Raw genomic sequence first — 576,716 nt, 5'->3', positions numbered from 1 at the left:
CAAGGAAGGAGGAAGGAAGGAAGGAGGGAAAGAAGGAAGGAAGGAAAGGAAACAAATAGGGTGGGGAAAGAGGAATGAATTACAATGCTTTTGGCCAACACCTGACCATGGGCGGTAGTCCTTGTTAAAGAACACAAAGCTGATACTGACAATTTAGAAAATTAACTTTTATCATCATATGGAGTCTCTAGAGTTCTTTTCCTGTGATGTTGTGTCCTGGCTAAATGAAGAGTATTGTCTCAAAAGCTCCTTCATGTTTGTTCCCTGGCAGCATTGCTGTTGCTTCTAAGAGTTACTGAAACCCAAAAGTCATCAAGGTCCAGCAACCTGGGTTCACCACACATATGGGTTCCACAAAGTGGGAGGAAAACTTTTAAACATCACTGACAATCTCTGAACAGAGTGCTGGGCAGTAACTGGTTAACCCAAGGTGCACAGCTTCTCCAGTACTAAGTGGGGAATGGAGGGGACAAGCTTGATGCCCTGAGGTGAAATGATTGATTGGCAGCCAAGGACACGCACATTCCTCCAGCAGATTATTGTAAAATGTTAATAGAAGCTGGAAAGTGGGGGCAGTTTAGGGGATATTTAGGGGGTAAGTCTTGAAGGAGGGGTGAGCTAGGGGTGATTAGGGATTCAAGGACCACCCAGCTAATGAAGAATAAGTGTTATAGGGTTGCAGGGTTCTTGTCTCACTGAGTCGAAGAATGAATCTCATGGACACAAAAGGGTGAAGTGAAGTGAAAGTTTATTAAGTGAAGGTGAGAACAGAAAGGAAAGAAGCAGCTCACTAGAGTGAGAGGGGTCCCGAATGGGTTGCCACTGTGGGCTTTTACTGGCAGTATTTCATTGAGAACTGACCAGGAAGCTTGTGCCCTTGCGATTCTGGCGTTGTCTTGGTTTGAGAAAGGACTATAGAGAACATCCTTAATGGCTTACTTCTTTGAGGTCTGGTCATTTTCTGTGATTACATTGTAGCTGCCAAAAAAATATACTCCCTAATATCCAGGGACAGGGGATCTGGTTTGTTCCCTTGTCTCTGTTTTTTTTTTTTTTTTTTAAAGATTTTATTTATTCATTTGAGACACAGAGAGAGAGAGAGAGAGAGAGCGCATGAGCAGGGAGAGAGGCAGAGGGAGAAGCAGTCTCCCTGCTGAGCCAGGAGCCCGATGTGGGGCTTGATCCCAGGATCCTGGGATCATGACCTGAACCTAAGGCAGACGCTTAACCATCTAAGCCACCCAGGCGCCCCCCCCCCCCCCCCCCCGCCCTTGTCCCTGGTTTTGTACATCTCAGCATTTCTCCACATTTGGAATTTCTATGAGCCTGGTCAGGTAGCCCTTTGCATGAGCTCAGGGGAGTCAGTGGCCTCCTATCTCTCCCTGCCTATACCTTAATCCTTTCCTGACTCATGAAGTGGGACCCATTTCTACTACTGAAGATCTCTTTACCATTCAGTACCTCCCTTTTCATTGAAATTTAAGCCTCCAGGGGCGCCTGGGTGGCTCAGTTGTTAAGCGTCTGCCTTCAGCTCAGGTCATGATCCCAGGGTCCTGGGATCGAGCCCCACATCGGGCTCCCTGCTGGGCGGGAAGCCTGCTTCTCCCTCTCCCACTCCCCCTGCTTGTGTTCCCTCTCTCGCTGTCTCTCTGTCAAATAAATAAATAAAATCTTAAAAAAAAAAAGAAATTTAAGCCTCAACAAATAATATGAAGAAAGGGCTGATTATCCAGGAAATCTATTTTTCTGGAGGTAGATGCTCAAATGGGGAAGATCAGGGTGTAACCTAAGAAGGGTTCTAGGGGACATCTCAAGGCCCCCTTTGGACCACCCATAAATCTGGAGTTCATTTCCTTTCAACCATCTTAATGGATTTTTAATACAACCAGAGTATTAGAATTCAGAAATATTAAAATATGGCCAGGTCTGAGCTTTATGGAAACTGCTTTTGGAAAACATGCTGTTCTCAGCCTGTTAGTAATTAGAAGTAATTACTAAACAGCTTCTGTCATAGGTGAGTGTTCTAGATTGCCTTAGAAGTCACATAATAAATGGCTCATGGTAAACCTAGGTTGGTTTGCTCACCTAGGAATGAGGAATAAAGTCAATAACATGAAAGTGGAAGACATAAAATGAAAATCAAATTTCAAGTAACAGCTCCAAATGTCATTGAAAACTAATGGGGTTGCAGGAGGTGAATAAAAATGCAATCTGTGGTGTTGAGTGTCCCTTGCGTGCTCATTAAGCATTTGTTTCTTAAGCTTGCTCTTCAGAATGCTAATGCCAGGAATTTAATGCAATGAGATCTGAGGCCTGGGGGGCAGGGAGAGGCTTGCTTCCCCACCGGAAGTCTGGCATTCTCGGAACAAGTCACCACTTCTTTTCAGAGGACCCAAGTTACCTACATCTAGGTTTTGCTGCCTGTTTTCTTGGTGAGGTTTATACAGTTCTCTCTTAGGAAATATAACTGATAGATAATCAGTGAGTCCAGGGAAGGTCAGATTTTGCTACGTCAGGTGCTTTTCATTGGGGCAGAAATATTAATTAGGCGGTAGTGACACCACCTGGTCTTCCTGGGAATTTTCACTCAATCAATTCATCGGAAAAACAGACACATTTTTATTCCATGTGCTTAAACTGTGTCAGGCACAGTAAACACCACATAAGAAATGGAAGGGCCCTGATCTTGAGGGGTTTATTATCTGAGGAATATAAAACAGACACACACACACATACATACATACATACATACTCTACCCCTCCCTCCTTCCCCCCTCCCTCCAGAAATTCTGATTCAAGAGGTTAGGGGTGGGAGTGGTGTCCTGGCATCTGTACATATTTTTTTCTGAGAATTCCGATTATCACTTGGGTGTGGGAGTGAATCAGGGCAAGACTACTGATAACATACCTGGAGAAATACTTGAGAAATGAGAGAACCAAAGGACCGTAAGAATTCAGACCAAGTGAGATCAGGGTTCACTGGGGTAATCAGAGAGACTTCCATGAAGAGGAGATAATTGTAGGTGTGTAGAGAGCAGAGAGGTTAAAAAATAACAATAATAAGGTAATAAAAGCAAGGAGATATTCCAGGAGAGAGGAAAGGCTTTTTATCCCCTACATAGGCTGTTTAATAATCTAATTCTGCAATTGAATTTCAGTTTCTATTCCGGATTCTTAGGGAACAAATGAAATGTTCTCTAACCTGTGCTTTCAGTACATAGTGTCATCGTATTTCCCCTGATTTTACCAAGTGTATCAGAGTATGGTCAGAAAAACAGAAACCAGTTCTGTTTCAAATAGAAGTTTCAAAGAAGGAATTTAATACAAATATTAGTTTTATGGGTGTTTGAAGGGATGGAAGAACTAAACAGAAAAAGCAAGGGGGCTTGAGAAGCAAAAAGGTTTGTCTGTTTTCTTCCATCATTTTCACCAACTGGCTCTTGTCGATCAACCTGAGAGATTTTGAGAGATCAGACATTGCTGTGAGTCCCTCTCTCCTGCCCTACTCTTGGGAGTATCTAGAGATAAGTGTGTATCTGCAGGAAGCAGCTATCAATTCTATGGACTGGGGGAATAAAAGGAAACGGGTTGTTATAAAAACCCAAGAGCGGGTTTCTAGGGCTTCCATCTAGCCATTGCTAGGACTGCAGAAAATGGTCTCCCTGGCCAGTGCAGGGACCACCAGAGAAGGGCAGTTACAGCAGAAGCTTCGATCACTGACAGTCTGCAGCTATTTCCAGAAACACCAGCAGAAGCAAAAGAATATGAGAAGGAAATAATGTTTCTTTCTCTTGCCAGAATTGAACAGAAAACCAGCAACCAGTGGAGTCTGGGGAATATAGTTTGTAGATACCAACTCCTGGCAATACAGAATCGCCAGAGGAAGGTAGGGGTGTAGCTGAGAGGCAACAGTTAAATAACTGGCACACCAAGTTAAATGAATCAGGAAGACAGATAAACATGCCTCAGTCAGAGGTTCATGCATGATTGCCAGCAGGTATTAGTACTAAAATATGCCTAAGTCTTATGACAATCACATGGCAGCTCAGTCTAAATAGAGAAGGAAGCTTGTGAGGTTTGGTGAATACTATATGAACTTGCAACTCTTCCCTTGGCTTTTCTTGTGTTAACCTGATTCACCCACCTATCCATCCATCCACCCATCTACTCATCAATCCATCTGGTTAGCACCTATTATATGCTAGACACTGTGGTAGGCACTGGGGATCCAAAAATAAAGCCATACAGCCCTCCTTAACTAGTTTCCAAGCCTGACAGGAAGTGAATGAATTTGATAGTCACAAAATACTATAAATAATAACCATATCTTTAATTCTTCATGTTTTTCGAAGTACTTTCTCATCTTCAAAAATTCTCATAGGATATTTAAAAAAAAAAATTTCATGTTGAACATATTTTTATTTATTTCCCACCTACAAACTTTCCATGAACATTGTATATCATTTTCTTATAAGAACACTGACATATTTACTGTTAAGTTCCTTTTTGATGAACTGGTTTTCTTCTCTGACCAGTGACTATCCTGAATCTCTCCCATATTTGTAGGACTCAACAGTGCTACCATTCCAAAGACTGTTTATCCTGTGGCAATTTCTATCTTCCCATGTTTTTCTTCCAATTTGTGTGGTCTCTTTCACTCTTGGGTTTGTCTGTTTTCTTCCATCATCTTCATCAACTGGCTCTTGTCAATCAACCTGAGATATTTTGAGAGATCAGACATTGCTGTGGGTCCCTCTCTCCTGCCCTACTCTTGGGAAGGTCTTGTCTTTCCTGTCCCAGAACTTTATATTGAATCAAGTCTACTTTATGCTTTCTACGAGTTTCATTTACATCATTGTCTTTTAAAAAATCTTAACAATATACTTGTATATAATTGATAATGATCAGTGTTTCTGAAAGTGTTTTAAATGGACCACCTGGTTCTAAATCACCTAGGGAACTTATTAAATATGCAGATTCTTTGGCCAGCTCCAGTCCTACTGATTTGTAGTCTCTGGTGTGTGGCCCAGAAATATACATGTTTAACAAATTCCCTGGATGACTGTGTCATATTAAAGAGAAATGCACTGGGAGTGCTTGGGTTGCTAAGTCGGTTAAGCGTCTGCCTTTAGCTCAGGTCATGATCTGGGGTCCTGGGCTGGAGCCCTGCATTGGGATCCCTGGTCAGCGGGGACCTGCTTGTCACTCTCCCTCCGCACCACCCCCCGACCCCTGGTCGTGTGTGCACGCTCTCTCTCTCTGTCAAATAAGTAAATAAAATCTTAAAAAAAAAAAAAAGATGCACTGATAGAGACATTTGCTTTCGGCCCTGACGTTTTTCTTCTCACCTCCTTTGCTGCTTTTGAAAATATTGTTATCTTTAACAGAATACTGTCTTACCAGACTTCAGAGATGGGCAGTAGTGATTTGAAGTTTGCCCCCTATTCCTGATCATTTTGCTTTGAACCAGTTATAGGTTCAGCAGCATACAGCCAAAATGCTTTCTAGATTTGCAGTCTTGTCCCAAAATACTCCTGTGGAGTAGAGCATACATTGATGTCAGGTTATGGATGGTGGAAGTGGGGCTCAGAAAGAGTCAGGGACTAGTTGAAGGTCACATAGCTAGTTAATTCTCGGGCTGAGATTGGAACCCAGGCCTCCAGGGACCTTTTTACTGTGTCTTCCCTCAATTCACATTTCTCTCTCTCTTTTTTTTATTGGTATTAGTGCTATAAGGCATACACACACACACTTGCTTTCACCCTTTGCAATGTACTGTGACATATAGTGAATATTGGCCCCTTTTTCGTGCCTACCTTTTGCAAAAGTAAGGTGACATCTTTTCTCCAAGAGCAAAAAGGTGCTTGAAAATGCCTCTGTCATCACCAAGGCCACTGTGAATTAACACAGTTTATCCCCTAGTGGTGCTGATTACAAATGGGGAGGGATGGCACACACTGATGTGAAACAGTTATGATAATTTCAAGGTCCACTGAAATAGCAGAAAACAAGTCAGCTGCCACCATCCAGTAGAAATGAAACAACCCAAGGTTTAGCTTCCAGAACCTGAAATCATCAACTCAGAACAGCTTATAAGCATTTACATGTTTATTCTCCCATCTCTAGATAATTTGCACTAAAAGAAGGGACTGATGTTATCAATCTTCCAACATGCCTAATAATTCCAAAGTCATTTATATTTGGCTTTGCAGCATGTTTTTATGTTTACTATTTGAATTTGGGCTTAATGTATTCTGAGAAATTATGACATTTTAAATAACGAGAACACAACACTGAGAACCAGGAAATAATTTCTGGCTTTCTCATCCTGCCTCTTGATTTAACGCTTCTTCCTCTTTCTGGTCCATAGTAGGAGTGGTGCGTGATCTGTCATTGCACCAACTAAAATTGAATCTCTGTGTTTGTTTCTGACTCTCTCTCACATATATAATTATTGTATTTATTTCATAGGATTGATGTGGGGTTGCTAGATAAAATACAAGATGCCCAGATAAATTTTAATTTCAGGTAAACAACATAAACTTTTAGTATAAGTACATTTCATATGTTTCAGATAAATAATAAGTTTTTTTTTTAGATTTTATTTATTTGTGAGAAAGAGCACAAGCAGGGGGAGGGGCAGAGGGAGAAGCAGGCTCCCCGCTGAGCAAGGAGCCCAATATGGGACTCCATCCCAGGACCCTGGGATCATGACCTGAGCCGAAGACAGATGCTCAGGTGACTGAGCTACCCAGGTGTCCCAATAATGAATAGTTTTAGCATAAGTATGTTCCAGATAGTTCAGCTAAACACTGAATAATTGCATTTCAGACATGTTTATACTAAAAAATTATTCAATATTTATCTGAAATTCTAATTTAATTGGCATTGTGTACTTTTATTTTCTAAACCTGGCAGCTATTTGGATTAGGAATTATATGAGATAATATGTGTATAATATCTGGCACATAGTAAATGTTCAGTAAAGATACATTAAAATTATTTTCATTAATTGAGCTTCTGAAGACCCTAACAAATAATAATAACTAGATTTTGCATATTACTTTACTATTTCCAAAGCTGCTTTGTATTCATGACTGTTCTGATCCTCTGAATGACTCTGTGGTATGTCCATTTACCAGATGAAGAAATTAAGTCTCATAAACATTAAGTTTTACTGACTGTAGACTAATCCACAGTATGCTGTTTAATCTTTAGCTTCATAGACATATAGTTTTGAATACTGGTGTCATTTCTGGTCACTGCTACTATAAATATTATTGAAATGAATATCTAAGAGTGTAACTTTTTTTTTTTTTTTTTTTTTTGGGCAACTGTGTGGTTATGAGCTTTTTAGGTCAGAGACCAAAACTGTTGTGTTCTCCATCTCACAACCAAAAATACTGCTCAGTACATATTTCCTCAATGAATGCAACTTCCAGATTATTGCTAGATTCTTCCAATGATGAAAATAGCAATAATATTAATACCATCTTATGATGCACCTGCCATATTCTAGGTGGCTTATATTTACTGGTATAATCTTCTGACTACTTGGTGAAATAGGTAACATTATTACCCCACTTTATGGGTGAGGAATTGAGGCACAAAGAAGTCAGGCATTTTCTCGCCCAGTTGTTTGGCTAGTAAGCAGTGGATCTGGGAGACAGTATCAGGTGACCTGCCTTCTTGTCCATTGCACTCTTCAGCCTCCAGCAGTGGAATCGGTGACTCTAAGACCATGCACATTTTTTTTTAAAAGATTTTATTTATTTATTTGACAGCAAGAGAGGGAACACAAGCAGGGGGAGTTGGAGAGGGAGAAGCAGGCTTCCCACCGAGCAGGGAGCCCGATGCGGGGCTCGATTCCAGGACCCTGGCATCATGACCTGAGCCAAAGGCAGTCGCTTAATGACTGAGCCATCCAGGGGCCCCGAGCATGCACATTTGTAAGCATCTTGATGCACATCGCCAAGATGCTTTCCAGAAAGATTGCACCTGTATACTCTTCTACCTGGAATTCATGAATGTCTCAACACAGCTTTTTCAGCATTGACTATTCTCATTAAAACTTTTTTTTTCATATCTGATAGGCATGAAATAGTATCTAGTTGTTTTTAAATTGGATTTATTTGACTACAAAAGGTTGAGCTTTTTTCTCATGGTTTAATAAATTCTACTTTTTCTCTTATAAGGTATATATTTATATCCATACCCTTTGGCATATTAGTGCTAAAACAATTGCCTGAGTCCTGTTGTCATTTGTTGCAAATGACTTAAAAAAATCAAATTGGCTTGTCTTTCAGTTTTCTGTTTGGATCTTTGGCTTATGAAGTTTAACCGTCAGTCTTGTTTTTTGTGACTTCTGTTGCCCTTGTGCTTAGAGAGCACACAGGTCCAGCATTTTAAACTGGACATTGTAAGCCACTGCTTTTTCAAAGGCTTTATTTAGAAAAACAATCTTCAGCCTCTGAAAGTTCTCCTCAGATTCTCCTAACACTCGAGATGCTTGACACCTAAAAGATGGTCGGTTTTTCTTTCTGAACCTTTCCCTGCTGACCCCTTTCCCTCCTGACTTCCCCTAAGAGGACCCTTTGCCCCTCCTTCAGGGACAGTCTCTCCAGTAAGATCATGTCTGAGAATATTTAAAGAGCAAGGCTAAATTATTTCTTTAAAAAAATCCAGATTGCTAATCCAGCTTTTCTGAATGACAGTAATAAGGCTTCATATTGTGTATGGTGTTTTAGCAGACTTCAGCACTTCTCCCATATGTGACCTCAGCATCTCTGTGAGGTCCACAGCTCAGGTACTCTCTCCCTTTTCCAGATGAAGGATCAGGGTCTAAGGAGTTAAGTGACCCAAGGTCAATGAAACTCATGTAGCTCAGATGGCAACCTGGTTATTGTAACACCAGCTCTTGTGATCTTTTCACTACTCCAAAGTTGTTTTGTTTGTTTGTTTGTTTGTTTTTATAAACAACTTACTGTTAAGCAAGGTAAATACTCACAATGTCATATTCCTCGCAAGTATTAGTGTTTAGAAGGTTCTGGAATGTTCCACTCATATCAGAATGTTATCAGTTGGGGACTGGAAGCTCTCTGAGCATTTGCTTTATGTGCACACATTTTTTAAAAAGCCAGTAAACAATGATGTGTATTTTCTATTACTGTAGAAGCAAACCTTTTCTTAAAGGGGGGCTTGCAGTTGTACTTAGTTGGTATTTCTCGTACCCTCTACTAGAAAGCTAAGTATCTTATTATCTTTTGTATCAACCACAAGATGGTACCCTTGCACAGCCTAGAGAGAGCATGGGTCAGACGTGGGAGAATTCAGAGAATCCAATAGGAAGGAGATTCATCGTAGGTTAAATTGTAGCACGAGCACACAAGTCTTGCCTTTATGTTCTGTGTTCTGAAATAGATCAAAGTTGTTTTCCTTCATTACAGGTAAAAAGGAAATTTGTATATCCTATAATTTGATATACCCCTTTTCTTTATACCCATGCTCTCACCCTAAAAAAAAAAGCCAAGGTTCTGTTTGTTCTACAAGACTATTTGGACCTCCTTCACTTCTACTGAAGGAGAAATGTGGGAATCGAGTAGGCTTGATTGAAACCCCCCTTCCCTTCAAACCTGGCAGCATTCCTTCTCCTTTGGAGAGTGCTGACTGAAGGGGTCAGAAGGGATTTGAAATTTACTTTTGCAAAATGGTAGATGACTAAGAATAGTGTTTTGTGTCAGGAGAAGATGGGATTTGCCTTGAAGATCAAGCAGAGAGAGCAATCAGAGCATTATTTACAATAACGAAGAGTTAGAGCAATGCACATATCCAGCAGTAGGGAGTGGGATGGAACAACCATCTAGAGGCATTCAGTTGCACGTGATAAACAGCAAGTAGCAGAAGAATGTTCCATCACATGGGAGAATGTTCAAGATGGATTCAGTTGAAAAATGGATTTCAAAACAGTGTATTCAGTTGTGTATGCATGTGTATGTATGTGTGTGTCAAGAAGGATGCACAGTTGTACAATAAATAACAGTGGTTCTCTCTGAAAAATGTAGCTAACTTATTTTTTTTTTTGACCTTTGAGTGCTCTCTACATTTTCTATAATAAGCTTGCTTTGTGTATGCGATCCCTCATCTAGGAGATGGGAAGGCTCTGCTGCCAACAGAGGTCTCATTTCTATCCTCATGTGGGGTAGATGTGATGCCTGGATTCACGGTCTCATCAGAAGGACGGAGGTGGGTCATTCCCCAAGAAAGGGATGCTGTGTGTCAGCTTAGCCTGAACAGGCCTAGCTCTCTTGAGGGCCTCAGGCTGGGCCTGTATGAGATGTTTTTTTTAGGCAATGGTCAGTAATTGGTTGGAAGGCCTGTCTGTGCTGGCCCCAGTGTTGGTTCTTTTAAAATATGCTAGGAGGTGGAAGTTTCAGGATAGCCGAAGTTGACTACAAGCACCTTCATTCTTTTTCCTGTGGAGGGGTGGGTGGAGTAGAAAGTGGGTTATAGAGGATTTGCCCATAATAGCTATTGCTTCAGAGGAGGGGAGTTGTTCTAGCTCGTTGTGTAACTGCTCTTGGGGCAGAAATACTTGGCAGTTGCAGCATCTAACCAGAAAGCAGTACCACTGAAGCAGTTGCGATAGGCAGGTCCTTCTCTGGACATCAATAGAAAATTAAATGACAGAAGTATGTATTTGGACCGAGATTTCTTATATTACCTGAAAGCATCCCCACTACCTGTTCATTCATCGCAAGATGTGAAATGTGTCTGTCAGAAAGGTGTACACATGTGGTGTAAATTGTTCAGTAGTTAGTTTGGAAATCCATGTTTTCCCCCAGATAAGGAAAAATCATTGATTTCACACTGAGTGTTAGGAAGTTTTTTACAGACCGCAGAAAGAGAATTTGTCCAGGGCTTGTGTGTAACACTTACATGGTTCGGATTGAGTCTTCTTCTGAATTGCGATGGGCCTCGGAAACATAAGCAGCTTCAACAGTTTGTCACCCTCGAGCAGTGGTTCCCAAAGGCTAGTTTGTGGATCAACTCTATCAGAATCCCATGGAAGGATTGTAACCATCCCCCCCCCCCCCCAGGCCACTTCCACAGTCTGGCTCGGTAGGTCTTCAGTGGGCCCCAAGAACCCCAGTCTCCGCGGTGACTCTGATGTTGGGATGACCCAGACGAACAGGGCGAGGGAGCTGCTAACTGCTCCTCTTCCATGTTTAATGCAGCGGGCAGTCAGTGATGTCTGAGAACCGTGTCCTGCCTTCCCCACTCACCATCACGGTGCCAGCAAAGTCCACTTTCATGGAACTAAGTAGCTTTTCAAAACTTGTAAATCACAGGACTCCATGTTTTCATATGCTTGCAATTTAGGGAACATAAAAACCACGTTCCTGGGGGTGGTGCCTAGTTCTGAGATGTGGCATTTAATAATCCAACTTGTGTTTTTCTTGATGACACGTTTTTTTTGCCTTCTGCAAGCATTTATGCAGTGCTACTAGTATGAGTCTCTGTGTGAAGTACTGAGGGGTATAGAAATTCTCAGGCGGCCCTGAGAATTCACTGCCCATCAGAGCCTGGGGAAGGATGGTGAAGTCCTATACTGCATAGGGTGACCTCTGCCATGGTGTGGGGGGTGAGAAGAATATGAGTGGAATAATAACACAGGACTCCTTCAGGCGTTAGATGAGCTGTCTTAATTTTAGCACCTTCCCCAGTTCTTGACTCCATTTTTTTCTTTAAATTGTTATTGTTATGTTAATCACCATACATTACATCATTAGTTTTTGCTGTAGTGTTCCATGAGTCATTGTTTGTCTTGACTCCATTTTAAAGGTTCTCTAGGAAAATCATTTATTTTAGCAGGTGTAGGCCCCTCCAAGCAAATACTGCTTGTAAAAAGTTTCTCCTTTCAATTATCAGTCCGCTAAATTAGTTAAAACTAGGAGGCTTCCTCGAAGCAACTTCCTAAAGTCTAGTAATAAGTGCAAATGCTGTGTGATTTTTTTTTTCTTATGGGAAGATTACTGTACATGGGTGGCCTAGGCCATGAATGCCCAGCTATATTCCCTTGAATCCTGACTGTAATCTCTGACCCTCTCTCTGAGGCAGCCTACAACAGCAGGATGTATCCAGCGGCTCTTGTGGTTGGTGATACACCTGCTAGAAGCCACGGGTAGACCTGCTGCCTCTTTCCTAAATACGGGTGGCTGGGCCCGTCCCCAAGAATGTGCTCATCCTCCCTACCTCCATCAGCATGCACTGCCTGGGGTGATGAGGCCTGCAGCCCTTATTTCTCCTGGGCTGGGACATGTCCCTCTCTCTGGGTGGTGGCGGCTCATTTCTGTCAAGGCTGTGTTCCTTGTGTGAGAGGCCCTGGCTTGGAGAGGAAAGATCTTATTCTGAATTCCACCACTGGAAATGACAATTTAGTCTTCAGTCAGAGCAAAACACAACTCATAGTAGGCACTTAGTAAGCGTTCACCTCTTTGTAAGTGTAATTTGAGGTTTGGTGGTAATCAGGATAGTAACGGGTTCCTTTTTGCCTATGAAGGGTCAGCTACATAATTTGCAGGCTCAGGGCAAAATAAAAGTAGAGGGCCGCTTGGTTTAAAAAGCAGGAAAAAAGTGCCATGAAAGTTACTAAAGTATAACACTATTTTCCTTCTTCTGTAGTTTCTCTGGATTCGGTGTTTTAAATTTAAATTTGCTGTTTAATGACATTCTAAGCAATGAAAAATTAAAACCCTAAATTATTAGCATGAATTTTACCATTTATTATTCCATTGTATAATGCCAATTTTAAATGTAAATGTAAAACTTGTATGCAGAATCAATGTAGTTATATACAATTTGTATTTCATAGCTCATACATGCACATGTGGTTTGTTCTTACTAGAATAGTGGAATCACTTCACAAAGCTAATGCAGCTTTTTAATTTCAGTTCTTTTTTTTAAGATTTTATTTATTTATTTGACAGAGAGAGAGCGAGATCAGGAACACAAGCAGGGGGAGTGGGAGAGGGAGAAGGAGAAGCAGGCTTCCTGCCGAGCAGGGAGCCTGATGTGGGGCTCGATCCCAGGACCTTGGGATCATGACCTGAGCCAAAGGCAGAAGATGCTTAACTGACTGAGCCACCCAGGTGCCCTTAATTTCACTTCCTGATATGTGTACATTCTACCAACATTCTTTTCCTGATTAGTAAGGAAGAACTTAAAGGAAAGGGAGCCGAGGGTTGCCTTACTTTTCCCTTTCCTTCTATGACATCATTTTCAGCATAAGTGGTTGGCTAATCCTGGGAAGTAACATGATTAAGAAAGAATACGACAGTGTCCTTGCGTCATTTGTATTTCTGTCTTCTTTCTACATTCAAAGCAAATTCTGGTTCAAGTGGAAAGAATGGCTTCTCTAAGGTGTTGGGAGATGTAACGTGCTCACTTTGTACTCACTTCGAGTCTTCCTGAACTTCCATGCATATAGATTTACCAGAATTCTTTGCTCACAGGGCATCACAAATGCTATATGCAAACACAGCAGCAAGAAACAGCAGGAGAAGTGCATGTTGCATGTGTCTCCTCCATTCATGCTTACGCTCCATTGTTCCATCAGATTTCACTTAAATAACTGAAGTTCAAAGTTAAAATTATTATGAATCAAAAAACTAAATGTGAGACCTAAAGCATGAAACTTCTAGAAGAAAACATAGGCAGAAATCTCTTTGACATTGGCCTTACAGGCGTATTTATAGATCTGTCTCCTTGGGCAAGGGAAATAAAAACTAAGATAAACTAATTTATACTTCACCAAAATAAAAGCTTTTGCACAATGAAGGAAACCATCAACAAAGTGAAGAGACAAACTACTGAATGAGATAAGATATTTGCAAATGGTATATCCAGTAGGGGATTAATATTAATATCTAAAATATATAAAGAACTTATATAACTCAACACCAAAGAAACAACTAAAAAAATGGGCAGAGGATCTGAATAGATATTTTTCCAAAGGAGACATACAATGGCGAACAAACACACATGAAAAGATGCTCAACTTCACTAATCATTAGGGAGATGGATATCAAAACCACAGTGGAGGTATCACATTATACCTGTTAGAATGGCTAGCATCGAAAAGGCAAGTAGTCAGTGCTCACAGGGATTTGGAGAAAAAGGAACCCTTGTGCTCTGTTGGTGAGAATGTGAATTGGTGCAGCTACTGTGGAAAACAGTATAGAGGTGCCTCAAAAAATTAAAGTACTGTATAATCTAGGAATTCTACTACTGGGTATTTACCCAAAGAAAATGAAAACACTGATTCAGAAAGATACATGCACCCTATGTTTATTGCCACATTATTTACAATAGCCCAACTATGAAAGCAGCCCAAGTATCTATCAACAGATAAATGGATGTGTGTACACACACACACACACACACACACACACACACACACACACACTGGAGTATTATTCAAACATAGAAAAGAATGACATCTTGTCATTTGCGACAACGTGGATGGACCTAGAGGATATTATGCTAAGTGAAATTCCAAAGTCAGAGAAAGACAAGTACCGTATGATTTCACTTTATGTGCAATCTAAAAAGCAAAACAAGCAAAAAAAGCAGAATCAGACCCATAAATACAGAGAATAAACTGGTGTTTGCCTGATGGGAGGAGAGGAGGAGATAGGCAAAATGGGTGAGGTAGGGTGGGAGTTAGGTTTCCAGTTATGGAAGGAATAAATCACGGAGATGGAAGGTACAGCATAGGGAATGTAATCAGTGGCATTATAATAGTGTTGCATGGTGGTGGATGTAGCTACACTGGTGGTGAGCATAGTTGTCAAATCACCAAGCTGTACACCTGAAGCTGATGTAATATTGTGTGTCAACTGCACTTCAATAACAAAAAAAAGAAACTTTTATACACAAGTTTCAAGATGGCAACAGCAGAGCATTAAACCAAGCACAGGTTGGTTGAAGCAGAGGCCTTGTGCAACTGCATAGGCAGTATACCTGAAGCTTGAGCTTCATTAATTCCTTCTAGACTAGTTCCTTCTGTGTTGGTGGCTGATACTCCAGCCACCCTTCATGCCAGAAGCAGAGTAGGCTGAATGGAAGTTGTGTAACTACATGTTCAAAATAGCAGGGATCCTACAGGAGGGGGTGTGGGACAGGACCCAGCACCAGAACTACCCATGGATGCTGGGCGAAATTGGGACTCAAACAGACCACGTGCAGATATGGTTTTTAAAAAGGTGCAGACAGGCATAGTTGAGCATCCAAAAAAACCCAGGTCAGTTCCATCCACATTTATTGTGCAAGATACAGAAGGACTGAAAGGTAGCCTGTCTCTTCAGAGCAGAGGGTCAGGTCTTCAGGGGGAGCTGGACCAGGGAACAGATTTGAACTTCGTTTTGGGAATGGGGAACCACTGAAAAGCATTAATCGAGGTAACACGGGGTGCTTTCTACTTTTGTAAAGCTGACTTTGGCCACAGGGCATTAGTGGGCGTGGCAGAGACAAGGCCAGGGTGGGGCCATTTGGAAGGCTGTAACAATAGTCCAATACTGAGTAGATCCTGATGGGAGGTCAGCAGGGAGGGCAACACACTGGGGTGGGGGGTGTCCTAAGAGCAAGTGTACGCAGGGAAAAGCACCAGAACCTCTTTCCCTGGCTTGGGACTTTGTGGGCAGGACACTATCCTTTGGGTCGGGGAGTGCCTGGAGAAACGCAGGCCACAGGCAGAACCCTGAAGGAAAGAATTAACTGATATAGGGAGGAGAGCCTGGGGCTTCAGACTCAAGTGGTGTTCAGTAGAAGTGTGGGGTGTGACTGGGAGGACAGCCCATGAGAAGGAGTCACTCAGCAATTCCAGACAGTATGCTGGGGCTACTTAAATGCCTTCTATCCCAATCCATCAGGACTTGGGCATGCACTGAGTCACCAGGTGGAAATACTGTGTTTCCTCTCAGGAGGAACAGAGGAGATGCCAAGCCTGGGAACCAGGCCCAACCACAGTTTATATATAAATCTTTCTAAGAACCAAAAGATTATATTTTTTCTTATCACAAAAATCAGAATTTTCAACAATACGGACAAATGAAATGAAAAGTTGATGCAAGGTATGATTTCACCTGTCCTGGGTCAAGATTAACATTTGGGGATATGTCCCTTCGGTAATTCGTCTTTGCAGTTTCTCCCCTTAATTTACAAAAATGCGTGTCTTTTATGCTGCATCTAGTTGGGAGGAGTTGTATGTTTTACCTGTTGGAGTTTCACTTTTTTTTTTTATTTAAGATTTTATTTATTTGACAGAGAGAGACACAGCGAGAGAGGGAACACAAGCAGGGGGAGTGGGAGAGGGAGAAGCAGGCTTCCCGCGGAGCAGGGAGCCCGACGCGGGGCTCGATTCCAGGACTCTGGGATCATGACCTGAGCCGAAGGTAGACGCCTAACAACGTTAGGCACCCAGGCACCCCTGGAGTTTCACTTATTTGTGATTACTAAATATTCATATGTGTTTGTTTCAAGTCCCCCTTTCTGGAAGCAGGACCAGGTCTACTGTTTATTTTTCAATTCCCCACAGCATTCTGATTCCTTCTCCAGCCTCTTGGTGAAATAGTAAGGCTTGTTGACTTGAGGACTAATTACCTCAGGAAATGTGCTTGGAGTATGGTTGATCTCTGTTCCTTAGTTGAAAGAAAGATGGCATATGAAATGATTCCATATGTGTTTATTACATACAAAATACACATTAAATATAGTATATTTTATGTCTAGAAAACCTGACATTATGCAGCCCCCACTCACTCCTTCAGTCCCTCTATGTGAACCACAGTTTGAGATCCTATCACCATCCAGACAGAAGAGACTGTGGAGCAATTCAGAATCCCCAAAGATTTTGACACTCTGGGATAATGAATTGCATGAATCAAATCTAAAGAGATATTTATCCAAGAGAGATAAAGTCATGTATAAGCAACCAAAAATCTAACAAGAACCACAGAAAAAGCACATGACTGTGGAGTGGTGATGAAATGGCAAACCACGGCTTAAGGGGAATGGTTGGAAGAACAGGGTGTTCATCATGGAAGAGTGTGAGTGGGTGATGCTGCTTACTTGTCTGAAGACTTGTGGAAAAAAGGAGGCTTTTCTCTGATAGAATCCCATGAAGATATTAACTTTTGGATAACCACAATGTGCTGTTGATTTGTATTTTACTTCCTGTCTCCAATTCTTTTCACTCTCTCTCCCTTCATCTCCTATAACTACATGCTTCCTTTTTAGTTGTTTGCTTTTTGGCCATGAACATAGGTCTTTATTAGATAAACTCTCTTCAGATCTGGTTCTTGTTTCCAATTTGTCAATCCCAAACTTTTGGGATTCTGATTTGTTCATTGAGCATCTAAGCCAACTCTTCCAGGTATATGCACACTTGATCAGCATACCATTATATTATAATCCTCTATGTAAGGATGAGAAATAAGAGCCTTAAGAGGGATAACTACTTGCCCAAGTCCTTATAGCTAGGGTGTATCAGAGACTGGACTACATCTGGGTCTTCCGATTCTGAGGCCAATTTTTTTTTCATGGCACCATATCCTCTCAAGACAATTTTGAATTTATGGTAGAACTTAGGGTTAGAAGCCCTAGACAAAATGTAACAGAGATTTGCCCTTTGAGTAATGCTTACACAAGGAGATTGCAAACAGTTCTTCTAGTAACCCTAGAGTTGGTATTGTTGCTCTCATTTTATGGAGGAGAGGCCAGGAAGGTTATTTTTACTTAAGATCAGAGAGTAAACTGGACTCTGTGTATCACGTACTGCAGAGAACAATTAAGTTTGATAGATGTCTTTTCTTCCTGAGATTCTTAAAACACCTTTGGGAATACTTCTTTAGAAGACCTAGAAGAGTAGCTGAACAACCCATCAGGAATTGTTCAAGTGGGAGGACCTCAAGGTCTGCTTCATGATACTAGAGAAATGTACAAAAATCCAAAGTTGAAACCAATTTCCAAAGAGATGCATAGCAAGGAAGGGGGTAAACACCATTTGGGATCTGATTAGAATTCCAAGTCTAGTCCTTTACATTGAGAAATAGATTGGAGAGAATTTTCAGGAAAAAAAGATAATATTCTTTTGGGCATTGTTTGCTCTGTTTAATTAAGACTTTGTTAGCATAAACAAGATTCTGATATTTTTAACTGAAGTGTTTGAGGAGGTCTCTTAACACCAAACAAAATTAACTGCCTTATGCAAGTATAAACCAGCAAGTTTGTAGAGATCACCTCCACTTTAAATTAGAATAGAATTTGAGAACAGAGGAGTCCCTAAAAATCTGTTCTAGTACAGGCTTCCATCTTTTTCTTTCTAAAGATGAGGAGCCATGTTTCAGAAACACGAAGTAGCTTAGTCCAGGTCATCCTTCAGGCTTGGACCAGTGCTTGCCTTAGAATTGGGGTCTTGTGGACACCTAACCTAATGTTCTTTCTGTTCTCTGACTCGTGATGCTCTGTTGCCTCCTGGTTGGGAGCGCTCACTAGTTCGGGCTTCTCAGGGGATGACTTAGATATTTTCTTTGGAGATATTGAGACCATCAGAAGAAGTCTCTTTTAAAATGGAAGAAAAAAAGCACGACCTAAAAGAAATACCACCTAAAGCCAGATAGAAATGATTTTAGGATTATTCACTATTTGAGAGTAATCATGCCATGTGATGCTTTCAATGACATGAATAAACAAGAATTGACTGTGGTTGACTTGAGCTCCCTAAGAGGAAGCATCATGCAGTAGAAAGTTCATTGGCTTTGGAATTACACTGGGGTATGACTTCTGGGTTTGACACATTCTCCTTTGTAGCAGTGGCCACGCCACACAGACCTCTCTGAGCTTCATTTTCCTCACTGTAAATTTAAGATAATATTTTCCTTGGTGTATTAATATGTCACTTCTTTCTTCCATTTTAGAATTTACTGCTTCAAACATATTCTCTCCGTTGAATGTCTATAGTCTCTTTGTTGGGTGTGGAGGGTAAAGGGGTGAACAGTAGGCACAGTATCTGCCCTCGTAGAGAACATCTTTTAGTGGGGAAGATAGTAGTTATGATTGAGTGTGATGAGTGCTTAGGGAAGGACATTCAGGGTGCTCAGTTCAGATTGAACAGAGAGAGCTAGTCTAGGGGATAAAGGCCTCCAGGAGGAGGTGGTATTTAAGTTAAATCTGAACAGATGTGTTAGATTGAGCCAGATGAGATGGAATGAAGGTGGAGAGGGAAGTCACAGTTATTTCTAAGAGGAACAGTGATCAAGGGTGAAAATACTGAAGGGGGAGAGTTCAAGAAATGCAAAGTGAGGGGGAGAGTGACAGTTGAGAGGTAGGCAGGAGATAGATCTTTAGGGGTTTACAAGCCATGGTTATGATTTTGGAAGTTAATTTTAAGGGCAGAGGAGAATCATTGGAGAGCTTTGAATTTGGAGTGATATGATTTTTGTCATCAAAATTAGAAGGCTGTAGGTATTAGCTTTTTGGAAAGGTGTACATAAAGGCCACTGTTCCAAATGGGCTGATAAGGTTGCTCCAGAAACTGCCTTCATCCTTTGTTCGTGGAATTCAGGGACGTCCTTCTACTGGAGAAGTGGCAGGACTTAGCCATTGTGCTCCACCACAAGAGGGAGCTAGTGGCCTTCCATGGTCGTGTAATTTTCTGTTGGCTCACTGTCTAATGACAACATGGTAGCTCTGGCAGTTGGTTCAACAGTTGGCCGTTTTCCAGACACAGGGCCGTTATGGCAGTTGGTGGTTGGTAAATTCAGTCCCTGCTCTCTGTGCTCAACCATATGTCCAAACCCTACTGGCAGTCCTACTGCTGGAGTCTCCAGCCAGCTCAGAACAAAGACTTAGTCTGAAAAGGCCTCTCCCTGTCACCATCGCAATCACTTGAGCATTTATGCTCAAAACAGCTCTGACAGGAAAACGTTTGTGTTCCTCCGGAATGTGAAGGAAGGTTCATGGTTTTTAAAATTCATGAATTGCGTGGAATGGAACGTTCCTTCTCCGAGTACAGGAAAGAAACAGAGGGGCTGTGTCTTCATGACACCCAAACTATGGGTCATCTCAGGCAGGAAAAAATCTAGTCAAACCAATTATTTGGCATGGTATAGACCCCTTTCCCTCCCATCCCAAGAAAAGGTTGTAAGTTTTTTTTCGCTTTTCGACTTGTTGCCCTGGATTCACTTGAGAGTATTTAGGTTTAGGCAACCAGTAGGAGAAATTCAGTGTTTCTTTTTTCTATTTTAAATTATTGGAAGATAATGACTTGGGCTGGCTATATGATCAGAGTAATCCATCTAAAAGATTCAAGTGGTCTGATTTTCTTTGGTTGGCTAAATACCACATAAAGATAGGACAGAGCCTCTGGAAATTGTGAAGTTTATCTTTAACCAGACTCATCACCCTTTCTATGTTCTCAGCTGCCCCTTTGGCCTATTTTTTCTTGTCTTTGGGGTGCCCAGGACTCTCCGACCCAAGATCAGATTCTCCTAGGACCTCTTCTGCCTGCCAGTTTTCTCTCCTATACTTTTGAATGGAATCTGAGAGCTTCTGAGTTTGAAACAAAGAAATTTGATTAAACTGACTTACCGTGAGATCGTAATAGACTCTAATGTGTGAATGTGGGAGCACCCAGCACTTTCTAGCTCCTTGACCCTGGTGGAGGGGGTTGGGGGTGGCATACTAGATGAAGATTTTGATAACTCAAATGAATACACGGTGGTGGCATTTTAATTGTTCAAAAAAAGAAGCACAGAGTGATTTCCCCCCTGTATTTTGGAAAAGAAATACTTTGGCAGTTGGAGTGGGGTGAGCTGGAGCAGGACTCAGCACGGCGGGTAGGTTAGTTGTCTACCTTTGATGCTGTTTTTGGCGTCTCAGCTTTTGTCCCTCCACGTGCACAAGTCAGGGTGATGAGAGGCCGCACAGGTTTTCATTACGTGTGATTATGGGCTTCTGTACATGCTTAAACCATCTCTCTTTTAACTGCCTCCCCTGCCCAGTACACGGCACTCCACAGCCTGCCTGTGGAAACCAGAACTACTTTTTGATGGTAGTGTCTGGGAAGGACCTGCACAGGAACAGTCTTCCAAAGAGGGAAATTTCTCTTTTATAAAGAAATCATCTTGCAAGGACAGGGACCTTTTTTGTAAGTTAAGAACATCTCACTTCTTTTCATCCCAAAACATTATAGTTTTCATATTTTGGAAGCAATACATGATGACAACATAAAGATATAAAATATATATAAAGTGTGATAGGAAATGTAAAGAAGAAAATAAAAAAGAAAAGCATGATCCCATTTTTAGGGAATAATCACTGTTAAACTATTAGCATTTTGGAATATTTGGAACTTTTCAGTTATTTTTCTGTGCAAACACAGGCATTTTTCAAACAGAAATGAGTGAGGTTGTGTTATGGTTATTATTTTGTAACCTGATTTTATTCACTTGATTATGTATTGTGAGCACCATTTATACCATCATTTTAATTGGAAGCACACAATTCTTTTGCCTGAAAGTACGGTCATTTACTTAAGCAATGTAACCAATCTCCCATTAGTGGAACTTCACACTTAAAAATGGCCGAATATCCCACCTGAGGTTTACCCTTTTAGAGGTTATGTTAACTAAAAATACTGTGGTCCTCAGTTTCATCTAGAGTTTCATAATTCACTTCAGAGAGAGACCAAAGGCCTGCAGAGGTTTGGAGAGGGATTGACTGTCCTTTTGGGTACTAGTTCTTCAGTAAACCCAAGGATATCTTAAGATTTACCACTCTCACAAAGAGAGCCCTGAGAATTCCATTCAATTTTCAGCCAAAGTTCAACCTGGGAGGGCCAATTTTATGACTTGACCCTGTATTTTGTGTCAACTATATGTGTTTCCAATATTTAATATGCAGGTCTCTATAGGAATTCTATCCGGACTGCTGTCGAACCAGAGTTACTGAAGGGGAACTTAAGCAAAGGTTTGAGGACTACAGAAACCTTTAGTAATATTGGACTGGGGGTCTTGCTCTGCTCCCTTGTACCTGCTAACACTGTTGGAGCCTCACATGCGGATTGCCACAGGCTGCTGTAACCTAGTTTATTACCTTCACCAGCCATCCTGCCCTTGTGAGATTGTTTTAGCTGGTACAGAGGGTTGATCAACTAGTAGCGTGTTTGTATGTTTGTATTCTTAGAGCAGAAGAATTAGGTGAACCTCCTATGGGTAAAGCCAAGATATAGAAAAAAAACCCAGTATAGTTGGAATGAGCACCTGTTTGTCAAGGATGTGACAGAGGTGGAAAGAATCTAGTCTGGATTGAAGAGTGTTGCGGAAGCTGACTGCTGAGGTGCCTTCCGGCGCTAACAGCTCAGACTCTAGGAGACATCTGCGGGACAAGATCGTTGCTGCTGCAGCATGTGGGATTTCTACTCCAGAATTTGTGTTTGACTTCTGTGCGCCTCAGATATGTTTGGGGAAGTTTAGTCACTTTATTATTATTATTACTCTTCATAAAATAATAACTCCATCGTTTATTTTCCAAAGTCGTCACTACTTTTTTGTTCTCAATTGCAGATTTTATCTCGTCCTCTTTTTCAGCATGTATGTGTGTGAGGGGGGCATTCGGTCATAGATTAATAAGAAGATAAGTCAGTGGCTGGATGGGGACAGGTTGATTTTGGTCATCTGTGCCCTAAAGTTCTCTAGTTACTTGGTGCTAAAGCAGTCGAGTTGTTTAAGACCATCTTATTTGTTGGTTCTTCCTTATTGGTTCTTTATTCCTGGTGGTTTTCTAGATCGAGGCTGTCTCTAGGAATTAATGGAACTGATCTCCACATTACAGAGTAAATAAGATCAGGGTCCACTGCTCTCCTGTCTTCACTCCTCTGCCTTTCCTTTTTCTTTGGCCTTCGTCTTCTTTTTGCAGCACAGTATGTCTCCTTCGCTACCATCTTCTCCCCTCTCCTTTCTTCCTTTAACTTACCCATAGGAGTCTCTGATCCAGTTTCTCAAAAATAGGCATCTTTTAGGTTTTCCCATCATTCTCCAGCATAATATCTCAGTTTTCTGGCAAGCTCTTTAGGTCTCACAGAGTTTACTCTTTTTGTTTAGTGAAGTGATGTACAAAGAGCTGGATCCCTAGTTTTTCTGTGCTTTTGTGCCCATCTGCCTCTGTGCTCAAGCATTACCTGAGGGCCCAACACATGCTTTTCATCAAAGAATAACATTCAGACTTTGCCCCTATGAAGTAAGATCCCTTTCCCATTGGAGTCCTTGAAGGTGCCAAACGCATGACCATGAGCAATTTTAGGGGAAATTCATCATAAAGTGCCTTTTTTGAGTGTTGTTTGAAAAATAAGCTGTTGCTATAGGATTTTAATAAAACTGGCCTCATGCCGAGATGGAAAGCGTGTGGTCATCAACTACAAAGGGAGCTTCAGCTGAGAGGGCTCATTTTGGGATGAAAATTGTCTTCCTGTTTTCTTACTACATCAATGATACAGCAATTTCTTTTATAATTTCCAGTTGTGCACAAGCCAGTCAGCAGAAAAATGAGAGTTTGCTTTCCTTCCTAGCTGAGACAATATTCTTTTTAAAAGAATGAGAGAAAGATAAAAAGAAGGAATAAGGAAAGAAAAAAGTAAGGAAAAAATCCATTATAAAAACACATTTAAAGAATCCTTCACAGGTTTCAGGGAAAAGAGATGAGTTTGATACACAACGAGTTGTCTTAGATTTTGTCTTGGCAGTTGCCCCTCCAGGCACATCGGGTTATTGGGGGTTGGGACTGATGAGTACTTTTTGGTGATTCAGTGTCGTGTAAGTAAATGTACCCTCCTTCACTGACCATTCATCTCTTGCTTATTTCTGCTTTACCAGCGAGAAAGAGAGTATTGGTGGGTCATTGGAATTTCACTTAGATTTTTCTCATTAAACTGCTCACACATTTTATTCCTTTTGGATGGGGAGAAGAGAGGTAACATTCCTAATTGGCAAAAACAAAATAAAAACTTGAAAGATTATATGGTCTTTCTCTTTACCATCAGGATAAGGGCTTCAAATTAGGCTGTAGATTTTCTACTGATACTTAATCAAATTGAAGGTTTTAAGGCATAATAAAATAATCATGTTACAACAAGGTCAGGAAATGTGGTTAGGAGCCTTCACTTACTTTGATGCCAAGTCTTCCCATTACATGTTTGCAAGATCAAGTCAGGACTGCTTTCAGAGTGGCTTGGAATGAATGTGGGGATCTGGAAGCTTGAACTTCCACCCAGGATCTGTCCTAGGATTGATGTTGGCCCCTTAGGTGAGTCATCAAGCAAGGGATGGTTCACACACCGCAGCATTGTAAATCTAAATGTCCTTGCATGTAGAGCCTTGCTGCACTCTACACAGAAGAGGAAGAATCCAAGCATCAGATTTTTTTTTTTTTATGAGAACTGTTGTCTTAGATTGGGCTCCCTGGGAAAGGGAACATCACCTTTAAGGAATGAGGGGAGCGGGATAGAGCAGAAGGAGACGGTGGACTGCCACCCAGCTGTGGAGGGACTCCAGCCAATCCCTGGGATTGTCAGAGGGGTCCTTTTTGGAGACGGAGGGCCAGGCCTTGGTACTCCCCTCCATGTACTGGTTAATACATAAAGGCTGCCCCCAGGAAGGGAGGGGTGTCACCTTGGGTGAAGTGGCTCCCTTCCTCAGAGGCTAGTTCCCGAAGAGGGGCAGCTGGGAGCTGTCAGCAGCCCCCATGGCCGGCAGCACCATTCTCAGGAATGAGGGTTTTGTTGTGGCTTGTTTTCGTTTCCAAGACAGGGCCAGTGATAGCGACTTCATGGGGTGAAGGTGAAGAATAAATGAGATAATCCTTGTGAAAGGCCAGAATTGACATGGTAAATGCCAACAGCTTCATGCATGTGATTTAAATGATAGCAATGGAATATTACTAGTAATATTTGCAGGAACCTCCTTAGCCATCAGCCACCTTTGTTTGAGCTCCTGAGTGTGTATTTTCTGGGTGCAGGTGCATGTGGACTTGGGGAGAATGACAGGGTCTCTGAGGTGGGTCCTGTTTTTCTTGTAACAACTGAATGTACTCAGTCATGTGCTCTTTTGTTGTCGCTCCTCTTTGCTCATGGAAGACACATTGAGACCCAGAACCCTTAGATGTCAAACCATCTAAAAGCTGGGGCGGGGACCTAGGGGGCAGTCATACTAGGTGACGCCTCTAGTATTTTGAAGCCTGCTGCCTCCTGTGGAGCAAAGAGCACTGTCCGCCTAAGGCAAGTGAGTATGAGTAAGTTGGTGGAGTGGCTTCGTTAGGAGATGGAGGAATTGCTTAGGTGGGCTTTAATTTTTGTAATTTAAGTTTTTGCCAATTCTGGTAATCCTTTAAAATTACATATGTATGCATATATTTTTTCAACATTTGTCTCATCATGGAAAAAGGAATAACACATACATTGGTGCTTGCTTTTACTTAACATCAAGATTAATTATTTTTCAAGGTAAATATTGACTGAGGTGGAGACCAGGGCAGCCTGCACTTTTCAGCTCAATAATTCTTGATGTTAACTTTAGCAGAAATCAATATCTGCTTATTGTACTCCTAAGGGCCAAAGCAGGCAACTCTACCTTTTAAAATAAATTTCAGTCCTAAAATTAAATTAAAATCCAGGTCTTGGCATCTTATGGGTACTATGTACTCCCAAGTTCTTTCTACAAAAAAATAAACCACTCATTGGGTCTGTTGCTCCTGTCACCGGTCAGAAGCTATTATTCCTCTGCAGATGGGAGGGAATCATTATAAGGTGATAAAAGGTGAGCAGTAGCTACTGAAAGGAGTCAACCAGAAAGATTGTAGGGCTAAGTCTCAGTACAGTAGAAATAACAATCAGAAATCTGTCCTGCTCTTCACTGTAAAGGAGAATAAGTAGCTGTTTCTGACTGCCTCGGGCTAGTGGTTCCAAAAGCAGTTCAGGTGAATCTGCAGGGTCAAAGCAGGAAGGAAAATAGAAGGCCTGATGAGCCACTTGCCAGTTCCAGCCACTCCAGCAGTGGATCTAGTAAGAGGTTGAGAAGAAGCTGGTGTGCGGGGAGATTCATATGTGTGTCTGTGGGTGTACACAGCTGTGGGCATGCGTGGACACTTGGGGTCTGGTAGATACTGGAACAACTGTAGCACTTGACTTGGAGCTTAGGAGCCAACTTTCAACCTCCAGAGAGTGGTAACTAGGATGACAATCCAGAATGAGGAGGTACTTGTAACTTTCCTTTGGTGAACTGTGCAAGCCTCATGTCTTTGTAAGCCGCTGTGGTCTTAGCAGATGGAAATGTCAAGGTTGAGACTAGTGACAAGTTTTAAGGACTTAGGCACCCAGTCTTTTAAACTCCAGCCAGCCTGGGATTCAGGACCTGGCTGTGTGCTGAATTGCAGCCATCCTGAAGAGATTTGGAGTGGAGGAGCGGGGGCAGCAGAAGCAGACGTAGCCTACACTGAGTGCCGAAAGATGACTCTGCTTGTTACTAAGATTTTACATGTTACAGGGACCCTTTACACACCTGTCTCATGTGCTCTGAATGGAGACCTCACTGTATAGGCTTGTTGATGTGAATGCCAGCCACACGTAACCCAACCACATATGTGTACATCCACACATCATGTGCGCACATGCACACCTGTGCCCTCCCTCTAAGAGCATTTGTAGGATGACTGCTTGTATGAGGTATGTTATGACCACATGAATGTGATGCACAGACTGCAACATTTTTGATCTCAGCAGCTAGATTGTAAGAACTATGAAGACAGAGGTTTTTGTCTCAAAAATTTTGGTCACTAATATATCCTCGGCACCTAGAAGAGTGCCAGCACATGGGAGGTGCCTCATAAATATTTATTGAATGAAATTCACAACAGCAACAACAGTGACACTACCAAGAACCAACTATACTAACAAAGTAGAGAATTTCAGTGGATAATGAGCGCTTCACCTTGGGGAGGTATTTAGTGCACTGCTCAGTACATAACCCTGAATTATTGAGTGAATGGATGGACTTTGTATTAGTCTAGTTTTTTTTTTCTTTACAAAAGTAGTACTTGGCCATGGTAAACACATACACCCCCCCAAAAAAGGATATGCAACTACAGCAACTAGTATTAATAGCTAGTATTAATAATAATGGCCTTCCAGAAATTTTCCGTGTGTGTGTGGGGGGGTGTGTGTGTGTGTGAACATAAACATATATACACACATGTAGGAACGTACTCTACATTGTTCTGCCCTTGATTTTCTCGACTTAGACATCTGTCCTTATCAGATCATATAGATAGACTAGATAGACCTTTTTTTCAACAGAGACATCATGTCCATACTGTCATATCATACAGATGTAACATAACTTACTTAATCATCCTCCAGTGGTAGAAATTTTCATTGTTCTGAGTTACTTGCCATTTCAAACAACATAATAGTGAATGTCTTTGTCATGCTTCAGGGGCACCATTGACATAACCTCAATGATAATTGTGCCTCCAAACCTGACATTGTACAACATGGTGGCCCTGATCCTTACACTTAGTTCTTTGCACGCGTGTTCAGGTATTTCTGTAGGGTAAATTCCTAGAAGGACGAGTGCTGGATCAAAGGCTATGCTCAATGTAAATTCTGATATCTAATCCCCAAAATGTTGAATGATGTTAACATGACTCAGTTGATGAAATATTTGAGGGGGTCTGTTTTAGAGATATTTAGAAAAACAGATACATATACATCCTACTGTATATGTATATCCATGTATATACTTGGATACACACACATATATATGTGAATACATGTGTATATGTATAAACACAAAACTTATACATATGGAGAGGTTTATTATAAGGAATTGGCTCACATGATTGTAGATGGCAAAAATTCCCAAGTTTTGTAGTAGCTAAGCTGAAGACCCAGGAGAACTGATGCTATAGTTTGAGTCCAAAGACCTGACAACCAGAGAACCAAAGGTGTAAGTTCCAGTCCAAGTCTGAGTCTGAAAGTGGGAGCTGGATGTCCCAGCTTGAAGAAAGTCTGGCCGAGAGAGCCTTTTTTTTTTTTTTAATTTTATTATGTTATATTAATCACCATACATTACATCATTAGTTTTTGATGCAGTGTTCCATGATTCATTGTTTGCGTATAACACCCAGTGCTCCATTCAGTACGTGCCCTCCTTAATACCCATCACCAGGCTAACCCATCCCCCCACCCCCCCTCCCCTCTAGAACCTTCAGTTTGTTTCTGAGTCCATAGTCTGAGAGAGCCTTTTTTGTTCTATTCAGGCCTTCAGCAGATTGGATGGTGCCCACCCACATCAGGGAGGGCAATCTGCTGTACTCAGTCTACCAGTTCGAATGTTAATCTTATCCAAAAACGTACAGACATCCTCGGAATAATGTTTAATCAAACATCTGAGCACCCTGTGGTCTAATCAAGTTGACACATAAAACTAACCATCACAGGGTTGTTCCCCAAACATTGCAAATGAGAAATAAATGCTATTCTCTTTTTTAAAGCAACTTGAGACTAAAATATGACTTTTATTTCTGTCCTATTTGCATAAGCAAATGCACTAATACTCAATGATTCATACACATTAAATTTTGCTTTTAGATTCTTAGTCTTTGGAAACCATAAGACTTACTGCCAGTGAATATATTCCACCTTTCTAAGCACTCATTAATATGTTATAATGCCAACTGTGCTGCTGGTATAATGCTCGCCCATGAAAGTCCAATTTAACCTTCCTTTTACATATGTAATCTTGAAAATATCGGTGGGCATTTTACATGCAAAGGACTTTGGGATCAAACCTTTAGAGATTTTCTTACTGATGTTTCTCAGCTTTTAGTTAGTTCATCAGCAAATTCCAAATTCATCCTTGATGATTTTTATCGCTGTAATAGTCATTCAGTTTCATTTATAAATGAAACAAGTGACCTTTGATCGCATACTCTTTGTAAAGCCTGATGCACTCTATTGAATCTGCTGTGTTCCCTTGTGTTAAAAAAGCAGTAGCCGCACTCGAGACAGCTTGACCTTACCGTGAGAAAGAGCATTTTATCATGAAACTTGGCAGAGCCTTCAATTTCCTCCCGTTTAATATCTGTCAGTCATTCCCATTGTCCAGGAAACATTCTCTCCACTCTCCGTGTGAAAGTTGTTATCTCTGGTGGCAGATACAACTTGTCGGGGCCAGACCATCCTCATCCCAAAGCTCAAACATGCTGCATTGCTGGATCCCTGTGGAAAACCAGTCGTGTTCTTTAAAGTGTGGCTGGAAAGTTAATATGCGGTAGAAAGACACTGGGTTCCCTGCTCATGCCATTGTTACTGCCCAGTCCCCCCAGATTGTATGCCTGTCTCTCTGAGTGTGCCGCTGAGCCCAGTGGGCATGAAATCGTGGCTGAAATGAGGGGAAGAGGTCTTGTTTACCATATCATAGTGTTGATCTGGAAGGCATGTTAGGTTTTGTCTAATTATAACCCTTCATCATAAAGACAAGAAAACTGAGGCCCAGAGTGGGGAACTGACTTGGCCAAGACCACCCAGTTCATTGGTGTCAGAGCTGGGGCTGGAAAGTCTATCTGTGTTTTTAAACTAATTTAACCAAGGTGTATTTGCATGCCATAAAATGCACGGAACTGAAGTATCCAGCTGATGCATTTTGACAAATGTATGTATCTCTGTGACCATAGCCAACACCCCAGTCAAGATACAGAACATTTCATTACCCTCAGGAATTTTCCAGTGCTCCTTCCTAGTTTAAAAGTAGGTCTTTGGTTCCTGATCTAGTGTTTTGCTACCACTGACCCCTTTATCAGTGTATATATACACTCATCATTAGAGGAAAAGAGCCCAGGGCTGGAAATAGAATATAGGTTCTAATTCTAGTTCTTGCTCAATTAACTATGATATTAGGCAAACAGTTTCACCGAGTCAGTGTCTCTAACTGTTATAGTGTGGGGTACACACAAAGGACCAGATTATAAAGGTAATAAGGCTTGCTTTTGCTTCTTCCTACCTTTCTGTTCTCAGACCTTTCTTATAGCTCCTGGGTTGTAAAGTGTCACTAGTTCTGTCTAGCTCCCACTTGATTCTGTACTTGGTTTTGAGCTAGCTTAGATACCATTACAAAGTGTCAAGGTATTAATAACTTTGCTCCTGGAAGTGCTTGTATTTAATAGTTGTAGTGACATTTATAGTTTATTGGGATCTGCACTGTATCAGGAATAAGTTTAGTATTCTAGATACATTGCCTAAGTAGATGCTGCCTTCTGTGAACCCTGTAAAGTTCTTGGGTTTTACATAAGGCCAATCTGAAGCTCCAGGAGGTTAAGTATCTGGCCCACAGTCTCACAATTGATAAGTAGCAGAGTTTTTATTGGGACTCAGACCTGCCCAACTCCAAAGTCAGGACACTTTCCACTCTGCTTCACCTCCAAGAACTCTTGGAGATGACAGTGCCTTCAGCCAAAGGAATGGCTCTTTGAAGGTGGAATTGTCACGTATCTTCTTGGAGAGAGAATGACATCTGAGCAGGGAGATCATGGACAACTTGCACATCATCGCAGTGCTGGCCAGTGAAGTTGTTCTCCCGGTCCCAGGACACAGGGAGAGAGGCCTGAGGAGGCCCTGCGAATGGTGCACCACTTTGCATGAGTGCAGCTGTGCTTCACTGTGCAGGGACAGTCCCATGCATTGGGGTGTGGGCTTCAATAAGAGGGGGCAGATGGGTTCTCGAGGGCAAGCAGTGATTATAGGCAATATTGCCTAGAAAAAGCGAGATGTCAGGCCAGATTTGTACAACTATGTGTTATATACAGTGAAAGGGAAAGGAATCATCACCTATTCATTCAGGAAAGTGACTCTGGCTAGGTGCCTCCTGCCCGCTAGAGGGGTGCTCTGTCATTTTCCCCACAGCATAAAGAAAGAGAGGTGCCCTGGTTTAAGGGTATAAACTGAATCTTACAAAGAAAATGCTTAGGAAGTTTGGCATTTCAGCCGAGGCACCCAATTTCATTCATATACCTTTGCTTGGCATTGTCTGACTTGCGAGGTTAGCATAATACTCTTTTAGAAAGCCCTCTTAGCTACTCGGAGTTTTCCTGAAGTGGTACAGCCGAGACTGTGAGGAATAAAAACAGCTCAACAGCTACAGGCACCAAATTAAGTACAGCACATATAATTCAGAACATACGTCTCTGTGCAGGGGATCAGCAAGCCTGAGGAGAAACAGCTGAGCACTATTCCGCTGTGCAGTTTAGGGGAGGGGTCAGGTCTGTCTCAGGAGCTTCCCAGACTCCATCCTACCCCAAATTAAGACACGTTTTGGTAACTTCTTGACGTTGGACCTGCTGAAAAACACTCTTTGGTGAGGAATCAGAGGATAGTCCTTAGTTTTGTTGTTAACCACAGATACACGTGCTGCCCTTTGGCCAATGCCCAGAGACAGTTCTGGAAATGCCTTAGTTGTTTCTGAGCTGGGCTAAGTCCAGAGACAAACCCTGGCCCCTGAATTTGAATGTTGAGGCTCATTAGATTCGGTTAGCTTTGGTGCTGGTGAACTCCCACACCTCTCCTCCTCATCTTTTAAAGAAAGTTGCCTGAGGTCATCAGAGGTCTGAGACGTCACAAAAGCAGAGCAGATAGCCAGCAGTTTAACGCACACCAAGACAGTGGAGGCTTTGAGGGGTTGCTTGGGTACAGAAGTCCCCACCCAGCCTGTGGTTTTACCTGATTGGTGGGGCACAGAAGTCTGGTCACCTTTGCCTCAACAGTTTTAGCGTTTAATGGCACAGGGTTGTCAGGCCAGGATGCTTCTCAGAGTCGGAGAAAACAGAGAGATTGGGGCAGGCTGTGTTTGTTCATTCAGGGATCAAAGATAAAACCGAGTCTTGGGAGGTGGCCATCATACCCAGGCTGACATAACTTTCCAAAGAGCTAACTAACCTCCTGACTGAACCAGTGAACCAACAAACCATTAAGGACTGGAGCTCTGAAGGAGTACAGGGACCCCCATATTTCAGCCTGAAGGGTTGTTACTTGCACCTGCTAAATGTGTAGAAAACAGTACTTGTTTTGTGCACCATGGGATATGTTTTTCTTTTAAAGTTCACAAAAGCTTGCTATGGTTCACCAAACAAAGAGTATTCATTTTTGGCCAGTGCTTGAGAACATTCATTTATGGCCAATTTATTCTTTCGACCATTCCATCTGAGTGTTGTTTTCCGGAGTCTCTTGGCACAAAGGCACCAAGGTAAGCTGAACTGCCCAACACCACACCTAGCCCTTCAGGCCTGCCTTGGTCCTGGTCATGTCCCCTCTGGTTGCCTCTGTCCTGCTAATTTCTATGCCCATTAAAGCCTGTGGGTGTCCTCCCTACACAGAGACAGCCTAACCCAGACAGAATTCACTTTAATGGTCATCTATCAGAGGAATGGCTACTTGGTTGCCATTCTATCCTCTTTAATACTGAAGATGAGGAAATGTTCTTGGTTTTACCCGGAGTATGCCCCACTATGCCTCAGCCATTCATGTTGCCATGCTCTCACGGGCCAAAAGGACCCAAGGTGAATTGCGAGCTATTTTTAATTTGGAGATCAGTGACCAAGGGATCTCACACAAAGAGCCCAGTATAAGTTTACTAATCACAGGCAAACCTAAGGTTTTCCCCTTCTTCCTGAGCTATATCCCTGTATGACCTTGAGAAAATCAGTTAGCCACCCCAAAGAGGGCACTTTGGGTGTTGCCTGAGCTTTACTGATGTTAGCAAAGCTTGATACAATGGCTGCATTTTTTATTTAAAGGAGGAATAGGGTGAATGGAGACAAGCTTCTTTTATAACTACAAAAATCTCCTGTAGTTGTAAATCTGACTTCATGAACGCGATAGTTCAAGCTGAACACTTACTTTATGAAAAGGAGGATATTTTACAAAATGGTCTCACTTATTTATTTTTTAACCAAGAACAGCTATTAACCCTCTGGAGATTAAATCAAACTTCTTATATCTAAAACACAGCTCAAGTAGAAGCACTGTAATTTTTATTTTATTTTTTCCAGATTCAGAATCCTGAATTTTTTTTAAAAGAAAACTGTGCATTCGTTTTCTCTGAAAATGACAACTTTGTGCTCCAGATTTCTAGCTCTGAGATAAAATTGGATTCTTTGAAGAGGCTCAGAAACTAATTTTAAAAACCTAAGGCTCATCAATAAATGACAGAGTCCTTTGGGTACCACTTTCTGCTTTCTACTTCAAGGAACCACAATATTTTGTCCAAAACAAAATCTTTCATTATCCTTTGATGTCCATCATTAGGCAATGCCGATTACATACTTTTTGCTCTTTTTGCCTGTGAAAACTTCTAATTCTGACCAATTAAGTAGAAAGTTAATTTTCAATCACTGTAAAATCTGAATATTCTTAGAGAAACGTATTTTTGTGTTTTTAAATAAATATTCTAATACTTGTAATAAGTACTAAAGCACTAAATAATATTTTCTGAGATATTTAAAAGATTTCTCCTCACTTCCCTTCCCCATCTTGATTTATATTTTGTTTAGTTTTTAATTTTTGAAATTTAAAAAATACAGAACAGTATGAAGAGTAGTAAACAACCTGTATATTCAATATTCATTAGCATTTTATTATATTTGCTTTTGGCCTTTTTTAAAAAATAAAAATATAAAACATTTCAGATCAAATTGAAGTCCTTTTTTCCCCATTCTGTTTTGTCCCATTCCAGAGACAGTTAATTTTTAGTTGTATTCTTTTTTTTAAAGATTATTTATTTATTTATTTATTTATTTGACAGAGAGAGCAGGAGAGCACAGGCAGGGGGAGCAGCAGAGGGAGAGGGAGAAGCAGGCCCCCCACTGAGCAGGGAGCCCAATGTGGGTCTCAATCCCAGGACCCCAGGAACATGACCTGAGCCGAAAGCAGTCGCTTAACTGACTGAGCCACTCAGGTGCCCCTCTTTTTCTTTTTTTAAAAGATTTTATTTATTTATTTGAGAGAGAGAGAGAACATGAGCAGGGGGAGGGGCAGAGGGAGAAGCAGACTCCCTGCTGAGCAGGGAACCCGATACAGGACTTGATCCCAGGACCCTGGGATCGTGACCTGAGCGGAAGGCAGACGATTAACCAGCTGAGCCACCCAGGCGCCCCTAAGTTGTATTCTTAAAATATTTTTCAATACTTATAATGTGCATACTTACATATCAAAGGGCAGTATGTACTAGCATATGTGTGTGTTTGAATATATCATATTCCAGGTGGCTTTTCTCACTCAACATTGACTTACCCGTAAAGATCTCTTTTAGTGAATGAGTTTTATTTGTGGGTATCAGTTATGATATATGACCTATTTGGAATTACTTATACCATTTTAGTTTCTGTTTGCTTTTATTTGCTTTTCCCCCTGTCTTTTCCTCTTTGATGGAGTGGTTGAATTTTCTCTCTTTCCCCTTCTCTCCTACTTTGAAAGTTAACACAGTCTATTTCTAGCCCCTTAGTAGGTACTTTTACAATTTTGTTACACACAACTCACGGTATTTTATTTATTTATTTATTTATTAACATATAATGTATTATTTGTTTCAGGGGTACAGGTCTGTGATTCATCAGTCTTACACAATTCACAGTGCTCCCCATAGCACATACCCTCCCCAATGTCTATCACCCAGCCACCCCATCCCTCCCACCCCCCTCCACTCCAGCAACCCTGTTTGTTTCCTGAGATTAAGAGTCTTTTATGGTTTGTCTCCCTCTCTGGTTTGGTCTTGTTTCATTTTTTCCTCCCTTCCCCTATGAGCCTCTGTCTTGTTTCTCAAATTTCATATATCAGTGAGATCATATGATAATTGTCTTTTTCTGATCGACTTATTTCGCTTAGTATAATACCCTCTAGTTCCATTCACATTGTTGCAAATGGCAAGATTTCATTTTTTGATAGCTGCATAGTATTCCATTGTGTGTGTGTGTGTGTGTGTGTGTGTGTGTGTGTGTGTGTGTGTGTATACACACACCACATCTTCTTTATCCATTCATCTGTCGATGGACGCCTGGGCTCTTTCCATAGTTTCGCTATTATGGACATTGCTGCTATAAATATTGGGGTGCAGGTGCCCCTTTGGATCCCTACATTTGTATATTTGGGGTAAATACCCAGTAGTGCAATTGCTGGATCGTAGAGTAGCTCTATTTTCAACTGTTTGAGGAACCTCCACACTGTTTTCCAGAGTGGCTGCACCAGCTTGCATTCCCACCAACAGTGTAGGAGGGTTCCCCTTTCTCCGCATCCCCGCCAACATCTGTCGTTTCCTGACTTGTTAATTTTAGCTATTCTGACTGGTGTGAGGTGGTATCTCATTGAGGTTTTGATTTGGATTTCCCTGATGCCGAATGACGTTGAAAACTTTTTCATGTGTCTGTTGGCCATTTGGATGTCTTCTTTGACATGAAATGTCTGTTCATGTCTTCTGCCCATTTCTTGATTGGATTATTTGTTCTTTGGGTGTTGAGTTTGATAAGTTCTTTATAGACTTTGGATACTAGCCCTTTATCTGATATGTCATTTACAAATATCTTCTCCCATTCTGTTGGTTGTCTTTTGGTTTTGTGGACTGTTTCTTTTGCTGTGCAAAAGCTTTTTATCTTGATGAAGTCCCAATAGTTCATTTTTGCCCTGGCTTCCCTTGCCTTTGGCGATGTGTCTAGGAAGAAGTTGCTGTGGCTGAGGTCGAAGAGGTTGCTGCCTGTGTTCTCCTCGAGGGTTTTGATGGACTCCTGTCTCACATTTAGGTCTTTCATCCATTTTGAATCTATTTTTGTGTGCAGTTTAAGGAAATGGTCCAGTTTCATTCTTCTGCATGTGGCTGTCCAATTTTCTCAACACCATTTGTTGAAGAGACTGTCTTTTTTCCATTGGACATTCTTTCCTGCTTTGTCGAAGATTTGACCATAGAGTTGAGGGTCCATTTCTGGGCTCTCTATTCTGTTCCGTTGATCTGTGTGTCTGTTTTTGTGCCAGTACCATACTGTCTTGATGATTGCAGCTTGGTAATAGAGCTTGAAGTCCAGAATTGTGATGCCACCAGCTTTGTTTTTCTTTTTGAACATTCCTCTGGCTATTCAGGGTCTTTTCTGGTTCCATACAAATCTCAGGATTATTTGTTCCATTTCTGTGAAAAAAGTTGATGGTATTTTGATAGGGCTTACATTAAATGTGTAGATTGCTCTAGGTAGCATAGACATTTTCACAATATTTGTTCTTCCAATCCATGAGCATGGAATGTTTTTCCATTTTTTTGTGTCTTCCTCAATTTCTTTCACGAGTATTCGATAGTTTTCTGAGTACAGATCCTTTGCCTCTTTGGTTAGATTTATTCCTAGGTATCTTATGGTTTTGGGTCCAATTGTAAATGTGATTAACTTCTTAATTTCTCTTTCTTTGGTCTTGTTGTTGGTGTATAGAAATGCAACTGATTTCTGTGCATACGGTATTTTAAACTAAATGCTAAAATTAATTTCAGTTCTCCTTCTAAACAGGTGAGGAATTTAGCCTATTTTTTTTTTTTTTTCCTACTACACACAATGCTCTTCAACCTCCCATGTTATTCTTGTCTGGAGTTTCAGCTGTATCTTGTTCTTAAATACAAAAGAATGGTTATTATTATTAGCATATTCAGTACCAGTTTTCTTTTTCTTTGCTCTTGAATGTCATCTTTCATTCTGGCTTCCTGTTCTTTCTTGCTGGAGTCTCTCTTGCAGTAGTGCTTTTAGTGAGGGTCAGTTAGCTCTCTTGGGCTTGGGATGTATAAAAAATGTACTTATATTACTTGTACTCTTGAATGATCATTTATCTGTGGGTAGAATTCTGTTGTGTTGGTTTTCCCCCTTGAACAATGTGAGGATGGAATTACTCTCTTTTGGCATCTGTTGCTTCTGAGAAGTCTGTTGTTAGTCTGTAGCCAGTCTGAACGTGTGGTTTTTCATTTTAAGATAATTTGTCTTCTCTGATTTGCAGATTTTCTCTTAATCTGTAGTTTCACTATAATGTGTTTGAAATTGTTCTTATTTATCCTGCTCATGACTTTTTACTTATTTAACCTAATTCTTTTGGTTCTGGCAAATTCTTATCAATTGTCTCTTTGTTGCCTGTTTCCAAATTTCTCCATTCCATTCTTCTGGAATTTTGACCAGGAATATACTGAATCATCCCCTTTCTTTCCTTCCTGTCTCTTAGCATCTTTTTCATAGTCTTTTTTTTTTTTAAGATGTTATTTATTTATTTGACACAGAGAGACAAAGCGAGAGAGGGAATGCAAGCAGGGGGAGTGGGAGAGGGAGAAGCAGGCTTCCCCGCTGAGCAAGGAGCCTGATGCAGGGCTCGATCCCAGCGCCCTGGGATCATGATCTGAGCTGAAGGCAGACACTTAAAGACTGAGCCACCTAGGTGCCCCCTCTTTTTCCTTTTTTAGAGAGAGAGCGCGAGCGGGGTGGGAGTGTCAGAGGGAAAGGGAGAGGGAGAATATTAAGCAGCTCACACTGGGTGTGGGGGCCAACGTGGGGTTTGGTCACAGCCCTGAGATCACGACCTGAGCCGAAACCAAGAGTCAGACGCTTAACTGACTGAGCCACCAAGGCGCCCCCAGCATCTTGTTCATATTCTTAACTTTCTTTATTTCTCTGTGCTGTGTTTGCTGTTATTTTTAAAGTTCTCAATTCACTAATTCTCTTTTCAGTTTTTTTTTTTTTAATGAGCATGTTTTCATTTTTGGGTTTCTACTCTGTTCTTTTTCAAATCCAGTTGTTCTTGTTTTATAAGCTCCTATTCTTAGATAAGGGATTTGTATTTTTTCCCTTTGTGACAAGAATACTATTTATTTATTATTTATTTATTAGAGAGAGAGAGAGAGAAACAGCATGAGAGGGAAGAGGGTCAGAGGGAGAAGGCTCCCTGCTGAACCGGGAGCCCAATGCGGGACTCGATCCCAGGACTCTGGGATCATGACCTGAGTCGAAGGCAGACGCTTAACCAACTGAGCCGCCCAGGCACCCTGACAAGAGTACTATTTAAAAAATATTTTCAGATGTTGTTTTCCTAGCCTGAAAATCTTTTCCCTATACTGCAGTGTGATTGGCAGGGCTTCTAGGAAAGGGGATGGGAAACACCCACTGTTTTCTAAAAAGACATTAATCAGCTTTTGTCATCAAGCTAAATTTTGTTCAGTTCCACAAAAAGAAAGTAGGCTTGAAGTCCAGGCTCCTTTACATCTAGAGAAGTTATTCTAGTCAGCTGTAAGGTCTAAGTGGTAAGCCAGAATCAGAAAGGAGGAAGTTACTATGTAGGGAGAATGAAAGCCCCAAAGCCACCCCTTCAAGACCTTGGGTAGATGTGGGGCCAGCTCTGGGACCAGCTGGGTGGGTATGCAGCCTGTGCAGCTGCACAGGGCCCCATCCTTAGAAGGGCCCTGTACTTGGTTTAATGCTCTGCTGTCACCATCTTGAAGTTCCTAATAATTTTTGAACAAGGGACCCTTATTCATTTTGCACTGGGCTCCAAAAATTAGGTGGCTGGTCCTGGTACTAAGGGAAGTCCTGAGAGATAGGAGGAGGAAGTAAAAAGAAGAACTGACCTTTAATGACCCTAGGACATTGTGGGTAGAAGAGGCGGGAGAGACAGTGAGTGAGACACATGGATTCCACCTGCCCTGTGGCCCAGGAAGGAGAATATCATTTGACTTAATGGGAACACCAAAGGTGGGATCCTTCTGTCTCACTTTACACTTTGGACTCTGGAAGGAGAATTTAGTTCCCTACCTCTAAAACTGAGATGATAGGGGCACCTGGGTGGCTCAGTTTGTTAAGCGTCTGCCTTCAGCTCAGGTCATGATCCCAGGGTCCTGGGATCGAGCCCCACATCGAGCCCCGCATCAGGCTCCCTACTCAGAGGGGAGTCTGCTTATCCCTCTCCCTCTCTCCCTGCTTGTGCATGCTCTCTCCATCAAATAAATAAATAAAATCTTTAAAAGTATATATATTTATATAAAATTGAGATGATAAAACAATCTGAAGGAGACTTTAAAATTTTTAAATTTTTCAGAGATACAACATAGTAGGTTTGTAAATTTACTCCCACTGTACTCAGGTGAACAGAGAAAATGTAGTTTAAAGAAACTTTTTATTGAAATTTCATGAATAGTTCCCATCCCTATTAGGAAGAAAAAAATCTAAATTTTAAGTTTAATCCAGTAAACCTGGTCCAGTGCAATAAGTCCCTTTAAGCTTAATTTTTGTTCTTGATTTAAACGTGGCTGATTGTTCAGATTTCCACCTATTTTCCCTTTGCTCTCCCAGGTGGTGAGAGGGTATCTGGGAGGATGTAGCAAACATGGCTGTGCAGTGGGCCTTGAAGGATGGAAGCCAATTCCTGAGGATGGGAAAACAGGAGCAACTGGCAAGACAGGAGCCTCAGTCGCTGATGACACTACCAAGACGCTGTATCAGCCCAGGATGGCCTCCCTCCCCTGCACTTCTTTTAGGTGAGAAAGAAATACATTTCTGTTTGGTTAAGTGATGATTATTTTAAATGTTCTCTTATATGCAGACACACTTAACTCCAACTCTTACAGATACTTAGGCTGATTCTGATTTTTTTGCTTTTATAAGCTATGCTGCAACTAGTGCACTGGTCTACACGTCTCTGCACATTAGTCTGAGAAATGTTGGAACATAGTCCTAGAAGTGGAATTACCAATGAAAAGATTCATGAACATCTTTTATTATTTTGTGAAGTATCTTGCCTAACTTGGAAAGGCATTATTCTTGAGGATGCTCCTGCGTAATGAACAAATGGGGTAGGAATCCCCATCCTGCCCGTGTGGGACACTGACTAGAGATACAGTGCTGGGAAATGGTGGATGTAACATGGGAGATGTGGATGGAAGCCAGATGTGGCATGTCAAACTGAAACTCTATCATTTCCTTTACTAGAATGGCTAGTGAGTCAAAGTCAAAATTGTAAAAGATAACCCAATATAATAGTTGTGTGTCAAGCCTGTCAGGTATTTAAAGACTTTATTTTTTTTAATGATTTTATTTATTTATTTGAGAGAGAGAGAGCATGTGTGCATGTGCACACATAAGCAGGGGAGGGGCGGGGGAGAAGCAAACTCTCTGCTGAACAGGGAGCCCAATGCGGGGCTTGATCCCAGGACCCTGGGATCATGACCTGAGCCAAAGGCAGATGCCTAACTGACTGAGCCACCCAGGCACCCCAAGACTTTCATTTTAATTAAACCGTAAAACAATAGACTCTCCTCACCTCCCCACCAAAAAAGAGAGCTACTATGCTAAATCCATTTCCTTCCATGATTTTAGTTCACTCTGGATTATTGGGAGATTGTTGGTGGATTATGTAAATCAGTAGTTTTCAAACTGTGGCAAAAAAGCCTGTCAGAAAAATGTAGATTTTTAATTTCTCCACATATTCTGATTCAGTTGGGTAGCAGTGGGGCCCAGGAATATGCATTTTAACTGACACACAACTTTGAGAAGCACTCATCCAGATACTTTAAAGATTTTTTTCAGCAATTGGCTAAAATCCCAGCCATCAGTGAATCTTACTGCCTCGCTGCTCATCAGTCCTTTCAGAGATGCTGACCAAAGATGCACAGATAGGTACAACTGAGATTGGCAGTTCTGGTACTTCTCATCAGTTGATTGACATTTTGTGGCTCCGGATTTAAAGTAATGACCACACTAATGAATAATGGAGATGATATTTTAGGAATTATTTAATGTATTTTTTATTCCCCTTAAATCAAGATGCCATATGGCTCCTCATCCTTTTAATCAATGAATCTCAGTGCTTCAGGGGCAGGGTAGTCACTGGCTAGAACACCAAAGTCATCGCTGAGCTTTGACTGTCAAATGAAGCTTTTTATGTATTGTGTCCCCAGGGGGAAAGTGCTATTGAAAGTTAGGCCCCGTCAAGAGAGAAAAGGAATTTCTGAATTTCTGAAGCTCCTTTTATATATCATTTATTCTTAATCTTACTGGATTCTTAATAGAGAAAGAGATCTATAAAATTCCTGCTTTTCATATTTTCTTGAGGATTTCTATGCAGTCATGTACATGATTGATATTTATATGTCTTTCATTCAGTGGATGTCAAGTTCTTTAGCAATTAAAACAAGTGAGTTGATTGTACTATTCAGTCTCTCTGTGTCTGTTTATTTCTTGTCTCCTAGATCTCACTGGTTTGAAAAAAAGTATATTAAAACCTCCTACTATTACTGTATTTTACCTGTTTCTTTTAAATTTTTGCAAAATGTACCCTAAAACTTAAAAGACAAAACAGCAAACTCAACAGCATAATTTCTTACTCCTCCCTGTCCCCAAATTCTTACTCCCCAGAGGCAACCACTCAGCTCTGCTTTGTCTTCTGCCATATTACAGAATCACAGGTAACTTTGACTTTTAAATTTTAAATGTTACCTATTGACTTTTTACCTTGGAAAATGAGTTTGGGGAGAAGTGGAGATAAATACCTCTATTCAGTCTTCCACACTTGAAGTCTTTAAGGAGGGGTAAAATGAGGAACAAAGGCAAGTGGTGAGATACGTGGACCCTGGTTCCTCTTCTGCAGGTCAAAACCCCAGTTAGTGGGGTTGGGAGTAGTGAGTATTAGAATTAATAAGATGTAATCAAACTCAACACCCAAAGAACAAATCATCCAATCAAGAAATGGGCAGAAAACATGAACAGACATTTTTCCAAAGAAGACATCCAAATGGCCAACAGGCACATGAAAAAGTGCTCAACATCGCTCGGCATCAGGGAAATCCAAATCAAAACCTCAATGAGATACCACCTCACACCCGTCAGAATGGCTAAAATTAACAAGTCAGGGAACGACAGATGTTGGCGGGGATGCGGAGAAAGGGGAACCCTCCTACACTGTTGTTGGGAATGCAAGCTGGTGCAACCCCTCTGGAAAACAGTATGGAGGTTCCTCAAACAGTTGAAATTAGAGCTACCATTCGATCCAGCAATTGCACTACTGGGTATTTACCCCAAAGATACAAATGTAGGGACCCGAAGGGGTACGTTCACCCCAATGTTTATAGCAGCAATGTCCACAATAGCCAAACTGTGGAAAGAGCCAAGATGTCCGTCGACAGATGAATGGATAAAGAAGATGTGGTATATATACACAATGGAATATCATGCAGCCATCAAAAGGAATGAGATCTTGCCATTTGCAACGACGTGGATGGAACTGGAGGGTGTTATGCTGAGTGAAATAAGTCAATCAGAGAAAGACATGTATCATATGACCTCACTGATATGAGGAATTCTTAATCTCAGGAACAAACTGAGGGTTGCTGGAGTGGTCGGGGGTGGGAGGGATGGGGTGGCTGGGTGATAGACATTGGGGAGGGTATGTGCTATGGTGAGCGCTGTGAATTGTGCAAGACTGTTGAATCACAGCTCTGTACTTCTGAAACAAATAACGCAACATATTTTAAGAAAAAAGAAAAAGAAGAAGATAGCAGGAGAGGAAGAATGAAGGGGAGTAAGTCAGAGGGGAGACGAACCAGGAGAGATCATGGACTCTGAAAAACAAACTGAGGTTTCTAGAGGGGAGGAGGGTGGGGGGATGGGTTAGCCTGGTGATGGGTATTAAAGAGGGCACGTTCTGCGTGGAGCACTGGGTGTTATGCACAAACAATGAATCATGGAACGCTACACCAAAACAAATGGTGTAATATATGGTGATTAACATAACAATAAAAAATTAAAAAAAAAGAATAAGATGTACTCAAATATTTATTGAGCACCTACTGTTCCAGTAAAATGACATCACAAGCTTACGTTATTTTGAAAGAACCAGATAATAAACAAATATGTAAAATACATGTCCATTGGTTAAAAAAAAAAAGAATGCTATGGAGAAAGCAAAGCAACGAGTTGGATAGCATGAAGAGTGGGGTTGGGGGGGTTTGTAGTTTTTTTTACCAGGGTTATTATTGAAGGCCTGAATGAGAAGGCAGTGTCTGTGTAAGTGCCTGAAGGAGGTGAAGGAATTGGCTAAGGATGTTCTAAGAAGAGCAGAATGGAGGAAGGGCGGAGGTAGGAGATGAGGTCCGTGATGGTGGGGCCCAGTGCAGGAAATGCTGAGACTAGATTGTATAGGACCTTGTAAGCACTTTGGCTTTTACTCTGAGGTGGAAATTTCTGGAGACTTATGAATAGAGCAGCGACTTAATTTGACTTTGGTTTAAAGGAATCATTCTGGTTGTTATATTGAGAATAGACTGAAGGGAGGGAAGTGTGGAAGCAGGAGACCAGCTAGGTGGCTAATGCCATGATCTAAGTACAGATAAGAATGAATTAGATACCACTCGGCATCAGGGAAATCCAAATCAAAACCTCAATGAGATACCACCTCACACCCGTCAGAATGGCTAAAATTAACAAGTCAGGGAACGACAGATGTTGGCGGGGATGCGGAGAAAGGGGAACCCTCTTGCACTGTTGGTGGGAATGCAAGCTGGTGCAACCACTCTGGAAAACAGTGTGGAGGTTCCTCAAACAGTTGAAAATAGAGCTACCATACGATCCAGCAATTGCACTACTGGGTATTTACCCCAAAGATACAAATGTAGGGATCCAAAGGGGCACCTGCACCCCAATATTTATAGCAGCAATGTCCACAATAGCCAAACTATGGAAAGAGCCCAGGTGTCCATCGACAGATGAATGGATAAAGAAGATGTGGTATGTATATACAATGGAATATTATGCAGCGATCAAAAAACGAAATCTTGCCATTTGCAACGATGTGGATGGAACTAGAGGGTATTATGCTAAGCAAAATAAGTCGATCAGAGAAAAACAATTATATGATCTCGCTGATATTTGGAATTTAAGAAACAAAACAGATGAACATAAGGGAAGAGAGAGAAAAATAAAATAAGATGAAATCAGAGAAGATAAACCATAAGAGACTCTGAACTGTAGGAAACAAACTGAGGGTTGCTGGACAGGAAGTGGGGGCAGAGGGAGTAACTGGGGGATGGGTATTAAGGAGGGCATGTGATATAATGAACACTGGGTGTTATACAAGACTGAGAATCACTGACTTCTCTACCTCTGAAGCTAATAATACTCCATATGTTAATTACTTGAATTTAAATAAAAAGAAATACTTCACCCTTTGAAGTGAAAAAAAAAAAAAAAAAAGAATGAGACCAGAGTTGCAATGGTGAAGACAGAGAGAAGTGTGAATTCTGGGTATATTTTGAAGGTAGAGCCAAGAAGATTGCTAATGGATGAGCTTTGACAACCTGAGAGGGAGAGAAGAGACAAGGAATTCTGGCCTGAGGGACTGGAAGGAGAGAACCGCTACTTTGTGCATTCAGGAAAATTGTAGAAGGAGCAGGTTTTAGGTGGAAAGATCAGAATTTAGTTGTGGACAGGTCAGGTTTGAGATGCCTGTTGGTTATCCAGATGACACTGTGGGCTAGACAGTTGGATATTGGAATCTAGAGTATGGGGAGAGGTTGAGACTTGCAGTGAAATTTGGGAATCGTTAGCAACAGGTGGCACTTAAATCCAGGAGACTAGATGAGGACACCAAGGGAGTGAGTTTAAAGGAGAACTGAAGAAGAGACCTAAGGACTGAGCCCTGGGTCACTCAGTTAGAGGTCAGGGGAGGAGTCAGAGAAGAGTTGATAATGAAGTTAGAGGAAGACCAAGGTTTTTAGGAAGCCAAGTAAAGAAAGTAATTCAAGGAGAAAATAGTCAACTGTCCAATCCTGCTGATACGGGAAATAGAGTGAGAACTAAGAACCGGCCATTAGGTTGGGCAATGTGGAGGTCATCAGGGAACTTGAAAAGAGAGTTTCAGTGGGATGGTGGAGGGGAAGAAGGATGGGGGGAACCGTGGAGGAAATCAGACTGGTGCCTGTGGGGTCAGAGGACCCAGCTGGGAAAATCCATCCCCCCAGGGGGAACACAGAAATGCTCAGGGGGTGAATGGAGCAGAAAATAGAAGAGATCATGAAGCAAGACTTGGCAGCCAGAGGGTGCCTCAAGGACAACAGACTCTGGGTATCAGCACAGTTTCCAAAAGAACTGGGTGGGATCAGGTACCTACAGGGGTCAGCAGGTTCAGGGTCCAGGGAGAAGATCAGCCCAGTGTCCTCATGGATAATGGCAAGGATGTGGAGTTAGTACGTGGGCCATCATTCTATTCCTGCCCTCCTGCCACCACAAGCACGCACAAGCTTACCCCTGGGGTCAGGAGACATCTTGGTAAGGAAAATGGGGAGGGAAGATACATTTTGAAAGATGGAGCATTTCTCAGACACGGGTGAGATGAGTTAGTAAGAGGATGCATCATACTGGAATTAACCAAGTTGTATTTAATTGATGAATTAAACTCTTTCCCCACCCTTCTAACTTCTACCTGTTGGTAGACTCAAAAGTCAGATAATGTCAGTTGTGGGAAATAAAGGAAAGTGATATAATTTTTTCTCGTTTGATTTGTAGTTAAACTTCTACTTGGGTATAGACATTTTGGATTATTTAGGGATTTAAAACTACATGTTATTCCTGTTCCCCTGTGTTAATTCAAACTTGGCCATTTAAGAAAATACGAAAAAGTAAGAAGAAGTCTGGAGAAAGAGGGAATAAAAAGACCCAGACATTCTAGGGAAGTAATAACTTCACACTAGACCATGCTATGCAGATCCTGTGAATTCAACGCTGAGCAGGAAGCGAAGCCTCTTGTGCACGGCATGTGTTAGATCTTGACGTCTGCCCAATCTTTGTGCCGGTGTCAAAGTGAGAAGTCCGCTCTACCACCAGAAACATACTTTGCTTTTCTTCCTTTTTAAAACAAAACAAAACAAAACAAAAAAAAACAAATGAAAAAACTTATCATGGAGCTTTCAGCATCCCATGTGGGCAGACAAGGGCAATGGGGAAGCTTCCTGGTGGAACTGAAGGCACCAGCACCTTGGTGGGTCATCCAGAATCATCTTGGGCCACATCCCCATCTTTACTAAGAGCCCAGTGTATCAGAATGGTCCACCTTAGAATTGGAGCTGTTTCATGTTAGGTGGCATCTGGATTTAGACAAATTTATTATCCCTGCTTTCCTCCCCAAATTCAGTCCTTCCAGGTCACTGTAAGGATCAGTGATAATGTATTTAGAGTAGCAGGCATATCTAGGTGCTGAAGAAATGCTTGCTGTTATTAACAGAAACAGTGAGAATAGCATTAATCTGAGCCAGTAGTTTTCACAGATTTTCTCAGAAGTCCATAGTTAAAAAAGGGAAATTTAATTTAGACCAATGGTTTTCAAATCTGGCTATGCTCAGAATATTCTCTGAGGCTTGTTAAAAACACCCTGGTGTCAGTGCTAAACTTTCCGATTCACTAACTTGGGAGTAGGGAGTGGGCATCCGTGTAGTTTAACAGGTTCCACAGGTGATACTGATGCACAAACCAGTGGGTCTCAGCCCTGGCTGTATTTTAAAATATTAAAATAACTGGGGAGCTATGAAAATTTCAGATACGAGGGCCATACTTTGGACCAACTGAATCAGAATCTCTCACAGGTGGGCACTAGTGTTTAAAAAACTCTCCATGGAGTTTAATGTGCCACTAGAAGTTCTGTACTCCAGGGGCACCAGGGTGGCTCCTCGGGTTAAGCAGCCGACTCTTGGTTTTGGCTCAGGTCATGATCTCAAGGTCGTGGGATAGAGTCCCATATCAGGCTCTGCACTCCACGGGGAGTCTGCTTGTGGATTCTCTTTCTCTCTCTCCCTCTTCCTCTGCCCTTCCCCCTCTTAAGTAAATCAATAAATCTTAAAAAAAAAAAGAAGTTATGCACTTCAGTTTATATCATCAGTGTCTGAGCTATTCGCCCAAAACCCCGGGGCACAGGCTCTCCTGGTGCCATTCTGAGCCAGATTTCTTTGGGTGGAGGCCCAGGAATCTTCACCCTAGCAAACTCCACAGGCTCTTACGCATCAATAGTGTTAAGAACTACAGTTCTAGACCAATAATTCTCAAATTTGGTTGCACATTGGAAGCACCTGGGATAATTTAAAAAGTACTGATAGCTTGGTCTCATCCCCAGATATTCTGATTGAATTGGGATGGGGTGTGACCTGCTCTTTAAAAAATTTTAAAACTCTCTACGTGATTCTAATACCCCTGGTGAGAACCAGGGGTCTCTGGATCAGTAGCATCAGCATTAATTTCTGGGAACTTGTAGTAAGAAATGCAGATTCTTGGGCCTCCTCCCAGACCGACTGAGTCAGAAGCTCTGAGAATGGAGCCCAGTAATCTGTATTTTAACAGATGCTCCCGGTGATTATGATGCACACTAAGGTTGGAGAACCAGGGGACTAGACCTTGCTCATTAGCACAAATCAATTAGCAGGGACTAATGGATCAGATTAGCTGGTTGACACTTCGATTCAAGGGTGTTGGCCCAGTCAGTTTCCACTGAGACAGTGGGAAAGGCTGGAAGGGTGCAGGTGCTCTGTATACAGTTGTCCAGAGTACACATGTACCTCCAGGTGCGTGTGGGAAAAGCAAGAGCTCTGAGGTCAGCCCTGCACACACTGGTGCTTCCTCAGTTGAAAAGCCATGCTCTAGCAAAAGAGAGCCCAGCCCACTCAAGGCAACCCATGGGCTTTCGACAGCTGTTCCAAGCTTCGGTGAGAGCTACACTGAGACACCATTTCCAATGGACTGTTAAAATTCAGCTTCCTGGGCCCTACACCAACAGATGTTGCTTCTGTGGATCTGGGATGGGTACCAGGAAACAGCATTTTACACAAGTACCCACAATGATTCTGAAGTAAGTGGTGTGTAAACCAAATGGAAAAACACTGGCTTAATGGGGGTGTTGTCCTGAGTTTTGGTGAAACCAATTTATGAGACCTTCAGATTTTATTTTATTTTATTTTTTTAAGGATTTTATTTATTTGATAGAGAGAGAATGAGAGAGGGAACACACAAGCAGGGGGAGCTGCAGGCAGAAGGAGAAGCAGGCTCTCATGGAGCAGGGACCCTGATGTGGGGCTCGATCCCAGGACCCTGGGATCACGACCTGAGCCGAAGGCAGACGCTTAACTGACTGAGGCACCCGGAGAACTTCAGATTTTAGCCCTGGTTTAGAGTCAGCAGGTTTAGGTTCCTCCATCGATGTATGGATAGCAAAGCCAGGTCACTACGTGTGAGGTCACTGACCAAGCCCAGGGTCTGGTTCCAAAGCTCCACTTCTGATGTCAGTGAGAAGCTTCTTTTGTTCCAGGGCTCCCCAACCCCCATAATGGCGTTGCAGTTGGGCTTTAAAATGTCTTTCTGGTACTCCCTCCCCCCGCTCCTCTGGGGCTTAGGAAGTTTTGCAGTATGAAGAATCCCATTTGCCCCACCTGCCCCTAGCAGCTCACGACTGAGGCACATCACAAGTGGCAGGAGCCAACAGGTCGAAGAAGACTCCCTCCGAAGAGAAATCCCACATGCTGCACGTCATTTGGCCTCTAGGCGGGGCCAGCCGTTGGGAAAACAAGGCTGTTTACGTAACAGATTGGCAGTTTGAGCGGCTGTGTAAATGCCATTCTTTAAAAATAAAGATGAAACTCTCAGTTAACTCAAACAGGAGCAAATTAAAAAGTAGAGTGAAACATCTACTTCGAGAGTACAATTCATCGGCTGTCTCTGGTACTTCAAAATGATACCTTCTTTCCAGCTGGTAACTTGCACCCTCCCACTGGCTTCAGCTAGGCAGTGACGAAACAACAGATCAAGTCACTCACTCCAGTGAAGAAGAAAAATCCAGCCAGTCGGGATAGGCTTCATGTGACTCATACACCTGGAGACCAGATCCTTTCTATGCAACCAGACATAGAAGCTGAGCCGGCTCCTGAAACACGACTGAGGCTTGAAGTTTATCCCCCCACATGTATTGAGGAAGTGGTGTATTGAGAATCTCCATTGTTTTTAAACCCAAAAGATGATGATTTTTTCTTGGGACCTCACCAGGAGGGTCCTTGAAATACCAATTTTCAACCATTTTAAGGGTATGTCTGTAACACATAAAGCCACCTCATTTTGAGGGCTCTGTGTCTCATTTGCTAATGCAGAATCTCAGCCATAGCTTCAAAATAGAATTGCTTGGGAAGCTTTTAAAAATCCCAAGGCTCGGGGCGCCTGGGTGGCTCAGTCAGTTAAGCTCAGGTCATGATCCCAGGGTTCTGGAATCAAGCCCCACATGGGGCTCCCTGCTCAGTGGGGAGTCTGCTTCTCCCTCTGCCTCTGTCCCCGCCCCCCGCTCGTGCCTGCTACCTCTCTCTTTCTCTCTCTCTCTGTCGCTCTCAAATAAATAAAATAAAATCTTAAAAAAAATTTCCAAGGCTCAGGTACATACCCCAAACCAATTAAATAAGGATCTGGAGGTGGGACCTAGTCAACAGTACTTTTTTTTTTTTTTATTAAAGATTTTATTTATTTGTCAGAGAGAGAGCACAAGCAGGGGGAGTGGCAGGCAGAGGGAGAAGCAGGCTCCCTGCCGAGCAAGGAGCCGGATGTGGGACTCGATTCCAGGACCCTGGGGATTGTGACCTGAGCTGAAGACAGATGCTTACAGACTGAGCCACCCAGGCACGCTCAGCAGTACTTTTTAAAAGCTCTTTAGGTGATAATGTGAAGCCACCCCTTTGGTTTCTTCACTCTCTGTTTGCACCTCTTTTCTAGAGTTCAGACCCTCGTCCCTCAGGCTGGGTGCAGGGACCATTGTCCAGGACTCACACTGCTTTCTCCCGATTTCTCTCTCTGAGTTTTGCTCATGCAGACTGATTGCCCATCTTTAGTATCTTACACCCATCATCTCAGATCTGTCTGAAATCCAGTGGTGGCTACTGCCCCTTGACCTCAAACTTGGGGCCCCAACCATGCAGTAATTGGTGGATAGGAAAGATACCTCCTAGGTTGTTTAATATGTTGGTTCCAAAATACCAGCCCAGAGACTGATTCTTCTGAATAAGAATAAAATATATGCTAGGCTCAACCCCAGAAAGTCCCATTTAGTAGGTCTGGAGAATGACCTGGAAAGCTGGGTTTTACAAACCAAACTTCCAATGCATAGAGGTAGCAGAATTTCAGAAGGGATGTGACTTGTTCAGTGTCTCTTGACTCGTCAGGAAAAGACACAGGCTTAGAATGGAGTGTCCTGACGTCTATGAAAAGAGGTCATGCTATGGATAAATATAATTTTTGTATTTCAAAAATAAAAAAAATCCAATGAATTTTCTTTCCAACCCTTACCAGTCAGACATTAGGAAAATAGTAAAGCATTCTGGAAGGTCCTATCTGGTTTCTAGCCCCTGCTTAGCCACACAGTAACTGTGAGGTTTGGGGCAAGTATTTTCATCTCCCTGAGCCTGTATCTTTATCTTTCAAATAGGGTACTGCTTGTCTCATAGGGTTTTGTGAGAATTGAATGATACAGTGTATGTGAAAGAGCTGCTGTAGAACCTGGCACTGAATAAAGACTGGAAACTGGCAGCTACTGTTGCTATTATTATTATTGTATATGTTGTTCGCATCTGTCTGGCTTTGTGATATGAGAGAAAGAGAGCCAAAATGATTGCCCAGGAAGGATCCACCATGTTCTTTTAGTTCGGTGATGCTGGAGACCCTCATCCGTCTCAGCATGTGAGGAAAAAAAAGAGCTGCAGACACCTGAAACTTTGTTAGCTCTATTTTCCTGGTTATAAATGAAATACACATCATTGTAGGAAACACTTGCAATGTTCAGAATCCTTGGCAAATATTGGACCTTCAGTCTTTTAAACTCAAAAGTATTATTTAAACTAAAACAATTTAGTATTTTTATTTTCAAATTAACGATGGTTTCAGCACTTTCCCTGTCATTAGTCTTTTCACTGTATCACTTAAATAGCTGCACAGTATCCAGTCATATGGCTGCATTTCATTAACCATTTTCTGATTTTTAGACTTTGATATTGTTTTGATTTTTACAATAATTAACACTTTGATGGATGTCTTTGTAGGTAAGTCTTTTTTAAAGGTTCTGATGATTTTTTCAGCATTAAGTCCTACAATGAGAATTTTTGGATTAGAGGATTTGTACTTTTAAAGATAGATAACAGAGGGTGGATGGAGGGAGGTGGGTCAGGGATGGGCTAGATGGGGGATGGACATTAAGGAGGGTGCTTGTTGTGATGAGCACTGGGTGCTGTGTGGAAGTGATGAACCACTGAATTCTACTCCTGAAACCAGTAGTGCACTGTGTGCTAACTAACTAGGATTTAAATAAGACATTTGAAAGAAAAGGAAAAAGTAAAGATTCTTGCTAAGTAATTGCCAGATTACCTTTTGGCAAATTGTACCAGTTTGTGCCCTGGAAGCCAGTGGCACTACCAACTTTGAGTATTTTTCTTTTCTAATTTCACAGGTTAAAAAAAATACCTCATTGTAGTGCATTTAAAGATATTTACTAGTAATACTGGATTTTTGCATATTTGTTAATTATTTGTAGTTTGTCCCCTAAGAATTATCTGTTAACTTGGTCTGTTTTTCTCTTGCAATTTAATGTTTTCCTGATCTGTTTGCACAAGTATTTCTATATATAGTTGACATAATTTTGTAGACCTCTTTCCACAGATCTTTTAATGAATCTGTAGTGCAATTTGCATAGACATCTATCTAATGTGCTAAAGGCTTACCCACTAAAGGAAATAATAACATATTGTTTAGGACTTGGGATATTAACTCTGAGCAGCTAGAGCCCCACATTTCCCGTAAGTAGTGGCTTGGGGTAGTGGCACGTGGACCTGGCTCCAAATCCTGGCTTTGCCACTTACAGGTTTTGTGATCTTGGTTTTCCTGTTTAATCTTTCTGAGTCTCATTTTCCTCTTCCATAAAGTGGAAATTATTATATCTGGTTTTCAGGGTGTGTGTGAGGATCCAGAGAAATGGTGCTTCTGTGGACACCCTAATGCACACGTCAGGGTCGGGCACCAGTTGTGGAAGGTCCTGACCCAGGACTGTCACCCTGAGTGCTGGTGGCCTGGTACGGCTTGGTGGCTCTGGCCCTGTGGAGCAATGCCAGTTGCACCAGCAGTAGGGGTTTGGTGGATCACCTTGGCCACAGGGATCTCTACAAGGATCCAGAGTCAAAGAGGAGGAAAGCCATGCATGCTACAAGTCAATGGAGAGGACTTACTTTGAGCCTACCTGAGGTCCTGTTTGGAGGCCCCCCAAGCTGGAGCAGGGAGAGGATTTTGCAGTGGGCTAGAGCCAGAGAGGTACTGGTTTCTGTTACTATTGTGACCCCACTTTAACGTCGTGCTGTGGTCTGTTGATGATAAACATATGGGGAGATGGAGCAGTGACTTGCTCAAGACAGCATGGCCCCTTCCTTTCAGACACAGGTCTCCTGACTCACCGATTACTGCTCTTCTGCATCTTGTAACCAAGGAAATTTTTCTGAGTCAGCAGATTTTTACATTAGGTGGTCACAGTACTGTGTTAACTACTTGAATTTCTTGGCACTAGACACAAACGCCAAGGACAAGATGAGGGGAGGCTCACTCAGTCACTTCACCGTGTCCCCGCACATATGGTCCAGTGGGGTAAGGGTCAGAGAGTGTCCCCGCACGTATGGTCCAGGGGGTAAGGGTCAGAGAGTGTCCCCGCACGTATGGTCCAGGGGGGTAAGGGTCAGAGAGTGTCCCCGCACGTATGGTCCAGGGGGGTAAGGGTCAGAGAGTGTCCCCGCACGTATGGTCCAGGGGGGTAAGGGTCAGAGAGTGTCCCCGCACGTATGGTCCAGGGGGGTAAGGGTCAGAGAGTGTCCCCGCACGTATGGTCCAGGGGGGTAAGGGTCAGAGAGTGTCCCCGCACGTATGGTCCAGGGGGGTAAGGGTCAGAGAGTGTCCCCGCACGTATGGTCCAGGGGGGTAAGGGTCAGAGAGTGTCCCCGCACGTATGGTCCAGGGGGGTAAGGGTCAGAGAGTGTCCCCGCACGTATGGTCCAGGGGGGTAAGGGTCAGAGAGTGTCCCCGCACGTATGGTCCAGGGGGGTAAGGGTCAGAGAGTGTCCCCGCACGTATGGTCCAGGGGGGTAAGGGTCAGAGAGTGTCCCCGCACGTATGGTCCAGGGGGGTAAGGGTCAGAGAGTGTCCCCGCACGTATGGTCCAGGGGGGTAAGGGTCAGAGAGTGTCCCCGCACGTATGGTCCAGGGGGGTAAGGGTCAGAGAGTGTCCCCGCACGTATGGTCCAGGGGGGTAAGGGTCAGAGAGTGTCCCCGCACGTATGGTCCAGGGGGGTAAGGGTCAGAGAGTGTCCCCGCACGTATGGTCCAGGGGGGTAAGGGTCAGAGAGTGTCCCCGCACGTATGGTCCAGGGGGGTAAGGGTCAGAGAGTGTCCCCGCACGTATGGTCCAGGGGGGTAAGGGTCAGAGAGTGTCCCCGCACGTATGGTCCAGGGGGGTAAGGGTCAGAGAGTGTCCCCGCACGTATGGTCCAGGGGGGTAAGGGTCAGAGAGTGTCCCCGCACGTATGGTCCAGGGGGGTAAGGGTCAGAGAGTGTCCCCGCACGTATGGTCCAGGGGGGTAAGGGTCAGAGAGTGTCCCCGCACGTATGGTCCAGGGGGGTAAGGGTCAGAGAGTGTCCCCGCACGTATGGTCCAGGGGGGTAAGGGTCAGAGAGTGTCCCCGCACGTATGGTCCAGTGGGGTAAGGGTCAGAGAGTGTCCCCGCACGTATGGTCCAGTGGGGTAAGGGTCAGAGAGTGTCCCCGCACGTATGGTCCAGTGGGGTAAGGGTCAGAGAGTGTCCCCGCACGTATGGTCCAGGGGGTAAGGGTCAGAGAGTGTCCCCGCACGTATGGTCCAGGGGGTAAGGGTCAGAGAGTGTCCCCGCACGTATGGTCCAGTGGGGTAAGGGTCAGAGAGTGTCCCCGCACGTATGGTCCAGTGGGGTAAGGGTCAGAGAGTGTCCCCGCACGTATGGTCCAGTGGGGTAAGGGTCAGAGAGTGTCCCCGCACGTATGGTCCAGTGGGGTAAGGGTCAGAGAGTGTCCCCGCACATATGGTCCAGTGGGGTAAGGGAGCGTAGGTCATTTCAGCAAAGGACAAGGGGCCCAGGGAAGGCTTTCTTGGCTTCCTCCAGGACAGGTCTGAAGAGATCTTGCTGTTTCTGGGGTCCTGCACGGTAGATGCCAGACACAGGTCTGGGTCAACACCATCCTCTGGCCAGTGGGGTGCCAGTGCCCTAGAATCGTTGATTCCGCCTCTCTGCTAGTCACATTTGAAGGCTTTGTACATACAGGAAGCACCTGAAGTTGAGGGGATTCTTCAGACAATTTGAGCAAAAACCCTTTGCTGAGTAGCCTTGTCGGTTATTTTTATTTGCTAAATCTGGCAATCCTGTGAGCAATTAAGGAGTTGCTTTAACTGAATCTTTTCGTTTAGCTGTCTGCATTTAATTGATCCCATTCACAGGTTAGGGCTTCGTTTCACTTTGTGTTATAGACTTTAATCATCACTATCATCACCGAGGTATTTCTTATGCTTCTAATTTATTTTAATTATGGCACTGAGATGTTCAGTAAAAATAGGGGGAAAGGGGATTTTCTTCTGAGAGCTGTTCTCTTGTTAGTTGTAGGTTGAAGGGAGCAGGCATACCTGCCCATGGTTGGCCAGGCTTTTGAAGGTCAGAAGTAGAAAAGGCCTGTGGATACCCCTCTCCCTCATACAGATGGCCTTCTGTCGTATCTTTGTGCACAGGGACGGACGCCACCTCTTGCATCGGTGGTGCTATGGGTGAGGGACTGCAGGAGTGAAAGGAGAGGGTGGGCAAGGCAGTGTGGGGACAGCATGCTGCGCCAGACCCATCGCTCCCTGGGCCCGGCCGGGCTGTTTGGTGTTCACCAGGGTAACCTGTTGCCAGGAGGACGACAGTAACTTCCCCATGACAACCCTGGAGCAGGGTCCTGGCATTGCAGACAGGCCCAGAAAAGTCTGGCCCTCCAGTAGGCCTGCTGCTTAATGAGCATGCATTTGCACTGCATTCGTTTCTGAAAGGGTGGACGGGGCAGAGGGCACTCACCAGCTTCCCGGCCTCTCCAGCCATCAGCTCCTTGACAACCCCACCTTTCCTGTCCGTCTGCATACCCCGGAGCTGCCTGTTTTTACACTTGCTTGTTTTGAGCTGGTTCTGTGCTTTCTTTTAATTTGTAGAAGGTCTGAATATTGTATCCAGAAAGCTCCTTTAGAAATAGATTTAGAGCCTGCCTGGGGCTTGCCCTATACAGACTGTCTTTAACTGTCCCCCGAATCACCTGTAAAAGAATCCCCATTTCCCAAATGTGACTGAACCTATATGAGATCACACTGCCGAGTCCCGCTTGCTGTAACTGTTTGTCTTGAGATGCACATTCACCCCCTGAGTTATGAGACAGCATATTGCCTGCCCCACGAACAGGTCACTTTTGTTTCTTAAGTGTTTAAGCCTAGGACAGTAAATCTAGTCCTTTCCCCCCACTAACCGGTCAGCAGAGCAGACATGGTAGCAGCGTTCTGGGTGGGATTTAAGGAATTCAGGAAGCTTCCAAAGCAAAATGGTTTCCCTTGGTGTTGCCTGAAATTCCACCTTTTTTGGTAAAGCAGTATTTGGAGATTTATAATCACATAATTTCTTGGGAAGAGATCTCTGATCAGGTGTAACACCTGGAAGTGATGGGGAAACAGCAGATGCAGCGGGTCCTCCTACCTCCTGGTATCACAGTCGTGTCTAGAGCAGCCCTTCACAGAGTGCTGGGGAGGTGCATAGCATTTCTTGAAAAAAGGGTTTCCTACCCAGGTTCATTTGGGAAACATTTGTGGTTTTTTTTTTTGTTTTAAGATTTTACTTATTTGACAGAGAGCGAGCAGGAGAGCACAAGCAGGGGGAGCTACAGAGGGAGAGGGAGAAGCAGGCTCCCTTTGGAACAGGGAGCTTGATGCAGGGTTCGATTCCAGGACCCCGGGATCATGACCTGAGCAGAAGGCAGACGCTTAACGACTGAGCCATCCAGATGCCCTGGGAAACATTTTTGTTAAATCAAGTTAATCGGGTTTCTTTTCTGCAGGTCTTGTCAGAGACGTTAATATTTAAACGCACAGTATGAATCTCTCTATTATATGGTATTTCTCAAACTTATTTGCCCAAGAAACCGTTTTTTCCCCCCACAGAGCAGAAGGCCTATTGTTCAATGGATCAAACTTGGGAAATTAATTCAGAGCAGTGTTGAGAGGTCATTGAACAAGATCTTTTTTTTTTTTTTTTTTTTAAAGATTTTACTTATTTGACAGAGAGAGACATAGCGAGAGAGGGAACACAAGCAGGGGGAGAGGGAGAAGCAAGCTTCCCGTGGAGGAGGGAGCCCGATGCGGGGCTCGATCCCAGGACCCCGGGATCATGACCTGAGCCGAAGGCAGACGCTTAACTGACTGAGCCGCCCAGGCGCCCCCACTGAACAAGATCTTGTTCTGTCACACTCAACTCAGACAGTGTTAGAAATTTCTTGCTGTCTCTTTTAGATTATATTCTTTGCTGATTCTTAAGGAAATTAAAATCAATTTTTAGAAAAAGGCTTAGTTTTTTAAGTTTGTAAGATGAGAATAACAGTAACTGTTTCATGAAGCTATCCTGGGTATTGAAGGGGCAGCCTCGGGGTGAAGCAGCTACCACAGAACAGATGACCGGTGTCCTAAGGCCCAACACGGAGCTGAAAAGACTAATATTTACCCCAGTTTCCTGCTCTCACAAGAGAGATTGTAAACAAAGAATTGTATGCTGCTCATCTCAGAAACAATGATACCACCATGTGTAAGGTGCCAAATCCATAGTGTGAAGCACCTAGTAGATGCTTGATGTATACATAGGTGGATAAACACCTAAATTTGCATCTGTACCAAATGCAATCTGTATCAGTAGGGTCCACATGAGGATGGCTCTTGCAGTCATTACAGTGGCTCAAAGGTTATAGAAATTTCTTTCTATTTCATCTAACAGTCCGGAGGTGGGTGGGCTGTCTAGAGTGAGTAGACTGCTCTCTGCCTCAAGAAATTATCCAGAGACCCAGATGGGCTGGTCTTTTCTGCTCTCCTTAACCTGGGGCTTCTACCTCTGAGCACAGGGCTGGTACGGTTGCCTCTTTCCAGCCAGCAGCGCTGGGGAGGGAGGAAGACCAGAATAAATGGTTTTGTTAAGAAGATTCTGTGGACCAGGACTTAGTCATATAACTAAGCTACGGAGTCACATACATACAAAGAAGACAGTCTGCAGTTGGGCAGCCATGTGCTTAGCTAAACCTTGGTGTGCTTATGTCAGTAAAGAGGAAGACAGTAATGGTGGGTATTGAGGTTCAGTTAGCAGTCTTGGCCACAGAGGCCTGCCTCAGCTGTATTCCCAGGTCTGGGAGGGAAAGGTGCCATCAGTAAACATGGATCCTGTGGTGGTGGAGCGTTTTCTTCCATTTGGGGATTTTGTCTGGAGAGATTTAGACAAGCTGGAGTGTATTTGCAGGACTTCAAACAGGATAGTTAGGACTGAGATGGGACTCCAAAGTCTACGAGAAGTCTTTGGAGAAATTAGGTATATTTAACCTGGAAAAGAGAACATTTAAGGACAACAAAGTACTTGTCTTTTTTTTTAATTTATTTTTTCCTTATTTATTTGACGGAGACAGCGAGAGCAGGAACACAAGCAGGGGGAGTGGGAGAGGGAGAAACGGGCCCCCCGCCGAGCAGGGAGCCCGACGCGGGGCTCGATCCCAGGACCCCGGGACCATGACCTGAGCCGAAGGCAGACGCCTAACGACTGAGCCACCCGGGCGCCCCAATGTACTTGTCTTTAACGAACTAAAAGGACCTAAGGGGTCTCTTGAAGAGTGACTAGAACTACTCCATGTGACTTCAAGAGATAGAAGCCGGGGCTCACACTTCCATCCCCCAGGCGCTGTCCTACCCCTACGTACCACTCTGCAGCCCAGCTGTTTTGAGTGTGCATAAGCTCCTGTAATGAATCATATTTTTCCTCGCTTCTGGGTCTTTGTCCAGGTGTTCCCCCTGTCTGGAACACTCTTCCCCAGTGTCTCTTTTCTCACCCAGATCTTCATGTGACTATTTCCTGCTCATCTTCAGATCTCACCTAAGACCTTCTAAATATTGGGAAGCCTTGCCTCACACCCAAGTCTGTGTTCAGTGCCTGCCTCTACGTTCCCATGGCATCCTGCATTCCTCGTCATAACCCCTCACACGTATCATTACTGTGTAACGGGTGGGATTTATTACTGACCACTCCCACCCACGTGCAGGCTTAGGGGATTTTCCTGCCACTGGATCACTTCTCTGGATCGTCCCTTCTATTTGTCAACAATCCCACCTTCTTTTTCAAGGGACCAATGAGTGTCCTGAGCTGTTGAAAAGGGGAGGGGGTCAGGGAAGTTCAGTGATTGGATTCAGTTCAGTTGTGGATTGAATAGTGTCCCCCCACAATCGATGTATACCTGGAACCTTAGAAGGGGACCCTCTTTGGAAATAGTCTTTACAAGTGTAATTAGTTACCTGAAGATGAGGTCATACTGGATTAGATGAGTCCTAAATCCAATGGCTGTTGTCCTTACAAGAAGAGGAAAGGACACACAGAGAATCAGGCCATGAGAAGATGGAGGCAGAGATTAGGGTTTTGCTACCACAAACCAAGAAATGTCTGGGGCCTCTGGAGGCTGGAAGAGGTAAGGAAGGATCCTTTCTAAGAGTCTTCAGAGGGGGCATCGCCTGCCGGCACCTTGATTTTGGACTTCTAGGCTATAGGATGGCAGGAGAATACATTTTTGTTGTTTTAAGCTGCACTGTTTATGGTAATTTGTCACAGTAGTCCTAGGAAACTAATACAGGTGGTCCGGGCAAGGCAGACTGTCTTAGGGTGTCATGCATGAAGCAGTCAGTAGGGGTCCTAACTGGCCAGCAGTGGGAAGAACCGCCAATAGGACCCTTTGCACAGTGACGTGCTGCACTTGCGCAGATGGCAGCAGCTGATCTGCAGACATCGGCTTAGCTCTTTCCTAGCGACCCTGGTGCTGTTGGTGGGTGATGATGAAAAGCTTTTCCGTGTTGACTCCACTTTCCCCGCAGTATCCCCTGAGTCCAGTCCCTCCTCTCAGCAAGCTCTGCCCTTTCCCAGGTGTGAGCCTTCTAGTTCATCCCCACCTTGCTTCCCAGCCCAGGTGGAGGTCATCTAGTTCCTCCTGGACCTGAGCCTGGATCTTTCCCTTTCCGGTCCACTGTCACTGTGGTCCCCGGAGCAACAGAGTCACCTAGAAACGTTTTAATACTCGCCCCGGACCTACAGAATCGGGAACTCAGGGTTGTTGCCTGCACCTGTGTTTTCACAGGCGCTCTAGGCGATTCTCATGGGCCCCACAGTTGGATCATTCTCCACCTCACTGTCTTGGGGCCCTGACTTAATTTTTAAGGGCCTTTTTTCTTGGCAGAATCCAGACATTTTAAGTCAAAATGATTTGTCTTTGAAAACTGTTGTTTCTGCTCTGGGCTTCAGGAGCCTACTTTGGACATCACAAAAGTGAGTTCTAACATTTCTGTCTGTTAGCATTTCTGCTAGAATAATCCTCATTTTCATTAAGGATATGTGAAAACCTTTGGTTGACTTGGGGAAGGGTGCTGTTGAAGGAAATGGAACAAAGATGAATATTTCAATATAGTATTTCACTGCATTCATTAATTCACCTGTACCTCTGTCTAAAGCATAAACTCTTCCAGTGTAGGGACTGTTTCAATCTGGTTCATTGTTGGATTAGCAGCACCTAGCTGTGGGCCTGGCCACTTGATGAAAAAACTAATAAATTCTAAAGATCGTGAGTTCCCCATTCCTGAAGGTGTTTAAGCACAGGGTAGATGGGATATTGTAGAGGACATTCTTGTATCAGAGAGGTGGTCAGATGAGACAAATTGTAAAGTTGTCTCCCACCCTGGGATGCTATAATTCTAGGGATAGGACGCTGCAGAGAGAGAGAGGGTGGGGCTGTGCAGTACTTGGCACAGTGTCTAGCACGTTTGTACTGATAAATGCTTTATAGCCTTTGACGTCTTTAATGAGGGTGGGGTAGGTGGGGTTACAGTGACTGTTAGGGGCTCCCGACCACCACCTAGTTCCAGGACAAATTGTGAGGTGTTAGAAATACCCATGGGGAAGCATCTTATCATTCAGAGTTATCTTTCTTTTAGCTGTCACATTTGTAAATTTAGAGAATTACTTTGACTTTCATATTGAAATGTTGATTAGCAGAAACAAGATAAAAAAGCAAAGACTAAGACCCGCACTGGGAAAAAGGGAACTTCACACACAAGTGCAGAGGTGCCTGGCTGGTTTTAGGTGCTCCTGGGGTCGAGGACCCTTCTAGAATGGTACTTCTGGAAGGGACTTCAGAGAGCTTTTGGTTTACATTCAAGGAAACTGAGGCCTACAGAGATGGAAAACTTCTCAGTGCTGCACAGTCGTTCAAGTAGACAATATATTTGGGAAATGAAAAAGGTTCAGACCATTTCTTTAAGTGTTAAAACTATAGCTTGGCGATAAGGCAGGATTTGAGAATCTTATTCATCATCATAAGCCTTTTGTAGCAAAATTCTGTTGGTGCCTTTCCCATGTGCCCTCGGCACTCACCTCATGAGCTGGGGTTGCTGGAGCTGATGAGAAGCAGGCAGGGAACTCACACAGTCTGCTGCCTACAGCCCGGGAGCAATGTGTCAGACTCCTGTCCTAAAAGAGTAATAGTAGTGGATGCTATTATTGGATGATATTGGGTGCTTACCTCACGCCAGGTACTGATCTAAGGGCTATATGTGTTTCTAACACTTTCCATCCTCACAGTGCCCTGTATGATAGAGACAATCACCATCATCCTCATTTTACAGATGAGAAAACTGAGGCACAGAAGGGTTAAGAACCTCATCCAAGGTCACACAGCTAAAGGTAGGCAGAGCAGGATTCCAGCCAGACATCACAATGACTCTCCTATCAATTACTTCTTAATATACACGATCATGTTTGGCTTTAGGAGTCAGGAGACTTCCTCTTTCTGGGACCCAGGACTTGGCTCCTCTAGGTTTCCCTGCTTCACAGAGGCTGATGTGGCAGTGGATCATGGTTTGGGGCAGAGCCACAGTTTACTTGTCCTAAAAGTGAGCCGTTGGGAGGCCAAATGGCAGGTGAGGATCCCAGATTCCCGCCAGTGCTGTCTGTTGTGCTGTGATGTCCTGAGGTGGGAACACCTTCATCTGCTGTCAGTTAGTGGGTGGAATGGGTTCCTGTCTCGCTGTACTCACCTGGAAGCCCAGGCAGAGCTGCGTCCAAGTCATTCTTCAGGGGCCATGGCATCCTCTGGGCTGCCTTGGAGTCCCTGGGGCAGGCTTGGGGGGATCTTTGTTTTGTAGCTCTAGCCTTCTCAAGCTGCTGGGGTGAGTCAGTCTTGGGCTTCCTGTTCATTCCGCGGAACATGACTTGCTGGCACTGAGGCCCTGGAGGAGGAGAGCATCCACGGCTCTTCCCAGCAACAGGTCACGTGACCAGAAAACGGTATGTGCGGGGCTGCACGAGCATTATGTTGGTAACAGCGATGAGTGGGGAGAGTGTAGACATGCCTCCAACATGAGTCGTGGGTACAAACAGCCTTTCCTCTTCCTACTTTCCTTTTGCCCAGGATCCTTCTGAAAGCCCAGGTTCATCGTGTGATTTCACTGGAATTAACTTGAACAGCTGAACAGGAAACACTTGATTCCACTGGGCTTTGCACACATTGATCATTGATGACGGCCCTCAGGTACGCTAGGAGGAAAATGATCAATAGGGGGAAATGAAGCCCAGGTCAGGGAGCCACATCTTGTCTGTGGGTCACATGTCCCCTGGGGTAGCTGCTTGGGCACAAGTCCAGGGAGCACCACTGACCTTGACTTCAAAGTGGATGGTGCCCTCTGGAGTTGAGCAGTGTGGTGACACCGATCAAGCCTTTAGTTAGTGAGTTCGAAGGCCCCATCCATCCAGCCTCACAAAACACAAAGCTCAGATATATCTGTGACCCTTCCTTCTCTTTCATCCCTCATAGCTCCTGTTAGAGCATCCAATTCCAGTGTGGGTTTTCCCCCCAATAACAAGCAGTTCTCAGGTACCAGCTGGGTGTCCTTCAGGTCAGTTCAATTCTGATACTATCTACTTGGAGATAGAGTCCGATCCCATAGGCTAAGGCCTCAGTCCTGCAACACTGTCCCCCACACACATTTCAGATGCCAGTCAAAGCCCAGGTTGTCACCTGTGCTTCTGATCAACTGGCTGTAGATTGGAGGTTCCCATGACTCACTCCTTGGTTCAATTAGTTTACTAGAGAGTCTCACAGAACTCAGAGAAACATTTTACTTACTAGATTCTAGGTTTATCATAAAAAGATATAACTCAGGAACAAATGGAGGAGATGAAGAGGGCATGGTATGGAGAAGGGGTGAGGAGCTTCCCTGCTCTCTCTGAGCAAGCCAACTCTCCCCAAATCTCCATGTGTGCATCAACCCAGAAGCTCTCTGAACCCCATCCTTTTGGGTTTTCATGGAGGATTCATTACATAGACATGGGTGATGAAATCATTGGCCTTTGCCAGTTGATTCAACCTCCAGCCCCTCTTTCCTCCGCAGAGGTCCAGGAGGGGACTGAAAGTTCCAACCCTCTAATCGCAGGGTTAGATTCTCCTGGCAACCAGCCCCCATCCTTAGGTGTGGTTCAAAAGTCACTTCATTAACACAACAAAAGACACCTTTGTCCCTCTCATCACTAAGGAAATTGCAAGGGCTTGAGGGACTCTGCCAGGAACAGGGATGAAGAGCAAATATGTCTTTTGTTAAAAGATAAGCTGAAGCATATTAAAAGTTTTGAGTTTATTTGAGCAAAAACTGATTCAAATCGGCCATTGTCAAACCAAAAGTAGGTAGGAGTGTTCCACCAATGGGAACTTGGGGAGCATAAGAAAGAAAATTAAGAAAAAAGAAAAGTAAGAAAATTATTGATTGGCTATTGCTTAAAGTTTAGTTAGCTGTTCTTGATTGGTTGTTTTTAGCATTTTGATTTTGTGATTTTTGTAACTTTGAGGCTTAGATTTTGGTTTGCTTATATAGGTTGCCATGGCATTAGAATATTATTGGTCTAATGTCCTCCTTGTTAAATTAATTTAACAGTTCCCCCCTTTTGGTCATCCTCTCATGCATGAGAAATTGACCAAAAAATTGGTATTAGTGCCACTCTCAGTCACTGTGGAATTAAGTCGCTCTTGTCTCATTGTGAAACTCCTAAGTTATGAGGTCCGAATTGGGGAAGAATTGTTTTGCTCTTCATCTTGTTGCTCATCTTGCTTCTCTTTCTCAAAGTGCAGTAAGACCATGTGATGTTCTGCTGATGTTTGTGAACACTCCTAACCCTGTTACACTGGCATTTTTTAGATTGGCAAATTCATGACTATATATATATATATATATATATAACAATTATGTTTAGATTACCCATGAATATGCTGATGGTTGTGAACACTCCTAACACTGTTACACTGGCATTTTTTAGATTGGCAAATTCATGACTATATATATATATATATATATAACAATTATGTTTAGATTACCCACGAACTTATTTGACTTTAGTAAACCTAGGTAAAGTAAAAGTTTTATATTTAATACTGATAACTCTAAAGATATGCCTGTTTTAATTAAGCCAACAAACTTAAACTAGCTTTTATTTACTGAAGATGGTCCTAGATCATGTGACCTTGAAAAATATTTGGGTTAATGTTTATATTTCTGAGAACATATTAAATTTATATAGTGCTTTTTTATCTTTAAGCTTGTTTCTCTTTAAGCCAGTTAAATAAAGCTCTTTACAAATTAATTTTGTATATGTGCTGCCGAAGCGAGCACAATTTACAAATTAATTTTGGCAATGCCATATGGAGGTAGAAAAACATAACACATCTATAACATACATACGTAGATATACATAAATATACAGATATATACAGAGACCTTATAGCCTTTGTTTAAAATTCTAGCCATGAAACAGATATTATAATGTAAAACTCACTAGTTTATAAGAGAATAGTTGGATCTAAAATTGTGTTTCTTGAAGGTGGCATTAAGTTTATCTGCCCTGATGACTTTAATGTTTTTACTAATATATGTGGAGAAGATCTTTAAGATTTTTAATTAACCTGTTTTCCAAATAGCCTCCTCCCCTTTTTCTTTTTCTTTCCCTTCTGGTAAGAATCACCTCCCTGAAGTTTGCATTTCAGAGATGGCCCTCAGTTCCTAGAGAAGGCTAGTAGAACATTTGCTTCTCAAAGACCCCGGGAAAGAATGAAGAAGAACTTCTGTTCCAAAATCAAGAATTTTTACAATACTTACAAGCCTTTGGCGGTGAATAAGGAAGGTTTGGGGATTGGTAAAAATGATAGGGAGGCCTTGAATTCTTTCTAGAGCAGCATTTCTACTTTTGTAAAGACTTGATTTATTAGACAAGTACAGTTGTTTTTACTTCCTTAAAGGATTGGGTTGCAACCCAAATGATATCAAGGCTGACCTATCTGTCCAACTACATTATCTTCAGTTTGTTGCTTTATATCAGGGAGAAGATCTTCAACCAAGAGGGAAATCAAAGGATTTCTGTGTTCTAGATTTAGTGCTGTTTATCTTTGGAATATTTGTCTTTTCTTTGGTTACATAGTTTCATTTCACTTAGGGGAAAAAGCCTTAAGACCCTTCCTATCAGGCTCTGAATAGCAGATTCCAGTTGGCCAACTTCTGACCATAGAGTTACTTTAAACTCTTTTGGGAATCTGTTGTCAGGCTTCCTGGCAGTATTGAACAACCCTCCATAGATGTGAAAGGTATCTCCAAAGAGGTATAGAAGATATAATTCTCCTATGATCCAGAGCCACTCCCAAAGAAAGCCAAAGGAAAAAAAGATTTAGACAATTCCCCTGAGAGCTGGCAGCAATAAGTAAGACCCTACCCACAAATGGAGTGCAACCCACATTTTTGTTCATCCATATTTTTGGGGCTCCCAATCTGACAGTTGCCAGGCCAAGTTCTCAGAACACAAGCAGATGAACAAGAAGGCACTAGCTCTCTCTGGGAGAGAAAGGATCTACAACTAATGCATTCCCAAAGGCAAAGGCATGAGTCACAATTCAACCATCTTATTCTTACAATTTTTTTTTTTTTTTTTTTGCCTGCCAATCTGAATTCAGGAAGGAAGGGACAATGTGAAATTTTACCTTCCCCTGTCAACCAGGCACCACAGATGGTGATCTGGGATAGCTGACTTTGGTGGGAATTCTCACCCTTTGCTGGCTTTTACCAGATTTCCCAGGACCCCATGTGCAGGCTCTGAAGCATGTGGGGGTATCCTAGTGAGTTTCATCCTGGTCACCAGAAACTGTAGAGGAGGATAAATAAATTTTCCTCTACTTTTTGTGGTGAGTCCTTGGCTGGCACCCCTTTTTCTCCAGGGTACCTCCTAAATGGATAAGCTTATCTAGGTTAAAAGTTCTTTACTGTGGTCACTGTAATTCAAAATTATCTTTGGTTAGGGTAGCTTTTTGTTTAGTAAACACCTGAGTCTTTATACTCGATCCAGTCTGGTTTCCAGGTTGGACCAGTCTGACCCTGGCTCCAGTCCAGTTTCTAAGTCAGACCTGCTCCGACCTCAGACATAATCAATGTCCAAGTCAGACCCAGTCTGACCCTGGACCTAGTCTGACTCCAGCTAGTTTCCAGAACTAGTCCAAGAAAGGAAATGCTCAAAGTCTGAAAGCTCATAGTGCAAAAACTGTGGAGCTAGTATCTAAGAGGGACTTACCCATCACCTCCAGAAGCAGTAAGAAAACTGTGAGCCCAAGGGGCTCAGCAGGTACCTTCACTTGGTTGCTTGTTGTTCCTGGAGGCCATGGAGGTTCTTTTGGTTCCCTCTTCTGACATCAGAACCATCAAAAGATAAACTGAGGCGTATCAACAGCACCACGCCAGAAGTGGTTGGGAGTGCTCCACCAACAGGAGCTTGGGAGTGGGCTTTAATAGAGAAAAGATGGAAGAAAACTAAGGAGATTGTTGATTGGCTATAGCTTAAAGCCTAGTTGGCTGTTTGTGGTTGATGGTCCTGAGCAGTTTTAATTTTGTGACCACGGGCATTTATAGGCTTAGAATTTTTTTTTTTTTTTATGCAGGCAGCCGTGACATTAGAACTGTATCAGTCTAGTGACCTCTTTGTTTAATTAATATAGTGCTTTCTTATTATAAATTACAACATCATGATACCTGGTTCATCTCAAATTCTGAGTCCCACTTGGATCTGCCTACTGTCTTCATCTCCCCCAGCGCTTCTGTAGGCCCCCCACGTCTGTGGCCCCTCACTTAGACTACTGAAGCAGCCTCCTGCCTGGTCTCCCCACATCTCTTTTGTGCCTTCTTTCCAGAATGCAGATCCAGTCATGACGCCCCAGCCTTCTCCTACTCTCACATCCCCCCCTAGTACTACTCTAATGATTCCTTTTTGCTCTGAGGACAGAGACCACAGGTTTGAACATGGCCCCTGGCCCTGACCTCTGTCCCCTGGCCACCTCCCCAGAGGCACCCTGCTTCCTCTGCTCCCTCAGCCTCACTGCTCTGTCCAGGTCTTGGAAGCCCTGCTGTTCCTGCCTAGGACACACTACCTTCACCTACCTCCCACCGCATCCTAAGCTTCACTCATTCCTCAGTCTCCGCTCATGTACCACTTCCTCGTCTGACCTCCTTGACATGACTCACATTGTGATTTCCATTTATAGAAGTGATTGTTTTCTGTCTGTCCCCCTTGTGTGACTCTGAGCTGTACATCTTGTTTCGTGCTGTGCCCCCAGTGTCAGCACGGAGAACTCATTACATGTTTGTTGTCATTGAAGGGATTGCTTTGCGCTCTGGTGGGGAGGAGGGAAAACTTTGTCAGCCCTCAGACACGGATCTCCCATGCCCGCGCCAGCCCCTGTGTCTTTCCAGATCAAGCCCCACAGCTCCCACTTTTGCAGGTGCTTCCAGCCTGAGCGTACTCCACATCTCTCCCATCTTTTGTCCTCACTGCAGCTCTAGACTCCATTTTTTCAAAATCGTGGTAAAATAAATGTAACACAAAAATTACCATTTTAACCATTTTTAAGTGTACAGTTAAGTCGCATCAAGTACATTCACACTGTTGTGCAGCCATCACCACCGTCTATCTCTAGAATTTTTCGTCATCCCAAATTGAAACTCCGTACTCATTAAACAAGAACTCCCCACTCCCTGCTTCTGCCTGATGACTGCTGTTCTCCTTCCTGACTCTCTGAGTTTGACGATTCTAGGGACCTCATATAAGTGAACTTATACAGTATGTGTCTTTTTGTGACTGGTGTATTTCACTTAGCATCAGGTCTTCAAGATCCATTCCCGTTGTAGCACATGTCAGAATTTCAGAGTTTCCTTCCTTTTTAAGGCTGAATAATATTCCATTGGGGGTGTGCAATGAACATTGGTATACAAAAATCTGTTCAGCAGACTCCACTTGTAATGACATGCTGTAATTGTAAGATCAAAGGATGGTCTCTCCCTCATCTTGGTATAATGGAGTCTTGAGCTGTGTGTTTACTTTCTCCCAACAGGTATCTGCTAAGTCTTTCACCGAGCCAGCTCCAAGTTCAACATCCCTCGTCCGAGAAATTAAACAAGCATAGGGGATATCTGTGCCCCAAGGGGCTTCCACTTGGATGGGAAACAGGTTCTGGGGATTGTTGGATGCTATGTTGTATATTCAGACTTCATCAGAACTCAGAGAGATGGGGGGTGATCAGTGTGGACCTGCATGGCTGATAAGATGTATTAGTTTCCTGTTGCTACTGTAACAAATTACCAAACACTTACTGACTTAAAAGAACAAGGATTTGTTCTCTTACAGTTCTGAAGGCCATAGGTCTAACATCATGGTGCCAGCAGAGCTGGTTCCTTCTGGAGGCTCTGAGGACGGAATCGTTGCCTTGTCTTTTTCAGCTTCTGGCGGTTGTCTGTATTCCTTGGCTTGTGGCCCCTTGCTCCGTCTCCAAAGCACATCAGTCCAGTCTCTGCTTCCATCATTGCATTGCCTTCTGCTCTGAATCCATCTTCTGCTGCCTCCCTCTTACAAGAACCATTGTGACGACATCAGCCCCCCCGGATGATCTAGGATAAGCTCCCCACCTGAGGATCCCTAACTTAATCACACCAGCAGATGCTCTTTTGCCGTATGGAGTAACATACTCATAGGCCCCCGGGATTAGGACACAGACATATTTGAAGGGGGCATTATTCAGCCCACCCCCGAAGGCTTTCTGTAGAAGCATGTGGGCTGGCCTTAACAGTAGGCTTTGCTGAATCTTTCTGTGTATGACTCAACAAACAGGTACCCAGGGCCCACTGTGAGCGTGGACCCTCCTCATTGTACCTGCTTCACTACTGTGTATTCTTTAAGTGCCCACTAAGTGTTTCTGACCAGTGAGCAATGCCCTGATTGATGGACGCATGGCGGTAGTATGGATCATTGGCAATGAACATTCATGGGTCTTTAAAAAAATCACTCATCATCTACATTTATCTATTTTATTTTTTAAAAAGCTTTTTATTTATTTGACAGAGAGAGCAAGAGAGGGAACACAAGCAGGGGGAGTGGGAGAGGGAGAAGCAGGCTTCCTGCGGAGCAGGGAGCCCGATGCGGGGCTCGATCCCAGGACCCTGGAGATCATGACCCAAGCCAAAGGCAGACGCTTAGCGACTGAGCCACCCAGGTGCCCCATCATCTACATTTATTGAGCACCTCCAAATGCTAGGCATTGCATCAGACTTTGTGGGCATATAACTGACATAGAGCACTCACACCCAGCACATATTTTTCTTTTTTTATGTCTCAAGCTTCATACCGTGAACAGGATTATTTTTTATAGTTGAAAAATAAATGGTATTTATCAAAAAAATGCAGGAGTTGGGGTGCCTGGGTGGCTCAGTCGTTAAGCATCTGCCTTCGGCTCAGGTCATGATCCCAGGGTCCTGGGATCAAGCCCCACATCGGGCTCCCCGCTCATTGGGAAGCCTGCTTCTCCCTCTCCCACTCCCCCTGCTTGTGTTCCCTCTCTCGCTGTCTCTCTGTCAAGTAAATAAATAAAATCTTTTTAAAAAAATACAGGTGTTGTTTCTGGTGCCAACAGTAGGGGAATGTGAATCTACAGTGTGCATGTCTGGTTCCAGTGCAGATGAAGATTAGAAAAGGCAGAAGAGGCATCCTTTGTTCTGGAGGTGGTTGCAGAAACATGTGTTTTCCAGGAAAGGGATCAGTGTCAGGGAATGACAGAAGGCTAAGTGGGGACGGCTTTTGAGGGACTTGAGTTTAGTAAAAATTCCTAGTAGGCTCTGAATGTCCATCACAAATGCTGATTTAAAGATGACCTGTATGTTATTCCTTAAACCTTCCTTTCTTTCAAGTTTGCCCAGATGCTGTACCCTAGCACATTTCTCAGAGTTCAGGTCACCACATTAGGGGGTCCTCTACTCTTTAAAGTGGTTTCACGGGGAACTTGTACTCATCAGGAACACAAAAACAGCCCTAGAATAGGTCCCATTCTGACCTCAAAAGTAAAACATAAAGGAGAAAAAATGTGATTGGGTTTGCAGTTTGGAAGCCCCACACCTATGCGTTCAGAAGGGGAAGTGCACTGAAGAAGACGGCTTTGTGGCCGCTCCAGCCCAGCAGAAGCACTTACCTGCTGGGTGGTGGCACGCTTTGTTTCCTTTCTCACTGATGCCACAATCTCGTCTATGAAATGGATACAAAAATAGGACGTATAGCATCAGGCTGCTGTCAAGGATTAAAGTATTTAACATATTACCTGGCACACAGTAAGTTCTCAATAATTGTTCATTGCTGTTCAGTGCAGAAAGGTGCTATTTAAGGTTGTAGGGTACATGTTTTTAGTCTTTAAAGCGAGGTAAGAGAAAATGACCAAAGTTAATCCTTTTTTTTAAGAAACTTGTAATAAATCACCCAAAGCTAAAATAAATCAAGTGACTTACAGAAAATGGGGCTTACTGAGTCACTGGCAGCCTTCCTGCTTCCTTTCATTTTCCTTAGCAATTTCTGTGAATCCTGGAATATGTGTTCGTATTGACCTCAGTCTCTTTATGAGACGATCTTTCAGAATCCACATCTGCTCCCAAATGTATGTGAAAGTAGGGGAAAAAGTCTGAAACCCTCAGGGAAGAATATTAATCATTATAATAATTACCATGATACAACTAACATTTGTATTGCCCCTGTAGTTGACAGAGAGTTTTGTCACCTGATCTAGCTTGTACTGTTCTCAAAATAATCCTGTGAGGTGTCTTTGGTTGGTGTCATTATTAATCCTATTTTACTAAGGAAAATATGAGGTTGAAAGAAGTTGAATGAGTTGTCTAAGACAACACAGAAAACAAGTGCAAGGGTCATGACTCCACATTCTTTAGAAAAAGTCAGCATCTGACGCTGTTAACATCACTGTGAAATGATATCAGTACTAAAAATACAGCCCTTCTGATGTAGCCAGATGAGTGTTGTTTTTTACTGGGGTCACTTTGGGGTGCAGGGAGCTATTTTGGAAATGTGGCTGTTGTGCAAGCATTTTTAGGACACCTTTCCAATTATGAGACACACACGCCCCATTTTTTAATTCCTTTCCATTGTCGATCCTAAGTGCCCAGTTATTCACTAGCCTTGGTTCCAAATGACTTTTTGCTATTTTCAAAGCTCACATCTACCCTTTTCAGCTGTGACTCGAGATCAGTGAAGATAGTCCTAAAAAGCGCACAGACTCCAATGAGACATCTAAAAGAAGTTAAACTAGAGTTGCCTTATTGGAATATATTGGAATATATGTGTCACTTCCTCTGGAGACTATTTTGAAAGGCATCTCTTATTTGGGTGTGAAAGTTCTGGTGTGTTTGTTTAAACACAAGGGTCATATTACTTCGTGGTTGTGGTTGTACGAAGTCAATAACTCCCTTTCTTCCCCATCCAAGTTCAGTATCAGTTGAGAAATGAGACAGGAAGAGTAGGCAGATGGAGGTCAAAGTATGAGCTTTATCACTGATAAGCTGATGAGAGAACTGGCCTGAGAAGTGTGGCCAAAAGTGTTGCCAACAATCCAGCTCCAAGTTAGAGTTTTACCCCCTAGTCTCAGCCCCCACCCCCACCCCCACCCCCAGGGTGCAGCCCGTCTCTCTAGGCACCAAGGGGGAATCCTGCGGACGAGCAGATGAGAGCTGGTGAAGGGTGGACAGGCCGGAGGAGGGTGGTGGTGGAGAGATGGCGAGAGAAGGCGGAGGAGGAGGAAGGAGGGTTAGAGGGGAAGGGAGTTAAGCTAGGATGTTCACTTTTTTTTCCTCCTAAATTCTCTAATGTGTTAAATTACTCTTCCTCTTTCCCAGGGGAGAAGTGAGTAAGAGGTGGGGGCTGAAGCAGAAGTGCTAGACCAGGAAAAACACAGGGTAAGTGGGAAGGGGCTTCCTATCTAGCATTTTCCAGGTATTTATCTACTTTAATGTGGCCAACATTTCCAAGAGTTGGATATGATTGCTCCTGTGTAGATAATTTCTGAAGATCATGCAGTAGAAAGGATTTGAAATCAGGTTTGAATACGAAGCCCACGTTTGTTCTAGTACACCAAGAACCCTTGATTGGGTACAAACAAGCACTGTGTGAGGTAGTGGGTGATAATGGCTAGAGATTGAAGAGATCATGCCATCTGGGAAATCAGGGAAATATTTTGGGGGAATATAGCATTTGCAGTGGGCATTGGGTAGAAATTAAATACCCAGAAATGAAGGACTCTCTGGGAACAGGGAGCAGCATAAGCAAAGATAAAGCGATGGGAAATTATCAGGTCAGTTTAGGGAACTGAAAACAGAACATGTAGAAGTCACTTCAGGTTGGAATGGTATCGGGGTAAGTACCCTTTTCAAAGCAGAAGGAGCAAAAATGAGCAAACAATCAAATGTAAGGGATTTAGGGAAAGACCAGAATCAGATCTAATGTCAAAATTTTTAAGCTGGATAAATGAAAGAATGGTAATGGCATTAAAAACGTGAAAGTCAGGAAAAGAGATTGTTTTACGTTTATTTATCTCTGAACATGTTTAGTTGGGTGTGCTCGTTAGTAGAGATGAATACTTATGTTCATGATTCATACATTCATTTAGGCAATAGCTTTTATTGAGTCCTTATGATGTCCTAGGAGCTGGGGATCTGATAGCAATCAAACATAGGCATGGTGCCTGTTCCTGAGGAGCTTACAGCCAAGTGGTGGGAGGACAGAGGAAACCAGACAGTCCTACTGTGAAATCACTACTGCAGTACGGGCGGCCGCGGAGACTGACGGGGGGCTTTGAAGGCCTATAATAAATAAGGGGTCCGACCTGGTTGTGCAGGGCAGGAAACATTTGATGAAGTGACAACTGAGCTGAGGGCTGAAGGATAAATAAGAGTTAACTAGTCCAGGAAGACAAAGCATGATGCAGGCAGGGGACATTCACATAGTGAATATTGTACAGCAGTAGCACTCAGCAAGTCTCTTTGCTACCCACGACTGCACGGGTGAGTATTGGTAACATAATGTTGGGTGAAAATAAGCAGGCTCTAGAGACTATATTCTGCATGATACCTTTTTATAAAGCTTAAAAGCAAAAGAACCCTAAACAATGGATTGCTCAGATATACAAATATATGTGATAAAACCAATGAAAAATAAACCCAAAATTTGGAAAGAGTGAAAATTCAGAGGAAGACTGGTGGTGGGGGATGGGGAGGTTCATAAAGGGACACGCAAGTTATCAGTAATGTTCTAGATACTGAGCTCTAAAGAGCTCATGATAATATTTTAAATATATAAATAAAGAGGGCCATGCATCTGCCAATTTAAATAGTGGGATAAACCAAGGATTAAGATTAATTCAATTTTGGGGGATTTTTAAAAAGATTATGCTAAGTATTAGGGGATTAAAGAATATCAGGATGGCTGAAATAGAAAAGCACAGGGAGAGGGGGAAAGATAAGAAATGAGGCTGTGAAGATGGCTGAGCCTCAGACCACGTTAGAGCCTTGCAGGTCCATTTAGGTGGTTTGCTCTTTATCTAAGAGCTGTGGGAGCCATTGAAGGATTTTTAAGCAGGAGGTAGGCTTCAAAATTGGCATTTTGAAAAAGGTCGGCTTGCCTTCAGTGTAGTGACCAGATTGAAGAGAGGCCAGAATGAATGGATGGACCACTTAGGAAGCTTTGTTTAGATGTACGATAGTAGGGGCTTAGAACAGGGTGGAGGTTGTAGTGGCAGTGTTGGTGATGATGATGGCAGTCATAGTGGTGGTGGTGGTGGTGGTGGTGGTGGTGGTGGTGGTGGTGGTGGTGGCGATGGTAGTGGTGGTAGTTGTGATGGTGGTGGTGATGGTGATGATGGTGGTGATGGTGGTGATGATAGTGGTGATGGTGGTGATGGTGATGGTGGTGATGGTGGTGATGATAGTGGTGATGGTGGTGATGATAGTGGTGATGGTGATGGTGGTGATGGTGGTGATGGTGATGGTGGTGATTATAGTGGTGATGGTGGTGATGGTAATGGTGGTGAAGGTATTGTCAATGGTGGTGAAGGTGATAGTGATGGTGATGATGATGGTGGTGATGGTGATAGTGATGGTGATAATGATGGTGGTAGTGAAGGTGTTGATGATGGTGATGGTGATGGTGTTGATGATTGTGGTGGTGGTAGCATTGGTGATGATGGTGGCTTTGGTCTTGGAAATAGAGCTAAATGACCAGATTTGAGAATATTTAGGGAGTAAAATCCATAGAATTTAGGGATAGATTTGATAGATGTATTGATGGAGAGGAAGACATCAAGGGTAATTCCTAGGTTTTGGCTTGTTCATAAGGTGGGGATGGAGCAGGAAGGAGAAATCAATAATTCAGTTCTGGGCATGCTGATTTGAGATGATTTTCAGGTTCCACTTCTTCCTCAGTTCCTTTCCACAGATGGTGTTCTCACTTTCCTTTTTGTTGCCTAAATGAGAGCTCACAAACTCGAATTCTTTCTGGGGCCAGGCAGTAACTGGAGTGAGTGAAGCTGGCTGGGTCAGGGAGATATTTAGAATGGTGAGAACTTCACTGACCTGTCGAGAGCATGACCCATGGGGGTGGCTGTGACTTGGCTTAGCGCACTGGGAGGCTGAGTGTTTTTCAAGAGGAGCAAAAAAAATAAACTGAATAAATCACGATTTTTATGTTTATTAGTGAGCAGCTACTTGAGTGCTTGGAAAAAAAATACCTGTAAGGTACAGTCCTGTGGATCAAGCAAAAGTAATCTGGGACCCATGGGTAGCCAGATTAAAATTTTGGTTCTAAATCATTCATTACCAATAATTTACTCATCACATTATTGGTTCAATACATTTCAGTACAATTATTGGGATCAAAGTTTTCTGATAACATAGCATTATTAAGAGCTACTTGCGTTTGAATTTTACCAAAATGTACTATATACTCAATTTTAGAACATTTTTTAATTTTTAAAATTTCCATTTTGCAAATTTTTACATCCTCCGGAAGGTGGTTGTACGATAGAATAACGAATATACCTTCACTCAGATTTACCGTTTGTAAAGCATTTCTCCACATTGGCGTTCTCTTCCCCCCACCAGGTGAGCTCCTGCCCCCCGTTTCTGAACCATTCCAGGCTAAATTGCAGACATCATGACCCCTTATACCTCAACATGTAGCCCTGAAGTACAGTGACATTCTTTTACATAACCACAATGCAGTGATCCGACTAAAGATTGATACAACACTGATATCTAATGCACGGTTCATATTCAGTTTTGCAGTTCTTCTCTGATCCAGAATTCGGTGGGATCACTCATCATACTTGGTCACCGTGTATATTTAGTCTCCTTTAATCTGGAACAGTTCCTCATGTCTTTGATAACACTGACATTTTTGAAGAGTACAAGCCAGCCGTTTTAGAGAATGCCCCTCAATTTGAGTTTGCTTGATTGGTTCCTCATGGTTAGACTCAGGTTATGCATTTTTGGCAGCAGTACTGTGTAAGTACTGTGTCCTCAGTGCATCAGGTTGGGAGGCACATGATGTCACTCTGATCCTTTAGCGAAGGATGTATCTGCCAGATTTCCCCACTTCTAGGAACTTATCCCCTTGGTAATCAGCAAGTACTCTGTGGAGAGACAGTTTGAGACTCTGAATAGTCTCTTCACCAACAGATTCTCACCCGGTGGTTTAGAATCCACTGAAAATTGCCATCTAAATCTGTCATTACTATGTAAGTTGTACATCTGTGATTTTTAAAATTTATTTATTTTGAGAGAGAGAGAGTGCACGCACGTGCAGACACACAAGTGGGGGGAGGGGCAGAGAGCGAGAAACCTAATCAGGCTCCACGGTCAGGCCCAGAGCCTGACACGGGGCTCGATTCTCACGATCCTGAGATCATGACCTGAGCTGAAACCAAGAGTTGGACGATCAACAACTGAGCCCACCCAGGTGCCCTGCAGATCTGTGATTTTTTAAAACCTACATTTCTTCTATGTTTATTAATATTCCACTGTAAGGAAGAGCTTTGTCTTCCCCATTTACTTACTTTTATATCTTTCTGTATTCCATCACAGACCTAGATTCTTTTTGTGTCCAAAGTCTTCTAACCCTTTATTGTTGTTGCTGTCATTGCCCATAGTTGGCTTAGTGGGAGCGCTTCAAGCTGCTCCTGTGTTCCTTGTCATGTCCTCATTAGTTTCTGAGGATTTACTTTCTGCCACAAGATGCTTATGGCTTTCTTAGTACTTTCCTGCCCCAGCCCTGGAATCAACCATTTACCCAAGGGCCCCACTTGGGGAATGTATTTTAGAAACTAAATATTTTAGAAACTAAAACTAGATGTGCTTACCATTACTAAAATGTCATTGATTCTAGGTGCTTCCAGGGGACAGAGCTAGGAGGCATGTATTTTTAAACATTTGGAGTTCATACTGATATTTGTAAATCTAGTCAACACTAGAGGCCTTCCTTTACTTTCCCTCACTGCATCCATTGGTCTGTCTTCCTTCTCCCACACTGAGTGCCTGGCCCCCCTAACAATATTAATGTATTTGCTCATTTAAAGCATGAATTTTAAAGCATTAGAGTGTTCTTCTTTGCCTCCCTTCTTTTCTAGCTGCAGAGATCACTTATTTTGGCATTCTTCAGTTTCTAGAGTTTTTTCTCCTTAATTTTCTCATTTACAACACATGTTCAGGTTCTCTAAGCATATTTTTGCAGAGATTTCACCATGTAGAAGTACTGTATTAATATTATTTATCATAAATCAAACAAAGAACCAGTCCCCTTGCTTTGAGTGAGGCTGGAATGGGTTGTTGCTAATAACTTCCATCTGCTTGGCAGTTTACAGTTTACCAAGTACTCCTTTACATGTGCTACTTTATTCATCATGCTTCGAATTCCTTAGGTCCCAGACGAAATGGACAGTAGGTAAATAAACCCAGAGCTTCATGAATGTTTCACTTAGTAGGACTCCAGTAATACCTGCTGATTTTTAAGAAGATGCATTTAGAATTGATGACTGATGAAAACAGGTATCATATAAAAGCATGGATAATCCTCAGCAACAGATAATCTAAAATTTTTTATATTCATGTAGGCATTGTTTGCTATTGTTATTTTGTAGAATTTTCATATCTTCCTCAGATTGATTTTTTAAGAGAGGGAGAGAGAAAGTGCATGTGAATGAGTGCAGGGGGAGGGGCAGAGGGAGAGGGAGAGAGAGAATCTTAAGCAGACTCCATGTCTAATGAGGAGCCCTATGTGGGACTCGATCTCATGACTCTGAGATCATGACCCTGAACCTAAATTAAGAGTCGGACGCTTAACTGACTGAGCCTGATATTTTTGCAGTTCTTTTTTTTTTTTTAAGATTTTAATTTCTTTATTTGAGAGAGAGAATGAGATTGAGAGAGAGAGCCATGAGACGGGGGAGGGTCAGAGGGAGAAGCAGACTCCTGCTGAGCAGGGGAGCCCGATGCGGGACTCGATCCCGGGACTCCAGGATCATGACCTGAGCTGAAGGCAGTCGCTTAACCACCTCAGCCACCCAGGCACCCTGCAGTTCTTTTCTGATCCAGAATCCAGTGGGATCACTCATTGTATTTGATTGCCGTGTATATTTAGTCTCCTTTAATCTGGAACTGTAGGCACTCCAGATTGATATTTTTAAAGGATATCTGCTTTCCTAAACATACACTGAATTAACGAATGCCTTCAAAGGCGTGTTCGGAAACATGACCTGTGTGTGGAATTGCTTGGAGAGATGTGAGTGGGCGTGGCACCCTTACTGATTAAATCAGAATCTTTAGGGTAGACATGGTTGTTTTTAAAGCTGTCCAGATTTCAGTGAGCAGCCACTATATGGCTGAGGAAAGGCTATTTTGGAGAGTTGGCTTCAGTCCACAGCTAAATACCAGGGACCTTGATTTGGGCCTGATTTCTGATTTAAATACTGATACTTAAAAGTATGCAAGGATATATTTTTGAGCTTCACTTAGCAGTTAAAGGCACCGAACATATCTTTTTATTTTTTTTATTAGCCAGCCATGTTCTCTTTATTCTAAGAATTACATGATTTTCACATTTTAATGTTTCTGAAATTATGTTAGGACTTAAAATTAAGGCGTGTGTGTGTGTGTGTGTGTGTGTGTGCGTGTGTGTGTGTATATGTGTGCGTGCGCACATGTACATTGTCACGTTCTAAAGCTGTACCTAGAGCAGGGTTCTTAAAACTCAGTGTTCGTCAGGAATACCGGGAATACTGGTTTACTAGTGTGGAATTGTAGGCCAGTTTTGGACCTTCTGGAAGGATCTGTGTTAGCCAACCCCTCAGGTGCTTCTGATCCACCAGGTCCTTGGACTTTGTTCTGAGCAGCCAATTTTCAAAAGAGCCGTCCCCCCCACTCCCTCCACAGCAGTGTCAGCGTCACTTAGGAACTACTTAGAAATGCTTGATCTCAGGCCCTCCCAGACCTACTGAATCAGAAACTGGAAGTGGGGACCAGCAATCTGTATTTTCACTGGCACCCAGAAATTCTGATGCAGAATGAAGTATAAGAACCACTGTTTTCAGAAATGCTGCCAGGGTTCCCATACTTCCTTGATGATAAGAATCACCCAGCATACTTTTAAAAACATAGAAACTGGGTTCTACCTCAAATCTTTTGAATTACAATTCCAAGGGGGAAAATAATTCCAAGGGCACAGGTGGATAATCTGTATTAGTAACAGGCATCCGAGGCAATTCTTGTCTTCAGACAAATTTGGGAAATACTGAGAAGGCAAAGCCAACAATGTGCCAGTTGACAGTCTCACATTCCCTATTTTTTTTAAATTTTATTTTATTATGTTATGTTAATCACCATACATTGCATCATTAGTTTTTGATGTAGTGGTTCCATGGTTCATTGTTTGAGTATAACACCCAGTGCTCATTCAATACATGCCCTCTTTAATACCCATCACCAGGCTAACCCATCCCCCCACCCCCCTCCCTTCTAGAACCCTCAGTTTGTTTCTCAGAGTCCATCGTCTCTCATGGAGAGATTCCTCTCCCCCTCCGATTTCCCCCCCTTCATTTTTCCCTTCCTACTATCTTCTTCTTCTTCTTCTTCTTTTCTTTTTTTTTAACATATATTGTTTGGTTCAGAGGTACAGGTCTGTGATTCATCAGTCTTACACAATTCACAGTGCTCATCATAGCACATCATAGCACATAGCACATCCCCAATGTCTGCCAGCAAATTAGATAATCTGGAAGAAATGGATGCATTCCTAGAGATGTATCAACTACCAAAACTGAACCAGGAAGAAATAGAAAACCTGAACAGACCCATTACCACTAACGAAATTGAAGCAGTCATAAAAAATCTCCCAACAAACAAGAGCCCAGGGCCAGATGGCTTCCCAGGGGAATTCTACCAAACATTTCAAGAAGAATTAATACCTATTCTTCTGAAACTGTTCCAAAAATAGAAATGGAAGGAAAACTTCCAAACTCATTTTATGAGGCCAGCATTACCTTGATTCCAAAATCAGACAAAGACCCCATCAAAAAGGAGAATAACAGACCAATATCCCTGATGAACATGGATGCAAAAATTCTCACCAAAATACTAGCCAATAGGATCCAATAGTACATTAAAAGGATTACTCACCATGACCAAGTGGGATTTATTCCTGGGGTGCAAGGTTGGTTCAACATCTGCAAATCAATCAATGTGATACAATACATTAATAAAAGAAAGAACAAGAACCATATGATCCTCTCAATAGATGCAGAAAAAGCATTTGACAAAGTACAGCATCCTTTCTTGATCAAAACTCTTCACAGTGTAAGCATAGAGGGTACATACCTCAATGTCGTAAAAGCCATCTATGAAAAACCCACAGCGAATATCATTCTCAATGGGGAAAAGCTGAGAGCTTTCCCTTAAGATCAGGAACATGGCAGGGATGTCCACTCTCACCACTGCTACTCACATTCCCTCTTTAGGGGTGTCATTGAGATTTGTGTCCAGTATCAGATTTACATTTTATAACAGCCTTATGAAGGGATACTATTTTCAAACCCATTTTACCGATGAAAAAAACTGACATTTGGGAGAACTTAAAAAACACATCTAGGGTCATAACAATAGTAAACCAAAGAGCTGGACTCAAGCCAGGAACTTTCTGACACCAAAGTCTTTGTTCTTAAACTGTCCTAAGGTAGCTGCGTGCAAATCCTCATCACTGTTGTTGCCGTAGAGTGCAGCTTTGGAGATAGACGCTTGCCCAGAGTTTCTCCTTGGTTCAGCAGTTCAGAATTGCCAGGTGTAATCCCAGCTGGCTTTGTGTGCTTTCTTCCCACTGCTTCTCAACATGAACAAGGCCATTTTACCCTTCACCCTTGACCTGCCTTTGCTCACTCCTGCCTCTGCTGTTGCACTCACCGCACCTTTACTGATGCAATCTCTCCATCATCTCCTCCGGGCCTCTTACTTACTCTCCCCTTCCTTCTCCCCCCAGGAGGACAATTCTTCCTCTTCTCTAACAGTCCAAAACTGAGCCATGCCTCAAGACTCTTAGTCTAGTATCCTCTGCGGAGTCTCCCTGCCCACACAGGCCTCAGTGAGCTCTCCGCTCTGGGACCTGCCATGGTGCTCTTGGCATGCACCCTCTATTTGTCCCCAACACGGAGTGTCCTGTGCAAGCCTCTTCATCTCCTATCTACATTAAGCCACTTGAAGGTGCTCCTGTTTCTGGTTAAATAGTAGGAACTGCTAAAGTATCTTGTTGACCTGTAATAAAGTCAGTCCAGCTAAAGATCCACAGAAAACGGATATGGATTTTAAAAGCAAGAAAGGCAGGTTGTGGAACTTTCTGGAAGAATCTGTGACAGACTTATATTGACGATCACATGCGCGATCACTGGCTTTGCAAGGGTAGATGCATTTCATGATTATCCCTTGGAATTTAGTTTGTGGGACTCCTTCCCTCTCTTCCAAACCCAGAAAAAGCTAGGGAAATCTCTTGGTAGGGATGGAATGACAGTGGCATTGCGGGGGCAGGTGGAGGTGTGGTGTATGCTTCATAAAGGGGAATAGCTTTTGTAAAAACATTTACATTGTGGTCATCATTCCAGATGATAATGTATTTTCCCTTAAAATGTAATGGGTAATGCCTGTTCTGGTTCCCTTCCAGATATTAGGGTGACATAGTGTTTTGGGACAACAGCATCCTGTGTTCTGGAGCCTAGACCTGGAGGAACATGTCAGGTACCTCCAAGCTAGGGTCAGGACCAACGCTGGGGAAGGGCGCCACCTACTGACCAGCCATAGTCACACCTTTTCCTACCCGGAACCTGTTTGGTTTGGTTCAGAGGAGGTTTCCAAAGAGGCTGGACCCGAGGCCCAGGAAAGTTCTCTGCTAGTACCCATCACGTTTCATGGGGAAGTACATGAGGACATAGCCACACAAAGTATGGTATTCCAAGTTTATGTCTTCTATGAGTCTCTCTCATGAGAAGAGTTCTCCCTTGAGGAAACATATCATCAGCCTTGGTGCAGAAAATGATAGAACTAGTATTTGGCTGAATGCTGTTATGTAAGTCATGGTTCTGCCACATAGATTTCAAAGACATCTTTGAATGCTCTGTTGTTAAGGGGCTCAGAGGGAAGTGGGGAAGTTAGGACTTAATTCTGTTTTAGAAGGGTTAGAACCTGTTTAAAAGTTTTAAAATAGAAGTTCATTTCATTTAAAAATAAAGCTTTATTCTCTGACACATTAGTGAATGGGGAATTTACATCCGAAAAGTGTCATTACATAGATGGTAGAGTTCTGGAATGTTGACTAAAGTGAGAGACGCTGACAGGACGGCCCGGTCTCGTTTGACGAACCATTCAGCTTCCAGCTCCTCATCTAGGAGATGGTCCTGATCGCCTGTCGTCTCAACACCCTGCCGGTCAGTTTGAAGACCGCACGAGAGGTGATAGGATGCATAGGACTTGTTTCTTCCGCGAGGAGCATGCATATGGGCCACATGATGGTAGGTGTGAGAAAGGCTACTTCCTAAATCAAGTGAGATCCAAAATCAGAGTCTTGGACTTCTCTGGTGGAAGCAGTATCGGAGAGAAAAGACACTTGCACCGAGTGAGTGCACCAGGGAATGGGGGCGAGTGGGAGGACCGTGACGGAGGGGAAGACGGTGCTCCTCTAGCAGCCAGAGAAGGGCTTGGTAGATTGGCTTTGGGGGCTTCCCACTTTCATCTAGCAGCACTTAACCCCTGGGGAATTCCAGCCCTCTGGATCCTGATAACAAGGTCACATGAAACTTAGCTCCCCATTGAGGTGCACTCTCAGGAGGGTTTTACCTAACCTGGAATGAGAGGAAGGGAGTGCTACTTACTCCCAGCCCGCACTGGGTACCAGGCTCTGGGCTAATTGCCTTCCACAGATCAGTTCGTGCTTGCTCCCTACAGCCCAGTGAAGGGAGAATAGCACAGGCTCAGGGATGGAGGATTAGGAGCTTGCCTGCTGTCCCAGAGCTGTAGTGAGAGGACTGAGATCTGAACCCAGGTCTGCCTGGGCCCAGAGTCAATGATCTTCTCCGTGTGACATTCTAAACCTGTAATGATGGCATCTCAGAAATTGCTAGTGGGATTATCTTGGAGCTAGAGAAGCTGCAAAGGACCCCACTCACGTCTTCCTCAGATATAAGAGGCTGCCCTGCCCTGTGATTGGCAATGGAGTTCCTTTCTTTCTTTCTTTTCTTTCTTTCTTTCTTTCTTTCTTTTTTCTTTCTTTCTTTCTTTCTTTCTTTCTTTTTCTTTCTTTCTTTCTTTCTTTCTTTCTTTTTCCTTTCTTTCCTTTCTTTCCTTTCTTTCTTTTTTCTTTTTCTTTCTTTCTCTTTCTTCCTTCCTTCCTTTCTTCCTTCCTTCCTTCCTTTCTTTCTTTCTTCCTTCCTTCTTTTCTTTTTTCTTTTTTTTCTTTTCTTTTCTCTTTCCCTGCTGTGTGATTGGCAATGGATTTCTTTCTTTCTTTCTTTCTTTCTTTCTTTCTTTCTTTCTTTCTTTCTTTCTTTCTTTCTTTCTCTTTCCTTCTTTCTTTCTTTCTTCTTTCTTTCTCTTCCTTCCTTTCTTTCTTCCTTTCTTCCTTCCTTCCTTCCTTTTTCTTTCTTTCTTCCTTCCTTCTTTTCTTTTCTTTTTTTTTCTTTTCTTTTCTTTTCTCTTTCCCTGCTGTGTGATTGGCAATGGATTTCTTTCTTTCTTTCTTTCTTTCTTTCTTTCTTTCTTTCTTTCTTTCTTTCTTTTTCTTTCTTTCTTTTTTTTCTTCCTTCCTTCCTTCCTTTTTTCCTTCCTTCCTTCCCCTTTTCCTTTTCCTTTCTCTTTCTCTCTCTCTCCCTTCCTTCTTTCCTTCCCTCCCTCCCTTCTTTTCTTTGTGACTAAAGATTTTGTAGCTTCATCAAAGTTCTAGACTACCTTAAATGGAAAAGCAATATTTACCCACCTGTTGGCTTGAACGTGTATGTGTGCACGTTGTGCATGTGTGTGTCCATGTGTGCGTGCGCATGTGTCTCTCCTGCATGGAGCAGGACATGAACCAATAGTAGGGACCAGTGCCAGAAGATGGGTCAAGGGTCCTCAGTTCTAGTTCTGGCTCTGCCATTGACAACAACAGCAGCAGCAGCTAATAGTTGAATGCTCACAGTGTGCTGGAGACCGGCCCAAACACTTTCTATTATTAATTCACTTAATCCTCGTGACCATTCTATGGGTGAGTACTATTATTATTCTCATTTTACTGGTAAGAAAATTGAGGCACATAGTGGTTAAGTGACTTTCCCCAGGTCACACCAGCTAATAAATGATAGAAAGTTGGCTTAAACATGGGCAGTCTGGCTTACTGTGTTAACTGTTATGTAATACTGTCACTCAGCTAACTGATCTGCAAGTTGTGTCAGTTAATTTTTCTGGGTTTTAGTTTCCCCATTTATAAATTCATGTTTTTAACAAATACAGGGTTCCAAGCTTGTGTAAGGCATTACAGATGAGGTAGAGATGGGAAGGCCATGAGCACAGACTCCTTCCTCACCTCCTGCCCCCCCTCAACACACACACACACACACACACACAGTGCAAAATGCAAAGGAGAGGGGGTCCGGGCAAGGCTGCGGGAGAAGCTGGTTTTGGAACTTGATCCTAAGGCTGGATACTGGTCCAGAGAGGGCCTCACAGGCAGAACTAGAGTTGAAGGCGAGTTTGGAGATGCTTACAGTAACTAGCCCATTTGAGTGAAGAATGGGCTATTGGGCAGGGGACACTGCTAGAGCGAGGGTGTGAGGCCTGAGGTTAAGGAGTCAGGTCCAGGACCATCCCTATTTGAAGTAGTGTGAACGTCACATTTGTGGGGGGCCAGAGCGGAGGCAGGGAGACTAGTGAAGAGAACTGAGGGCCTCAAGTTGTGACGGGGACTGAGCAATGGCCAGATGCCAGCAACGTGGGGCAAGCAGGATGGCGAAGGTGAAACACAGTAGAGCAGGGGTCCGGTGGGCAGTAGAACTAAGTGAGAGGGGGACAGTGGCTTGCAGAGGAAGACAGCTAAGTGTCCTGTAGGCAGGACGAGTTTGGCCAGAGTTAGTGTACTGACCTTTAGAGGACGATGATGATGACAGTGACGTGCCAGGCACCCCCCAATGTTATCTCTAATCAGCGGAGGAGTACTGCTCTACAGGTGTGTGACTTTCAGTTTAGAGGATTTTTTTCCTTCCCCTAAGAGGCAACATAGCGTAGTGCTGACCAGGCAGCCTCTGCAGCCAGAAGACTAGGATACATAGAGGAGCTACTTATTGGGCAAGAAATGTAATCTTTCCGTGCCCTGGTGTGTGCATGCATTCAATGGGGATAACATCGCTCCCCTCATAGGGCTGTTGTGGGGATTAAATGAGTTAATGCAGATAAAGAGTGTGGCCAGGGTAAGCGCCCAGGAACTGTTGGTTCTTCGTGTTGTTGAGTCAGTGGAGTAGCAGAGAGATGGAGCGATCGGCTGAGGGCTGAGGATGCATGGCGAGGAGAGCCAGGACTGCCCGGGCCCGCCCAGCTCCCAGGCCTCCTTATGTTCCGCTGAGCGGCGTCCAAGTGAGAAAGGGGCCCTCACAGAGGCGAGCAAGAAGTGAAGGGCATTGTGGGAAGAGCACATGCAGGTGACAGAAGGAGGAAGAGCAATACAAGAAGCAACCAGGAGAAATTTGGAGGAAGAACAGCAATAAAGAACTTGAAAGAAAAATCTTTTCTGTTTTTCTGATTGTTAAATTAAAACGGCCTCACTCTGAAAATTAAAACATCCTAGAACTAAATTCCTGTGATCTGTGATCTAGCCATCTCCCCTGTTCCCAGTCAGCCAGCCACTGCTAGCCGCCTTCGGAAAAACAAAAGCAAACAGGAAATCATAGTATCGGAGAAGGCGAGGGAGAGGACCCCGGAGAGTGGAGGGGGTTGATAAGGCCGACACAGGAGGGTGAGGTCCCTGAGGCTTGGGGTCGGGGGTGTCAGTCAGGGTGAGGGTGGGAGTCTGCCAGTTAGGTTTGGAGTGAATCTGGTGTGGGAGGGCGGGGCAGTGGACACACAGCTCCAGGATGAGGGGGCTGGGGCGGCAGGTTGTGTGTCCAGGAAAACTTGGTTGTGTGTGGACCCCTCTGGGAGTCTGATGAGCTTAGGGACCTCTTCTCAGAATAAGGTACCTAAAACAAAAGACATGGGATCACAGCAGGTAGACACTTCTATCCACAGACCGTCTGGAATTCAGAACTCCTGTAAAGACACTTCCAGCTTTCAGATGTGGCCCTTCTGTGAAGACGCCATCCTTAGGAGCTGTCTAAATCCTCTTAACCTTGTGTTATGTATAGAAAGCCACAGATGTACCCAGAATTCTGAATGAGTCCGATCTCTAGCTTCAGACTGTGATTTTAGATAAGGGCCTATCTTCAGGTGATTTGGAACCCTAAAATATAGAGAAGTTATGTAAAACATCAACATGACCACCTCCAGTTACTTATTTCAGAAGGATGTTGGCAGAGTGAGAAGTACTTTATGTGCTGACCAAGTCCTCATAGTGCCCCCCAACCCCTGGAAAAAAAAATCCACTGAGACCCAGGGGCGAGTAATCCTGGGAATTGACTCATTACAGGGGGGTCTTGGTATGCGCCACATGTTTGCAAGACAGCTGCTGCACTTTCCTGTGGGGCTGGATCCGTTCCTCTCCCTGCCATGTGAGCATATTTAGGGTTTAAGTTCATAAATGAAATTTAGAAAATCATCGGGGACTCTTCTTGGCTGAGGTAGAAGGCAGGAAGAAGGCTGACAGTAGGCACGGCCCAGGGCAGATCTGTTGGGGCACATACACTAGAAAAATGAGTTTTGGAGATTTTCCTTATCAACCATTTAATCAGAAACTGGCTGAGCCTGCCTATGAAATCATCATTAATACAGCAGAGGAGGATTTTTACATCCAGCAATCCCATTTACTGTTCACTTACGATTCTGTATTTTTTCCCAGGACACACAGGAGTGTGTCTATAGCAAAAGAGCTTTCTACTCCTTGCTACTAGGAGCTTTTCTGCTCCCAGATATGAAATCATCATTCCAACTACATCCATTGTTGGAAGTACTATTTTGGGTTGGCCCTGTGTAATGTGAAATGAAGAGAAAAAGTGTGTAGCTGAATCCCGATATGGAAATCCAGACTTAAAAACATTCTCTGATGGTTTGGCATCCGTGGGATAAATTGGTCATAGTTTTCAACAACTCAGATCAAAGCCAAATGCTGTTTGCATTCAGACAGTGATTCAGGGACCATGTCTTATTTGGTTTCTTTGAAAATAGAGCACAGACATTTTTTCATACCTTTGAGACAAATACTTTGGCCGCCAAATTTGTGCCTTGTAAATGTTATTGTACCCTAATACAAAGTTTTACATCTCGTCTCAAATGTGTTTTTCGGAGTTATTCCACCATCCCCGAGCTGAGTGGCTGGTTGCAATGAAGGTCTCCTGATGTAATGTGAAGAAGAAAAAAGTAGGCCAACTGGTAAAGATAAAAAAGAAATGAGAGTAAATAAAACACATATGGAAGGTCTGCTTTCAGAGTTAAGATGTATATGAGTGTGTATGCAAATCCGACATCTAAATAGAAATCTAGGCTGGGCCAGCCGTAGGCACGATTACAAGGAGCAAAGTGTGCTTTCTGTGGCCTTTATCCCCCTCACCTGGGTATTTCTCCAGCACCTCTGCCCCTGGTCTTGTTAGTCTTCTTTTCCGTCACTCTGAACCTGCTAGACACTCAGCAGTGCTCCAGTTTCAGTACCCACTTCAGGACTCCTCCTGCCTCGCATTTCTTTTCGCTTCCACTCTCCCTTCAGACTCATGTGTCCTGTACCCCTTTCCTCCTGAGGGCATTGCTCATTAGAGAGGAGCTCCTGGGGTAGTGTGTGTGTGTGTGTGTGTGTGTGTGCGCGCGTGTGCATGCACACACACACACACGAGTGGGGTGGGGAGGGGCAGAGGAAGAGGGAGAGAGAATCCCAAGCAGACTCCCCGCTGAGCATGGAGCCAGATGCGGGGCTCGATCTCATGACCCTGAGATCATGACCTGAGCCAAAACCAGAGTCGGATGCTTAACCAACTGAGCCACCCAGGTGCCCCTAAATGACTGTTTTTTCAGTCAGTTCTTGATTTTAATGAACAGATTATGTTTTAAAAATTATTTTCTGATTTTGTTTTGTTCGCTTAACCAACTTTATTGTCTCTTATGCAGAGTACAGTGCTTTGGTGTAGTGGGGATTATAGGAGAGCCCAGATGTTAGTTGAGGGGGCAGGGGTCATGTACACAAAAGGTTAAAGAGCATGGCAAGATAGAATAACAATTTGGAAATGAAGCAGGCTGACTATTTTATCTAACGAATGCTCATTTCATACACTCAGTGTGGCAGACACTGCTCTAAGGGCTCCTCAAATATTAACTCCTGCGTGTTCGCGACAGTGCTCGTTCCTGTTCTGCAGCTGGAGAGACAGGTGCAGAGAGTGACTCCCCCAGGGTTCCTTGGCCAGTAAGTGTGGAGCCAGGACTGAATCCCAGCAGTTTGGCTCTAGGATCCGCGTCCCGGAACCAGCTCGATGTGGCATCTCCAGCTTTAGGATGAATGCCGAGTGCAGGACACAGACAAGGGCTCTGATTTGAGTGCAGCGTCCATTCCAGGTGAGCTGAAGAGGGCGGAGAGGCCTCTGTGACAGCGCTTCTTCACCCTGGCTACCCATCACCGTCCCTGGGAAGTTTGAGAAAGTCCCCATGACCAGATCTCATCCAGGCCACTCAATCAGAATCTCGGGGGGGGTGGCGGCCAGGTGTGTGAATAGCGTCCCCAGGTATTCTGAAGGGCAGCCAGCATGAGAAGACGCTGGGGGCACCAGGCCCTAGAGCCAGAGCCTGAGAGTGGGCAGGAGCTCGGGAAGGTAGGAGGAGAGGGGGGTCAGGTGCTTCGGGGGCGGGAGGGGCAGAGAGCAAGGCCCCCACTTCATCTTCTCTCTCTCCCTCTTCTCCCCCACCGCCAGGCTCTGGGTCTTTTTCCTCTTCTCCGACCCCATGGCCCTCCTTTATCTTTTGCTCCCCTTTCCTCCTCTCCTGTGAACCCCTTTACCTTCTTCTTTCCTACATCCTCCTGCTGTTCTCTTCTCTTTTTTCCTCCTTCTCCTGCCCACCGCTAACTCCACTTTATGGCCTTTTGGTCATTTCACTTAACATTGCCCCTCCTCCCGGCAGAAGGTGGGCAGAGGCAGAAGTTGTGGCTTTGGGTGCACCTGGGTGCTCGTTCTCAGTGCTCCTGAGGGAATCGAGGGAAGGCCTGGGATGTATAGACCTGGTTCCCCAGTGGCGTAATTCATGTGCAGTATGAGCAAGGGCCATATTCCCTGGGGACCTAGCGCGTGTGGTGCTTGGCTCTGGGGCTGAGGGAAGAGAGGAGAGTTCGGAAGGGATGTCGCCCTCAGCATAGTGGCTTGAAACAATGCACATCCCACAGTTCTGTAAGATAGGGATCTGACATGGGTCTCACTAAGCTGAGGTCCCGTGTTGGCAGGGGGCTCTAGGGACGACTGTTTCACTGTGTTTTCCAACCTCTAGTTGCTGCCTTCATTCCTTGACTCGTGGCTCCTCCTTCCATCTCCACAGCCCGCAGTAACATGGTCCTTCGTGGTTGCCAGATCACTGTCTCTGAAGCTCCTCTTCTGCCTCCCTCTGCCACTTTTAAGGACTCTTGTGATTACATTGGACCCACTTGGATGATCCAGAATCATCATTTTATTAGCAACTTTAATTTCATCTGCACTTTAATTCCCTTTAGCCATTTACCTAACCTATTCACAGATTCCAGGGATGAGGATATGGGCATTTTGAGGGGGGACATTGTTCTCCCTCTAACAGAAAGCCTCGCAGAGCACAAGTGGGCAGTGAGCGTCGTTCACTGTAGACGGAAGAGCAGGTGCCAAGGCTGGGGACTTGAAGAGTGTTCAGGATAGGTTTTGAGGAACCATAGTGTCACTTGGTAGTGTCCTGTAACTGGTCATGACACATACCATTTATACTATATATTTTATTTATGAAGTTTACATATAGTTGTTTTTGCCACATAGCTCATCAGGGTGTTTTCCAATAAGCAGTACTCTGGGGACGGCAGCAGAGCAGTGTGGCTGAGAACATGTGCCCTGGAGCCATGGCTGGGTGCTCATCCTGCCTCTCCACTTATTAGACTGATCTCTGTAAGGACTGAATGAGATCAAGAATCTCAAGGACTTTGCCTCAGCCCCTGGCACACAATAAACCCCTAATAAATGTGAGCTTTTAGTATTGCCATAACTAAGCTGTATCTTAAGCTTATGGCTTATAATTTGCCACTCACACTTTCTCCCTAATGTCCCCTTCTTGCTGGAAGGAAAATGAAAGCAGTGGCAGGGAGAACATTTCTGACCTATGCAACCAGCTGAGGCAGCATCACTCTTACCAGACTGTCTAACTGCTGTCCCCTAAATTCGGTCTAGAATCTGAGGGCTTTCTGCTCCTGCTGCTTACACCAGTAGCCCCAGATGGTATCTACAGCTGAGTTTTAAATGACGTTCGGTTACAAAACACAAGACAGAAGAGCATGGGGTTGGGGGAGGCAGCGTTCCAGGCTGAACTGAAACTTCCTCAGGTAGGATGAATAACAGCAACAACAGAAATGAGCGGGACTCAGAGATGCCTGAGCAGTCACTTCTATACAAATCTTTTTTATTTCCGTATGTCATTCCAGGAAAAGCTTGACTCTCTTTTATCTGGGAGTGAGATAAAGTCCAATTTCAATAGGAATTTGGGAATGCACACCCTTCCTATTAGGTGCTGAGTTCTGGGGCTGTATTTGTCAGCCAGTAACTGAGAACACATAGTTTCTTTTTGAGGCTTTTCGAGACACTTGTCTGACAACCCAATGGATAAGCTACTCTAGCTGACCCCCAAAGGTTGACCACCTGGTCTGAAAGGGGGAATTGTGTAATTACTGGGGAAGTGAAATGTCTCTTGTTTATTTTTATTTTTTTTTTTAAAGATTTTATTTATTTATTTGACAGAGAGATAGCGAGAGCAGGAACACAAGCAGGGGGAGTGGGAGAGGGAGAAGCAGGCTTCCCGCCAAGCAGGGAGCCTGATGCGGGACTCGATCCCAGGACTCTGGGATCATGTCCTGAGCCGAAGGCAGACGCTTAACGACTCAGCCTCCCAGGCACCCTCTTGTTTAATATTATACTGACGAAATGGTAAGAGGATCTCAAAAAGAACATGAGCCATAACTTAATTTTTTTAAATAACCAGGCTAAAATGATATCGCAAAAACTAAATATTTATTATTGAGTGGTAAGCCCCTTTAAATTTTTAAGTATTGTTTTTCTTTGTACACTCCACAATACACTGAACACCTTAGGTACTTCTATAAGTTGTCAGCTATTTGTTTAAAAAAAAAATAAGAGGGATGTATTGCCTCCCACAGATGAAACAGTCCAGAGACCGGATGGAGATCAGGTATGGTTTCATCAGGGCTCTGGGTCTGTTTCCTGCTACCTTCCCCACCCTGCTCTCTGCAGAGTGTCACCTTCCTTGGCAGGCTAAAAGAAAGGAAGCTTCCTCTCCGTCTCTTCCCAACACACAGAAGAGGAAAGGCCATCTTTCTAGTGGCTCCCTAGAGAGAAGAGATGCCATATTCAGAAGCTACCAAAGAACTTTCCTCTCATGAAAACATCTCAGTGGGCCAAATTGGGTCATATTCCCATCATTGAACCGATCCCTGTAGCCAGAGCTTTCCTCTTTGCATCATATTGGCTCAAATTAGGTCACATGCCCATCAGTGAACCAATCTCTCTGGCCTGGGGAGGGCCTGATTGGCTTAGGTCTGAATTTGTGAGCCATTGACTTTGACCAGGGGAGAGAGATTTCTCTCAGAGACATCACGCCCATTCTTGGAGCAGGGGCAGGGGTTAATTTCCCCCGTATTCTCTTGCTGTGTCCTTCATCAATAGAGGAAGCTCCTGGTTGTATGTGTGCTGGCCAGTTTCATACTTTCCACTCAATCTTTGCAGTAACTCAGGTAGCGGAACTGAGGCCCTGAGAGGTTCAGGAACCAGCCCGAGGTCTCCTAGGAAGTGGTAGAGTTAGGATTTCTAGGTTTTCTGATTCCAGAGTCCACCCTACTTCCAACACACCATCCTGCCTGAGCCAATGCACAAATAAATTGTCTGGGGGAAGCAGGGCTCCCTGTATGGAAAGAATAGTAGAGGAATGGTTAATGTGGGAGAATGTTTCTCCTTGAAGCCTGGCGGTTCCCCCACAAGCTGGGTAACGCTGCAAAGGTAACGTGCTCTCTGCCTCTGTCTCCTCATTTGTAAAATAGAACTTGTGCTACATCTCACCTCATTGGGATGTCGTGAGAATTAATGGAAGTAATGCAGACAATGAACTTGGAACAGTGTTCCAGCCTAAAGGGAGCCAACACTTTGCCCGGGGTGGGTCTCCTTTGGGGGAAGTTGGTCATTTGTCTGATGGACAATAAAATGGTACTCCCCCATCCTCTACAGGGTCAAAAGGGGGATAGAAGTGTTTATGGATGTGAAAACCTCCGGAGTACTTCAGCATCAGGGCCTTAGAATTTGTAGACAATTTCTAAATGCATTCAAACTCCCTTGCAGGCAAGTGTATTTAGAACTTGAGATGAGTGGGGAGGAGTCCAAAAAGCCACTGGATCACTTTTTTTTCCCCCAGAGTTTAATTTTTCCCACAGCTTACTCACTGTTTTCATTTATCCTGAAGCTGGCCTAATGCTGTCTTCCCTTCTTCGCTTCCTGTTTTTATTTTTATATTTTAAAAGATTTTTATTTGAGAGAGAGAGAGAGAAAGAGAGAGAGAGTGTGCACTTTGGGGAGGGCCAGAGGGGGAGGGAGAGGGACAAGCAGACTCTGCACTGAGCCTGGAGCCTGATGTGGGGCTCAATCTCAGGATCCTGAGATCATGACCTGAGCCAAAATCAAGAGTCCGACTCTCAACCAACTGAGCCACCCAGGTGTCCTAGCTTCCTCTTGTTTTTAAAAAAATTCATCTTCCTCCCTGCACCCTCATTCCATATTTTCCCTATTTTTTCTTCCCAAATGTAGTACATAATTTTTCCTGTTGGTAGAGTTCAGGATGTGATGCAGATGACCTGGTGCGGTGTGGCACGAGAGGAGTGGGGTGTCAGATGGAAGAGGATCACTGGGGCTGAGGAGAAAGAGGAGGAGGGGGAGGGGTGGGGGGGGAGGAGGGGAGGGGGAGGAGGGGGGGTGGGGGAGGGGAGGAGGGGGAGGGGAGGAGGGGAGGGGGAGGAGGAGGGGGTGGGGGAGGGGAGGAGGGGGAGGGGAGGAGGGGGAGGGGGAGGGGGAGGGGGGAGGGGGAGGGGGAGGGGTGGGGGAGGAGGGGGAGGGGGAGGAGGGGGGGGGAGGGGTGGGGGAGGAGGCTCACCCTCCTGATGGTAAGCATTGCTTAGCCAGTGAGTTTTCTGCCCCACGAAGTAAGAACCTTCCATTTACAATGATGAGCCATGGGGCCCAGAAAGAGAATGTCAGGTGTCTGGACTCTTTTGGAGTATTGGAATGATTACATCCATGTGTAAAGACAGTCTTCAGTGCTGTTCACCAACTCTCAAAGCAGAAAAAAATGTCCTTTCTCTTCCTCATTAATTCATTCACTCACTTAGCATTAATTACTTACCAGGGCCCAGCTGTATTGCTAGGCCATGAAAGGCTTGGGAAGAAATGTAAATTCTACCTATGAGAAGGCACTTCAAGAACGCAACTTAGGGACAGAGAGCCTTATGAGGAGGTAATTAATTTTATATTATGTACCATATAGAAGTGGCCAGTATGGGTCCTGAGTAGTAAAAGTAGGAGACTGGCTGCCTGTGGAATATTGTATATGTCCATGAACTTATTTTTTTATTTTGGTAAATGTAGATATACCTTAGTAGTATATCAAGAAATATCCTGTCAACTTTGCAGAACACAAGATGCATCTCAATCGGGTTTGTATAAAATAAGAAAAATTTTACCAACAAAAAAAATGAAGAGGCATTGTATCAAGTAAAATATTTCAGATTTTGGTCAGTTGCTTGAGGAGTGATACATTTTAGACTGATTTATATTTTTCAACCTTAGGAAAAGAGGTATGATGCTGTGAATGGAATGAGTGTAAATAATAATTTTTAAAAAATTGCATCACTGCTGTGGAAGCAGGAGAGTCTGGGCTGACTACACTTGTGGCAAAATTAGTTGAAAGATCAACTTAAATGTTTTATTAGGGTATCAAGCACTGATAACATTCCACTATTTGTACTATTCGCTTAGGAAGGTAAAATGGAAATTTTCCATCTGACACATTTATTTCCCCTCTTTAAGTTGGCAAACACTGACTTTTTCCACTGCATTTCTACATAACTGGACTCTTTCCAGCTCCTGTGTGTGTGTGTGTGTGTGTGTGTGTGCGTGTGTGCATGCGTGCGCTCGTGCGTGCAGCTAGGCATACTATCACTGGTGCTGTTCAACTTATCTGCATTTGGGGGTTAAAACTTGTTTCTCTCTATAGACATTTTATAGGAGTAGGAATCTGATCATAGTTCTTTGCAAGTTTGTAAAGGTTTGCTGTCGGATTCCTCAGATGGACACCAATAACAGTTCTCCTGAAGGTTTGCAGTTAGGATGTTCCCTCCTGGAGTCCACTGTGTTCCGCTCCTGTTACTGTGTGAGTTCTGTTTTGTACTCTTGCTTGGTGTGAGCAGATACAGGAGATCTGTGCCTTTTGTGCCTTCCTGAGGCTGGCCCTTCCACCTGCAGTGGTCTTCTTTGCTTATCAGTTCTCCACCCCTCTTTGAAGTCGGGCTGAAACAGCCAAGCCAGTGCCCGTGGTGTGCAGCAGGCCCGCCTCCTCCGCACTCCTCTGGCGTATCTGACACTGATCACAGGGTGCCTTGCACTTTATACACTTGCCGGGTATTTTGCACACATTCAAAGAACACGTGGTGTTACTTTGTAGGCTAGCAGTGTTACAAGGACTTTGGGGCTTCAAGACCGGGAGACCTAGCTCTGCGTCTCCGTCTGTAACTCTCCACTGAGCTTCAGCTTCCTTGCTCCCGTGCAGGAGACCATCAACGGCTATTCATACTCTCGCTGGGATCAGCACTCTACACAGAGCCCTCATTTCTTGAGGGTTTGCTACGTCCCTGGCACTGGGCAAAATGCTTTCTGTGACCTCTAACTTTGTGCAGTGCCTACAAGTCTTCATTCCTTTATCCACTGTCCTGGGACAGAGTAGGTTTTCACTGAGTATTTCTCCAGTGAATGAGAACTGGACTTGAGCTGGCAGCAGGGTTCTGTCTGCTGAGTCAGCTGCCCTGAGTCAGCAGTTGAGATACACACAACCCCGGCTCCAGAGAGGGAAGATAGCAACGAGATGAGACTGCAGTTCCCACCTCTGGCTGAAAGGCTGCGGGGCGTGATTCCTAAGCATGATGGAGAGCTGCTGGGGAAGGAGAATGTCATTTCTGAACTACACTGTTTCCTTTCCCACCATTTCTTACTCTCCCCTCCCCCACCCCTGCTGACCAATTCAGTCTAGAAGAGGTGCAGATCTCATTCTGAGTCACTCCAGGGTTTTATTGGGAATGCTGCATTTTTACTATATCCCATGGAACGTAAGGACATTGCAGATCTACATTCCTGGCCACAGGAAAAAAAAGTCAAGTGAAGTACTGTACCTATTTAGTGGTAAAGGTCTTAGGAATGTTAGAGGCTCATGAAAATCCCACCTAAATAAAAAATGACATTCCCGCCCTAGGGTTCTTCTAAGTGAGGAGAATTTTGGGGATCTCCAGGTTGATGACTCATAGTTTTCTCAGTGTTTTATTTCCATGAGCCATTGATTAAAGTAGGGTGTAGCACAAGATTTTTCTCTTCCAGCTAAGCTGTTCCTATCAAGTGGGAAGCTTTGGAAGCTTCTTCAAACCCCTAGGATATCATTTCATGCATGAAAACCATTGTATTTAAAATGATATTTGAGAGATGGTGGATCGGTTTTTTGCAGCTTCCACCAGACTTGTCTAGTTCCTGGGGAGCCCTGTGTATACACAGGGAGTCTGGATGAAGAGAATTTCCTGAGACACATTAAAGGGTCAGTGATCCCATCCTGCTCTGTTCCTGAAGGCTGGAGTTAATGAGGAAGAGTTTTTCTGTGAATGTCAGGCATGTTGCAATAACTAGCCACAACGGAATAGTCATAGCAACTTCCACCGCTTGGGCTCTTTGTTTTTGTGATGTTGCTGCATGCTTTGTTTTATGAGTCTTTTTTTGTGTGTGGTTGAACCCATCTATTGCCATCTTGGGCTTGGATACTTTTATTTTAAAGGAGATGAAGAACAGAGAGAGAAACTGGAAAATTGACAGAATGACATATCCTAAGCACTTATAAATTTATTTCCCTCCCTCCACTTCTGCTGACAGATACTCTGATGATTAATATTCTGATGAGTTTGTGTCTTTAGGAGAGGGAAAAAAATGCCTTCCCCTAAAGGGAGTCTTGAAGAGCAGACCATAACAAGGCAAAGAAGTATTGTGAAAACAGACTTTTTTCTGGGATGTCAATATCTTGGATACAGACCCACTCTAGTAATATTCTTTCTGAAGTAAGATAAATGAAAATTATCAACAACCCTTTTGGTTTGGTTTTTTGGGGAGTGTCATTTGTGTACTTGAGAGCTTTGTCTTGCTCATAGGAATGCTAATTTATATTTGAGCGAAAGCCCTATAATAGAATATAAGGACTGGTGGAATTCTTTTTTTTTTTTTTTAACGGGAAGCGTGGTTGGGGGGGGGGGGGGGGGGGGAAGAGAGAGACAATCTTAAGTAGGCTCCACACCCAGCATGGAGATGTAGTTGTCTTGATCTCACTAGCCTAAGATCATGACCTGAGTCGGATGCTTATCCTACTGAGCCACCTGGGCGCCCCAGGGCTGGTGAATTCTACGTGTCACTATAGAAAGGCCTCACTGTAGGGTATTTGTGCTTTATATACATTGATTCCCAAGATGGAAGTCTGTACCTCTGTAGCAGTACGTGTGGGGAACCACTACTAGTTGGCCTTCTGGGGACAACCTCTCGAGGGCTCTGACCAAGCCAAGCAGAAAGGCTGGGGTCACAGCTGAGGTGGGGTATGAAGATGGGGCTGTTGAATTCTTAAGGAGCAAGCACCACTGTATAGAGGCAATCCATGCAGGGAGAGTGCTTCCATTCCTAACAGCCTGTTTTTAGAATTTTATATTCAGGTAACATTTCCATTTCTTCTCTGCTTAGAAGAGATGCCAAAGGCAACCTCTGTGCTTCACCTAGCCATTTTCGAAGTTATTTTCATCTAATCCTGTATATTAGAAAGATTCTTTTGCCATTTCCCACTTTTAAAGAAGTTTTTCTCTCTGAATTTTACTATTGGGTATTTTTTCCCCCACTTGTTCTTTACTATTTGACATCAGATCCTGTCGAAACGCGGATACTTTTCCAAAGCCAATTCAACAAATAAGGCTCAAGAAAGAAGGCAAAGTATCTCCCTGCTGTTACCCTGTTCTGGAGTGCCTAACCTCCCTGGCATACGGGAAGGAGTGTGTGTGTGAATGCGTGGACAGGGAGACATGAGCGCAGCCATCGAATTGGCCAGCCTGGTGACCAGCGAGCCCGCCCCCACGCTTTCCCCCCTCCCCCTCCAGAGCTCACACTCAGGAAGCAGCTGGCTACAGGCCGGCCCTCGCGGCCAAACACACATCCACACTCCTCGCGGGGCCGCCTCTCCCCCCGCTTCTCTCCCTCCCTCCTCCCTCCTCCCTCCCCCCTCCAGCCGCGTCCACACTGCGCCGCCCCTGCAGCCCAGAGCGCGGCGCGCAAGGGCACCGGCGCCAGGGCCGATACCGTTGCCCCTCCCCGCACCCCCCCCTCCCCGCACCCCCCCCTCCACGCCCGCCAGCAGCCGTCCAGGCTCGCACCGGCGCTCTCCCAGCGGAACCCGCCGAAAGCAATTAACCAGCATCCCGCACCAGCCCCCAGACGCATCCCCCGGCCCAGGGCGAGGATGAGCAGGACAGGGGAGGCACAAAGTCGAAACTCAACTTTTTAAAAACATTTGCGTGTGTATGTGTATGTGTAGGGGGAGAATGAGCTGATGCCGAGGGTCCAGCCACCCCCCTTCTGCCTCCTCCTCCCCCTGCCGCCGCTGCCCTCGCACACGCGCGCGCACACACACGGCACTTGGGCCGGGTTTCCGCGCTCCGTCCCCTGGCTTGGATGGGAGTTTTCATTTCCGAAGGAGGCAGAACCCGTGGAGCGCGCTGAAGGGCTGGAGCCCCAAGTTACTCCTCGCCAGTGCTGGCCTCCGCTGTCATTCGCAGGCTGGCCGGGGAAGGGACCCGCACGCCTGGCTTTGTTGTGGAAATCCGGGTTACCTGGTAAGTGGATACCAGAGGAACTTTGCTCGCAGGCGAGAGACGGGAGAAACTGGCGCTTGAGAGTGTGGGGGAGTTAATGCTCAGAGACACAAACTAGGGATTAGAAATAGTTTTCCACGCTGAGCCAGTGGCGTTCGCGCGGGTTTAAGGCTACGCGCACCCCCCAGCCCCAGATTTTCTAAAAGCTCTGTTTGTTGAGATAGCAACCCTGGATTAGGAATCAAGCCCTGTTGTTGTCAGTTCCCTAAGAGCACCGAGTAGAGAAGACGGAAAGGAAATCAACAAGGTATTAAAGTTTCTTTAATTAGGAAGAGTTTTTGTTTTTGGTTTTTCTTTTAAACAAGAGGGGCCAGAGGGCCACACAATCAAGGCAAGTTACAGGACGTAGGGGCATGGTCCTGCGTGCCACCCAGGAGTCCCCACTGAAGGGAAACTTTGGAGAAGTGGGAATTGATGGGGTGACATGAAGTCCCGCGCGCTCACACGGGGCTGTAGTTGCGTTTTCCAGTTCCACGTGTTTGTGGAGCTCCACTAAGGCTGTTTTGCATGCCTGCATCTCGCCAAAGACAATTCCCCCATTGCTCCGGAAGGTCCTTCGTTTGGGGGTATGTTCGCTTGTCGCTGGGAGGGGTTCCGTGACCCGCAGCCGCCAGGTCAATAACTATAACCTCCCACGCCGCAAAATGCGCAGACATACTCAGACGCTCACACTCCCCACCGGGTTCGTCACTTTGCGTTTACATTTTTCTGAGGCCCGACAAAATGTCAGCACTGTTTGGAAAATGTCTCAGTCTCCGGCGCTCTGTCCTGCTCGCGGCTCCAGTCCCTGTAAATGACCCTGTGTGTATTTTGAAGTCGGTCCGGGCCGCTCTCTGGAAAGCGTGAGTGAGCAGCCGGCTCTCTCCTAGACACACACCTTGCCCCAAGCAACACTTAAAGTTAGTCACTGGAGCTGACAAGTCACCTCGGGGACGAGGAAGTCACCCAAGTGTCTGGAAAACTTGGCCCTCACGGATTTGTCATCCTATGGATGATTCAATTAGGTATCTGGAGGGAGATGCTTTGGGAAAGGTTGTTTCTGGCTTCGCGAGTTGTGCCCTCGACTTGTTGGGGGTGTTAGGGAGGCAAGAAGCGAAAAGGAGACCCGAGGTTGGGAGCTCGGTGGGAGCTCCGGGCCGCCGGCTGCCCCGGAATCCCAGCCTTGGGCCGGGAAGGGCAGCGCACTGGTCCCGGCCGCTTGGGTTTCCAGCCGGGGCAGCGGCGGCGGCCTTTCGGCCCGACTTACTCAGGACTGGGTTGCACAACAGGAAACCGGCACGAGTTTGTTTTGTTTTGCTGCGCTAGCTCGCGGACCGGGCGGAGGGTTAGGGTCAGAGGCGGCCGGCGAGTGACGGGGTCGCAGCAGCGCGCCCAGCCGGGCCCTGTCGCCTCCGCCCTCAGACCCGCCCCTCGCTCCCCGCTCGGCCGGGACCTCCACGGGCCAAGCCAGGAGGCGTTGGGAACTGATAAGGGCTGCCCTTCTCCTACCCTGCCCCAGGCGCGTCTCCCCGCCCGGCGGATCCCCAGCACCCCTCCGGATCTCTCTGGCCCTCCTCCTGCCTGGAGAGTCTCCCGCCCTTCTGCTCTGTATTCTTCACCGCCCTGCTAGGCTTCCTGGGGTTCTGCGAGGCCCTCATCTCTGAAGCATCTAAACCCGGGGCAGGGGCTGGGGTGGAGGGTACTTCCGGAATGGCAGGGAGCAGCGTCTGCTGGGACTGGACTCTTGGAATTGCCGCCCCTTTTACGGAGAAAAGGGCTTTGCACCCTCTCTCTGCCTACTTCCAGAACATCAGTATCTCCCCAGAGTCTGGGCCGGGGTGGGGGGTGGGGTGCTGGAGTTTGTGAGGAGAGGGATGTACTGCAGCACCCCCCAGCGGACCAAATCACTTTAGGCTATGGGAACTGGGAATACCAAGTATAGACTGTTAAAGCTAGAAGGAACCTTGGCGATCACCTACGCACGAGGAAGCCCAGACCCAACGACTTCTAGGGTTTTGTCCAGGCCTTCATAGCTACTGACATAGATGCCGGGCACACACTCAAGTTTCCCAGTTTCCAGTGCAGAGAGCATTTCTTGGCGTTAAGGTGAACTCAAGACAAATGTGAAGTTGCCTTAGGTCCCCACTGAAAGCTTTGATGAGTCATGATTTCTGCCTTGGGAGTTAGCCAGACATCCGTTTTCCCCTGTGTCACGTTCTCCATTAGACTACCCTTTTACACTAAACTGGGAAGCTTTTTTTTTTTTTTTTTTGGTATAAAATTGTTTGGTTTTAATCCTCCCATTCCTCTTCTCTGCAAAGGTTTGCAGAAGAAGGATTTACCCACATGAAGGTTGGGGGACAGCTTGTAGGCATGTAGAGAGAGGACTGTGTGATATTACATGTTATTGTTGCAACTGGGAACATGCTGAAGGTTTAGGATCACATGTAAATGCACTCCAGTGTTTTGGATGTTTTCACTAGATGTCTATGGCAGCCCCTCTAGACCCGCCACTGCCTTTGAAAGGGCGAGTAGGAGACATTTCTTTTCCAGTTTCTTTCAAAACACTTTTCCTTATTGGTAGTTGAATTCTTTACCTTTGTTGCTCAGAGGACTCAGCAGATCTTGAGTATGAGTAGTTCAGTCTAAGTGCTGCTGTATACAACTCCCTCTCTCCTGGTTCACCTTAGGCCAGTTGTGAGAGGGCATCTTTTCTCTGAGCCTTGGTTCTACCCAAGTTCCTTAATAGTAGTTGGTTTGTCAGAGATTGAATACCTGGGGTCTGTTGGTTTGCTTGGAAGTGGTCACCATTACAAATAGGAAAAGCAAATTCTTGGGGGGTGGGGTGGGGTGGACTCCAGGTTCAGCTAGTGGGTAAAATTCCTACTGGGCCCAAATAGGCAGGATAGGCTAGGTGAAACAATAGCAAACTAATGTTTTGTACCAGCCCTGTCTTCATTCATATGGCAGAAAGTGGTCTTTCCATGATTTCAAAAGAGAGCTGAGTGTTCTTAGTCTTTGTTTCTCTGAGTGTTCTTTCTTGCTAGTAATTAAGCCTGAGGACATTCTTTTCACTTTTATCCCTCTCATATTGTAGGTATTGATCTCTGGAGTTGGAATGTTAATTTGTAATTCTTCCCAAATAGAGATGAAGTACTTCTTGAAGGAGATAGGTCAGGAAGTGGCATCCCATGCACATTCTCTTCCCTGGAGAAGTCATTTTCTGTGTTTTTGTAATTATTTTCTGTGGAAGATATTATAAAGAAGGTAGAAATACAGGACTTTTCACTATGTCTGGTTGCTTCATAGACTCAATTAGGATTGAAAATAAAATTAAAAAGTAAATAAATGGAGCATAGGAAATCTGTGCTGCCTTACTCATTCCTGGAGGATGAGACATGCGACAAAACCTTTAAATGACTCTAACATGTAGTTTGATATAAAGATACCCAAGTTCCAAGTTTTCCACTTACTTCAGGTGGAGTTGACACAAAACCCAAATTTTTTATTGAGCTGAAATAAAATATCCATACAGAAAATACACGTATCTTAAGCTTGATAAATTTTCATGAGCTAAATGCAGTTGATTAGCTGGCATCCAGATCACGAAATAGAACATTACCAACACTCCACACACATCTCTCATAAACCCTTCTACTCACTGTGTTCCCCCCAAAAGTAACCACTGCCTTGACTTCTGACAGATTAATTTTGCCTGTTTTTAAAAATACCTTATGTGAGTGGAATAATTCAATATGTACTCTTGGGTCTGGCTTCTTTTGCTGATGTTAACAACCTTCTAGTAGGTCAAATAATTTGGATTTCCCTTTAAACATGGTGGGAATAGTTTAGCTTGCAGAAGTTAGTTGGTCAGACCTTACTTAATATGATAGAATTAAAGAAAACACTGACAAAACAGAAGCTATATTTTCTATGCTAATGATGGTCTGACAGGGGGACAGCAGATAAGAGCGAAGCGTCCAGCATGAAGCCAGTGCGGGATGAACAAGGAGAATGCCGAGGAGCTCTTTCCTCCATGACGGCTCCAAATGCCTTTGACAGCCCCTCTCTTAGGGTCACCAACCCCCACAACAAAAGAAGTGCCTGGTCTCAGTACTGAAACGACTATGTTTGTTTTCCAGCTTTTAGCTATGATTTTTCATTGTTCACGAGTACACCACGATAAAGGCCAGGATAATGTTTCTGCTCAGAAGAGTGCTGTAGTGTCTGTGCTACTTTTTCCTGTCAAGAGAAAGGAATAAACTAGGGAATGTGCAACTGTGATTTAACGGGCTCCACAGGACACAGAGTGTAGGATTTGTGATCATATGGTTACACCTTATTATACTGGATTTGGGCAATAAATGATAAGTATAGGATATAAATACATAATTATATATTTCATTCATCCCACACTTTTCAGTATAAATTAGTACAGTATGATAAGTATGAGTACATATAAATGTATGTAATATATAAATGTAACATAAAAATCCATACATATATAATACATGTAGGATGAAAAATATAAATTTATAGGTATAATATAAAACCATCTATGTACATATAAGGACTGGTGACAGTTGAAAGGTAAATTAGACAGGATCCCTAAAGGTAATGTCATTAGAATTTAGGCAGGGAGATGAAACACAGACAAATAACTATAAGGCAATGTAGAAAGTTATGAATGTTACAAGAGAGGTATTTTGAGTAAAATAGTTACCATTTATCAGGTCCTTCTATGTGCCAGGCACTGTGCTAAGCAAGTAACATGCTTGATCTCATTTAATATTTTGTAATTCCATGAATTTATGTTTAATAGTGTAATTCTAACCATTTTGCAAATAGATACAGATATTAAGAGAGGATCAGGAAAGGCCTCAAGTGGGTATTTGGGGTGGACCTGGAGGGTAAATAAGATCTGGATTTGGGGAAAAGCGGGGGCAAAAGGAGGGAGAAGGGGAAAGACCACCTGTGTGGATGGGACCACCCATTGTAGGATGAGCAGAAACAAGGATCCAATTATATTCCACTATGGGAACAAAATCGGATTTGTCTGCAAAACTGGAATCATGAGAGCTATAAGTGGTTGAGAGCAGACTTGAAATGAAGAAAGCTGATGGGGCCATTCTCATCTGATGTGATCTCCTCAAGGCCAAGCATGGGAATGACTGCACATTCCTTTCAGGTGCAGCAAGCCTTGTTGAACTGCAGATGGGCAGATAGGGTTACAGCGCCAGATCAGACCCTGTCCTGGGGGCCTTGGTAAAGAAATCAGACGTTCTTCCTTTCTTTTTCTTCTTCAAGATCAGATTTTCTACATATCAGTTATTCCTGAAGTTTCATTTCTAGGCCTGCTGGATACCGTACACAGAAAACTAACCAGATGCCAGGGCTGTGTATGAATTCTTGTTACTCTTGTGTGTGAAGAAATGGATTAATGTTTTCCCAACCTTTCCAGCATGACCAGTGGATTCTGCTGCTTTCTGTAACTTGACTGAGTCATTCATGTTGTTTACTTTTTTCTTTCTTTCTTTCTTTCTTTCTTTCTTTCTTTCTTTCTTTCTTTCTTTCTTTCTTTCTTTCTTTTCTCTCTCTCTCTCTCTCTCTCTCTCTCTCTCTCTCTTTCTTTCTATAAATATATTGTCTTGTTGGTTAAGGCCTAGTCATTGTTGTGAATGTTCATACTTCTGCAGTGATGTCAGTGAACATAATTTAACTTGGTAAAACTTTTGTCTATCAACACTAAAAATAGTTTTATTCGTCGCTTTTAAGCAATAATTACATTGAAGGAAAGAAATCACTCATTTATACATGTGCTGCGGGACACTTTGAAGTGCTTGAGTATTTGGTTTAATGAGTGATGAATTCAATTTTATTTCTAGAATCTCCCATAAGTAGTTATTTATTACCTGTTTGAAAGGATTGTGATCTTTGACTTTGTAAATAGTTATTCATATGGACCAAGTAGTCATCTGTACATGAAAAATGACAAAGAATGCACTTTGCATTTGCCATATTTTACTGCATATGTATCTCCTCCTATGAGGCTGGAGGTTTTGTTTTGTTTTTGAAAGAAAAGTCTCTAGCCAGTTACTCTTCTTTTATATTTCTGAAGAGGCCTTTGTGTCTCAAACCATGGCTGTGTGGAGTTCCCTCTTTTCAATTCAGGTAATTAATTCAGTGGTGACATCATAAGGAATGTGTTCATTTTTCCATTTCAAATTCCTCCTCATAGGATCTGATGGTTAACTCACATTAACACATTTTGACAAACTCAGTTCTCAAAGGCAATTGCGTGTTAATTTAAACTTGTCCCCCTTTAGCATTGTAAGAAGGAAATTGTCTTTCAGGGAAGGTCCTCTACCTTCTGCAGTGTGGAATCACTACAACTGTGGGTCATTTCGATCCTAATTCTGTTAGTTGGTTGATTTTTGATGTTTATAGAGCACAAGTGATCGAGTGATATTTACTGAGTCGAATGCACAGTGAAAAGATAGCAGTGGTAGGAGGATAACCTTGTACTGGTGAATCCTTATGTTTTATAAAGCTAAAAATAATGAATTTTTAGATCCTTTGCTCATTACAGCTGTATTTTGATATTTGTTTTACTTTGGCTGTTCAACTGTGTCTATACCTGCACCTTTTATTTTTGTTAGGTGCCTGGGCAGGCAAATAGTCTAAATGCTTTTGTAACAGTGGCTTTTATATCTTTTTGACTATAACTCACCATAAAACATGTTTTTCATCTTACTCAATATACACTATATGCGTTGAAGATATACAGACATATACACCCACAAGTAACTGAAACAGAACTGTACTTAACCATTAATAGAGTTGATGTACTCTGGTAGCTTCTATTTTGTTCTAGTCAATTGTTTCATTAAAAAACACTTTTTCCATTGAATGATTGATTTTAGGGCCTACCATCGGATTGCAACCAGTTTGAGAAACACTGCTTTAGAAAGAGCCCTTTGTTAGACATAAATCTAGGAATTTAGGGCCATAGCATGATTACCTTTTTGAACATACCTATGTTTGCCTTAAAAATCTTTTTGGTTCCAAGTTCATTCTCATTTTGTGTGATCGCTTACAGTCCTAATTATTCCCCTCTCCCTTGACATTTGTGATAGGGTCACAGATTTCTAGAACTTTCTGTACTCATTGATGACTTAATGATTGAGGCTAAGTAAATGAAACATTTGTAGGTAATTACTACTAAAAGTAATTATATTCGGTAAGCTAGGGGGGTCTGAGAGTTGTATAGATGTATTGAAGTATGGTGAACGGATTCTAAGAGAGGTTACTGGGCTTTTAATATTGCCCTCCAGTAATATTTTCCTGAAGATTCAGAATTTCTTCCAGCAATCTGTAATCACCCTCTGGAGGGTTCTCAGTTCTGCTTTGATTTTTAAGTTAGGATTGACTAATTTAGAGAATAGATTCCTGAAGTGGACTTCATCATTTCTTTTTCTCCTCCTTCTGTCCCTCTTCCCCTTTCCTCTTGCTTTTCTTTCCTTTGTCCATATTTACTACCTGCATTTGGCATATTATAGCCATTAATTTGAATTTAAAAGGGCAGTGCCAGATGTTTTACTCCCTGCTTAGGGAAGATTATTTTCATTGAGAAAATTTTATAAAATATAAAAATAAAAATAATTAAAGTGTATATCTCTAGATAGCTAAGGGTTGAAATCCACAGATAAGACAATCAGGGACTCTTAGGTGGGATCCATAATGTGCATTATATTATCTTTTCTGAGTGGTCTTTGAAAGAATGGTCTTGAATACCTGGAGGGAATAGTAATTTGTCTTCATATTTGTAATTGATATAACTCAGCGCTAAACCTCTTTGATTTGTAAGATTTTATCTTATTGGTGATTATATTGCTTGGATAATGTGTGTACATCTTAGTGTTCAGAATAAATATGTTAATATTCTTAGCATTCCTGACCTCAAACCTGGGTAGTGCCCACATGAGTCTATATTCTATACGCGGTAGCTACCAGATGTAATCTCCATAGGTTTGTGCTGGATGTCTCACTACTGTGGAAGTATCCCATCCAGCCCTGTTTCTTTGTAACTTCTGCTGTAAAGTCTGTGAATCTGTCAGTCTCACTGAATAAAGTTATGAAACCACAGAAACGATCAACTCCACTTTGTTGTGGGTTACTTTATCATAACATCGTACCCTTCCTTTCAATTTAGAGAAATGATACTGTACACATCCAGTGCGTTTCCTCTATAATATCCTCCAGTTTCACAGGCACTTGTTTGCACTTTCCTCTTGTTAAGATTGCAGACAAGAATAATTTTGATTTATTGGTTTCATCTAATATAGCCGTGTTTATATTGTTGCCAATAAAATGACTTACACGATTGGTTTTTGTTTATACAGTCTTTTCTGAGGAGTCAGTCACCTGTGTTAGGACAAGGTACATTCTGCTGATTAAAATGAACTCCTGGGATCTAAGAACATTCAGCTCTATCTGTCCTTGATTGAATTGCAAAATGTGCTTCACACTGCAGCCGTGCATGAGAATAACTTATATTATCTGTCAATAGGCTTTTCATTTCTATATTCTTCTGGTTACAAAAGCTGTAACCAAGAGAAGCGCAGGGGAATAGCTCGGGTCTATTAATGATCAAGGCTGCGATGTTGAAAAGGCAGTTAATGAAATTATAGAATCATTAACCCGAAGGGAAAAAACTAGAAGGAATCGATAAAAACCCTATTTTAGATGGCTTAGATGTATATAAAAGAAACAGCTCAGGAGCATTTTTGTTTGCTGACCAGTATTTTGTGTCTCATTATCAGGTTTTCTATGCAGGGTAAGAAACGCTTGTGGCATAAGGAATGGAAAATATAACAAAGGCTAAATGTAGCCTAAGGAAATGAAATGATGTATGAAAATTAATAATTAACTGGCTCATCAGATGAACTATGACTCTAGATGAGTTTATTAATGATATTTACTAAGAAAGGGCTTTTGGCTGTAAATAGGCATTATGGAACTCGTGTTTTTGGAATTTTCTTGAATGGCCCAGTTAACATTGCTTTTCACTTGTTGGATCTTTTAATCTGAGACACAGTGCCTGGAGCCTTGGGTAGAAGGTAGAGTCATGATTTTGTATTTTGATTGAAGTCATAGCTTTTCCAGAAAACCAGTGAAATTATTAAATGGTTTTGTGCCTTAGTTTCCTTAGGAGTTAAGTAATTTCCTTTCTGACCTGACTTACAGGAGTGCATTTTGGAGTTTGAAAGTGGTCAACAGGAAGATTTATTAACTCATGTTGACTCATTTGACAGAATGAACATTTTCATTGTTTGAATGGACAGATTATTAAAACTCTAACTGTATCAATATGTCAGATCCAAAGTACCCTAAATTTGTACTTCAGGATGTTCCTTGCTTTTTCATTTTCTTCTCTTTTTTCTGTTGACATCTTGGGGTAGGCGGTGGGTGAAGGGTGGAGGAGAAAGTAATTCTGGAGAACTTGAACAATTTTTTTTAAAGATTTTTATTTATTTATTTGACATAGAAAAATACAGTGAGAGAGGGAACACAAACAGGGGAAGTGGGAGAGGGAAAAGCAGGCTTCCCACTGAGCAGGGAGCCTTATACAGGGCTTGATCCTAGGACCCTGGGAGCATGACCTGAGCCGAAGGCAGACGCCTAACTGACTGAACCACCCTGGTGTCCCCATTTTTTTTTTTTTTTTAAGAGAGAGAGAGAGTGCGCGCGCAAATGCGCGCGTGTGAGCAAGCGGTGGGGGGGGGGGGGGCAAAGGAAGAGGGAGAAAAGCGGACTCCCCATGGAGCAAGAAGCCAGATGTGGGGCTTGACCTTAGGACCCTGAGATCAGGACCTGAGCTGAAATCAAGGGTCAGGTGCTCAACCCACTGCGCTACCCAGGTGCCCCTTGAATAGGTTTTTAAATAGAAGGATGCTCTGCCAGTGGAATCCTACCAGTTAGGTTTTGATATTGATTAGCTGTGATTTCGCTTTTTGGCAAAATGTAGGCAAATTTAATCCTGAGGTCCATTTTTCAAGGTAAGTGTTGTCTTTCAACACACTGCTGACATGAGAACCTCCTATCAGCTCTTGCTTTGATGGAGTGGATGAAGATTACTCTTTTTGCTTCCGTGTCTACCCTCTCCTCTTGATTTAAGTGCCATAGGTATAAAATCTATGTATTTATCCTTGATCATCTTAAGTGGGTATTTTTGATAATCTTCCACGTCTTAATTATCTGGAGGATCAGAATTTCAAGAGACTGTAGTGATTTTCATCAACTTCCTTGTTTTATGGATGAAATCTGTAAGTCCAGAGAAGTTATAAATGATTTGCCAGAGGTAGAACTCAGGTGTCCTGACATTCTGACTCATTAAGGATGTGTCTTTCTTAAAAGTTAGCAGTTTATTCCTTTTTTGTTACCACGTGGACTTAGACTTAAAAATGATCATATGGCCTTGCTAAAAAGTATATAAAATACTATAATAGCGATAGATAAAATTGATTTTTAAATTCTAGTCTCTAATGCTTGAAAAATCTGTTGGCATAATTAATGTGAAAACTGGGTTATTAAGCATATTTTCACATAGAGTTTATTTTATTTTTGTCTTGAGGCTGGTTTTCTCAGCTTATATGCCATTGCCTTACTGCTGTTTTTTATGGAATTAATTACTTTCTGGTTGTTGTCTTTTTAGTAATAAAATTTAAGTGCATTTTTGTTATTGTTATTGTTACTTTTAACCTAAAGCTATTTAAAACAGGACTGCAGTTTATAAATAAAATGAAAGTCCAGTTTGACAGGCTGGTTTGAGTGTCTGACAATTAACTTCTCAGCACGTTAATTATTTTTCTTGCAGTCTCACTTTCTTAATGATCTAACCTAGTGCTAAGTACCTACTTACGTGTTTTTATCCAGATTTTTGATGAGAATTCCTGCTTGTATGTGATCTTGCTGCCAAAAAGACTCCTTTGTTTTTAAAAACTTGCAAGTGGGCATAGTCTGCAAATCTACAGACACTTGTCACATGGATTCATGATGACTCATAGTGCCAGTCATATTGGATGATTCCTCATTTTCAACAAATTGCCAGTATAGCATATATACTTATTTATTTTGTTTGGTGCTGAATAAGTGCTCTCTTCTGCAGGGTTCAGAGTACTCAGAAAACACTGTTTTATGAATGAGCAGAGAATAGATGGCCAACATCCTCTGGCAAAGCACAGAGACATGAAATGATTCTTGCTCACAGTCAACCCACAACTCAACAAACCAGCTGATAATACACTGGAGTTCTTAAATGGACACAGCAAGAAGGGCATTGGGATTTTTCCAATGTGAAAAACCAAAATTTTACAACCAGTTTGATACTAGGGTTCATTTGTTATTGTCCCATAAGACAACTTAAGTGATAAGGTTTGGCTGGGCTGGGTTTCCTTGCCCATTCTTGGCGACCGTAGTGGAGGGAAGGGCAGGAAATGGACCTCAGAGTGTTTCTCAGGACTGGATGGCCTGGCAATGTGAAATGTGACAGACTGATAGAATTCTTAATAAAGTGGAGAACTGGTAAGGAGGAAAACATTCCAAATGTTGTATTGTTAGTAAATTTTGAAGTTTCTCAGCATTCAGGCACACACAGTAAACTTTGCAGAGGGCACAGTGAGTGCTTGACTAGAAAATAAAAAATATTTGATTTTTGATCAAATATTTTTTGATATTTTAAAAGGATAAAGAAAAAAAAAACCCTCTTCACAGAGAGTTTTCCTTCTGTGGTGTTCTGTCCCTAATGGTGGATGAAGCCATTTGTGTGGGAGTTGGTTGGAAATGATTGTCTAAGGCGTTGAGTGGATCATGCAGACAAAGTGGGAATCATCCAGTTGAGAATATCTGACCAATACTGCTTTGCACTCCGTCATATCTCCTGTATTTGTTCAGCTTTTGCTTCCTTTCATGACAATCATATCTGTGCAAAATAATACAGAGTGGGAGTGTGTTTGTCAATCACTTGGAGTAGTGCCGCTTAGTCACTTCCTTGACTCTATGTACATTTTGGGGAGCTCTCGGTGAAGGGAGGGAAGCACCTTTCCTACAGACTTGTAACCAGAGAGTACTGACATTATGACGTCCTGTGGTCATGTCGTACCATTGGTTTTCTCTTACCGCTTGAGGAAGGGGCGCTGGGATGGCAGATGGAGCTGTGTTGTGGAACTATGGTTGATTTACTGTGTGTAGTGTATGGTGAACGTACTTCCTTTTAGAGGGTCTCTTCTTTCGGTATGCCTTCTGTAAAGTGTTTTGTACAGACTTTTCCTTTTCTAGGATCTTAATAGAAGGTGAGAGTATTGTGATGTTGCTTCTGTTTCCATCCCCATAACTCAGAACCATTATGGAACCAAGACTTCAATGCTGCTGTGATTTTGGACATGTGGATGTATGACATCTTCGTGAGAATCTCAGACCCCTGTTTTTACCTTTTGTAAGTCTAGGGACTGTGAAAAATTTGCTCTTACGGTAAAAATCAGAGGTGGTTTAGTATCCTTATACTCTCATTTAGAGGCCATATCAGCCTTTTCCTTGTTTACTGGAAACTTTGAAGCGTTGGTCTCACAGCTCAGAAAGGTAGTGCTTTGGGTTTCCCAAGACTCACTGTAGCAAAAGTGAACTAGTATGGACAGATCCTCTGGGGAGCAAAATAAGTTTCATTTTGCAAGCTGGTACCAGTTGATTGGTTGTCGTTGCCAAGGGCACTGTATTGAGAAGGGCTCAGTGGCAAACAAAACAATACAGTGATCCATAATCCATGTCTACCGTGAATGCAGGAGGGAAGAGTGCCTGCCAATGAACCATGTGTTTGATGACCCTGCTTTACATAAAAGGCCGTTTGGCTAAGAGTGCTTCTTTTCTTCCTGGTATGAATGCTACACAGGTTGAAAACTCACTGTGACTTATTTTCATTTTTACTTTTAAAAATGCCTGCATTTATTTTTTTAAACAGGCTAATAACCCACACCATGGATAACTTATTGGACTTTGCCTGAAAGGAGTCATTAGTGCCATTGGATATTTGACCATCCTGGCCACAGGTTTTTTCAGAATGAATGGAAGGTCATGCAGCATGAGTCTCCACCGGACATCAGGAACCCCACAGGGGCCCGGGATGGTCAGTGGCCAATACATTCCTCCCATCCGAGCCCACTCTGGGACTCCTGGCCCCTCGTCCTGTGGCAGCACAGCGAGCCCTGCCATCGGAAGCCTTGCTAACAGCCTTCATCTCAAGATGCCCTCGGGAGGAGGGATGGCTCCTCAGAGCAACGTGGCCGAGAGCCCCCTCCATCTGCCCGCCTTGAGCCCCAGGAGACAAGTGCTCACCAATGGGAAGCCACGATTCCAGGTCACCCAGGCTGGAGGCATGTCAGGGCCACACAATTTAAAGCCAAAGCAGCAGGAGTTTGGAAGTCCTTTTCCTCCAAATCCTGGGAAAGGTAGGATTGTCTTTCTGGGATCTTTTAAAAGTGGAAACGATTTTTTTTTTCTCCTCTCCAGATCCTTCTCAGCAAGCAAATCTCATGGAAAACTACAGGATTGAATGTCAGGGTCAATTCTGATGGTCTCACAATGCTCTGTAGCCTCCCTGGTGAGGGGGTGGATGGATAGATGCATGGGAGGGTGGGGAGGCCACAGTGGTAAACGTGATACCTCATGGAACTGTGAAGCAGAGTGGAAGGTGAGACAGAGAGATCAGAAACAGGGAGTGAGGGTGGATGGTGGTGGTGGCGGCAGGCAAGACCAGTTTAGCAAGACCCTACCCTCGGGATGCATGGAGGGACGGGATTCCCTGGGCCATGGTGGAGGGGGGCAGCCAGAGCCGTCATCGTGCGGGTCGGGTGCTAGAAGAAAGGTTTGGAAAGAAAAGGATAAAAAGGGAGAAAGCTTAACAGCCAATAAAGTGAGGAATTAGTGCATAGAAATGATAAAAAATTATTCCAAGAGCAGAACCCCTAAGTTTTGTAATACAGCTGGTGACAAAGAGGGAAGGAAGCTAGAAGAGAATAATGAAAGGATGTATTTTTGGGCTTGTGGAGAACTAGAAAACTTGGTTAATTTGAAATGCAGAGAGAGTGTACTTTTAATTCAGTTTTTGAATTCAGTGTTTCAGTGTTTAATTCAGTGTTTGAATAATGTAAATTTTAAATCATGGAATAATTGTTGGAAAATAGCGAATTATTTGAATGACTCACTCTCTCTAGAAACCAATGTTGACTTAATGAGTGATATTGCACATGAAATGTGTATTTGGGCCAGAAAAAGGAAGAGCGTGTATCTCATGTGAAATACAGCTTTGTTATGTAAAATAGCATAATTATATATGCTGTTAGGTATTTTTAGCATCTGGTTTCAAATGTTTATATTAAGTGTGTACACTACGAAATAAAATTACTAACAGCCTGAATAGCCATTCGCCCAGGTAACTCATAACTCACTCAGTTCAGGTGAATAATTATTTTTATCCTAAAAGTTGTTTTAGTGCCTTTGTGTTCCTCTGTATGGTATAGATGGGCAGGGTAAGAAAAAACCCTAAACTGTAAAACCTTAAAGTATGAAAAGCTATATATCTAGCTTTTTTCTTTTATTTATTTTGGTTTAGGTTTTGTTTTAGATTGTTTTATTTCCTAGACCTACTGATATTTAGTATAAGTATAGGAAAAACTTTCCTTGGGGGTGCTTCCAAGATAGCACCATCGCTGTCAGGTTGCTGCGTTCATGGTGTGGCAAGCTACAATGTCAAGCTCGTGTGTTTGGATTTTTCAGGGACTGGGGCCCGGGAAAATCTTTCAGCTCTTGCTTGTCTAATGAGCTGTATGTAGCTTGCTTTCATCACATATACTTGTGTTGAATTCCGGCTGGCATTATTAATGCTGATAATATTAATAACTTCTATTTATTATGTCATAACTGGGCATGTGTCAGGCACTGTATTGAGTGCTTCCAATATAAAATCTCAGTTATCCCTCACAACAGCCCTGAGTCGTATGCTACTGTTGATTAACTGATAAGGGAACTAAGATCTAGAAAGAATAAATAACTTCAGCATTGCCATCGGTAAGGAGTTTGGGGATGTTACTTTGATGGTGAGCAGAAGTGGTTATGATTATATTCATAGTTAAAAACGTTACATTTCTGGTAATTCAGGGGTAGTGAACTCTCAGGGTTAATACATCTTGGAACTCTTGCAAAAATTAGTGCTGTCCCCAGGTTCGCCTCTTCCCAACTTTCTGACTCCTTGCTCAGCTTCCAAGCTTACGGTGCCTGTTCTGGATCTGCATGGTCGCGGTATGCATGAGCATGGCATAGGGGTTTAGGATAACTGTATTATTACCCTGTGGCCTTGTAGCTTGGATACCGCTCCGGATGGTGCCAGCAGTGGCTGAATGTGTCCCTTTCAGGTCTTGGTTGACAGATCCTAAGCTAAGCCAATAACTGGTTGAGAATGGTGATCTAGTAGGACTGTTTGAACTTCATCCAATCATTTACTCAACAGATAATTACTGAGCATGTATTATAGGTGAGCCACTGTTCTGGGGATACAGTAGCTAATAAAACATAGTCCTGGCCCTCAAGGAGTTAGGAGAATTCAGACAAATAAATGGGCAGTTAAAATAAAGTGCACTTAGGGCTCTGATAGGGATACACTGATGGCAATAGGGCTACATTTGCAGGGTTCCCAGCCCATGCTTGATCAGTGGATCCGGGAGAACAGTAGGCTGTCTAGGCAGACACCTGAAGGGTAAGGAGCTAGCCTTGCGATCATGCCAATTTGTGTGTGTGTGTGTGTGTGTGTGTGTGTGTGTGTGTGTGTGTGTGTGTGTGTGTGTGTGTGTGTGTGTGTGTGTGTATGTGTGAGGGGGCTGTCTGGAACTCATTCTGGATAGACAGAAATCACCCTCAAAACCTGAAGGGGAGAGATCGTGGTGTGTTTCATTAACTTCTGCCTGATTCCACGTTGAGGATGTAGAGACTGTGGCAAGAGACAAGACTGGGGAGGAATAAGCAGAGGCCAGATAAAGGTTATGGAGGAGGCGCCAAGGAGTTTGGACCTATCTTGAGCACACTGGTGAGCTGTGCAAGGGTTTTAACTTTGGGGATCATGTGATGGGATGATGTGATGAACTTGAGGTTGACATCTCTCTCAGGCTTTTTTTATGCAGTACTCACAGTGCCCTGACCCTGAGGGATAGTACCGAAGGACCTGTGACTGTGCGTGTATTAGGGTTCTCTGGAGAAACAGAACCAACAGGAGATGTATCTATGCCTGAATGTGTACCCGTCCCTGTGTCTGTTCCTGTATCTGAATAGATTACGGAGGCTGACAGTTCCCAAGACACGGGAGATGAGTCAGCAAACTGAAGACCCAGGCCTGCTGATGCTATAGGTCTAGTGTGAGTCTGAAGACCTGGATCGAGGAGAGGCAATGGTGTGTATTTCCCTTCTGAAGGACAGCAGGTTTGAGACCCAAGATGAACTGACATTTTAGTTTGAGTCCAAAGGCAGGAAAAAGCTGATGTCCCAGTTTGCAAGTGGTCATTCAGGGAAGAATTCTTTCTCACTTGGCGGAAGGTCAGCCTTTTATTCTCTTCAGGCCTTTAGCTGATGGGGTGGGGCCTATCCACATTAGGAAGAGCAATCTATTTTACTCAGTCTACTGACTTAATGTAAATCTCATCTGAAAACACTCATAGAAACACCTGGAATGGTATTTGGCCAAATACCTGGGCAACTCATGAGCCATTCAAGTTGACATATAAAACCAACCATCATAGTGGGGTACCATTGCTTTGGGGCCAAGCACAGTTTACATGGTGGCTAAGAAAATACATTTTCTAAGCCTTCAGGGTGATTATACCATCTTTCAGGAATCCAGTGGAACTGTGTACAGAAAATATGTCATTTAAGGATTGCCACACAGACAAATATCTGACTTGAAGACTGGAGAAATCTCCAGTAGGAGCCTCATGAGAAATATAAATTTGATTGTAGTATTTGTGTTACTTACTTAAGGACTGAGGTCTACTCAACTGAAAACTCAAAAAACAGTGACTTTCACATCATGGAGCATGGTTCTCAAATAGTGTGCCAAGGACACTGGAGTACCACAGCAAACTCAGGGGGGACCATGGGGTAACTTTAATTTTGAAGGGAACAGAAGGGTTTGTGGCATCCTTTGGACTCCAGGCAAACTACTAGCTTGAGGAGGTTCACAGTTTCAACATGAGATTGCACTGTATCCTTTTAGTGATGTCATATCTTTGCAAAGCTCCACTTTCAGTAGTTGTGATGAAAAAGCTAGTTACTCTGTAGGCCAAAAGGTGGAAGCAACCCAAGTATAGGCAGATGAGTGGATAAAGAATATGTATGTCTTATACCTACAGTGGAATAGTGTTCAGCCTTAAAAAGGAAGGAAAGTCTGACATACGCTACGACATGGATGAACCTCGAAGACATTATGTTAAGTGAATTACGCCAGGCACAGAAGGGCAGATATTGTATGATTCTCTTGTACAAGGTACCTCGAAGAGTGAAATCATAGAGACAAAAAGTAGAATGGTGTTTGCTGTGGACTGGAGGGAGGGGAGCATGGGAAGTTAGGTTGAATGGGGACGAAGTTTCAGTTTGGGAACATGAAAGCGTTCTGGAGATGCATGGTGCGTGATGGTTGCCCAGCAGTGTGAATGTACTTAATATACACTTTAAAAATGGTTAAGATCGGGTGTGCCTGGCTGGTTCAGGTGGAGGAGTGTGCAACTCTTGGTCTTGGGGTCCTGAGTTCAAGCCCTACGTGGGGTGTAGAGATTACTTCAATAAATAAATAAACTAAGATAAAAAAATTGGGCAAGGTGGTAAATTTTATGTTATGTGTATCTTATCACAGTAAGAAAGACAAGCAAATTCTAAGTGAAAATCAGTGTGGAATGGGAGCTGAAGGTGGTGGTATCCAGTCTGATTCCAAGAGCTGAAGTAGTAGAGGGCACAGTTGGAACGCACATCCCATCAGTAATACTGTTATTTAAGAATGAAATAAAAATACTTTAATTCTTAATTTATGTACATTATTTTTTTCAAACAGCTAATAGATTGTTAGTACATAAATACTATTAAGTTGTTGGCACATAACTACTTAATGAGGGGTAGTGTTAGTTGTTCCTTTTGGCCAAGGGGCACCATGAAAAAATTACTGAGATGCTAAGAATGCCACGAACTGCAGACATTTGGGAACCTGTGTCAGAGGAGTTAATTGTTCTCACACAAAGAGCAGCCCAGGGCCAGGGATGCTGCTCATGGTGAGAAGCTCAGGGATGTCAGGTCCACGATCACGGATGCTGCTCATGGTGAGAAGCTCAGGGATGTCAGGTCCACGATCACGGATGCTGCTCATGGTGAGAAGCTCAGGGATGTCAGGTCCACGATCACGGATGCTGCTCATGGTGAGAAGCTCAGGGATGTCAGGTCCACGATCACGGAGCCTCCCTTCGCCTTTACCCCACTCCTCCTCCTGCTGTGGAGTCTGTATTCTGAGAAGAGTGAAGACGAAGGAAGGACAATAGGCAGAAGGATGAAAGGGACGACTCCCTCCAAATCGACGCCATTAATCAATCGGCTTTCCCAGGAGCCCCACTCAACTGTCCCTACTCAGTCGTACATAACTTACTTGTAAATAAAACTCATTAGTTGTTCCTGAATGTATCTTTATAAACAAAGTTAGATTTTATCTTATTTTGTATTATGTTCTTTTATATTTTATTTCACCTTTTAGCTTTTGCTACCTTTTTCTCTCTCAACGAAGTCAAACCACGTATAAGTAAGTTGCGGACATTCTGGCTCTTCATCCCCAAATTGCTAAGCAGGTGTCTTCCATTTTGTACAACTAGGATACATGAATTATAACCAAGAAATTTCACTTTGATTCAACAGTATTGCTTATATAGAGTTATATATTAAAATATAATACATATTTAAATTCATATTCAAATTAATTTTTATAATATTATTTTATATTTTACTTTACTTATCATACTGTTTTCCCCCTACTTATAGCCCACATGTCCTCTGTAACTATTCTTTTCTTTTGAGTCAGGATCCAGTCAAGAATCCTGAATTAGGGGGCACCTGGGTGGCTCAGTCAGTTAAGTGTCTGATTCTTGATCTTGGCTCAGGTGTTGATCTCACGGTTGTGAGTTTGAGCGCCATGTCGGGCTCCACGCTGGGCACAGAGTCTACTTAAAAAAAAAAAAAAAAAGAACCCTGCATTACATTTGGTTGTCATGTCTCTTTAGTCTCCTGTTTTCTAGAATAACCCTCTCCCCCTGTCTTTGTGTTTCATGACAAAATATGTTGCTGTTTTAGAGTTTAGGTCAGTTGTCTTGTCTCACAACTTGGTTCCTCTAATTATTTCCTCATGATTCGGTTCAGGTTAAACATTTTTGGTAGGAGTACCACATAGGTTATTTGTGGATTACATATCCTGGGAGCACTGCATGCTCATTTGTCCTGGTATTTGTGATGCTGCTTTTGGTTGTCTCGCCAAGGTGGTGTCACCAGGATCTCTGCATTGTGGACACTTTCCTTTTCAAAATTAATACCTAATCTTATACAAATATCTTGCTCTTCATCAATGATGCTTGTGTGAATCTGTTACTACATTATTAACTGCATAACAGTGATTTTCTGATTCCAGTATTTCTTCTGTGTTTATTAGTTGGTATTCTTCTGGAAAGAAGAACTTCTGTTTCTCCTTTTATTGAGAATCACCACAGACCCCATGTATTCTTTTTAAAAAGTCCCTGTGCCATAATTCATTACCATCACTATTCTTTCTGATGCTCAGATTGTCCTGGATCTGGCAGGTGGGATCCCCTTCAAGCTGGTCCCGATGTCCTTTTGTTATGTCCCCGTGAAGCACTTCCTTGCTTTCACATAGAATGAGACATTTCAGACCCACTAGTACTTCCCTGCCCCAGACACGCAATCAGCCATTTTCCCTAAAAACTTGGGTCCCTTTTAGTGGGAAATCTTTGGAAAACCGGATGAAAGCATGTTTTTCTTGACTCTGGGATGTCATTGCTTCTGGGCCTTATGTGTGGACAGAGTTAGGAAGTCTGTCAGAAGGTAATGGGTTCCAGTTAAAATACAACATTACAGAGTTCTTCTCACACTTGCTCATTGTGCATGTGTCAGTGGGATCCCTGGTTCTCAGCAACATCCTTGGAGTTTCTTATTGATTCTGTCCTACAATAATGAGTTACTTTTAGATTTACATTTTTAAGATAGTGGAAATTAGTTTTAGAAATGATCTTTTTACTACATGTAAGTGTTTCATGTACTGAGATGAGCATATTTGTGTTTATCTGAGCCACCGAGTGAGTGTGGAGGATGTCCCACAGTTGGCAACTTCCAAGCCCTGCTAGGACTGGTGAGTACAGAATCTCAGTTATATTGTACCAATAATGGCTTTTCTCTCTACTTCCTCTTCAACAGTTATGAATTGTAATTAGACTGGTAGAAATGCATTTTTCAAAGCATCTGGGAAATCAGTTTTATGATCCCCACTTTAAGCACATTTGACACAGCTCTTTAAATATTTAAGACAATCCCACATTTGCAGTACCCGTAGGACTATATAATTGGGAAGATTTTTATTGTAAAGGTTTTTTATTTTACTTTAGGGCCTCTGACATTTCTTGTGGAGCTCTGCCGTCCTTGGAGACAAAGGGAGTTAGTTATTCATTAGCGTTTGTGGGTTATTCATTATTGTTGGTCAGAAAAAGCAGAATGATATCAACAAAGGACACTAACTAATTGGGATTAAAAAACTCTTTTGTATAACTTAAGGCTGGTATCTCTTGTAAAGACCTGGTTTTAAAAAAGTAACCTATCGTGTGAACCCAGGAGGTCTAGAAACTAAGTGTACTTTAAATAATACGTCGTTTTATTTTGATTTTTCCTATTTGTGGTTTGCTAATTCAATTGGCTATAACCTGGAGCTTAGGTTAGAGCTTGATTCCTTAGTGGGTCAGCTAGCTTCATATTTTTCCCCCGCTGCCACATTATAAATTTTAAAACATTGTCACTGATTTAGAATGTTACTTTCCTATAATCATTCCTTTGCTTATGTTTATTTCTGGACAAACAGACAATGAAAAAAGAATTTGCTAACGCCGGTGAGTGGACTGTGTTGAATGTTGTCATGTTAGCACCGGGGCAGGATTCACAGCTGGGATCTCACATTCTTGAAGAGATGCAGTTGATATATTAGCTAATGAAAGTTGGGGCAAAATACTTGGTTACTTTTTTTTTTTAACTTCTTCTTTTTAATCATTTATATTTCCTTGCACTTCTAATGTGGCTTCCTGCAGAATTAGAGCAAATAAAGTTAATATTCCATAAAAGGTTCCAAAAATAACCAAACCAGTCAGAGACCAAAGGCATTATTCCAGTTGAGGTAGCCAGGGTTTTCATTTCGTCTCGCCAATAAGGCAGGTGAAACACAATGTTTACTTTTGTTTACTCTTTGGGCTTCACAGGCCACACTTTGTGTGATTTATTGATGCAGCGTGTAAATCAAATTGATGATGGATTTCCAAGTGTTACTGAATGGCAGGCATGATTTGCTCCAGTTATAAAAGTGATTTGTCAGTCTCACAGCATTCTTTAAAAGAACATATTCCATTAGCACTCCCCACCCCCTAGACACACCTCAGATACTGTAGGACACCAAGTTGGAAGGTACCATCTGCTAGTCACCTGTAGCATTTTCTTTTTCTTTTTTTTTTTTAAGATTTTATTTATTTATTTGACAGAGAGAGACACAGTGAGAGAGGGAACACAAGCAGGGGGAGTAGGAGAGGAGAAGCAGGCTTCCCGCGGAGCAGGGAGCCTGATGTGGGGCTCGATCCTAGGACCCTGGGATCATGACCTGAACTGAAGGCAGATGCTTAATGACTGAGCCACCCAGGCGCCCCACACCTGTAGCATTTTCTTAGACTGTTAAATAGCAACAGCTTTGGACTTGCAGAGAGCTTGGCCCAAACTTGCGTATTGATTGTCTCCTATGATTTGATCAAAGGTTCCATCCCAGGAGGCTGGGCAAGTGTGATTGGCCCCATTTTAGGGATTGAGAGACTGAGGCTCAGTTTGCTGGAGATCTCATTCTCTGTGTGCTGCGTGGGTTGACTCAGAGTGAGACTCCACAGTTTGAGAGCTCCTGCTGTGGGAGTCCTGAGAAGCCTTGTCCCCAGTCTGCCTTAGAGTTTACAGTTGCTGCCATTCCAGAACGAGTAAGCATACCGTTCAGCTGCTGTCTCCATCCACAAGCTGAGGAAATGGGCTCTTGCTCCTGTTTTGGAAAATTGGGCTTGACAGTTTCCAATAACAGGCCCTTCTGAGCAAGGAAGGTGGTGCCTACCTGGGCAGGAATCAGGCCGTCTCTGTGAGGGCCCCTCGAGTGACACAAGTGTGTGCAGAAATACGTACTGAAGTAGCTTCGCACACCTCTGCTTATGACGTCTTTAGACCCGGGCAGGAGGGTATCATGAATATGAATAGTTTCGCTATTTCTGACCCATCAAATTTTAAGGATATAGTGGATGGTGACTTGTATTTAATACCTATTTTTATTGCTGCCTTATGTGAATAATGAAAGAAATAGAAGGCCCGTAATTGACTCTGACATAATAAGCAAATTAAAAAATGAGACTTAGTCAAGGATAGGCTGAGGCCAGCAGCTGTAGCATCCTTGAGGAGCTGGTGAGAGATGCACAATCTCAGGGCCATCCCAGACTGACTTACTCAGGTTGTGTCTTTTAATAAGATCCGTGGCACAAGGGCAACTTCTTGGCTGTGTGAGCAGTGACTGTATAGGGTCCCTTGCTTGGAAGGAGTGCCCCGTGCTTGGGGTTTAATGCTCTGTGATTGCTGTCTTGACATTCTTACTGATTTTATCTTCGAATTTGTGTATTTTAAGTGAAATCCTATGGGCCCCTGGATCATGTGTGGGGTGCTTGGAGTCTCCGTTTGTGTGTGGTCCCCCATCCTGCTAGGATAGCTCCTGGTTCCTCTGTCCCTGCCCAGTATCTACTGCTGCCCTCTGCCCCCAGTGGGGACCCAGGCATGAGGGTGGGGAGGTCAGGGTTTGGTGCATAGGCTCTGTGTGCCCAATCCATGTGAGGCTCTGGGCACCTTTGAGAGTCTACACTTAACCTGTGAGTATCCCCATGTGGAAGGAGCTCAGTGGTAAATAGCAAATTACAAAAAACACCATGAACCCATCACGAGGGAGACCAGAGAAGAATGGAAAAGGATTTTCTTCTGCTTTTTGAACAAGGGGCCCAACATTTTCATTTTCATTGGTCCCTGAAAATTATGTAGCTGACCTTGTAAGTACCCACTGGACTTTGAGAAACACTGGTATGGGAGGAGGAGGGTGAACACTGGAGTCGGAAGACCCTGGTGTGTGACCTTCCCTGCCTCGGTTTCTTCATGTGTAAAACGGGGGGCGGGTAATGTTTCATCCCTCTTTGAAAATGGGCGGGGTCTAGGTGAAGGGCAGACCGGGCCACATATCCTTGAGTAAGAGTGTGACCAGGGCACCTCTCATCTTTGGCTTTGGTTTCATGATGTTGATGAACAAAGCTGGACGTTATGGGCAGGGCTACAAGTGGGAAAGAAGGGCCAGAACTGGTCTTCACATCCTTGTTAGTGCGTGGAAAGGAAGGGTCAAGTACTGAGGCAGGCACGTTCTGGGGATCTTGGGTCGAGAGAAGGCGTGCTTCAGAGAACTGGGGAGCTAATGCATTGGCTTTCCAAGCGGCCACCTGGTCGTGTGGCAGCGGCAGGTAGAGCAGAGAACAGTGTGTGCTTTGGAGAGTTAAATTAGATGGCAACTGGGAGAGTGCATTCTATACTGTCCAGTGCCAGAAGCACACCAGGGGTTGCTGCTCCCCGATTGTACATCCGCGCGGTGCATTGTGGGTCTCCGTGAACCACAGCAGCTGCTGCGGGCTGAGACGGCCCGTTCTGCTACTCTGCTCGGGTGTGCCGCGTGTCCTGGTAATAAAGGCTTCCAGCTTAGTCAGAGCTCCCAAGTCTGGGCAGTATGAACAGCTACTTGCCATGTGGGGATGGAGCCCTGACTACTCTCTAGTTTCAGCTTGCTTCAAAGGCTAGACAGAAAACACTGAAATCCTAATAAACCACAGTAAACAGACACTGATGTGAAATAACACATTTTAAAAGTGTATCTTTCACCTAAAGATTTTCCTTTAGGGCAATCCTATAATTTATTATCCAGACAAGGACACTTTCAAGAGTGAAATGCGGCCTATTAATAATTACGCCCAGGACTATCCTGGATGAACTGGAATGAGGGCCACCCTACTTTAGGGCGAAGTTTAATTGCATTTAGATTCAGAATCTTACACAATCGCTTTAAGGTAAAGTAGTCCAACCTACTTGACAAGATTAGACCCGGAGAAGTTAATAGCAAAATTATTTCTTGGACCATTGAATGATTATTAGTATATTATTAAGTAGAATACATTCATTTCTGGTTATTCTAGGGCTGGAAATAACAAACTAGCAATTATTTAGCACATTCTACTTATTAATGTTCTTAGCTTTATGTAACTTATTTTAATCCTTCCCAACCTTATGAAGTATTCCCTTGAAAACATGAGAAAAGAAAGGCTTAGAAAAAATAAGAAACTTGACCAGGAGCATGTGGGAATTTTAACCCATGTCTCACTGTCTTCAGGGCCCTATATACTTCTGTAGGATGTTGTTTTGTGTTTTGGTATAGAGTTTGCTGCAAAAACTAGGTTCTTGGCAATTGAGAATGATTTCCTGAAAGACACAGTATGTCTACCATAATTTTTACTATGTGTGGTGGTGTAGTATCTGGTGTATATTTATTTTAAAAAATATAGTCAGCAGAAGCAGAAAAACCACTGACACGTAGTTGCAGATGTTTGTGTCAATTTGTGTTACAAGTGCCCCTCCTCACTTGCTTAAGACGGTGGCTTTGGCGGCAGTCAGGTAGGGAATGTGATGTAAGAAAGAGAGAGACAGTAATGGCTAACTTTTGAGCCCTTCCTCTGGGCCAGCTGCTGCATTAAACGGAGCTACTGGGTCACACAACCAGAGTGCTATTTGGAAGGCCTTCCATGATGGCCCTGGAGCTCAGAATTCCCTTAATTCTCGTAACAACCCCATGGGTCTTTCGATCATGAAACCAAGGCGTGGAGAGGTGAAGTCCCTTAGCAGTGACGTGGTTAGTATGTGGCAAAGCTGGGAGGTGAATGCAGGCCGTCCTGCTGTGTTCTGTCAGGATGAGGCAGGGAGCCAAGCTGGAGATGGGGACTTTCTCCTGCAAGAGCTCTGGTTCAGCAAGTACCTTATTCAAGACTCTTCGGGTTGCGGGTAACTGTGACCCACTGTGCTAGTTTATATGAAAGGGAATTTGTTATAAAGAATCGAGAGTGCCTCATGGTTACCCAGGGACAGGGTGGACAACCAGATCTTTGGAAGAGTATGAGAACAGGACGCTTCCCCATGCTTTTTCTCCACAGGCCACATGGTCTTTTATTTCTGCTTTCTGTACACATCACTTTATTTTTCTCCCTATAGATTGCTTTTCTCTGTTTCTTAGTATATGTATTAGGGTTCTTTGGAGAAACATAACCAATAGGATATTTATTTATATGTATGTTTATGTGTGTATAATATTTATATAAAGGAATTTATTATAAGGAATTGACTCATTTGATTATGGAGGCTGAGAAATCTCAAGATCTGCAGTTGGCAAGCTGGAGACCCAGGAGGGCCCATGGTTTAGTTCTATTCGAGTGCAAAGGCCTGAGAACCGGGAGAGCTGATGGTCTAAGTTCCAAGCTTGAGAAGCTGGCAGGCTTGACACCCAAAAAGAGCCCATATTCCCGTTAGATTCTGAAGGCCAGAAAAGATTGCCGTCCAACCTCAAAGCAGTCAGGCAGGAAAAGTTCCCCTTTACTTGTGGGAGGGGGCCCCCATTTTGTTCTGTTCAGGCCTTGAGGCCCATCCGTTTTGGGGAGGGCACTCTAATGAGTGAGTCTTCCAGTTCAAATGTTTATCTCATCAGAAACACCCCCACAGACACACCTAGCGTAGTGTTTGACTGAATGTCTGGATACCCTGTGGCTCAATCCAGTTGACACACGAAATGAACCATCACGGTATCCATGGCTCTGGCGTGGCTTTCTTCACTAGGCCTAAGCATGTCATGTACTCAGAACTTCTGTGCGACAAGTCAGCTGGGTAGTGTCCTTCTATCCCATGCTCAGGTTCCTTGGGAAAAGTCTGATTGGTCCAGTATGTGTCAGATCCGGTTCATCCAGCTGGTGGGGGTGGAGCCTCGTGGAATGAACATGAATCCCACCTGCTCAGAAAAGGGCAGTGTGGGTTGAGCGACATCTGGGACTTAGTCCCCTATATGAAGGTAGTTTTGGGGCTCTGTCTTAAACAACAGTGACATTTCCAAAGTTATCCCACAAATCATGTTCTTCAGCCAGTACAATTCCCAAGTATGGGAGAGAATTTTAGAAGTATGGCCACTAGCAGAAGTTAATTCTAGGAAGTTAATTTTTAAATTGATTCTTCTTCTTGAAAGATGAACCACTGAACTGTATAGATTGTGATGCTTTGCATCAGTTTTTCAGTGGTGGCCACTACATTTTATAAGGTAATTCATTTTTTAAGGTAATGCAGATTTTCATTTTGGGATGTGGGAATTAAGAAAGAGCATTTAGGGCGCCTGGGTGGCTCAGTTGGTTAAGCAACTGCCTGCTCAGGTCATGGTCCTGGAGTCCCAGGATCGAGTCCCACATCGGGCTCCCTGCTCAGCAGGGAGTCTGCTTCTCCCTCTGACCCTCTTCCCTCTCATGCTCTCTGTCTCTCATTCTCTCTCAAATAAATAAATAAAATCTTTAAAAAAAAAAAGAAAGACCATTTAATGGATGATCCATTAAGCCTTTAGGTTTATTTTGTGTTTAGAGTTTAGTGAAGGGGGGAGGATTGCCAGGGTTCAGGTACACAGAACCATGATTTCTATTTGAAACTACACTGAACAATACAGCAATTAGAAGAGGTTTGGTTGTCAGATTAGAAAATTTTCAGCATAGTTTTTTTCTTGTTGGGTTATATAATCAAAGAGCATTGTTATTTGTTTTTGTTTTCTTTTAGAGAAAGCGAGTACAAAAGTAGGGGGGGCAAAAAGGGGGAGGGGTGGAGAGAATCCCAAGCAGGCTACATGCTCAGCACAGAGCCCGACGTGGGGCTGGCTCTCATGACCCTGAGATCATGACCTGAGCTGAAATCAAGAGTCAGATGCTCAACTGACTGAGCCACCCAGACACTCCAAAGAACATTGTGATTTGAATATTCCTGGCTTTTATGCCAGATTTTAACAGGAACCTGTCAGACACAAAACATAAGATTAATCAATGAGTTAAAATTTTTAAACGTTGGGGTACATGGATTGGGTGTTGAAAACTTTTTTTTTTTTAAATGTGTTTGGCTCAGCTGATTTTCCCACTTACCTAGAAGAAAATTCTGTACAATTATCTATTTACCTATTTTATTTTGTAACAGGCGGATTCTAAGATGCCTCCCTGTTCACCACCATTCTTGTCTCCTGGGATTCATACTTTCTGTAACAGCCACCCCTTGAGTGTGGCCTGAATATAGTGACTTGCTCATAACTATGACGAAGATGATGAAATGTCACTTCCGTTATTGGATTATGAAAGATATGACTTTTGTCTTGCTGTGAGACTCTGCAGTCTCCTTGGTTTGTTTGCTTTGATAAAGCATCCTGCCATGTTGGAAAGGCCCATGTGGCAACTAACAGAAGGAGGCATCTGACCAACAGACAGTGAGGAACCAAAGGCCTCAGTCCAGCAACCTTCCAGAAACTGAATTCTGCCAACAACCATATGAGTGTTAAAGCAGATCTTCCCCAGTTGAGCCTTCAGATGAGGCTCTAGCTGTAGCTGACACCTTGTTGGCGGCCCTGTGAGGGACTCTGATCAGAGGACCCACTCAGCCATGCCCAGATTCCTGACCCATAGAAACTGAGATAATACAGTTGGCCCTCAAACAACACAGGCTTGAACTGTGCAGGTCCACTTAAAAGATTTTTTACAGAATTATAAATGTATTTTCTCTTCCTTAGGAAGAGAAAATTAATGGCATATTCTTTTCTCTAGTTTACTTTATTGTAAGGACACAGTATATAATATATATAACATACAAATATATGTTCATCAACTTTTGTTATTGGTAAGGCTTTTCCTGATGCACAGTAGGCTGATTAGTGATTAAGTTTTGGGGGAGTCAGAAGTTAAATACACAGAGTTTTGACTGCAAAGTGTCAGGACCCCTAACCTGTGCATTGGTCAGGAGTCAACTGTACGTGTGTTGTTTTAAGCCACTAATCTGGTGGTAATTTGTTATGTAGCGTGGGTACCTAAGACAGTTCTCGTCTTGGCTTTTCTCTCTTTCTGGGCATACTAGGAAATAAAGAGGTAACATCTAGGAACAGGAGGGTAGGAATTAATCTCTGTCAAAGGCTGATGGTGCTAGACTTTAAGATTCAGGAAGGCCAACTTGTAAAGCCCTTTTTATTACTTCCATTTTGCAGATGTGAGCATCAACACTCAGAGAAGTGAAGTTATTTGCCCAAGTTGACATGACTCATAAAAGGGAGAACCAGGGTTTGAATGCTGGTCTACCTTACTCTGGTGCTCCTGTTCCTTCCATGCATCTGGCTAACTCCCATAAGCCATGACAAACTCCAATGTAGCATTTTTTGCCTAGAAAAAATGTTAACATAAAGCCCATTCATCTTCAAGCATTCATCAAACACCTTCTGTAGACTTCTTGCCAGGTCTCACTCTCTCTTCCTTCTCAGCGGTGTGTTCAGGCAGATCCCCGATGAGTGCAGAGCCTGACACAGGGCTTGATCTCACAACCCTGAGATCATGCATGACCTGAGTCGAAATCATGAGTCGGATTCTTAACCGACTGGAGCCACCCAGGTACCCCATCAGTCCTGTTTTTTTTTTATTGCCCTCTTTGTTATTCTCAAACAAAATTCATAGACAGTATTCTCTACCTATGCATGTAATTTTAAAAAGTCAATATAATTTCATAACTGAAATACAAGGGAAAAAAGGAACATGATTTGTAACAAATATGGATTTAAATATGAAAATGTTTCAGCATAACTATGCCAGAAGACATAAGGAAGGAGTCAGGTAAGCTTGCACCTAAATGTGGATTTAGCTAAAATTCTCATGATTCAGAATTGTATTTGTTGTAGTGGCGGCTCACATGTCTAGTTGCTTTGCTTTCAGTGATACGGTTTTATGAAATGGTGGACAGTACTTTATGATATGTCTATCAAAACAATGATCAGTCTTCCTTTGTACTGTTAGCTTCATTTTAGGTAATTTAGCATGAATAGGAATCATGAAAATAAAATGGACTTAGGTTGTATACTCTGATAATTATAAACAGGTTCTTAACGACATGAATGTCTGGTGAAATACTTGAAAATCATCTGGGATGTGGGTCATTCTTTGTGTGCAGGATGATGTGGCATCCCTGCCTTTACAGTTGAACACCAGTAACAGTGATAACCCAGAATGCCCTGGAATTTCCAGCTGTCTCCCCAGGGCAATGTCCTCCAAACCCACCAATCTAAATCTAAATCTGCTTTCAGTAAAAGAGCTGGTCAGCTGACTAAAGTATGATGGGCGCCTGGGTGGCTCAGTCATTGAGCGTCTGCCTTCGGCTCAGGTCATGATCTCCAGGGTCCTGGGATCGAGCCCTGCATCCGGCTCCCTGTTCGTCGGGAAGCCTGCTGCTCCCTCTCCCACTGCCCCTGCTTGTGTTCCTGCTCTCCCTATCTGTCTCTCTGTCAAATAAATAAATAAAATCTTAAAAAAAAAAAAACTGACTAAAGTGGGTGCCTGGGTGGCTCAGTTGGTTAAGCGACTGCCTTCGGCTCAGGTCATGATCCTGGAGTCCCGGGATCGAGTCCCACATCGGGCTCCCTGCTCAGCGGCGAGTCTGCTTCTCCCTCGGACCCTCTTCCCTCTCGTGCTCTCTATCTCTCATTCTCTCTCTCTCAAATAAATAAATAAAATCTTAAAAAAAAAAAAAACCCCCCAAAAAAACTGACTAAAGTATGACAATTTCCGGAGGTGTTTGTTTTTTAGCCAGCCTGAGACCTTAAGACAAAGAACGTCACTGTTCGCGGTAGAATTAGTAGGGAGTGGGGAGGTGGCGAGGTGAAGGGGGAGGAGGATCCCTTGTGCAGCCCTTAACCACGTGGCCTCATGTCCTCTTTCTGTTTCTGAGTCTAGCCTGCCTTCCTATATCCTTTCCCTTTAGGCTCCATATACAGTTTACATGACAAATTAGATGCCTTTCTAAGTCAAATTCTTTTTTTTTTTTTAAATCTGATTGTATTTTAAGAGCTTCTCTGTGTCAATCACTTGCTATTTTCTGAGCATTGACTTTAACCAAGATGTTGTTGTGCTTAGCTGCGGGGTCAAAGGCCACTGAGATGTAGCCTGAAATCTCAGTAGATTTGTGATTGTGACCCAATCCAGCACACATTTACAGGGCAAGGCACCATGCCAGGCATGGGTACACACAAACACACACTTAAGTTTGTGCTTTCAGGGAGCTCACAATCAAATAAAGAGAGAAAAGAAGAGTATATTATGCAGCCATCAAAAGGAATGAGATCTTGCCATTTGCAACGACGTGGATGGAACTGGAGGGTGTTATGCTGAGTGAAATAAGTCAATCAGAGAAAGACATGTATCCTATGACCTCACTGATATGAGGAATTCTTAATCTCAGGAAATAAACTGGGTGTTGCTGAGTGGTGGGGGGTGGGAGGGATGGGGTGGCTGGGTGATAGACATTGGGGAGGGTATGTGCTCTGGTGAGCGCTGTGAAGTGTGCAAGACTGTTGAATCACAGATCTGTACTTCTGAAACAAATAATGCAATATATGTTAAGAAAAAAGAAAAAGAAGAAGATAGCAGGAGGGGAAGAATGAAGGGGAGTAAGTCAGAGGGGGAGACGAACCATGAGAGATCATGTACTCTGAAAAACAAACTGAGGGTTCTAGAGGGGAGGGGGTGGGGGGATGGGTTAGCCTGGTGATGGGTATTAAAGAGGGCACATTCTGCATGGAGCACTGGGTGTTATGAACAAACAATGAATCATGGAACACTACACCAAAACAAATGATGTAATATATGGTGATTAACATAACAATAAAAAATTAAAAAAAAAAGCAGTAAGTTTTAGGGGCATCTGGTGGCTCAGTCGGTTGTGTCTGCCTTCAGCTCAGGTCATGATCTCAGGGTTCTGGGATCGAGTCCTGCATCGGGCTCCTTGCTCAGTGGGGAGTCTGCTTCTCCTCTCCCTCTGACCCTTCCCACTGCTTGTACTCTCTGTTTCTCTCTCAAATAAATAAATAGCATCTTTAAAAGAAAATCAGTAAGTCGTATAAATAATGGTTCATTAAAAGTAATAAATGAATTTCACAGGCTTTATGTACATATATATAATGTGTAACTAGTAACATAAATACATTAAGCCTGTAAAATGATACATTATATGCTATTTAATGTACTATGCATGTTGTGTATATCATGCACAATTATATATTGTTATCTATAATATACTGTGGTTTATATGTAAAAGCTTTTATTAAATTGATAAGCGAAAGTGCCCAGAGGCAAGTTTTCTTCCACTCTTATACATTAGAAATATACCTCCACATATGCTCTACCATGGTGTCTCTTAGAGTTGAAAGCTCATTTTACATACCAAAGGAAAGAGAGAAAATTGGGAAAGTAGTAGGTATTCTAAGAAAGTTCGTGTCATGACTAGGGGGGCAGGTCTTGTCACACAGTGGTTGTGGATGACATAGAATATGTCTGGGCAGTGTGGAGTATGTCTTTTTAAAAATTACTTATTGATTTATTGATTGATTTAAATTCTAGTTAGCTGACATGAAGTTCAATACTGGTTTTATTGACAACAAACTAATTGGAGAAGATTCTGTAATCTCAAGTGGATAAGTTGAAATTAGACATTCAGAAGAGACCACTGTATAAGGGGCACAGGGGCATTTTAACGTTCTCCAGGTGAAGGATTGGAGTTGCCTTCTCTGTTGACTTTAATGATAAGGGGTACTTTTGTGTGGTGTGAGAGAGCTGGGGCTGACTGCCCATCCAGGGAGTGGTGCACCAGCCAGGGTCCAGTAAGGAAAAGAGAAGCCACTTCCGTTACTGTAACAGAGAGATTCCAGTCTCAGAAAGTTGTTAAGCAGGTACTGAAAGACCAGAAAGGCACAAAGTGAGACCATAACCTCCTTCTCATATTTCTTTAAAGTCTTACTCAAATTTGAAAGAATAATGATATCTGGTACTCACATAGCAGTTACGATGTGGTCGATATTTTTTTAGGTGCTTGATTTCTCACTTTAAAATATATTAAGACATATTAACTCATTTGAGTTGCCCTAAAAACCCAAGGAGGTGGATACCATCATGCTAGTTGTTACTATTATTATTCTTCCTGTTTTATGGATGAGGAAACTGAGGTATGGTTGAATAACTTCCCCAAGGTCACGTGTTCATAAGCGGATGAGCCAGGATATAAACCAGCCGGTTTGGCTCCAGAGTACATGCTCTTAACCACTAAGGCATATTGGCTGTATGTCTGTTTTTTAAACCTGCGTCCTTATTTCTTTATGGATCGACAGTTGGGCGGATGGATGGATGGATGCATGGGTAACAAATCCATTTATTTCTTGTAGTGCAGGAGATTGGGGATTAGGAGAAGGAGGCTCAAAACCTAGGTCTTTCACTAACTTTCTTAGAGATTTAAGAGAGTCACCTTAGCAGTCTGGACTCATAAAATGAAGAGGTTGAGTGAAATAATTTTGGAGATTCCTTTCTAACTATCATTGTTTTCTGGTTTGTAAGGAGCCTGGTTACCTTCCAGGAACTGGGAGCTAGAGCTGATGCCTGACCTTCAGGGTGAGGTAGCAGTCATTTTCCTACCAAGTGTCAGATGCAGACTTGGAAGTGGTAGTTCTGTTGATGCTGTTGATAGCTAACTAGCCAGGGAGTGTCAAGGACAAAGAGATTAAGGACTCATTTTCTTCAGACATTTGAGCACTGTGGTGTTGGCTGTTGTTTGAGTTCTTATTTTTTTCTTCCTGATTTTCATTTTTCTACATCCAGAAATCAATCTTGCCAGGAATTTGCGCAGCACTACTTAGAAGTCATTTCATCTCCAGGGATTTAGCCAAGAGAGGGGGCCCCTTCTTCTAGCTTCCCTTGCTCCTAGGGGCTGTCTGCTTTCTCAGTTTAGAGATAGCCCATCTGTAGGCCCGTCTTTGATCTGAAGGCTGCAGACCTGGAGTCCAGAGACCAGAAAATGCCCAGGAGCTAGAAAAGTCTGGTAAAAATACTCCCAGCTTAGAAGATGGGTGATGAGTTGTGTTGGCTTGAAAAACTTTCTCCTGAGGTTAAGGAGGGAACACGGGTGTGGGGGGGTGTCACATGGGGGGCAGCTTGTCTCTTGTTCTCTCAGCAGCGACACTCCCTTTCATGCTCACTCTCCTGTTTTCTTTCCCATTCCTCCTCTCCACCCACATTTTCCAAGTCTTGATTTTTACCAAAGAATTGAGTCCTTGAAGCCATTACATAAATGGGTCATCTCGCAGCATGGAGCACTTATTAGCAGTTTTATAAAATTTATGGGTTTAGAGGCAAAAGTGATTTTAAATTAGGTGCTGGGTGTTGCCAAATGTCACAATTGATGTTATTTTTGGTAAATCTAGAACAAAAGAGTAATTTTGGCTCATGTTCAGTAGTAAAGTTGAATAGAGTTACTTCGTTTCTTTTCAAAATAATTCTTTATAATCTTTGAAATGAGTCTGGATATTTTTTTGCATTTGTAAGTAATATTTGCAGTGAAATAACTGTGCATCGTTATCATAGTGTCTGATATTTACCCCGTACGCAATCAAGAACCGCAGGGTTGAATAAGGAGGGTGTGTGTGTGTGTGTGTGTGTGTGTGTGTGTGTGTGTGTGTGCACGCGCACACGCTTGTGTCTGTGTATATAAAATGTGGGCCAGTGTGTGCTAGCTAGCATGAGCGTGAGAACCAGTGGTATCTTGATAGGGTACACAGATGGGCTGTTCCTAATTTTATGACAGTAGAAGAAAGAAGTAAAGTCACCTTAATGTATCTTTGAGCTTGTGGTGCCTGTTCTTAGGTCTTGTGCTGTTCCAGAATTGAGCTGGAGGGTGTCCCAGAATGGAGCTTAGAGTTGTATCAAGCTGTAAGAGGGGTACATCTGAGGCACTCTGTCTTGCAGAGTCAGTTATGGAGAGTTTAAGGCAAGGGGTTGGTTTGGATCTTTCTGCACAAGCCAGGCAGCTAATTCTCCTGGTGACAGATAAAGAACCAGGGTGAATGTGTTTTGCTGAAGTCTTCTGCTTTGGTTGAATCCAACCAAACTTGTGAGCTTGTCACCTCTGGCGGTTCTTGTTTAAATGTGTGATCTTTAGAAGGGGAAAATTCATGGTGCGGGTAATATGGATAATGAAGTAGCATGACGAATGTCTCATCTGAATCCTCACCCCCTAACCCCACCTGCTCTCAGGTTGCACATATTCGGCCTTGGTCATGGCCAGTTGTCATCACTGAACTGTATTTGGGTAAAAGAGTTCTTGTGATTTAGTCTAGAAATTAAATTTCAAGCAGCACAAGTGACAACAGTTTTTTCTTTTTTCTTTTTTTTAAGATTTTATTTATTTTTTTGACAGAGAGAGACCCAGCGAGAGAAGGAACACAAGCAGGGGGAGTGGGAGAGGGAGAAGCAGGCTTCCCACCGAGCAGGGAGCCCGATGTGGGGCTCGATCCCAGGACCCCGGGATCATGACCTGAGCTGAAGGCAGACGCTCAACCAGCTGAGCCACCCAGGCGCCCCAACAGTTTTTTCTTTGATGTGAGGTAGAATGGAGGTATGGGAGGTCATTGTGGTTTAGCCCGTCCCTTCCTGGAGGGTGATACACAGGGGCTGTGCATAGCATGGCATCGTGGGTAAGAGTGCAGCCCAGTAGTGCGATGGGTCTGAGACGAATGCAAACCCTCCCTCTGATCACTTCTGGGATCTTGAGCAAGTGACTTACCCTCTCCGAGGGTTGATATTTTTACCCACCTGACAGAAATATAAAATAAAGGGGATAACATATATCCAGAATTAGGAGAATAATGTTTGGTACATATGAAATGCTCACATGTTAAGTAGCATATCGGGAGGTTAAACAAAGTAAACAACAGGCTTTAAACTGGATATCCAGGTCTTTTCCCTGTCATCTTTCACTGTATATAAACTCTGTGAAGGCAGGAGATTGTCATTTCACTAAGTATTCGGGAGCGTACCGAGTGCCTGCGTGAACAAGACACAGTAACCACACTCACCTAATGTTCCAGTGGGAGGAGCAGTCCGCAATTCCCCATACCTAAGATGTATTTTCACCGGCTACTAAGTACTATCGAGAGAAATAAAACAGATACTGGGGTTCAGAAGGAGGGGAAGGATATTTTAGAAAGGGTGTCCAGAGAAGGCTTCTTTGAGTCGAGTGAGGAGTGAGTCATCTGAAGATCTAAGGAAAAGTGTTCCTGGAGGAGGTAAAAGCAATATTAGTCCTAATGTGATTCCCATGGAGCCAGATCAGTTAGGTCCTTCCAGCCTGAAGTAGGGAGTCCAGAGATTTCAAGTGTGACAGGACTTCTTGAAGGATTTTAGGTAAAGGATTGATATTATCTAGCTTACATTTTAAAAAGGAAGTTCTGGTTACTCTGTTGAGAATAGACCGAGTGGGAGGGCCAGAGTGGAAACGGGAAAACCGAAACCATTAGCGTGTTGCAGTGAGTGAGATGGATGGTCTGGAGGGTTTAGATTCGGGATAGGTTTTGAAGGTTAGAGCCAACAGGACTTGCTCTAAAGGATTAGATGCAGTGATAAGGAACAGAGGAATCAAGAGCTCTAGGTGTTTGGCCTGAACATGTACTGAATGGCAGTACCATTTCCTGGGGTCGAGAAAGCAGGGTTTAAGGGTAGGAGATCAGGATTTTGTTTTGAACATACTGCATCTGGGATACCTGTTCGTCCTCAAAGTGAGGGTGTCAAGTCCATCATTGGATATACAGGTCTGGAGCTCCGGAGTGAAGTGGGGGCGAGGGTTAGAAATGTGGGAGTTCACCGTACAGAGATGCTATGTGATGTCATGGGACCGCAAGGGAATGCCCAGGGAGAGAGGGAGGGTGCAGACACTGACCCTGAACCGAGCCACAGGGCAGTCAGCTCTGGAAGCCGAGGAGAGGGAGAAGCGGCAGATGCAGCCGGAGAGCCAGGAAGAAGGCTAGGGTGGGGGGCGCCTGGGGACGCAAGTGAACCAGGTGTTTCAGGAAAGAGGAAGTGCTCCACTCAGCCGCACATTCCTGGGAGGTCAGGTAAGACAACGCCTGGACGTTCTCTATTGATTTGGGGGAGATGGAGGCCGCTGTTGCCCCTGCCAAGAGGACCGAGGCCGCGCTGTATGTGGCTTGTTCACTGCCGTGCTCCCCGTGACATATGGGCTAGAACATGAAAGAAACTCAAAAAAACATCTGTGGAATGCTGGGTGGATGAATGAATGAATGAATTCACTTTCCTCCTTTATTTTAGTCTCAGTATGATCTTTGCTTATTTATTTTAAAGATTTATTTATTTATTTGAGAGAGAGAGAGGGCATGAGCAGGCGGGGGGTAGGCAGAGAGTGGGAGAAGCAGACGACACACCAGGCTCGATCCCATGACCCTGCGATCATGACCTGAGCCAAACTCAAGAGTCAGATGCTTAACCGACTGAGCCACCTGGGTTCCCTAATCTTTGCTTATTTTAGAGTTTAGTTTTTAGTCTTAGCAGGGACAAAACCACGTGATTGCTATAACACATACACAAGGCACCTGCCTTCCGTCAGCAGTCTGTAATATTGACCCAACATTCATCTCTCATGTTAATTAATGAAAAACATACAATCTACCACTTTTCTAGACAAATGTCCCCCATTTACCGGTGGGGTGAAGTAATTAAAGAAAAGTGATTGATGGATCCATTAACACGGCGCCCCCTGCCCTCCCTGCCTCTGGGTCTGCAGAATCCGTGTGAGTCACCCAGGGGTTTATCTGTTACCCAACGGCTGCTGTGGCTTGAATGTAGAGTCCTTTCACTAGATGGGATCTGAGGTTACCACAGGCCATTTCGGTCTGGGCCACATAGATCTTTTTTTGTTTGTTTTAGATGAAAACCAGCAAGGACACTCTTGACTGGTTGCAGGGGAATGAGTCTCACCTAGCAGTTTCCCAAACTGTTCTCCGAGGTACCCTGGGGCGCCACAGTGATTCACAGGGAGGCTGTGGGATATCTTAATTTTTTGGAGGAAAACAAATAATCAACATTTGTCAGCTACCTGGTGAACCCCTGACTCCAGGTAGTTCATAATTAGTATTAGATCGCTGCATTCCTTTCTCATGATGTCATATCTTTGCAAAACTGGGCTTTTGGGGTTTACTATCCTTAAAAATCCAGTCCTGTGTAAAAATTAAGTGGAGAGGAAATAGGGTGGCAGAGTTCAAACAGATTCCAGAGTTTGCGAAGCTGTGTGGTACCAGCAGCATACATAGCCCGTGAACAGCTGTGGTTAGTTAAGAATGAAATAAAAACATTGCTTTTCTATCAATTTATGTCTGTTGTTTTTTCGAGTGGCTACTAAGTTGTTAGGAGAAATGCTTACGTTGTTCAAATCTACCTGTTTCACAGACAGAAGTGTTGGTATTTATTTCTCTTGGCCTCGGGGTGCCATGAGAATAGTATTCAAACAGCAAGGTGTGACAAACTGAGAAAATCCGGACAACGTCTGGGTTAGGCTCTGGGGCATCTGTTCTGCTGCCGGCTCCAGCTGGGCCTGCCTGCCCACCTGCATGTCACCTACGTGCATGCCCCCTAGCCCCCTTCCCGCCTTCCTGTGAGGGATTGGGTGCATTTGCCCTGGTAACAAGTACCCAGGAGCATTCTTCTGTGATGCTGAGCCTTTGGCTCCTACTTAGAGAGGGTCCCTGTTGCTTGCCACCCATGAGAGACAGCATGTCTGTCCCCTTTTCCTCTTCCCCCCCCCCCTTGGGCACTGCACCGCGGTTCCTAAAGCTGGGACTACTCTCTCAGGTAGTTTCTCTAGCCACTTGCTTCTGTTTTCTTTTCCTTTCCATGACAGTGTGTTCTGAGAACGAGACAACTAGTGAAATTTCAGAACACCAGCCTTTGTAACGTGGGACCCAGCTGGATGGATCTGTGGACAGCCATCTCTGGAGATGTTATTAGAGGACAGACTAGTTCTGATGTACTATATTTGGCCCTTAAAGACTAAAAGAAATCCATATTTTCTCACAGCAGGAATATGCTTTTTTATTTTTATTCATTTATTTTGAGATTTGAGAGAAGAAAGTGAAAGATCCGTCTTCACGGGGTCATGAGGCAGTGCCATGTGCTTTAAGACTCTCTGAAAAGGGAATTGCATTTAGCAAAATTGCGCGTTTGTGACCATTGACAGAGATGAAAGGCGGTGAGTGAGTGACATGATGTGGCTTTGTCCGCTTTGCTTAGGAGTGTTTGAAGGCTTTTGGTGTGCCCAGAGGTGTTTCCTTTTTTTAGTTTTGTGTCTTTCTTTGCTGAGTGCAGTGAGCCTCTGGAGTTACCTCCCTGGGCATTGTCACTTCCTTCTTGATACTGGCCTTCTCAGTCTTCGCCTTCAGAATCCCCTGAGCAGTGCGAAGGGAGGTTATTTTTGTCTAACACAGAGATTCTTCCCTACCTCCGTCTGTTTCTTCCTAATCTCCATCTTCCCATCCGTACGTTCACTATCTCCTTTGTTCTCTATCTCAGTCTGTCCCTTCCCTCTCTCTTCCTCCCCTAGCTTCTTCCCTCTTCCTCCGCCCCCTAATCCCCCTTCATTGCTTCCATCACAGCAGACTCCTCAAGCCACGTCTCACTCTAAGTAACCCCAAGGGAAAGAGGTGCTCACATTGGATTGTGAGCATTCCCCTAGATCTGGATGCAGCACCAGAGCTTTGTGATACTTTCTGTGTTGAATTCGTGCATGGGACACAGATGATCTCTATGAATGAGTTTTTCCTTGGGATGAGTTCATGAGGTCTCAGTTCCCCCACTGGTTTTCCAGAATTCCATAAAATTCAGAAAGCTGAGCCTGTACTTGCCGCTTGGTTCAACATCTCTAGTTGTAGTACCACATTGTCTCCAGAGCAGTGCTCCCTGGAGAAATATGGTAGCCACAAATGTGAGCCATAGACTTCATTTTAATTTTTTTTGTAGACATATTAAAAAAATAAAACCTCAAATAGTTAAATTAATTTTAATAATATATTTAAGCCAAATATACTCAAACTATTATCCCAACATGTAATCAACGTAAAAAGAGATAATTAATGAGATATTTTCCTTACTGAGTCTTTGAAATCCAACGTGTATTTTATACTTAAAGCTCGTCTTAATTTGGATAAGCCACATTTCCATTGCTCAAGAGCCACTCATGTTACTGGCTACTGTATTAGTCTGGCTCCAGGTAGTAAGACATGGAGAGAAAGAGAGGTTTCAGACAATTAATGAACCAAAAGTATTTCTTTAGCTTTATGCTTCCAGAATACTGAGTGAATGGAACAGGTGCTTGACTAATAAGATGGGCTTGGGAAGGACCTTCAAGTTCAATGTCGGTCTTTTAATTACTTTAATCAGATAGCTTGTGTGCTGGGGGCACAGGGACTTGACCTGAAGTGATAGAAATCCAGGAGTCACCAGCAGTCTTTCTATACAGCCACCCGGTTACCCTTCTCCCTCTGTTTCCACCTGCCATGTTTAAATTTCCCTACTTCTTGCAAGCCCAGGACTTAACCAGAGACAGACTAGTCTTATTGGTGAAATTAACTTAGTAGTTAAGAGCTCAGGTAGGTCCTTTAAATTGCAAAACACATTCTCTTCCTTTTTATACCTTAGGTCACATGGAGAAGGAGGAGATCTACCTGTTGCCTTGAAATTACCCAGTGACACTTTATTCTAGGAAGGCTCAAATGCCAGCAAGTCTAAGTAATGTGTTTTCATGGTTTGCATGTCACAGCGACAGGAAGGTGCTGCCCACCCCCCACCCCCCACCCCCCAATCTGTGAATAGAGACAAGTTTGAACAGGCCCTGCTTCTTTCTCCTTGGTTAAGCATTATCTTGTGTTCTTTGGATTGCTCTTGCATAACACCAACACAAGCATGAACTGAAAGCGCCCCCATTTAACTTTGGTCTGAGTCTGCCCTGAGGACGAAGGGCTGAGGTTGTGGGGGTAGAGAGTTGGTAAGTTGTCAATAACCAGGTAAATAAAATGGAAGTACGGTCAGCTTTAATTCCTCCCACCTAAATCCCCCTACGCTAATTTCCATCTGTTTTCTTTCCTATGAAATGGGGAGTTTGATTAGTTGAGGAATCTCCAGTGTTTTTCATAAAGAAGGTCTATTTTCCATTCTCTGTGTGCAGTGGGGAAGGTGGAGGGGTGTTGATGGTGCTAGTGGTGAATTGGGGACTGTTGGTTCTACAGTCGATTATGTGACTTCTCTTAGAAATGTGCATCCAGAGACCCTTGGATTTTATGAAATCTAAGACCCAGTGGTAGTCCCTGTTCCTGGGTTTCTAAGTTTTGGACCTTACTTGAAGTGTTGCTCATCTGTGCTCTTGTGACAGAGAGGTGGTGAGGTCTGCACTGGTGACAGGCAAAGAAGTATCTAGAATGTTTGGGGAGAGGTTATGAGGCGAAGCTAGGGACGAGTAAGGAGATGGCACGCTCACAAGGGTCCATTGGTTTTTGCTAGAGTAAGTTTGTTTGCTAGATGACATCTGGGGCTTTGGAATGGTACGCTGAAGAACTATGTTTAGTAATAGGATTGGGGAAGTACAGAGGTTGAATTATTACTGCATGTTGGGAATGTGGAAGGTTGCTTGGATAACAGAGAAAAGAAAGAAGAGAATCCAAGTAATGTTATACTAGGGTAGCCCAGTATTTTGTCTTCAAGTGGCTTCACATTTTTTAGTGTATTTACATTTACTATTGTAGCAATTTAAAAAAATGAACAAATGAAAACATAAAATCACCCCCAATCCTGCCACTTAAAATCAACTGGCCTAGGTTAGGTGTCTGCCTTCGGCTCGGGTCATGGTCCCAGGGTCCTGGGATCGAGTCCCGCATCGGGCTCCCTGCTAGGCGGGGAGCCTGCTTCTCCCTCTGCCTCTGCCTCTCTCTCTCTCTCTCTCTCTCTCTGACTCTCATGAATAAATAAATTAAAAAAAATGTTTTAAAAAAGTCAACTGGCCTAGTTTTCTGTAGTTTCTGAGAGCTCCAAGAGGTGATTTATGAATGAACATGGTCCCCTTGGTGATGAGGTCCTTAGAAGCAAAAGGCCATCTTCCAAAGAAACAAGTTCTTGAACCACCATGAATTTTTTTCTTCTTCTTCTTCTTTTTTTTTAAAGTAAACTTTTTATTTTGGAATAATTTTAGATATACAGAAAAGTTGCAAAGAGAGTCAGAGACAAAGCCCCAAAGACAGGCCTCCATCACCCCCCAGCAGGCCAGCTTGCTGACCAAGGTTATTCATGGACTCATAATGAATGTTAGGGTATTTCTTGGTTGCTTTGTACTGGCCAATATTTACCTAAATTACCTTATATTACATTTGTCAAAACTAAGAAATCAGGGGGTATGTTACTATTAACTAAACTCCAGAATTTATTCAGATTTCACGGGTTTGTTGTGGATCATTTATCTATGAATTTATTGAAGTTATTTTTTAAAGTTTGATATTGTCTGTAATACTACTTTATTTATTTAAATAATGCTTTTTTCCCCCTCTGAAAACAAAAAAAACCCCATATTTTTTCATTGTAGAAATTAGGAAAATACTGAAAAACATAAAGAATAAAATAAAATTAATTGTAGCCCCATCCCTGGCCCAATTTTGTGTTGTGTGTTTATGTACACAAAAGCAAATGAAGTTTATTATGTCCACAGTACAGTTTTAAATTGTGTATTTTTCATATGATATTATCTGAGGAGAAATTAATTAAAAATCTTGACATCAAGTAATTACTCATTCATCTCTTGTAAATTACATTTGATGTGAAGTGTGTTATATAGATATTTTACTGCTTCTCTGATGATGTTCTCAGGATAATTTCTAGGATTGGAATTGCTGGGTCTGTGGGCCTCCCTTGATGTATGCCAAGTTACTCTCCAGAAACATGGTACCCATTTATATGCCCAAAGTTTCCTTTGAGATACTCACCTTATTTCATTTTTATTAACATTGAACATCATAGTTTTAATCTGTCACAATTGGATAGGTGAAAATTTGGATATCTTAATTATTTTAATTTGCATTTCTCTGTTACTAAAGTTGACCAGATTTACCTATATTTTCTCTGCTTGTGTAAATTAACATTTTATACTTAAAGTTTTGAGTCATCACTAATTAAATTTACATTTATTGAATAGTAGGGTATAAAGATCTAAAAAGACTTTTTCTACATAGTCCATGTTCCCCAAAACTGTAATTGAATATGGCCTATCTTGTTTTCACTGAACTGTGATGTTCTTTTTTTATAGGAGTGTCTCTGTCCGGGGTCACTCATCTGTTCCCGTGACTTCTCTGTATCTTTGGCCAATGCCATTATTATTTTACCTTTAGAATTCTTTTATTAAGAGCTTGGGAAAATTCCTTATCTTTTTATTCCAAAAATGTTTTAGCTTTTCAAACCATTCCAGATGAACTTTGGAACCTTTTTTCCGGTTTCCAAAGAGGAATATATATGGTCCAGTTTCACTGTAATCGCTTTATAATTGCTAGTCTTCTCAGTCAGTAACATGGCATGTTTCTGTATTCAGTCTTTTAAAAAAATTCTGTATTTTTCAAGGTGATTTATAATTTTCTTCAGATAGATCCAACACATTTCTTGTTAAAGTTATTTCAGGCTTTGTTGTTGATGTTGTTGCTACTGTGAATGGAATCTTCATTTCTACATGTTTTTTGATTAGTTTTTATTGGTAGAGGTTATTCCTTAGTGCTCGAACTTTATCTTTCCTTGCACCCTTTGTGTCTAGAACATTACCTGACATGCAGTAAATGTTAAATAAATGTTTGGTGAAATGAGTAATTGATTTTTATAAATTTACTTTGTTATCCAGTCACTGTTGAATTCTCATAGTTAATTCAGTTAGCCTTTTAGTTCGTAATCTTGGACTTTCTCAGTATACCGTCATGTTCTATAAGTAATGATTGCTCTGCTACTTATTTTGATATTTAAATGTTTTGTTTTATATCTTATTGAGATGTCTATATCCCCCTAAATAATGCTGTTAACCCTTAGAATATATATGCAAATTTAATTTGATGTGAGAGATTGTGTGTGTGAAAGTATTTAAATTTACACATTTATTCTTATATGTTTTATTATATTTTATATATAATATATATTATAAAATTATATTTAGATTTATAATTTTAATCATGTAAATAATATGTCTCTTTGTTCTTCTGTTTTTTTATTGTGAGATTATTATCCTTTTTTTGAGTTCCTCTTTCCTTGTATTTGTTTTAAAACACTGCCCTTTAAGCTTTAAGGATACGTCCCTTGAAATAGCTGGTTGGACGGTGATACTGTTAGCAGTGGGGAAACCAGCCATTGGGAGAATCCAGGCAGTTGGGAGATTTAAACTTTGCTCAAGGCTGGAGATACTTACAAAATGGCGGAGGGAAGCTATTTGAATGGTGTTTCAGTACACGTTGAACTCATGAAGACCAAGGCAGGGAGCACTGACAAGGTGTTTGAGTGACAAATAAAGCATTCTGAATAGAGAATGTCACCACTTCTCACAAATGTATTGTTTTATGCTGGTTCATTTAGGGTAAAGCTGCATTTACTTTTTTTGGTGTCAGTGTGTAAGTAAAGGATGTAAAAAAACCTGAGGGAAATGACAGAGATTGTTTCATTGGACAGTATTCATGAAAATAAGCGAAATGTAACTTGCAGTTTGTGACAGGAGTTAAATGGATGGCACTCGACAAGCCTGCTTACGTACGAACTCCAGGGAGGTTCTACAATGGGCTGCATGCACTTATGTTTCAGGAAGTGATGGGAGGAAAAGGGTGACACCAGTTCCTACCTTTAACCTTAGCAAATTTCTTACCAGGCAGCTGCCTTTAGCCAGCAGCAGTTTGGGGGATCCCTGAGTCCAGCCTCAGTTTGACTACGAAGGTGGCTGTGGCTTCCTCAGCAAGTACTCCTGAAGGATGTTTTAGTGGGAGCCATTAGAGGTCCCGCAGCGGCCAAAAGTGGCACTTGGAGAAAAACGCATGTAAGTTGTAGCCACACAGGAACCCCTACGGAGTTGTGGAATTATTTTACCTTAAACAAGATCTTGAGAGGCCCGCTTCCTATTTGCATACGTGGGAACACAGTATGGCTCTTTCTTTCCGCAGGCGATGACGGATTCAAAGGCTGATCAGCAAAAGCATTATTAACCATTTAAAATGGAATAAGTATTTTAAGAGGGGTTATTACTTATTGGACTCCTATGTTAAATGGACTCCTACTTGCAGTGGGGTGTTTCCTTTTCCTCAGATAGGGGAGGAAGAAACACAGCCAAGAATTACTTGTCCCTGATTATTCTTTATGTAGTTTGCTAATCAAACTGGAAAAGGAAAAATAAATGCCAGAGTAAGGAACAGAAGATATGAGAACGAACAGAACCTGTGAAATTTAACTACTTTTATAGTCGGAATTCTGCCTTCAGGCCCACCCTGCTCGGGGGAGGGCACTTGGACAGATACTCTGGGGTGACTTAGAGAAGAAAAGGGAGGTCTCCATCCCAGAGGCAGTTAACAAGCAGGGTCTGCTTAACCATAACCTAAGGCGGAATTCAGTTTATGATGAAAATATGAAGTATTGTGGGAGTCCAGAGGACTGGAGGAATGGAAGAGATGGAGGATTTTTGAGCTTTTCAACCCAGAGATGGGTTTGTGGGTGAAGTCCCTGCCAGGACAGGGTAATAGCGGGGGCACGGCCTGGGGGTGTGGAAGCGTTGGGGCTGGGAGGCTAGACCATGAGGTCCTTCCATGCGGTCTTGACTGTCTTGGCAGAGGTATGTCACTGAAGGATGTCGAGGAAAGAAATGCCGTGATCTGAACTGTTTAAAGACCACTTTGGCAGCAAATGACCATGTGTTTGGGGAAAGACCAGCAACACATTTGGGTTGCATTTAGGCGTTATATCAGTTTCTAAAACATCCCTTTCTCCATGTCTTTAGGATCTTACAGAGTTCCTCTTTTACTTCCGTCCTTCCTCCCCTATGTATTCTCTTTATCCACTCACTTAGGAAAAAATGTTCAGGGTCCTTCATTATATCCTCGCATGTATATAGCTCCATGTACTTTTCAAAGTGTCTTTATAAAATTGTCTTATTTCCTGTAAATATACTGTGAAGTTAGTAGGGCTGATTTTCTGGTTCTTCTTTTATAGATAGAGAACCTAAAAATTGCTCCCAGTTGAAAAGCTGGAAAGTGGTGAATTCAGACCAGAATTTTGGTCTTTTAATTTCTTAAACAAATTTCTTGGTTTTGTACAACACTTAATACTGTGAATGCTAAGGTTGTAGGCCACAATTATCTGTTCTTGAAGAGAGGTGATGACAGTCTTTGTGGGGTCTGAGGTCACATACCTACCAAACAGTAGAATTCCCCTCAACCAGCATGGTCTGGACTGGTAATTGTTCAGATAATTAAAAAAAATTGGTTCGAGGGGGAAATCCTAAAGTTGCTATACATACATACCTTCCACAAATTACAGCAACTTAAAGGATTTAAATGCATATTTATTTGCCAGTCTTTTGATGTAGGACCAAGGTCTTTTCTGTGATTAAGGGTCTTCTTCTTGGGAGTCCACTTCAATCATTTTTCTTGCATAACTCTTCTATAATTTAAAATTATTGATTTCTTTAATGTGCAGAGAGAAAAACATTTGTGAAGCAATCTTGAGTGTAGAACCATTTTAGATTTTCAAGCTCCCACCTAAGCTCTTTTACAGATACTTACCCCATGCCTAATTCCATTTTTAAAAAGCAGTCACCCTTTTTTTTCCTCTTTCCAATGTAGCTTCATAGAAAAACAACCTGCCTTCTCTTTCTACTCATTTTATGTAATCTTTAGGCAAATGATGTAAATATAACAGCATACAAGTCAGAAACATTTCTGTCATACATGGATTTGAGAATAAACATAATGACTCTTGGTAAATACCCAACTCAGCTGGTGGGAATGGAAGTAGCCTGGCATATTAGGAAGTAGCGTCCTGGCCAGAGTACTCCCTGTCCCGTGGGGAACAGTCTGTGTACTTCACAGAGGGAATGGGGGACACCAGTCATGCCGACGAGTTGGTTAAGAGAGATTCAGCTGCTCTGTAACCTAGAGCAGTTTGTACTAACCACTACAGAAGTTCAGAGCGCACGTGCTTTGACGTGGTCCCGAAAGACGGATGGGTAACTTGGAGTGCTAGTTGGGGCTAGAGAGATGGGTGGGATTTAGGAGAGGAGTTTGTGTGAGAGTGTGTGTGTGTGTGTGTGTGTGTGTGTGTGTGTGTGTGAGAGAGAGAGAGAGAGAGAGAGAGAGAGAGAGAGAGAGAGAGAGACTGAGAGTAAGTGGGGAACAACCAGGTGTTCTCAGCAAAGGAAAGAAGCCCACTTCTAGGAAAGTCAGAGAGACCAACTTCCTCTATTCAAAATCCTCTTCTGAATTTTGCCTCATGTAGGAAATCTTGTCTCAGGTGGGTTTGGTGAAGATTTGGATTCACTTTCTAATGCAGGTAAAATCATTGTGGTAGTTAGAAACTTAGATGGTTATTCAGTCTCCCAGCTTCAGTGTGGACTACATTTAATCCCTCCTGGGCAGGTCCATCCCTGTTGTAAGAAAACCGCCAGGGAGGCATTTACGAGGTTTCCCTTAGCGGTCCACTCTGATGTTCTGGCCCTCTGTAATAGCCCTTCACATATTTAAAAATGATGACTAAATCTATCTTCCAGTGTCTAGGTTGGATTATCCCAAAGTGCCAGAATCATCATATCATACGTTCTTTATTCTAAATTTATGAAGTGGAAAGAAAGAAAAATTACAGAGCATACATTTCTCATCTACAGTTTCAAATCAGCCATGAAGAGTATGAGTACTGTATGTGTAGATGTATGTTAGTGCTGTGTGTGTAGGTGTGTGTGTGAATGCATGTATGACATAAACATGGGTCTAAAACATAGTGTGTAAATATATACACACAAGTGCACTCACATCCATCGGCAGACAACATAGCCTTTGAGAGACATTTGATTGGATTAAAGTGCCAAGGCAGGCTTTCAGCTGTAACTTGAAAGTCAGAATATCAAGGTTCTGTCTGCTGAGATCACCTGACAGAAGGGAAGGTTGATTGTTTGATACCCTTTCCCCTCAGTCACTTCTGGCTGATCCTTTCTGGCCACTTCCTACTCCTTCCTGTGCTCTGTACTCTGTCACAGATTAAACAACATCTGACCCTCCTATCAGTTTGCTAAGCTCCTTCTGATTATTCAGTGCATTTGCTACTAAAAATGGATTCAAGTATCAGTCTCCCTTGGGTTATTTGTTTTTAAGAGAGGATTCCTAGAGATGGAAGGCCTTGAAGACAGAAGGTCTTGAAGACCAAAGGCCTGGAATCTCTAATGTGGAACCAAGTGGCCTCAGGGCCAGGCATGATAGTTTGTCTGCAATTCTGAAATTTTATTGGTGTGCATGCAAAGTGGGCTTTTCTGGATGTGTGGCTTATCTGTGCTCCCTAGTAGAAATATAACATAAGCCACACATAGGAGCAACATATGTAATTAAAATGTTTTAGTAGGCACATTAAAAAATAAAAAGAAAGAAGTGAGATTAATTTTAATCATATTAAATTTCAATCAATTAAATTTAATCATATTTTACTTAACATATCTAAATGCTATTTTAACAAATAATGTACACAAATTATTGAGCTAGTTTACTTTTTTTGTGTGCCGTGTCTTCAGTATTGGTGTGTATTTTATGCGGTGCATCTGTAGTCAGTGCTCAGTAGCTGCATGTGGCTGGTGGCTACTCTTTTGATGGTACAGGTCTAGGGAGTGCCCCATTGTGAGGACAGGGAGCACGTCATCTCTAAGTGCTGGATCCCACTAGATACAGGGAGCCTCTTAAATGATTGCCATCAGTCAGGCGGTTCCATGATATGTGTTGGTCATGCCCAGTACATAGCTGGAATCAGAACGTTTTGTTGAGCACGGGGCTTTGGAATGCCACTGTGTGTTTGATTTCACCTCAAAGAGAGCAGATTGATTCCTATAGAGCTCTAAATAAAAAGAATTGTTCTTCAGAAAGAGACGTGTTGAGCAACAGGTATAGGATTTCCTGGATAATGGCCAAGCCTGAGCAGGTTTTCTATAGATTGGCTGGCATACTTTTTTTTTTTTTTTTTTACTTCCTGGAGATGCCCTAGAAGGAGATGGTAAAAAAACAGCATGTGTTTCATTGGGGGACTAGAACAGACACCATGTTCCTGAACCTGACAAGGTTAGAAGTTGTTTCCAGGGGTCCAGGGTGGATTGGGATGTGTCCAGACCAGCAAACTGGCTTTTCCCTACTGCTTAGACCCCTGGGGAAGCCCTGTCGGTTCCTTTGCATTGCCGAGGGACCCAAAGCCACAGGTAAGTATGGTATACTTTTACTCTAAGACTTAGGAAAAGAGCAGCAATATTATTTTTGTATTAAAACAAACGTGGCTGTATTATAAGTATAATGTAAAATTGCCTTGCATTTTAAAACATAAAACATAAGTCTTGTAAAAAAAAAAATGACAGCGAATTGCTGTAGGACATACCATCTTTTTCCCTAGAAAAAGCTCATTTCCCTTTGTTTGTTAGGAATACTTGTTAGCAGCACTGCCTTTCCTGCTGATCCCACCACACGTCCTCTAGTGTTGAGTTTAATGCACCTTCAGCTTCTGGAGTGTGCACAAATGGCAAGGAAATTCTGATGAAGCCACAATTATAAAGGGGTATTTTCCAGTGGTGGAGGAGAAGTTCATTTGAAATCAGTATTTTGAAAGAAAAGGACAACAAATGCCTGGTAAGATTAATTTCAGTAAAAATGTAGTTTAAGAAATACACATACACACAAACATAACACATACATACACATTCTTTACTTGAGAGTAGCCAAAGTTCTTGTTGCCCCATGTCATTGTTTTTATTTGAATGTTTACTGTTGTGAAATTTGGGGACTATGTTATTTAGACAAATGTTTTATTCCCTTTAGGATTCCAGCTTGTGTTTTAAGTCTTTTCAAACATTTTGCTTTACTCTGATTATAAGACTAATGCATCCTGGTTGTGTGAAGAAGATACAGTTACCTGTTAGTGTTGTGATATTCGTGCCATCTTAAAATTTTATGATTATTGTTGGTTTTTTTTTTTTTAAGGTTTCAGTTTTAAGTAATCTCTAAACCCAACATGGGGCTTGAACTCACAACCCGAAGATCAAGAGCTGTGCACTCTACCAACTGTACCAGCTGGGTGCCCCTGATTATTGCTATTTAATTTTTTTTTTTTTCTGGAGGGAAAACCTTAGGAACAGAGGGTCAAAGTGATGCTTCAGATGATGAAATAACCATAAAAAGATATATGTCCATCACTTACATATTATCATTTTATCTATCAATTGCAATTGATTTAGCAAAAAAGATCAAGTTACAGAAATAATTCAGCATGAGAAAAACTAAAGTTAAAAAAGTAACCTAAAGAATAATATAATGCAGGTGGGTGAGGCAGGGGCTATCACACTTTATTCTGGTAAAGTTCTAATGATTTGGAGTTAGGAAATGCATGACACACATTGCAGACACTCGTGAAATCTAGTGATCATGGTGGAGAGTGCTCGTGGGCCATGGTCTTCTTTTTCGGTGCACCTAGGCATAGTGTCACAATACTTTTTAATCAGCTGTTGGTAAGTCAAGTGGAAACCTATTTAACATCCTAGATATAATGTAATAAGAGAAAGGAAAGAGGTAATAGAAAACCATAAGAAACCTTTAGATCTTGTTTTTGGTAATGCCCTCTGAAAAGGAGAGGATGATACCCAATGATGATCAGATCCCCACAGCTCCCAAAGTCCAGGCCTTCTGTTCTACTGGATTTAAGGACAGATAGCACAAGTGTAATGCTTCTCAGCTTTGATGCCAGAGTCTCCACGATTGTCATTTGTTGGGATGGTTGCCCCAGATGTTTTCTCATTAATGACAAAAGTACTAGAGTTGGCTCCCAGGTCTCAGGAATGGCACAGAGCCCATAAGCTAGGTCTGCTCACAGGAATGCAGAAGTACGAGAACTTCATCTTCCTCAGTTGCAGAGGAAAAGAAGCTGGGACTCTGTGGTCAGAGAGAACAACTGTCTAATAATTCGTTTTGAACTGGCTTCCTCGTGGTGGAGAATTCACGGCCACGGCAGCTGCAGTAGATACTGCAGTAGTACTTACGGTGCATCTCTCTGCTGGGCATTTCAAACCTCTGAACCCCAGGGAAAGCTGACTCCCAGAATGCTCTGGGGCATGAGTGCTGAAGGGTTTAATTAAAGAAAGCCATCTCTGGAAGAAGGATGTCAAGTGGGCACACGATGCGGTGGGCAGGAGGTGCTGACTCACAAGGAATGGCACTTGGGGAGAACACTCATTGAGAAACTTGTTCGTTTTCCTGTTATCAGGAACCAAGAACGCTGGTGGCTCTTTTATCATGCTGTCCACAAATGGTTAAGGTTTCTTTGGTTGCCTCATTGAGGCCTTCCGAGTTTAAGTAGCCACAGTGGTTATAGCACTGCAGCGTGGGGGAAGATTTGGTGCTTTTTAAATTAAAAAAAAAAAAAGAATTTTTTATCGTAAACTGGTAGATGTAGGTATATTTCAGGAAGGAAGTTAGAATGTTGGGGGATGATTAACACCCTGTTTCATGTGAGTAGGCGCTCTCATTCTCAATGCAAAAGGAGTATATTCACATGCGTACTCTTCTTCCTAGCCAAAGTAAGATTTCCCTCTCCTCCTGTGTCAGTTCTATTCTGGGCAGAGGCTGGGAATGGGAGGGATAAACACAGAGTGTCTGTGAAGAGATCATGTCCTGCCCTGTACTCTTCTCGTGGCCACGCTGTTTCACGTTGCCTCTCACGAAGCTCTGTGGGGATCAGCTTCACACCCAGCAGGCTGAGAAGTCCCAGTTTCTTTCACAGAGAATGTGGCCCTAAAGGCCTAGCCCTGACATTGTGCTTGCAGCTACGGAAGTAAGACACAGTGGCAACAGGACATTTCCAGGGAAAATTTTTCTAGAGCATTCTTAGGTAGAAATATTGAGAAAGGAGATCTGGACAGTCAGGTGTCAAAGGCAGAATGAAGGGAGCACGTGGGAGACTCAGCCTGCCTGGGTGAAACCCACAGGGCTAGACCTAGTCCATTTACTAAGGAAGGGAGAGTTATTCAAAACCATACCACACTCCATGAAGCGCTGGAAAGCAGAGGACTAGAAAAGAGAAAATATGCTTCCAATGTTTCCAAAAACAGGAAGAGAGAAATGAACCTGTCAGTTGTAATTATCTTAATTTAATCTCAAAGGAAGCAGTGGAAAAAATAGTGAAAAACAAAAGACATGTCTTACAAGGGGGTTAATCAAGTTCTGAGAATCAAGAGCTTGATAAACCATGTTTAAAAACTTACCCTTTTGAAACTGGGGGTAAAAAAGGTAAAAGAATTTGATAATGAAAGTGTATATTAAAATAGCTGTACTTATATGGTCTAAAAAAATAATTAATCCGGGCCGATAAAGATCCCACTTACAGGTTTTCAGCCATGCTCAAGGCTAATAGCCTGATGTAGAGATATCTTTTGGCTCCAACTTTGAAACTATTTTTGTTTTATTTTGTTTTGCATACTTATTTTTAAAATATCTGTAGTCATGGTATAGACTTAATGCTATGTCCTGATTTTTCATCAGTTAATATAAAGTTGCCATGAGCGGTTAGTCATTTTTTCCTGTTGTCCTAATTTTTATGGCTGTGTAATATTCCACCTGGAGACTGTACTTCACCATGCCTAGTGTTAGATACTTAGGTTATTTCAAAAGGGCATCCTTGCTACTACAAATAATCTGCTGCAAGCATTTTTGCACAATACACTTTTTCCCCTTAGTTTGGACTACTTCCTTAAAATTGTTTTTAAATAGGACGAGTGAAGGAAATGAATGTCTTGCTGGCTCTTTATCCTTATTGTCAAATTGCTTTCTAAAACATTTCCGTAATTTTCACATGGCGCAGTAAGCATGGATGTAGCCCCTTACGCATAATGGGGTTATACTGCGTGAAGGATTCTCTAGATTTAATGCAACTGGAAATGATTCTCACCAGAGGTGATGTTGAGTCATCTCCCAAGGAAATCCTGGTCTCAAAAAATATTTTTAATGAATTGCTATGAAAAAAGGAAGAAATGCAACCACTAGTCAGAACTTTAGAGAGCCTCCGATGGAAGGATTTATTTTTTTAGGTTTACACTGTCTTAGGTAAGAGCTTAAACTGGGGCACGAAGACTGGGGAGTGAATAAAATTTTAATAAACTGAATTTTGTTTTATGTAAGATAGCACCTAAAAATACCTCTCATATAGTGGGGCTCAGTAATATTTGTGAGTAAATGAAATGCCGTGGGAAACTTGTCATTGAAAGTAACCCTGAAGTGAATTTTTTTTTTTAATCATGTGGTGGAAATTCAAGTGTTCTGCTTGAAATTTTAGATGTTTTTCCACACAGGTTTTCTTAAAATGAGGTATGCTTCTACAGTTCAGTGCTACAGCCAATATTTGCAAATACTGTAACAAAAAACTGTTTAAACACAAAAACAAATATTCAGTCTGTCACATTCCAACCCATGTGGAAAGGGAAGTACTTTTTAAAAGTGGGAATTCTTAATATTATAAATTATTCAGTTGGAGCAGGAACTATTTAAAAACTCAGAACTTTAATAAGTGAAGGAGACACGCTGATGTAAACCACAAACATGTTTAGCACATGAGATCATTCAGCCTCCTTCTCACCTTCATAACAAAACGTTTTCCTTTTTCTCTAGTTTTTGCTTTTTTTCCCCCTTTCTCTTCCCTCTCTCTCTCTTTTATTTTTTTTGACAACCACATCAAGTTTTCCTGGCTGTGGCCAGGGAGCAGCGCTCCAACTATTAAGCTGTGTGAGAACAGTGAACTTGGTCAGCAAGGATCATTTGTCTCTAGTTGTCAACAAAGGTTTGTTTTACTAGGAACAATGACGGCGCAGGTTTGTGCAGAGTGTTGTGTGCAAAAGCGTTAATCAGTAAGCAGCTTGAGCCATACTCAAAATCTCTTTTACATAGTTATTTTGTTCTTTAGGGGTGATTGTTGTCTCTGTCAATTGGCACCATCTGAAAAAGAAGTTCATCAGTATGCCGGGATGCTCTCTGCAGAGAAAGCTTGACTCAGTCCTCTGTTCCTTTCTTTGGTTCTCTTTAATCAGTTTTCGTCAGCGCACAGCCCTGCCACTATTGATGTTTAAGTACAGCGAAGTGATTAAGCGATAATGATCTTGGTTTGCATCTGAGATGACAGATTTTTCCAGCTTTGGGGATACTTCAGTGCCCCGGGATGGAGTGCATTTTTCACACACTCACACACACATTCCCACACCCCTCACACTCACAGAGGACCTTGATTCCAAGAAGTACAGAAAGGATGACTGTTGGCCATTAGAAAGGGTGCTAGCCAGTAGAAGTGACTGGGGGTGAATGAATTCTTCTGCTCTGTTTGGCACTTACCAAAAGGACTGAATCACTACAAGAAACATTCTGAGCTTACTCCCAGCATGGCTGAATCACTGAGATCAAGTTGTTAGACACAGAGCTTGATAAAAGTTTCAATTTGAGTCCTAAGCAGGGGCACACATGTGAGCCTTTGCCCTGTATGCACATTTTAGGAGACCCTCCCCAACTCTGCCCCCGTCACATTTTTATTAAGTTAAGTGGGGTGCAGCTTTCCGCACCTGACTGAGGCAGACCAGACTGACACCAGGGAGGGTATGGAGTGGCATGGTTTCCAATCCTTCCAACTTTAGACAGTGCTGTGTGAGGGGCAAAGAGTGTAGTGCCTAAGAGCTTGGACCAGGAGGTCTAAAGTCATATAGATCAGTGTTCTCACTTTGACACCATCTCTTTATAGCCGTATGACCTTGAGCAAGTCAGTTAACCTCTCAGTGTTAAGAATGTGTAGTAAGTAATGGGCTAACATAATATAGCTTAACACTAATTGAACACTCACCGTATACTGGGTGTTATGCTTAAGCATGTTACGTATGCTGTTTCATGTAATCCTCATAACAATGCATTGGGGTACATCTTGTTATATCTTGATTTTACAGATGAGGAAACCAAGACCCAGAGAGGTTAAAGATCTTGTTGTAGGTGACATAGTTGGTATGCAGCAGTCAAACAACTGTATCTCTTGAACCATGTTTATTCCACTATACCATCCTGCCTCTCCCGAAACACCCTGGTGTGTTGTCTTATATACCATGATTTCTGCTTCTGAAAGATGCAATAGATGAGATTGAAAAGTTGACCAAGGAGCTCTCCAGATTTTAAACTTGTGCTTGCTTTTAACCTCTAGTGGTTGGGGAGAAGGGGGGGGCGGGGCTCTGAGAACTGGCATTCTGACTCATCACTGGTCAAAGTGGTTTCCAGCAAGTGGTTTAGAGGTAGTGAGAAATTGAAAGGGTTACCAAAGGCTGAGGCATTCCGTAGATAGATTTCTCTCCAGGAGGGTCCGTGAAGTAATAACAGCAGTGATAATGCAGGAAAACCCATGTGAGGGTCTACGGAATCACTTTAGTCAAAGGTCTTTGAGCTCAGAGACTGAGGGAATCACACAATTTGTGCAGCTGGACTGTAGCAGTCACACCAAGTCTTGAAGTGCGAGTCTTTGGAAATGCCCCTTGGAGCATACCATAAGCCCTGTGGGCTTCATTTTCCTTGAGCAAAGCTTCCCTTAGTCAAAGCTGGAGGGAGTTGGAAGTTCTGGGTTCCTCAAGATTGACAAGGCTAGGACAGCAACTGAGCAGGAGGCGTCAGTTCTGCTGTAAAGACAAACCTTTTTGGAGGAGACCTGGCAAGTGCCTATATCAGGGGTTTCTGTAGTAATGGCGGCTAGCTCTAACTTCTGGGTGTTTGGCTGGAGACTGTCACAAAAGAAGTAGTAGTTAACCAAGAGGCTCAAGGAATCCATCTTGTCTGCCAGTCTTAAAGATTGAAGATAATTTGGGAACACTCTCTTTGAAAAAGGGTTTCACCAGTGTATTTATATCATTGGTATCAAAATGATGTAACTGGTCATTCGGGTTCATCCTTTTTGTTCATACAGGCATTACTGCCATGTGGTGATCTTGGGAGCAGAGTTTTGATTATTAGAGTAGAAAAGAAATTGTCCCAAACACAAAAACATTTTGCCTACAAACTGATTCCACTGAGGTATATTAGGATTAACAGTCTTCTCTTTGGTATGGTTACAGTGCCCTGGGTAATTTTAACCTCTCACTTACATCTCAGTGCCAGATGTTTAAACATGAGTTAGTATATGGAAATTGTAGGAGGAAAAAAGAAGAGAATAGGAAAAGCAGAGGTGGTTTCCTCATTTTAGATGACTTTTCTAGCTCTTCCAACTTCTTCAACTTTATTATTACTACTTCTAGAAACCTCTATTGATGATGATGATAGTAGCTAGTTTTATAGTATTCTACCTGTTTTTAGTCTTTATGTAATGTTTAGAAATTGTCTTGTATTTTAACTCCTGAACAAACCAAGTAAGTTAGAGATTATTATCTATATTTTAGTTAACACATTGAGATCCAGAGAAGTTATCTAATTGCTTAAAGTCACACAGCTAGTGGCAGAGTGAGGACAAGAACCTCAGAAAATGTAGTGCTAAAGTTAGACTCCTTTGTTTCATTTTAAACAACTTTTTTTGAAATATAAAACAGTGAATTAAAGAACAAATTAATATAAATATTACTTTCAAAAAAGCTAAAGTTTTAAAGAAATTGTTTATCTTGATTTCTGGTAACTAAAAAAAAGAAAAATAGTATTGTTTGGGCAAATTAACTTTTGTAGACCAGAGTGAAGGGCTTTAACAGGAACATGAGGACAACCATAAGGCTTCATCAGCTTTGTAGGTGTCAGTGTTTTAAATCCCATGCCTTCCATTAGGTTCATTTGCAGTATATATTTTAATAGTATTTCCCATGATGGTCTGTGGGTAGGAATGCCATTTAATAAATAGTACTTCCTGTGAGTATCTCTGAGTGGTAAAATCTTGACTTTTGAATGTCTGAAAATGTCTCATTTTGCTGACTGATTGAATGATAGTTTAGTTGGGCATAAAATTCTAGATTGTCAGCAATTTTACTCAGTATTTTGAAGATTTTAGCATGGTTGTTGGCCTCAATTTTGCTTTTCAAGCTTGCTAACCATCTGCCTAGTTCCTTCAGGAGTTTTGCTTTATTCTGATATTTTTCTATTTTATAACAGGGTACAAAGGTGTGGATTTATCTTTCTTTGTCCTGCTCATGCATTCACTCTAAGGACTTGTTTCTCAAACTGTGGGAGAGATCTCTCCAAATATTTCATCTTTATAAGTCTCTCCATTCTTTTTTTCTGGAACTGTTATTAGACATGTAACAGAACCTCTTAATCTATCTTCTGAATCTCCTAATTGGATTTTAGTATTTTAAAGAAAAATATTTTTTTTCTCCTTGTTCTACCTTCTAGGTGAAATAAAATTATACCTCCTAGTATTGTCTTCTAACTCACTGTACTTTATGGGTGTGTTACCTCATCTGTTGGATTTTTCTAGCTCAGTGAGGATACTTTCACTATCCAAGACTTTTAATTGTTTTTTTTAAAACAGCTGTCTGTTCTGGGGTGCCTGGATGGCTCAGTTGGTTAAGTGTCTGACTCTTGGTTTTGGCTCAGGTCATTATCTCACAGGTCATGGGATTGAGCCCCGAGTCAGGCTCCAGGCTCAGTGCTGAGTCCACTTCAGATTTGTTCTCCCTCTCCCTGCCCCTTTGTTCCTCCCTGCTTGTGCTCTTTCTCTCTCTCTCTCTCTCTCAAATAAATAAATAAACAAATAAAATCTTAAAACATATCTATCTGTTCTTATTCTGCTTTTTTTCCCCATAAGTTCTTGTGTATTTTTGATGGATATTGCTGCTTTATTCATCTTAATCATCCCAAACCTATTTGTTTTAAACTTTGTCTGACTGTTCTATGAGATTACTTTCATTTGGGTTGAATTCATAACTGGATGGTTGATTCAGCTTTCTCAGAATTAGATCTTTTTATATGTTTGGAATTCTAGTTTGTGGATTCCTTTCAAATTGATGTGAGGGATTTTTGCTTTTTTTGCATTGTTTCTGTCTTTCATTCTCCTTCCTTGACTAATGGTTTTGTGGTTTTGCAGTTGCCTTCACTTGGTGTTTCAGGCCCTGTCCATAACAGTATCATATGATGTTTATGCTTGCTTGGTGATGGTTTGGGGAGTATCACAGACTAATACAGCAAGTAGGCAATATGACTCCCTTTCTCTCCTAAGGCTTCCCTCCTTCCCTGTGCCCATGGCTGCCAATAAAACTGGGGCCTCAGGTAGTAGGTGCTCTCTTGTTTTGTTTGGCTTGCTTTCACAAATTTGTGGGTTCTTGCATACTTGCCGAGGAGGGCTTCAGACAGCTGTGCCCCGTCTCCCTCTAGCATGTGGCAGCTGGGTCTCCCTACCCTTCAGAAGTCTACTTCTCTCTGCGCTGTCTGCTTCTGGTTTGGGAGTCCTGCATTTCTTTGATCCCAACCTCCCTCCCTCCCTCCCTTCCTTTCTCCCTCCTCTTTCTTTCTGTTTCTTTTCCAGTCTGTGGAGATTATCTGATAATATCTTATTGATTTTATTTTTTAAAAAGTAAATTTCAAAGTGTAAAATATGTATTTGGAGCAGAGACACTGTTTCAGAGCTTGGACCTGCAGGGCTGAGCTGACCTGACCTGTATCACGTTCACTTTGCCCAGTCTGCCGGTCTTAAAGTAGTTTTCCCAGGAATGCCCAGGTACTATTGTATTGTGCTTTGCCTGTCCCTTCTTCCTTCTCTTGCAGAACTGCTTCAGAAATTAAGGGATTTTCTTTCTTCCTGGTATTACTTTGATTGGGCAATATTCAGAATAAATTTCGAGACTCCACCTTCAGTGTAAATGTCAGTATTATCTCAAGTTAAGGAGAATAGTATTAAGAAATAAATAAGTTTACAGAAATTATTCTCCAGAACCAATTTTCAGGAGATGTGACATTTGATATGATGTGTACCCAAGTATAAACTTCCACTTAGCTCTCGTGTGTTGAAATAGCCAACAAAGCTTCAACGAATTGCTAGGGTTTCCTTTATCTTTGAAATCAGAAAGAGTATTGTAGTATAGACTTTGTTTATATCAAAGCTTCTACAAAAGCAAACGTTAATAAAACTGCAAAATAATTTATTGTTTTCACATGTTAATAAATTCAAAGAACCAGAAACTCTCCCCTCTTCCGGGCACTTCTTCAGGGTGTGAAGGTGCCACTGTGCTGTAGACAACTTCTCCAGCCGCCTAGAAAGTCTTTTAAAGCCCAAGGTAACTTGGCTGTCATTCGAGCAGCTCATGCTCTTCTGCTCAGATCCTTGAGTCTGGGGACTGATCGAGGTAACCTCCCTGGGTTAGAGCTCTTGAAATGCCCTCTTTACATACAATAGCTTAATATCAACTGTTGTTTTCACAAGTATCGTTTACTTCTTTTCAGTTGTTTTTTAAAAATCCCTTGAAGAGTTAATATGTGTACAAGGTAAAATTTCCGCACAAGCCATGTTCAGTAAAAGCATGACTTTTTGCCCAGCCCGGCCTCACTCCCGCAGGACTTCAGAGACTGCCATTCTCCAGCGCAGCTGTGCTTGGGTGACCCAGGCACGGACATGCATGTTCCTTTTATGTAAAATTAAACGGTCGCATGTTACACACACCGTTCTGAGCTGTGTCTTTACACCTACCAGCTTGCTTTGGAGCTCATCCTCTATCAGTATATATAAAGCCATCTGAGGATGCTTTTTACTTTAAGACTTAACTATCGCTAAAATCTTCTTGTCCTGAACAAGGCATTACGTAGGAGCTGTTAATGTCCACCGCAGGTTTGTTTTATTTTCAAGTAGCCTGGACTTTCTTTATTTGGCTCTCCTGGCTGGTGGATTTTGAACTTTATACTGGAGTCGATAACAGAGCAGAGCTTCTGTGTCTGGTCATCAGTTTTCAAGGAGCCTTTCAGTTCTGTGTTTTCAACAATAGGTGGCACCAGCAATTTCTGTATTTGGGCTGTATGTAGATGTGAAGCATCATTATTTTGACCATTTTTCATTTCATATCGTTGTGTTCACAGATTATTAAGAACAAAGATGTGTTTTTACCTGAAGGCTGAGAGGCTTGCGCAAGCAGGCATAGGTACGCAGGGGATTCAGAAGCACTTTGCAGAAAGGTACCTGGGGTGTGTTCCCCTCCCCGCCCCCCACACCCTTGTTCAGTCATCTAGTGAGAGCAGACATTTAGTTAACACGTTTGATTTCACTAATTATGAATGTGAGTTTCTATATGCAGGTGAATTGTTTTCAGGTTTATTTTGATGGAAATTTGGCCATACACATGAGAATTCATCATTGAGCCCAGGAGTTGTGTATGCTCATTGCTTACTGTGTCCCATCTGAGTTTTCCGGACTGTCTCAGCCCCTCCTGCTACCCCATGTGCCCTGTCAGCCATGCCTAGAATGTCCCATCAGCATTTAAGACACAGCACTTAAAAATTAAATTTCTATCATAATTCCTCAGGGAGAAGCCCCCCCTTTTTCCTTTTCATTGCCTGCTTAGACTTCTCTCCACCAATTTCTAATTCAGCCTTTTTTTTTTTTTTTAAAGATTTTTATTTATTTATTTGACAGAGAGACAGCGAGAGAGGGAACACAAGCAGGGGGAGTGGGAGAGGGAGAAGCAGGCTTCCTGTGCAGCAGGGAGCCCGATGCGGGGCTCAATCCCAGGACCCTGGGATCATGACCTGAGCCGAAGGCAGATGTTTAACGACTGAGCCACCCAGGAGCCCCCTAATTCAGCCTTTTGTCTTTCTGAAAATGTTCTTTATATCTGTTCCCTGGCAATAGAAGGCTTTGGTCACTTTGTAACTGTGTGATCCTCCTGCCCACTCCCCTTCTGTTCTTGTTAAGAAAAGGAAGAATAATCCTCCTGTCTTGAGTAAACAAAATTGATAGAGGGGTCCTATAAGGTTTTCTAAATTAAACATGTACTGATTGCAACAAGCTCTGTGATTCGACCCACACCCGTTCTGGCATCACCGTCCCTTTGCCCATATCCCTGGGGTCCATGGGCAACCCTTGAGGAAATGAAGGGAGGCTCTGGGATCCCTGACAGCATGGCTTTCGGATCAGCATGGCCTATCCTTTTTTTTTTTTTTTTTCTCCTTCCTGAAGGGAATTCAGAACCGCTTAGCCTTCACCTAGGATCAGGCTTTGGTTTCATCCCATGGTAACACCTGTGGGTTTCTGTCTTCCTAGAACCTTTTGATCTCGTAGATCCTAGATAGGCTTGCTGGGGGACGTTATGCCCAGACTCTAGAAATTCCAGAGTTCCCGAATCTCCCTTTGTCTTCTGTAAATCAGTATTGACTCCTAGAGATGCTGGCTTTTTCAGATAGTATTCAGGCTTTTCAGTGGCTTGTTCAAGTTGCTCTTTCAGTCTGTAGTGTGTTACTCACATGGAAACAACAGAACACACATTTAGAATCATGAATATTGTCTGTGCCCAGAGCTTTGGACTGAGCTGCCCCATGTTTTGCCATTGCGTTAGGACAGGGATGCATACCAAGGAGGCCAGTACAATCCAGGAGTTGCTGCCTCCTCCACAAATCCTGTTTTAAAACCTTCAGTAGTTCTTCCTGTCTTTCCATTTAAGACTGTCAATTTGTGGGCCCAACTTACTGCTTTTTTATGTATAACATGACCCAGAACCATCTTTGGGAGTCTGGCAAACTCAGCTCTATCTTTCGGGGAGCAGGAAGGAACACCTGCCTAGAGAGGAATACCCAGGATAAGGGAGGAGGAGAAAAACAGAAGTGCTTGGTGAGGTTTCCAGCGGTGGCTGAGCTCACTGCTTCCTTCCACACCTCTCCCCATCAGCAAAGCAAAGGGACAGGCTGCTGTGTTGACCTCTGCAGACTGCTCCCTGCACCACCAGGCTTCCTACTACCATGGTAGGATTTTTTTTCTTCCAAGGATGCTCTTAATGCTTATGCTCACTAGATGTGTGTGTGTGTGTGTGTGTGTGTGTGGTGTGTGTGTGTGTGTGTGTGTGTGTGTGTGTGTGTGTGTCCAAGATCAGCTATGCTCCTCTTAGGGATGAATAATTCTGATTCCCTTTAAAACTGGGTGGGTTAATACTCTAGGAATTTACTTCAAACTAATTAATAATAATAGCCACCACTTATTGAGGTCTTACAATAAGCTAGACACTTGGCATGCATTGTCTTTTTAGTCCTTACCAACAACTCTATGAGGTCAATACTGTCATTCCTGTCCCATTTTGCGGTGGAGGAAATCAGGGTTCAGGAAAGTTAAGTAACTCGCCTAAGGTTATACAGATAAGGAACATCCAGATTTCGACTTGGCTCCCTCCTTCACACCTTGTTAACTCCACACTTTGAAGTAATGCTATAAAGTTCTGTTTCAGAAAGAAGCAGGAACCTGTAGAGTTCTCTCCTTGCCTAGCTCTGGCTTACCATGCACTTGCCCTTAGCCACAGGCTGGTTGCGATAGAGTTTGAGCCTAGGCACAGCACCCTTTAACCTTCTCTAGGGAAGAGCTGCTATTAACGTTTGAGTTTGGTAAGTTGTCTCTGTGAGTAATTTTTAAATGTATTCAACAAAAATTTATTCTAATGACTCCATGCAAAACACTGAGCATGCAGTTGTTAAAAACACATACAGGGTCCTGCCTCCATAGAATTGTAAAGATTAGTCGGGGATAATTCACGCTCTATGTAAATAAAAAACAAGTAAGAGACCAGCTTACTTTTGTTCCTTCTTACTATCAAGATGTTGGAAAGCAGAATTAACTTGAACGTCTAATGCATGATCTGTTGAGAAAAGACACATATATGGATACACTGTCTCATAGGCAGGAATTAGTAATTCAAACCAGTATATGTTTGAAGTTGATTAAAGGAAAATAGTCAGATTCCTGAGTAATGATTTAAATGTGCTGGAACATTACCCATTACCCACACATTATATAAATATATTTTAAAATCCTGGCTGATTGTTAAAACGATAATATTTCAGGTAGGTGGCGCTAAGAGTTATTCATGCAGTCATAGAATGTTGAGTTTAAAAATGTGTGACCTTCTCCTTCCTCATTTCCCCTGCAGAAATTAAAACTCAGAGAAATTGCATGTGCAGTGTTCCCTTACTTCCCAAACTGATGACTCGTAGGATGAATAGACTCCGGTTTATTCAAGGTCCTGGGAGTTCAAGTTGTCAACAGTTCACCTTCTCATACATTAGCAATGTCAGTGACTTGGAAATTAATATGATTTGAACTTCATGAATCTTTCTCTTAGATGTGGTTGAAGTAGTGTGAGCTCATCATCAAGAAGCAGTTAGTTAGCTCTTCTCTCCAGCCGGCCTTGTCTAAATCTCATCTTCTACTACTAAATGGTTCTACTAGTTCTAGTGACTCAAGAGGCAGTTTTACTCAGTGTGACTGCTTTAGCAGACCACATTAAAGCACTCATGTTCCCTGCTAGGTTGCAGGAATGAGTTTTCTTAATGCCATCACTGAATTCCAATGGAGGAAATAAATTACTCATGCATTTTCTAATGGTTAAGAAATTTTCCAGAGTCTTGGCTGCCTCGTTTTCATCATGCCCAGGTTCCATTACCAAAGAGTAATTGATGTGATTTTGACTAGCAGGCTGATACTGCTTAGAAAACCAACTAAGTAAAATGTCTGAGTCATATATCCCAGGACAGAATTTCACAGTCAACTATATAAGAGACAGAATTTTGTAGTTATGGGGAAAAATGCTAGACGTGGAGGAAAAAACCCTTGTGGTCTTGCTTTATTAACTGATTAACTATGTCCACGTGGGCACGCTGCTTTAACCTCTCTGAGTCTGTCTTTGTCTTCTGTAAACATGAAGATAGTCCTACCTTGTGTGGTTGTTCAGAAGATCACATGAGCTGAATGTGAAGGCTCACTAGAAAAATGCTATGAAGATCTATGTAAATGTAAGGGTTTAAAAATATTGTCGTAATGATAATGAAACTCAGAGTGACAATTGTGATCTAAATCTTGGCATACAATTATGTGTAAGAGAACATTAAATGGGTGCTTGGATGCTTTTATGTGTCGGTATAGTGACAGTGTTCAGTGTTTGAAAAATGCAAGTCACTGAAGGAACGATTTTGCTGCTCAACATTGACATCAGTAAATAAAAATAGCTTGAAATAACCTCCTTTGTTTCAAAAATGGTTAAAGGCAGCTTTCAAAGATACCAACAATAGAAAAAGAAGAAAAAAAAGTTAAGTGAGGAAATGGTGAGACAGGGAAGTGGGATGAAGCAAAGGGTTAATTTAGGACCCAGAATGCACCTCGTGAGGCTCTGGACTGTTGGTGAGGGGTGAGTCAGAGATTTGGTTCGGAGTTTTCCTACAGCCAGTGCTATGAGGGAACCAGCCGTGTGAATCATGGTGCCCGTGAGGCCAAATAGTGAAGCAGGGCTATTTCTAATAATGAGAGACGAGACAGTGATTTTCCCAGGGCCCTCATGAAGAGGATGGTGCGTGATGACCAACATCCTACAAAACGTCTTGATGATTAAGCATTCGTACCTTTTTTGAAATTGTTATAAGTGTGACTGCCAGATGAGAAATTGACAAGTTCATTATTAGCAAGCTTTTAGTTACTTGGTTTTAATCATGATCTAATGTGTGTTAGGCCTAGAAATAACCTCTGAGAACACCTTGCTACCCTTCCTGTCTTACAGGCCATAGGGAACCATGACCTGCACGGGGCTGAGTGTCGGCTCGGGGTTACCTGTGCTTTGTTTCAGCACGAGGAGCTCCAAGTGAAAATAGTTTGCTCCGAGCCCATTCTGTGTGACTGTGGGAGCTTTCCTTATCTCAATAAAAGTACCGTTTGGTACTTTGAATATTTGAAATTGTGAGTTTAGCAGTTTACTGTGGTGGGTTTTTTTCTGGCTGTTGGTTGTAGAAGTGTAGAAGCTATTGGATTTGATGGCATCTCCCTATATTGCTTGTTTTGTTTTGTTTCGTTTCCACTGTGGAAGTTACTGATAAACCTGACAAATTGGATCAGAAATTTATAGGGAACAGGTCTCGATATGTAAAATTTCTGAAATTTGCAAATGTACTGTCTGGAATGTCCATCCTCATAAAGCATCCTTAGCACTATTGTCAAAGACATAACTGGAAAATGTAGAAAGTCATTGCTATTTTAAGCAAATTAAAATAAAACCCCAGATCTTAATTTCGGGACGTAGATGGAGCTTAAAAACATTGGCTAAAAGCCTAAGGGAGTTTTAGGTTGGCTTCTTCAGTGAACTTCTTTGCTCATATTCATGGAAAGTTCTGATGTGCATAGCAATTGTTCAAGAGGTTCCTGTGGGTGATTTAAAGGCTGATTAAAACAAACTTCTTTCATCAAGGAACCATGAGATCAACCACGGGAATACAGGGGGCCCAGGTTCTAGAAAAAATAAAGGTGGGTCTCCCAGAGGATCAGTCAATGGGCTTGAGGATTTTAGAGAAACTTGACCGTTTCTGATCAGTTTGTGAGGCAATTTGCTTGTGTCACTGAGAGAGGCGTATTTACAACCTTTTGACCTAGGGGTAGTGAGTCATGGGCAGTAAACACTGGAGGCAGTGATATTAGGAAGTCATCTGTCGTATTTGTCTCCCAGACAATGTTGAATGACTTCACCAAAGTCACAAAGTAGGAGCCTGAGCCTTGCGTTTTCTCCAGCTTTGAGACGTGTGGAGATAGGCAGGCGCGGAGAGGAAGAAGAGGCATGCAGATGTTAAATTTCTCCTCCATCTGTCTTTTTGCTTGCTTATTTGTAGAATTACAAATTGGGGCTAGATTATCTCAGAACAACTTCATCAATCTAAAAAGAATTCCTCTTGCAAAGTGGAGGTGTGGGAGATGTAAGTACTTTAAAAGTAATCTTTCTCTGTCTTTTAAAAAAAACCCCAGCCTACCTAAAAAGTGTTTTTCCCCTAATTTTCTAAGGAAAGGCAGTTAAAGGAGTAAAAACCTGAAGGCTACTGAGATAAACAGAGTGGAGGCACAATCTATTATTCCCTTTCTGTTCGGTATAGCCTTGTGAATGAACATGTTGGCCCAAGAAATGGAACACTGCATCTTTTCCATCTTACTGACAGCAAAATGAATTTGATGTCTTTAATCTCAAACATATGCACTTGCTAAGCCAATGTGTTAAGATGCAAAACATATACTCCATTTTTTTTTTTTTTTACTCAAATTGCTAGCACATAGTTAAAGTGTAACGTTCCCCTGGACTTGGTACTGCCCGGACATGGTTTGGGTGATGCCTTTTATCCTTCTTTTTTTCTTCTTCAGGTACTACTGTTCTTTGACCCTCGCATCTCAGAACTCCCTCCTGCAAGCACTTGACATTAGATAGTGACACTGTGACTCGAAACACTGGGCAAGCTGCAGTGCTGTGGGGTTAAGCAAAGTCTTGGCTGGGGCTCTTTCTGTTTCCTGTAGGTGATGAGTGTGAAGTGGCTCACAAAAGAAAAGGTTGAGCACAAGGGCAAAGGCTGGGCCTGTCTTAAGCAACTCATCTCTGTGTGTCCATTTGCTGGGTCCTAAGGTGAGTCAGTGTATGGCTTTCCAGAAGGAGTGAGTCATGGGGAGCCTGATGCGGAGAGAGGTCGTCCTTTAGCTCTGTGGATGGTGGGAGAGGCTGGGTAAATGGAAGAGTATTCATTGTGGGAGTGGCAACAGGAGAAGACAAAGACGGAGGATGCACTTTTGCTGCAGGGTCTAGAGAAGCTGTGGTCCATCCCGGGTTATGTGGGCAGAAAGCTGAGAGCTTGTAAAGTGATACTACACACATTGTCTCACCAACTCCGGGTGGAGGAAAGGGGGGGTGAGGGAGGAGCCCCAAAGGTGTCCCTGGCAGCATGAGCCAAAGACATCTGGAGGGTCCTTTGGGACCTCTGGCAGAGTTCTGATTCCATCCTCCCAAGAGCCAAAGTAGCTTCTTCCTCCTTCCCTTTCTGATTCTGTCCCTGGGCAGCTGCTCTGGTCCTGATGTTTCCTGCAGAACCGTATGCAGGATAGGGACTGGACTTCTGCATACGTGGCATCAAGTCCTGTTGGGCTCACCATGCAGATGGCTCCCCTGTGTCTCAAAAGAACTGTTTTGCACAGAAGAGGGAGATGTGGCGGCCTGAGAAGCTCTGGGTTTTTGTCTGTTTTGTCAGACTGAAGACAAGCCATGGCCCAGCTCTGGTGATCAATTACCTTGTCTTTACAGCGGGAAATTTGCCTGGATGACCTCGGGTGTCTTTCAGGAGGTCTTAGAGATGGTTCCCAGCCCTGGAACGACTTCTTGCTGAAGGACGGGTGATACTGCCTTTTCACACTGTCTGATTCCTGTCATCGCGTCTGCCCCGGCCTCTCTTTTTTTCCTCCATCCTCAGTTCATGCAGTGCTTTTCTCAGCTGTTTCTGCCCCTTGGTGTTTCTGTATGTTATCTTTGCCCCTTCCTCTCATGATATGGTCACATGTTAGCCAAAGGCAAAAATTAGATTTTCCATTCTGTGCATTGGTAGTTCTTTGTCTTCAGACATTTTTTGATATCAAAGGAGAGTTGTGGGAAAAAAATCAGGTCAGGGACCTGAATTAACTCTAGAGAAATTTCAAAGCCTCTTTCTTACCTCACTAATTGATCTTTATATTTCCACTCATCTGAGAACAGGAGAAAAATTTATTTCCAGCTGGTTCATGGACCCTGTATTATAACATGTATTTTGCACGTGTTTCAGAGTTCTAAGAAAATGCCAAATAAAAATTAATATATTTTATTTTTCGTTTGTTATCTATACATTTTGGTTAACTTTGAAAATTTTAAACACTTTGGAACTTACAGGAAAGTTATAAGATTAATGCAAAGGATTCCCATATACCCTTCACCTGGATTCCTCAAATTTTAACATTTTACCTCATTTTTACTTTATCATTGTCTCTCTGCTCTTCAAAAATGTTGAGTTTTGATATCTATCTTTCAATATAGGTATGTATTTTTTTATATTAACTACATTTTTTATTTTATTTTATTTTATTATGTTATGTTAGTCACCATACAGCACATCATTAGTTTTTGATGCAGTGATCCACGATTCATTGTTTTCGTAGAACACCCAGTGCTCCACGCAGAACGTGCCCTCTTTAATACCCATCACTGGGCTAACCCATCCCCCCACCCCCTCCCCTCTAGAACCCTCAGTTTGTTTCTCAGAGTCCATCGTCTCTCATGGTTCATCTCCCCCTCCGATTCCCCCCCCTTTTTCCCTTCCTTCTCCTAATGTCCTCCATGCTATTCCGATGTTCCACGAATAAGTGAAACCATATGATAACTGACTTTCTCTGCTTGACTTATTTCACTTAGCATAATCTCCTCCAGTCCCATCCATGTGGATGTAAAAGTTGGGTATTTGTCCTTTCTGATGGCTGAGTACTATTCCATTGTATATATGGACCACCTCTTCTTCATCCATTCATCTGTTGAAGGGCATCTCGGCTCCTTCCACAGTTTGGCTATTGCGGACATTGCTGCTATGAACATTGGGGTGCATATGGCCCTTCTTTTCACTACATCTATATCTTTGGGGTAAATACCCTGTAGTGCAATTGCTGGGTCATAGAGTAGCTCTATTTTTAATTTTCTGAGGTACACTCCACACTGTTTTCCAAAGCGGCTGTACCAACTTGCATTCCCACCAACAGCGTAAGAGGGTTCCCCTTTCTCCACAACCTCTCCAGCATTTGTTGTTTCTTGCCCTGTCCAGTTTTGCCATTCTAACTGGTGTAAGGTGGTATCTCAGTGTGGTTTTGAATTGAATTTCCTTGATGGCTAATGATGATGAACATTTTTTCATGTGTCTGTTGGCCATTTGTATGTCTTCTTTGGAGAAGTGTCTGTTCATGTCTTCTGCCCATTTTTTGACTTGATTATTTGTTTTTTGGGTGTTGAGTTTGAGAAGTTCTTTATAGATCTTGGATATCAGCCCTTTATCTGTAATGTCATTTGCAAAAATCTTCTCCCATTCTGTGGGTTGCCTCTTTGTTTTGTTGACTGTTTCCTTTGCTGTGCAGAAGCTTTTTATCTTGATGAAGTTCCAAAAGGTATGTATTTTTTTTTCTGGATCACTGTAAGTGTTCCAATACCTTGAGATATTTCAGAATATATTTCCTAGAAAAGAAAAAACAAGAAAAAAACCCTTCTTTTCCATTTCTCCCTTTTTGCTCTAGGATCCAACCTAGAGTCACATTGTTTTTGTTGTGTCTTTTTTAGTTTTCTTCAATGAGGCCTGGTCTCTTAGTCTTCTCTTTTTACTGATAAGTTGACATTTTTAAAAATTTATTTTTATTTTTTTTAGATTTTATTTATTTGGAGGTGGGGGAGGGGCAGAGGGAGAAGGGGAGAGAGAATCGCCAGAGGACTCCCCACTGAGTGTGGAGTTGGACACACGGGGCTTGATCTCACAACCCTGAGATCATGACCTAAGCTGAAACCAAGAGTCAGATGCTCAACTGACTGAGCCACGCAGGTGCCCCTGATGAGTTGGCATTTTTGAAGAGCACCTGCCTCTTAGTCTGTCCACATTGCTCTCAGGGGGATGGTGTGCTTTGGGCCGGAGGACCTCAGTTGTGATGCTGTGTTCTCTGGGTGTCAAATGAGGGACATCAGTGTGTCCAGTACTGGTGATGTTAACTTCTGTCACGCTGCTGAGGTAGTGCGTGCCAGGTTCTCTGCTGTAAAGTTATATAGTAAATAGTTTGTATCCAGGGATTTGAAAGTGACTAATAGATTTTTGACATGGAGATACTTGGAGATTATTTAAATGTTCTGTTCCTCATCAAACTTCTACCCTCAGCTTTTAAGTTACACCAATTATTTTGTAACCCCCTTTGTAGCCCCATTGTTCTTTCTAAATTTATTCATTTAACTCAACAGTAAAAAAAGATATATTTATACATATAGTATATCATGGATTTTTATTTCTTCCAGTATGTTGGAATCCGTTGCTCTAAATATTTATTTTGATGTTCAAAATGTTCCAGATTTGGCCAGTGGGAGCCCTTTCAAGCTGCCTCCTGAGTCCTTCTGAAGTGTCCCTACCATTCTTTAAGCAGTTTTTTACTTTCTGCCATAATTAGATGTTCTGGGTTCACCGAGTACTTTCTCATCCCAGCCCTGGAATCAGTCATTTCTCCAAAGAGCCCTAGTTCCTTTCAGTTGAGAGTGGTATTTGGAACCAGGGTCGGGGTGGTGGGTGTGCTTACTGCTACTGAAGTATCATTGCTTCTAGGCTCTTCCAGCAGGAAGAACTAGGAAATACCCCCCCCCCACACACGTTGTACACATGCAGACATTTGTATATCTTTCTGTATCTATCTGTAGATGTTCAAAAACTTGAGTTCATATCACTACCTTCAATTCCAGTCCAACACCGCAGGGCTTATTCTAGTTTTACCCCTTAGTGTATTTGTGTCTTCCTTCTCCAACAGTGAAAACGCTGCTTCTAGTATCCTTAGTATATTGACTTTTCCCCCTCAATTTCCTGGCCTTGTGGGCTTCCTCCTGGGCCCTAATCTCTTTCGCAGAACAATGATGCGGGGCAGGTCCCCATCCCTGCCCTGCCTGCCGTGTGCCTAATGCACATGCTGACTCTACTGACCAAGGACACTCCCTCCCCTCAGCTCAGCTGTATGACTTGTGAGCTCTTAAAAGTGGACGCCCTGGGTGGCTCAGTGTCCCACTCTTGATTTCTGCTCCGGTCGTGATCTCAGGGTCATGGGATTGAGCCCTGCGTTGGGCTCTGTGCTGGGCGTGGAGTCTGCTTAAGATTCTTGCTCTGTCTCTCTCTGCTCCTTTCCCACTCGTGTTCTCTCTCTCTCTAAAAGAAAAAAAAAGATTAAAAAATTAATATTTTTTCATTAAAAAATGCTTAGAATAAGGATTGCTTTAACTAAGGTAAAATTCATAAGTGGTACTTTTCATCTTTCTCTCTATTCAATATGGGGAGGAGAGAAGTAACTGATTTCTAAATATTTGAATGATATTTTGAGTGTTTTGGATTTGATCTCATTTATTGAGGGGTGGGTTCAGTGGGTTAACAGTGCTTCACAATCCTTTTTTGTCTTGAGGCACATAGGAAATGGTGATATTTGTATAGCACACAAAGTTAAATGGATAAGATTCATAGGGGCTGCAGTCAACAGGCATGGGGCCTGTGGGTGTTCGGGTGACCCTTGTCTCTGTACGCCCATCATCCAGTAAGGACATGGCTTTGCAAGCTCTGGCTTAGCGCATGGCATCCTAAGCTGCTGAGATGCTTTGAGGACCTAAGGCTGCTGTCTGTAGCCTGTGGACTTGGTGTTGGCTAGTCATCTGTCAGATTTGCACCAGTGGTCACAGGGGGACCATGTAAGAGGAGGAAGTGGGCATCTCACCACAAGCCTTTTTTTTTTTTTTTTAAAGATTTTATTTATTTATTTGACAGATGGAGACGTAGTGAGAGAGAGCGCACAAACAGGGGGAGTAGCAGAGGGAGAGGGAGAAGCAGGCTTCTTGCTGAGCAGGGAGCCAGATGCGGGGCTCGATCCCAGGACCCTGGGACCATGACCTGAGCCGAAGGCAGAGGCTCAGAGCACTGGGCCGCATCAGAGGAAGATTCACTAATCACCCCAGTAGTGGAGGATTGCTGGGAAGAAAAAAAAAAAAAAGTCTATCCCAAATTCATTTATTTATCATTCAGCAATTACTTACTGAGCTCTACTTATGTGCCAAACATTGTTTGAGTTAATAAGGATACAGTGATGACCAATTTTGGCTCTCTTGGGGCTCATATTTTAGAGGAGGAAGCAGGTAATAAACAAATGATAAGGAAGGATCACTGCATGTAGCTATGAGTGCTATGAAGAAAATAAAGCCATAGGAGAGTTTTAAGGTGGTGGTCGGGGGTGGGCACAGGCTGTTCGGGTTGTGCTGTGATTTGTTTTTTTTTTTTAAAGATCAGTTTGGCTGATAATGTGGGGCATGGATTTTAGGGGGCAGGAGTGGGTGCGGGACCCCAGGAGAAAGATAATGATGATTCAGACTTGGCTTTCCAATATGGTAGCCATTAGCCATGTGTGGCATTTTAAACTTAATTCCAAATTAATGAACATATCTGACAAATGCTACAACATGGATGAATCTAGGAACATTATGCTAACCGAAATGAGCCACACAAAGATAAATACTGTGTGATTCCATTTCCATGAGGTCCCTAGAGTAGTCAGATTTATAGAGACAGAAAGTTGAATGGTGATTGCCAGGGGCTGGGAGGCAGGGGGATGTAGTTTCACAGGTAGAGTTTTAGTTTTGCAAGATGAACAGAGTTCTGGAGTTTGACGTACAAGGATGTGAGTGTGTTTAACTGTTCTCAACTGCACACTTGAAAGTGATTTAGAATGATAAATTTTATAAGTATATTTTACCACAATTTAAAAAAATGTAAAAAAGAGCTAGCCAACATTTTTTATGTGAAAACATGAGAGATAAGAAATTTGTGGACTAAGAGAGGGATGAGAGGAGAAAAAGGGATGAAAAGAGTAGCAAGAGGGTATGAGGCCAGGGTTGAAAGAGGGGGAGGGAGATCTAACCCAGCCTGTCCCAAGAAATAGCATATGAGAAGGGAATTAAAAACATTAATTTCCACCCCCCAATAGATTAACATAAAACTCATTCTTTTCCGCAGTTGGATTGGCCACACTTCAAGTGCCCAGTAGAAACCTGTGGCTGGTGTCTACCGTGTTGGAACAATTCCGGCATCACAGAAAATTCTGTTGGACAGCTCTGGTGTAGACCATGTGATTGCTCTGGCGGTGGGGAGAAGTGGATGGATTGGGGATGGATCCGGGAAATATCACCAGTAGGACCTGTTGACTGATAGGATATGGTGGAAGAAGGGAAGCGACAAATTCAGGATGATGTGTGGCTTTTCTGCATGAACAGCTGGGGTAGACTAGATCAGCCCAGAGAGAACAGAGCCCAGCATACAAATCAAGAGAGTTCTGCTTTAGGCGTATTGTACCGTCTCTTCTAGGGCAGAATCTAAATAAATCTTAATGGAGGTAGAGGGAGAAGGAAAAGTCCATTTTGATGAGCTTTTCAAACTCATAAAAGATGCTAAATAAGTCCCATATGTTTGTAAGTCCTCATCTTGCTTTAATTTTAAAGAGGCCATTATTGTCTGTTGGTTGTTTTATTAAATACTATTTCATGCTGCTGCAAAATTTAATTCCACAGAAATCCCTTTGTTTATTTTAATTTTGTTTGAATTGTGATTTGAGATGCCAACTGAAAGTGACCAGAAAATAGGGAGTTTGTTCTTGATTATTTGTTGAGGAGTTACTTATTAAGGGACCATAGGTATAGGACCCTGGCCCAGGCTTATGACAGGTACATTAGACTATACTAGCCTTACCTTTTTTGGAGCTTAACACTTTAAAATCTGTAAGCAAGGCATGTCTTCTAAAAGAGGAACCTCTGGGGGATTAGGGTACTGCAAGTGGCCGTCTTTAGAACCAAATGACATGTCTCAGTCTCTTTCCAGAAGGTGATATATTCAGATGCCGGGACAGTCCGTGCTGTGCTCTGTATGCGGGTGCATACACCTGCAGTTTTTCATTCTCAGAGATCTCTGCCAGTGTTGCCCGTCTTTGGGGAGGGAGTCACTTGCCTGCCCACATTTAGGGAGAGAGGCCCTATATTGACAGTTGTCAAGGGGGGAAAGGCTGTTTTTTTTAAATGTTGCAGTGCTTTCGTGGCTAGTGGCCTGCACACAGGTATGGCGTCTGGGCCAAATGCACGAGTCACAGCTACGCTCCGTGGGCTTCCCTGGACACATTCTTCTTCTTCGGCTGCTGGGTTTGGGGTTGACCACTTCTGTGCTCACAAACCAGTCACCCTGGTGCCCTGCTTCACATTTCCAGACCCTGTTTAATTGTGCTGTGGCAGTGGGGGCAATCACAGAGGGGCTGACACAAGCAAACTGGAATCGACTTTGGAAATGTTCCGTTTCCTTTGTTCGCTTCCCTCACACATTTCCCAGCACCACGGCTCCTGGCAGCAACCATCCCCTTAGCGTGGCTCTGTTCCCCTTTGAATGCTCACTCTTTAATTGATTGAGGTCTCCATTCTTATGCTGTTGGGCAAATCAGATTGATTCCAATTTGCTATTCAGGAGAGGAGGAGTTTTGATTTTTAATATAATACATGTGACATTCCTTGTCTGCTTCATCTCTTTCTGTTGTGACAGCCCCCTCCCCCACATCCTGCTCATCAGATAGAGAATGAATATTTACAGATCCATAGCTGTCAGAAGAATAAACTTACCAGGCAAGCGTGAGGCGTTCTGCAACCTGAGTCCTAGGCCACGTTGGCCTTTGGGTGGGCTGGAAACCACAGAGCCACTGAGATAGGACTAAAACCAGAGAGCCAGGTATGCGTCATGGTGAACTTTCATGTGGCCGCTCAACACTGGCTCTCCCCAGCCTTCCTTCAGAACCCTGGTGGGTTCTCCAAGCCCAACGAGTTTGCCAATTCAATCCACATTTTCTCCCTACATGGAATTAATTTGGAACTGAAAAAGAAAAACTGCCCTGGCATCTGTCTATTCAAATAGAAAGGAAAGTCAAAGACTTTAAAAAACAAACAAACAAAAAAACCCCAAAAACCTTCTTTAAGCATATGTAATACATTTATATGGACATGATTTTCTCAAACATTAGGGAGGCCGCAGCGGGACCATCGCACCAAAGAACATGGGAGTCCAGCCTCAAGATGAGAGTTCTGTTTGGATTTAGAATTGCCTTGGAACCAGATTTTTGATTTTCACACTCTCCTATATCTATCCCGATACTGCAGAACCATTTTAAGAACAGGATTTTGAAAACGACGGAGTTTGCCTTTCTTTTAAAGGCAAGCAAATACCAACCAAGTATTGTGGTACTATTGAAGAAAACAAACATTGAAAGCTGGAACATGACTCTGTAGTAACACAGTGTCACGAAGAAACTTTGAAGTGGTTCAGTTACACAGACATGTTTTCAGAGTCTACAGCTTTCAGTAGGTATTGGAAAGGGAAGCTGATGACGGGAATATTCACTGCATCGAGATGGAATCATAGAAAGATGATTCCATGGCATCGACCCAGACGATGGCATTATCGTCAAGCTCCAGGGTTTTTTGACGCTTAGAAGATGAAAGCAGAGCCTGGGAAAACCCAGGAAACTTTTCTCAGTAGAGTAGCAATAAGGCCAAACAGATTTTTCCTCACCATAAATGGTAAGCCTTGTGTCATCCGCCACACAAGCTTGCTGTGCTAATTAACGAGAGAGGCGAACTCCTTTCCTGCCTGAGAGTGTGTCTCTACCATCTGCACACGTAGTAATATGTGCACACACATACATGTGTGTGCATATGCGTGTCTCTCACCTGCCCCTCACAGTGTGTATGCATGTGGTTCAGACCGGTTCTACTTGGAGACTCCCAAAGGTGAGGTGGGACGGTTTGCACATAGATTTACTTGCTTGTGTATTAGTCCTCTCCTCCAAGGAGGAAGCTGGGGGTGAGCTTGGCGAAGCTTTGCTTCTGTGTTCATGAGGCTAAGTTTTCAATCTCTTTTCTGGAATATTGGCTCATCTGTGCACCAGTCGGCTCGTGCTCTGAGGGCAGACTGCCCATTTTATCCTAATGACCAGTTATACAAGGCTTTTTAAACTACAGAGTGCTGTCCTGCCCAATTGCCCTTAACTTTCACAACCAGGAGAGGTGGGCAAGTGTTTTTAAAGTCCAGATAATCTTACTGGGGAATCTCCTCTTGGGTAAGTGACTAATATGTGTTATACGCCGTCGACCAGCCTTATAATTTTTTTCCAGCCTACAAAATGCACTTTATTTTCTGACATGTTTCCTGGCAACATGATTTGTAATCTCAGGGTGTTAGGTGCTGTGGTAGTGAAGGAAGATTTCATTTTGTGTACGATGTGGAATTATGAAATAAACTTGGTCTTGGGAGAGAAAACAGCATCTTTGGAGACTTTATGACCAGGGATAAAGAGCTTTCAGGAAGGAGCTTTCTTTCTTTCACCAAAAGAAAGAAAATGGTGTGACATGCTCTGCCCACATTGTCTTTTTATTTTTGTTTTATTTTTAATTAATTAATTAATTAACTCTGGTGTGTGATCTCTCTTGTTCTTCCCAGTGTGGGAGCTCTTAGAGGGGGGAGCACCAGTGGTTTTCTATCCTGAAGCTTCGCCCAGCCCCTCACTTAGGGAGATGCTTAGTAGATACGGGGTGGATTGAATTGCAAAACAGAAGGTACATACTGCAGACGGAGATTTTGATTGGCCACTGGTTCTGACACATGTTGTGACACTAAGTAATTCAGAAGATGTTTTTCTGCACAAGTTTGCAGAAATTCTCTGCCTGCTGGGGCTAGCCATTTGACACATTAATAGCTTTGAAACAGAATATGGGTCAATTTTGCCCCTGCCTCCTTCCCACAAAAATGCATACTTGAAAGCTTTTATGACAAGATGATCAGAGAGCAGAATTTATTTCTGAGCAATTATCTTACTTTCTGTTAAAGTTTGTTCCATTAACTTTCATCATGAGTTTTGTTTGTTATGTGCTGGGCCAGCAGAGGCTCTGGCGAATCGTCTCAGTGAGAGAGTGTCATTAAAACCCACACTCCCGCCGTCACCCTCCATCCCCTTCCTTGGCTTTTTTTTTTTTTTTAATAGAACCTGTCTCACTGAAGTTGTTTGTTTTGCTTACATGTTTATTTTTTGCCTTCCCCACTAAAATATAAGTGCCACGACAGCAGAGGATTCGATGTGTGACCCTCGTATCTAGAACAGTACCGGGCACCTTATCGATGTTTGATAAGTGTGGTTGTCGAATGAGTGAATTGAATGAATGAATAGAATTATTGGTGCTCTGAGCCTGTGAATATTATTCATTCATTCAGTAATGTTTATCGAGTTCCTGTTATGTTCCCAGTGCCTCTCTGTATGCTAGTTTCAGCAGTGAACAATATACAGTACCTGCATTTGCAGATGATAATGCCTGGGTGCTGTGCTGAACGATATGGTGGCCACGTGTGGTTGTGTAAATCTAAATAAAATAAAATAAAACAAAAACCCCAGTTCCTTAGTCCCACTAAGTCCCACATTTCATGTGCTTACACGTAGCTGGTGGCTACCATATTGGACAGCACACATACGGAATATCAGTGCTATCATAGAAAGTTCTATTGGATAGCATGCCCTTTGTGATCAAACGGGTCAGTCCTTGGGCACTTGCACTCCAGAAATACACAATATATACTGTGTAGGGAATAAGCACATGTTTCAGAGGGAACATGTAGAGGAAGGCTTTAGCCTAGGGTATGGCTGGGTTGTCAGAGACGGCTTTCTGGAGGAAGGGTTTCTAAACTGAGACATCAGGAATGAATAGGGATGAGGCAGGCTAAGGGGGGCAAAGCACGGCCACTGTCGGAGTCAACGGAAGCAGCTGGAGGAAGGGGGCTAGAATAAATGCCTTAACCTGGTTAGTTCCAGGAGGGCCTGGGATCTTATTCTGAGGTCTACACAGGAATAGATTCAAGGTGCATGAGGATAAGCCACTTCTGGCAGGCAGATAATATTTGTCATGGCAGCTTCTGTCTCTCCTCAGGCCCAGCCCACTATCAGTCTGTAACCCCTTCCTTGTGAACCTTCCTGCTTCTAGTTTTGACTCCTCTCCATTTTGTGTCCACCAAACTCCGAAGTTGATTCTCTTATTCATTTGCTGAAGGCACTTCATTTTCTCCCTATACCACTAAGGATAAAGCCCATACTTTTGAATATGCCTGTGAGGCTCTTTACGGTCTGACCCGTTTTCTTTTCTTTCTTTCTTTTTTTTTAATTTTATTTTATTATGTTATGTTAGTCACCATACAATACATCATTAGTTTTTGATGTAGTGATCCACGCTTCATTGTTTTCTAGAATTTCTCTTCCTTTTCTTCACCTGTCACACTATTACAGAGCAGTACCCCTTCTCCAAGTGTTCCATCTCTCCTGCCTCTAGGCCTTTGCACCTGCTGTTCCCTCTGCACAGAAAACTGTTCCCTCACCTGCTTCCCTTTTGTTTCCATACTTGCTTCTCAGACCTCAGCTGAGAGTGAGTGTCTTCAGGACTCCGTGATACTGACCTCAAGCTAAGATGCCCCACCTGTGTGTCTGGTCATACCTGCACATACCTGTGTTGTAGACCATGTCACACTGTTCTGTTTCGCCTGCTCATATGTCTGTAACTCTTAGCCCTGGGACTGCAAGGCACCACATCTGCCTTGTTTTTGATTTTGCCCCAAGTACCCAGCATCGTGCCTCAGTAAATATTTGCTTACTGAATGAACAAATGGATCTGATGATCCATCTCTGTTTCCAAGGTGTGATCAGACCCACGTATGGTTTTGAAGTGAAACTGTGGCCCATTAGAGGAAACTCCTAAAACTCAAACATGGGGGGCAGGGGAAGAGATGGACATCAGTCCATGAAGAAAGCAGATCAGTGACCCTTGTTGTTTGTTTTTATACTTAATTTTTTAAAAAATATTTTTATTGTTATGTTAATCACCATATATTACATCATTAGTTTTTTTAAATCAACCTTAATTTTTTATTGTTATGTTAATCACCATACATTACATCATTAGTTCTTCATGTAGCGTTCCATGATTCATTCTTTGTGCATAAAACCCAGTGCTACAATGCAGAATGTGCCCACTTTAATACCCATCACCAGGCTAACCCATCCCCCCACACCCCTCCCCTCTAGAACCCTCAGTTTGTTTTTCAGAGTCCATCGTCTCTCATGGTTCGTCTCCCCCTCTGACTTACTCCCCCTCATTCTTCCCCTCCTGCTATCTTCTTCTTTTTCTTTTTTCTTAACATATGTTGCATTATCTGTTGCAGAAGTACAGATCTGTGATTCAACAGTCTTGCACAGTTCACAGCGCTCACCATAGCACATACCCTCCCCAATGTCTATCACCCAGCCACCCCATCCCTCCCAGCCCCCACCACTCCAGCAACCCTCAGTTTGTTTCCTGAGATTAAGAATTCCTCATATCAGTGAGGTCATATGATACATGTCTTTCTCTGATTGACTTATTTCACTCAGCATAACACCCTCCAGTTCCATCCACGTCGTTGCAAATGGCAAGATCTCATTCCTTTTGATGGCTGCGTAATATTCCATTGTGTATATATACCACCTCTTCTTTATCCATTCATCTGTCGATGGACATCTTGGCTCTTTCCACAGTTTGGCTATTGTGGACATTACTGCTATAAACATTGGGGTGCATGTACCCCTTCAGATCCCTATATTTGTATTTTTGTGGTAAATACCCATCAGTGCAATGGCTGGATTGTAGGGTAGCTCTATTTTCAACTGTTTGAGGAACCTCCATACTGTTTTCCAGAGGGGTTGCACCAGCTTGCATTCCCACCAACAGTGTAGGAGGGTTTCTCTTTTTCCACATCCCCACCAACATCTGTCATTTCCTGACTTAATTTTAGCCATTCTGACTGGAGTGAGGTGATATCTCATTGAGGTTTTGATTTAGATTTCCCTGATGCCGAGCGATGTTGAGCACTTTTTCATGTGCCTGTGGGCCATTTGGATGTCTTCTTTGGAAAAATGTCTGTTCATGTCTTCTGCCCATTTCTTGATTGGATTATTTGTTCTTTGGGTGTTGAGTTTGATAAGTTCTTTATAGATTTTAGATACTAGCCCTTTATCTGATATGTCATTTGCAAATATTTCCTCCCATTCTGTCAGTTGTCTTTTGGTTTTGTGGACTGTTTCTTTTGTTGTGCAAAAGCTTTTTATCTTGATGGAATCCCAATAGTTCATTTTTGCCCTGGCTTCCCTTGCCTTTGGCGATGTTTCTAGGAAGAAGTTGCTGCGGCTGAGGTCGAAGAGGCTGCTGCCTGTGTTCTCCTTTAGGATTTTGATGGACTCCTGTCTCACGTTTAGGTCTTTCAACCATTTGGAGTCTATTTTTGTGTGTGGTGTGAGGAAATGGTCCGGTTTCATTCTTCTGCATGTGGCTGTCCAATTTTCCCAACACCATTTGTTGAAGAGACTGTCTTTTTTCCATTGGACATTCTTTCCTGCTTTGTCAAAGATGAGTTGACCATGGAGTTGAGGGTCCATTTCTGGGCTCTCGATTCTGTTCCATTGATCTATGTGTCTGTTTTTGTGCCAGTACCATACTGTCTTGATGATGACAGCTTTGTGATAGAGCTGGAAGTCCGGAATTGTGATGCCGCCAGCTTTGCTTTTCTTTTTCAAGATTCCTCTGGCTATTCGGGGTCTCTTCTGGTTCCATACAAATTTTAGGATTCTTTGTTCCATTTCTTTGAAAAAAGTGGATGGTATTTTGATGGGGATTGCATGGAATGTGTAGATTGCTCTAGGTAGCATTGACATCTTCACAATGTTGGTTCTCCCAATCCATGAGCATGGAACGTTTTTCCATTTCTTTGTGTCTTCCTCAATTTCTTTCATGAGTATTTTATAGTTTTCTGAGTACAGATCCTTTGCCTCTTTGGTTAAATTTATTCCTAGGTATCTTATGGTTTTGGGTGCAATTGTAAATGGGATTGACTCCTTGATTTGTCTCTCTTCTGTCTTGTTGTTGGTGTATGGGAATGCCACTGATTTCTGTGCATTGATTTTATATCCTGCTACTTTACTGAATTCCTGTATGAGTTCTAGCAGTTTTGGGGTGGAGTCTTTTGGGTTTTCCACATACAGTATCATATCAGCTGCAAAGAGTGAGAGTTTGACTTCCTCTTTGCCGATTTGGATGCCTTTGATTTCTTTTTGTTGTCTGATTGCTGTGGCTAGGACTTCTAATACTATGTTGAATAGCAGTGGTGAGAGTGGACATCCCTGCCACATTCCTGACCTTAGGGGAAAAGCTCTCAGCTTTTCCCCATTGAGAATGATACTCGCTGTAGGTTTTTCATAGATGGCTTTTATGATATTGAGGTATGTACCGTCTATCCCCATACTCTGAAGAGTTTTGATCAAGAAAGGATGCTGTACTTTGTCAAATGCTTTTTCTGCATCTATTGAGAGGATCATATGGTTCTTGTTCTTTCTTTTATTAATGTATTGTATCACATTAACTTGCGGATGTTGAACCATCCTTGCAGCCCAGGGATAAATCCCACTTGGTCGTGGTGAATAATCCTTTTAATGTACTGTTGGATCCTATTGGCTAGCATTTTGGTGAGAATTTTTGCATCCATGTTCATCAAGGATATTGGTCTGTAATTCTCCTTTTTGATGGGGTTTTTGTCTGGTTTTGGGATCAAGGTAATGCTGGCCTCATAAAATGAGTTTGGAAGTTTTCCTTCCATTTCTATTTTTTGGAACAGTTTCAGGAGAATAGGTATTAATTCTTCTTTAAATGTCTGATAGAATTCCCCTGGGAAGCCATCTGGCCCTGGGCTTTTGTTTCTTGGGAGATTTTTGATGACTGCTTCAATTTCCTTAGTGGTTGTAGGTCTGTTCAGGTTTTCTATTTCTTCCTGGTTCAATTTTGGTAGTTGATACATCTCTAGGAATGCACCCATTTCTTCCAGGTTATCTCATTTGCCGGCATAGAGTTGCTCATAATATGTTCTTATAATTGTTTGTATTTCTTTGGTGTTGGTTGTGATCTCTCCTCTTTCATTCATGATTTTGTGGATTTGGGTCATTTCTCTTTTCTTTTTGATCAGTCTGGCCAGAGGTTTATCAATCTTGTTAATTCTTTCCAAGAACCAGCTCCTAGTTTCGTTGATCTGTTCTACTGTTCTTTTGGTTTCTAGTTCATTGATTTCTGCTCTGATCTTTATGATTTCTCTTCTCCTGCTGGGTTTAGGCTTTCTTTGCTGTTCTTTCTCCAGTTCCTTTAGGTGTAGGGCTAGGTTGTGTATTTGAGACCTTTCTTGTTTCTTGAGAAAGGCTTGTATTGCTCTATACTTTCCTCTCAGGACTGCCTTTGCTGTATCCCAAAGATTTTGAACAGTTATGTTTTCATTTTCATTGGTTTCCATGAATTTTTTTAATTCTTCTTTAATTTCCTGGTTGACCCATTCATTCTTTAGTAGGATGCTCTTTAGCCTCCATGTATTTGAGTTCTTGCCGACTTTCCTCTTGTGATTGAGTTCTAGTTTCAAAGCATTGTGGTCTGAAAAGATGCAGGGAATAATCCCAATCTTTTGGTACCGGTTGAGACCTGATTTGTGACCTAGGATGTGATCAATTCTGGAGAATGTTCCATGGGCACTAGAGAAGAATGTGTATTCCGTTGCTTTGGGATGGAATGTTCTGAATATGTCTGTGAAGTCCATTTGGTCCAGTGTGTCATTTAAAGTCTTTATTTCCTTGTTGATCTTTTGCTTAGATGGTCTGTCCATTTCAGTCAGGGGGGTGTTAAAGTCCCCCACTATTATTGTATTGTTGTCAATGTGTTTCTTCGCTTTTGTTATTAATTGCCTTATATAATTGGCTGCTCCCACGTTAGGGGCATAGATATTTACAATTGTTAGATCTTCTTGTTGGATAGACCCTTTAAGTAGGATATAGTGTCCTTCCTCATCTCTTGTTACAGTCTTTGGTTTAAAATCTAATTTGTCTGATATGAGGATTGCCACCCCAGCTTCCTTTTGGTGTCCATTATCATGGTAAATGATTTTCCACCCCCTGACTTTCAATCTGGGGGTGTCTTTGGGTCTAAAATGAGTCTCTTGCAGACAGCATATTGATGGGTCTTGTTTTTTAATCCAATCTGATAGCCTGTGTCTTTTGATTGGGGCATTTAGCCCATTTACATTCAGGGTAACTATTGAAAGGTATGAATTTAGTGCCATTGTATTGCCTGTAAGGTGACTGTGACTGTATATTGTCTGTGTTCCTTTCTGATCTATGCTGCTTTTAGGCTCTCTCTTTGCTTAGAGGACCCCTTTCAATATTTCTTGGAGGGCTGCTTTCGTGTTTGCCAATTCCTTTAGTTTTTGTTTGTTCTGGAAGCTTTTTATCTCTCCTTCAATTTTCAATGAGAGCCTAGCTGGATATAGTATTCTTGGCTGCATATTTTTCTCGTTTAGTGCTCTGAAGATATCTTGCCAGTCCTTTCTGGCCTGCCAGGTCTCTGTGGATAGGTCTGTTGCCAATCTAATGTTTCTACCATTGTAGGTTACGTATCTGTTCTCCCGAGCTGCTTTCAGGATTTTCTCTTTGTCTCTGAGACTCGTAAGTTTTACTATTAGATGTTGGGATGTTGACCTATTATTATTGATTTTGAGAGGGGTTCTCTGTGCCTCCTGGATTTTGATGCCTGTTTCCTTCCTCACATTAGGGAAGTTCTCTGCTATTATTTGCTCCAATATACCTTTTGCCCCTCTCTCTCTTTCTTCTTCTTCTGGGATCCCAATTATTCTAATGTTGTTTCGTCTTATTGTATCACTTATCTCTCGAATTCTGCCCTCGTGATCCTGTAGTTGTTTATCTCTTTTTCTCAGCCTCTTTATTTTCCATCATTTGGTCTTCTATATCACTGATTCTCTCTTCCGCCTCATTTATCCTAGCAGTTAGTGCCCCCATTTTTGAGTGCACCTCATCAATAGCCTTTTTGATTTCGACTTGGTTCGATTTTAGTTCCTTTATTTCTCCAGAAAGGGTTTCTCTAATAACTCCCATGCTTTTTTCAAGCCCAGCTAGTATCTTTAAAGTCATGATTCTGAACTCTAGGTCCGACATCATACTAATGTCCGTATTGAGTAGGTCCCTGGCTGACGGTACTACCTCTTGTTCTTTTTGCTGAGGTGATTTTTTTCGTCTTGTCATTTTCTCTTCCAGTAAGTGGTCGCTTCTCTGTTCAGAGAGTTGTTGCTACTCTCCTCTTCGATCTCCTGTTGAGTTCGTAGGTGCTCAGAATGGTTTGATCCCTGTTCAGCTGAATTCCTGAGACCAGACGAAATCTAGGTCTCCTACTCCTCTGCCATCTTGCTCTGCCCCCTATACTTAATTTTTTTTATTGAGGTGTAATTTCATATATAGCTCACCCCTTGAAGCACACAATGCAGTGACTTCTGGTAAATTTATTGAATTGTGCAACCATAGTCCAGTTTGGTACATGTCTGTCACCCCAGTGAGAGTCCTCATGTGCCTTACAGCTGCTTCCTATTCCCACTCCCAGTTCCATATGGTCATGAGTCTACTGTCTCTGTGGATTTGCCTCTTCTGGCCCTTTCACATAATCGAGATCATATAAATATGATCTTTTGTGTCTGGCTTCTTTCTCAGAGCAATTTTTTTAAAATATTTTTTTATTTTTTAAAGATTTTATTTATTTATTTGACAGAGAGACACAGCGAGAGAGGGAACACAAGCAGGGGGAGTGAGAGAGGGAGATACAGGCTTCCTGCTGAGCAAGGAGCCTGATACAGGGCTTGATCCCAGGACCTCAGGATCATGACCTGAGCTGAAAGCAGACACTTAACGACTGAGCCACCCAGGCGCCCCAAGATTTATTTATTCATTTAGAGAGAGAGCGTGGGGTGGGGAGGGGCAGAGGGAGAGGGAGAGAGAGAGAGAGAGAATCCCAAGCAGACTCCCTGCCAAGTGCTGAGCCCAATGTGGGGCTCGATCCCATTACCTTGAGATCATGACCTGAGCTGAACTCAAGAGTCAGATGCTTAACCGATTGAGCCCCCCAAGTGCCCTTCACTTAGCAAATGTTAAAGAGTCATCCATGTTTTAGCAAGTACCAGTATTTAATTCTTTTTATATTTGATGGTATTGCATTATATGGATGTGCCACATTTTACTTATCTCTTTATCAGGTTGTAGACATTTGGGTTGTTTCTACTTTTTGGCTCTCATGTATAATGCTGCTGTGGACATTTGTGTTCAGATCTTTCTGTGGTTGTATGCTTTCATTTCTCTTGGGAAGATATGTTGTAGTGGGATTGCTGATCAAAAAATTTTTTTAAAATATTAATTGTGGTAAAATTCACAGGACATTAAATTTATCATCTTTATTATTATTATTCTTATTTTTTATTTTTAAGTAGGCTCCACACCCAGTGTGGAGCCCATTGTGGGGCTTGAACTCACAACCCTGAGATCGAAACCTAAACTGAGGTTAAGAGTCGGACACTTAACTGACTAAACCACCCAGGTGCCCTTCATCTCAATTATTTTTAAGTGGACAGTTCAGTAGTGTTAGATACATTCACATTTTTTTTTTTAAGATTTTATTAATTCATGAGAGACAGAGAGAAAGAGAGAGGCAGAGGGAGAAGCAGGCTCCCAAGGAGCAGGGAGCCCGATGCGGGACTCGATCCCAGGACTCCAGGATCATGACCTGAGCCGAAGACAGACGCTTAAGCATCTGAGCCACCCAGGCACCTTACATTCACATTTGTTATGCAACCAATATCCAGAACTCTTTTTCATCTCAAAAAGCGAAAACTCTATACCTATTAAGTAACTCCCATTCTTCCTTCCTCCCAGCCTTGGATAACCACCATTCTGTTTCCTGGCTCAGTGAGTTTGGCTAACGTCAGTACCCATATAAGTGGAATCATACAGTGTTGTCATCATGCGTGTATATATATATATATATATATATATATATATATGTGTATATATATATATATATATATTATATGATACACACAGATATATATATGACACATTTTTTTATCTGTTCATCTACAAATGGACACAGGTTACTTCCACATTTTGTCTGTTGTGAATAATGGTGCTATGAACACTGGTGGTGTGCACATTAACTCTTGGAGATCCTGCCTTCAACTGTTCTGTGTATATACCCAGAAATGGAGTTGCTGGATCATAGGGTAGTTCTGTGTTTAACTTTCTGAGGAACCTCCACACTGTTTTCCAGAGTGGCTGCATCAGGATGCAGTTTCTCCACAGCCTTGTCAACACTTATTATTTTCTGTTAAAAGAATTTTTTAAAAAATAGAACCATCCTATCGAGTGTGATGTTTAACATTTTAAGAAATTGTCAAACTGTTTTCCAAAGTTGTGACACCATTTTACATTCCTACCATGAATGACCTTTGTTCCTAAGAGCTAACTTTAATCAAGGCTGCATACCCCTTTATCCCACCACCTGGTGTTGTGAGCTGGCAGTTAGTAACATAGTGTCTCTTTCCTTAGAGAGCAAGGCATGAGTGGAGATGGTGGCAGGGGGTGTGGTGGGTCTCTTTCTGCAGTGAGTGTGAATGAAACCTACTTAGGGATACTCTTAGGAGCCTGCTGGAAAACCCACTGCCCACAGCCGTCCCAATGAGAATCCATTTTGTGGGTTTGTTACGAGTAGGGCCAAAGTGGACCTTATATTTATGCAGATCACAGGAGTCCAAAAGAAATGTCCAGAAAGAACAGGGCACAGATTCATATGTTTAGGATAATCTGAAATAGCACGGTGAACAAGTTTTCATTGAGCACTGGCCACATGACCAGAGTTGAGCAGGATGCTGGTAGGGGGCATGGGTGGCATGGATGCTCAGAGAATTTAGTCTTGACTGCAGAGACCAGTTTAGCCTATAAGAAGTCATAGCCAAGCCCTAGAAGACAAGGTTTGGCTAAGTGGGGAAGGGTGTGGTAGTGGCTTTGAAGAGAGGACTGTCTAGGAGAGCTGGAGGTGTCAGAGAAGGCTTCCTAGATGAAGGAATGTAACTGATGGGATTCACCTTGGAAGAGGGAACTGGGGCACCATTCCTGGTAGGCCAGTATGAGAGAAGACCCGAAGGTGAGATGGCCTAGCTTGTTGGTGAGACCCTAAGGAGGCTGCCTTGGTCAGAGCCAAGGGCAAAGGAATGGGCAAGTGTGGCTGCATCCGGACGAGCCTACTGGGGGCCTGCAGGTGCCCTTCTTCCTGGGGCTAGCAGAATAAGGGGTGCATTTCTTTCTGTATTTGGAAGTCTGTTATTTTCCAGGGAGCCTTCCTTATTTTTAAACTGAAGACTTAGGTTTTCTGGATTATAGAATCCCAACATAAGAAAAAAAAAAAATCCCCAGGGCAGCTCACTGAAGTTTGCTCTTAAAAAAAAAAAAAAAAAAAATCCCTGCTTAGCAGTCATAAATAGCTTGCTGGATATGAATTTAAGCAGGCCAAATTTGAAATTCTATTCTAATTCAAAGCATGCTGCACGGCCCTTTTTTTCAGATTGGCAATTCAAATGCTTTCCCAGATAATACAGAAGGATGTTAAGATAAACTAAGGCCACTGCAAAATAGGAAAGGCAATTGGATGCCGAGCCTCACTGATAACAAGAGGCACAATAATCTGATGGTTACTTTCTGGTTGGGTTGTTCAAAGATGGAATGATTAACCACACCACAAATCCTTTATATATTACAAAGCTGTCATAATGGGTACTTTCTGATGTTTTCTCAAGAAGGTCTTTGGGGCTTGTGTTACTGGAATTAGGCTCATTTATTAAGGCTTGAGTTAACTAAGGTATGTACTGCTCTGAAGGAGGCTCCTTTCAGTCAGGAAATACTTAAGGTGTCCCTGCTACATGCCAGGCATTGTTACTGGACTGGAGATACAAAGCTGAACAGATCATCTTCCCTCTGTTGTGTGGACTCTGTCTTCCATCTTCACGCCAAGCCATAGACTGATAGTGATAGAAGAAATTAAAGATGAGGTGATAGGATGGCTCGTGTCCGTTATGCCCATGTAGATTTCTTATTGGCAGCCTTAGCCTCACAACAGTGGTTCTCAGTCGTGGCGGATTTTGGCGGTGCCTAGAGGCATTTTGATTGTCATGGAAGGATGCTACTGGATTCTGGTGGGTGGAGGTCAGGATTGCTCTGAAACATCTGCACTGCATAGGACTGCCCCCACGACAAAGAATTATCCGGCCCCAACGTCAGTCGTACCAAGGTTAAGAAACTCCGGTAGAGCAGAACATAAAATGATAGGAATTGTACAAAGGCTCTAGCCATGAGTCTCTTTTTGACAAATATTGTGATTAATATTGTGGAAAAAAGTGAAATGGAATCAGTGTGACTTATAAGGACCCAAGAGCAGGCTGGTGCAGTGAGCATAACACAGACTTGTTACTGATGACATTTCTGCTGTGAAAAGGAAGCCCATCTTGAGAGGGTTGCTCCCAAAAGGGGCTCTATTGACACTTGGAGTAGGAGGTTCCTTGTGTGGGGAACTCTTCTGTAGATTGCAGCATGTTTGGTGTCCCCGCCCACACCATTAATGCCAGGCATATGCCCAGGCATTATGACAAACCCAGACACCTCATGTGCTTACAGATGCCCTGAAGGGAGGTCGCACAAACTACTGTTGACAACCTTCAAGAAGGAGCACTGATCTAGGGTCAGGGTATGTGGGTTCTCAGTAAACTCGGTGATGCCTGTTGGAATTAGTTTTATCTCTTTGAGTTGAGGGTCATCGTCTATGAAATGAAGGGATTGAGTTAGATCACGGTCTCCAACATGGAGCATGGGCATCCATTTTAGTGTAGAAGAAAATCTTAGAACTTCTATAATTTTACCTATTATTCATGTCTTTTAAAAGTGGCAATTTGTGTATGTTTTATAATGTAACTAGCATGGGCCAGTAACATGGGTACATAATTTATATAAAAATGAATGTACATCTATAAAGGGCATGCCCGGTAGTATTTTACTTGAAGGGGAGCACCGTCAGAGAAGTTGGGGAACCAGACCTCTTCCTATTTCTGACAGCCTGTTACAGGAAGCAACATCATAGAAGCTGGAGGCTTTCTAGCCCTGAATTCACCTCTGCTGAAGGGCACACAAGGTGATGGACATTGGTGTCATCAAGAAGCAGTCACCCACAGAGGTCTGTCTCTCGGCATGTGGAGATTGGCAGAGGGCTTTGGGCAAAAAATGACATGTTCTCTTGTCACACAGAATCAGAATTTTTAAAAACTGGCAAGCAACCAGGGTTTTTCAAATGATTCTCTACACGAGTGTGGAAAATACTATTTCCTGACAGAAAATTTGATTCACACTTTACAAAGAGCATGGGGACATGGTTGGATTACATAATCGCCACTCACAAAAGGGCCATGAGTAGAAACGGCCCCTTCCAATCCCGCCCACTCCAGCACAAGCAGAATAGCATACTTGTTTCCAGACACTCAGGCTACACCATGTTGAGCAACTTAGTAGACTTTATATTCTTAAGACCACTCTTTGGAAGCTGCTCAGAGGCATGGCTCTCGCGCACTCTCCTTTCCATTGACGTCAGGTTGCGGAGCAGGGAGCCGTGCTGTACTGAAGAGCAGAAGTTGTCCACGGTCACTGCAGTCTCGAGATTCAAAATAGAAATCCTCGCTGTCCCTGGTCTCAAGCCCCTTCATGAGCCATTCTCCTTTTGTCATCTACTTGGGGGAATGTGTGCTGCTAGTCATATAAAGAAGCCATATTTTAGAAATCAGCTAGTTCCTTAGAATACTTTTATGTGGCAAGAACCTGCTTTCACAAATAAAAGCTTTTCTCCCTGGGGACTGAGCTAAAATGGAAACTGTAGGCCTGGTCGGGCCTGCACTTGGCAGGCAAAGAGAGTAATGTGACGTTGGCGGAATAGAAGTCACTTTGCCACTGGTGAGACGGCTGTTGAGTCACACATTCTAACTCTGCTGTTTTAAGTGCCGTGCCATTCCCGCCGGCTTTGCGCAAGGTACACACTGTATTTCCATGGCAGTTGAGGTGGACGTACTTCACCGGAGCCAGATAAATCAAAGTTAGTCCTAGAAGCTTTGACCTCAAAGTGATCTTAAATTATCATCCGTTTGCTTCCTTGTCTCCTCCCCTGCTCAGAGGCGGTGTGGTGCGGTGGTGAAGGGCACAGCTGTGGGCCAGGCTGCTCGCTCGGAAGGCCGGCTCTACCTCTCGGGACCCTGTGGTCTTGGGCCACGTGTGTATCCCTTCCGTGTTGCTTTCCTCACCTACAATGCAGGCGTGATGAGAAAAGGAAGGCTTCTATCATGGCGTTTGCCGAGACGATTAAATGAAACAATGTTCATAAGGACCTTGCTCTGTGTAAGGCACGTTGTAATACGTTAGCTGTTATTATTAACTTTAAACAGGAAAAAAAATCATGACTCCTCCCAGATTTGTAACGTGTCTCTGAATCACTCGTAAGCACTGTTTTGAGGTAAAGGCATATTGGAAAAAAAAATGTACATTTGAATTCTGCAAATGTTTCCTTTACATTCACGTGAGGGGGAGAAGGGGAATGGCTGGAGCGTGCACTGCTCTACATGAGGAGTGGATTTGGGGTTAGAGCACCAAATTGAACTGGGTTCTATCATTATGAATTGGGAAGTGTGACTGGGAGGTAGGGAAGGAATGTGGTGACTTTTAGATGCCCTTCAGTCTCCGATTCTGTAATTTTCAAAGGGCAGGTTGTCTTCGTTGGCTTCCAGCTCCTCTGGATCCACAAAAAATGCATTTTATTTCCGTGCACGTGAATGTCCAAATGGGGGTGTCAAACAGTTGTTGTTTGTCAGTATCAAGGATTTGGTCCCTCCCCGCTTCCTCCCAGTGTGACATGCCAAGTATCTACATTAAAATGTGAAAACTGGGTTAATCTCTCAATTGTACTCAGATTTGACAGGTCACATTTCAATAGACAGTTAAACTGTTCAGCTTTGGCGTAAATTGACCCAGAGTTCATATCTATCAGAGATCTTCATTCAGGCAGTTACCACAGTCCTACATTTTTCACAGATATATCCTTTCATTTATGGATGGTACAAGCTCCTCATTAGCCCTGAGAATTTGAGGTGTGAGGCCCATGGTTCTGGTAGCCCAGCGACATGCTGTGGGAGAGATGATCAAGTGCTTTCTTATTTCGTAGACCTCAAAGGTCTGGAAATATGGTGGTTTCTTTAAACGTCCACTATGTGATCATAACTTTCTGTTGGAAATAGTAATTTTTATTCATAGGAAATCTCTTTTAAGGTTAGGGGATGCCAACTGGTCTTTGTATAGTGAAAATTGGTGAACGAGATCTTGTTTTGGCCAGTCTTATAAATTTTTGGAAGACCCTCATTTGTAGTCTCCTTAAGTTTTCTTCTGTCCAGAATGAAGACTTTGATCACTTCAAAAAATGTCTTCAGTAAAAGTAAAGGAGATAAAACTAATTTTCAGATTTTCTTGAACACTTTTAAGATCCCCTTTCCAGATGGTTCTGTTACAGATTTCCTTAGGTTTAGTGACCAGAAAGCATAAAGTCTTTCCCTCCATAATTTTTTTTTAAAGATTATTTGTTTATTCATGAGAGACAGAGAGAGAGAGAGAGAGAGGCAGAGGGAGAAGCAGGCTTCCCGCTGAGCGGGGAGCCCGATGTGGGACTTGATCCCAGGACCCTGGGATCATGACCTGAGCCGAAGGCAGACGCTTAACCATCTGAGCCACCCAGGCGCCCTTTCCCTCCATAATTTGAAAGTGGAAGGATCTTGTACCAATTGTTCACTTTCCCTTCTATACTTTCAGCTCTCTCTTCTACTCTAGATCCTTACTGTTAGTTTTCAAATCAGATCCAGGTATCTTGCATCTTGAAACAAGCAAGCAAGCAAACAGTGAACAACGACAACAAATAAACTGAAAACAATCCTCTTGTGGCCACACCTCATCCTTTTTTGGGTGCTGCCTACATTCCTTTTTTTTGTTGTTGTTCACATTTCTTCTAGGAGAAATCATTCACATTTGACATGTTTGCCAGTCCACTGAAATTGCTTTCCTTGAGGCCACCAGTGACCTCCTCTTATCAGCTGGGATTCTCTGTCTTGTCTTGTTGAACCTACTCTAATTGACTTAAATATAACAGGGAACTCTTGGCTAATGTAACTGAAAATCTTGAAGTGAGGGCTGGCCCTAGGTGAGGCTTCCTCCAGAGCCTGAAGTGATTCACAAGGACCTGGACTCTCTCCATCTCCTTGCTTTGCCTTCCATGGTTTGGCTTCAACCTTAACGCTCCCGAGCGCCACTTACTCACCTTTCCACTCCTGGCTCTAGACTCTCCCTCTCACGGCCGTGTCTGCCAGCCATTCCGGGCTTCACATCCTCATGTTAAACCTTCCAGGAAAGACCGAGAAAATGTGTTTTTCTCAGAATCCCCCTCGAATACCTCTCTGCACTCCACTGTCTCTGCTGGGGTTCCTGCCCATCCCCGAATAGATCAGTCACTCGGGCCAAGATGAGGATCGACTGAAGCTAGTCCTGGCCCACCTTTGGAGCTATGGGTGGTATCAGTACATTCAGCTGACAAGGGGTGGGGAAAGGGCGCTATTAACAGAAAGAGAAGAAGTCTTAGGCAGAGACAGTGGTGGCTGCTGTCTTTGCAATGGTCATAACTTTCTCCTTCCCGAAAATTGACTCCTTGCGCATCAGCTCCCTTCTGCCGTGGTAGGTCTAATTTCCCTGGTTCTATGCCCACCTACCAGAGTGTCTTACTTCAGTTTCTTTTGGGGGCTTTCCTTAACCTGGCTTAACCAGTAAGCGCTGGTTTCCTCCAGGATGCAACCCTTTCTTCTCGTTCATTCTCTTTGGTTACTTTTATCATCTGTATCTTCTCAGCTTCTGCTCCCAGATGAAAGCAAGGAGTGTCCTACTCTTAGAAAAATGAGTTCTGGAGAATGTGTTGGATGGTTACACATACAAAAGTCAAATATACTCCAGAAGCATTGGGATATGTGTGTGAGAAAATGGTTATAGAGCCCCTAATGACACCTCTCTTTTTAGACATTATCTTCAACTAGAAGATATTTCCTCGAATGTATACCTGCTTTCCTTAACTTGCTGCTTTTCCTTCATAATGGATCATGTATTCGTCAACTTAAAACCAGTGGCTATCTGGACATGCTTACTAATTTCTGACTGTATTTTTTATTTATTTATTTACTTATTTATTTAAAGATTTTATTTATTTATTTGACATAGACACAGCGAAAGAGGGAACACAAGCAGGGGGAGTGGGAGAGGGAGAAGCAGGCTTCCTGCGGAGCGGGGAACCCGATGCGGGGCTCAATTCCAGGACCCTGGGATCATGACCTGTGCCGAAGGCAGATGCTTAACAATTGAGCCACCCAGGCGCCCCTAATTTCTGCCTTTAATGATACTTATATTTCTTATCATTAGTGTCCACACCTTAATTTTCTTTTTCTTTTTGCCTTTTTCCATTTGTTTAATAAAATAGCCTAAAATGTAACATACCCCAGTAACCAAACAATCACACAAACATTGTGAGAATATGTTGCTGTTACAGCCAGAACCGAACATCTGGTTGATAAGCACTGTTACCACATGATTGCTCAGAATATTCATTCATCTGCCGAGAAAACAAAGTCCATATTTGGCATGTGAAAAGTGATTTGTGGATTTAGGGTACAGAGGTGAAATGGCTGAGGGTTTATTGCAGCCTACATTCCTAGCCTCCAGCTGTATCCAGTGCAACTCATCCATCCATCTGTCCTGCATCTTCTCACTCAGGTGGAATACAACCCCCCTCCTCCCTAGTTCTTCAGAACTGAAACCTGAAATTATCCCTGACATGACCTTTGATTTCATCCATGCACCTTGCTGATTTGATACCCTATGTCCTGAAACTACCCTACTCTCCCCATCCCAGTTACCACTTACCCTAGTTCAGTCCTGGGTCATTTTTCAACTGGTCTTTCAGACCCAGAAGCCCTTGCATAGGCCTTTCTTCTTTCATCCGTCTTCTATATCAGAGGTCAGCAAACTGTAAAAGGCAGATAGTAAATTTAGTCTCCATCGTTACTCTGCCATTGCGATAGCAGTTACTGATGCTTTGTAAACGGATGGATGTGACTGTGTTCCCATAAAACCTTGTGGACACCGAAATTTGAATGTCATAGAATTTTCATGTGCTACAAAATATTACTCTTGTTTTGATTTTTAAAAAGCCATTAAAAAATGTAAGAGCTATTCATAGCTTGAAGGCCACAAAGTTCTACAGGCTGTAGTTTGCTGACCCAAGTTCTGTAGGGTTACCAGAATGAGCTAACCAAAATACAAACCTAAACATTTCATTTGCATGCTGAAACCCATCATCAAAGGTTTGCCAACAAGAGCCAAAAAATAAGGGTTTTCTTCCTTGAAATGGTCTTTTAATTCCTTTTTGATCACTGGTCCAGCCTCATTCTCCACCAGGGCAGGTCTTGCCCTGCACTCTTCAGAATACTGGTCTCCTTGCGTTCCCTGCTCACGGGGCCGGGATCCTGACCTCTCTTCTTGGAACGACTTCCCCTTTACATTTCTTTCTTTTTCTCTTTGTACAACACATTCGAGTTGAGTTGCTGGTTTGCTCGCTCTGCTAAGAAGTTTGTTTCCTGCTGGCAGGACTGTGTGTTATTCTACTCTGTGTCCCCATCATCCCACTTCTAGCCTGGTGCCCTGCTAAAGTAGGCACTCAATAAATATTTGCTGAATACATGCCCGCATGCACGCATGAATGAATGGACAAATGAATAAGTGGAATGGAAGAGTTAAATGAGCCAACTGAGCTATTTTGCTAACAACACTGACCAAAGTGTTGGTGAATTCACAGGTTGAAACCAGTACAGGCAGTTTTTAACATAGGAATGGGTCGGGTTCCAAAAGTTTGTTTGTGAGTTGGTTGTTTAGAACTTGGAATGCATTTTCCCATAGAAATGATGTTATAAATTATGCTTAACTGTTCACCCTTGTTCACAAAAGATGATTTGCTGCATCATGTCCCTGAAATACTGTGGAATTGAAATTTTTTTTTTTTTGGAATTGGAATTTTTACAAATTAGAAAATAAAAACTGAGGTGTCACCTTTTACATGTTATTAAAATATCAGCCCATGGCTCATCTCAGGAAACTCTGAAAGGTGTTTCTTGGCATTTTGTAATATTCTAAATGAAACAACACTGAATACTGGGGTGCCTGGGTGGCTCAGTTTGTTGAGCATTGGTCTTGTGATTTCAGCTCAGGTCATGATCTCAGGGGTGTGAGGTCAAGCCCGAGTCGAGTCGGGCTCCAGGCTGGGCTCTGGGCTCTGGGCTGTGGGGAGGTCTGCTTGAAGATTCTCTCCCTCTACCCGTCCCCCCACTCTTTCTCTAAAATAAATATATCTTTAAAAAAACAACACTGAATGCTGGTGAAGGATTAGTGTGGATAGAGAAGGCAGATAGATTCTGGAACATTCTATGGGAAACTGATTTCAAGAGCATCATTTCTTGACTCTTTTCATTATCACTTCAAAACTTACAGTTTTCTTTGCTATCATAAATATTTATTATTAGAACTTCTTTTGGGGGCACCTGGGTGGCTCAGTCGTCAGGCGTCTGCCTTCGGCTTGGGTCGTGGTCCAAGGGTCCTGGGATCGAGCCCCGCATCAGGCTCCCTGCTCAGCGGGAAGCCTGGTTCTCCCTCTCCCACTCCCCCTGCTTGTGTTCCCTCTTTTGCTGTCTTTCTCTGTCAAATAAATAAATAAAATCTTAAAAAAAAAAAAAAAGAACTTCTTTTTGGCTCATCAGAAAAGATTATGTTGGGGCGCCTGGGTGGCTTAGTTGGTTAAGCATCTGCCTTTGGCTCAGGTCATCCTAGGTCCTGGGATCAAGCCCTGCGTCGGGCTCCCTGCTCAGCGGGGAGTCTGCTTCTCCCTCTCCTCCAGGCTGGCTCGTGCTCACTCATGCTCTCTGTTGCTATCTCTGTTTCTCTTTCTCAAATAAATAAATAAATAAAATCTTCAAAAAAATTATGTCCATTTTTGACTTGGATGTAAATAATACATATTTTAGAGGCAAAAAAAATCTTAACCATTTACTTCTACCTTCTTCAGAAAAAGTCCCTTTTATCTTAACCTTTTCTCTTGTTTTAGACTCATTGTTCTCCTTTTTTCCTCCCTTTTCCACCTTATTTTTCTCTCTGATTCATCAGGATTTTTCTTGTGGTATTTAATTAACTTGTAACTTGGCTATGAGATCACCAGTGTGATCAATGATTAGACGACTAGCTTTAAGTTACTTCCGTTTATTAATTGAATTGTTTATTAAATCTTTCCTCTGGGGGCGCCTGGGTGGCTTGGTTGTTGGGCGTCTGCCTTCGGCTCAGGTCATGATCCCAGGGTCCTGGGATGGAGCCCCGCATCGGGCTCCCTGCTCGGCGGGAAGCCTGCTTCTCCCTCTCCCACTCCCCCTGCTTGTGTTCCCTCTCTCACTGTGTCTCTCTCTCTCTGTCAAATAAATAAACAAAATCCTTAAAAAAAAGAAAAATCTTTCCTCTGTATGACGTGTTTATTAAAACACATTCTAAATCTAAGGCAGAAGGCCACATTCTGTATCAGTTAGAGAAAACAGTGTGGACAAAGGGGAGTTAGTAGGAATGCAAGGAAGTTTGAAGAATAAAAACAAGGCTCAGTGTTCAGGAAACATGAATATCTAAGTCTTGGTAATAGGATATACTCACTGTAAAAATTCCTAACATTACAGAAAATTTTAACATTGACAAGAAAACTTCCTTTTAAACTCCCCCATTAACATGAGATATGTCCAGATTTTTTTCGTGTGTCTATGAACAATTTATTATTAATAATTCCTACCAAATTGGGATCATATCTTATTTCATCAAATCAAATATTTTCAAATGAAGATACACCATTATTTTATCTATCACTAAAGAAAGAAGAAAATTTTGCCAATTTAACTTTGACACACTGTACCAAATACGTACACTGATTATTCTTCCCTGTTCATTCTTCACCCGTCTCTACCTGCTCTCTGCCCGGGAAGGCTGATCTGTGTGGACCGAGTCGATGGCCTCTTGGTTTCTGTCTTCCAGTTGGGCATGGCCAGTGGAGAACCCCTGAGGGAGATCAGAGGGAAGGAGAGGAGTAAGGAAGGGGGATTTATTCATATAGCTCTGTCCCAGAGTACCTTGTTCTGAATGTTCTCCTTGATAGAAGGGTGCTTTCTTCTCAAGATAGCAAAGTTTTTTTAAAAATTTATTTTAAAATTCCAATGTAATTAACATACAGTGTTATCTTAGTTGTATTAGTGTACAATATAGTGATTCAACAGTCCTGCACGTTACTTAGTACTCACCACAATCATTGTACTCTTAATCCCATTCACCTCCTTCACCCAATCCCCACCCCCCCATCTCCCCTCTGGTAACCACCAGCTTATTCTCTATAGTGAAGAGGCTGTTTTGTGTTTGTTTCTACATTATACTCTCTGGATCCATCCATGTTGTTGCAAGTGGCAAGATTTCATTCTTTTTTATGGCTGAGTAACATTGTATTATATATTTGTGTGCATACGTATGCATATGTATACATATATATATACACACATGTACGTACGCACACACACATACACACCACGTCTTCTTTACCCAGTCATCTGTTAATGGACACTTGGGTTGCTTTCATATTTTGGTTATTGTAAATAATGCAATAAACATAAGGGTGCACATATGTTTTTGAATTAGTGTTTTCATATTTTTTTTGGTAGATACCCAGGAGTGGAATTACTGGATTATATGGTAATTCTGTTTTTAATGTTCTTGAGGACTATCCATGCTGTTTTCTACAGGGGCTGCACCAGTTTGCATGCAAGGTGGCAAACTCTTATCTATGTGACTGACTCTTTCCTTATTTGGTTCCATCTTTACCTTTATATTTAGTTCCCTTATTAAAGCTTCTTCAAATTATCCTAATTTGAATATATCATGTTTCTTTTTGGGACTTTGATATGTAATGATTGATTGTATGATGCATCCTAATTTCCAAGATGAAGCTCTTGGAATTGATGCTATTCTACAACTTTTTCCCTTCACCTTAAGATCTGTGTTGGTATGTTAGCACAAAGAATTGCATACGAATGTTCACGGTACCATTATTCATAATAGCCGAAAAGTAGTAACAGCCCAAATGTTCATCAGCTGGAGAATGAATAAGCAAGTGTGGTATATCCATATAATGGAATACTATTCAACAATAAAAAGGAATGGATTCTGAAACATGCTTTATCATAGATAAACCTCAAAAAATAATTATAATAAGTGTAAGAATCCAGGCACAGAAGATCACACAGTGTGATTCCAATCGTATGAAATGTTCAAAAAGTCAAGTCAGTGGAGACAGAAAGTTGATTAGTATTTGCCCAGGTTGATGACGGGAACAGGGATTAACCATATGGCACCGTGGATACTGCCGGGGTGATGGCAATGTTCTAATTCTAGATTATGGTGATTGTTACACAACTTGGTAAATTTACTAAAAATCATTTAGTCATATACTTAAAATGGGTGAATTTTATGGTATGTGAATTTTACTTCAATAAAGTTGTTTTTGTGAAAGTACATGTTGGAAATCTTTTTATGTCAGTAGCTGTGACTATAACTGTAACCCATATGTTTAATGTTTTTGTATATAATTTGTTTTCCTACCATGCAATACAGTGTACAACCTCAGTCCCTTTCCACATTCCCTGCCCCATCCCCAAATAATCTATTTGCATGAAAGCACTCAAAGTGCTATAAACCCTATCAAAGATTCCGTGGGGAAGAGTTAGTAACCAGAGCAGAGAAGTCTTCTGTCCCAAGTCTCTCCAGGCCTTACCTCCAACCAGGGGCTCCTGCATCCACGGATACTTTCCACTCCATGCAGGGCCAACCTGGGGTTCTCTGCCCTTCCCTTTTCTCTCTCCCCTCCCCTACCTTCCAGAACTCCCATCTCCCCCCCTCCTCTGCCCTTCCTTTCCCTCACCGTCTCAGGCAAACACATCATAGATCATGCTTACTTGCAGAATAGTACTCTCTTTGGGCTCAGGGTATTCTAATATAGTTGCTAAGAAAAATAGGATCATGTTTATATTACTACATTCCTTCTTCTATTTAATTGCTGCGTGGTATTTCATTTTATGGATGAAATAAGCTTTTTATTTAAGGTTTCTTCCGAATAAGTTCCTGTGAGTCCCGTATCTTCACATAAGAATGTAAGGTGTCCCTACTGTTGAATTTAGATTAGATTTAGATTGGATAATGTTTATCTACAGGTGTGCTTACCCTGTTCCCTCCCACATTGCCAAGGATAATCAAGAGTTGGCTATAATAACTTATACTTTGATTTGATATGTGTGATTATATATAAACTTTATTTCCTGTTAATTGGTGTTTTCAGTATAAATGACCTGAGTTAAAAATTTTTTCCAGGGCTTACTTTATAACCAGAAGGTAAACTTCTCATTTTCTTCATTGATTTCCTATGGCAATAAAAATAAAATGTATTGAAATTTGTCATAGGAATCTGAATGGCAGTTGGATTTAATGTAACTGTGTCGTTTAAGTAAAGTGCCTACTGTGCTGGGCAGCAGCAGTTTATTAGGAGAATCCTTCATAGTTCTCTGCCCTCAAGGACTTTTACAGGCATGTAAAAAACTAAGGTTTTTTTCCAAAGTACATGTCTGGAGCCTGACAAGGCAAGAAGAAATAGAAGGAACTCCCTCATCAGTTGGCATGTAAAGCTAGTCTAGTTGAAAGTGATTTGGGAAGTATTATTTAAAAAAATTTTTTAAGATAAATTGACATAATAAGAAAAAGTTGGATTCGAGAGAGACCTTTGAAATAAATCTAATCAGTGCCATTATTTTACAAATGGAGAAACTGAAGTGTAAACTGATGGAGGAACTTTATAAGGTCACACAGATTGGAGTAAAGGAGCCAGGACTCAGATGAAAATTCATAGACTGATTTGACTGCTGCTTCCTCCGGTAGTGTGCTGGACCATGTAAATGAAGCTAAATTAAGTTAATGAAAATGAGGCTAATTAAGTTAATGAAAAAGACATGGAGTCTTTGCTCGGGAAATCTATCAAACCAACAGTGAGTGGCATGGAAACATCTGGGTGTGGAAATGGCAGAATTCCTGAGCAATTATGGTTTGTGTTGCTTTCATGGGACCCTGGACTGTCATGGTTGAAGTAACCCCCCAACACTCGTTGAATTTCTCTTTAAAGCTCTATGTTGAATTTAAATTTTTAAGAATGTTGGCACCAATTCGACAACTCTGATCAAAATGAACAACCATATTGACAATCCCCAGTCCTTATTAGAACCTTTTTGTTCCCTGCCTGGCTTCCCATTGGCACATAATAGCTCAACATACAGATGCTTAAAAGTGGGTACATTTGCATCTTCACAAAGCTAAACTTGCTGTATCAGTTAGCTGTCACTGCATAACTAACGGTTTCCAAAACTTGGTCACTTAAAACAATACATGTTTGTTATTTCTCAGAATTCTGTGGTTTGGCTGAGAGATTCTTCTGGTCTGGGCTGGCTCAGCTGGGTGACCTAGGATGTCTCACATATCTGAGTCCTTCACTGGGATAATTGGATCAAGGTGGCCTCTTGATCTCAAGGGCGCTAGACCAGACTTCTTCATGTGGTAATCTCAGGGTTCCCGTAGCAGTGCGCCCTGGTGCTGAACCACTTTTCAAGCCCCTGCTTGGTCACTTTTGCGAATGTCTCACTGGCCACAGCGAGTTGCAGGGCCAAGCACAGATTCAAGGAGTACACGGATTCCATGTCTTGGTGGGAAGAAATGGCAAGATCACCCGCACGTGCCGGGCATACTCTAGGGTACTTTGTTTTTACGGAGGAAGAGAGGACTCTGCTTGGTGGGAAATTCTCTACACACTGGAAGGAGATTCAGGTGGGGGTCAGGCAAAGAGGACAGATCTTCATTACAGAGTTTTCGGGCACAGCATGGCAGGGGCTGCCTGGATGCCATGGAGCACAGTTAACTGGAGCCCCTGGCTGCTGTTGTCAGAGCTCAGAGAGACTGGGAGGAACAGGCAGAGTATCCAGATGGCTGCAGGGAGCCTCAGGATGGTTAAAAATTTATGTAAGTGTTTCCTTATTGTTGGTGAGGAAACTGAGGCCCAGAGCAGCTAAACAGCCCAAGCATACCCATGAACGAGGGTGAAGGTGAGCCTTGTGTTTTCCATCGTGACTCTATGGGCAGGTGGGGAGGAGGCATCTGGATGGGGTGGGGTTATTGCTGATCAAGGACTGAAGTAGCTTTGGGGATCATGCTAGTAGGGGACTCCACCCCATAACTGTCTGCCCTTAGTTCTCCTCCGTCCACACCCTCTCCTTATGCATGGCCCTCTAGGGTCCCCCATCCTGTTCCCTGTCTCTGGATTTCTGTCTCTGTTCCCCATTGACCTCCGCAGCTCGGCTTGAACAGGTAACCATTAGTAACTTGGAGCTGAAGGAATCTCTAAATCAGGTATCTGTCAAGTGGCAAAAAGAATGTTGTTGCAGGTCCAAGAAAATGACGTGGGCTCATGGAGAAATGTCCAGTTTAAATTTCAAGCCTACTTTCTCATAGAAGTGCTATGACATGAGTAGTTCATTTCTGTTGCTAGAAATTAATTTTAAATGATGGTTTTTAAAGAAGCTTATATTTCTTCTCTATGAGAGGTTGTATCCTAGGTTAAAAACTAGTGAGACAGAATAAATAGGGTTTCCAAATAATTTATCATCCAAACTGAGTGCTTTTGAGGGTGGAAGAGGGTGCTATTAATAACACCCCAGGACTATCCTGGATAAACAGGGATGTATAGCCACCTGACATAAGGGAATTTTAGGACAGCACACCTTTGAAAGCTGGGAACTACTTGCACGTATTTTATAATTTGATGACAAGTTGTTTTAGGTAGTGTCTTAATAATTTTAAAGAAAATCCACGCATGTCTCCAGGGCAAACTTCTGAACAGTGAAAGGAAAAGTAACTTTCTGGCTTGCTTGTTATTAATAGCCTCAGAGCTTTCAAATTGCCAGTAAGTTTCTCTTGTCTGGTTCGCACATTTGGATTCTGTCTTTCATTCTGAACATTTGCAAACTATCCAAATATAAACATCTCTAATGAAGCAGTAAGATACTGAGGCAAAACAATGTCCAAGGTGTGAATTATTGCACCATCCATAACTCAGACTGAAGTGTGACTTTTTGTGATTGCAAGAATGGCTGTTTGCCAAGTTGTAGAACAAAAAACCCTGGTAATTACAGCCCTAAATAATTCATATTATTTTTAATTGTCTATTTTTAAGTTGGTAGAAACTATAAAATAAAAACCCAAATAGTAGGACCTCATCTTCAGATTCTTAAGTTTATTTAAATAACTAGTGATTATGCTAGATAGCCTGAAAGAAGTTTGTTTCTTTTCTTAGTGGGATTTTTAAAGAAATATTATTAGTGGATAATAGAGGGGGGGTTATATAACTAAGAAATGTCTTTCTTTAGTGGAAGACTTCTGATAAATCAATATATGTCAAGAAGAATTCTATACACTAGAAAATGACGTATCAGACCTTCTGAATTTCTTTAGAAAATTTGGGATTATATTTTCCTGTTTTTAATCGTAGTTAAATTGTGATACCTTTGACATGCATTATTTACACTTACAGGTTTGGAATACCTAAGGTATATGTAGGACAAGCTCTAGGCAAAACCCTGAAACAGGTAAAATTCAACAGCACTCGACAGTTATGTGTTTGTTTTCAGCAGTATAGGTACTGTGGATGCTCCCAGCTCCAGATTTTTCTATGTATCTCCCGTCTGGTCCCCAACTTTTCTTTATCCCATCTCTTTGCCTTAGGATTCTGATCTCTACTCAACCTAGATGTTGTTAATAAGTGATACTGGTTCACATTATCTCCTATGCTACCTTTTTTTTTTTTTTTTTTTTTACTTTGTAAGATATCTTTTAGAAAAGTGACTTGGAGTGAGTAGTTATCTCGGCACCATGGCAAAATCAGTTATGAGCCAAGAATTTTAGGAGCTGGGTGTCTTTCTCAGCCACCCCTCATATCCCCTTTCATGAATGTGTAGGCCACCTACTCCTCTTTCATTATGCAACTGACCAGAGTCCTTCTAGCTCACTTGGACATAAGAGCATATCTTTAAGAATAAGAACAGTCCCATGAAAAGATTTACTGAAATGTGGGGCTTTTGAGAAAGAACATAGTGATTGCTGGCTTCGCTCCATAAATCACTATATTTCCTTGAAGGTGGTGATAATCAATGTGCTTTGACTCTCCGCTTCAGCAGGAAGAATGGAGGAGGAAATATTTCACATTGATTTGTCTCATCCAGGACCCAAGCTGCGATGGGAGTTTGTGAATTCTGAAGAATGGCTGGTACATCTGCTGGAAACATTCAGCATTTGGAAAACTCCTGTCTTTCTGTCACATAGCTTATTCAGTATTGCTTCCCCCCCCCCCCCCACCCCGTACCAACTGTACTTAGAGAGAGAGAGAGAGAAACCTTCAGACTGACCAAGAATACTTTCCATGTGAAGGCTTCTTACTTTGTCTCTGGGATTGCTGGTTTCCTGAACTCACCAAGTCCTGGTGGTATTTTCCTTTTGCACCCTGGGAAAGGTTGGTTTCATAGAAGCTGAATGAGATCTTAACCAGCATGCTCAGTGATGTTTTATTTTATTCTTCAGGACACTAGGGTTCTCCAGGGTGTCCTGGAAGCTATGGGGGCAGGGGATTGAGTGCATTAAGAAGGAAATCTCCCTTGCTTTGGCCCCACCACCTTTGCTTTGAACTGTTTTCTACGTTTAGCTGTGTGTGAAATTTCTCTCAACCATGTCAACCAAAAATGGAGAGCTTTTGGTTTATGTGAAGTGATTAGCCCCAAGTGTTCCAACTAGTTAATGGCAGGGACTAAGTCTGGAATGTGGCTCCCAATCCCCTGGCTCTCCTGTCTTATTTTATTGTTACAACTTATGAAATAGAAACCGAGGCATAAGCTGCCAACCAACAGGTAAATAGAATCGTGAAGAGAACATTCATAATGAAGAAAGAAGCCTTTAAAATTTTTTTTAATTGAAGTGCAGTTGACATATATTAGCTTTAGGTGTACAACATAGTGATTCGACAATTTATGTACAGTATATGTTATGAAATGCTCACCATGAGAAGCGTGGTTACCATCTGGCCCCATACAAGATTATAATAATTTTGTCGACTCTGTGCCCCGTGCTGTACTTTTTCTCTCCATAACTTACTTGATAACTGGAAGTTTGTACCTCTTCATCTCCTTCACCTATTTTGCCTGTCCCCTCAGCCCTCCCCTCGGGCAACCACCTGAAAAAAAGAACCACTAATTTATAAAGATACTTGCACCCCTGTGTTTATTGCAGCATTATTTACAGTAGCCAAGATATGGAAACAACCCAATTGTTCATCCACAGTTGAATGGCTAAAGAAGATTCAGCATATATATACACAATGGGATGCTACACAGCCCTAAGAAAGAATGAGATCTTGCCATTTGTAGCAGTATGGATGGGAGTATTATGCTAAGTGAGGTTAAGCCAGACAGGGAAAGACAAAATACCATATGATTTCACTTATATGTGGAATCTAAAAAACAAATGAACAAATGAAAGAAAAATAGAAATAGACTCAAATACAAAGAATAAACTAGAAGTAAGGCTTTTTAGAGAATGCTTGACTTCAATGAATTTGGGAATAGAAATGAAAACACTGGTGATTTATTTTTTATTTTTTTGCATAAGCCTATCAAATTGGCAAAGAAGATAACACTCAGTGGATAAGCAGAATACGTTGAGTTTGGAGTTCTCATCGTGTGCTTTGGGGGCCATATTTATGTAGAAAGCTTGCAAAATATTTAAGATACATTCACCCTATCAACTGGTAAACTCTGGTATAGCCTAGCAGATGTTTACAAGCCACATCTTTTCTGACCAGTTCGTGTGTGCTTGCTGACTAGGGGGTGTTCATGCTGTCGAGGATTAAATGTATTGCCTCTCATTCCTTCATATAGCCTAACGATCCTTCTTCCAGAAATTGATGCTAAGAAAACAATTTGAAATACAGGAAAACAAATGCGAATAGAAATGTTTTTTTTGCAGTATTTGTTTTAGTGAAAAATCATCTCTACCTTAAATGCACAACAGTAAAGGAAAAGTTAAGCAAACTGGTAATGTCTGTATGGTGAAATATTAAAATTAAGTATACAAATAGTTTTTTGAGAAGTGTTAAAACCATTTTAATATACATTAAGTGAATAGAACTTCATATAAGGTGTAGGCTGGAATGCTTTCAAAATATGAATGGATACATGGGACACCTAGGTGGCTCAGTCAGTTGAGCGTCCGACTCTTGGTTTTGGCTCAGGTCATGATCTCAGGGTAATGGGATGGAGCCCCGCATCAGGCTCCACACTCAGTGCGGAGTCTGCTTGAGACTCTCTCTCCCTCTCCCTCTGCCCCTCTGCCCCACACTTGCTCAGTCTCTCTCTCTCAAATAAATCTTTAAAAAATATGAATAGGTATAGAGAAATCTAGAGAGAATAACCTAAAATGCTATGATTGTCTCTGGGCAGTGAGATTATGAGTAATTGTTAATTTCTTCTTTGACTTTTAAAATATTTCCCCAGTTTTCCACATTGTGTATATGTTACTTTCTTAAAAGGGAGAATGAATTTTTTCTCTTTTTGACCACTGAAGGTGCCACCCAAATCCAGGTCCTGGGTTATTTTCTGATATAACCCAGGCATGATGAAAGGGCCAGAGTCTGCCTTCCACTGCCCTGTTTTGCTTCTGTGAACAGAGAGATTTCTACACATCATTTGGGGTTCAGCACACTCCTAGTTGTCTACTGGCAACAATTGCTCCCTGAGTCTTCCAAGTTAGCATCAAGGAACTCTGGCTTTATGTTAGGGAGGGCATAATGGCAGTGTTGGGCCTCAAAGAGGATGATACATCAACGTAAGGACACTTTCTTCTAGCTCACAAAAAGGAGAAGCCCTGGGTTTCAGCCCTGGCTACCTCATTTCCTATCTGTGCAACTGACCAAGTTTGGAAACTCTGAGCATCAGTTTTTTTCATCTGCCAAATGAGAATGATGATACCTCCTTTATGGTGTTATTAAAGCAAGAGAAGACAGGTAACGTGGATAACATAATGCATGAGGTGGATGTGAAAGACACCTTCAATCTGTGTTTGTTACATTGCTTCGCTTCCTCTGGGCCTCCTCCCTTTATTGTGGGAGTTGTTTAGGGGGGAAGGTACTTGGGCTTTGACCATGTACAGTGGAGACTTGGGTAGATATAATCCTGAGTCAGAAGGGTAGTCCTAGATGAGTAGATCCTTCTGGCGATTCAGGAGAACAACAAACGGTGATTGCTGTTTTTCAGGGGCTGTGGACTGCTATGGTTAAGCACTTTGTGTATGTTTATATGTGTGTCTCGGGGGATATATAAAAATCACAGTCATTTGTCTTCAGTAGCTGGAGGTCCAACTCGTTATTATGTTATTTGTGACTTGGAGAAGGCGCCCAGCACGAAGTAAGTTTCAGAGCTGCTGAGGAACCATTTCTTCTGCGTCTCCTCACTCCACTGCCCAGTGCCCTAAATCTGTCTCCCTCTTTGCCCTTCTAGAAGACTGCTATCAAATGCTCATCCTCCGTGTTGGAAAGAGTAACACCATTAACAGGTTTTGATGTTCCCTTTCTTCGGTGCATTTGCCTTTAATTAGAAGGCTTGTAGCTAAGAATTTGGGTCCTGATGGAGGAATTCTGAGGTCCAGTTAGCAGGAGAGGATTTGGACATAGGGAGACCATCTAGAAAGGCCTTGAAATAACTTCTGAGGAAGCCTCCTGTTTGGACTATTGACTTTTTAAAAGAAGGAAGAGATGCTGGTCTCAGAAGCCCCGGGTGCTTAGGGACGGCCATCACTTTTGGTGGGTGTTCTCTGGCTCTCATTCTTTTGTGCCTTTGGCCTGAGTTATCTCACTTCTCCAAACATCACTGGCCATATTTGCTGGGAAGATGGTCAGGTAGAGATCCTTGCAGACCTGCGGGCTCATGTTGGAAGAACCTAATACAAAGTCAGGTCAGATGCCAATGTGTAAATAGGATGCAAATGATTCATTAAATAATCAAAAATGGAATCAGTGTTTACTGCCTCCTGGAACCTAGCCTGGGAACCTGGACAAGAGATTGGCACATGCATCTACGATGAAGGAATCACAACACAGGATTTAAATGGCATTAATTGCAAAGGAACAATTAATTTAAAGGGAGCTTAATTCACAGTTTACAGACTTAGCATCTGCTTGTTTAGCATATGCATTAAAAGGAAACTAGTGGCAGATTTATAAAAATGTCAGATAATTTATGATATGAGTACTAATCTCTTTTTGCATAATCCAGTTCCCTTTTTCTTCTCTTGATCCTCACTGAGGTATTGTTTCAGAACAGAATGTGGGGGCGCCTGGGTGGCTCAGATGGTTAAGCGTCTGCCTTCGGCTCAGGTCATGATCCCAGGGTCCTGGGATCGAGTCCCGCATCAGGCTCCCTGCTCCTTGGGAGCCTGCTTCTCCCTCTGCTTCTCTCTCTCTCTCTGTCTCTCATGAATAAATAAAATCTTTAAAAAAAAAAAAAAAAAAAAGAACAGAATGTGTACTTAGACCCTATGTCTTTTAGGAATTAAATATTCTAAGTTGAAAGAATTTATATATATTTTTTGGCATGCCATTTTATCATCAGAATTTCTGGAACTCATTTTTTAAAAATTTAAATCAGTGAATTGAAAATTTTCTATTTGTGTATTTTCCTTAGGATGTCCAAGCAATATATTTGAGCTGAGGTTCCATGGGTTGTGTTTTCTAAGTAGATGCAAGATGGGAGGGCTGTTTCATTTCCTGATAACAAGAACTCAAATGCTTCTTATTGTAATATGAAGAAATTCACATGTTATTCCTTTATAGTTTGCATGTTTGTATCTACCTTTATTTTACAGGGACCAACTATTATTTAATTGATTTTTCTTCTAGAGATGTCCTTGCTCCAAAAGTTTTTCATGGTCTTACCTACTTAAGTAAAATTTCCTGCAGAGGTCCAAATATATCAAAATATGAGGGTTATAACTGAGATAGAGATGTGGAAATTTAAGTTTTTTTTTTAATTTACAGGCGTGTTTAGGTTATTTTTCTATATGAAAATGTGTGTGTGTGTCTGTGTGTCTGTGTTTTAACTGGGTGCTCAGACTAAGATTTCTGTCTCTTGCTAAAGGCTTAAGCACATAATTCATTTGAAATAAGGATCTTCCAGTATTTCCAATGATGAATTTTGGGTATAGAATTTTTCAGTAACATTTATTGAAAATCTCACCCTTCAGGAATCAATCCTTGTGTTAAAACTATATAGCTCCTAAATATAGTGATATACTTGCCTGTAATTAGAATATCATGAGCATATGAAAGACTTTATTTATTTTGAATTTTACCACCTCTTTTCAAAAAGAATTTGAAGCTATTTACGAAAAGAAAAGAAGACCTATCTGGCGTGATTAATAAACAAGAACAGTTAGGGGCACATTGGTGGGGGGTGAGAATACAGGTGGTCAAATAGGAGGCAACAGCGCTGAGTGAGGTGTGAGCAGAATTGCTGAGGGCATTCAGGATTTTGTATTCCATGAGCCCTTCCTGGAATTTCACCACATGAAAGCGATACTTGGTTTTCCGATTCTGTTGTGGGTGATTTCTTCAGTGACACTGGTTTGCCGCTCCCACCTCCCATCCTTTGCCAGACTTGAAGATAAGGTAAAAACTAGGCAGTGAGTTCTTGATGATATGTAGACAGGTTTAGGTTGGAGGTGAAGAAGGGAGAGTCCATGGCAGAATGTGGCCTGTAGCAGCTATGTTTTGTTAATTCCACGTGGTGTTAAGAAAAAAATAACAGAGGTAACATTTAGAAGTGAGAGGGTTGCATATCAAAATTCAGACCTTCGGCTTCTCGCGGGAAGCTGAAAGAGCAACCAGCCATATCCAGCCCTCCCTCTCTTCTACATGAAGGCAACCGGCCCCTGTGCTCCAGATGGATTCGTGCTCCTCTCCTCTGCCTGGCCTGGGTGGGCATTTGGGAGTAAGACCCCTGACTCAGACAGCCCTGCTTGCAGAGAGCTCGCAGTCTTTCTGACAGTGAGTGGCGGTAAGTATTGCATAGTCTGAGCATGTTGCCCAGAGACTTTTGTAGAGTTTGCCTTGTTAGAGACGTCCCTCACCCATGCCTGTGCAGAGCACACACAGTGCCCTTTGTGCCATAATTCATCTCAGACGACACTTCCTCATTCACTCTTCATTCACTCATTCACTCCTTCATTTATCATTTATTACAAAAGCTTTTCTATCAAGTACACTACCGAAACTCAGGTCCAGAGAGTGCTGTCTATCATTGATGTTTTAGAAAATGCTTTAGAAATACTGTACGACAGGATTTGGGATAATCTTAGATGCATAGAATCCGCTCTGAATTTTCAGTGGAAGAAACTGCTTGTGTCGGTTTTTTGATATGGGCACCTGATGACCTCAGTGGACTAGAAGATCCTACACTCCTGTCAGCACCCAGCTTACTCTTAGGGATGGAAGAGCAAAGAGTCTGTAGATACTGAGGGTTGGAGCTGAGCCATACTCCAGAGAAGAAAGCTCATCAATATAGTAAGAAAGACAGATGCAAATACAAGACTTTTTAAGTAAATAAGAAAATTATGTGGATTTATTCCAAGCCTGAATGTGATTCATTTGGGGGACGCGTGTTTTTTTTTTTTTTTTTTCCCTCAGATCCTAGCATTTGGAAGCAGAGCTAAACTTCACTTTTCACAAACCCTTAAATACAAGGTACCTGGTATAAAGGAGATGTTTTACAAAAAAGAGATGTCCAGCAAACCTATTAATTGTTGGAATTAACAACATTCACAAAAACTCTTCTGGTCATTATTATCTCAAATACAAGCAAAATACATGGATTTCTCAACCTTTGGTTGTAGTTTCTTTTTAAATGACTTTTAAATTTTTATTCCTTGGGAGCCAGCCCTCTTTAGCCAGTGGGCACTGGGGCGTTTGTTGTGTGTGTGGTACTATAGTTCTCTTTCCACCCATCAAAAACCTGCAAAGTCCAGACACTGGAGACCCAATTTTAAGCTTAATCTACATTAAAAGACAAGGAGTTTAAACCATCTTAGGCAGATTCCTTCCATACGACTGCTTTTGTCATAAAACTCTGTATCATGTGATAACTTATCAGTCCATTAAAGGTCACACTGGATGATGTAAGCAGTTCTCCTCTCAGCTAAAGATGAATTCTTTAAAGAGTTCAACCAGCAAGAATCTTTCCTTATCCCAAGTTTTGAAGTCTGCATCTGATTTTCAAATTAAGTGAATGAGGTTTATTCCATCTATTTGCCTGCCTGCCTTCCTTCCTTCCTGCCTGCCTGCCTTCCTACCTTCCTTCCTTCCTTCCTTTCTCACTAAAAATGGAAGCCTAAAGAGAGAGTTTATCATTTCTTTTAGGGTAAAGAACAGGATGGGAAAGGTTAAATTGTAATCTAGTCTTTCTCTAAGCAGCTTCTATGGGATCATTATTACGTGCTTGGGTATAACACATTTCATTTTTGAAGGCTTAAGTTATGCCCCAGACTCTCTTTTAGTGAATAAAATAAAAAAAAAACCACAAAAAACTTTTATCGCCCTACTGTATGGGTGAATATTGTACTTATATGTATATTGTCATGTCCATCCCTGCAGAACTGAATTTAATAAATATCCCTTCCATGATGGAAAATCATAGCATTTGAGGACTGAGTACCTGCTAGTCTAAATGTGACTTACAGGTGATTCTAGTAAAAGTGCATTCACCATGCCCATGGGGGCTGATAAATCTCATCCTTAGATAGAAACTCGATCCCTCTCATATGACTCCCTTTGTGTGGTCTGTATGTGCTAAGTATCATGAGCACAGTTCTAGGTACTTGATTTCTTTTTTTTTTTTTTTAATGATTTTTATTCATTTGACAGAGAGAGCACAAGCAGAGGGAGAGACAGGGAGAAGCAGGCTCCCTGCTGAGCAAGGAGCCTGATGTGGGACTTGATCCCAGGACCCTGGGATCATGACCTGGGCCGAAGGCAGCCACTTAACCGATGAGCCCCCAGGCGCCCCTAGGTTCTTGATTTCTTAAATAAATAGTTGTTAACCAATTCATTTTTCTATCTCATTGTGTTCCCTGCCTCTGTGTGTGATCCCAGTTAGAAGTTCATGGAAGTTTTTTACTTAGTATTTATAGCGGAAGCCTTTGGAATGCTCCTGCTCCTGTGAATTTAGGTAGCTGCTTCTAAAACACACACCCTGAACATAGGCATGTTGGACAGAACGTGGGTACCTTTCTAAAGACTGCAGAGTGGGGAAAGGACTTCCATTATACATTCTAGTCCTGAATGAGACTTGCCTACTCTGGGTTGAGAGCAATGTGTTAACTCTACCCAATGCTGTTGGGATTGCTTGGGATGTGCTATGTTTAATACATAGCACATTTATGTGTTTCACATTCAAAGGTTTGGAGGACAATCACAACAGAGTACATGTTAATTGCTTGGGATGTTGTATTGGGCGTGTGCTAGGAGAACGAGATCGGTGCATGCTCCTGGATAACTATCTCAGAGACTTTGATTCACTGTTCATGGCAGAGTGGGCTGTAGGCTTCCTGTCAGGCCAGTCAGGTACTCTAACACCAGCTCCCATGCCTAAGTTGGATCCAAAAAGTAGTTAAAGTGGCATTTTGTGAATATTTACTGATTGCCTATTATATAGCCAGCACTTATATTAAGTTTTATTTTTTATTTTATTTTTTAAGATTTTATTTATTTATTTGAGAGGGAGAGCGTGCACAAGCAGGGGGAGGGGCAGAGGGAGAGGGAAAAGCAGACTCCCTATTGAGCAGGGAGCCTGACACTGGGCTCAATCCCAGGATCCTGAGATCATGACTTGAGCCAAAATCAGATGCTTAACTGACTGAGACACCCAGGCACCCCAAATTTTATTTTTATTTATTTTTTTAGAGATCGAGAGAGAGAGCAAATGCACATGAGAGGGGTGGGGATAGGGGCAGAGGGAGAGGGAGAGGAAGAGACTCTTAAGCAGGCTCACGTCCAGTGTGGAGCCCAACGTGGGGCTCAGTCTCACGACCTATGATCTGAGCTGAGATCAGGAGTTAGACACTTAACCGACTGAGCCACCCAGGTGCCCCTATTTTAAGTTTTATTTTGATATAATTTCCAACAGAACAAAGATTTCAAGAACAGTATAAAGAACTCCTTTGTACTCTTTACTTGGATTTTCCAGACGTTAACTTTTCTCTAATCCCTCTCTCTCTTTTTTTCTGAACCATTTAGAGTAAGTTGCAGACATGGCACTTAATCTTTAGTGTATAGTTCCTAAAAACAAGAAAGTTCTCTATGTAACCACAGAACAGTATCAAAATCAGAAAATTAATACTGATACATACTGTTATCTAATATATAGACCTTAGTGATTTCACCAAATGTCCCAGGGTCCATTGGAGCAAAGGAAGATCCTGGATCACATGTAAGTGGGAGCTGTGAGACTAGCAGCCAAACCTTTCAGCTCATTCTCTTTGGTACTTTTTGCCTCTCTACACTAAGCAACATCTTTAGACCTTACTTCTGACAACATCATGGAGTTATCTCCAAAGCTTTGGTAAACTCAGGACTTTCAAAGCTGTTTTAGTTACTTCCAGAACCTGGGGCATGTAATGCTGTTTTTTTTTTTTTTGAAGATCAGTGAATGCAAAGTAGAGTGTTTGATGTCATTCTTCATGCTTTCCTTGTGTAGGCCAAGCAGTAGAAACCTCATTTATGAGATTAAAGTCCAGAGAACTGCCAGTAGACAATGTCGACAGCAGCAGAACCTTGGCCAAGAATTAACTAAGGGTTAGAGATGCCTGGACTGTGGAGGTCGGACAGTCTGCTCTCTCCATCTTCCTCATCAAAGATGGTGATGATGATCTTTGAGTCCGGGGGAAAAATATCCGAGATTTAGTTTAAATAGCTCATCACTTATAAATTAAATATTTTCCTACCTGGCTACTGTGATTTTCATTAACCAGATCTTCTGCTTACTTACCAGTTAGAGAATCTGTATTAAACATAGCACTGTTTCAGTGATTAGGCCTAGCCTGGGACAAAGACTTAGGTCGATTTCCATGGAGTTCCTTGTTTAATTTACCACAAGACATCCCAACATGGCCTCCAGCATTGAAGAGAACATAGTAGAGCAGAATATTCAGCTGGAAAAGAATTTGACACTATTCAAAGGTTTGGAGGACAATCACAATACCCATAAAACCAGAAAGTGATACATAAATCTTTTTTAAAGTAAAAATGTTGGCTTATTTCTCAAAATGTTTCTATTACTTAATAGTGGGAGTATCAGAGCCTTTGTTTAGCACATAATGTTCATGGTAATTTGGTAGACATGAACTAAAGATCCTTTAAACAACTTGCTTTTATCACAATTTAATTTTACTCCTCTATTCAGGCGTAGTGACATTCATTTAGTGACTTTGTTGTGGGAACATTTCTTTGCATATAATATACAGAACTGTTCAAATAGAGTCTGTTTTGGATCATTCATTATTCATTTCTTTGGGCTTCCTTGGATGGAAAAATAGAGTCCAATGAACAGCTTCAAATAAAAAGTATCTGAAAGACCTGACATATATATATAAAATTGGGGGAAAAAAGCCCTTCATTTTTGGATATACTTTAGAGAGTCATTTACAACAGAGAGCTAGTCTGAAGCTTTGGCAAGCAAGAGAGGAGACAGAGCAGGAGAGAAGAGAAAGACAACAGTTGGTCTGACTTGCTTGCTGTAAGTTGGAACCCTTGTTATCAAGAAGGGAAGGAAAGAATGCCTCTGACCAGGCCAGTTATGATATTTCTACCCGATAGGAACAGCTCTCAGGAGCCCAGTGAGCTCCTCCCATGGTTCTGCACTTCCTCGCTGCGGGCCGTTGAGATCGTGTGTTCTCATCAGTGCCCTTGGAGATCCTGACCACGCTCGGTCAGTGGAGAGGAGCAGCTAGACCAAGGGTGGTATCTCGAAAGAAACACTTTGAAAGCAACCTAGGATTTAAAGAAGAGCATGCAGTAGCCACAAGTGTGGGGATATATATCTGCCAGTCTGTCTGTTAGAAAAGAAGTGTTTTTGTTGGGGTTGGAGAGAAGCATTTCAAGGTCAGGTCATGCAGTAAGAGGCACATGAATACACCAGGGGGGCTGGATAATCCCAAATCCAAATGCTCGTGCTGCCACATTTACGAGCGATGTGACCCTCTTGGATACACTTCTTAATCTCTCTGATCCTCACTTTGTGCACCAGGAAAATCTTACACTCATTCTGCAAGTGTACATTGGGCACCTACTGTGTACCAGCACTCCATCGAGCACTGAGGATTCATGGATGTGTGTGATGCCCTTCTCCTTGGGGAGCTCAGAACCTCTAAGACCCACAGAGTGGTGAGGCTTATGTGGGAACATGTGACATCACATGGCAGGATTTCTGGCACATAGTAGAGAGCTCATATGTTTTCTTTTCCTGGTTGTCTTCTCAGCTTTCCTTGAAAATGGGGAAATCCAAGCTTTCCCAAGAATTTAGCAACTGTAGTCAGTCATTCCTATTACATCCCCCACAAAATCTCTTAAAAGACCATGTCATAATTTGGATTTTGACCAGTTAGTGGCATACTTCTATGGAATCGGTGCTGAACTGAGTCAGCAAACAGGAGCTCCTAGCCCAGCCTCGTGTCCCTGACCGTTCGCACCTCTGCAAGTCTCTGCACCTTGGCAGTCATTTCTGTCCCTTGTAGAAGGAGGCTTGTGGCCTAGGTAGGCCTGCTCTTTATCCCGTGGGGCCTGGTGGTAATTGAGCTCACTTCCAATTGTGCATTTGGGTCCATGTGAGGTGTGCAGTGCCTTTCTTATGTCCACCTTGTCCTCCGCATCCTCAGAGCTCTGTTGGTTTGGTTTCAACTTCGATTCAGTTGATTTTCTCCTTTTCCTTCCTCTCAGCTCTGGTTTTGGGGCAAACGGGGAAATGAGGAGGAGGGCCGTCTCCACACCTTACCATCCCCTGTAGCTGAACTGCAGGTGACTCTTGGTTCTGGTTCTTGTTAAGACCCCTGGTGTCTTCACCAGGGTCACTGCTCTGAGGGTAGCTGTTGAGCCTCAGGGAACCATGGTGAGGACTGGGAGGGGCCTGAGGAGCCCTTTTGCATGTGTAAAACGGAAGCTCTGGAAGGGGAAGGAACCTTCCCTAGGATGAGCAGCAGGTGAGTGGTCAGCCCAGAACTGGAACTCTGTCTCCGGTGTGGCGTTCTTTCACTCTGTCGCTACTGGTCTGTGTCCACGTCACCTCTCAGCCACCAAACACCACGCACCTCCTTTCTGCAAAGGATCAGCTGGTGGCCCCCATCTTCCTCAGCCTGTGGCCTCTCTTTGCCTTATGGAGTCCCCCTTCCCCCCGCCATGTCTCCTGTGCTGAGACTTTCCTTTCCACCCTTCAGTGTATTCTGAGCAGTTCCAAGGAAGGATCTGAGATGCTCTTATCACCCATCACCTTATGTATCTATTCCTGTTGCTTCTTAATAAATATTAATCATGGTTATCAGTTTTTTAATACGTCAGATGAGCAAGACACTGTGTCGAGGACTTTCGCATCACAACAACTATGTGATGTACTGTTTTCACTGTTTTCCAGTGGAGAGAAATTCTGTGCTTTGGGGTTCCAAGTCCTGTAAGCAGTGCTTCCACAATTTGAAGCCAAGTGGTCTCATTCGAGAGTCTGTGCCTTTAAATACTGTGGCATATTCCCCTCCCAACCTGCTCCCTCCTGTTCACCCCACCCCACGCCAAACCCCCTTTCTCTTCTTCTTCTTCAAATTTCTTTTTGCCTACACCCCTGAACAGAAGACTCTCAGAGCTCCGTCCCTGTTCTTACCCTGTCTCCCCTGGATATGTGACCCTTGAGCAATCCCATCTGCTTTGAGAACTCCATACTTACTGATCCCCCCCGAGCCTGGTTCTAGCCCTATTTCCGGACGCTCCCTTCCACTGCGTCTCTAGATCTACCTGGATGCCTGCACAGGCACCTCACATGCAACTTATTCCAAACCACGGGTCCCCTCGTGTGACTGGAGTGATTGCCTTTCAGGCATTAGCCTGGAGGGGGAGATGTTTTGAAGGCCTTCCAGGTTCTGCTGCACAAAACTCTAGGGTAGCTCCATGTCACAATGTGGGTCCATTGTTACAAAATGTTTTTGATAAACATTTACCTATGAGCAAGTAAATTAGAAAACCTTTTTCTCCTATGGAAAATAATGTGGTTTTAAGAAGCCTAGGATGAGACATATACACACACACACACACACACACACACACACACACACACACACACACACACACACACCTATGCCTTGGATATTCAAGTAGGTGTTTCTATCAAAAGGAACTCTGCAGGGGTGATGTTGGAAATGGCTTTGTCACCATGTTGGAGGGCCCCTCCAGCTTCCCTTACCCTTCGTCCATAGAACTTCTCACAGTGTGGATGAAACACAGCCTATGGGGAACCCGCGAGTTCCAGTAACCCAGTGTATCAAGCCGTAGCGTGACGCTTTGAAAGGGAAACGAGGAACAAAATTTAGAATTAATTTGTCTTCACTCCCCTTCTCCTAGCATCCAGCTGCTCTGCTATCTTTGGTTTAAGCAATGCTATTTTTGCCAAGATTAAGCATCTTTTTATTTCCTTTAGGTCTGCTCTGTGCCTCGCTTGGGAGTGTTCGTTTAGGTTTTACTCCCTTCCTTCCTGATCCATGAATTTTTGTTCTCAAATAGAACCTCTCAACTAACACAGTATCTTTTGCTTCCCAATATTGTTTGTTCCATGCTTATAGGATGTTCTTTGCCATCTAATTTTAGATCCAACATAATGCCCTCCAAGCAGCCTCTCCTTTAGAGGGATGAAAGCCATGGTTAAGATGTCACTTCCCATAAATCAGGTTTGGTGACGATGAAGGCAGCTGTGGGGGAGGGGGGCAGGAACCCACAAAGTCTAACCCTTTCAAAGTCGACTTAATCCTCCCTCTCACCCCTCCCTCTTCAGGCTACACTTTGGAGGGTGGATAGACCTCTTTAACAAGAAAGAATGAGCTTTTGCATTGTTTGCCTTTGTCACAGCAACAAAAGCCCTGGAAAATTCCAATTAATTAGCAAGCCTTGGGCTAATGAAAGAATAAAACTGAAAGAGAAACGCTCTAAGCTTTTGGAGAGGTATACGCATGTGAAGACAATGCTGATTTCAAATATTTGGGGCTGTTTGTATAATTTTCCCAGGGTTTGCCTTCCTGAGGCTCAAAGAGATAAGACCAGAGAGAGAGGAGAGCAAGGATTTGTCGGAGTCAGGATGTAATAACACTGTTGGCTTGTCAGGACTCTAAACGACCCACCGTCGTTTGAAGAAGGCAGTTAAATGTGGACTCACACAGTCAGGGAAATTAAAACCAGGATATAGACCCCTTCCACATTTTGTGTTTAGAGGAAAACAGGGCAATCGGATCAGCATACAGTAGATTATGAAATACGATTGAAGTTAATTATTAGGAAGGGCCAGGAAATCACTGTACCATTGTGTCCTTGAATGAAGACTTGCAACCAGTGTGGCTGCTGGAAATGTATGGTGATGGAAACACTGCAGTCGCTCATTTGTAGCTTTTTATTAGATGGTGGTGATGACCATAGTAACACAATAATAAGAATTGTGTAGTGATAAAACCACAACAGAGCTGCTCCCTACAACTAACCTGTACTAAGCATTTACTGAACACTCGGCACTATTCTAAGCCCATTTACTCCTCTCAACAGTCCCATTAGATACTGGATACGATGTAACTCATGTCTTCATTACCTCCATTTTACACTTCAGAATATTGAGGTTAGGACAGGAAGTGGCTGGCCACATATCTAAGTGAAAGCCAAGATCTGAATCCATGCAGTCTCATTCTGGTGTCCATACTCCAAACCACCACGCCGACCAGTCTGTGAAATATGGCCTTACCGCATAGACTACGGCCTGCTGCCAGAGAGGCTAGACTGGGGGCCAGGAGTCTGAGGCTCTCTTCCCAGTGTGGTCCCTACTTATTCCCGTGATCTTGGAGAAGTCATTCAGTTATCATTTCTGGTCTTCAGTGTGTTCATCTATAAAATGAAATTATGGTACTCGGTGATGTCTAAGCTGTCTTCTGGTTCAATATTTTATGGATTAAGAAAATGACATGATTCAAATATAGGGTAAATGGAATGGTTGTTTCTGAAGGGGGTGTGTGTGCATGCGCACACATGTTCCCACTCAGATGTAAAAAATGAGGCATCCGCTTTGGACTCAGACAGGTCTGTGTTCAGATCCTAACTCTCCTGTATGACTTGGCCGATTGCTTTATGTCTGTGAACTTTAGTTTCTTCCCTTCTCTGATGGAGGCGATGATATAATGTGTCCAGAGTAGCAAGCGTCATGTCTGAGCATCACTGGCATTTCTCCTGTTTGTCCCCATGTAGCTGGTGTGAGAGGTGGGTAGAAGAAGCCCCCCGCTCCCCTTAGGGAGCTGGGTCCAGAGAAGAGGCTGGTTCAGCCAGAAGGGATATTTTCCTGAAGAGATGCTTGGTAGGCTTGTGTGTGATGATCTGTTGGTAATTGACTTTAGGGTGAGAACGCCTCATTCCTGAAACCACGAAGCTGCCGGCATTTTTCCTGGTGGACTTCTTCATTGAATTGTATCACTTTGCTTTCTTCCTGAGTAATTATTTTGTTTATAATGTTCTTCAGATACCAATGTCCTTCATACTCCGTGGGACAAGTAGTAATTGAGAGGATGCTGGCTTAGCAATTGAATAGTGTCCCCCCTCCCCCCAAAAAAAATCATGTCTCCCTAGAATCCCAGAATGTCACCTGATTTGGAAATAGGGTTTTGTAGATGTAATCAAGTTTAACGGTGTGGCCACACTGGATTAGGGCAGGGCCTAATTTGGACGCATTGAACACAGAAGACACACAGGGAGGACACCAAGTGATGACAGAAGCAGAGATTGTAGTGATATGTCTGCAAGCCAAGGAATGCCAGGGATTGCTGGAAACCACCAGAAGCTGGAAAGAGGCAGGGAGAGATCTTCCCCGGGCACCTTCAAAGAGAGCACGGCTCTTCCAGCACCTTCTAGTCAGAACTGTGAAAGAATACATTTCCATTGTTTAAAGCCACCCAGTCTGTGGTACTTCTCTTGTGGCAGCCCTGGGAAACTGATGCAGCAAGAAAGGCACCTGGTTCCAAACCGTCACAATCAGGGCCAGACTAGAGGGAGACAGACAGGTACTGACTAAGGGGGAAAGAAAACACAATGAGCCCATAAGGGGTGTTTGGAAGCCATGTATTGCCATCAAGGTTCCTCTGCCCAGAGTAAGTAAACCTCTTTTTACTCTTAGGATCCAGGTCAGAGCAGATGTCACGGAAGTGACAAAACAAAAAATATGACCAAAAAATAAGATTTTTAAATAGGCCAGTGTTTTTAAAAATATGGGTTTCAATATGGTTTCAAAAAACAAGCATACTCTGTGAAATTGTGCAAGACTGTTGAATCACAGATGTGTACCTCTGAAGCAAATAATACATTATATGTTAAAAAAAAAAAGAAGATAGCAGGAGGGGAAGAATGAAGCGGCGGGGGGGGATTGGAGAGGGAGACGAACCATGAAAGACTATGGACTCTGAAAAACAAACTGAGGGTTCTAGAGCGGAGGGGGTGGGGGGATGTGTTAGCCTGCTGATGGGTATTAAAGGGGGCACGTTCTGCATGGAGCACTGGGTGTTATACGCAAACGATGAATCATGGAACACTACATCAAAAACTAATGATGCAATGTATGGTGATTAACATAATAAAGAAAAAACCCAGCATATTTTAGACTCCGATGATTACCCATGGAGATTCTGAAGTGTAGTCCACACAGTGACTATTAGGAGAAGTGCCACTATGTGCTTTACCAGTTGATTTGAGTGTTTTTTGAAGTCGCATACATGCTTCCAGAAGTTGAAGAAGGGTCAGTATGTCTGAAACACTAACTTGGCTGTAGAATAGATTGGAAAGTACAGAGTTCCTTAGAATTAGATTATCATTTAATAATTGGTAATTTGGGAATAAATCTTGGAATTGTAATAAGAAAAGTAAGCCTTAGTTACCTAAAAGGCAAGAACTTTGCAGAAAACATGATAATAAGACAAAGCCGTCAAACAGGCTTAGGCTCTGTGGACTCCGTTTGTTCCAGAAAAGCTCAGAGTGAAGACAGCTCGTGAATTCTGTCATCAGGCAGTGAGGCCCGTATCACATGTCACTTTGCTTTGTTTTTAACATGTGGCTCAAGCTATACCAGACCTGCTGCTGTGTGGGAGATGTACTTTCTGACAAAATAAGGCATTTTCCTGGCATCAAGCCCCTTTGGAATTTTTACTGGTGTGCATAAATCCAGCGAGTTTTGCATTTCCCACACATATCCAATGTGGTCACACTTGGCTTTCTGGATTTGTGGTGGTCTCGAAGCCTGTCACTGCCAACACAGTCCGTTCCTTGTCACCACTGGGAGTTATTGTGAAGAAATGAAACCAGGTGTTCATTCATCCCTTACTCAGAAATTGTTTCCCATCGACCAGGCCTGTTCAGAGAAAGAAACAGAGGAGGTAACATAAACCAGTTTTGGAAGGACTGAAAATGGTTTGTAGGATGGAAAATGGAGGTATTTCTAGCAGCCTGTCTCCTTCTTCTCTTTCTTTTCATCCATCATTATAAAGCCCACTGTGAAAGTTCATTTATATTATTTTGTGTTCAAAGAGACGACGATGATGATGACAGGGATAACATTAATATTAATGTTCCCTCTTGGTTGGCTGTTATTGGCTGAATCGAAGCACTATATAAATAAACTGATCCTAGGATGTGAGTTTGAACTCTTCTGAGCTACTTTTTGAAACCCCGTTGGGCTGCCCTTTTAACTCCTGGTTTTTCCCTCCTGAATGTATTTCACTCTTGGTTACAAGAGCCATCAGTGAAACCACATGGACCTCTAGGCACAAATTTATCATCTCTGATGGAAAAATAATGAAAAGAACTTCTCCAGGAGTAAGAGTACATGGTACGTTATCTTTGCATAGAAAGGGTAGAACATGATCGTCCGTATTGAGAGGGTTGAGAGAAGGCAGAATGTGCAAAGCAATAGAAAAATACCCTGAGTGTTTTTCACATGTGACCCTGGGGAGTGGCTCACTCAGTTCATTCATTCAACACAGTGCTTGTTGACCATGAGTCAGATAGGAGAGTAAGGACTGGAGGTACGGGCTCAGGGAAGACACAGGCCCTGTCTTCTGGGAGCTTGTAGTCTCAGGTCAGGAGATTGGCAAGTCATCCCCAAATTTATCTGGTACCGTGTGTACCGTGTTGCCCTTTGCTGAGTACATTCCAGCCAGCCCGCTTTTCTTTTCCTTCCTCTAACACACCAGGCTGGATCAGGCTCCTGGTGGCTGCTTTCTTCACACCCTTTGCATCTCATTTTATGTGCTGTGTCTTCCACAGGCCTTCCTGCCACTCAGTCCAAAGTCACCACCTGGCCCCCATGATTCTCAATCCCCTCTACCTGCTTGCTTTCTTTTGTGGCACTTCTTGTATGAAATCACCTCGTTCCTGTGTTCATTCATTTGTTTTCTTGTGTATCTCCTCATCGCTAGAATGTGCACTTTACGAAAAAGCGGATCTCACTTGTCTTGTTTACCATTGTACCCTTAGAACTACATTTTTGTTGAATGAATGGTTGGACAACTATACTACATAATAATCCATTCTATAGTGGGTGCGTTAACAAAGTGCTCTAGGAAAGGGAGGAAGCGAGTGACAACTTCCCTGACTGAGCAGGTTGGGGGATAATCTCCTCACGAGCTGGACCTGGCAGGAGGGGGAGGCCTGTTGGCAGGTACTGTTTATGCTTGGGTAGATGAAGCTCTTCCTTCATCATCCTCACCCTCCCCAGCTTGACCCAGTTGCTCCTGGCTTGCGGTGAATAGCCCAGATCATTCACCGTGAGCGTCGACTCTAATACCTGACAGGGATAAGCCCTTCATTGTGACCCCTGCCCTCTTTGGATGCATGTATCAGGGAAGTGAAGAACACATGTTTCCTGAAAACTTCTCTTTCATGCAGTGAAAAGTTGCTAAAAGCTGTCTTTCCAATAAAGAGAACTTGGAATTAATGTAATGGATAAAAGGAGCTTATGAAACAGAAGTAGGCATTCTTGACGAAATAAAAATAGAAGCTTAAAAGACGCATCATTTTGGGAAAGTTAAAAAAGATTTTTTCCCCCTACTGTAAGAAAATATGTGTGGATGAGGCATGTGTTCTAAACTATAGAATAAAATTTGCATTTTACTTCAGGGTACCGCAACCATGGCAATCCAGAGTTTTGTCAGTGCCGATAGACATACTTGCAATATATACATCCATTAACAAGATTATCACTTGAAGAGACAATCGTATTTTTACTGAAAAGGTTTTTTGAGGATAAAATTTATTGATATTTAATGAAGCATGAAGCTTCTAAATGAACCATGAAAGCAATAGCTGAGCTAATTAAGTGCACATAAAGGCTCCCAGAATACATACGTGATGTGGGCTATGTGCTTACCCATCATGCCTGGTTACACCGACGTCCTGGGTAGCACTCTCCTCACATACACTTTGTGGAGGCAACAGTAAATCCTCCTGTAATGCATGCAGTAAAGAAGGAAATAACCATTTAGATTTCCTGCAAATGCGGATGGGATGTTTAAGTCAAGCGTTGCAGGGTTTATAGGTTATAATTTAGCAGAGTTAAGACTAGTAATAACAACATATTATTTCCACACACTTGATTTAAGCCTCTGTCTATGCTGTTTCATTGAATGATAAATCATTCCCTGGTTCTAAAAATATGCATCTCCCTCCCTCCTTTTTCCCCTCCACAGAGAGCAAGGATGCTAAATGATATGAGTTGAACATTTCATTGTGCAACAGGGATTCTTGTGGGCCTTTTCAACTGCATGTGAAGACATGCTCGGGTGAGGGCTCGGAGAATTTATAAAAGAAGGCAAAACCACTCCTGCTTTGGAGGCCATTTACAGGTCCCACCAGTTGGGGAGGCGGACGACCTACCTGAATGACGAACAATGCTCTTAGCATTGACTTTTAAAAAAAAAAAAATTATTGTTATGTTAATCACCATACATCACATCATTAGTTCTTGATGTAGGGTTCCATGATTCATTGTTTGTGCATAACACCCAGTGCTCCGCGCAGAATGTGCCCTCTTTAATACCCATCACCAGGCTAACCCATCCCCCCACCCCCCTCCCCTCTAGAACCCTCAGTTTGTTTTTCAGAGTCCATCGTCTCTCATGGTGCATCTCCCCCTCCGACTTACTCCCCTTCATTCTTCCCCTCCTTAGCATTGACGTTTATCAATGACCAGCTTCCTCTTAGCCACTGGCTCTCTCCTCAGCCACAGGTGCCTCCTCTCTGCCCCGTTATCACAGAACTTAGCTCTTAATGAGTAGTTTATAATTTCATTCCTGAAAATGACATTCTTATGCTAACAAAGGAGCCTGACAAACCATTAAGATGCATAGTAACAGTATTTACTAATGGTGTGAGGGCAGTACTTCTCCAACTCCAGGCCATATCAGCACTTCCCGGAGGGCCCGTGAAGGTGCCAGTGGGTGGGCCCCACCCCCAGAGTTTCTGATCCCGTAAGTCTGGGGTGTGGCCCGCGGACTTGCATTTCTAACAGGTGATGCTGATGCTCTTGGTTCAGACAGCACAGTTGGAGAACCATTGCAGATGAGATGCAGGCCAGGGTGGGGAAAGCTGTGTCAGGGACACCCTTCTGAGAAGTCACAACCAGGGAGGGATGTGGTTTGCCTCAGGTACCCTCTAGACTCCCATCCTGTACCCCTTTCTTCGTTAAAAAAAATATTCTATTCTTTCTCTAAGATATCCAGGGCCCTTCTTATGCGGTAAGGCCTCAAAATTTCACTCACATGTAGGTGTGACCCTTGGCAATGTAAAGAGCTACCCTTACGAAGGACATGTACATTTTAATGGGGTGAAACCAAAGGAATTAAGCTCTGGGGAAGGTATTTTTGATATCTGCCAGTGGGTTTTAAGGGAGATAAAATTCAGGTTTGAAATCACACCATTCAAGCCCACTACTCCATGTGTCCACAAAGCATCCTTCTGCCCCTGTACCTTCTTGAATGAGCCCACCTTTGCTTGCACATTCTCTAATCCCCAACACGGGGCCCCTTATGCAACAGACACCTGGTCAATGTACACCGAACGGATGGAGGGATGGATGTGTAACAGGGACAAAAATAATTAATTGCCTGTGTGAATGAGTGCTTCTCTCTCCTCTCGCTCTGGAAGGAAGATGTAGTGTTGCTTGAAAATAAGGAAATCAACCCTGAGATTGTGACCTGAGCTGAAACCAAGAGTCCGACCCTTAACCAACTGAGCCACCCAGGCTCCCCAAGAAGAACCTTATTTTTGTGGGAACCCTGGGGAGAGTTTGTTCTGTTGTGGGGGAGAGTACAAGAGTGAAGGAAGGCTTTGGGCTGCTGAAGGGTGTAAGAGTTGTCAGTGAAGAGGGACGACAGAGAGCTGTGGCAGCAAAGGTGATGTTTATATGCATTGCCTAAGTTTGTTTCTTTGAAGGGACTACTCCATCTGAAACTGGAGTGAGGGGTCCTGGGATTTATTTGGGTTGTGAGTGATTCAATGTGTCAACAAATACCAAATAATATTTTGTAAGTGTGAATCATAAGGATAAATGAATACCTGTAGCACATGGTGGGGAGATGCTTAGTTGGTCGTACGATCTTGAACCGTGTTTCTCAAAGTAGGGGTCCCCCAGACCAGCAGCAGCTGCATCACCTGGGAAGTTGCTGGAACAGCAGATTCTCAGTCTTTTCCCCCTGCCTGTGGACCTAGAAACTGGGGTGGGGCCAGTATTCTGTGGTTGCATGGGCCCTCCAGCGGATTCTGACCATACACTCAAGTTGGAGACCCAGGGGACTAGGGAGGTACTATCCTTATGGTTCCTGCAGTTGCAGGAACAGTGGAGGCTGTGGCTGAGCAGGACCCTCTGAAATTCAGGAGGATTTGGCTAAAGAATAGCAGGGACCATTGTTTTCCTGTGTGTGACTACAAATTTTTCCTAAATATGTCATCATTTGAAAGACCTCCAAAGACAGAAACAGAAACATTTTGAGCTTAGCAAGGAAAATAAATGGGCTGAATATTAAAAGGGGAAAGAGAAAAATTTCTCAAGCAGTCACACTGAACAAAACATGAGAATCTACACCATGGCCGGGTCACGAGCCTGGGAAAGTGACGTGGTTGGGGATGAAATGGACTGTGTAGCGGGTCAGCTGCTCCAGGTGTAGTCAGCCCTGATGTCACAGGATGCACAGTCATGCTTCTTCTGCTTTGGCTTTCTAGTCTTTCAGCAGTAACTTTGTAACATGTGACCTTTCCGGTTTTTTACCCACCAGTATCAGTATTTTTTTCTTTTCTGAGTGTAAAAATATGTTTATGTAGAAAATATTTAAATGCTGATAAAAAAACCAAAGAATATAATAAAATTACCTTCCAGTATTCCCCAGACACAGAGCTGTCCATTGTTAATATTTTAGGAGATAAACATGTGTGACTGTTTTGTAATAGATAATAGCGATGCTTAATGTCTAAAGTGTTATGTTCTCTTTCTTCACGTTGTTGTGAACATTCCCTCATGTGCTTCAGGATTCTTCGAAGATATGACTTTGAAGTACAGCAGACATTTTTAAAATGTGTTTTGGAAGTCTACTCTATTTAATCAATTTTGCTTTCTTTTTTTTTTTTTTGTTAAAACTATATTATCACAACTATCTTTACAATGTTGGTAGATGATTGGGTCCAATGAACATTTTAAATACTCTTGATTGTATTACCAAGTTGCTTCCCAAATGGGTTAGATCACACTTCATACTGCACTCTATCTAGGAGCAGAATTGAGAGGGTCCACTTTATGTCTTGTCTGCTGGGTTCTTCTTTTGTGAACTGTTTATGACCTTTGCCTTTTACCCCCATAGGAATGTTAGTCTTTATTATTGATTTGTAAGGCACCTTTATATGGTAAACCCTTAACCCTTTGTTACATGAAACATTGGCAAACTATTAGACTTTTATTTGCATTTTCATGTTGCTTTTGGTGCTTTTTGAGCTAAACTATTTTTGCAGTTATGTCTTTGCCTTCTGGATCCCAATAATTAAGAAAAACTCATATATTTTCTTCTAGTTGTTTTATATTTTATTTTTAATATTCAGCTCTGAATTTTCCTGGAATTTATTTGTATTCTATTACGGCTGCTTAGATTTTCCACCAATGGCTGAAACCCTCTCTCCCCTTCCACGTGTTCTTGTGTGGGTGAGTTTGCCTGGCTGTCTTCTCACAAACTGCAGTCCATTCCTCTTTCCCCTTTGAATTTGAATGAACCCAAGATTGTCTTGGCCAATCATATATGGCAGAAGTCATGCTATGCCTGTTGCAGGAATGGTCCTCAAGGACCCAAGAGCAGCCTCTTCAAAGTCAGCTGCCATGCTGTTAGGAGCCCAAGTGCTCTTCCTTGACAGCCAGCACGTGAGGAGTCTATGCAGTCCCCCCTTCAGCTCCAGCTGACATCTGGCCTCAGTGCATGAGACTGAGCGAGAAGCATGTGGCTGAGCCCAGTTAACCCTGGCCAAATCATACAAGGTCCTAACAAATTGTTGCTTTAAAGACCGTAAATTTGGGGGTGGTTTGTTATGCAGCACTACATAATCAGAACATAGTGTGATAAAGATTTAGCTTTTTTCCCCCCCAAACAATAAATAATTGCTCTACTATGGTTTACCCACCAGCCTCCTTGCCCCCACTCATTTGTAATGCCACCATGTGCTGATTGTTATTATGTATCTGAGGTTATGACCTTTTGCTTCTGTTCTGTTTCTCTTCAGTTCTGTAGCCTTCCTTCAGTGTTCCACAATTTTGACTTTCATAGCTCTATAATATATTTATTTTCTTCTTCAAAGCCTTTTGGACGGTTAGTAGAGTTCATTCTTCCAGAAGAACTTTAGACTCCATTGTCAAGGTAATGAATAAGGAAGGACATATTAGCACTTGCAGTCAGTCATGGTTCCTGACCTGAATCATGTTGTCCACCAGGGATATTTGGCAATGTCTGGACAGACTTTAGTTTTGGATGTCATCACTGGGGGGAGTGCTACTGGCATCCAGTGGGTAGAGATGCTGCTGGAGATGCTGCTCAACACCCTACAATGTCCAGGGTACCCTCCCCGCAACACAAACACACATACACGCACACATGCATGCACGAATTATCTGGCACAAAATGTCAGTAACGAGAGGCTGAGAAACCGTGCATTAAGATTATGAAACAGTTTAGAAGAGTCAACATATTATATTAGTTTTTTCACCTCGGAACATGTATATGTCTATATTCATGTCTTCAGAAAAAAAAGTAGTTTTCTTCATATAACATGCTATTCCTAGGTATTTTTACCCTAAAAAAATTTCCCTTTACATTTTAAAACTCATAATTGAGAATATATAAGAAATCTGTTGCTTTTGCCCTATTTACATTGTGACTTGTCACCTGATTGAATTTTCTTTTCATATATAGTGATTTTTGGTAGATTCTGTTGCATTTTATGGGTAGATGGAATTCCTGAAATTTAATTTGGTAGAAGGTGGGGAGAGTGAACTCAGTGTTTACTCATAAAATGTTTGAGCTAGAAGGGACTTGAGAGGTTCCTTAATCCCTTGCCTTCCTGTAAGTGATGATAAATCTGAGACCTAGAAAAGTTAATTTACTTGCGTCATGTCACATAGTGTAGGAGCCTAGAGAGGAAAGAAGCACACACAAAAAAAGCCTTTGGATGAGAGTATTGAAAATTCTTAGTTTACCTAAAAGTTGAGAACTCCACACTGGGTTTTAAAGCCTTTGGGGATGTCACAGAGCGTTGGCAATGAGTTTAGGAACCTTACCTCCCAGCCTCTTCCCCCTGCCCTGGCTGCAGTGTCCCGGCAGCCCCTCCGTGTGTGCTTCCCGGGGCAAGAGCTCTGCCTCACAAAGCGTTCCCAAGTCACTTCTGCTTGCTAGAAAGTTCTTCCTTTGGGTGAGCGGCACTCTGCCTTCTTGAGGCCAACACACTCTTCATGGGTGAATGGTGTTGGAGGAAGCAGAGTATTCACAGCTGCTGAGGGGGCAACCGACAGAGGTTTGAAGGGCAGTGGGAGAAAACTGTTCCTGGTTGGGTGACTAGCTGAGATACGGGGTTGGGAGGGATTGAAGTTCCGGTTTCTAGGTGGACAAGACCTGTGTGAACTGGGCGTCCCATAAATAACTTGTCAGATAGAGTTTTATTGAATTTTATATGCTGTTTTTTAAATCTTTTTTTTTTTTTTTTTTTTTTGAGAGTCCTTTAGGTAAGAGTTTGGCCCAAGGAGGACTGAGCGTCCTAACCCCAAATGCCCCGGTCCTGTCGCCCTCCAGAAGTTCTCCTTTCCTTGGGGACTTCAGCCAGGGCTGTCTCCGGCTGGGGAGGCGATGAGCAGGTCTAACTAGGGACAGATGATTCTTGTGTTTCATTACCAGGCAGCGTTGTGTGCCATGGGGACTCCATCCAAACTCATTGACATAATGAAGAACCCTTTCATTATTTCGGACTCCCGAAGGCAGAATTTTCCCTCAGAACAAAGACAAAGACAGTAAGGCCACAATGCAAAGGAACTCCCTCAGTGCATGATTGCTAATTGGACAATTGTTCTGCAATTATTATTATGCCAGAACATAATCATTGCCTTATAGCCTTGCTCATTGCTTGTAAACTTTCTTTGAGATGGGAATCTTTTTAAAAATTATGCTGTCAAGTTTGATATGTTGAAATTAGATCCCCCCCGCCCCAAACCTTAACAAGATGCTTGCTGTCCCGGAGCAGCCTGAATATTTGTTCCATGGCAGATTTACGTGTGGCCGATAAAGAAGCAGGCCCTGGTCCCACTAGAATCTGTGGTTCAGCCGTGGTTCTGCTAAAACCCAAGGTTTACGAGATTTGAGCAAACTCAAACTGAACCTCTTTTTTAAACTATTGAAGATAAACAATCTCATTTCTCTTTGCTCCTGAGAATTCATAGATTTTGTCTGATCTGGGAGAGTGGTGTCTTTTGTACCCTCTAGGCTTATAGACAAAGGGAAGGAGAAATCTGTCTGGGGGAGTTTTCAGACTCAATTTATGGATGGAAATGGGACTTCTCTTTAGGCACAGTTGTAAGGTAGGGGGTCTCTGTGTCCCTCTTCACTCCTGATCCCGTCTTCCATGCTTAGTCCTTTTCTCTTCCGACTGTTCATCTCTTCATGAACGCTCCTGCCCCAAATTCCATGCTCACTGTGTAGGAGGAGCCCTACCATCTGCCATCTTCATTCTATTTTGAAGGCGAAAGACATTTTTAACTGCCTCAGAGGTATTTGCACCATTAAGCATCATTTATAACTGACAGTCCCATGTAAGTAATAGGATACAGTAGAAAGGGAGATAAGTCGGGCGCCTGACTACTGGGGTTTTTGTCCTCAGTCTGCTGTTAACTAGCTCTGTGTCCTGGGGACAGTCGCTTTCCCTCTCTGGACTTGAATTTTACCACCTGTATAATAAGGAGGTTGGAAACGTGATTTCTCTTATTCCTTCTTGGCATGTAAATCAATGAATTCAAAGCACGGTGGGAGCGGCGATGCATCTTTTCTCATGAAGGAAGTCCCTGAAATGATTTCATTATTTATTCGGGTTTAAAGTTAGTCTTTCAGATTATGAGAGATGAAAGGTTTTCATTGTTAATTGCAGGTAGGAAAGAAAGTTAACACTTGCTGAGCATCTGGTTTTTGCCCAGTGAGAGGCTAGATAATTTATTATATGATCTCACGAAGCTAGGCTTGACAGGGAGGTTTAGTCTAAGTGGTTTGGTCAAGTTCACACAGTTGCATAGCCACAGACCACACTTGGCTTACTGGCCTTGTGACTTGACTCTGGCCTATCCCCTCTTGTCTCTGTACCACTGACCACACCCACCCATACCTCCACATCTCTCTCCTCCTTACGTTACCCTTTTTACTGCAGAGTGAAAGCCGAGAGCAGCCACATGCCTGGGGACAGGTGATCGCTGATTAGACTCTGCTTTTATGTCAGTGCAGTTTTGAAACAAAATCTTGTGTTACTGAGGCAGAATTTTTAAGATTTTATTATTTATTTGACATAGAGAGCAAGAACGAGAGACAGAGAGAGAGCATGTGCATGAGTAAGGGGAGGGGCAGAGGGAGAGGGAGAAGCAGGCTCCCCGCTGAGCAGGGAGCCGGATGTGAGACTCAGTCCCAGGACCCCAGGATCCCAGGATCATGACCTGAGCTGAAGGCAGATGCTTAACCGACTGAGCCACCCAGGTGCCCCGCTGAGGCAGGATTTTAGAAAAGACCCCCTTTAAAGTTATTTGTATTGTTCTAAGGATAGATTGGTTTCTACTAGAAAGGGTCCCTCTAAAATGTTGGACTGTGTGGGAGGTTGCCCCTTCGGGGTACCTCGTATTTCTTGTTGCACCTGACACATTGTGTGATTGTCTTTGTGCTTGTGTCTCTCTGTGTGCACGTGTGTGCACACACCTCTCATGTTCTTATGTCCCTAGTATATCTCTCAATGAATTGTGTGCACTCCAGACCATTAAATGAGGAGAAAATTAGTAAATCCCTTCTGTAGGAAGATGTATGCAGATGAGTATTTTCATATCATGTTCCTAAAGATCACCACCATTATCACCAGCACGTCCTTCTCAATGTCCCAACAGCTTTGTGGTCTTACCTTATCTTACCAGACAAAGAGGTGTTTGCTGTAATTTTCTTGATCTATGTTTCAGCTGCTCTTACCATACCGTTTAACCACTGGATGAATGAGTGAACAAATCCAGTTGATGTTATCCACCAAAAATTCCTGAAAGCGAGAAGGGTCATCCAATAGATATTTAACAACTACTGTGGAGGTTAGAAGAGTGTCCCCTGTTTACATGCACACTGCCATCATTTGTAGCACCCACTCAGCTTAGATTAAGGTATCATTCCTGACTGTTGCTTCCATGTGGAAACCAAGATGTTAGAGGCTGTGGGTGCATGAGGGTTCAAGTGTTGGGAGAAGACTCAGCGTCCAGCTGTCCTGTCTCCTCCCCATTTAGCAGGATTTGTCCAGTTGTGTGGAGGGTGATGGCTAAGAATGGATGAGCTCTTAGGCATCCTTATGTGGTTTTGGAGTGGGACTAACTGGGTCTGCCTGCTCACTTTTCTCAAGTTACTGTGTTTTTTGAGCCCCAGATTGCCTCCTCTGAGAAATGGGCTGGTAATAATCAGGATTGTGTTGTGAGGTGAGTGGGTTCATCCAGGCATAGAGCCACACATCCTCCCCTGGTACCAAGTAAGCCTTCCATTAATGTTAGCTCGTGTCTTTTTAATGTATAGATGTATTATTATTAATAGTAATAATAATAGCAGCTGCAAGTAAGAGTAAGTTTTTGGTGAGGAAGTAGGATCAGCATGTCGATATCTAGGTCACCTCTGCACCTCCATCCTGGTACTTCTACGTGGCTAGGAGAGGGGGGAGGAGAGAGAAGTGTGTTAGACTCCTGTTTCCATAGAGGGCTTCACAGAGAAGGTGACAAAGCCAACAGTTTGCTGCATCCATAGAGCAGAACTGTGTGTGCCGTGGGGTGTAGTCTGGTGGGGAGAGAAAGAGGCATCCCCTCTGCCACCCCATGTCTGGGCCTCCCAGCAACCGCTCTATTTTTAAATAATAAAATACTGTTCTCCTTGGAGCCCTTCCCCCACCTACATGCAGAAAGAGGCCCCACACTAAAATGCTACAAGTGTGTGCTGTGGGCATTACCTGTCCACTTAGTGAGCGGCTGCCCAGTGCAGGACACTGAGGGGGGGCCTGGTGTTCTGGGGGCGAGGGGTGGGCATACGGATCGGGCACGTTCTCTATCCTCATAGACCTGCCAGGTAAGGGGGAGAGGGGCAGCTAATACATAAGGTGGAAGGGATGCGTAACACAAAAGATGCAAAAATAACACGACCTGCGGTTTTACAGGAGAGATAAAGCACCCTAACCTGGGGATAGGAGGCAGGAATCTGGCAGGTTTGTTTCAAGGAGGGGTGGGGAGCATGGGGGCGTGGGGTGAGAGCTGGGATGGGCAGGGATTCTGGGCTGCTGAAGTGGAGTGTGTGTGAAGGACCTGGGGCCTCCTGTGAATGCCGTGAGCAAAATGATATAGTCAGATATCATCCAGGATCTGTGATAATTAGTAAGAGTTTTCCTGAACCTCTTTTCACTATAATCAGAAAGAGGAGGGAGGGATTGAGAGCTAAGGCACTCTCAGTGTTCAAGTTAAATGTTAACTCCTTTGTGTAGTTAACGACTAACTTACTTTTTTCTTTTGCAAAAGGTAAAAAGAGAGGGAGAAAACACAATGCAGCAGTAACCACCTAACTTAAAAAAAAATGTTCCCCATTTGCTTTTGTGGTTGCTTATTTTCGAGGTAATACATATGTAGCAATTATAAAGATGTATGCAAACGCGAACAGAACAGCCCACTGCAGACTCACCTTCGTGAGTTCCCCGGGTGGCTTTTGCAGGGTTCTCGGAGACTTAGTTATTTTCGAACACATTCCTAGTTTAGCCATTAGAAAATTATGGGTTTTATTTGTATAAACTCAGCGGCTAAAATAGCACTTCCAGAAAGGTGGGTGAGCTCATCGCCGCCGTCTGAACCAGGCAAGTTAATGACCTGCCCAGTATTGTTTGTGCGGGCCAGCGCTGGCTGACTTCACCAGCATTTCCACTTGAAGGGAGACATTGTTTCCTTGGCTGCGTTTGTCAGATGCTTTTTTCTGCGGCACACCAGCCTTTGCTAAATGTCCTAGTTGTCCTTGAATGTGCCCGCCAGGACACTGTGAAGCCAAAGAGCCAGGTAGCCCTGGAAATCTAGGCAAAGTACTCTGCACGGCTGTCTGAGGCCCCCAGCCAAGAGGAAGGTTGGAAACACCTTTCTCCCCCACACCTTTGCACAAACAGACACTGCCTATGGCACGGAAGCTCCCCAGGGGGAGGGCTTCTTACTTCCAGCCCTTCTAAATGTCAGTGACCAGACAGCCCGGGAACATGCATAACTTAAGCATGAGGTGATGTGCCGAGGATTCTGATCATTTTTCGGGAGGAACAATGGTAATGTACCGAGTGGAGGTTGGAGGTACGTGGAGGATGGGGATCAGGGATTGTGGAATTTGTATCTGCTGTAAGAAATTATAGGACAGCATGACGTTGAACTTCAGGAACCTAGGGTACTACCTGCATCGTGTTCAGTTTGGCGAAGGAATGAATAGCCGGAAGAGAGGAATTTCAGTGGACTTCCAAATGTGAACATCAAGTGCTAGGGCAGGTGGCTATAGAAGTGTGAGAGACAGGGTGGATCACCTTCAGTGTAAGAGATGTGTTTGACTCTGAAAATGCTACTCCACAGACACTCAATATGTAGCAAGGACAACAGTGTCGTTTTTAAAAGTCAAACTGACTGCTCTTCAGAGGGACTGCCAAATAAAGTCCTGGCGCATTGGCTCTGGCCTCGTTTTAAATGAGCAGTTTTTGCGTTATCCTCCCTGTCCGCTGTGTTTGTCTAGAGGACTGTTTAATTTTTATTACGAGGCTAAATCCCTGGATTAAAGACATAAGACATTCCATCTGTAAGTAGGAGTGTAGGTGTTTGGGGTGAATTTCTGTACTGGAGCAAAATCCAATTCACTGTGGAGGGGATTGTAACCGCAGATGCTAATTTAGAAATCTGTTTGCCAGATTCAGGTGACTTTGATAAGACTTTTATTCTTTTCAATCTTATGCATTTGTGCACACATTCTTGGGAAGATTGCTGTGGGGTAGTGTTGCATGTCAGAGAGGAGGGAAGTTTAGTTATTAACCCCACATAGAGGGTAAGGGGGGGCAACAGGCAGGCTGTGGAATGAGGAAAAGGCCGGGTTGAAACATTTCCAAGAGGTATTTTTGTTGTTTATACTTGTTAATTATTAATATTAATTATTGATGAAAAGCGGTTTTGAGTTACATGCCACACATTGTTTAGAAATGAATTATCACATTTCTTATCTGGAACTATAGTAGATATTAAACTATTTGGAATAATCAATATGTATTAATTTAGCAAGATTTTCCCTCTTCCTTCAGCATTATAGACAAGAAGCCGTGAATTTCTGGCTCATAAAGAATTTGTTTTGTGAAAGTATACTTTTCCCTCAGCTTTGAGTGGATTTTAACACTAAATGAGTGTGCTAAGAACTTTATTTGACCAAATCAGGTCAATAATTAAAAAATATCTTTAGAACAAAGTACATATTTCATATAAAACACATGGGTAATACACAAGGCTTTGTAAGTTAAGATTGCCAAATTAGGTGTGAGTATTGTGCTTTGTCTCAAATACTGGTGCCTTTTTAGAGATGTATTCTATGATCATCTTAATTTCTTGGAAATGAACTTTTAGGGAGTTTCCATGTTTTGTGGTTTATCATATAGGTTTAAATGAAGTATTCTGTTCAAATTTCAGGGGCAGGTATGTATGTACAGGACTGATAACTCTGCGAGTCAGAGCTGGTTCCTGTTCGTATTGTGCGTGTGAGGTGTTGGGACAGGAGATGGCATGGGAGGAGAGGAGAGGGCTGAGGGGGTGGGTGGTTGAGATGGACGGTCCCTCTGACAGACTGGGAACTGATAGGACTTGGAGACATTGCTCTCAGAGGCTGAAAAAGTCAATTTTTATGCTTCTTAGGCATTGTGGGCTTTTTCAGTGTTAGTAGATTCATTTTCACCTGAGTCTTAAGTGCTGTCTGTTGGGTTTCCCATGGGCTTTACTCATTCTGATCAGTAGGCTCTACTGTATATCACAGCAGTTGTGTGTGAAGGTATCAGTCATCGGCAGCCCAAGGAGTTGTTTGGTTGTAGAATATAGGACACAGAGTCACACAGTCTCTGGGGTTTGTTCGGTGTTTGCCTGGGTGGCCTCTGGGGGTGACCCGGATTGGTGGATATTCGCAGTAGGGAGAGGTTGTAGTAGTGGCTCAAAAACCTTACCTAAGGTGGAAAAAGTAGGCTGATCCTGGATCAGTTCATTCTCTCTCTCATCTGAAAGTCTTGCCCACTGACCTCATCCAGAGCTTGGTGTTTGATCTCTGTGAGCAGTTGATTCACCACTTTTGAGAGCCCCAAGCTATGATCTCAGATTCTCTGGGGGATCTGATAAGGTCTCCTTTACCTGTATGAAGTTTATGGCCAGTTAAACCTAGCTATCGATGGGTTCACTTCATTTGGGAAAGAAAAATTCTGCGTTTGTGAAAAATGAAGGACACTTGCCTTTTTCAAGGAAGCTGACAGCTCTTGGTTTCTCCAGAGAGGATTGCTGGTGAAGGCAGTTATGAAGAGAACAAGTAACTCTTTTGAATGCACAACATGTTCTTGCTTAAATATTTCCCAGAACAATTCTAAAGAAATATAATACAGGTAAGTTTTGTTATGTTCTCATTGTGAGTTATGTTTACGAGAATCAAAAATAGGATTAGAATCATAGAGGAGGAAAAGCTTTTTTGTACCAGTGGTTTATGTCTTATATCACATGAATTCTCACCATTTATAAAATTATCTGGTTTCTTGCCCTACTCCTGGTTGATTTTTTTTCTTTCTTTTTCCATCTAGAGACCTTTGAATTATTTTTATTCATAAGTGAAAAATGTATTACAGCTTTATTTCCTTTTATTAATAGTTCCTTCTTGCCCGTAACCACATCTCTGACTTTTTGGCGTGTAAAGTCCAATGAGCTCATGCTTAATCATGTATAAACAACCATCTAATTATATGGTTTTGAATTTTCATTTGACCGACTAAACAAAAATGACACAGAAAAGAGAAACCTGACAGCCTCCCTGTCTTTGGATACCTGGCCTTTCTCTCCCTCACTCTCTCTTTAGTAAAATGCGTGTTAAAACTTATCAAAAAATCACTTTGCATTTGCCAAGACTCTGAGGCAAAATTGTTCTTTTCAAGGCTACGTGTCAAAAATCAAAATCAGTCGAGCCGAATTATAGGTCTTCTTTGCGAATTTCTTTCGGACTCTATCCTTTCCTCCTCTGGACGGAGGTATTACTTCAGTTCCTTGTGCTGCTGGTGTCGGGTGACAGACCAGCCAGTATTCATGGAGCAGGATTTCTCAATCTTCATCCCTCTGCCGGCTCACCTGAGGTACAATAACCACCATGCCAGCGGCCACATTTTCCCACCCTCCTCCAAACCATTCTGACCGACACATTTTTGAAAGAAGGTAGTGGGAAAATCTTTCCAAACAAAGGTGCTCACTGTGTTTAAACAGTGAAGGAAAAAGTTGTCCATTCCCTTGGTCCTAGAGTTCTGAACAAGGAGCAAAATCTCTTTTGAACCTTGACATGATTTCACCACAGATAAGCTTGGTGTGCTTGATAGAAGAAAACCAAAGAAAAGACATATGTCCCTTTTATTACTGTTTTTTTCTGGATATTTCACAAAATGAGTACCTAAGAGAGTATGTTTGGCTAACTAGTACTTAACAGCTATGAGAGAGAAGAAAGGGAATGGGGTACCCGTGAAATTCGGCAAAAGTGATTTATTTTCTCACTAATTCCTCAGCCTTAAAGCATAATTTGATTTCTCGAAGTCTGTGACTCTGAAACATGCATATCTCTAAGCACTAAGTGATTTTATATACTAGATGGGGTAGGTTTATTTGGATGTAAATTATATGAACTATATTTTGAGAATTTAGAGTTTAGAATGATCTTGCTAAGATTAGTGTCTAAACAGTCATCCTCACTGAAAATATTTTATTAATTTTTTTGGAGAGAGAGCGAGAGAGCACATACATGCATGCTCAGCTGGGGGGTGAAGGGACAAAGGGAGAGGGAGAGAGAGAGAATCTCAAGCCGATTCCATGCTGAGTGCAGAGCCGGATATGGGACTCGATCTCATGACCCTGAGATCATGACCTGAGCTGCAACCAAGAGTTGGATGCCACCCAGGCTCCCCCTCACTGAAAATATTTTAGAGATACCTTTGTAATTTACTTCACCAGTGCATGTACAAGAAACGGTTTTTAAAATTATTTCCTTTAAATCAAAACATGAGACTCCAAGACCCCATCTTGCTGATGAGCAGGAAATCTAATCTCAGTCATTTTTGCCTGGGGTGCCTAATGCCTTGCCTGGGTGAGACAAGATCCCGGGATCTTCGCATAGAGCGGAACATTCCAAGAGCCCTCCTGATTCGTGGTCTACAGGTTCTTGCTGAGGTGCCCCCTGGCCAAGGCCAGAGGTTGCTGCTCCGTGCATTGCTTGGGCACAGGGAACGGCTGGGGTTGGGAGCCCAGACCTGGAGTCTGGCCTTTGTACATTTGTCGTGCAGCCGTGACCCCCCCCCCCCAGAGCCGCCCCCCGACACTGCCTTCCTTGACTTGGGGCGCTCTCCCCTTCTCCTGGCTTCCTCCTCAGGGGCAATGCCCTCTGTGCCCATAGCTTTCTTAGCACCTGGATAATCTCCGGGGATTTAGGGTTCAATACAGGCCTAGGAAAGAGGATGCAATCAAACAGTATCTACCTTTAGCTCTCTTATAATAACCCCTCTGAGACAAAGGAGCACAAATTACAAATCCTAGCTTAACAAATTTTCTTGCCATATACCTGGGCTACTAATGGGCTTTGGAGCATAGAGTCCAGAATCTACAGCCTAGAGGCAAAAAGTATCTGGCTGATGAGGTACCTGAGCAGCCCTGGGGGACTTCTGGGTGTAGGAAGCTGGGTTCTGTCTGGTTCTTAGAAGATGGGTGATTGAATTTTTAATGTAAGAAAATGTAATCTCCATAATCATCTGGGTCTGATGCTTCTGGGCCTCCCATCTGGACTTGCAAGGCTATGTAGCATATGTAGCAGAAAATATTTATGGCAGAGTATGTGTCTCTGGACAGTTCTGAGGAATTACTATTTGAGGGAAAACAAAGGTTAGCCTAGCAGCTTTTAGTGATGACTGTATAAGCCTTGGCTTTGAGAACTAAGAAGTTACCTCTAATATGAAGGAATGAATGGGATTTGCCTTCTGAACCAGCTAGATGCTGGAAAAAAAACAGTTCCATTGATTTATATCGAGTAGTTTAGACTACGCTCCTTTCATGGTGTGTGTGTGTGTGTGTGTGTGTGTGTGTGTGTGTGTGTGTGTGTGTGTGTGTGTAGGGAGTGTGTGTGTGTGTGTAGGGAGTGTGTGTGTGTGTAGGGAGTGTGTGTGTGTGTGTGTGTATCTGTGTGTGTGTAGGGAGTGTGGAGAGAGGAAAGCAAACTAATAATATTTCCAGCTGTTCAGTAATTCATAGACAGGACCTATCAACAATTGTAGTCACCACTGGTCCATTCAGTGAGGGGCCTCACCAGTCGGCCGCTTTGCTATTTCTCATCCCATCTTTGCTTTTGGTTGACTTGCAGGGAGAAACAGCTCAGGGAAGTCATGATCTTGATTTTGGGAGGAAGGTTTGGAATCTAGTACAGGCCCTGGAATTGGAATTTGGAATTCTGACAGATCCTTCAACAATTTTCTTTTTTGTTTCCTTCATAAGGTCATTTGGGGTTACTCTGCATTTGCTTCTGCCCGACCTGTCCCAGGGCTTCAGCCCTACACCCTGAGATCATGGCAGCATTTTCCTAGCTTGGTTTCCTGCCCTTAGTGTTTGTTCTGTCTCCATATGTGCTGGAAGTTGTTGGACTTATCCCCCTCATAGTCCCTCACCACACCCATGCCTAAACACCTACTGTAGCTTTTTTGGTGGGGGGAGTGGAGGCTGGCCTTAGAGGTCCTATATAATCTGGTAACCCTTTAATAAGTATGGGAATGACCACAGCTCATAGAGAATTTCCTGTGTGCTGGGCACTATTCTAAGTATTTTACAATGTTGACTTATTAGTTCTCCAAACAGCCTCAGGAACGTAGGTACAAGTACCATCCCCATTTTCCAGATTAGGAAACAGAGGCACAGAGAGTTTAAGGAACTTGCCCGAGGTCACACAGGGCTGAGTGAAGCCATTCTGGCCCTAGCATTTCCACTCTTGCTGCTTGCCCGCACTGCCTCCACACCACTTGCCCTCCTTCACTCCGGCCAGACCACTCTTTGGGCTGCCCTCTCCCCTCCAGCGTCCAGAGCCTCAGGTCGAGTCTTACTCCTCCACCGTACTCCCTCCAGTTCACACGGATCTTGTTTGGACGCTTTATGTGCTCAACATCATGGCACCTGAGTTTAAGATCGGGTGTTTCCTGATTGTTCCATGTGTTGGTTAAAACTCTGTCCAGCTGGTCAGAAGCTCTTTGAGGGCGAACACAATGGCCTAAGGCTCCACTCGTCCAGCACAGCACCAAGCCCACAGGTAGCGCTCAGTAAATGCGACCTGATCAAGGGGAACAGAGGCAGTTTCCTCCCATCAAAGTGTATGTCCTCCCTCCTTTGCTCCCAGCCTTTCTTATTATTGATAGAAGTCCTGTCTTTATAGAGTCAGTATAAGAATTTCACCTTGAACGCCTTCATTTAACAGATCACTCCCCTGGTTTAAACCTGTTAAATTAGGTCGTAAGCAAGCACCACCTCGCTCATCCGCGTGCCCGCACTTCCCGGAGCACGCACTCCCGCACGGAGCGGGGCTGCGGTAAACAGATACCTGGTCAGTGAGCAGTACGTTCCTAAACGGCATCTCTGCTGCTGCTTCCACCGTTCTGAGCTGTGATTTGCTTATTTAACAAATAGATCTACTCTCTTCCCATGGGATTGTTCAAGAATTTGTCCAGGGAAAAGCAGTAAAATGTGCTTACATTTCCTCTTTGGTTTTCTAGGCTAATTGTTGGTGAACTTTATTTAACACTCTTGCTAAACTAAGAGTCTCTGTGGAGCAAAGCAGCTTTCAGTTAACTTGGCAAATCATTACAAGGGAGAACAGAAGGGTCAGCATAAGCACTCTGTACTAATTAGTTGATAATTGATGTACAATAGCTGACTGTTGGGACTTTAGCATATAAACTTCGGGAATGTTGTTTAATATATCTTTACATCTTTATGAGGTGGTTCAGAGCCTGTGTATTAATAAATCTTATCAGGAGTGCCCGGTGGTGGGAGATAGATTGGGGCTTCAGGTCCAGGAATCCAGGGCACAGAGTGGTACAGAAAAGAATATGATATTTTTTAATCTCTCGGGGTATAAATACGATTCCATTTAATGCAGGGATCAAATGAAATGAGTAATGCTAGCAATTCCATACTTGGGGGCCAACATTCCTGAATGCTGACTCAGGCTAGCAGAGTGTTGGTGTGAAAGTTACATTCTTTGAGGGGTAAACGGTATATGCTCGCTGCACTCCAAAGGGCAGAGTGGAAGGAGAGATGCACAGCTTGTGGGAATCTCCATTAATCTGGATTCAGCTTTGGCCTGTACATTGGCTGGGACGAAGTAACTCGCTTTGGAATGGAGTCATGAAAATAGTCTTCAGGGGATCCCCCCTCCTTTTAAACCTTGATCTCCTGAATCCTTATCTACCAATTATGAAATCTCCAACCTTAGTCTAACTTGCTCCCATCATCATTGCCTTCTTCATTCTGTCCTTTGCCAACATGCGGCCAGCTTCTGGTTCATGTGCTCCTCCAGCTTTTGTCCCTGAGTTGTCTAGATTAGTCTCGGACAAGCGTGGCTTCTGGCAGGCCGCAGCACTACAGCCCAGGGTCCTGGTGCATGTCAGGCCGGTGGCACTAGCATCATCGGGCTTCATTGGTTTGAGGGGGAGCCTGTGAATTTGCAGTTTTGAAAAGCTTCCCCGGTCACATTGATAGGCAACTAGGTGTGGAGCCATTGGTGAATACATACCATCCAGTTGGTACACCAGATTCTCCAGGGTGACTACAACAACCCTTTACGTCCATCTTCTTCTTTCTCCTGGTCAGACAGAGCCTGTTCCTGCAGGCAGCCCTGACTTCTCTTCCTTTCGCGCCAGTGCACGCCGTGCCTGCTCCCTTCTGTTTCCATGACTATACTCAGTCTTCTCCTTGTTCATGTGCTTGTTCTTCCTTCATGTTCTAGCTTATTGTTTTCCAAAGGGTGTTTCTTAGGATATCAGTCTTGGGTGAGCTCATAGGGAAAGAAAAATATATATATATTGCATATTATTTTCTCCTCTGGGAGTTATATGCATTTGCAGTTTTAAAGTCTTTGAAAGTAAAGGCCCTGTAATGTAAAGATATATTTACCTTCATTGTGTTAGGGTTTCCAAAAGCTGTTTGACTGTGGATCTCTCCATGACCTTGCCTTATGTTACCATTGAATACCCTTGGACTTCCTGAAGAACTTTGGGAAATGCCTTTGTGGTTAAAATTATTATTCTTCACTGAATTGTCTGGTACATGGATTTTTCTCCCTTCTCGGAATGCCTGTTCCTACGGTTCAGCCTTGTGCTTATCCCGTACCATCCCTTCTCATTATCTGATTGTTTCTAGGTGAGCATGCCTTGTCTCGACAGATTGTAAGCTCCATGGAGGCAGGATGCTATATCCAGTATTTGTTACCTCCCATAGGTTTTGTGCAGTTTTGAGCATTTGTAACATCTGCTGAATTGAAATGCTTTACCCCTGAACAGAAAAGCCAGTCATGTCATTCTGATCCTCACCATTTGGTGTTCTTAGCCATTTACCCATGGCTTGTTGTGTTTCAGAGTAACGCTTTACACACTCACATATAGTCATTAAGTTGTCACTACTGTATCTCAGCAGTGAAACGTTACCAATTTGACAAAACACTACATAGCAAGTTGAGTATGTTTAGTATGCAAGAATTTCTTATTTCTAGTTTTAGGGAGGCATATGAATGAAAGCTGGAGAGAATCTAAGAATAAGGTAGAATGGCAATGAGGAAAGGGGGAGAACCGATGCCTGGGGCCCATCCAGAGAAGGACAAGTCTACTGTGTGTTGAGGAGAAGGTCTTGGAAAGGGAAGTGTCAGCCTTTAGTCCCTGGTCACTCTGGAGAAAAGAGGTGCTATAGACAATATCAGAAAGTACCAGAAATAAGTTCTTTAAAATAAAATATAATTAATACTTACAATATATTTGTTAAGTGCCAAGCCACTAAACATATGACCTATGTTAGATCTTTTAACCCTCAAAACAACTCAGTGAAGTGTGCACTAGTATTAATCCCATTTTACAGATCAGGACAGTGAGGCACAGAGAGGTTGAGTAACTTGTCTAAGGTAACACAGCCAGTCCATGGTGGAGCTGGAGTGCTCACCCATGCTCATAATTGTTGTGCTTATTTGCACTTGGTTTTTGTTTTGTTTTTTTTTTCTGTTTTTCTACTTTTCCATTTGCCTTCAGTGCTCTGATGTGCGGTGACTTACTAATCTACCTCAGCATGAGTCTCAAAACCTTTCCTTGAAATGCACGACCCTGGATTGGGAAACAGTTGCTCTACAGGCTGTTCTTGGGATAATTGGTAATATTTGAATATTTGAATAGCAATGGTATGTTACATGCCATTATAATGTCCTTGCTAAATGTCTTGAATTTGATGATTTTGCTATGGTTTTATGTATTTAGGAATGAAGGACAAAAATCTATGACTTAGGGGCACCTGGGTAGCTCCAGATCATGAGCCTGGAGTCCCCGGATTGAGCCCTACATCGGGCTCCCTGCTCCGCGGGAAGCCGGCTTCTCCCTCTCCCACTCCCCCTGCCTCTGTTCCCTCTCTTGCTGTCTCTCTCTCTATCAAATAAATAAACAAAATCTTAAAAAAAATCTATGACTTATTCTTAAATGGTTCAACAAATTAATAACAGTAAGCTTACATAGAAGGGATATGGACAGATAAAGAGGTAAATACAGTTTTTAATAGACAAAATAGAGTTTATTGTACTCTTGCAACTTTTCTATAGTTTTGAAATTTTTTTTAAGATTTAATTTATTTGAGAGAGAGAGAGAGAGAGAGAGAGTGAGAGAGAACACAAGCAGGGGGGAGGGGCAGAGGGAGAAGCAGACTCCCGGCTAAACAGGGAGCCCAGGGCCCTGAGATCATGATGTGAGCTGAAGGTATCACTTAACGGAGCCACCCAGGTGCCCCTATAGTTTTGAAATGTTTTAAAGTGAAAGGCTGGGAAGGAAATCCTGATCCTTAGAGGTGGTAAGATATTATACTGGTAGTATATGGTGTATTGGTAGTGTATGGTGGTGTATATTATACTGGTAGTGTATGGTGGTGTATATTATACTGGTAGTGTATGGTGGTGTATATTATATTGGTAGTGTATGGTGGTGTATATTATACTGGTAGTGTATGGTGGTGTATATTATATTGGTAGTGTATGGTGGTAAGGCATATATTAATATATACTTACCCTTTCAATCCTCTTTAACAACCCTATGAGTTAGGTACTACTACTGTCCCCATTTTAGGGAACAAGACATTGAGGCACAGACTTTAAAGACCTTGCCCATTATCACACAGCCAGTGAGTTGGGGAGGCAGGGCTCAAATCCTGATGTGTATTATTGTTTCTGTCTCCATAACACCCTGCATTTGTGTTAGGTTGAGCCATATAGGAATTGCTTTTATTCGATCATGATTGACCTACAAAGAAAGCCATCTCCTATGATCCAACCTAGAAGCAGGGATCACCTCTTCTGTAATGAGCAGTTGGTTTGGTGTCCATCTTTGCAGCCAGAATGAGGGCTCCGTGGTGGCCGAGACTCTGTCCATCTGTCTCCAGGGACTCTCTGGCTTGTGGTTGGCCTTTGAGAAGTGTCAGTTGAATGAACAGTAACAACAGTAACAACCAAAGAAACTTTGATTAGTTCTCCCTAACCCCCTCCCATATATATGCCATTTCTGCCCCCTTCCATATCTGTGTCAGTTTTAGAGGAACCAGTGGGTAAACACAAATCCTTCTGAGGGATGTAGCCTCAGCAGGGGTAATTGTGACACAATCAACTATTTGACTTCAAGAGAACCCTTTTAACTAATGAAGATGTTAATTAAAAACATGCCCCTGCTAGGATGACCTTTCAGTTCAGAAACTCAGAAATGCAGTACATTTGCACTCCCCACCAGCACGCAGCGATCTTGGCTAGAATGTACGTAGTACTCAGAAGACCATCTACTCGGATCCTTATTTGAGCAGTAAACACATTTTTAAAAAACATCGTGCAGTCTCTAAAAATAAGCAGTATTTCAAAACGAAAACCAGCACACAAGTAGTTGGCACATCTGGTAGACAGAAAAGCTGTATGGTTTGTTTTCAGGGAATGACAAGCCAAGGAACATTCAAACTTGGCCAGTTGAAAACTTTTCTTCTTTCTGTGGTGACACCTGGTTTTAAAAAAGTTGGCTCGAGCCTTAAAGCAGAGAGAATATTGGAAGTGGGTAGAGAATTAAATAGCATCATTTACTCTCTTGTTTTGTGCATAGAATTATAAGGAACTGTTTTCTTCAAGAAAGAGAGTGGAACAAAAAAGCAGTGAGGGCGTGAGCAGTAATAGTAAGAGTCATGACAATAACATCTGACATCTGTTGAATACCTAGTATATGCTGGAAGGTGTGCAGAGTCCTGTGTAATCAATATGAGATGTGCAACACTCTTAAGAGGTAGTATTATTTTTATTCCTGTTTAACAGGTGAGAAGGCACACGGATGCTTCAGTAATTGCCCAAGTCACAGGACCAGCGTGGGTGGAGGGGGGTGGCCCCAAGTCAGGCTGTCTCCAGAGCTCAGAGCCCAGACCCCAGAGCACAGCGTGGTTCCGAGCCATCTGGTGGTCGTTACATTTGGCACTATGAAAACAACATTTGAGTGGGATGGTTGCATTGAGCACCGGGTTGTGGTCAAGCTATTATTTGCCTCCACTTGTGAGACAGACGATGCCATTTTCCAGAACATTCTTACAGCTGTGCCTCAGGCATTACTTGTTTCCCATAAATTTACTGTTCACCCTCATGCTTCAGGGTGCTATTTATGATACCTTTCAAGAGCTGTCATTCCTCTGTGGTTAGAGGAGGCCAGTGAATTTGGGAGTAGGAGGTGGTGTAGCCAAAGCGATGGGGGTACTGTCAAGGAGAGGGTCCATGTCACTGTAAGACAGAGTGGGAAGAATGTCTGAATCCAGGCTAGAGAGTTACAAAGGCAGCCTTGGCCAGTGTAAAATTCTCGCCCAGGAAGACAGGCTTATCATTGTGATCCCCACGGGCTTCATCTTCAGTTCTGACCTAGTTCGCAATACCGAGGAGAGGTGTCAAGGGATTGACTTAGTTGGCGTTTGTTTTTGAAAACCTGCACTGTTGTTTTAAAAAAGCTAACCAGGAGGGTTTCAGTGGAAATAATGTGTGAGCATTTAATATTCATGTACAACTGTCTTTTCATTCATTCATTAAAATTTTTGTTCATTGAGGTATAAGTGACATGTAACATTCTATTAGCTTCAGGTGTGCAACATAGTGATTCACTATTTATAGGCACTGTGAAATGATCCATCTCCACACATAGTTACACACATTGTTTTCCTTTTCTTTCTCGTGATGAGGACTTTTCAGATTTACTCCCTGAACAACTTTCAATATGCAATATGGTATTATTAACTATGGTCACTGTGCTGCCCATTACACACCCAGGACTTAACTTATGTTATAACTGGGAACCCTACGTCCCCTTCACCGCCCCTCTCCCTGGAACCGCTAATCTGTTCTCTGTGTCCACATTCGCTCATTCTTAACTCCATTGACAGACCTCGGTGTGTACGCGGTACAGGCCCTAGGCTAGGTGCCGAGGAAGCAGAGCTGCCTCAAGCAAGGTCTTTGTCTTCCAAAGCAATAAGTATAAAACAAGAGGATGTGACAGGCGTGTCAACATGACAGTTCCGTAAAGGTGCTGAGGCAGATGTGTTATGAGAGATGGGCGGTGGGGGGGGAGACAAAAAGAAGACCTGGCCACATCTGCCCAGTTGGCAGTGGGGGAGGGGCCGTTGGAGAGGAGGGACCTTGGAGTGGAGGGCATGAAGATGGAGAGGTGCTCAGTAGGTGGACAAGTGAAGGTAAGGCTGTGCCGGGCAGAGAGGAGAGCATGAACAAGACAAGGGCTAAGTGAAGAGCTTCAGTAATCATATTTGTATTTATTGATTCTAAGGTGTGCCTATTTCTGCGTCAGAATATCTCTGAAATCTCGATACCACGCACTAGGTTTATTGGCAGTGCATGTTCTTACCGGCACGTAAAATAATACCGTGGCTTATAATACATGGCACCTTAGCTTCGATGAAGAAAGCATCAGTATGCTTTGTCATCAAGTGGTATTTTTTGGTTGTGCTATACCAGCTGTTAATATGTATTTGCTTTAAAGGTAGACTATTAGTACCTTTTTACTGGGAAGGAATCAGGCATTAAATGACAGGTGAATAGATGATATTGAATTTAACAGAGTACCTGACATCTGATGTTGCTTTTCATAGCATGGCTAGTAGTGATGGAACCTGGGGAGGCAATTCAAGGGTCACATATTGGACTAGGTTCCGAACCATCACATTGCCTCTTTCCGAGTTAAAAGAGGGAGTTTGAAAAGCAAATGGCATGTGGCTTGTTGGAATTTAAAAGATACTAAATTTATGATCATCGTGTAAAAATGTACCCACTACTTTTGGTGGCAAGATGGAGTCCTGAAGGTACAGTCTTCTATGCGTTATGAAATCAGAGAGACTATCTATGATTGGTCTTTCAAGGCACAAGAAGATGCATCAGATAGAGGTGGCAGTGGGAGGGGGCAAGGGAAAGGTTCTGGTTTATGTGTCTGAAAAAAAAAATTGGAGAGAAATTTCTGTTGGAGCTAATGATCTTGGCAAATATACAAGGAAGAAACTAAGCATCCAGTACCTAAACTTAAACACACAGGAGCCATGAAAATACACCATAGTGTAATCCATTTCTGCGTTGTCATTAAGTCCCCGTGTGGCCTTGGGCAAGTGAATTACCACTGGGATTTCCCAGAGGGCTGGACTACAAAGCAGGTTCCTGCCAGCTAAAAACACTGCAACTCTCTCAGCATTTTTGAGATGTGGTTTCATTGATGAGAGCATGGTGATTGCTCTCAGGTCTTGTTTATCCTTCAGTTCTGTGGGCTCTTGGAAGAGAATGTTACAAAAGATGACAAAGTCATTTTTTTGGTTATTGATTTAATATCTGGAAAAACAAAATAGGAAATTATGTCCCCTAGGGCTAAGAAAAGTTACTGTGATGATTTTCCACTTACTTTGATCCCAACTATTTCAATGAGAAATAGGGAATTTGGTGAGAAAATTTTAGAGACTAAATTGTTAAAATCTGACATCATATTTATTTTTGTTTGAAATGGGAACACAGTGTACAGTCACTGAGACTTGACCAGGTAGTTTGCAAAAAATGTTTGAAAAAGTACATCCATGTGAAAAGAATGTCTAGAATGATTCAACCGGTATTATTATTTTTTTATAAATGAGTCATAGCTGTGTTTGACTTTCTCTTCTATGCTTTTCATTTCTCCATAATGACACAGATTTTTGTGGGTTTCTTTTTTTTTTTCTTCTTCCTTTGGGTATATACCACATTTTACTACATTTGAAGATTGTTACTAATGAAATGGTAAATCTATGTTGAATTTGGTTACCATGCTGCTTTTAGAATGAGTGTTTTGTTTATGGCTCTTTCATCCTGATTTTTTTTTTTTACTTGGGTCTATGTCCAATAACAATGTACTGGGATGAAGAGGAGAAATCAAGATTGGAGAGACAAAGCCAGACTATATCCCTTTAAGGAGACTTTTTGGGAGGCCAGAACTGGAAGGAAGTAAACCAGTTAAATAAGTGTTGTTTGGCCGTGTCAACTTTCCTTGTTGGGCAATTCAAGATATTAGCTATTCTAGAAGAAACTTCTAGATATAAGTAATCCCATCTACTTACCACCTTGACCCTTTGGGTAGGGAGATGATAAAATATGATTCTTAATAACTGGGTACTTCTACATAGAAGGAGCAAAATGTAAGCTCATTTTGTATGAATGGTGATTATCGAAGGGTTTTTATTGTAGCAATGGCTTTTTCATTGGAAATACCGGAAAGCTTTTGGTATCACTAATACTAAAAATGAACAGAAAGGTGATCCAAGGACTGTCTTAAAAGAGGAGTCCTGATAGAAGTGGGCAGATGTGTGTATTTACTGATTTTTGATGTAAGGGACATGAAAGCTAACCTGATTCATTTGTTTTTAGGGGCTCTTGGCTTTGGGCCTCAGTGCAAGTCCATTGGAAAAGGCAGCTGCAACAATCTAGTGGTCACCAGCAGTCCCATGATGGTTCAGCGACTGGGACCCAATTCACCTCCAGCAAGCCAGGTCTCTACAGCATGCAACCAGATCAGTCCTAGCTTACAGAGGGCAATGAATGCTGCCAACCTGAATATACCTCCTTCAGATACCAGGTCTCATGTTACTTTTTTTTTTCTCCCTTCTTATGGTATAATCACACCCCACGTATGTTTTCCCTTCCCTTTCTGAACACATGCATACACACACACCCCCCACATACACGTACACACACACACACATACTCACTCCAGCAACTCTTTCAATTTGAGCTTTGTAGGGGAATGTGTATAAAAACGAAGTATGTGTTGTAATATCCTCTTAATTGGGAAGAATGGTTTCCTACCTGCTGTCTTATACTGTAAGTGTAGTTAATGCCCCACTTTGAGACTCTTGGGCCTTCGTGATGAAAGCCCAGTGTGTAAATGCGGCAGTTTGGCGAGGCTGGCCCTGTCCTGGCTAGAGAATTGGGATGTGCCATGTACATCTCTTACCTGCTTGTTTTTCAGGGTATGTGTTGCAGTGTCCCCAGGCTGCTTTACCATGTTTTGTCTGTCCGTCCATCCACCCGAATATCTATTAAGTACCTACTGTCTGCACAATACAATAGTTGACGTTTAGGGAGATGGTAGAAAAGTAAAGAGAGAAATCATGAATTTCGAGACTTTATGATGTGTCTGGGAAGACACACTTTCATGCATGAATTACATAGCATTTCAACATAATGTTTGATTAGGTGCCAGATTAAGGGGGTCCAGTCAATGCTGTGCATCATTCGGTATGGGAGAGGATTGAATAGGAAAGGGAAATCACCCCTTCAGACACATTTTTATATCTCTCAAGGTTGATATTATGGGGGACATAAAACCAAAATACTGTGCAATGTGTAAGGTCCATTTCCATATTTGAAATGAATTCTTTCGACTCCTAATAAGTAGCCTTCTTAGAGAAACACCATCCAGAGTTTTTGACCTCTTAGTCCTGGCTCTGCTGTAGCTGTGACCCAAGTCCACAGGAGTTGGACTACAAGGGTCCTCCGCTTCCTCTTCTCGGAGGCTGGAATCCACTGAGGTGCCCCATGGCCGTGGGGTCCCGTGGCTTCCCCCGCCCTTCCTCCCGTATCCCTTTCCCTCTGGTATCTCTGCTTGTCCTCCCAGCCACTACTTGAGACTCAGCAATCATAGTTCCTGGATCCTTTTTTTTTTATGCCAGTTTTCTCATGAGATGGAAACTTGTTTTTCACCTGAGAATTTTTGTGATGGGAAGCTGCTGCTGTCACTTTGCCATTGATGATTATGCCTTGAGGGACTCCTCAGACTTGCTGAGTGTTGCATGTAAAATTAACTGTACTCGGGGGGTAGGTGTCACTGGAAAGCCTTCAGCTTCCTGTCTGTGGCAAGTCCAGCCCATGCCTTGAAGGCAGAGAGTCATAATTAATGGAGAAAGTGCCGGTAGACAGGGCGTGCGCTGCTCCAGCCGCGTACCTTATGCAGTCCCTTTCATGGGTCGGCCAGAGAAGGGTCATTATCTCAGTGTTTTCTGGCATATTTGATTCCTTAGCATAATTTTATATCCTTAAAGGACAGCATCTTAAAGATGCATTGACATGTGTTTTTGACTATGTATTCTGTGAGTCCTTCTATGGAAATCATTCTTTGGCAGGATGAGCAAAGAAACAGGAGTTGGGAGGTTGGGTGGCTTGGTGAAGTGTGGAAATTACTCTTAGCAGTCTGGGAAGGTTGCATTTATTGTGACCCTTAAATTGGGTTGTGTGTTCCTTCAGAGGAAACAAAGGGTAGGAGGCACGAGTTCAACCTGAGGGCATTTTGCTGTCTGAAGATAAAGAGAAGATGGAGAGAGAATCATCTTTATGTGTTATCCATTGGAGACATGCCAGAGGGAAGCGGGTGGGGAGGGGGCATGTGCTGTTTGCAGTGAGTGATGGCTGTCCTCTAGAAAGCTGTAAAATTTATTGTTTTTTCCTGATTATCTATGTAATATGGAAAGTGTGGAAAAGCAGGAGGTAGTGAATGATAGTCGTCCTGAACCCTACCACCCACAGGCAGCCATGGGAGTAATTTTGATACGTTCCCTTCTTGTTACATGCAGATGCATTCACGATAAGCACAGGTTTTCCTTTCCACCAGATTGATCTATAATTACCTACATGGTCTTATAATTACCATTTTTTGTTTTTAGCTAATAGAAACACTTTCTTTATAGTAAAAATCTTCTTCGGCATTGTATAATGGCTTCTTCCTACCCAAGATTCCATTTTATTAAAAAAAAAAAAAAACCTGTAATTTTTATCAGTCTTTTATTACTGGGCATTCATTCAGTTGGTACCCTTTGTTTCAATATTATAAGTAATGCTTTATTGGATCAATTCTGTAAATCTTCTGTTGCATATCTCTGGTTATGAGAATAAATTCTTAGAAGTAAAATTTGCTGAGTTAAAGGAGATGTACGGTTTTGAGGCTTTTGCTCTATATTCCCAAATTGCACTGCAGCAAAGTTCTACCCATTGATACACTCACCAGCAGTCTGACAGTTCCTGTTTTCTTACTAAATGCTAGGTATTTTTATTCTGATACCTTTTGCCAATTTGATGTGCAAATTGTTATTTTATCTTAATTTGAATTTTTCTAATTATTAATAATATTGAGTAGTCTCCATAGATTTACTGTTTGCATTTCTTCTTTTGACTTCCTTTGACTGTTTGTCTTCTGGAGTGCTCATTTTGGAAAATGCACTCTTCTGTAGCTTCGTTGGGTTCTTTTTCTTTTTTTTTTTTAAAGATTTTATTTATTTGACAGAGAGAGACACAGCGAGAGAGGGAACACAAGCAGGGGGAGTGGGAGAGGGAGAAGCAAGGCTCCCCGCTGAGCAGGGAGCCCCTTGTGGGGCTTGAACCCAGGACCCTGGGATCATGACCTGAGCTGAAGGCAGACACTTAACGACTGAGCCACCCAGGCGCCCCTTGGGTTCTTTTTAATGCAGTGACGCACAACATGCCCTAATGCTCTATATTTGCCTTTATTAACTTCCCAGCCATTTCTGACTAGCCCCACTTAATAATAAATGCAGACTACACCTTACCTTCTTGAAGATCCAGAAGCCATTCTTGATCTAGGCATTGCCAAAACTCTGTAATACAGAGGCCATTGTATGTATTTACCCTAAAATGACAAGTACACTGATAGGATAACCTCATAGAGTAGCTTCATGTACCCATACAGCAAAAGTTGGGCAACAGAAGAGATTGGACACTACTGGTGTGGGTTTTGTATATGTTTGGCTTTCCTGGTGCTTTCATATACATCGTGATTGTACATTTTATGATTGAATATTCATAAACCATCTGTAGGTATTACCTCACTTTTATAGATGATGGACCCAAGACACACAAAGTCTAAATGCTTTGCCTAGTGTCACTTAGCTTGTCATTTGCAAAGTGCAGCCATCAATCTAATAATGTCATTCTGGATCTCAAAAGGCACCACATTTTTCTCTCCTAAACCAGACATTCTTGGAGGTGATTTCTGGTGGTGGAATTTCGTAGGGTTTCCTTTTGGGTTGGAGTATGTCCACAAAGCTCAGAGGAGGCCAGGGTGGCTGAGAATGGACTATGGACTCTGTTAAGTTCTAATGGTTTACAAAGCCACAGTGTCTTCAGATGCAGTGCTACCTCTGGGGGATTTGCCCACGCACAGGGACGAGAACTTACAGATAGACGAGGACTAGCCTTTTCTGTGACATAGATAATATATATTCTCTTGAGGATCAGTTTGAGGAATTCCATGTGATCTGTAAGTTAGTTTTTCTTTTGAACCTGGTATCGAACCGAGCAATCCAGCTTGGTCCTCCTGCCCCTTATGGCACCGCAAGAGTCACCCTGCCCCTTATGGCACCGCGAGAGTCACCCTGCCCCTTATGGCACCGCGAGAGTCACTTAGCTCTTGCCTCACCAGTCCCCCTAACCTGTTTCACTGACGGTGTCGGAGTTGTCATGTTAGTTGTATTTTGTTTGAGCTGTATCTCTTTCCTTTCCTATAGCTCCAGATTAACCACTCACTAGAAATAACGTCCTTGGGAGCAGATGAACGTACGGAAATGGAGACAGTCTTGTCTGTTTGTCCATCTCTTTCCCAGAGGCCTGGAGTGCGCAGCCTCAGGGGCTATAGGAGAGAGTCCTTGGGAACTTTTCAGTCACTGAGCACATTGTCTCAGAAGGAGAACAGAAAGTGTGGGTTCTAAGCCCAGCTTGTGTGGCTTCAAGCCCGTTATACCAGGCCTGTTGATCAGGCAGAACTTTACAGACCCCGTTTGGGGTATGATACGGGGAGAACCACAGAGGGTCTGTGGGATCTCGCGAGGTGACTGCCTACCCAGGGCTGCTTCGTCTGCGCTTCTGGTGTATGTGTGCTTGTGTGGTGGTCTCGCGAGGTGACTGCCTACCCAGGGCTGCTTCGTCTGCGCTTCTGGTGTATGTGTGGTTGTGTGGTGGCGGTGGGAAGAGCTCCCAGAAGCTCCGTTCTGTTCTCTGTAAGATAGAGTGTATTTTAGAAATCCAGTTTACTCACCTCAAAGGCTGTATCAAATGTGATCATGGGTACGGAAAATGCTTTGTAAGCTATAAATGATGGCTATTTATCATTCTATTGGTTATTCACCTTTACTTAATCAACAATTTTTTGAAAACTTACTATATATCTCATACTCTGGTGGGTATCAGGGAGATAAAAATGATCCCTTTTGTTGAAGGGCCTTGAATTTCCCCAAGGAAGGTCACACCCACAAATGCCAGCAGTGGGCTGCGTCGAAGGCACAGAATAGACAGTACGCACACCAGCTTTGGAAAGAGGACTCTTCTGAGAGCTGGTGTATTTGGGGGAGGCTTCACGGGTTAGAACTTTGAAAGATGGAAAGCTCTGGGTAATTGCACACAAGGGAGATTGGCGGCTAGGCAGAGGCCATTTGTTGGAAGTTGTGTTTGTATTAGGTGTTTGAGATAGAAGAGGGAGTTCTCTGTTCCTGTTATTACCATCGTGAAGAGAAGATAGAATTTGATTTCTGCAAGTATACGGTAACTGTCTTAGAAAACAGATGTCCGAGGAGTTAAGGGATGTGTCTGCGTGGGGTTAGGATGAGATCTAAATCAAGCCATAGTTAGGTGTAATTGGGGAAAAATAAGAAATATCTCTGGACAATAGAACAGATGAATGTGTCACACTGTAGGCTGCCCTCAAACTAAATAATATAATTTCACATGCAAAGTATATACAGATGGGTCGAATACTTTCCTGCCTGATATTCACTGCTTAAAAACCTGAAATGCTCCAGTATGACAGTGACCAGACAAATGTACCATTTGAGAATGTTCTATAAACCTTCTCAACCTCAGGGTGTAAAGCAAAGTCAGTTGTCTTTGCCTCATATATGACATGACTACTGATTTGGCTTGGGTCAGAAAGCAATTCCTGAATCTCCCTGGGGAAGGGACCAAAAGGCCCTTGACATCCAATCACCAGGAGCCTTCAGCTGAGCTCTGCAGGGAGGGCTGCCTGCCGCGGGTGTGCTGGGAAAATAATTGAAAGTGTCCATGGGGAATTAAAAAACAGATGGTTCAGAAACTACTTTGGGGCTTGCAAAAGGACTTCAGCCCTAGTATAGGAATGGGGATGGCGAAAGAAACCTGTGTCAGGGGCAACTGGATGTAAACTCCTGCTGTGTTTGTCATTGGTAAACATTACTTCACTCGGTGGAAACATCACATCGATAACGGTGTTATCCATCACCTTATACTGTGCATTTGAGAGTCGAGATGTTTTCTTGCTGATAGCTCATGCTGTAGGAAACAGTATTCCTGGCTTCCATCTTGTGAGAAGGAGTAGGAGGAACAGATGGAACGAGAATGCTTCTCTTTTCCCTCCGTTCCTTTGCAACAGGCTGCTGAATAACAGCTGGAAGGAGTAAATGGGTTCATTCGTGGCAAGATAGACATTCTGTTTAATATTTTGTTTTGGTTAATTTTTGGGGGGGGGTCAGAAAAAAAGATCTCTGTAGAAAAGCCAGTGCAGGTACATATGAGTAAACTGGGTTTTTCTGATCCATACCACGTCTGAGTCGGGAAATGCAGTGAGTGATAGCTAGCCTCTTTGTGACGGGTTTACATCCGAGGAGTGTAGCTTTTCCTTTCGGTGATTTTTAAGACACTGATTTCATAGCAAAGCAAGACAAATTTTAAAGTGGCCAGACTACGTCACAAGTCCTTTTGATATGCAGGTAAATCTTGTGACACATGACGCATGCTTTGTCAAGGGCATGAAGAATGGGAGACGAATCGCTGCAAAAGTGAACGAAAGATCTCTTCTTGGGAAAGAAAGGGAAAGGTCTCTTCTCGATCTAAAGCTGCTCTGATTCAGGACAGGAACTCGTGGAAAACCCGAGAGTAGCAGGTGTATTTCAACCCTGCAAGGCCCAAATGCATTATGCCACACATGAATTGATCTCAGGCTGTCATTCCCTCCTATATCGTAGCTATATTTTGTATGTATTTTTTCATTTCCTGGGGTGATTTGATGCTGTGACTGAGTACTGACTGAGTTACTGTCTTTTAAAGAAATCTTTAGAATTCCTTATCATCAGTGAAATGCAGTTGTGAATTTATTATTGGGTCCCCTGGATGACCCTTTGACTTTGAGGATATACTTTTTTTCAAATTAAGCATTGGTTTGCGTTTTACTTAACCGGACAGATTTTGCTCAAAGGCTGAGGCTCTGTTTAGACTTGTATTCCCTGCAATGCCTATTTGTAGTATGCTGTACACAGTAAATGCTTACTAAACACTTGCTTATTTGCTTTGCCATGATGGGCATCAATAATTATTCCCCGGTCTCTGATTCCCCCCCTCCCCCCGACCCCGACATTAGAAAAGATATTTAAAAATAAAGTAAGGACTATGTATTATCATTAAAGTATTAAGATTATTTATAACAATAGATCTTTTGTTTTATTATTCCACTGAGCATTAGCCTCTATTGTCCTTCTTGGTAAAATGTTATTTACCTGGAACTAAAAGCCTTGGGTTTTATCTTAGCCAAAGAATGTGTGTTTAGCCGAGAATGTAATTAGGGGAAATACTTAAGGGATTGTCAATGCAGTGTTCTTTTAGCTCTTAAGCAATCCATATCCTGCTAAAATGTTTGTCTTTTTTTTCTTTCTTTCTTTTTTTTTTCCTCCTTCTGGCTGCCGTTCCAGGTCCCTTATTTCCCGCGAGTCTTTGGCGTCCACGACTTTGAGTCTCACAGAGAGTCAGTCAGCCTTGAGCGTGAAACAAGAGTGGTCTCATGGCTACAGGGCTCTCCCGTCACTCTCCTCCAGCCACAGCTCCCAGAACGGCACTGATCTAGGGGACCTCCTTAGCCTTCCTCCCGGGACAGCCGTGTCCGGCAATAGCGTCTCTAACTCACTGCCGTCCTACCTTTTCAGCATGGAGAACAGCCACTCCCCTTACCCCAGTCCCCGGCACTCGTCGGCCAGGCCCCACTCGGCCCGCTCCAAGAAGAGAGCGCTGTCCTTGTCTCCGCTGTCTGACGGCATTGGGATAGACTTCAATACCATCATCCGCACCTCGCCCACCTCACTGGTCGCCTACATCAACGGGTCGAGGGCCTCCCCGGCCACCATGTCCCCGCAGCCTGAGGTCTACGGGCATTTCCTGGGGGTGCGTGGCAGCTGCATTCCCCAGCCGTGCTCGGTGCCGAGCAGCCAGAAGGGCGTGCGGGTGGCCAACGGTGGCCTGGTGCTCCCGGCCTATGGCGAGGGCGGCGTGCTGGAGTGTGAGCGCATGCAGCAGCTGGAGCACGGAGGCCTCCAGCCAGGGCTGGTCCACAACATGGTGGTACAGCATGGTCTGCCCAACCACGACGGCCAGCCAGGCGGCCTGCTGAAGACGGAGCGCCTCGATGATTTCCCGGGTGGTGCCCTGGACCTGCCCCCTGCGCCCCCTCTGCCCCCTCTGCCACCACCCCCCCAGGGCCCCCCGCCCCCCTACCACTCCCACCCCCATCTGCACCACCAGGAGCTAGTGGCCCGGGCCCAGCCGCTGGCCCTTCCCCAGGAGGCCCTGGAGGAGGACGGGGAGATGGAGGACGTTGGGGGCAAACACTGCTGTCGCTGGATCGACTGCAGCGCCCTGTATGACCAGCAGGAGGAACTTGTGCGGCACATCGAGAAGGTTCACATAGACCAGCGCAAAGGGGAAGACTTCACTTGCTTCTGGGCCGGCTGTCCTCGAAGGTACAAGCCATTCAACGCCCGGTATAAACTGCTCATCCACATGCGAGTCCACTCCGGGGAGAAGCCCAACAAGTGCACGGTGAGTCTCCCGCTAAGGTTCTCAGGGTTTCGTCCAAGGTGCGTGGCGTTCCTCCGGACTTGGCCACAAATCAGGACATTTTCTTCTTTTATGGGATTCGGATCCATGGGGGTCTAGGTATCCATGAAATTTGACTTCTCTTTAGCCTGAGGACAGGAAAGATTTCTTTAATTATTGGCAGCAGGGGTCCTGCTCCACTTCTGGATTCTCTTCTGCAAATGTACGTGACCCATACCATCAGGGGAGGTTGATCTGCCACACTGTCCAGAATCTTGGAAAATCCATGCCTGCCAGGTACCAGCTTGAAGCTGCTGAAATGCGCAGGGCAGGGAAACAAATGCTGCACTCCCAGCGAGAGCTAGCTTTTTTCCAAAGCAAATATTCAGGGATTTTTCCTTCCCTCCAATAACTGGGCGAGTATTGGGGTTGGAGGAGGGGCTGTTCTGATATTTGGAAAGGAACGCACACTTAGCAACTTGGCTAATAAAAATGTTGCTGCATACACCCACACGCCTGTATACCGCACACTCTGGGGTTGTGAGCCTAGTAATGATTTATAGCCAGCATAAAACACCCAGGGGATACCGCAGGAGCAGGGTCTCACAGGATCTCACGGAATTTTAAGGAGAGAAGATTTTGTGGAAAAGTATAAGGAGAATGAACCAAGAGGGGACTGTGCCTTGGGTGTTGAAGGAAGTGACCCTGGTGTCTCTTTCTCCCCTGCCTCCCCTTTTCACAACATCGATCCTGGAACTTGTCTCTGTTTCTTGGCAAAATTTGCTATTTTTGAATAATAGGACTCTTAAATGATTTTGCAATCATTTCACACCTAACAGAAACCCTCAGGGTTTACAAGCAGGACATCACCCTTGGGATCACAGGGCAGCTTTGCACAATCTCCGACAGCTCGCTTAACTCTGGGAAGAAGAAGAGCATGTGTTTTATATTACTTTAGATGGACAGGGATATTTCTTTCAGAGTTAAAATCTGAGAGTTGTAGGTACTCCCTGGATATTGAATATGCTACAGATCACTGAATGTGTGAAACATATAAATCATTTTGAAAAGGGACTTATTCAGACGGTGGTCCCCCGGCCAGAGTCCTTTCTTACTCTAGTATGTCTTGATGATAAAGAATCTGGACTGTGTTTATGTTTGATTGTAGATTGGCCAAGTTGTCTGATTTATGTAAAAGCAGACCAAATAGGTTGGTAGCTGTAATGCAGGTATTGGAAACACTTTTTCACTATCCAGTAGGTATCTCTGAAAGAGTTTTCAGAATTTCTGGTGGAATGAAATTGCATTTCTTGCTGTTACCTTGTGCCCCATGTTGTGATTTTTCTTAAGGAAAACCAGAAGCTGATACATTGTGAGGATGCCATGTTATATGACTGAAGAGAATAATTACATTTCAGGTGGCAAAACCTTCCTCTGTCAGTAGGGTTCTGCATTAAAAATGCCAGAAAGAGACAAGCAATTGAAGGCAATTCCATTTATTCTGTTTGGAACACACTGGCCTATTGCAGGCAGGAAAGACGTTCAGTCTCTGAGGGAAAACAGTCCAGCCTCTTAGTTCTGACTAATCCTGGCTGAAAATAGTTTGCTGGATTTGGCTTTACTGAAATAAACATAAAGGCCTGAATTATCCAAAACATATTTTTTGCATTGCAAAATTAATTTTTGTGCAATAGGATTTCCCCATTTTCCCACTCTTCCCAGACTTTGCAATGGCATATAACTTTGTAAAGTTGACTTTTGCTAAAGTGCAGGATGACTATTAAAAATAGAAATATTTCAGTGAAAGAATAAGCTGAGAGGTGAATATTTGCAGGCCTCTGCTTGGCTTTTCATTGTATTATTCAGGATGGGTATGGGAGGTGGTTTCTTTCCTAGTTTGTCTCCTTCCCACTTCTCGATGGAACCTGTAAAATTCAGATTGCTGGATATAACAGCATGTCAAATCCAGACCCACAAAGCGTTAAATGGTACGTGTTGTAGTGCAGATATGTTTATAAAAAAACAGGGTTTCTTAGGAGCTGACTAATGCTGCAGTTCTACTCTTGGGACTGTATGTTTTTTGCAGGAAGATACCCATTTTCATATAAAACCTACATAGTGGGAGCGTTATGTCTTTTAAAACTGTTCTGTTGCCACATGGCATCTGCTTGATTTGTAGGGTTAGAGCTAAGTGGTGGCACATAATTTTGCTGTGGAAGTTTAGCATTCCTCCCAAGTTGTAGTCCGTGGAGAGAAGACATTGTACTTGACGTGGGTGCACATCTGAAAAGACATTTTCTGCTTTTTGCAAAACCAATCTTTACACTCTTGGAATCCAAACACAAAGAATTGTTAAAACTGAAATATTTCATCTCCCGCTGCTTTGAAATCTGATGGTAGTTGATTCAAAGCTCAAGATCTTTGCCAAGTAAAATGACCACATTCATCTTTTGGAGACATGAAGTGATCTTTGGGTTTTTGTGGCTATGTCACATGCTGCAGAGGCTCGGGGCAGTTTAAATTATAGAACCCCGTCCACTTTTGTTCCACATAAGTTTCACTGCTATTAATTTTCTGTGATGCATCGTTAGAGTTAGCCACCATTTTCACTCACTTAGCTTATTGACCCAAGAAACATGTGATGACCCAATTGTGTTTGGTGACCATGACTACAGGCAGCACAATGTGCTTCTGGAAGTCATGGTGGAAGAAGGATGTGTGAAAGGGCCGCTTAGCGACAGCCGACTTACAGTAAAAGATTAGCACTGGTGTCCTCCCTCAGTGCCCCATTCCGCCTCCTGCAGGGAAAGCGCCTTCTCACCATCTGCGCCTCTACCTCACTCAGCCTCACCCGCTGGGATTCGGATCTCTCAGGATTCTAGGTGTCAGAACTGGGGGAGGATTGCTAATTCATTATTTGGTTAACTTACGGGAAGAAGAGAATGGTTTCTTTTCTCTTTCCCACCCAAACAACTCCACCCTTCTGTACATCTCATTCTTATTCTTCTGCGGAGAGCCAAACCAGCTGCTCTCTTTCCAGGCCTGGCCCCGATGACAGAGATATTCCCAGCCAGTGGCAAGAGCCTGGAGAAGTAAAGGCCTCGGCAGGCAGATAGATGGACCTCAGTTAAATCGGAAACTGGGATACAGCAGTATTCCGTTAAAAATACCCGAGTCCACTCACTGCTGTCTACTAACTAAAGCAATTTCGAGATGCCGAATCATTCTATTTAGACCTTCCTGAGCTTAGACCCAACCCCAACACTGATGAATCTCAGAATTAACCAAAACTTTTGGGTGTAACTATGCTGAATTCTCCAATGTTTTTCTGAGGTGATAAGGGTTCAAATACTCAAGTCAGAACAAGTCATGGAGCCTTGGATTTTGTTTCTCAGACTCCCGTTTCACCGTCCTAAAAGGACAGCATAAAGTATAATCCCAAATTATTGCTGTGCACTAACCATCCTTAGTAGTATCCATAGTAATGGTTCCAATAGAGTGCACACAGAGAATGTTTTTACCGTAGGTCTCTTTTGCCATCAAGTTGAAGAGTGTGTAACGCCTGGGTAGCCTTCCCAGAAGGTGTGTTCTGAATGAGATCAGGCGCACTGTGTCTGCCAGTACTTCTCATGAGAAAGCCTATCTGATGGGAGCAGAGTGAGCAGAGGGAGAGGGTTCCGTTGCCAGCATCAGAAACATGCACAATAGAAAGCAGTTTTGTTGGGAGGCTAGGGGGTGTTAATAAGGGAATTAGGGGGAATGCGGGTCGCCACTTATATTTTGCTTATTTTTCCTGGATGAATTTTATCCAATAGCAAATAGGAATTTTGCAAGGCTTTTACCCACCCACAGATTTTCACGAAAATGTCACTGACCAAAGACAGCTTTGGATTTTGTATGAATTGACTCATTTCTCCACAGGCATTTTGCCTGGCAAAATCCAGAGTATTTGCTTTGGCTAGAAGATTGGGCAGTTTGCTTTTTAAGTAACATTGGATTATGGAATACAAAAAAATAAATACAGAGCTGGGGCCATGTCCCCGTTCCTCTTTTATGGCCTGATTTATGGGTTCATGGGCCAGCGTTAGCCATGTAAGACATTTCTTGAGGAAAAGTAAATTCATTGTAAACTGTGGAAGAAGTTTTTTTTAAATCACATCCTTTATTTTGTTATTTTGATAAGACTTGCCATTGATGGGGTGACCACGATTATATGAGCGGAAGAGACCTTAGGAAAATACTATCTAAGTATAACTGTTAGTTACCACTTCACAACCTTCAAACTGGCAACAATTAATAAATTCTCATAATGTCAAGTATTGGTGAAGATATAGAGAATGAGGAAAGGTTTAACACTGCTGGTGAGAGGTAAATTGGTGTAACCACTTTGGAAAAAAATTTGGAAACATCTAGTAAAGATGAAAATGAGCATATCCAACAAAACCATGTCTACGTGTCTGCGCTAGGGAAACTCTTGTGTATAGTAGCAGGGCCACATGCAAAAAGATGTTTATTGTACCTCTGTTTCTAAAAAAAAAAGTAAATAATCTAACTGCCCATAGATGGGGTAAATTGATAAACTGAGGTTTATTCTTAATGAAATAATATAAAGGAGTTTAAAGGTAATGAACTAGGTGTAAATCTCTGTATCTCCAGGTGGATGGATGTGGATAGACCTGTGGATATCAGTGTGGCTACATCTCAAAAAACAATGTTGAATGAAAAAATTAAATGCAAGAAGGATATATTACAGTGTAATACAATTTATATGCCTTTAGACACTCACACACTAAGCAGTACCATATAGTTGTGGCAGGTACATAATCACTGTGGGCAGGATAATCAATAACCTTTGAATAGTAGGTTCTTGTAGAGAGGAAAGAAGTAAGAAGAAATGGGATGGGCATTTTACCTTTTTTCCAGGAGTGAGAAAATTGAAATAAATACGGCAGAATATTAATTTCTTTTTAGCTTGGTGGTAGTAATAGAGGTGTCATAGGTATCTTAAAATATTTTCTGTGCTGCCTGTTTGAAATATTTTGTTTATAACTGTAAGTATAGATTCTTATCTAAAAATAAAAGAAAATCAATGAGTATAAAACTCTACCTCCCTCTAATACCTATCTTTTTTTTTTTTTTTTTTGAGAGAGAGAACAAAGCCTAGAGAAATTAAGTGATTTTTCTTAAACTAATAAGTTGTTTGGCTGTTGCCTACTTAGCGCCTGCAAGGCAGTGGTTCTCAACCTTGGCTGACGTTGGAATTGCCTGAAAAGCCTTATAAAGGACCCATACCTGCTTCCCACCCCGAGTCTGTGATGTAATTGGTGTGGGGTGCAGCTTCCCGGCGATTCTAATGTGAAGCCAAGGGTGAGAACCAGCGCTTTCTAAAAGCTTCCGTGTTCTGACATTGAACTCTAAGTAAGTGAAAGGCTACACTGTCATTTCAGTTAAGGTGTGGGGAGGGAGGGTTTTGTAGTGAGCACATCTTCATTATCTCCAATGTCCTGACAATGATTAGGGTAATTTCATGTTCCCTTGGAATAAAATTCAGAGACAAGAAATAAGAAGATAATAGAGTGACTGTGGTAGTGGCAGAAGGCTTTCAACTGAGTGTCCATTTCATATTCTGAGTACTCTTTCTCTACAATTAACAGTCAGTTAAAGGTTGGGATGAGGCTGTGCTGAGCAGTATATTTCATCGCCACCTCCTCACCTCCCTGAGTTAAAAGTGGAACTGACAAATCTGTCACGTTGTTCCCATTTTTAAAGGTAACGGAGAGTGTTCTGTCTTCCGAATACAATGCAGCCTTTCTGCTTTTAATATAAAATGATCTTCAAAACATTTTTGCTACCAGGGATATTTCTGAAGAGTTGGTAAATTACCAAAATATTGAATTTTCCCTTTTATCAAATCTGCCTGATGTGATTAAATAAATAAAATTAACATTAATATCCTCTTTGTCTCTTGAGGCTGAAACACCACCAGCAAAACATCTGGTAAAGATCAGAGAGAGTGTAGCTTCCAAGTCCGATCCCATGAGGCATCAGTCTGTCAAACAGTTAATGCAAGCTCAATGATTTAAAAAAAAAAAAATACAACTAAATCGCAAGATTTTTTCCCCCAATGATTTTACATAAAGAGATACTGGCATATTTATCTGTGTATATACATGTTCAACATACTGTAGACATATATATGTCACCATAAGTTACAAACCCTTTAGTCCAGGTAAACGCGAAACTGCAGAAATTCTCATCAGATGCGGCATCGACCACAGTCTATAAGGCATCTGTCAAATCGAATTTCACATCCCAAAACAGAGTTTCGAAGCCTTCCATTTGGTAGTGGTTTAATTTTATTTCCCTTTAGAAGGCATTTAATCCATTTTACCTGGAGAGCTGGACTTTCATGAACTTTGTCCTGAAAATAAATTCGTAGCAGATTTGGGCAAACGTTTCAAAGCAAATCGTGGTTTCTGTTTCTTTGCCCTGCGATTCCAGGATTAATGAAAAACAATAGATAATGAGAGGAATCCTAAGAGGTTAAGTATTTGGAGGCTTTATCCTCATTCAGCAAAATCATTAACTACATGACGGTTTAATGTTCCTTTTAGTTTGTATTTGTTTTGTGGTTTTTCTTTAATTTCATGCCCTGAAATAATGTTTTTAAAATTAGAAAGAAACATGTAAATCTTTGCATGAACAGGCTGATTAGGGGAATGTGTTTCAAACCTTGTGAGGTTTGCTCACATACAGATTTTAGAGTGTGTCTTTCTTGTTTGTTCAGACCGCACCAGTGTAAAATTAGTTTGGCAATTTATTAGAGACGTCTTTTGTGACCTTTGGAATATTTCTTGATTACCTTTGGTCGTGTTGACATCTTTGAGTCCAGACAGAATCTGAGTGTGTGGAGTGAAAGACCAAACACATTTATTTTTCCAAAAAAAAGGCAGTCTGATTTTCTTTGATCTTTCAGAAGTGTTTTTTTCAAGCTCTGGGGAGAATGATGTGGAAAAGAGATGTTTATTTTTCTTTCCATGCAGATTTATTAGTTTTTTACCATAATTACCGAGTTGGAGCTTCTAGACTATCAATAAGACAATGAATGTTACAACCCTAGGCAGTGGATGTGTGGCTGGCAAGTACAGGGCCTGGGTGGAGAGGCTGGGTTTCCCATATGCTCAAACTGGGGGCAGGGGGGAGATGGGCTCATCCAGGGGGGAGATGGGCTGGTCTAATAGGTGTCGTCACTCATAGTGGAGGTTAGTGTGGATAGGAATTTGGTGAGGAAACGGAATGAGACCTGTGTGTTCTTACTTTACCGCACAGTATTTCATTTTATTTTCTTGGGCCATAGATACTAGACTTGAGTAGGGAGAATGACTAATCCTCTTGAGGGAGAATTTTGAAGAATTAAAAAAAAAAATACAGTTAATTTGCAACGTTGTTGAGAAATTGGAAAATAAGATGACTGGCTCTGGGCAGGCAGGGGCAATGGGCATGAGTCATTATACCATGCTCCAAACTTGGGGTGATGGTATAATTAATTTATTATTTAAGTAGGGACACTTTTGAGACTTTTGAAAAGGGTTCTATGTCGCTGGGCTATCAGTGTTTACCAGGCTGTTCCTGGGAAGGCCAAGGTATATAGTTTGTCTGTGTATGCACTGATGTGTCCACCCAATTGAAACATGTTCATTCATTTATTTGGTCACTTAGTACAAGCTATGTGCCATGCCCTGTCCTGGAAGCTGGGGGTTACAGAAAATAAATGAGACATTTCCTTGAGGAGCTTACAGTCTTCTAGAGGTGATGTGTAAATAATTAGGAGCAAGGGCTTTGTAAGAGGTCTATGCAAATTGTTTTCACGCGAAAACGGGAAGAAGCTTCCAACTATGTGTAGAGTCTGGGCAGGCTTCTTGGAGGAGGTGATTGCATCTTGAAAGAAGACAGCAATTCTTGCAGAGAAAGGGAAGGAGGCCATTCAAGGGGAGGACCACAATATGGGCTGACACAGTGGTGTGAAAAGAGCCCGGGGAAAGAAACTATTCCCAAGTAGTTAGATGGTCCAACACTAGGCAGGAGAGGGAAGGGAGGCTGGGAATCTACCTTGGGCCAATGCAAAGGACCTTTACTATCAAATAGGGATAATGTTTTGAAAGTTAGAAAGAATCCCACACTTAGCTGATACAAATGCAAATCCAGTTAATACAAAAACAGAACCTTAGGAGGCAGCATCACTGAGGTAGCAAGCCCTGGGTTCTCGAGCTTGTGAAATGAAACTGTGGCTTCCCCCAAACCATCTCATTGTCTCTTCAAGTTGACAGTTTAATACTTCATCAGAATGTATCTCTGGGCCTCTACCACATGAAACACAAAGTTTTCTGAGGCCAAGTGATCAGCCAGGGAAACACATAAGTGGAGACAAGCATGAAAGCATTTTCTGTAGTGAACTTTAAAAGAAAAAAAATTCTAAATCTGGGAGAGCCTAGAGACCAAAGCTATTGGATCAGTTATGTTGAACGATTAAGATTTGGACAGAGGCTGCATACATTATCCTTTGCGTGAGTAGCCTTCCATTAGTTAAGTATTTCCTTTTTATAATCTGTAAAGAGAGTGGAGTACTGTTAAACAGAACTCTGGATGGGTGTTCATTATGCTGAGCCTGTCAGCCCTTTCAAGACATTCCCCCCCACTGCTAAGATTTACTTTGGAATTGTTTTCTGCTCAGACTGAATTAATGCAGAACAGAGCTAAATGTTTGAGATGGTCAGAAGAGTACGAATTAAATCAGTTGTCACCAAAATGGCGTCCATTCCGGGTGGTGGTGGTGGCTGGAACACTGTAGGGCCAAGGGCCTCTCCAGGGTGGTGAAGGCAGTGGAGGGAGAGACTCATCTTTTGTTAGTTGAGCTTCCTGCTCTAGCAGCACTCACCTCCCCTGGGGATTGAGCCTCCACTCCCATTTGCTTGTGTGACCAGAGAGCACAGCCTAGAGCCAACCACAGTGGATTCAGGTGTGCATAGGGTTCCAGAAGGGGCATCTCACTGGTCTTGCTCTCAAAACTTATGAGGCAGGGTCTTAGGCTTCTCTCTCCAGAATAATTTCTTTACTGTGTTATTTGAAAGCACTTTAATTTTTAAGTTGGGGCATGGATATTGGACCTGATAATCCCCATCTCTTGAGGAGAAATGCAGCTACTTCTAAACTCTTTTCTCTTCTACTAGCCTTTTCTCCCCTTCCCAGTCCCAGTTTCTAGAGTGAAAAGATCAAATGGTGCTTTGTTAGCCAAGAGAGTAGACTTGGGAGTGAGGGATCAGTTTCAGTGAAGGAAAAATGGGGGTCCCCACCTTAAACAAACACGGAAATTTGTCTTGCATTGCATTTGTGGTGACTCTACTGTTTTCTCTTCTTCCCTCAGAATTTCCATGTTGCCTCAAGGCCCCTCGCTTTGCTCCTTATTTTTCTCTCCACCTTTTCAAGTCTTGCTTTGGGGAAAGAACTTCAGGAAAGATAAAATTCATACATGTAATTGGTGAATGGCTGAGAAAAGACTCAGCGCGCTGGCCCTCCCAGGGGTAGCTACAGTTTTACTGGGAAGGAAGCAGTAAACCTCTCCCTTAAAGGAAAACCCCTTCACAAAAATGGGAGTGGGAAGAAAATAGCTATGTTACCAACTCCGAGCTACTAGATTATGCTAATCCACACTGTAGCCCTCAGAGCAATGTGATTTATGGAGTTCGAGGTTTATGCTCTGTTCTTTCTACTACATACTCAGAGAGCATTATTGCCCTTTGAGTCTTGCCTGCGGTGCCCAGCTCAACAGCTCAGTGATTAGATGAACAGATAGTAGACTTCAAGTATGTATACGTCCATACTTGTCTATTATCTCTCTGTGTCTGTGTGTACATATATGTGGGTGTATAGATCTATATCTGTATATCCATATACTCGGGGTTAGGTGATGGATACATGAAGATTCATTGTTCTATTGTTACTTCTTATGTGATGATTTGAAATTCCTCAAAATAAAAAGCTAAAAATAAAAAGAATTTTTTTTTGAGTTAACTTACAGGAAACAGAAGGGTGGTTTGTTCCCTCTGACATCTCAGAGAATGGTGCCAACCATTTTTTGCCCCATGGATAACCCGTGTTCTACTGACCTGGAAACAAATCAGTTTTTTTTTCATTGCTCTTGCAGGGCTCTGAAATCACCCTGCTAGAGAATGAGATGAGAGATAACTCTTGGGCAATAGCATGATACTTGAAAAGGCAAATGCTAACAAGGAAGCATGATTATAATATATTAAGATAACCTAACTGTGACATGATTATAATATATTAAGATAACCTAACTGTGACAGTCTCAGATCTCAGTGGCTTGGTATGATAAAGGTTTCTTTCTTTCTCATGTTCTAATACAGCTTGTGATCATCCATTGACTCAGGATCCTTCAGTCTAATGGCTCTGCAGTCAGAGTCCAGGGCGAGAGATAGGATGTTGAGGATTGTGCAGGAAGTTTTAGGAGCCGGGTCTGAAAATGACACCTTTTACTTTTGCCTGCATCCCGTTGGCCAGCACTCAGGCACATGACCACAGCTAAGTGCGAGGGAGCCTGGGAAGCGTGGTTTTTCTGTGTGACGCAGGAGGAAGTTAAACACAGAATGTGTGTCTGCTGCGGGGGACCAGAAGGGCCCTTCCTACTCACTGCTGACTTTCCCCGGTTCCCTGTATCCCCTTGAAAAGAAGATGCATTTCAGTTTTGACCTTTGAGCTTTCCACGAAGGGATGGCCCTGTGTCATCAAAGTGGTTTTGTTAAAGACCATTTCTTTTTTCTTATCAGCGCTGGCTCCTGTCACTTGCTTTTCAACTTAGCAAATCTTTCTCAGCCCAACCATTTTTTTATTTACTCTCCAAGGATTCCATCGCTGTATAGTCACCATTGCTGGGAAAACTCTGGTTATCTCAAGTGAATTACTCAGTTTTTCCCACCTTGTCCAAATTACTTGTTCTTGGTGCATAATTCCCTACCGCTCATCATCTCTTTAAGTCATGAGGATGTGTGATGGCTTCACGTCCCACAGGCACTCAGCCTTGAGGGAGATCTGCTCATTATCAAGGGCAAGGTCATAAATGAATCACCGAGAGATCCACCATTATGAACAGAAATTTGGTGTGAAGGGTTATTTTACTAAGACCCTGAAACACAATATTCCCCATCTGTTCATAAAGCAGCTTATTTGATACACACAGTGTGGTCATAAATGCTCTTCTAGTCTCTGAATGCTTGCTTTTGGTCATGAACTGGCCCACACTCAGGGAAAAAATGACAATGGGCCTCTATGGACGCTTTTGGTCCATTTCCATAAATATATTCAAATAAAATGAAATTGCCTGGCTCTTTATAATATGTCCTTTAGTGTGTTTAAGCTTGCAGAATTACCCCCAATGATGACAAATTGTAAACATCATGCAATACCACAGCCCAGGTTCAAGGCCCATCTCAGTGTTCTGCCAACATCCACCCTTCCTAGAAACGTTTAAAGTGTTTTAGGAAAATGAAGCTAGACAAACAAGCTTATCGGGAGTGACCATAAAAAAAATCATTGATTCTAATTAGGAGGCGTCACCTATACAGAAACAAAGCTGCTTTTGTGTGGTGGAAAGTCTACCTGTTCTCTGAGACACATGGAGTGCTTTCCAGTGGCTTTAGATAATCAGGCTGGCAAAGTTTCAGGGCCCTGACCTTTTGGCCCATCACAAGTGATTCAGCTGTGCTTGTCGAAACTTGTCGAAGGTGTTTGTGGGAGGTGTGCTGGGATGCAAGTTGTTACAAAGCTGTGACAGGGAGACAGGCGCTGTTTTTCTCTGAAAGCCCCAAACTGCAGCGTAAACGGAGTTGGGGAGTATTCAGGTTTTTGGGGGCAAGGATTGAGCTTTTTGTCATTATCTCTAGCTCTCCACCAGCCCGGCGCGTTCATCCACCGCTGGTGAAGACTCTAGCAGCTTGTGCTGTCGGGTCAGCCTGGGCCTGCTCCACTGTGGACCGCGGGAAGGTCAGCACTCAATGGTAACCCTGGTGTTAAGCTACGGCTAGGGAGTGGCGCCTTTATGATGGCACCGGTCCGGGAGGGAGCTGTATAATTTGAGCAAATCATGGAGAAATCACTCTAATTGCCTACTCCATTGAGGTAGTAAATGAAAATCAACAGCTGTGTCACCATCACTTTTCTTGAACTCAGAATTTCAGGAAAAAATGAATTTCACTAGACCACAGGGTCAGGAACATAGATCTTGGTAAGTCAATGGGCATTTAGTTTAAAATTAAGAGTCCATATTGACCATTTGCAGTGTTAGTGATTTATTTTCAGGGAGGAATTTCATAAAAGGCATTTCTAGTTGCCTGATTGCGCTTTTCCTCCAAAGATTGGCTTGCTAATTACCATCAGCGAGTAATAGGGGATGACAAAAAGGAAAAAGTAAAAAAGCCCATTGTGTTCTGCAGGAATGATGCTGCCAATTGTCTTGACAGGCTCCTGCTACACTTGTCAGACAGCTGTGCCTCAGAATGAAATTTTGAAGTTGGTTCTCACTTAGCCAAGATTAGAACAGACTTAATTGAAGGTGTCTGCAACGAGGGGACAGTAGAAAATTCTTTAAATACAGAATTCATGCATTTCTGAAAAACCTTATACTGACCATTTCTAAAACACTTTAATTTTGTTCTGTCCCTCATTTTTTACTCAGAGAGGTATTATATAAAATCCAACAATTGAATCTCGATTCTGTGACATCGGCTTGATAAAGGAAAATTGTGTTCACATGGAAAAAATAATAAGGTTATTTTATAATTGGTTCACTTAAAGATCTGTTAGATATTTAAGAATTTAGTTTTTATTTACCTTTTAATGCAGGGTTGTTCCTCTACCGATAGGTGTGCATGTTCTCTGTGGTCTCTAAACACGATCCTCAGGTATCAAACAGAAAGAAAGGTGGCTAATGACTTTCTCTCTTTCATGAATCAACTATTTACTGAGCAACTGCTTCATGCCAGTCGCTAGTTTCGGCCCTGGGGACGCAGCAGTGAACAGATCAGACCCCAGACTCCTTGTCCTCTTGGGGCTTCTACTCTAGAAGGGGAAATAATAAGTAATGCAGATATCTGGGAGAAGAAAGTTTCAGGTAGAGAGAACAGCAAATGCAAAGGCCCTGAGGCAGGAGTGTTAGCCTGACACCTTCTAGAAACATTAAGGAGTTGAGGGTGACTAGAGTGGAGTGAATAAGTTGGAGACAGTAGAGGAGGTGAGGGGAAAAAATGGGGACTGAATTGTTTAGGGCCTTGTAAGGTCACTAAGAGGATGGTTTTGAGTAGAAGAGGGGCACATCTGACATGTTTTCTTTTTTTTTTTTTTAAGATTTTATTTATTTATTCGAGACAGAGAGCACAAGCAGGGGGAGGGGCAGAGGCAGAGGGAGAAGCAGACATCCTGCTGAGCAGGGAGCTCGACGCGGGGCTCGATCCTAGGACCCTGGGATCATGACCCGGGCCGAAGGCAGCTGCTTCACTGAGCCACCCAGGTGTCCTGACTTAACGTTTGTTATGGTTACTGGGTGCCATGTGGGGATCATAGCAAAGCAGAACAAGTAGTAGAAGCAGGTGGACCAGACTTGTGTGAGGACGGTCACTGCAGTAACACTCTCTCTGGTCCTCCTGCTTATGTCCAGTGGTGGAGGCCGGCATTCTGGCCACCTGGAAACAGGCGGACCTGACAGCATTTCCCAATAGATTGGAAATGGAGTGTGGGACACACAAAGGTCAGGGGTGACTCCAAGGTTTGACTTGCATATCTGGAAGGATGGGAGTTGCGTTTAACTGAGATTGAGGTGATTTGAGGAGGTTTGGGGAGGAAGCAGAGAGTTTGGTTTCAGAGTTGTTCATTTTAAGGAACCTTTGATGAGTCCCAAATGGTAAGTCTGGAGATGAGAGAAGTCTAGACTGGTACAGCTTTGGGGTCACCTGTGTACTGATAGCATTTAAGGTTATGAGATGGGCTGACCAGATTTAAAGTGAAATGAGAAGTAGAGTCGTGAAAAAATTGATGTTTGTATTTCTGGGTTCCACGAGGAGTAGGTAAAAGGAATGGTGAACTCTTCTCTACCAAATACCTTGTATCTTCTTTACTCTGCTTTGTTTTGTTGCCCTAACCGCCTTCCATGTACCGACAAGAATTTTCAGGGGCCGTTCAAAAAGACAGGGTTGAAGAGTTTGTTCCAAGTGGGCCAACCGTTGGCACACCTGCATGTACGTCTCCAGACCAGAAGAGGGGCAGACAGAAAACATGGAGGTTAGGTTCCAAGACAAGCAGGTTTCTGCCATCATGGTTTTATGCTTTTAAATTGAGGAGGCATTAGTGACAGGATGTGTATATTTTAGCTCATACAGAACTTAAGAGTACGTGAGCAGAGACACTGTGAGATACAGTATTAAGTCAGTTCTGCCACTGGGGTGCCGTTGAGGTGACCAGGAGTCCAGGAACAGACCGGATGACTTCTTGGTGAGTGTGTTTTGAGAGGGTACAGAAAGCAATGGGTAGTATATTTTCTACCTTTCCAGCAGTGAGAGGCTGAGACTCTGTCTTTTAATAAATTTTTAATAATTTTTAAATTTAATTAATAAATTAATTTCTCAGTGAATTGATCTTGTGCTCCTAGATGCATCTCCTCAGTTGCTTGGCCACCTTCTACTTTGAGAGCCTGCTCTCTGAATGTCTCTGTAAGTGTTGAGAAGGAGTAGTGGGAAAGCACTGCTGGCTGGAGGCTCTCAGGCGTTTTACTCACATTCACATCCTAAATGTGTAAGTTGCGTGAGAGGCTCAGCGACTCTGTCCTGGGCCACTGAAGCCCAGTGCATTGGTGCAAATAATTTTAATTTTAAGATCACACAATTAGATTTCTTCTTACTGTAGAAGCAGCTTAATGAAAAACCTTTTGTGTACCACATACTGGGCTTGTTTACTGTGAATTATGATAGCTAGGGAACAAAACCTTACATTTTAGCTTTTGGAAAATTTTATGACGTCCATGTCGACGGCAATAAAACTTCACTGGCTCCAGTGGGTTGCCTCTTTTGTTTTACTGAACTGTTAGGTCACGTCTACATCCAGCGAAGGGACAGGGACTTTTTCCCTCTCTTTACATTTAATTTGCCCTCTTGTTACCGCCCATCTCCCCTCCATCTTTCTGGCACCCACTCATTTCCTTTGTTTCTTCTTCCTATGCAGAGGTATCGAGGGTAACTGCAAAGAGCAAATGGAGCTTGCAACAGTGCTTCAAACCTGTGTGTGTGTTTCCATCCAGTGAGTGTGAAAGAAAGCATGTTCAGTGCTTGAATCTTGGAGTCTGTATTTTACGGAGCTTCTGTCTGTGCGAGGGGCTGTAGCAAGGTGTCCTGTCTTACCAGTTAGTGCAGGGCTTCACATGTCCGCACCGTTGACACTTGGGGGTGGGCGATTCTCTGGGCTTGAGGGGCATCTGGGGCATTGCAGGGTGTTGAGCTGCACCCCTGGCCTCTACCCACCAGATGCCAGTAGCATCCTCCCTCCCCTCCTAATGGGAACAGAAATGTCTCCAGGCATTTGCTCTGTGTCTCCTGGGAGGGCGAAATTGTCCCTGGTTGAGAACCACTGAGTCTAGGGGAACCTGAATTTACCAGCCTTATTTATGCCGAGACAGGGCAGTTGTTTGGAGATTACAGCCAGCGTCTGAAACACAAATACTTGGCTTAAACAACAACAACAACAACAACAAACCCAGAAAGAAACCCATGTCAGTTGGCATTGCCAAGTGAGAGCTTGTCTAAGCCTCTTCCTCTTTCCTGGCCTCATCAAGGACCCTGGCCATGACCCAGGCAACTTCTGATGGCTAGCTGATGAAGAAGCGATCCTTTATGTGTCCAAAATTATAGCAGGAAGGGCTGTAAATGTTTCCAAGTACCTAGCTGATACTGGGATTTCCTTTTCTTATAGAAATTGTGATATAAATGGAGGGTTGGTTCCTGGTCCTAGAAGAATGGCTGTATCTAGAATTTATCCTCTTCTGATGGGGAAGCATCTAAAGTAGATAGAGTGTGATCTTCTAAGCCAGAAATTTAGCTTTAGGTGAGAATGAGCCCTTGGTGTTTAACTTCTCACCAATTTCAGTACTCCTAATGAAACCATAGTGTGCTGAAAATATATGGAAATTTAGAGGTCTACATTTGCAGTTCGCTGTGTCTGCCATTGGATGCTCTGCGTCTTGATTTTAGAAGTGAAATTCATTTACACTCTTCCATTTAGAATAAATCATAGAAAGGGTGCACTTTTGGGACTCACGATGGCACTAGGTATGATGACTCATCAACAGGAAATGGAGTTCTCTGCCCATCATGACCCAACTTTGATAAGAAAAGCCAAAAGAAGCTTGAATTTGTAGATCTGTGTCGGGCCAGCAGTGCTTATACGATTAAACTTTTTTTGAAATCAGCTAATTAGAAGCAGTTTAAAAACAAACAGCTTTCTGGATCTTCATCAGGAAGACAGTAGGTATAATTATCAATAGTTACATTATTATCCTAGAAGAATATAAACACAAGACACCAATTGCTTAACCAACCTGTTCCACCCAGGAGACATTTTGAGTCAAGACTTGGTTTGGAGATATTTTATACAGAAGGACTAGTGGCAATGATAATCGGATGATGACAAATGAAAGCAGCCTTATGTGGTTTGTGCAGGATAAGAAAAAGCCCACTATGTTCATGACAGAATAAAGTTAAGTAGGAACAGCCATATTTGAATATTTACTTTTGGACCCCGAGAGAAAAAGAGTTTTCGTTGCTTGAGACAGACTGTAGGGAAGCCGAACCCTATCCAGGAAGATCATGTCTTCCATTTGCTAAGCCAGGTTTACAAAGCCATGTCCCATGCACAATCTCATTGGATTTTCACCGTGATCCTAGGAAGTAGAAAAGGTGTTTGTGGTTTTCATTTCCATTTAAAAATGAGGGAACAGCTCACGTGACTTTATCTAAGGTTCCACAGCCGGTAAGTACTGGCTGGCGAACCAGGACCCAAGTCTCTTGGCCTCCTAGGCCAGAGCTTTTTTCCATTCCATCAGAGTCTCCCACGAGGTTACTGTGAGTTATGTCTACTCCATTCCATACTTTCCTATTTCTTAGGGCCCCACATCCTAGTTCTGTCTCATTAGGGCTGCCATATTGCACAAGTCCGGGGGCACCGTTCATTCTGCCTGCCTTGGGGTCTTGTACAACTCAAGGTCCCTGGAGGGCGGCAGCTACATAGGCCATAGAGAATGCCATCCAGTGGGCAGTTTCTATTTGTGTGAGTTAAAGCTGTACAGTGAGAACCTGGGAGAGTAAAGTGGCTCTCTATGCCTGGAAGCTTTACCGGAATCTGTGTCCTGCATCCCCAGCCCCCGCCCGCCCCGCCACAGTATCATACCACTTAAACACCATGGAACTCTGTAATTCTACTTGTGAAAAGGACCACTTGAGTCCTGCTAAATTAGAAGAAAGAGACACCGTTGATTTTATTCCTTTGGTTAAAATCAGCTAATTAGACACAGAATCATTTCATCTTTTATTTAAGATGCAATTTTATCTTTTGAATTTGGTTATTCTGGAAAAAGCACATTTTCACTTAATACAAAACTACGTATCTCTGATCCATGTTATCAAGAGGTATTGGAAGTGAGCTTTTAAAAAAACTTACTAGTTTTTCCTAATTAGTCAGGTGTCTTTTATCCTATTTTGTTGTAGACATCCTTTAAAATATATATACTGATACACTGTCTCACCTTTTCCAGAAGTTATTTGTCCTCATTTCATGAGTGATCAGGTTTGAGGGACCATAATGCAGGCAAGGAGATACGTGTCTGAGTAGGAGAACGTGTGGTCTAACAGGTCAGCCCTGGCAGGGAGTAAGGCCAGTTAAGATGGGAGGAAAACGGCTTGCCAGCCTAAAACTCATACGCGTACACTGCCTCCCCTGTTCTGGTTTCTCCTGTAAAAGCTGTGGTGTCTATGATGTATAACAGACAGATGACTAAGTAAGAGTAAGAATGCCATGATCTTCCCTTTCTATACCGTTTTACAGCTTTTCAAAACATTCCTCTACGGTATGTGTTACAAATTCAGTATGGAAGGCAGAATCTCATTGTTTCTACCTTACAGGCTAGGAAACTGAGGCTCAGAGCAAGTTAATCAATTACACAACAGAGTCTTCTTTCTATTATGCTGTAAATCTTACCATTTTTTACCCAGAATAGTATTAGGGCTTGGAAGGTGAAAACACATTATAAGCCATTTAAATTCTTTGTGGGATGAGGTGAGATGAAATGCAAACAACATTTTAGAACACAAAGTCACATATTTCTGATTATACTTAATAGGTAACCTAACATGTCCTGCAAAACAGAAAGCGATAGAAATTAGGTCTGGAAGGGGCATAGAGAGGCAGGCCTCCTCTCAGAACAGGACTGTGTTACGGCTTGAATCATGTCCCCCCAAAAAGATAGGCCACCATCATCATCCCCAATGCTCAGAATGTCACCTCGTTTGGAAATAGGGTCTTTCTAGAGGTCATCAGGTTCAAATGAGGTCATCAGGGTGGGCCCTAACCCAGTACAACCAGGGTCCTCGTGAAAAGGGAAAAGGTAGGAAGAGGTGAAGAGACAGGGAGAAGGCTGTGTGAAGTCCGAGGCAGAAGCCCAGGCGTGCCTGCGAACCCCCAGGAGCCCGGGCAGAGCGCAGAACTGACCCCCTCGCGGCTCTTGGAAAGAACCAACCCTGCCCACACCCTGATTTTGGACTTTTAGCCTCCAGAACTGTAAGATATTGAATTTCTGTTATTTCAAGCCACACAGTTTGGGGTACTTTGTTACAGCGGCTGGAGGAACGAATACAGACCCCCCCCACCCCCTTGCCCGCCTCCAGCAAGGGAGACAGGAGCACTACAGCTGCGGCTTTGCCTGCTCGGCATCGTGATGACAGCGAGCCACGCGGCAGCCTTCTGGACTTGATCTCAAAGGCCTGGGGGCCTCTGGAAAATGTTAAGAGGAGAAGGAACTGATCACACCTGTGTTTTAAATGCTCACTTTTGCTGCCGTGCGGAGAATGGACTTAGGAAGCATGGTGGGAGCAAGACCACAGACCAGTAAGGAGGGTTTTATACTGGTCCAGTTTTATACTGGAGAGACAATGAGGTCACAGGCCAGGTGAGAAGGCGCTGAGTTCATCTTTCATTCCTGAGGTTTCTGGAATGTTCATCAGTCCGGCCTCAGCTCTACATGTCTCTCTCAGCCTGTGGGCCAGAGCAGGATAGAGCAGATGTCTCCTGGGGACACGTCCTGGTCTGTCATGCATCAGGGCGCCGAACACACTTGGACTATGTATCTGAGCACATCTCATGGGAGTTTTGGGATTATCACACTCTGCCACGGACAGAGACATCCCTCACTTTGAACTCAGCAAGCACGTTCGTGTCATGTCTCTTGGCAGTTATGTGAGAGTGAACTTGGAAAGACGGATGAGTAAGCTTCGAAGGGAAACTGAATCACGAGTCTCTCTGTACTTGAATTAAGATATCTGTAATTTTATGTCTCAACTTTTATCATTGTCTTTTACTATAAAGAGAAAGTGAAAAGGTGAAGAAGTCTGATGTTACAGCAAGGGATAGAACAGAATATTTCAGTAAGTTGAAATCAGATTAAGTTTAGAGCCATCCTGATAGTTTTAAGGCAAAGTTGTACTGTATACCATTGGAAGAAAGAAATGCTACAGAGATCTTAGTTCACATCCGATTAATCTCTCAGGATAATTTGTTTACTGGCTTCTGCTGCCAAACCTATGAGTTGCTTTCTTCAGGGGTGAGGGTTAGTTGATGAAGCGATTTATTATGTTTCTGGTACACAGCGTATCGATCTTGCTCATGGAAAATGTTAATGGTGTCCCTGGTATATCATTCATCTTCCACTGCCCCCATTCATTATTCCCATCCCCCATTAGTAATTCTTGTATCACAGAGGGACATCTCATTAGGAATATTCCAAGGTCAGTGAATGGCGTGGCTCTGTGTGTTGCTGCAGGATTTTTAAAAGGCAGTCATTACTCAAAATTGCAAGAGGAAATTAGCATTTAAGTAAGAAAGTGTTACAAAGTCTTGAAATGGACCCATTCCTTCGCTTCAGTGAGAAATCAAATTCTGAGAGACAGAAATTTGTTTTTATTTTCATATCTCTCAACCGCCCCGGCTCTCCCTTGTTTAATCATCCAGTGTCCTGGTGTGTAGAGAATCTGTGGGCTTCTCAGTGTGATACTGAGACCCTGTTTTTAAAAAGTTACGAACTTTTTCTTATACACAAAGCTGTAAGAATAATACAGCAAACATCCAAGTAGATCAGTGGAACAGAATAGAGCCCAGAAATGACCCACAAATACATGGAAACTTAATTTTTCAGAATTTTGTGTGTGTGTGTGTTTGGGTGTGCGCACATGCGTGTGAGCCTTAACTGGGTGGTGGGCCTTCTTGCTACTTAGGGGGATGATGCAAATCCAGCACCTTTGGGTTCTTGGAGCATGATCCCAATAAACTATCCATGTTGATCAGAGTCAGGATAGAATGAAGAGAATATCATTGAAATTGAGCAAAGTGCTTCACATAGTACAACAAGATATCACATGTCCATGGTTGTTTCTCTTCTAAAATATTTCATACTGGCAAAAATGTGTGATGCTGGTAGAGTCTCTGTTATCTTGCTTTGGATTATCCAAGAATTTCTGAGGTTTTTAGTCGTAAGTATGAGGAGAGGGAGGAGATGGAGGTGGTCATGGCAGAAGCCACCTCCCTCCACCTGCCCTCTCACTGAAGGGCACCCACGTGACCTCTAAGAGCAAGTAACAAAAGCATCAGGGGAGTTCACCTTTCTGCCCTCATGTGAGCTCCGAAGCCCAGAATTTCATGTAGGCCCATGTTTCTGTCTCTTTCTTCTTACAGGGTTGACGTCCTGTTAGTGTTGTAGGTATTCACTCAAGCAGAGGCTCACTCATAACTTTCTACTCTTAACCCAAGAAGAATCTTTTCCTTCTCTCTCTCTCTTTTTAAGTAGGCTTGACACCCAGCATGGAGCCCAAGACAGGGCTTGAACTCAAGACCCTGAGATCAAGACCTGAGCTGAGATCAAAAGTTGGACGCTTAACCGACTGAGCCACTGAGGTGCCCCCCTTTCGTCTCTTAATTTATAGTAGAGGGAACTCTGGTCCCCAGTGGCTCTGGATGGCGGGAAATTATAAGAGCCGATGCTGCTGCTCTCCAGACCTGTGGGTCCTTCTGAGAAGAAAGATTTCTGTGAACAGAACCCTCTCCATGCAGCAATGAGTGACTTCTTTCTAGCTTACTCCACCCTTTGTCTCCTTTCCTTGGTCAGTTTATAAGCTGCCTTACCCTCGCCGCATCTTTGCCTCCCCCCGCCCCACCAGCCTTGTTTAGAGGGCCAGGTCGTAGCTCTGATAACTCCTAAACTAGGGAGGGAGTAGTCCCCGCTGCCAATAACCACAGATAAAGGATACTACTCTGTGATTTTATTCATTTATTTATTTTTATTTTTTACAAAAATGCTAGCAAGTCTCTGAGATTTAATCAGATTTATTTCTGATTTAGTGTTTTTCTTTTCTTAGAGCCCCCTCTCACTGCCTTCGCACTCCAGTTGTGTAAGCTTCAGACCCCACAAAACCTGGATGTGACCCTGGCTGAGCTATAGAGTGAACTATGAGTGCCCTTTTCTAAGCAAATTTTGTTTTCTCTAGAGTTCATAATTACCTTCAAAAAAAAAAAGTAGATTTTATTTTTTGAGCAATTTTAGGTCCACAGAAAAAGGGAATGGAAAGCACAAAGAGTTCCTATAAACCCCCTGTTCACACACACAATCTGCCGCATTATCACCATCCAACTCCAGAGTGGTGCATTTGTTAGAAGAGATGAACCTGCGCGGACACACTGTAATCTCTAAGTCCCTAGTGTATAGTAGGGTGCACTCTTGGTGTTGTGTGTGCTGTGGATTTGGACGCAGGTATCCACCCTTATAGTATCATCCGGCAGAGTGTCACCGCCCTAAACAGCTTGTGCTCTCTTCATCTCTCCCTCTGCCAAACACCAGTACTCATCCTGTTGCTTCCATAGTTTGGCCCTTTCCAGAGGATCGTAGAAGTGGAATCACACAGAACACAGCCTTTTTAGATCGGCTCCTTTCATTTAGCAATATGCATTTAAGGTCCCTCTGTGATAGCTTCCTTCCTTCCACCCCCCCCCCCCACCTTCCTCCCTTTCTCCCTTCCTCCGTTCCTTCCTTATCCATAAGAGGGAGGGTAGGATGGGGGAGGTCAGAATTCATACTTGGGTAATTCAGCACAAAACAAAACCTATATTGATGCTGGGTCGGACTTTGTGTCTCAGTATCTGCACTTCTGCCTTTTCAGGTGGCAGGAATTTTAACCGCTGCATTATTCCTACGGGGGCAAGTGCCCTTTGTAGCTGGATACACTTGGGTATAAATCTCAGTTATGCCATACGCTGGCAGGATGGCTCATTATGTTCATCTGTAAAATGAAGATAGTCTTGTGGGAACTAAAAGAGATAGTACGTGTAAAGCCCCCAGCACTTAATACAGGCTCTGTGAACAATGCATTGCTTCCCCCCGAGTAATGCTTGAATTTTTCCACAGCCCACTTTTTCCCCTCAACTTTGGCCAATTTATAATAGCTACGCAATATTTTCCTTTTTTTTTTTTTTTTAACTTCTTGAGCCCCTTCACCCATTTCTTCTCCCCCCACCTCTAGACTCTGGCAATCACCAGTCTGTTCTCTGTATCCATGAGCTTGTTGTTTGTTATTGTTGTTGTTTCTGTTTTTTAAGATTCTTCACATGAGAGAGATCATACAGGATTTGTCTTTCTCGGTCTGACTTATTTCACTTAGCATAATGCCCTCAAGGTCTATCCATGTTGTCGTACACAGGAGGATATCATTTCTTTTTTTATGGCTGAGTAATAGTCCAGTGTGTGTGCATATGCGTGTGTGTGCATGTGCGTGCACGTGTGTTGCATGCACATGTGTGTGTGTGCATGTGTGCGTGTGTGAGTGTGCACGTGTATTGACTTCCTTATCCATTCATCCATTGATGGACACTTAGGTTGTTTCCATATCTTGGTTATTATAAATAATGTTGCACTGAATGTGGGGGTGCACATTTTTTGAGTTAGGGTTTTCATTTTCTTCGGGTAAATACTGGATTATATGGTAATTCTATTTTTAATTTTTTGAGGTACTTCTGTACTGTTTTCCACAGCGGCTGCACCAGTTTATACTCTTGCCAAGCGCACAAGGATTCTCTTTTCTCCACATCCTCATCAAGATTTGGTATTTCTTGTGTTTTTGATTCTAGCCCTTCTAACAGGTGTGATGTGACATCTCATTGTGGTTTTGATTGCATTTCCCTGATGATGAGTGATGTTGAGCATCTTTTCGTGTGCCTGTTGGCCATTTGTGTGCCTTCTTTGGAAAAACCTCTATTCAGATCTTCTGCCCATTTCTTAGTTGGATTGTTGGGGAGCTTTTTTTCCTGTTGAGTTGTATGCATTCTTTGTATATTTTGAGTATCAACTCCTTATTGGATGTATCATTTGCAAATATCTTCTCCCATTCAGTAGGTTGCTTTTTTATCTTGTTAATGGTTTCCTTTGCTGTGCAGAAGCTTTTTTTTTTTTTTTTTTTTTTTTTTTTTTTTAGTTTGATGCAGTCCCACTTGTTTATTTTTGGTTTTGTTGCTTTTAGTTTTGATGTCACATTGAAAAAAATGCATCTCCAAGACCTGTGTCAGGGAGCTTACCCTAAGTTTTCTTCCAGGAGAATTATAGTTTCAGGTTTTATATTCATCTTTAATTTTTGATTTAGTCCTTCAGCCACTAGATGGATTTAAGTACATTTAAGTAAGGGCTCTCCCCGCTTACCCCCTAACCCTGCTTTTTAAAAATTATAAATGGTGACCAAATTAAAAAAAGGGCCATTGAGGACTTAGAGTTCTAGAGTTATTCACAGGATGAATGTGTGACTTTTGTTTTTGGTATGAGTTAACAATACAAATGACCTTTGAGTTGGAACTATTCCTGGACTAGGTGTAGGAGTGATTCAGTCTATGTCTTTGTAACACAACCGGTGGGCAAAAAAGAACCAAACACCCATATTTACCTTAGTCTAAATAGAGTCAATTAACAAGTCATCTGGTTATTTTAGCACTAGGTAAAAACATAGATTTTAAGTCATTTATGGTGATTCAGAGAAGTTTTTATTTTTAATTATCTGTTTAATCCTTTGGTGAACAAATTTATCTTTACTCTTTTTCCTTATTTCCCTTAAAAATATATTTCTCTTTTTGGTTTGCATTCAGATGCTGCATTCTCTGGTTTGGCAAAATCAGCAATGGCGACTTTTTTTTTTTTTTTCCTTTAAGTTTGGGTTATCAGGTGCAGAGAAAATACAGCAAAGGGCAAAGAACCCACATTTGGGGTAAAATCCAGCTGGTTTTGATTCCTTGCCCTGTCTCTTGCTGGCTCTGGAATCCGGAAAATAACTCTTCTGAGCTTCAGTTACCTAAACTTTAAAAAAGTAAGATAATAATACTTACCTTATGAGGTTGTTGGCGGGGTCAAGAGAAGTCCGCTTGGCCCTTGAACAACATGGGTCTGAACTGGACGGTGCCACCGATGTGCAGAGATTTTAGAGTCCAGCACTGTGAATGTATTTTCTCTTATGATTTTCTTAACACCATTTCCTTTTCTCTAGCTCACTTTATTGTAAGAATACATATATAAATACAATATTAATATTAATACAATATGTGTTAATTGACGATGTTATTGGTAAGGCTTCCGATCAACAGTAGGCTACTGGTAAAGTTTTGGGGGAGTCAGAAATTCTATACGGATTTTCAACCATGTGGGGTTGGCACCTCTAGCTCCCACATTGCTCAAGGGTCAACTGTAATGGACGATTACGATGCCAGCCAATCGGCAGTAACCTGTATCTTAAATGTTACTTCCATTTTTCTTCTGTGTGGGCGGACGGAGTTTCAGGTCTGTTTAGCTGCAGTATAAATGGATCATTAAAAGTGAAGCAAATTTACAGCTAGTTCACGTATGTCACTCATGGATGAAGGAAATCAGAGGAGTGAAGTGTCTTATTCAAGAGGATAGATTGCGAGGCAGAAGAGAGATTAGAACCCCTGTGTCCCCCTTCCTCAAACCCAGACCTTTCCTCTTATAGTATGGCTTGTCCCGTGATCCAGTAAGCCTTACTCTTGGATTCTGTAAAACACAGCAACCACCTAAACAAACCCCCCAATCTAGTCACCAGAGGGATTGTAGCATATATGATCTCTATCTACTTGGACATCATATTTGTTATAACATAACTGGTTACTTAAGTAAGTTATATTGTGTGTAATTTGTCCTGTGGTTATCATAAAACCCTTTCCTGAAATATAGAAATACTCACAATTTGGGTGTCTTTTTGGTGTAGCATGAGATGGCACCCGGTTATAAGGTTTGTGTCCAGGAAATGGCTTGTCTAAAGGGTGTGTGCATTTAACCTTGGACAGATATTGGCAGATTTCATCTCCATAGGCAATTGTATGCCCTCTCACTACCCATATATGGGAATGCCAGTTGCTTCCATACCTCAGGAACACAGTATTTGCTAATCTGGTAGATGAAAAATGTTCATCTTTTTGAGAATCCAGTGACCCATTTTGATTTTCTCCCTTGTTCCTCAGCCTCTCTGTCTTCCCTACCATGTTTCTTCCCCATCTCTTTCTGTCCATCGTTGGGTGTTTTTGGTTGAGATTTTAGATTGCTTAAAGTCTTTTATTGGGAAGCATCCCCTGAAAAGGTGATCTAGAGGGACCAAAAGTTGAGACATTGACCGGAAATTGAATTCAAACCAGATGAGAAAAGCAATGAATCACTCCCAAGAATTAGTCAGTAGCAAAACACTGATTCAACACACAGTTGACCTAAAATTCCTAGGTTTTTGGAGTGGGATTTTATGGAGTAAGACCTTAGGGATATTGATGGGTTGATAAGGCCTCTGGTCAACTCATCCTGTTGTGACCACCGAATATGTCTTTGACCTGAAACGGCCTAAAGTTCAGCTGCAGGATGTTGAGCATTACCGAGTCCACCAGACCCACTGCAGTCCAGAAAAGTGGTAGATGGTAGGTCAGCCTCACAGCTGGGTTTGGAGTGTGGTGGAAGATACCTTGGCCTCCTGTAAGCTTCCTCAAGACCAAGATCCTGATTATTTACAGCCCCTCATGGTACCGCAGAAGGCCAAGCCCATGACAAGCATTTGTTCCTTGTCTGTTTAAAACTTGCTGAAAACTAAGAGGCTTTGGAATTAGGGCCAAAACCCTGAGTTCTTTCTTGTATCTTTAGGCCACTCTTGTGTTCTGACTCGGGCTGGAAAACCCCTGCCAGGCCTGCAGAGGGAACGCTGAATTGGTCCTCCCTTGCCCTCCACATGCCTTTGTCCTCCCTTTGTGCGCACTTTGCAAGAACTGTCCCTGCTCATTGAAAACAGGAGGGTCAAGGTCATTGACTCTTTTCTGTATTTTTCCAGCAGGAACATTCATTCATTGTTTTAACACTTTTTTAGGCAGCACAGCATAGTGATTAAGTGCAGGGGCTCTGGAGCCACACTGCCTGGGCTTAAATCATGACTGAGCTGCTCAACACGTTGCTCAATTACTCCGTGCCTCAGTTTTGTCATCTGTAAATGAGGATAATTAAATATACGTATGTACATATGTGGGCATGGGTGTATGTGGCTTAACCAAATGCCTACCTTATAGTAAGTTATCTGTATGCTTATTACCATTAATAATACATTTTTAAAAATTTCAGTCACTCTAAGGTTAAGTGGAAGAAATGCTTACTGTGTGCAACTCTTGCAAACATTTCCCGCATATTCCCTTCACTCATGAGAACTCCGTAGATATTATCATCCTCTTTTTATGACTGGAAGCTAAGGCACAGAGAGGTTAAATACATTGTTCAGGAACTTAGCTTCAGTGGACTTGGAAGCTTTCTTCTTTCCTTCCGCTCTTAGGTCTCCTCACCCGAGTCTACCTAATTTTTTTTTGTTTTTTAAGTCCCAGAGAAGGTTAAAATACAAATTCTCTGGGACACACCACAGGAGCTATAATGAAGTCTTGTTTTGCTTTGTTTTTATTGAGCGTGAGCCCGTGTGATCATCCTCAATATGAATGAATGTAAGGGGTTTTCTTAAACTCAAATATTGATTAAGCCAAGACCACAGTTTTGGATCTGATGGGGTTGTAGGCAAGAAACCAGCAATAAGGAGAAGTGTAGTGTATTCTAGAAAAGAGTGAGGGTGCTGGGCCTCTGTGGGAGGGAGGAGGCAGTGCAGATCATCTGTACCACCGCTCTGCCTCATACGTATTTCTGGAAGAAGCACACTGACCCTCGTGGGGTGGGAATGGGAGGGACATATCCCGAGGTCCCTGGGGGGGGGGGAGCCCAGACAGGCCATCTCTCATTGACACAGGACACACGAGACCAAACAAAGAACAGCATTCTTGGACATAACACCCCTTAAGCCAAGAACATGACATGTACGGGGAGGTGCCACTTTGACTAGGAAGAAATACTCTTCTTTTTGATCACAAGAAGCTACGGAGTTTTCCTTCTTCATTACCTTATTAGTGAAGACACCTGATGGCTTAATTTTGTGTTTTTAACATTTTTATGTTTCAAGAATTTTCTTCTTCAGTAATTCCCCAATAATTTTGAAATAGTGATCTGTTTTCCTTTCCCCTTTAGTCAGGTGTTCCTTGAATTCTTAAAGCTATGTATGTGAATACATAGTTTTGTGTTATCTTTAATATACAAACAGACACCGACACACATATATTTGTTTTTTCTTAAAACTTTGTGAAGGGAAAAATATACACTATTCAAGATTAGAATCTTCAGACATTTTCATTTTTAATTTTGAGATAAATGTATTAAACTGAGCTATTTCATAGGTGATATCTGTCCTCTTTATACAATGGAGTGCTGTGTCCCCACAGAACCGAGTTTCAACTGTCACACGGCAGTTGTGGCAGACATGAATATTTGGGTTATTAAGAGACATTAAAACTAGCCCAGACCAAAATCTTTGGGAGCAGTTCATAAAAATAAAAGTAAAGCAAACATTTACATTTTGTGTGAAGGAAGTTGTGGGGGATAAGCCTTTCCACCAGCTTTTTTTTTTTTTTTTAACATGGACATACGGATATAGATATTTTTGTCACAGTTAAATCACTGGTAACTCCTTCTGAAGACTTGTCTATTTCATTTTCTTTCTGAGGACTGAAGATGGGCCTTTTGGGGTGAGGCCCTTTGGACTAGCAAGCTGCTGTGTGGGATTTGGCAGTGAAGTACTTGTGCTTTTTGAAAAAGAATACTAGTATATCTCTTTTGGCCATGATTTAAAAACACATGACTTTATAAATATTGTGAAATTTAATTGTGGTGTTTTTTTTGTTTTTTGTTTTTTTTGCATCATAGTAAAAGGCACTGCAATTCTCAAGGAACATGATACTAGATTGTAAGATTGTAAGATTCTTGTGCGAAAGAACAGGTCTTATTTATCTCTTTCCTCTCTGTCTCCGAAATACACCCTATATATAGTTGGTACTCAGTGAATATTTACTGAAGCGAATTCAATCTAAAATGCATTCACCACCCCTCACACTCACTTCCCCTCTGGTAACCACCAGGTGGTTCTCTGTATTTAAGTCTGTTTTTTGTTTGTCTCTGTTTTTCTTAGTTCGTTTGTTTTGTTTCTTAAATTCCACTTACGAGTGAAATCATATGGTATTTGTCTTTCACTGACTTATTTCCCTTAGCATTATACACTGTAGCTCCATCCATGTCATTGTAAATAGCAGGATTTCATTCTTTTTGATGGCTGAGTAATATTCTGTTTTTTATACACACACACACACACACACACACACACACACACACCCCACATCTTCTTTATCCATTCATCTCTCAATGGACACTTGGGCTGCTTCCATAATTTGGCTATTGTAAATAATGCTGCAATAACATAGGGGTGCATGTATCTTTTTGAGTTAATGTTTTTGTATTCTTTGGGTAAATACCCAGTAATGGAATTTGGTAATTCTATTTTTAATGAACCTCCATACTGTTTTCCGCAGTGGCTGCACCAGTTTGCATTCCCATTAACAGTGCACGAGTGTTCATATTTCTCCACATCCTCCCCAACCCTTGTTGTTTCTTGTGCTGTTGATTTTAGCCATTCTGACAGGTGTGAGGTGGTATCTCATTGCAGGTTTCATTTGCATTTCCCTGATAATTGATGATATTGAGCATCTTTTTGTGTGTCTGTTGGCCATCTGGATGTCTCCTTTGGAGAAATGTCTGTTCATGAGTCTTCTGCCTATTTTTAATTGGATTATTTGGGGGCCTGGGGGGTGTAATTGAGTTGTATAAGTTCTTTATATATTTTTTATATAAACCCCTTATTGGATATGTCATTCGCAAATATCTTCTCCCATTCAGTAGGTTGTCTTTTTGTTTTGTTGATTATTTCCTTTTTTGTGTGTCCTGTGAACTTCTAATATCCTTTCAAATTTGGGGTAAGGGACAGACACCTTATTGAATCACTTAGGACACACTTAGGATGGGCAAAGTAAGGGAGAATCGTACTTCTCTTCTATTGACCTTATTTATTTCTCATTTCAGTGAGTACTAATTGAGAACATTTATTTTTCTTACCTTTCTCTCCCCTTTATTAACTAACTGAATCACCAACTATTTATTAAGAATATGTTTTATATGAATAATTGGGCTAAGCAATGGGACTACAAAGGAAAATAAAATCTAATACTTGTTTCCAAAAGGAAGGAGGTCAATTAATTATTGCAAGTGACCTGAGAAGAAGGATTTAACTATATGCCCCTAAGTTGTCTTTAAATATCGTCTCTTTCCCATATTCATTGTTCTTACTCCCTTTGAGAAGTAGAATTCTCGTAGGGCATGTGGGGAGAGAGGACAAATCCAGATCTACCATGCTGTGAGCAGACCTTGTGTAGCCAGTGAGCTGTGTTCCATGGGGCATGAACTAGTAGCGTTTACTAGTGGGTGAATGAGCTTCACTATATGCAAGTGATCTAAAGTTCACTGGGTTGACTACATGGTAACTAACCATACTACAAAATGGACAGTGGTGAAATGGCGCCAGCAGGGCTGGGTAAATCCCTGGATTGTTCAGCGGCCAGAGAGAACAATTTTGTGTGTGTGTGTGTGGGGGGGGTGTAGGGAAGAGGAAACGGGAGGACTTCCTGGAGGAAATGGTGAGGCTTGGACTATGTGACAGGATTGGAGCCCCGTAGGACCCATACCTGGCATGTCACGTAGACACATGGATACTGCATATTTCTGTCTTTGGTGCCCAGTGAATGTTCATCTCATATGTATGAATCCTGTCTTGTTGTTTTTTTTTCTTAAATTTCCTATTGTTTTCTAACTTTTATGTGTCATCCTTGTGTGAAGGCCATGCTAATCTTCTCTGTATTGTTCCAGTTTTAGTGTGTGTGCTGCTGAAGCGAGCATTGTTTTCTGATTTTTAACGTGATTGTCAGGGTAGCTGTCTGTTCCACTTTGTGAGGACAGAGTCTGTATCCTGCGTGGTCTGTTCTTGTTCTCGGCGCGGGGCTCGCACACTGCTTCCCGGCTGTGAAAGGATTTGGTTGGAGTGTTTTCACCAGGGGAGTGAGGTTTTAGATCTACCTGGAAATTGCTGATTGTTGTTCTGTTTTGTTTATAAGGATATCATCTCAGAATCCATTTTTCCTTTTCCTTTTTTCATGTCAAAACTTTCTCTCATCTTCTACTGATAGTGGTTCCGTAGAGTGGTGGCTGTGCATATATATTCAGGGCTCTCACATGAAAGGACAATGCTCGTTTTGCCAGGATAAGTGGAGAAGGAATAATATATGTGAATCTACAACCTAAATAAGGAATGGCAAAATATCAAAGTATGTTATGTTTTTACAGCTATTCTAGCTCTGTACTCAATCTGACCATAAAACAACTAATATTTTCACTGTTACCTCTTAGCAATATTTTAGGTTTTCTCTTCCTTGCCTCCAGTTAACATGGATTATTAGCAGCAAACAAGTATAACTATTGCTTTTTTTTTTTAATTTGAAACTTCACCATATTTTCATGGTCAGTCCAATTAAACTGAACAGTTACAAGCTGACAGCCAAAGTGTGTGCAGAGCACTACACTGGAAGCTTGTAGAGGCTGCGAAGGTGAGGAGTGGAGAGTCCCTGCCTTCTCAGGGCTCATGACCCAGCAGGGAGGACGTGTCCATAAATCATTCTGTTAGCAGGCTGTACAGAATGCAACAACTGAAGAACAGCACAAGCTCTGTGGGAGTTGATGGGAAAATAGGATAATCTACACAGAAGTTACCCCAAGTTCCCCAAGTTCATGAATTTCTTTGGTTAGTAAAGTTGTTTCCACAATGCCTAAAATCCCCACTATGCACAGTGCCAGGCACCTCCTTAGACTGTGTTAAAAAATAGTGCACATAGGTGGCAAAACCCCTAAAACGCATTAAAAGGATATGCAGTGGAAAGTAAGTCTGTCTCCTGACACATTCCATCACTTTTTCTCTCTAGAGACACCCACTTTTCACAATTCCCCACGTGTGATTAATTGTGAAAGAGGTGTTGCTGATCGGTTCTTTTGGCATTTCATTGCCTTCAACCCAGTGTAGTAAACATTCCACACATGTGCCAGGTGCTGTGTTAAGTACTGGGAATACCAAAACTGGGACTCTGGTCCCTGAACAGTCACAGCCTGGTACACATAAAGCTAGGACTTGGGCTGTAACATGTTCAGCGATATGATGGCGATAAGGGGTAAGTGTTCTGATGACTCAGGGGGGGTACGGGACTCACCGCCCTACAGTGGTGCCGGGTTGCTTCACGGAGATCACGATCCTCTAGCTAGCACGCGGGGATGCGGGTTTCCCTAGGCTGAGGGAGAGGCAAGTAAATCCTTGGCCAATAGAACCACATACTCAGAGAAAGAGAAGACTGAAAATATACGTTGAGTCTATCAGTAGGGCTAGGGTGTAGGATATGTGCGGTGGTAGATATGTCTGGAGGTTGTGGCCAAATTATTAGGGGCACCGAATTTCTCATCCTGCAAGATTTGGACATCATCCCATGCAAGGGCAAAGGGAAGCGGCTGAAGGAGTACGGTCATGGTAGGGATATGAGGCGTAACCGTCTTTCAGAAGGATCATTTTGGTGGTCCTCTGAAGGCTGGAACGGACAGGGGAGGAGGTAGAAGTGTGGGGATCGGTTAGGTTATTGCTCTGGCTATACCCTGGCCGGGATGGAACAAGAAGGCCTCAGTGGGGATGACGAGAAAACAGATCTGAGATCTCCCAGAAGGACAAATGACGGGCTCTGAGGATCACAGGAACGGATCAGGCATGCTCCCATCTCGGGGTCTGGGCTCCTGCTAAGGGGCACTCGTAGATGAGTTAGCCTTTGTGCATGGTCTTTGCCAGTGGTCGAGGGAGAAACTGAGCATCCTCAGGATGCGGAAGAAGAACTAGGAAGAAAAGGCAGCCCTGAGAAACCATCACCTCTTAAATAGCGGGCCCATAAAAAGCCCTGTGTGATAGAGGAAAAGCGATTAGGCCGTCTAGAGTCGCACAGCCCGGGGTGGGGGGGGGGGGGTCTGAGTGAGGAGGAAGGGCTCCTTAGTGTCTGCCCACTGCGAGCCAGAAGTCAGCTGGAGGGGAGGCCGAGAGAGAGCTCGGGCAGGGAGAACGTCCGTGTTGGCCCCCGAGGGCAGAGATGACTGGCGTGGTGAGGAGGAGGGGTCAGAGGGCGAGGCCTCGGAGAGGGCAGAGGTGACCTGCCTGGCTCCGCTGGCTGTCGTGTGGTGGCAGGGGAGAAGTAGGGCCGGGCATACCGTCTCTCCTCCCACCAGATGCTCCTCGGTGCCCCCGCGCTTGGTAGATGAGAGGCCACATGTGGGAGGGAAGGATGGCAGTCAGGAGAGATGGTGATCAGGGCAGCGGGAGGGAGAAGGTTCTTCGGAGCCAGCACGGGGCGTCCGTTCCTAGCGCCAGACCTGGGCTGTGTCTGTCCACTGCCTTCACAGGCAAGCTGTTTGCTTGTTGCCGTGGAGTGTCTAATTTTATGCATAAACCCCAGTGAGATCATTTTCTCTGGGCTTTTTTAATCCCCTCAGAAAAGTTTTGCATCCCTCTGCCTGTAGAATTCGATGGTCACTTTTCCTCACACATGGGACCAGCCCTGTCTGCGTCTTTCTGACCCACATCAATGTGAACGCAAAAGGCACCTCAGCAAGGAGCGCGATGCCACATAGTATAGAGGGTTCCTGCGTGTCGGTGGAGATGTAGAGATTAATGGCCGCAGTCGTGACATGGTGCTCTGGAAACAGCATCTGTCCACACAGGGGGAAGCCAGGGAGGCTGTTAGGTCACCAGGGCCCGGAGCTTGAAAAGCAGCTTTAGTGTACGGCATGCTTCTGTTGTTTATAACTTTCTGTAATGTGTGATAACAAAGAGCAGTGTGTGGTAACAAAGAACACTCTGTTACCACGAGTTATTTTAACCACCAGCTTTCGGCTGCTCAGCCTTTTTTCCCCCTTCTTCCTCACAGCTCTGTTTCTGGCTCCATGTCTTTGTCACCCACTTCCACCTCCTCCCCAGCTGCTCCTCCTCGTCTCCTTGTGTGAAGTCCTTCCCCGTGGCTGTTTCTCCTCCACCACGGAGAACCTGCTGGAGGCTTTTGGCTTTATAGCACGAGCAGTTTGCCACTCTTTTCCAAACTCTTCTTGCACATGCATTGCTCCCAAGGGTTCTTCACGCTTAGAGAACCCCAGGATGGAGGGTATTCCAGGGCTTTCTATCAGTATGAGGAGGGAGGGGCTCCTCTTGGGATAGAGGGGGAGAAAGTGTGTGTGCACGTGTGTGTGTGTGTGTGTGTGCGCGTGCGCGCGTGCAGATGTGCGCGTGTGTCAGAGAGAGAGAGAGAGAAAGAAGGAAGATAGATCAGAGGTTCGGAAGGCTTCATAGTCCTTTTCTCTCTCCCAGAGGACTCCTTGCTGGGTTTTTAATGCTACTAAGCCAAAAACACAGAATAATCATTATTAAACTGGGACTGGAAAAGTTTTGTTTTGTTCTGAAAAATCTGACCTCAGACGTTGAATAGCCACCGAGCCCCAAGTGGCTCCACCTCGACCCCCCGAAGAGAGGCAGGCAATCAGATGTGACTGTGGGGTAAATGGTGTGAGCCCAGAATGGTCCAGCAGAGGCAAGTTTCTTTCTCTAGAGGTAATTTCTACATGGATCATCTTTTATTCTGGCCTGAATTAGCAAGTGATACCAGACATCGTTGATGTAGGCAAATGATACAGGAGACAGGGTCTATAGGAAGCTTGGCTGATCATCTTGCATAAATTTCAAGGTTGAGAGTGATTTTACAGCTCTCCTTGCGCTTTCTGCAGTGGATTTTTGTTTGTTTGGCTCGGTTTATAGAACACACTGAAATAGTTTGCTCAAATCCCTTTACTCCTGAACCTTGGTGTACATGTCTTCAATGGCATAAATCATACCAAGAAAGAGTTATTTTAAAAATCTGAAGATTTCAATTAAAAAATCCCTGTGGATTGGCTGTTTGGCCTTCGAAAAGTCAATTAACACCTCCCTTGCTCATTTTCTTTACCTGTAAATGGGGGAGTTGAGCAAGTCTGATGTCTTAGAGGTTTCAGACATTCATTAGTAATCGGACAGACTCAGAGCTGGAAACTGGATTTCACTTTCGTGTCTCAATTCCACGGGTCAGGTGGCCGGTGCTGAGAGGGCTCCGGTAAGGATTACAGACTGCGGGGCTCGGTGGGAAGCAGTGGGGTAGATGAGTGACGGCTGCCTTGCATGCAGTCATTCGGGGTGGTGGCATGTGGTATTTGGTTTGTTTTATTATGTTTTTGCCCTTCCTCCTCTAACCCTACTAAGAGGGACCAGAGGGCAGTTGTGTTTTCATTTTTCACACACACACACACACACACACACACACACACACACACACACACACACCCCTCATTTGAACCAAATTGTTGATGAAACCATCAGCTTGTGTTCTATTCCTTCTCCAGATGATTTAGCTTCAGTTAAGTCAGATTTCTGTTCCCTACTTCATTTGTCTTAAAACCAAAGGGAAAAGAGAAAAAGGTGTACGGGTGGCCCATTTTAAACACATCACCACTTCACGGGCGCCTGGGTGGCTCATTTAGTTTGGGCGTCTGACTCTTGATCTCAGCTCAGGTCTTGATCTCAGGGTCGTGGGTTTGGGCCCTGTGCTGAGCTCCACATGGAGCTCTGTGCTCAGCATGGAGCCTACTTAAAAAAAAATTAAAAATAAACACATCACCGCTTCAAGCCCAGGTCGCCTAAAATCTTGGTTGCTTGCAGAAGACAAGATACAAAATGATAGCCAGTTACCCGTCTAATACAGCATAGCATTGAGCTCTACAGTGTAACTTTTTTATGATCATGGCCCTAGGATCAAAAAGGTATGGAGAATTGCACATAGGAAATTATAGAAACTCTATCTTAAGTCTGTCCCGAAAGTGACTTTTTATACTATTTTTCATAATTGCTCTAGGATGTTAGACAAAATTATGTTTTCAAAATATCCAGGTGAAGAATGGAGAGCTTGAAAAGAGTGTTTTTAGAATGCTGGTTGGGAATAGGTGATGTTAATCAGATTTCAAGGTCCATCTTGACCCGCTGTCTCTCGGGACACTGATCAAAGTTTTGTGAATCCTTCTGATGCAGTTACTCATTAGAGTTCTCAGCACATAATTATGGACTGTCAGAAGATTTCGGTTTTGTGTAATAAATGAGTAGCATGCCTGCGGCTTGCTGAGGTGTTAGCTTAATAACCTCATAAGGTAGGTTGTTTTTCTTCTCCCTCAAGACCTGAGCAGACTGGCTTATGTCTTGTCCACCCCATCCCAAATGGAGGTGAGCAGACTAGGCCTTAGATTTCTTTAAAAGTTTGTTTCTAAGAGGAAGAAACACAGCTTCTTATGTTACTCCTTTTTCCTTTGTTCTTTCTGCTTTTGAATGGGAAGCATAACAGATTTTGTTTTTATGCCTAAACCTTGGTAAGGATGTATAAGTTTTTCTCCTACCACGTATGGTTCTATATAGTAAGATGTTAGTAAATCGGTGCTGATAAGCAGTGCCACATTGAAATTGCTGCCTGCATGATACTCTTACTCGGGGATGCAATTATTTCCCTTGGTTTTGACAAGATGTCAGCTGTGATATGCACAGAGCAGAAACACCCTAAGACACTATAGTGCATTAGAAATCTTTCCAGGGGAAAACTCAAGGATGTGTCTGGGGTTCTCATTCTGACTCCATCCTCTGCCTTTGTATGTTTGTTTATATTTAGATTATTAGCTGAATCTGAAGTGGCATTTAAGAAGCATGAATCATTCTATTTAGTGATCATAATTAACAGGGGTTTCTAGGAATATTTTGCCTTCATTTTTAGTATAAAGAGATGGAGAGCAATTCATGATTAGTCATCCTACTGGTAATGGTGGTGGATGTACTTTTTTATAATACCTTCAAGAGGGAAATAGAGGTGCCTAATTACTACAGGATTGTATTGCACACCTACTGTGTGCTCTCACTGTTGAGAATACAGAGACGCATCAGATACAGAGCCAGCCAGTGAGGAGTTTATAGTCTAGTTGGGGAAGATATTAGTCAGGATAGGCTAGTTACTATAACAGACTTCCAAATGTCATTGAGCTTATTTTTAAATTTGCAGTCAAAGTTTATTTCTGTCTGGTTGGGGTCTCTCCATACATTCATCCAGGGACCCATGCTCTAGCCAACTCAGCTCCATTATTCTGGAAGTCTACAGTGTTCTCTCTCCATTTAGCCAGATGGGGAACAAAGGAAGAGAGGATTACACATGGAAGTCTGAAAATGGACAAGTCCCTACTGTTCACACCTCACTGGCTAAAAAAGGAGGCACATGGCCCAGTGTAGGTGCAAGGGAGGCTGGGGAATGTAGTCTGATTAAGTTAACAGCTGACGGCCTCTGCTGTCATGGGCTCACTCACTTACTTACAGCAGTAACATGCTGCAGAGTAGAAAGAGTTGACTGTGGTAAGGACAGAAGGGGCAAAGCCTGGGGAAGCCTGGGAGAGAGGAGCGGGATGCTATAGAGCATTCTGAGAAGAAATCAAGCAGGTCATGTCTGTACTGTTGTGTCTGGCAGTCGGGTTCTCACCCAGCATGGAAATCCTCAGTGCTATGTTGGGATTTGAGTGTGTGGACCACGTGGAGTATGAAGCCCATCGTGTAACCCAGGCACAGCTCAGGGAAGCGTGGCGGTCACTCAGTCTTGGAGCAGACTCGACCGTCACAACCGAGAGCCAGCCAGGTAAGGCTGGGACAGTGCGCCACAGAGTGGAAACCCTGCCTGTAGAAACCTGGTAGGTTTGCGGGAATGTGTGTGCCCAGGGGCTATGAATGGCAAACAGAACCGCTTCACACTGTTAAGGGGTGGAAGAGACATGAAGGCTGCATGGTGCAGCACAAAGAAGATCCAACGGAAGGCCTGGTTTTGGGCGTCACTCCTGACCAGCCTTGTGCTGCCTGCTCCTCACTTGATCTTTCTCAGCCTGGATATTCAATATCTGTGATAGATCTTTAATGCCTTTAGATTGCTTCCCGCGGTGACTCTGGGGGATTTCAGGTTTCAGCTAACTATAAGAGGTGTCCCATTTGGGGCCAAGATTAGAGTCAGAAATCTGAGGGGATGCCAAAAGCCCATTAATCCAGATAAATAATATTTTAGTGTAACATTTAAAGTGATCAATCTTAATACCCCCCAAAAAACCACGATGGATAAAATATAAACATTTAAAATAGGACCAGGTCAGTATTACTGGTTTTCCCTTTTACTTCAGCTCTAGTATGGCTCAACACAGCCCTGTTCATGATCTTGTCTTTATTTAAAGTTTTGATATTTTGCTTGTCGTGGACTTCTTTTAGATTGATGTTGATTAACGAAGGTATTGCATCAAAATGTTATTTATCTTGATTACCAATTTGGAGGCCCCTTAGATTGTATATTTGAGGTGAGTGCCTCACAGCTTACCATGGACTGAGCCCTGGTTTACTTTCTTCTGTAGCCCCCATGCCTAGCATGATGCCTGAGATATGGTATATGTTCAGGAAGTGCTCAGGAATGCAAAGATGTTGGAAAAATGAACATGTAAACTAACAGGTGATGCATCTTGGAATCAGAAGAAAGGCTTGGATGGTTCGGGAATCACAGCCCACAGTCACTGGCTGAACCATAAAGCCAGTTTGCACGGTGGCCCAGCTTATAAGACCCAGAGTCAACTGGGTCTTATAAGCCCGCGGATTCCTGCACACTTTTCCAGTGGTATTTTCCACACAGATCCTTATTTGTAGTCTTAAATGACTGTGCATATTTTTCATCTTTTAGGGAGGAATGTATTCATAGTGTCCCCTCTTTTATCAACAGCTATCTGTTGAATACCTACCCTTTTTTTTTCTTCTCTTCTCTTTCCTTTTTTAAGTTTTTTTTGGGGGGGGCAGTGTTTATGTTTGCTTATCAGCAGCTACAATTTATTGAATTTCTCTTGTGTGTTGGGTGTTTTTATTTAATTAATTTAGAGAGAGAGAGCAAATGAGCTGGGGGAGAGGAGTAGAAGGAGAGGAAGAGAGAGAATCTTAAGCAGGCTCCACACTCAGCACAGAACCCGACATGAAGCTCAATCTCATGACCCTGGTATCATGACCTGAGCCAAAGAGTTGGACACTTAACCGACTGAGCCAGCCAGGCATCCCAGTGTGTTGGGTGTTTTTACTGATCACAGAAACCTTTTGAGGTAGTGGGTTGGGTTTTTTTGTTTGTTTGTTTGTTTTTTGTTTCTTGTTTCTTGTTTTTATCTGTCTGTCAGAGGTAGAACTGGAGGCTGCCCCTGGTTGTGAGTGGTAAAGCTAGGATTTTGGTCCACCTTTCTCTGGATTTCTCCAGAGCCCAGGCCCTTCCCAGCACTGAGGACACGCATGGGGATAAAGGTGTTTTCCTGGTCGTGACCTGAACTGTGTGTCCCCAGAGGAGGGGAGCAGAGGGAAGACTCTGGAACTGCCTGGGCCTCTGCTGGTTGGAGGAACTTCCCTGGAGAGGGAAACCCCATCAGTGCAACAAGTTTGCAGACGTTCCTGGATTGGGTCGCTTCCCCTTTTCTCTGTCTTTGCTATGGTTTGCTCGTGCTGCAGGCATTTAGGAAAGCAGCATCCCTTTCCGAGCAAGCCCAGGGCAGGCATCGAGGCGATCTACTTCCTAGTGTGGCTTTGCCCGGGATTTTAAGCAAGTCAAGCTCTTTGAGCTTTGATCTTTTCTTCTGTGAAGAGGGAATAATTCTGATACTTAACACTCACCACCTCTGTTGACAGTAGTAGAGAAGATATAAAGAAAAAGTATTTGCAGGTTATAAATATCACCTATGCAAAATTTACAGTTTGGAATTTGTTTCAAAAGCCATGTGACCCTATTTTTGGGGGGATCAAAGGAGGTAAAGACATAAGCTAAAACCAAACTATAGTGGAAGATGGATGCAGGAAAACCACCTTTAATATGAAATATCTTGTTTGCATCAAAATTTTTTGTATTTGAACAGTTTGAGTATCACAAAGACCTGGTTCAGTTTAACAATTGAAAACAAAAGGCTACATTTTCAGCAAATAGCCTGGATTTTTTTTTTTTTTTTTAAGAAATGGAAGCTTAATAGATTTTGAGGGGGATATGGGGCATTTCAAACTTCAGATTTCTCTTATTCAGGACTTTCAGTGCTCTCTCTGAGCTCTAAAGTAGCTAAACACACTTTTAGTAGCTTCATTGAAAGAAAGTACAACCTGGAGCCAAGAGCTTTCATGCCAAACTTTAAGCTAGAGCAGATTTTTAAAATCATGTTAGAAACCTCTGGAAGAAGGAGGCTCATAATGAAAAACGCTGACCTATTCTTAACACCAGGCATGGCAGTGACTCAGTGATAATGGTTTCTGCACCATATTACCCCAGCCTGGCTGGAAAGGATCTCTTGGTTGTGGTCGAAAGAGGGGGCCATAGATGGGGCAGTCAGGTGTTTATCAGGTACTCAGTGGCCGAGATCTTCTGTTTCGCTTGAACTGTTACTGGGGGCACGTAGATGTCCCGAGAGCCCTGGACCATACAAGAATTGCATAGTTACAGAATCATGAGATTTGGAAAGGGACTCAGGTTGTATGGATTAGTGGTTGCCAGACTGGGCTCTACCGAAGAACCGAAGAGTTCCACAGAAGGATGGGGCAGGGCAGAAAGGAACAGGGCTGTGTAGAAGCTGCTGGTGGAGTGGGGGCATGCAAGTGAGGGGCAGGATGCTCCATACTCCCATTTCAGCCAAAGCACCTCTGCTTTTATATATTACACATTGAGTTGGGCATAAGATTATATTTGTGAAAAGGATTACACTGACAAAAATGCTTTTAAGACTACTGACCTGGCTTAACTTTCTCTCAGTTCAGGAATTTCATTTGTAATATCCTGGACATGAGGTTACTCCTTCTCAGTTTACCAGCTCCAGTGGTAGGGAACCGTATCAGTCAGGGTCCACCGAAGACACCAGAATTCTGCCAGTCATTTTAGCAGAGAGAATCCAGTATAGAGAATTGCTAACTAGGTATTAGAACAACAGGAAGGTAAAGATGGGGAGGAAGCAGCAGTCACCCCTTGAGATGGGAACAAGGAGAAGAGGTCAGAATTATGAAAACTTAGGAGCTCAGAAAAGGGTCCCAGGGAGCTAGGAAGCGGGTCTCTGAGGAGGGAGCTGTGCCGATGAGGCCAGGTCTCAGAGCGACGGGAAAACAACAAAGCATAATCCTTGCTGCTGCCAAGATGGGGGACCGTCCCTGGGGTGATGCTGAAAGGAACAGAAGAACGTGGAAGGAGCCAGCCTCGCTCCCTCTTGTGGCTTTACTCTCGTGCTCCCTGCAGGCAGAGGCCGACAGGGAGCCCCCTTGCCTGGCCTGGCGTAGGAGGAGTGTGACTGCCCAGCCCCGGCCCCAGCCCCAGCATCACAAAGCTCAGCACAGAAGCTGAGATGCAGCCGCTCCACATCCAACACAGGGACTCCCTTTCCCCTGCAGTGTCCCCTGACATTGCTGAATCAGCTTTAAATGAGAAACACAGAAGCAGACAGGAAAACCAAAGTCCTTTCCCTTTGGAGGGAATTTATCTTCCTGCCTAAGTTTGCCAGGCACACCCAGTCCCTTCAGCCTGCCTCGAGGACATGTTGAATAGACATTTTTGTTGTCATCCTCTGGACACCTTCCAGTTTGTCAGCGTCTCTTTTAAATATAGTTCTCAATTTGTCGGCACCTACCGAAAGCCTCAACAGCATGCATACTTTTTGTCTTAGCAGTTCGAACTCTAGGAATTTATCCTTATGAATTTTTCATGGTCTGCATAGAAATTTAGCTAGAAGGGTATTAATTTCAAAGTTGCTGATAATTTTTAAAAATTTTGGAGGAACCAGAAATGTTCAAGAAGAGGAGATTGGTTGTACTATACAGTACTCGGCAGGTAGTATAGATGATGATGAAGAAGAAAGTTTAACAGTATGAAAAGAAAGCCGTGTTCTGTTTTTAGGTAAAAGAGACAGGTCATAAAATGGTGCACACAGCATCATTTCAGTTTTTTTTTTAAAGATTTTATTTATTTATTTGACAGAGAGAGACCCAGCGAGAGAGGGAACACAAGCAGGGGGAGTGGGAGAGGGAGAAGCGGGCCTCCCGCCGAGCAGGGAGCCCGATGCGGGGCTCGATCCCAGGACCCCGGGACCGTGACTCGAGCTGAAGGCAGACGCCTAACGGTTGAACCACCAGGCGCCCCTGCATCGTTTCACTGTTGTACATACTACCTACGTCCATGTTAGAAAAACAACATTGGGATGATATATGCCAACTGTCCAACGTATGATTGGTTATTTTTAGGGGGAGATACAGTGGACAGTTTAAATTTTTTTTCTGTTTATTTGTATTTTAAACATATTTTACAATTAAAGTATATTTCCTTTTGTACTAAGGCAAAAATTAATTAGTGCTGAGAATGGATCATCATGGGAACGGATCTGATGTATCGTCTGTCATCCTCATGGTGTGTCACTTACGTTTTTTCGTAAATATGTCTTTCATATCTTCACCGGGAAATTGCAGTGGTGGGAGGATTGCTGGGGCAGCCAGGTAACTGTAAGCCGCCCCCTGACCGTAGGAGACTTTGAGCAAGTCTCTTAAACAAGGACTTAACGTTTCTGTCTCTGGAAAATCCAGAAGATTGCAGCAGATGATCCTCTTAGACTGGCTTTAGCTGTAGAGTCTGTGGTTTGCTGAAAATGCCTGATGTCCAGTGGAGGCAAAATCCCATTTACTGAGGTCATGGTTGCTTTGTAGGTGACATAGGCGGCTGAGACCAGGTGCCTGAAACATACCTGGGTCCTGTGTTGACGACTTAAAGAAATGCCGTCTAAGAAGAGGTCTTGCTACAGGGGTAGAGCCCCAAACATGGCTCTTCATGGTGATGGCATTTCCAAGTTAATGGAATAGGGAAATCAAAACAAATCTGTGTTGTAATAAGGAATCACTTTATAAGATATAGAGCCACGAGAGAATATAGTCCAGTTGGGTAGAACCTCCAAATCTGACAAAGGAGGGAAGGAGTTTAGAGACAACTGAAAAGAGATGGAGAACAGGGATGTGGCTGAGTCTCTCAGGATTGCGGGGTTTGGCAACCTTTGGCAAGCCTTCTAGAAAGCACTGTCAGGAGGAGTACGAGTGTGTTCAGAGGTATATGAGCCACAAAAGGGTAAGAAAATAAGTGTTCAGAAGAGATAACGAAATTCCTAGAACTTCTGAGACAAAGCCCAGATGGTGAGGATACCAAGTCATGGCTTCGGTAGTACACTACTTCCACCTGAAATCTAAGCAGGGTTTGGGGACCCACTTTGAAATGCTCCTCTGGAGACTTCCTGGTTCACAACATTGACCATCCCCAGCCTGGGCATAGCTTGACCGGTAAATTAGCAAGAAGACGCTAACCCCTGGGGGTTGAGGAGGAAGGAGGAACCAGCCAGCTGGAAGAGAAGCGAAAACACAGAAATGCCAGAGAGCAGGGGGAAATGATTGCAGTGCACTCTGTGTGCAGATTTAGGTAAATAAAACTGGAAACCTGTACCTTGGCTCTCAATTTGTATAATGGGATTGTACGAGTTACTTTTTCAGTAACTGTTCTGAGCAGGGGTCTCTGTCCTTAACCACATTAGACACACACATGCACACGCGCGCACACACACCCCCCCCCCAACCCCGACCACTAAGCACCTCCTGTATGTCAGGTGCTGCTCTATATACTTTTCACGTTTTTATTTATTGAAACTCCTCATTAATTCTTTAAGGCCGATGCTTGTTATTATTCCCACTTCAGAGAATAAGAAGCTGAAGTAGAGAGGAGGTAAGTCCTTGCTGGAGCAAGGCAGTCTGGCTCTCAACCAACTACCATGTTAGGTTACCCTGTAGCTGGTCTGTCTTGGTCATGGTTGGGGAAGTGGGTATTAGTGTGTTACCCAGTAGGGGTCATCTCTAGTTTCCCCTTTGTGGCTGTATATTGTATTTGCCAGCCAGTTTGCCCTCGTGGTCATACCATGGGAGTCTGTCCATCAGCTCTCTAAGCCGGGGAGTGGAGATGCAGGTCCCTCTTGCCAGTGAGCCGCAAAGTATGGTTGCCCATGAACGCTTTAGAATGACCAACCGGGGTGCTTACTCAAAATTCTGGGCCCCCTCCAAGATCTTCTGCGTCTGAAACTTGTGAGGTGAGACCTGACGGTCGGAAGGTGTAACAAATCCCCAGGTGATTTGGGAGTATGCTGAGGCTTGAGAACCACCGCTTTAAGCATCCCGTATTCAGCTGAATGTTACCCATCACTGCTCTCATGCAAGCCCAGCTGTAGTGATTATTCTTGTAAATCGTTGCAGACAAATGTATCTCTGTCCCTGCTGTGCTATAGAAGTCAGGTGGTGGGTATAAGAGGAACAGGTGTGCAGCACAAATGTAGTGGTTGCAAGGTTATAAAGCTGGTTTCCAATTTGAGATTGGCAGCCGTTTAAAAGAGAGAGAGAGAGAGGTACTTACTTAAGGGGCCAATATTAGAAGAAACAAAGCAATAAACCCAAGCGAAAAAGGATCATGACTACACACATCATGCTCTATGGCTAAAGCATATGCTTTTATTTAAGAGTTATTTTACTACTAATTTGGGCTTTCAGTTCTATTTGGCGGCTCCATGTGAATTATGAGATGTTGAGTGTGGCTTCGTTAGGCTGCTCATGTACATCACAAGGTTCTCCTCTTGAATTCAGTTTTATAGAAGAAAGAAACTAAACAGTCATAACAACGGCACAATAACATAACAACAAGAGGGCATAGTCCTGTCTAGGAAGCCAGTTCTCTGTAATGTGTAGAAATCTCTGTAATAAGCAGGATGTCATAAAAAGAAGTTCATGCTTGGCTAGACTTCTCAGTAAATTGTAAAGAGAAAAAAATGTCATGTATTATTTACAGTGAATGTATTTCATACATTAGGAACTAAATCTTGATAGCTCAGTAATAGCTATTTATAATATCCCTCTAAGTTTTATAGAAAAGTCTTTCTGCTCCCTGAAAGTTAACCCATTATTGCCCAAATGTTATTGATGGATCGAAGACATTGACTCAACTGTCGTGGCAGAATGGACACGCCATGAAACTGTACCCGCTCTCCACATGGGAACATTGTGTGTCAGTCCTTGTACACTTACCAACTGAAGGCTTCATAGCTTGGCTCTTTTCATAATAGCCCAAACCTTGCAGTGGTTGTAAATAGCACAGAGGGTCCATCTTTGAGGGATCTGAGTTGTGTGTGAGCCCAGGTTCAGAAAACAGTCAAGGCTGAATATTATGCTCAAGGTGAACTCTAATAGAGAAGATGAGTAGCTTGAAGGCAGTCCGTGGAGTAAAGAAGCACTGAGAGAGGCTCAGAACAGGAAGTAAAGGGTAAGAGGACTATTCCCATGATTAGAGAAGGCATCCCTGCACAGCCCTGCCTGGCCTTCTCTAGCATCTGAGACAATAAGATGACCTATCAGGTGGGTATATATTGAGCTCCATCCTTTATGTTGCAAGGGCTGTTGGTTTCATTCCCTGGCTAAAGGGATGTTACCAAGGCAGATAAATGTTACCCGTTGCTTTTCCTCTTCAGGTGTGTTTCTTGATCTTGTATTATCTCTTTCTCTGAGATGGATGAGTTTGTGTGGCTTTTATGAAACTCCCAGGATGACTTTTGAAAAAGATATGTTTAAGAGAGAACTTTACAAATTATAAAGCCACCTTAGTAATTTTGCCAAGGAATAAAAATGCCAAATTAGAAATTTTGGTTTCCAAGGGGTATGACAAAGGAAAGAGTGAATTTTATTGGCTCGAGCTGTCCCGGGAGCAGATATGTAGTAAGGAATTCTAAAAGATAACCATATTGGCATCTGTCTCTTAGGCTTTTTGCATAGTCCTCTGTTCCTTAACAGTTTGTAGATATCCATGTATCCAAAAGTCACAGTGTAAGATCCAAGATAGGAAGCAAACTTTGGTAGAGACTTCAGGGTCATGGATAAATGAGTACCTAATTTAAACCCTTATTCTAATCCAACCCCAGCACCGGTATTGTTGGCAAAGCTAGATGGTTTGGTTTGAGGACAGTTAACTGATACTACTGTTTCCTCAGACCATTTCTGGACCGTTTAAGGGGTTCTTCTGTACCCTGAAGAAGGAAGAACTACAAGATTTTGATTAAAGATGCACTTATGACTTTCCTTATTCACATTGGCCCAGTGGTTACATAGATACCTGCCATGAATATTTCCCATCACATTGTACCTTTGAAATGCACCCACCCATAGGCGTTTGAAGCCCTTGCCTCCCTGTGATGCATTGTCTCCTGATTGAAATTCAAGGAATGCTTTGTGACGATTACTAATTCCTGAGTGGGAGCTTTTGGTGTATTAGCATGCTTTGAAATTGAAAGGCCTTACAGATCTCTTTGCATAATATTGGTCAAAGCGTCACAAGCCAGTTTTAAGGGAAGAAAAAAGATCCCAGTGGTGAAAAGAAAAAATAATGACAAAGATTGCTGTTCCCTGTGAGTGTACATGTTCATATCTCTGAGTGCTAAAGTATAGATCCATAAAGGGCGGGGGTTAACCTTGCTGCCATGTTGTGAGGCTCTTCCCTCTCTTAGCAGGGCTTCTCTGGCTGGCCCACAAAGGAACTGTAAAAAGCTTCCTAGTAAATTATTGGAGACTCACTGGCACCAGATTAATTAGTTGATTACTTCACTGTTTAAATATTTGAGTGATGATTACTTGCTTTGGGGTACAAGAATTTGAATATTTGCTTCAGAGTAGAAACTCCACCCAAACTCTTTCACCTGAGTGGGTGAGCATGTACACACGTACACAGACACAGACACACACACACACACACACACACACACACACACACACACAGTTACCACCACCTCTCCTTTGGGGTCTTTTTTGGTCCCGGAGGGTTTAGAGAGACAGCCTTCTGTCTGGGGAACACAGTCCTTGGTATCTGAGAGATCTTACTTAACAAACAGAATTTCCCAAGAAATAGTCCTTATTTTTCAGTTTGTTCATTATTCCTCCCTGGAGCAGATCTGAACTTATCCTGAGTCATTATCCATTAAATTGTTATACTCAAGAGAGAGGAATTCGGCACAGAATGGATCTGTATAGAATCTTCATATAATGAGGGGGTTAGCTAACGGAAGAATCTGAAGCACTTTCCTCTAAAGCTGTCTCAGCTGTGAAGTCTCAGCACAGAAAGTAAGGACAGAATCAAGGTCCACTATGTAAACTGTATGTACACACACAGGACTATGGTGTGTATTGGTGTGTCTGTATGTATAACATTTTGAGTCAGACAGAATCCCTTGAGTATCTTGATGACAGATAAATGCAGCCTGGACCAGCAGGACAGTGGCTGAAATGGCTGCCTGTCCCTGCCTGGATTCGACAGGGATGTCGTCACACATGGCTGGAGCATGGCCAGAGCTTCTCTTCCCGTCGCCCACGGGCTTCCCCTCCCAGATGGAAACGTTCAGAGTTCCACTGCTCACTGGAAAAGGCATAGTGGCCTTGGGGTTGGCTTGTCTTTTAAAAATCCACCGTGGTATTTTAGAACGATTCCCAAATCTTTCATAAAAGAGCTTTGGCAAAATAGCAAAACAGCTGTAAAAGGCTCTTGAGTAAATTTAATGGCTTAATTTCCCCATAAGTATGCACCGTAGACCAAAAAGCACCCCTCCACAGACGCTTTCATTGCAAGATACTTTCTGCCTCAATCTCAAGTAGGCATTCAGTTAAAAAAAAAAAAACCTTTTGATGTTCTGGGGAAAAAATAGCTTAGTATTTGACAGGTGAGCAAGAAACTTTGGGTTTTTCAGACAGTAGGTATGTGGACTGTTAACCCGCTCAGGGACTCGGCCTTCAGTGTGCTTGTAGATCCATGCGCATTTCAATCTATTAATGATTTTTATATGCAGATGTCTTATCTCTAATCCTGTCCTCCCCTGGGGATAGCAACTGGAAAGTTTATGAGCCTGGGGTTTAGAATGGCCGAGGAGCTGATCCAAAAGCTTAGCTACCAGCCGGGGAGCCTCTCCAGTGGTTTTAGGTCCGGAGGCTGAAAGGGGGCCCAAAGGAGCAACCTGCAAGTCTCAAAATCTGGAAGACGGGGCAGCCAATTAATTCCTCAACCATAAAGTTTTAGAGCTGGCCAGTATCTTAGAGATCTACTCTGCTCAGCAATTCCTACATATTCAACAAGGCATTTTTATTGAGCCTTATCCGAGGCCCTCAAGGCTTCATAAAACTATGAGTTTTATAGTATTTCTGCTAATCCCATACATTTATTGGAACTAACTCATTGGCCGGACCTGAACAAGCCATTTATTTTTCTGGGCCTTAGTTCTCTATGAGTGAGACAGAGGGGGTCGGATTATAGATGATTTCTAAAATCCTTTATTCTGATATTCTTTAATCAATGGTCAGACCTGATTTATTGGTCAAATCTGCATGGAGGAGAGAAGTGGAAAGGACATATTTCTCTCTCTCTCTCTCTCTCACACACACACACACACACACACACACACACACACACACACACACAGCAAAAAACTCCAAAAACCTATAGGCAAGAAAGAAAACACTCCCTTGACAGCACTCTCTTTCAAGACTCCTCCGTGTGACTGTTCTGTCTCCTTCTGGATCTCATGGCAGCAGCTGTAAAGCACGTAGCCTGCCTGACTGCAATTCATGACAGATGGGACTGTCTCTTGAAATCCTTGCTCTCTGAGGCCCAGGATTTTCTCCAGTATTTATTATTTTGTTTCTGATTATGCGGATTAGACTTGGTCATTGTAAACAAATTGGAAAGTACAGAAAAATACAAAGGAGGAAAAATTGTAAATTCACCACTCAAACACTTAACATTTTTTGGATATCACATTAGTCTTTTTTATTTTACACACACACACACACATACACACACACACACACACACACGTTTCTTCTCCGTTTTTTCTTTTGTGATTTGGAAGTTATAAATCCTGTTTTTAGGTTAAGATTCATTTATAATAGTGTACAGATTTTTCTCCAGTTACCAAAATCATGAATGAAATACTCTGTTGATTTTCTCCACTTGTATAAGGTAAGAAATAAAGCATCTTTTGAACAACTTCCCTGCAACTGGAAATTTAGAATTCAATGGTTATGATAATTTGAAAATTAGTATTTTTGTTACATTTTGCATTTTTAATTCAAAAACAATTTTAAGAACTGGCTTTACATTTGTATAATCTTATAAATGATATTTAATTTTAATTATGGAACATTTAGTTTCGGTGTTCATGCTTATGACCAGCCCTTTCGTGCTAAGACTTCTCCATTTTTGAGCTTTTCATTTTGAGTCCTTTATTTACCAGCTGGTGGTATTTTGAGAACTGTTTTCAGGAAGAATATGTAATATAATGCTTTCTGACTTCAAACACTCTGAGGTTTTTTCCTGTTATCTTTACTTAGGAGTGATGACTTTATAGGATCTTGAATGATTATATATCATAATCTTTTTCTTTCAAAGCTCAGTGGTTGTTGCCTCACTTTATTTCCAATTTTAATATAGTGGAGGAGAAGTCTGGGATCAATCTATCTTTGCTAGTACTGTTTTTTTTCTTGCTTTGATGCTAATGTTGTTGGGGTTTTTTTTCCTCGAAACGAAACATTATTAGTTTGTTTTCTCTCCTGGAATCCAGTCTGCTAGTCTTTGTCTTAATTGTGACTTTAAGTTTGGCAAGTCTGTTTTCCATCTCTGTACTAGTCTTTTTTTAAGATTGTATTTATTTATTTGTTTGTTTATTTGAGAGAGAGCGAGCAAGAGCAGGGGGAGGGGCAGAGGGAGAAGACTCTCCACTGAGTGGGGACGCCAGTGCAGGGCTCGATCCCAGAACCCTGGGAGCATGACCTGAGCCGAAGGCAGACGCTCCGCCGACTGAGCCGCCAGGCGCCCTCCTTCCCTGGGCTGTTCTTAGCAGCTCTCTCTTCATGAGCCTTTGGCCTACAGTTTCATACGTAAAGTGCCTACTTGAATCTTGTTGAAAAGACACATTGGAAATTCTCAAAAATATTCTCCTGGCTCTTGAAGTAAAACTATTTCATAGACATGGTTTGACTCTGATCCTTCACGGCTACTTCCTTCTTTTGACAACATCTTCTTAAAAGCATTTTTTTTTAAAACCATCTTTTCCTGTGTTCTGTGCTCTTTCCCTCATTGTTCAGTGCTATAAAGGAGCTGCTGTGTTCATGCAAAATAAAGTGCTGAGACAGTGCATCAGGCAGGGTTCGCCAGGAGACAGACCTCACCAGGAATTTGAATAGAGACAATTTAATGTAAAGTATTATTAACCGGTCAAAAGTGTTAAGTACTAAAAAGGGTAAAAGAGGATTCTGAGGAACAGGTGAATGGCAAATGCAGGGAGTGGTCCTTTCGTCTAGGGCTGAGGGACTGGGTGAGTAAGGAACTAAGAATTCGGAAAAGGGATCCTCTCTTGCCCCACGGAGGTTGAGAATGAGACCTCATGGGGAAGGCTGGGTTAGCTGCTGCCTGTGGTGGACGAGCTCACTGGGGTGCTGGCCGGCCAGATCTGTTCCACCTGAAGCCCCTGCTGGAAAACCAGCTGGTCCCAGCTGTTGAACAGGAAGTCCCCCATCGTGGTGCCAGAGGGCCGGGCTGGTCAATAGCGTGATGCACGCTGGAGTCCTGGAGGAACTCTCTGGAAAACCTGTACCATTGGGCCTCCCACACGTGGCAGCAGGGCGCTAGAAGCTAGAGAAGCCCACCAGAACTAGAAAGGGAAGCCCCTTCTTCCACTATGCTCTCCCCTAGCTTTTTCTGTTGGCAAAGCCTAACATTACACCAGCTGGCAAAGGAGAAATTTACAGGGTCCAGCCCTGGTGTCACAAAGCAGAGCAAAGAAAGGTAGATTTGGAGTTGACAGTCAGTAAATTGATAACTGGCACAGATGAGCTCTCTGAGGACCAGATAAAAGAAGGAAGGCATAGTTTTAGTATTGTTCTCTCTCGCCTGGTCAGAAATCCAGCAGACTGGAGTAGCAGGGAGAGAGCTAAAGCCATAGTGCTGGTGGCAAGGACCTTCAGCTTTGTTCTGATGAATTTCTTTTTCATTCTTGTTTGACTACCCAGGGGTGGCTGGGACAGGGGCCCTTGCTCAAGGGCAAATGGTGCAGATGGCCAGTATCAAGGGCAGACTGGGAGCGCACACTCTAGAGGGTTTCCCAGCCAGGGGCCTCCCTGCCTGGATGCTTCTAGAAATCCTGCTGGGGGCTCGGAGAGGTTCCCAACTGCCCCACAGTTATGGGCATTAACGAGCTTCTGCTGGAGCCTCTTGCACTCCTGTCCTGGAATCAGCCTTCCCCACAGACAAGTACTATTTGCTCTTTTATGAAATAGAAGTGCTTGAAAGTTCTGGTGTATGAAATTACCCCTTCTAACTTCCTTAAAGGATTTAACTTTTCCTGTTTTTTATATTCTTTGGGTTACTTTAATGATACTATGTTAGGAGGCAGAGTTATACATGCATACTTAATACACCAGAAAGTCTCATTTCTAAATGTACCGCAAATCTGTTTTCCTATACTTGTTTTAACTTTATATTAAAAAGTCCAGTCTTCTTAGTCTGTATTTTCTATGCCCTTTCTAATTGAATTTAGAACTGTATGATGCCATCTCAGGGCTAAAAATAAACTACATGCTCTGTTTAATTTTTATGAGTGCCATCTATACATATAGTGTAGCCAATCTAGCATCTTTAATAGAACTCTTCACCTGGAATATTCTGTGCTCGTCAGTTTAGTTAATTAGCATCACACTGACTTGTGGATTTAGAAACATTTGGGTTCTGCTACTTCATTTTTTTCTGGCCTGCAGGAAATATGTAAGGTTAATACAGAGAGTTTTCTATTTTGGTAAGCCCGTTTACTAATTGGTAGAACATGACATTTGTGTTACTTAATACATTAAAGCAGAGGAGTTAGGAAATTGTATAAAACAAACAAATTTAATGTGAAATTTTAAAAAAGTGACAGAAAATTTCTCACTTTGGCTGTTATACAGTATTGGTATGAAAAGATTCAAAAGCAGTAAAATAAAGTGAAGGGCTTTATATAGCGTGTAGAAATAAAATAAACATTATAATACTTAAAAAATAAGCCATTCCACTTGCCCTTGACTGACCCATCCTTTGTCCAGTGTCTCCTGATGTTTCCATTTTCTGTCTGGGCTGTGCTGCCAGTCCAGCTGGACCCTGTGCAGAGATGGCTGTGAGTCAGAGAAAACCTCTGTCCCTGGGAAGGCCTGGTTTGCAAACTCCAAGGCTGGGGGACTTCTGGGAGAAAACAGAAATCCAGACCTACAGAAGGTAGAAGAGCTAGCTCTATATTTTGTTGGGATTAAATCCATTGCCTTTTTGTAATTTCTGGAATCAAACTTTTTTCCTTTACTAAAAAATTAGGAACTGTACCAGTTTTAATCCTCAGGTGTCTCTTCTGTGCTCCTAGACAACAGGTAGGGGTGCACCACCAATCACTTCCACAAACACAGCTCCTGGGGGGATTAAGACCCATCTGCACCAGGATACTGGGACCCAGTTAATGGGACTGCATGCTCTCTTGTGGTTTTTTTCCTTCTAAATTAGTCTTCAATTTCAAAATGGAAATGAAATGGGAATTAAGTAGTTGCCTTTCTGACTTCAGTTAATTTTTATACATCTCTGAGCGGAGGGTCTGGAACAGAGGACTGGTAGGAATGGAATGAGCTAAATGGATGCAGATCCTGCATCACCCATATTATAAATCCAATAGATAAATTTTCTGAAATACAAATTAGTAGTGCAGAAAACATGACAGTCAAGGAAAACCTTGAACTAATGTCTAAATTTTATGTAATATCTCTGTGCTTTGTTGAATAAAAGCTTTAAATTTTTGATAGTCATATCCTTCAATCACTTATACTATTTGTGGATTTTTATCTTACTTAAGAAGGCCTCCCTTATCCTAATATTAAAAGAATTCTCTGGTGTGTTCTTCTAATACTTGTTTAATTTTTCTCCTCAGTTTTGTCTCTTTATTTTTTGTAGAATTTATTTCTATGTATCATGCAAGGTACAAATCTATTTTTTTCTTCAATAAATGTCAGTTGACTTGGCATCATTAAATAAAGTCTGTTCTTTTCCTACTGAGATAATATGCTACCTTTAGCATAAACTATATTCTGATTTTTGCTTTATTCTATTATTTGGTTTTCTCTTCTGTTTCAGTGGCTTGTTTGTCAATTATCGAGTCTCTACATTTCAGAGTTTATAAGAAATGTCTTACAGTTTTAAAATATGTTTTGACATTTGGACAAGGTGTTTTTTTCTCCTTATTAGACTTTTTCAAAATTTTGTTGATCTTACAGATTTTTTTTTTCAATTTTAATGGGCTGCAGAGTCAGTTTGATAAGTTCCATAAAAAATCTTGTGATTTTGATAGGAGTCATATTCCTTTCACAGAATAATATTGAGTCTCCCCATCCAGTGTCTGATATTTGACCTGTTTATGTCTTCCCTTTATGTACTGCGTTAAATTTTTATGACTTTCTTTACATATTTGTTTCACTTCTGTCAGTAGGTTTATTACTGGAAATTGGACACACACACATATTCTGAATACTTTCACCTTCTAATTGGTTGTTTGTGAGTAGAAAAGTTTTTCTATGATCACCTGGTGCTGACCAATCTATTGCCTTATTTGCCTTAATATTTCTTTTCAGTTGATTTTCCTAGGTATTCCTTTTAATGTTTGCACCTCTTTTGTTTTCTTGTTTAGTTGCCTTATTCAAGATCTTTGATATATGGTTGAGTTCTGAGTGGTGAGGTCATAGGAAATATGCTTGTCTTGCTTTTGATTTCATTGAATATGCTTTTGATACAATGCCATTTTTAGAATTTTTTTTTTTTTAATCATGAACTGGGGTTGAATCTTACCAAGGGCTTTTTTAACCTCTACTGAGACAATCATTTGGTTGGATTTCTGACTCTGTTAATGTACTGAATTACATGACTAGATTTCCAGATGTTTAATCATTGTTCATTCCTGGAGTAAACCATTTGTGGTGGTAGGATTTGGTTTTCAATAATATTATACTTTCCTGCATGAACAGGTTAAGTATATCCCCCCTCTTTCTACTATAATTTGTTACATACTTCTAAAAATCTCTTCCACGCTGAGTTATCCATTGTATTACATGTTTTGTAAGAATTTAGAATTTCACTAAGTAGGGAATAAAAAAGAAGTATAAGGTAGAATAAGAAAGAACCGGGCTCATATATTTTGCTCCTGGGAATATTGTAAAACACACATATCACATTCCTAGACAGACCTAAGATGGTGTTGGCTCAGAAATAATTTTTTTTCTTTGTGTGTTGTTTTTTGCAGAAATGGAACTCGGTTTATTAATCAGTGTATTAATCTGGTGAGATAAGGATTCAAGTGACGTAAATGAGTTTATTCCAAGTGCTTAGTCAACATAACAACAATAAGAATTTGTGTCACTTGTACACTGGACTTACTGTATGGGTAGCATTCTTAACATATGCCAGCTAAATTAATCTTCCCAGCAGGGGTGGGGGCAGGCAGAGGAGTTGTTATGACCCTGCTTTATGGGGGTGCAACAGGTTCCGATTAGATAAATGGCACAACCGAGGTCACATGGCAGATAAGTGAACTAGTTAAGACTAGACCCCAAGTCGTCTTAACCTTAAGCCAGGATTCATTCCATCTCTGCCTTGGGATTTTTATTTTTTATTTATTTTTTATTTTTTTTAAAGATCTTATTTGAGAGAGAGCGAGCACGAGAGGGGAGAGGGTCAGAGGGAGAAGCAGACTCCCCGCTGAGCAGGGAGCCCAATGTGGGACTTGCTCCTGGAACTCCAGGATCATAACCTGAGCCGAAGGCAGTCACTTAACGAACTGAGCCACCCAGGTGCCCTGCCTTAGGATTTTTAATGATGAAAAGTAGGCCCTCTCGGTGGCAGGAACAGGCACAGAAGCAAAACAAGTTGGGAACACATCCTTGCCCTCTCACAGCTCTCCTGCTTCCGCTGGGGTTCCAGTGTGAGGAAGCTAGTGAGGACTCCTCAAGGAACACCTCCTCCAACATCATGGAGATTGTCATTTTGAACTGCCTTTTGTCTCCTAAATTAAGGTGTGTTCACTAAGCCACGGGGCCATGTGTCATTTTCCTATGACTACATTTGTTGAGCTCCTTTGGATCAAAGAATACACAGTCCTGTGCAGACAGTAACTTTCCCAGCCTGGCGACTTAGTGTGGGAAGGCAGGGAAGGAACTCAACCTGCGTATTGTGGCATGAAGTGGTGTCAGGGACAGGTGCTGGGACAGCCTCAGAGTCGGCGAAGCGAGGACTGGGAGGACCCGGTGGCCTTTTCCACTTCCCATGCTCCTGTGTTCACACCTGCATGCAGGCAGCTCAGCTGTCCCCGGCGGAGGCGTCTGTCTCGGGATACCCCGATCTCCGAGAAACCCAACTAAAATGTGCGGTGGCAGATTTCTAGTATAATTAGTTCTCACTTGTGGCTTTCTAGCATAATTCTTCATAGAATTGCACATAATTCCTCATAGAATTGCATAGACAGGCTTATAGAAAGACTAACATGTTGCTTTCTTCCTCTAGAAAACCATTCTAGGATATCACGGTGTTGGCTTTCCTGGTGCTTTTGATAATTCAGTTATTTTACTGACTGTCGTGCATATATGAGGCTTCCAAAAGCATTGCTGGCATCTCATTATGACACTAAACTATGCTGACATATATGCTGTGTAGTTCAGTCTTTACTACAATTAACTATAAGACATTAAAGGGTCCAATGAAACCATTCTGCGGCTATTTACATGAGTTTCCAAGTCTAGAATGGAAAGTCGTCCTTATTTTCCAAACTCTTCTTATATTGCAACGGGATGCTAACAGCTGAGCAGGGAGGTGTGCTCGTCTAACTGAACCCGAAGACTGGGGTAGAAACTGTATCTGAGGCATGCAGGGCGTAGGCCAGAAAGTAGGGACTGTCAGGCAGGGTCGGAGTTGGGAAAACCCATAGGTAGGGGTGGGGTGGGGTGTAAGAATTGGCATCTGTTGGCAGGTTGAGACTTGATTCCAGGGCAAAAGCTGGTTGACTTTCGGAGGAGAAAGGGAATACTGTCCAAATGCTGCCTGTCAGTGAGCTGGGAGGGAGCACCCCCAGGTGGAAGGACCAAGCATTAGGTCCCACTGAGAAGAGACCATTACCCAAGGTGGTAAGAAAGGTTGGCTCGGAAGAGAATCGGGAACCAGGTTCATAGTTGAAAAGACAATGCTTGTTAAGCTGGTAAACTGAAGTGAAGACAGAAATGAGAGACTGAGTGTTAGGCACTTAGTCCTAGAGAGCTGAGAACAGAATAAAGTAAGTGAGAGGTTCGGGTGGGTTGGAATTTCCAAGCTGGGGGCTTGGCTGGGACATCTTCAGCAAAGTGTCTGGTGTGTGCTGTTGGAGGCTGGGGGAGGCTGGGGGAGGCTGGCACATGGGCTCAGGGGAGCTGGCCCGGTTGGCCAGGAGCCTAAGGGCCCAGGAGGAAGGATGCATCTAGAATTCAACATGACCTTAAGAGTAAGAGGAAGGTTCTGGTTCATATGTAGAAAATTGCAAGAGGCCTTCACACCTACTCTAACAATGAGAACAAGCAACACAATCACAGATGTTTTTAAACCAGCGAGAGAGCCAAGGACACAAAGAAATATTCATAAATTAAATTTCAGAAAGTGACAAGCCCTTCCTAGGAGAGAAGAAACTCAGGGCTGCTTTCATCCCTGGCAGAGTGGTAGGAAGGTCATGAATCTGTCACAAGCAGAGTGAGCAGAAACGAGCCCAACTTTTAACTAACTTTGGGTGGCTGTATGTTGGCTGGTGTTTAGAAAGCCAAGGATCCCCAGGGACAAAGCAAGCCTGCACTACCCTCTGGGTCTTGCCCATGGGCCTTTAGCAGTAAAGCAGAGAGATCTCTGGAAGCTCATCAGTGCTCAGATCTCAAGTCCTGCTAAAAGAGAGGCCTGAGCCCACCCTTAAAGAAGCCCCTGGTGAATTTGCTTCTAACTAAAGCTGCAGTAAATCCAGACCCAGATCAGCTGTGGAGAGCTGACTCCGCACACCCCTCCCCAGCAGGACCTTACCAAAGAAGGGGTGAGGCCTTTTCCATGCATGAATATTATTAATTCAGTCTGTTGTTCTTCGATACAAAATGTTCACCATAAAATAAATTGTAAGATGTATGAAGAAGCAAGTGAATGTGATTCTTGCCCACGACAAGAAATAGTCGATGATGGAAGTAGACACAGAGAGGGTCTGATTTCAGAATTTATCAGGCAGGGTTTAAATGATTATGCTAAGCATATTCAAGGATCAGTGGATGCCATGCGGGAACAGGTGTGGAATTTCAGCAGAGATGGGAATTTTTTTTCATGTTGGGGGAGAAGAGTCTAGAAAGTCAAAGGTCAGAAGGCAAAGACACTATTTGTAGGAGTGTGACTTCTTACCTAAAAGAGCACAGTCCACTTACTCTGTGCCATGATTTTATCCCCTGGTTGTAATGTGTGATTTCTCCTTGTTAATTATGAAAGCACCAAAAGAAAGAACAACAAAGGAAAAGAAAGCAAAGCGATTTCTGGGCTGGAGATATCAGTGGTCCAAGAAGCTAGGCTCACAGCAAAATCCTGGATTGACTTCCTTTGTCCTAGGAGTAAGTACGTCTGTGATTTTCTGTGCGAGGCACACATTAGATGATAGTCTGTGACTTTTTTTCCTCAGCTTTGGAGAAGTCACTCATTCAAAAGGGCAGATGCACCACAAGGGAATGCCTGAGTTTCAAAGCCCAGAATAGAAATAAACATCTATAGATATTTTGAGAATACTATATTTTCTTTACAGCTTTTTTTTTTTTTTTTAAACATGTAACAGAGATTAAGGTTCATAGCCAGGGGCATGTGCTTTTTGTATAAGCCCATCATCTGGGCCTCTTTTCTGAAGTTTTCTCGATGAAGACCCCACCCCCCCTTTTTTTATAGCATTAGAGGTACTGTCATGTCTCTGCCAAGAAATGTCAAAGGGTCCTTTTGGTATCATTGAAAAAGTTGAGTAAACTATTTTTTTCTCAAGCTGCATTCTTCTCTTCCCTAGGAAGTCGGTTTGACCTTTCCTTCCTTTTTATTTCTTTTTCAATTTTCTTTCATTTGGAGAGGAGTGAACTGGTTCACACAAGACATGACTTTATGTTGTGCCTTTCAGTGAAGGACAAATAATGAGTCTGAAACAGACCCCAAATGACTGCTGAACTTGAGCCTTTTCCAGGAAATGGAAAAAATGCTTCTCTTTATTTATCTGGGATTATCCAGTTTAAAATTGGTCTTTGTCACCCATTTTTGTGTTTTCCTGTTCAGCTCTTTAGAATAAAAGCGTTATATCTTGATTAGATGTTTTTCTTGGGGATGGACCCAACCAGAGAAAATTCAGTTTGAAATTAGGGCCAGCTCTGTAGTTTTCAGGGCCCAGTGCAAAATGAAAGTATGGGGTCCCTTGTTCAAAAATGATTAAGAATTTTAAGATGGTAACAGCAGAAGGTGAAACCAAGTGTGGAACCCTTCTAAGGTGGGGCCCTGTGTGACCACACAGCTTGCATATGCCCATGAAGCCAGCCCGGCAGTTAGGATGATCTCAGCTTCTGGTTCATTAGGACATTGTTGATCTTTCATAAAACTGCTCATCCGGATATTCTAGAATCAGGGTGTTAAAGGAGATGAAATTTAGGAGCCTGGTTGTTAATGAAGGATGTATGGCCGGGATGTGAGGCTATGCAGATTGTACACTGCACAATTCAAGGGATAACCATTCACATGCCGAGTCATCATAGATTTAGATGATTATTGTGGCTTTTTTTTTTTTCCTGGCACATGGCAAAAAGGTGTCTCAAGGAAGGAGAATGGCTTTCTTCTGCTCAAGATGCTATTTAGGCAAGTAGTAGCTGCTTTCACCAATTTCCTTTTCCAAACTATCCATTAAGATTTTCTCTTTCCTATATAGATCTAATTTGTCTTTGTGTTTGTAAGTGCCCACTTGACCTCATAGACCTGTATCTCTTGGTCTTTTCTCCTTTGTCTCTTCTCTTTCCTGTTTTCTTCCTTCCCCCCACACCCCCTTCTCTCTCCAGCCTTTATTTTGCTCCCAGAAACCCAGATCTATAGAAAGTCTCCTGAGACACTGGCATTTGAATCTTAGGTTGAATTCTATTCAGTTTGTCCCTTCTCAAATCCTCAGTTCTAAATGGGGAGGGGGAGATCTTTCACCATTTAAAGGATATCCTGTGAGCAGATGGTACCCTGAGAGTTTGTAGCTTAAAAAGGAGTCATATATTTGAAGCTGCATCCCTGGGGAGTTTAGTCACTAACAGTGAAATAGGAATAAAATCCCCAGGAGGACAGTCTGATTCCCAGGCCTTCGAGGTCAGACCTCCGACACAGGTCCTCTGAGCTGGAGAGGATCTTGGAGATAGAGGTTCGACTTTGCAGGGCCCCGTGCTATTGGAGCTGCTGCTGTAAACCTCACTGGCAGCCCATCCAGTGCTCCAGGTTTCCCTCCTGAGCCGGTCTGGGGTCCATATAATCAGGGCCAAGCCAGGGGCTGGGTGGGGACTGTGGCAGAGGTGGATGTAGTGGACTCATGGCAGGACATGGTGTTAGCCTCACCCAGCCATCAGTCATCCTGTTCTCCCGGACATCAGGGGAAGGAGGGTTTCCTTTGCCTACTTGTTCTCTCCAGAGTGTAGACTTCTTCGCTTCCTGGGCGCTGCCCTTGATGTTCATTTTTGCCCAATTTTACCTGCAAACGAGATGTTCTCAACAAGGAAGAGGAGGCTTATTATGAAAGCCAGACCATCTGTGGGGCCCCTTTTACTCCCCCCAGCAAAGCTGCAGTCTGGCTGCTTTTTTAAAATCGCTCCATGCTTGAACACGAGCTGGCTTACTGTTGTTGCTCCAGAGAAAATGAAAGCTTCTCTGCATTCTGCCTCAAACCCGATCACCAGGGCCTGTCCATGGAAATGACAGCACTGCCCTTTCTCGTATCTTCAGCAGGCCTCCAGACATGCCACACAGCAACCTGCCTGCTTACAATTCCATGGTGAACTTCGTGGGAAGATTCCGCAAGGCTTAACATTGCACATTCCTGGTCTTGTAATGGCATATTTTAAAACGTTGGTGTATCTCAAGATTGTAAGCCCTGAGAGGCAGCTACTCTGTCTCGATCATGTTGAAACTTCCACTCTCTGCCCCCTAATTTCATACGTGGAAGGTGCCCAGGACAGAAGCTTGTTGGTGATGCTGAGACATTCAACTCTCAGATCAGAAACAGGGGTGCACAGAGGTGCTTGAGCTTAGTTTTACCTGGAACTTAGAATAATGTGAGGCCAAATTCTGCTTAGTCAAACGCGACATCTGTAGCTACATTTCTCAGAATAGCCCAGTAAAGAGAACACGGAGATTCCTGCCAAGTCTGTTGATGTCAAGGATGACAACTCCATATGCGGAGAAGCAGGAAGCCCCATTTGTACTGTTCGTTCTTGGTCCAGGACACAGAAGTAATGGAGGGAGAAAGATGAAGCCTATCTGATATCACCTTTCTTTTTTTCCCCTTCCCCACCAGACCAAGGAGAGAGGAAAACAGAATTTAAAAAATCAGGGTAGCATCATAATAATCTTTTAAAAGCCCTAGATAGCAGGGGCGCCTGGGTAGCTCAGTTGGTTGAGCATCTGTTGATTTCAGCTCAGGTCGTGGTCTCAGGGTCCTGGGATGGAGCCCCGAGTCGGGCTCTGTGCTTGGTGTGGAGTCTGCTTGGGATTCTCTCTCTCCCTCTTGCTCTGCCCCTCCCGCCCGCTTGTGCATGTGTGCATGCTCTCTCTAATAGATGAATAAAATCTTAAAAAAAAAAAAAAAAAGCCCTAGTATCAACGTTAGGATGATCCTTTATAAGGGATCCCAGAAAGGTTAATCAGTAGCTTCTATTGAAAAAGCCTTGGGAGCCTATCATTTGGACCAATATGTATCTTCACTTTAAAAAATAGAAACTTTTAAGCCCTGGAAGCCCATAGTGGTCAGGTGTACCTAGGAGCTAGGTGTCGAGAACTGCTGGTTTTTCAGATGATTTGGTCAGGAAAACACACACACACCCTCACACACAAAACACAATTAAAAAAAAAAATCTACTCTGGTTTCAAAATGTCCTAGTTTGGCTCTCCGTGGTGTGCCGTTTATTTATTTAGCTGAGAAGCAGCACAGGTCTGTAGAGGAAATGACTAAATGAGCCAGGGTCCAGGAACAGAGAAGTTTCGGTCTTCAGATCTTGAACTGCCATAGGGGCAGCTCTGACGCCAATGGGCCATGTGATCCAGTTCACCTGAGCCCTCGACAGGGCCTGCGTTTGCCTCCTTCCCTAGATGGCCGTTTCTGCACCTGCAGAACCCACGGGGTCTGGCTGTTGACTTCACTCTGGAGCACGTCCCCCACGTGACTCTAACCAAGGTGTTGATTGTCAACCCTTAAATTCAGGTGATTCCTCAGAGGATGGGAAACTAGGTTTATTCTGTGCCTTTGAGAGCTCAGAAATGTGGCAGTGCTGTGGAGTTGGGGGGACATCTCCTGAGTCCCCTGCCACCACTGCTCTGTTCTGAAATCGAGCACTGACCACAGAAGACCTGGGCTCTGCCCCCAGGGAACTGATGTTCTGCTGGCCAGTGTAGACGGGCTCCTTGCTCTGCCACCAGGGAGCTCTGCGACTGGGAGTAAGCAGTTTAACCTCTTTAAGCCATGGTGTTTTCATCTCCTGGAGGCAAAACTCGGATCTTTGGAAGGCTTTGTGCTCAAATCAAACATTTTCTCTTTGTTCCTCTTTCTCTCTCATTCAAGAGGCAAGAATCTGGTCATTATGGGAAAGACCCAAGCTGGCTAAGAGTGAACACGTACAAGTTGAAGGATCCTTGACTTTTTGCTTTGACCTTAAAAGTGCTTGGAAGCTTCTATCTGATAAACTGTACAGAACAAAACAAAATGAAAGCCTGAAGCAAACTTACCTTATGGACGTTTACTTTAATTTTTTTTTTTAATTTTATTTATTTGACAGAGAGAGATAGCGAGAGCAGGAACATAAGCAGGGGGAGTGGGAGAGGGAGAAGCAGGCTTCCCGCGGAGCAGGGAGCCCGATGTGGGACTCGACCCCAGGACCCTGGGATCATGACCTGAGCCGAAGGCAGACGCTTAACGACTGAGCCACCCAGGCGCCCCGTTTACTTTAATTTTTTTTAAATTTTTTATTGTTATGTTAAAACAATGAGTCGCAATGTTGACAGGTCTGTGAAGGAAAGGCAGAGCCTTACACTTAGCACAATTAAAACCTAAGCAGTCTACAGTTGGTCACCGGTGTTGTTAACTGGGTGGCCTTTGGGGCCATATTCCTTTCTCTTCTTTGGGCTTTAGAGCCTGTTGCCATCCAGACTTTGTGAAGAAAGAAAATTAATAGGCACGGAATCTGGCTCTGTTACAGGAATGCTTTTTAGCTCTGAGCACTGTTCAGACATCTGTCCTCTCAAGAAATGTCTGCTCTGTTCCCGGGCACTGTTTTAGGCACTGGGCATAGAATGGTGAACAAGAGGCATCCTGCTCTCATGGAATTTATATTCTAGAAAAGAGAGGTAGGAGCTAACAAACAAATGAAGATATTAATCATTTCAGAGAATCTGAAAGTGCTGTGAAGGAAAATGAAACAGGATGAGAGCCTAGAAATGCCCAGGGGTGGGGGAGGAGGAGCTGTTTCAGTTTGGGTGGCCACACGGTTCTGTCTGAGGGGGTGTCCAATGAGCCGAACCTGGACGATACCGAGGAGCCAGCCATCATTGCTTGTGCCTGCATTGGCCACTCATGGTATTTAATAATACTTACAAAATAAACACAAGCGTAAGATGGAGTAGCCCTTGAGAAATAGAGTTGGGTGGTTTCTCAGTTAAGTTAAACATAGAATTATTCTATGACCCAGCAGTTCCACTCCTAGGTATATACCCAAAAGAATTGAAAACAGATGTTCAAACAAAAGCTTCTATATGAATGTTCATTAGCAGCACTACTCATAATAGCCAAAGGGTGGAAAAAATCCAAATATCAGGGCGCCTGGGCACCTGGGTGGCTCAGTTGGTTAAGCATCTGCCTTCTGCTCAGGTCGTGATCTCGGGGTCCTGGGATCCAGTCCTGCGTCAGGCGTCCAGCTCAGCAGGGAGTCTGCTTCTCCCTCTCCCTCTGCTGCCCCTCCCCCTGCTTGTGCTCTCTCTGTCAAATAAATAAATAAAATCTTAAAAAAAAAATACCCAGATATCTATCAGTGGATGAATGGATAAACCAAATGTGGTAATAAACCAAACTGGAATATTACTCAATTTTTTAAAGATTTTTAAATCTTTAAATCTTTTAAATCATTGTCTGATTCACCTTATCTGGTATGTCCAGAAAAGGTCAATCCACAGCAGCAGATAGCAGATTAGTGGTTGACTAGGGGCTGAGGAGAGTGGGGGATGGGAGTGCCTGCTAATGGCTGTAGGGTTTCCTTTCAGGGGAATGAAAATGTTCCGGAACTAGATAGTGGTAATGGTTGCACAACACGGTGAATGTACTTAATACCAGTAAATTGTACACTTTAAAATGGTTAAAATGTTATGAGCATTTTACCACAGTTAAAAAAGAAACTAAACCCAAGTGTGGTGTTTGACATCAGTCCAGACTGAGAGACATTTATGTACACTTGAAAAATATCCTGAAAACTAATTGTATACTGTCTAGCTTAGCCCTTTACTTCAGGGAGGAAAGGTTTTATTTGGTATTTATTTAGGCCCACACCCTCTGAAATGGGGCTTTCAGGGACTTATCAAAATAGAACTGAATACAAATACAGGTGTGCAAATATGCAGGTGTGCACATCTCTCCATGAATCCATTCTTTAAAGCTCTAAAGTATTTGGAAGTGAACAGGATGTGTTTTATGCATGGGCCTCCCCCTGATCGACTCTCATCTCTAATCATTTTTATATGAGGAACTTTCTGTCCTGTGAACTTGTTGGCTATTCCTGGGGTCTTAGGGAAAACAGAAGACTCTGGGGGTGAGTGGGTAGGGGTGATACTCCTTATCGAGAGCACCCACCTTGGAATTAAAACAGGTGGAGATGGGGTGCCTGGTGGCTCAGGGGGTTAAGCCTCCAACTCTTGATCTCAGCTCAGGTCTCGATCTCAGGGTGGTGAGTTCAAGCCCCGTGTTGGGCTCCATGCTGGGCATGGAGCATACTTCAAAAACAAACAAACCAAACAGGTGGAGAGGGTTTGGACAGGTCCCCCAAGATGAAGTTGAAGATGTGACAATAACTAGAAGTAGCACGGGGTCAGGGCGAGAACACCAGGCTGACACTCAGAAGGCCAGGTTTTAGTGCTAACCTGTGCCCCTAGCATGTGATTTCAATTCACATATATGTGTTGCCTATAAAAATTAGTACCTTCGTGGGGCCTGTTGCCTGAAGTAAATACACTTGGTAAGTAAATAAACCCCTTTGATCGGACTTTAAAATATTAGCCACAGCAGTAGTCCCATATTTCTTCATTGAGTCTGGTGTGTCATCCATCTGACATTTCTCAACATGGGAGAAGCATTCTGTAGCCCAGAAAAATTACTGATGACGTCCGAAGGGTTTTTAAACCTCTGGTAAGAATGATTGCTGTGCTCTTTTTTTAAAAGTTATTTCTCAAGTAATATTTATTTAGTGTCTCGAGTCAATATGACTCTATTCTTCCTTTGAGTGACATGAAAAAAATGTTTGCCAGGCCTCTTTGTTTCTTCTATCAATTCTTCTGATCTACAGTTTTTAGGAAGTGGATGTATTTCTAGTTCTATCTTTGAAGAGGTGCGTTTTCATATGTTTAGGCTTAAGTATAAAGTACTTCACGAGTCTGGGTTAGAAAATGTTGGGACTCTCACAATCTCCCAACAATCCAGAATGTTCCATGTATGTTCTCGCTATCCAACCACTTGTCAGTGTCAGCCGCCCACCTTCATCTCTCCCACAGACACTTTTCCTTCTTCTTCGTCTGCTTTTCCTACCACACTCGATGTTAGAAATAAGCAGTGCTGTGTCTTGCTTAAGTAATGTTTGAATTCCCTCATAAACACGTGAGAGAAGAGGAGCGCAGTCTGTTCTGTTTGTTTGAGGCCCATTGTCTGTTTTTGTTTTGACCCAGTTTCTTTTGGGACTGGGAAAATTTAGGCCTCACCGGAGATTATCAATGGATGCTTTCAGGCAGCTCTCTGAAACATGTGCCAGAGTAGTAATTACTCGCCTAGGACCCTACATTCACCAGAAGGAGTTTATTGTTCTCAAACAGGAGGAAAAATAAATCTTTGTAGTTTATTGTGAGACTTCCAGCTTCCCCCAGCTACGAGGACCCCGATGGCGGGTGTAGGGTTTCATCTGCAGGTGTGAAGGCTTTTTCTCTTTATCCCCTCTTACAAGGAGGCCGTCTCTGAGTGGGTGTGGGGGTGAGAGCCTCACCAGCCTAATAAAAAGGATGTCGGTGACTTTCAGTGGACATCAGTATCTGAAGATTGAAAAAAGTCACCACTTACATCACGCAAGAACGGTATGAAAATCAGAGATGCCTGACCCGGCACAGCTTTGATCAAGATGTGTCCTCTGTGGTCTGAAGACATTCCTCAGAGGGTCCTTATGCAGAGAGCCTCTTCCTAGGTGTGCATATGTGTTTGAAGTGGAGAGATGTGTATGAAAGAGAATGAGGGAAAGAATCAGATAATGAAAATGGGCTCAGCACAGGACACTTCTACGGGCGTCCCTGGGCTCTGAACATTGGTGGCAGTCATAAGTCTTGAGTGGCTGGCCTGGCCTGAGCACTCACCAGTCGGAATGCCAACTACGTTGCTAGAGCGGGGTCCTGGACAACCCATTTTGTGCCAGGCTTTCATTCTTCAGCAACCGTCTTGTGGGGAGAGTGATAGGCTGGATCTCACAGGAGGAGCCCAGGCGGCCAGGCTAGTACAAGGGGAACTTAGGTATCGGGACAGTGGTTATTTACCAGCCAGTTGTGGGGGCATGTGAATATTCCAACAACCAGTACGTGAGAATGGTTGGGAATCTCTGTGTATCCCAGACTTCTGAAAACAGTTCCTAACAAGATGGAGCCTATTGGTAGCTAGGGCAGTTGGTAGTGGTGGTGGTGGTTGTTAGATGTTTGCTTCTTGACTGGTATGCCTGTGTGGGAATTTGCTCATACATCCTTGGTGTTCATCTGAACTGGTTAGCACCCCACCATTTGTCCTCAGTATTAATCTCTGTGCCTGTGACCTTCAGTACAGATAGAGGCCGACTGACCACTCCAGAAACCCAAAACTATTTGAGTCCTCGCCTGCTCCGAACTCATCTAACCGCGTGTTGGTGACTATTCCAGAGTGAAAGAAGGCAGTAAAGTCACTGGCACTCCAAACTTGGTTTGTTAGGACTGTGCTGCCTATTTCCAGAAAAGGGCAGAAATGTTGGAAGTAGCCAAAAAAAGTTGTTGGTGAGATTGTGCAGGGGTCTGAATAGGGGTACAGGCCGGGTCTGGTTGTGTGATGGGTGGCTTGGGGGGGCAGTGTTGGAGAGGGGTGGATTGATTGAGAAGGTTTGCAGCTGGGACGTCTGACCACCGTCTTCAGGTGAGGACCTCAGTGCTGGAAGAGATGCTGCTACCTTTCGATCCTCATCTTAAAAGAAGCTTTCATGTGCTCCGTGAAGAGATGCTTCTCCTTCTATTAGGTCAGTGCCTTCAGAGCGATTTAATAGAATTTAAAAATAAGCACACGGTTGAATACCATAATGCGGTTAAGCAAGCTGTTTCTGACGGTGCAGGCTAACCTTTCTTCTATTTGTGAGAGCGGCTTACATTATCTTATGCACATACTGAGCCACGGCGTGACTACATGCTAGCCCCAAATAATATCAGCACTTAAGGTGGACCGTTTAAGTGGGTCCACAGGGAAATATGTTTTCAGCGGGATCCCTCACGGTGCGTGAGCCCTCTCACGGCTGGCTTTGTACCGTTACATCTTCTTCTAAATACATTTTCTTCTCTTGATCCTCATGAATGTCACTCTGAACTAAAAAATAATGTTTGCTTTCTGTGGTTGAGCTTCAGTGTTGCATTGTGTTTAACTCTGACATGCCCTTCACGATAGAATTTGCTAGAGGCTCAGAGTAGGGTTGGACGCTCCAGTGTTACCACTCACCTCTCGTTTTCAGGGTTTGGCTGAATTCAGTGTGAACACACAGAGACCTGCGGTAAGTGGGACAAAGCATCAGTTTTATTTAGGGTTCTGTGGTCATAGGTGAGATTGGAGAGCACAGTGGGGCCCCTTCCCTCACTGCCTGAATCTCGAGTCTTACCCAGACCTCCCTCCTGGAGACCACTGGGAAAGCTGGAAGTAGAGAACAGAGACCTTCCTGGGTCTTCGGGACAGCAGCTCTGGTTGTGGAGGGTATGGCTGACTGTCGGGTCAACCGGCTTCAGTGGACGTCACATGGTCCTTGGTACAAGCCCCTCTTCTTCCCCAAGGAATGGCCAGGAGGCCCAGAATGCTTCCGTGGAAAAGCTCTTGTCCTACAGAGGGCTTTGGGAATCCCTGCATCCCTTCTGTCCCAGGAGAGTTCAGCTCAAAAAGTCCATTGGCCTTGTCTCAACTACATAGGGTTGCTTGGGCCACGTAACAGCAAGAGTGTACAGAGAGGACCAGGATGCGACTGTGGAGCCAGAGTGCCAGGTTCAAACTGAGCTGAGCCGGGGACCCCTCTCCTGTGCTCCTGTGGGGTAGCCCACTGAGCCTGCTCTTCTTCACGCTGACAACATTATGTTCAAGTTCCTTCTCCCCCCCAGACTGTGAGCTCCTTGAAGCCAGGGACCATGTGTTAGTCATTTTTATATCTCTGTCTCCTAGCATCCTGCCTGGAGTATATAGTGCAGCCTCTGTAAATATCTGTGAAACTAAAATGAAAGGCAAATGAAGTCAGCTGCTAGAGGTCTTTACGTGGCAGGACAAAGGGTATGGAGTTGAGCCTGTTTGTAGTTGGGAGCAATAGCAAGTTTTCGTGGAATGACATGACCTGAACTGGAATTGAAGACTAAGAAAAGTATTATTTTAGAAAAGCATAGACTTTCGAAATTTAAAAGGACCTTAAATGATTACCCAGTCCATCTACCCATTCTAAAGCTGACTCTCTTCTGTAGCTTTCCTAGTAGTGGTTACTGGGCCTTTGAACACCTGCCCAGGCAGGCTATTTTATTTTCACAATAACCCAAAATATCCTCCATAGCTTGATCCCTAGTTTTGTCCCTTGGAGATTCCTAGACAGAGTATTGCTTCTTTTCCACATGACAACCTTTCATTAGTTTCAAGACAAATGGCCATGTCTCCCTACCCACACTTGCCATGTGACATACCTAGTTCATTCAACCATTCCGCATATTTACAATTTAGAGTTCCTGCCCAATCCTGGTAGCTAGCCTCTGAATACGTTCCAGTGAGTGCACATTCCTCAGGAAAAAAAAAAAAAAATCAGTAGAATTGAAAGGGATGTTCCAGGAATGGTCCAACATAGAAAGGGTTTATTACCCCTCTAATTCCAGAATCCATATGCATATTAAATGCATCTTACCTTATTAGCTCTGCTGATGACCTTGACCCATCTCTGAATCATATTTAGCTTCCTGTTGATGAAAACATAGTATTTTCCTCTGCTGCAGCTTAAGCCAGGTGTCTACCAGCCTCTACTGATGTAGTTGCTTCTTTGGACCCAAGTAGAGAATATCACATCCCGCTAGACCTAACCCATCTCTCATGTCTGTGAAACGTCTTGGGCTCCATACCATGCCATTCTGTGTATTTGTTACCTTCCTCAGAACTGTGACCTCTAAAGATTTGATAAGGATACACTTTACTGTTACTGTCTTTACCCAAGTTCATAGGAAAATGTGGGGCTGGACAGGCCAAGGACAGAGTCCTGTGGCAGGCTGCTAGAAACCTCTCTTGAGGTGGACGGCAACTTTGAGAATGGTTTGTGACAAGTTTTACATCCCTACCCCATGATTTGTAAGACTATCATAAGAGACCTTGTAAAATGCTGTACTTTGGTATAATCAAAGGAGAAAATGAGCTTAGGCAGATATGGCCAATTTGGAGTCCAGCTTTGCTGCCTCTTGGTGATTGCAGCTTGTTTTTCTGGCTTCCCATGAAAAATCCTTTTAATAAACCATTTCTGATTTTTCCCAAGATCTCCCAAGGTGACTGCTATACAGTTTTTGAATCTACCTTCTTCTTCAGTTTGAAAACATGAATGACATTTGCCAGTCCCCCAACGTTTGGCATGTCTTCCATTTTCCATGATTACTCAAAAGTTTCTGACAGTGCTGGAGCACTGGTGGTCTCTACTGCTAGGACTGGAATCTCTAGGCTGTGATTCTGGGTCTATGTTTAATTTCACCTTAAGCCTGCTGTCTGATTTTTTTCCAGGCCTTGGCTGTTGGGACTGGACTTACTTCTTTTTCCAAGTTGTTACATTGCATGTGCAGAAGAAAAAAAAATTATAGCAAAAAGTGGCTTCTTTGAGTAATAGAGCTTCTTACAAGGATTCGAGGGCAAGACTAGCAAAAATTGTTCTCAGAAACACGGAACTGAACCAAGAAATGGCCAGGACTTGGAATTGGAAAATCTATGGCAACTCTGGGCCCTGGGCTTCTGGCTACTGTGGTAGCCATTCTATGCCAAGAACAGACCCCACTCCTTTCTTTTCCTTTTCCTTTTTTTTTTTTTTTTTCCTGTCCCTGGAACTGACCTCAGGCTTAATTAAGTAATTAATTTATTCTGCTCAGGTCCTTTCTTTGCCTTGTCTTTTAGTGCTGTGATACCAAATAATGTAGTCACTCTTCTCTCCTTCAGCATTCACATTTCCTCGTCTTTCTGACCCAGCTGAAACTTTGCCTCACCTGTGGCATTTTGTGGTCCATTTCTGACCCATTCTCTTGTTGGGGTTGGGGGGCTTTTAAGATGGTGTCTGCAATAATTTAGGGAGGGATCTGCCCAAAGTCTTTGAGAAATTAAATCACCTGTATTTGTCCTAGAACTGGACATTTTTCAGGGTAATGCTCTTCTTTTCAAGTAGACATGGGAAAACTTGCTAATGTCTGTAACTCTGACAGTATTGTGAGCAATCACAGCGTAAAAATCATGCCCACCATCTCTTTCTGAGGATAACTGCTCGCCATCAGATTCAGAATCACATTCCTTCTCTCTGAAGGATCTTAACGGAAAATGCGAATAGCGCCAGGCAAACAGGAGCAGGAGATAAAAACCCAGAGAGAAGCTATGAAAGACCAGGGAAAGACTAGGTGCTATTTTCCTAAGGGAAAGGAGCAAAGTTTGTTTCGTGTCTCCCACAGTCTTTGGACGGATCCATATAATCATATGTGTAGATACCGTATGCCTATTTCATAGAACTTGGCACAAGGGGAGGCAAAGTGGGATGTTTTGCAGGAGCGTTGGGAGCTCTACACCGTTTCAAAGACTTTACTCTTTCTTCTGTAGGAGCTCCGTTTCCCCCTTAAGGAGACCCCTCCTTCCCATCCTTACAGCTGGGCATCCCCTGGAGGTGTCCCAGCTTCTCTGGGATACAGGAGGGTGTCTGCCCGTTTTCTTCTGTGCCAGCCCCTACTGGGGATGTTGGCCAGCTTCACCTCTTGGTCCTTACCTATGCTTTCAGTCGTCCCCTGCGTGCTGGCCCCCAGTGTTAGGGACTCCAGCGGGCAGCGGGTCCTGGCCAGGGCTCCAGGTGCTAGGCTCTGCACTCCCACAGCCGCTACACCTGGGAGAGGACCAGAGCTGGATTTGATTCACTAACTATTGCCATTGAGGAACAGAGACGCCAGTACAGAGGTGGGCTCACTTCCAGATATAAGGACATGTGGGAATTCATGGTCAAGGAGCAGCATGAAGGGGTCCGTAGATGGAAAATTACTCAGAGGAGGCATCGAGGATGGGGAGATTCTTGCTGTGGTGGACTAGACAAGTCAAGGATCGAGCCCAGCGGGAGGCCTCGCTGGGAAGAGGGCTTGGAGGAGCCTGCGTGAAGTTTGGTCAAGGAGAGAGTCTTTGTCAGCCCCCAACCCATCAGTTTTGTATTGTATTTCTGGAACCACAGTTGAATTGGAGCTGCATCTTGTTCTGGTCTTAAATGAGGTTCTTATCTCCCTTTAGTGTTAGTTGGTTATATTCTCCTAAAGAGGCATTGTGTGGGTTCCCAGTGGCTCAAACATGGAGGGAAAACACTTTCCAATTATTCGTTCGGGCTTCATGCGCACGTCTATAGCGGCGGCCGGGACTTGGGGGGCGGGAAGGTTTTCCTGGAAGCAGTCTGAGCAGCAAACAAAATACAGTGCTCAAAGCCACACCTTCCCGGCCCTCCAGTGACCAAGACATTGTTTGGGACCATCCTGTGGACCTGCCAGTCTCTTTCCTCGAGATCGGATATGCTAGGCCTCCCCAGCCCTTCCTGCGGACTGGCCGGGCTGAGCCTCAGCCTGCCACTGGCCGCAGACCAGCCACACCCGGACACCGCCTGGGGTCCACTCATGGCACAAGCCAGACCTGCTCCCCACCCTCCCCACCCTCCTAATGCTTGGAAAAGAAGAAAAGACACGGAAAACTCAGTGTACCTCACCCTGACCCCTGCCTCAAAACGAAGAAAGCTGCCTTTCTTTCTCAACTTTCTACAGTTCATAATTCTGACAGAACCACCTCAGGCCCCTTTCCAAAGAAGTGATGTTTTACTGAAGGTGATTGGAAAGAAAGGCACAAATTGGTGTTTACAAGAATTAAGATGCAGGAGTTAACCTGGGCCCTGGGGCGGGGTGGGGTGTGGGGGTGGGGCAGGGAGGGAGCTGGGGGAGGGGCTGTAGGCGCGGAGAACCACAGCTGAGAGCCTCGTAGCCCCAAAACTGAGGGAGGAAAACGATTTTTGGTTCTCAATAGAAGAATGGCCGTTTCTTTTGAGATTTCCAAAATTGCCACTCTTGGGGTTTGCACTGCTTTTTCATGCACCTTTTTTCTTTTTAAGAAAGCGCTAATGATTTGGCATCCTGGCACGTAGCTGCATCCTCCTTATAAATGTGGACTTTCAAGTCTTTACTGAAAGTCAAGAGAATTTCTTTTAGAAAAGCATTTTTTCAGGAACACCGTATTAATTTAAGAAAGCTCTTGCAGCTTTTATTGTCGCTAAAATCATATATTGTTTTTCACAGAATACCACCATTTGTTTGTATTTTCCCTACAGTTTTTGTGTTTGGTAGTTTTGTTCTGTTCTAGTGGCAGCTGAAGTGATTTTGAGTGTTTGCAGCATGATGTTAATTAACCAAATGTTTCAACCTGGAACTTTAAACACCTGGGCCAACATAAATCACTCTGAATCGGTGTGGAAATCTTGGAACAGTAGACGTTGAAGATTTGGGGATAAAACAGAGAGTAGATGGTGAGGTTTTATGTTCTACTCATTTTTTAGGCAAAATAAAAACAGACAAGTAAGTGGCGGGCTCCTTCGCCGAGTTGCCTGCCTACTCATAGGGCAACCCGAGGTGGCTCCTAGCATCTAGCTGGGGTTTGGTCCACAGTTGGCCCGGCTTCCATCTCACGTCTCTATCCCGCCTACCCTTGGGCTTGATAAAGTTTAAAGCTTGGATAGTGGCCAATGAGGAGTCAAGGCTGGTCGTGGGAATTCCTGGGGTGTCAGGTGAGATTTCGGGACCCACCTCCTCGCCCTTGTCCTTTCTTCCCTTTAGGGATCCTGACCAACAGAGCATATACAAAAAGAACCGTATTCAAATAGAAAATGAAAGACTGTTTAATTAGCAATCGAGCAGGCACCTGATAACCTCACACAAGCCCCTGCACAAGAAAGGGAGGGTGTTGGTAGGGCCGGAGTGAGTCAACATGGGTGTGCCTGTCAACAGACCCATCCTTCCCTCCACCCAGCCTAAGGTGCAAGAGCTAAAACGGATTGAGAAGAACAGTTAATTTGTCTACAGCGGGACTTTTCAAAAGCAGCACTGACATTTTGGGCCAGGTCGTTCTCTGTTGTGGGTCTGTTCTGTGCAGTATAGGATGTCTGGCAGTCTTCCTGGCCTCTCCCCACCGGATTTCAGTAGGGAAATTCATGTACCCGTCTTTTGACAGCCAAAAATGTCCCCAGGCATTGCCAAACCTCCCTCGGGGGGTAGAATTGCCCCCAGTTGAGAATTACTGGCCTATGGGAAACAGACCCCAACTGGTCTGGGTTTCCCAGCGATAGCCAGGGTTATGAAGCAGAAGCTGAGTCATGGACCCATGAGGAGAGGACCTAGAAGTCTTTTTAAATCGAGGGCAGAACGTGATTAAAGCGCTTTCAGACTTTGGTTTCCAAATGTTACATATTAGAATCATCTGGGGGCTTTTAAAAATCCTGATGCCCTGGCCACGCCCAATGTCAAATCAGAATCTTGGGGAGGGGGGAACCCACACCATCGGGGTCTTTTAAAGCTTCCCAGGTTTCCACCGTGCAGCCACATTTGAGACCCAGTGCTTTAAAGCACAGTCACTAGTAAGACATGGCCCAGTGGCCTGGCTGGCAAATATCCTGCATCACTGAACAGCTTCTTGCTCTTACTCACTCCACATAGCTGACTAGACCAGTAGATCTCAAACCTCAGCACGCAGCAGAATCACCTGGAGGGCTAGACACTAAGACATCTTTCTGATTCATTAGGGCTGGGCTGGGGCCTGATGTCTGCATGTCCAAGAAGTTCCCAAGGGTGCTGATGCCCCTGGACCATGAAGCTCCTTTGAGAGCCCTCGCTAATGAGGAGCGGTGGGCCCACTGTCCCCGGTCAGCAGCACCACCTGTGACAGACCCAGAGGGACTCCCCCGGCATGCTCGTCCCTTTAAAGCAGGGCTGCCTGCCCGCGTCTTGCCTCTCGACCCACAGATCTTCCCACACAGTTTGAGGTGGACTGTCCCTGTGTTTGCTGTCTGCCCGCTGGCTTTGCAGAGTCAGCTTCTCACGGACGGTCCTGTGACCCTGGCAGCAGCTGTTTGGACAGGTTTTGGAAGAAAACAGATATGTCCTGGGAGATATAGTGGGCATGAACATCGGACTGGGAAGCCGGAAGTGGGCTCTCGTCCAGGCTCTGGCACAACCTGGTGGTGGGACCTTGGACAAGTCGCGACACTTATTCCGCCTTCATCTCTCTGGCCTGGGGGAGTTAAACCCCACGGTTTGTCAGCCTCCTTCCGGCGTCGCTGTCCTGTGACTGAGAAGTGCTATATTCTGTAGGCGACAGACCTGTGGGAGCCCGACTGCTCCAGCGAAAGAAGCCTGGGCTTCTTGCCATATAGTTCGTAAGTCCGCATAATACATTGGTTGGAGGGGGGAAAGACAGGTGTTGGGGCATCAATAGGGAGTGTCTGGACAGCTCTCTGTTTTTCTCTTCAGCGGCAAAATAATACTGCAGTGGGCAGCTAGGAAAACATTTTCTTCATTCAGTCAAGCCCTTGAATGCTCCTCCTCACAGCCAGTTTTTATATATGCAAATATAGCTTGCTGGTTGAGTGTGCTGGACGGTCTGCAGGGAGAACTAGGTGGCCGGTCAAATTCTGTATTAAGCAGGTAGTGTGTGGAAGCACCCTGGGTGTTCTTTCTTAAAATCTCCCAAAAAAGGCAGGATGAGAGTCAGGCCTGGTGCCCAGCCCAAGTTACGCTGCTTTTCCTTTTTCTGTCTTCCCCAAATTTGTGGGAGAGTCATGGCCCCCAAAATTGTGGCAGGCTCTCCGCCTTTACTCAGCAGCTCACAGCGAGAGAAGACGGGGTCATCAGGCAGCTTGTCAGCTGCTCGTGCGGCTGCCCTGGAGCTCTCGGGGCGGGGAAGCAGGTGAGCAGAGCTAGAAGGGAGCCCAAGGTGTCGTCTTCCTGGTGTTTCTACAGACGGGGACACCTGTCTGCATCACGTTTAATGCAGGCAATGGCCGGGCCCACGCCTTTAAGAAATAAGGATTAAGGAAGCTGTGCAAATGTGGACTTTGAAGAAAAAGAATGAACAAAAGGGCCCTAGAGAGTTGAATACATGTGACTAAACTCTGGCATAAGCCAGAGGACTGGTTGTCTTTATAACATGCACATAGCCATGCTTTACAGAGTGGATTCCCGTGCCCACTCCTCAGATAAAAACATTAAAGGAACATGTCCAGGAAATTCTTTCTCTGTTTAATCAGGATAAAGCAGCCTATTGAGACCTGGGCAAGTGTATTGGATTTCACCTTTAATCTCCCACACATCAATCTCTTTTACAAGAGGTCATTCTCTGAAAGGTACAAGTCAGGAGTGCTTTGGCGTGGAGTTCCAGAATGGCCTTTATCATCTTGATGACAATTTTTCCAATTTAGTTAACAGTGTATTCGGTTGTAAAACTACAGTGACTCATGTAATTAGAGGTTTCCTTCTGTGTCAACAGAGAGGATTTTTGGAGCTTGGTAACAAGTTGGACAACTTTTCTGCCACACTTCAAAAGAAGTAGTCGATCATGGGATAATATTTTTAGAATGTCAGAACTGGAATATGGCTGCTGCTAATCATCCTCAAATAAAAACCTTGATTAATTACAAAATGAATTATCCAAGAGTGACAAAATTTACTTGGGCCTCATTAAAGTTCTACCGGGTCACCTCCTCGAGGCCAGGTGAACGGGAAGAGGGAAAAGATGTTCTCCTTCACTAATGTTCCACTTAAAACAAACACACAAACAAAAACCAAAAGCTACAGAATTCATAACGATGGACGGGAGAGCTTGTAAAAGTTTTATCCAGTGAAGTGGTTTTTATTTTGCCCTTCCTGGATTTTGTGTCATCCTTGAATGTGGGCAGCTGAAAGGTATGTATCAAATATTCCCAAACACCAAAGTGAAATTTTTCTACAGCTATCATAATAATAGTTCATTAAATAAATGTTGTTGTTGTTGTTTTTAAAAAAAGCTTGACTATTTCATGAGCATAAATGAAATCACAGCAACTCTTGGAAAGATACTGCAAATTAATCAAGTGACCCTGGGGCAGAATGAAAATCTGAAATTTGAAGTTCAAGAGAATTCCAGCTATGATTCCCTGGTCAGGGTGGTCATCTCTTTTTCTGTCCCTGAGAAGGTTATTGTTTATCTCCTATTGCTTGGGTCCTAGGTAAATGTAATACCTGGGCCTGGAGAGATCTACCAGGATCTACTGTTACTCTGTGTGTGTATGTGGTTGCCTGCCGCACTCGACATAGTATCTGGCTTATGAGATATTCATAATTGGCATATTTATGAAACATGTATATAACATTTATTAGATGCCAGCTACTTTTTTAGATAAAAAATTAACTCACTTAGTCCTCATGGTAACCCTGTCGGATAGGCAGGCACTTTTATCCCATTTTGCAAACAAGAAAATTGAGGCTTGGGGAGGTTTGACCTTGTCCAAGGTCACAAAACTAGAAAGTGACAGACTGGAATTTAAATCCCAGGCCTTGTGATTTGGGAGTCTGTGATCTGTGCTCATGTGTGACATCTCTCAGTAAATCTTTGTAGAAATGGAAATAAGTCTTATCTATGAAGAGTTTATAACGCAAATTCCTTTGTCATTTCATGTGATCCTCAAAGTTACCAATAAGGAAGGCGTAGCTCTTTCCATTTTAGGAGGGACAAAACTGGGGCTCAGACAGGTGGATGATTTTCCCAAAGTCCCCTGGCTGGGGAGTTATGGGGACCAAAGGTGGGAACCTGAATGCCCCCCCCCGCCTGGGCTCTGGCTTTCTTTCCGCTTTAGCTGTGGGGTAGTAGCTGCCCTGAGCAGGAATCTCCCCCCAGCCTGCTCCCCTTACTGCCAGCCCACCAACTTCTGGCTTCCACTTCTTCTGAGTTGGAAGTTAACTCCTGTAGAAGGAGTGTGGAGGGATGTTTGCGTCAAGGAGGGTTACTCCAAATACCAGCTTTTCGGTCATTCCTCCAGGTACATCACCCTAGTTTTTCTCTAATCCCTGCCCCATGAACAGCTAGCAGTCACTCAGTGTGGTGGGAGTGGATCTGGGAAGTCCAGGTGAAGGGAAACCTTCTCTGGGGCTGCTCTGTTTCCTGGGTACCTATTTAGGGTCTGGACCTCAGTGCTTCAGGCTGCGGGTCTGCAAAGTAGCGGCCACCCTCTTTTCCACAGTAGCACCCTTTGAGCCTCGGGGAGCAAACGGCTTGCTTGTTTCGGGCCTCTACTGGCTATTGACAGAAACTGTAATGAATTTGGGCTGATTTCCCCATTTCTTTCCCAAGGGGAATCTTACTTTCAGTTCAAGGTGTCAGTCATTTCTCAAAAACCTGATCTTTATGTACACACCTCTTTGTTTATATTTCATCTTGTTCCGCAGAGGTTGAGGTAAATGAAAGGAAACACAGAACAGTAAACTGAAAGTAGAAAATAAGGATGAGAGAAGATCGAAATTAGAATAGGGCAAGGCCTGAGATGTGACTTCTAGCTTCCCAGCCAAAAACAAACAGAAATGAAAGGCAAAATGCAGTTAATTTTGGAATTCTTGGTGAGGAGGAGGAGAAAAAAAGCCTTTAAAGGAAAATTCTCACTTGAGGTTCCTTTCAGATGGTAATTCCCCATGCAAAGGGTTGTAGGCACCGTGGTGATCAAGGTGACCTTGAATCTTTCCATCTAGCAGGTGAGGCAAGCAAGTCGAACCGAAAACCTACAGATCGAGAAGCTCAAGGGCAAGCCTGCTCCCCCACCCCACCCCACCACGGGACATCTGGGGAAGAGAGACTCTAACAGAGGGGGCTGGGAAGGCAACAGGAAACCCCACCTGAGTGAGCCTTGAAGCGTTTGATTTTCATTGGAGAAGAATGAAGAGATGGGCATTCCAGCCCCAGGGAGTGTCAGGAGCTGTGGTCAAGATGAGAGGGCTTGTGTTTGGGAGGCCACAGGGAGACGGTCATTAAGGTCAAGTAGGAGGCGACCGATAGTGCAAGGCGGGACGGGAAGGGAGGTCAGGAGGACGCTGTTCCTTTGAGGTAGTTGGAGGGCTTCTGATGAAGGACCGTGTCCTGACCTTGCTTGGGGGGGCTCATTCTGTCACCCGCAGACCCGCCATGTGACAGAAGCGAGGGGCTGATGGAGGGACGTCAGTTAGGGCACGGTTGCAATAACAGAGAATTGACCAGGCCCCAGCTGGGCCAGTGGCAGTGGAAATGAAAAGTAGAAAGTGGGGAGTCTGTGGGAGATAAATGTAAAAAGATTTGACCAGATGTGGAGGTTTAACCTAGGAGACAGATAGGAGGTGGAACAGGAGGAAATCAGGTAGGTTTGGGATATGCTGAGGTTATCCAATTCGTGAGGATCTGATTGGACCTTCTAGAGTCTTCTCTGGTTTTGCTGCGAGGACTGGTAAAGAACTGTGACTAATGTTGACTAGGTTTGTGTGGAACCGTGGCTCACTAGCTATGTGATCTTCCACGATCAGTCTAAGCCTTCATTTTTCCATCTGTAAAATGGGGATCACATCAACCATGAACCGTTGTGGTAAAGATTGAAGGAGAACGTGCACATTTGGAAAAAGTGCTTTGTGCACTGTGAAGCCCTAGTCTCACCGGGATTATTTCTGCTGCTGGTACTTTTAGGCTGGCCTTGTTCCTTCTTCGCTTTGTGCTTCTGCTTTATTGTCTCATCTACAGTTCTGCTGGAGACGTATACTTGCCACACGTATCCAGAGCCTCAGTGCCCTGGCTGGCCCAGCAGTCCGAGTAGACACAGCCCCATGGGGAAGTCAGGCACCACCTTGCTGCTGATGATCTGAAGTAATGAAGGTCCCCCATCCCGCCCCCACACTTGTGTTTTGGCCCCAGTCACTACTAGGTGAAGAGGGTGCCAAGTGAAGACAAGATGCAGAACTCTGGGTGTGAGGAACTTTCACGGCTCAACTCCTCAACCAAGAAGCACTCCAGTTCAAGTTCAAGTTTCCCTGAAGCCGGGAGGGCAGACACTACTGATAAAGGGAGTGCCCGCGAGTGTGGTGCCGCTGGGCTCCCCAAACTAGTACTTGAAGACCTGTAAGTGTGACCGTCTGCAAAAGCAGCAGCTAAAATGGCAAGTGGTTGAAACTGTGATGCGGCCTTCTGTGAATCCCCGGGGCCGCTAACAGTAGGAAAGGGTCTCTGAAGGGTCAGTGGATTGTTATAATATTCCTAATTACCAGGCATCATGGGCTCAGCTTCTTATTGGGAAATTCTCTCCCTAATTAACATATCCCTGCTCTCAACGTGCTCACAGGTCTCTGCTAATTCAAGAAACAGTGGAAAAACACACCGAGAGCTCAGCTTTAATTGAAAATACAGTAATTAGTTTGTGGAATCCTACTCTTAATTATAGAGCCAGATTTTTCTCAGGGTCTACTTATTTTCTGATGATATTATGCCCTGACAGAATTAATAAAGTTTCTGGGGATCTGTTGCAATTTTTTTTTTTTTTAAACTCCATGACTCCCACTCTGAACCCAGAAAGGCAGATAGGACCCACGGCATTCCAGTTTTCTTGGAATCTTTGCCTGAGTTGTCAGGGAATAGAACAAGTCCTTGTGTTGTCATGCACATGAAGGGAATGTCATTTCATCTGAAATAGCTGGCTTTCATTTTCAAAGTTGGTCAAGTAGTACGTTCAAGGAATTAACAGTTGCCAGATGCAGCACCCTGCTTTGATTGGGACAAAAGGGGTCCCCGTGCCAGCCGCCATACTTGAACTTGAACGTGCATAGGAATCGCCAAGAGATTTTGATTGAGTAGGCCCAGCATGGGTCCTGGGATTCTCTGTTTCTAGCAGGCCCCTCGGGGCTATCCAACTCTTGTTGATGGAGCACACTTTGAGGAACACAGCTGATGGGCCTCACTTGGGCCCTTCCCCATCATCTTCCTTCCCTGTGGGGAAAGGAATCCATAGGACCAAGGAGATGTGCTGACCCACAGTCCGTGCCCCCTCCACCCAGACCTTGATGTAGGTACTTGTCCTATCGTTTCTTGCTCAAATGGCCTCACGCCTTCTTCTAGGGTCTTCTCTGGAGTCTTCCTCTGGTTCATTCACTTGAGGTGGGTGTACCCCAGGTCGGCAGGTGGCTAAGGGACAGCTATTGTGGGTGTGTGTGAGAGGCCCGTGGTGGGGTGAGATAGAACAGAGACAGAAAGAAGGAGCCAACTCAGGGTATGGGCGGCTCTCCCGGCGCTGCTGCATTCTTGTGGAGAGCCCTGGGAAATTCAAGAACACTCGACTCAGCCTGGATTCCAGCCTCAGAGTCTTTGAGGAACTTAAAGGGTAGATGCCCCTGTCAGTAGAGACGGGGGCACCTCGTGGGCAGAAGTTGCCTCTATCGACTTGAGTCGGGTGAGCTGACACCTCATGCCATATGATATATATGGGTCTCCATTCATCCTCCTGCCCCTGTCCTATAAATGTTAGGGTAAGTCTCATGGAAGATGCTTCATGACCCCAAAAGAGTGAGATGACCTATCCCTTCATCATTTGATGTTTTGCATATATTTATTTTCCTTGATGCACATTAGAATTATTCAAATTTGTTAGGCTGCTATATAGTACACAGTTCTACACCTGTAGTTTGTTTTACGGGCCGTTCTGTCGTCTTTAAATATATTTATCAGCTGAGAAGTTCTTTTGAGAATAAGATTTTAGGGCGCCTGGGCGGCTCAGTCGATTAAGCATCTGCTTTTGGCTCAGGTCATGATCCCGGAGTTCCAGATGGAGTCCCTGCATTGGGCTCTCTGCTCAGAGGGAAGCCCGCTTCTCCCACTGCCCCTCACCCCACTCATACTCTCTCTCTCTCGCTCAAATAAATAAATAAAATCTTAAAAAAAAAGAACCAGATTTAAAAAAAACTGTAGAGGTTAATGTAAAATTAAAAAAAATATTTTTGAGGAAGAAAAATAAGATGATACGCTTTTATGTTTTATAGTTTTGGTAGACTTCACTGCAAGCTGGTTCTTGGTGGTTAGGCTGGTGAGGACCGGGCTTGCCTGCTGGGAGGCAGGATGCCGATTGGAGGGCCGACACTCAGTGACAGGACCAAACCCAGCGCCTCTTGCTCTGCACTGTTGAAACCCTCTTCTGAATGCAGGGTTTTAGGGCCCTCGCAGCCAGGGGTCTTTCCCTAGCTGTCCTCGCTCTCAGTGCTTCTGTGCTGCCTCCACCCCCTGCCCGACACCTGACCCTCCTGCCGAGGCCCAGACGGCCTGCTGTGTTCTTTGGATTTTTGCTGAACTGAACCTTCTATCTGTCTGAAATCTTGGGATCAGCCAGGCCTTTCCTGGCTAGCCGCAAGCTAGGCTCCTTGCCACCCCTATCCTTGAAGGAAAAAGAGGAGCTTAAAAAGGGTCTTGAACCTTTATGGCATTATCAAAGAGAAAGGGACCGGAGCTACTGGAGCGATTTCTGCCTCATCTCCCAGTTGTTACCACATCACCTCTATATCCCTAGGGGTGTTTCTTTCTTTGGTGCCTATGAGCAGTTTCTCCCCCTCACCCCCGACCCCATTTTTCCCTCTTTTTCTTTATTTTCTCTTTCTTTTTTTTCCTCCACATTGGAAAAAATTGAAGTGAAATTCACATAATGTGACATTAATCATTCAATGACATGCAGTACATTTAGCTGTTCTGGGCATTTCTTTTTTTTTTTTTTAAGATTTTATTTATTTATTCATGAGAGACAGAGAGAGAGAGAGAGAGAGAAGCAGAGGGAGAAGCAGGTTCCCCACTGAGCAGGGAGCCTGATGCGGGACTTGATCCCAGGACCCTGGGATCATGACCTGAGCCAAAGGCAGACCCTTAACGACTAAGCCACCCAGGCGCCCTGTTCTGGGCATTTCTTATAAATGCGATCCTACAGCGTGTGATCTGCTGTGCCTTGCGTCCTTCGCCTAACATGCGTTTGAGGTCCACCCACACCTAGCGTGCATCAGTACTGCATTCCTTTTGATGGCTGAGTAATACTCCATTTTGTATATATGCACTTGGTTTAGCCAGTGATCTGTTGATGGACATTGGGTTGTTCCCACCTTTTGACCATTCTAGTAGGGCTGCTGTGAGCATGTGTGTTTGTATTTGTTGGAGTATCTGTTATCAGTTCTTTCGAGTATATGCCTAGGAGCGGAATTGCTGGGTCACTTGTAATTCTTTGCTTAACTTTCCGAGGAACCGTTTTCCAAAGCAGTCGCCCTGGTTCCCACCAGCAATGCACGGGTGTTCCAGTGACCCTGCATCCTCTCCAGCACCTGCTGGTTTTCATTTGTTTATAGCCATCCTAGTGGGTGCCGAAGCAGTGTCTCATAGTGGTTTTGATTTGCATTTCCCTACATGATGTTGCACACTTTTGTGAGCAGTGTCTTGATAAGTCAGCACATGATCCTATGCTATCAGGGACTAAGGCACATTTTGTAGCGGATATTGGAATGAAACAGACAACTCGGCATGCCTTGTTTTGTCCTAGCCTCCTGTGAGCAATGCTAACCTCTGGGTGAGTGTGAGCTATGTGGACTCTCACTGTCATGCCATCAAGAGTGGTAGGGGGAGGGGGCGCCTGGGTGGCTCAGTTGGTTAAACGTCCAACTCTTGGTTGTGGTTCAGGTCATGATCTCAGGGTTGTGAGATGGAGCCCCACATCAGGCTCGATGCTTATTAGCACAGAGTCTGCTCTTGAGATTCTCTCTCACCTTCTCCATCTCTGCTCCTCCCTCTGCCTGCGCTCACTCACTCTCTCTCTCTCTCTGTCTCTCAAATAAATAAATAAATAAATAAATAAATAAATAAATAAGTAAATAAGTAAAATCTTAAAAAAAAAAAAAGAATGGTAAGGGGCACCCATTTTGCTCTAATGGGAAGAAGAGATATGTTGGTCATTACTAATTTCTAATCCCAAGGGGCAAAGGGCATTACGGTTGACTAGATGTAAGTTTTTAAAATTTGTTTTCCAAGGATCCCAAGGGTTTCGAAGATAGTTTTTTAAAGTTATTAAGGAAGAGATCGGTGAGGTTTAAGTTTTAGATGTGTTTCGGGGAAATTATTGATTTATATTTTAAGTTTGGATGATGGCAGTTACTGTCAGAAATAAATAATTCTTCTTTCTACAAAATACATTTCCTTCTTCTCCATTGCCTTGTAGTGTTACGCCTTCTCAAGCTAGTATCACATTAGAAAGCAGGTAGAATGAGTCCTACCACTGGAACGTATAAGATTTTCTCATTTTTGTTCTACAGTGTTTGGATAAAAATAAGAAGCAGAGAGGAGAGCCCAGCACCTTGACAACATGTTACCTTTATCACTTTCATCGCTGTCAATGTATTTATTTCTTTTTATAACGTGCTGTCTCTTTGGCATAGCTCTTTGGCTGCAAATCCATAAAATATCCTGCATTTCCACTTGCAGGTTGTGTGTGTCAACATTATTAAAATGTTACTTGATTCAAAATCAGGCAAAAGTAACCTATGGGACCGGGACTCAGGAAAGGGGGTATCGTTGGGGGAGAAGTGGCTGGAAGTGGGCATGAGGGGGCTCCTGGAAGCCTGGTTATTATGTTCTTCCCTGAGCTGGGTGTATTGCATGGGTGTGTCACTGTGAATATTCAGGGAGTTGGAACCTGATGATTTATACTCTTCTGTATGTTACACTTTGGTAAACATTTTACTGAAAAATAAAAAGAAGGAAAAAACCTTGCTTTTTCCTCCATGTCTTGTACGTTCTTGATTTTAAGACTAAGGCTGCATGATTTGAGCAAATGGGGAAAATCTTAAGTTCCCACGAAAGGAGTAAAAGGAAGGGGTTAGACTCTTTGTTGAATATTTCCCCTGGAGTCAAGCATTATGTTACATCGTGCCTTACCTCATCTGGTCTTGTCAGCAGTCCTGTGAAATGATGTATTAACTTATCCCCGTCTTATAAATGGAGAAACTGAGGACCCCAGATTTTTCAGAAATGTAGAGAAGCTCACATTGCTGTGTCTAACGGACTCAGGGACTGCCCCTGCAGCGGTCTGATTTCAAGGTTCTCTGGGTACATGGTGTCTTTGTTACCTAGTTGATGTTGGATTACTATTTATTTAACGGATGAATGGGTTACTTCGAGGAAGGAAAGTGCTCTGCAGCTGCACCAGTGGTCTGGTTTGTGCTGGTTTGGTCTGGCATACCAGACCAGGTTTGCAGATGGGCCCCTGGAAATGGAGTTGGCAGGCCCCCTCCCCGTGCTGTGTTCCCCCTTCCTCCCAGCACTGAGCTGGCCTTCAGTTGGAGAAGGCTGAGGAATCTTAAGAGCTACTGACAGATTGACGGCCTGTTAGCTGGAGTGTACCTCTCCTACGAGGGTTCTGCCAGGGCTGTTCACATTTAGAGCCTGGTGTCTGAATGCCTCGTCCGCCTGGAAACTGGCAGCAGTGATGGACTGGTTGGGAGGCTGGATTGAACAGGTTCCTAGTGAGCTGTCAAATGTGGTTGCTGAGATGGTTTCAATACAAGCTTATCAGACTGTTTAGGAACAGAGAACAAGCACAGTGCATGTTATTTATGGCATTCACACTCTTTCAGCTAGAAACAAAATATAGCACGTCCCAGGCTCAGATTTAAATTAGAATATTCTGGCGTGCACAGATTAACTGAACAATAGATTCGAAAGACAAGAAAGAGCCTCACATTTAGAGGAAGGAGCGAGAGAGAGAGAGAGAGAGAGAGAGAGAGAGAGAGAGAAACATGTCTGATTTTCCAGTGCAATTTGAAAGTGTTTCAATCCTCAAATGAACTGGTTGTTCTTTACCAACTGTGGGAGTGGGCAAGGCATTCTAGTGTATCCATTTGTGAACTGTTTTAGCAAAGCTCCTGCTGTGAACCGCTGCTGAATTACCTTGTTTTCTTGTGGCTTAAAGATCTGTTTGGATAGATCTTTCAAAATCTTCTAAAATCATTTTAGCTACTCTGGAAGGACTAAGCGTAGTTCAGTTAAATAGATGTGTCCTTTTAGTGGGGTTACTAAAACTGTATCCTGGTGGATTGTTAACTACCCTACTGGCGGAGCTAATTACAGTGTAGCAGATTCAGGCTGTGTTTGTGTCCACAGGTTTAGCTGTCCTTATTGTTGAGAGAAAGATGGGGCAGGCTGGAGATTGGAAGGAGCCTCCGGCTGACCCCTCCTCCTGCCCTGCTGGTGCCAGGCTGGGGGCGTGCACCAGCATATGTCCTCAGAGCCTGGAAACCCATGGAGTTTGGAGTCAGACCTGGCTCTGAATCACCCCCACTTTTTACCAGCTCTGTGACTTGTTACTCTTTCTCTGCTTCTTTCTGCTTGTCTATTTGAGAGTGCCAAGACCTATCTTGAAGGAACATTATAAGAATTAAATAAGATACTACTTATAGTACCTGAGCAATAAATGTTAACTCTGTCCCACCTGCTAATTTGAATGGATGAAATAATATTGGTTAAAGGGTCTTTAACACATATTTAAAATAAAGTCTCATAAGTATGCTTAAAGAAAATAGATGTTAAAATATCTCCTAGTTGGGGGACCGGTGGGGGTGGGGCTCTTAGGTTTGGAAGTACATTACTCATTACAAAATGATTTATATTTTATTGTATTATTTTAATTGAACAACATTGGATATACAGATGGTTTTTTTCTCCACACGGATATTCATCCGTGTGGGTGTCTATGTGTGTGTACCTTTTGGGGGCCACCTTTCAAAACATTTTTTTGGAAAATGAAAGGCAATGAAGAAATTTAAAATACATCCATTTTGATACTTTCATTGAGCTTTCATAATTAAATGCATGTTAATAAAACTGACCGTATCGTGGTTGCTTCGTGTTAACAGAAAAACATTATTATTCAGATAGGAAATAATAACAATAGTTGTGTATTTCCTAGCAATAATAATAATAATAATAATGGACCTGTGCTTACGGGGCTTGATAATTGAGTGACTTATTGTTTCTCTTTTAGTAAATACTAACTGGGTAAACCCCACTCTCTCCTAGCTCCAGGGACGTTGAGGCCCGTTTGGTAAAGTGCTATTCCACATATAATGTTGATGTTGGAAGAAAGCGTTTGTAGGTTGTCTCAGGCAGTTGCCTCTATAGCAAAATGCCACAGGCTGGGTAGTTTAGAAACAATAGAAATGTGTTCCTCACAGTTCTGGAGGCTGGGAAGTCGGAAATCAAGATTTGGTGTCTGGTGACAGCCTGATTCTTGGCTCATAGATTGTTAGTCGTCTTGCCGTGACTTCACCCAGCAGAAGGGGCAGGGGAACACTCTGGGGTCTCCTGACAGGGCATTAATCCCATTCATGAAGGCTACGCCCTCAGGACCTGATCACTTCCCAGGAGCCTTAGGTTTCACTCTGTGAACTTTTGGAGGACACATTCAGTCTACCCCATCAGTTAACCATGTTCTCTCAGCTTTTTACTACCTGTAATCGATAATGTTCTTGGGATCATGATTTGACCCAAAGCAGAAGTAAAGGTACATTATAAAATTTATTCTTCTCTGCCATGACTTCTGTTTTCATAAATCATTTGTAACATTTTATCCTAATTGAAATACAAAATAACCCAAGTCTTTTTCTCTATTGATTATTCCCCCAAAAGAGCTGTTTCATTTCTCAAACTCCCTGTGGGCAAGCATCATGATTTATGTACTCTCAGTGTATTTCTCACTCCTGAATTCTTAGGAATTTTTGTTTCCTTTTGAGTTGGTAATAAGGCTTCCACGGGCTACCCAGTCTTCTTAAAAATTGTAGTGATTATGTGTGAGACTCGTGATTAATCTCATCTTTTTATCTAGAAATGAGGCCAAAGCATCGTGTATAGATGCTAATACCTACTATGTAGAGACTTCCTTTGTTCGTCCCTGTATTTATTTATTTATTCCTTCATCTCTTCTTCCAGCTGTGTATTCTGTTGCTCATCACTGTGCTTAATTAAGTGCTAGGGACTAGTGCTTGACAGGACAGGACAGGCATGGCCATGGCCCGGTGGGACTTACTGAACTCAGGAGGAGATGGGCAGCAGCCAGAGCCCCACAGGACTGAATGTGTGGTGTCTGAAATAAACAGGAAGAAGCAGTCTACTCAGGGAAGTTGGGACGGCTGTCTGGGACGCTGACCGTTGAGCTGAGATAGGAAGGAAGAATCAACAGTAAGAAAATCTTGCCTTTCAACTCAAAAACCTGACCCCCATTCTTTCCCATTTCAATCTGTACAGTTTCAGGGGCTGTTATAAGGGGCACACCTCCTCTCAGGCGCTCCCTGTGTCGTGGAGGGCAGCCTATCCGCTAGACTCTCCGAGTTCCCCACCAACTAATCTTTGTGAAAAACATTAGCAAAGAGGAGCCAGAGATCCCTGGACTTCATTTAGTTCTGGCCTAATTCGATGTACACGGTGGCCACAAGGGGTAGCCCCATCTGCGTCAGCTAACCAGTGCTGCTCCAAACATGGCTGGGGCTGATTCGGAGCTAAGTGTGCTCCCCTAAGGAGGACGAAAGAGAAAGAAGAGAGAGAACAAGGGAGAATAAAAGAGAGAGGAAAAAGGAAAGAAAAAAAATTAATTATATCCACACAGCCAGGATCATGACCTTCATTTTGATTCTTGACGTGATGACAACCATATTTGTAGCTGGTGCAGCCGTGATACTAATTAGAATGGAAACATAGCACTTTTGATAAACTTCCTCTTGGAGAAGGTTTATTTCATTTCACTTTACAGTCTCAGTCCAAACACCTACAGACAGGCTGGGGGTTGCGTGGATTTGATTGGATGATAAAGTGGCCTTTTTCTGGCTCCCACTATCACTTTGGGAAAAATTAACCTTCACCGAGTAAGCCGTGCCATAAAACTATGCTTCTCAAACCATGTGTGGGGGAAGACTAGGTGTTTTTTTCTTTTTTTTCTTTTTACATTTTAAGCCACTGTACATGAAACTGTCTGTGACCGGTTTCACCCAAAGTTTTTGATAATATTAGACCCAGTGTAAACCCTGTTCAGTGAGAATTGAGTGCACAGATCACAGCGATGTCAAACTGCCATATAAGCTTCTAAACACTCTCACCTTATGCACCTGTCTCCTTGAGGGTCAGTAACACATCATTTTGTGAACTGGCACTAGTAGTCTAATAGGCTTCAGTTTCCTTGAGGCAGGAAGGGGGTGGGAGCACATTTAGGGCTGAAGATACTTTGAGTCTCTCACCTCTTGTAGGCTACACTCTGTCTCATCACCTTCCTACCCCTTACCCCTCGTCGTACAGAAAACCTAAAGTTCAAGCTCAGGATTGCACATAGCTTTCAGAGGCAACGCTACCTGTATGTATGGACCATACCACCCAACATGTCTCTGAACATAAAGAGGGTTTTGGAGAAGATCTGAGACTTACTTAAGGGCAGTACTTCACCCAGAATCCTGAGTTGTTGGCAGCCTTTGTATGTTTAGGGACAAACACAAACATTTCCTTGGTGACATTCTTTCAGGATCTGATGGCCATGCTAGCAGGCACACTGTAGATTGTGCTCCCAGGATCTCTTTGGAAAGTAAGGGAAAATAGAATGGAGATATGTTTAGATTCAATGTTCCGAACAGTTGCAATGCCTAATGCTGTGTTGGGAACTGCATAGAACTCAAGCTAAAAATGAGCACTGGTTCTTGACTACCAGGAGTTTTAGAATCTAAAATAAACAGCATAGCTAGCTGAAACCGAGTGTTGTACCAGATAAGGACTGGGCACTTTCAAAAAACTTCTGAGTGTGTTTTAAAAAAAGATTTCATCAACTGGAGTTCAATATAAAAATGGTTTCTTTTATAAACCTACGTACTTTGTATTCAAATTTATTGAGGTATAGTCTGTACGTTTTAGGAAGATGTATCCTTTTAAAGAGACAGTCCAAGCTGTATACACTCATGACATCACTGGCCCAAACAAGATACAGAAGAGCACTCTCATCACCCCCAGAAGTTTCCTCGGGCCCCTTGGTGATCCATTCTTCACTCAGCCAGTGATCCTAGGCAACCACTGATCTGGATTTTATCACTGCAGATTAGTTTACATTTTCTAGAATTTTAAATAGATGGTATCTTGTAGCATATACCCTTTTGTGTCTGGCTTCTTTCACTGCTGTAATTATCTTGAGATTCTTCCATGGTGTTGTGTGTATCTATATAGTTCACTCCTTTACAATGTTGAATAGTATTTCATTCTGTGGATACAGCCCATTTTATTTATCCACTCACCTGTCAGTTACTACTGTGAATAAAACAGCCATGAATATTTGTGTACAAGTGTCAGTGTGGACATATGTTTGCGTTTCTCCTGGGCAAATACTTGGGAGTAAAGTGTGTGGGTCATTTGGTAAGTATATGTTGAAGTTTTTTAAGAAATCAGGACAGGGCATTTTTGCTAACTTCAGCTACCAGGGAATGCATACACATTTGCATTTTGGAACGTTTAATTTTTCTACATAAATGCATAGAACCAGGTTGGGGGGGAGGTAAAGATATTCTGTAAAAATGTATGCTGAAATGTGCTTTTATAGAAGAGACTCTCAGGATAGGGAAAAATTTGAGATAACGAATGGAGTAATTCTAGTCATAGAGGTGTCAAGCCAAGTACAGGGCCTCGGGCTTGAGCGCCACCATTTCCTGACTGTGTGACTTGGCCTGGGCACTCACCCTCTGTGAGCCCTCCACTTGCTTATCTTTGAAACGAGGTTGGTGGTAGCGGGATGGCCTTTTAGAGGGTTGCTCTAAGAGCTGAATGAGCCAGACCTTGTAATGGTCTTAGCGCAGTGCCTCGCCATAGCAAGTCCTCAGACCCGAAGTTGGCACCATCTTGGTCGTATTTAGGCAGGTGTCTTAAGCAAACCCTCTGGGAAGTGCATGGGACACCAAAAACAATTGAACTGCTGTTCAACATGTTTTGTTTGTGATTGGATTTATCCAATGGCTACTCTTTGGCTAAGCAGTGCACCAAAGTCACTGTTTGGGGAACTTCAAACTGTAGAAACATGTTGTTCCAGATGAACTGAAAAGACTTCAACGTCGATTTGTGATTTACCCACGGGAAGGCCAGCTGGTCACATGCTTAGTTCAGGAAAACGTACAGTTTGACAAGTGCTTCAGCAGGCTGTTTCTGACAGAAAACCAGAGGCTTCGTAGAGCCAGCTCAGGGGAAGTCTCTAGGCCCTTGAGTATGTGTTGTTAGAAATGAGGAAACAGCCTATGTTAAATGCGGTGTTATATTAATTAAAAATGAAATTCTAGGGGCACCTGGGTGGCGCAGTCGGTTAAGCATCTGACTCTTGATTTCGGCTCAGGTGACGATCTCGGGCTCATGAGGTCGAGCCCCGTGTTGGGCTCTGAGCTCAGTGGGGAGTCTGCTTGAGATTCTCTCTCCCCCTTTCTCTGACCCTCCCGCTTGTTCAGTCTCTCTCTCAAATAAATAAATAGATCTTTTAAAAAATGAGATTCTAACTTAAATTGTTGAACAGAAGTTTGACTAGGGCACAGTGGATGCTTGCATTTGCAAAGCACAGATGAACAGTGGGAAGTTACCCAAGGCTTGAAGTAACTTCCTATCAGGCAGATTTGGAGCTATGGATTGTGATAACCACTATAGTTGGTGCAGTTTTGTGTAGAGGATAGAATCATTAGGTAAGTTTGGCTAGGAGAGCTTTTGCAGAGAATGGAGAAATTTCTTATCCAGTTGCATCAAAACAACACGTAAAATGTTACAATCACTTAAAAACGAATGTGGATTAGTAATTCTGGTTGGTTCTTTGACGGCCTGCATTATCTATTTTGAACCATCCTCCCAACTTGATCTTTATTCCTAACATAGAAAGGCTAGTACATATATTCTAGTGTAGCAGAGCATGGCGTTCATAGATTACATATCATAAAGTAATAATAGAGTATGCTTAGGTAATAGTCTCAGAAACTTCGGTGTCCTCTCAGGGACTTAACAAGGATTGCAGGTGCCCGTTCCTTTTACTCTTGAACAAGCTGTGCAGCAGAGCTGCATCTTCATCAGTCCCTGAGGCCGCTGCTTTCTCTAGTGCATAGAAATCTCTGAGCTGCTCTATTTTTGGCACGACAAGCAGGTGGAGGTTGATTTGTGGTGCGTGTTACCGCGGCTGTGATCAGGAGATGCATGACCACTATCATTTGCTTCCATCAAGGTGACAGCAAGAGAGAATTCGAAATGAATCTACCACGTGTGCTGCTGCTAATTATTGGCTTTGTTTGGTGCAGCTCGGCACTAATTCTCAGGATAGCAGACATTTGTAAGCAGACGCCATGTAAATGACTGGGGAGAAGTCTAAAAAGTGTCTCATAGCTGGAAGCCCAGGCTTCCTGGAAAAGTTACTTAGTTTCAAGATTAAAGCCAAGGTGGCAGAATCCATGTTACCAAGTACAGCTTTTTTGAAAACCAGGCTTCTCTGCTAGGAAACCAAGGGTGGGTGACATTTCCCTCCGATTGCCCAGGTGTCTGGGTGTGGTGTGTGCGTAAACAGACAGTGGCACACTCGGATTGCGAGGGCCTTGACAGAGTACCAGGTCTTGCAAGGAAGAACTGCAGCGTCCCCGCAGCACGCAAGCCTCTGATGTGCCGTCTGAACGACGGGCAAACGGACCTCCCCCTCCCAGCCCACACTGGCCTCGGGGCCCCTAGTTCTTCCCTTCCACACGCAAGACTCGCCCCTGACTCAGCGTCCTCCCACTGGCTCTTCCCTCTGTCTGGAGCTCTCTTGTCCCGCCATCTGCTGACTCTCACCTCCTCCAGGGCTTTGCGCAGTTGTCACCTTCTTCATGAAATCTCTTCCTATCACCTTATTTAAATGGCAGCCCACGCGCCCTTCCCTGAACCCCACTCTGCCCGCCCCCCCCCCCCCCCCCGCTCTGCTCTGTCTTCTGCTGTAGCACTCCTTTGTTATGTACTGTTACGTCTCCTGCTTGTTGTTGGCCTCCCCCCCCAGGCCCCTCCCTGAGGACAGAGTTCTTTGCTGCATTGGTCACTGATGGGGCCAACTGACACCTAACAGACACTCCGTAAACATTTGCTAAGTGAGCGAATTTGTGTTATGAGCGCAGGGAAGAAAAATATGCGGGGTGGTAAGGTTGCCAGACTCTGACCTTGTGTGATCCAATCCAAGAGACCTGCACGCAGGGCCTGTTCTTGTCTCGTTCTTGGCTAGATGTGTGATGTCAGGCAAACGAACCTTCTGGGCCAGGGTGACCCCTGAGGGTGCTTCTGAGAGACAAAAAAGTCACAAATATGAAAGCACTGTTTAAACATCCCGTATAAACTTCGATCTTTGCTATTGAGTTCTAGCGTCTTGAAGAGCCCAGATTATTTATATCTTCACCTGATTCTTAAACTCCGTCCTTTGTGCCGCACGAAAGGAATCGAACCAGCACTCACTAGCTGCCAGCTAAAGGACAGCGTGCTGGGGCCTTTGCCCTCCGCTGCAGGAAGAAACCGCTCTTGCCTCACTCTGTCCTCAGCCCGCGAGCCCCCGAGGGGCACACCCAGAAGCAGGGCAGCCGGCCCGTGAATCCCAGCCTGTGTCACTCAAGGATTCTTCACGTTCGTTCCTCTGAGTGAGAAGGCCTGAGCTTTCCTTTCTTGTCTGGGAACGCTGCTCTCGTTAGCTTGGCCCCACGTGTAGTCTGTCCCTCTGCCACAGGGATCCCCGAGGGGCATGTTCAGCCTCCTCAGGGGGCGGAGGGGGGAGCTCTTTCCAAGTGTGCGCACCTGCCTCCCCGGACACCTGGCCTCACTGCCACAGCTGCCACCAAGGGGACGGTCAGATCCCAGAGCCGAGGGTGGAGATGATTTGAGAACCACTCTTTAAGCCGCCCTCGTCCGCTTTTCCCTTCTTCGAGCCCTGAGTCCCAGTCCAGATCTCAGTTACAGCTGGGAGCCTGTGAAGCCCCCCTACCTTTTAGTCTGTTGTAATTTAATTCAAAGATGATCAACCGTGACTGAGAAAGAACATCCCAGGTGTTCTTTTAATGCACAAAAAACAACCCGTAGGAGGCGATTCACCTTATTTCCGTCCTCAGTGACTTCTCTTTCAGCTGTGGGTTCCCGGGATGGGGCTGTGCACTCCCTGGGCTGCCAGAACTGCTCCCAGAGCGGGGACGGGGGGGGGGGGGGGCGAAGAGCACGGCCTGGAACGAGTGTCCACACCTCATCCCCAGCTTGCCTGTGCTCTGTTCAGCATCCCTCCCGGTGAGACTTGACAGAGGCCACTAGCAAGTAGCCAAGCTTATTTCCGTTCCAGGCCCCCCTTCGTCCCTCCCTTCCCCCAGGAGTTTTGCTTTTCTTTCAATCCAAGCATCCAGAAATCACGTTTGTGAAGAAACCCACGGCACTGGGGTGTCACCATGTTTTACTATTGGATGCAGGTTCCACGGGGCTGGGGGCTGGGGCGAGGCCTGTCCCTGCAGTTGGTGGGGGTGCAGCCACGTTAGAAAACATGTTACTTGCTGTCATTTTGGTCAGCACATCTCAGTCTGACTGCTGATGTTCCAGTCACGCATGGAACCAACTGACCTTCCCAGCCATGGGTTCTGCCGAATTTTCTCCATCGGCCTTAGCACCTACCCTTAAAATATTGACGAAAGGGCACCACTTGGTGAACACGTAGTTGAAGGAGGGGCGACTCCTGCTCCTTCCCAGCTTCTCCACTGACTCGCTCTGTCAGCCTGTTCATTCTAAGGGTTCTGTCTGTGCTCGTGACGCTGCCCTACTGGGAGTTTCCACAAGTTTCGGGGCTGGAGATCGAAACCCCAGCCTGCTTTCACAGACTCTCTCCGATCATCCGCACTCTGGGAAGACTTTGGGAACCACCTCTGCCCAAGGAGATTTCTCCCTTCCCCGAGTGCTTGTCCTCACTCTGTTTCTAACTCTCCTATTACATTTACATATCGCCTTGTATTACTAGCGTGTGTGTACTGGCCCACAAGTAGACTGCCAGCTTCCTGAAGGCCGGGGCAGTGCATCTTCTGTCTGTCTCACAGTGTCCAGCACCCAGACCACATCATTGGTCGGTGGAGGAAGTGCATAATGCCTGCTACTTCCTGCCAAAGAGCGAAGCCTGGTCAAGGCATAGTTAAACAACTTTTGAACTGGTTACGGTCACTCCTGTGGAACCAAACCGGCATCTCTCTTCCGTCTCTCCAGGCAAACTTCCTGCGCTGCCCAGAGCCAAACACGAGGCCAGGCGCTAATAACTGGCCTTCACAAACATCTGAGTGGTGGTACGGTTGGAAGGAAGCTGGAACAGCTTAGTGGTTTCTGAAAAAGTTGTTAGAGGAGAATAAAGGCCAAGCTGCCTGTTTCCTAAGCACCCAGGACCAGATGACAGGCACATGAGGGCTGACTGAATGCTTGTTCCTCGACATTGAAAGCGTTTTGCAGTGTGATTGTTCGGTCTGTGGATCGGGTGTCAGAAAATCTCCTGGGCTGCGTTGCCCAAGAGGGAGGCCTCCGACGTTCCTTGTGCCGTTTCAGTGTTTGTGTTCACTTTAGTTATCATCTGATCGTATGCCAGCCGGTAATGGGATTGTAGTGGCTTTGCACAACAATGGAGTCCTCAAGGGCTGAGAAAACAGGACAGGAACGGTGAGTGGCAGAATCCTTAGATGTCTCATTCAATGCTGGGTGATTGAGTGCATCCATGTGGAGGAGGTTTTTCAAGTCAGCAGCGGAGCTGAGCAATTGCAGGAAAACATCAGAGCCTTCTCCGAATGAGGCGGGATGGGTGGGCAAAGGCAATTACTGCAAACAAGCTCAGAAATCTCGAGGCGGAGGAGTGGCGTTGTTTTCCAGTGTTGGGAAGCCCCACTGTCGCTTCACATGAAGTCTTGTAAAACGCCCCTATGGCATTTGTGGCCCGATGTATTAGGCCAAAGCTCGTTCAGGCCCTTTGTTCTGTTCAGGAGTATGTAATTCTTCTTACTTATTTAGTGTGAAGTGGAAACGGGAAAGTAAAGGAATCACAAAACTTAAGGTCCCACTGTCGAAAGAAAAGGAGATGGTTGGGCCAGGAGCTCTTTCTTTTTCAGAAACAATGGGAATTCCAGTAGTTTCTGATTCTTCCTGACTTCATGGTTGACTCCATATAAACTAGCTTCAGATGCGTGAAGCTTTTTGTTGGACCACATTGCTATGTGGCCGTTGACTTTCTGGGTGAGGGGTAGTTGGGGTCAGCCAGTCATTCACTGCACTCAATTTACTTTGAATGTAATGAACTTCAAGTGGAAAATATGACCAATCTCTGAATTAGCATTTGGTGCCTTAACCAGGGAAGAAATGTTATGTGCAGGAAGGTTGTAATTGAACCATGCATTTAATAGCCTACTGCAAAACCACCTTTGAATTTGACAGGCATGTATAATTGGGACAGAATTTATCAGCTGTATAGTGTTTACCAAAGTCCTATTTATCAAGGCCAGATTGGTTATGCCAGTTCTTGTGGAGAGAAGTCTTTGTTATTGTTGTTGAACTTCTTTGTGGACAGGAAAAAAAAAAAAACCCAACAACGTAACTTTATCTACAGAGTGGGGGAAAATGGAGAGAGGGTGTTTTTGGCTTCACAGAAGGTGAAATATTTCAGATAGAACATGGTAATATTTCTAGGGTGGACATGTATAGTCCAGTGCATACGGCAAATGAGAGTTTCCTTTGTCTTTTTTAGGCTGTATTTTTGTGGTTAACATCTGGTTAACTTAACTTGATAGGACAATGACATTCTCTTCCTTTTGTATGAGTTTCCAGAAAAGGCAGTCTGGTGGACAGAAGATTGATGAAAAGCTTACAATCTTTATCTGGAATATTCTCCTCTCCCTCTCCCTCCTCACCCCCTCAAGAGCCCCTTTCATCACGTGCCGCGCACACACGCTTCTATAGCATGGTGAGCTAACTCTAATTTGTCCTTTAGATTTCCTCTCCACTGCACTTCCAGGGGACCTGGGCTGAATTTCCAGAATCTTCATCCTGTGATCTCATCACTGGATGCTGTGTTTCTCTCTGTCGCTTTTCCCTTGTAATTAAATAATTGCTTGTGTAGACAGTTGTTTATCATCTGCCAACTCTATTAGAAGGAAAGCTCCATGAGGGAGAGGTCTGTCTTGGTGTTGTCCAGTCTGCAGTGACGTCTTCTGAGCAAGAAAGCACCCGACGAATGTTTGTTGACAGAATGAACGAACAAGTGAGTGAATGGCTCGGTTGTCCCAGCTCTGCTGGGACTCAGCCCTGTCCCGTGGGGTCAGTCTCCAGGTCTCCCCGGGGTCTCGCTGCATACATCGGGACTTTGAAGGCACCGGACTGGCTGATTTCTGTATTTGTTTTCTGTGCGCTATAACTTTGATAACAAAGTATCACAACTGGGTGGCTTAAAACAACAGAACATGCCCCTCTCCCAGTTCTGGAGGCTGGAAGTCTGAAATCAAGGTGTTCGCAGGGCCATGATCTCTCTGATAGTTCTAGGGAAAAAAATCCATCCTTGCCCCTTCCTAACTTCTTAGTGGTCGCCGGCAGTTCTTGACGTCCTTTGGCTCATGGCTCCGTCACCCCCGTTTCTGCCTCTGTTTTCACACGGCCTCCCTCCCTCTGTGTGTTTGTGTGTCTGCGTCTCTCCTCTTATAAGGACATGAGTCAGGTTGATTTAGGCCCCATCCCACTCCAGTATGACCTCATCTTAACTAATTAATTGCAACTAATTAATTATAAAGATCCTATTTCCAGATACGGTCACATCTTGAGGTTCCGGGTGGACATGAATTTTGGGGACACTCTTCAGCCGAGTACAATTTCTGAAGCCCCCTCTCGGTTTTCCGCTTCAGAGCCTTAGCCTGTACGACCTTGTCCTCCTGTGTTCACAGCCCCACTCTCCCCACGCAGGTCTGAGAAACAGTGTAGGTTCCGTGGAGGCCAAATCCGGGAGTTTATGTTGCCACTGGCAGAGTACGTATCAAAGCTTGCTGGCTGGGAGAAAATGTTGAGTCCGAATGGAAGTCTTTTTGATTCTTGGGCCCCGTGTCAGTTCTCTCCTCAAATTTGCCTTTCATTGCCCTTGGATCCCTGAGAATCATGGGGAGCCCATAAGATACTTTTGCATGAAGAAGTAAAAGGTGTCACCTCTGTTTGGGATTTTAGCTCCCATCATCCTTTTACTGGGCATCTGGGCTGAGGACAACCTGCCCAACTATGTGCTGAGGCCCTGGCCTCTCCCAATTCCTGACCAATGCCTACCTGGACTTCTGCTCATCTGTCTTGCCTTGTCCCTTCACAGTTGGGTCATTCAAGCTTGCATCTGCCTACCTGGGCTGCCTGTGACTCTCCTTAACCTTGGGGTAATTCTGGATGCAGACTCCTTATCCTCCAGCCTTCCCATTTGCCATCAAGAGATCAAACACCAAGGAGAAGAGTGAAGAGAAAGGTGACCTAATACTTTATATCCACAAAATAACAAGCTAGGAATCGCAGGTCTCAGACCTACCTGTGTTCCATGTTTGATTAGGGAAGCCAAATCACATTTAGTGAGGGCCTGGTATGTGCCAGACCCTGTCTACAGAGTATAAATGTATAAATGTAGACACAGAGTGGGCGTCTTATTCCTGTTAGCGAATGTTAGTACAGAAATCATACAGAAAGTAACAATGAATCTCCAAGGGCAGGAAATTGATTATATCCAGAGAAAGTGTACTTTGAGTTTTAACATAATTGTTACTGCTTCCTGGGATATTGGGAATAAAAGTTGCAACACTCATCAAAACAGGAAATATACGAGGAAAAATGGAGTCCGCTGTGAAAGTGGTTTCTAAACTTGTAGGCTCTTAGAGTCTGTCACCTCGAGTCCGTACTGGCCCATCTCCTGCCAAGCGCAGGTGCTGGTGTTCAGAGGATTGAGGGCATAGGACATCACGGGCCACCAAAGGATCCAGGATAGTTGACAGACGTTACCATACTGTGGGCCGGTCTGTCACGGAGAGCTGAAGACCCCCAAAGCACAGCCGCATTTTCACTCTATTCCTAGACAGGAAGCCCGGGGACAAGATCCAACACACGAATAAGTAGGGGAAGAAAACAAAGTTCAGGAGAAACGGCAGCTGCGGCCCACCAGGTCCCCACGTTTCCCATGGTGCAAAGGGGACGTAGTCATTTTCACACACATACACAAACTGTAAGGAGGAATATTTTTGCACAATAGTTAAAGAAACATGAATCTCAATGTCCTCAAGAAATTGTGTATCTAAATAGAAACATCAAGAAAAATTTATATGTTCAGATTGCAGACTTAGGAGTGATTGTATTGTATTTTACTTTTGCCCATGACACAGGTGAAAGAAGAAATACAGTATTACCAAAAAGAGTGTGGTTTGCCTAGATTTCTAGTCCCTACATTTGGTGTCCATGATGCGCGTTGGCTTCTTCTCTCCCCGGTGTTCTAGTAACGTTCGCAGTGGCTGTGTTTGCTCATGGGGCATCTGTGTTGGTGGGCCCGCGAGCCAGGCCCCCAGGGTGGGGGAAAACACGCCCAGCGCTCAGTGGGGTCACAGCCTCTGCAGACGTATGAACAGGGCGTGGGGATAGCGGTTTAGCCCCTGTACTTAGGAAATTGCTCCGAATAGCACATATAAAGGTTAGGAGGGGTTTCGTTGTGTGTTTCAAATATATATATTTTTTTCATTCTCCCCATGATGTTTGCTTTACAGGCAGGCTTTCTGCAAATGGAAGGGAAAAAAAAATCTCAGTGCCTCTAATACTTCCCTCTCTCCTGTCACCTTTCCGACTTCTGCTGCCAAAAATAATCATTTTTAATGAGAATTCTCAACCATAAAAACCTGACTTTTGAAAGCAGTGCTGGAAAGAGAGACCAATCTCTTGGCGGGTGTGTCAAAACAATTAAAAGAAAAAAGTGTTCAGGGCAGATATGCCCAGTTTCCCGTGAATACCTTGAGTTTTCTGAAAGTCCTAGCCGATGAAAAGTGAAGTGCGGGGAACAAGGTGTCTGGCCCACCCAAACGCAACTCACCAGATGAAAGCAATTTGCCAAAAATCAATTAGAAAATAATGACCATATGGCAACTCCCTCCTAATCAGTGGGGCTGCCTGGACAGGAGATGTGGGCCTGGAGCAGCTCGGTGTGTTATTCACCAGGGAGAGGGGACTCCAGGTTTTTGGCTCCCTCCCCTGCCTGGGCAGCTGTCTCTTCCAGACGCCTTGTGAGTGGGCTTCCTGTCACACCTGGGAGTCAGGGAGCCCTTCGTGCTGCACAGCCCAGCGTCTGCTCACTGAGGCCTTGCTCATAGTACCACAGGTCCTCCTTGGCCACCCAATGCCCACGGGCCTCTCACCAAGACACATCACCCATTTTTTCCTGGTCTTCGGACCTTGCTTCTATTTTCATCTGCCGTTTGACTCTGAAATCCTTAGGGACAGAGAACCTGCTTCCCAACAAACCCCTTCTCTCTCCAGCCCGGGCACAGTGCATCTTACAGAACAGATCAAATCAGCGGTTGCTTGCTCCTTTCTCTGGCCCTGGCACTGCTTCATGCAGACTTCGACTTGAGCGCTTTGTGTGCCTGGGCCTGCTATATATTGTAGGGTTCTTCTCTTACTCAGAGATTTGCAAACAAGGTCTTTCAGAGCTTTAGGTTTCTGCAGGTGTGGGAAGGTAAACCACTTGGGCACACTCTTTCTCCACACACCTGGCCATCTTGAAAAGCTCTACTGTTACCTGTGTAACATTTTGGTATTTTCTCTGGAAAGAAAAGTTCTATCGTAGATAGATACATACATACTCAATATTCCTGATGGTAGGATTTTAGTATCTTTTTTTTTTTTAAGTAGGCTCCACACCCAGTGCAGAGCCCAAAGCAGGCCTTGAACTCACAACCCTGAGATCAAGACCCGAGCTGATATCAAGAGTCAGACACTTACCCAGCTGAGCCACCGGGTGTCCCAGGATTTTAGTTTCTTGATCAATTCAGTGGGTTCATAAGTTAGAATTTGGTCTGGAAAAAAGGACCGTCTCTAGATATTTTACGCAGGAAGGGATTTCATACAGGAAGTTATGTCTTACACACCCATTGGACAGGCTGGTGGAGGATGGGTCAGGAAAAACTGCATCTGGCTTCCAAAGATTAGGAGCCTGCAGAAATCAAAATAAACAGCCACAGATGACCTCAATCATTATGGCACCAAAGCAGGGGCTTTGCAGGAGGTCTAGAAGCTGAGGCTCACCTCCCACCTCTCCCCGCACACGGCTCTGGAGGCCTATCCTAGAGGGATTATAACGGCTTCTCCTTCTCTTCTGTTTCTCACATTGCACACAGAAGCTTCTCATCGGCAGACTCTAAGCTGGAGCCCTGCCAGTAGGGATTCTGGAAGAATGGAGTATTTCCTGGGCTTCTCTGTGGGAAAGGAATGCCTCCCTTGGACCAGACACTCGTCTGAGAGTTTTCCCTGTATGAGATAAATGAACGTTTGGGACCACCTTATAAAGGCGGGTTCTGTTATTACCTTGCTATTTTATAGCTGAGGACACAGCACAACGATGGAATGACACGGCCAAAATTACCTGTCTAGTAAGTGATGGAGCTGGGATTCAGTTGACCCCAGCCGTCTGAGGGGCCTGACTCTGTGTTCTTGACCCTGATACCAGTGACTTCTCAATTGGGAGTTATGCTAGGGTACAGAGGACATGTCTGGAGATGGTTTGATTGCCCCAGCTGGGGTGGGGGGAGTTTTTCCTGGAGTCTAGTGGGAAGAGCCCGGGGATGCTGCAGAGCCTCCTGCAGTGCACAGGACAGCCCACCACGGTGAAGAGTTATCCAACCCAAAATAGCAGCAGTGCTGAGGTGGAGAGCACCTTCTTCTGCCGAGCAGGTTGGCAGGGGAAAACTTGAGAGCAGAAGGGATTTCTTGTGTTACTTAGGGCCTGCCCTTGAGAGCCTTCTTCGTGTCCTGTGCCCTGGGTCAGAGCACCAGCCCACCTCCCCCCCCCCCCCCCCCCCAGCTCTACAAGGAACTGCTTTTCCCTTTACAGTGAATCCAGGTGGACCTGGCCAAGGCTGGGGGATGGGAGGCCCTCCTGCTCCGGAGACTGCCAGATCCCTTAGTGGCCGGCCCACACTTCTGGTGGTGCCCGGCTTGTTTTTCACATGCAACCCTTTGCCTCTTCCTTCTCCTCCCTGCTCTGTCCAGAGCTGCCAGTCCCTTGCCAAATCTAACAGACGTGCCGGGAGCATTCGAACAAACTTCGGCTCCACTGGTGGCTAGCACGAGTGTGCCGCGCGCCCCTTCCCACGAATGGCCAGCCCACGTGGAGCTGGGCCCGCCTCTGCTCTCTGCCGGGAAGCCCGTTGGAGGGCGGCGGGGCGCGGGGCCCGGGACCGCGGTGGCAAGGACACCACCCATCTCCTTGAGCGGCAGTTGGCACCTGTCACACGTGTCCTGGTGGCCTCTCCGTTGGAAGTGAGGAGTGATCTGTGCCAGCTGGCTTGTCAGCTGTCCCAATAAACAATGAGCACGAGCCACCTTGTGTCTGCGGCACAGCTGAGGGGCTGTCTCTGCGCACGGGCTGTGCGGGGGAGGTGGGCAGCCTCCTCCTGCTCCATATGAGCAATTTCCATTCTGTTGTTTTCTCTCACACATGGTGTGCGGGAACGGCTCTGGAGGGAGCGGGGTGGAGGAGAGAGAGGGAGAGGGAGAGACAGACTGACTCAGTGTTTTAACTTGGATTCTGTGAGATTCCTCTCTAGACGCCTCTGTTGTCTTGTGAGCGGCAGGAATGCCACCTGTAATCTCAGAACGCCAAGCCGCGGAGACGGTGATGCTGCGGTGGTGAGCGCGCTGGCCGGCGGTTCTGACTCTGCGGTCAAGCGCGTGATCATGGCGGCGTCACCTCCCTTCTTACCACCATTTCCTCATCTGTAAAATGTAGATACTGTCCCCTGGAAACCTTCTTCCAGCTCTAAATGTCATTGGATTTAGAGTTCAATTCATAGCATTGAGGCCCGGGGCTGGAAGCTTCCAGACCACCAGCCCGTGGCCCTCTTGACTGTGTCCCAGAATTTGCATAAGCAAACCTGTGGAGCACGTCCTCTGTGAACTGCTCACGGTCTGGATGGACAGATGAACTCAGAGTGCTCTGAGAGTCACCCTGGCCACATAAATCAGTCTTTAACCCCTGTGATAAAAGGCATCCAGTTAAGGATGAGGCCGCTCGTGAAGGTGGAAGGACCCACACAGACTTCTACAGGCCCTGCTCCTTTTATCCAGGGGGTGTGGGGAGTTTGGGTTTTGAACGTACCCTGGGAGCATTCTGGACAGCTTCTCTCCCCCTCTTCACCTAGGACTAGAATACTGCCCACTGCACTCAGGATCACTGCTCATGTCCAAGGCTGGTGGCAACTTCTAAGCCTGCCTGAAATGCTGAACTTGTCCCAGCCCAGCAGTTCAGAGACACCAAACAAATATATGTGTAGGGCCTACTGTGAGCCAAGCACCATGCTTTGTGCTGGGCCTATGGAAATAACCCTGAGGGATCTCTGGCATGCCCTTCTGAGCCATGGACAAACCAGGCCACACCTCCTCTCAGCCACTCTCGGGCCTTTTATTGTCAATGGACTTTCTAGAGACTGGGAGAGTTTGTTAGAGTTAGGTTTAAATAGAATTTGAGCAACTGTGGAACTAGGGACTTTCTTTGGGCAAGTGGAGCCTAGGTGCAGAGGGAGCATGGATACGTAGCCCTGGTGTGTACAGAGAGAACCATGCTGACAAAAGACCAGCCTTCAGTCCCAAGACCATACGCTGCCTCACCAAGGGCTGGTGTGACACCCCAGGGACATGGGAGGTAGGCAATAGCCCTAAGGAAGTTTGTGATTACTACCCAGGTCTCGATCTTCCAAAGCAAGAGTACATATAGATACTTCTTGATTTATATGCAATGGATGTACTTTCTTTTTAATTATATATGTGTGTGTGTTATCTTTCTTTTCTGTCTTGTGTCTGTGGACCCATTTGTGCGTGCAAGATTTGAATATATTATCAATTTTTCATAGGATCTCAAATTCTACCACTAGATTAACAGTTATTTAGGCTCTTTTTCTGAAATTGTCAGTGAATCCCCATTGAAATCACAGCCATCCCCGGGATCGTTAGCCTCACGCTTCTTTTTTAACTGCTAACTGAGCAGGAATCGAAATATCTCTTAGCACCGGCAGGGGATGGAGAGGATGGCATCCAGGGACAGGTGCAGCTGGCACTGGGCTGAAGGAGGGGGCCCTTGAACGAGGAGGAGGGAAAGGGACACAGGGAGTGTTAGCCCGGGGAGCACCAGGGCGGAGGTCACACCATCCAAAGCTCAGATCTTGGCTGTTTTGCTATCCAGTCTGGGCTTTTTGCTACAACTACTTAATCCCCTAATCCCAGATGTCCCCCTCTCTTTTAGGGGCCCCTGAGGCAGAGCGGCACCCATCAGCCTCAGGCAGGGCTGAACCAAGCACTGCAAGACTGTGTTGGGTGCTTGGATTGAAAGCTGGTTTCCTGAGCTTTTCCGCCAGTAGTGCTTTCCTCCAGGAAGATGAGTCAGACTCTTGGTCCCGAGGCTTGTTCCCCATAAACAAGAACTTCCAAGTGAGTCCCAGAAATGCATCAGGTTACCAGGGTTCATCATTTCATTTTGGCCAACAACAAGGTACCTTCATGATGCGGGGCCTCGGCTATAACCTTCTCCTCTTCCCCGGGCAGCTTGGATCCGGAAGGACTTTCTGAAACATCTGTTGCCTCCCAGTGTTTCCCTGGGTCGAGGAGCACCCTTGGGAGTTTTTGATGGACCTTCTGTTTATTCTGATACTCTTTCCTTTGGCCCTTACCATTACTGAAATCAGGCTCTGGCCAGAAATGTTGAGCTTCGGAGGAAACAGCATGGGTTTTAGAACCAGCCCACCTGGATTCTAAACCCTAGTTCTATCGCTTGCCTGCTCAATAAACGTGACTGAGTCTTTGCCACCCTCCATGTTTTCATGGGCAGCATGGGCTTGGTGACTCTTAGTTTGTAGGATTGGTCTGAGTACCCAGTGACTATAGAGTGCCAGGCATTTGGTGGTGAAGGAGCACGTGTTGATTCTCCATCCTTTCCCCACCCCTCACCCACCGTCTGCTCTAGGTCATCACCTGTCCTTCATCTCAGAAGTATGCTCAAGGCATGACCTGAATTCAGAGATGACACATTTTTTTTATGTTCTGGACTACAGCTAAATTATATTCTCATGGGCTGCTTTAGCCCTTTTACTCTCTTTTCAAAATTTCCATATGGTTGGTTAAATGTGACTTAGAAATACTCCAATTTTCTTGAATCGTATAACTAACTTGAGTTACAAACCAGTGCTCAGAATAATCTGAGCAAGGAGCTTTCATGCAATTTACCTGTCAGATGAGGAGGGTGAGAGAGAGAATTCACAGCAAAATGACTGACCGTGTAGATCCGGGCGGGAGAATATGCATTCTCCCAAATTATTTTGGCAGCTTTTGTGGACAGTTTTTTGGAAGCAGGGAAGAGAGGAAGTTAGCTCACGTGTTTTCTTCCCGTAGTAGCCGGGAACTGAGCAGTGAAGTGGCGGGCGGGAAGGATGTTATGTCTATGCACGCATACCCCCCACTTGAATCTTTGTCCCATCTCCCATTTCTGCTCATCCTGAACGTCTTCAAACCACAGTAGTACTATACTAATTCAACAAATAGCTAACAGATACCTGCATGGAAGAAAAATCCCAGATAGAGGCCCCAGACAGAATTGGTTGCTTGACACATGTATGTTCTTTCTCTTCTGGACGAGAAGCTCATACAGATATATTTCAGTATCTTCTGTGACAGTATCATTCCCTTTTATATGCATCTACTGCTGTGAATTCAGCCGTTCTACTCTTGCCACGTGTTAAGGTTGTTTTCAGGTTGTTTTGCTCTTCCAGTGTTTAACTGAAAATCATAATAACAGCTAACATTTATACGGTACTTAATACTTGCTGGCCCAAGGCCTTTGCAAGTATAATTAGTTCTCTCAACAAGTCTATGAGGTGAGTACTATGCTTTTCCCCACTTTATTGATGAGCAAATTGAGGAATAGAGATCCAAGAAGCCCAGATGGTAGAAGCAGGAAGAAGTAAAATTTGAGCTCAGGTGGTTTTGCTCCTGAGGCCATGCTCTGATCCACTCGGCTGCACTGTCACCTATTATTAGCCTTTTGTATGTGTGAGGATGTATTTGTGGATATATCTATGTATAAATGGCAAGACATACTTTTATTGTGTAGCAGCAGCTTAAATTCTTAGCAGTGATATTCTTATGTAAAGGGTGGGTGCATTTGAAATTTTGTTACCTATTGACAAATTGCCTGCCCCACTCCAACCCCCAAAATAGAATGCACCAATTTACTCTCTTAAACAGTTGTTTCAAGACATATTTTGCAGTGCTAGGTGCCACAGAGAATACTGAATGCAGAAGTGACACAAAAATGTGTGAAGGTGGGAGCTGGAGTTTGAATGTTTCTGATGACAGTTGGAGTAGATGGGAAGGAAGATTCACCACTGGGAGCATTGAGATTTCAGAGGGCTAGTTCAGAGCCTGTAAATGGAGGACCTGTGAATTTTAATTCTACTTTGACTTTCCTGTGATTCTTTGGGAGGGTTCCTTTACTTCATTGATTCATTCAGTCTCTTTTATTTTATTTTATTTTATTTTATTTTATTTTATTTTATTTTATTTTATTTTTTTAAAGATTTTATTTATTTGAGAGAGAGAGTGAGAGAGAGAGCACATGAGAGGGGGGAGGGTCAGAGGGGGAAGCAGACTCCCTGCTAAGCAGGGAGCCCAAGGTGGGACTCGATCCCGGGACTCCAGGATCATGACCTGAGCCGAAGGCAGTCGCTTAACCAACTGAGCCACCCAGGCGCCCCATTCAGTCTCATTTTAAATTTATGTCATCAGAGATACAATGCATGAGAGAGCCAGGACTCAAATCTAAGTGTATTCAAAAATCCGCATTCTAAGTCTAGTAGAATAGGGTTACCGTTGGGTATCTCATGGGGCAAGGATCAAAGGGATTAACATGTAAGGAGCACACAGATCTGCTCAGTATGGTAGCCTGCGTCTCTCCCAGGTGCTCCCTGAAACCCCACAGCCCATCAGCAGTGCCCCATTTTCCAGTATCCTCCCCCCAGTCCCCAAACCAAGAGACCTGTGCAGTGGACTGCGATCCCTGGACGTGCTACAGACTTGCTCAGGGACACACAACTTCCCCAAACTCAACTCTACCTGTAGACCGGCATTTCCAGTCTTCCAAACCATGGAAAATCCTGTCACGCTACGGTATTCGTCCGGGTTCTTCTTTAATCCTTCATCTCACTAGCTGCTAACTCATTCTCCAGCCTGGTCTCCAAAGACATTTTTGGTGTTTGTGGAGGAATTCCAAGTAATTCAGGTATGAAAGTCCTCCCACTACCCCTCACTTCCATACTGCCTTATTTCTTCACTTGAAACAGCCCTGCTCTGTGGACCTATCAAAATGTCAAGGACTCTTTCCTTGTTTCACACCTTGGTCTGGTCTTCAATCCATCAATCAAAGGGAGGGTTTTTTTTTTTTAATTGACGTATATTAGTTCAGTATACTAATAGCAATATTATATTAGTTTTAAGTATACCACATAGTGATTCAACAATTCTGTATATTATACAATGCTCACCATGAGAAGTATAGTCACCATCGGTCACCGTACATGTTATTACAATATTATTGAATCTGTTCCCTATTCTGCACTTTTCTTCCCTGTGACTTAATTTGTTTTAGAACTGGACGTTTGTACCTCTTAACCCCCTTCACCTGTTTTGCCCATCCTCCTAGCCCCTCACCTCTGGCGACCACCCGTTCTATGTATCTGTCAGTTTCTTACTGTTTTATTGTTTGTTCATTTATTTCGTTTTTTAGATTCCATATAAGTGAAATATAGGGCATTTGTCTTTCTCTGACTGGCTTATTTCACTTGGCATAATACCCTCTGGGTCCATCCATGTTGTTGCACATGGCAAGATCTCATTCTTTTTATTAGTCCAGGTGGAATAATACTCTGCTGTATATACACCACATCTTCCTAATCCATTCATCTCCCGAAGGACACTGGGTTGCTTCCATATCTTGGCTGCTGGAAATAATGCTGCAAGAAACATAGGGGTGCACATATCTTTTCAAATAAGTGTTTTCATTTTCTTTGGGTAAATACCCAGCAGTGGAATTAATGGATTGGATGGTATTTTTATTTTTAATTTTTTGAGGAACTGCCATATTGTTTTCCATTGTGACTTCGCCAGTTTACATTCCCACCAACAGTGGAGGAGGGTTCTCTTTTCTCCACATCCTCACCAACACTTATTTCTTGTCTTTTTGCTACTAGTCATTCTGACTGGCGTGAGGTGGTATCTCGTGGTTTTGATATGCATCTCCCTGATGATTAGTGACGTTGAGCATCTTTTCATGTGTCTGTTGGCCATCTGTGTATCTTCAATAAAAATGTCTCTTCAGGTCTTCTGCCCATTTTTAAGTGGATTTTTTGTGAGTTTTTTTTTTTTTGAAGGTGTTGTATGAGTTTTTTATATATTCTGGATATTAACCCCTTACCGGATATATTGCTTGCAAATATTTTCTCCCATTCAGTAAGTTTTCTCTTCGTTTTGTTGATGGTTTCCTTTGCTGTGCAAAAGTTGTTTTTTTTTTTTTAAGATTTTATTTATTTATTTGAGAGAGAGAGAATGAGAGATAGAGAGCACGAGAGGGAAGAGGGTCAGAGGGAGAAGCAGACTCCCTGCTGAGCAGGGAGCCCGATGTGGGACTCGATCTCAGGGCTCCAGGATCATGACCTGAGCTGAAGGCAGTCGCTTAACCAACTGAGCCACTCAGGCGCCCCCAACAAAAGTTGGTTTTATGTAGTCCCAATAGTTTATTTTTTCTTTTGTTTCCCTTGTCTATGGAAACATATCCAGAAAAATGTTGCTAGGGCTAATGTCTGAGGTTTACTGCCTATGGTTTCTTTTAGGAGTTTTATGGTATTAGGTCACACATTTAGGTCTTTAATCCATTTTGAGTTCATTTTTGGGTATAGTGTAAGAAAGTTGTCCAGTTTCATTCTTTTGCGGGTAGCTGTCCAGTTTTCCCAACACCGTTGGTTGAAGAGACTGTCTTTTCCCCTTTGTATATTCTTTTTTTTTAGATTTTAATTATTTATTTGACAGATTAAGAGAGAGAGAGAGAGAGAGAGAGCACCATCAAGGGGAATGGCAGGCAGAGGGAGAGGGAGAAGCAGGCTCCCCTCAGAGCAAGGGAAGCCCGATGTGGGATTCGATCCCAGGACCCCAGGATCACAACCTGAGCCGAAGGCAGTTGCTTAACCAACTGAGCCACCCACGCACCCCCTCTTTGTCTATTCTTGCCTCCTTTGTCATAGATTAATTGACCAGATAAGCATGGGTGTATTTCTGTGCATTTTTTTCATTCTGTTGATTTGTGTGTCTATTTTTGTGCCAGTACCATACTGTTTTGATGACTTTAGCTTTGTAATATAGTTTGAAATCTGGGATTATGATTCCTCCAGCTTTGTTCTTCTTTCTCAAGAGTGCTTTGGTTATTTGGGTCCTTTTATGGTTCCGTATGAATTTTAGGATTATTTTAGTTCTGTGAAAAATACTACTAGTATTTTGGTAGAGAATGCATTGAATCTGTAGATTGCTTTGGATTAAAGAGACATTTTCACAATAATAATTTTTCTAATCTATGAGCATTGAAAAGGATGGATGTTTTTGCTCATGTTTTTTTATCTATTCTCTCATTTCCCCCCAAAAACATGTAATTCCCCTTTTGCATCCTGTAACATGTATTTATTAATGTCTGTTACTCAACAAGAATCTGAGCTTCACAAGGACAAGAACTGGGATTTCTCCTTGTCTCTGTTCCTAGTACTGTGCCTGTCTTTGAGCAGGCTGTCCACATAGGTTGTGACTTCAGCCTCTAAGTGTTTTGGTACACTCGGACACCACCACAGTAACAGTCATTATAAATGGAGTGTTCTAATGACAAGACTCATTTTAGATCTCTGCCCTAGCCACAAAAGATTTACCAAAGAACCTTAAAAGATCTCAAATCTTATGAGATATTCCATGATATGAGCACCAAAGAGACAATTTTAGAAATTTGCTAGAGTTGTTTCCTTCCAGAACAAGCTTCGATCTCCTTTGACATTGATTTCCTCTAGACAGTTCACGGTGATCCAGATTATTGCTCTGGCAATTTTATGTTATGTGTCATGTCCAGAACATTTTATTTGTAATCTCCTTTGGAATGCTTTGAGTTGATTTGGTGTTCAGGTTTGCAGAATGGCGATGGGGAGACTTAGAGATGTTACATTCATGTCAGAAGGAGTGATTGAGTGCTTGAAAGACTCAACTTGATTGTCACTGCAAGTTCTTCAACGTGTATTTAATAGCATGTGATTCTGTGAGACCCAGGCAATGAAGGTAGATGTTTCTATTCTCCAGCATTTCTTTCTGAGTGTGCAGTTAGAGAGCAGTGGCTAAAGTCCAGTTTTCAGTGGCTTCCTTCTCTCCTTCCTTCTGTCTCCCTCCTTGCCCCCTTTCTCCTGTTCTCTCCTGCTCTCTCTTCCTTTTCCCCTCCCTCCCAACCCCTCGCTCTGTCTCCTTCTTATTTTCTTGATTTCTTTTCTTTTTATACATAGCAATGCATAAAATTACGTGCTAAGGAGGATCCTGTTATATTTTCTGAAGCCTCAGTGGTCTGGTTGCTTGTGGTTCAAGGGGCTACCAGAGAGAGGTCATGTATTCGTTGGGTGTGCTTTCGGCTGCAGACCACACAGCCATGGCTTCAGCAAAGGAGGTGTGGTCCTCATGAGACCAGAAGCTTCTGGCGGTAAGCAGTTATTGGCTTTGGCTCCATGACTCAGCAACGCCAGAGCCTGTCTTTGTCGTTCTCTTGGTTTTTTGCTCATGATAGTAAGACAGCGACTGCAGGTCTAACCACCACCACTCCTTTTCAAGGTAGGAAGAGGGGAATGGTCACACCTTCCCCTTTTTATAGGAAAGCAGATTTTCCTCACACTTTCTCTCTTACCCAGCAAACATCCATAGATGGCTCGTTTTCCAGTATTGGGTCATGTTACCATCCCTCCTGGCAAGAAACTCTGGGGAAGACTGTTTGATTTTTCTAGCCACCACAGTATGAGGCAGCGAGGGAGTGAGTGGCAAAGGGCTTCAGGGTAACTAATCAGCAGTGTCTGCCACAGCCGACAAAGATCACGTAAATCCACATCACACCAGAGTACAAAGGGATAACCGGTGAGGCATGAAGATCCTTTCAGAGATGAGAGAGTTGAGTATTTGCAGGGCTCAGAACAATGCTGGGCAAGGTAACGCATACAGGAATAAAGTCTAAAATGAGGAGATTCATTTTCTGTTGCTGCTGTAACACTTACCACAAAATTCGTTGCTTCAAACAATGCAGCTTTATCATGTGACATTTCTGGAGATCAGAAATCCAAAAGGTGTTTCAGTGGGCCTACTGGGTGAAAGTCAGCAGGGCCCGTTCCTTCGCGGATCTCTGATGAGAGAATCTCTTCCCTTGCCCTTTCCAGTTTTATAGAGGCCACCAGCGTTCCTTGGCTTGTGGTGCGTTCTTCATATTCCCCCAGCCTCCTGCGTCTGCTGTCATAGCATCGCCTACTCCTAACTCAGATCCTCCTGCCTTTCTGTTGGGAGGACGTTGTGATTACACTAGGCCCACCAAGAGAATCCAAGATCATCTCTCCATCTCAAGACCCTTCACTTAATCAATGTGCCAAGTTCCTTTGACTGTGTAATGTCATGTGTCACGGGTTCTGGCGTTAGAACATGGACATGATTAGAAGGGCCAGTATTCAGCCTACCACAGTGGGACTAGCAAGAACCACCCAGGAAGGCCACAGAAAGACGTCTATGGGAGAACGATAGTACGTCTGTCCAGTGGGGAGTGGAGGCCAGCGTAGGGAGAATGAAGTTGCGTCTGAATGGCATAGCTGTGTTACACAGATGATCTTTATTTGCTTTTCCATATGGTTTGTTGAAAGCTAGTATCTGAGAAATGCATCATTTTAAGTATTTCTTGGCATATAATATTCATAAGTGGCAGATCTGAAGACTGCTTACTTGGATGCCTGAAGCTGTTGAGAAATTCAAAAGAATGCTTGAATTGCACTCTTTCTTGGGAATTTTTTCATTTTAAAGAAAGTGAACAGCAAATAAACATGTTTACAAACAGAGCTTCACATGCAAGAGATCAAAAAGGGATACTTTCATTAATACTTTCTACTTTCCCACACAGCTTGTATTACTGCTTGGTGTTGTGTCGTATAATGAATCTGGGTGTTAATTGGTTGGTTGGATTTAATCTTTTCTAAAAGTTTCATAAGAATAATTAAAATATCTCCATTTAGATACATATTTGGTGGGGTTTTTTTAGATAAACTTTAGTTTTTGACAGATAGCTGAAATTCACAGCCTTAAAAAGTCATAAATAAAAGCCACTAAAAGCATGATTTATTGCCAGAAGGCTTTGTTTATTGGAAAAGAACAGTTCTTATTTGTCCCTTAGTTTGTTCATTCACTGAGTGATTCCTTCATTGATTTTGTCAGACATAAATTGAATATTCCACAGTATGCTGGGCGCTCCAGTGAGCATAAAGAATACAGACAGGAATATGACTAAACTGCAAACTCTCTTGATGGTAGGAAATAGGGACTGCTCCTGAGAAATTCAGTGTCTGCCACTGTCATGACATAAAATTAACACTCAGGAAATGCTGGTGTTCATGAATTGAAAATAGAGCCCCTACCTACAAAGATCTCAAAGGTAAATGAGATGGGACATATAAACAGATTAATTGAAATACAGCTTGTGAAAGCACAGAAGAAAACATCCAGGATTTTCAGAGAAGGGACACCTGGCTGGCTCAGTAGGTTAAGCATCTGCCTTCAGTTCAAGTCATGATCCAAGGGTCCTGCGATGGAGTCCTGCATCCACCTTCCGCTCAGCAGGGAGCCTGCTTCTCCCTCTTCCTGTGCCCCTCCCCCTGCTTGTCCTCTCTCGCTCGCTCTCTCCTTCTCTCTCTCCAATAAATATCTTAAAAAAAAAAAAGAATTTTCAGAGAAGACTCTTCTGAGTATCTGGCATTTGCTGAATTTGAAAGTACAGGAGTTGGTGAAGTTGACACAGGAGGAGTACATGGGAATGGCAGGTGCATAGCTTAGAGGTGTGCATGGGGTGCTGATAATACGGGGTGTGATTAGAATACAGGAGAGTCGAGATGAGGGCTAACGGGGGTGCTGGTGGGGGACAAGACCGCAGAGATAATTGGAGGCCCGGTGGGGAAGAGCATAGTTTTCCTTGCTAGGAAGTTGAGTTTTATCCTGCAGGCAACAGGAAACCACTTTTAAGTAAAGGATTAAGAAAATCATCTTTTCTTTCTCTTTATTAAACTTTTTGGAATTGTGAAATATATCTTACCTACCAGAGAGTGAATATAACGTATATGTATATTTTCAATTAAAATGTTAATAAAATGACTGATTAATCTAATATGCGGCTTATGAGACAGATGATTATCCTCGTCTTAGAATCTTCCTGTGTCTCCTTCACCCTCTCTCCCCATCAGGGTAAATTACCGTTTTAATATTGTGTTAATATTTATCTTGCTTTTCCTCAAAGTTTTACCACATGTATATGTTCCCTAAAAACATACTGTTTGATTTGGTCTGCCTTTGAAGTGTGTATGATAGAATCACGCTGAATGCATTGCTTTTATGACTTTCTTTATGGCCCCATGTTTTCAGTATTTCTCCATGTCGATCTGTGGACCTATGGATCATTAATCTTCTGTGCAATAGTTATTAAATGATTATACCAGCTTCAATTATCCTGCTTACCATCACGGCTATTTGGGTTATATCAAGTTTTTTATAATTATGCACAGTGCTATTTTAATTATTCTTATACTTGTATACTGCAGGCATGTGCATGAGAGTTTCTCTGGAAGAGAAATCACAGAGTCATAGTGGATGTGTGTGTTCAGTTTTCTAATTGCTTTTTTAATCTTTGCCCATTTGTTGGATATAAAATATTCTCTCACTAGAATTGTAATTTACATTTTTCTACATGCTAGTGAGGCTGAGCCTCTTTTCATGTGTTCATTGGCTGTTTGTATTTCTTCTGCTGATTTTAAATAGGATTATTTGTCCTTTACTCACTGATTTATTGGAGTCCCCCATTTATTCTGAATACTGTTCGTTGGTGGTTATCTTCTGCCAGTTTGTGACTTGGATTTTTATTCACTTTAACATCTTTTGATGAGCGTTCTTAATTTTAAGTTAAACATCAATTTTTTTCATTTTGGCTTGTGTTTTTTATGTTTTATCTAAGGCACCTTTCCTTTCTTACGATCTTCAAAATAACGTCCTATGTTTTTGCCTAAATGTGTCAACCGTCAGCCTGTTGTCTTGCACTTTTTAAGTTCTTGATTTATTTGAAAAAAAAATTTTAATGGTGGGGGTTGGAATCTCTTTCCCCCACCTCTGGACAGTCTATTGTTCCGGCAGCATTTTTTTTTTTAAGATTTTATTTATTTATTTGAGAGAAAGAGAGAGAGAGAGAAACAGCATGAGAGGGGAGAGGGTCAGAGGGAGAAGCAGGCTCCCCGCTGAGCCGGGAGCCCGATGAGGGACTCGATCCCAGGACTCCGGGATCATGACCTGAGCTGAAGGCAGTCGCTTAACCAACTGAGCCACCCAGGCGCCCCTCTGGCAGCATTTTTTTTAACGATCCATATTTTCCCTACTCTGTAATGTATCAGGTTTCCATATATGGATGGGTCTGTTTATGGGATTTCTATTCTTTTCCATTGGTCTCTTTTTCTGTCCCCATGCTTAAATACTAAATTACATAATGACTAAGTACTGTTATTTGATAGAACAAGCCCCCCAGCCTAGTTTTCTTCTAAGCCTGTCTTGGCCTCTCTTTCTGGGCTGTTTGCTCTTCTGTATACATTTTAGAATAAGCTCGTCAGCATCCTTGAAAAATCCTATTTAGATTTTGATTAAAATCTCGTTGAATACATAACTCAATTAGAGAATCACTGACATGTTTACAGTGGTGAGTCTTCTTATACCTGGATATGCCTTGCCTCTCCATTTATTTGTATCTTCTTTAAGGTCTTTCTTCAAGTTTTGTATTTTTTCTTTTAAAAAAATCTCATGCAGCTCTTGTTAGTGTGTTCCCCCCATGGTATACTATATGTTTTGTTGTTGCTTTTATAAATGGTAACTTTAACAAATTTATATTTTTAAATTCTTGGGTGCATAGAAATTCATCCTTTCTTAAGAAAGCATTTACTGGATGGTCTAGAAGAACAAGGATTCTCAGTCAGTACTGGTGAGAATGCAGAGTGATTACAACCTCCACGATGGGGTACTTCATGGTATCTAACAAACCTACATATCTCTTTACCCTTGACCTAACAATTGCACTGCTAAAAATTTACCTTTGTGAAATATCTCCATAAATAGGAAGTGGCATAAATATAGTTATTTGTTGAAGTATTCTTTGCAATGGCAAAATGTCAGAAACTCAAAAGTTTAACTATAGAGAATGCTTGAATAACTATGGCCCATGCACACAATTGAATACTGTGAAGCTCTAAAATCATAAGGAATATTCCTATAAACTGATATGGTGTGATATCCAGGATAGCTTTTAAGTGAAAACAAAAACAAGATAGAAAGGAATATGTATTGTATGCCACCGTTTGTTTCACAAAGAAAGGGAAACAAGTGTACATGTGTGTTGGTGTGTATGTACTCAGTTTTGTAAAAAGAAATATAGGAAGGATAAACGAAAAAGTAATGACAATGGTTGACTAGATGGGCTAGGGAATAATGGAGTTGCAGGTGATCGGGCTTGGAGTATACCTATTTATGTAGTTTTGACTTTTTGAACTATATGCCTATTTTACCTAATAAAAGTAACATTAAAACCTAAAGGATGAAAAAGTACCAAACCTTAAAATTGAATGGAAACAAAAACAAAAGAATCCTAACTGCATATCAAATAGGTAACATAACCAAATAATAAATTCACACTCTTTTAATAGTACTCAGAATATACGTATTTTTATGAAATATATACTAAGGACAAAAAGAACTACAAAGAAATCTTAAACCCTATCTAGTAGGTTTATTTTTAGTGTTAATATTGTATTGTAGTTATGAAAAATAGACACATTGTAGGATTAAGTAGATAAATAATAAATATAAGTAAATATATATTAAAAATATAAAAAGATAATATATGTTTTATATATAGTTATACATCACAATATTTTTCCTGTAAGAAAAAAGAGATATACAATAGAAGAAGGCAAGAAAAAAAAACCTCCGTGATAGTAAATTTGAATTGGTTCTATCAGATGAACTCATAATTTAAAATAATGTATTTCCTAGCCCTGTGCATTGAAAGGACCTGGAGAGTGTTAGCCCGTTAGTAATAAGCACACTCAGCAAACAGTCTTAGTTTCTAGTATCATTCTTCACTAAAGGGAAACAGGACTCCTTGTAGGAGTAGCTAATCACAGATCTGGAGCACAGAAAGACCAAAGTGAACCTGGATCATCTTTTTTGGGTCAAAAAGCAAGGAACTGCTCAAAGAGCCATGGGGATCATGTTAAAAGAGCACAGGGCTGGCCTAAAGGAATTTGCACAGGCATTTGGGCCAATTTAAGCACCAAAAGGAACAATGACAACAATGGATTATTGAGTAATTGTAAAACGAGAATTATTGAAGCTTCTCTAAACTCTTATTAAATCCAGTAATTTGTAGGTTCTTTGGAGGGTTTTATGTGTAAGATTATATAATCTACACATGATGATCATTATGTCTTCTTTCCTAGTCCGGATATATTTCATTTCTTTTCCTTGTCTGATTGTACAGACTAGAACCTTCAGTGTGATGCTGAATAGAAATGCTGATAGCACAAGCCCTCCTCTGTTTCCATTAAGCTCATGTTGGACAATACTTCACAATTGAGTATGATATTTTTTAAATAGGTTACCAAGTTCTTTTATCTGCTCAGTTTGCAAAGAATTTTTATCCTGAATGGTTACTGCATTTTATTCAACATTTTTTTTTTCTGTAGAAATAGTCATATGATTTTCTCCTTAATCTCTCAGTGACATGATCAAAAAAACTTACATTCCTAGAAAAAAATGTTGAGTTTGGTCATGATGTGTAATATCCCTTATATATTGAATTGAGTTAGTTTGCCAATCAATATTTCAAGATCCTTAGCATTTGTGTTAATGAGAATCACCTAAATCTTTTATTTCTTGTGCTAGTCTTGTCTCATTTCCAATCTCTGATAGATTTTATGGAAATTGGAACTTTTCTGGTTCTCACATGTTGGTAGAACTCAACTGTTAAGTCATCTAGACCAAGCGGGAAGATTTTAAATTTCTGATTCGATTATTTATGGGCTGTAGTATTGTTTAGAATTTCTATTTCTTCTTAAGTCTGTTTTGGTGATTTATGTTATTCTAGACACTTGTCTTTTTCATGTTGATTTATAAATTTATTGTCATAAAGTATTATCACCTTTTTAATCTCTGCTGCATCTGTAATTATGTCCCCTTTTCATTCCTATTGTGAATTTATGTCATCTTTCTCCACCTCCCCATTGATCTTGCCAGAGATTTGTCTATTTTATTATTCATCTAAAATAACCAATTTTTGATTCATTTATCCTCTATTTTGTGTTTTTGTTTTCTATTTTATTAATTTCTTTTCTTATCCATACTATTTTTTCCTTCTATTGCTTTGGACTAATTCTGTAGGGTTTTTTTTTTTTTTCCTAACTCCTAGTAATTCCTTATTTGCTAACATAAGCATAGCAGATTATGAATGTTCTTTGAAGAATTGCTTTAGCTATATGCCACAGATTTCGACATTATAATGTACATATTTACCTCAACAGAAAGTAAAGCCAGTCAATATCTGTACCTTTTTTCCAAACAGCATTTTAATTCCATTCACTCCCCACCAGAATTTTTTTGCCATCCTCCAGAATTTATTGATTTTTAAAACTTTTTAATCCCTAAATTAAATCTTAGTGTCATATTAATGGTCAATACTTCTATTTACCCACATTTTTCCCATTTTCTTTGGTCCCCAGTCTTGTTATTGGCACTTAATCTGAGATTGGAGCTTCTGGGTGGCTCCGTCGGTTAAGCATCTGACTTTTGGTATTGGCTCAGGTAATGGTCTCAGGGTCATGGGATCGAGCCCCATGTGGGGCTCTGCACTCAGCACGGAGTCTGCCTGAGATTCTCTCGCTCCCTCTGCCCCTCCCCCTGCTTGGTGCTAAATAAATAAATAAATAAATAAATAAATAAATAAATAAATCTTTATTAAAAAAAAAGAATTCAATCTGAGATAATTTTTACTTTTTCCCGAAGGACATCATTTAGAAGTTCCTTTAGTGAGAATCTCTCAGATTGCTGTCTTTCTGGGAACATTTTTTTTAGAAAAGATTTTATTTATTTATTTGAAAAAGAAAGTACGCACAAGCCAGGGGAGGGGGGCGCAGAGGGAGCCCGATGCGGGGCTCGATCCCAGGACCCTGAGATCATGACCTGAGCCGAAGGTAGATGCTTAACCGACTGAGCCACCCAGGTGCCCCTTTCTGAAAATATTTTTATTTCATCTTTGTTTTGGAAAGATGTTTACATCTTGTATGCAATTTTAGATAGGTAGTTACTTCTCACGGCAGTGTTTTGGAGATGCCGTTCTCTGCCTGGTTTCCACTGCTGCTGTTGGGTCTAACTGCCAGTCCTTTGTAAGTGATCTCACTTTCCTTCCAACTGCTTTTAAGGTCTCCTCCTTGTCTTTGGTGTTTAGCTGTAATGTGCCTAGGGATGAATTTGTTTTTATTTGTCCCTCTTAGAAATCACTGTGAGTCCTAAGACTTAGCATTTTGTCTTTTTCAATTCAGGACAGTTAATTTTTTAAAGTATTGCCCTCCCTCCATCATTGTGCTCTCACCTCCTGGAACTCTGATTAGAAGTTTATTTATTATGTGTTTTCTGTTTACCTTCTATATCTTTTTGTTTTTTATTTGAAACAGAGAGAGAGAGAGAGCACAAGAGGGGGTAAGGTGAGAGGGAGAAGCAGACTCCCTGCAGAGCAGGGAGCCTGATGCGGGACTCGATCCCAGGACTCTGGGATCATGACCTGAGCTGAAGGCAGTCGCTTAACCGACTGAGCCACCCAGGCGCCCGACCTTCTATATCTTTTTAACTTGCATAATTTTTTTTATCACATTGGCTCTCTGCCCATCCCACCTAATTTATGCACATCCATTTCCTGGGCTACAAAGTCTTTCTTCAGCCATGTCTTCTCTGCTGTTTAAAGCATACATTAAATTTTTATTTTTATTCATTGCACATGCCATTTTCAGAAATAGTTTTTATTTTTCACAACTGCCTGCTCACTTTTTAAAATTTCTTGTTTGCTTGGCATACAATATTTTTCTCTTTTATTTCTTAAAATATTTAAGTAATACTTACAGACATGATAGTTCAGTGTTTAAATAGCTGACAGTCTTTTCAGGTCTTGTTCTGTACTGTGTAGTTTCTCCTGACTATCACTCGGTGGTAACTTGACTGTGAGCTCACACTCTTGAGAAACTTCATCTTTGGGAGGTCTTTCAGGCCTACATTGAAAATGCATACTTCCAGGGAGTGCTTGCTTTGTTGCTTCTAAAACCCCAGAGACTATCAGCTCTCTATTACTTTAAATGAAAATAGCAGCTTTGAGGCGTTTGGGCCCATACAAGTAACATAAATTCAGGATCCAAATCCAGGGTTTGGGGTTAGGAATTCTTTAGGCAGCCTTTTTTCCCCCTCTGTTTATCAAGAGATAAGACATCTTTGTCCAATGTCCCACTCTGTAGGGCAAATTTGTTTATACACATTTTTTTCCTCATTCATTTGCTGACCTTGTTGCCATTCAGAAGCCTCTGCTTTATGAATGAGTCTCTCTGAACTTAAATCCAAATCTGGATCCATGCTTTGTGGTTTTTCCCACCTGGCCCTTTAGGAGCCAAGCTCTAGGGTGCCTGGGATTAGTAGAATATCCCCAGTTCTTGCTTAACCTTAATTGCTGGCATTTTTGTTTGTGTGTGTTTCTGGTCTTTAAAACATTCCCTTACTTGGTTGCCAGGTCAGCCATGTATTAAAAAAGGTATTCTTTAAAAATTTTTAACCAGTGTTTTTAGATGTGATGCATCAGAAGTAATTTCTCTGAACATCTCATTTGCCATATTGCTGGGAACAGAAATAAACAGTAAATAAGGAATGATTTTTAGGAGGACAGTGTAGGTGGCAAAATAGGCTGACATCAGAGAGAGGCTGGGTGCAGGGAGACAGTTTTTGTCCTGATGATTTATTCACACAATAATGCACAAATCCGGTATAAATACATAGATCTCACTGTACAGGCAAAACATGTAAAACAACTCAAAATGAAGATGCTTAATACTCATTAGTTGTGGAAATAGTTGATTACTTTTTGTGGTATTTTAAACTGGGTTTATGAGTCAGAGTATATTTTCACAGCCTAACCTTAAGGAAGAGATTCACTTGCCAAATCTTGAGTGAGAAAAATGAATCCCAAATCGAGGTGTAGGTGTCAAAACTGCAGTCTCTTCTGCCAGAATTACTTATTTGCCAAACATTTTTCAACATAAGGAGGGCACCTGAGCACATGCCAGGCCACGGACTATGCTGGGAAGTGTCAACTGAAGCAGCTTTTTATTTCTCGATGGGACGGTAGAAAAGCGATGGGCCCACAATGAGAAATCTCTCTCTGCGTCCGTTTCATCGACCCAGCAGGTGCGTCTCCAGAACAGTGTTTCTCAAGGCGTGGTCCAGACCACGGAACTTGTCAGCAATGCAAATTCTCAGACCCATGTCAAGACCTTCTCAGTCATCAGTCCTGGAAGTGGGGCCCAGAAATCGGTGTCTTAACAAACCTTCTGGACAATTCTGGTGCGTACCAGAGTCTGAGAAGTGCTGCTCCTAAGAAGGCTGGTTGAAACCGAACGGAGGTGATTGTTCAGAAAACAAATCATTTTCCAGTGGATTCTCCAGTGTCAAAATGTGGCAAAGCAGATTGTTTACACAGGCAGAGAAATTTGAGAGCAAACTAAATATCCAATGGTATGAGACTAGGAAAATGAATTATGGTATAACCATTTGATGAAAGTATGCAGCCGTCAAAATCATTTAAGAATATTTAATAATAAGGAAAGTGCTTGTAATAGAATGTTTAAATATATGTTTGCATATATGCAAGCATACATTCTAATGATGGCAAGTATAGACATTCATTGTGGTCCCGAAGTTCCTTAGTTATCCTTGGAAATAAATGAAAATGATGTTGGTTCTCCAAGGACAGAGAGATTATGGGAAATTTTTATATATACCTGTGGTAGCACATAATAAATTTGTACTTTCATGAATGTCTTGATTGTCTATGATAGACAAATATGAATATCATAAAATACTAGAAGGCACTAAACTATGTTTTTAAGTCATAGTAGAATTGCATTGAATTGCAGGTTTCAGAAAATTAAAGATGACACCTTCCTCCTTGACTTCCTGGGGAACAGTTGGGGGAAGAAGCAGTACAAAGAGACCCTGATCTGACAGATGGTATGAGGCCGTGGCAGAGTCAGGTGCATTGTCAATGGGCTTTACTCTGGGGATATTTTCAGGCCAGTTCGTGACACTGTTGTCTGGCCATAAATCCAGAAAGTTTGAGAGCTGGAATGAGAACACAGGAAATGCAAAAACCTTCTTCTCCACGATTCTATAGCTCAGAAAATCCCCAACATCTGGCTCACGTGTGAAGCCAGGAAAGCCACGATTTACACTGGCAGCCAGCCTCACTGAGAGCCTTAGCCGGTTGGCTCCACATTGCACAGGGAAAACACTCTGCAAAGATTTGCTAGGGATTTTATTCCTAAGTGGAAAATTTTCACACACATCCAATTAAACTAAAGACAATTTTGTATGGCACCTCCTAGAGGATAAAAGTGTTTGACCTTATCAGAATTGGTCAAAGTAGAATTATTGGATATCACACAGTCTGGTCTTTTGTCTTAGACTGGCTAAATTAAAACTAGAATAATATTTGGAGAGTGGGAGTACTTTTACAAAGACAGCAAATCCACTGTTAACTTCGTTTTTTACTTTATTATGGAAATTCACAAAAATTGTCAAAAGTAGAAAGAATCGTTATAATAAACATGCCCATCAGCCAGCTTTAATACCATTTACTCCTTCATAATGGAAAAAAATACACTGAGCTTCTGGGTTAAGAATCTTACCAACTCTGTCCCATGAATGAGCATGTCTTCCTTTACTTTGAGAGGGGTTTGGTTTAGAACTTCTATACCTTCATTGTGTATCCCATGGGTAAAGGGAGCGGTGTAGGTTCCTTGAACGCTTTTCAGCAGAACCTTTCACAAGGATTTCCTTGTTTCCCCTTTGCTCAAAGAAGCACCTAACGTTAAGATATACGAACAACTAATTTTTCACTAATCCCTTTTCTTTGGTTCTGCACTTTTACGTTTTGAATAGCTGAAAACGAAAGTCACTTTTCGCCCCCAAAACTACTTCTGGAAAACGTGTTTGTGAGTGTGTGTGTCTGTGTGTGTGATTAACACTAAGCATTAGTCTAGGCACTGTATAAGAATAAAGTGAATGCTACTATTCTCATTCTCTGAGTGTCCACACTCTAACACCACTTAGTTGTGGCTATGATATGAACAGACAAACCTGCCCTAAAGCAAGGTTCTCAGTGGGAAGTCCTGTTGCTTCATTGACTTTGCACTATAAAATCTGACTTCAGTTCCTCTAAAAGTAATTGGCCTTAAGATACAATAAAATTTCAATTAAAAATTCAAACCCACTTAAAGTCATGACAAACTGTATAATAAGAAAATATTGTGCACTCCCAAGTTAAGCCAGTTAAAATATAAAACTAATTAAATTAAAACAAAAATGAAAGTATTGATAATTGCATCCATCACCATGTGAAGTACGACAAATGAAGATATAGCAAGTGAAGTGATGAGATTCCAGGACTTGTGTAATTTTCCTGAGTGTTCCTAGTGTATTAAACCTTCAAACGAAATCATAACTTTAGCTGGTACATCCAGGTTTTCTAATTACATGATTCACTGTGTTTTACTTTTGCTATCCTTTGCATTGACTGATCTGCCTGCAGATTTGAGCCAGGTGACATCTGCTGAAACTCTTTGGCATCTCCATTAAAGAGGCTTTGGGCAGGGGGGAAGGTAAAAGTAAGGGTAAAATGGGCACCCATTGTAATGGTGGCTACTGACATGCCAGTTTGTACACTGACCTCCAGGGCATCTCAGTAAAATGCTTTCCAAGTTTTAAGAACTGACAAAACTTCCTGTCGCAAAATACCTGATGCACCATTCCTCTCTCTTAACACCCTCTCTGCACAAGTGATGGCAGGAGCTGGGCTCTTCTGCTCATGTGCAGGGAGCTACTTCTGTGTGAGAGCTAGCTGGGGTACAGATATTGTGAGACTCTTGTCAAGTTCCAGAGCCTTTACTTTCCACATCAGAAACATCAGTGTGGGGCACCTGAGAGGCTCAGTCGTTAGGCGTCTGCCTTCGGCTCAGGTCACGATCCCGGGGTCCTGGGATCAAGCCACGCATCTGGCTCCCTGCTCCGCGGGAAGCCAGCTTCACCCTCTCCCACTCCCCCTGCTTGTGTTCCCTCTCTCGCTGTGTCTCTCTCTGTCAAATAAATTTAAAAAATCTTAAAAAAAAAAAAAAAGAAAGAAACATCAGTGTGGTTCCCTGTCTGATGAAACAGTTTTGCTTTGACATTCCATACTTCTAAGAACCCCTTTGTCAGTTAGGTCTTTTCTTTTTTCAAATTTTGGAGCATGCATACTGTAAGGGATAAACTTTGGTGTGTGTGTGTGTGTGTGTGTGTGTGTATGAGGAAGGAATGGAGGTGTGCTCAGTTCTTGAATTTATATGAAATTTAGTTTGTATAAAATTTAATATATGTTTAAATATTAAAATGGATATGGTTGGGCATTTGAACATTAATTTTGACTTTAGGACAGCTTTAGGTAATTACATCAAGTATTCCTTCACTCGTAACAAATATTGTTAAGATGTCTGTACTGCCCAAAGCAATCTATACATTCAATGCAATCCCTATCAAAATACCACCAGCATTTTTCACAGAGCTGGAACAAAGAGTCCTAAAATTTGTATGGAACCAGAAAAGGCCCCAAATAGCCAAAATAATGTTGAAAAAGAAAACCAAAGCTGGAGGCATCACAATTCCAGACTTCAAGCCTTATTACAAAGCTGTAGTCACCAAGACAGCATGGTACTGGCACAAAAACAGACTCATAGATCAATGGAACAGAATAGAGAACCCAGAAATGGACCCTAAGCTCTGTGGTCAACTAATTTTTGACAAAGCAGGAAAGAACATCCAATGGAAGAAAAAGTCACTTAAACAAATGGTGTTGGGAAAATTGGACAGTCACATGCAGAAGAATGAAACTGGACCATTTCCTTACACTGCACACAAAAATAGACTCAAAATGGATGAAAGACCTAAACGTGAGACAGGAGTCCATCAAAATCCTAGAGGAGAACACACGCCGCAACCTCTTCGACCTCAGCCGCAGCAACTTCTTCCTAGAAACATCGCCAAAGGCAAGGGAAACAAAGGCAAACATGAACTGTTGGGATTTCATGAAGGTAAAAAGCTTCTGCACAGCAAAGGAAACAGTCAACAAAACCAAAAGACAACCCACAGAATGGGAGAAGATACTCACAAATGACATATCAGATAAAGGGCTAGTTTCCAAACTCAACACCCAAAAAACAAAAAATCCAGTCAAGGAATGGGCGGAAGATACAAACAGACATTTCTCCAGAGTAGATATACAAATGGCTAACAGACACGTGAAAAAATGTTCAGTATCACTTGGCATCAGGGAAATACAAAGCAAAACCTCATTGAGGTATCACGTCACACTGGTCAGAATGGCTAAAATTAACAACTCAGGAAACAACAGATATTGGCGAGGATGCGGAGAAAGGGGAACCCTCCTACACTGTTGGTGGGAATGCAAACTGGTGCCGCCACTCTGGAAGACAGTATGGAGGTTCCTCAAAAAGTTAAAAATAGAACTACCCTAGAATCCAGCAATTGCACTACTAGGTATTTATCCAAAGGATACAAACATAGTGATTCAAAAGGGCACATGCACCCCAATGTTTATAGCACTAATGTCCACAATAACCAAACTATGGGAAAGAGCCCAGATGTCCGTTGAGGGATGAATGGATAAAGAAGATGTGGTACATGCGTGCGTGCGCACACACACACACACACAGACACACACATACACGCACACGCACACACACACGCACACACATACACACACATACACACAATGGAATATTATTGGTCATCAAAAAGAATGAAATCTTGCCATTTGCAATGTGGATGGAACTAGCGGGTATTATGCTAAGAGAAATAAGTCAGTCAGAGAAAGACAAACACCATATGATTTCACTCATATGTGGAATTTAAGAAACAAAACAGATGAGCATAGGGGAAGGGAAGGAAAAATAAAATAAAAACAGAGGGAGGCAAACCATAACAGACTCTTAACCATAGGAAACAAACTGAGGGTTGCTGGAGGGGAGGGGGGTGGGGGAGGAGGTAACTGGGGGATGGGCATTAAGGAGGACACTTGATATAATGAGCACTGGGTGTTATATGCAACTGATGGTTCACTAAATTCTACCCCTGAAACTAATAATACACTATATGTTAACTAAATTGAATTTAAATAAAGGAATTTTTAAAAAAGTATTCTTCACTCTTTTGTGTAGAAGAAGGCACACGCTTAGGGGATGGTTAGCACACCAGGAAATCCCTACTTGACCTACAGAGCTAGAATATTGTGAAGTCCTAGTTGGCAGGAACTTCTTTCTTTAGCCACACTATGAGAGGTGTGAATTTGTTCTTCACTCACTGATCAACCTTATTGAGTGCCTGTCATGAGTCAGGGACTGTGCCAGGTGCCGATCAGCCTTTGGTGAAGAAAACAGAGGTGTCACTGCCCTCTGGAGTTAAAGATCTGTTGGTATCAGTAATTGCTAATTGACGGACAGGGAGTTTACCAGCATCTGTCTTCATTCCGATGGATTCCACTACTGTCTGAATATAACATTCCCTTCCCCTTTCTCTCATAAAGCAGTGGCTTTCCAGTGGTGCTTAACTGAGTGATGAAAAACTCCCCACAAAAGCAGTTTGCCCGGAGCCCTTTCCACGCTGTGCACCTGGCTGAGGGTGCCTCACACCACGTTTGAAAATTAACTTCATAGTGGAAATATTACCTGGTTTCATCATTCACACTGTGACACTATTCAGGTTTTCAAAATTGAAATGTTTATTGAAATAATTGTAGTTTACGTGCACTTGTAGGAAATGATACAGAAATGTACTCATGTGTACGTGTGTAATTCTATAGAATTGTATTGCCTCTGTGGGATCTCGTATTCACCGTCACTATCGAGATACTGAACACTGGAAACCACACCCCAAGGATCTCTCCTGTTTCCTTTTCATGATCATCCCCATTTGCCTCTCACTCTCCCACCTCCGATCCCTGACTTTTCTAAGAACCATTAATCCGTCCCCTATTGCTAATATTTTTTTTTCAGTTCAAAAGTGTTGCATAAGTATTATCACACAATATGTAACCTCTTTGGATTGGCCTTTTTCATTCAACCTAATTCACTGAAAATTCAATTTGTTCATTCAGTTCAAAATTCATTCAGTTTGTTGTGTATATCAATATTTCATTCCTTTTTATTGCTGAGTAATATTGCGGGGTATGTTTATTTCACAGTATTCCACACTTGGTTTAACCATTTACTTGGTGAAGGCCATCTAGGTTGGGTCCCATTTGAGGCTTTTACATATGAAGCTGCTATGAACATTTCGTGCGCAGGTTTTTGTATGGGTATATAAGTTCTCATTTCTCTGGATAAATACCCACTGTTGCAATTTCTGGGTCATCTGATAATTTTTAAAGAAATTTTTTTAAGTAATCTCTATACCCGATGTGGGGCTCAAACTCATGACCCTGAGATTCAAGAGTCAGATGCTCTACCTACTGAGCCAGCCAGGCGCCCCTTATGCTTAATTTTATAAGAAACTGCCAAACTCTTTTCCATAGTGCCCATACCACTTGACATTCCTACAAGCAGTGTATGAGTGAGCCAGTTTCTCCGCATCCCTGTCAGCATTTGGTGTTGTCACTATTTTTTTATTCTGAGCGGTTCTAGGAGGCAAGGTGGTGATACCTCCTGGTTTTAATTTGCATTTTCCTGGTGGCTCATGATGTTGACATCTTTCATGTGTTCCCTTGTCATCTATATATCCTCTTCTGTGAAATGTCTGTACATGCCTCTTCCTGCTTTCTAATTGGATTGTTTGTTTCATTACCTTGAATTTCGAGTTTTTTTTAATATATATAATCTATATACTAGTCCTTTGTGGCATATGTGTTTGCAAACATTGTCTCTAAGCATAGCTTGTTTTTCCGTCTTCTTCCCATGGGCTTCCACAGAGCAAAAGCTTTTAATTTTGATGAGGATGTTTGTTGAAAAGGCTGTCCTTTAACTGAACTGTTTTTGCACCTCTGTCAGATATCTGTTGAGCACGTTTGTGTGGGCCAGCTGCTGGGTTCTCCGTTCTGCACCGCTGATCGGTGTGTCTGTGTTTCCGTCAGTAGGACACTGTCCTCAGTAAGCCTTCCTAGCAAAGAGGGCCGCTCTTCTCCCTCCGTTCTTCTTTGTTAAGACCATGTTAGCTGTTGTAGGCCCGGTGCCTTCCCTACAGATCTTGTGTGAAGTATGGAAACCTCACTTCCATTTAAATCCTTTTATCTTCCCTACTTCTAATTATCATTGTCTTGAGGATCAGATGATGTTATAAATTTGGTCTCAATCATCAAATGTTATCTATAAAACTCATGAATAAATGATCATCTTTTGTATGTAGCCCTATTTCTCTCTCTTCCCTTCTTCTCTTCTTTCTTCCTAATGTCCCAGGATTCTTTCATCATCTCCTTTCAGTCTAAAGGACTGTCTTTAGCTAATCTCTATGGGTAGCTTTGCTATCATCAGATTCTTTCTTTGTCTGAGAATGTTTTTGTTTTCCCTGCACTCAGGAAAGACAGTTTCTCTGGATATAGAATTCTCAGTTGACAGTTCTTCCCCTTCAGCATGTGAAACCACTGTCTTCTGTCCTCCATGGTTATAGATGGAAATTCCACTGTCATTTGAATTGACGTCCCTGTGTAAATAGTGTATCCTTTCTCTCTGGCTGCTTTCAAGATTTTTCTCCTTTATTTTTAAAATAGTCATCATGATGTGTCTTTGTGTGGATTTTTCGGGGTTCATCTTGTTTGCACCCACTAAGTTCTTTGGATCTGTGGGTTTGTGTCTTTTGCCAAACTTGGGAAGTTTTCGGCCATTATTTCTTTATACACTCTTCCAGGCCTACTGTCTTTCCTCTCTCCAGAGACTCTGATGATGGGAACGCTAGCCTTTTGTTATTGTCCCGCAGGCCCCAGAGGTTCTGTGGGTTACTTTTCCAGTATGTTTTCTCTTTTCGTTGAAATTGGGTGAATTCTTTTGTTCTGTCCTCAAGTTCTGTCCTCTCTTGTCTCTATGTTTGATTCTATCCAATGAGTTTTTAAAATTTCTCTTATTCTGTGTTTCAGTTCTGTAATTTCCATTTGACTCTTCTTTGTAGCTTCTGTTTCTTTCCTGAGATTTTTCTATTTTTTTCACTTATTTCAAGAAAATTTATATTCGACTCAAGTATTTTTGTGAATCTGATTTATCTGATTCATTTTAGTATTGGCATTCGTTGATCATCTTTTTTATTCAGGTTGGGGTTTTCTTGGTTCTTGGTTGATGGGTGATTTTTTTTATTATATCCTGGATAGTTTGCCTTTTATGTCTGGAAACTCCAGATTCTATTTCAGTTTTTTATTTTAGTAGGCAGTCACCCTGTTTAGGTTTAGCATGGGGGTCTTTGACTACTGTAGTGGCCTGTGGTTCCACGGCAGTTTAATCTTCAGGGCCTCTGTGGTGCTAGTTTGATTGACCTGGTTTGTCTGGTGCCCCTGGGGATCCCACTGGTCCCTGCTGGTGCTGCTTGAGGGGGCACAAGAGGTTTCACCCCTGGATGTCTCTCAGTGGGGGAGGGTGTGCTGGGTTTCCCCTGTCAGTTTTCCCAGGTTCAGGAGGAGACTCAGGCTCATGGGGACAAAAAAGGGTTCCCAGAGTGGGTCACAGGCTGTATCTGGATCCTTCTTACGGTTCCACTTGCCCACATGAGTATCTAGTTTAAAGTATATAAATAGTCTCTTTCTTAAAGATTTTTCTTTTTTTTTTTTGGTCCCTTGTTATAAATGGCTGGTTTCAAATTCTTTTTGCGTTTCTGGGCCTCTTGCCACCCTCCCTTTCTGGGGCAAATTTCCACTGAAGTCAGTGGTATGCTGAGTTCAGTAAGTGACATTAGGCCCGTTAGGGCTTGTAATAATCTGCTAACTCAGACCCCTCTGTGCTTTTGATTGTGTGCATGTTGTTGGATCTGGTCTTGTTTTCTTACCCCCATGCCCTCTGTCTTCTCTGTTCTCCCCCTCTCCCAGGCCATAGTGCAGCTGGAGGGAGTTGCACGGCCTGTCCACTTGGGTGACCTCACACGAACCAGTGACGTACCAGTTTGAAGCTCCTTCCTGGTCTACGCAAGTGGCATATCTTGTTTGCCAGTTACCACATCTTATTGAACATTGGGCCTGATCTCAAGCCTTACTCAGTATTTTTTTGGGAGACCAGTCCTGTGCCTCAAACTATAGCTAGCTTTGAGGAATAGCTTTTGTTAATTGGGAACTCAATATAATTGGTGCTGGGGATGAAAAATCAGATGGTAGAGAAATAGTAAGATATTCCTAATGATAAACAAGTTTCCAGTAAATCTGCCTGAGAGATCAGAACGGGGTGGGGAAAGGAGGTGGTGGTGGAATCCTGTGAACGGTTTAGTATCACACAAGCCAGTTTCAGCCCATATTTAAAGTTTGATTCAGGGGGCGCCTGGGTGGCTCAGTCAGTTGAGTGTCTGCCTTCGGCTCGGGTCACGATGTCAGGGTCCTGGGGTCGAGCCCTGCGTCGGGCTCCCTGCTCAGCAGAGAGTCTGCTTCTCCTCCTGCCCCTCACCCCACTTGCGTTCTCTCTCTCTCTCAGATAAATAAATAAAATCTTAAAAAAAAAAAAGTTTGATTCAGGGCGCCTGGGTGGCTCAGTCGCTGAAATGTCTGCCTTCGGCGCAGGTCACGATCCCTGGGTCCTGGGATCGAGTCCTGCTCAGCGGGGAGCCTGCTTGTCCCTCTGCCCCTCCTCCACCTCTAGTGCTCATGATCTCTCTCTCTGTGTCTTGCAAAAATAAATAAAACCTTTAAAAAAAAAAGTTTGCTTCAGATAACCACCGAAGCCCCAGAGCAGATCGTAGAGGGCAGCAAATACCTACAGCCTGCATTTCCCAGCCTTCACGTGCTCCTGGGCTGCATGGGCTGTGGATCCAGCACAGGTAGCCCTGTCTTCTCGCAGGAGTGCTGGCGAAGGGCAGGGTCTCTTGTCGGGGAGAGCGCAGTCTGTACCATCAAGCTGCAAAACGCCCCTGCTCACCGGACCCTGTGGCTCCGAGGTTTTGAGGATCTGTTTGGTAGTTTTAGTTTTCTATAAATTATTCTTTAACTTAACTGAAGAAGACTTTGTTTTCCTTCAGGGAAGTCATTCTTGACAGTCCCTCACTTAATTTAATTATCCTGACCGGTTTATTTCTCTTCTTTTTCTCCGCAAATGAATTTATAACTGGTATGGGTAGAACAAGCTACGCAGCTTATAGTTTGGTAACATTAGGAAGTTATCATTTCAGTTGGGAATGGCAAAAACCACCAGGAGACATTCAGAAGTACTGTTTATGGGACTAGATTGCCGCGTCACTCACTGTTTGGGTTTGTGCTTACTCTCCCTAACGCAGATGACCTCTGTTTCTATGGAGTTTGCATATCAAAAATACCTCTCTTCGCCAGAGTAATGTTAGACTTCTTACAGGAAAGCAAACCTTGCTGTCTTTGCTAAAATGTTCTGTTACTTGAAAAATCTCTCGCTATTGCTAGGTGACACATTTCATTAAAAAAAAAAAATGGGCCTAATAGTAGCTGCTGTATGTCCACACAATCTGTGCTAGAAGATGGCATTCTGGGGAGGAACATACGTCTCCCTTCTGGCCTCAAATACCCAGGTACCAGGAACCAGTGTCTTGCAATTAACAGATCCTAAAATGGTAGAATGTCCTTTCTCACAGAAAAATCATATCTTTTTTTTTTTTTTTAAGAGATGTAGAGAGAGAGAGAGCGGAGCTGAGGGAGAGGGAGAGAGAATCGCAAGCAGACTCCCTGCTGAGCACAGAGGCTGATGCGGGGCTCGATCTCATGACCCTGAGATCGTGACCTGAGCTGAAGTCAAGAGTCGGATGCTTACCTGACTGAGCCACCCAGACGTCCCAGAAAAATCATACCTAATTTTGACTGATATGGTTTAAAATTTTCTTTGTGAATTAAGGTCTGTGTACAGGGACAGGGACTATACCGAGGACAAGAGAACATTGTTTACTGGGCAAGAGAGCCTCAGTCATGGCCCTTCACCTTGACTTTGACTCTCATATTCTTCTAATTCAGGCACGTTTGGATTCTGTCTCACTCCTCTTGATATTTAAGAGCCGGTGACCCTGCGGTGACTTAGGCCTTGATTGTCCTACCTTCTTTCTGGCTAGCTGCCTGAAGGCTTCTACAAATGACCGGGAAAATAAGGGAGGTTAAGAAGCAAGCCAGTTTTTTTTTTCCTGTTTCCGAGAAAGGTCTTGGTAAAGAAAAGGGTTTGAAACTGTCCGTTGGCTAAATATGTCCGTGGATATCGATTTTCTTTGCCAGGCTTGGTTTTTCTGACTGACCAGAAACCAAAAGAGTTTTCTGTATTTATTAGTTTGCACTTACTTAGATATCACATTTATGGAGCATCTTTCCCTGTTCACAGAGGGCCCCAGCTTTTATCAATAAGAAAAAAAGAAACCTCTTTGTTTTCTGTCATGGGCCACTTGTTAAAGAGGAATGCAGTCGGACGTGTAAACATTGTAGTACGTAGCAAAACATCTGATCTTTACAGTCGGGAATGGCTGGAGCTGTAACAAGCTCTTGGAGCCTGGCACAAGTAAGCGTGACTTTACTAGGGTAGGGGGACTCTGGGCGGGCGGGCAGGGGGAGGGGTGAATGGAGTCTCCATGCCAAGATCATCGTGGACAGGGGCTGTTATTTAATATGAAGGAGGAAAAAAAGAGACAAAAAGAGGCAGTGTAGTCAGATGGTTTCTTTTTTAATTTATGCAGCTGTGTAGGGGAAAAAAAATGAGGTAAAGGTACCCCATGCTGGTAGAGGAAGGGCAAATCATGGGAAAGAGCACATTTTGGAATGTCCTGTTCTCTGCATTAGCAAGTAAATACAATAGCACTCCGTGGAAACAACAAAACAATTAAAATGTGCCATTCTGAAAGGCATAATAAAATCAGACAGGCCAATCCAGGATTTTTTTTCTTTTAAGTGTAAGCAATTACTTTGCAGGTGGAATAAGATTAAAGCTGTTCCGTGATTCCCTCCCTCTGTGGTAGACATGCGGAGCCCAGAGCCTGCCAGAGCTCTCGAAAAGCTTCTGAGATCTCTCTTGGGGCTTTGAATGTTCTTCTGTGAAAGAAACTTGGCAGCAAGTGGTCGGGCATCCATCCAGACAGGTTGTCGTCCTCTGGACCCGCCTGGTAAGGTGGCAGGAGAGAAGATAGCTCATGACAAGGATTAGCTTCTACGTGCTGCCTTCCACAGCCCCAGAAAACCAGACGGGCCCATCACAGCCCCAAGCCAGTCAGTGCTCTTGGGTGGACCTAAGTTTGTTGTCAACAGTGAATAGCAAAATTCTCTATGGAGTCTCTTAGAAAACCTTCAAAAAGTGTGACTGTGCTAGCAGAAAGGATGAATGTACTAGCATCCATCCCTCTGTCCATCTGCTCAGCCATCCATTCCATGAGTTTGGAATTCCTCATTTGTTCGTAGCGTTGGGAAGATACACCAACTTTATGAAGTCATCACATGGAACCACAGACAGCCTTGAATTTTAGTGCTACGTCTCCGCCGTGGCAGTGACTCAGGCCAGCCCCACAAAAGTGCTCCACATAAGTGCTAGAAGTAACTGTTAATAAGATGCGTTTTCGAAAGAGCCTGTGAGGTCAGTTTCTACGTATGTCTTCATTTCCAGAATAATCGATAGTCTCACAGACTGACAGACTGGTAAGCGGTGTGACACTGAGGCAGCCCTAGCCCAGACAAACGGCCCTTCCCGCACCTCGGTAGACAGAGCTGTACGCAGGCTCCAGGACCAACGTCCCCCCCTGGCGTCACTCGGCTCTGTCTCCACCACTTGAAGGTGAGCCCAGGCTCATTGGAGTTTGACGCGTTGATTCCTTGCCCCTCATGTCACTGCATTTTTACCTCTGGGGTTGGACTCTGGGCCTGCTGTTCCTTCCCCTGTGCGGTTGGCCAGTGCCGTTCCTCTTGTCTGCCCCTCTCCAGCCCCCCAACGAGTGGCTCTGACACCGGCCACACCGGCCGCTGGCCTCCTTGACGGACACGCATGGTTTACTCCATGGTGCCTTCAACTGCTTGCATTTTAGTCTTCTTCTTTCAAGGGGGGATGAAAGTCAAGGCCTGGGGGGACATAATAATTCCACAGAAGGCCTCTTTTCCCTGTAGAGGATCCCGCAAGTTTTCTGTGGTCTAGGGATTCAACTTCCTCTGTTGTGTGTTCAGCTCGTGTGCCCTGCTTCTCACCGGCAGCTGCGTCACTTCACCCCCCCCCCCCCCCCCCCACCGCAGCCACAGTCCCAGGGCCTGCCCAGCCCCCGCCCTTCCCCAGGGGTCTCCTTCCCAGTGGAAGCGAGCTCTCTCCTCGGTTCCCTGTCCTAACACATTGTTCCAGGCCTCCTCCATCCTGACTCCCCTGTGACCCTTCTGATTTTCTGTCATCTCCCTTCTCTCAATGTCTTACTGCCCTAACTTAAAATCCCCACATTCTTAACATTGCGTTATTCTCTCCACGTTTTATAGGCTGGAATTGGGTCTCCTTAACAGCATCGTAAGCAGGTGGAGGTTAGGAAGGAGGTTGTTCTTCCTTAAGGTGGCTCAGGCCGTGGCCCCGCTGTGGCTGGTAGCAGGCACTCGCTGGTACTGATTAATTGGAGTGCTGACTCCATGGCTGTGGGACCCAGTTTATGCCTCCCAAGGGCCTCTTGTTAATGAGGAAGAAGAAGCAACAGGCTCATGTGGTCCCTTCTCCCTAATCTCTCTGGGGCCCTCGAGAGAATGAGGAGGGTTGCTTTTAGGTAGTAATGAAGGAAGAAATTCTTGCACCCCGCTTGAATTTCAGGAGATTTAGGATCAGTAATGGGATTGTACCTTACTCACCAGAATCAATTTTTATCCCTTTAAAGCATGAAAATTCCTAATGTGAAATAGCCTTAAGCCAGGTAACTCTTAATAAGATACACCTGGACCAGCAATTTTCCTATCTCTTGTAGCTCCATTTCCTTGAGATATTCCTTCTGTCTCTGTCATTTAGACACTTTCTCTGTGTGGCCATATGTACTCATTGTATAATGTTTCAGATGCATCTTCCCTACTAAACTGTAAATTCAGTCAGGGTAATGTGACCATGCCTCCCTCTCAGACCCCGTCCCTGATGCTGGTCATTGCTCTTCCCGTGAAGGCAGGAGTGTTTAGAGTATGGTATCTCTGGTGTCACGAGCTCTGCTGATTTTGTATCCAACATGCGGGCAAGGTAAGTGGGCAGACTGTACTTAGCCTGGGGACCAGCCGTGGGTGCCTTGCCTGGCTAGAGCTAATGACACTCCATCCGTGGGGCAGCACAGACAGGACATGGGACAGAGGTGGTAGGAGGTTGAGGCAAGGAAAGCAAAGCTCTTCTGCAGAATTTCTGTCCCACAGATAGTTATGGAACGCCCGCTGTGTGTCAGGGCCTCTGCTGGTAAAGGGAGTACTATAGCTGGAGGCTCTCTGCCCATGGAGCTCGCGGGCCCATGAGAGGAACGAATAAGGCACCATTATTTACCTAAACTGGGTTAAGAATCACAAAAGAAAAGGAACACGGTGCTTTGAGGCAATTTGAGGGGAGGGGGGCTTCTCCCCAAGAGTCTCTCTGAGAGATCCATCAAGATTCAGCTGGCCCGAAACTAATCTGAAATGCTTTTTCTCGGCATCAGTGAGCAACACCATACTCACGTCAGGGAGAATTTTCCAGCACCAGGAACCAATGGCAGATTTATAGGCTTTATTACGTCAGCTTGTCAGGCAGCATCTTTAGCACTGCCTGCTCCCTAGAAGCATCTCACGCCTGTCGCAGGCTGTGGTGGCCCTGATGCCAGGCGGTCTGTGGCCTCTGCCTGAACGGAGCGGGGCGCGGGCCGGGGTCTGCGGGGTGCCGTTAGCACTCGCATGCTCATTGGGCCAGCAGATGGTAGCAGCCTGATTCTCTGGAGCCCAGAGGTTCTTCTCTGGCCATCTGGCATCATGGGTAAACCTCTAGACCTTGGAACTGGACGTCGGTACCTGATGGAGACGCTTCATTCTGTGGTCTCATTTGTGTTTTCTGAATGGTGATGATGACATGTGATGTTCTAGACTCTCGATACACCTCCAGCGGTAGATTGTTAGAATTGTTTTTGAGGAATGGCATGTCAGTTCTAACCCTCAGGAGCGCAGGGAGGCTCACTGTGGTTGGGATGCTGCGTGCTACAGAAATGCGTGCGTAGGAGGAGGTAAGGCAAGTTCTGCAGAAGAATGGCATCATTCACCAATGAAACCTCAAGTGTAATACTCACATGAAGACGTTAAGAAAAGATCCACACAAAGCACGCCTCAGTGTGCAGCTGACTGGGCCGAGGTGTTCAGTCAAATGAGATTCCACCAACTGACTGACTCGAATTAGCTCCCAGTAGCCACCAAGGCCATTCGCTTTCGTGCACAATTCCACACAGGAGAGCTCTGGGTAAGAAATGATAACCGGCTCCATATGGAAAATCACAGAGAGCCCCGTGCCCATCCGTAGGCCTGATCCCGGTTTTCTCTGCACGGACAGGGAACTGTCTTCACGTACCAGCGTTTTGGTGGCCTCAGACCCTCCATTCAGAAAAGCAGGGCTTTCTTCGGGCTTTTCTTAGGGAGTTTCTGAAACTGGATCCAGCACAGTCGCTTTTCAGTGGGCTAGCCCTCCAAACCATAACCCATCTGAGACCTGCAATTAGGAAGGAGTGACTGTCCTGGTGAGGAGAATAGGAAAGGCTTTGCTGCACAGGTGACACCCGAGCTGGATCTTCCCGGATGTGCAGGTCAGGCCCAGTGCACAGAGGCGCGGTGTGCGAGGCAAACTCCTCATAGTTCAGGCGGCCTGCAGATGAGGTCATGGCAGGGAGGGCCGGGCGACCTGAACACTATCTTCTGAAAGCCGTGGAGATACCTGTGAGCTTCTTAAGTAGGAAGATAGAATCACATTTGGCTTTCAGAAAATCCTGTTGGCAAGTGCGAAACCAGAGTCGGTTGGTAAGGGCCATGATGAAGCCAGCGTGGGAGATGTTGGAAACCTCAGGCCTCGTGTGGCAGTGGGGACGGGAGGTGGGAACAGAGTGAAGGGGGGCTGGGGGAGGTCCCGGTCAGAACCCTCATCAGCAAGGGAAGCGGACCCTCCGGGGAGATAACAGTGCACCCACTGCAGGAGGCTAGGTACCGAGAACCACCTCGGGAGAGGTCATCAGCTGTGACCCGCACGCCCTTGGGGCCTGCAGTCTGGAGACTTTTCTCCTGAGCTCCAGGGCTGATGAGGAGAGAATTTATTTAAAGTTTATTATGCAAGTGGCATGATGCTAAACATCCTAAGGGTGCTATTTCTCGACTCCTTACTTCAGAGTGGCTGTGTAATGTATTCACATCATCTCCATTTTGCAGATGAAGAAACTGCGGCCTAAGGAGCTAGGCAGTGTGCCTGGGGCCTCACGCCTGGTGTCAGACTCTAGAGCCCACCCTCTTCACCCCTACACCCACCGCCCCATAGACACAGTTCTTGGTTTTCTCAGAGGCATATAGAAAAGAGAGAGTCCCAGGCAAGGCCTCCTGTCTCCTGGTTGCATCTCTCCCTTCCCTTTTATTCCCTTACCTCATTCACGACAACACCCCTTCCTTAGTGACTAGACAACAGGACTAGACAACAGGAGAGTCCCTGAGTCATTCTCCTTCCCTTTCTCCCTCTTGGGCATCACCAGTTAGTCATCAGCCGACATCTTCCACTACCGAGGTGCTTCTCCGCTGAGAGCCCACCCCTGCCCGCAGCCTGCCGACCCCTCACCCGTGCTGCGCACAGTCTCTGAGTCACTTGTCTCTTGTACCTTCTCTCCTGCGTTGTAAACTCCTCCAGGGTAGGGACTGTGTTGTATGCATTTCTGATGCCTTTCCGGCCTCACAGTCACTGTGTCTTAGCAACAGTAGAAGCATAAAATCACTTACTGACTGATTAGTCGAGAGGACCTGTAACTATTTCATGAGACTTTAATCATATTTTAATTGAAATTTGATTTAATTAATTTAATACATTTTCATTGTATTTTGCTTTTTGTTTATTTTTTAAGTGGCCCAAACTGGGAGTGTAGTTGTGTGTGGGAGGGGGTGGGGGCTGTTCCAGAATGGCCCACAGGGTTTGTATGAGTTCTTAGTAGAAAACAGTAGATAAAATCGGTGGGTTGGGCATAGAGTCAAGGGTTGGTTTCTAGGCCTTCTCAACAGGACTGATTTCTATAGGAAGGTCTTGGAAGAAACATTTGGACTTCATATGTGGCTCAGGTCTTAGGCAGTTTTAAGGCCCAGTGTAGAGTATACAGTATACAAACCTCCAAAGTCAACCTTCCCCCGTAGACAAGAGGGCGGAGGACCACCTTCAGGGGATGTAAGTTGGATTATCAGACATTCCTCAAAAGAGAATTTGTTCTCTCCCCCGCCTTCCCCCACCACTCACATTCTTCATCCACTTTGCATTTTAAAATTACATGTGACATAGTCTGGGTTTTTAATTAAGAAGGGAAATGAATTTCAAGTTAAATTACTTAAAAATTTGCAGACATTATTCTCATGATGAAATAGGCTCGTTTTATTTACAAGTGAAATTTTCATTTTCTCACCTTTTTCTCTCCTGTATTTAATGATCACTTTAGATCTGGGTTCATCTGACCTCCATTTCCGCCTTCCCTGTCATATTTGAAGACTCCCCCTTCAGTGCCCTTTTCTGGCGGGGGGGTGTCCAGCGTTCTGCTCCATCATTAGAACTGTGGCCAGGGCACTGGCCTATGCTGAAGACTTTCCATGCTGTAAAAACTCATGAATTTGGATTTCTGTTGCTTTAGATTTGTGATAATTTAGGCCTGGCCAGTGCAATTGGCATTGAGTAAAATGTTCAGCCTTTTTATGTATAAAATTATCTTTTTCCTGCTAATTTTCAAAATGATAGAGCTGCAAGAACTGCAAGAGCTTGTCACAGATGCCTCACCTAACAGGTGAGGGAACCAAGGTACAGAGAAGGGAGGAACACTTGAGAGCAGCAAAACCCTGATCCTCTACCTTCAAATTCCCACGGTACCATGTACGAAAGAGATATCTTTTAAAAAAACTTCCTAAATATAAATAGCCCACCCTTTGAACCCTATCCTGATGCAAGCCAGGCTTCCTGATCCAGTGCCTTCTCCTCCCCCACCCCATCTCACATTATTCTAACAGTGAAGTTTCCTTCATGTCCTTATATGCCAGCAGGGCTTAAGCAATCCAGAAATAATTTTGGAGCCATCACTTTACCAGAAATGCAGCTTCTCACACCCTGCTTTTCTCCAAAGACAACGCCGAAGTGGAGAAACCCATGTGGTCCCCTCCCCTTCCCAGCTGATGGTGTGGCCTTTAACCAAAGCTGCCCACCTCCCTCTGTCAGCAGGCCCCTCATCGAGCCACTGGCCTCTTAGGCTAGCCCCCAGGTGGAGTATCTTATAAGCTCTCATAATGTCTGGCCAGCTCGAAGAATTGGCTGTGAACAACTGCTGCCTTGGAGCCTTGTTTCCATTGTAAGCCCTGTCCCAGAAATTTGTAAGAGCACTGGGTGAGGTCAAAGGGACCTTACATCTGTCTCCAGGAGCTCTAACACAGTGGTGTTCCTCCCTCAGGGGTATCGATGGCTTTGAGACTCATGAAGGCAACGGACCACTCCTCCCACCCCGGCTCAAAAGACAGAGGTGTGCGTGCACACTCACACTCATGTAGCTTTGCATGCTATTTCAGGGGGATCCGTGGATGCCCTGAATCCCCCACGTGGAGAGCAACAACCAGTCTCCTTCACCTAGAGAGGTCAAACTTATGATGAGTACCACATAAATTTATATAGCACCAAATGGTTGGTGACATCTAGTATAGCATTTGATCCCAAATAAACTCATGTGGTAGGTATATTTCTCCCATTCAATACATGTAAAGTAATCGATAATGATAATCATAAAACATGACTTCTTATTGCTACATTTATTGTCCACTTTGTGTCAGCTACTGTACTAAGCACGTTTGAGGTAGGAACTATTATTCACCCTAGTTCAAAGTTGGGCAGACAAAGGCAGATGGTGGGGCACTCACGGGAGCAATGGGAGGCTTGGGGACCGTGAGTGGGATTCCGTGGAATCCAGAGCATCTTCAGAGTTTGCAGTGAGTCTTAATTTTGGTCAGCACACTTTCTCTGTGACGGTCTCCAACCGGTTCTTTAACAATTGAATTTCTTACTCACATTTCGGTGCCCAGGGGAGATATAGCCAACACTGGCCCAACTTGTTGTAGTAGGTAACATGCACAACCCCTGGCTGACCTGGTCCCTGTGGTTTCAATAGAGAAGAGCCTGCTCCTGGATTTACTCTTGTCTTCGTTTGATATCTCATACTCACGAAGAACTAACTCTCCCAAAGGACGCTGGGTGAATTAGGAAGGGAGCATAAATATTGGGCAACTAACACGGATAAATGGATTGCTGATCTGTTTCTAGCCCTTCCAACCGTGGGCTATTGTGACTTGGTGGTTCTGCGCCATCTTTTGGTTGAATGATTAGAGGAGTTAATGGTGATTGAGTTCTTGCCAAACGTCCAGTACCAGCAGCTGGGGTGGCCCAGATGCTAGGTCCACACCCTGGGCCCTGAGAGCCCACCACATGAGAGGAGACAGGAAGCAAAGCCTGTTTCCCTTAAAAAAAAAAAAAAAAGTTAAGCTAAGCACCACGTTAACGTAAGCTATTTTCATGGGAGATGTATTTTATGTGTGAGGTAGTGGGCCATAGTAAAAACTTTATTTTATTTTTAATTAGATGCTGGTTTTTCAGTTGCCTTTGGGCCATACTAACGTGTGAAGAGGAAATTCGGAACTTGACGGGTTTTCACAGGAATTTATCGTGTAATAAGCTCTCTGCTCCACTGTCGTTCTTCCTCGTGTCTGGTCATGTTAGCCAGAACCAGTACGTGTAGGACTGGGTGTGTTTTACCCCCTGTTCACGTATTTCAGTCCAGATGCAATATTTGTATGGGAAGTTCATGGGTGCACACTGCCCCCCACATAAACATGCGCCCACACGCTTCCCCCCTCTTTAGGTCTTCACAGCGAACATCACCCCGAGTTACCAGGTCTGCTAGGCAGATTGCAGTGGTGAGGGTGTCATTGGTCATGCGGAGCTGGAAGTGGCGTGACAGGGTGGTAGGAACATGGGTTATGAAGCCAGACGTACTGTCATGTGATCAGAAACTCTCTTCCTTTCTAAAAATTCTTTCTCTCTTCTCTGTTTCATTTTGGGTATTCTCTATGGCTCTGTGTTCAATCTCCCTAATCTTTGCTTCTGCAATGTCAGATCTGGTATTAATCCCTTCCAGTGACTTTCTTATCAGACACTGCAGTTTTCATCTCCAGAAGTTTGTTTTCTAAAATACCTGCCATGGCCCTTCTTGCTCTTTTAATATAAGGAATACTGTGAGAACAACTATTTTAATGGTTTTGCCTGCTAACTCTAACATCTGTGTCAGTTATCAATCCATCAAAACCAGATTGATTTTTTTTTTTTTCACACAGTGGGTCACTTTTTACTGCTTCTTTGCATGCCTGGTGGTTGTTGGATGCCAGACAATGTGAATTTTGCCTTGTTAGGTGCTTGATAATTTTGCATTCCTGTGAATATTCTTGAGCTTTGCTCTGGGATATAGTTAAGTTACCTGAAAACAGTTTGACCCTTCAGGTCTCGCTTTGTTAGGCAGCTCTGGAGCAGTGCTCAGTCTTATGGCTAACTCTTCCCCACCACTGAGGCACGACCCTCCTGAGCGGAATACCCCATTCCCCATGAATGCTGAGTTTTTCCATTCTGATTTGTGGGAGTACCAGGGCTGCTCCCTGAATGCTCAGCACTGTTCCCTCTTGTCCTTTGGTGTTTCTTCGCATGGGGGGACCCTCTGAAAACCTTCTTTTTCTGGATTGTTCTCTTCTCAGTAGGTTTTGCTACTCTGTGCTGTAAACTCTAGCTGCCCTGATATCCCCTTGCTTTATTTTCTCCATTTAGGGAGACTACTGCCTTCTTCCTGGGTCCTTCTTCCCTGGGCTGCCACCTGGAAATTTTGTCAGGGCTGTAAACCTGGGTCACTAGTAGGCCTCACTTCACCTGTTCTTCATCTTGGGGACCCCTGTCTTTTACTGCCTGATATCCATTATTGGTGTTGTTTTATATATTTTTTCTGGGCTGTGTGTGTGTGTGTGTGTGTGTGTGTGTGTGTGTGTGTGTTTCAGGTCAGAGGGTAAATATAGTCCCTGTTACTCCATCTTGACTGTGCTGGGAAGTGAGGCAAATGTGGAGAGAGTATCACTCATGGATTTTATAGTCTCCTTGCATCTTAGTGACTGCGTCCAACCCAGTAACTTAATGCAGGAGTGGCTAGCATGTCTGGGCTGCTCATGTATTCACTTTCCCATGGATACTCATTGAGCATCTACTAGGCGCCATCTGCCCTGCAAGGCACCCACAGAATAAACCGCCATGTGATGGTGCCCACCTCAGATGAAGCATCATGTGGTCATTGATTAGAAATTTCCCCTAGAGCACTTGTGAGCCAGTTTCTTGGATGTAGCCCACAAGTTGCCTCCCTGAATCGGAAAAACAAAGGCTCTTAAAGGAGGAAGTAAGAGAATATTTGAATAGCAAGCCTTTTGGACAATTCATGGAAAATAGTAGGTGCTCAGTATGTACGTATTATTTGAATAGATGAATGAATGAATGAAGATTATCTGTGAATTTAATAATCATGTTGATGATTTTAGGACCATATTTAGCTCAACATGACTTGAAGGGATTTGAAAATACCTTTCCGTCTGACTTGCCGAGCTGTTTAATTGGAGTCCTGTATTTGCACCATCGATCTGCTCCAGGCACTGTTTTTGACGCTGGGGCCATGGCGGTGAGTGAGACATGGTCCTTATCCTCCGAGCTCGTGGTTGAGAGCTGTGTGAAGTATTGGCTGTGTCAGAGCGCCTGGGAGGGCACTGACCCGAGACTCAGTGGGTCAGGGAGGGCTTCCAGGAGGAAGTGATGGCTGAGCTACATACAGCCTGAACACGTGATAGCTTTGGTTAAGAGGCACATTTTGAATGCAGGTCTTCCCAGGCCTAAAACACAGCCATGGAGGCTCAAGTCAGACTCTTACATCCAGTGTCCACTTGTGTTCTGACTAGTAAGTCTCAGATGAAATTGGGTGTACCCCAGAGGTGACATCCCCTTCCAGGCACATAGAGTGCAATAACCTGGCAGTGCCTGACTCGCATGGAAAGACCTAAGGCTCCGTTCCCTTTAATCCGGAATCCACTTAAAAAGTATGCCAGCAGAGGGTGAGCTCAGGGAGGGCTCCGGTCTTAACAAGGCTTGTCTAATTGCATCGAGGACACAAACCCTGAGGAGTGACCAGGAGAGAAGTTTGGGAATGTGCTGCCCCCCTCTCCCAATTCTAGGGCTGGGTCCTGGGCTGCTGCCCGAGTTCATCGTTCTTCAGTTTGTCCAGCTCTGCAACAGAAGAGCCTTTGGCTGGGCAGAGCGGCTGAGAGTTAGCACACACGCTGAGCGGGAGGGCTGTCGAGAGGGATCGTGGAGTAAATACAGAGCGCTCATTGAAATGCCAAGTGTCACTAGTTTGGCATTTAATTATCTGACTTGCTGGCAGCTGGAAGCAGGAGAGCAAGCAGGAAAAAAAGAAGAAAAGGCAAGTGAGGAGCAGAAGGCGGAACTGGACAGTGATCTGATGTAGACAGTTGGGCCAGGAGCAATACTTCTAGGCGCATCCTTAGAAAACACTCACCTTGTATCAACTGTTAGAATTACCTAGTTCTTGAGAAGAAATCTCAATTGAAAGGCTTTCTTGTTTTTTAAAAAAATCATCGCTTGCAGTACACAGAGGCACAACCAGTGAACTCTTAAAAGTGAAAACTGCTCTAGGTTATGTTCAGTGCGAGCTGCCCAAGGTCTCCAAACACACGGCACTGTCGTGGGGGAAAGACGCTCAGACAAAGCAATGCTCCAGTGTGGGAGCTGTTGTCACGTCGGAATTCAGGTGACTTGGCAGCCTGTTGGTCTAGCTGATATCTCGGCTGGAGGTGAGAGATGTGGGCTCTCGAGGTAGCAGACAAGGATTCTGACACCAGTTCTGCCCCTGGCGGCATAAGCTTGGGCCTCCGTGTGTGCGCGCACACGTGTGTGTATGTGAGTGTGAGTTCCCTCAACACTGAGAACTTAAAACGCTTAAAGCTTCCTCTCAGAAGCTTTTGTTCTTTGAGGACTTATGCTGGCCATAATGTCACTTTATTTGGTGCCTAGCACTGGGCTGTTTGCAGTAGGAGAAATATTTGAAAAATCTATTTTTTACTTATTACTAGTATTATTTTGAGCAGCCAATCCCTTTTATTAAACAAAATATTATACAGGGCACTCATGTCTGAAAAAAAGGAAGGAGCTAGTTACTCCAGGGAGTGAGAGTAACCTCTCCCAATTGTAGATACTGTCGCATGTCACCTTCTCAGGGAGACCTCCTCTGACCCCACCCTCCCTAAACTCAAAGCCCCCAACCTCTGGCCTTCCTTTCCCCCCTACTCTGTCCTATTTTTTCTCCATAGGAGTTACCATATCTGCCATATTGTATATTGACCGATTTGGCTATTGATCTGCCTCCCCCCACCCCACCCTGGAGTACCTGTCACATGAGAATTGTATTCTCTACTATATCCCTAGCAACAGGGTATCCCTAGTACCTGGAACGAAGTAGGCACGCAGTAATTACCTTTTACAATGAATGGTGCGTGAGTAGTTGCCAATATTGACACATATGGTCCCTGCTTTGCTACTCTAGGTTTGGGGAAGGACAGGTAACCGTTGAGCTGTGTGGTGAGTGTTGTGCTGGGTGAGGGTGTGAGAACACAGAGGAAGTCCTCTGACTCGGACATGAGAGGTTCAGGAAGGCTTCCTGGAGGAGGAAGCATGAGCACTTAAGAAACGGAGGCACATATAGGATAAGTCACTGCCCCCAGGTCAGATAGACTAAAAAGTGGCAGAGCTGATGCAGAGCAATGAAAACGCACTGCCACAGAGGCCTTGGTCTCCCTTCTAAACGTGCGATGTTTCGACACGGCAGAGTCAGTGTCAGGACTTCGGTCATGCCGGGAGTCAGGACAGCTGTGCCTCCATCACTGAGGACTTCTCAGACAGAATGACTTTCAGGAAGCGGGTCCAGGGAATGGTCACATCATTCTGGAGAGTGATAAACAGCATTGCTGAGGAAGTGGAGATGCATTTAGGGATTTGTATGATGCTATGACAGTGATAGGAGCAGGTTTGGGCTTTTGTCAGGATCTGATCCAGGAGAAGGTGCTTCTGAAACAAGCATTCCAGGTCCAGGCATGAAAATAGCACCTGTCTTATTTGCAATGACATGGATGGGGCTAGAGGGTATTATGCTAAGTGAAATCAGCCAGTCAGCGAAAGACAAATACCATATGATTGCACTCATATGTGGGATTTAAGAAACAAAGGAAACGAGCAAAGGGAAAAAAAAGAGAGAGAGGCACACGAAGAAATAGTCTTAACTATAGAGAACTGAGGGTTACCAGAGGAGAGGGTGGGGAGATGGGGGAAACGTGATGGGGATGAAGGAGTGCACTTGTGAGGAGCACCAGATGCTGTACGCAAGTGTTGAATCACTAAATTGTACACCTGAAACTAATCTTACACTGTAAATAAAAAAAAAGATATAGAATTGTTCATAAAAATAAATAAATCAAACAATGGCTATCTTAGATAAAAAAATTTTTTTTATTTGGCCTCAGAATTCCAGTTCTAAGAATTTATCCTAAGATAATTTATTCTAACATAATACTTAAATTGTATGTATAAGCATAGTACATGTTTATAATAGAGATAACATGTTCATGTACTCTATATTAGTATTTATATATACATATTTTCATATCATTGCAAAATAATTGGAGGCTACCTAAATGTCCAACAAGAGGGGACTGAATAAATAAGATGGGCCATCCATAATGGAATACTATGCACTTATGAAAAAGAATGATTTGGAGGTATACTTATTGACACGGAAAGGTAATTACTGTAAGTTGTTGAGCAAAAAAACTTACAGTATATATAGCCTGATTTTATTTTGTAAAGAAAAGTGGGTTTGTGTATATACATCTGTGTATACAACATTTACGTATATATTTCCATGGGATAAAGTACAGAAAGAGATATGTCACTATATTAACAGTGTTTCTTGATGCAATCGATACATTGTTATTCATGTACTAAGACGCAGTGGGAAGAGATACAATAATTAAACGCGCCCGCAACCCCTTTAAGAAGTGGCGAGGCCCAGAGGCTTCTGACCCCTTCTCTGGGGCTGAGGGGTGCTCCCGGCTGCAGGTGCACTTCTCAGGAAGGCTTCTACCCGCTCCCAGGGCAAGTCCTCCCTGTGCACTCCTGTGAGCTTCTCATGGGAAAGGCTCATCTGTCTGTACTCAACCAAGACGGCCATTCGTCTCAGGTTTAGACCAACGGAGGGTGCACCCAGCAGCGTCAACTGGCCTTTGGCTGTCATGAAATATTACTGTTTTACACTCACAAATAAAAGTTAGCAGCATTTCATTGCTGCGCGGTGTGAAATTAGACCTCCTAACCAGCTGGATGCGACAGCCTGGCTCAGAAATGGTGGTGACTGCTAGTGTTCGTGGTTCAATTCAATTAGGAATATTTTTTCCTCCTCTCTGGTGAAAGGGGTAGTCAAGATGAATGCCTCACAAACTTCTGAAATATGTACTTGTATAAAAGAACTATTAAAGTAGAGTAACATCTCTATGATCTTTGAACTGAGCCGTCATTCTGCCATTATTGATGTAGCTGCTTTAAGCCGTCTAATTAAAATCGGAGTGACAGATTTGTTATTGAAAATCTGAAACCCAGCTCACATCCCGTACTGCACATCTGAGCAGGGTATATATCTGCTGTTTTGATGGGCTCTCAAAATTGCTAAGCTGTGCCGGGTGCCAAAAGGAATTCAATAAATCTTTTATTTTCTTACCGGGCAGCTCTCATTAGTCTTTTCAATAATAGCAGTAGTGGATATCAACTTCAGTTCTCCAAAATAAATTAAGTGTGTCCATTAGACCTGTAATTATATCATCAGATAGGAGTTTATTCTGCTGCAAAGAGATGGCCAGGTTGATAGAACCAAGAGCTCTCCTCTCGGCCCTTACCTTTCAAACATGGCTTTGTGCATAAAATGTGGATCTTAAATCTGGGTTGGGGACGGATGGCCTATCAAGGTCTTTTGTCATCCAAACTGACAGTCCCACCCCCACCCCTTGGAATTCTGAGCACAAGGTATCACGTGGTGTGAATTCTGCAGATACTGAGCGAAAGCCGGTCACCAGTGAGCACCCGCAGTTCTGAGCCTGCGATACACGCCGCAGAAGCCTCGGAGTAGGAGAACATGACAGAAGGCTGTGTTATCTGAAAATTTAGCTAATTTTTTTTTTAAACTAGCAGGAGCCATCTGTCATGGTTATTCAGATTTGAGGGCTAGATTGAACGGAAGGCATTGCTGAGCGATTAAACAAGTTCTCTCAAAATATTTTCATACCTTTCCCTCTTGTCAGAAGCTTTTTTTTTTCTTCTTCACCAAAGATGTCATCCAAGTGTTGTTGTTTTTTTGTGGAGTGTTTTTTTTTTTTTTTGAGTTTCCGTCTTTCATGCCGTGGGGAAACCTTGTTATTCTGTTGGTATTAAAGAATGGAGTGGGATGCAAGCAGATGAGTGTGCGGTGTATGAAGTCGGTTCTGGGCTTCTGGGTCTGTGGCCAGAGAGTAATTCCCAGGCCTGACTGAGCTGTGCCTGGGTGTTCTAACTTCACGCATAAGAGATTTCTGCAGAGGTTGGCAGAGGGGAACATGTAAGCGGAGCCCCTTCCCCTTGGCCCCCCCGTGCCCAGAAAAGCAGGCAGCAAGTACTGGGCAGAAAAAGTGAGCAAGGGCCCAGAAGACTGGGTTTCCTGCAAGAATCTACCACTGTTTTCTTGTCGTTCATTACTCTCCCATTTCCTCCTCGAATCTGGAAGAGAAGTTTCTGTTATTTCCTGTGTCATGAACAGTAACGCAGATTTTAGAGGCTCTGTCCTCTTGAGGTGTGGAAATATGAAGTTTGAAAAGATATTTACAGCCTCTAAAATATGTGTGCAAGGTAACCCCCTCCTCCGTCCTCACCTCCTCACTTCATTATTAAAAGAGAAGAATTCATGTGTTGATGTGAAGGCAACTGGGTGTCATTTCCCTTTAAATAGTATAAAACATATGGGGGCAGGATTGCATTTGTCACAAATTGTCAAAATATTTTTTTTTAAGAAACCAAAATCTTCTAGGGATGGTTCCAAATGTGCCTGATTTCCCTGAGCAGTGAGCAGCGCGACCTTTACATTAGCAGATATATTTATAAATACACATATGGCCTGCCAGGACCTGATTGGCTACTGATTCTCTGAGCCAGAGACAGAATTATGGTGTATCACCTACATGCGATTTCAATTTTTTTTTTTTATTAAAGTTACTGATCTACCTTAGCAGTTTCCACTTAGAGTCACCTAATTTATCTGTGCTCATTGACAGATGCAGTTTGTTGATGCAGGCTGTGAGGTTTGGAATATCTTGGTGTTTTTTGTGGGGTCATCACATGATTATAGCTTTGTCTCCTGATGAATCCATGAGACTTGTCAAGGTGGGTAGTCACCAGGGACATAAAAGAGAGCCAAATGCATTGATTTGGAAGAGTGTGAGTAAACCTGAAATATTACATGGATTCTAGTTTATTTTAGGCACTTGGAGAATTTTATTTTATTTATTTATTTTTGAGAATTTTAAAAAGTAAACACCTGTAAAGTGCTTTGAGCCTTGCAAAAAAGAGATGCCCTGCATATGCAAAAACAAAACAGAATGTCCCACTCAGGGGTCAGCTAGGTTCCAGAAAGAACCACAGGTTGACTGTATTCCGAATGTCAAGTGCCCCCAAGGTTACCTTGACATTGCAGTAAGGACTCTTACGGAACAGGGTTCTAAAAGTGTTTGTGGTATTTTTCAGGTTTTCAGCCTTTTAAACCCGAATGCCCTCTTTTGAAGAGCATAAACCCAGCCCTCCCCTCCTTTCCCATGCCCTCTGGGATGCACTTGTTCTATACTTTCCTCCTCTGACTGCTCACTCCCTCTCCTGTTGAGAATCTTCTTGGCTGCTGGGTTCGAACAGGCTTATCTCTACCAGCGAAGAAGATTTTATAGAGCTGGACTCGCCAAGGTTTGTGCTACAAAAATGAAAGATTTTTTTCTGTATTCAGAATGTAAGCTTATAATATCTAATGCCCTTTTGCAAACTACACCGCAACCCCAGGACATTCTCACCTCCCCCCGCCCCTCCCCCCAGTGCAGCTGAGGATCCCTGATTCCGGAGGCTTCCCTCCCACTTTGCTCCTCCTCCTCCCTCATCCTCCCTGTGCATCCTCATGTTGTTCTTTAAGCCTGTCACCTCTTCTCTCGCTTCCTTTCTTCTCTTCCTTTTTCATGTTAACATTTCTGGCTGCTTTTCTGATTTCCTGAATATTCACCTTTCTCTAGCTGCTGACATTAGAAGACATTTTCACCTACATAAGACAATGAAATTGCCTGAGCGAACTGTGTAATTTGGCAACTGGGTTCATTTCTTTTTCAGCTTCACAGGCTCCGTGAAATGTGTAAATAGGGACCTTAATTTCCCCTCAACTGCAATCTATAGTCTTCAACACTTCGAGGTGGAAGAAACATAGGAACACTGTTCTTTTAAACTCGTGATAGTTTCATTGTAAATTTCCCACGTAGTCTCTGCCCTGGGAAAGAGAGAACCAGTGCGCTTTCTCTGAAGACACAAGTGGAACTGCCCGACTTGTAGCAGATAGGAGGGAGGCCACATGTATCTGTAGGGAGGTTTCCTAGCTGAGCTCAGTGCCTTAACTGCATTAAAAAATCACAAAGAAAGAAAAGTTTCAAATGGAGCAGAGATTCTTTATGGAAGTAACTACTTCTTCACATATGTAGACAAGGTAATCCAGAAGCTTCGATTGAATCGAAACAGAACCTGACTGTTGGTTGACCATGCATCAGGGGAAGGGTTTGGATCCAGAAATGGATTAGTAAAGCAGAAAAAAGGTGAAATTAAACCATGCTTTCTTCATATTCATCAGTTTGTTGAGTGCAGTAGAAATCATTCACTAATTTATTCAAACCCAATTCTTGACCGCCACTGTATGTAATTCATAAAATTTCACGTCAAGAAAGAAAGAAAAAAAAAAGGTGTAAATCCTGAAATCTTTAGTCTGTTTTTGTGTATGGCAGGGAAGGTCTTGAAGAGCTTTATACATCTCACTTGCGAAATAAAGTAGAAATGAGTGAGAATTTGTACCATATGTCCACTTATTATCCGCACTTACAGGAATCACAAATGATCTGAGTTCATAAAATGTTGATTTTTATAAGAAGCTTCTTTTCTGTTAAGAAATCTCACCTAGAGGTCCATGAGGCTTGAGACGGATTACAGTCAAAACCTTGGTTAGCTTTCAACAGGAAAGTAAACATGTAAAAGTTTAAAAAATAAATTAAAAAATAAAACATCGGAAAATTTTTGTTTCCCCTTCTTTAGGACGTAGTTGAAATGGTGTATATTTTTCAAGGTGTTCTTCCGTAACTCTCATTTTATTTTTAACTATCATGTGAAGGTCACCTTCTTATTTTCATACTCTTACATTATCAGAGATATTTAACGCTGGATATAATTTACTTCTCATTTTAAAATTTCCCAACAGTTTTGTGTGAAAATTATTCCCATTGTGAAGTATCATAGTAAGAGGAATAGGTGAGGATTAGCATGGTCAGTAAGAACAAGTAAATTAATTTCTGTGATAAATAACTTGGCCTTGCCCAGTGAGAGATCTCCTTTGCCTTTGGGTTCTGGGAGGTAATATATGTCATACTTGACAGGAGTGTCTTTTTTAGAGTGGTAGGTGGCCACATTGGACCTTAAGGTGGACAGGCTATGCCAAGAAGACCAACCGTGCAATTTAGGGTGAGGGCTTTGGGTCTCGTGATATCAGTCAGCCTCGTGGCTGAGACCAGCCATGGGAGCAGTCAATCAATCATGCCTACAGAATGGAGCCCCAGGAAAAACTCTGGACACCAAAGCTCAGATGACCAAGATGGTGGTACTCCAGTGCGGATTGTCTCGTATCAATGAAGGGAGGGTAATGAATGTTTTCTGAGGGCAGCAGAAGTTTTCATATTTGGAATCCTCTCAGGCTCTTCCCTATGGATGATTTTCCCTTGGATGATTTTCATCTGTATTCATTTTCTGAATGATCCAAAACGATGAATATAATAGCTTTCATTGAGTTCTCTGGGTCCATCTAGCAAATTATCAAACCTGAGGATGGTTCTTGAGAACCCTCTAAACTTGCAGATAATGTCAGAAGTGAGGACAAGTCTTGTGGAGGACTATGCCCTCAAACTTTGCAGTTTGGTTAACGTGCATTTACCTACCGTCAGAAGCAGGTTATTTTCCAGAACAACCCTGACTTACTGAAGCATGTATCTTGGGAAGAATTATTACAATACAAAAATCAAAATCTGCTTTTCTAGAAGTGAAGTCTCTCTTAAATGATTTTTTAAAAAATATTTATTTATTTATTTATTCATTTATTTATTTATTTATTTATTTATTTATTTTAGAGGGAGAGGGAAAGAGAGTCTCAAGCAGACTCCATACTGAGCACAGAGCTTGATGTGGGGCTTGATCTCACAACCCTGAGATCATGACCTGAGCCGAAGCCAAGAGTTGGACACTTAACCAGCTGAGCCACCCAGACAGCCCTCTCTTAAATCATTTTTGAAACAAGTTGAGGAATAAATATATACTCACTAATACTAGGAAAATATAAGGTGGAAGCTAAACTCACAGGTAGGAAGAATATCCTAATAGTAATATATAACCTTACGTCCTAAGGGCTGCTTCCCTGACACGTTTCATGTTCTTCAACAAAGTAAGAGCACTTAAAGATAGTTCATCTGCTATGTGACTGGGCCCATGATAACATCCATCAGAAACCAGACAGGAAACCTTCTGAAACTAGCCCAGAGACTAGAAATAGAGACACTAAGAGGATCCAACAACAAAATGCTATGTTCATACCTTTTTAAGAAATTGATTCAAACAACCTCTGTTGAAAAGATAATTTTGAGATAATTTTAATTGTTAAAACTTAATAAAAAAACTTGTGTTCTAGCAAATCTCACAATTTGCTAACTTTGATAATAGCATTGTAGTTATGTAACAAAATATCTGTATAATTTTAAGATGCACACTGAATTATGTGGGTGTGAAATGGTAAGTTATACAGGATTTACTAAAGTATATTAGAAATACAAAGGAATAGGTGAAGCATATGTGGAAAATTTTAATAATTGTTGGTGAAGGTGATTGGCAGTTCACCCCCCATCCTTTCTACTTTTGTATATGTTTCTGGTTTTTCATAATAAATTCTTTTCAAGCATTTTTAAAAAATCAGAAATAAGGTGTAAGTTTGCTGGCCCCAAAGACTGAGGAAGAAGTTCATGCTTCCTTGGGGAGCCCCCATCATTACCTGTAACACAGCCTGAAGAAGCTAACGTGCCCTCCAGACCTGAGCAATTGTATTCTGCCCCACTTGTTCACAGGATCCAGAGGTAACCAATAACAAGGGTGTAGAATGGGGGAAGTTTAGAGTTCTATTAGAGGAATAGAGAATTTGGGGCGGTTTGTTATATGTACAGATTTCATCCTAAAACGGAGAAGAACAGTCTTAAGCCCTCAAAACCATACTGGGGAGGGGAGAGAAAATGGAGCTGTATCCAGTTTCATCCTTCCCAAATCAGGCATTACTCCTCAAAACCCATTTCTTCCCTCCCCCCACCCTACCTCCCCCCGCCCATAGCTAATGTACTGGTTCAGTGTTCCATAGGAGAGCACCCCCTCGCTCTAGTCTAGATAGGAAAACTGGTGGAGATAGGAAATGTGACCCCACTACACTGCATTCCGTGCAAGTTAAGGGTCGTAACACACCTCTGTGAACAAAAGCCTCTCCTGTACCACAAACAGCCGGAGCATGCCTGCTTCTCAAGTTCATGTCTGCAAACAGGTGCCTCTCAAAACAGCGGCATCCTCAGCCCCACAGTGCTGCCCCCAGCGGCCAACACTGACCTGAACGAGAAGGGTGAGATATGTGTGAGTCAGCTTGCCTCCTTCCAACCCTGGGAAGGCAGCAAAATCCTAAAATGCAGAGGAATTCAACTGCTGGAGCTAAATCGTCAGTTAAATACAAGACAATCTTTTTGGAAGAACTGTTATTACAGGCTGAAATGTAAATACATCACATAGGAAAGTTACAATGCATCCATCTGATAACCGTATACCTACCATGCTACTGTGTATACCGCAAATTAATTTCTTGCATTTAGACCCAGCTCTGCATCCTGGTTGTCATGATGCCAGCAGGGTCCAGGCGTGTTGGTTGTGTCTGTGTCTTAATTGTGTGATAGATCTCTTTTCATTCTCCTTCCTCTCTTCTTTTCACAAACCTGTTATTAGTTTCCCCCAATGGCTTATTTAGAATCATCTCATTTAGGAAGAATGCTATTTTTAGGTGCAAATGATGACTGCATAGAAATCGGATAATGACTCCTTTTTTAAATGCTGGGTCAGTTTTATCATGCACCAGTCTCGCTTTGTGTCAGCGGCACCATTAAAACACAAAATGGAATTCAGTCTCAAGCCCCTTCTGAGGTAGGTGACATCAGACAGGAAGTGCTTAGTGTGGCCCGGAAGGATCTGAACTGAGCCCCCAAATGTCCTCATTTTAAGAGGAATAACATGACTACTTTGCCATGCTGCTATTCTTCACTGAGGATGGAAACCATAAAGCTTCTGCCTTCCCCTCTCCTCTTTCCATTTTTTTCTTTTACTGCAAAAGACCACAGCCAGACAGCAAGGTGAATACAGCCACCTTTGAACCTCGAAACCTTCTTGGAATCCATGTGTGTCTTCCTCCCAAGCCCCTTTTTCCTTGCCAGTGCTGCACTGGAGTGTTTCCTCTGTAAGTGTTCTCAGAGGTTCAGAAGAACTGAACTGTATTGACTGGAGTGGGGGTTTTATGTGCATTTCCGTGATGAAAGCAGTCTCCTTTTCTGCTCCTACACAGTCTTCTATCGCCATGCTCTGGGCTAGAGTTTCTCGACCCCAGTACTGCTGACGTCGTGGGCTTGTTCATTCTTAGGTGTGGGGAGCTGTGCATCACCAGCATCCCTAGCCTCTCCCCATTGGGTGCCAACTGTGCCCTGACTCCCTCCCACATCCATGCATGCTCCGTTGTGGCAACTTAAAAATGTCTCCAGACATCAACACGTGTTCTCGGAGGTAAAATCGCCCCTGGTCAAGAATCATTGTTCTGCCATATAACATTGGTGGTCTCTCATTGCTCAGTTTTTAAGAAAATGGCTATGGCAAGCTTTAAGGTTCATAAAATTGTGATTTCTTCTCCAAATAATGCATTTGTTTTCCCAAGTTGACTAGGAAAGAGAAAAATTTGCATTTTGGACTCCATGTTCCATAAATTACAACATTTTCTGTCAGGGAAGAATCAAAACTATCTGCTCGTAATATAAGGACTAGAAGATCAAATTACTTTTGCATTTTTTCACCATTAAAATATCTTATTTATGATCATTTTCGTCCCAAATCTTTACCAGCATCAAGGAAACAGCAAAGGTCTTATTTACTCTCTGCTTTAGGAAATCTCTGAGCTTAAGTAGAAGGATCTGGGCCAGATACTTGGCGGTGGTATATGTGTATCAGCTCTGAAAACCACCCTTAATAATTGTTTTCAAATGACCTGATGTGCCAGCTTTCTGCACTTAAGCAGAGAGGAAAACTGAACCCGAATTGCTGACTTCCTGATGAGGAGTGAGGGTGTGTCCACGCGGTGCGTGTTTTTCATGGCGAATACAGACCTACTCTACAGTTCTGACGAAAATATTCCATCCTAGGTAGGATTTACCCACCAAGTCCTCAGGCATGTCTTGACACAGGAAGTAACAGAGTCAATATTAAGCCCCTCACCCAGCTTCCTTCCCTGAAAGTGGACTCAAAAAATGCCTCTTTTTGAGTTTTACTCAGTTTCTGGACAGAGGGGCTCATTGCCTGACTTTCCAATCAGAAGGAGTGACTGTGAAAGCAGCCATTTGGGCTTCTAACAAAGCGGGCATGGAACTGAAAAACAAAGGGCCCAAGTTGTTTTGGTTAATTCATACACAGCAAGCTGAGGACTCTTTCACAGTCATTCTGTTTGGTGGGGAAGAAGAGATCTCCAGAGTCGAAGAGCTGTCCCAGCCTTCCAGAATTTTCAGCACAGCTAAGAGCACAATCATGGAAATGCTCTATAGCTCTTGAGATCTTTGCTTTCGTGGCATTGACTCTGATTGCCTTATGTCAGTTCTGATCAAGTCAGCAAATCCCCATGCATCTGGTAGAAGCAAGACCCAAAGACGATCTACTGTGGGTGGAGACAGTGGGCACTGATAAACCCTTTCCCCAGACCCGTTCTTCTTTGGAGATATTTCTTGTCAGGTATAGAGAGTATGCAGGGTCTGCTCACTTTTGAACTACTGCATTTCTAACCTGAATGTGGATCATAAGCAGCCTTTTATCCAAGGAAAGAATAACAGATTGAACAAGAGATTGATATTCTGGGCTTCTAAGTCTTCACTTTGTGCTGACAAATTAATCGTCTGTTTTACCTCCGTTGAACAGTGAGGCTCTGTTCAGTGTGCCAGGTCACATGCATTTCATGGCACTATACCTTGGTGACAAAGGAAGCTTAGGGGTAAAAATGAACCCAGAGATGAGTCAAAAGTTTGGCTTGAGTGGTGTGACTCCAACATGAGCAAGTCATCGGTCTTGACAGCCTGTGTTGTGACACAATGGAAAAGAGTGGTGGCAAGCCGCATTGATGGAGCCTTAACTCATCTTTCCAGGGACATTTTGTCTCTAGACTCTATGGAGTCATTTTAAATTGGTTCACTCACTCATATTTAAATTTTACCCAGACAGCCCAATCTAAATCCCAGCGGATGGAATAACTGCTTAAATACACAAAATGTTTTGGCAATTCAGACTTTGGTCCCTGAAATTAAGGATTCGATCTCTTTTACAAATCACAATGAAAGGTTCTATTTCTTGATGTAGGTGGTAGTTACATGAGTGTGTTCAGTTCGCAATAACTAATCGAGCTGTACCAGACCACTGATGTGGTTTTTGGATGTAATGCTTAAAAGCTTTATTTTTAAGAGCGTCTTGATGAAATTGACAAGAATAACAAAAGCTTATAAAAGGGGAAAAAACTTAGCCATGAGCATCCATGTGCATTTCTGTCATTTAATCAAACATCTTCACAAATGTACCTTTAATAGGAGGCTTATCACGCAAATATGTATTTTTCATATATGTGTACAGTCAGTTTCATTTTGTGATGCCAAAAATGCTATTTCCTTTTTTTTTTTTTCAATCTCCTTTGCTGCTCTACTGGTAAGTCTTCTGTCTTAATAAATTGGACAACAGGGAGTATTGAGACCAGGGCTGTTGGACTGTGTATCCTTTCATCCGCGTGCCAGACTGAGTGTAAGCATTGGCCCTATTTCCCTGCCCAGTTCACTTAGGGAAACTCAGAGAGCCAATGAAGGTGAGGTTTTGTCCCGAACATCTGGCTACTCTTGCTGCCTGATAAAATCACACTGCCAGCATCTTCATTCCCTTACACCAGCACTGTGAATTTGAAATCCAGTTCTGAAACCTAAGTTATAACCCAGAGGTCTCTACAGTCCACATAATATTTTAGCCCACATTTGGCAAAACCATATTAATTTAGATTTATGGTGGGGAGGGAGGGAGAAGGAAGCTCATCTGAAAAATGGAAAATAGAACTGTACCTTTCAAAAGATATCATTTATGGGATTTTTCTTTTCAAACAGCAAAACAATGTTTGCTCATAACAATGGAGAAAGTGTTTTCCTCGCCTCCTGCCCCCAGAAACAGCCCCCCTTAAAGTAATAAGTGTTAACGGTTTGGTGCGTGTCTGAACATTCTTGATGGTTATAGAAGCATACAAACATGCACACATATGCTTTTTTTCTTTTTTATTATAAAAATAGGATTGTACTATGCTTATTTCTCAGCACATTGCTTTTCTCTTTTAGCAGTATGTTACAGACATTTCTCCAGGTCCATTCAGGTAGTCCTAACCCATTCTTTAGCCGCATCACAGCCCCTGGCATCGAGGTATCCTTACTAAGGATTCAGGCTGTGTCCTGTTTTTCTGCACCTATAACACAGGAAGGAATAAATACACCAGTACATTTATTCTTAAATACTAATATTGATATTTCAGTAGGATAGAGAACTTTTAAAGAAAAGTGGACTGAAAGAACTATGTTTAGGTGCATTATAGTGACTGAAAGTGAGTTAGCCAGGAGCCGGGAGACAGAGATCAATCTTTAACCGGGCTTATTTGCTAAATGCCCAAGAAGAATTGGACATACTATATAAGCCGTGTACCGGGGCACCTGGGTGGCTTGGTTGGTTGAGCTGACTCTTGATTTTGGCTCAGGTCGTGATCTCAGGGTTGGGAGATCGAGCTTGGCATTGGGCTCTGTGCTTGGCGTGGAGTCTGCTTGGGATTCTCTCTCCCTCTCTCTCTGCTCCCCTCCCCGCTCTCTCTCTTTCTCAAATAAAGAAAATCTTTTCTAAAAAAATCATGTACCTGATCAAAGAGTCCTTAAGATGTGAATTTTTTGCAGAAAGTTGATTAGAAGTTGCCTGAGTGGTTCATGGGACATTTTTTTCTTATATCATCATTTAGCATTATCTGAGAAAAAAACAGCTTTACTTCAGTAGTCAATTTCAGTCCACTAACACCTGTTTAATTTCCTACCACCCCAGAATTTTTGGAATATGCTTAATAAATATTTTTCTTTATTTAATCGAATAAACTTTTTTGCTCCTGCCAATTCCAATAGTCATTTTCCAGTGTGGCTCTGAAGAAAGTCATGGTCTTATTTAGACACTGGCGAATTTTATCAGTCCTGACAAGGCATTCACTTAACAGTTATATACTAAGCACCCAGTGTGTGCCAGGGACCGCTCGAGTCCTGCAGGATCTATATGTGTCCAAGAAAGTCCAAATTCCCCACTGTCTTGGAGCTAATACTCTAGCTTAAAGTCTTAAGAAAGAAGCAAAGACCACCATTGCATTTTTGAAGCAGGGCTTTCCAAACAAATTACCTGCATTTCTCTTAACGTGCAGATTCTGGTTTCATAGGGATGGAGTTGGGAATTCTGGATTTTTACCAAGCAGTCAGGCGATGCTGAAGACCACACTTTGAGGAGGAAGGTTGTAACATACAATGATGTGTATGTACACAGTGGTCACATTTACATGAAGTTGTCATGTATTTCCTACTGTGTTCTCCCCAATTCCCTCCATTTCCTGGCATCCAAGCAAACAGATGGGAGTGGCAGGGTTGGTGGCCAATAGCTCTTGGTCATTAGCTGCTACCTCTTCAGCATGTCCTTTGTTGGAGGAGAGCTCTGTTGTCCACTGCAAGGAGGAGGAGCAGAGGTGGTCTTGGGAGTAGCATCTTCTGGCTACCCTTCCATGGCACCAGCCTTCCCATCCATGTGTTTGTCTGCAGGTTAGGAAGCTTGAAGTTTTCTACGTATTTTCGATAACTCTTCTCCAGACTCTTGATGATTAAAACAGCATGTGAGCAAAAGTTATGAACTAATGGATTACAGTGATTGAATTAGGAAAGGAAATTAATATATAGGTTTTTTATTGAAGAATAGTTGACATACAGTGCTGTGTTAGTTTCAGGTATATGATACAGTGATTTAAGAATTCTATATGTTACGCTATGCTTACCACAATTAGTGTCGTAACCCTCTGTACCATACAACATTATTACCGTATTATTGACCGTGTTCCCGCATAGGGAAGAGTCCTCTTCACCTGTATCACCCCCCAGCCACCTAACATCCTCGCCTCTGACAGTTACCAGTTTGTTTTTTGTATTTATGATTCCGTTTCTGGTGTTTGTTTATTTGTTCATTTTGTTTTTAGAATCCACATAAAAGCGAAATCGCCTGGTATTTTTCTTCCTCTGTCTGACTTATTTCACTTAGCATGATACTCTCTAGGTCCATCCATATTGTCACAAGATCTCATTCCTTTTTATAGCTGAGTAAGATTCCGTTGTGTGTGTGTGTGTGTGTGTGTGTGTGTGTGTGTGTGTACACCACATCTTCTTTATCCATTCATCAGTCAATGGACACTTGGGTTGCTTCCATATTTTGGCTACTATAAGTAATGCTACAATAAACATAGGGTCTTACATTTTTGAATTACTGTTTTTGTTTCCTTTGGTTAAATACCCAGTAGTGGAATTACTGGACATAACGCTATTTCTTTTTTTAGTTTTTTGAGGACCCTCCTTACTGTTTTCCACAGTGGCTGCATCAGTTTGCATTCCCACCAACAGGGCACGAGGGTTCCTTTTCTCCACACCCTCACTGACATTGGTTGTTTTTGTCTTTTTGATACTAGCCATTCTGACAGGTGGGAGGTGATACCTCATTGTGGTTTTGATTTACATTTCCCTGATGATTAGCGATGTTGAGCATCTTTTCACGTGTCTGTTGGCCATCTGCTTGTCTTCTTTGGAAAAATGTCTATTCAGGTCTTCTGCCCATTTTTAATTGGATTGTTTGGGTTCTTGGTGTTGAGTTGTACAAGTTCTTTTTTTTTTTTTTAAAGATTTTATTTTTATTTTTCAACAGAGAGAGAGAGAGAGCGAAAGAGGGAACGCAAGCAGGGGGAGTGGGAGAGGGAGAAGCAGGCCTCCTGCCGAGCAGGAAGCCCGATGCAGGACTCCATCCCAGGACCCTGGGATCATGACCTGAGCCGAAGGCAGACGCTTAATGACTGAGCCACCCAGGTGCCCGAGTTGTATAAGTTCTTTATATATTTTGGATATTAACCTCTAATCAATGCTATCATTTGCAGATATCTTCTCCCATTCGTAGGTTGTCTTTCCATTTTGTTGATGGTTTCCTTTGCTGTGCAAAAGCTTTTTTATTTTGCTGTAGTCGCATTAGTTTATTTTTGCTTTTATTGCCCTTGCCTGAGAAGATATATCTAGAAAGAAATTGCTAAGGTTAATGTCCAAAGATTACTGCTTGTGTTTTCTTTTAGGAGTTTTATGGTGTTCGGTCTCACATTTAATCATTTTGACTTTATTTTTGTGTGTGGTGTAAGAAAGTTGTTCATTTTCATTCTTTTGCGTATAGCTGTCCAGTTTTCCCAACTCCATTTATTGAAGAGACTTTATTTTCCCCACATTAATTGACCATATAAGCATGGGTTTATTTCTTCTTTTAATCTGTGTATCTGTTTTTGTGCCAGTACCATACTCTATTGATTACTACAGCTTTGTAGTATATCTTGAAATCTGGAATTGTGATACCTCCAGCTTTGTTCTTTCTCAAGATTGCTCTGGCTTTTCAGGGTCTTTTGTAGTTCCATACACAGTTTAGGATTATTCTAGTTCTGTGAAAAGTATTACTCATATTTTGATAAGGATGTATTGAATCTGTAGATTACTTTGGGTAGTATATACATTTTCATAAGAGTTCTTCTAGTCTGTGAGCATGGTATATATTTCCATTTGTGTAATTTTCAATTTCTTTCAACAGTGTTTTATAATTTTCAAAGTATAGGTGTTTTACCTCCTTGGTTAAATTTATTTCTAGGTATTTTATTCTTTTTGGTGCAGTTGTAAATGGGATTGTTTTCTTAATTTCTCTTTCTGCTACTGTGTTGTAATGCAATTGTACAAATGCAATAGATTTTGGTATATTAATTTTATACCTACAACTTTACTGATTCAATTATTACTTCTAATAGTTTTTTTGGTGGAATCCTTAGGATTTGCTATGTTATCATCTCCAAATAGTGACAATTTTACTTCTTCCTTAGCAACTTGGATGCCTTTTTTTTTCTTGTCTCATAGCTGTAGCTACGACTTCCATTACTATGTTAAATAACAGTGATGAGAGTGGACATGCTTGTCTTATTCCTGGTCTTAGAGGAAAAACTTGCCAGTTTTTCATCATTGAGTATGATGTTTTTGTTTTTTTTTTTAATTTTTTATTGTTATGTTAATCACCATATATTACATCATTAGGTTTTGATGTAGTGTTCCACGATTCATTGTTTGTTCATAACACCCAGTGCTCCATGCAGAATGTGCCCTCTTTAATACCCAGCACCAGGCTAACCCATCCCCCTACCCTCCTCCCCTCTAGAACCCTCAGTTTGTTTTTCAGAGTCCATCGTCTCTCATGGTTCGTCTCCCCCGCCGACTTACTCCCCTTCATTCTTCCTCTCCTGCTATCTTCTTCTTTTTCTTTTTTCTTAAAATATGTTGCGTTATTTGTTTCAGAAGTACAGATCTGTGATTCACAGTCTTGCACAATTCACAGCGCTCACCGTAGCACATACCCTCCCCAATGTCTATCACCCAGCCACCCCATCCCTCCCACCCCCCACCACTCCGGCAACCCTCAGTTTGTTTCCTGAGATTAAGAATTCCTCATATCAGTGAGGTCATAGGATACATGTCTTTCTCTGATTGACTTATTTCACTAGGCATAACACCCTCCAGTTCCATCCACGTCATTGCAAATGGCAAGACCTCATTCCTTTTGATGGCTGCATAATATTGCATTGTGTATATCTACCACATCTTCTTTATCCATTCATCTGTCGATGGACATCTTGGCTCTTTCCACAGTTTGGTTATTGTGGACATTGCTGCTATAAACATTGGGGTGCACGTACACCTTCGGCTCCCTACATTTGTATCTTTGTGGTAAATACCCAGTAGTGCAATTGCTGGATCGTGTGGTAGCTCTAATTTCAACTGTTTGAGGAACCTCCATACTGTTTTCCAGAGGGGTTGCCCCAGCTTGCATTCCCACCAACAGTGTAGGAGGGTTCCCCTTTCTCCACATCCCCGCCAACATCTGTCGTTCCCTGACTTGTTAATTTTAGCCATTCTGACGGGAGTGAGGTGGTATCTCATTGACGTTTTGATTTGGATTTCCCTGATGCTGAGCGATGTTGAGCACTTTTTCATGTGTCTGTTGGCCATTTGGATGTCTTCTTTGGAAAAATGTCTGTTCATGTCTTCTGCCCATTTCTTGATTGGATGATTTGTTCTTTGGGTGTTGAGTTTGATAAGTTCTTTATAGATTTTGGATACTAGCCCTTTATCTGATCTGTCATTTGCAAATATTTTCTCCCATTCTGTCGGTTGTCTTTTGGTTTTGTGGACTGTTTCTTTTGCTGTGCAAAAGCTTTTTATCTTGATGAAATCCCAATAGTTCATTTTTGCCCTGGCTTCCCGTGCCTTTGGCGATGTTTCTAGGAAGAAGTTGCTGTGGCTGAGGTCGAAGAGGTTGCTGCCTGTGTTCTCCTTTAGGATTTTGATGGACTCCTGTCTCACGTTTAGGTCTTTCAACCATTTGGAGTCTATTTTTGTGTGTGGTGTAAGGAAATGGTCCGGTTTCATTCTTCTGCATGTGGCTGCCCAATTTTCCCAACACCATTTGTTGAAGAGACTGTCTTTTTGCCATTGGACATTCTTTCCTGCCTTGTCAAAGATGAGTTGACCATAGAGTTGAGGGTCCACTTCTGGGCTCTCGATTCTGTTCCATTGATCTATGTGTCTGTTTTTGTGCCAGTACCATACTGTCTTGATGATGACAGCTTTGTAATAGAGCTGGAAGTCCAGAATTGTGATGCCGCCAGCTTTGCTTTTCTTTTTCAAGATTCCTCTGGCTATTTGGGGTCTCTTCTGGTTCCATACAAATTTTAGGATTCTTTGTTCCATTTCTTTGAAAAAAGTGGATGGTATTTTGATGGGGATTGCACTGAATGTGTAGATTGTCCTAGGAAGCATTGACATCTTCACAATGTTGGTTCTCCCAATCCATGAGCATGGAACGTTTTTCCATTTCTTTGTGTCTTCTTCAATTTCTTTCATGAGTATTTTATAGTTTTCTGAGTACAGATCCTTTGCCTCTTTGGTTAGATTTATTCCTAGGTATCTTATGGTTTTGGGTGCAATTGTAAATGGGATCGAATCCTTGATTTGTCTCTCTTCTGTCTTGTTGTTGGTTTATAGGAATGCGACTGATTTCTGTGCATTGATTTTATATCCTGCTACTTTACTGAATTCCTGTATGAGTTCTAGCAGTTTTGGGGTGGAGTCTTTTGGGTTTTCCACATACAGTATCGTATCAGCTGCAAAGAGTGAGAGTTTGACTTCCTCTTTGCTGATTTGGATGCCTTTGATTTCTTTTTGTTGTCTGATTGCTGTGGCTAGACTTCTAATACTATGTTGAATAGCAGTGGTGAGAGTGGACATCCCTGCCGTGTTCCTGACCTTAGGGGAAAAGCTCTCAGCTTTTCCCCATTGAGAATGATATTCGCTGTAGGTTTTTCATAGATGGCTTTTATGATGTTGAGGTATGTACCCTCTATCCCTATACTCTGAAGAGTTTTGATCAAGAAAGGATGCTGTACTTTGTCAGATGCTTTTTCTGCATCTATTGAGAGAATCATGTGATTCTTGTTCTTTCTTTTGTCAATGTATTGTATCACGTTGATTGACTTGCGGATGTTGAACCATCCTTGCAGCCCAGGGATAAATCCCACTTGGTTGTGGTGAATAATCCTTTTAATGTACTGTTGGATCCTATTGGCTAGTATTTTGGTTAGAATTTTTGCGTCCATGTTCATCAAGGATACTGGTCTGTAATTCTCCTTTTTGATGGGGTCTTTGTCTGGTTTGGGGATCAAGGTAATGCTGGCCTCATAAAATGAGTTTGGAAGTTTTACTTCCATTTCTATTTTTTGGAACAGTTTCAGGAGAATAGGTATTAATTCTTCTTTAAATGTCTGATAGAATTCCCCTGGGAAGCCATCTGGCCCTGGGCTTTTGTTTCTTGGGAGATTTTTAATGACTGCTTCAATTTCCTTAGTGGTTATAGGTCTGTTCAGGTTTTCTATTTCTTCCTGGTTCAATTTTGGTAGTTGATACATCTCTAGGAATGCACCCATTTCTTCCAGGTTATCTAATCTGCTGGCATAAAGTTGCTCATAATATGTTCTTATAATTGTTTGTATTTCTTTGGTGTTGGTTGTGATCTCTCCTCTTTCATTCATGATTTTGTGGATTTGGGTCATTTCTCTTTTCTTTTTGATCAGTCTGGCCAGGGGTTTATCAATCTTGTTAATTCTTTCAAAGAACCAGCTCCTAGGTTCGTTGATCTGTTCTACTGTTCTTTTGGTTTCTAGTTCATTGATTTCTGCTCTGATCTTTATTGCTTCTCTTCTCCTACTGGGTTTAGGCTTTATTTGCTGTTCTTTCTCCAGCTCCTTTAGGTGTAGGGTTAGGTTGTGTATTTGAGACCTTTCTTGTTTCTTGAGAAAGGCTTGTATTGCTCTATACTTTCCTCTCAGGACTGCCTTTGCTGTATCCGAAAGATTTTGAACAGTTGTGTTTTCATTTTCATTGGTTTCCATGAATTTTTTTAATTCTTCTTTAATTTCCTGGTTGACCCATTCATTCTTTAGTAGGATGCTCTTTAGCCTCCATGTATTTGAGTTCTTTCCGACTTTCCTCTTGTGATTGAGTTCTAGTTTCAAAGCATTGTGGTCTGAAAACATGCAGGGAATGATCCCAATCTTTTGGTACCGGTTGAGACCTGATTTGTGACCTAGGATGTGATCAATTCTGGAGAATGTTCCATGGGCACTAGAGAAGAATGTGTATTCCGTTGCTTTGGGATGGAATGTTCTGAATATGTCTGTGAAGTCCATTTGGTCCAGTGTTTCATTTAAAGTCTTTATTTCCTTGTTGATCTTTTGCTTAGATGGCCTGTCCATTTCAGTTAGGCGGGTGTTAAAGTCCCCCACTATTATTGTATTGTTGTCCATGTGTTTCTTTGCTTTTGTTATTAATTGCCTTATATAATTGGTTGCTCCCATGTTCAGGGCGTAGATATTTACAATTGTTAGATCTTCTTGTTGGATAGACCCTTTAAGTAGGATATAGTGTCCTTCCTCATCTCTTATTACAGTCTTTGTTTAAAAATCTAATTTGTCTGATATAAGGATTGCCACCCCAGCTTTCTTTTGGTGTCCATTAGCATGGTAAATGGTTTTCCACCCCCTCACTTTCAATCTGGGGGTGTCTTTGGGTCTAAAATGAGTCTCTTGCAGACAGCATATTGATGGGTCTTGTTTTTTAATCCAATCTGATAGCCTGTGTCTTTTGATTGGGGCATTTAGCCCATTTACATTCAGGGTAACTATTGAAAGGTATGAATTTAGTGCCATTGTATTGCCTGTAAGGTGACTGTTAAATGTATGTTGTCTGTGTTCCTTTCTGATCTTTGCTGCTTTTAGGCTCTCTCTTTGCTTAGAGGACCCCTTTCAATATTTCTTGGAGGGCTGGTTTCGTGTTTGCAAATTCCTTTAGTTTTTGTTTGTTCTGGAAGCTTTTTATCTCTCCTTCTATTTTCAATGACAGCCTAGCTGGATATAGTATTCTTGGCTGCATATTTTTCTCGTTTAGTGCTCTGAAGATATCTTGCCACTCCTTCCTGGCCTGCCAGGGCTCTGTGGATAGGTCTGTTGCCAATCTAATGTTTCTACCATTGTAGGTTACATATCTCTTCTCCTGGGCTGCTTTCAGGATTTTCTCTTTGTCTCTGAGACTCGTAAGTTTTACTATTAGATGTCGGGGTGTTGACCTATTATTATTGATTTTGAGAGGGGTTCTCTGTGCCTCCTGGATTTTGATGCCTGTTTCCTCCCTCACATTAGGGAAGTTCTCTGCTATTATTTGCTCCAATATACCTTCTGCCCCCCTCTCTCTCTCTTCTTCTTCTGGGATCCCAATTATTCTAATGTTGTTTCATCTTATCGTATCACTTATCTCTCAAATTCTGCCCTCGTGATCCTGTAGTTGTTTCTCTCTCTTTTTCTCAGCCTCTTTATTTTCCATCATTTGGTCTTCTATATCACTGATTCTCTCTTCTGCCTCATTTATCCTAGCATTTAGTGCCCCCATTTTTGATTGCACCTCATCAATAGCCTTTTTTATTTCGACTTGGTTAGATTTTAGTTCTTTTATTTCTCCAGAAAGGGTTTCTCTAATAACTTCCACGCTTTTTTCAAGCCCAGCTAGTATCTTTAAAGTCATGATTCTGAACTCTAGGTCCGACATCATACTAATGTCTGTATTGAGTAGGTCGCTGGCAGACGGTACTACCTCTTGTTCTTTTTGCTGAGGTGATTTTTTTCGTCTTGTCATTTTGTCCAGAGGAGAATAGATGAATGAGAGAACAAAATGCTAACAGGTTTACAATGTCCCCAGCAAATATACTGTATACAAATCAGAAAAGACCTGAAACCAGGGGAAAAGAAAGGGAAAGAAAGAAAAAAGAAAGAAAAAAAAAGAGAAAAACAAAAACAGAACAATACAAAAAAAGCAGAATATGATCAAATATGATCAGGGTAGTGCATAGATCAGTGCCACACACTAGATTTTGGGCGTATTTTGGTCTGTTAGAAAAAAGTGCCTCCTAAAATTTTAAAGGAAGAAAGACATATATGTACAAAATAAGGGTTGATACAATGAAGGGATGGAAGATGACTGTAAAGATGAAAATTATAAAGATTTTATAAAAGGAATTGATAAGTTTGAAAAAAGAAAGATTTTTAAAAAAAGGAAAAAGGGAGAGAATGTGATCAGGCAGGAGACTAAAACAAAGCCATACACTAGTGATTGAGGGTATATTTTGATATGTTAGAAGAAACTGTATCTCAAAATTTTAAAGAGAGAACAACTTATATATATATGCCAAAAATAAAGGTAACTACTATGAAGGGATGAAATATGACTCTAAAAATGAAAAATAAAAAATGTTTTTTTTAAAAAAGGGATTGATAAGATGTTAGTTGAAAAAGGGAAAAAGAAAAATTAAAAAAAACAGTTAAAAAAATTAACTTTGATGACCTAATGAATTATGGTAAAAAAGCCATGAATTCTATGTGCAGTGTTCCCCTAGCGCTGGAGTTCTCCCGTTCTCCTTGATGGGTAAACTTGGTCTTGGCTTGCTGGCTGTTCGTGCTGATCTTCTGGGGGAGGGGCCTGTTGCCGTGGTTCCCAAATGTCTTTGCTGGAGGCGGAATTGCCCCGCCCTTGTCGGTCCAGGCTAAGGAAGCTGCTCCGGTTTGCTCTCAGGAGCTTTTGTTCCCTGCAAGCTCTCGGTACAGCTTTGGAGGACCAGGGCGAAAATGGCGGCCTCCCAATCTCCGCCCGCAGGAGCCGAGAACTCGGGGCCCCGCTCCTCAGTGCGCCCCCAGAGAAAAGCAGTCCCTCCCGTGTCCCCGGTCTCCGGCCGCACTCCGCGCTCACCCGGCCTGTGACCGAGCGTTTCTGTCTCTGGCACCCGACCCCGTGTGGAGTCTCCAAACCCAGCAGATCCCTGCGGTGCGCTCCCGCGCCGCTCCTCCCGGGGGAGGAAGGGGAGTCTCCCCGGCTCTGCCGCTTGTTGGGTCCCTGCTGGAGGAGCAGTGGTCTGACTGTGCCGCGGATCACAGTTTATGGCCACCCCGAGCTGAGAGCCCGCGCCTCGGCTCCGTCTCTGCAGCCGGCTTCCCCGCTCCGATCCCTGGGAGCTCTGCCGCACTCAGGCACCCCCGGCCTTTCTGTGACCCCGAGGGTCCTGAGACCACACTGTCCCGCGAGGGTTCCAGCCCCCGCTTAGCCACTGCAGCGACGTCCCTCCGCGGAGCCGGCTTCTAAAAGGTCCGATTTTGTGCTCCGCGGCTCTAGCACTTGCCAGAAGCGGCCGACGGAGGCCCCCTCCCCCGCCGTCTATCCTCCGGAGTATCGCCTCGGATTCACTTCTCCGCACATCCTACCTTCCAGAGAGTCGTCGCTTTTCTGTTCAGAGTTTGTTGCTACTCTCCTCTTTGATCTCCTGTTGAGTTCGTAGGTGTTCAGAATGGTTTGATCCCTATTCAGCTGAATTCCTGAGACCAGACGAAATCTAGGTCTCCTACTCCTCCGCCGTCTTGCTCCGCCCCCCCATTGAGTATGATGTTAGCTGTGAATTTTTCATATATGGCCTTTATTGTTTTGAGATGTGAGGGCACTCATTTTTTTTTAGTACCTACCGTGTATTGTTAAGCATTCTGTGATGCTTAAAACTTAGGAGGGATTTATTATTATTTTTCTCTTCCAGTGTGAAAACTGTTGCCCTCAAGAGTATTTTGACGACTTTTTTTTTTTTTTAAGTTTGTCTAAGATCACACAAGAGACAGTTAGCAGGACTAAGATTAGGGTAACAGAATTATTTGTATCTGACTTCTAAGTGTGAACAAAACCCTGAGCCTATTACCCTCCTGGAGAGTTTCTTAGTTGGGGAAAATTTCCTGTCCCTTAAGATCTCCCTCAATTGTTATAACTTTTGAAGTTGAAGGACCATAATTCCCTTAAAAAAACATGACTTCACCTTCCTAACCCACTACCACCCTGAAACTCTGAAAATACCAGGGCCTCGACATTGTCTATTTTAAATCATTTCACTGATAACCTTTTGTGAAGACAAAATATGAAAAGATGCTCTTCCTGTCTCTTGTTCTTTTCAAATATCCCAGCCTGACAGGCAAGGTATGTTCTAGACATGGGCAGCTTCGGAAATGTAGAAACATCATCTGTTGGAGAATAGTTGATCCTTGTTATATGCCTGATAATATTTTTGGCTAGTCATCTTCAGAACATCAGATTTAATTAAACATAGTCACTAATTAAAGTACAGAATGTGTGAGTAAATTCCTGGGGAATTAGAAAAAGAAAATTTCAGGTAATAGACTTTGTATGTTCTCTCTGGGTTTGGGTTTTTTTTTTTTTTTTTTGTAATTTCTGACCTTTTGTCAAATGCAGTGCAAAGAAAATGTAATTAATGCAAGTGTGTTTTGTACGCCCAGTAATAGATTTTTTTCATTGAAACATAACCTTTATATGATGCTTCTGTTATTACTGGCTGTCAGGTGAAAATTAAATGAGCTCGCTCTGAGCTTCAGATTTATCTTTCTGTCTTCAAAAGGCTATGTGAGAGTGTGAGGAGGTATGCAGTTTTTACTGATGATTCTGTAAATTAGCCACATCAATCTCTGGTAAACACAATACGTCCTCTCCTTGGAGCTAATGGTTGGGGCCGGCAGTGATACCTTGAAGCCCAGCAGTCTCTCTGGGCCTTCTGCTTAGAAAACACCTCCAGCTACCAGAGACTTCTACAAGTTAGTGTGCTGATGCTGTTGTTGACTTAAAATGAGCCCGGCGGCCCGGAGCAGTCCATACACCTGCACCAATTGAAAAGAGTGCCTGGTGTACCAGTGGGATACCATATGCAGCTCATCACAGCCTCATGGCAATCAGATTCAGAAATGAAACCGAAAACGGACTTAAGGGAGACAGAAGGCCCTGCCATGCATGATCTCCAAACTCTCCAAATGATGTGTGCTTTTCTACATTCTGTACTGTAAACATGGTCCTTGGTTGTCTCCTCAAAGGACAGCCCCCACCCAACCAAAGCCCTACCACCATATTATCGATCTGAGTTGGCAGAGATACCACCCTTTGCTTTCCCTGCATTTCTACAGCTGAGCCACAAAGCAGAGCTTGGCTCTTAAATGGCCCTTCTGCTCTAGGGATGTGGAGCCTAGGACCGAGGAGAAAGCCCCCTTTAGTTAAAGCAGCCGGGGTTCTTCATATTCGATGTCTGTATCAAAGGGTAGTCCCAAGCACAGAGCGGACTTGAACTCTGGCTAAGTCACCAAGGACTTGGAGATGGGATCATACTTGGCCATCCACTGGGAAGTCTCTGGTTCCCTGCGATAGCTCGGGCTTCATGGGGGGTGTGGAGTTTGACTTCATGGCTCCTGAGAACCAGCAGCACATCTCCAGCGGGGCCAGCAAGACTGTGGGAGCAGTCCTTGCCCCGCTGTGCTCGCGCACCCGCTGCAGGGTTGTGCTGAGCTCCAGAAGCACAGGGGATGTGTGAACATGTCAAATTAACGAAAAACAAAGTGAAACATTTCAGAACCTGCAAAAGGGTTCAATTCCAGAAATGAGCAAAGGTTTGGGAAGAGCCTGATTTTTTTTAGCGAGGTTTATTCATCCTCCATAGACACAAAAATAAGTCTTTCAAAGAACATGAATATTTGAGGCATTTGGCAATGTGCAGACTCTGGCAACCTCTCCTTATTTATACCATGTAATTATACTTGCCTTTATATGTGTGTCCTTCCTGTTATTGACCCTAACATGGTCTTTTGTAAAATTCCGGTTATTGATTAGCCCTGGCAACTCTGAAATGCGGCTTTTTTTATAACAATAAATCTCTCTTTTTTCCCTTTCTTCAATCACAGCAGATCTTGTTGGACATTTGGGGAGAAAACAACTTAAAATTCACATCTAGATCTTGGCTGCCAATTCAGGACTTTGTGACTCTGAGATTTGCCAAGTTTTTAGCTTACTCCTCACTGAAAATGCAGAGTCTGGGGGTGGGGGATCCCTGTCGCTCGAGTAGAACTGGAGTGACATCATTAGAACTCAGCTAAATCTGCGGCTCCCGTGAGATTCTGGCCTCCACGGCTTTTTGTCATCTCTTCCCTCTTCCCTGCTCCTCAGCTGGTCCTGTCCTGCAGGCAGTTCTCAACCTGAAAGCAAACAAAAAACTGCTCAGAGGCATGACATCAGTGCCCAGCTATGAGCCTATCCAATTTGTTTGAATAAATACAAATAAACAACCAAAGGCTTGGCCTTTTCTCAAGACCTTTAACCCCTTCGCCAGTTGCACACTTACAGTGTTCATTTTCATTAGGGAACCGCTGCCCATTTTAAAAGGAGGGAATGAATATTTCGGGGGAAGAAACCACTGAGGCATGAGCGGGAGCATCAGGTATTTGCAGTTCCCCTTTGTTATTTACAAAGGTCACCGTCATGTCTAACTCACAGCCCGACCAAGAAAATTTCACAGCAGCCAGTTACTCTAAGCTCACTTGTACTTAGGGTTGAATCTCTTTAGGGAGAAAAGACAGAGGTTCTTGGACACTGCTATTTTCAGACTGCACATTTACATCAGGAGACGCTGAGATCCTCACGTCCCCGGGCAGGTTACATCGGCTCACGTATCAAATGGTGCGCTCGAGCTGGAAAGAGTTAACGCAGCCTTCCCGCCGCCCGCTTTGCAGTCTGCAGAGCTCCTCGTGTGGTTTTGAAATTAATAGACTTGTTCTTACCTTTGTCTGATTGTGCAGAGATTTGCATGGAGACCCACGAAACCTGCCAACTCCGGCAAATGGTTAGTGACTAGTCTCAATCTGGGTGAGCCCACAAAGTACCGCTTCAGAACAGAACGCTATTTCCTCACGGCGAGTCTCCTTCGTTCTGTTGAATGTTGGCAACCCTGATTTTGGAATATTTTTGCATTTACAATCAAGAAACTTTCAAAGAATGTTATTCTGACTAGCTTATTAGGGATCCATGATTTACGACGTGTTTCATTCCACCTGACTTCCGTCAGGGGGTTGCATGCAGAGAACATGGAATGCGTTCGGGTTTTGTTCAAGCCCAAGAATAGCATAGTTTTGGTCACATCTCAGCTTTGAGCCTGTATTCCAAGCATTTATTCATTTTACTTGTTTATTTATAGATACAGATATAGATTTTATGACACCAAAGTGATTAATACATGGATTTTGAGACCTGGTCAATTATGGGATAGTTTCCCCATCTTCTGGGGTCAAAAGGCCATTAAAGCCATACAGCAAGAACACAGTGAGCTCTGCTGAACCGTTCACTTTCTTGTAATGCAAGAGCCTGTTTAGGGTGATCCTTGTGCTGCTGTCAGAGCAATGAGGGCCAGCAGTTGTGGTGACAAATTAGTTTTGACAAGCTTAATGACCCCAAAGAAGAAAAGTCTGTGGCTCTGATAGCAACTGGGGAATAATTGGTGAGCTCAGCCAAATGGGGAATGTGTTAAAATTCCCCAATTCTCTATGGCAGGCCAATTACACCATTCAGCAAAGGGGTGGAAGGTTGCCATCCACTTCTCCAGCTTTACAAAAGCATCAGCAGGCTATATTTCAATCAATTGAATTTGGTTTGGCGGGACATCAGGACACTGAAAGAAACAACTGGATCTTTCAAACTATGTTCGTACAAAAAACTTGGGCAAAGAGCAAAATGAGAATTTTTGTAAGGCACCAGTGGGTGATGCTGATCTCACCATTGGCAGGTTCTGCTGGGGCACCACAGGCTAGTTCTCCTGCATCTGCCCGGCGTGGGGAGGCCCCGCAAACAAGCATAGGTTCAGACTGTCAATCACAGCCCACCCAAACACAGTCTTTTCATTAACTTATTGTTAATTTATCGTGAACCTACTATGTGTTGGAGTCAGGGAATAAGATGAGCAAAGCAAGAAAAGACCCCTGCCTGCATAGAGACTACATTCTAGTGGGTAGATACAGGAATAGAAAAATAAGTAAACCATATGATTCCACAAGATGGCGGCAAGTACTATGGAGGAAATACGTAGGGAATGGGGCAGGTGTATTCGTTTGCGAGGGCTGCCATAGCAAAGTGCCACGAACTGGGTGGCTTAAATAACAGAAATTTGTTGTCTCCCATTTCTGGAGGCTACAAGTCTGAAGTCAAGGCATCAGCAGGGTTAATTCCTTTTGAGAGCTGTGGGGGGAAGAATCCGTCCCCGGCCTCTCGCCTTGACTTGCAGACGGCCGTCCTCCCCCCACATTTTCACTTTGTCTTCCCTCCATGTGAGACTGTATGTCCAAATTCCCCCTTTCTGTGAGGACACCAGTCGTATTGGATCAGCCTTCCCCTCACACTGTCCCCCACCAGTGATCTCATGTTGATTTGATGACCTCTGTAGAGACCCCGTCTTCAAATAGAGTCACATTCTGAGGAACGGAGGGTTCAGGATTCCCACGTGGAATTTTGAGGGGCATGCAGTTCAATTCACTGTAGCCGTTAAACCCCCGAAGAGAAAGTGGTCAGGGAACGCGTCCTGGAGTGAGTGGTAATGGAGTCGAGACCTAAGAAGAAGGAACCATTCCTGGGAAGAGGTGGAGGCCAGTGTTCGAGCAGAAGAAATGGCATGGAAAGATCCTGAGGTGGGAAGGGCCTTCCGTGTCTTCGGGAAAGCAGCTGCCATGCTTGTGAGGACGGTAGGCCCGAGACGTGTCAGCCACCCGATCAGGAGCGCTTGCTGGCTGACCCACTGCAGAGAGGGATTGGGTCTTATTCTGAGGACAGTAGGACACCAGGGGAGCATTTTAGTCAGAGCAGATATGTGTTCTGCTTTTCATTTTCAAACCTATATTTATGCCTACTGAAAACAAAGCAATGTACCCAGTGCGGAGTGGGGCTCAGAGCTTTCCTGCAGCCTTTACCACAGCCTGTCCTGGGCCTCCTACTCTGTCTTGAACCAGCATGGACTTCCTGCCACTCCCTCATGGCCAGCTCCCACAGTGTGTTGTCTGTTTCCCACCTCTGGTTCTTTGCCAGCCATCTTCCTTCTTCCTGGATCTCCCCAAGTGCCTGCTGTGCCCACTGAACTCTTATTCATACATTGACACCCACTTCCTGTGTGGTATCATCCCAGATCCCCCCCAGTCTCTGTCTGTCTTTAAGTCCGTGCCGTTTTGTTGCATCTGTTTGTTTACATGGCCCCCTAACTGGGCGAGTTCTCTGAGGGCAAGGTCCCCAGCCCCATTTACCTTCCTGTGCAGAGAGCCTACAGCTCCGCGCCCAGAGTCAGAGCCACCCCTCCCTTTCCTACCCCCCCCCCCCCACGGGATGAATGACTGAATCGCATGGAAGCCAGGGCCCTGCGCGTGAGAAGCCTAAGGGCTGCCGGGCTAGTGGGGTGGGATGGAAAGAACGAGAGGCTCTGCCAGCACATCTGCATCAGACCAACTCCGACCCCAACCAGCGTTACTTCTGGGCATCGGTGCGTCCCTTCTTGGAGCCTCCACGTGTTCGCTGGGAAAAAGGGCCCAACGAGTCATGCTTTTTAAAAACAATTAATTTAGGAAAACTTTGGGACCGCCCCTGGCCTGGCACAAACTAGCTGCTCAATAAAATGGCACTTTCTTTCTCTTCCCCTCACCTTCAGAAAGCCTTCTTGTGGTGTTACCTTTGGGGAAAAGCACGTGGAGGTTGGTGAAAACTCAGAACCGGGCATTTGTTCACTTGAGGGCTTGGTGGTTGTGTCCAGCAGATATTTACCTGCAAAAGCTGTTTTCAGGAGACTGAGAGGATGGAAGGCACCGTTGTGACAACATTCTGGTGGAAAAGCAGGGATTTGGGGGAGTGGAGCTGTCACAGCTTTCCGTGACCGGGCAGCTCTTTATGAAGAACTTCAGGAGAATAACATTTACCGCCGCAGAATATTCCAGCACTGAAGGTCTGACTCATAATCCGTGACAATCCCTTTGTTTGGGCCGTCACTTCCCCTTTCCCAGAGGCTGCCTTTGCGACATGCGCATCTCAGGCAGAACATTGTGCACCATCTTATGACATCCACAGTGCGAGTCTGTGTGGACCCGAGCAGGCGACGTAAATGCTTAAGGTCTAAGAGAAAAGGAAACACACTGAAAAGCTCTTGCCTTTATGCCCCTGAACCAGACTGGGGATGAGCATTAAAGAAACTTCACCAAGAGTTCTGTTGGTGCTGAGATTTCTTGGTCTGTTTTCCAGAAGGGTGACGCATACATATATGTGCCTAATAGCAAGGTTTCAAATATGGCTTCTATTTAAAATCACTGTTGTCTTGTGTTGCCTCTGGGGTGAGGATCCAATTTTCTGTGTTGGTGCTGCCCTGGTGGTATATCCTTAGGGCGGCTGGATCGGTCTCTTGGTTGAGGAGTCTGCAGTATGCAAATTCCATCTTGAGGCTCATCTTGAACTCCCTGTAGTTTGGGCCTTTGTTCCTCGTGCACACAGACTCAGTGCCATCTCAATAGCAATTTTTATAGTCTGCTTTTAAATGTGTTAATTATGAAGGTGAAAGCAGAGACATTAATTGGCTAGGCCGCCAAACTGGAGAAGTGTGATTCAGTCCAAATACATCGATTGCTGCATAAACAAGAACAGGTTTGATGTGTAGGCAGTGTAAGATACTCCCAGGCAAGCACTCCAAATGCACTGCTGGAGAATGATTTTATCCTGCTTTTCCATTTGAGACCCCGAGGCCACACCTTCAAAGAAAGAACAGATAGGCAGATAAGGAGCCACTTCGAGGTTTTCTTCCCATTCCGCAGCATAGTGGGAGGCAGGTGGCTTAGAGGCCTAGAAAAGATGTTTCAGGTTTTAGCTCCAACTGCGTATGCCATGCTGTGAGTTCCAGGGAATGTTCTTGGGATGGAGTTTTTAGACGCTTTGCCAGGGAAGATGCAGGGGCTTAATCAGCTTGTGCCTGCACGTGTAGATTGTTCTCGTTATTGATGTGCCTGAGAGGTGAGGCAGAAATCTTCCCTTTTTGGGGAGCTCTTGTGGTTTCAGTGATACTGCAGAAGAAAAAGCCAGCCAAAGATGAAATATCCAGAGTTGTTAAAGCACACGGTCAGCTCTCTTGTGTGCAAGGCTCTTTCTGTAATGGAATGACTCTTTGGGGGTTTATTCAGAGTTGGCTGAAGGAAGAAGCCAGTTTGGTGGGGCGCCTGGGTGGATCAGTCGTTAGGCGTCTGCCTTTGGCTCAGGTCATGATCCCAGGGTCCTGGGATGGAGTCCCACATCGGGCTCCCTGCTCGGCGGGAAGGAAGCCTGCTTCTCCCTCTCCCACTCCCCCTGCTTGTGTTCCTTCTCTCATTGTGTCTCTCTCTGTCAAATAAATAAATAAAATCTTAAAAAAAAAAAAAAAAGCCGGTTTGGTAATGAAAGGAGAAAAAAATATAACTGGTCTATGGGATCAAAGAAAAAAAGAAAGAAAGAAAGAAAAAAACAAAAAAAACCCTCCATGTAATGTCTTTTGGTGCACCCTAAAGCTAGAAGTTAGATCCAGTGTGTTGAGTTACTTAAGAATGGGCTGAGAATCAGAATGATGTCTCCAAGCCCTCTGGCTTTCTGGGAAAGGCCTTTATTTGGTGGGCCAAAAATATTCCGCTTGAGGGTTGGGTCTCCACAGAATTAGACAAAGGGCATCAAAGCCTGTTCCATGGTGATCTGAAGGCTTCTGTCCAGGACATTTCTGTTGATTTGGATACCAACTATAGTCTCAAACCCAGGGCACTTGCTTGTAACATTTTAATAGTTAGCCTGGATTTTTGGCAGGCTTTTGTTTAGTTTATTTTTCTCTAAGCTCGAGACTTAAGGAATTGAAATTTGAGAGCATTGCTGTGTCTTGGAACTTAAAAATAAAATTTAAAAAGCTATTGGAGGTGATTTTTTTCTTTCAACTGCTGCATTGAAGAATAGAATTTAACTTTTATAAATGACCATTGGGTAACGTCACCACGGGATTTTTTTTTTTTCCAGTGGTTGATGTAAACAGGTGGATTGACCAGAGTTAAGTCTTTTCTCTCTTTTTCTTCTTCTTCTTCTTCTTCTTCTTCTTCTTCTTCGTCTTCGTCTTCGTCTTCGTCTTCTTCTTCATCGTCGTCATCATCGTCGTCGTCTTCGTCTTCTTCTTCTTCTTCTTTTTGGCTAAACCCAGAGAATATAGATTGTAGTAGGATCTATTCATGAGAGGAGCTGACCATGGAGTGGCCCTAACCACTGGCTTGTGTGTTTGTTTTACTCCAATCAAGTTCTTCCTCTTTCCCATAGCTGCAATTAAAGAGATACTTGAACTTCTCTCTGCTGATTATATTGACCCCTTCCTTTTCCCACATTCCCCCACCTTTATTTATTTCATTTTTTATTTTTTAAAGATTTTATTTATTTATTTGGCAGAGACACGGTGAGAGAGAACACAAGCAGGGGGAGTGGGAGAGGGAGAAGCAGGCTTCCCGTGGAGCAGGGAGCCCGATGCAGGGCTCAATCCCAGGACCCTGGGATCACGACCTGAGCCAAAGGCAGACGCTTAAGGACTGAGCCGCCCGGGCGCCCCTCCCCCACCTTTTTTTAAAAGTAAGCTTTACACCCAGCATGGGGTTTGAACTCACAACCCCAAGGTCAAGAGTCGTACATTCCCCCCACTGAGCCACCAGCCAGGCGCCCCTAGATTTTGCTTTTTTTCTGCTCTACCTCTTAAGCAACCAAGCTCAACATGGGGACTTTTGAAGAACTAGACATACTATTCGGTCACCAGGTGACCAGTTTGTTCTGAAATATAATTTATCAATTATTTTTTTCTGATGGCTTTTGAATCCCTAAGTGCTGGGAGTTGAAATGATCTGAGTTAAGTGTGTAAGTCCTCACGACCGTGTTGGGCAAGAATCTGTTCTGAGATCCCAGAAGCACCTTGGATATTTCCTGTTCTTTAATCTCATGCCAAACATAGCCGCTGCCCATGAGCCCTCTTCCATTGCTGGGATGCTTTTAAGTTTGTAAAATATCGTGTGTTTGTTATCCCTTTGAGCTTCAGGCCCTTCTCAAGTGGCAGAAACTGCTTCTCAGGCTCCGTGACACCAATATCCCTGCGTCTTCCGTGGAACTCGAGTGCAGGTATTTTATGGACAAACTTTGGTTGAACTGCCTGCCTTTTTCTTTCCTTCTCTCTCTCTTTTTTTTTTTTTTTAAGCACAGACGACCTTCACCTTTCGTGCTCAATCCTGAAAGAGACGGGCAGAACACCACGTGTGTCGCTGAGTGTCGTGGTCCAGGGTGGAGCGCCCTGACTCGCACTCGCGTTGCTCCCTTGCGGCGCCCCCCCCGGAAGGGGGGGTGGTCACCCCTGGAGTCGCTTCTCCCATGTACAGTTCTGCGTCCTGGGTCACCTTCATCCGACGCAGCTGCTGGCTTCGGCCCTTTGTGCTCACTGTCCCCAGCCTGTCCCCTTGCCCCTCCACGTCCCGAATTCTTTTGCTTTTGCAGAACTTCTGCTCCCCAGGTGGGTCCTTTTGAGCCTCCACATCTCTCTTTTATTTATTTATTTTTACCCACAGGCTTACGCCATGTGCGCCATTGTTTGAATTGTCATGAATTTTGGATTTAATTCCAGAGAGTCAAAGGCATGTTTTCAGCTGAATAAACCAAGTGAAGTAAAAAGCTTCATCCTCCTTTTACTTTATCCTCATTACCCATCCCAGTGGGGAGGATGGGTAACGGGTGCGTCCTGGAAGAATTTCTGATATTCATTCTTTCTCCATAAGATACAGAGCTTAATCCTTTCTTTAGACATTTTCTTTTTTCTAAATAAACAGGGCCTAATTGGAAAAAGCTGAGAGAGCGAAGCAGAAAAGAATAGAAAACATTTACTGAGCTTGGAAGTGCATATTGAATACTGCACGAAATTTGCATATGGATTACTCGGTGAAAAAATAGAAACATTCTCAGCCCATTAGTTACTGTGATGGACTCCCACTGACTAAAATCCAAGTACTTTTGCCTTGTTTTCTCCAACTGTTCTTTTCTGTAATCATTTCTCTTTAACCACAGGGCAGCTATTCTGTTACTGCACTTTGTACTAGGGAAAAGAAAAAATAAGGAACATAGCTGTGCCTAGAATATGAGCAGGCTGCCTCTGGTTTAATCCTGGAACATTGTACCATTATTTCTAAGCTTCAGGGGAGGGTTGCCCCTTTATCAGATGGGGCTTCTGAGTCACATTTTCAGCTCTATAGTTGTGTTAAGGGACAAGCCTTAGATTCCTCCTTGGTGCCTCAGTTTCTCCAAATGCAAAACAGAGGGTAATGGTTAGCAGCACTAATGGAGATGGGGTGGGAAGGGAGAATCAATGAATATTTATAAAAGTAAATTGAGTCCCTGGAATATCAGATCCCACAGAAATTCAAAGCATAATTAAGGTAGGGAGAACAGATTAGTGTTAAATGTATGTGTGAAACACATTTTACATTTCCTTCCAACAAAGACTGAATTTAATTTACTCCAAGTGAGGAGGAGAAAAAAGGGAAAAAAATGGTATTGTGAATTAGGATTCTAAATTTGGATTTTGATATGTTGATTGGTATACTACAGACATAAAGCCACATGTTGACTTTTTTAGCAAATGCGTGCGCACGTGTGTGTGTGTGTGTGTGTGTGTGTGTGTGCGTGTGGAAGGTGGAGGAGGCAAATACATAATGAACACATTTAATTACCATTGACAGTATTCTTCCAGGAGCGCCACATCAAGTACTAGCAGAAGAATTGTTATCAAAAACATATTTAAAACTATTTACCTTTAATCCATAGGAAAATAATTAAATACGGATCGGCTCTTTGCTTTGTGGTGTGAGGCAAGCCTGTATTTACAAAGAGACATTCAGATATTCTCTGCAGAACACATCTACATTGTTATGTCACTGTTTGAGAAAACCACCCAAACTCTGTCACTTTATGAAGAAATCGTTGAATATTAATTGATGTGGAAGTTGGTGTAAAGGATCAAAATATCAATAACCATCAGCCCATTTCAGGCTTTCACAATGGCTTGGAAACTTGAAAAAAGATCTGTGTGACACTGTTCACAGAAATGGAAAGAAATCTTAATAAAGGGGACCCACTGTGTTTTATGAACACCTTCATGCTGCATATGCACTAATTTCTCCAAAGAGCTAAAGAAAGACAAATATTCTTGAAATATTTTATCATAAAGAGTGCCCTGTAGAAAAATCCACGTTCATTTTTTTTTTTCCTGGCCAAATTCCCTTGACACAGCGAAACTTTCACTGGGATAATGAAGACATGGCTAAATTTTCTAGCGAGATGCAGAATTCACCAGAGACTATATGTAGTACAGATCCCAAGTCCCAGAGAAAACCAAGAAATGGTGATCTTTCTTCCCTTCCAAAGAGACATCTGTGTGAATATCTAAACCAGGAACCACCCAGACAACGATCACATTGTAGGGTTTTCTTAATGCAAAATAAGTAGGATTCACGTGGAATAAAAGCTGTGTTTGGGTTGTCAGTTCAGCCTCCTGGAATCTTCCCATATAGAGCGTGGCCTGAGGACCAGCAGAATGGGGATGTGGTGGGAGTTTTTTAGGAAAGTAAACTCTCAGGCCCCAATCCAGACCTGCCCCATCAGAGTTGGCATTGTAACAAATTCCTCAGGAGATTTGTGTGCACGTTAAAGTCTGAGAAGCATTGTCCTAAATACCACTTGGCATATGATTGTTTCAGGTCCTACACATTGTCTCCACATAATTACCTGGTAACTTCAGATAGTTGGTTTTTGATCGTTCACTAAATGATGATAGAGAGTAGCTTTGACACTGGGATGATGGGACCTAACGTTACACATCGGTCCTGGATTTTGTCATTTTCCTTCTTTGAGGGCCTGGCGAGTTCCAGGCACTGTGCTAGGCTCTGGAAGCAGAGGGGTAGACAAGATAGATGCAGAACTCAGGAGGTAGACATTGCACAGATGATTGCTGAAAATCTCATTTAATGGCCTATGAGTGAATAATATGAAGGAAGTATACAGTGTGCAAAGAAAGTTCAATTTGGGGGAGCCTGGTTGGGTCCAGAAGATCAGAGAGTGCCATGGGATCCCCTGCACTAAGGGTGCTGCCCTTTGGAGGCTCTGGTTCCAGCAGCCCTCGACCCAGTGGGCCCCAGACCAGCAGAAGAGCAACGAGCGAGGCCCACCACCACTTCCCGGCAGTCAGGCGGCTAGTAAAGAAGGAAGCCAATGCTCTTAAGCTAACTTTTTTCCCCTTGAATAAACATTTTTATTGGCCATAGGATTTTATTTTTTGAGGTGCCAAAAGCTTACGTGGTTTGCTCAAATTAGAAAAATAATAAATACCACAAGTTCAGAGAGCATGCAAGCAAGAGCTCTAAATAGGACAGGAGTTGCAGATCTGCCTTGTTGGTTGTCACTCTCCAGATTCTCTCCCTCTGCGCGGACCTGTCCCCTCACCCTCCCGGTTGTCCTAACACGCTCAGCAGCATCCTCGTCTGTCTCTGCTGGGCCTTCGGCTGACCTCCAGTTAATCCAGAAGGCTGAGGTGCGGCCTTCACGCTGCTTCCTCTCCTTCTCTCCTTCCTCTTCTCTTTCCTGTTGAGGTTGCCTTTCCAACTCAGTCATTTCAAGTTTGAATTTGATTTGCATATCTAAACTGCTAATTATACCAATTACTTGCACGGCTTCTGTGTTCTAAAAAGAAGGCTGAAACTGACCCCTTTCATTAAAGTCAGTGTCAGTTTGCCCTGAAATTGGGAGCTATGGAGACAAATACTTTTTCTTTTCTTTTCTCTTTCTCCTCCTTCTTCTTTTTAATCTTATAAATATATTTTTTAAAGGCCAGCTGCCAGCGACTGTATTTTTCAGGGCCCAAACGCTCATGTTTCTGGTCATGTTTTTCTGCAGTACGGCATACATTCTTTAACTAAATACCTACTTTTGAAAGATCAAAAGGAGTACTCCCTGCTTTCATTTTGTTCTTGGCTGTAGCTCGTGGATGTCTTTCTTCTTCTTCTTCTTCTTCTTCTTCTTCTTCTTCTTCTTCTTCTTAATTTACAAAAAGCTTTCTTTCCTTCAGAAGAAAGAGAAGTGGCTCTGTGGATCATAAAGAGATCATTAGCGTTTACTAATACAGTCTGTTCTTAAGTTGCTTTACCACCATGTCTTTCCAGTATTATTTACTGAGCGGCTGAAATAATTGGGCTTTGAATTTTTAGATTACTATAAAGCAAGACCTATTGTCACTTATTGCTGGGTATAATTGTACCATATGTATTTAGCGAAGCTATTTATTCATCTCCCTGGTGAGTAACTTTGTCAAAATGAGTTGAGATATTTCTGTGTGTGCAGTTGGAATCTAGAAAACATTTGCATTTCATATAGCACTTAGAAATTATAGAGGGCTTCACAAATATTTTTTTTTTTTCTCCAGACCTGAGGGTCTGTTAAGTTCTACTCATCTTTTATTATTCCCCATTGTTGGTTAGAATAAGCACTGTTCTTAGGAGTATACAGTTTTTCTGAGTAGATTTTAAGCCCTAGAAACATAGTTGTAGAAAGAGAAAGGAAGGGAGGGAGGGAGGGGGAGACAGCATTATAACGTAAATAGTTTGCATTTTAATATAGAATAACTCGTCTGTCCGTTATTCAGCAAATTTGCGTTGAGAGCTTATTGTGCACACTAGTACACGTTGTGAAGAGGCCCAGCCTCACCCCTGTCCTGAAGGAGCTCACATCCCATGAGGATGTTCTCTAAGGGGGAGAGTAAACCTAAGGTTGAGGACAGAGAATGCTTTCCTGGAAAAGGGATATTTCAGCTAAGTTGTAAAAGATGAGTAGCATGTAACCGGGCAAATAGGAAGAAAACGTTTTCTAGGCAAAGGAAACAGCATGTGTAAGTGCCCTGGGGTGAGAAAAGTCATGGTACCTTTGAGGAACTGAAAGACCAGTGCGGTTGAAGGGGTGAGAGGGAAGGAGGGGGCGGTGAAGAAGACAAGGCTGGAGGGAGGACAGGAGCCAGATCAAGTGAGACCTTGTAAGCCATGACTAGGCTTTGGTCTTTATCCGAAACCTGTGGGCAGCCTGTGAAGAATGTGCCGCAAGAGAGTGATATGATCAGGGTTCCAGTTTTCCAACGATAACTCTGGTGGCACCGTGGAGACCGCATGGCACTTGGGGGCAGGATTGGTTGGGGGCCCTGCTGGGCGTCTGTTGAAGTGTAGACCAAGTAGGAGACGGGGGCTTAGAGCAGGGAGGTCAGATGTTGATGGAGAGAAACAAGCATGTTGGAGAGATACTTCTGAGGACTTGGAGAGTGGGCATGGGTGTGGGGAAGAGGGAGATGTCAAGGATTAATTACATCCAGACCCCGGGCCTACACTGCTGGGTGAATAGGGAGCGGGGAGTGAAGACTCCGTTTGGGGGGAAAGGTCATTGTTAACTGTTGGAATATTTACTTTGAGGCGTCTGTGACTCATCAGTGCAGAGACACCGAACAGGCAGTAGGCCTGGAGCTCAGAGGAGGGGTGGAGGCCAGGTGTAACTGTTGATAGCCACGTGCCTTCTCATGCGACACAGGTTGCATTCTTCTGTCCCACAAAGGGAAATAGCAAAGTGAACTATTTTCTCTTTCTTGAGGTATTTTGCTTCAGATGGAGTTAGAAGTGCTACAACAAATATTTGTCACCACTGACAAATTGGTAATAAACACAGGGTCCCCTTCATTTGATGAAATGAGTCAGCATTCATGCCCTAAGGTATTTGATTGTTTGCAACCTTGAGGTCCTTCTAGAATGCTCAGGTTGATTATTTCATGCCAGGTCTCATAAAAGAAGATTAGAACCAAGAACATGAGGCTTACAATACTTTTTAGTCATTACTAACGACTTTATTCTATGCTCAGACTTTGGGTGAGAATGATTGGTATAATTTAGAATGGTTGACCCTATTCACGACAGTAAATTTAAACTACTACTATTTTCGCTTTGTAAAGAAACAAAAGAAAAAATGTGTTTGGATTCCTTCCAAGACATGTTTCTTTATCTCTTTGACCTTTTTAGAAGTAACATTCCCTTGGAGTTGCGTGGAGGAAAAATTTGGTTAAATAATTGAGCCAGAAAGCTGTGTTCTAGCTGAAGCTCTGCACTTACCAGGCCTGTGACTTTGGCAAGTCCCTGAACCTTTCTAGGCCCTAATTCCCTTCACTTGTAAAATAAGGAGAATATACTAGAAAATCTGGAGCACCCGGGTGGCTCAGTCGGTTTATCTCTCGCCTCTTGATGTCGGCTCAAGTCATGATCTTGGGCTCGAGCCCCACCATTGGGCTCCGCACTCAGTGCCGAGTCTGCTTAAGATTCTCTCTCCCCCTCCTCCTCCGCCCCTCCCCCCTGAAAAGAAAAAATTTGAACACATAAAAGATGATATAAATAATGGCTAACATTTTTTTTGAAAATTTACTGTGTGCTACTACTCTCATGTCAGAAGTATTGGCTCTACAAGATGACCAAAGAGGTAATATAAAGGAAGAAACGTGTCTTAGAAACAACATGTTTTTGGTCACAATGTAAGGGGCAGAAAGGGATGCTGGAAGGAAGATGTGGGTGTGATTACTATCAGGGCAGAGACATTTCTTTCAGCCACATGGACTCAAAAGCATTTGATAAAGAGGGATTCAGTTCACAGTGTTACCAAATTATTTATAATTCGTTAGCGACCATCATTTGTCACTTATTTTGAGTAAATCTGCTTACGTTTGGAAAAGAAAAAAAAAGAAAGAAACATGTTTTACTCATTTTTTTATTTCTTTGGAGAATAGGAAACAATAGAAGTTGAAATTCAGTGAAAAGGCAAACTATTCTGAATAATAGACCAATATTCTCATCAAATTAAAACATCTGAGATGAGCCACATATAACCCAATCTTGATGGTTTTAAGTAGAATTTTATGTAGACCTATCATTCTTGTGATCAGTGGAGTCATGTTCCAAAGAGAGGGGGTAGAAGCTGCATGAAGTAGAATAGTCAGGGGAATTGAGATGATAATTCTTAGCCTAAGTATTTTCTTAAGAACTGTAAGGATCTTAAAACTCAGTGTATGCATACAGTGATTGACTATCCCATGGGTCACGAAAACTAAACAGTCATAATTGGAAAGGTTCATGGATTTAGCTTTTTGCCCATGAGTGAACCATGGGATCATAGAAGAAGAGGCAAGGGGGGAGAGTGGCCTTCTCAACAACCAAGAAGGAAGAGAGCTCTGAGGTGGGATAGGTAGTTGGCAGTCAGAACAGGGAAGGGGAAGAGCAAGCGGAAGGAACGGAAGGTCTTCTGAGCACCTGCTGTGGACCAGTCAGGTGTGCTCCAGGAAGGCCGTGTGGGAAAGCTGTGAAGGGCAGAAAACCGGAGGTGTGGCATTTTAGAAGCAAGTGAGTGAGTGGCTTTGATGAGGCAGTGTGGGCTGTCACAAAAGATTGTCAGTCCTTCGACTGTGGAGCGGCCACGCGCGTCCTGTGGAGCCCACTCACGCCTTTGTAAGGGCTGCAGGGCTAATGCAAGGTTTGAGTTCCATTATTTTCATATCTGCTTCTTTTTTTAAGCAGCCAGACACAGATGACTTTTAGCAAGTACAGAATTTATATTTAAGCAGCGCATAATGAAAATCGGCGGCTTTTTGTTGAGAAAAGCACAGTGTCAGGAAAATATCCCTATCACTCTCTCCCCCTGTCACAGTGGTGGAAATTTTACATTTGAAAGTGAAAAGGCTTAAGATATAATTTTTTAATCCCATCTTTCCTGCCCACTTGCATCTCTTCCAAAGCTTGTCAGGGCCAGATCTAGAATAGTAAGAGCCATTAAAAATTTGGCATCTTGCACTCTGTTTTTTGGAATAAACTCAGTGTGGGCCAATTTATGGTAAATTATTCTCTTCGTGTGTGAATTTCCTTTTCTCTCTTGGCAAATTCATGCTTGCCTCTACACCCCTGCACACAGATCTTAAACACACACATTTATTACAGAATCTGTGTGGGCTCTGTGTGTAAGTGTTAAAGTGTGTGCCCATGGCTGTACCCACAAGTGCATATGCACATATTTGCACCTATGTGCTTATATGATAGCAAATTGACTTAAACAGTTTGTCTTGGAAGTTTGTGTTGCTGTATGTATGTTAGCATACATTCTGTTGCAACCCGCAAACAGTTTCTCAGTCAAAAGATGACAGAATTCAGCAATCATTTTGGGAAACACCATAGTAAATAAATATATTGCTTAGTTCTGTTAAACCAGGCATGCCAATTCTTAATAAAACCGAAGGCAGGCAGTGGCAATTCTCATCTCTGCAGTCGAAGACAATTACTGGGTAGCCAGTCCACCGCCAAAGGGAAAGGCAGAGCCAAGGCCTCGCTGCGGCCCCCATACTCTGAGCACAGAAAGTTCTGGAGCTAGGTATGGCTGTAGCATGGGATCACATGGGATACTCGTGTCTGCCTCCCCTCTAGAGAGTCTGGCTATAGGATGGAGGGCAGAGGCATGGCATCCTAAGAATTGTTCGATCTGCTCTTTTGGGGATATTTGACTCGGGGCAACTCAGGACAAGGCCCCAAAGAGCTTTTTCTTTGCATGAGAAGCTCTGATGAGAGGCTCTTTCCTGGCATATTGGAGAGCGTATTAGCTCAGCTTTTAAAGGGCAATTTAAAAACAGTTTCTTTTCCTTTATGTATGAAGAAGGCACACATTTATGTGCCTTGAATTATTGCTAATAACACGTTCCCAATGGGTCTGTGTATGTTTAGCTCAAGTTTGGAAGAGGGTGTGGTAGGAAAACCGCTCAATCCCTTTGCCAGTGTTGCTACATATTTCTCAGAAGATCAATAAGGAGGTCAGTGCCTCACATCCACAAAAAAAACACAACCATATGTTGGCATTACTATTGTTTCCCCACATGGTTAGATATTAAAATAATTAAATATATATCTTACAGTAGTTCCATAGAACATTCAAATCTGGCAAAACCCGTAAATACATTTTTATAGCTTGTGCGATGTTGACCATTTGATGTCATCGTGAGCGCTAACTGGCCCAACCTAATTAAAAGGCCTTAATGAGCTTGCTACACAAGGAAGTCTAGGAAATCAATATGCTTTTTTACAAAGAGTTCATTCTCTCCGTTTCACTTAGCATTTATTTAGCAAATAATCTGCAGTCACTTGAGTATATGCCAAGCACTGTACCCAGTGCCGGTAATAAAAAGATTAATAAGACTCAGTCCCTTGTCCTCATAAAGCTCACAGCCTAGTGGGGGAAACAAACAATCCAATTAGTGTCCCTCCATGTGTTAGCAAGGCTGTGGGCAAGGCGTGGTGGGCGTGTGGGGAGTGACCTATTGTGCCTTGGTGAAAGCATAAAGGAAGGCGTCACAGAGGAGGTGACACCAAGCAAAGGGGTCAGTCCTATGTCACCGGGCACAGGGAATAGCACATGCAGAAGCAGAGGCAAAAAGGAGTTTGCTGCTTAATTAGGGGACTGCAGCTGGACTGGCCTGCGGCCCGGGTGGAAGGCGGGAGGGCGGGGCTGGCCATGGATGCACTAAGCCTTCCTTCCGCCTGCAGTCTTCTCTCTGTTTCTGTTTCTCCCTTCTCCTTCCTTTTGCTTACTTCGTTGTCTTTTACTTTATCTATCTCTATCTGTCTCGAAAGACCTGAAACTGGAGAGACCTTTTGGAAAAACTAGAGTTTTAGGGACTGTCTCTGACCTTTAAAAAAAAAAAAAAAAGTGAAAAATAATGCCTAAAATCCAAAGGCCGATTCCTCCCACTGCTGTCAGCTTCCTCGCTTGAGTATATAGAAAATAATTCAGGGGTGCTGGAGCAGGCTGGGTCAGATTCCAAATTTATTCTGCTATATGTCTATCTCCTGGAATGTTCTGTGAACGCAGAGAAGGTAGGATGGGGCCTGATGTTACTTTTGTATCATCCGCAGGGCCTAATCAAATGCTGAATGTGCAAGAAACTATGGAGTTTGTGGTCCATTTATGGAGCCAGGGACTTGGTCACTTGGTGTATAGACTGGGATTGAAAGAAATAGAACAGTTGTCTTCTTTAATACACAGTAGCAAAACATCTGAAAGTTGTTTTTATGTGTACACTCTATATGTAGTTCGTAGAAGTATGGTACTTACATAGGTACATTTATATGGAATTATATACGACATGTGGTGATCAGAAACCACAGATACGAAGAAAATTAAGTGATTTGATTTCTTTTAGATATATTTATGCAATTTATGACCGACTACAGGCGTTAAATACATTCGTTCTACGGATGTGTAATCAGACTGCATTTACTGAGATCTAACGGTGAACCTCTGGAATATTCGTGCTCTAGTGGATATGTATTTGCAGATTGCATGAAATCGATGCTAATAATAACAGCAGAATCAGGCAACTTACTTATTGTTATGTTTAAACAACCCCAGACAACCTTTTTCATTATTTGCCCACTCACAGAATAATTATTTGCTTGAGATTATAGTTTTCTGCCATTGTATTGACACAACATGAATAATATATGATACCTTATATTTGTTGACTAGATGGAGAGGGCCATATACTCTGACTTAAATACCGGTGTTTCACTGTGGGGTATTCACTTTCCAGTTGTAAATACAGTGCCCAAGATGAGGTTCCATTCGTCCTCAGCAAGTGTCAATTGTTATAAACCAGACACTTGATAATTTCCATAAAAATTTAATATGGTTCAAATGTTGGCACAGAAATAACATATTTCTCTCTACATTGTCATGAGGCTTCTCAAAAACACTGTTTTCCATTTTGTTTTTTAAGTGGTACCCTCATTTACTTTGCCAGCTCGTGTAGAGTTAAGGACCTTTTTGCAGATCAACCCGTAACCCACAATGTTAAGAGGCAGTGAATGGCCTTAAGCCGGTAAGAAATACATACGTACTGGCCATTTAGGTAAACTTTGTTTTATACAGATTTCTTAATCAAAAGCAAAAAGCACAATAAGCCAAGAAGTTGCATTTATGAGCTATTTAATCAATTCATTGTGTACCACTAGAATAACAGGGAAAAACATAGTAACTGGGATCTCTTTAGTATGGGTTAGGAAAACATCATGGAAAGGGTTTTATATTAATTCTAAAAAAATGTTTAATGGTTCCAGAAGATCTGGGTAAATGAGTACGACAGCCCACTTCAGAACACCAGATGAGCAGCGTGCACAGACGGGCTGATTCATGAGCCCCGAGTGTCATAGCCTTTTCTCCCCTCAAGCTATGCCAGCCAAACCAACGGGCTGGGAAACGCTGAGGGCTGGTGTAGGAAGTGCAAGTGCAAATCTATTTAGATATCTGCAGTCTTTGGAAAATCAGTCCGGGGTCGGGGGGGCGGGGCACTGATTTCTCTGAAGTTAAGAGAATTCTCAAATTAAGCAGGGGTAACTGTACCAAGATTTGAAATAATTTCCCAATGAGGCCACTATTCCTCTGGGTAGAACCTTTGAAATATTATAATCAGATACTACCTTTTAGCAACCAAAGGGAGACACAGGAATCCCTTTTCTGTCAGTCCGTTGTTCAGATAAGAAGGTGGTTAAATGGAAAACATGAGGACATCACAGAGTGAGCTCACATGGGGACCTCCTCAGCGCCCTCTGCATTCCGTCGTATTCAGTGTCACAAATTCCTGAACCAGATACTTTTGAAAAGCCTCAAAACATTTGAATTATTTTCTTCTTCTCCCTTTATGTAACACTTTCTACCAATCGATGTGGTAAATACTAAGAACTTGCGCAAACAGCCAGTACTAATAAGAATGCACTGGGAACGGAAACCTCAGGGTGGCACGAGGTGAGCCAGCTGCCCAAACGTGCATGGAGACTGAAGGAGAAGCAAAATCAGGTGGCCCCACGGGCTTCCGCAGGCTTTCTCTTTTGCATCTTTGTCCTTTTTTTTTTTTTTAACTTTTCCTCTGCTTTTTTTTTTTCTTCCAGACAACACTCTCTGTTATCTTCCCAGCCTACATTTTAAAATAAGATTTTACTCTTCCACACTTTGAAGGATGAAGCTGCCACAGTTTGGTTCGTCAAATGCAATTGCTTTCTCTATTCTTTTATTCTTGCTCTGGTTCTTTTGTTTATTTTCTCTTCTTTTTTTAAAAAAAAAAATCCCATTGAACTGTGTATTATTATCAACCTGAGGGTAGTTTAATGATCCCTAGAACTTTATTTCTCAAAGGATAATCTTTGAACACTCAACATTTTTAGAAGTGTCGCCTAGGAGACCGGTAAGAATGCACCCACCGAGGGCCTTGCTCCACACCTACCGAATCAGAATCTGCATTTTAACAAGAATGCCTGGGTGACTTGGGGGACTCATGACACCTCGAGCCAGGGAGCACTGTCCCAGAAGGAGACTTTGGAAACCTCGGCTGAATCCGTGAGGCAGATTTCTCACCTCCTCTCAGATGTGTGATGTGGCCCCTGCCCTCAGCTCCCGGCGCTCTCCCTCATTTACACCTTTGGCAGGTATGCCCGTGATTCAAGTGGACCTGAACTCTTGGTCTTATTGTAGAAGTCATCTCGGCTGTATCCACGGCATTGGAAATATCTGCCAACCTTTCCACCCATGCCTTTCACCTCCTGTCGTCTTTGAGCCGTAAGGAGAAGATGTAGACCAGCTATAATCCATCAGTCCGTTCCCTGAGCTGCCAGCTGACCACACCACGGCCACACTAATGGGATTAATTGGTCTTGACCGATGAAATTGTAAAAGTGTATACCTCCAAGGGTCATAAACACTGAGCCTTAATTGAAATCAAATGTATATTTTTTAAAAAGCATGTCCAGCATCCTAGACTCCTTTCTGTTTGGGTTTTGTTGACGTTAGTGATGGTACAGAAACCTGATCAGGAAAGGTTTGCTGTTATTACTGCTTTGAACACCAAGTATGCTTCTCAGTATGTTAAGTAGCTGATTAGGGGAGCGAGTAATATTCTACTTGATTATTGGTTACACATATGGAATAAATCCTATTTTAATGGTGTCTAATGAGCCTTTCATTTTCAGAACCTTACACAAAAGCCTCTAATAGAAGGGAAAGTAATATTTCAAAGGTCATCTTAATGCCACTTAATGTCAACAATCTGTAATCAAGCCAATATATATGGACGGTGGTTACAGTCCAGTTGTGATCCTTTAAATATGAAATAATCTCCTAAATTAGCAAAATGGTGTAAGCTAAGGTTCTCTGGGTTTGAGGCAATTTATACTTTTTAAAGTTTGTTACTTGCAAACAGCCTCGGAGCTAGAGATCATTCTCAGAGTGAGGCTTCACAAAATGCAGTATTTCCAAACCCCCCGAGATTTAAAGTTCTGTCACTTCCAGTTTCATGCATCGTTCTTGTGTGTTCTGTAAAGTCGCCGAAATGTGCAAATGGAAAGTTATGGCTCTCCTTCTGTGCTTTTTCTCAGCAGGGGAATGTACTGGGCACTAGAAGTGTGGAGTGTGTTGCTGGTCAGGAGGCCACTGAGGGAGCTTATAGGCGGTACCTCTTTCAGAATCATCTATCTGCCGGGCAGCCGATTACAAAGTCAGGAGTTTTATGGACTCTCTAGTGAGAGATTGGCATTCTGAAACGTTGTGCTATTTGCGGCGTGAATAGAGATGACGCACCCTTACCCCGCCCTCATCGGGAGATGTTCCTTTTCGGGCCAGCGTGGCTACTAGTTCACGTAGCTCTTGCCACAGTTAGAAGTGGGTGAATCCCGCCGGGCACTTTACTTCTGCCAGGAGATTTTTCCAAAGTAAATCAACAGTGGTTGCAATATGAATGGCATTCATGGATATAACATCAGAATCTCCTGGAGGGCTTGTCGACACCCAGTTTGCTGGGTCCTCACCCCCAAGGTTCTATTCTGTACTTCTGGGTGGGGCCGGGGGGCTGTATGTCCGACAGAGGCCCAGGGCACTGGGACACTGCTCGTTCCCGCAGCACCTCTTTGAGGAGCCCTGCTCCAGCTGCATCAGGATGGACGCTGCCCAGCCATACACCTGACCTTGCGTCCATCTTCCCATGAGTGAAGCTTGAGTTTCATTCATCTTGTTCCTCCCAGTGCCTAACACACATAACAGCCATACGCAGAGGGCTTACCCAATACTTGCTGGGGACAAAAAAGAAAAAAGAATGTTGTTTACATGAAATTACTAGTCTATAATCAGATACCTGCGCCCCCCCCCCCCCCGACTCCCTCCCTCATTATCATCCTGTATTTGTCTTCTTTGGCATTCTGTGTTTCCTCCTTCTGCTGCCCCCTTGGATCCTGAGAGTTTGTTTTTCTCGTCTCTTTCGATACAACCAGTGTTTGAACCACAGGCAACCTCGCGCCTGGTGGTCTAGTTCTACTAGCCCTTGGTGCCTGGGTCTACAGCAGGTCGGGGAAGGAGAGGACCTGAGAGGAGCCTGTTGGTCGAGTTTTGTATAAGGCCGGGTTGGTGACAGTGGCACAAAGCAGTTGGGTGACACTTTGGACTTTAGATCTCAGGATGGACCTTGCACGATAGGAACCTTGATGAGAAAGCCTTTGGCTAAACCCAAGGAAATGCTCTTTCTGTGGTTCTTGCTTTCCTGGGTTTAGATGTTTATTTGCAAGGCGAAACTCAATCATTAAAGGTTTGGAAAAGATGAAAAAAAAAAAAACAGTAATACGAAAAAAGGCATCCATTTACCCAGACACCCAAAGCATCCAGTTTGGGAGTATGTTGTAACAGTCTTTTATATTTCTATCTCAATGTTAGTTTATTTTTAATGCATTTGCATTTAGCTGAATTTATAAATCTAGGGGTAAAATTGCCCTAAGGGAAAGGAAATTCTTGTGTTGAATTACAGGGTTATTCCCATAATGAATGATAATGATTCATTACACAATTGTTTGCTTTCAAGTTTCATCCAGACCCCATTAGAAAAATGAATAGCCCCTCCTTCCTCTTCTTGAAGAATTGTTGGTGTGGCGAGTTCAGTCAGGTGTGGTGCTCTCCAGACTGCCCTGAGGTGTTGGGTGCAAGGCCCCCCATGGAGCCCTGTGTCAATTCCTCAGTGTCTGACTTTCCCGGTTTGGGGTTCATGGTTTCAAGTGAATTTCTCCAACAAGAGTGAGTGGGCGGTATATGTGATGAGCCCCTGAGTCCGAGAAATTGCCTTTCTCTTGCCTTTATTTGTACAACCTGGTGGGGTCAAACCCCTTCACTCTTGATCTCTTCCCCTGACAATCCTGTAGGGCCAACGCAAGCACTGCAGATCCTGGAACCTTCCAGACTTTCCTGCTGCAGAGGAGACCTGTGACATCAGCTGGATTTCTGTGATTTTTACAGATAATCTTTTGATTGTCATTTCCAGTCTGGGTGCTCATGTTTTCCTCCCATCTTTGCTCTTTCAGAACGGTCAGGGTGTTCTGAGACGTAGTTCACTTTTCACTCATTTCCATGGGATGCAGCAGGCCTTTCGGTCTTTGATCACTTTTTCTGCTAATGGTAATAATAGTAATTAATTGACTCTAACTGGACATTTTACTGGACATTTCCATGGGCACTGAACAGGAAAGAACATGGAAATGCCAGACTAACATCCAATTAATGTCTCATCAAGTGGATGGTTTGAATTAGTTCGAGGACGTGTGTGGGATCCCTCTAGTCCCTCTGTAGTAGATCTGGGGGTCTTGTCTGGTGCTCACAGAACCTCATTCATCTATTCTAAAGTGGCTGCGCACCCCCATGTTGGTGCCTAGACAATGCAGCCTTCCCTCTGACCAGGATCTGGGAAGACTTGTACGAGGGAGTGGAGGCTGGGACCTCCCCCGGTCTGGGTCTGCACCCTGGAGCTGGCCCTGGCCCAACATCCATCCTACAAAAGAGCCTTGCTGGGAACCAGGCTACAGGCTTGAGGGGTCCGAAACCACAAGCTCATTTCAGACCTAAGTGTGATCTACCAGGAGACTCTTAAGTCAAATCAACTGAGCTCCAGCAGTTTGCTCCAAGTGGCCCTTCAGAGAGTACCTTAAAACCAGAGGTTTGGTCGGCAGAGCCCTCTTAGCCATGAATTGGGGATTGACCGTGAGCCCCTTTCTTCTCAAATTTGGGACCCCCTTGGAAACCTGCAGAAATAAGCCACTTAACCCCTCTCTCCCTCGAGCAGTGTATCATTATATGCCTTTCACTCTGTTGAAAAAGTAGTGGCTTTGTCAGCAATCATCTTCTGTTCAGGCTAAATTTATTTTTTTGTGAAATAGAAATCAGGAAAACACCAAAATTATTTTAAGCAAAATATCAAAATTGAAATAAACCAACATATGTCTGCAAAACATGTATAACTCTCAAACAAAAATAAGTGCAACTTTCATAAATTTCTTAAAATACTCTAGCATGCGAAATCTGGACGACTTAAATAGACGGAGTTATGACATGGTTGGTTATTCCTTCTCCTTGGTCCATCCGTTCCCAAACCTGGCCAGTTCTCGTCCCTTCATGAATGATATACTCTGTCCTCCATCATCTATTGTAATAAGCAGAGAACCGAGGGATTTTATAAAATGTCTTGTAGTAAGGTTGACTAATACTACCAATTTCGAATGGAAACCATCTTGAATTTACCTTCTTTACTTCTGTTCTACCCCCTGCCCCCCACATTCTTCTCTAAGAAGTGAGGTGTTTTGTTTTGTTTTTTTTAATTGTTTTAAACACTGTTTCCATATTCCTAAATTTCCTTTGCAGTGGGAACTCATATGGGATGAAAGTTGTCAAAGTGACATCAGTATTCTGGGGCTTACTATCAAAGAGAGTCACAGGGTAAATGCCCAACTTACATTTATGCCTCATTTACAGGCTTTCTGTAACACATTTTCTTTATTAGATTGTCACTTTCAGGATTGGAATCACTGTGAGCCTCTAATATAGTCGCTGATATTTTACCCACAGAAGACATGTGGTAAATAGTCCCATCGATAAATATTATTGACAAACCAATAAAGCCTTTCTTGAAACCTTCAGCCTCTCATTCTCAATTCCTCTCCTCATGAACGAGGTAACATTTCTTAGAAAGACAAAAATAGGTAAAACTATCACTTCATTTGGAAAACGTTCTCAGCACTACATGAATTATGTTCCAGTTCCTTTTTTAAAAGCACGTTACAAACTTTTATCTCATTAGGTTTGGCATCACTGTGTACGCCAACAGAGTCGCTCTTTGGGGAGTTGAGAAACTCCTTGAGATAGTTCAGAAAGTTTATGGTTGTGACGGCCTCATGGACACATGCCTTTTGCATCCTGGACTCTTGGATCTTCAGAAGCTCACTTTTATTCTTGTACATCACTTTGATTTTTTTTTTTCTTAGTTTATTAGTTGTAAAAAGTTTCTTCCTTCCTGGTTCCTTCCGTTTAGTCCAACTTGGAAATGGAAAAGTGTGTTAATTTTTAATAACTCTTTAAGACACGCATTACTGTATTTTTATTAACTGAGCCAGATGGTTCACAGCAAATTTTCTCTTACATAAGTAATCACAGAAATCAGTTTGGGACCCAGATCTGGTATGGAAAGTGGCATGTATATTAGTGGAAAAATGCAGTTCACATCATTATGTGGGTATTTTTAGAAGTCATATTTGTTACTGTTTGGATTTCATCTTATTTTTTTGTTTTGTCTTTTTTGTTTTAGGCTAAATACACACTAAGGACATTTTTTCCCCTGTCCCCCAGACCCAAACATTCAAGCTCCTTCTCAACAACCAAAACTCGTTTTCTATTTTTGCAGTTTGAAGGTTGCAAGAAGGCCTTTTCCAGGCTTGAGAATCTCAAGATTCACTTGCGGAGCCACACAGGTGAAAAGCCGTACCTGTGCCAGCATCCGGGCTGTCAGAAGGCATTCAGTAACTCCAGCGACCGCGCCAAGCACCAGAGGACACATCTGGACACTGTAAGAAGGGCAGGAGCTTTCCAACTTCCAGCCCCAAGCCCTGGGGTGAGGGAGTGCCCGTTTGATAGTGGGCTGGTGAAGGGGTTTGCTTTATGGTCTGCAGGTTATAGGGACAATGCCAAGGGCAGCAGTGGAAGCTTGGTGAAGGTCCAGAAGGGGCCCTGTTTGGCTCTTTCCTCATTTTTCTGTCGTGACAAGTTATCTGAAATATTACAACTGCCCGAGACAGAGGGGTTCCTTGATTGCCTCTGTACAAAGCAGAGTGGGTCACGGGCTGTCACATAGTAGATTGTAGGACAGAGAATGACTACCAGGGACTGGGCATTAAAAAATAAGTATTTAAATAGCAAGGTATGCGAAAATAAATAATATATATACTATTGCTAGAAATAGGAAGTGGTTTTTCTTCCCTGCCCCCCACCTTTCCCTGGTTCTTTTTTTTTTTTTTGACATAAGAACTTTGGGGCTGGCATGGTTACCGAGTGTGAATCTAGCCTTTTGCTTTAGAAACCACCTGGCATTTTCATCTGAAAGGAACCAGCAGATCTTTCCCTGGGGTTCAGTTTCATTATGCCTTCCCCACCGCCCCCTCCGCCCGCCGCCGCCGCCGTGTGTTAATAGCCACACATCCACTGGCATAACCCCTATAAGAACAGGGGGTTTTCATCATTACACCTTAACTCTCTTAGTGTGGTCACATTTTGCTCCTTTCCTAAGACTTTTCTGTTTTCTGTTATGTTGATTGTCCTCCTTTGCATTTCTTGAGTTTTGATGCCATTTTCCTTCCACGAGGCCAGGTAGTCGGTGTGCTATTATTCTCCACTTAACAAAGCCATCAGGATAAATGTATTATACACATCACAGATCTCTTATCCCCCATTCTTGCAAATAATATATTCATGACAGTACTTTTTCAGTGTTAACATTCCGATGTCTATTATTAAACTACACCAGAATTTGAATTTTGAAAAGATACTGTTATTTCTACACACCTTCTCATACATATTTAAGATTCTTCTGATGTTATAGTTGACATATTTATTAAATTTTATATTAGTCTCTATTAGTCATATTGATAGAAGTCATTTTAGCTATATGTCACATAACCTTTCTAAACAGAATTATCTCCTAATATACATAAACATGATGGTTTGCCTAGTAAATAGCTAAAATATAATTAGAGCAATATGGGCAGAGGATAGCCCCTTTCTGCTCTAGCTGAACTGAATTCAGTGATTTTAGGACCAACAGAATAGAATATGAAATGAATAAATTTGTTGAATAGCAGGATTTTTTAAAAGGTAGAAATAGGAAAAAAGAATAAATTATGTTAAAATGCCCTATTTTGTATGTCTAAAATGGTCTTGGTAGAATCTAATAAATTTTCCAGTTTGTCATTAAACTTTATCATGGAAGAATGAACATTCACGAGACAAGATTGTCTTGAGAAATTGCCTCTACTCTAGCTAGTTATCTGTAGTTTGAAAGAACTATTGTGAGCCTAAGTGTTATGGCTCTACAATACCCTTCTTTACTTGGAGCTAATTTTAGCTAATCAGACTACGAGCATTTTCTAAAATCATTTTGGAATTTTTTTTTAAAAAAATCACTTTTTAAAACTTTTGAGGAAAGCTACCACAGATAATAATTTCATGATTCAGTTCAATGCAGTAGCTTTTCAGACCCAGCTACTTTTATTTTTTTTTAAGCACCACTCTATTAAATCCTTTAAAACCATCGTTCTTCCTTTAAGATGCAAACCTGCCCTCCTGTTTAAATTTTTATTGCATTAAATGAATTGGTAAGCTCTTTTAAAATCATGTAAAAATTAAACATTTGTTTTAAAAAGCAAACTGTAGCTGCTTGAAGAATGTGTTATTTAAATTCAGGCCCCCGTTTCCTTTCATTAAGCACTCCTTATGCTAATGCTGTCAGAATTTTGGATAAAGTATCTTTCTTCAACTCAATGGATTCTTTACTTATAGGAAAATGATTTTCCCGCAAGGATTACCGAGTTCCTAATTCTAACCCTGAAAAGTTTTATTGACTGATTTCTCTATTAGCATCTTAATATCTAAACAGGGGGAATGATTTTACAGTACACATGGAAAATACAGTTTGATAAAGTGTAGCATGCCATTTAAAGTTTCAGTAATCTGAAGTAAAAAGACCAGTACCCCAGTAGCACTTGGACCAGCTCCTGACATTGCTATTTTGGCATACTGATCCCAGGGGCCTGACAGCAGGGGAGAGAGGGAAGCCAGCTGGGAGGAAGGGTGAGTATTCAAGCCTTCTGGGAGAGGCATCTCAAAATCAAATACAAAATCACATTACTCAGTTCTTGTCTTTCCAACCCAAATAGTAGCAACCATAGTAATAATAATGGTATTGATTTATATAACATGTTAATATTCCTGAAGGTTTTTTTACGTGCCACATCTCCTCGAGGGCTCAGAATGGGAGTTTATGTGGTCACAGCATGACTGCTGATAAAGATATTATCGAGTTGCCCCCCTAAAGCCAGGGCAGGATAGGGAAGACCAGTGCAAGAAAGCCCATGAACCCAGGGAAGAGTCCCGGGTGGAAGAAAACCTTTGTTTACCCAGTGGAAACTCAGGGGCGAGGGGCTTCCACCCATACTGGCCGACCATTTGCAAAAACTGAGTTACTGAGAGCCTGGTTCATCCACCGTTTGTGGTCAGATTTCTTACGTGTAACGCAGTGCCCAGCACCCCACAAAACCGTGAGACCTTTCGGGTGATTCAGTCAGTCAGTCAGTCAAGGAACAGACACATCACCCTTAGCATTCGTATTGGGTGTGTCAAACTGAATTATGTATTCATGACTTCACCTTGTGGTTGAAATCAGAAATGGTAAAAACAAAAAAGTGAATCATAAATAAGGCTTTCAGCAGGGCAAATAATGCAGTCCACGTATATGTTGGCCCACAAAATGACAAGCTTGCACATGAAAACAGGAAAAAAAAATAAAGAGAAAGAAACGTGAAATTTTTTTCAGGTTTTTTATTTTGTTTTAATCTGATGAGTTTTTCGTCTGTTCTTGTTTTTGTTTGCTCTGTTAACGGAACGGCAGGTTCCTGGGGCAGGGGTCCTGTTCTGGAGGCCGGGTTTCGCTTCTCCTTACATTTCAAATCACGGAGGCACAGCTCTAATTACTCTCATCTGCTGAGGTCCAAAGTAGAAGAATGACTGGAGGCTGCGACTTAAAAACACAGTTTATCTTGTGATTTTTTTATTGTAGTTCTTAGATTAAACAGAAAGTTTTATTTATTTCATAGCTTAAAAGCCATACTCTCAAACCCTTGCTCTGCATTTTGTTATTACTGTAGGAACAGGTGCTCCAGTTTAAATTGATGGGGAGTGCTCCCATTCATTCATTCCTAATTATCATAGACCAATCACCAGGGACGCATAAATTAAAAAGATTCTAGACTCAGCCTGAGGCTCCACACCTCACATCTGTCAGGAGCATGGGGAAATTGAAGTAGCCCAAACTGATGTTTTCCGTGCCCCCAGCCAAGGGCTTAGACATATAACCCAGGCTGAGTATCAGGACTCCTCTAAACCTGTAACCCCTCTAATATTATTAACGTTCCTCTGGCTGAGTTTTCATGTGCCTGGTGTTTGAAAAACCTACTGTCTCTCACTCACTTTCCACTAATATTCCCTTTTAAATCTCTCCTTCTCTCTTTCTGAATCAGGTTTCCTCTGAAACATTCCCAGTCTTTTCTGGACTTTTCTGCAGCTTCTTTATACCTGAACTCTTAAAGAATGTGTGTTGCCTAGTTTCTGACAGTGCCAAAGATTGTTTTCAGGGGAACATAACTGTAAGTATGACTAGAGATGCTTACTAATAATTTCCACATCCAAAAATGCTACAAGAGTTTTGTGGGGAGAGTGCACCCTTAAAGATGTCTCCTTGTTTCTTCAAAGTTTGCCCTCCTCTTGGCCTTGATGCATACTTACTGGGCTTTCTAATTAAAATGCCCAAGTGTTAAACAGCATTTCACCTCAGTCAGTTGGTAACAGTTCATGCTCTGAAGTCCGTAGTCTGAGTAAATCTTCCCCAGTTACCTTTATGATTTAACTACAATTGGTTTCTCTTTTTCTTTCTTATTTAGAAACCTTATGCTTGTCAAATTCCAGGATGCACCAAACGCTACACAGACCCGAGTTCCCTACGAAAGCATGTGAAGGCACATTCTTCCAAAGATCAACAAGCAAGGAAAAAGGTAATTTTAAAAGAATTTATCCAGCCAGGAAAAACATATTTAAGTTACTCTTGCAGTATTGGGACCTTGTGCGGGGCATTGGAATTCTTCTACTTCTCAAGTTGTTACCTGCATTAGACGCTTTGAGGAGAGAGGCACCTCCCGCGAAGTAATAGCAATGCAGTGGTTTGCGTAGCTGCTATAACCAGGTATGAATTCCTGGGGAGGACTTGTATAATAAGAATCAGAGAAAATTAGCGAAAGTCACCTAAGCCGGAGAGTGGCACAAGGCTTTTATGGAAGTGACGTCCACATAGCTAAAGAAAATTGAATTGGGAAAAACAGCACAACAAAAACCCTTTCCGGAGATAAGTGCTTTTTCATAAAATATCAATTGGCTAAAACCATTTTAGTTCTGATGGAGAAGGTAGGTGTATCTCTAGGATGAGTATAGAGCATCCCTCCATTTAAGCTTAGAAAAAAAAAAAAAACACATTTCTTAATAGGTACTGTGTATGGAAATTTGAGAAAGGAATTGAACCTAAGATTACTTGGACATCACTGAGGAATTAATGCATCTTTCAAAGTACATAGAATGCATAGTGTCTTGGATTTGGAAGAAATGGTAAAGATCAACCAGCCAACCCACCTGACTCTCTCTCTCTTGACCTCCTAAAATCTCCAGCGGGTGGTTGGCCACGTTGTGCCTCCCCACCTTGAGAGCTGAGGAGCTTATTACCTTTCAAGGCATTTCCCAATAACTGAGTTTGTAAGTTTTTGGACCAGCAAGTACCTTCTGACCATGGAAGAAAAACACAAACACACTGAGCTGACCTTAGCTTTTTGAGTGTTCCCTTTGTGTCGAGATGGTACCGATTCACGTAAGGGCCCTTCGTAACAAAAGTAAGGGAAATTTAAGATTCAACTATGTCAAGTGATTTAAGCCCATGTTGTGATTGAACCCCATGGCCATGGTTTTCAGGTCACCAGCACTTCTACTGAACTAGAATCGTGCATTCTTTCATGGTTTATGGGGATTTAACACTTTTATGTTGGGAAATGCTGTGTAGTCTTTTTTTTTTTTTTTTTACTTGAGCTTTTTCTTCCTTGAGAGGTGTTAGCACAATGCCAGTTGAGGGCTCATATATGGAAAGAATTTGACCTCTTCCCTGTGAATGAGAAAAATGCCTAGTCGGAAGGATTTGATGGATAATCTTAATTGCATACAAACCCACTCTTGTAAGTCAACTGTTAAAATCATTTTTTCCTCTATAAATACAGTTAAGTCTCTTTTATTGGAATACAGTAAACTGATACCAGATGATCATTATCAACAGATGATAACAGATGATCAGTCAACATGGACTAAATATATTCCTATATTGAAGAAGAGCAAAGGAACTAAGTGAATTAATAATATAAATAAAATTTTAAGAAGGATACTTAATCTTTTTAAAATAACACCAGGGTTGCATCCTGTTCGCTATGTCGGCAGGACCACCACCTAATGGCTTTTGTCCGTATCTGTGTGTGTATCTTATGAACTTGATGTGATAAGTTATCTTTGTTAAAAAACAAAAACAACACAAAACAGAATCAAAACTCTTGAGGGTTTTTTCTCCTAAATCTGACCATTCATCCCCTAAGTTGTCTGAAATGTATGAAGTTTTACCATGATAGCAAATCCATTATCAGATTGGAGAGCACCTTCACTGAGAAGAACACCTGCCTTGGACAGGAGAGAATGCAGGTCCCACATGCCGGCAAATAAACAACAGTTTGATATTCCACATAAGAAGGTAACCTGGGGGGCGCCTAGGTGGCTCAGTCCATTAAGCGTCTGCCTTCGGTTCAGGTCATGACCCCAGGGTTGTGGGATCGAGCCCCACATCGGGCTCCCTGCTCAGCGGGAGGCCTGCTTCTCCCTCTCCTCCCCGCTCATGCTGTCTGTCGCGATCTCTGTCTCTCTCAAATAAATAAATAAAAATCTTTAAAAAGAAAAAAAAAAGGTAACCTGGGTTGACAATAAGTATGGAAACAATGAGATATTTTCAGGAATTATTAGTTAATTGGTTTCCATTGTTCAAACGCGGTGTGTCTCAGCCTCTATATAAAGGAGGAATAGTTTTGATTGTGTGAAAGATTCTTGAAGCACTAATTAAAAAAAAGAAAATCAGACCCCGAGACTACAAAATAGAAATTTAAAGACAATTTGCAGACAGTCTTCAACAGTCTAGGTAACAAGGATATACTTTCCAGGAGCAGTATTATAACCTAATATCAAATATTGCAGTATTCTCTTAATTTTGTCTTCCAGAAAATGAGGTACTGTGTCTGCAGTGATTTTGCTTTTGATGTGCACCCTGTTTCTTACAAATGGGTGAGCTGGATGTGGCTGCCTTTTATCGCCCATACCTTAGGGACAAGTTTACCAGGTTTGCTCTCCAAATTTTAACCGGTCTTTTAAATCTGAAGATTTTAAAAATCTGTTATGAATCAGGGGTAAATTAATCTGTGGAAATTAAAACAATGAAAGTTGGTCCATCCAATAAAAAGAAGAAATGCCACTCCCCAGAGAAGCTGTGCGAATAAACCTAAAATCAGGAAATCCACATTTTCAGACCTTGTGCTGGTGTACTGGCATGTAATATTTACATGGTACAATGTTGTTACTAGACCTTGGAGAGATTCTAATTGCTAACTCACATCAGTGCTTGGTATTTGAAATATTTCCTGGCAGCAATAATAAAAAAAAAAAGAAGAAGAAGAAGTAAGAAACAATAAACCTTTTAAGGCAGAATTAAGATTATTTACGACTTTAATTAAAAATTGAAAACTGGCATCATTTCAAAAAAGCCTTTACAAAAATGTGAATTCATCAAAAATAACCATAAAAATTCCAAGGTGATAAAGGCACAGTGGAGTAATGGTCCCAGCCCTAGGGAATTGTTTTGTTGAAAAGAATAAAACCCTTTTCTGTCACACCCTGTTAGTCATGGACTCGTTTAATATACCCTGCCTGCCTGCTTTCCTCTAATCCTCTTTTTAACCTCCCCCTAGACACTAAATGACATTATTTTGGTCTTAACGTTGCCAGCTTTATGAGGCCCCACTCTGAAATCTGGGCTAGTGACAAGGCACCCTCAGCCGTAAGACAGATGTTTATCAGGAGAAGCAGAGTCCTTATGAGTGATGCCCTGGCCGTGGGCAGATGGTCCTTCCCCACACCTGTTGGATCCTACCGAAAAACCAAAGACCTGAAAGCTTAGCTAAATATTATTCAAGCTATGGAAAGAAAGAAAGAAGAAGAAGGGGGGAAAAGCTCTTTTGCAAAGGAATTGGGGTAATTTGGCTCATTGCATGCAGAAAGTAACTTTTCTCTTTGCCTAATGTGTGCACACCCACACATTCGATCAGCTGATGTACAGTCTTCTTCCACTGAATGTGCCTTACAGATCTTGAGTCCGTTGAAGAGAGGGCTACACGGATAAGTGAGTCGCGAGATACTCAAGTCACCAGCTATGGTCTTGGGCAAGAAGAGAACTTAGCCTGCAGAGCAAAAGGCAGACTCTGTCCTTCAGTTCTGCCTGATAATGAGTGGCGAAATAAGAGAAAGCTAAGGCAGTAAGCCACTTGAAATTTCCCTCAAGGCTGTGAGCTTTATCAGAAGTTTTCATTTGCACCGTGGAAATGCCCATAAGTGGTGATGGTGGTGGTGGTGGTGGTGGTGGTGGGGTTCCCTTCAACTCTGGCTTGTTATCGAAATGGACTTTTCTTTGAAAGCGAATGCAAAAGAATGCCGGGCCATAAGTTAGAGATGGCACGCATCTTTCGTCCATTTCACAGCTCCCCGAAGGTGCCAGACTCTGGCTGTGATTTGTGAAATGGTTAGTTAACTATCACCTCTGACCCTCCCTGGTTGATGGGTCACAGCCTCAAGCAGGCTGTGATAAGCCCAGCACAGCATTCGGAACCTGCATGAATGCAACAAGCACTTCTCTTTCCTGCTTAGGGGGCAGCTCTGGGTCGCTGTCTGGCTAAGACGAGCAACTTATGCAGTGCACCTCTTCCAGTAGAACTAGGGGTTTGTGGACTCTGTTCAGAGCCACCACCACCCCATCTTGCCTCAGAGCTGTAAACAATTTCATTAAGTACCGCAGAGCTCACCTTGCTTTTTGCCCTTGTTAGAATCTTCAAAGAAGATTCTTGTTCCCCTACATGGACGCAGCGATTCGAGGAGCTGCTGAGGCTCTCCCTTTCTCCCGGTTGTTTTCTGGTGTCATCTGCACAACAGAGGCCTGCACAGGAGGCCACACAATCAGAGGTCTTCCCAGATGGTGACTTTCCTTTTTCTCTTTCTTTCTTCCTCTCAGTCTCTCTCCCCACCCCCTTCTCTCACTCGGACTCTTAATGGAATGTCAGTCATGGGCACAGATCGTGGACATATGATTTCAAGATGAACTAGCCGCCCCCTTCCTCTCACATGCCATAAATCACACTGGAAATCCTGTTGGAGGAGTGATGCTTCTATGATGTTGAAAGGGCACTAAAATGGTTTTTGTTTTTGTTTTTGTTTTTTTTTTGTAAGTGAGTCATTCACTAACTTCTATCCTTTAATGACCATTGGTGGCAAATTTCTTCTCTCTCTCTCTCCTCAAAACGATGGTGGGCCATACTGTCCTGCCCCAATGTCCTGATGCCTCAGTTGAGGGTAACTGATTTTGAGAAAGCAGTTTAGGGAAGTGACTCCAGCTCTGCTTTGGAGAGCAATGTTACCACCACACAGTCCTGGAGCTGTTAGGAAGGACTTGAGAATCTCTAGATTGGGTGTGGGAAGTGGAGGGGTGGGGTCACTTGCCTATAAAGTAAGCAGTTAGTGAGGAAAAGCTTCTCTTTTTTCTGGAGAGAGCAGAAAATCTGTCTTCAGCCTTGTGAATACAGAAAAATACATACGAGCTAGCGTCTGTAGGCCTAGAGGCCCAGGGTCTTTTTGTAAGTCTTAGAGCAGTGTTGCCCAAAGTGTATTCTTTGGAACACATCCCACAGGATGTTATGAGATACTCCTTTTAAGAAGTTTGTTGTTGTCATATATGTTTGGGAAATGCAGAGCTAAATAATATTCAAGGTTTTCTTCTTGCAAGAATTCTCAGAGCCGGAGACATATGAAATCATCTTTTTCCTCTTGAGCATCTCAACAAACTACTCTTCTAGTAAATTCCTTGAGAAATAATCTCACATAATTTCATTTATTTCATCTAACAAATATTTATTTAAGCACCCATGGGGTGCCAGGCACTGGGCTAGACGCAGTCGTGCAAGTGGGTATAAGACAGATGCATATTTTCTGTCTCCATAGAGCCATGTTGTCTTGATGAAACCCGACAGCAATAAAGAGGTCAACAGAAAGTAAGTAGCGTATATGCAGGCAAGGAAGCAGCGCGGGGGTTGATACTGAGGGGGGTGCTCCCGGAGCACATCTGAATAACCACTCTGCAAATGAGAAAAATGCATCAGCGCACAGTTTTAAAAAAGCACCGGGTACATCAAAATACTGTAGTGGGGGGCACCTGGTTGGCTCAGTCTGTAGAGCAGGAGACTCTTGATCTCGGGTCATGAGTTTAAGCCCACGTTGGGCATGGGGACTACTTAAAAAAAAAAACAAAAAAACACTGCGCCTTCCTGTTTGAACTTGTTTTAGAAGAAGGTAGCACAGTAAGGGTATAGCAGCGGATGTCTGGATCATGTTAGCTTGCTCTCCTTGCATGGTTTGTCAGTGTGTCCTCCATCACAGTGGCATAGAAGGACTGGGTGCTAGACAGTGAAACGCATAGCTTTTATCTCCCACCCAAGAAAATGACTCCCGACGGTCAGCATTTGCGATTCACTGAGCCATCAGCACAGGGCAGGCCCTGCAGCAGCTCTGAGTTCAGGAATATGGCCTGAACTTGCCCTCCTGAAGATGACATTCCAGTAACACACACGGACTCACATGCTTTCGGTATGATTGGAGAAATGCTGTGATCAAGTCTCACACAGAGAAGGCTTCTGGAACATGGCATCTGAGAGTTCCTTTGCAAATGACAGACATTCTTAAGGAGTGAAGTCTTGGGTTCTGTCATTTGAAAGCAAAGAGGAGATCCGTGGGTTTTTGTATCGTCCTCGATGACTTTACAATACCTTGTCATACGTGGCAAAGTAGTTTTACTTCTATTCTCCCTGAAAATTCTGATTGAGGGCAAAAAACGGGGTTGTTTGGCAGAACTCTGGCCAGCCATATAAGGCATGAGGACCCTCTGGCAGGTGCTTTAATAAGCAGTTCGGGCTGTATGGTGCCTAGCACGGCTAGCCTGGGGGAACAGTGCCTAGGTAATTGCTTTTTTGATTGATTGACAGAAGGCTTCTAAGCTTCTCATTCCCTTTCTCTTATTAGATTTTGTGAATTCTTGATGAAAATGGTTTTGGAATAAAAGCATTTAGCTCCGACTCTCTGCTGCCTGAATACATGTGCTGAAATATCATGACACAGCTAAACACAGATCTTCCCGGGCTCCGGGCTTCATCTCTGTCCTTAAAGTCCCCGCGTCTCTCAAGCAGCCACCGCTCCCTCTGCTAGTTCTCTTGGTCTTCCCTTTGAACCTTGCCTTTGATATCCATGGGAGATATTTTCCCGTTTTGTTTGTATCTTGGCTCTCTGAGCAGCGAAGATTTATTTTCAGGGTGACTTCACGCCAGGGCCTGGATAAGCCTAACGTAAAACTTTTTCCTGGTGGACCCTGGGCAGGTGGTCGTGTCTTAGAGCCCTGTTTGGATTGGATGTCCAAAGCTACAGCCTCTTTTAAGCAGTGCCATGAATTGTTTTATGACTTAGCTTAGGTTACATGCCCTAGTTTTTTTTCCATTTCCCATCTTCACAGCTAGCTCGAAAGGCAAATACAGGTCCTCCGAGGTGAAGGGGGACCTATTTCAGCAGAAGGCATTGTTCTATCACATACCTGCAATCCAGGGCAGTATGCGAATGACAATGGGATGACAGTGTCTTTGCAAATACTTTCCTTCCCCGAGAACTGAATAGTCTTGTGGGTGGCGTCATGGTTCCATGATTACGGTAGCCAGTCTTTCTGGGTCGTGTGGATGCTTGGATGATGGTGCCAAAAGATCCAAACAAGAGCAAGGAAGCTGAGACCCAAACCAGAGGGAATTAAAAAGAAACTTGAACCTGTGTTATTTGGCTCTATTCAGGGGTTATTAACCTGGGCTCCACGGACCATAAAGGGGTGGGGTGGGGCTCCACAGCTGGATGGATTTCAGAAAACTCACGAAATCCCAGAAATTATATGCAAAATGTATTTTCTAGGTAGAGGCTCTAGAGATTTCACTGACTCTCCAAAATTAAGAGCCTCTGATGACAAACAAAACTCAAATTAAACAACCCCACAACAGGACATAAGGAAACCCTGGGAAGTGCTGTACGTATCTGTTACGCTGACTGTGGTAATCGTATTGTGGCTGTGTGCGTATGTCCAAACCAAACTGTATACGTTAAATACATGCAGGTCTTTGTATATCAAGTACAACTCAATATAAAAGAAACAAAGTTTAAGAAAGAAAGCAAGAAAGACTATCTGAGCTAAAAGAAATGTAGGACCCCTATTGACTGTTTCACCTGGCTTTCATTGTAATACCCAAAAAGACTCTGCCCAACTAAGAAGAATCTATGCTTCACATGCCCTGGAAGATTGCCTCCTTTTTACCTGACATTTACCATGTATCTGATGGTCTGCTAAGTGCTTGGGTGTAAAAAAAAAAAAAAAAAAAAAAGGTAAGATACACTCCTCTCCCTTGAGGCATTCAGAGATGTCAAAGCTGGATTTTGACAAGGGGTGGGCTGATTGCGCAGATGGCAAATGGAAATGTGGGGTAGGAATAGACTGGAAGCATGTGCACCAGTTAGGAGGATGTGCACTTGGACAAGATGTAACAGAGTCCTAGACGAGGGTGAGCGGGCAGTTGGGATGAAAGTGAGTGAACAGGAAGTAATGGTGGACTGAATGCCAGGGGTGAGTGGAAGCGAAGAGTCAAGATGGTGCCAGAGTTCCTAGCTTCGGGATTAGGTGAACAGTCCCTGCCGGGGGTGGGGGGGTGGGGGGGAGAAGCATCTTCTTCCTAAGGCAAACCTCAGTCCTTCTCTTAAGGCCTATCAATTAATTGAATCAGGCCCACTCAGATTATCAAGGATAATCTCCTTTCCTTAAAAATCAGCTGACTGTAGACACTAATCACATCTAAAAAATACCTTCACAGCAATACCTAGATCAGTGTCTTATTGTGTAACTGGGGACGAAAGCCTAGCCAAGGAGACACAGGAAAATAACCATCACACCCAAAAACTAGAGTCCTTTGTGTTAAGATTCAACTGAGGTTACTTTATTCGAAGGTGACATTAACCACATGAAAACGGGGTATGGTGCACCTAAAAGTGTGATTCATATTAGTGCAAATTGATGGCTCACTAGGAAAACAGAAGGAAGTTAATTGTTGGATATACCTGGTCCTACCCCTCTGTATTTAAGCCTTTGTTCAAAGCAAATATGTTCATGCCAACTAATTTACAGACACTGCTAAGAGAGTAAAAGGGGATTATACTTCATGCAAATAAGCAGATACTTTGTACAAACGTTTTGCATTATATATCAGAGAGTTTACAGGATCATATAAGTTTCTTATAATATGTTGACTTTTAAATCAGTCATTATTGTCCTAATTTTATATCATACAATGTTAATACAGTGTGTTTAAGTCATACTAAGTGAAATAATGATCGAAAAACACTTAACGTGCTGCCTGCCACATTATACATGCCCAATAAAGGTTAGATATTACTACAAGAATTATATCATGTTGTCTATTAAGAGTTTGTAAGAGGGGTGCCTGGGTGGCTCAGTTGGTTAAGCGGCTGACTCTTGATTTTGGCACAGGCCCTGATCTCGGGAATCTGGCTCTGCACTCGGCAGGGAGTCTGCTTGAGAATTCTCTCTCCCCACACTCTCTCTCTTTTTCTCTCTCTCTCCCCTCCCACCCCCCCAAAAAATAAGTCTTAAAAAAAAAAGTTTCTAAGAGAGAAGACAGGTGATTGTTGAAATTTTAGTCCATTTTCTCTATTCCAGACTCCTCCATTAATTTATTTTTCCCTCAAAGAGATTTTAGCTATTTAAAAATGATACCTAGAAACTGAGGTCATGACATAATTGTAAGTTGTTTATATTATCCACCTTGCTTTTTCCTCACACAAGAAACACATTTGTAACAGAAATCAGTGGCATTCCTATACACCAACAAGACAGAAGAGAGAAATTAAGGAGTCGATCCCATTTACAATTGCACCCAAAACCATAAGATACCTAGGAATAAATCTAACCAAAGAGGCAAAGGATCTGTACTCAGAAAACTGTAAAATACTCATGAAAGAAATTGAGGAAGACACAAAGAAATGGAAAAACGTTCCATGCTCATGGATTGGGAGAACCAACATTGTGAAGATGTCAATGCTACCTAGAGCAATCTACACATTCAATGCAATCCCCATCAAAATACCATCCACTTTTTTCAAAGAAATGGAACAAAGAATCCTAAAATTTGTATGGAACCAGAAAAGACCCCGAATAGCCAGAGGAATGTTGAAAAAGAAAAGCAAAGCTGGTGGCATCACAATTCCGGACTTCCAGCTCTATCACAAAGCTGTCATCATCAAGACAGTATGGTACTGGCACAAAAACAGACACATAGATCAATGGAACAGAATCGAGAGCCCAGAAGTGGACCCTCAACTCTATGGTCAACTCATCTTTGACAAGGCAGGAAAGAATGTCCAATGGCAAAAAGACAGTCTCTTCAACAAATGGTGTTGGGAAAATTGGACAGCCACATGCAGAAGAATGAAACCGGACCATTTCCTCACACCACACACAAAAATAGACTCCAAATGGTTGAAAGACCTAAACGTGAGACAGGAGTCCATCAAAATCCTAAGGGAGAACACAGGCAGCAACCTCTTCGACCTCAGCCACAGCAGCTTCTTCCTAGAAACATTGTCAAAGGCAAGGGAAGCAAGGGCAAAAGTGAACTATTGGGATTTCATCAAGATAAAAAGCTTTTGCACAGCAAAAGAAACAGTCCACAAAACCAAAAGACAACCGACAGAAAGGGAGAAAATATTTGCAAATGACAGATCAGATAAAGGGCTAGTATCCAAAATCTATAAAGAACTTATCAAACTCAACACCCAAAGAACAAATCATCCAATCAAGAAATGGGCAGAAGACATGAACAGACATTTTTCCAAAGAAGCCATCCAAATGGCCAACAGGCACATGAAAAAGTGCTCAACATCAGGGAAATCTAAATCAAAACCTCAGTGAGATACCACCTCACACCAGTCAGAATTGCTAAAATTAACGAGTCAGGAAAGGACAGATGTTGGCGGGGATGCGGAGAAAGGGGAACTCTCCCACACTGTTGGTGGGAATGCAAGCTGGTGCAGCCACTCTGGAAAACAGTGTGGAGGTTCCTCAAAAAGTTGCAAATAGAGCTACCACACGATCCAGCAATTGCACTACTGGGTATTTACCCCAAAGATACAAATGTAGGGATCCAAAGGGGTACATGCACCCCAATGTTTATAGCAGCAATGTCCACAATAGCCAAACTGTGGAAAGAGCCAAGATGTCCATCGACAGATGAATGGATAAAGAAGATGTGGTATATATATACCATGAAATAATATGCAGCCATCAAAAGGAATGAGATCTTGCCATTTGCAACGACGTGGATGGAACTGGAGGGCGTTACGCTGAGTGAAATAAGTCAATCAGAGAAAGACATGTATCCTATGACCTCACTGACATGAGGAATTCTTAATCTCAGGAAACAAACTGAGGGTTGCTGGAGTGGTGGGGGGTGGGAGGGATGGGGTGGCTGGGTGATAGACATTGGGGAGGGTATGTGCTATGGTGAGCGCTGTGAATTGTGCAAGACTGTTGAATCACAGATCTGTACCTCTGAAACAAATAATGCAATATATGTTAAGACAAAAAAAAGAAGAAGATAGCAGGAGGGGAAGAACGAAGGGGGGTAAATCGGAGGGGGAGACGAACCATGAGAGACGATCGACTCTGAAAAACAAACTGAGGGTTCTAGAGGGGAGGGGGGTAGGGGATGGGTTAGCCTGGTGATGGGTATTAAAGAGGGTACATTCTGCATGGAGCACTGGGTGTTATGCACAAACAATGAATCATGGAACACTACATCAAAAACTAATGATGTAATATATGGTGATTAACATAACAATAAAAAATAAAAAAAACTAATGATGTAATGTATGGTGATTAACATAAAAATAAAAAAGTTTAAGAAAAAAAAAGGAACATTTGTAGTCAGGTGTACATATTTTAAAATCTTGACCAGACAAGCTGACTGTCCTGATGTCTATTTTCATCCAGAGAATTCGTATCTCTGGGTTGGAAATCTCTGCCGTTTGTCAGCCTGCCCATAGATATTGTTACATGGGTGAGAAATGGAGGGTTAGAGATTTCATGCCGAGGAGTTTTGCTTTCATGCCCACTTTAGACCTTGGTTGTTTCCCGACTGCCTTTTCTAAGCTGACAGAAGACTTCTCATTATTCTTTATTATTCCTTATTCTTAGAATGATTTACTATTTCATTTCCTCTTGTGTGAGTTATCTGTGCATTTTCTCCTGTCCACGCATGGACCTCTGTGTCCTGGACCTGGATTCAGAGCCCGACATCACCAGGTTTAATGAATGAGTTACTTAACGTCTCTGAGCTTCAGGCTCTCCTTTGTGAATTGGAGATAGTAGCAGCAAGTCTGTAGGTTTGTCATAGTTATTAGTGAGAAAACATAAGCACAGGGCTTGTTGCAATCCTCGGTGTAGCTCAAGGCTTGGAGCGGGGAGCTGTGGCCACGGGGGTGGGAGTTAATGGTAAAAGGTGTGACGGTACAAAGGAAACGGGCTTTGAGGAGAGGGGTCAAGAAGCGAAAAATTATCTAAGTGGAGCAGAGATTTTTCCTGCCCGCCTGGTTTAGTTGCAGTCTGGCCTGAGAGGTTAGGGAACCTGACAAGTCAATGTTTGAGCCTTCTACAAGGCTCCACCTGAGTGGTTCATCAAGTGGAGTCCAGTCCCTGTGATTCAGATGGTTTAATGGTGATTGTGGTTGTAAGGATAATAAAGGGTCTTATTTTGCCACCTTTAATGCTTTGACACTTCAGAGCCATTTTGTATACAGTACCCCATTTTATTCTTTTGGCCTTTAGAATCAGGATACATTTTTTTATTACTACTTGTACTCTCTTTAGTTTGTTTCTGAGAAATGAGAAAGTTTAGAAGCAGAGAGGGGGCCAAGTACGATGCCAAAAGGTGGTATGCTGTTTTTCTACACACAAAATTCTACAGAAATGTGCACCCGAGTTCGTTAATACGACCTAATGCAAAGCTGTCTGTTAAGTCTTGACATACTGTTTGCAGTCTTGGCATTCCACAGAACGTTTTGGCAAAAGATTATTCTCCCACCCGACAATCCAGAGCCGTCTTTATAAACTCTAGCAAAGTGTCATGTGACATCTTAAATGCTCATGCTTTCCGCTGTTTGTCGAGTACAAATGAACTCTCGGGTTAACTGTTAGGAGACTGCACTCTGTAGGGCCGCTCTTCTAACTGGAATCCAAAGATGTTTTCCCTGAGTGGCTTTTCGGGATGGGTGCCTGCTACACTGCCCCTCCACGGGGTCAGCTGTGGGCACAGCTGGCGTCCGTCAGAATTATAAGCGCCTTTAAGTGTAATCACATCCTCCAGCATGGGGAACCACATTTAGAAAGTCCCAAAAGATATTCATAAAGGCTCTTCACGAAATCTTAAGCTTTCTGACAATGAAGACGATCTCTTTTTTTTGTTGTTGTTTAATAAACCTCATATGCCCAAACATTCTTTACATTTTTTTTTTTTTGGTAGCTCAAAAACTTACCTTCTCCCCAGAACACCCACAGGTGAGCCCTATTCTGTCTTCCGAGGAGGCTTCTTTTCCATTCACGACCTCGCTGATGTACGGAGAGATTCTGCGCTAATATCTCTAGTTCCCTGCAATTTTTTCTTATTACCCAGCTTCCAGGTTTTTTAGCATATGGATCGCGTTCCTCCCCATTCTTTCCATTTTGTTCGTGCCACGGAATAGTGTCCGCGAGGGTCACGTGAGACCTGCGTGTCATTTTTTGGCTGTTGAGGCAAGCATTCGGGTTGAGAAAGGTGACAGGGGAACCGACGTTAACAGGCCTTCTGTGCCACGCTAAGATGTTTAAACATAGACTGTGGTCAGATCCATGATTATAATTATGGTGGTAGTGTGGGGGAACAAATTAGGGATTTAGGGTGAAAGGAGACAAGGCAATTAGTTAGGCTGGCCTGTTTCCATTAATCGAGATTCTTGACTGCATCCAGTTGGGCTGCCATCAGCTCCAGGATTCTCAGTCTTGTCCAAAATGCTACCATGAGAGACTTCGCTCAATATCCTTTTGAATTCTAGCCTCATTATATGTGCAGGTTTCACATAATGGCATCAAAAAAGGAAATAAGGATTCTCTGGTTGTGCTCAGTATTCCATCCTTCCTTCTGAACTGCTCATCAACCTGTAATTCTTTCTAGAATCTTTCCAACCATGACTTTTAAGGATTCTGATGCTCAGTGGCATTTCTAGGCTTTATCTTTTTTTTTTTTTTTTTTTTTTTTTTTTTGCCCTGTTGACATTTGAGGCATGGATTTCTCTTTCTCCATTTTTGGGCCCTTATCTCTTGGTGCCTTCTCAAAGCATACTTTTATAACCATATTCACAAGTGTTTTGGGGAGCAGAGTTTCCGATAACCTTAGAACTTTGCATTCCCTGACTAGCTAGCTGAGCTCTCTGGCTACTTTCACTCCTTTGTGAGGCTTTACTCCTCTCCTGCCCTACTTCGGCAATTATTTTTCTAATATTTCCCATTTGGCACTCTTACCTGTGGGAAGTATAAAAGCCGGGTAGTAGCAGAGTTGTGATAGACTTGCTTAGCCCCATTGTATATCTTTCCATGTAGTTTTCTATCATATATAAACATATTATGGGGCCCCTCTGTTTTTATTCTTTTTACTCGGTAGGGTATAGTAACAACCGCTGACATGAGGAGTTTTCCTTACGTGGTATTTGCAAGGACATCACTGGACTCTGAAAAAGGAAGGTCAGTAGGGAAAACAGGTGAAGAGATGGCAGAACACGTCAGACAAGAAGCTCTGTATCACAGTAGCTTTGGGCTAACCTAGCCCACAAGCACTGGCCATAGGAATTTGGGTAATATTTACCCACTGTCGACTTTGAATAAATTGCATTTTGAGATGGTAGTGCAAAGGACATCCTTGGCATTTCCTCGTCTGTACATAAACAAATACAAAAATCAGATTTCATTTCTGTGTATTCAGAATAGCAATCAAGGATTGCTTTTTTTTTTTAAGATAATCTTGTTCTTTTATATGGAAAAATATGTACAAGTTCCCCAATTTCCAGGCCATAAAGACTCAGACATGTTAAGGTGCTCAAATCATGGCATAAATCAGCAAAGGAACTTAATGCTTCCTGTTTTCCCCACCTCCCACGTCCACCCCGATTATGAGCCCCTTCCCCTATCAGGATGTTAGGATTGGAACTGACCAGAGACCTTAACACAGCCAGACACTCACAAACTCAGTACTAGTTCAAGCTTTTCAACCATCAGCGATAGCAAGAAGCAGCAAGCTGGCCTCTAAACCATGCAGTAATGGTGGTGGATGAGTGGCTCAGTCAGTTAAGCTTAGGATTCCTGGTGTAGGCCCGGGTCTTGATCCTCAGGGTCGAGAGATGGAGCCCCGCATTGTGCTTTGCGCTGGGCATGGAGTCTGCTTGAGATTCTTTTTGCCTCTCCCTTTGTCCCGCCCCCACTCACGCTCTCTCTCTCTAAATAAATAAATTCTTAAAAAAAAAAACAAAACAAAAAGCATGCAGGGGCACCTGGGTGGCTCGGTCGAAGCTCAGACCCTTGATTTCCACTCAGGTCATGATCTCTGGGCTCCATGTCCATGCTGAGCCGGGAGCCTGCTTGGAATTCTCTCTCTCTGCCCCCACCCCACTTGCGCCCATGTGCTGTTTCTCTCTCTAAAAAAACCATGCAATAATGACGTAATAGATAGAATTATAGGTAGAATTACACATTTTTATTTTCTTCCCTTAATAGAATAAAGGTTTAGAGGAAATGGTAAAAGAAATAGTAGCTGCCAAACGCGTGGGTAGTACGGTTTACTGGGCATTTTTATGGCTGTTCGCCTCTTGAATCTTCCCAGTGGTTCCACAATTATTATTGTAACCCCATCTGAGAGATCAAAGACCTAAGGTTCCGAGAAGCTAAATGACTTTACGAAGCACACTCAGGCGGCCAGAGGACTGTACACCAGCTGAGATTTTCTGACTCTACGACCAGTGCTCCTTTGATGCTAGCGTTTTTACTCTGGGCTGTCTGTGTTCCCACCACAGGAGATTCTGTAGTTCGTCAACAAGTTGTTGCTGGGAGGATCATTTTCGGAAGCTCTAGAGCAGCCCTCTGCTAGAAGATGGTGGCCTGGCCCCCGATGGAGACCCTGCCCCTAGGGCCCCCACGTTTGTCAGTACCTGCCTCAAAATTCTCTCAATCTTAGTATCGGGGGCTGGGCCAGCAGGACCATCCAGGTGGGCAGCCCTGAGCCCACACTGGTACCCATAAGGGTGCCAGCCTCCATTTCTCTCCTTCAGGGCTCCCTCCCACCCTCTCCCCCATATGTGGGATTGCCTAGGTGCCCAAATGAGTCCTGGGACACACAGCTATGTGATCATTCTAGAGCCCTATAGGCAGACCCCAATTCCAGGAGAGTGCCCTGGTGAGCAGATGGCCAGTTTCTTTAAAGTACAAAGTTTTTTTAGCTGAATCACTTGAGATTGGACCTCTAGTGTGATGTAGACATACTGACTTGGGTGACTCAAATTGATTATAAAGACAGGAACCCTGCAAAAATATTTTGTCCAGTGCCCTGCACAGCTAGAGATGGCTCTGTAGGTGGCAGGAACTATAAGGGGTCTGAGATTTGACCCTGGGTGCGAGCTAGTAAGTTAACCGGCTCCAGTTTAATGGATGCTGGCAGAAGACAAAGGGAGAGCTTGTTCCTCATAGCTACTCCCAGCAGTAGCCAGAGTATTATCATTTTCTTGTGCCAGTTCCTTAAGGTGACACAAAGAGGTCTAGGCAGCATTTGCACACTCAGTGGATTGTGTTACACGAGGGAAATTCTGAGCGTAGGGAACCCAGATCCTTTATAATGGATGAAAGCATGCCTGACCTTTGGCTTGGGAGGGAGAGATGATCCTGGTCAGTTTTCCAAGGCTGTTGAGTGTGGAAACATCCCGAGAAAGATAGTCCAGAAAGGCAGTCAGTGCCTCTGCTCCCAAGATGTGGACAAACCTGAGAGACTCAGGGAGAATTGCCTCTCAATGGTCGGTTCCTGTTGCCCCCTCTTGATTGCAAATGTGCAAGAACAGCAGTACCCTGGCATGGCCCTACACCATCAGGATTATCCCCGAGTACAAGCGTTTTCTAAAAGAAAAGACTGAAGCCAGGAGAGAAGGAACATGGGCCTTGGGAAGGACACGATTCTATACCTTGTGGTTCTGCATATAACTCTGATTGTTTCCATCCAAGTTCGTTTCAGACCCTATCCACGGGGAACACCGTTTATCTCCTGGTTTGATTTGGGAGCTACTCACCTGTACTTAAATTATCTCTTCCCCTAGCCTGTATTACAGTGCTCAGAAGCGTCGGCATTGCAATGGTCTATGCAGCTAGGGGATTGTCTCCAGAAGACCCCTGTGTAATTTCGTTTTGTTATATGGCAAAGGCAATGCAACGGTCCCTTCACTCCCGTTAATATATCGATATGGCTTGAAAGGTTTTCAAGTAGCATCTCTGTCTGTCCTCTGTGGGTCGTGGGTCAGAGGAAGTGAGAAATGATGAGGACATTTGGACCTCGGGGAGGTAGTTTCAAGAGGGTCTCGGGGGGATAAAGGAATCGTTTGAAACTACTGGATGTCAGGGCAGAGAAAAACCCAAGCATCAGGAAAAAAAAAAAAAATGGATGAGGTGGGGTGGTGTATTCGAAGTCATTCCATAGTTTATCCTAGAGCCTATCCTGCTCCTGGACTTTAAGAATAGATCTTAAAATGGAGTTTTCCTATTCCATCTCCTTAGATTTCCTTGGCTTTTTAAAGGAATGTAAGCAGTACATTCTTAAAGGAATGTCAGGGGAGTGTTTTTAAAGGAGCAACTCAAACGCAGTTGTGTTGGCTCCCTTGTCACTGTCACCCTCCGTCCTGGACGCCCAGCTCAGCATCAGCTGTGTGCACCGGCCACACCACCAACATTTTCAGCCCTGGGAGCACATGCTGCTCGTGGCTGTTGCCTCGGGGGCCACTCTCCTCTGCCGATGCTGCCGCCACAAACACCAGTGACGTGGCTACAAAGCAGTGAATTTACGCTGCTGTGCCTAACTGAGCTTCGCGGTGGTTAAAAGCCCCAGTTTTTCATTTCCTGGCTGGTATTTGCAGTGTGGAATTGCAACACCCCCATCTACATGCATTTTTATGCCTTTTAAATGTTCTGTGGTGTTGCAACATTTGAGAAATTCCCAGGGATCTTTCGACTTCCTACACACACTGGTTTGTAAAGTCAGGACTGACCCACCATGTCAGAGTCACCTTCTTGCGCCCCTGCCGCGTAATTCTGCGTGCTGCACGGCTTTAGATGGTCTCTGTGCTGTCTTCCAGCTCAAGCTTCACTCTCAAGGAGACCAATAAAAAGACAAAGAAAATGTTTTTAAAAAAATGTTAGCTTCTTCTTCCAAGAGCAATTGAACTTAAACTACTCTCCCTATTGTTTTCCCGTGAAGTCTCATTTAAAATATTTTATTAATGCAAAGATGTGCACATTCAGGGCTAAGGACCAGTGAACAGTAGCCATAGCAACTGGGAAGCCATTCGGGAGGAGGAAAAAAAATGCAGTAAAGAGTAAGTGTTTTAATCCTTAACTTTAATCCCTTTACTTCCTGTTCTCGAAATGAAATATAAATCAGGCACCATGGAGTGCTGCGATTTTTCTCTGAAAGGGATGTTGGCCAAAGAGGATTAGGAATGGACAGACATGTTTAAGGAATTTAATCACACAATTTGTTGTCAAACTTTTGAGACCACGAGCGACCAGTTCCTTTGAGTGGCGTCAGTGAGAACCAACAAAACATACTTTGAAACTGATTAGAGGGTTGGCGCAGGGGGACACCCCTGTTTACTGTTACCCTTACATCATTTTAGCCCATAGTCATGCCAGGAGAAACCAAGGAATTTGCTTAGTCCCCCAGTGGGGAGGTTGAGGCCTGCAGGGTGTCAGGTTGGTCGAATAGGGATATTCTTTTGATCTTGGAAACACTAGGGAAAACTGAAGTCACCAGGGTCTTGCATACTACCTTTCCTTGATGTCTGATTACTATAGGAGTCTTACAAGGATGTGTGCTTTCCCTTGTTAACACATTTTTGGGTTTCTGTAGAACAGCACAAGGCTTTAATTTCCGTGGATGGCAAAGCACAATTCTCAGAAGGATGGATAAGTATTATTTCTCAATCATATGTTTCTAAGGTTTTCTTCTATATGGACCACCGCTGACTTGTTAATTTCTGATTAAAAATGAAATTCCCAATTTTCTTTCTTTAGAGTCAGACCAAAATCAGGCCCCCCAACACGGGCTTAAAATGTTGGTTGTTTGACTGTATAGCACATTCGTTCTTCCTGGTTCTACTTGGGAGGATTATTGGGGATGACAGAAAGACATGTTTTTTTATGGCACTTTTCCGTCCCTCTGCATATATATGAATATTTCTTTGATAAATTTATTTCTAGTGTACTAAAAGTTACCAGTGCACAGGGCTCTTTGCAGAGATCTGAAGTAGCTACAACTTGGGCTAGCTTCGTGTGGTGTCGGAATGTGAAATGCCTTCCAAGAATAGCACCTTCCCAAGGGGGTGCTAATAATGAAGATAGGCAAGCACCATGAGGCCTAGAGCTTGTGAGAGTGGAGTTAGACAGGGTGGAGCGCCGAGTCCGAAGTTCGTTGTAGACCTTGAGAACAGAAGTATATACGGTAAGGCCTGCAGATGGCAGGACATCTGGGGAGGAGAAAGGGCATTGTGCGCTCAGCTGAGAGGCAGCGTGCGACGTTGACAACACCTGTCCCCGCTTCCTCGTCCTGAGCTGGCGTTCTTTCTCTCCATGTGGTCAGAACCAGCAGGACTGATGTAGTCCAGGACAGAGCGTCTGAGATGTGACCCGAGCACTGTGAGTGTCTGCTGGCAGCCCTCATCATCCTCCCGTGCTTCCCTTGGACTTTTGGCTTTCTAGTCTGGATTTCTGGGACAGGGTTAGGTTTTTGAGAGGAGACTGGGGTTCATTGCAGGGGGTGGATGGTAAGAAAGATAAAGCCATTGTCTGTGTCCAGAGGAGGAATGGTAGATTCTGAACATGGAAATCACTTCGGCAGAGGCTGTAGAGACTACAGAAAGCCTCCAGAGGAGTCCAGTTGCTATTCCAGGCTTGACCCTAAAGAATTTCTCTGAACCGGGCCTCCTTCTGAGGACTAAAGAGAAGAGCTTCATTTCCCCCAAGGATCAAAAGGTCATATGATTCATACATCACTCTGAGACATATAGTCCTTGAATGAGAGAGGGGAAATTACTTTCAGTAAAGTGCTTCTCTGCATTGACAGAACACCCTGGGCCAGCTCTTAGGTTGGTGGCATTACCCCAGGGGAAAAAGGCCCTGGAGGAATATCAGGCTGTGTGTGAAGCAGTCATGGGGGGACCAGGACTGTGGCGGGTCATCTGGTCACCAGGTTCCCAAAGATAGTTCTTATCTTGGCTGTGTAGGTTTCGCAGAGGGGGCTAGAGTGCACCATTTCGGGCCCACTCGGCTCAAAATTTCTGTGTTCTGCTTACCAAATATATGTTAGACGTTGAATCTTTAAAAGCAAGGTAGAAAATTAGATTTGTTCCCAACCCTTCCAGATGAATGAGAGCTAGGAAGTATAAATGTAACGAGTTAGCATTTCCTATTGGAAGGATTGCTCATTTGCACATTCCAAGAGGCAATATATAAATGTGAATAGTATTATCTAGTGAAATTTGGCAGGAACAGGGACTGAGTATTATGAGGAAATAAACTTCCCAAGTGTCTATTTTTTTTAACTTCTGTTAAGATTTCACTTGGCTAGTTCCTATCTTATTCTTAGTGGATAATCTCGGCATGCTTACACTGCTTCACTCCTCTTCCCCTTCTAGTGCGGGAAGACATGATTTTATCTGTCTTTAGGGGCTGCTCTTAGGGATCAGCATGGATTAATGAGTCCTTAGCAACTATTGATTCATTTTTTATTCATTCATTGTTCATGCATTTCCCCAAACATTTATGGAGGATCTTTTGCGTGAAAAGAAGCACTGTTTTAGCTTACAGGATCAAACAGACACGGTTTCTGTTTACAAGGAGCTTCTTTGTCTTCTGTTACACACACAGTCACACTCACACACAGAATTTATTAATGAGTACTATACAGTGTAGAAAACCGCAGGTCCCCTCAGGGTGATAGAAATTGCCATTGCTGGGCACCTGGGTCCCACCCAGCATCTGCCTTCGGCTCAGGTCATGATCTCAGGGTCCTGGGATCGAGTCCCTCATCAGGCTCCCTGCCCAGCAGGGAGTCTGCTTCTCCCTCTGCCCCAAGCCCCAGTTTGTGCTCACTCTGTCCCTCTCTCAGAAAAATAAATAAATAAAATCTTTTAAAAAAGCAAAAGAAAAATTAATTGCCATTGCTCTTTAAAAAGGAAGGAATGACTTGGGAATGGGAAGACCCGGGGAACTTCAGGGAAGAGGTGACATTGAACGGGGCCTGGGAGAGTACGCAGAGTGTGCGGTAGATACACAGAGACTGGACGAAAGGGGACTCCGGGTGCAGGAGGCTCATGGCCAGAAGAGGAGCGGGAGATGTGAACGAGCAGCATGGAGGAGAGCATCTGGGCTCTGTGCGGCTCCGAGGCACGGGACACGTGGCCACACGGCTAGGAGCCATCTAGCCTGGTAAAGCCAGGAGTTGGGGCCGTAGGTGATGCTTGCTGGAGAGTCACTAGAGGGCTTTGCAGGTGAGGAGGTGGCCTTGTCAGCGGTGTGCTGCGGGGAAATTAAACTGAGTGCAGAGCATGGGATGGATGCGAGAGCAGAAAGCAAGGGCTCTCCTTTGGAATGACGGCCTTCAACTTTTACAAGGAGGCATTTTAAAAATTTTCCAAACACTCATGTGTGGTAAAATCAGCCTTAAATCTTTTTCAGACAATCCGTTTTAATAAAATGAAAGGAAGCAAAAAATGAGCTCTGCCGTTCGTCTCTCCCCACATTTGCTGCATTCTAGCACCTGCTGGGGCTCTAGTCGGAAATCAGTTCAAAGGTTGACAATAAGGATCTGGTAAGATGGACGGGGGAAGGAATTGCGAGATAGCTGGCTGCTTTAATTAAACTTTGAGAATACTTGAATAGAAGGAAAAATGCTACACTTGGCTGGATGGGCTAGAATGTGTGTGGTCACATTAGTGTGCTGAGCCGTGGTCAGGAGGGATTTATGAAGCCAAGAGAGAAGTAAACCCTTCCTCGTGCATGGAGTCTTCACAACCTCTGTAACCCGGCCCCAAAGGGTGAAGGATGATGTTTTTTTGGGACAAAAAAATGTGAAATGCCTCATTAATATTTCTCTAATTGCCTTAAACATACAATCCACCCTTCAATTTCATGTTCTGCTTTTGCCATGTTCCTCCAGATGTAGTTTCAGTCTACCTTGGACTTTGTCCATTTGCATATTGCTTTTCACTCAGGGAAAAAAAACAAACCTGTAAGATTGTTGGTGTCCATTTTAGAATACTATTGACTTAGGAAGAAAATGGTGTCTTTACAAATGTAGCAACACAGAAAACCCAAAACTGCATGCCTTCCTGATTTCAACATCCTTTCAAACTCAACCCCAAGTCTGCCCGGGATCGCTAGATAGCAGTACCGACTCGGGTAAGTGGGACGTGGAGATGAAGTATTAACATCCCACAAGTGTTCTGAAAGGGTTTTGTGGTTGGCTTTGATTTCTAATATATTTTGGACTTTTCTAAGAGAATGAAAGCTAGCGACATTCTTCTGAGATAGAATAATTTCATGGTGATATTCATGTGTGAAAACTATGCTAACATCTCCATCCAGATGCCGTTTGGGCCCAGACTCTGTCTTCTGAGGATAAACAGGCCCCCCCCGGGGGATTCTAACAGGTATCCTTCCTAACAGCCATAATCGTTCTACTGAGAAAAATAAGTTTAACTATTTACCACACAAGCCACTCTCCTCAGGTCCCATCACGTAATACCATAATAACCCCACAGAGTTGGTATTATCACCCCCATTCTGCAGAGGACACTACTGAAGCCTTTCAAGGCTAAACATCATGCCAAAGGTCACCTATTAGTAGGTAGAACTGAAATTTGATCTTGTGAATTTGAATTTGATCCATTTGACCCCAAAGTTCCCATTCTTTTCCCTTCGTCATATTGCCACACTATGGTATGCAATAGAGGTTGATACAAAAGGAGAGAGAGAGAGAGAGAGATACCTAAACAATAGGTAGGCGAAAAAGAAAATTCAAGTGCACATTATACAGTGTTATGGTGCTTCCACACTGAATATTAATGAAAGAAAGTAACAGGAGAAATAGTAGTTGACATTGACCGAATGCAGTATACCATGCATTAGTGAAATACTTAGCTCATGCTGTCTCATGTTGCCTACCATTAACAACAACCTTGGAAATTAGGGGGCATTATCCACATCATACAGAGAAAACTGAGCTAAAGAGATATTAACAACTTGTTTATCGTTACCTAACATTTCAATAAGTAAGGACAGGAGAGCTCAAATCCAGGTATTACGGGGCCAGAGCCTACCCTCTTATCTTTCATGATCTGTATCACAGATAAGCTGCTATTTAAGTGCTTGTGAATGGCTTACTGTCAGATTGCACTCTTTTATAGAGAGAACTCACTCTCTGGAGGGATTGAACATCACCTCTGGTGCCAGAGAATATTTTGGTCAAGTTTGCAAATGACACTGAAGTGGGAAATGAAGTAGCCCAGCTGAGTGATAGAGTCAAATGATATGCAGCCGAGAGATTCTGTACCACCCAATAGCAACAGGACTTTCAAGAGTTCACTTCCAAAAAATCAAGGGCCTTCAGAAATACGGAGCTTCCACTGTGAAAAAAAAGACCTTGGGAGTGTACCTAGTGGCAAGTTTGATCTGAGCCACTCTCAACTCCGCAGGACACGGAACTCGGTTATCTTGTACTCTCCTCTATCTCCCAGGCCTCACAGCGTTTCGGACACACGGTAAGGGCTCAGGAGATGGAATGAATGAGTGAATGGAAAGGAAGGAAGGAAGGAAGGAAGAGAAAGAAAGAAAAAAAGAAAAGAAAGAAAGGAAAAAGAAAGAAAATGTAACATGGATTTTAAAAAGCCGCTGATTCTTTTAGGCTGCATGGATAGAAGTAGAGAGTCTAGAACAAGGGATGCGTTTGTCCTGGCCAGACTCTAGCTCAGTCTACTAGTACTGGGAAATCATTTCCACATTTGCACACCCAGTGAGGTCCAGTGTCCAGAGGAGTTGGAGGGGTGAGTGGAGTAATAGGCTACACAGGAGAGCAGAGACTGACAGTTGAGGGAAGTGACTTCTGTGTGTCAAGCATTATTAAATGTTTTCTAAATGTACATTATTTCTCAAAACAACCAAGGTAGCTCCATGCTCTCATCCTGATCTCATCCGCAGCGAAACTGCGGCAGACTGGTGAATATTACTCGCCCAGGATCAATCACTGAACCACAGTCTGTTAAACTGAGACGCCCAAACTCCTCCTGCTTCACTCTCCTGTTACCTATATAAAATCTGTAGATGTTCAGCCTGGACAAAAAACTGCTACGGGAGGGCCGACACACTAAACCATGGGCCCTGTCAGGGCTGAAATTTGGTGATGCTATAGCATTCTGAGGCTTCTCAAATACTAAAAGAGCCATAAAGTAGACTATGAGCAAAGTTACTCTGTGTGGTCTTCAGGAGAGGGGAGAGAGAAACCGTGCGTGCATGGAGATCGCCGGGAGGCAGATTACAGTTCAGCCTGAGGTAGAACTTTCTAGTGATCAGACGTATTTAACAATGGAGGGCACCGCATTGTGGGGAAGTGGGTCGTCAAAGATGTTTAGACAAAGGCTAAGCTGCCACAGGGTATGCAGTAATGTCAGGCAGTTCAACACCCCACATTTAAATTTAAATTAATTAAAATTCAATCGAGTCACATTAGAAGTGGGTTCCTCAGTTGCACTAGCCACATTTCAAGTGCTCATTAATCACATGTGACTGGTGGCTGCTAATTAGTACAGAGCAGAACTTGCGTGACCGACGAAGGTTCTGTGGGACAGCATTGCCATAGAGTGGGCCCACAGGAAGATTGGACCCTAGTTCCCTTTTACCTTGAAATTCTGTTTCTGTGAACAGTTCCCCTCAGTCACCATTTTTGACTGAATAACCAGCAGTTTTGTTGTATCTATGATACTGGAATGGATGTTTCATGTCTCTTACTGAGATACACCCCACCTTGTGCATCTATGCAAATATTTTGGCATGTTCATTAATCAGCTATGGGTAAAAAAATTTTGGCCTTTGGGGCTACTGCTAACTAGATGGGTATCCCCCGTTACAGAAATTCAGGTGCCCAATTGGCCAGTACCTCATGTTCCCAAAGAAGTTTCTTCCAGTTCTATTTTTCTAAGTCTTCATTATCATTTCTTTTCCTTTTTGTAAATTGGTCACTCCCGAAGGAAATAAATTTGACAGCAGATTGTTGGAGATTAATTACCTATGATATGCCAAAGCCACTTCATAAATGTCAGTGCTGAGGAATCCCCTAGAGAGAACATTTTTAGATTCAACTGGAAATTAATTGTAATTAATAGAATAGGTTAATTCATTGTAATTATTTTTAAGGCTTTCGGCAATGAGTCAATTCCCCAAGATCCACATTGCTCAAAGTGTCATAGAGAATGCTTGATGAGAATGTTCTGGTACTAAACTTTAGCCCTCTAGAAAAAAAAAAAAAAATCCTACTTGTCTTTCCTTCTGGGTGAGTTTCTTCAGCGACATATTTTGGTGGCATTTGATTTCTGGAGAACAAAGGAATCCCTATAAGGTGGTGCATAAACATGCACAGCCCAGATAGACTGTGCTCATTGGAGAAAGGGAAAACAAAAGGCTTTTTGATTGTGCCTCGTTTTCTTTGGAAATATGTCTCACTTCAGACTAACAGAATGCCTTTGCTCTTGGAAGAAAATGTAATGGAACTGAAAACTGAAGAATCTGGGCCTTTTTCCCTTTCCTAATTATTTCCACTTGACTCACTTAATCTTGGACGATTATTCAATCATATCTGAAATGAGAAAATGACGGGAGTAGAATTTCCGTCTCTTGTTTCGAGAGCTTATAAACATTAACAGAATAGTCTTGAACAAAAAACAAATACAAATCACAATTGACGGTGCCTTGTTTTTATATATTAGGAAAAAATCTCTGCATTGTTGGGGAAGCAGCTCAAGTTTCCAAATGTAGGTAGGAACCTTGTTGAGCCTTGATGGGTGATTTCATTATTAACGTTAAAAAACTATCATTTGGAACAAATATTTTATAATGGGAGATTGTACAGAAGCTAAGGAGCCAATGTGTTTACTTGCACCTGGATAGGCTGAGAAACTAAGCCCGAAAATGGGTCACTGAAGCCCAGGATCATAAACATTCCAAGACTCATGGGTTGGTTTTGGAGACTCGGAGATGTCTCATTTCCTCCTCGCTCATCCGTGAGCCTTACTGCATGTTCATGAACAGAGGGATGCATGCAGCCCTAAAAGCCGCTAAGAGCTAGGTCAGGACTCCATAAGCAGTAATACTTCCTGACAATGAGGACTGTCTAAAATTGAAACTTACTGCCAAGGTGAAGAAGGAAGTGGCCCACTACAAGGAATCAAGCCGAGCTGAGAGCCGCTTACTGGGGTTGCTATAGGGAAGTCCTGTGGAAGATAACAAGGTTTGGCCCCAGTGGCACCTGAGGCCCCTTTGAATGCTGATTATTCTTGTAAATTTGGGTTTTGTGTTTAACTTGGGCTCCACAGTTATGCTTTTAGCTTTATCCCTAATGGCCCAGACCACCCCATTTCCAATAATCATCTGTTTACCGTGCCCCTGGTGTCTGGGAGGAGCGGGTCCTGAAGAGAAGGAAACTGTGCATCTGAGCTTCCCATAAGTGCTGTTGCCGGGCTCTGTGCGTTCCTGAACCAAATCACATGAACGTGGGGATGTTTACTAAGTTGGGTGCTCCTGGAAGCAGACTGTGAGCCAAGGGTTGGGGTGCATGTGAGTTATGAAAGAAGTGCTCCCAGGAGAACCTGGGAGAGGAAGGAGGGAAGGGAAGAAGCTGGGCAGGAGGGACCCCACAGGGGGCTCTGGAGCATGACGCACGTCTCAGAGTTTGTCCCACTTAGAGGCAAAGGAGCACAAGTGACTGATTGCTGTGTGTGTCAGGGTGGGGAGTGGTCTGCAGGCTGTCGGCCATAAAGCACACAGCAGCCGGGGAACAGGCACACCAAGGCTGGCGGGGCGGGGGGCGGGGGTCAGCACAGAGCTAATCAAAGGGATCAGAGGAGATCTGGGCAGAATAGTAGCAACCTTTGTGCTGTAGTTCCGATCATCTGTATCTTCTCCAGTTCTCCATGAGTAGGGGTACTTAAGACATGACCACATTGTATTTTTTAGACACAGCCCCATACCACTAGATGTTGTAACCTCCTCTAGACAGAGCATCGTGTTTCATTCTTACAGATCTCATGGGCATAGAGTGCCGTACCCCCTTGCCGGCCCGGCCCTGCCAGAGGCCACGGAGTCTTGGAAGTTTGAAGGGCTATCTGTCAGCCAGGCCCTCGTGGACTTTATAACACAATTGTGCAGACTAAACTCTTAACAGGAAACAAAGCCCCAAACACATGTCCAATCACAGGATTGTTGAAAGCAGATTCTGCAGCTCTCCCTGTACCACGGAGGCCAGTGTGGGCCAGCCTGGTCAGAAGAGGTTTCCCTCAGGAGGCAGGCCCTAAACTGCATCTGGGAGAAGCTACATTGGGAGAAGAAAGGCCATCCCAGGCAAGAGGAGTGCGCAGCCATGATAAATGGGACGTTTGCCCGCAGCAAGCCAGTGCTCTGTGAGCTCTCCTTCTAGAGCTCTTCCTCTTGATAGGCACTTAGCTAATTTCCCCAACTCCTTCAAGTCTTTGCTCGAATATATCTTTCCAGTGAGGCCACAGTTCTCCCCAGCACTCCCAGGCCAGCTACCCCCTCTCTTTCTCTCTTTTTTCTGTAGCAATTACCATCTTCTATGAAATTTATTTACCTGGTTAGTTTGTTTGCTGTTCACTGTCCCTAGAATGTGCGCTCCTCAAGGGGCACCTTCTCTGCTCTGATTGCTGATGTATGTCGGGCCACTAGAACAGTGCCCGGGCATGTGGTGGAGGCCCAAGAAGTATTTTTTCAGTGAATGAATGAGAAGGATAAAGAAAGGCAGTGCTACTCTGGAACTCATGGGGCTTGGTTAGGACAGCAGAGTTCAACAACTCCAGAGGCACCATTCACGTATCACGATGTAAGTCAAGGTCCCCGGTGTCATGGGACACAGCAGGCAGCCCTTTAAAATAGATGAGTTGATGATTAGTGGGTTCAAATGTCACTTCTTTCTGTAAAGACCAGTAAAGTTTCCATAAAGGGCAAGTTCTTTGCTATTTCCTAAGGTCAGGTGATTAGACGGTATTGAAAATTTTTAACTCTTTTTTATTCCTGTGAAAGAAGACAAAAATCCAAATTGTCTTTAAGACATGAATCTCACGTAACCATTTCTTGTGATGGGACATAATGAGAAATGGTTACATGAGGTTTGTGTGTTAAAAGCAATTTGGTTTTATAATTCCTAATTTCTACAAGTCATTTCCTATTCCCATAACTGGAAAGAGCTCAGCTCTCCTCATCGGAATTCATAGAGACCAGTGGCTCTGAAAGTGTTGTCCCTAGACCAACAGCATCATCACCACCTGGGAACTTGTTAGAAATGCACCCCAGACGTAATGAGTCAGCAGCTCTGCAGTGGGGCCCATAGGTGATTCTGATGTGTGCCCAGGTTGGAGAACCATAGTTAGAGATCATCCTCCGTTGGGAAAATCTCTTTCTATCGTCTTTACATTCCTAGTAGCTAAGAAGATGTTGAAACATACATTATGTAATTTGTTGTATATAAATAGTTGGGCATCTTACTCCAAATATAAAACTATTATATGGAAGGACATCCCTCCCAGGAGATCCTGCTCTATCCCCCTGCCTTGCTCTTTAGATAATTCCTGGACTAGAGAATGTTTAAGAGCCCTAAATGATCTGGAAGACCCTTTCCTGGTCTAATAATCTGGGAGGGAGAGAATAATGCTAAACTTACACACCACTACTGCATTTCTATGCATATGGCCTTCCTCTGAAAATTATGCATAAGTTCCCCAAGGCTTGTTTGATTTAAGAAGCACTTTCTAGAACCATGCCTAATCCCAGAGAAAACCAAATTAATGCTCCCCACAAAGTCATATGGAATCACACTCTTAGAAACCATGAATACTTGTTGAAGCTAAGGAAGATTTGCCTGCCTTTGACTCTGAGAGTGTCCATGGTCATGAAATTCCTTGGAAATACGGCATCAGTACCGATAACTATAAAACCCTAGAGTAATAGAAAGCAGAGAGATACTCATGTCTGTGCTCAGTAGAACATATGGGCCCCAGATCACATTGTAATGATGAAATATAAATTAAAAGTGATCACCAGAACTCATTCGAAGCCTTGATTTTTTTCCAGTTTTTCTTACATGGCATGTGTTAGGTTAGTACCCAAATAACAAACATACCTTCCAAAAGCCCTGAGAGGGTTAGCCATTAATTCAGATGGTCTTGGTCAGAGATTGCAATGTGGCAAAGCTGAGGAAATTATAATGTAATTATGGCTAGTTCACTACATGTGTTAAATGCTCTTTCTCTAATACTTAGGGTCACTATGCCATTTTAATATTCTTGGACTAAGACCTGGACATGTGTTTGTCTCTTTACGAAGCTTGTTGAGATCCAAGAAATGCTAAAGTTGTGGAGTAGTAACTTACCAATGTTTTCTGTGTGTGTCTTGTTTTCTTTGTGATCAGAGTATGGGTCACAGTCATTGTCCGTGGAGTGCTGGTGTAGTTAACAACTGGCTCTCCAGACGAAAAAGGCCCAGTTTGTAGCATTTGCCAATTTCCATGGTGTAAACATTCTCATCATGACCAATTTCAAGCTCTCAGTTTGACATCATTGCATGGAAAATCTGGGAAAGATACACACAAACAGCACTCTTGGATTGGTGCAAGCCAGCTCCAACACATCATTGGAATGTAGAAAATTTGGAAAGCAGAAGAAAGGATTTAAAAAAAAAAAACCCATAATATTGCTGCTGGGAACAAAAATCAGTTTTAACATTGGATTTTATAATACTTCCTTACAGTATTTTGTCTGTTTTATATAATGATCATTCTGTATATGTAATTTTGTGTTTTGCTTTTATCTTCATGGACTTCAGTTTAATGGTTGCCTAATAGTCCATCAAATTGATGTAAGATCATTTATTAGCCCTAGCTGGGGACACATAAATAATGTTCCCTCATTATGGTTATTGCTACAAATAATGCTCTGTATTATTAAAACATCGGGTATAAATCTTCCTTCACCTCTCGGGCTCTTTCCTCAAGACAGATTCTAAGATCAAATGACTTCAGCTATGGGTCTTCCCAGATGTCATCTAGAAAGTTTGTGCCACTATATACTCCTACCAACAACATTTATGAAAGCCTCTCTCACTGTACCTTCACTACTACTCCTTCTTTTTTTAAAGGTTTTGTTAGTCTGATAAGTTTTTTAAAAGTTTGACATTGCATTTCCTTGCAAGCGTGCTGAACATCATTCATTCTCATCTCTATTTCTCCTTTTTAAAATCTTTTTCTTCGCATCAAGGGCTGCACAGTGAGGCAGTCCCCCCTCACTCATTAGGTAATTTCTGCACTAGAGAATGTTTAAGAGCCTTCGGTGATCTGGTCAGCCCTTTCCTGGTTCTAAGGAGTGTACCCCCCTCTCTCCTCATATTGCTGCTTCCATCTTGTTTCTCTTCTCCAGGCCCCAGGCTTGTGCCACTCTAGTCCCACTCTTCTCAGACCATCCAGGCACACCCCGGGGCAAGTGGGTTCTTCCCCCACGTATCTGCAGGGCTCCTGCCCTCCCTCCTTTCGAAGCTCTTTACAAGAGCCCTCTCCAAGAGGCTTCCGCGGCCCGTTCGCCTAAGGTCGCGGTCCCTCCTGTTCGAACTGTCTCCCTGCTCTGCATTGCTCTTCCTGCAGTATTAGCCGCCACTGACATCGGGTATTGTAGGGGTTCACAGGCTGCCTCCCCTCTAGAGTAGACATTCTGTACAGCAGTAGTCCTAGAGCCTGGAGGAGCATCTGAACGCTCCATAAATACTCATTGGGTGAGTTGGTGTACTCCAGCCATACATGTAAAGGTTTAGTTTTGTCTTGATAAAAGCAAAATCAATTCATGTGCTCTCTTTAAATGCTATTTGCAGTATCTGTAACAAATATTGTTCTGTATTTTTAAGGTATTATGTTTTTATAGAAGCAGAAGGTTGATACTTTTCTGTACCTAAGCCTCTCATTGTGATTTTTCCCCATTCAAATTACACCCACAATTCTTTTTCCTAAGGAGATCAGATAAATTTGGGCTATTCTTTATTCTTACATTTTTATGGTTTGATTTTTTATATGGAACTCTTTAATACATAAAGAATTATTTTGTTACTGTGATAAAATGAGGATCGAAATTAGGTTGGGTTTTTCTTTTTTTCGTGCAACTTACTGTTGCGTTTTTGTTGCTGCTAATGACGTGAGTTTTGCTTTGAATCCTGCTCCATCCTATTTTAAAACTTAACCTATGTGTTTTCCTCTCATGTACAATCTATAGGCACCAAATCTCAGTGGATATTTCTCAGTTATCTCCAAGATATTTTCCTAGTCCTATGTCTGTATTTTAAAAGCACCTTCCAATCTGGACCAAATACACTTGGGTTTGTTTTTGTTATCACTACAAGTTCTGATAAGATACAGAGCAAATAAAAGGAAGTATAATAGGAAGCTGGGTTCCCAGAAGTAGAAACATCAAAGACTAAAGTCCAGTCCTCCTCTAGCTGTGTTTTCCGGAATCACCTGCCAGGTGTTATCAGGATTGGAGAAGTCACCGTCTTATTGACTCTCTGTTAAGCCCAATGCCTGACCCACCACTGTTGCTTAATAAATACTTGTAAATTGAATTGCATTGAACCTTAGGGTGTGATGCCTTTCCCGGGAAGTATTCCGAGGGACAGCTTTCCTTTCTCATGTGTCTTCTGTTTTCTCCTCTTAGTTGCGGTCCAGCGCAGAGCTCCATCCTGACCTGCTCACGGACTGCCTCACAGTGCAGCCCCTGCAGTCGGCCACCTCCCCACACGATGCTGCTGCTGATGGGGCGGTGGGATGCTCCCCCGGGCCTGGGCCTGACCTCTATCCAGGTAACCACAGCAGAGGCCACGTCAGCTCTCCGCCTCTGCGCCCTTCGCTCTGGTTCAAAGGAACGCTCACATGAGAACAATTCTCCTAAGATCATCTGTATTTTGCTTTCTTGATGAGCTACAAGTTGCCCCCTCCCCACTTCCCATCTGATTTCCTGAGCTGCGTTGGCAGCAGACTGTTTTTTCTCATAAAGAAACACAGTAAAATAATGCATTAGCTCTCTTGGTTCTGGACTTCTGCCAAAAGTCCAGTGCACCCGGCTCTCCCAGGTATCTTAAATTTATTAACTTGATTTAGACCCAAAGGAAATGTTTCCCCCTTACTCAAGTAACAGGCTGCATGTGGATTTCTTAATGGAACAGTTATTGTCATGTTTGCATTTCAAAAGGAAGCCCCAGGTCGCTAAGAAAAATCTCACATCAGTCAGCCACCTTGTAAGAAGAGTTTATCAGCCGCTGCGTGGGGGGGTTGGTAAGGCACTCCCAGACCAGCGTCCTTCTGCCTGGGTTTGAAGAATAGATGACTCTATATTTGGAAAATTTCATCTATGTAATGAAAAATAGGAAAGGATTAATATGCAATAAGGAAGTTATTTTTTTCGTTTACTTTGTTAGCCTGGATTTTTGTGCATTTTCCACTTTCCATAATGATTATGGACTTGTGCAAACATAATTGGTTGTCATCCTCACATATGGAAAGCTCTTACTGTCACGCTATGAATATGAAAGCAAAAGTCCCAGCAGCTCCACACTCCAGACAATGGGGATTTTCTATTATCTGTGGATCACAGGTCCCACTGCCCCCCCCCCCCCCCATTTGATTCCAGAGCCAGGTTTTGGCAGCAAACTGGGTTTTTTTTTCTTTTTAAAAGTACTAATAAGCCATAGAGAATTAAGAACTTACCGATGCATAACACTAGAATAGGAAAAGCCATGCTTGTGTAACTTTTTTAACTCAACAGTTCTCAGCTGATCCAAATGCAGGGGAAAGGGCATTAAGCAAATATTTTGAGAGGGTCTGTCATCAAGACATCCTTAATGTTGTCCCATTGGTGGTGGGCCCTGCTCAGTTGCTCTGGGTACTTTCTCTTAGAGACCCTAAGAGATCTTAAGGGCAGACCAAATCTTACAGAGGTTTTGGGTACAGGTACATAGTCACACATGAAATATACCAAAGCACAATGTTATCCACTCCCATAAATATTTTGTATTAGATATATACATGAAAAAGCGTGACTTGTTTTTGTTTGCACATATGTCTGTTTGATTTGCCAAAATATTTGATATATGAACATTTATTTTAGCACATTTCATTAACAGTCAGCTTACAGCAGCCTATACAGCCTGTCCCTTCTTACTCCAGTCCAGAAATCCATGATCTTACAAAGATCTGGTACCCAGCAGTTAAGAGTCAAAGCTAACCAGAATCGACTGAAAAGCGGGCCAACATCTAATATAGGTAGTTTATGGTAATGGGCTAGTCTTACTGCATTTACACTTGGAAATGGGTTTGGGAAGCCGTGATGTCTCTCTCTGTGGAAAACATTAGTATCTTTGCTGTGTGTAGCCTAGAGTGATGGCTGACTTTCAGAACTTGGGAGTCACATTTGTCTTGGTGTGTGTTTTGTACATCTGGTAGTGTTGTTCAAGTTTTTTAAGAGGTTTATGTTGAACCAGCTTTGTCACTCCAGACAGATATCCTTTTTTTGTTCATGACACTTTTTTTCTGTATTTGGTCTTCAAAACGATTACGAGCTCTTAGCTTTGAACCTCCAGCTGTGTCAGGCGAGCTGCCACAGTGGGCAGGGAGCCTGAGTTGTCACAGTGTCAACAGAGCATCTTCAGATTGACAGGAATTTTCTGTGACTCTGGAAACATTTGAAACAGGCAGGTGGCCATGCTGTTGAACTCTGTTCTTGGAATTTTACTTCTTGAGTCAGTGTGTAGCTGAAAGTTTATATGTTGCCTACTTATTTCTTCTTTCCTCTCTCCCTCGGGTCCTATTTTACTTTCTTTGTTCTTGCCTTTTTGAAAAACTGATTAAGTCTTCTGTTTTGCTGAATACATAACAAACCCAGAGAAGAACAAAGCAGGAGGAGAAACTGCAAAACAAAACGTTAAAACCTTCCTGCTAAAGTTCTAGAAATGCACATGCCAGGAGTGCATGTTTCTACCGGTTTCACACCTGTGCTAAAGATCTATGGAAGGAAGCCAAACAGTGAAAAATGCCAAAGGAAAATGAAGCTGTTCATCAATTAGTTAAATGTAAACTCTGAAGTGTTAAGGCAATTTGACAAAGATTAAGACTTGGCTAGATGGTAAAAGTACTTGGAGCCATTCCTTTTACCTTCTGCTACACGAAGTGGAGAAAATATTTGTTTAATGATTGTCAGGCACTTATACTTCTAAGTGCTAGTAAATTGATTTATCATAAAAATATCAGGATGTAGGATCAGAAGCAGGTTAGCAATGGGCACCAAGATATTTTAGAAGCCACACGATTGAAGACTCATAGTTTGAAGAAGTCATGGTTTTGAAATGGACATTTTGGTGGCTTACACAGTTTGTGAGATTCCAAGAGAGGGGTAGTTTGCAGAGCACTAAGAAGAACAGGGAAGGTGTCATTTCTGACACATACAAATCTGACAAGTCTCCTAACATGCTAGCTTCCCTTATTGAGACCGTTTTCAGTTGATGAGGCCAAATTTGATTGGAAAGGGTTGCCAGGAAAGACTTTTATTTCTGTGGAAGGAAATAGTGCTCCAGGTTCAAGCAGCTAAAATATCACTTGAGGCCACGCTGAGGACTACTTTAAATTGAGGTGTTTACTTGCCTACTATTCTGAAAATCCCAGGGCTCCCCAGACCCAATCCTGAGCTAACTTGAGAGCAATTTTGTGACCTAATGGAAAGGCCAGGACAATGATGAGCAATTCTCAAGGACGGCTCACTTACATTTTCTGCCCTTTTGTTCAGAAGTTCTATATCCTAGATATCTAGATAATGGTCCAGACTAGCCTATAAATTGAGGTGATTTATCTGATCATCTGAGGGAGAAGTATTTTACAGTCTATAGATCAAGGTGGCCACTTTTGAGGTTTAATGCGTGCAAAGAAGGTGGTGTTGGCTTCCTCGATGAACTAATGAAGCAGATGCAGATACAGTGAGTGAGTCTGCACCACGAGAGTCTACTCACTAACAAAGAATGCTGCGTGGGAGAGGACCTGTCCCACGGGTGGTCACAAAAATTATGGCTCCCTCCAAACCAAAACTGCCTATAGATTCAGCAAACCATGATCTTTGCAAATGGCCTTAGCCATGAATACATCACATAGAGGCCAGTGTGGTTGAGATGTTCGAGTCCCATGGAAACCACCCCTAGAGTGAGCAGCTCGTGTAGCTAGAACAAGAAAATGTGCAAGAATGGGGGAATTTTATTGGTACCACTTTTGAGTTATAAAATAACTATCATGTTTTAGAACTTGCGAGTTCTGTTGAATGATTTTTTATTTTGAATGTAATTTGATTTTTCAGGAGAAAATGTAAGTGTGAGGCTCAGATATTATAGAGAATTGTAGAAAGACAACAAAGACTTTTTTTAGGGCAGGAATTTTTGAAGTCATAGATTGTCATTCCCTTCCCTTTGCCCTCATTACTGGGAAATAAAGCCTTCTCTCTCACAATATTATCACATTTTGTAATAAATAGCACCATATTAAATCTATGCAACATTTAACATACCTCATGAAATAGTTAATGCTGCATTTTAATGTAATTTGTTATATGTTTTAATACATTTTCTATATTCTTAAGTCAAATACATTTGCTATCTTGGAGTGCCTTGCAGAGTTGTAGGGGTCAGAACTAATTTTATATAAAGGTACCTCATACAGTCTACTTGCAAATAGTGGTTGTTAACTTAGGGACTTTATTAGAAGGTTCTAAATTGACATACAAATTTCCCAGTAGGTTAAACTTTACAGAATTGTGAAGATCAAATAACATGATCTATATAAAAGCAGGCATAGAGCATTATAAAAAATGCAGTAGATATTACTTGCATGATCTTCAAAAGCAGTGATTTGCTTAGAATTCACCAGAGGTGGAAGAGGGACCGAAGGACTTGGAACTGGCTGTGGCCAGAAGGAGGCAGACACTGGGCTCACCGAAGTGACTGAAAGGGAAACATTTGGCAGTGTCTTTTCCGCGTCCCTGCTGACATTGCCTTGAACTGCTTGTCAGAATCTTGTATTGTTCTTCACATCTCTTACATCTGTGGTTCATCTACCGAGTTGGATTGGGAAATCAGTGAGGGGGGCGCCTGGGTGGCTCAGTCGGTTAAGCGTCCGACTCTCGGTTTCCACTCAGGTCATGATCTCAGGGTTGTGGGATCAAACGCCGAGTCGTCAGGCTCCCCGCTCAGCGTGGAGTCGGCTTCTCTCTGTCCCTCTGCCCCTCCCCCTTCTTGCGCTCCCTCTCTCTCTAAAAAGTAAATAAATAAAACCTTAAAACAGAAAGGAAAAGAAAATCAGTAAAGGCAGCGGCAAGTCCTACTCTTCTCAGATGCAGGCACTGATAGTTTTAACCTCTAGATTTCGCCTTCCACGGCCCTGAGCCAGTCGATTCGTGTGCATCAGATCACCTGGAAAACCTGGGAGAATGCACATTGCTGAGTCCCTCTCCCAGAACTTTCTGACTCAGTACATCTGAGTTAGTCCCAAGAATTTGAATTTCTGCCAGGGATTTTTTTAACAAATTCTCAGGCGACACTGGGGGCTGTTGGTCCAGGAAACACACTTTGAAAACTACTGCTCTTGATCATAAAATGCGGGAATGTTCTTGAAAAACATGATCTCAGTTGTGACAGGTGGGAGTTACAATAAGAACTGCCCATAATTAACTAGGTGGGTGGCGGGGAGGAACCTTTCACAATGTGTAGGTAATATAGCAAATCGCCATGATGTACACCTGAAAATATCTTACAGTCTTAATATGTCAGTTATACCTCAATGAAGGTGAAATTTAAAAAATAATAACTAGAAAATTGGAGCAAACTTTACATGTGAAAACCACATGATGGAAATCTGTCCACAGAATACAAGTTAATGTTATAGCCAATATGCCATATATTTTCACATGAGAACTAGAATAATGTTGCTCTGGTACTTATAATTAAATATTTACAGAGATAATAAAATTGAATCAAATAGTGAAAAAAAAAATTGCCCCATCGTATATATTTCTGTTTCTCGTTACAGAAAGCCTATCAATGGCTATTAAGCTCATCTCCCCCCACCAGTGTTATGATGGCATTACTCATATTTTGATTAAGAGTGAGATCTCTTAACTACCCAACCGATGAAAATTAAAATTGTGATTCCCAGCTAGCACGAGCACGTTTGTATGTATGCAGCTAATGTTAATGACTTTATATGTTTGCAAGCTGCTTAATTTGGTGCTTCAATTTCCCATATCCACTTACTCCCTTGTATTCATGTTAGTTTTTCACGCAAGATTAAGCTGAATTATTCAGTCTTATAATATGTACAGGTTTTTGCTGTAAAAATATTTTTTTTGCATGGATGAGCAAAAATAGTTCCACACCTTGTGGAGAAGAAAGTAGTGAAGCTGGGTTGGTTGTAGCTTTATACCCATTGAGCAAAGTCTTCGTTGTCTTTACACTGTTATTTCTTCTGTTTTCATTTAATGTTATTTTGCTGGCATTCAAATGGGTGTGAGAAAGAAGGGTTGCATGTACTTCGAAGTGTACCCACAAGCAGGTCTTGGGAAACAGATGGCAAGACAGATAATTCAGGATAGAATTTCCTATCCTGTGAGGAGCTAATAGTTTTGCGATTAGGAAGTTATGGGCCAAACTTCTGGGTCCAAAGCCCTGACCTTCTGCCTCAACTGAATTGACCTTCCAAGGAAAGGGAGAAATAGGAAGATGTGTGTCTTTCACGTGAAGAATGAAGGAAAAAGGAAAAGTGGGCATTTTCAGGGTGCTTGTCGTTCACGTGGTGACAGTTTTTTTTTTTTTTTGACACTTGTCTTCGCACTGAAAATAAATGGGGATAGCATAAAACTCGAAAGGGAAGGACATGACTGAATTAGCTTGGATATTATTTGCCGTGTTTTACTGTTAACGGTAATAAGAAAGCATCATGCAGGCACTGACCAAAGAGGGCATTGTGGAAGTGACTCGTTCCCGGTGACCGAAGGCTGGCTTCTGTCGTGGCTTCCATACTGTCGGAGAGTGGCCTGGCCCTTACTGGCTGGCACTGACACCTTAGAAGTTCCGGCTTCCTCCTCAGCATCGTCCCTCTGTTTTCCTCCAAGTGGGGAGGCTTTCCTGACACCGTTTCTGGTTTGTGGTTGCTGCCTGGGCCTCACCTCCTCCTCAGCTCCAGCCCTGGTCTCTCTCCGAGAATGTAGCTGCTCATGGCCGGTGTCTGCTCTGTCCAGCAGCGATGTGACCACCTACCCACACCCCCGGGAGGCTGTGGATTTATCCTCTGCACCGTATAGCCTTCCCCCGGGGCTTCCGTGAAGCATCCCGTTCCTCCCTTCTCGGAGGAGCTGCAGAAGGTGAACTGGGTGTTCGCTGCTCAGGGGATAAGGGGGAAATCTCTCCTCGGCATGCGCAGGGACTTGCTTCTCCAACTGGCCCCCAGGACTGCATGTCACCTTTTCTGAGAAATGAAAGCGGTAACGTGTCAGACGGCCCTGGAGACCTTGTGTGATTGGTAATGATGTAGGGCCCATAGTTCTGCAGCTCTGAGGCGGTTTGGGGTTATATCTGTGCGAACATGAGGATGGACAGTGTTTAGTATTCTCTTTTCTGAAGTCCTGTTAGGGGCCCTGTTTTATACAATACCTCTGACCACCTGTGTAGCTGGCGTGTGCTCACGTGGAACGTTGGTAGGTGGGAATGTGCCTTCTCCGACTCGAGTTCGTTTCTCTCTCCCTGAGGTCAGTGGCTGGGTTAAATGACACACTGAGCGCTTGCAGTAGTCCTTACTTAGCACATAGCAAGTGTTCAGCGTCTGTTAGTTATTGTTGTTGCCTTTATCCAAATACCAGGTAAATGTCCGCTACAGTTTTGTGGAGCAGAGAGGGAACAGGTGCCTGAAATCAGTCATCGCGCCCATGTGAGAAATGGGGACAGTACGGAAAAACCTGAACAAGTGCGGGATGGGATTTGATCAGTGTATTTAGTCATTTACATAACATTTTTAAGTCAAGGAAATGCCCTGTAGGTCTCTAAAGGAAAACAGATTGGAATCAGAAGCCCCTCACCTGGGTGGCAGTGCCCCTAGAATCACAATGTCAAACTGTGTCTTGATAAGAATTTTTTTTTTTTTAATTCAAAACCAGCATGTTTTCTGTCTGTTTTTGTTTTTTAGAGGTAGTGTGCAATGGCAGGAAGGACGTGGAGCTAGGTCTGAGCCCCGGTCCTGGCTCTCCTCTCTGGGGAGTTTATCTCTCCTCTTCCGTGAACCGGTGGTAAGAAGAGTGGCTCCCAAGGACTGATTTGGGAATTAAGGGGGACCGCACAGAAGAGTTGGGTACACTCCCTGCAGCTGGGGCTCCTTTCTCTTTTCCTTCCTCTTTGCTTCAACACTTAGAGAATCACCCCTGGACCCAGTCCATGTCTGTGACGAGCCTGGAACCCCTTCTCTGCATTCCTTTTAGTGCTGGGTGCTACCACTTGGAGTGTAGAAATCGCTGTCCTGAGATCAAGTGTTCCTTTCGAGAAAAATTCAAGTCAAGATGCGAACTCACAGCTCCGCTGTTCTCAGACCCATTTTCAGATCCGTGAATCAGACCTTGTGTTGCTGTTAAAATGAAGAGTGGACATACACACGGGCTGCTCAAACAGAGTGCCAAGGGGCTTGGGTGAAAAGAGTTTGACCAGCAGGGAATTGGTGAGGATGAGGTGCGTGGAGGACCAAAGTCGGACTGATGCCCCCCCCCCAGAAGAGCTTTACACCACCGCTGTGTCGACCCTGCCGAGGCATAGCCTGGGTCCCTCCTGACGCCATTTCGTAAATAGACTCTCCAGGCCATGCAGTTCATCTCAAAAGATGCTCTAAGGTGTCTAGAAGACCGTTCTTGGCTATTTGCTTACCTCAAATTTAGTTTCCATAATTCAAAAATATTTCCATAGTCCATAGATGGCTCCATATTTCCATAGATGGTTATTAGTAGTTGACTTGCAACAGATAATTTATTATACCACGGACCGCATATGGCCTGCCTGCCTGCCTCCTGGTTTTGCATGGCCTGAGAGTGAAGGATGTTTTTAAGATTTGTAAATGTAAAGTGTAAAAAAGACTGTTAGCTTTTAGGTGAGAACAGTTCAAAGAATTGAGGACATTGCCTCTTGCTAACAATGCCTTAAATATTTAGTATCTGGCTCTTTAACAGAACAGGTTTGCCGACTGCTGCTGATAGCTGGGATGTTAATCGATGACTGAGTGAAATCAAGGAAGCTTGTGGCTTCCATGTATTTGATCATATTTTGTTTTAAAAGTCTGCCAATATAGGGGTACCTGGGTGGCTCAATCAGCTGAGCATCTGATTCTTGATCTCGGCTCGGGTCATGATCTTGGGGTCGTGGGATCGAGCCCCATGTCAGGCTCAGTGCCAGGCAGGGATTTTGCTTGAGATTCTCTCCCCCTCCCCTGCCCCACCCCCTCCAAGAATAATAAATAAATCTTAAAAAAATAAAATAAAAGTCTGCCAATACGTCTAGGTTCTTTGATCACCATAGTATTTTAGATTTAGCAGATACTTTAGTAGTCTTCTAGCCCATGGGTTTGCAGAGAGTTTTATAAGGCCCAGTATTTCAAACAGGTCACAGAAGAGCTGTTCCCACTGAAGGGATCCAAACCATTTATGCTGCCTGTTGCCCAGCACTCCTGTCCTCCCTCACATAGTGTAGGGACACCCAAATGCAGTGACTTCCAAATGGAATTATTACTGTGAAAGTCTTCACATTTTAAGCAGTTATCTGCAGAGGCAGCCTCACGCCGTGGTGGGAGATGAGCCCTCACTGATGTGGCTACCCCTTAGGAAGAAGCTGCCAGAAGTCAGGCAGACTCAGTTCTGGTTATGATGAGCCCAGGGCTGACAGGGATAGCACAGAGAGCAGCCATGGCTTAATTCTACTAAGGTCTGTTTTTCCCAAAAAGAGAAGAGGCTTAAACCCTTGATATCAAGGATTATGTTTTCTGAGATTCAGACCTCTTGTGGACATTCACATTAATGCCCATGAGAAAAGCAAGATTGTAAAAGATTGAGCTTAGGGAGGATGCTAAAATATACTTTCCACCCAACAATAAGGGTGCTTGAAATTCATATAACTAAAGACTGAACCTTCCATTCCACAGGCAGAGAAAAGCTTTTAAGCTCCATAAGAAAGGTTGTAAATGGGCGTAATTCTTGGTAACATGTGAATGACTTCTCAAGAGTCTGTCTATCCTGAGAGTATACTAGGAGATAGCACTGGGTACCTGAAGGCAAAGCAAGAAAATCCTCCACTTTGTGGGCAAAGTATAGAAAAAAGAGGAAGGGGCTTCTCTGGAGTTAGAGCAAAGCCACCTGCATCATCTGTGCCATTTTGCCCAGAGCTAGTGGTCACTGCAGACTTGGGTTCTCCAAAAGGGCTGTTGTGACTCCATTTTACTGAGTGGGGAAAGAGAGAGGTCTCTTGGGAGAGCTCAGAGTTGATAAATCAGCAGTTGAGTTGGCTAGAAGAATATTGCATTAAAAATTGGATTGGCCGTATGTGTTCCATATCTGTTTCCAAGAAGTCTCCTCTGTGAAATGATTTCAGAAATCGCATGGAAGGGCGCCTGGTTGGCTCAGTGGGTAGAGCATGCAACTCTCCATCCCACAGTGGTGAGTTCAAGCCCCAGGTTGGGCAAGGAGCCTACTTTTAAAAGAAAAAGAAAAAGAAGGAAAAGAAATCGCATGGAAGTCAAGTAGGTGGGGTTGTCTTGGTAGCATCTGAAAGTGAGGAAACGTTCTTTGTGGTCAGGAAGGTACAGGTAGGAGCTAGCTAAGGAATGAACAATGGGGACCTAGAGAAGCCAGTATTTCTTACTAAAACTGGATTTTGTGGCCACATCAGACTTTATTCCAAAAGCGGAGTGGGGAACATTCCTGCAAGAGCTTCCAGGAAAGGTTGTCCATACCTGTGCCATCTTTCATCGTTCTTTCCACTCCCCTGCCCTGTTCAACATGGGGGATAACATAACACACGGGGGCAGTACTGGGTTTCTGACAGGGTACTCTTTGTTCATATGACTTCCTGACTTGCTTTGTACCTAACTCTCTGTGAGTGAGTAAGTGGGTTGGGAGGTGAAGGAAAGAAAGGTAAGGTATGAGATTGGAGGTTAGATAAGTCATGCATTGTCTGGAAAGACCCGAGAGGGGCTGCATGAAACGTTGGTCCCAGAGAAGTTGAGCGAGCCGCCAGATGATGCCATCTTACTCGTAACAGAATGTCTTTGTTCTGAAATGCGGATGTTTCAGGAGCTTTTGCTACCCGCCGTTAATTACACCTGGTATTTCAGAATGTCTGATGGTAACCTTTGGCATCTGTGTGGATGACATCAGCCATTATCTGCGAGTTGTATTCCAGTGTATTCCAGAAAGCCACGTAAGCATGTGTCCTCTTCCAAATACTAATAACTTCTTCCCTGGCTGTAAATCCAGCTGCATGATGTGGAAATGTAATTGGGCAGCCTACATAGAAGTTGGGAGCTCATGTGGGAATATCTATTTGTAAGAGAACCTGAATATTCATGTAACTGTCCAGACATCAATAAATTCTCATTTTACCTTATTTATTTCCGTTCCCCAGTGAACAGCAGTGCTCTTAAGCTCAAAGTTAATAGGCATGTTCTTCAGAGATGTACCCTCTCTTACCTTAATAGAATGTCTTTCTAACACGTTTGTTCATTGGTTGCCAGGTAGCTCTCCCATCAGGTGACATGAGTATGTTTTCTTTGTCTTAGTGCACAGGTGACAGTTACCATTGTTTGCCATCAATTAGCTTGGGGTAGCATGTCAAGGATGTACGGATGGTGTCATTTGATTCTGACAGCCGCCCGGGGCCGGTTGAGAAGGAATTGTTTCATTATCCTCTTATCAGTACTGCTGGATAATCCACACTGAAAAGAGGGAGTGGGGGGAAAAGGCAGAGAGAATAGAATTTTAGGGATTGGCAATATTAAAATTATTCATGCCTCCAGGAGGAGAGAAAGATTAGAGAGATGACTCTGGGAACCGTTCAGAAGCCCCCCTTTCCTAAAGTTGGCTGGAATGTGGAATGCTGCCCCTGGCCAGTGGGGGGCGTGGAGGGGGTGGGGGGGGCGGTTTGCCCACAGGAGCCTGGGAGGGGAAAGAAAGGGAGCTGAGCCCTTCTACTCACCCCCACCAGCAACCAGGCCAGGAGTCACTGTGGCATCTCTGCCCTTCTCCGGGGGATGGGGCCTTTTCCCTGCTGGAAACTTCTCCTTGGTTCGTGAATTTGGGTCATGGGAGCGTTTTCCACTGAACAATTTAATTGTTCTCCATGTGTGAAGCGCAAAGAACCACAGAAGGTATTGTGGCCCAGATTTTCACTGTTGGGGAGCAAACCTCCCGTCACCGCCACCCCCCTCCCCACGCAGTGTTCGCCTTGTCCTTCAGAATGACGGAAGGGAAGTGTTTTTTGAATTCTGAAAATTAACCACGGCTGCAGCTTTATGCTCTTGGAGAAACAAATAAAATGAAGTGCTGAAAATGTAAAAATACTTCAAGATAAACTAAGCTTCAAGAGGGACCATTGTGTTGACATTCTAGTAACAGCCCGTTTTCACTCCTTAACGAAGCGCAGTCGTGCATGAAAATGACTGTTGTTTTTTAAACTGAAATGGGTATGGGTTGTAACTCAGAGGTGTATATTACCCGTGTAAAATAAAGGACAACATTTTAACCCTGTGAGGATTCTCTCACAGACCCTCAACACTTTACAGCAACTTGTGTTAGAAAAACTGAACAAACAATGCTTATTATCGGAGGGCATGACGTATACACTCTTTTGCGTTTTAAAATGACCCCAGTCCACAGTTTATATGCATCTCTAGGTAAGAGGCCATACTTGGTTGGAGATCGACCATTTTGGAGCAACATATGCCTTCATTTTATATCCTGTTGATAAGAATAATTATAATAACATAAATAAGCAAAGAATAGTGACTGGTTTATCAGACACTAAAACGTGGTCCAGGCACTGTGCTAAGTGTTTTTATACATTATACGATCCTTCTCATCATACTGTGAGGTAGTCTCCTTATTTAAGATGAAGAAACTGAGCTTAGGTTAAGTGACTTGCCCACGACACGTTGCTGGGAATTGGTAAAGCTCAGATTCAAACCGACGTCCATCTGACTCCCGTTGTCCACGCTTCGTTCTCTGAATAACTCCCTTGATGACACTGTCTCTCTCGGGTGCCCAATTTGTAGTGAGGCCAAAGGAGTTAACATTCCCATTGTAGTTCCAACTGTTTCTTAACTCCTTCCCAGGTTCGTATTTCTCCTGGGGGACGTGCGGGGCAGGGCAGGGGAGGCAGACACAAGGCCGACCTCACCATTTCCATTCACGTGGAAATCTAATTCTTTTTAATATCTCTGTGGAAGCCAACGTAGCCTGGCTTCATTGCTTAGCCACGCCCTCGGTGCCCAGCCCCGGAAATACTGCCGGAGAGGTGAGTGGGGAGCCCCTACCTCTTCCTGTGCACCAGCTACCAAGCATTACCTGCCATTTCTCAGGGTCCCAGCATTACCCTAGCCCTCACCGTAAGTGAGTTCACAGTCCCTGGGAAAGACTTGCTCCCCGTCCTAGGAGAGCGGGCCCGCTACAATGGCCACGGCTTTTTAAGCAGTCATAAAGGACTCCAAATGCACGTTTACCATATACGCTCAGACACAACCGATCTGCACAGCGAATCTCTGCTTTGTGCATGATCGACAGAGGCGGTGGCCTTTCAGCCCACCACATCGTGGTCACTTGTGGTAACAGGTGCATGTATCTGATTGCTCACGAATAACCCCTCCCTGCCTTCCTTCTTTCCCACCTGTGGATCAATATGCCCCTGTAGATCAATATGCCCCTGACAAGCATCTGAAATCTTTATTTGGGAAAAAGCACATTTCTTCCCAGCTGTTTGTTTTCCAAACCAAATAATTTAGTTAACTTTTTGCCTGAGTTAATTTTCAGAGCTGGAAAATTTCTCTCAGCCGTGCTGAGGTCACTTCAGGGCTTTTAGGATGGGCAGAAACAGAAATGGGAATATATTTTTGGCATCCTAGCCAGCCTTTGGGTGGCTAAAGCTAGCCGTGTGCATTGTGTGTGTGAGGGAAAAGTGCCCCGTGACTCCAATCTTTGCAAATGGAGTGTGCAGTATCAACACTCTTAGGCCTGCTCTTGAATCTGCCCTGTGTCTGAGAGGCAACATAGTGTGGTGGTCAGGGGTGTGGGATCTGAAATCCATCTTCCTGGGTCTGGATTCCAGCTCCACGGCTTACCAGCCACAGGACCCTAATCAGGAACCCAGTGAGGCCTCAGGTTCCTCATCAGTAAACTGAGGAAAGGTTTGCAAAGTACTCAATACATGTTCCCCTGGTCCTGAGGTATAGGGCAGCACAAAGATGAAATGCAGCTGAGAGAAGGTCTAGCCCCGGCTGTTCCTAGTGCGATCCCCAGATCGGCAGCCTCAGCATCCCAGGGGACTTTGGGAAGTTTGATACGAGCTCAGAACCTCAGCCTGCCTCCAGGACCAGTGAATCAGAATCAGTATTTGTTCCTGGTGAATGGTTTGCTAGGGAAAACTTGAAAAGCAGGACTCTAACTGCCCATCCTGCTTTGAACAGGAATATGCCCTCCACTTGGCTCTTTTCATAAACCTCACCTGACGAGGGAGGTCCTCCCCCCGTCCTCTGAAATGATGAGAACATATTTGCCAAGCAGTGCCCAGGGTAGCCTTCTCTGGCCTTGGGAGAGGGCCTGAAACAGGTAGGCCTTCTTTCGGGAACACGCCTTGCCTGCCTCCATTCACACAGTGAATATCATGACAGCTAAAGTATCCCCAGGGGTGCCCTGTCTATACCCCTAGAAATATAGATTGATTGTTTTCATTTGGATAAAGAGAGAGAGCTGTTTATTAACCCAGATTAACCTGAGCTAGTTAAAGGCTCAAGCCTCGAATGTCCTGGTCCCAGTAGCTGGCAAGATGGCCTCTGGGGACCACGTAGATCAACACATGCCGCTTTGTTAAAACTATAAAGCCCAGCTGAGTAACTTGCACCTCCCTCTGCAAGAGATGGGTGGGGGACTGCAGTAAGCTATGCTCCAGAGAGAAAACCCAAAGTGTCAGGGAGGCCAGCTCCCGGCCCTCTGCTGAAGGCAGGGCTCACGAATCCATCTCAAGACCAGGCTTTTATTTCCTTGGGGAGTCCGCCATCTCTTAATCACAAAAGCAATAAGAATTTCCAATATGTTCCTCGGCCATGCCTAATCAGTTGTTCCAGCTGCCAGTCATCAGCGCCGGCTGGAGGTTCACCTAAAAGCTCTCTTCCAGCCTCGAAAGTGGCACAAACCCCCGAGGTGACACCAGACAATGAAGGCCACCCCCATGTGCACCAGTTGATTTGATCACAGCAGTTTTGTTAATATTGCTCTGATTCTAGAGGGATCAGTTCCTTTCCCTACACTTTGATTGACAGGCTTCGTTGTACGCCCCTTTGGTTGAGTGTGTGTGGAAGGAAATGTTTCCTTTTTTAAATGATCTTACCGTTGCTCTCTAACGTGGAGATTTTCTTCTGGAGGTTAAAAAATCACGGGGCAAAGCACGAGCATTTGTCTGGAGGCACGTGTTGTGTTGGGCACTCTGTGAGGTCAGCAGATGCTCAACTTCAAACATTGCGACCCGCACCTGCCTCCTACAGAGTAGGGGCTGGAAAATCGTGTTTGAATGAATGAATGATTGAATGGATATTCTTAGACTACACGAAGTTGGAATCCTGGATGTATGACTGATACAGCTGGAAATTCCTAGAAGTCAGTGTAGGTAGGAGAGGCATTTCCTGGGCCACAGGGGCAATCACTGAGAAATGTGGATCCCAGGTAGTGGCCAAGGGCATTCCTACCAAGCCCCGGTTCTCTCATCCCAGACTTTTGTCCATTACAGCAGAAGGGTATGTGACATGGGGTTGGATGAATGTTGGGACACCATGCTCTGTTTTTATTTCCTCGAAATCTCTGGTCATTGTAGTAGCTACAGGCAACATCCGCAAGCAGCAGTCTTGCCCAGGACTGCATGCAACCTGCTGAACAATCAGCTTCTGCTAGGGGACCTCACCAGGAGAGGTCTTGTCCCATACTTCTCATCCCATCTCTTAGGAAATAGAGGCAAGTCATGGGCTTTGCTTTGATTTCTTTCAACTGACATAAGAAACTATTCTGTATACTTTACAAATTCAGACTTTAAATTGAACCCTAACGCCCTCCCTTTCTTATTCTCAAGGGGTCCCCAGTCAGAGGGTCGCTGCTGGTTTCAATGCCATTCACCAGCTTTAGCAGTGGAAGAAAGGGCTGCTGATGTGTGTTTGACTGTTGGTCAGTCAACGCTTGACCTCAGCACAGCTGGAAGGCAGGTTCCGGAGACTTCTGCCCTGTATCATCCACCTCATATCCTCTCCACCACCTAGTCCTACAGGCAGCCATTGCTATGGCAACTCTTATATATGGCACCAAGTATAACTCAGAAGCACCTCCCCTCAACTGTACCACGAATATCTGGCTTTCTGCCCTCAGGCTTCTCTGATGCCCTGGTGCTGGGCATCTGCGAGAACTTTAGCCACTGTGCTACACGCGCCTACTTGTGTGGGAGAAGTAACACCCTAGGTAGGGCGATCTTTGACCAATAAGGAACAGGATTTGGTAGATAAAAGTTACTTTCTGTTCCTGTCCTACTCATTGGGCCCAAGATGGACTCCATTGACATTTAGATTGTGTCCGTCCTTGTTTACTCCAACAAACATGAATGATGCTGTCAGAGAGAGTAGGCACCAAGGGCGTCTTGTTCCCTAGTCTATCCCGGGACCTCGCCCAGTGTCTGCCACATAGTACGTGCTCCATAAATATTTGTGGAATAGTTGGCTGCTGAGAGAGGATTCGGAGGAACACAGGTGACTGAGGACAGAGCAAAAGTATTAAAGCAGAGGAAGGTAGGGGACATTACAATCGAAAGCACGGTAGCATCAGTTGCTGTGATATGGTTGAGGAGTGACCAGTTGTCTGACTTGGCCAGATCTGAGGGCACAGTGTGGGGCCACGGATAGAAGTGTGTTAGAGCACTTAGAACACCAGTTGATGATGTCTACTGGCAGGTCTCAGTATTGGGGTAGAATTAATGTCTAGAGACCTGTTCCCCTCACTAAATTGCACCGTCCTCAAGGGCAGGGACCCACATGCCACAGAGTGCCTGGCATGTAGTGGGCACTTAATAAATCCTGGGTTAAAAAAATAATGGTTGGAGGACAGATGGATGGATGGATGGATGGATGGATGGATGGAGGGATGGCAGATGGTTGGTCCTGGCTATTAGATGGGATGAAGGAGAGGCCCTTAACCAGGCCTTTCAGCCTTTCAGCCTGTCAGTGTGTGGCAGGCTGCAAACAATGCCAAATTTCTCAACCTGGTATTTCATTGCAGCTAATGCAAAAATGTAGCTGATACAGCTCATGGAGCCCTCTGGGAAGCACCACATTTTCTGTTGAACCACAGAGTAGAGCATAGAGTGAGCATACCAAGAGTCCCCATTGCCCACAGGGTTGGGAACAGCAGGGGCCGTGGTCCCTTGTGATGAACACATACACATACATGCAAAAATACCTCCAGGGGATAGCAAGTGAGGGGCGCATTCTGCAACTACAACGGAATAAATAAGAGAGCTCCCGTTTCTACAATAAGGCAGAAAAAAAAACTGAGCCGTGTTTCCACAGTGTCTCTGTGACCTCTTATTATTCCATTAGTTTTTGGAATAGTGTATAAAACACCAAGCTCCACGCTGACAAACACCAGCATTGAAGCTGTTGCTGCAGTCAATCCAAATAGCCTTCTCCCCTGGGTAAAATTATTATTTGGAATACAAGCAGAATTGTGGTTGCCTGAGTGTGCTGAGCATAAATGAGGGTAGTGATTCATAAGGTGACTCTAGCGAGTTTGCAAACGTGCAACTTTTCTGGAGGCTGACGCACAACCGAAGGCCCGCAGTGCCTTTTTGAGCAAGTAAGCACTTTCTAGTCTCACCACCTCTTCAGGTCTTGGAGGGCTGTGGAGGATGCAGGCTTCTGAGGACAGGAGTTAACCTGACACCGTGCTGACTTACCAGAAATAAACCCTTCACATCAGATCACACTCTTGTCAGTAGCTTTTGAGCGGGAAGATGGTAATTCAGCTTCCTCACATGTTCCTTTAAGTACTTGAACTCTTGTTCCATCGGATGAAGCTTTTGGGGGCTGGGTCATGTGGGGTATTCGTGCTCTCCGGGAGAGGTTGGAGAGAGTGGAACTGGTCTAAAAGTAGCGCTCCCTGAACTTTTAAACCCTCAAATCTCTTTGATTATGTGGCTTCTTCTTCTTAATCCTGAACCTGATTCCTTTTTTCTTTTTTTTTTAGATCCATTTATTCTTTGACATCAGTAGAGTAAGTTCAAAAAGAGCAGAGATGGGTATAAAGCTCTGCATCGCTTTGTACAGAGAAGGAAGTTGAAGGGAGTCAGCGTAATGATGCTGGTGTGATTGCAGCATAATGAGATGTGTGCTGAGTGGGTCCCAGACACTGAGAGCCTCTCTGATAGTGATAGACTCTGAAAGTGACAAGCCCCATCTCTTTTGTGACATCGTACCAATTAGCTCATCTAAATGGGCACATATTTAAGTTTGAGGTCACATACGGTTCTCAAAGGCTAGGCTGCCCCTGCGAATGAGGCTGTAACTCACTCTCTGTGTTGTAATAGACAACAGTGTGTGTGTTGGGGGCGGGATCCAGAGCTTTGTTTGAGGCCCCTTTTCAGGTTTTGTGGGGCTGGGCACGGACTCACCATTGATGGAGACTGAGTGTGTCCATGAATCACACCATCAGGGAAATGCCCGGGCTCAGTTAGACTCTGAGGTTAAGAGCGTGTCGGATCCTACACTGGTGCTAGGACAGGAGACGGTATTCTCATTGCCCTGGTTTAGCAGTGACAGAGAGAGCACTAGCCTGGCCCGCGGAGGCTCGCTGCAGCCAGGAGAAGGGGCAAACGGCCTGTGTTCGGCCCTTCGGGGTCAGCAGACCAAATATTTACTGTTACCTCTCGTCCCCCCGGGACTGAGCAGTGCAAACCCAGAGACCTTCGCCCAGACACAGGCGTGACACGATTGACGCAGTACAGGGTCCAGGCAGGGAGCGAGCCAACCCGCAAGCATCAGCGGGAGCGAGCAGCAGGAAAGGCACATGAGCCTGGGAACCTGTCCCCCTGAAAACGAAAGCTGTGTGTGTCCAGTGAGCGGAGCACTGCTCCCGCAAAGCCACCGGGAGAACCGCAGACGAGCCCCTCAAACACGCTTGCTGTCAGCCCCCTGTATGGAAAGCACGTGCGGTCTGACGCTTGTTCTTCCTTGATTCCAGCCTCCATCTTCGGCAACAGTCATTCAAGCCGAAGCGGAACAGCTGCTGGGCCCATGCCAGCCCCGCATGCCGTCGGCCACCCTTCCCCGGGCCAGAGTGTGCAGGGGAGCCCCCACAACCCTGCCTCCCAGTTACCTCCGCTCGCAGCTGTGGACGCGGGAGCCGAGAGGTAAGGCCACCTGTCTCTCTTCTACTGGGTGTCGCCGCTCAGCTTCCCGGCACAGAGAAGGGCCTGGATGGTTGCTGAATTTTACTAATAATCCATCGGTTGGGTCGAGTTCTCCAAAGGTGACATATTGAAAGTGCACACACAAAGCATGTGGATCAAATATCTCATTATCTGTCTTACTTTTCACGGGAGAAGCCGAGAACTGGCGGTTGCCAGTTGAAGGGGCTGGTTGCCATTCCCGTCTTCCCCACTTCCGCTCAGTTTGTTTTGGTGACTCGGCTCTAAGGCGATGTCCCCACAGGCGGAACAGCTTTCCAGAGGCAAGATGGCGCCTTCGGCACAGAGATCAGGATTAGCTTGGGAGTGTAGCATAAAAGGGCACAGGATTTTAGGTGGGTGACCAGCAAGGGGCTGGTCACTGAATACTCTGTGTTGATACCACCCTCATAAAGAGTTTTGGGGAGAAAAGTTTTAAATCTGGACATTTCCGTCTGTCTTTGGACTGCCCAACCTTCCAGTAATGTGGACAGCCTGTGGCCCCTCTTGTTCTCCCCACGTGTCAGCAGGCTTAAGCTGACCTATGTAGGGGTTACTCCCAGACACCTACAGGAAAAAAACGTTCTTGTGGGGACCCCTGTGCTATCCTAGAGTCCTGGGACATAAGAATGGCTCGAATGGGCAGCGGTAGCGAAGGATTTCAGTCTTGAATTGCAACCAGCGATCTGTGGTTTCATTGGTGTCGGCCTTATCTATAAGTTTTTAAATATGTGTTTTTAAGTTTGATAAACCGTATAGTTTTTTTTTTTTTTTTTTTTTTATGTCTCCTCTTCACTTACTAATACATCTGTTCATTTAATAAATCTGTTGAGTACTATGTGTCAGACACTGTTCCGGGTGCTGGAGATGCCAAGATTATTAAAACATGGTGCTTCCCTTAGGATTTAGTGGGTGAGGACAGACATACAAAGTATAGTAATGCTGTTTGGATAAATGATGTAATCTAGATGCCACAGGAGCCCAGAGAGGACGTCCCTAATTCTGCCTCAGGGAGGGAGGGGAAGAAAGGGTGATCTAGGCGTGGAAGGAAGATTAAGACTTCCCAGATGGATAAATGGGGAGCAGCACCCAAGGCAGCCAGAGGAACACATGCGAGACATGAGAGGGACAAAGACACACATGGAAGGAAGTCCCAGTAAGCTCAGGTGCCATCATCCAGAGTGGACAGGACTGATGAAGTCAGGTAAGAGGGGGTTGGCTTTATGTGGAACAATATATTTTATGCCAAGGGATTTACCTCTTACTGAAAGCAAAAAACCATTTGTGGCTCCATATATGGAACCATATAGCCCATTTATGAGGAGAGAGACACATCAGACTGTCATCATAGAGAAGGGACTCAGGTGACAAGATGGCAGTCATCACGGCTGGGAGCAGGGACAGGAGGTAGAGAAAACAAGAAAGAGGTTATTGTAGGAGTCCTTGTGAGTAGTATGAGGACCTGAACTAAGGTGAAGTGGGAAAGATGGAGACTTTATCCAAGGGCTGTTATTTAGAATTGCTAATTATTAATGTATTTATGGAGTAAAAGGGAAGGGCCAAATTCATTTGCAGTTTACACCTCTAGACACAGATGTTTTCGAAAAGTGTGTCAATTAACAGAAGCAAAGGGAGTGTTTAGTAGGAGGAAGAGTAGGAGAGAAAGAATGGTAGTAAATGGACTTCAGGGTTGGGGTTTTAGGCAGCTGTAAAACATCCATGTGCATGTGTCTAATAGTCAATCAGAAATATGGATCAGAAGATATTGGACTGCTCTTAACCATTCTGCCTATGTGGTCAAGTGCAAACAGCTCCTAGCCTCCTCCCCCAGGCTCCATTAGTAGGGCGGGGCAAGTGGTAACCATCTGTTAAGTTCACGGACACTGGGGGCGGACAGTCCTGCCAGTGATCTGATGTATTTCTAAAGGTTGAGATGAGCTTATTCATTTTAGCATTTTATTAACTTCCCAGTCAGGTTTTAAGTGATATTAGCCATGGGCTAATCAGCCTCTCATTTCCTTCTGCCTGGCTGAGAATCATACTCCACAAGATCAGGAAGCTAAGAAACCATCACTTGAGACCTCTTCTTCATCCCATCTTATTATTAATTCTCATTAGTACTCTGTTTACAGGAATACAAGAAAAAGCAATTCTGTGTGTCTTCTTTTTGCACACAGCCTTTAAAAGAATAAAGGTAGAAAAAGGTTTTAGCCATGACTGGCATTAACAACAACCACCCCAAACACCTGATGTTCGAAGCCCAGCTCCAGCGGTTGCTGGTTGTTTGAATGTGTTCCTTAGGTCCTCCTGCTACTTTGGTTTGTTTGTTTGTTTTTAACATTTTATCTTAGTTTATAATTTTAACTTTTTTTCAATTCCCTCTTTTGAAAGCTTGTAACATATAAAAAAAACTATAAGAATAGTACAGTGAACACTCATACCACCCCACATCCACACTCATCCACTGTTGATATTTTCCCTTCTCTTTCTTTCTCTTGGTCTCTTTCTTTGTTTGTTTGCTTGCCTGTTTTTTCTGAACCCTCTAAGAGATTGTTGTGAATATCATTGAGCTTTAACCCTAATTACTTTGGGAAAGATCTCCGAAGAAGGACATTCTCCTGCATAATCACAATGTAATTATCATGCTCCGGAAATTGAACATCAATAAAGCATTATCTAACATGCAGTCAATACTGAAATTTCCTCGATTGTATAAATAATGTTCTTTATATCTAGCTTTTTTTTCTTTTCTTTCCTTTCTTTTGATCCAGGATTTAATAAGATCACAGTTCTCATTTCTTGTTATCTTCCTGAATCTAATGAAGTTCCCCAGTTTTTAAAAAGTTATCATCATCATTGTCTTTCATGACATTGACAGTTTATGAAGACTCAGGACATTTATTTTGCAGAATGTTCCAGAGTTGGGACTTGCCTGCACTTTTCCTCTTCGACAGACACATCCCTTCTCATCAGGAGCCCCACATAGAGAATGTGGTGTTCCTTTACTCATTTAAGCCTCTGCTCACACCCAATGGGGAATTAAGATTAAAAGAACCGCAGCAGGTGAAGCACCTAGCATGTGGCATAGCGTGAAGGCAGGCAACCTTGGCGTGGCTGGGGGGTTGAGGTAGAGAAGCCAGAGGGTGTTGTTAAGTAATGACAGTGGTGGACAATGTAGGCCATCATGGAAGGTAAAGAGGGGAGGAAGGGGAGGAAGGTAACGGTACTTTATGTGGCTGGGTGATGAAGTGTACCTTCTCACACATGTGGCTCTGCTTTGTGCTGTGCTCTTCCCACCGGATATGTGGCCCATTCCTTTGCCAGCCCAACTGGACTGGGCAAGTCGATGGAAGGTTATCTCTTCCGATCAGGTTTGGGGAGGAGGGTGACATGAAACAGCCCTGAATTTTGCACTGTGTTTGCATTAGTGTGCAGCATAAAAACACTAAGAGGAAATGTGCTTACCTTCCGCTTTTGGTTTATATATCTTTGCCTCTGTTTGCCTGGGAAATCCCCCAGTAAAAACTCCAGCAGTTTTCTTAACGGAAATAGGTTTATCACACTTTGCGATTTTTAGTGGGAAACGCATTTTTTCCTGCTTTGCGGGCACTGATTCATCATTTACTTAGCTTTAGCTTGTTAATAAAATGGGCTGAGTCACTGTCAGAAGTCAGGAAAGGTCTACCACATCTATCCAGTTAGCATCAGGTTCTTTGATCCTTGCCATCATAAAATAAAGTAAATGCAACTTCTCTCAATTTGATGAGGCTCCATTTTTATTTTGAAACATTATCTGAATGACACATCGTTTGAGTGATTTACGTAGCACCACACCACATCACCTAATGTTGATTTAAGCTTATTATGGGAAGTGGTGTTTCACGATGTCATGTTGAATGAGCCAAGAGTACTTTACGACAGTGGCTTCCCATAAGAGGAACCCAGCGTCTTGGAAATGTCAGTTCATTAGGTTTCATAGTATGTCTGTTAGAGCAGAGAAAACAAACATATTGATGTGAATCCCTTTTTGAGGTGGAGAAATCTTACAATCCCAAGAAAAGTCCACTGGATCTGTGTTGCTCCCCTTGGCTGAGAGCATGTGAGCTGCCTCTCTCCATTCCACAGATGTCCACAGACATGGGGTGCTCTGTAGTATGACAGAGCTGAAGGAGACTTGAGCATTGACCACCTGGGGTGACTTGGGAAGGGCTTCGATGAGCCCCATCTCTGAGCCAGAGGAATGAAAATAGGTAACGGATGTGGCCTTCTCGAGGCGTACACAATCTAGGACAGGAATCAACAGCAGAGAATGTTAGGGACAATTGTTTTTGAGAAAGTAGTCAAACAAAATACCTTAACCAAAAAAGGAATGTCAGTTTCTTGAGTCTGTATCAAGTATTGGGAAGCCGTGCTGGTTTTTTTTTTTTTTTATCTATATCAGATGTGGCATTGCTAAGATTCTAGATATATACATATATGCACAGTCTTTCTGTGCCTTTGGGTAACCAAGGCTGGTCTTCACTGATACCATTTTTTAATTCAGCACTGGAAACATGTTGTAGATTTTCTGGATGCTAAGGGGTTAAGGATAGCAACTGTTTTCTATTTAACTTCTTTGCAATTCTGCACTGTTCTCCAACTCTTTGTCAAACCAGCCTCCTCACTGACTTTGTTTGTATCTGCATCTTATTTCAGGATCTTTTTCTTCCTAGAAAGACAATAAGGACCTTCCGTCATTGTCCTCTTCTTGACTAAACATTGCCCAGCCTGGAGCTTGGATTAGTTCTCAACCCAGAAAGCCCCCTTGCATCTTACAGCTCACAGAGACAAGTTCCCCTTGGTTCTTATCATCTGTTTTATTTATTTATCATTTCCCAGATATTGTCTTGCTAACTGAATTACTAGTTCTCTGAGGGCAGGAACCTAAAATTTCCTTATAACCTCCAGAATGCCTGTGTGGTGTTTCACAGTGCTGTGTGCTAGGGAGGGTTTGACAAGGGAGAAAGACCAGTGTGGGAATGCCTGGGAAACAGGAGGTCGTTGCCCGCCCCCACCGCGGGTGGGAGGTTCCTAGAAAAGAGTGGTTCCCCCCTGATTCATTGGTCTGGACAATGGTGGACCCAGTTCTCAAAGTTTGAGCCATTTATGCAACCTACGTACTTTGCTACAACACGTAATTGCTCTAATACATATGTACGTGCGCGCGCGCGCACACACACACGCGCACACACACACACACACACACACATTGCTAGGACTCCCCCGCCCTCATCCACTGGGGGTTCCCTGTGTTGCTCTTCTGTGATCTTCAGTACCAAAAGCTGAGACTCACCATCCTTTCCCATTTGCATCTATAACATGTGAACAGCTCAAAACTGGACCTGCTGCTTTGCTCACCTTCCTTCACTGGGACTTTCTGAGCAAAGAGGGACATTGATATCTTCACCCACTCAGCTTTTTTCAACCTTACACACACACACACGCACACACAACATAATCTTTCTGTCCTCTCCCTTCTTAATCTCCTACGAGATGTGCGTTAATGGCTAAAATCACAAGCATCACATAAAATATTAAAGTTTATCAAAATATACCCCAGCATTGGGGACATCCATTTATTGAGTCACTTGGTCAGCTGGTGTTTGGGTACCAGACGATACGCTGGACCCTGAGGATACAGCGGTCTGCAAGACTGACAGAACCCTGTCCTCTCAAAGTGTGCAGCCTAAGGAGAGACAGTGGCCAACAGGCCATCATAACTTAGGCTATTATGCAGGGGTGTCAGAGGAGGCTGTGGGGGCACACCGGAAGGCACACAAAAATGACCCCAAAGCGGGGGAGTGGAGGAGAAATAGAAGAAGAAACATCTCCCTGACATCTGAAAGTCTGTCAGACCCGACCAAGGGCCACGGGTGCACACAGGAGCTGAGAGGAGGGGGTGCCAGCAGGGGCAGCCTCCGCGGGGTGGGGGGGCCCATAAGCTGCCTTCAGGAAACCGAGCTTTCTCTGGAGGACAGGGATTTGTGTATTTGCCCAGGAAGGGAACCCTGGGGACTCTGGCATACATTCCAAAGGCCTCCCCATCATGTCATCCACCCAGCAAGAGTTCAGAACATATTCTACGCCCAACGGAAGAAGACATGACAAAGAACAGACAAATGGTGTGTGTGGTCCTCAAGAGACAAAGACTGTCCTTTGTATATCCTAGACCAGCGAGGCAGCACGGGGTCTGTATTATTTTCTGTTTTAATACACTTGGAAACGCCAGTTTTGCCCCTTACAATTCCAAGCTTGTATTTTATGTAGTTGTTACCTATATTAGAGGATTTTGAAGAGTCACTGAGTGTCAAAAAAAAAAAGTCACCTCCATGTTAGAGACACGGTGACAAACATGTGGAAGAGAGACCTCTGATATCATCAGGAAGTTGGCCACAGTCATCTTCTGCCGGAGAAACCTGGGTGTCATTAAGAGGGTACCCACATTGCGGGGTGTTGTAATGTAGTCACGACTCACCCAGTGAGCACTGCTCTAAGCGCTCCCCTGATGTGTGTCACAGACACTTTCCCACACAGACCGAAAGATACCTGACTTACAGGGCAACTAATAAGCGCTGGCCCCCAAATAAAGCTTGTCAATCTTGACCATCGAAATACCTGAGAAAAGCCAGAGCTGAAAAACCAACATAGGCTTCAAATAGCCATTTCTTCAGCCTGCATGTTGACGTCTGCATCATCCTCTGTCAGGCCATCGATGTCACGCTCACCCAGTGCCACGTGATCGTGAGCATCATCCTCTCTCTTGGGGCTGCAGCACTTTCTTTCCGGAAAACAAACAGTTATCCTCACTCAGCATCCCACGAAGGGGTCAGTTTCTCTGTAGGAAAATGACTTCCACAGATATTCGGGGCTGAGAGATGTGGTGTTCAAAATCCACCCACAACACACACACACACACACACACACACACACACACACACGTTTTATTTGAGAATCCCTGAATGTGATGAACATTGTTCCCAAAGTCTGTGCTGTGAGCAGAGAAGAGGCAGAAAATCCCAATGTCCCAGCCTTGAAAATGGAGATTAGAACATTGGATCTTAGATTGGAAAAGCTTGGGACCCTTATTCTATTATTTTTTCTTTGTATCTGTGGAAAGTTTCTAGTACCTCTCCAAGTTTATTCCAGGGCAGAATAGCCCACAGTCTTTAAGCTTCTTTAATGCTGATCTGTATCCACAGCCATGCTTTATCCTCCATGGCAGATATTAGTTGGGTTATTGGCCTGTGGAATGAAACTTCTTATAGAGATATTCACTGTTTTAACAGCTTCTTAAATATGCCCCCCTCAGGGATGCCTGGGTGTCTCAGTCAGCTAAGTGGCTGCCTTCGGCTCAGGTCATCATCTCAGGGTCCTGGGATCGAGCCCCACATGGGGCTTCATGTTCAACGGGGGAGTCTGCTTCTCCCTCTGCCCACCCCTTGCTTGTGCTCTCTCTCTCTCTCTCTCTCTCAAATAAATAAATAAAAATTTAAAAAAAATTCCCCCGTGATCTACTCCTCTCAGCACACATACAGGGAAATTGGTGGTATTTGCTCCTTTCTTCTTAGTTACCTAGTAACTGTGAATAGCTCTATTGGGCAAAAAAACAACAACAAGAAAAAGACATTGCTGAACTGGCTTTTCTAGTCTTCTCTGGTTTGTCTCTTAATCTGTCTCTAATTTAAATGTCTGTGTTGTCTGTAAAACTTTTATAAGCATAATTTTCAGAGTCCAGTCTGTTTCTTGATAATGGAGGAGAATAAAGAGCTAAGCCTACATGACTATCTCAACTTACTACTAAGAACTTAAAAAGCCTAGTCAACTTTGATTCCTCCTCTTTCAAGCATTCTCTCATCTCATTAATCTGTAAGTCCCGTTAGCCCTACCTTCAAACACAATTAGCTTCATTTCTCCAGGCTGAGTTCACCACTGTTCCCCCCGTCTCAACCACAGCAGGCCCCTAACTGTCCCCCACACCCGGCTCTTGACCCCCATCCCATTAGCGCACACAAGGCCAGGGCTCCACACCACAAGAGGGCCCCTTTAAAATGTAAATGGAGTCTCGGAGGATTTCCTGCCCGGGTCCCTCCCCTACCATGCTTGGAGTCCAGTCCAAACTCCTTCTTGTAGGCGACAAGGCTCTCTGTGGTCTGGCCTTAGTCACACTCTTATCGCTGCTCCTCCTTGCTTATTCTGCTCTGGCCACACTGGTTTTCTTACTATTCCTGGAAAACACCAACTCATCTTGCCTCGGGGCGTTTGTACATGCTATTCCTGAAGCCTGAAAGGCACCTTCACCAGAACTTTACATGACTTGTGCCTTCATTTCTGGTGTCTGCTCAAATATCACCTCTTCAGAAAGGCCTTTCTCGACTGCTTCCCCTAACCCCCCCAACCCCCCCAATCTCACTCTCTTTCGTAACTCTGCTTTGTTTCTCTTCATGGATTTAGCAGTCCCCGAGATCACGCCGTCTCCTTACTGACTTGCTTACAACCCACTAGAACCAGAGCTCCCTGAGGGCAGAGACCATGTCATGCTTACAGCCCTTACCCCCTTAGCGCTTGGGCATCGTGTGGAATGAACGCATGTGAACAGAAGGGAGGACTACGATATGATTCCTTGATGATTCCTGGGAACGGTAACAGTAACCCTGAGCAGGTGATGGCCGCTCTTCCGTCTGCACGTTGTCCTCTGTGTCACCTCAGGACAAAGCAGGAGACGCTGATGTGAGCGTACGCGTGTCGCTCCACCAGACAAACAGCTTGACTCATGGCCCAAATACCCCTTCACATCAGATTATTTTCCATGTATTTTTAGTTTTGAAGTGCAGTGGTTCTTCATTTTAAAGAGGTCTCATTCATTTCACCTCTGAATGCCAAATTAGCCATCTTTATTTTGTTCCCACATTCCAAACAAATCTACCTCATGTGGAGCCCAAGATGATGTTTTTTTAGTCCCCTTGGATTTTCAGTCAGGAAAGTGAGTCATGACAATAACAAGGAAGGCTTGAGGTAAAATAGAATTCCTTTTCTTGCAACGTCTACTTTAGTCCGTTAGCATGAAGCAACATGGAGTTCAAACTGAACCATTATGTGATTCGGATGTATCAGTGTATTCCTTTCCTAAGGCTTTCTCTGAAACAACTGGTCAAGTGGAGACAGAATTCCCAAAGTGAAAGCCCATAAACCTTTCTAGTGTGACCTGGAAATCAACTTTATCTTTTCCCCTCTTGGGTGGGAAGCAGTTGGGGGAATGGGCTCTGAAGAAACTGTATTATCTTTTTGCAAGTGAAGGACTGTCTGCCTGCTGGTGGTGAGGAGACCACTGAAGTGAGCAGAAACCACAAGACAAAGTTTTTTTGCTCCCTTCTCTGAAAAATAGTCTTTGGTTGCTTTTCTGTTTAGTTGCAAGGAGAAAGTTTTCTAGGTTTTAATCATCTTTCCCGGAGTCAATGATTGGAATCATTCTTTTGAATAAGATTATCTCCCCTCAGAAACAGAAACTGTGGTCTCTGGGCAAATATAGTATCCAACTGGACATTAACTAGCTCCCACTGGGCAAAGGCACCATCCACCTGGACACAAATACTGGCACCAGGGGCGCCTGGGTGGCTCAGTTGTTAAGCGTCTGCCTTCGGCTCAGGTCATGGTCCCAGGGTCCTGAGATGGAGCCCTGCGTTGGGCTCCCTGCTCAGCTGGAAGCCTGCTTCTCCCTCTCCCACTCCCCCTGCTTGTGTTCCTGCCCTCACTCTCTCTCTCTCTCCCTCTCTGTCAAATAAATAAATAAAATCTTAAAAAAAAAACACACACAAATACTGGCACCAGGTTGGGAGCTAAGTCTATGGAACCTGTGGTCTGTTCAACAGAGTAATTCCTCAACAGCAAGGACCAGCATGTATTAAATACTTATCTTTGCGTAGGACTGGATAAGGAGCTAGAGATACAAAATGGTAGCAGACATCCAAGGATTTGATGTTCATCTAGAAGAGCCAAGAGCCCTTCTCTAATTGTGAATTTTTAATAGATGTGGTTTCCTCCAATTCATTTCTCTAACCAAATGTTGACGCTTGTATTCAAGGGAAGGTGCAGAAAATTCCTTTGTGGTTACTACCATAGTAACCTGACATCCTGAAGAGGGAAAAAAAAAATTACACGTAAACAGCACATGTTACTACTAATCAAACCACCACCCAGCTAGTTTCTTTCAAATTTATGGATTATATTGACTTTTAAGGTCTCGTTTGGCAGTAGCTTTCAGAGGCCCCTGGCCATACTTGGCAGGACTACTGCATCTGAAGTTAATTCTAAAAGTTCTTGCAATGTCATCAAGAGGCTGGTGTTCACAGTTTTTTTTTTTTTTTTTATATATACCTGTGCCTCCCTTTCTCATGTTTGGACAAAAACAACACTCTTCCCCCTCATTCCTGTTTGGCTTTCTCGTTACACTCACTTCTGAATGTTTTTCTTTCATCTGATCCACTCTGTTGCAAAGCAGACTGAACTGTATGCCTAATACCGTGCTGAACAAGAGAGTCTTCGCTTTGCCGCAGGACCATGAGTTAATCCCCTTGCTCTGACCTGCTCCGGGCTGCCCAAAGGATGATCTCATTCAGAGGGTTTTCTTTTTTATAGCAGAATTTTTGACATCAAATGTCTAAGACCACTCTGGATAAATTCTCTTCTGGTTGGTGATTTTTTTGTAAAGAGGATTTGGCAGAATCAGACTTTTCTTCCCTTTCTCCCCATCACATCGGATTCTGAAATAGACAAACAACAGAGTCACAGCCAATTCTGCAGTCAAGATATTCCAAAAAATCCCAGCTCTTGGTTAAATGTGTCCTGCATAATTCATTTCTCTGACATATCCTGGGTGTCCTCTCCCCTCCCTTTTCATTCCCACAGGGAGGGAGAGATTGTAATGCTCTCCGCCCTGTTTCAGTCTATCCCAGAAAAAAAACACACTCCTCGGCCTTGGGGCATTGGTGACTTTGTTTTCTGGCCTTAGAACTGACCCCCTATGCCCAAGTTTAGAAAGTGTCCTCCAGAACACACTATCATTTATGCAATGCCGCACTCATCATGATATACGTGTGAGTCTTCTGTGAGAAACTCTGGTGATCATTTCACCTACAGCCAGTTCACAGCCCTAATTTTGTCGTGGTCTGTGGAGGCTCGGGCAAACATGTCTGAGTCTTGGTCTTGCCCAACGTGAGATATTATTTGCAGTTAATATTGATCCAGCCTCTCATGAGGAGAATGAAGCTCTAAGCCCTTGCAGGAGATGGATTCAGCTCTTTGACTAGTTTGGAACAGAATCCTCGGACGGACATACAGCTCTTGGCGGGCTTCGGTCCTGCCCAGATGGACAGTGTTGCAATTACCCACACTTCCCAGCGGCTGTTTCTTCATTACTGAAAGCTGGTCTTGATTGTCTCAGAAGCAGAATTCAATTTGCAGTTCCCCCAGTAACGTGCTGTGATTCATTCGGGGACAAATCTGGATTGAACTGAGTCCAAGTGTCTCTTTTGTGAGACAGAAGGGAAGTATAAGTAGATACTATAGTCACCCAGATGAGTCAGCCAGGAATTCATGAAGTGATTCATAAATCGTTATAAAGACCACTAAAGTCTACTAAAATGGAGTGCTGTCTGGCTATACAAAGTGGGGTATTATCATTGGGGGGTTTTTTTTAGATGTTAAATCAGATGTGAAATCCTTAAAACTGTGCTTTTTTTTTTTTAGGTTTTGAAAAGGATTCCTTTTTTCCCCCTCTGTAGTTGGCCAACGGCTAAAGCCACTTTTTATTGATTAGTTTTCACAGATGAATTTAAAAACCACCACAGTTCTTTGGGGTATAAAAAAATGCCTCCCCAAATCCAGCATAGACCAGTTTGTATCCATTATTTCTACTCCCTAGCAGCAAATCAATAATATTTTTCGTGTGAATACAATGAAACGAGCTGTTCTGATGCATTCTTCTTTCTTTGGGAGGTCCATTACCCCTGTGGAAGAGAGCGGGGAGAAGAGAACTGTCCAAAGCACATATCAACCAACATTTAATCTACTTGATCACGGAAACCCCTCTTTTCAAAGTATTAACCCCCAACACAATGCTAAACCACACAGTCCCGTGCTGCCTGCTAGAACTGCTTGAATATACAGCTCAAATGAAGAAAAGTAAGATATATTTATGACATGTGCTTAACCTGCAACATGGTCTATTAGCAAATATTATTTGAAGAAATACAGTTGTTAGTTGACATAGAAATACCTTGAACTTATAGACAGGAGACAGAGCATTATTTGGAAGGAGTTATCCAGCTGGAAAGACCAAAGGTGTAAAAAAAAAGACCAAAGGTGTTAAGCCCAGCTTGGGCACGAAGACCTCTAGTACAGAACTGAACAAGTTCACCAAAGCAACCTGGGAAACTGGTTGCCAGGTTTCTTTAAGGCAGTGGATTGTTGATACGCCCATCCCCACCAGCTGGTGAGAAGGTTCCAAATCTCAGATGCTTGTAGGAGCCCTCCGCCGCCCTCCCTCACCCCACCCCTCCACCTTGCCTTGCGTCTCCTCTAGGGAGCATCTAACCTTATTGGGCTAAAGTGATATCTGGAGAACTAGCTGTGTAACTGGGCAAATCATTTCATGTCTCTGGGCCTACTTTATCTCATCCAAATAAGGCTACTCCATTGTCTTTCAGCTAGAACATGGTATGATCGCATGAATTTGTGAACACAGATACTCTGTGGGGAAACCCAATGCCAAGAAATGAGACTCTTCCACAAGACCACGACTATCTGCTCTTAGAACTAGAAAATTAGCCAGATGGGTAAATGCCTTGCTTTCTTCGAGCCTTAGTTTCTGTATCTGAATAGGCAAGAGAGAAAAGAGTCCTAAGATTTTTTATTTTAAGAACTGTAGAAAATCAAATGCGGTGCTGGAACCACAATCTTATAGAGCTCTCAAGCACTGGGTATGTGTTCACGTCGGGGATACCTTAAGTGTACGTTCCATTTAGAGCCGTCATTCCATAAACACGTGTTGATCATCTCTGGAAGGTGTCAGACATTGTCTAAAGTACTGTGAGATCTCTGACTTCCCAATTTAAAATGGTTCATAGTCCACCCCCAGCCCTCACCTTCCATTCTTAATTTTTCTCCATAGTATTCATTTCCTCAGCACGATATATAGTTTCCTTACTTAACTTTGTTCCTTGCCTTCCTCCCCTCCCCGAAATAGAAGTTCCACGGAAGCGGGGATATATTTCATGTGTTGCTCTGTCCCTGGTGATTAGAACAGGGCCACACACTGGGTGAGTGTCAATAACTGTCTCCTGAATGAATAAATGAATATGTTACCTCAGATTTTATGATCTCCAGTGAGCGCTGAGATTCTCTTTATTTTATACTTGAAATGGAGGCTGGGAGAAGTCAGGGAATTTGTTCAGGATTAGCCAGCTAGTAAGGACAGCGCCGGACTCCAAACCCTGTGGGTCTTCAAGTGATACCCATCTCCTCCTGCCATTTGCAATGTTTCTGCATATGAACCTCATCCATTCTGTGTGTCTCAATCGGGATCTACCGTTCTGAGAAACAACCTAAGATTGTTTCTGAGTACTTCATTTACAGGAAAGATGACCTTTTTGCTTCTGGCCCACTTCACTGCAAGGTTGGAAAGCTCAGTGTGAGCCAAGGATGGAAGCGGGTCGACAGAGGGGAAGGAGATTAATGGACTAAATCCCGCCAAATAATAGACATTTTCTAGGGTGTGTATAGATATATATTTACAGAAGCCTTTTTAGGTTTATTTTTTTCCAGAAGATTTTTTATGAGCCCTTTAAAATCTGCCCCCCCCCCATTTTGTTTTTGTTTTCTTTTTGGGTTTTTTGGGTTTTCTGGCAGGAGGTGTGCGGAGGGGTACAAACCACTGAACCGTGCAATGGCTCACGCTGAGGTTATACGTAAACTCCTCCACTAAAAGAGTACTAATGGTTGACTCAATTCTCTGCTTTGCTTTTGTGTGAAGTGTTTCTGGTAAGCAGTGATTTTTTTTTTTTTAATTTCTAGTCCATTGTGTGCATATTTATATTAACAAAAGCTACGTTGAATGAAATCTGTGAAATGTGAACTGCAGATCAGCAGCTGGGGGACAGAGTTGGACCTAGAAAGATTTCAGACGTTCTGTCTTCTGGCTCTTGGACACTGCTGTAACTCAGAGTGAATCAGAGTGATGTCATCTTGTCCTGACGTAATGGGGGATGAGCTATTTCATGGGAGAAAAATTGTAAATCACTGCAACTTCGACTCAGCACCAAAATCGTTTATTTTAACATCAAAAATTTTTAATTCACTATCTTTGGATTTTAAAAAAAAACTTTTTTGGACGGCATATTCAGACCATATTCATTTTGGTATGTGTGCATGCTGAAAAAGCAAGGTTGGAAAATCAGTGAGGGCACTAAGAAAATGGGGTTCTAAGGCCCCACACTCTACCCTCAGTAACAGTAAGAACATTTTATGTTTGGCTTCATGAGCTTCTGTGTAAGTGTGTATGTTCTTGGTTCTTTGGTTTCTTCTGGAGTGCATGGCCTCAAACCACTCAGGTTTCTCAAGTCCTTTTGGCTTTTTCTAAAACGTTTCTGGCATCGGTCTTGTTACGAGTGGGCAGTGACTCCTGGATGCTCTCAGGGCCTTCCCTCTAACAGAGGGACTCCCCTACTTCTGCACTCCTACCCCCCACCTCGGAGTTTAATTTGCTAATTCTACTCTACTATGAGTGGGTTAACGTGGAAGCAGGTTTATAGAAGTTAAATTTAAATTAGTAGAAGAGTGTGAGAGATTTTTCCATAAAATACTATGTACCGTGTTGCAGCAGTAACAAAATTAAATCTAAGTGCTGTATTTGAAAATCAATCACATTTATACACTCACTTCTTATGCTGGGCTTTTCAGTGCTGAATTCTTCTTTATTTCCTCGTTCTTAGCAGTCGTGTGGATAATTGTAATCACATCTTGTCACTTCTCATCTTTTCTCTATATGCATAAAAGTTAGCATTTTTGTATCAGTCCTTCCCTTTCCAAATCAAGGACTTCTTTAGGTGTACATTTATCTCACCTAGAATAGTTTACTTTTAAGTTTTTGTTAATACTTTATATGAAGTGACACACTATATTTTTAAATTGCATTAACTTCATACCATATAATCTTACTTATTTGAATAACATGGAGAAAAATCCAGTCTGAATTAGCAAAAAGCAGAACGTGGAGTCTGTCGAAGGATCAGTAGGTATATTTTACTCCCCGACCCCAGGTCTCTGAAATAACCATTGCTAACACCTGGCTTTGCTCACTGTTACTACGTTACGTAATACGTGGTAGCCAGGAGGGCATGGCCAGGGTTTGGAATTTGCATGAGTGAATAGACAAGAATGATTTATAATTACCGTATAATTATATGCTCTATAGATAGATACATAGATAGATAATTCTATATAATCCATATATAGCTGTAGAGTCTCTTGTATGGCATCTACATTCTAGATGACTCCTCAGTGGATTCTTTCCTTTTAGCTAGTTGACATCTTCCCTTCTTTATAGCTAATAACCATAGTTCACTCGATAGCGAGATCACCCCAAGTTACAGAGGTAAGATTTTATATTGCTGATGGTCTTTGTCTCCTTCCCCCTCCCCATCGGCCTTTTCTATCTTTGTTCATCAGACCCTTGTTTCTGAGGCAGACTCACTGGCCAGGGGGTGGGGGGCGGGAGCAGGGGATTGTGAAACGGAATCCCTCTCCTCCATCAAGCCGGCAATATCAGGGTCAGATTTATACCTACTGTGACTTGCCCCATCCACTCACCTCTGGCCCTCTCGGTCCTCAACGGAAAGGAAGAGGGGCAGAAGTACCAGAGAAAAGACCAGAAAACCATCGAGAGTGTGCTGCGTCTTTTACTCCCAGATGAAGAAATACAGTCAGGAAGCAAGTCAATGGATCTTGCTGCTTTGCAATGCCAGTGACAAAGGTTGTCTTCCAATTCCAGGCCCCCCCACTCTCCCCCGGGGATTTCCTGCCCCCAGGGCTCCGGGAGCAGGGGTAATCGTGTGGCCTCCTTTTAGCCCTAAAGCCTGCGATCCCACAATTCCTCAGCTCCCTCCCGTGACCTCAGAGGGTTGCCAGACGCATTAGGGACGTGTTCCCCAAGAAAATAGCCTCCATGTGAGGAATCCTGGCGCGGTTTTTACTCGATGTCCTCAGGGCAGTGACAGGGTTCATCTGCGATGTGTTCTCTCAAGGCCGTTCAGCTCATCTTCCAGGCAAGTTCCAATTAAGATGATATGCTTGGAAAATATGTATTTACCTGGCCCAGGGTACTCGGTTACTGTTTTCCTGCAGCAAAGTGAAAATAGGCATCCTAACGCAGCCAGTTTGTTTTGGCCTCCAGTGGAGGCTTCTCTCCACGTCCTCCCTCCTCGGTTCCCTCATCCCCTTCCTCCGTAGCCCTCGTAGGACAGAACGCATTTAGGAATCATCTAGGGTGTTAATTCCGTACTTTTTTTTTTTTTCATCCCATGGTTCCTTCCTGGCACAACACAAGTGTAGAAGCTCTACCCTATTAAATATTCTGATTCAGAACGGTGCAAATTGCTTTATAAACTTGACTGGTTCGGTTTCCCTTCTTACCCTCTCTGGCCCTACACAAAAGCCCAGCAAAGGGAGGGGACTCGTTCTTGGGCAGTAAGCCGCAGGTGCCGCCGGCCGTGGCTCCATGTTAGCATCCGACAAAGCCTGTCTTTTCACTCGGCATAAGGAATAGCCAGCTGAAAGCTTTCAACGTCATGGGCCTTTCTGGGGACATGAAATAATTCATGATACACTTTGCTCCCCAGTTATTTTGTCACTTCATCTCATGACACTGATGGGTTTCCTGTGCCAGCCCCCTAGTGACCCGGCACCGAGAGTCACTTTGGTGGTCTGTGGACGCTGGTAAACTTGAACACTGCTCTGCCAAGTGCACCTTGAAAGTCACTTCAAACCCAGGGAGTCGGACCCTGCCAATGTCCCCTTACAATTAGAAGACCGGTGGACAGTTGTCAGGCTTGTGTCTCAGATCCGTTGACCAGGTCACCTTGTATTTGTCTGTCCCTCTTCAGAAACTAGCAATGGCTTCACTGTGATTAGCACGTGTGACCGCAGAAATGTCCCACATGGCGTTGTGGTTGTGCCCCAAGCAGCGAGCATTCTTTGCCGAGCACAGAACCCATGCAGATAGGTTCTGGGTCTCAAACCACGCTTGATCTTTGAGGTTTAAATTCACTCATTCTTGGCAAAAGAAAATGTATTGTTTAAAGAGAACAGGATGAGAGAGGCTTATAGTAAAGACTTGTAACACTTCTTGGACCTCAGATATGTCTCTCAGAACAAAATGTTTATGAGCTAAGTGTAAATGAATCAGAAACATAAGGATCAAATTTCCCCTAAAATGCAGACGAACTTAAAAATTAGCAGAAAAGGGGGACTGGCAAAAGATGTGCTTTGAATTTCACCAAACCCAGAGTATTTGAAATGCATTTTAAGACGCTTGACAAACCCAAACTGTGACTACATTTTCCCTTGAGTTGACTTCTTTTATCCCCTCAGTATCTCAACTGAGAAGTCATTGGTTAAAAATGGGAGAAAAAGTGTTCACCAATTTCTTTTGAGGGCTTTTTGTACGCTCTTATCCAGCCAGTGTGGAAATCGGAATTTGGCTTTGGAGAGTTTGTCTCTGCTCCCGCTTTTTCATGTCCCTCACGCTTCCTTTCATAATCATCTTCCCAGGTTTGCACCTTCTGCCCCGTCTCCTCACCACATCAGCCCCCGGAGAGTTCCAGCTCCTTCTTCAGTAATGCCGAGAACGCAGCCTCCCCACACACAGCAGCCAGCAGGTGGGCCACACCTGAAGTCTTACCAGCTGGAAACAAACTCTTCCTTTCAACCAAGTGGGATCCACGTCCATGGTAAGTGGGGAGCCGACCACCCCTTGAGTCTCAGAAAGTGATACTGTGTTGTCGCTGTCAGACAAGTGCCTTCACGACCTTCACGAGAGGTGGGTCCCTCTCGTTTGGCCACAACGCCAGGCTTTGGCTTTGAGGACTTTCCTCTAAAATGTCACACCTCATCATCATGAAATCTCATAGCATTTTCCTGCTGTTGGCCCTAAGCTGGTATAACTCATGACACCCCAGAATGGTCAGCGCAAGATGATGATCCATTTACTGACCAGTGATTTAACACCTCATGGAGAGGCCCTCACAACAGCATCTTGTTTCCTAAATAATAAACAGTCACTTAAAAGGGAACAACAGGAGGGTTTTTGCCCAGACATACCTCCCCCTCCCCAGGTCCCCTACTCCCAGAACCTCTCCATCCTTCAAGGCCCAGGTGAAATGACACCTCCTCTCTGGAGCCTTCCCTGGTGTCCTAGCTGGATTGCATCTCTCCTGGCTCTAGTCTCTGACTGCATATCCCCTGTGTCACTCAGATAGCACTCTCGCTCTCTCTCTGCCTTGTTAAGTTACTCCTTTGTGAGGAACACTTGCCTTTCTATTAATGTGGAAGCTTCTTTCTGAGGTCAGAATTTTCTGACCCTTTGTTCTTTGTCTTGGAGAACTTAGCCCAGTTCTCTACATGCTAAGGTCCTTGGTAAGTGCAGAGAGAAAGAAAAGGAGGAAAGGAAGGCCAGAGAAATCATGATGGTGTTCAAAATGTGAAGATCTGGTGTTGAACCCAGAACATCCATGGAGAGCTAAGTTTGGCTGAATTTCTTTTCTTTATTTTTGCTGATTTTGCCGACTCAGGCAGATATCTTTGTGAACATCCATAGAAAGGTGAGTTGAGTTGTCAGATCGCATGGACTCAGACCATATGTAGCCTTTTACTTCCTGGGGGCAAAGGGGATCCTGTCCATTTAAAGGAGATTTTCAGCTCCTTCTGAAAAATAGGACTCTCCCCTGTCTGCCTCTTGCTGATTCCCGAGTTTGCTCCACGTGAGTTATTACTTGATGTTAATGGGTGGTGTCCCCAAATAAATCTTAATCAGTATGCCAGCTGAGTGTGAATAAGTGTGAGTGACTTCCCAAGATGGCAGGATCAGGCAGTGCTGTGGAGGTAGGGGTAGGTGAGGGCATCAGAGTAGGGGTCTGGACAGCCAAAGAGGAGACCATGTGGGCTATGGGAAGGGAAACACCTTGAGAAGCCCAGGCCACTGGCTCCAAGTCCAAGTTCCATCCATCTCTTCTCCTCTCTTCCTGAGTGTAATCCCACAAACCCTCATTCCCCGACGAAAGGTGGGCTCCCACCACTGTTTGGGCCTATGGTAATGGTTCCTCTTTTCTGTCGGTAACCTTCTTCTTAAGCTTTAGTTATGTATTTATTCAACCAAGAAATATTTCTTGAGTACGTATTGTACACAGAGCAGCGCATGTGTGAGAAAGACAAAGAGAGCACTCTTCCTGCCGAGAGAGACCTCCTGACCCAGGAGAGGGGCCTCTCTAATGTGGGGGAGCTCCAGGTCCCCCGTGCCGGGAAGCCAGCCTTGCCGGCAGGGAGGAGGTAGACGAGTGTGGGTTTTCTGGAGTACAGAAGAGGTCACTGATCCTACAACACACCATTTTTACCCTTCACGTTTTAACGTTGCCGAGATCTGGACATGTGTCAGTCAGTGGCATCGTGGCTTTTTCTCCCCGGTGCTGTAAAAAATAATGGAGTATTTCAGGCAGTCGTGTCATAGTTCCAATGAAAGGCCATGTAACACTTTGATGACAACTGTGAAACATATTTTAAAAATTCAAAAATTAACCTACACGTAGACCAAAAAAAAGAATGGAAGGAAATTTTCTAAAACATTAACAGTTTTGCTTTGTTTTGCTTTTAAATCATGATGGTAGGGATAATGGATAATTTCTTTTCTTCTTTTTCTGCTTTCTGAAGACATTTTAAAAGAGATTCTGGAATTAGACCAATTCGATTACAAATACCAGTCCACTCAACTGTGAGACTCTGAACAATTTCTGGGGGTCTCAGCTCCCTTCTCTCACCAGTGGTTGTGAAGAGTCCACAAGAAAAGCATGTGGCACAGAGTAGGAACTTAATATAATGCTTCTCCTTCTTCTCCCTCCCTTTTCTTCACTGGACTCTTTGAGAATGGGGATATTTCTAGCCTTAGGGCACCGTGTAATTCTTGGGGCAAAGTAGGCATTTGGTAAATATTTACTGAATAAATGATTGACACTCTCTCATTCAACAAATGTAAAATGAAACAAGACTACACAGAAAATGAGACCTACCCTATCATTTCGCCCTACTTCCCAGCAAAAGGCTCCTCTCCCATATTTCTCTTTTTTTAGTTGAATAATGAATATATTGTCAACTTGAATCCGTTGAGTTGGTTTTTTTTTTTCTTTAACTTTTACTTCGATTGTTAAAAATTCCCGTGGCCAATGAGAAACTGCTAGCAGCAGCCTAAAAATAAATCCGTATGACAAGCCTTTCTGGAAGAGATCAGGATGTAGTTATGCAAATTGGGAAACCATAACTTTGTTCTAGAAGATGGGCGAGTGGTTGCTGCGATGGGCTCACAGAGGGAGTGTCCGTGCTTTAGCCGCCGGGCCACTGCTAAGAATGAAGGAGTAGGCATCCAGATGCAGCCTTCCCTCATCCTCCCAGCATTTTGTCTGGAAATGTTTTCCTGGAGCTTGCTAGGCACGAGCACGTCTCATCAACCGCTCCTTAGGATAAAGAGCAAATTGAGCTAATATTTTTCAAGTGGGTGATACAGTGCTGGGAGCAAAGAGAGGCACAGAGACCTTCTAAATGAGTTGCAATTATTGGCAGCTTTGGTTGGACTAGTTTGCTGGGTGGCGTCATACAGCATCTTGGTCACGGGGAACCTCACCCCCTAATAAAACTAGATTTTTAAAATGCCGAGAACTCTGTCGGGATTGCTAACACGGTAGCCACAATGAAAGGCGTGTTCTGTCTTTCAAGAAGTTCATGGCTTTAATGAGCGCTGTCACCCCCATCCTCTCTGTATTCCCTGCGGTAGGTAGAGGTCAGAGAAAAATGTCATCAGTATATTTTTAGAGATGGGAGCTGAGACAGAGAAGAATACAAAATGTCTAGGCATCGCCGCCTTCTTAGCAAAGTGCACAGGCATCCTTAACAAGAGGTCCACATTTCCAAGCCACGTTCTTCATCTCTGTGTTTCTGAGTCAAAGGCACACCAAAGTAAATGTGTATTTACATTTTTCCATGGGGAAATATACTTGTATGTAGATGCTGCTGCCTTACACGGAGCCACGAAAGTTAGAATTCAAAGGGCTTTGGTCTTCCAGGTGAGGAAGAAAAAGAGGTCCCACTGAGCTTTGCTCATGCCATATTAATCAATACAGCGCTTAGACTTTGTGTGCTCTGTGTGTGTGTGTTTATTTATTTACCCTCGAAGTATGCTTGACAATGTTATGTTAGTTTCAGGTGTATAACATAGTGATTTGACAATTCTGTACGTTCCTCAGTGCTCCCAGCGCTAACTATAGTCACCATCTGTTGCCATACATTATTACCGTATTAATGAGTGTTTTGTAAAAGGCACACTTTGAAAAGATTAACAGTGCTGCTTTTTTGAGCCCCTCACCTAGCGAGTGACCCAGGACTAGAGCTCAGTTTTGTTGATTCTGCATCGACTTCATCCATTTATGTTGCCTTCATTAGTAAGGTGGATGAAGTGTCATTTCTTTTAATGTTTGAATGTTGATAGCATTTATGGGTCTCTGTTTGGGTGGCATCTCCAAGGCAACTTCTAAGTACATTTTAGTCTTTTATTTTAGTTGTAAACATAGGAACAACTCTTTCTAATCATGTAAGCTTGTTCTTCAGTCTTTTCTTTCTCTTTAGGACCATTTCTCTTGCCCGGGCAAGCTTTAGAATTTTGCCTGGATTAGTTGCCTGAGAGTTGATATTTGTACATTTTGTTATGGTACTAATGGATAATTTCTTTTTAAATGCCCTATTCATTCCAGGCTGTTAGATTGCCATGGGAATTCCTAAAACAGCATTTTCACAACTTTCCTGCTTCTGGACCCATCAAGGAGTGGCCAAGTTCAATTCAGCAAGCGTTTATTGGTCACCCACTAGGTGCCAAGTGGTTGTGAATGTCATTTAATCAATGCAGTGATACATGCAATAATAATAATAATACTATCAAGAGGTACCTGGTTTATTCAGAGGAAGGTGTCAGAGAAGCTAGTCACCTTTCTAGAGGTGACTCTTGAATAGGGTTTTGAAGATAAATAGAGGAGGCTGGGAACCAGCAAGACCAGCTCATAGAGGGACTTGGGACCATGCTAAGTATAATCCCACTGGATGGTGAAGCCAGCCTGGTATTTTAGGAAAGTAAGCTGGGACATTGTTGTAGGGAACGGAATTGGAGAGGTGGGAATGCTGCATCCTAGCTGCTGGGATTATTTTGGACCACACCTGTACCACACCCACACCCAAACAGCAGTGACTGAACCAACAGTCTAGGTAACTCAGACGCCACTGGTAAGTAGAGGAATGAGGGCAGAATAATGGGGAATTGTGTTCATTCACCCGCAGTCTTTTGTAGGTGAGGGGAGCTGGACTAGAAGAGAAGGAAATGAAAAAAGCCTTCAGCCTAGCTGCTACACAGGTAGGAGCCCCTCCATCCCTCTTTAGTACAGCTGGGAATGAGCAGTACCCTAAGAGCCCCTTCCCCAGAGAGGTGCATTCCTGGCCTTGCTTGGCCCTCAGCGACGGGCAGATCAGGATCTTTCCCACAAGCTGGTTCTAGCACCTGTTGCCTCAGGTCCTGCAAACCAACATTTCCGGCCGACACTTGTGTGCGTTTCTGGACTACCAAGGAGCCTCTGGCCACATAGAACTGGCTGCCCAGATTCCCACTTGTGTTGATACTGCTAGAGTTAGAAGGTTTCATAGATTTTGAGTGGTCTGTCCCCATCCCAGGTTTTCCCAAAGAGCCTGTTATTTGCAATCCACATTGTCCAGAGCACAAGACTTTTCCAGATTTGTTTCTCATGTTAGAGCAGCGCTCCTGGCGTCAGGGCTCGCTCTTCTCCCGAGACAACAGCCCTGGTAGTAGACGGTGCTGGGTGGGGGAGCACCAGGGGAGCCCACGATGGGCCAGTCCCTGCTGGCATTTTCCTTCGCCATCTGTAACAGGCGGCTCCTACCCTCCCGTTGACGGTACAGGTGCTGACATTCTCCGTATCTCGTCCCCGTGTCAGGCAGCGGGGAGGGAGAAGAATGAAGTACCAGTGTACCCCAAATGTCGTCACATGGTTGCCCTCACCTGCAAGGGAGTCTGGAAGAAGGATATTTCAGTGCGTTGCCAGGCTTAACGAAATCGTGCTTCCGTTCATGGTGTTTATTGGATAGGCACGCCGCAGGGCCAGCGAAACGTTCCCTGAGCTGGTTTTCTGATCTACGAAGTGGAACTGTCTCTCAGATTCCTTCACACTGATTACCTCTTGGAAATCAGTGGTAGAGGCTTTCTGAGGGTTCTGCCCTTGACATTCCTCTCCCCCTGTCTCAGATTTCTATGCTTTTCACTGCTTGTTCTTATTTTTACCCTCTGGAGAGGCCAGTTGCCAGCACGCAGATTTCCATCATCCATGATCCAGTCATTAGATTTCATTAGGAGAGTACCATGCAGCTGCCTCCCAGCCTGGGCGGTGTGCTAGCAAGACCGCAGCCTTGGGGGGTGGGAGCCTCCCAGTGGGTCCTGGCTCCTGTGGGTCTTATGATTTAGAGCTGTCCTGCCTGCAGTCCCTATAGAGGCTGCCCATTGAGCTCGCAGACAGTGGTGGCATTTTCCCACCTCAGGATGGCATGGTATGCTTGACAACCCAGTGCAAATTGACCGCACGGGGAAACAAAACGCTTCCAGCCACCAGTAGGCCTCCGAGAACGAAACACTGTGTAAAGGCCTTATCCTACCAAACAGCCAAATCATCTTTCAAGCTGAAGGAATCTCAGAGCATTGATATTTAAATGGAATGAGGTGGCCCTTACAAGTTTAACTTCTTCCTCTGAGTTCCTCTGTTTACTTACAGTGATTTTTTTTAATTTAATTTTTTATGTTATGTTAATCACCATACATTACATCATTAGTTTCTGATGTAGTGTTCCACGATTCATTGTTTTCGTATAACACCCAGTGCTCCACGCAGTACGTGCCCTCCTTAATACCCATCACCAGGCTAACCCATCCCCCCCACCCCCCTCCCCTCTAGAACCCTCAGTTTGTTTCTCAGAGTCCATCGTCTCTCGTGGTTCCTCTTCCCCTCCGATTTCCCCCCCTTCATTTTTCCCTTCCTGCTATCTTCTTTTTTTTTTTTTTAACATATAATGTATTATTAGTTACCGAGGTACAGGTCTGTGATTCAACAGTCCTACACAGTTCACAGTGCTCACCATAGCACAATGTCTATCACCCAGCCACCCCATGATTGTGCAATGGTACTTTCCAGAAGAGTCTTATGGGTTACAGCCACGACTGATGTCATTTCTGGGGGTTTAAGCTAAATGTTTAAAGGTTATTTTGTTTAAAGGCAATTGCAGAGACAATAAACAAACCCCCTCCCACAGGAAATGTAGTCACATCGGCATAGGTGAAGTTGTGAAATACTAAAGTATTTAAGTCTAGAAATTGCTTAGAATTTAAGCATGTGTCACAATTTCCCCTTTGAAATCTCAGGGAAGACAAATAAGATTGGTTGTAAATCAGCGCGTAATCGTCTTCACTGAGAAAGTTGTGACATACTCACAAGGAGAACGAGCCAACAAGCATATTTCACGTTATTCCAATGTTACCAGCAGCACTCCTCATCAGGACTAATTTTTGGTATCAGCAGCGATGTTATTAATGCTTATATAGTACTAGGGATTGATGATTAGATCCAGAGAAATTCTTAATTACTCTTATACACTTAATTACTGCAAAATTACCCAAGAGCAGTTTTACATAACTAGTACTTGATGAATTCTGACAGTGTGCTAATTCTATTAAACAAAGTTAAATTTGGGTGTGTACAGGGGGGTACACTTGGCATCACAGCATGCTGGGCTTTGTGGGAGGGGTGTGGGATGGCCATCTTCATCAGAAGAGCTGTTTAAATGATTGGTTATGGAAACGACTGAAGTGTGAATAATCTACACATGGAATTAAGTATCTACACACACACACAGACACACACACACACACACAGACACACACACAGACTAAAACCCATATAGCCTTAAAGATACTAAGATGACTGATCAACTAACCATCCCTAACTATAAGTTTCCTCGGGACAGGAAATGTTTTGCACATAGTACATGCTTAATAAAAGTTTATTGAATAAACATGAATGAATAAAAGGATGGGGGGTGTTGGGGAGGAGGAAAGAGAGATTTTTGCTTATGGCTTCTTAGGCTGATCGGTAGAGCCAGTGCTTGGCAAAACCGTGATTAGGAGTCAAGTTTCCAGGGCCCCTCTTTTCTCTGGGCACTTGGTCCTTTTTTGTGTCCCTCTCATTACATACCCAGTGCTTACCCAACGGCCTGGGACCTCGCCCTGGAGGCAAGAGGATGATCTAATGATTCCCTTACACGGTGAGGTGAATTGGAGTCTTTGCACCCCTGGAGCCGAGTGTCCAGCAGTGAAACCCGTAGCTGTGGCAGCCAGGGGAAGAAGTGTTTGAGGCGTTCCCAGAGTTAAAAGTCCCTTGTTTCCGAAAGTTTTCAGAGCGTTCACAGCCACTAGCTTACATACCCCCAAAGTGGTCATATTATCTCAGAAGAGGAGATTACCAGAAGGGGAAATTGTGATTAGCCCAAATGACACAGGGAGGGAAATAATGAACTATGGGAAAGAAAGTAGGGGCACCTGGGTAGCTCTCCCAACTCTTGATTTCTGCTCAGGTCATGATCTCAGGGTCATGAGGATCAGGTCCCACATCAGGCTCCACACTGAGCATGGAGCTTGCTTAAGATCTCTCTATCCCTCTGTCCTCCCCGCCCCGCCCGCCCACCAAAAAAAAAAAAAAAGAAGAAGAAGAAGAAAAAAGGTAGATGAAAAGACTTTAGAGTCAGGCAGATCTGAATGGGAATCCTATGGCCAAGTCATGCAGTGCCCTGAATCTCAGTTTCCTGGCTCTTACTCAGGAGATAGCAATACCTCTCTTTCAGAGTTGATATAAGAATGAGAGAAAATGCGTAGCCTGTAGTAGATGCTCAGTTAATTAGAGCTGGTTGTTGTTATTTTTTTCTTCCGTGTTCCAGATGCTGGGTGCTCTGGTACATCCACTTGTATTGTTAAATCCTCAAAATAACATTAGTAAAAATACCAGCATACCCTGATCTCCCAGGCGAGGCTGCGAGATGAAGCACCTTGCCCCACGTCATACACCTAGCGATGTCCAAGCTGGTTTGGGGAACTGTCTAACCCCAGTCCCACACTCCTTCTCCTTCACGATGTTGCCTGTAGATCCAGTACGATGGAAGTGCTTGGTTGCTTGGGAATTCTGTTTGTGAGATGTGGATGTGTGGAGCTATTAATGATGGGGTTCCTTCCGGGGCTAAAATTCTGCAGGCATTACAGGGACTGTGGTTCGTGAGACAGGGGTCTCCCACCGGCCACTTGATCTCGTGTCTTCTGCATCAGGCAGTGTGGCAAATGCTTACGGTGCCCTTTCTCATTGAACTCATAACGACACTATAAAGAAGGCATTGTCTACTCCCATTTTACAGATGAGGGATCTGAATCGCTGAAATGTTAAATAACTTGCCCCAGATTTCTCACTCTCGAAATGGTGAAGCTGGAAACTACACGCAGACCCTCTGACCACAGAGTCTGTGCCTCAGCCAGCCGATATGTCACTCTAGGGAAGGGGGCGCTCTCTCTCTCTCATGCCTCCAGTGGGATTGCCCCATGGGGTGTGTGTGTGTGTGTGTGTGTGTGTGTGTGTGTGTGTGTGTGTGTGTGTGTATCATAGCCTCACATGCGCCGTGTTTGCCTCTCGAGCACACGTGTGCGAGAGTAGCTGTTGGAACCTGCATTACTATCAAATCAGGGCTGTTAGACTCTTGGCACAGTCCTTAAAATACAGTTTGAAAATTCTCACTGATTTTTTTAAATTAGAAAAGAAAAAATTTACCTGTTTTTTTTTTGATGCTTAGTGTACTTAGGCTTATAAAGAGTTTAAGTTGTTTTCAGCAACGATGAAAGGTAAAGACTATTAAGACTATTAATAACTTTTTAAAAAATATTTCATTTATTTATTTGAGAGAGAGAGAGGGAGAGCACGAAGGGAGCGGGAGAGGGAGAAGCAGGCTCGCCTCTGAGCAAAGAACCCAACGTGGGGATCGATCCCAGGACCCTGGGATCACGACCTGAGCCAAAGGCAGTTGCTCAACTGACTGAGCCACCCAGGTGCCCCAAGACTATTAATGACTTTTTAGATGTTTATAGAAATGAAATGTATGTGTGTATGTGTACTTACATAAGCTTACATGTATATACATACATACACACATGCCCTGTTATAAAAATGGGCTCGCATTCTGCATTTTATTTTATGACTTACTTTTTATTTTTTTTTAATTTTTTATATTTATTTATTTGAGAGAGAGAGAGAATGAGAGAGAGAGAGCACGAGAGGGAAGAGGGTCAGAGGGAGAAGCAGACTCCCCGCTGAGCAGGGAGCCCGATGCGGGACTCAATCCCGGGACTCCAGGATCATGACCTGAGCCGAAGGCAGTCGCTCAACCAACTGAGCCACCCAGGTGCCCGATCCGCTCCTTTTTTAAAAAATTATGTAGTACGTACAGGAACATGTCATTTTTTTAAAATCATTCCCCTACTGATAGACATTTTTTTGGTTTTATTAACAATGCTATATTAAATCTCTTTATGCACACGTGGGTGTTTACATGAACACCCTCACACACCTCTGTATCTCTCTGCATACCTTCTTCAGGAATTATTTCTGGAAAAGAAATTGCTGGTTTGATGGATATGCACATTTTAAAGTTGGGTAGATCCTGCCATAGATCCCTTAACGAAGACCATGCCAGTTTAGGCTCCGCAACAGAGCAGAGTGCATGTCCCCACCCTAGACGTCGTCAGTCATTTTAATTCTCGACAGCGTGTGCAGCAACATTATTTTGCATTTTCCTTTGGTTAGTAATGTGATTCAGCATCTTTTCCTATTTGTAGCGAGCTCTAAAGGTAGTTTCATTATAACAAGGATGAAGTGGTCGTAACTGCTGCTTGGGCAGTTATATATATATATGTATGTATATATATATATGTAATATATAATATTACTTATTAAGCACTTTGCTTGCTCTTTCACCCTGCCAGGCAGGCTGTGTTGCTCACAGCATGACTCTTTGTTTTCCTTAATTGGAACCCAAAAATGTATCGAAGAGAAGGAAAATATCCAGAAAATTTCTGCTTCATTGACTATTGTGACTTCTCTGTCAGTTAACTTAAAAACATTTATAGAAAAGTGTTTGATGAACATTATTACAGATCTAGTGCTTTTTCATGCTTAATTCTGGGGAATTAATGACATTTTTTTTCCAGAAGCAAATGTTCTGTCTTCTATCTGAAACTCATGAAGTTTAGCCTCTGATGAATGGAGCTCTTCAAATCAAGTTAAATATTTTCTTATAACTCTATTTTACAGGCTGCTTAGTTGGACTCTTCAAGGCTGAACATATTAATGGCAATCTCTGTCTTGTGATTCTTGTATTTTTAGCTGGAATTTTCCTTGTAATTGTGATAAGCAGTTCATGGCTTAGAAGAAAAAATGTGAATAGCTGTGGGCTATTTGTTTCCTTAAAATAAAGTGGGGGGAACCCAACATCAGGATATATGGGTGACCGGTAATGAGGACACTGTGTTAACAAAACAAAAGAGCAACAATGAAACCCCAAAACTGCCTTGATCTGCACTCATTCAGATCATCTGGGCTCAGACCGTGTTGCAGAACAATCCCAGTTTCCTTAGAATTTCTAGTTGGTTTACTTACATTGTGAGTTCCCTTTCTGATTACAGAAAATTTCCCTCCCCAACCAGATTGTTCTGACTAAACTCTCCATTTTGTTCTCTTGCAAGGTCTTTAAGAACTAGACTTCGTAAGATGCAGCCATGAAGTAAAAACATTCAGGCATTTTTCTAGATCATCTAAGTGTAACAACCAGCCCTTCCCCCTCTACATTCCTCCACCAAACCCAGTCTCATATCACACATCGCAAAGCACAACCTCTTCTTCACGTTCTTAAATTTTCTCATCATTATGGCAGAATGATTCCAGAAATCTCAGTTAGCCAAGTATTTACCCAAGGTCTTTTTTGCACCTGTCGATCTGGGCTGGTGCAGCATTTTTATCAATACTAGTGAGGTCAGTGAGGGTACCTACATTTATATTGCAGTGTGTGTTTTATAAATTACTCTTCAGTACAAAAGTTTTATCAGTACCTGGTAACTATAACAGAACTGCTCAGTAAGATGTTTGTTGGATGAATGCCTGAATTCTCATTATAACTTTGTGAAGAGAGTAGGAAATATATTTCTGCCCCTATTTAGAGATGGAACTCAGAGTAGTTGATCAAGTTCCTTGACTTGGCATGGTTTCGTAAAAGAGCTCAGGGCGTTCTGTGGATGGGTCAAGTTACCTAATTCTTCTGCCCACTCTTTTTCCCATTCGGGTTCCATAGTCCCTCTGGCACCCAGCAGAAAAGGGTGGCTTGGAACAGCAGAACTCTCCAGGTCACCTGGACCAGGCCGATCATACCTTCATCATCTTTGTTTCTTCCTCCATTAAAAAAAAATAAAATTCCATGTTAGAACAGGAGGTCATGCTGAAAGGCTGTAGTATAGAAGGTTCATAGATCAGAATCTTTGAGCTTAGTTGCTCCTATTGGTCTTTCATTTGAAAAACTTTCAGTGAGAGAATAGTCCTTGCGGTCCATGTGTAGGCGGGGAATCATACCGTCTATGTATTCCCTGTAGCACTTGACAAAATTTTAGATGCTTAATACATACTTAAAATTCAGGACTCTAGTGTGCAGTGGAATGAGATGAAGCAGGAAAGGAAGGACCCTGTAGACTATATACACCCATCAGAGCGCAGGCCCCCAGATCATGAAGAGGGGGCCCCATCTCACACTTGTGCCAATGGCTTGAGTATATCTCCTGAACCTCTGCCTCACAGTAAAGTTCCTGTTGCATATGATTAGGCCTCCCCAAATATACTGTCTAGAATGTTAAGTTGAGATGAAATCTGGGTTGGAGGAGAGCAGTAGAGAAATATATGTCAGTGGGTTTGAGATAGCAGAGTGGACGTTCCACTTACAAAACCTTAAGACTATCACTGGATTCCAGGATTGGTGTCACCCCCTTCCGTCCGACTGCCGGGAAGGTTGCCCACTCTTAGATTGAGTGCTGGAAAATTGTATAATCACAGACTTGGATTCAAACAAGCAAGAAGTCACCTAGTTAGTGGACCAGATATATTTTGGGAACCTGGTTACAGCTAGACAACAGAAGTCTAGGTCACAAGATCACTGTGAGGCCCACAGTAAGACCCAGACTTCTGAGTCACACAAATGAGTCCCATGATTTCACCTTGACCAAGAACTTAAATGTGTGGGAAAGGCACTGGGGTGGGGAAGGAGGCCACCTTAATCCGTATCTGCTGGGAGTATAATCCGAAGTCTCTTGAGGGCGGTCATTATTTCTTTATCCCTGAGAGTCCTCAGCAGAAAGGGCTGGGGACCAGCTGAGGAGAAGAGGCCCATGAGAAGCACTCTCTTCTTCCATTTCAAATGAAATCAGAGCTGTTCTGTGTTTTCCTATTGGTCTTTCATTTGGAAAACTTTCAGAAGATTAAAAATCCTCCAAAGATGTTCTCAGAACCTCTCACTCTTTAGTGTAAGAAATACCTTTTTCAACATGAATATTTCCAGGCCGTTCACACAGATGTTCTGATTCACTAAGTCTGCCTAGAGCTGAGTTGGAGCCGATGCTGAGAACTCCGTGCTCCCTTGGCATGCTTCTCCAATCAGAGATAATCCAAAGGAAGCAATTGGCCAGTGGTAGAGAAAGTAAATACTTTCCAGCTTCCTTCTTCCTTGACTTCCTGGGGAAGTCCTGTAAATATAGCACAACCTCAAAGCTATCAAGACCAGAATGGCTTGCCTAGACCGCCCCCCCCCCCCCCGGGGGCGGGGGGGCTGCAGCCCTTCTTTTAATCTCTGTCTGGGATCCTCTTCTTTGCTGGACCTTTCTTACAGCAGAGTTTGCTCGGAAGGCCAAGGGCACCCAGAATTAAGTCTTCATTCTTTGCCATTCTTTCCTTGTTCTGCTTCAGGCCCAAACAGCCCGGCGGGGGTTGGTGTGAGCTTTATGGGGCAGAGCCGTCGTCAGCCAGGGCAGGTACACCTCTGGACTCAGGGAAAGTAGGAGGACAAGTAGCACCAGGCTTACAATCAGACAGCAGGGCTGGAATCTGCAGTGGGTTTTACTGTTTGCCAGGTGTTTCCACACTTCCTATTTCATGTGACCCCACTCAGTAGGAGCACCCATACGAGCGGCGGAGCCTGCTCCTAGAGAAGTTCCCAGCTCATTCTTGCCAACGCCAACCAGTGGCCACTTCGCGATGATGTCACTTCACACGACCATCAGACCCAGAAAGGCCAGATCCCGAACCCTCCATTCTGGGCCTCGCAGGTATTGAGGATGTTTGAGTCGCAGGCAGGTGTTGGGGTGTGGGCGGCAACTCGTGGGCGACGGGGCAGTGAGCTCCATCCATTTGTTCCTTCTGCTGCTTTCTCCTCCCACCGTGAGGATCATGCTGCCACGTGCGTAGTAGTACCCCCCTTTTAGACACAGGGACTCTCAGGCTCAGAGAGGCCGTGGTTTCCTCAAGGCCACACAGCTGGTACATGGCAAAGCCCGGCTTTTGGATCCATTTCAGACTCTTCGGGTCTTCTGGATCTGAGAGTCTTTATTTTATGTCATTTCCAAGTGTTTCATTATCACTGTCAGGATTCACTGAACCATTTTACTATAACTGCAGATACCCACACATGGCAATTACTGAGACACATTGCAATTAGTTTACTTTGGCAGCTTATCACTCTTGAGAGTTTGGAAGCCAGAGGCCACCACGCGTTAGGGGTTTGGGTGGGTGGAGGATATTTAAATGAGAATGGATTACATCTCTGAACCAGGAGTGTTTTGCGCCTGCCGTCCTCCCTCTGCTCTGTCGCCTTTCCCTTTTGTCCCTGTCAGCAGCAGGCTCTGCCCACTCCCAGCCCCTTGTGGGACCCTTTACAGACATACTAGCAAACCCTCTCCCCTTCCCCCAACCCTGCCCTGGACACAACACCGAGGCCAAGTGTGGCTCGTGGCAACAAACGAGCTTTAGCAGCTCGTGCAGACCACTGAGGGGCTGTGAGGGGCGCAAGCAGAGGAAGGCACCGAGTGTCCTGAGCGCATCTCTCTGTGACCCGCCAACTGGGAGCAGATGCTGCAGATGAAAATGGCGCCCTTTCTTGGATCTAGGTGGGCCCACGCAGGAGCCCCTCGGCCAGAGGGCAAGGGGACCAGGCAGTTGCTCCGGTGGTCGACTTCTGAACCACGGTCCCCGGGCTCCCACAAGAGGAATGTGTCCAAGTGGAATCGTAAGGGTTATTATGTCCATTATTTTCCTCTTTCTTAGTACAGTAGATGCTTAAATGTCAGTCGTAAATAGCTCGAGTGCTGTGGAAGCTGGTTCAGTTCTCAGCCCAGAGAAAAACCTGTCTTCCTCACCCAGTCTGTGAGCCGTCCCTGCGGCTTCTGCATTTGTAGACTCTGTGTCAAAATGAAGAGTCCGTTTCTCCACCACTTCCATGGAGGAGACTGAGCGGAGTTCTAGCTAGATGAAGACCTGGAGGATGTTGCTGGCCATGGCCAGGAGCCAAAAAATGACAACCAAATTGTGATTCCACTTTTAAGAGGAGTATCATTTTGTACTTGAGGGCGGTGGCTTATGAGAGGGAAACATTTCTAAAGAATTGCTTGTACGTTATACAGAATCTAGAAATACTTCTGAGCTCATTTCGTGGCAATAGTAATTGCTCTATTTACTAAGGGCCTCCTGCCTGCCAGGGAATGCAGTATATGCTTTTATAAACACGCTCATGTATAATGCTTTCCACAACCCAATAAAATAGGTGTTATTTTAAAAGATAATGAGGCTCAAGCAGGAAAATAATTTGTCCAGATTGGATAAATTAACACAGTTGGTTAATGGGTCATCCACGATTCAAACCCAGATCCAAGTTGTTCGTGCAAGGGGTGGAAATGAAATAGTGACTAAATCAGAAAATTGGCCAAAGGAAGTGTCTAAAATGTCTCTGTTTCTACTTTTGAGGGTTTTTAGAATTTTTTAGCAGTTAGGTGATTTTATTGATTTCCATTAATTAATTCAATGATTTTTCTCCCTAATGAAAGTGTTTGTACGTTATGAAATATTTGTCCAGTGTGAGTAAACTGCCTCTGAAGTTGGCAGTAAGGGACGTCAACAGAAATGGCAAGACTGTGTTTAAAATGATTTGGTCCATGAGCTCAAGCCCTAGTAGTCTGTATGAGCTCTGTCACCAAAAGAGACCAGGGTTTGATTTCTAGCTCTGAAAACTCGGTAGCTCTGAGGATTTAGGTAAGTTATTTTAACTTCTCTGCTTCTTTGTCTATAAACTGGGGACAACACTGCTTGACTCAAAAGTTGTCGTAAGGATGGAGATCTTCTGTCTGAAACATGTAGGACGGTGCCTGACGTGGAGCAAATAAATATTAGTTCCTTTCCTCCCTTCTGACAGAATTCTCAAGCAGTTGGCATAATGCTAACCAAAGTGTTCCACAAAAATGCCCAAGCAAGGGGACTGCAAATGAGAAAGCCCCGAACTTAGTCGGAACTTATATAGTAGCTGTTTGAGTCCTGCTGCCCATTTGTTTTAAGATAAAGGCTAGATCCATAAATAATTTCAAATTTCTGGATGTTTGGAAATATTAAAATGATTGCATGAATTTTCCACTTTTATTTGCATGGCATCGTATAAGCAAAGTACTGGTTATAAAGGCAGCAAATGCAACAGGTCCTCTGCTTCCATCTCACTGTCTCTGCAAATGGGAATGTTTGTTTGAATCACCTGCTTACAAGGCAAGAATATCAGGGGGCCACCCGAGAAGGAATCCTACAAATTTTCTCATACAAAGTCACCATGTGAGTAGTAAGCGTGTGATTCCCTGGGCCCTTCTCTGAGTAAGGTTGGAGTGCATAAAATCAGGCTGAGAAGTCAAGATGCCAAAGAGCATATGCTTCTGGCCTTTGGGAGCTTTAGCAGAGGCTCACCTGTGTTTTCCTCTCTTCTCCTGGATGGCTTGTGCCATGGATCACAGAAGGTATTCAAAGGGGGTAGCTCCAGGATTCCCAGAGAATATGTGCAAAGAGCCATAAGAGTATCGGAGAAGGAGAAATTAGGGGAGCAGGGTCATGTGTCTACTTTGTCCCCGTCCCTGGGCTCTCTGAGTCGTGCCCCCCACCCCCCCCGCCGTCCCGTTCATCACCCAGGTTCACCCATGCCCCTGCTCACGCAACAATTATAGGACTGAGGCAAAAAAAAACCCTCTACATTTCCTAAAGTAACCCACAAAATTATAGTCTCTGCGGAAAAATAATTAAGTCGTAAAGCTCATAAATACATATCCTTCCTCCCACTTGGCTACCAAACGGCGGTACCACCCAAGAGCTGAGGCACACCAGCTGTCCCTGCACCTCTCAAATCTGCTCGTCTTCCTCCCGGGCACGAGCAGGTCAGAGCCACTGACGGAGGAAGACTGTCGGGGCTGGTCCTCAGCAGAGCTGGGGGGCGGATGCCCCCTACTTGTACCTGCCACCACGAGCCAGGGCCGAACAGAGGGAACGGCTGTCAGCACGCAGGCTTCTCTCTCACCTGTTGCCTTTCCCTCTTCCTGTCTTGCGTGCATGCTGGAGAAGAGAGTCAAGACTCTCTGTGTCCCTGAAAGTGTCCTTTATATCGTCCTACAGAGTATGAAACGGTGTTCCTGGGTTTCTTGTGGGCATGTTTCTCGTTCTTTCTCACTAAAACATCAACTCCAAGAAGGCACGCCGTGCATCTTAGCCACCGTTGTGTCTCTGGCACTTGGGTGCTTAGTAAATAGTCCTTGAGTGAGTAAAAGTATAAAACTGGAAATGCTTGTGTTCGTAGAAGAAGACAAAGCAGCACGTGGAGAGCGCGAGTCTTCACACGGTCTTCCTTTCGGTCCCCTGGAACCTGCGCGTGTACCTTGTCAGGCAGATACTGCGAACCCCTCCCTTTACAGAAATACAGCAATGGGGGCAAGCACACACAGTAAAATCAGTGCTCCTTCTGGAAGGTCAAGGAAGCAGCCGGCTCCTGAGGCCTGGCCGGGGCTGAGCATGGCAGTGCTTGGCCTGACCCCTGAAAGGATCTCCCAGGGGCACACAGAAGCGGGAGGGTTTTCCCATCCAAAGGGCTCAGGGGGGCTTGGGAAGTGATGGCCTTTGTCATGGTTTCTGAGAAGACTCACAAATGGTTCTGCCAAGCCTGCTCAGGAAACGCCTGGTTGGGGAAGTAGTTCTGGGAGACCTCGCCATGGCCTGTGAGGGGCTCCCACTGCAGGCTGTCCGCCTCTCTAAGTTGTCATCGTGGTCCTGGCAGAGCTTACCACGAGGTGGGGGCGGGGGGGGGGCGGTCAGTCTTTGATTCTGCACACCGTCCATCCAGCGCTTTTCCTGGTGCCCAGAGTTTGGTGGTGGTTCCCAGCCTCATGGTAAAGGAAAATGAGAATTCTGTTTTGCAAAGCCGTCTGCTACATAAACAGACCCACTAAGTACACAGCTCCCGACGCAGCCCCTTGATGAGGTACGGGCTGATGATATTCATCCCCGTCCAGGGGGCGAACTGTTGGGTCGAGCCTCGGTGTCGGACTTGACACCACCCTCCTGTGGTGGGGCCGCTGGAGATGGGACTGGACTTGCTGCCACTCCCAGCGGGCCCGGCAAGCTAGGCAGAAAGTGTGCGACTTGTTTCCTTTTCCTTCGCCTACTTCCAGAGGGGAATGTGGCTCGCTCCTTCAGGAGCGCTGAAATGCTTCAGACGGTCACTCGTCAGCCCTCCGGAGGGTTGCAAGCCTGGTGACCGTTGTTTACTTACGGATGTATGTATATTCTGGTTCCCTCCACAAAGATCGGAGTGGTGGATTTTTAAGAAAAGATAAATGTATTGAGGAGTCCAATATAGATTCCTATCTTGGAGGCCACGAGTCTAAGAATCATTGTCTGGCTTTTATTGAAACCCTTGGTGGTGGGTCGTGTGTTTTTCCTCCAGGAATTTAACGAGAGACATTTCTGAAACAAAGTCTGCTAACGCTGGGAAGGCGGAATGCCCGAGAGCTTGCTGTCCAGGACAGGAGCCACGAGCCGCACGTGGCTACCTAAGTTTTAATTAATTAAAATGAAACAAAGTGAAAGAGCCATTTCCTCCGCTGCACTAGCTCAGCCACTGGATGCTCCTGTACCAACAGCAAGACAGAGGGAGAACTCGATCGTTTCCATCATCGAAGAGAGTTCCATTGGGTGGTGCTGCCCTAGAGAACGAACACCCTTCTGTCATCGCACTTAGTCACGCAGTTCCTCTCTCCTCGGACGTCCCCCACCCCCGTCCACTTCGGGAAGGAAACCCACACCGGCTTCGGGGGGCCTAGCAGCAACAGTGACTGCAGACTCTTGATCGAACCCAAAATCACAGTGGCATCAGTGACCCTGTGGGACAAAGGGGAACGTTTTTTGAGAATGAAGTTTAGTGATGTGTGAAGCGCATAGAGAATATTATGGGGGAAAACAGAAGACCAAGCAATATATAGAACATTCCAGTTTTGTGTAGCTGTATCTGGCCATATCTGAATGTGGAAACAAAAAAAGCTTTTCCTTCTTTGTTTATACTATTCTGCATATTCTGGTTGGTACAATTCCATACATTTTTTTAATATATATAATTAGAAAAACAGGTGTGTTTTCAGAAGGGAAAAAACTTCCCAAAATTGACAAGAGGAGGAATGATGCTGCTTGACATTCGGGAGCTGCAGTTTGGGTAGATCCAGTTTATCTGTAGATCCTTCCCTGTCCCCCAGCCCTGCCATTTTTGGAGGCAGAATTATGGGGGAGGGGTGATTTTATAACCGGAGGTGACAGCTAACAAAATTATTGCCAACGTGAATGTCTGGGTGTGTTCTTTTGCTGCTATAACTATGTGTGCTCTCGCTCCAGCTGCATTCTCAATCCTCGAGGACAAGGTACTACCTTGTTTCTTGGTTTCTCCGACAGCCCCTTGGCCAGCACCGACGCACGGACTGACAGAGTAGCTGACCTTGCCGTCACTCTTATGCCCATGAAATGTGTTAACATCTTGCTTCGTTTTGCTTTTGGTCCGAGAGGTAGAGTTCCATCCAGATTCACTCCACGAAATCCAACAGCTGGAATACAGGAGCCATTCATCAGAAAATGGGTTAGGCTTTCTCAGGATTTGTGTGTGTGGCAAGACCCTAACGGAATTTTTAAAAATTTTGTTACTTTTATGGAAGTAGCACTGGGAAGAGGGTCTGTTAAAGCTCTTGGATTTGACCACAGCCATCCACACCAGTGTACTTGGCATCTCCAAGTGACTGGCTTCTCGGAGGGAGGGATTTAATAAAGAGGATTTTCTTTCCCCAAGTTGGCTGTGAGAGTGATCCAGCATGCTTGCGGGGCCATTCTGGTTTCAACTGTTTTTCGTGTCAGCCAAGACATCCGCAGGCAAGAATTATAGTCCACTCTGCCTTCTCACACCGATCCAGGCAGCCGGGCAAGTCTGGGGGATGGAACCTGGTGTGTTCTCCACATGACTGACCTTCTGTACTCACACATCACAACGCTCAGATGGAGGTTGAAGCCAGGCAACATTCCTGCTCTCTTAGAAGCAGGAGGGAAGATGAGGAAGAGAGAGAATTGGGTTTTCACGAAAGGCCAATGAAGGTCTCTATCCGTGTCCCTGACATACATGAATGATTAACGTCCCTATTTGGGGAGTTGTGGGACTTGAGTGAGAAATGGCTTCTCTTCTTGGAAGGGCAACAGTACACTGAGGAACATTATTGGGGAATTGATGGGTAACAAATCTGAGCAGAGCCAGCAGAGTGATAGAAACAGCAAATACTGTCTCTTCTCCTCAGTGAGGAGGCATTACATTCTAATAAACCAGCCATGGTGGTCCATGGTCATGCTTTCCTCCTGATATGTGTGCCTGGCCACCAGGTACCCAAAATCAAGATCAGTCCAAGGAGCCTCCCAAACCACAAAGCCGCTCATCCCAGATTCCTTCAAACCGCTTAAACTTGTTGCTGTTTTGAGCCTGCACGGGGGTGAGTGAAGAAATCAAGCTATGCGTTAATTAGTGCAGGATCTAGGAACCAATATGGACAAGATACATACAGCTCAGATCCCCACAGGGACAAGAATGTTCCAGAGAGTTTTGCCAGGGAAGTGGGTATGCACCTCACGCCTGTTGCCACGTCCATTCCCACACTGGGTTATTATTGAAGGACTTACCCCTTGCCCTTTAGAAAATTTTATTTCTCTTAATAACTAGGTTTTTTTTTTTTCAACTTTTGAGGACTAAGTTGTTATAAGATCATGTCACTTTTTAATTTTACTTATTTAACAAACATGTATTATATAAAAAATATACAAGTATTAATTATATAATTATGTTATCAAATTATATTCTATAATATGTACATATGAACTCATTTAATCTTCATAATAACTCCGTGAGGTATAGGTACTACTTTTAGCCCCATTTTACAGATTTCCAGGAGGCTAAGTAATTCACTAAGATTACACAGTGGGTAAGTGGTTAAGTAGGACTTGAGCCCGGGAAGTCTGGCTCCAGCGTACTTGCTCTTCACCACTATTAAAACTCAGAAAAATATAAAGCCAAAAACCCAGCCTTAAGGCAACCATAAAAGGTGGCCTTACCAGGGTGCCTGGGTGGCTCAATCGGTTAAGCGTCCGACAGTTGATTTCGGCTTAGGCGGTGATCTCAGGGTCTTGAAATCCTGCTTAAGGATCCAGCAAAAGCTCTATGCTGGGATCCTGCTTAAGATTCTCTCTCTCTCCCTCTCCCCGCCGCTCACATGCTTTCTCTCTCTCTCTCTTTCACTCTCTCCTTCTCTAAAAAAACAAAGAAACGTTGCCTCACCATCCATGCTATTACATGGACCTGCCCGTGACTGCACCCAGTCTCCACATTCAGTTTTGTATCTTGCTCTTGTTTTCTTCTGAACCTTGTATAATGGTCTTTCCCTGTTGTTAAAAACTCCTTGTAAATATTTTTTTAGTGCCTACTTAATATCCCCATCATGTAAATGTACCACTCTCCTGATTCATTCCCTTACGTTTGCCCGTTTGGCTCTTGGGTTTTCTGTTCTGACTAGCACTGTAACGACTACCTCTGTGCAGAATTTCTTCTGTTCTTTGGAATAGGCTCTGAGAATACCTCCTCAGAAGTAAAATCCCCAGGTCCAGGTGTACGAGTATGAACACTTTTCGGGCTCTAGATACAGGTTGTCCAGTGGTTTTCCAAGAAGCTTGCACCTTCACAGTGTCTGCAACACGGACAGAAGTGACTTTGTCATTCTCACACCTGCACCAAGAATGACTTCTAGAAATCTTTGCTCCTGTGATAGATAGAATGTGGTATTTTATTATTGTCTTGATTGTATTTCTTTGTTGGCTAGAGGATTGAGCTGGTCCATATTGGTGGATCAGTTATCTGTGTCTCCAGGCGGTCTGGTTGGGTCCTTTGCCCATCTGTCTATTGAGATCCTACAGAAGCCTTTGGGGAATCCAACAGAGAAGGGTCAGTGGTTTCCCATTTTTTCTTCTCTTGCCTTGACATGGTATCCCCCCGAATATTTTTCTAGTCCATACTTCCGTACGTGCTTTTAATCTTCCCCCCAAACCTTATGTGCATTTTTCTCTGGATTCTGTATAAAGTATTCTAGTGTCTGCTTTGAAAGGATAGTACTTCATTTCCTGCGAGTGTGCCCCATGCATAAATCCACATGGGTCCCTCCGTCTTGGATCATAAGCTCCTAGAGGGCCAGACTGTGTCTTTAGGAGCAGTTCTGCACACATGCTTTGGGGACGTCCCCAGCAGCCACAGAGCCCCTGGCCAAAGGTGATGTGAGCATTTACACGGGCCACCTGGAGAACACGAACCAGAAATGGGAGGGTGATGAGCACAGTAGGCTGGATGCGTCACCATGCCCTGGTTATACTTCAAGAGAGCTGGTAAAAAAAAAAAAAAAAAAAAAAAAAAAAAGATAACACCTCCCCTACCTATTGATCATTAAGAAGAGGGGGCCGTTCTAGTGGAGGAACCACACAGGACTAGGGAACCAAAGCCCATGAACTGGTCCTGTGTTCTCCATCATCATGAACCATCAATATGAACCATGGGTCACATTCTCTACTCAGCCCTCATGGGTTCTTCTACCAGAGTAGTGATATCAGTAATAACTGATGCTCTGAAGCACCTTAAAATGTCATATATGGTCTTTCTTCGCCCTAAGTCTTCACAATAGTCAGTGGAAACAGTGATGTTTTGCAGCTGAGCAAACAGATACAATGAGCTACAACTCTCCGTTCAATAAAGCATCGAGGGAAGATTTCATTATTAGATTTGCAAAAGCATATAATGCAGGAAAACAGTCCATTGACTTAAATGTATCATGAGGCCAAGAGGAAGAAGGAAAAGGTAAGGTATCGTGGGGTGTGGAGGGATTGTGGAAAAGAACCACCGACACCCCCCAGGAAACCTGTGTCACACAAGAAGAAAACAATGGAAGAGTTTAATGAAACAAAATCAGCAGAATGTTGATGATGATTTTCAAATATTAAGCAGTCTTTCCTCAAATTTCTTCGTTACATGATATCTTGCAGTTGTCCCAGTTACTGCAAAGATTAACAATAATAATACAGCACATCCCATCCTACAGGATACTCTGTGTACCTATTCAAAATAGTCAAAAATCTATAAATGTGTATGAACTTCTCTGTTAGAAGGGACAGTTGGGTGGATAGATCTATGTTGTTGATGTTGTCGTTTTCAGGTGGGCCTTGTTAAGGGCGTGTTTCAGGTTTTACCAAACGTGAAAAGCAGAATCGAATATACGATAAAGGAAGTTAAGATAGGCTCAAAACCCGGTGGGAGGGATGGGGGTAGGCATGTTCTCTGTGGGTCAGGCCTGCCGTCTCTGGGCCTCTTGAGAGCATCTAGGGGAGGGCAGAGTCCGTTCAGCTGCCCATCCTGGAGCAGCAGGTAAAAATGTCAGAAGCCAAGAAGCTTTGACAGCCCCTGATGGTAGAAGAGCTTCTGCTCAAAGTGTGCATTTCAGAGGCTCGCTCCAAAGATTTCACAGGTGGGCTTAAGAGTGAGAGGCCTCCTGTCACGTGAAGCCAGGCCGCGTGAGGGTCTAGCTGCGCCAGGGCGGTCCTGGGGACTTAAGCTCTGTGGGAGCTCACGGCCGTGCTTGCATTGCAGGATTTTACGGGCAGCTACAGACATTCCGCCCCCCCCAGTATCCCGACTCCCAGAGAGCCGTGCTGCCCAGCAGCCCCTGCAGCGGGGCGCCTTCCCTCGAGGACTGCCTGGCCCCCACGCCCATGGGGCAGGCCGGCTTTGATGTGTTCCACAGAGCCTTCTCCGCTCACTCGGGCATTGCAGGTGGGTGGCTCTCTGTGACTTAGAAACTCCGGCAGACTCGCAGGTGGGACCAGGTGGGTTTGCCGTGTCTGGCCCGGACAAGGCCTGACCTGGCGCATGGCCGCATCACGTCCTGTTGAATCTGCCCCCGAACTGTCTCTCACCCTCGCGCTCCTCTCCAGCCCTGTGCCCAGCGCCCTGGCTCAGGGGGCCATCGTGTCTCTCCCGGACCATGGCAATAGCCATAACCTTCCAGGAGGTTCCCTGAGCCAACTCTGTCTTTACCCTTCTGCCCCCATACCACCACGAGCATTGCCTTCCGAAGATGAAGGCTAAAATACGCCCCTTTCCTCCTGGAACACTTTAGATAGTCTCCAGCCGCCTAAACCTAAAGGCCCCCGTGAGATGGGCCAGATCACACAGGCCCGCCTTCACGCACGTCTCCCCACATGTGCTGCACCTGAACTTTGCCCAGGCACTTGGCCCCACAGCCCCTCCCTATCCATCTTTGCGCTCTGTTTCCTCCTTCTAGAATGTTCTTTCCTTATCTCTCCATCTGTGAGAATCCCATCTTTAGGACTCAACTTTAATATCGTCTCTTTTTTGAGGCCATCCTCGCCCTTGCTTAGAACACTTTTACTTCTACTCAGCCCGTATTTTGTGCCACGGCTAATTGTGGCCATCTGCCTGCAAGTCCACCTCCCTCCCCACTGAGGTCCCTGAGGACAGAGCCGCTGAAGGGCCCAGCCCTTGGCCCCCCTCAGCATTTGCTGCCTGCACATGCAGTGGGTGTGACCAGGCGCGATTGTTAACTTTCCTGTTCTTTCTCTTCCAGTGTATGATTTGCCTTCAGGGTCTTCGAGCCTCTTCGGGGAGTCTTTTCGCAGCGGACCTGAGGACGCCACGTTTCTGCAGATCAGCGCCGTGGACCGCTGTCCTAGCCAGCTCTCCTCTGTTTATACTGAAGGCTAAAGGCTCCCCTGGCCTCCACCCCCACTGACACCCAGAACCTTTTTTGTCACTTGCCACCTTTTATTTTCATATTCTCATAGACTGCATGAAAAGGTTGTCCGCCTCATTGGTGGACCCTGCAGAATCACAGACGTGTCTCTGGAAGGCAGGACTGGCCGGAGCCAGGCTTTGCAGGAATGTGTTCAGTTGTCCTTTTTCTCTCTGGGTTTGCTGGTGACCAGCAGGCCTGGCTTTTCAAAGGGAATTTAGAGTCACTCTACCGGACACCTGTGACTTCCGGCTGTCAGCTCTCAAAGGACACCAGTGAAAGGATGCGTATATGAACATACAGTCTGGGGATCACGCTTGCGCAGAACTCCAAAGAGGGAAGGACAACCCAAACTGCCGGAAGCACAGTGAACCCCCCGCTGCTCCCCGTCCCCGCTGGCTCCTGCAAAATCAGGCAACAGGGGAAACCTACACCCAAGCACAGCTTGGGCTCAACTCCTGGAGAAGCCCTGGCTCCTGGCACCGGCCCTGGCCTGGCAGCCCAGGGAGCTGGCTGCCTCTCTCCTCTTACTATGCCCATGCTAACCAATTGCTTTTCAATATTTCTCCAAAAGCAAAATAAGAAGGTTCTGTCAAGCACAGTCCCTTGAAAGGCACTACGACTTGTTTTATATTCCAGCAACTTATCTTAGTTCTTTTATTTTTAAAGACTTGTTATTTACATCTACTTTTAAAGGAAAAAAAAATATTTAGAGGTCTGTTCTTTGGACGGAAAGAAGTAGTGTAATCACCCCAGTTACGTCCATTTTGCCACCGCTGTAGCTTGGCCTGGCCCCACCTCACGCACCTGTGAACACCCCCCCCCCCACGGTAGTTTCGCATTTCACAAAAGTGACCTGAGGGAAAGGGGGTGGGCCCAGCCCCCTTCCCAGGGCCGTAGCGGAAACCCTGGTGGGTTGACTGTTCGGTGACTCCACCTCGAAGACCTCGTTCCATGGAAAAGATCGCTTGACTGGTTGACCCATTGCCTCCACTTGGTACTGTGCTGAGTCATGCTAGAAGATGTGAGAACAGGGACCCCCTGATCTGAGATCCTGGGTTCTCTCAGAAAACCCAACTAGAGGTGCCCAATGTCCAATGATTTTGCATAGCTTTTGCTCACCTCCTTTCGGATACCCACTCAGCTGTCTGTCTGTCCCTCCCCCGTACTGTCCTCTCCACCCTCGCCATTATTCTCACCTCCTCCCGTCTGCAGTCAGCACACCCACCCGCCCTCGCCTGACCATCCTTCCTCCCCGCAAGGTCTGCTCTGAGGCAGGGAGAGGGAAAGTTCAGGGAAGGTAAGCAGAAGAAGTTAACTTTTTTCCCTGAAACTCTCCTTTGAGAGCCTGGAATGTTCACAGAGCTCTTGGTCATTTGATAGCAACCCTGAATAGGAAGCCACTTTCTGGGATGCGTTGACAAAGCTATTAAAAAGATCTTCAGTCCCACGCGTAGATCCTAAAAAGTAGCCACACCCCAAAGACACGGGGTAAAGCCTGACATTCCAGAACTGTCACATTTCCGTTTCTTTCCTCTGGTAAAATGAAACAGTGCCCTTTGCCCCACCGAGATCATTACAGTCTCCAACAAGAGTTCACCAGCACGGTGTCACCCTTGGGACCCGGGGACAGTTTGTCTCCTGACAGGCAGGTCCCCACAGTCGGGCTGCCCGGGCTGGACTTGATCCCCATGTGCCGTAGAGTGAGGGGACTAACGAGCCACATGGGGGGGGGTCTCTTTTCCAGGGCCCAAGGTCAGTCTGCTTCCTTGGACTCGTGGGCTCTGATCCGAGAAAGGCCACCATGCAGGCGTCCAGAGCTGCAAAAGAGCGAGGTTACTCACTTTACAAACCTCTGCTCTGCTTTACGAAACAAGGCTCCTGAGGCTTCCCAGCCAGACGAGCTCCCAGCCTGCGCGTAAAACACCAGCCTCCTTGCAGACGTTGTGGGTTCTGTCACTGGGTGTAAACCAGGACACACGCATGCCAGGGCGGCCGTCCCCCGCGGGTCCCCGTGCCCCACTCCAGAAAGGAAGGTAAGCTCTGATAGCGTTAGACGGTGTGTGCGTTTTTAAATTCCTTTATGAGGAACTTGGATCACACTTCGTACTTTGTGTGACGAGGAGGGAAAAGATGAAAAGCAAGGGGTTATTGCTTTGATTGCAGGGATGTCAGCCCTGCCTTGTGGCTTTATATAGTTTGAAGTGGACAGCGGGGAGAAGGACAAAGCCAGGCGCCGAACCTCAGGCCCTGTGCAGGCCATCTTCCTCTTTGGCTGGAGGAGATGCCCCTGCGCCAGTGTCTGGTCCGGCCGTGGCCTCACGGCGGCCCCGCCCCTGTCTCGTCACTGCTGGGGGCGGGGGGGTGGGGGGGTGGGAGGGGAACACCTGCAGGGCCTCCTTCCTCAGCAGGAGAGGGCATGGGTGTGAGCGTGTGGCGAGCGGGCCCAGTGCAGGCTGCAAGCTCGTGTCCCCGCACATGGCCCTCGGTGTTTCCTGGTGGCTCCGGGTTTGAGCTCAGCCCTCAGGGCCTGACACAGTCAGGTTCCTTGGAGACGGCCCAGGCTGTCCTTGGCTTCCAGAATCTCACCTGACCTTCCGATCTGTCCCTTGCTGGCTTTCACATTGCTCAAGATTCATAGATGGCGTTCGTCATCATAGGTGTAGCAGTGAAAGTAGAAACTTCAGAAAATTCATTCCCTTCCATTGCCTGGCCTTTTTCGTCTCGCTGTGTAACTAGCCATTTTCATAAACATCTGAGCAGAGATTGTCATTCCCCCTTTTTTGAAAAAACAAAAACAAAAAACAAAACTGGTGCTTGTGAAAATACACACAGCCCAAAGCCAATTATCCTATTACATTAAAAAAAAAAAAAAAATCAGTCTGCCTAGAGACATTTCGTTTGCTGCATTGTCTTAATTCCTTAAAGGCACCGCCTCAAAATGTCAGTTGTAATTTAGCCGCTGATTAGCTGTTAAATATTATTTAAGGATGTACTGGTCCTGTGGGGTGTCCCCCTTTACCCCTGTCTCCCCTGGATTGCATAGGTGATTGGAAAGCAGACAGAAGGCCTTCAGTGGACCCACTGATAAAACAGTGTTGGTGGTGGTGTGCTGTTTTTAAATTCCCTGCTGTCAAGCACATTACTACTTATGTTAGAGCAGAGGTAGATGTCCAGCTACCCTGTCCAAGAACCTCGACTGTCCAGTTGCCTTGAAGTATCAGGAATAGTGACTGTAAATGTCCAGTTTAATTATTTGGTATTTTATTTGACTGTTTGACCGTGACGTTTTCTAGCAGCATTTTGTAATGGCACTTTTTGGTGGTGGTGTGGGGTTTCTGCAGTTACTTTTTTTTTTTTTTTTTTGCAATGGATAAAGCAAAAAGAAAAGAAAAAACCAAAAACCAGTCATTGGAGAAATGGCGAATGTAAAAAAAAAAAAAGATTTATTTTGTACAGACAGAAGAGCATCCTGTGTAATGTTGCTGACATAAAGCACTTTGGGGGGGAAAAATGGAAATCTGGTTTCCATAAATCACACAGATTCTTGTACATAGTTATATACACTCACGTAGAGAAATGAACTGCATATATCATACTGGATATGGGGCCGATTTTTCTTTAGGGGCACATCTGGTGCTTATTGTCATAAATCTTTTAAAGAATTAGGTACACTTTTTTTTCTATTAATATGTATAGTTTTGTGATTTGTCACAGTTATGTTTCGTATAATCATAAGTTATTTTGTCTTGTTTCATGAAGTCCTTTTTTTTTTTTTTCTAATGTCAAAAGTAAAATGAAGGGATTGTGCCCTTGGTACAGAATAAAAACTGGAACTGGAGAAAACGGCCCACCTGCCTGAAATCCCTGAAATCCTCCTTCTGCACGGCCTTCTGAAACACAATGGGAACAACCCAGGGGTGGGTGGGTTGGTTGGTTTGTTTGTTTGTTTGTTTGTTTGATTATTGTGTTTTGTTTTACCATAAGCCTCCTTCCTATTGGGATGGTAATTATAATTAAAAGCAGATGGGGGTGGGGGAGGGCGAGTCCAAGGCCAGCTTGAAAATGCCGCATTGCTTTGGGCCAGAGCTGCAGCCTGGATTTAATTATAGATATGAGGACAAAATGGCAGTAAGAATGAATGTGTCCCCGAATCCTTTACATGTTGGGAGTGTCCATAAATAAAACATGAAGTTTTATTTCATCAGATTTAATTAAAGCTTTTATACATGTTTTATTGGTTACTCTATTAATCCGCCTCCACAAACTGGATAAATGTGTGCTAGGGCTTGGGGTGTATTTGTGCCTTCTCAATGCAACGCTGCATCATGTTTCAGAAATACCACTAAGTGCTCGGTCCTTTGGGTGAGGGGAGGGCATGCTGGCCGTGGCGGATTAGGCCTTTTCGGCCCTGTTCTCCTAAAACGCTGCAGAAAAAGACCCAAGCGTCTTCTTCCCGTGAGCTGATACCCCGACCTTTGAAGTCCTGTGATTGCCCAAAGGAGAAAGGGGCGGTTGCCTGTTCTGCGCACTCGGAGGCTTTGGAAGGCCACCTGACCCACTGGCTGCGACGAGCTTCCTTCCTCAGCTCCCGACACGGGACCTGGAGCGGTTAGGTAGGGAGAGGGTGGTCAGGGCATTCTCACACCTGGCTGACCCGGAGCCACACACATGAACCTAAAAGAGATCATCTTCTCTCAAGAATCATTCTTGGAATATTGACGGTCTATTTGCTACATTTTTAAAAGACTTAAACTATGAAGCGGTAGAGATGATGGGTCTCATGCGCCTTTTCTGGCTCTTCAGGGAACTGAGGGGGCAGGCAGCAGACCCCTGTGGTTTAGGTTTTGAAGATGGAAATAGAGCTGACTGAGAAGACTCAAGAGAGTTCTCTGCTCCTTAAATAAGGAGGCAGCTGGTGGGAGCGTGAACTGGTCCAGCGTCTTTGGGGAACAGTTTGGCATTAACTGGTAGAGTTGAAGATACACATAACCCACGATCCAACAGTTCCACTCCTCTCTCTCTCTCTCTCTCTCTCTCTCTCTCTTTCCAGACAGAGACTCTTGCCTAAGTCAGTGATGGTTCAGATGCAAGATGTTCACAGCATTGCTATTCACAATGGCCCCAAACTGGAAATGCCCCACCTGTCCATCAACAACAGTAAAATGAAGAGATGAACTTTGCTGAAGTCATAGAGTGAGAAAGGCCAGGCAGCGAAGGCGGTCACACACACACACTCAGAGCTGAGTCCCACAAACTATGTTGAGAGAGAGAAGCAAGACACAAAAGCAAATGTACAGTGTTCTATTTGTATACAGTTCGAGAGCAAGCGTAATTCATTTGCAGAGCTCAGGTGGTAGAAGTATCAAGAACAGCAAGGAAGATGTTATCACAAAGGTCCAGGGACTGATGAACTGCGGTCAGGAAGGAAGGACACACGGAGGACTTCTGGGGTGCTGACCAGCACTGTTTTCTTTCTTGACCCACTTGTTAGGTTAAACAGCTGTCTGCTTTATAATTAACTGTGTGGGTGTGTGGGTGTGTGTGGGTGGGTGTGGGTGTGGGTGTGTATATATATATATATATATATATATTTTTTTTTTTCCCCCTAGCTTTTAGTTCAAATACCAATGACAGCCGGGCCTTCCCTCCCCGACTCCAGGGGTCTGCACACTTTTTCAGCGAACGGCCAGACAGGACCTGTTTTAGGCTTTGAGGGCCATGTGGTCTCAGCCTCAACCACTCAGTCCTGTCGCTCAAAAGCAGCTACAGATGACACGCAAACGAACGGGTGTGGCGGTGTTCTCATAAAACCCTGTTTGTGGGCACAAATTTGAATTTCACACAACTTTCAGATGTCATGAAATATTTGTCTTCTTTTGATTTATTTCAACTATTTAAAGCTGTAAAAAATCAAAAACATTCTCAATTCACGGGCTGTACGAAAACAAAGAGAAGGCAGCCGGCAGGATTTGTCCCGTGGGCCGTAGTTTGCTGACCCTCGCGGACAGGAGGCGAGTCTTCCAGCACTTGCCATAGACACCCACGCAAAGAAAACCGCAGTTCAGACCCTCTGCCGAGCCTTCCACTGCGCCGGGTCCTGTTCCTAGAGGATATTCATGAGTTCTATTGATTAAGCTCTTCTTTGTTTAGATTCTGGGTCCTGCTCCCCAGGATACAGATGAATGCGCAGAGCCTGGAGTGCCCTTCGACATTATCTCTGGATTTGAAGTTTTTAATAAAAGGAACTGGGCGTACAGAAGTCTGTGGGAATTGGAAAACGAGCACCCATTCTTTCCAGGCTAACCAAATATTTGCTGGCTCTTGGCAGCCCTAGCCAACCATTTCCTCTGAAATGCTGAGAGGTTATAGGCAAAGGGAGACTTCATTTTTCTCAGGCCATAGCTCTTAGGAGAAGCTGGTGCTGCCTCTCGAAACCTGCAGGGTCCCCAGGGAGGGGAGAGTCGGGGTTTTACTGTGCCAGGAAGTGGTGGGAGCACCCTACCCTTGCTAATGGTCTGTGCCCCCTCCAAGCAGCAAAGAGGGTGCTGCAGCAGCTCCGGCCCCTGGTCCCCCCAGACCTCCCTCGCTAATCCTCAAACTTCGGGGTTCTTGGCTCTAACAGTACTGCCTCTCAGCTACTTGCTCTTAGAGAGAATGAGACGGAATTCACCCGGGCACAAGCATCTGCCACTCTTTGCCTCTCTGACGATAAAATCGACAGCGTCAAGAGTATGGGTGCTCATGAGTCCCGGGTCATTTGCTAAATACCAGCGCAGACTAAGTCCTCCTCGGCAGGTCTCCCCAGTGGTTCCAGGTGCTTGGGCTTGTGTATCGTGTACGGTTCTGATGAAGTTTCTTGGGGAAAATACCCTGAACTTTAGAAAGAGAAGTTTAATGACGAGGAAACTTAGAGAACGTCTCTTCCAACCTCACCTTTTACAGAAGAGGAAACAGCTGTTTCACTCATTCGTGCCTGCATGCCCTCCTTCCGTGTTCATTTGTTCACTCATTCAGTATTTATCGTGTACAAGACACAGAGGAGGAAGTGGTGCTTATCCTCACAGAGCTCACAGCAGGGGCATCCTGAGAATCATCTGCCCAAGAACATTGCCTGGGGTGCACACCCCAGAGCTACTGAGTAGGAATTTGTAGGGTAAGATGGAGGCATCAGCATTTTTAATAAGCTCGCCCGTGGTGGTTTTATGCAAACGAATCGTGGCGCTGACCCCTTGATATAGTGGCAGCCATTTAACAGGACAACACAGTTTTATAAGAGCTAAGCAGGAGAGGGGCTTCTAATCCCACCTGGGGAGACAGGAGAGCAGGGCCAGAGTTCCCTGAGAGAAGGAGTAGGTGCCTGAGCTGCTCCTAAAGGCCAAGTGAACCTTCAAGAAGCAGAGAAGCAGAGAAAAGGTGGAGCAGGCAGAGCACAGGGCGGGTGCAAAGCCTCTGGAGAAGGAAGGTAACTTGCCAAGGGCGCCCCATAGGCTGGCTGCAGAGTTGGAGGGGGCCCTGTCTCTGGGCTCTGAGTGACTCTGCATTGGCCCTGAGCCCCAGCTCTTCCTGCTGAGCCCAGAGAACTGTTTCCCAAACCAGCAGAGGCTGGTGTGTTTACCAGTTACTCCGCAAAGAAAGGGTTCCACTGCCAGATTAGTTGCGAGGATGGTGGAGTCGAAGTTACTTAGATTCTTTACTTCAGGACCTGTCAGAGCCTTTATTCTGCTAAGTGCATTGTGACTCTTTAAGAAAGAGTTTGAGGATGAAGTCTACGGACCATGGAACCCTTTTCCTGAAAAGTACCTGCTAGCATTGCAGAAAACAGTTTGGTGGGCCCTCAAAAACTTAAAAATACAACTACCATATGATCCAGAAATTCCACTTGTACTCAAAAGAATTGAAAACAGACTAAAAGCGAATAGTTATACACCAATGTTCCTAGCAGCATTATTCATAGTAGCCAAAATGTAGAAACAACACAAATATCCATCAACAAATGAATGGATAAACAAAGTGTGGTCTGTACATACAATGGAATATTCTTCAGCCTTAGGAGGGAAATCCTGACAGGTACCACAGCGTTGGATGGACCCTGAAAACATTATATAAAACAAGCCAGACACGCAAGGACAAATACTGTACAGTTCCACGTGTGGGAGGTACCCGGAACAGGCCAATTCATAGAGACAGGGAGTAGAATAGAGGTTACCAAAGGCTGGGGAAAGAGGGAAGGACTTACTGTTTAATGGGTACAGAGTGTCTGTTTGAGATGATGAAAAAAATTCTGTAATGGTGATGGTTGCACACTATTGTGAATGCACATTTTCACTGAAGTACGGTTGACACATGGTGTCACCTTAGTTTCAGGTGGACAACATAGTGACTTGACAAGTCTATAGGTTATGCGATATTCACCCCAGGGTGGGTGCCATCTGTCACCGTACGACACTGCCACAGTACCACCGACCGTGTTCCCCATGCTGTGCCTTGCATCCCCCTGACTTACTCCATCACTGGAAGCGTGCATCTCCCACTCCCCTTACCCCATTTTGCCCCTCCCCCACCCACCCCCTCTGGCAACCACCAGTCTCTTCTCTGTATTTATGAATCAGTTTCTGTTCTTTCTGTGTTCCCTTGCTTTGTATTTTAGATTCCACATATAAGTGAAATCAAATAGTATTTGTCTTTCTCTCTCCGACTTATTTCACTTAGCATAATACCCTCTGGGTCGATCTCATTCTTTTTTGTGTCTGAGTGATATTCAATTGTATATATATATATATATACATAGAGCATCTTTGTCCATTTATCTATTGATGGACACTTGGGTTGCTTCCACATCTTGGCTATTGTAAATAATGCTGCAGCAAACATAGGGATGCATATATCTTTTAGAGTTAGTGTTTTTGTTTTCTTTGGGTTAAATACCCAGTGGTGTGATTACTAGATCATATGGTAATTCTATTTTTAATTTTTTTGAGGAAGCTCCACACTGTTTTCCACAGTGGCTGCACCGGTTTGCATTCCTACCAACAATGCACGAGGGTTCCCTTTGCTCCAACATCCTCGCCAACGCTTGTTATTTCTTATCTTTTTGATTCTAGCCATTCTGACAGTTGTGAGGTGGTATCTCCTTGTGGTTTTGATCTGCATTTCCCTGATGCTGAGTGATGCTGAGCATCTTTTCATGTGTCTGTTGGCCATCTGTGTGTCTTCTTTGGAAAAAAATATCTGTTTAGGTCCTCTGATCATTTTTTACTCAGATTATTCTTTTGGTGTTGAGCTGTGTAAGTTCTTTATATATTTTGGATATTAACTCCTTACTGGATATATCATTTGTGAGTATCTTCTCCCATTCAGTAAGTTGTCTTTCCGTTTTGTTGATGAAGTTTTCTTCACTGCGCAAGAGCTTTTGATTTTGGTGTAGTCCCAGTTGTTTATTTTTGCTTTTGTTTCCTTTGTGTGAGGAGACGTAGCTAGAAAAAGTTTGTATGGCCGATGTCAAAGAGGTTACTGCCTGTGTTTTCTTCTAGGAGTTTTATGGTTTCAGGTCTCACATTTAGGTCTTTAATCCATTTTGAATTTATTTCTATATATGGTGTGAGAGCGAATGTACTTGATGTCACCAAACCATGCCCTTAAAAATGGTTAAAATGGTAAATTTTATGTTACGTCTATTTTAGCACAATAAAAAAAAAGATAATGTAAACAGAGCACCTAAGAGGGTACCTGACACGTAAAAGGCAATTTAAAAAGTAAGTGCCAGGACACACGTTGGGAAGGTGCCTCTGGGACAGGTCAGAGTGGAGGTGGCCGGGGTGCCTGGCTGGCTGGGAACACAGAGAAGGAAGAGAAGCTGAAGGGAAGAGGGGAAGGTGCTTTGGAGCAACTGTGGAAGGTGGTTCTGAGCACCGAGCACTGTGCCTGACCTAAATTCTCAGTGACGGAGTCAGGGAGAGAAAGGAAGGAGGAAGGCGGGGGCCTGGATATTGGTGTAGCTGAAGGAGGAGGTGGCGAGTGAACCAGAGGATTGATAAAAAGCAATACTAGCGCGGACCCAGCCGATCCCAGTGTGCGCAAAGGCGGAGATCTGGACGTGGTTCATTCATTGAACACATGTTTACTGAGCCCCATACCCAATGCTGGGTGCCAGTTACGATTGGAGGTGCAGGGGATAATGCAGAAGAGAAAACACACAGTTGTCCCTGTCCTCGTGGCGTTGTATGCTAGCAGGCTGGTGTTTCAGTTCGGTTGTCTGCTAAGTACGAGGCTATGAGCATCAGGGGTCAGCCCTCCAGGACGCAGATGCTGAGACAGAGCTGGGAGTACAACACGTTCACTGGAGAATGTCACCTGCGAAAGGAAAGGGCCGGAAGCAGGGTCGGGCAGGGGTGCCATCAGACTGAGATGCCAACCACATGGAGGCTTGGTAGGCGCTCTGGCACAAAGGCAGCTCTTACCCAGCAGAGGGGTTCCATGTTGGGGGGAATCAGCGAGGCCATCATACCACTCCCTTGCGGAAGCCCCCCTTGACAAGGCTGCATCTTGGCTGTCACTGTCTTGGTCATTCATTGGCTGAGATCCCTCCAGAGAGCCTCGAAGCTAACGCAGACTCGGAAGAAGTCAAGGGTGTCAGCCCAGCACACACCCTGTGCCTGCCACACAGGGCACTGGGGGAAATACGAGCCCTCCATCTTTAGGTTTCCCAGTTTGCCATAAAGAGGGTACTGGGCATGTCCACTCACATGCACTTTGGAAATGGACTTCTGACTCTGTCCTTCCCCTGCTAGCTTGCTCACACACACACACACACACACACACACACAGTCCCTGGGACTTCAGCATCTCCAGTACATTCTCTCACGGCTAGCCTACTCCTCCCTGGGGCACAGTGGTGAGAAATTTTGAGGAGGGTGGGGGGTGGATGACCTGTTGCTTTTTTCTCCTCCTGGGAGGGCATCGAGGAAGGTCACAGCCTCTGGTGCCAGAGATACCTTGTTCTCGCCATTTACACATTTCGTGGCGTCGGAGGTAAGTTCCTACATGACACTGCCCTGGGCCCGTTTCTTCTTCTCCAGCAGGAATAATCATGCTCATCTCACAAGCAGTGAGACAAGCACATAGATGATCTGGCGCAGCCCCAGGCACGTGAGAAGTCTTCCCTGAAGACTGTTGCCATCCCCTCGGCATCTTCCTGGGGCCATGAGAAAAGGTTTCTGTAACCTCAGAATTCCCCGTCAGGGGCGTCCCCTGCTGCTCCCGGGGCTGCTCGGACTGCTTCTCAAATCCACCCTCCAAAGAGGGGCCCAGGTCTCGGGTGCGCCCATTCCCCCACCTGAGGAGGTGGCCAAGGGGTGGCTGTTCGTGGGATTGTGGATGAACCTGGACACGGGGTGAGGCTGGAGCTAGACACAGAGACTGGGCCAGCCATACGTGAGCATGAAGCTGCCTTGTGGTTGAAGATGGCACCAAGGGTTTGAAGAGGAGCGGAGTGGGTCACTGGCAGGAGGCGGGGGGCTGGTTCTCCTGGTGCCACCCAAGCTCTGGCCAAGAAATCCAAGGAGTCTCTGATCTTCTAAAGCAGACCGCGCCCTCCAGCTTGTGATGGAAGCATACTTGGTAAGAGGAGGGAATATACTATATTTAATTGTCTTTCTAGCTTGTTTGGGGATTTTTAAATATTTAGATCTCTGAGTTTGTGGGCCTCCATCTACAGTCTCGTCGTGGGCCCTGTAAATGCTCAGGGCAGGCCTGGGAGGATTGTCAGAGCTCAGAGCCAGCAGACCTGCAAAGCACCAGGAGAGAAGGTGTGCAGTGGAGCGTCTCAGCCCGTGAAACCTCCGCACGGAGTGTCCTGGCATCGGGGCCCAACAAATACCTTGACAGTCGCCAGACAGTGAGTGGCGTACAATGCAAGTATTTGTTGTAGTCTGAGACGTTTTTTTAAAGGATTTTATTTATTTATTTGACAGAGAAAGTACCAGAAGGGGGGGCAGCAGCCTCAATCCCAGGACCCTGGGATCATGACCTGAGCTGAAGGCAGACGCTTAACCGACTGAGCCACCCAGGCGCCCCATGAGACTTTTCATAACAAAACGATGCATTATGATTTCTACTCCGAGAGCCCCCAACTTGGCTATGCTCTTCCCATCGAGCATGTGTGGACCGTGTCTCCGTGGATGGCACCCGGAACGTCTGGACAGCTGGGTCCTTTGTGCAGCCCGCCGATGTAGCGTGACGCGCCCCCCCCCCCCCCCCGGCACATCTGCCTGGCACATCAAGCTCACGGTCTCTCTGGGGCGCTGGGGGGCCCATCTGTGTAGCCCGGCCGCACAGCTGGGCCTTCTCTCATCAACCCCAGATTGCCTTCTCTCTTCTCCCTGCCATGTGCCCTGGGCTCGCTTCTGCTTAGACTTTCAAAAGGCCACGTTCCTGTCCCCAGAAAGAGCTCATGTCTGAGGTCGAGGGCCTGTGAGGAAAGAAACCCCTTTGTGCTCCGGGCCCCCGGGGCTGCCCACGCAGTCCAGAGCTTGGTCCCTGAACGCTGTCCAGTCTGGGCTCAACCCAGACGCAGCGTCGGTGGCCTGAACCAGCCCAAGAACGGGAAGCCTGGGCTCTCCTGTTGGTTCTGAGGTCACTTTTCCTCGGCCCTGACACTTCCTCCCTCTTCGACACTGGCTGATCTGTGCTGAGCTGTCGCTGGGCAGGCCTGGCCACGGCCCCTAGCGGAGCCCCACTGCGGTGGGCGATCCTGGGGTTCTGTTCCGTTCTCTTTGGGGTAGATGTCCACCTGTCTGGCTGGGCTCTGACTGCCTGGGATCAGCCATTCAGCCTGGATGGTGCTGGAGGCCGCCTGGTGGATGCGAAGGGCATTGGGCGGGCAGTCCAAGACCAGGCTCTCACTGGGTGACTGTGGCCGGGTCCCTTCTGACAACATCTCGAGCTTGGGAATTAGATGGCCTGGGAATCCACTGCATCTTCACCACTTTGGCAAGTTGCTTGACCACTCTGATCTCCGTCTCTTTGTCTATTCAATCAGGATCCTACCCGAACGACAGGGTCTGGGGGGACTCGGGCGCTTGTCACATGGCAGGCCCCCAATAAGTGTTGGTTTCCGTCCCCCACTTGGAAAATTCAGTGAGTCCAAGCAAAGGACCCATACGGCTCTGACCGGCTTCTGTGCTCACTTGGCTTCCTCTCTCAGCCTTTTCACCAGGACCCGCGGCAGGCATCCCTCTGGGACCCCGCCCCCCCGCCCTCCTCCGCCCAGCCGTGTCCATTGGAAAGTGTGCATGAAGCTGCTGCCCCCTCCCTCCCAGGCCATGAGGAGCTTGGCCTTCAGAGTCTGTCCACTTGGCAACGCGCACTATTCATGGTTCTCCAAGAAGACGGACCCAGGAAGGAACCTGTGGCAGGATTTCCTCCTGTGCTGCCCCAAGGGAGGTGCCGGGCGCGTTCTAGAGGGGGGCCTGCCGTCCTCAAGCGTGGGAGCCACGGGGCTCGTGCAGCATGACGGGGCAGCCAGTGCCCCGAGCGAACAATACCAGGACACCCTCTCTGGGCTTTCCTCTCTCCGGGCTGCAACCTCAGGACCGAGAGCAGAGGCGGGGGCGAGGGGTGGGGAGAGCCCAGCTGCAGAGCGGGGAGGGCAACGCTTCCGTCTGTAAAGTAACAAAACCAACCTGAGTCTGCTTAAGCGCTGAAGGGAAAGTTATCGAAAAAACACAGGGAACAAGTGTAAGGAGATACCTGAGTGGAGTGGAGACACTAACCTAGCTCTGGTGTGTTCTCTCCCTCTCTCCCTCTGTCTCTCCCCTCTCCTTTCATCTCTGCTCGTTTTGGCCTCTGCCTGTTCTATTCTTCTATCTAAGCAGCCTCCTCTGCTTCTCCGATCCACAGAGCGAGCATATGACGCCCATCCCACATTCCAAGGCTTATGCTTCACCAGCATAAAGAAAAGAGAGTACGTCAGCCAGTCTCTCTACATAGAGATAAGTAGATAAATATAGATGGGTATGTATGTGTAGATACAGACTATCAATCTGGACTTGAAATCCACAAAGAAGGGCTTCTGAGGTCCCCATCGTGGCCCAGGGACCCCCCCTGGTCGGATCGCTAACTCCCGGCCCTTGATGAATTACTGAACTGGGCTCCCCAGATGAGCGAGGGGCAATGGACAGGGCAGGGTGGGGGGGTTCTCTGTGATCCCGGCAGATGCTCTAAGAGGTCCACAGAAGCCTAACAAGTGGGGCCACTCTGACAGCCAGAATCCTGACCGTAACCTCAAGAGGAACCTAGTTGCTGGCTTACCTGTGCCAGTAATGAACGGATATTGGCCCTTCGCCAACAGGATGCTTCTCAGAACCCTGACCTCACTGACTACGGAGTGTTCCTCAACACTCCGTTCTCCCCTTCAGAAATAAATAAAACTGCTTTCAGAAGAAGGGGTAGGGAGTGAGGTTTTGAGAAAGAGGGCATGAAATTTGCTAGTGGTCGATCGGGCTGTCTACCTTCTCTAGCATTTTCTATCTAAACCCAGTCTGGAGCATAAGCGTCCGTGGACTAGGAAGATGTAGTAGGTGCGGGCGCTCCCTGATCATGTCCTCTTTAGTGGGACAGAGGTGGTTTGGCAACTCCATTCCACTGAGAGGGGACATTTAAAAGACAACAACAAACAGTAGAGGGGGAGGGATAACTAGACTTCCCTTCTTGCTGCCCTCTGCGTACGGCCGGCAACTGAAGCTTTTCTCTGTTCCTCCCAGACAAGTCAGGCGCCCCTTGGACAAATGTCCCCCTCCCTGCCCACTAGCTTTACCATTGCTGTTCAGAAGTTGGAAACGCGCGCGCGCGTGTGTGTGTGCGTGTGCGTGCACGCGTGTGTAGAGTCGGGAGAAGTTTTCATGGGAAAAACATTTTTTTTTTTATTGATTTACTTCTCAAAATGTGTAGGGTGCACATATGTGATGGGGGAGGGAGGAAGGTAAATGCAGTCTGGGTCCCTGTCTCCACCATGATGCTTACACACGAGATGCACACACTCCCGCGCCCGAAGCCCGAGGCTGAGCTTTGAGAAGACCGTATAGCTGCTGGGACGTTTGAACGGGGTAACACAGGGATTGGCAGACTTTAACGTTTATTTGAATTATCTGAGGATCCCGAGAAAACACACAATCTGAGTCAGTGGGTCTGGGCCGGGGCCCGAGTCTCTGCGTTTCGAACCAGCTCCCAGAGGCTGCCACCGCTGATCAGGAACCACACGCTGAGAACCAGATGCAGAGACAAAGACTGGCACCTACAACGGGGAAGTAGGCGTCGCCCTACCGGCCCAGCTGCGTAGGCATGAAGACACTGGCCACACTCACACGCAGGCCATTCCCTTGCACATCATGGTTAAGGTCATCACTTGCTTCTCAGGAAGGAGAAAGCAAAGACTTGAATATTCCCCCATTATATTCTGGGCCACCTGCCTATTCCATTACGTCCCACATTACCTACAAGTTAGGACTTCTCTGAAGTTTTGGTTAAAACTTTCAGCAAATCATTGCAAACCTCTATATTTTGGCTTGCACACACAACAGACTATGGTTAGCCACTCGAAGCTCTAGCTGTATTCTTGTGTGTTTGTACAAAAAGATTCCCCCCCCTCCGAAAGGAAGACGATATCTACTTTAAGGGGAAGAGTTAGCCAGTTTCAGACATATTGCAGAGCTTATTTCTTCACATCTTCCAATATCCATTGTACTTAATATTCTCAGCACTCCGGGCTCGTTCCACGTGATCGGGTGTATCCATCTCTGTGTCATTTTCCCCCCGTTTTCCACAAATTGCTGCCTTCTATGCACCAGGAAACATGGAACCAAATCAAAGGAATAAGAAAGCTCGGGGAGCTCCATTCCCATATCAACCTCTGCTCTGAAGCTTTCCCCCAACATATGTGTCCTTCCCCCTACCCCAAAGCCCGCTGCCATTTCTGAAGAATTAATTATCCTGTGTCACCGCAGGCCTGGAGGCATGCCCTCTAGGAGGACCCACCGGAGTTTATTATAGTTATTTACCAATGTCTCCCCTACTCCACTATCTCATATCTCCTTGCAGAGAGAGCTTATGACTTATTCATCTTTCTATTTCCTGAGCACAGCAGAGTGTTGGACACAGAAAAGTTGGTTACTCAGTAGACTTTGTCGGATTGAATAGGATTCAACTGAAGTGGACTAAATTGAAGGGCAGTGAAAAATTCTTTGTGAGTTCTTTGGAGAAAGTCAGAATTATGGCTTCTGGAGGGAGAAGGGGACAGGGACAGAGATCTAGAAGGCAGAGCTGTGGGGACGACCACCTGGGCCGGGGCCACAGACGATTCAGTCTGGCTGGTGTGTACAGTATGAAGGCACATCAGGAAAGAAGGGGAGGCAAGCAGGAGACACGTCCTCCGGGCTGTGGGCCCGCACTCTGTAATTTCGAATATATCCTCTGGGATCTGGGGAAGCAAAAAACTATTTTAAGCCAGTGACATGATCCTCTTTGGCTCTTAGACAGAACCCTGGCAGGGAAATAAAGGACAGATTGGAGCAGATTGAGACCAGAGGCAGGGATTTAACGATCGAGACCCTGATCCTTGGAGGGTTGGGAAGATAATGTTCAGTGGGCCCAGGGTAGGTGCAGTAACGTGCCTGCATCCGGGGACTGCCCGAAGGTGTTCAGTAATTTTTGCAGGACTTCAAAAACCCACTGGATCACGTTTGAAAAACAACCAGCATGAGCCTCTCCTCCAAAGATATGTGAGATTTATTTTGTGTTAGAAACCCATACATTTATTTAAGATTCTGGGGGTGGCCATGTTGGCAAAATGAATTTCCCATCAGCCCGCCTGACTTCACTTCCTGCCTTTCATGAAATCTACGTAGAGAGAAAGCATGAGACTCCCCGCTGGGTCCTGCATTCATGTGCATCTGCCGTCCAATTTACAGCTTGTGAAGGAGGTGTTAATTAGCTGGCAGGAGCACCTGCACAGGGAGTACTGGGTTGGCTGAGGAGGTGGGCAGGTCTCTGGCACTTCCTTATTCACAGAGGCAAGGAAAAAGAAGAAAGGAAACTCACATTGCTGTCCAAAATGGCAACCTCCAAGCCAAGGCAAGGGGTGCCATTATAGCTGGTACCTCTGTTCTCTGAAAAGGGAGTCTATTTCTGGATCCCTGGGATGAATATCAAATGCTTATAAGAATTTAAGTTTTACCTTCATATACTACTCTGGATTTGAAAGATCTGTCCGAGCAACACGGGTGAGGGTTCTGCTCTTGAAGAGAGTAAAATTAACATTGAGGAAGGAATACGATGAACCCCCACAGGAGAAAGAGCGGAGAACACGTCTTCCAAGAGAAAGGGCAGTGAGGCGGAAGCCAGGAGAGTCTTGGAGGCAGAGGGTGGAGAAGGAACGTCGCAGATCCAGGGGCAGCAGAGAGCACTTTTCATTCGTGGTTGGCTTTTTAGAAGTCGGCTTCGCTGAAGGAGGTGATTCCAGGCAACCGTTCGTTGGGGGTAGCGTGAGGCTAACTAAAGACCAACTCGGGCTTTCCACAGTCTGTATGCCCACAACCCTCACCAAATCTCTGTAACTCCAAGTGAATAGTTGATGAAACGAAATGAAGACTGTCACCTCGATGTCACGTAGTAAAACGTTTTATTTTGTTTAATTTAGTTTTTATTATCGTGTTCAATCAGCCAGCATGTAGTACATCATTAGGAGTAAAACATCTTAGAGGTGGCCCAGCGGAGCTGCAGAGCAGGGCAGTAACCTGCCCAAGGGTAGTGATGGTGGGCTCCTAGCCCGAACCTTGGGCTCCTAACGTTTTGCCGCTTCCCCTCTCCAGTACGCCGCACTGTTTCTCTGAAGGTCGTCAGAGCACTCTCGGGGCAGAGCCCCCAAATACCATCCGGCGCCACAGCTCCACGTCACATGGCAGAAAGAGTAGCAGGGCCGAAGAAGCCAGACACGGCCAGGCCCCGAGGAACTCACGGCTCCGGTGACCCCCGAGGCGATCCATCACACAGTGGTTGAAACATACACTTGCCGGGAGTTCATACAGATTGCACACAGGAATTCTAATTAGCTTCACCATAAATGAATTGATTAAACAAGAAATTCATGGGAAGGCCATTAGCCTAGCTCACCCAATTATTGGGGAGATTGGAGAACTCAGCTCAGAAAACAGGCAGAATCCCAGAGGAGCATGGTGATGGGTGCTTCAGGGAGAGTCAGGTAAGATGCTGCTGGGGGGTGGGGAGAGGATGGGGTGAGGGGGGCAGGGGGAAGGATGGGAAGTAAAGGAGAGGAAGGGAGGAGATGGAGAGAGCAGAGGAAAAGCAGAATGAAAGAACCAATCCAAAAGAGAGTTCTGCCCAAGCGTCAAGCAACAGAGCACTTTCAACCCCACCGCTCCCCCCGTAGGAAGCCAACCATGGGGCATCGTCTTATCCCGAAGACTGTCTTAGAGGGGTGGGCAAGTCCTGGTAGACCTTGAGCCCTTGGTCCCTTCCACAGCCACACGCACGCGCGCGCGCACACACACACGCACACACGCACGCGCGCACACACACACCATTCTCTGCAGGTCAGGCTTCACTGAAGAAAGCTCAAGCAAAATAGAAGGATCTCACTTTACATCCCCAATCCCCACCGTTGTCCACATCCTCCTCTGTGTTTTCCTGACTACCTGTCTGATAAGTGCTCCTCCTCCTCCTCCTGACCACCCTGGCAGTGCCCCCTTCTAAACTCTGCTTCCACATTTGTAAACGCAAAGGGCTCTGGTGAGTAGAACCACACTGCTTAGAATGCAGCTTAGTGACCATCTGTTGCCGCCTGAGCATATCCACTCTCTACACACTGACACCGAGTGCCTTACAGAATACTCTTTGACTCCATAAAGGCCTTTAAGAGAACTCTGGTAAGTACACGTCTCCATCTTATTACACACTGAGAGCTTCACCTCCTCACTCAGTGGCTGGAGACGCCATTCTGCACCTGTTCGGTTTGGAAGAGACTCATCTGAAGCCACAATGTCTAATCAGTTTCAGATATACCCTGGGTCAGACTCAAGTGTAGTTCTGGAAGTGCTGTATTAGCATAGCTGAAGCTTCGGACCCTGCCCCCTCTTTATATCCTGCACAGTCTGAAGGGAGCATATTATCACAACGGTGTATTCCGTGTGCAACCAGACCAAAAGAAAACAAGTCCAAATTTGTCAGCCCTGTTCACAAGCGAGAGTTTCCTGACCAGAGGACTAGAAGATGCCCTCCCTTCTGCAGGAAAATCCCCAATATTCTCTTCCCAAGTGGGAATGGCAGCATTAAATCCATACAACTTGAGGTTACCTTGTCCATTTCCATGCTCACCAACTAACCTTCAAATTAACGCTCAATTTCCCATGTTGATTTTCATATCAAGGAAGGATATGCTGACCCACTAACATGAATGTCTAGGTGCCCCCCTTGCCTGTTCTAAATCTTGCTGTAAATGAACACATTGGTATGGGAGCAATAAACCCTTTTGTGAGTTTGTGAGTTTAGCCTGAGTGAGATAATCCCCTAGGCCCACTTAACTGGGATTGCACTGAGCCAAGCACATTTGTCCATCTATGAAGCTGAGCATCCCACCATGATGCTCATGGCCATCCATCCACTTCCTCCCATCCTGTGAGGTCCTATACAACTTGCCAACAAGATTTTTGAATAATGACAATGCTTACCTTCCATCCAGCGCTTATTATATGATAAGCACTATTCTACATACCCTTTTGTAAAAAAAAAAAAAATTAATCCTCACAACACCCCCATGAGGTGGTACTACAATTATCACCATTTTACAGATGGGAAAACTGAGGCACAAAGAAGTCAAGAAGCCTGCCCACAGGGTAGAGTCAGGATTCAACTCCAGGCAGTCTGGCTCCTGAGCTTGCACTCTAGAGTGTTATGCTATAATGCCTCTAAGGATTGATGACATGTCTTTTATATTTTGGACAGACTACAAATAGCACATCTGGAGATTGTTCATAGGAAGTTATTGGATCGAAATTATGTCTAGTGGCTTAGGGTGCCTTGGTGTTGGAAAGCAAAACAAAACAAAATGGGGAAGGACAAAAACCCAACAATGTGGTACATGCCAGGCTGTTCTGCAAACTGCCCCAAAGTCATGTCTTCAGCGTGGGAACTGACCAAAGAGACTTAGAAGTCCACATGGATGTTGAAGGATCATTCCAGGGGAAACACTTCCTAATTGGCTCACATGATCTTTCTAGACTTCTGCCTTTGCACACACACCTCTCACCAGTGATTTGTGACACCTGCAATGACAGACACCACGTGGCGCTAGGGAGTGTGGAGAGTGAGCCACCAACATCAAGCCTCCAACAAAAGGAAAGAGGTCAACATGGTGGACCCTTCAGCCAGGGTCTCCCTCCTCAGGTGTCCTTCTGTGTTCAGTGTGAGTCAGGCAATATTGCTTACTTTGACACGTCAGCAGGATTTACAGCCCCCACTGGAGTGCTGTTGGGTTCATCATACACGTTCTTCCTTCGCTATCCTAGGACGAAAGCCTGAGCATCCTCTAAGAACTTCAGAGTTGGAGCGCCATGGATTCCCACCATGATTCCCACAGCTGAAGTGCAGGACAAAGGCAAATCAGGGGGAACCCCTGGGTTGGGATGTCCCCATCAATACTGATGTCATTTCTCTCGAGGGGACATAACAAAAACCCAGCCATTCAACTAGAGATTCTCCCTCTGGAGTCCTCCGAGGTCAACTCTGTCTCTACTGGCTGGGAAATCACTAAGTCCATCTCCATGCTCGTCTCCATGAAACCGTACCGCCTCTCTTTCAGTGTCTGTACATTTCATTGTACCCTTTATGGTGTTGGAATATAGGATTCCTATGGCTAGAAACAATTTTCGTCAATATTAAATTGTTAGTACCATTAAATAGAAAACCAGCATTTCACAGTGTAACCAGCAGCGGCCTGTCCGTGCCTGAGAATAAAACCCGACCATGCCTGGGCCTGCAGGACCCTGTCCTGATCTGTGACCGAGGCTTTGCTCCCCACTGCCCGGCTGTCTGGAACCCGCTCGTGATGCATGACCTCCCTCAGCTCTAGCCAGTGACCCAGCCCTCCTGCCTCGGTGCTGCTGACCCAGCCTCTCGTGGAAAACCGAGCTCCCCGCCCTTTTCCCTCTCCCCCTGACCATGCGTTTTGAGGGACTCATTAATTTTCACCTCACTATCTCAGCCTTAGAGGCACACCTGCCCTCAAGTACGGATGAGCCCCCACCCACTGTCCTCACAACAGTGTGGGTGACTGAGTGACGAACCAGTTGGCTCACTTAATGCATTTATCAAATGTTTTGTGGTTTACCAAATAATACATGCTTAAAGTAAAAACTCCAAAAATTGCAAAAATATGTAACAGACAAAGTGCAGGTTGCCATTATTCATACCCCAGGGGACAAGCACTGTTAAGCGTTTGGCATCAGGGAGGGCTGTGTGTGTATAATTTGAGTTTCTTGAAACAGTAGCGGAGTTATGCTCTACATTTCATTTTGGAACATCCTGAACATCTTTTTCGATCAGCTCATATAAATCTACCTCAAAAAAGACTACATAGTCTTCCATCTTGGAAATATACCATATATATTCATTAACAAATACCTGATGATGGACATCTGGTTTGTCTTCAATAAATGTGTTGTAACAATGCACAGTGACAACCCTTGGATGTTAATCTTCGCTTACTTGCATGTTTCTGTAGAGCTTAGACTTTTGGACATGTTAAGTGACCTCTGAGCCTCAGTTGCTTTTTCTGTAACACGAGGGTAACTGCAGGAGGTTGTGAATTAGATGAGATTATTAACATTGAGGTAGCCATGTGTAATTCGCTCTAGGTGCCTATTGTCTAAAGCTCTGAGTTGTAAAATCTCTACTTTATGAGTCTTGGTGGAGGACGAAGACTTCCTTCCATTAGAAGAACCCAAAATGCCAGATACCTTCCCAGACCCCTTTGCAGCCAGGCAAAGTCACACGACCTGGCCTCCACCAATCAGACGTATACTTTGTATACTCTGACTTGGGAGCTAGCGACACAGCAGTCAGGGCCGGGGAGCAGGCGCGCTCTCTCTCTGTGATGGCCGTGGCCCTGACAGTGAAAGCAAGATCGAGTTCTCATCCGAGAAAACAACAGTGGTGCAAGCTGAAGATTGTGTGTGTGGTGACTGAGGGCGGCAGACGCTTCTTCGTCAGAATAGCTCGGATGTATTTGGACATTGTTTCTGGCAACTTAACCTCAAGCTTCATTCTTCAGACATCCCGACAACTCTGAATTACTCAAAATCCTATGAATAAAGTCATTTTCTGGTTAAATTAGCCAGGAACATTTTCTGTTGCCCGTAATTAGGAACATTGTCTACTACATATGCATAGCTGTAAAACACCATATGAAGATAAGTGACATAGCAGATGTTCCTGGTTGCCTCTCCAACAGCCATTCCTCTTTCTTCCTTGCGAACAGGGTGGACATTTGACCCAGTTTCAGCTAAGGTAACATAAAGTGTAGGTATCTTCGGACTTCTGGGAAAGAGTGTTCATTCCTTCCTAATCAGAAAGAAGTATTTGAAGAGACAACCTTTGTGTCGCTGGCCCCCACCTGCCCCCCTGCCCAGTTTTCTCCTTGGGATGCTATCATGTGAGACGTCAGAATGAGTGGTTGGGGGATCTGGCCACCATTTCCTGACCCTGAGGACAGAAGTTGCCAACACAATGGGTGGGGATGAATGACAGAGTTCAAGAATGTAAAGAGCCTTGGTCCTTAATGACACTACTGAATTTCCAAAGCAAACTCGGATTGCTTACTTCCAGACTATCTGCTAAATGAAAAAAGAATCAGCATTTAAGGCATTACAGATCAAGTATTCCGTTACTTGTAGCTGAACACACCCTAATTGTTATGACTTGAATATCTTTATAGCAGCTGTGAGAGGCTAGGCTCCGGATTTTGATGTATCTGGAACTCAACTCTCTAACCCTGTTTCCAGTTGCAAAACTATCCTGAATTATTGATGACATCTAGATATTTTTAATCTAAAAAAATACTTTTAGATCGTTTGGTCTATTAGTGTTGGAAGCCTGGTCTCATTGATGTGCTCTTTGGGAGACTCTTAAATGATCACAAATTAGCATAGTCAAAGTAGCCTTCTATACCCTGGAGCTTAGCCTCAGAGGGCATCCTGATCCAAGGATGTATGGTACTCAAAGTCTCTTGCTAAACCTATGGCTGACTTCCAGGTCTTCGGCTCACATTATACGTCTGTCATCTCTAGTCTAAACTGCTGATCCCAGAGAATACACAAGATGTAACCATTGTCCCTCTTGACATTATTCTGCAGTCCTTTACATTCATCATCTCATCTTGGCCTCAAAAAAACTTGACAAGGTAGGTATTATTTCTCCATTTCACAAACAAGGATAATGTTTGAAGAGATTAAATAATATGCACTAAGTCACACAGCTCGTGAGTTATAGAGAAGCAATTCAAATCCATGCTTTTTCTCTACCTCGGTGGTTCTCATTTGTTGCCCATTGGGCAGGGAATACCCTGGGGAGCTTTTAAAAAATACTGGTGCCTAGATCTGATTCTGATGTAATGGATCTGGAGGGAGGTTTAAACACTGGGATTTTTAAACCAGGTTTATTGAGGTCGAATTTACATAGCATGACATTTACCCGTTCTAATTATTTACAAATTCAGATACTTAAGAAAAATAGAATTGTGCAGCCACCACCACAATCCAGTTTTAGAACATTTCCATCATCCCCAAAAGGTCCCTTCTACGAATTCTCAGTCAGTCTTTGCTCCTACCTCTGGAGCCAGATATCCACTAATCTATTTTCTGTCTCTATCAATTTATCTTTTGTGGGCACCTGTCTAAACACAATCAGACTATATATAGACTTCTGCAGCTGGCTTCTTTTACTTCTTACTTAATAGTGTTGAGGCTCATTCATGTTACAGTGTGGGATTTTTTTTTTTTTATTGATGAACAGTATTCTACCCCGTATGGATATACCACAGTTTGTTTATCTCTTCTGCAGTTGACAGACATTGGGTTGTTTCCAGTTTGGGGCAATTAGGAATAATGCTACTATGAACATTTGCATACATTTGCATACATGCCTTCATGTGGAAACATGTTTACATGTCTCTTAGGTATAGTTCTACAAATATACACAGCAGAATTTTTGGATCATATGATAGGTTTATGTTTAATTTTTAAAGAAACTACCAAACTAGATTCCAATGTGTACCATTCTACATTCCCAATTCCAGTGATTGAGGGTTCCATATTCTCTACATCTGTACCATCAATTAGTGCTGCCAGTGTTTTTAATTGTTAATTTTTGTTTCCCTGATGAGTAATAATATTGAATATCTTTTCAAGTGCTTATTAGCCATTTATATATCTTCCTTGATGAAATATCTATTCAAATTCTTTGCCCATTTTTTCATCAGATTGTCTTCTTCTGTTGACTTATAAGAGTTCTTTATGTATTCTCCAGAAACAAGCCTTTTATCAGATATATAATTTGCAGATATCATCTCCCAGTCTTTTCATTCATATTTTAATTCTGATGAAGAACAAAATGTCAGTTTTTCATCTTATGCATTATACTTTTTTGTCATATCTAAAAAGATTTTTGGCCAACTCAAGTCATGAAGGCTTTCTCCTGCAAATTTTCTTCTGGAAATGTTACAGTTTTACCTCTTACATTTAGGTCTCTGATCCATTTTGAGTTCATTTTTGTGTATCGTGTGGGGTTTTGCATATGGATATCTAATCGTTCCAGCACCATTTGTTGAAGAGACTCTCCTTTCTCCTTTGAATTGTTTTGGCATCTCAGTTGAATGGGCACTGGAATTTTAAAAACTCCCCTGGTACAAACCTGAGATCCAAGCTGCCTAAAGCTGCGGGCATCACCAGGTCTCTCCTGCCTTCCCTATTAGACAAAGATCTTGATGTGCTCTAAAATCCAGAACACTTTCCCAGCCTGATGAGAATCTGTGCTTTTTCCCTGGAATTTTTGCAAATGCTGTCTCTGTCGAGCTGGACAGAAACCACCAGAGGGAACAGATTATACAAAAGTGATCCTAAGCCTAGAAATAACCACAACCTACACTTACACAACTGTTCTATTATACCCTGCATGAGTCACACCTAGGTCTGCTTTTCCCATTAGGCTGTGAGCTGTTCAAAGGCAAGGACTGTGTTTTAATAATAAAAACGACACAAACAGCCACCATTCTGAGCACCTGCCGTGACCCAGTGCTGCGCTCAGCACTTCATAGACAGTATCCCATGCAATCATTTGCCGAGATTCTCGACTTAGAGGTTTTCAGAGAGGTTAAATAACGTGCCCAAGGTCACACAACCCAGTTAACAGCAGAGCCAGGATTCATGTCATGGAGAGTCTTTCTCTAAAACCACAAAAAATACCCAGGCAAGTCTTATGAGAGGGCCCGGTGCCTCCCAGGGACTCAGGTCTCCGACCAAAGCGAACGGGTTGTCCGAAGCAGTGAGCAGGCGAAGTGGGCAGAAACCTCGGCTCAAGTGGGGAAGGTCTCTCAGTGAGGCGGCACTCCTAGGCTTCGCTTTTTATTTTCTATTTGTGATGACAGTTTGGAATTTGTAGCCCACTGTGGAGGGTGAAGTTTCATTTCCCATCTTACACGGCTGGTTTACTGTGCTTTCGACAGTTTTTGCCTGGCTCTTGACAATTGTCAGTATTGATCTTTCCCCGGGAGTGACAGGGTATTACACTGAGACTTAGGGGAGGCACGGGTTCCCTCTGGCCAGCCATCCACGAATGCGGGATGCTTTGTCTCTGTCTCTCTCTTGCTACTCTAATAGCCTCTTCATTTTGAAAGACGATGCCTGCAAACCTCGGCCCCCGATCCCACAGGTGAGGCCGTTACTCACCAATAGGGCCCACCTGCTGCCCTCGGTCCGTGTCTGGTGGGGCAGGAAGCGGGGGGAGCCTGGGTGGCCTGCAGCAGGCTGGCGGTAGGGAAGGCCCAGTGAGCCACCCCCCCACCCCCCACCCCCCGCCGTACCTGTTCTGGGGTGGCTCGTGCTGTTGCTACTGCTCTTTCTAGTTCCTGCCTCCAGACCGCCCCTCTTGCCCGTCCGGCCCGGCCCGGCCCGGCCCCACACTGGCTTTGCACGGGGCCCTGGGCCTGTGCTTGGGAAACCGGGAAGGTCTCTAGCCCAGCCTTCCACGGGAAGGCGCCACAACGGCCGACTGGGCCCAGCATCTTCCAGGCAGGCCTCTCCGGAGCGGGCCCCACCGGTTCATGTGAGTAAAACGGGGCCTCTCGGCCCGGCATTTTTGTTTTCTGCTGGAAACCCTGGGGCCGGCCTTCACGGTGAGTCACTGCTCCAATAAGGAAATAGCCCATGTGAAAACGCGGCTCTGGCCAATTTAATTAAAAAGTGATTCAACAGCCATTGGTTATTGGATGTAACATGTAGGGGCACTCACAGGTCTGTGGGGGCCGCTTGTGTTTTCCTGAAACAGATTTGTTCCAACCACTTGTTCATGAATTTACAAGGCCCAGGGAGCACTTGCAACTTAGACATCTTCAAGGCTACTGAGTTGGTAACGCCCGGGCACTCGACAGCTGTGCTTGGATCCGGCGCTCTAGACCCGACTACTGAAAACCAGGACGAGGCCCAGCCTTCTGCTTGACCCCTGATACTCAGGATTTTATGTGGAGGAATGGAAGAAGCACCTTCCAGATAGTCAGAAGCCTGGGTTCTAACCCTAGCCCTGTCCCCCTCTGGCTCGGTTGCTTTGGTCAAATTGATTTCTGTAAGCTTTAGTTTCTGTATTTGAAATTAGGACTAGCTCTGTGTTTCTCAAGTCTTGTCCCATGTCATGCAAACCTGTAATGTTCTCCAAGAAAACTGGGCTTAGTGGTCAGTTAAGTTGGGGAGACTTCTTTGGGAATCCATCTTGCCCCGCTGGGAAACTCCTATGCCTCCTTCAAAGCCCTCCTCTAAATTTTGATTCCCCATAAAATTCACCCCGATCCATCGTCCCCAGCAGAATTCATCCCTTTGCCCCTCTTCTCCCCCACCACTTTGCAAATTCCTCCCCTTTAGCACTCATTCCATAGTCCCGGATTTATTTTCAGCTGTCAATCCAGCAACCCGAGCTCTGAAGGGTTACAGCCTCGTCCCACTTACCTTTGCATACCCAAGACCGAACACAGCATGACACGTAGTCGGTGCAACAGAAACGCGGATTTGAATAACTAAGAGTCGTTACTGGATGCCTGGGTATGTGTTTGTGCTTCGCTATGCTCCTGGAATCATTTTTGTTGGTCCTACACATACCGTTCTTCGCTCTCTTCCTTGGGAAACAACTTCTCCCCGGATCCACGTATGTAATTCCAGTGGGGCTGCCAGTGGTAGTGCTTGACCCCTTGCCCACAGGAATCCCCGTAACGTGACTCAGCCTGGCCCATGTTGTACTTTATCATCTCTTCCCGGTGATGAGGTAAGGGGGGGTGGGGCCTGTGCCCAAGGGAGGCCCGTCATGGTTCTTCTCTGGAATTTATTTCACTGTTGTTCCTGGGTCCTGTGTCAGATTTTGTTTTAATGCTGATTAATACCTTTTAATACCATGTGACCCACCTTCACATGGAGCCACAAATGTAACGGCAGTCATCCACAGTAATGCGTCCTGTCACAACAGTAGGGCACCGAAATTCCGGAGAAGGACTGTGATGTTCACGGTTACACCTCCACAGTGTATGTGCCCAGATGAAAGTGACATTGACTTCTGTGTGTCACAAACCTCATCAGGAGCTCTTCCGCCCCTTTCTACTTGATCGCTCTGTGGCGTTTGGTCTTTGGGACCATTGCCATTGCCTCGGAGCTCCTTCCCACTCTGCTTGTGGGGACCTGGCCCTCTGGGGGCGTTCTCCTACTCACAGGGCACCCCTCTCTCACTCCCCGCTGTGGACTCCTTTTTCTGTGGAGTTTGTTCTCAAGCAGAGGAGGGAGTGTCTTATAGGTCATAGATACTGGAGGACATGAATCAAAAGGCTTTGGCGGCCATCGTCCATCATCTGTGGGGATCTATTTCCGGCGGGCGCGGATGGAGTAGGGAAGAGAGTTGGTGGCAGAGAAGGCCTGCAAGTGGGTGTTGATAGTAGCCAGTGTCTGAAGTCCAGCAGTTTCTCTCCCCCTGGTCCCGTTAGCCTCCAGTGTCTTTCTAAGATACCCCTTAATATGTGAGTTTGGGTTCCCATTAACTGTAACCTAACTCAACCGAGACACAACTCCCGGCCATCCTTAACAGCTATCATCCTGGGAACATGATGATTGTAATGGTGTAGCAGAATGAAATAAAGACCAAGTCCAGGGTCTCCAAGAGGGAGGCAAGATTCCAGGGCCCAGGAATGGTTTTTCCAGACCCCAACTCAGGAAACCAGCACATTTTGCG

At 43.6% G+C, this 576,716-nt stretch overlaps 1 protein-coding gene, 1 long non-coding RNA gene and 1 other non-coding gene across 9 annotated transcripts; 2 read left to right on the top strand and 1 right to left on the bottom strand.

The window, feature by feature from the left end:
- The first annotated feature begins 97,502 nt into the window (after positions 1-97,502).
- GLIS3 (GLIS family zinc finger 3) lies at positions 97,503-552,388 on the top strand. 7 transcript variants are annotated; one of them, XR_003523798.2, is made up of 12 exons: positions 97,840-97,961; positions 110,992-111,478; positions 246,443-246,650; positions 253,795-254,914; positions 449,960-450,121; positions 454,263-454,373; positions 486,157-486,301; positions 505,027-505,195; positions 523,091-523,269; positions 547,013-547,195; positions 548,010-550,210; positions 551,967-552,388. XR_003523798.2 is itself a non-coding variant. In XM_027616354.2 (11 exons), exons 2-11 carry the CDS (start codon positions 111,091-111,093, stop codon positions 548,144-548,146), a joined length of 2,802 nt encoding a protein of 933 aa, XP_027472155.1. In that variant the 5' UTR covers positions 97,840-97,961; positions 110,992-111,090; the 3' UTR covers positions 548,147-550,523. The 7 variants fall into 7 exon arrangements, 6 of the variants coding, with proteins under 6 accessions (XP_027472156.1, XP_027472155.1, XP_027472158.1 ...); XM_027616354.2 differs by lacking the exon at positions 551,967-552,388 and having other exon boundaries at positions 548,010-550,523; XM_027616355.2 differs by lacking the exons at positions 110,992-111,478; positions 551,967-552,388 and having other exon boundaries at positions 97,503-97,961; positions 548,010-550,523.
- On the top strand, positions 212,653-214,885 carry LOC113934807. The gene is made up of 3 exons (XR_003523799.1): positions 212,653-212,717; positions 213,027-213,160; positions 214,806-214,885. It is a non-coding gene; the product is annotated as an uncharacterized LOC113934807 (long non-coding RNA).
- LOC113935164 lies at positions 285,559-285,665 on the bottom strand. Its single transcript, XR_003523923.1, has one exon. It is a non-coding gene; the product is annotated as a U6 spliceosomal RNA (small nuclear RNA).
- Positions 552,389-576,716: the final 24,328 nt, after the last annotated feature.

Source organism: Zalophus californianus, chromosome 13 (genome assembly GCF_009762305.2).
Source record: "Zalophus californianus isolate mZalCal1 chromosome 13, mZalCal1.pri.v2, whole genome shotgun sequence".
Classification (NCBI taxonomy): Eukaryota; Metazoa; Chordata; class Mammalia; order Carnivora; family Otariidae; genus Zalophus; species Zalophus californianus.
This window is presented reverse-complemented; position numbering and strand designations above follow the sequence as displayed.

Bases quoted from the DNA above. Each gene is read 5' to 3' on its own strand.
- GLIS3 (XM_027616354.2), top strand. From the start codon at position 111,091: ATGAATGGAAGGTCATGCAGCATGAGTCTCCACCGGACATCAGGAACC. The intron at 486,302-505,026 runs GTAACCACAGCA...CCTTGATTCCAG, and splicing joins TGGGCCTGACCTCTATCCAG to CCTCCATCTTCGGCAACAGT. The intron at 523,270-547,012 runs GTAAGTGGGGAG...CTTGCATTGCAG, and splicing joins AAGTGGGATCCACGTCCATG to GATTTTACGGGCAGCTACAG.